Source organism: Micrasema longulum, unplaced genomic scaffold, assembly GCF_059751315.1.
Source record: "Micrasema longulum isolate JH-2025_06_02 unplaced genomic scaffold, ASM5975131v1 h1tg000260l, whole genome shotgun sequence".
NCBI classification, from domain to species: domain Eukaryota; kingdom Metazoa; phylum Arthropoda; class Insecta; order Trichoptera; family Brachycentridae; genus Micrasema; species Micrasema longulum.
In genome coordinates this window covers 1,557,182-2,036,186 of record NW_028277464.1, presented here as the reverse complement: position 1 = coordinate 2,036,186, position 479,005 = coordinate 1,557,182, and the positions used below count along the sequence as shown (strand labels likewise).

The following is a 479,005-nucleotide window of genomic DNA, read 5'->3' as shown; positions in this document are numbered from 1 at the left end:
AACGAGTTGTAATTAACTCACTGTTTTCTATTTTCCCGGGAACATATGAGTTAAACAACAAACTAATGTTAAACTGAGATAGTTTGTATCATTTTTCATTATACTTGTATGTAAGAACATTAATAGTGAGTCAAATATTCTTGAGCATTAAGGTGATGAAAATATAACTTTAAGTTCAATAAAAATAAAATTGATACACCATCATACATAGTTATTTTTAAACTTTTGTATCTATCTATTATAGTTCACATTTGATAAGTAATATAAAATACAATCAATAAATATTTTCTAAATTATGTAATATCTACAAATATCTATTTTTATACTTGTTGCTGTATTATTTCACTGTGCAGTTTGAATGATATGTTTTTGTTTATTGAAAATATTTCCAATGTGAAATGTCCTTGTTTTATTTGAGTATCAGTAATAGTTTTTATATTATTTTGGTAATGTACCTAATTTTAAAACACCAAGCCTTGTTTTTGTACCGCTATTGTTGCCACCAATAAAAATAAAGGAAGGCGATGTAGTGAACATTTTGTTTTAATTATCTCCTCTTCTATCCAATATTTTTTTTAATTTACACCTAAGAATTATTAACTTATTGTCATTAAAAATCACTCAGCAGAGAATAGAGGATTTTCTGCTACAATGATTTATGCATAATTTAACTGAAGGAAACTAATACAAAAAAGGTTATGTGTTTAAAAAGTTAATTTAGTCATTAAAAAATTAAATTTTTATGCTATTTTTATAAGTGGCAAAAAACATTAAACTCTAAGCAAAATTCCAAATTTGCTTTTATCCTAATATATGTATCATCTGCTAAGTTTAAATTATCAACCTACTTTATAAGTCAAATAGAAAAAAATGTGACAGGTGGATTAATTTTAAGAACTTTTATTCAATTAAGAATACGTAGTGAATAAATAAATAATGTACGGCAGGTTACACATTTTATTAATAGTAGCACTATTAAATTAATATTGTTAGAGTAAGCGCCACGAAAGAAGTCCCGCAGGCTCAACACAGCGATCACCAGACAAAATGTTGCCATATTTAAAAAAATATATTTTCCCACATAAATAAATTTACGTTATTTACAAATTGTACAAAAGTTCAAAATAAATACATATAAACACTCAAGAAACCAACTTTAAAATAATTTATCATAAAAATAAAATACGATGCCAGTCTTTAGGGTATTGTAAAAGTTATGTAAGTGTGAAGGTAACGGGAAAATTAAACAAAAGCCTTAACTATTAAAGTGAATAAATTTATTTTTACGGCATAAATGATATTTAACAACGCGAGAATGCGATCACTGCTGGAATAGAGTAGGGACTCGACACCTATGTGCCGATCCGTTGCCAACACTCCAAGTAAAGTCGAGAAAAAATAAATCCTCCCAACCAAAGAGGCTGCTGGCTGCGGCTATGACTGCATAATGAGACTGCTGGTCTCAAAAATAACTATGATCACAGTGGATTGGAGTTATGCAGGACACACTACAGTCACTATCACTTTCTGCACTTGATGAATAGGAATCTGTGTTGATATAATTAAATTGTCAATTTCGATATTTAGCAGTGCATCGTTTTGAAGTATTCATCTTCTACATTTTCCACGGCTTGCACTGAATACGCTAATCTTCGGATGTAATATTCGCGAAAGCAGCTTTGGTCAAAGTGATATTTTTTTAAAAATCTTTTGCAATGTTTTTTTCCATGAGTCTTTTTACTAAGCTCCAATTTTTTTTAATGGGATTGAGTTCGCAGTGGTATGACGGCAGTTTATATAGGCAAGGTTTAGTTCATTGTTTCAAAAAAGTCACTCCCTTTCCTATTCAGCCATTCTTACATCTCAGATTTACAATTAGCCATCGTTCGGGCTCCGTTTAACTGAGTGCAATGATATGGAGCATTGTGCATAACTACGATAGACCCACAAGGTAAGTTCAGAACTAGTTTCTACCGTATCCATTTTTTAAAATTAATCGAGTTCATATCGTCATGATAATCTGAAGACTTGGATTTTGACTTAAAAATTAATAAAGAGTTTTCAACTAATCCATCTTTTGAACCTGCTTGGGCGATTATCCAATCTGCGGATTCAAAAACCATAAGTCCTTGCTTGATCGCTCTGCCAACATCTATTTGCATGATATTGGAATGAATATGTTTCATACAATAAAAACAACAGGCCGCTTAACCTCAAATCTATTTTTCCTCAGAGTTCATATACATCTGCTACTGCCACGCTGCTATATCATAGCGTTCCATTAACACTTATCGTTTAGATCTACAATTTCTAAAACGAAAACCAATTTTTCGTAATATTCTTCGCAACATTGTATTACTGCCTATATCAGCATTTAATTCTATTAGTAAATTTTCTGCGAAAAACAACATTTTTTGGATGAGGTCGTTTCTTTCCAGGAGTGACGATTTTTTTTAATGTGTTTGCAGCTTCTTCTCCTTCCTTAATTATACTAGAAACAGTTTTTTCAGAAACACATGTAATAAGAAATTCATGTTTACTTAGGATTTTATGTAATATAAATCTGGGCTCACATTGGGCCTGGAATATTTCCTTTAAGTGGGGTAATGTTTTTTTTTTTTTTAAGTGTCACCACTTAATGAAATATTACCTGTCATGGCGGGAACACGGCATAGAACTTTTTGTAATGGAATTAAAATAGCTTATTTTTCAATTCTGACTCACAAATCTCTTTTACCTTCAGAATCATTTATGCCGAAAGTGTTGAATTTATTTATTTTTTGGCTTTAAATCGATTACCGGAATTGAAGTAGTCGAATGTTCGATAAAGTCGACTATTCGTTTTCGTACTTGAATTCTATCCACAGACTACAGATATCTTATTCCATCCGCAAACTTATTAGTTCACATTTCTACTGTGGAAATTTAACCATAGAAAATTTGTAGCTGTCAAATTGGTCAATTGTCATGTTATAATCTGTCAGTGATCATGAAATAAGAACTTGAACCAATATAAAACTAAGTTCAGAATTTGTACAAAATAATTTTCGAATCTTCTTTTTTAAGATTGAATTCACTGATTAAATTAATCGCGACTTTCAAATAACCATGACACTATTGCAAACATTTAGGTTATGTTTCAAACAATCTCACCGATGGTTTTCAAATAGAAATATCCTTCACCTTCGGGAGAGAGGCGCCATACAAGAAGTGTTTCCCAATACAGAATCGTAATTAAAGTATATTTTAAAGTTAATTTGGACTATGTTTAAATAAATCATATAATGATGTATAACCTGTATAACATTGTTTTAGAAAACAGATTATAGATCTTTTAAACAGGTCTCCACAATGTGTTTACGCTGGGTTTGATCCAACTGCAGACAGTCTACACGTAGGAAATCTTCTGGTGCTTATAAATCTTTTACATTGGCAGAGAGGAGGTCACGATGTTATCACCTTGGTAATTGTAAAAAATATTTAATGCAATTATTTAATAGTATATCGTTGACGTTGTTAGACTTCTTAAGCTGAGTTGCACTAAGGGTAATAGAATGTGTTTTCAATACTGGTGTAGGATAAATATATGGCTTTAATGAACGGCATCATGGAAGATAGTAATTTGAAGCAAATCAATCCAACACTTTTTTAATATATATGGCACAAAAACATTTAAGAGCTAAAGATTCTTTCCACAAAAGCATCAAGCAATGGAATAAATTATGTATTTTTTTATCGGCCCAAGTGCTAAATATTTTTTTAATTTTGTCTTCTATATTTTTTTTTCTCTTCAGTGTGGTATTCTTTAAGAGAATTCTTATGTACTAATATACTACATATGGTATTTTTGTTGACACTTGTTTTAATGTCACTTTTGTGTTTTTTTTTTATTGGGGCAGTACATTTACTTTCATAATATTATGTATTTCTAAATATGCATGTTCCGCTTGCCCACCGCACACCGCATCGGTGCCCACATACCCGGAAAAATTGCTCATTGCCAAACGAGAAAAGCTGCCCGAAGGAGTTCCCTTAGTATCTTACTTCTTCCACTCCTTGACTATGCGGATGTATGTTATACAGATGCTAACTCTGAATTACTTGATAAGTTAGAACGATTGCAGAATATTTGCATTTGTTATATCTTTGATCTTCGCAAATTTGACCACATAACCGAGTATCGCACGCAACTACACTGGCTCAGTATCAGGCATAGAAGAAACATTCACATTCTATCACTTCTTCACAATATTTTAAATAATCCCACTTCGCCTGTTTATCTGAGAGAGCTCATCCAACCTCTTTCACAACACGGACTATCTCTTTGTTCTAGTAACGAGAGAACCCTTTTAATACCTGTCATCGCTCTAATTTTCTTGCCTCCTCTTTCACAGTAGTAGCCGCTCGATTGTGGAATAATCTACCCACTAATGTTAGAGACGTCCCTTCTTTATTTACATTAAGTCAAGATTAAAATGTCACTATCTAAATATTTAAATGTTCCTTTATCCTTCTTCTTTCCTTCCCATCCCCTCTCCTCTCTTCATAGTATTGTGTTATTTTTTTAAATATATTTTTATTTTGTTGATCTTTGTTTTTAATTTTTGTATGAAACTGTAAGATTCAATATGTCCATGTATTTATAATTTTCTCAAACTGAACGGTTTGGGTAGGTAGGAAGAAATTGCCTTAAGGCAATATGCCCGCCCTTATATGTATATATATTGTATATGTATATAAAAGGTCAAATTAATAAATATCTTTGTACTGAAAGAAGGTAATCCAGAAGTACATAATATGCACTTCAGTGGATAGAGTAGAGGGAAGTGAATTCTCCACTGACTGGGATTAAATTGATTGGACATGATCGATTCGCCGAAATTATTACAAAACTTTTTAAAAGCCTCAAAATTATTTTTGGAAGTAATCTGTATATCCGACATATCTGTTTATATAACAGGGCCACGGATAGTAGCTAGAAGCTCCATTCAGTATTCGTAGAGAGAGAGAAAGGGACAAGACCGCAGGATGAGTTCAGAAGATTGATTGGCATGTTCTGTAAAATTTCTGAATAAAGAAATATAAAATATAAAGGAGTATATTAATTTCTGCAGATAGGAGGAGCAACTGGCCGTATTGGGGACCCAAGCGGCCGCTCTTCCGATCGGCCGTATCTAGAAACGGATTTCGTTAATGAAAATTTGCAAGGAGTAAAACAAAACATCGAAAAGGTTTTTGAAAATCATTCGAAATATTTGTGGAACAACGAAAAATGTCCACTTAAACCACCAAAGTAAGTACAAATTCATTTTACAATATTATGTATTTTCACTACTTGATAGTTTCTAGATCATTTTTTGATGCAGTAGTATGAGATGTCAGGTTCTATTCTTAACTGAGTCAATACAAATATTTTAAAAAATTAAAAAATTGTGTGATACTTAAATCTTATTATAATTTTAGAAATACATATAATATATATTTTTTTATTTCACGTTTTACATAACACTTTTTTTTAATATGAATACCTCACTGTGCACAACCCGTGACGAAGCATTCATTTACATGATTTTATATTATATACTTATGGTGTCTAAAAAATATATATAAAATAATACATATTCATACTTAAATCCACACAGATATATATATATTTACATAAATAATAGTAAGAGAAAAAAAAAGAATAAGAAAAAGAAAACTAAATTATATTATTAGTACAGCTCACATACTTGACTACTGTGCAGACATTAAGTTGAGTAACAAGCTACTATCAGTTCCCGGTGGCCCAACGTCTGCATAAATGCCAAATATACGGGTATATGACATATACTCATCGAGACACTGTGTGGATACAAATACTAAACATGAAATTCAAAAATAATTTTACATAAACAAGTCTACCGCTTGTGACCATCTCAAGACAGTTCTCGGGACCCAAATCAAGTAGCCATTTTTTTACAAATAATTTAAATTGCTCAAGATTTTTATCTACTTTTGTGGCAAATGGTATATTGTTATATATTCTTAGAGCAAGGTATATTTCACTCCTTTGACCAAATGATGTTGTCATTTTAGGTGCCATGTATAGCTGTTTTGTTTTAAGACGCGTTTCATAGCTAGTATTGTAAATTTTATTTCCACCGTGTTTATGAGTGTGAACGAGAAGTGCCTTAGCATACAGTTGCCTGACGTTCAGAACACCTACTCGTTCAAACATCTCAGCTGTAGGTGTCCTGATATGGACCCCCAGTAGAGCTTTGAGAACACACTTTTGTGCACTTCTAATGCTTGAATAGCATTTTTCCTGGCTCCCCCCCACGCAATTATACCATACTCAATTATACTTTGACATAATGAGAAATACACTTTTTTCGACGTTTTTTTGTCCAGAATGTTTCTTAGAGAGTTGAAAACAAACACAAGTTTTTTAATTTTTATTGTCAAATTGTCGATTTGAGTAGCCCAGTCTAAATGCGAATCTATGATTAATCCTAAATATTTTATGTTATCAACTTTATTTATGAATTTACATTTGTTCTCATCACTACATTGCATTACACTTTTACATGTATGAATCATTAATTTATTACATTTTGGATCTCCCTTTTTTGTCACACTGAAATTTACAAATTCTGTTTTATCTTCGTTTAAAGTCAAAAGGTTTAAGTCTAAGTACATTTTAATAGCAGATAATGCCTTTTCTGCCCTTTGATGAGTTTCTTCCCAGGTATTTCCATCAATGAGTAGAGCAGTGTCATCAGCAAAACTAATTATTTTTAAATTGTTTTCTTCTTTAGTACATAGATCATTTATATATATTAGAAAAAGAATTGGTCCCAAAACGCTGCCTTGAGGTACCCCAAAAGTGATTGGTAGCGGGTTACTCAAATATCCATTTACTTGCACTATTTGGGTTCTATTTGAGAGATAGCTTATAATCCATGCTTGTTCAGTATCCACAATATTCAGATTATTCAATTTGCTAAATAACAAACCTAAAACTAAAATTAAAGTAAGACCTAAAATTTCTCATCTTACATTCATAGAATAGTCAGGATAAGGCTTCCAATAGATGTTCCCATAATACTCATTTACAATTTTAATTATTACAGAAAGAATCACTAATGTCTTAATGTGTTATTTATATTATTTACTTATTATTATTATTTTTAATGATAGACCAGTTTCTGAAAAATATTGCATTCATTTATTTAACGACCAGCAACAATGTTTTAAAAATATATTAAATTATTAAGTATAAACATATTATGAAGTTTTAATTCATTATTGTTTGTAAATTTTGTCATATACGAGTACATTAAAAAATGCCATTATTTTGTATAAATCTCCAAAATTTTTCATAATTATTCTTTAATAAGTATTTTTTTAGAATCTTGAATAACGAACAGTGGTACAGTAACATGGATGCTTTAGATTTTGTCAGCAAAGTCGGTAGGAATTTTCGAATGGGAACAATGCTACTAAAGCAGTCTGTACAAAGCAGAATCAATTCTGATGCGGGAATGAGTTTCACTGAATTCACATACCAAATATTTCAAGCTTATGATTGGCTGTATTTATTTAACAATTTTAATTGCAGATTTCAGGTAAGCGTCCTCTTTTTATTTTTATTATATATATTTTTATTGAAACCAACAGTCATATTAATAAACAATACATACAGAATAACATCAAATAACAAGACCGATTACGGGTTTCATAAAGGAACAAAAATATAAAAAACAAAACATACAGTTTGTTAGGAGTGAAAGGAAGTGGGATGGTAAAATAGGGAAGGAAGAGAGGGAGGAAGAAGAAATAGTAAGTAAATATAAAACAATGCAAAAAGAAATAAAAATGAATATAAATGTACACATACATCCATACATATACATACACACATCCATATATATATATATATATATACATACATACATACATATACACACATAAACATATATACAAACACAAAACACATAAATACGCGTACATGTATATAATAAATAATAAAAAAAGAAAACTAATATATAAAATTAAAAATAGCAACTAAAAATTTTGCTCTTGTGATGTCTCTATTGCAATTTAGATATGTGTTTTAAAACAATATTTTGTTTATTTGAAAAGATCTATCGTGCTAAAGTAATATTTTATGAATACTTCAATAATATTTTGTGAATACTTAAATATAAAAGCATGTCAACAATATTTTGAGTTTGTCCAAATTTTTGTAGACAAGGACTGGATTCAACTCCCTGGGGAGCTGTTTATATTAACATATTACAACAGATAATATGTTAATATAAACATAAATAAAGGTTTCAGCTCTTTAACTTCACAAACATCAACAGATGAAAGAATTGAAGGAATATAGATGTTCAAATATAGGCAGAATGGTGAATGTTACACAGTGTGTAAAGTGGCCACTTAGACCAGCCATTGACAGGTCATAAGCCCTGTAGATGCCTAGACTTCTACATTACCTTTTCTTAAATGTTCTTCATCTCTGTTCTAACATGTTAATATAAGTATGTAATAACACTTATATTTTTAAAGGTTGGCGGAAGTGATCAAATGGGAAACATTTGGTCTGGTCATGATTTAATTAGCAAAGTTGCAAATAAACCTGTTTACGGTGAGAAGGATTCGCCATCTTGATCTAATATAATTTAATAGGTAGGTGGATCGAAATGTTTTCGGAATGGCAATATATCTTTTTTACAAATCTATTTAAGCCATTAATTGGCTACTTTTTCTGAAACTGAAAACTTTAAATTGTTTCGTCAAATGAGTATTTCTGTGCTTTTCTATATCAATATAGATAGGAAAGAATTAACAGTTATCCATTTATTCAAACTAAATTGCAAAATAAATTAACGAAATTGGTTTTTCCGGATTCACTCATTTCCGGAAATGATAGGTCGAATGGAAATATCTATTTTAAAAACCTTTTCTAAGGGAGAATCAAGAAACTGGTCTACAATTTAGTAGACATTTGACCTTTAAAGATGTTATTTTGAGAAATAAAATATGCTTATCTTAAATCAATATTTATTTGTCATTCTGGAAATTTTTCAATCCACCTTTGTATGTCACCTTGACAATAATTATATTTTTAGGTATGACATTACCATTAATAACAACAGAAGAAGGAAATAAATTTGGAAAATCTGCCGGAAATGCAATATGGCTAAGCGGCAGGAAAACATCGCCCTTTGCTTTATATCAGTTTTTTATCCGAAGCAAAGATTCAGAAGTAGAAAATTATTTAAAGTATTTCACATTCTTATCACTGGGAGAAATAGGTCACATAATGAGCTTGCATAAAACAGTTCCAGAAAAAAGATTGGCTCAGAAAAAACTGGCCGAGCAACTTACTATTCTAGTCCATGGAGGTAATTATATAATATTGTTAATTTTTTTTAAACTTTTAGATTCTTTTTAGGTAATAGAGTAGGGAATAACATTGAAAATATATTCAATATTATGATTCTAATTATAATAGTTATATTAATGTATTCATTTATAATTTTCGAGTTTGAAAACGAGCACATACAAAATGGCTCGCTGTTGCCGTCATGTCACTTTGATGACACCTGTCATCCCCGCTGAGTGCACTTCTATGAAACATTGTGTACATGTGTGGTGCATTAACGTAATACTTGCTTCTTGTCTCTTAGGGCGTGAAATGCCTCGTTTTTAGGTAATTCTCAATATTTCAAACCATTATAAAAAATTAATACAAAGTTGCAGAGAAAGAAATAACAATGTTACCGTCGTATTTTTTTTGCCTAGACTGTATTCTAGTGGTTCATCCATATTTCGTTTTTTTTATATTTAGACAAAAGTGTCTTATTAAGAATGATAACTTGTACAAATGTAAAATTAACTAAATAATATAATTCATTTTAAGGGCAATCTAGCTGCTTCAGAATAAAACAAAAGTTTCTGTATGATTTTAAGTTGTTAGTAATGCTAATTAGGAAAATGTTTAATATATGCAATTATTTTAATTTCTTAATATATGTGTAAATGCATGTATTTTTATGTCTACCAGAGGAAGGCCTAAGGAGTGCAGAGAAAGCATCAGAAGCATTGTACAGTAACAATATAGAATCATTATTAAAATTAAGCGCAACAGAAATACAACAAGTGTTTGAAGGAGCATCGGTAGTATCATTACTGATGGAACCAGGAATGAGTGTGTTGAAATTTGCTATGAAAGCCGGTTGTTTCCCTACAGAGAGTAAGTTATAAATGATTACTGTTAATTGTATAAAGGTATTATCTATCTTATTTGGGTGCCATATAAAATGACAGGACCTTTAGTCGCCAATTTGTATGTTATTACTAGTTACCAGATTATGCAACATAAAAAGGCGGCCTCCGTGGTGTAGTGGTCAAAACACTTGACTCACGCACGGAAGGTTCCGGGTTCGATTCCCGGTGAGAACACAAAAATTAAAAATGTGATTTTTCTCAAGCCTGGTTGTTCTGTAGTGTAATTCACCACTGTAATTGGGCCTCCTGGCCTGTTGTGGTGCAAAAAAATGAAATGAAATGAAATGAAAAAGGCTGAAATATGCATGAAAAATGCGAAAATATGCAACATAAAATATTTAAAAATACAGTTATTATTTATTTATTAGGAAAAATAAAACAATCTTTGTTATTTATGTTAACAATAATGTATTTTTCTAAGTTTTCCACCGAAGTTACCGGGCAGTGCTTGAACTAAGTTGCTACATATATTAGTACATATTGTCTCAGACAAAATTTCACCGATGCCATTAATAAAACTATTCATTTGTCATAAAAGTTCGTTGCCCAGGGTTGTTTTGCAAAATGTTTTACAAATTATCTTTAAGTTTATGCGGTAATATCTCTGGCAATTCTAAGTTCAATTCAGGCTCATACGAGCTGTGCGTTTTATGGTTTAGGTCGGCTACAACTATTATGATCTGTAAAAATATCACATATATGCATCAGCAGGTTTTCAGTAATATATGCTAAAACCTGTAAAAATAGCCAAAACATACAATTGCATATAAATAATTCGGACTTTAGTTATTATAAAGCAATAACAAACGCAATAATTTATGATTTGTAGTTTCATACAAATAGAAAACAAACAAGTAGGCTATTCATAACTTCACACATATTTTAACTGGTTATAAAACAATGAAAAAACTTGAATTTTTACTATTATTATTAACAATTTTTAAGAGGCATGCAAATGTCCTTGCCCTTAAACTTTGTAACTCCTACTTTAAAGATACAACCAAAAATGATAATTAAGCCTCTCTTCTTCTAATAATTTATTTATAAACTGGGCCATAAATACGATTTCTTCTCCAGATAAACTTTTTTTGCTTTCGTAATTTTATTATGTAAAACTGTAATTTTTTGCTCTACACCTATTTCTTATTTTTTCGATATCTTATTTTCCATTTACTCAAATTAAAAAAAAAAAACCTGAATGTAAATTTTAATTTTTATTTTATGTCCCTATTTTTTATACTTATATACACATACATCTACACAATAGATTTCATAATGTATTATTATTTCATATTCTAGATTTAGTATACCAATGCACAGGTCATGCCTATGTGGGTTTTTTTTGCTGTTTTAATTGATATGTAATTTTTTTAATGTACCATATGTTTAAAAAAGGGTACTATTGGGTAGCCATAATTAGAATAGCTATCTATATTACTAGAAATATGAACCAGGTAAATTACATAAATTTACCTTTTATTTTGAGAATGACTGGGTTATTTCACACAACCAAGCATGTTATTAAACGAATTTCTGTTTTTATTTTTAGATGATGCAATGAGAATAATTCAAGCTGGAGGCTTTCACATAAATCACCAGAAAATAATGAATTTCTCAGAAATTCTTTCTGAATCAGTACACATATTACCAAACATGCTTTCTCTTTTAAGAGTTGGAAAGCGAAATTATTATGTTGTTAAATGGCAATAATTAAAAAAAATATATTATTGTAATTCAATGTAATTATTAATTATGTAAGCAATTTCACCATTGTTTTATTTAACATATTAATCCTCTTGTAAGCCAAGATATAAATTTGTACTCGAGAAAAAAAAAACACACAAATAAAAAAAACTAGTTTGTATATAAAACAGTCCATTTAAGTTTCACACTTAAAAAGCATATAATAATCCTTACTCTGCCTTATTTATTTGACTTATCTCTTTTTAGCTATTTGAAGCACTTGTTTTGTCAATCAAATTTGTATGTTCATGCTATAAAAAGGAAAAATCCCTCAAAAGGCTAATTGCGAGTTTTTATGTCATGTGTTGTATGTTGGTGACATAAACTATTCAACTTAAATTGAGTGATTCAAAGCACTCAACACAAAGTTAGATAAATAAATTGACTGATGCACCTACAAAAAATACACATTTAATTATTTTATCTCCATGAATTTATTGGTCAGAATCTCATTTTTTTTTTTTTAATACACAAGCGGAGTATTAAAAGCTTGGTGTGTAATAATATTTGTACCATTACTAAGTCGTTTATGCTTTTTAAAATCTCAACATTTGTGATTTTCCACATTTAATTAGATACCTATAGATTTCTCAAAATCACCTTTAGTAGACATTTATCAATATTACAGCAGACCCTTCATTAGATAATTTTAGAAAAAAAAACTTTTTATCAATATCATCATTTATTTATATGTAAAAATGCACTGTATATTTACAATAATTTGTCATGAGTTTTAATATAATAGAATAATTGTTTTACGAAAATATTTTTAACATTTCAAAACAGAGAATAAACTTAAAATGTATTGTTGTTTCTTAAAGAAGCAATGCATTTATCATAATAGAATATGAAAAGTGCAATAATAATAATGTTTATAGCTAAATATGACTCGCATAAATTTAAAAGCACTTAAAGCAAAAGTAAGCTAAAATAATTACAGCTAAACTTTGGATTACACATTTACCTATATAGAATACAACATGCATAATAATAATAAAATTCTCTTTATATATCATCTTTCACGCAAGATCACTGTTCTCATGTAACTGTTTTACATCCACGAGATATGCGCACCACAGAATGCACGGAAAAACTGTCTTCTTCTCGAAGAAAAAATAAGTATAAGGCACCAGTTAACAGCTGTTGTAATAGAAACAGAAAATGCTCTTAACAATTTTAACTATACAATTTTTTTCTACAAACATGTGGAAACAGGGAAGAAGGGATTTTACCGAGATCTTTCTTAAAGTCTAGTAACATATATAGGTGGATTAAAATATTTCCAGAGTGGCAGAAAATAAACTTTTCTTAAAAATATTTTTATTGTATTGGCGACATTATTAATTGACGATAGTTTGGTTTTGATGAGAATTTGTTTGATTCTGTGCCTTTATACATTATCATCATTCATAATAGACCGTGTTCAGGAAAAGTCTTTCCTCACAGCAGGCTGTCTTTGGCTGTCTTTCTCCAGTTTCTGATATTCAGGGATGCCGTGTTCCTCTTAATTGAAATTTCAAAACTTAATTTTACCATTTTAATTGATATTTTCCCGGTTTGTTTTGGAGCCTTTTAGGTTGTACCATGATCTGCCCAGTAGTCATCTTAGTTTTATCCGGTATGTATGAAAGGTTCTCGATGAAGATTATAAAGCTTGTGATTGTATTAACTTCAAAAAATACCCTTTCACCGCTTTTATAGTTGTAGGTCAATACTGGCCCGAATGGTGTTAGGTATTCTTTGGATTTTATTTTTCTCGGGAGAAGTCTTGACCGGAAATCTCTGAAGTCCATATAATTTTTTTGTAAACATGATTTTATTATTTATTTTAGAAGAATTCATAAATATGAATTCCTAAATAGGAAAAATAAAACGGACTCTTCAAACAAATCACTAAGCCGTTTCTCCGTGGGGGTAGGCAAAGATAATAGAATGCCACACCACTCTGTATTTGCATAATATCACATTTTCATGTAATGCAATGCTCGTATCTCAGTATTTGCCTATCATACATAGTTTTACCACACAATCGCTTGAGCCAGCCTGCTTTCATCTTGTTTTTCTAATTCCATAATTCGCTCCCATACATAAGATCAAACTCCTCAAATAGTTGAAATAAGAATGCGAAACAAAGAGTAGTTCGACAAATGCCATTTGAATAATTCATTCTGCAGTCCATGAGTTGCTAATTTTGGGACATTACAAGAGTTCAGAGGTACACAAATTCTTTCACAACTTAAAAGCCTACTTAACTAGGGATAGAAAAGAAAATCGAGCTGTCATCGAAGACTTAAATTAAGCATGAAGCAAGTATTGCCAAAATTTAGGTTTGTTATCCTACCACATACGTTAAATAATTATGATAAGATTAGGAAAATCTCAAATAATGTTCTTTCAACAGCGCTGGATCTAGCGCCCTGTTACTTACTGAAAAGGGACGGGAATATACGTGTTTGCAAATCAATATGAGCCTGCCATTTTCCTTTCTCTTGTAAGCAAGTGTCTAGTTCTGGAACCTATGGCTCTGGGAGACACATTATACCAAGTGTGTTATCTAGAGAAAATGAAATATAACTTATCATTATAAAAATTATATTTTTTTATCATTAATATTCCGGAATTTTTTTAATCCACCTTCGTATGCATTGATATTTTACATGATAATTTTTAATTAGATATGTATTTATGTACATAATAACATCTCATGCAATGCCCACATTAGATATTAGTAATTTTAATCTCATTTATAATGATAAGTTTGTATGTAGCATACAGTCAACTATGCGTGTACTTAATTTGATTTGAAATAAGGCCTTTATTAAATTCTAACAATAACTTTATATATTTTTATTGCTACTAAATGACATCACAAAGATTTGATTATATTTTTTCTCATTTAGAAACATCACACTATTTGTGTAGGAAGTAATTACAATTTTATTTTAAATATTAAAAGCCCCTTTGTTAGCTTAAGATATCTATTCACATTGATAACTATTATAGGTATACTGTTTAGTTGATAAAAACAAAATCAAGATTTAGATTAAAAATATAAAATTATTGTAGAACTTCACTGATCCAAGCTTTTTATAATCCGGTGATAGGTATAATATAAAGAATTGTCTGCTTGAGTCTACTCCTCTGTCAAATTAGTACCTACTGGTAATTGGATTAACAGTAGGTAATATTTTTTTTGGGAACAGATTTTAACCCTTTGAAATCCATTGGCGCGGTTACGGCAACATGATAAACTTTCTAATAAATAGTGCCACAAAAAATAGGTGCATATTTTATTTGTTAAAAAAAAAGATCTAATAGATTCAAATAAACTATCTAGCTTTTCTAACACTTAAATGTTCTAGATCATCTGAATCCTCTGTATTTTTGAGCTCGGATTAGCGAGGTTCTTTTTTATGTGTTGCACCATATTTTTACCTTAATATTAATTCGTTCAACTGAATGTATTACATATGTTTTATTTTTCACTTACTGAGGCCAAGAGTCATCGTCACAATGAGTGAAATTTAATTAGTGCCCCTTATTTAAATAGATTTGTACTTATCGAAAGTAATAAAATATATCGATATATATTTGTGGATTCACTGTTCCTATTAAGTATTGAAAAGGGAGAAAACAATTCACTGTTGGGTTAGTTGGAAATGGTAAAGTCAAACTAAGGTTACATACAATTATTTGTGCAGGAATTCAATATTGTATCTGCAATAAACTTATTTATTTATTTAACAGAGTTTTTTCTTCTTACGTGTACACACTTGTAAATTAATATTTTTTTTTTACAAATAATAAAAATTATTTTGTGTCATATTATTTAAGGTTTTATGTACTTCTTTTTGTATTCAATAAACAAATGTAACATTAAAAAAAATAGTACGCTGTTGAAAATTGGTTGATTAAAGTATAATAAATAACAAATAAATGAGAAAAATAATCCTCTTACCAATGGTAAAAGTAAATGTAAAAAATTCAGATGAAATTTAATACATAAAATATTAATACTTCTTACAAAAATGACGTACACAATATACCGCATTAGCCCGAATGTAACGCAACCTCTATGTAGAGCAGGATTAAAAGAAAAATTTCAAATATAAAATAAAAATTAATTAGGTAAATTGTACAATAATTATTATATAAAAATATTATCCTCACTCCCATCCGGATTGCTGGAAATGCAACGTTTCTTAAAACCTTTTTCAATAAACATTTCATCTTAAACCCAAAATATAACGCAAATGTTTTTTTTAGAAAAATATTTTGAGTAAAAAAATATAGCATTATTCGGGCTAATACGGTAGATAAAATGTTCAAAATAAAGGCGATTTAAACATGCATATTAAACAGGTTTCGGTAATTTAATAGATTGAGTTATAAAACTTTGAAAATAAGAGGCAAAATAATTATTCAATAGTAGGTTTTCCACTATTTAAAGAATCTCCGTAATACAAATATGTGGAAACATGTATTTATCACAGATGCAATACTTATTGTAGTATTGAATACCATCCACAATTCGTTACACAGAATTGAAAGAAATTCAATTAAGTACATAAAATGTAACTGTTTTTTAGGAAATAAATCCTTAAATGATATTCCAATAGGTTAGAAATATCTGATCATAATGTAATGTAATTTACATGTATAATAATCATATGTTCGTTATAATTTTTAAAGGGCAACAATATAATCGATCTCGAGACTGGAAAACTCATTAAAATCTTACCATATAATTTATTAACAAATAGAAACAAAAATAATCACAATAAATTAGCAGACAACGTGTCAGCTACATCGCACACTGCACAACCTGATAATAGTTGCATGATTAGTCCAACACACAAATTTGGTACAACACTAGTTAGGTGAAATCAAAAAGGGTTGTTTCAATATTCCTTGTCGAAATATTCACTGGAAACTCATCCACATATATGTATTTATGATAAAAATAATTGGTTTTTCATTCACCAAATTTTATTAGAAAACCAACGTAGAAAACAAACGAGGAAATTTTAATTTGTGTAGTATATAATATGAGCCCATTGCAGGCGAAGTGTATTAACTGACAAAACGGTCAAACTTTTGTATTCAAAGTTTTAACTCTTCGAGCTTTTTGCCTATTTTTTTTATTAAACTGTTTAAATATTTTTAATTAACACGGATGTTTTGTACAAAAAGAACTAAGAAAAAAATGTTTTTGGATTATACTGATTACAGAAAAGTAATATAACCAATGAGTTTACTTCACCTGTAGCTATTTCTATCACTTAGCTCACTTTACTCTTTATTAATCTATGTACATAAGTCAGGGCTATACAAGCTCCTGACGTCACTGGAACTTGTGAAGATCTATTGTGACGGGTCCCCGTGAAAAGTTTTCGCCCTCCAAGCCCAGGTCTATACAGAGCCTGGCTACTTTGTGGAAGGCGAGAGTTCTCATTTCGCTAAATTTCCCCCCTTCAAGCCCATAGCCTTCGTAAAGTATCGGGCTATTACATCACTTTACTGGCATGAAACTTTGGGATATGTAGAATGTCAAAAGGCATCTTATTTTTTTTTAAATGTCAGTTGGTTCATTTCACCTGCAATGGGCTCATAAATAAATATTATGTATGTGTATGTATCTATAAGTTTGGTCACTGTTACAAGTCAGTACTGTCATTTTCTGGTTTGTGCTTAGTGGGAGGGGGGGGTGCCGGCTCTTGCGGCCGGGCTAGCTTATGGTACGGCCGCGGAGAGGGTGGGACATCCAGAATATTACCTTCAGATTGTGATAATTTGCGCATTTGACTAGCGAGACTTTTCTGTTCGGACTTTTGTGATTCCGGTTTGGCGGCGTGTTGGTTACTTGAGCCAGTGCTGTGTGTACGCTGAATGTTGGCCTTACCTTCGTCCTCTGGGCTGGGGATCCCCGAGTCCGATATGCGGCCCGTGGGGCTATCTTGAGCGTTGCCCACTTGAATGATCTTGGGGTGCTGCTTGTCCACACTGTACATGTGTGTCCTCTCTAGTACAGTCCCCGCTCCTCCACTGCCATTGAGCGGAGCGTCTATCATCGCTAGCATTTCCAGCGATTGATTTTTCTGAATAGAATTCCTGAACGACTGAGGGCGCAAGGTCGCCGGTCTCTCTGGAATAGCTGGTTTTCCTCCTGCAGCGGCGGAAGCTAGTTCTGCAACAGGTTTTGCTCTCATTTGAACTTCGTACGAACTATCCATTTCTGTAGAAGCGTCCTGTTTTGTGCACGGTGTTGGAATGGTGGTCCTAGGTGCGGGAACTGGCATGGGTTTAGCGAACGATAAGTCTGGCACGGATTGCAAAATTTGTTTAGAAGGAACGAAGCCGCTCCTGACACTGACTGGATTTTTAGAAATGGAAGAAGTTTGAAGACTTTCGGAAACAGTAAGTTTTCCTACAGTTCCATGGTGGGCAATTATTGTTTCGACAGAGCTCGTTTGATGATTGTCTTCCGAAGGTTTTGTCTCCTTTCCAATATTCTCGTTCTCGAATTCGAAACTTTTTCTTCGTTCTTTTATGGCCTCCGCTATATTTTCCCTACTGCCTGTCAACTTCTGCGTGATTCGGTTGCCTAATTTACTTTTATACGTAGATCTATTGATGGTTTGCACCCCAGAAACCATTTTATTGACTTCCGTAACTGGCGCTGGACGAGGTGGCTTTTCCGGTTTATCAGGTTCATTCTTATTATTATAATTGACTTTAGAGTCTTTGGTTTGAGACGCATCAATTTTACCACTAGCGGAAATATTTATTCTAGAGGCATTTTGGTTGATTTTATCAGGCGGCGTAAAATTAGGAGGCACTGGCGCAATAGGTTTGTTCTTCCTCCGCGTAATTGGCTTAGGGCTGCCCTGAGGAGGGCTGGAGTGATCCGATAGAGAGCTGTTGGATTGTGTTCTCTTCATCTCATTGTCTACGAGGATGAGACTGGTGTCGTGACTATTACTCCGGGAATGAGTTTGTTTACTTTGAGCGAGGTGAAGAGCACTTTTAGGAGCAACTTGTAAGGGTTGGGTGTTGGTATGGGAAGAGTACTCGTGCATGGATTTACTCATACCGTGTTCACCATTAGGATGGTCACTTACAGGATTGAAAGCTTGATTGCATATCCCTTGACCAAAATCTGGAGTGAATCCATAATCGCAGAGATCCGGCAACATATCTTCTTTGGTGAAAAGCATAAAGAAATTGACATCGTCTTTGAAAAATAAGTCAGCGTGCTTTACCAGTAACTCCACTACACAATTAACGGTACTGGCTTTGATCATGTTGTCATCACCTTCGCTCCAAAGAATATTGGGAGCGACTACTATGGATATATTAGACGGAGTCATTTTATTGACGGCTTGCTGTTGGGAGAGTAGAGAAAAGAACTTAATTAGATAACGCAGGTTGTTGTAGTTAGGGGCGGGAAGTTTGTTGACTACTTCCCGCAATTGTACGAGTCGATTCTCTTCGGTAACATTGTTAGTGATTGCCGCAAGGAAGGAGTCGTACAGGTGGTGAGTGAGTAGCGGTTCCGGCAGTTCCCTTAAATACGACTTTAGTACACCGGCCAACACGTGCACATCCCGGTACTCCGGAGACAGCGGTAACTGAAATATTCCAGAATCCAGCGACAACTTCATTCTTTTCAAACGAGATGAGCCTAAAAACAAAAAGCAGTCGCGTCACATTGAGTCAACAATGAGAATGCATCGCATTTGAAAAATAATGAATACATAGTTAGCTTACTTCCAGTCATTCGGAACAGTCCTTCCTCAGATAAACCTAACTCATGAAGAGCGCAGACACAAAGTTCTATAGGAAAGGCAATAGTGCGCCCCGTCACACGGAGATGTTCTTCGAGAGGAAATCCAAATACTCTCTTCTGAGCACTGTCACCTAGATAATTAATAATCGGTTTTATAACAGGTCTATTTAAAAACAATGTCCAAGTGCAGAGTTTATTTATTTGTATTTAATGATAGTTGGGTTGATAGTAAATACATTTACCTATTTGGTTCTGCAGCTGTTGCACGGTGTCAGTGAGAGTGTCCAGAACACTCTTGTGGTACACAGTTTGTAGTTGAACATATTGTAGAACAAAGTTAGCGAGATCAGCTTCCTTAACTATCAGGGAAAACATTTCCGCAGCGAGTGAATCTCTCGACTGATCGGTTTTTTGTTCAGATTCTTCTACTTCGTCTCGGGCTTGAGATATTTTTACAGGATTCAAATCACTTTGCCTTTGCAAACTCTAAAAATGACAAATCTTATTATTGTAAAGGTAGGGTATGATTAACAAAAATGAATTATTAATGTTAAATAAATATTCTTAAATACTTGTATTTATACTTATTTGTTTATAAATTTGTATAAACCACTTAATTTTATTTTTTTTAAATTACACTTCGACAGTAAAATCATTGGATATTTTCAAACATAATTATACTATTAAAACCTCATTAGAGTTGGCCAATATTCTTAAAGATTTTAAATTACCTAGAAATGCCAAATTAGTGTCTTTTGATATTGTTAATTTATTTACAAATATACCAACTGTTGAAACAAAAAATGTCATTTCAAATATTTTAAATAATTCAGATCTAACAAAAAATGTCTCTGACGATCTTTCACGTTTGTTTAATATATGTATTAATGAAAATTATTTTTAATTTAATAATGTAGTATATACCCAATCTGAAGGTTTACCTATGGGTGCCCCAACAAGTCCATTAATTGCTGATATTTTTGTTAATTATTTAGAAAATTTAATTTTTTATTGTAAATCTCCTTTATTAAATAATGTTTTATTGTGGAGAAGATATTTTGATGACGTCATCTGTATATGGATTGGATCAGATCGTCAATTAGATTCATTTTTAAATTTATTAAATTCCTTCCATCAGAAAATACAATTTACTTTAGAAATTGAATCAAATTCACAACTTAACTTTTTAGATTTAACTTTAATTAATACAAAAAATAAAATTGAATTTAAAATATTTAGAAAACCGACATATACAGATGCGGTCATCCATAAATCTTCTAATCATCCTTTATCACATAAACACTCTGCTTTCCATTCTATGATACATCGGCTTACTTCAATAACACTAAATAAAAATAATTTTGACTTAGAATTAAATACTATAAAGAGTATTGCTTTCAATAATGGCTTTGAACTAAATTTAATTGACAATATTTTGAATAAAAAACTTAAATTAAACTATAGGAAAAAATACTTATACAGTTCCCAAAATATTTCCAATAAAAATGAGAACTGGCGTAGAATTTTGTACATTAATTCATTTTCTAATAATATAGCACAAATTTTACCTAATAATATTAGGCCAGCTTTTTATACTAATAATAACATAGGTAAAATATTAACAAATTGTAAAGATAAGGATGATAAATTAAATCATTCGGGAATTTATAAACTAAATTGTTTAAATTGCCCAAATTTCTATATTGGAAAAACTTCACGTAAATTTAAAGTTAGAATCAAAGAACATATAAGATGTCTGAGTAATAATAATTTTTTAGAATTCGCAAATCATCTTATATCCGAAAACCATGAATTTAATCAAGAAACGTATGTAGAAATTTTGCATGTCAATAAAAATGGTTTTCGTTTAGATAATTTAGAACGATTAGAAATTAGTAAAACCATTAATCAATAAATAATCAATGAAATTTAACTTCGAGTCCTCTTTTAAAACTATTCCCGTTATGATTTATTTTATCTTCTTTCTCTCTCTTTCTTTCAATTTTCTGTCTCTTTCATACAATATTTTATTATATAAATAGCAACGCGTATAATTATAAGTTAGTTAAATTCCTGACGATGAGGTAGTAACCTCGAAACCGGTCGAAGTGTAATTAAAAAAAAAATTAAGTGGTTTATACAAATTTATAAACAAATAAGTGTAAAATGTCATACCACAAAGTGAAAAATGTTTTTGATAACAATAATACTTGTATTTATTTTTAACATAACATGTCATATGTAAATTGAAATGTTTCAAATTGCTAAAACTGTCAAGCAAAGTAAGATAGTTGATAAATATCTTAAATGTGTTTAAATTTCTCAGATACAGGATCAGTTTTTCTTGGTTACTGTGTTGTGTGTCGTTTGCGGTGATTACTAAATATTACACCGGTAAAAGTAAAATAGGATAGAATTCATTAGTTAAGTATACCTTGATAAAGAAGCTTGCGTAGCTTTGAAACCGGGCGGTAGAAAAAATAAAAAATAAGTGGCTAAAAAAAAATTGTTTTAAATTTCTTTTATTCAAATTAATTGTTAAAATTTCAAAAATTTACTTTATTCTTTGTGGTCAGTTTGATTTGCTTTTCGTTTTAGTTAGGATTTTGGATTTGTGAACAGAATAACTATGCTACGTTGCCATAGACTAACAGATTGGCGATATTTTCTTCATAGTGATAATTGGAGGGCGATACAAGCTTCTTTCCATCTTGAAAAAAATATTATTCCATGATAAATGGCAAAACTGATTTCTCCCTAACACGACGCAAGCGAAGTCGCAGGTAAAGGCTAGTACCTATATAATAACACTAACACTTCATGTCACTGTGGTGCATCTCTTTATGTAGTCTCAATTCCTTCGAAATAATTTATTACAAGTACGAATACTTACGTGAAGACGGTTTAGTGCGATCTCTCTTTCATTCATCAGTCTTGTGAGTTGCTTCTTAGCTTTAAGAATATTGGGTAAGTCTTGTTCTGAGAGGGGGTTTAGTTCGGTGCCAACTAGTTTCTCCACCCTGGCTTCGTGGTCAGCAATTTCATTGGCCAGTTTTATTTCAACTTTACCTGAAATTTATGCCTTGTTAAAAAAAATTCGTTGCTGGATGTATCTTCTTAAATAAAAATAAATTATTAAAAAATGCCAGCTCATAGAAATTTGGCAGCTTTGTTTTTCTGGCATCATTTTTTGTGAAACTTTAATTTAGCCATACATAATTTTATTATTTACTTTCCGGCTTTAATATTGGCGTTTGAGTTAGTGCGGCATAAAACATAGATTTTTTTTTCATCTAACTACATACTCGGATTAAACTGATCTCAAATGTCGCTTAAGCTCCTATGGCTCTCAGCACCTCAATTATGCCGTCATTTTGAATGGAAAGAAAATATATTCAGAAATTTGGCAGCTTTGTTTTTCTGGCATCATTTTTTGTGAAACTTTAATTTAGCCATACATATTTTTATTATTTACTTTCCGGCCTTAATATTGGCGTTTGAGTTAGTGCGGCATAAAACATAGATTTTTTTTCATCAAACTACATGCTCGGATTAAACTGATCTCAAATGTCGCTTAAGCTCCTATGGCTCTCAGCACCTCAATTATGCCGTCATTTTGAGTGGAAAGAAAATATATTCAGGAATATTTCTGCGTACTTCACTAAAAAATTACAATTTTGAAGTTGTGCCTTGTTATCATCGCTCAGGTGCGATATATTATATTGGCAGTCAGCAGCAAATGTGATAGCATTAGCAGTAGTATAAAACAAAACAGTTAGCAGAGAAATATTAACACTGGAACTAGCTTTGCAAATGCTAAGCTAATATGTTTCAGACGGTAAAAAAAATAAAATAAAAGTACTAGCAATTTTCAACACTTGTATTATGGTAAATGGCATAAAAAAACATTTTTGTAGATATTTATGATGCTTGGGGCAATGTAGTGGTGTGCCGAATGCAGCACATTATCTAATTAATCTGTCACGCGGAGGTAAGGTGATCAGTCTTACACTTCAGATGCAAGTCCAGAGACTATAAAATATTATATCCTTTTTTAATACATACATATTTCATGTCCACAATGCTAGGAATTGAATACAGTCCTCATGCATGATAGGCAAATGTGCTGACCAATTTACGAGGCGGACAAAAACCACATTTAATAAAATATTTCATGCCAGAAATCGCTTTTGGAACCTCAAAGCATAGCGGCAATGTAAATTTGAAATGGATTGTGGTCCCATGGCTAATGTCGCAAACTCTGGATCACGATTAAGGTTCGAACTTCGCTCTACCACAGTTATTTACGACTACAAGAAAATAATCTTAATTAAATTATTTAATTACTAATTGAATTGTGTGTTTCAGAAACAACACACAAGCCAACTTTTAGGATTTCAACTTAATGATGCCATCTTGTTTTTTAATCTAGAAACTTAACTTAAGAAATAAATTTTAAAAATTGAAATATTTCGGTAAATCATGAGAACGCAAATATTTTTTTTATGTAAGTTATTGGTGCGGGAATAAATTTATAGTGTATACATACACATGTTTATATTATAAGAGTCCTGACTCATCACAGAACTTTCTAGCAAGTCGGGACATGAAAATTAATAATTCTGTAACAATGGAATTGTATATAATAAATTTTTAAAAAGGATTAAAATAAAATTAATTTACCACACTCCTGCATGATGTATTTCAACAGTCTGTTATCGTCGGTCCCGCAGGCCTCCTGCATGGCTAGTCCTAGCTGGTACTCGGACAGCTTCTTGAGGCGCTTCTCCCGGGCGGCTGCATCCCCCGCGGGGGCGGCGCCCCCCGGCCCGGGGGCCCCCAGCCGCTTGCACATGCTCTGCACGGCCCCCCTGAGGTTGTCCACCTTCCGCTCGGCCAGCTGCAGCTCATCGCTGAGGGCCTCAGACTTTCCGGACCTGGGTTATTTAAAAAAATAATAATAATGGTTTATTAGTAAACATAACAATTTCCTTATCTACAACATTTTTTGGTAATAGATTTCTCTGTATTATGTGTAGACTGCGTAACTAGGTACAACCTATTTTAAGGCAGATTTTTTTATTTAAAATAAACAAAACATGACTGCTTACTAGTGAATTTATTATATAATTTTATTTGCCCTTTTTAATATTTATGTATGTATTTCAACAAATGTCCTTACTTATCTCTTCCCAAACCCAGTAACCTTTCATTTCATTATTTCATTTTTTTTTTTTGCACCACAACAGGCCAGGGGGCCCAATTACAGTGGTGAATTACATTACAGAACAACCAGGCTTGAGAAAAATCACATTTTTAATTTTTGTGTTCTCACCGGGAATCGAACCCGGAACCTTCCGTGCGTGAGTCAAGCGTCTTGACCACTACACCACGGAGGCCGCCGAACCTCATATGCCTGGAGAGCGAATTGGTGATGAAAGAAAGTAAGTCAAAAGTGATAGTCTTTCACAGGAGAAGTGAGGTTACTGAATGTGTAATAAAAGTAAACAATTAATGTCATGAACAAGTAGAAAAAAATGTTGAAAGGAGAGTGAATGCGGGCAATAAAATGAACAGCACACTAAGTACAGTAATTGCTAATAAAAATATGTCAATCGAAGCTAAACTGGCAGTGCACAATGCAGTTTTAGTTCCGACATTTATGTATGGAAGTGAAACATGGAACTGGCAGAGGAAGGATTAAAGCAGAGTGAAAGCGCTCGAAATGCAATCTCGTAGACTAATGTGTGGGAAATCAATATATAGCAGGGTTACGAATGACGAAATCAGGCGAGTGTAAATCTGAGTCAGGTATAATCGATAACGTTAAAAAAGGGTCTCTGAGATGGTTTGGTAATGTAGAACGAATGGATGATGAAAGAATGGTAAAACAGGTATATATGGCGAGAATGAACAGTAACGTGGGACGATGATGACCAAGGAAGACAAGCATGATCAGATAAACCAAAATCTTAAGCCTGGTCATGTCAAAAGCAGGCAGAATGGAAGGGCATGTATGACAAGATGTATGAATATGGAAGAAGTTAGGAGTGTATGCCACGATAGACGTGTGTGGCAGTCCATTCTTTCTGCCTACCTTTACAGGAAATGGCGTGATGGTAGTAGTAATACTGGGACATTTTTTTTGTAGGGACCTACATATAATTACTTCAGCATATAATTATATATCTATATATATATCCTCCTAGGATATAATTACTTCAGTTTCATACAGCCGTCTTTTCACTACTAATGTCTTTTGGACTGACAGCTATAGCTTGCATAACCTTGAATGTGTTGACTTATCAATATGTATCTTTTTTTGGTGATCCTGTGTAAGTTAGATTAGTTATGAAGTAGTTTAAAACATTGGAATGAATCCAACTAACACGGGATTACCCAAAAAGGCAATACATATTTATAAAAAGGACCGTGAAAATCTACACACAAACAGAAATGTTAGTTAGTTAAATATGAAGTGCTGCTATCTTAAATATCTATCAAATATAAAAAAAACTGAAGAGATCACTGCTTATTATAGATTGAGCTTTTATTGAAAAGTAATTAATTGTTTAAACAGTTTCAACTGATTGATAACCTATATTGCATACTTATGACAAATATTAAACTGCATGGAATTTATTAAAAGTTTACAATAATATTATATATTATCAGAGTCTGGTATTTCAACTATTATAAAAACAATGATGTCACCTTAAAATTGGTGTTTTAGGTGTGGTTTAAAAATACATATTGAATCATCTTAACCTTTCAAGTCATCATCATCATTTATCTATTTGTAACCAGTGGTGCATAAGGGACTGTATTGTGTCGAGAATCAAACACGAGGCCTCCTACACGGTAGGCAAATCCGCTGACCATTAGTCAACGAGGCAAACATCAATAAATAATCAATCCACGATTCTTAGGAAAATCACACTGTAATCCACTACACAACAGTGTCTTTTTTAAATCTGATGAGACCTTTGGTTATTTTCGAACAAGCAGAGTAACACAAAACACCCATTTTTTTCATCGATATATCCTAAACTAGCATGCAACAGTCAGCGATCTCGTTTTATCGCTTTATCCGTTGATCGGCCCTTCGGACCTCATTTCGATTATTCAAATCTTGGCCACTGTGAAATTTCACCCTTTTGAGCCTCACGATTTTTTTCTGCTGTTAGGAGCAATCCTTATTTTTTACTATTTTTAGTCTGCCAGCGCCACCTATGTTTATTAAGTTTTTTTTTATACATATGTAGATGGTGCTAATGAGTCGGTCTAAAATTAAAACTAAAATAATGTTTACAGGAGTTTTATCGCGTTTCGAACTCAATCCTGAACTGAGTTAAACCGAACGCTTTATCCACTCGGCTACGACCGACTTCGAGAGAAGCGTCATAAATAGCTTTGTAAATAACTTTAATAGACATATTTTTAAATGTCAATAATAAATTATTTGTCACTTTCACATTACTTATTTTTTATTTTTTTATTTAAATCTTAAAGTAGGGCACACATATCATACATATTGTTATGTGTGTTCTAATAATAACATTACAAATATATTTAATTTATAAATTGTTTATCACATATGTCTTGACCATTATTTTAAATTTTGATATGTTTTTTTCTTCATAAATATTTTTTTCCATTTCGTAACACTTTTTAATTGCTTTAAATAAAATTGAATTTTGTGACTTTGCCTTTTTCCTAAATTTATTTAAAGAGTTTTTTCAATAAAATGAATGATTAAGCACCCACCGATTTCACGATATTAATTTTAAGCTTTCTTATTCATTTACGATTATGCACTTTTGAAAAAACACTTTCCTTCCAGGTATAAAGTATAATTTCACAAAAAAAAAACTTATAGAAACTTATAAATGTTCAAATGAAGGTCTTATATAAGGATTATAAAGAACCTTTAAACATATTCGAAAATAAAAACTATTTATTAACAGCTGATCAACAGCTGTCAGCTTTCAGTCAGCGACAAAAGTATCAAAAAGTAAAAATAAAAACTGTTTTACCAGAATTGATATAAATTTTTCATCTGTTAATTGAAACATAAAAAAAAAAATCACGGGTAAGAATTTGATAGATATACAAAGTTTATAGCGATCTCATCGACTGGAAGCGTTGCGACTTCTGTAATCTGGCTACTCGGTGGTCAGGTGAGGTGGGGGTCTGAGGTCAGGGGTCCTGCAGCTGAGTTTTGCGGGCAGAATGGGCCCGTACGGAGGACAGACGCAATCAATTTTTTCTAGTCTTAGAGTAATAATATATAAAATACTCATGCAGATGCTACCAGTGATAATTTTGATGCAGAAAAAAAAAACAGAAATCACTTTTTTTTTCTACGGCGTCAATATTTAATGTAAAACAGTATGCATATTTGAATACCATAACATAAGGACACTGTTAAAATGTTAACATTACAGTAGTAAAAATTAACGGTATGTTTTGAAAAATCACAAAATTTATCAATAGAATAATACATGTGTATTTGAGGGTATCAGAAGCAAACTAAGAAGTCTACCAAAAACGGAAAATTAGTTATTGATGCCAAAATAAACTGTGCATAAAAACCTACCTACCCAAATAATAGAGTAATTCAAAATCGTCCCTAAATCTTGCAAAAACAGATTTCAATGATACTACTTTTTCAATTAATGAGGAACTTTAGCCCTACGGGAAATTAGATACAAAAAATGTTTTCTTCCGCACGGTAAAAATTAGGGCATTAAATTAATTGTACAGTAAAATTTCTTAAAAATGTACGAAAAAAAATAATATATTAATAAAAATGAACTACTTTGAATGACGTCACTGGTTCATATGAACCATCCAATGTATATCTGGTTTGGTCACCGTAAACGAACCAATCGGAAGAACTGACGTCACACGCGGAGTTATTTCAGAAATACAAAACTTTAAAAAATCATAGCGCTGATAATACGATACATAAAAATAAAAAAATTAACTAAGTTTAATAATTAACAAATAAAAAAAGGAAAAAAAGACACTGAACTTCCTCATTCTCCATTGAGTTAGTGAAGCATAATTAGAAATCTCACAATTATTTTTTCAAAGTTTTTTGCAAAAATATTTCAGTAACTCCTTCAATGGAGATTTCTAAGTTTGCTTTACCCTCATTTATAAAACTATATTCAAAGAGGGATATTTAAAAAACCCCTATCAAAGTAAGTAGGTATTAAACAGTGGTGAGTCATGATTTATTTTATAGGTAATCTACAAAAAATGTTCAATAGTTTGTACCTACATATAAGTACATAATATGTAAGTTATATAATTATAAATGACTATTTTTTCTGTGGTTCTGAGAAAATCAACTCAAACAACAATTATTATTAGCCACGCGATATACATAGCTTTATTCTACACTATTTTAATACAGTGCTTGTACAAAAGTTTATTAACAAATACCACAATGACATTTAGCAGCAACTGCCAACAGTGAGCACTGGAAGATTCTTTTTAAAGTGAATAATTCCAAAAGCGGCCACTGTGAATGGCACATGTTCTATGTGATACATAATATATCAACAGTATCCTATCAAAGAAAAATAGTCCTTCGGAAATAATGTTCGAAATACTAATTTCTAAATAGAGAATCTTTAAATAATATTTGTAACCTGCAAACTTGTTTTAGTACTAAAAAAACTGACTTCATAGATTTTTTTTGTAGGAAGATGATGGTGTTGGTGATTTATAATAAATAATCATTATTTACTTTATTTTCACATAAACATATTTACTATAAAACATTATTATCGAAAGTCAAATATAATAGTAAGCTGTGCATAATCGCTTATTTTGACGATTCGCCCCTGGTATTAAATGACTAATTCATAATATACTGTTAATACAAACATTACAAGATAAATTAATTTAATTCATAGATAAGTAAAACATAATTAAAAACAATAATTTGATGTATGATTGAGTGACTATTTAAGAAAATATACGGCAATGTAAACAAATAAATGACTCATGCAAAATATTTTGAACTATTTTGATGTTATTAATAATTTGAAGGAGTTTAATCCAACTTTACGATTGAATTAAACTTAAAATAGAGATTCACCATGTTCATAAATTTTAATCGGGATTTTTTAATGCAATTCAGGTAAATTCTATAAGTCCTTATCTGACATTTAAGATAAAGAACTTACCTGGAAAATGTCTGGTCGGCCAACTGTTTCACTCTTAGAAATTGCTTCATCATAATAATATGTGCACCTCAGTTTAAATGACATGTACGTCAAATAACGCAAATGATTATTCAAGGCAGGCCGCAAATTGTACACTTTCCTACACCAGCAACAAATAAAATTGACAATGAGATCATCCACTCAAAAGTCATTGTCGTGACCGCACTTATGTCTTATATCATTTATTTGTTTTAAAGGAAAATCAACTGGAGCGAGACATATGATACACTCTTAACTTAATTAGAACAAACTTAGACGGTAAATGAACAAATAAAAATTATTTTAAAAAACTCAAAACACCCCAGACACGTTAAACCAAGTCATTTCTGTAAAAATACATAGACAATATAAACGTAGAATAAAAGACGATCGTAGATAAAAAAAAGAGCATAGACAATAAACATCACAAAAAGACAACAAAATGTATTCAACCATCAACAATTTTATATTTAGTTACTAACTTTTGCTCATTTGAAAGCCTTATTTTTTTGTATTTTTAGGTGAATTTATTTATTTCTTATTGAAATTTGAAATTGATTTGAAAATCATATTGGCTTGCAACCGTTGCTCATAAAATGATAGTTATGGAGAATTTTTTCGGTTAGATGGTCAATCTTTTCAAAATTGAATCCTAAAAACCCAAAATCACACAAACTAATTATTTATGACAACACCTTCGGTATTTACCTACTGTGAAATAAAATACAACAGAAGAGCTAGTAAACTTTTAAAAATATTTTGGGGATAGTATTAATTTTATTGTCATAAAATATACAATCACAGAATCAAAATGGTTGGAAACAAAAGATTTTCTTACATGTCATGAGAATTGTAAGCATTTTAAAAACTGTACGATTTCTCATTATTTCCATCTTCATTTTTGTTCATCACCCATCTTTCCACTACTGATATGAGCTCTCTTTAATGACTTCCAAGTTTCTTTGTTTTAGGCTTTACATGTTCATTTTTTTCCTGCGACAGGGATAATATCACCAGCCCATCTTTTCTGGGGCTGTCCTACTGCTATTTTACTATCCTACAGTCTCCACTTTAGAGCTCGGGGCGGCCATTTCTCTGTTTCCTGTTTTGCAACATGACCTGCCTATTGCCACTTCAAATACAATAAAAAAATACAATAACAAATAAAATAATGATGGTGTTTAATAACCAATACCTACATTATTATCTGTATAAATACTGTATTCGTGATATCGTATGTGTACTTAGTTTACATTCGCATATTAATATTTAGTAACACAAATACAAGTGGTCGGAAATTATTGCTATTTATATTAATTTTATTAGCACGTGAAATTTATTTATTTAGCATGGTAAACACTATTGCTATAAAAATAATATATGGCGTTGCTATTTTAGAAGTAACATTTTCTTCAGAGATTTGCTAATTATTTTAATAGTATTAAAGATTTTATTCATGGTGATCATGGTCAGCCCTATTACACTATTTGGGATATCAAACAAAAAAGATGGTAGGTAAACAAATAAACCATCACACCGCCGTAGGCAGAGAGGATATGAAATCATATAACTCCTCTGTCTTTTGTATTCACACCTTACTTACTCTCCATTCATACACATCAACACATCTTCTCATATTTATGAAAACTGGGCGGAAGAAACATGCTTTGTCAATAATGTTTTTTTTCTTTCTTTCACTTTTCTTATTGACTAATCATGTTCTTTCGTCTGATCCAAGACTTTTTGACTAATTTTTTTATGCCTGATAATGTTTATAAAGTTATAAGACAACAGTGTACACAGTTAAATTTACAAATTGGCCCATTAAACTCGAAATTATAAACCAACTGCCTAAGCATATTTTTTCCCTCCCGTCTTCATAAGTATATGCACGACGATTATTCAGACTTTTGACATGTCCACCTGTATTTGTTGGATTTGGTCCTGCCATGTCTTTTTAGGTCTACCTCGATTTCTGCATCCATCAACATTCACATTGAAAATCTTTATGATGGTAAGTAATATGATAAAAAAATATATTTATGTAGTAGATATCTAAAAGAAAGTGAAATGTTTTTCTAAAAACAATAAATATAAATGAGTGATTTTTACTAATGATTAATTTTAGTTAGTTACAATTGTAATAACCAGCTTACTTTAAACTTAGTTAATAAACGCCAGATCACGTGATATTTCACATTTATTACAATTAGCATGTGTTTTCAGCATTTTTTGTATTTGTGATGCTAATTATTCCACCACCCTGATCCGGTCCTGCTCCATTTATCCAAACCATTTATCGGCGATTAAACTGTAGGTCGCTGTAGGTATTGTGAACCAAATAAGTATTGTCCGGCCTCGTCTATCGAGTTCGGACCAGTTCAGGTCCTTCACACTTCACACTACACAATATTCAATAGACTCGCCGTGGACCTGCCTCCGCATTCCAAGATAGTCACAGTGAAATACTAGCGCGGTTGTTATTATTTCAGTTATTCGTTTTGCCGCTGTTCGAGGCGGTCGTCTGTATTCCGGTTGTTAGTAGTGCTTAAAAAATAAAATAAAAATGCCTATAGAAAAAAGGTTTTTAAATGTTATCATGCTCGGCTTCGGGTTTATGTTTGTTTTCACGGCTTTCCAGACCATGGGAAATATCGAGGTACGTCAAATTATTTCCATCTGTCAAAATGAATTTTGACATTTCGGTGTTTTTAGTAGCCGTCGCTTTTCTGCACGTGTGTGCAAATGTCAAAATGACATTTCACTTTGTTGTGTTGTGGTTTATTATTATAATTTTATTAGTTCACATGTTTAATAAAGTGGTTATATGACGACGCGTTGAATTATTTTCTCTTACTTGGGATAAAACTACTAACGTTTGCATTGATTTAATTAACACGAGATGTTATGTAGGTAGGTGAGCATTGCAAACTTTCATTTTTGCCATGCATTTTTATCTATAAAGTAACTACCTAGCTGATTTATCTATCAAATTACAATTTTTTTAATGCCGTAATGTAGGTTTTCAATAGGCTATAACATTTCATCGATAAAAAACATGCAAGTTGCCTGACAATAAATCTTTAATTAATGTGAAATTATTTGATACTGTCTCAAATATTATGTATTTATTGCACTGGATCAAGGATTTATTTTTCGGTTCTACATATAAGATTTGTACGATAAAATGTTTTTTTTCGTCGTTCGTTCGCTCCACACCACACCCCCGAACCATAGCTTCGTACCATCATTGATTATGTTTATTTATTTTAGTATTTCGTTTTGATCAAATTGCGACACTCGTACATAATATAAAATAGCATGAATATACAATATTATCTAGCATGTGCGCGATTATTTTTATTCACCATTCAATAAAAACTAGTCTGAAAGTAGGCAGAGGTGGGTACCTACTATGAATATGCGTTATATGAAGTTCTCAGAGTAATAATGCACCAAGCTATAGAGGAGCCCAAACCTAGGAAAATCATTCTATGATTATTAGGTATTAAGTTAGCTACAGTTCGCAGCAAAACAATGGGCCGTACTCAGGTCGAGAATTGCCAAATTAATATTAATTTGCATTGTAAATATGTAACTGTGTATTTATTATTGCAGGGTTTCCAATTTATTTTTCTATAATTCGCCTATATTTATTTTATATAACTGAAAATACACGTGTGTGTTCATTTTTTTATTTATTTTATTCACAATATACTTATGTTACATTTATTGATACATAAATCCCAACTCCTTTGACGAACCCAAGTCCTGTGTTGAGTTTGTTTGTTTGTCCGTCACATCTCCGAAACGGCGAGTCGTAGCGGCCTGAAATTAGGACACGTCATTTTAGATGCGATTTCAAGGTTCACATTGCTATTTTCGAACAAAATTTGAATCGACCTCTACTCGATAAAAACTCGAACTTTATATGGATGCCTAGTGTGGCCCCGACATATTGCCCGTAATCAACTGTCATAATCAACAGTAAACATACTTTAATTCAAAAATTTATCTCCCAAATTGAGAGAAAATAGTATCTGAAGTAAATATGTTGATATAAGGAAAGTTTTTAAGCAACATAATACAAGTGTCGGGACAATAAATGTCAAAAATCAATGTAAATCTTGGGAAAACATTCTAAATCAATTACCTGTGAAAACTGACTCCTTTAACACCTTTGACGCTCCTACTGCTGCAACCAAACATACTGCAATTCACCGTAGTCGATTTTTATTTAGTATAACGTAAATATCCAAGTTATTTACAAACAAAAGAAAATGGCCACCAATTGGTTGCTAACCAACAAACCAACATCGCTTGCGTTCTATGAAACATCTAGGGCTTCTCTATAGGTTCACGCATTATTACTCTGAGGTTATTTTGGTATAACTATGTAATTATGCATGTATAACTTCTTTTAAGTGACTTGCGTTTGATTCACTACCGACGTAAATTATTTAGCGATTGTTTTTATACTTATTATTTATATACGTCGGCCTCGTGGCGCAATGGTCAGTGCGTTTACCTACCGTGCAAGAGATCTCGGGTTCGAATTCCGACATGGTTGATATGAAATATTGATTTAAAAGGGTGTTAATAAAATAATATTTTATAGTCCCCAGACTAGTACCGGAAGCGTAAGACTGATCATCTTACCTTCATGTAACGAAAATATTCAGATACGCTGCGATTGGTGTACCAATATAGTGCCCTATGCATCATTAGGTGCAAAAGAGGTACAGTGATGATGATGATTTATATACGTAGGCACTTATTGTTTTTATACTTTTTAGATAGTACTAATGTTCATTTATTTGAAACACCTAGGTTATTTCGTGCTAATAATAAATAGTGCTTTGCTGCCTTGACCAAGTTCCATCACGGCAAATTAAAATGAAGATGTTTAAAAATAAGGAGAATTTTTTTTTCCTTTATTAGGGCCTACTACCAAAACTTGATAACATCGGCCAAAAACAAGTTACATTTATAAACACAAGAAAAACATAAACAGAAAGGAATAACAATATAGATACAAACAAAAGACAACAAAAATATAAGTACAAGAATAACATCAAAATATCAATTGTAATAATAAACACATATCCAAACCAACAAAAAATTCAACATAAATTGAAATAGGCACTAACGTAACTAAAAACCCACCAAAACCTGGTGCCTATTTAACAGAAAGGAGAAACTTACAGTAAAATTAGAAGGAAGATAAAACTCAAAAACTAGAAAAATTACAACAAAATAATGAAAATAATAACAAACATAATCTTATATTAATGATAAATTATAACTATTAAAATTAAAAACTAAACGCCGGAAGTAAAAATGACGTTAAAATATTTGACATAAACCTAAAAATGTAAGATAAATTTATTTAAAAAAAATAAAGAATTAATTTAAACATAATTATTCCAATGACACAATTATTACAAATCATAATAGGGAACAGTTTGAACTTAAACAAAATTGATCAATAAACAATTTGTACAAGAAAAAAATTGAGATAAATGAATTGGAAAGGTTATAAAAAACATAAGTAAAATATCAAATAATTTTTTCCTCCTAGTCATTAAAGGACAAAAAATATTGATTAGTAATAAAACTTATGGAAAATATGTTTTTCATTCAATAGGTTATGAAAATAAGTACTCAAACACAACGACACCAGATAAATGCGAGTTTGTGTTTTTTTTCTTCTGAAAATGCAGATTGTGATAAACATGTGATTTATGTAGGTAGGTAACTAATGCAGTAACTCAAAATTTGAAAAATTGCAGGATAAACAAGACGCTATTCATAATTCTATGCATGACACCGACTAAACTAAATGTGATAAAGCACCATCCAATTTTTGTTTAATGAACCGCACCACGTAAAAACGCGTATTTGAGTATTTAAATTGTGATTTATCAATTTCAATATTGGCATAATAAACCTATTTGAAAAAATGAAAAGAAAGTGTTTTTTTGGCTCTTCTTGACTTTTTGCAGATTCGCAACTTTCGCGTGAACCTGGCGGCTTTATGACTAATGTCATGAGATAATTCTCAGCAGTTTAGACACCCAAGTCGACGATTTCGTCAGCCATTGATAATTTCTCTAAAGTTGTTTGATTACTGTCTGAAAAAGTAGGTATTGTCTACTGTTCACACAGCATCCACATTTTTCCACTACATCTCACGGCTACAAATAATACATTATGTTAGAGTCAAAATAATACCGTAAATGGCTTTGGACCGTATTACAACTATGATGTGATGTGGCGTAACGCTTGTCAAATTTGAATTTGGAGATAGGTACTCTAGTACCTACCCAATTTGAAAAGGATGTTACACAATATGTTATAGTTTGGCAACACCGTTCTGTTAAGGGTTAATTTTTAAATTCATCCACTACGAATAACATTTTTCACGGCTGTCCAGTTCTAATGGCGTTACCTGTATTTATGTAGAAGTAATAAAATAAGAAAAAGACAGGTTCAACTCTAAAGACGGCATTCCTGTTTCAATGTCTTGTTGGTTGTAAAGATATCCCATTTGTTACTCGACCGATACTCCGAGACAAGTTGATATTATAACAATACTTTCTCTCGCCTCCGGACACGCCATAACAGTTCTTGCTTCTTGTTGCATTCAACTCCAAAATTACGTAATTATTACATTGTAGTCGCCCTTGCCTCCATTCATTCATAGTTCAAACGAGCACGCTGTCAGACTAAATTTCTTAGTACAGTGGCGAAAAAGGTCGTTAATTTATTTCGCATTATCTCGGCAATTAAATAAATAAATTAGATTATTTAAACAATTTTTCTTCTATTAAATAAAGTAGACGCCAATGCGCATTGTCGACGTCTGCTCGCGCCGATTGATCATTTTAAAGTTTTGAGTTCTTTTGCGCTTGTAATTAGCTTCATAAACTGAAATTTGAAACTGAAACACACAGTTGTTTTCACTCTAAATGATCTTGCCTAGATTCTAGTTGGTTCAAATGAGGGTATTATTTGCAAACACGGCTCGTCCCGATGCAATTATGTATATTGGTACGAGCCATGTTTGCAAATAATACCCTCACATAATGTATATGTATGTCATATTTCGATAAATAACTATACTTGTGATCGCTATCGATCCCTTATCCGCATATAATGGCGCACAGGGCACTAAATTAGAACTCCGATTGTAAAATATCAGCGAACATTTGTAATTGAAATAATAATGTGCTGTTCCTTGATCAACACAGCACAAACTATGGCATGCATGCACCTATGTCCCGGATTGTGTCGCATCGTAAACCGGAGACAAGATCTGGATTTTTTTTGGTGTAAGTCTTTCTAGATTTATACAATCACTAAGATAGACCAGATCTTATCTTGAGGTAGTAATTACTATTTAATTTATTACCCTAGCTTCAATTTTCTTTAGTTGTATTTTATTTCAATTGTACCTGTATGTATTATAGGGAAATGTGTTTGCCATTGCTGAATGGACTGCATAAGTCCGTAAATAAAAAAATAAAAATAATGTTTGAAGGAAATATTTATAACACAATAACATTGGTATTGATTACATACACATTGTATTAAAAATGGACAAAAACTAAATAAATTATAAGTGTGTGTACCTACATCATATTGTCAGAAAGGTACCTACGAAAATGACAATTTGTACCTTTAGCGGGTGGTCTAATTCCAATACCTACCTAGTCGGTGTTGGATAATTCACCTATGCGTGAAATCTATATACAAGAGGTTATTGACTTTTCGGGAAAAGTAACAAAATAACTCGACCTGCCCCGTTATTTTACAATCGATTTTTTCTTCTTCTTCGTTTTTATGGCTTTTTCACTACATCGATTTAAATCACTAATGAAATGAATACAAGAATACCTCAATATACAATGTGCAGGTATGATGTGACGCGAATGACCAAAAACTCTCTCCTGAAAAATTACGTTTTAAGTTTATGTCGAGTTTTGAAAAAACGATCCTCAATTGTTTTGTTTTTGTTATTTATTTACATACGTGTAGTTTATTACACATTATTTGAGACATTAGTCCCAAGTCCATGGGACTAAATCTAACTTTGATTTTTATCTTGCAACTGACGGGAATCGAATCCACGACGCCAGTTTCGCAGTCGGCCGTCTAACCAACTGCGCCACGGTGCCTCGAGATCTGTATGTTTTTAAACCTGGGTATTTTAAAAATGGCAAAATAAAGAATAATTAAGTTCTGTGTGAAATAGAACCAGAATTCTGGACAAGTGTTCTGGACTCAGTTGCTACTCTCGCATGAAAATCCTGAAAAAGGAAATCGAGTGGAGATTAGTCCATCTCGTAGTGTACTGGCTAGTGCGTTCGTTAACCATGTTTGAGGTTCCAGGTTCGATTCCCGGTGGTCAACGTGAAAAAATCAAATCGTTTTTCCTTGCTATATTATATTAAACGAGTATATCCTTGACTAGCGCCCGAAGGGTAAGACCGATCACCTTACCTTCACGTAACTAATGATCGAAATACGCTACATTTTATATTCCAATGCAGTGCCCTATGAATTACTGATGATAAAGTGAATGCTTAAAATATTAAAAACTAGAGTTTACCCGCGGCTTCGCTCGCGTGGTTTAAGGGAGAAATGAGTTAATTAATTAGTTTTGTTGTTTAGCTATAAAAAAAATCCCGATGAAATTATATATATTTTTCGGGACAATATGTAACCTGATCGATTGCTGGTTCTCCAACTATCGCTATGAAAAAAATACGACGGTCTGTTAGTCTATGGCAGTGGTCGGCCAACTCATAAGTCAAAAGAGCCAAAGATCAGCGGTACAACAATTAAAATTTCTTCTGAGAGCCAAATTTCTTTTCGTATTAAACTTTTCCGTCTTGAAAGCCAACATACCGTATAATGCAGCGATTTACTCTCTATTTCAAGTAAAAATTCATTAAATTGACGATAAAGTGCTTCAGAGAAATGAGGAACTTCAGCCCCATGGAAAATTGGATACAAAAAATGTCTTCTTGCGCGAGGTAAAAATTAGAGCATTCAAATGTATCGCAAAGTTTCTTGAAAATCTACGAAAAAAATAATATAAAATATTTTAATAAAAACGCACTTCTTTGATTGACGTCACTGGTTCATATGAACCAACCGATGATGTGACAGCTGTGAAGGATATCCGGTGGCTTACCGTAAACGAACCAATGGGAAGAACTAACAGAGAACAACCTCTGACGTCACACGCGGAGTTATTTCAGAAATACAAAACTTTAAAAGATCATAACGCTGATTATTATCATTCGTATTACCGTATTCGGTATGAAAAAAATATAGATTTTTTTGGCTTACTTTAGTATATTAACAAATAAAAAATAAATAAAGACTCTGAGCTTCCTCATTGTATTTACAATCTTGATCACCAAATCCATATAATTTAAACAAGTGTCTCATGATTGATTGTTGCCTGAAAAATAGAAACAAAACCTTTCTCACTTCGGTCATACTTTTAAATAAATCTAGTTCAATATGATGCTTCTCCGTGCATTTAATGACAGCATTTGCAATATCCTCAATAATCCAAGTAGCAAGAGTATTAGAAGTTTGCGCTGTGTGAGCCGCACTCTAGTGGCTAAAGAGCCACACGTGGCTCGCGAGCCGCGGTTTGCCGACCACTGGTCTATGGCGACGTAGCAATCGTTTTTCCACAAAGAATTTCCCGAGGGAGTGAGATTATTTTTCGGGACGAAAAGCAACGTGTGACACTTGTCAGCTCTTCGTCTATCCCTATACAAAAATTACGGTGATCGGTCCCTCCGCCGCGACGTGAAAGAAACACAAACGGACAAACACACTTCCGCATAGTATGGATATATTGATTTGTTTTTTCTATTGTGTATCTTTTGATATATTTGTGTAACATAATATAAACTCTCTTAATTATATGTAAAAACTTTTTTTTTTTTTAAACCCGTTGTTTTAGAAAACCATATTAGACAGCATAACAGCGGATGACCCGAGCTTCAAGGGAGATGGCTACATTTCTCTGGCCATCATATATGCCTCCCTGGCCGTCTTCAACTGGCTGGCTCCTTCCGTCATCAGCCTCACCGGACCCAGGGTGGCTATGGTCGTCGGTGCAGCCACATACTGGTAACATCTTATTATTTTAATTTCTAAATACAATCAACTTGTATTTTCGTACTGTCCTTTCCATCAAAGGGAAGTAGTGTTTCCTATATAATTCTTGTATCTATCTATTTCTATATTTATCAAAGGCAGTGTTCGTATGGGTGTCCTCGATAGACTAGACTGATTTACGTGCGGTTTTCAGCAAAATTATGAACTTTGCCATGGGCATATTTATAGCTTTTAAAATCTTCAATATGTTAGTAACATATTGAAAAAAGTAGAAAAAAGTTGGGAGCGTAAATGTTTCACTCACCGTTCACCAGGTTCACCAGCATTTGACGAGAATGCATATAAAAAATGGAAAGATGTTTTTTTTTGTGTATAAAAAGTTTGTTTTTGAATGTTTATAAACAACATTTGCTTTTAATGGATCCCAATCACATTATTATTTCCTTGAATTCCTCATAATTTCTACCCATTTATTCCTTTTAAATGATTTATCTAATGATAAAATAATATTGACTGACATTTAATACATTTTTGAAAATTGCATTCCTACAAAAAGAGCGCCCCTGTTGGTAAAATAGTAGATTTTGACATTTACGAAAACAATTCTAAATTTGAATGTTTATTATTTTAAGTTATGGAATTCAATCATAAACAAATACCTAGGTAGTAAGGCACCCATTAACAAATGAAAAGTTGCATCATCTTTTTTACTTTTATCCGTACGGGTTTTACATGCTTTTAAGACACAATCAGGTATTTTGGTTTCGAATTGAATGTCAAGCTCACGTCAAAACCCGGCTGACGGTTATAGAACGACTAAATACGCGTTGGACATAACTGATCGTTTGGGCATGGGCATGAGTTGAGTGTCATAAATTTAGAGGGTTTAAGGCGCATTATGTGTATTAATAGGTCAATGGTTTTATTTAAGAAAACCGAACCTGTTTCTATGGTAACGTAAAAGCATTATGAAGCAATGTTTTGTAAGTATACCTAGTAATGTTTTAACTTAAGAGGAAACGCAGTCTCACTTTTCTTTATACAGACGTATTCCGGTATTTTCTCTCTGGATTATGGCACTATAGCATTGATTTTTTACCATTGGCGTGTCCTTATTGTTTTTTTTTTTTTAATAGTTTATTATGGGAACAAGAACCATCCAAAAACCCATAAAAACGCCCAGTTTTATCTGCTGTCTTCGGGCGAACGGTAAACAAATATAATAACTGTTTTTTAAAACATAAAAAGGAACGAAAAAAAAAAAACAATATTGGTTTAGTTTTGAGGTGCGGAAAACGGGTCAACGAACGAAACGTCGGTTTTAGTAGTGCATAAAAGGTCAGACGTGCAGTTGTCTTTTTTGCACAGTATTTGGGAGGCATCTGCAAGATAGTGACAGAAAAACAATATTCAAATATTTATTTATCAAAATTCACTGTCACCGCATATCCTCATAATTTATGTAATCCGAAACACAAAAATAATCATGTACATGTACATATAAGGAATGGAGACGTTTGGAAGCGGCCTTTATCCAGCAGTGGAGAGAACAAGGCTGAAGAAGAAGAAGAAGAAGAAGAAGATGTACATATCTAATTTTAACTAAATACAATGATTGATTATTAAACTTTCGATTGTGTTCAATAAATATATACACGAGTATGTACTCAAATCTAGCAATAGCAAAGCATTGCCGGATTAAGCTTATGTTATAATAAAATGGTCAGATGTCGTACTAACAATCCTTTCACTGTGACTAGATTGAATTGATAAATAATAAATGGAATAAATTGATAAATTGATAAATAATTTGAAAAAAATATCATACACAATTATCAAAATTGACGTTATTAAATTTATATAAACCGCTTTAACGAAATAATTTTTTTGTTACCGAATTTACAAGTGAATTCGAAGAGATTTTTCCACCGTTTGTGTAATTGGAATTTAATTATGAGGAAGAATGACAATACCCGACATACGCCCTTTATATGATTTGCCTAACTCACAGTGAAAGGGACAATGAAAACAGTACAGTTAAATTAAAGTAAGATTGCGGTGTATAAAATTGAAATTTAAAAAAATAATTAGATTTTTGTCAAATAAAGTATGAGCTGAATGATTTTCAGTAAAATATTTTATTGAATCATTTAGGCATTTTGTGTTACAGAACCATTATTGCTTTTAGGTTTAATTTATATGTTTTTTTTCCTTTTGTATTTGTATATTTTGTATAGTACCTATATCACTTTGTAGTTTACAAATATAACCCACTTGTTTATTATTTTTTACAAAATGTTAAAGCGCGCTGAGGGCATTAAAAAAATATTTTATGTAACCAACCTGAATAGGTTAGTTAGAGAAATAGGGCAGAATTGCCCTCATAAGCAAAAAGGCAGCTTTTTGCAAATGTCGTATTTTGAGATATGAAACTTTTGAGCATTTATCAACTTTATGCAAATTAAAAAAAAAACTGTAAATAATCATTAGTAATAACACAGTATGTCAATTGTTTCTAAATATAAAACCAGTTTGTCTCATATCTAGGCTGTGTATTTGCTTGTGAACCTCTAGATACTGTGTTATTACTTTAAAAAATATTATATTACAGCTTTTTGCTTTATATCAAATGGTTTGAAATTTTCTTGTATAACATTACCTCATATTTAACTCATTTTGTGATTTTTGTCGAAAAGCTGCCTTTTTTGCGGATGAGGACAGTTCTGACGTTATTTGTTTTTTCATATTTAATTTTAACCGTTAACAGATGTATATATATTATTTTCGGTCCTAGATGAACAAAACTATCCCGTAATTACTACACTTACCCGGAACAATTTGCTTCCATAATTTAATTTTATGCCTCAAATCAGGTTTATATGTGGTTATGCTTTAATTAGTAACATAATAAGTATCTGTGCCCTATCGAATTATCTAATAATAAAATCGAATCAAGTATGTCTTCTTGGAGCATATATTATAATATTATGGTAATGTGCGCCCAACTTGAATGTTTTTTGTGCCAAAAATACCGTCACGTCTGTCTACATACCGACAACTTAGTTTGAAGTCAATCCTTTGGCCCATTTCACACCATGCTAATAATCCACACGGCTTGATAAAATAACATTGAGTAGATTGATATTTGTTCTATAATAATGATTTTTTTTTCATTTATTTGACAGGCACCGTGGCGCAGTTGGTTAGACGGCCAACTGTGAAACTGAAACAATTGGTCTGGGTGTTGTGGTGTATATTTTATTACCTCCTTCCATATCCCATCTATCCCACCTGCTGACAAGCCTCAAAATAAAGGCTTAGCGGGTTATTCCTTTTTTTAAATGGCAGGTAAACGCACTAACTTATACACTATTTGACCCATTAATCTGCATTCGATTACTTTGTGTAGAATTTTTACCCGAAAGCCGCTGAATAAAAAATAATATAATAAATGTCAATTCACGCTAATTTTACTGTGCCGTGTGGATTTTGACGACACGTGTGAATCAGTGCTTTGTCCTTTCGCCGACTAACATTTTCAAAGAGTAATATATGAAATAAGACTAAAAAATTATGTATTCAAGGACACAATATAATTATTTTCCCTTCCAATATTTCCTGTATTAGTATACCCTGAATTAGAATGTATTATGAACACTAAAATAATAATAATAGTTTGGAATTGTTAAACGTTATATCTGTTAAACACATACTGTTCAAACATTGGCAAAATGGTGAATGTTACACAGTGTGTAAAGTAGCCACTTAAACCAGCCAATGACAGGTCATAAGCCCTAAATAAATGAAATAGTAAATGTCTAGACTTCCATATTCTAAAATGTTCTTCATCCCTGTTGTAAATAAGTAAACAAAATTTGAGTCATTTTCCTGAGTGGCTTATTTTTGTTGACGAAAAAATTCAAAAAGATTTTTGCCCTTAACTTTACAAATAAAGAACCCTTTTCTTAAATACGAGGTCACAGAGGAATCCACAGAAGTAATTTTTAAGGTTGTGTTTTGAGAAACAAAACTATTTAAATTACTAGCAGAGAATATTTTTTACGGTGTTTCAGTATTTGTTCTGTTAAAAACACAACTTGCCATCTTGAAATCGCTTAAAAAAGAAAGAGATTATATTAAATTAAACAACTTTAATATAAAATATAAAAACGTCACGAAAGTGAGAGGAAAATAAATATACGACTAAAATCTGATTAATTTAATGTCTCAACTAATCTTGATAATTCTAGATATTGTCTTTTACCTATGATGTAGAGACTAGAGATCGCATTTCGATTTAATTTAGCCCGTTTTTTCTCTTTTTTCCCCAACTCCATACCCCGTACCTAACATAATATTTCGGATATTAAATAAATATTAATATATTTTTTAAGTTATTCGAAACTGATTTTTCGTGCAATCGATTATTTCGATTTAAAGCGGTTAATTGTTTTATCTACCTAAATATTTGCAAATTGATGCTGAATTTAACCCATACTTCCATACTACCCCTTGAAATATATTTTCCTTTTCGAACTATTTATTTTCATATTTGAAGCCGAACTATTTATTTTCATATTTGAAGCACGCACTTTGTGATTATTTATTATAATAATAACAATAAAACAATTTCGATATTAACAACTTTTTTTTGTTTTTTATAAATCATAGAAATGAAAAAGCGATAAACAATAAGAAAAATTATGAAATAACCTAATAAATCATATTTCCATCGATTTTTTTTCGCACAGAGAGGGAAAATATTATTGAGAAAGGAATATAGAAGTCTAGGCATTTACAGGGCTTATGACTTGTCATTGGCTGGTTTTAATGGCCACATTACGCACTGTGTAACATTCACCATTCTGCCCATGTTTAAATTTCCACGTTTCCTCAACTCTTCCATCTGTTGACTTTTGTGAAGTTAAAGAGCTGAAACTTTTACCATGAGTGTGAGATTCATGCGGCTGAACCAATTCACCTACTAGGCAACGCCTGAAAACAATTTTCCAATTTTTATACGTCTCCTTTTACAAGTTATGTTTTAGTATGTCCAAATGTTTTTTAAAAGCTTACGTCTTTAATTTTTCCCGAAGAGTTACAACTGCGTAGGTGAGTCGAGGTAGACCCGTGTACGGTGCATACCTGCGTACATAATATGCGTAAAATGGCATTTGATATTTGAATCCAAATGTTTTTTTTTGCATTTGTCCCACGTTACAAAAATCGGGTCAATGTGATCTACGTATAGGTCAAATTTGATATCAGCGGAATTTAATTCTAAATCGATGCAAAAATACTATTTAAATATATTCTGCGATACGTTTGCAAGGATAAATATAAATAATAAACCTGTTCTATTTGGATTTATGTTTGCATACCTATTGTGTCTAATAAATTGAGAGAAATAACAAGAAGTTTTCCACCTTGACCTGACTTATAGACTAAAGAACGTCGCGTCATTAAATTTCGCGTAATGTTTAAAATTGCGTCAGTAATACGAATATATGCATTTTTTATATCATGTTATATCTAAGCATTAACTGGCCAGCTCACAGACACCAAGAAAAGAAAACCAACGCCTGTCATTTGCAATGGATATAATTGAAATTGAATATAAAAAATGTTTTCTTGCACGCGGTAAAGGTTAGAGCATTTAATTGAACGGGGAAGTTTCTAGAAAATGTAAGAAAAAAAAATGATTATAATTAAACTGGACTACGTCAGAAGTTCTTCCGAATGAACCAATAATGGTAGAGGTTCGTGATAGATTTCTGGTTTCCGAGAAGTCAACTCACCAGGGCCGTAGTCAGAGGTACGCCGGGGCAGAACTTGCTCTTAAGCAAAATATTATTGCTGCTTATTGCTTTAAACATTTTTCGTTTTTATTCGAGATGAAAATTATCGAATGATAGCACTCCCTGATCACGCAGTCTGGCTACGGCCCTGCAACTCACCAATTAGCAGAACTCACCGACTAGAACTTGTGACGTAACGGGTGGAGTACTTTCAAAATTTAGATACTATAAAAAATCAGAGTGCTGATAATATTATATATATATATATTTATTTTTAATATCTTATTAAAAATTTTCCTCTTTACAGCTCCTTTATATTTTTCTATACCAACTATATTTTTAAACACTGTTCTATCTTTTATGTCTTTATACTGTATTTAAATGTGATGTTGTTCATATTACTCGTGTTTTATATAACACGAGGTGAACTCGGAAATACTTTGCTATTGCTAGATTTGAGTACATACTCGTATATTTATATCAAATGAACACAATCGAAAGTTTGCTATCAATTATTGTATCTAGTTAAAATTAAATATGTACATTGTACATATACATGATTATTTTTGTGTTTCGGATTACATAAATTGTGAGGATATGCGGTGACAGGGAATTTTGATAAATACGTATTTGCACATTTTTTTCCTGTCACTGTCTTGAAGATGCCTCCCCGATGCTATGTTAAAACTGTTAAGATAAAAGGAAAAAAATGGTGTAACGTTTCGTTGGTAAGTAGAAACCTAGGTACTTGTTCATGATTAAATTCCAAATCTAAAAAGTAATATTCAAATACTGTATAGTTATTCCTATACATATATTTTTGTTGTATATTGTTTGTGTCCATATCGTTATTTATTTCTGTTTGTGTTGTTTTAATGCTAATTTGTAAATCTATGTAACCTGTTTTTGGCCGATGCGATGTTTTCATGATTTGGTAGATGGCCCCAATAAAGGGGAAAAAAGGTAGGTACTTGTTTATGGTTGAGTTCCAAAACATTAAATAATAAATTTTCAAATACAGCATTCTTTTTGTAAATGTCAAACTCTGCTCTTCTCGCCAACAGGAATGCGATTTTCAAAAATGTATTGAATGTCAGGTAATATTATTTTAGTCATTTTAGTATTACCAAAAATCCATTAAAAAGAAATAAATGGGTAGAAAATATAAGGGATTTAAGGAAATAATCTGATTGGGATTAATAAAAACGAAAGTTGTTTGTAAATTTTCAAAAACAAAATATACACAAAAAAAACATCCTTCCATTTTTTTGTGTACACATTCTTGGTGAGTGCAGCACTGGTGAATGATGATAAACACATTTACGCTCGTAAAGTTTTTTCTACTCAATAAATTAAACATTTTAAGAGCTATACATATGGTCATGGCAAAGATCTACATTTCACCGAAAATCGCACGTAAATCGGAAGACACATACGAACATTGCCTTTTATATATAGATTTATTTAGAAGATTTATAAAGCGTAATGGGCGTGAAAAATTAATTAAAAAAATTATTCATATATACATTTTATTAGCTTAGTTTGATAGTCCATTAACAATTTTTAAAAAACCACTGAACTTTCTTATTAACCAATTCGGAATTAATTTTTAGTATAGGTAAAATAATTCTATGGTATAAGGGATAAAAGTAAATTCGAATTTTTTCTACGAAAATGTGTATATTTGTATGAAAACTGCAGTATCTACGTCGCGTTGATAGCCTGTATGTATATTACATATATATATGTAGTTTTTTTATTTTTTTAAATCAGATACGTATTTAAATTTAAAAAATAACACTCTTTATTGATTGGAAGAAATTTAAAAAGTCGAATAAAAAAATAAAACACACAGACACTTTATTACGCCAAGTCTAGTAGTAATGTATTTAACCTGTCTATATTTTGCACCAACATTGCAACAGAACACCGGACGTCGGTAATTATGATACCAATTAGCGACCTTGAACAGATTTTCGCGAGAATGGCGCTATATTAATTGTTTCGTCTCCTGATATACCTTATGTATGGTATTTCCTTAATAAATGCAGTAGAAACTTGAGTTATAGTTATACTTACCTAATTAGTTACCTCTACATACACACTTAAGTATATTAAATTTTTACTATCACTTTGCAAATGACCTTCTACCAGTCTACCTAATGATTGCGATTCTTCGCCAATAAGGAAGGCATTGCATTGATAGAAATCTTATGAAAGATTATGAATTGTATTATGCACTGTAGACCAAGTAAAATATTAGATAGCTTATTGTATATTGTATAATATATAAACATACAACCGAATTCAATTAGATGCCGACTGCCGATGCGCGGCGCCAGCTACAGGGATTATGCTTGAAGCATTAAGTTTGTGGTTATTCACTATATAATTAAAATTAAAATAAAAACTCTTTATTTTACCATTTATTATTTATTTAATTACCCACCAGTTTCGGAACAACACGTACTCTTTTTAATAATTGAATACGAGGCATATTCAAATAGTAAGTGTACTAGATTTTTATATATGTTTAGAAAAAGTATATTTGAAAAAAAATTACAGGGTCTTGTTTATTTATTTATTTTATTAGGTCTTGTTGATACACTAGTAGATTGTTTTTCCTAGTAATCGCCATCTCGTTCAATGCATGTGGTGAGCCGTGACACAAGCTTCTTTATGCCCTCCTCGAAGAACTTTCCCGCCAGCTCCTTACATTTCAGAACCTCTTTCTGAACCTTTCTGAACTTCTCTTCTGAACCTGCTCGTCTTTTGAAAATTTTATTCCACCCATGTGTGACTACAGGGAGGTGAAAAGATGATAATCTGAAGGCACCAAGACAGGGGAATACGGGTGGTGGTTCAAAACATCCCAACCAAATGAGTCCAAGAGCGCCATGGTGGCGGTGGTGTGAGGACGGGCTCATTTGGTCGGGATGTTTTGATTATTGGCCTAACCCTTTTTTTCTAACGGGTTGAAAATCCTATTCACTTTCGAAATTTTCATCTCGGTTTTCGAAAGTGTGTAGTTTAATTTTGTAATTCTGCCAAAACTTCTTTATATAGAGCAATAAATAATCTTTTCAAGTCATTTATGTTGTTGGAAAACGATAAACATGAAAACCGCGTTATAAAAGGGTTGACTGTACTGCATGCATCTTTTTTTTTTGAAATTTATTTATTAACCCTTACGGATTATTATATTAATTTTACAAAAATAATATATCATTTTTTATTTATACTGTTGATAATTATATTTTGTACGCCTTTTGAAAAGTTTTTCTGAGTCTTTTGTTTAATTTTGTCTGGTAGTTTATTGTATAATTTCAGTCCCTAATTTATTAGTCTTAATTGTCCTTGTCTTGTTTTGGTGTGCTGTATAAAATATTATTCTGATATTATTGTATTATGTCCATGTTTATTACCATTTTTTTCAAGTTTTAGTTCTTTGTCGACAATAATATCAGTGGCTAACTTATGAATAAAGTTTAAAGATTCTAGTTGAAAAAGTTCATTAGCATTAAATTGTTTGAATTTTTAAAGAGTTCTTTAGTTGGTTTTAGATAAGGGAGGTCATATACTATTTGTTTGTTTATTTATTTATTCACACTCTTTATCAAAATACAATTCCATGTTCACTTTTACTAGCTTCAATATTTTATTTTGCTGTCGTTGTAGTCTGTTTAAGTCACTTTGGTTTCCTGTTCCCCATAGTTGTTGCATATAACATATTTTAGATTTGACATAAGCTATACTCTAATCATAGGCTTCATACATAAGATTTTTTCCGTTTTAGGAACAAAATTTTTGATTAAAAAAAAACTCGATAATGTTGCTATTTTGGTAATTGATGTGAGCTGTCCATGTCAATTGTCTATTTTAAAAAAAATAAAGCCGTGTTTTGCTATAACAGGACTAAATTATATGTTTTTTAAAAAATATTTATATGTATGGAAAATAGATTATTAAAAAGTATATTAAGCGTTAATTTTTTGTTTTTAAATACCTGTATTTAAAAACATGTCATATTTTGCTGAATGTAACACGACGTTACAGCACTTTTTTTTACAGATTACAGATTTTTAACACAGTCTTTTAAGAGTTAATTGAAATAGCATAATTTGTACATATGTAAACCAGCTATTATTTTAAAAACAACAAATTACTGCCTTATGATAAAACTGTAGAATGTAGATCTTTCTACATCCGCCCACTTCAAATCTAGAATCTGCGTATTTTCCTAACATTTACTTTCACTTAGATTATTTTGCAATCACAAAGAATATACTTAGCAATTTGCTGATGAAAATTACTATTCAGAATCACGTTTCCCCCACCAATTTGAACAATTCTACTTTGCATTTATTTGACGCTGTTTTCATTTTTCGCGATTTTAATATTACGTACAATGCTAATTTGTGGAATTTATTTTTTTATTTGTGCTATTCAAAAAGTTTTACCAAATTTTATAATCTTTATTATTAAGTGCATTCATATTGTTGACTTGTCAATAAATAGATACAATGATTTAAAATGACATGAATATTTACATAATAGGGAAAATTAACGAGGATGCTCCAATTCTGTATGACATAACAAATCATTCATTTCTATTGCTGATAACATTATCATGAATATTATTTACTTGTTTTCTTTGTTCCATAATTTGTGGGAATTTCATAGAAAAGTTCACCGACGTACGATAAATAGACACGTTATTCCAATACTAGCTACATCCTATATTCATGCCTGTTGGAAGGGCTATCTCTATGTAGAACAATATTACTTTGGACATTGACATTTTTCACGTCTCTGAGGGAGTTTTTCGTTACAAGATTCTCTTACTTTTTTAACATATTATTCTCTGGATATTATGTATACTTATGTGTTTTTTTTATATATACCTTTTTTTACCTAATTATTTTAATTATTTCTACATGTATGATCTAAGATATTCCATTTTGTAATGTACATATATATGAATAAATAAAATTGAATTGAATTGAATCTCAGATAAAGTGAAAAGAGGTATAGCAAATCACGATACGCATGGAATCGTTCATGTAAGAAGTAAGAAAGAAAAAAAAAAAACCTTATTTCATATTTATTTAGCTCGTTATCATAGATACAGCACTAGCTGGCAGCTGTCAAAGTTTACTCTGTTACTACTTATTCCATAAATTATATTGTATTAACGAATGAAACGATATATCTGTTTTGTTTTTCATAGTTGCAGCGTAATGAGGAAGTTCAGTGGTTTAAAAAATGTATTTGTTAATGGACTATCAAACTCGGCCAAATATTTGTATTTTTATTTTCACGTATCATATTCACAATAAGTTTTTCTGGGTTATTATGCCGTGTGTCGTTCGTACTTTTTACCGACGTTTCGGATCGCGTTAGAACGTCCATCATCAGGGTTGATGTTATTTGTGTATGAATATGTGTTACGTTAGGTACTTAGAATTTGTACCGTGTCGTAGTCGTTAATGTGTGACGTTATGTATTTGGGATTTGTACCGTGTCGTAGTCGTTTAGATTAATGTGTACCATTATGTACAGAAAATCCGTCACAAAGTAGTTCAGTTTTACAATAAATAAAACAGCTTTGTTTTTAACCATTATTTTTTTCCACCGACCGGTTTCAAAGCTAAATTACCATCCTTTCAAGAAAAAAAACTTGGTTTATTATTTGTTTCATTGGCAGGATACTGATTACATAAAATTAGGAAAGAATTCATAAGTCAAGTAAACATTGAGAAAGATGCTTGTTTAGCTTTGAAACCGGTCGGTGGAGAAAAAAATAGTGGTTAAAAAGAAGGTTGTTTTATTTATTATATTATAATGAATAACCACAAAGTTAGTGCTTCAAATATAAAATTTATAGTTCATTTTTATTCATACATTTTTATGAATCTTCGCCGTACAATGAAATGCTCTAATTTTTAATATGGGAAAGAAAAATAGTTTTTATCCGATTTACCGTGGCAATGAACTTCCTCATTTGATAAGACTTTTTTCTTTCAGTTTGTTCATCGTCACATTCCTGTTTCCGAAGACATGGCTCCTATACGCCTCCAGCGGCGTACTCGGGGCGGGAGCAGCCATCATATGGACCGGCCAGGGTAACTACCTCACCCTGAACAGTGACGCAGCCACTATCTCCAGAAACTCCGGAATCTTCTGGGCCATGCTCCAAACGAGGTACACATACAGTGCAGTAAAAATAGTAGAAATTAATTGAGGGTGCTGGTGTTTCGTTCCTCTTATTTGAGCAACAGATCAAAGTACGAGGCATATCCAGAAAGTAAAAGTACTCGTTTTTTGTATTTAAGACAATTTTTTTATATTTTTTAATACAGTACATTGTTTGTATATTTATTTATTATCATTATATTACATACACAAAATTATAATTTATGCAATGTTGCTTTGACTGTCTAACTAGGGTTATTTACCCCGTTCTAAGACAGTCAAAAAAATATAAAAAACATTAACCAATATATAGAAACAGTTATAAAGATACAGGACAAAGTGAAAAACAAAGTGAAAAATGTAGTAAAAACATAATAAAAATGTAGTAAAAAAAACGTAGTAAAAAAGTAATAAAAACAAAGTAATAAATGCAGTGAAAACATAGTAAAAACCATTAAAATATATAAATATGTCTATAAAAATATTTTGAAACTCAGTAAAATGCGAAATAAAAACAGAATACATAGTAAGAAACATATTTAAAGTCATAATAAAAAAATGAATGCATGTGTATAGCAAAAAGCATATTTAAAGAAAGAAAAAAAAAACAAATTAAAAAATAAAGTAAAAGATGTAATAAAAAAATAAAAATACAAATATATTTTACTTCTTTTTCCACGTACTCGCCATCCCGTTCTATTCAGATTGTAATTCGTGGCACAAGCTTTTTGATGCCCTCCTCATAGAACTCTCCCGCCATCTCCTTCGTCCACTTCAAGACGGCGGTTTGGCGGCCTCCGTGGTGTAGTGGTCAAGACGCTTGACCCACGCACGGAAGGTTCCGGGCTCGATTCCCGGTGAGAACACAAAAATTTAAAAATGTTATTTTTCTCAATCCTGGGTGCTCTGTGATGTAATTCACCACTGTAATTAGGCCTCCTGGCCTGTTGTGGTGCAAAAAAAATGTAAAAAAGACCCTTCTGTTTCACGTCTTCATCAGTTAGAATTTTTTTTCCACTAATGTGAGTCGCCAGGAAGGTAAAAAGATAAAAATCTGAAGGCGCTGAGTCAGGGGAGTATGCAGAATGATTCAAAATGTCCCAACCAAACGAGTTCAAACGCGCCTTGGTGGCGTTAGCTCGAGGAACTCGCGATCGCTAGCGACCCGATTCAATTTGTGCTGCTCTGTTTGGGACCCATCTTGAGCACAATTTTAGATATTCCAGCGTCTCTGTAATTGTTTCGTATAACAGAGATCTGGAAATTTGTGGAAACACCGCAGACATTTCATCTACTGTCAATCGGCGGTCTTCACAAACAGTTTCGTCGATTTTTCGCAACTTATCGGTCACAATTGAAGGTCTTTCACTCCTTTTCTCGCCATGAATATTCGTTCTTCCTTCATTAAACTCACGACACCACTTAAATACGTTTGTTTGGTTCATAGCACCTTCGTCATAAAGAGTTTTGATCCGTTCAAAAATTTCAGTCGGAGTTTTTCCTTCCACGAGAAGGAACCTTATGACATCGAAAGCCCCCACCCACTTACAAAACAAAATCTTTGTTTTCAAAAGATGATTATCGCCGCCGTGGTGGGTTATTGGAGACGCTGTCCTGGATACGATTAGGATTTCATATTGCGTGTTGTTAATAAGGTTGGTTGTTAGGTTGGTTGATAGGTCGGTTGATAGATTAGTGTATAGGTCTTGACTAGGATAATAGATTTTGAATAGGTTGATGCAAGGTTTTCGTCTTGAATAGGGTGGTGCTAGGAATGGAGCGAATTTATGATCGATGATTTTCTTTTTTTTGGGCCTTATCGGTTTGAATTATTTGGCTGGTGGAGGGTTGGTAACGGTTCTGATTCTCCCGATCGGACTTATTTCTTCTGGTTTACTAACAAGCTAATGAAGTAATATACCCCATCGCCGTCAGAATTGGGAAATTTTGATCGAGGGTGACAGATAAATTGATTGACGGCGATCGGGTCATTGAAAGCAGTAAATGTAAATTCAAAAAATAAAAATACGCGAACCTTATGACAGCACGCATCTCGCACTCGTGGGATTTCTTATTGACATTTTTCACAGAACGAACACTACGGGGCAAGTTTTGGTACTAACGAGGATCACCGGTGCTCTTTGTGTTCAGGAGACTCCCCACTACCAATCAGTATTGCCAACTTTTGGAGTAAAAATTCTTACAGAACGAGAGGCAAACAGTACCTACTCTTACTTTCTGAATATGCCTCGTACTCCATATATAAAAATAATGTGTCGTACTTTCTTACGTACATATCGAAAATATGACAAATCAAATCATATTTTAATGTTTAAAAAAAAACAAAATATGCCCAACAAATCAATGTCTTCTATTTGGGACCAACCAATACATAAAGTCGTCGCGCCGGCAATATCTGTTAAGTGAACTCTCTTTTTTAAAAGAACTTTTAATTTCTCATTAGGATTTTATCATTTTGTTTCAACAAAATATTTTTTCAAATTAAAATTACGTTGATCGCCGGAATGCGTTCTGGAAATGGTCGCGATAAGCGAAATTTCGCGATCAACGGGGAATTTTTAACGGAACTCTATCAAATATTTTGCAGCTGATTTTATGTCTGCACTAGCCGATTCGCCAATCATTTTAAGGCAATGCAAGCATGATTGTTATTCAAACCGATCAAACCAAACTTTTCCGGTTATTCTCGATTAGTTCTTCCCATTGGTCCATCCACGGTAAGAAAAACTTCCATAACTCTCATATCATAGGTTGATTCATATGAACCAGTGACGTCATTCAAAGCAGTTCGTTTTTATTTTTAAAAAAATAATAAAAAATTATCAAAACATTTATGGTATCCAATTTCCCGTAGAGCTGAAGTTACTCATTGATCGCCTAGGAAATTTGAAATCCCTACCTACAACTGAATTTTTTTATTTTATTTGTTATGGTTCACAAACAATAAACAATACATACGACATTTACATAATAATCACAATTCGTTATGTTTTGATATTGTTTATCAATTATCTTATGTGAACACAACATGCACAAAGCACAAATAAAGAAGAAGAAAAGTTTTTTTTTAGCTAGCTTAATTAAATTCTGTTAATATTATGAAAGTTATTACAAAAAATTATACTAACAGGTCATTACAAATTTTACCACCATTTTCTATCATTTCAAATATTTTTGGTTTCTTTTCTAACGTCCACTACATTGCAAAAAATATCGCGTCATAATGAATCCGTACTCGCCGGAGTCGCGATCATGCATGTTCTACAAGCATGTGTGCATTAGTTTTCAGCTTACCCTAGTTTATTAAAAAAATAATTCCGTTAATTTAATTCAGTCTGAAAGTGTTAAAAAATATTCCCCAAATAAAAATTATGGCTCTATTGATTTTGAAATTAATAGTTTTGACATAATAAATATTGTATGTTACCTGTACATAATTTAACTTTTTGTTATTAATGAAAAAATATGTAAAAAAAATATTCTGTGTAGTTAATGCACATACAAAAATGAGGGATTTTAAAGCTGAAAAATGGAACATTCATTGGAAATTGATTAACTGAACTATATTTTAAGTCAAAAGTTTGAATTTGAAGTATAATCGCCAAAAACATGAAAAACACATTTACTAACGCTTACAGCGCGAGGAAACGATCCACCCTTAGCGGAACTCTGAGAGCAACTGAGCGTTTTGTTGCAGTGGTACAGGCTGACCTGCATCACGCATGAAATTGTTCTTCTCACTCGCGAGTATAAATATCTATAGCATCGAGAGCGAGACGTATGTATGTGAGACTATTGTATTTTTTTTATTTCATCGCTGAGACAATGTGACATATTTGTAAGCTTTTGAAATTAAATGTTTCAATCGAAACGTAAATGTATAACGAAGGAATATTAAAAGTCTCAACCCAATATTGATTATATTTAGATATATAAAAGTTACACATTGGTGTACTAGTTACACATCACTAGGAAGGGAGAGTAATCTCCTGTAAAAAAAATGTTACTTAACAGATATTGCTGGCGCAACAACTTTGTGAGTTTACATAAACAATTTATAACTAATATATTTATTTTGCTTACTCACTAGTTATGTTTTGTTGTTTACATAAACAAATTTCCAAATCTCATTCTTTCTTTAACGAAATGAATAGATCAAGGATTGTGTGATTAAGGTTTTTGACGCTTTATATTCAGAATTCAGATAGTAATTTTAGGTCAACAAATTCATAATATTTTGTAAGAATTCTATAATACATTTACTGTCTCATTTTCCACTTGTCCTACATTTTATTTAAGATTAAAGTTATCACAATGTTTTACAATATTTATTTTTAAATGTATTTTTTTATTGCATTTACTTTAATATTGTATGCAATAAAGTAATAACAAAAATTGACACGACAAATTAGTAGTATAATAACAAATTATATTGATTACAAATATAAGATTAAGAAAAATAGTGTCAAGTGTCAATTAAAAAATAGTTTTAGCCCGGTAGTAATCACTTAAAACTTGTAATAATTGGATTGTGAAAATAATATCGATGAAGCACCTTTTATTTGTTTTTTGATTAAATAGTGATAGTAAAATTTTTTTTATTGTTATCTCACTGACAAGAATGTTACAATATTTACTACAAAATAAGTTTTTTATTATTGAATTGTTGATTATAACTCATAACTTTATAGTCTTGCATAAGTAAATAAAAATCCTATGTTCTCAAACATTTTTCTTTTCACATCATCAAATTTATAGGTGGTCTGTCATAAAGAGAAGAAAACAATAAAAATCGGTATTCAAACCTATCACTGATTTTTTTATGATAGCAACATTGAATTACAAGTGGCACGGCACATTTTGTGGTTGGGTGTGATTTTATGACAAGGTGATGACATTATTTTAAGTGTTACCGTAAAAGAAAAACTGTAAGAACACTAGCGCCCTCAATAATTTTCTACTCTTTTTTGACAGATTTCATTGGTCAACATAGATTTTTAAGGCAATTTTAAATGAGTTGGATTTCAGGACTTAATTTTTTAATGAGTAATATACATAACTATCAAATTAATAATTATTCATAACTGGTTATGATGTCAACACATTGTTTCAATGTATATGTGTTTTTTTTATATACACTTGAACAAAAAATATCATACCTTCAATAAATTAAAATACTAAACATGGTCATTATTATTAGAGGTCAATAAAAAACTATCTTTTCAAGGGAACCCCTATAATATTGCCGTTGGTTAATCTTATGAAAGGCCGCAAATTTAGTACACACTGGTCCTTTGAACTAGATGTGAACTGGGTCCTTCATGATAATATTAAGATAAAAAATATTGAACCCCTTAGAGATCTCTTTGTCAAATAATTACTTGATTATTTTGGATTTTTCATCCTATTTAAAACAAATATTTTCAAAAGGGATATCAAAACTTAACGATTATTTAGAAGCAACGCACAAACAAAGAGTCCACGAGCGCCACACAGCTTTAGTCACTAAGGCACTCTTGGACTCATTTGGTTTGGATGTTTTGAACCACCCGCCATATGCCCTGACTTGGCCTTCAGGTTTTCATATTTTCAGCTCTCTGAAGGCACACACGGGTGAAATGAAATTTATGTTCAGAAAGAGGTTCTGAAATGGAAAGAGCTGGCGGGAGAGTTCTTCGAGGAGGGCATAAAGAAGCTTGTGCCACGGCTCACCACATGCCTTGAGCGGGATGGCGATTATGTGGAAAAATAGTCTACAAGTGTGTCAACAAGATCCTGTGATTTTTTTTCAAATATACTTTTTTACAAAAATACAAAAATCTAGTACGCTTACTTTCTGAACATGCCTCGTATACATAAAATGCATGCAAAACGTCTAAAAAAATTCATTTATCTTTTTCTAGTATGTTCCTGGGGAACTTATTCGTTTACATCCAGTTCCAAGGAAAGACACAAATAGATACAGACACTCGTAACCTGGTGTTTGGAGTTCTCATCGCCCTGGCTGTGGTAGGAATATGTTTCCTTCTCTCCTTGAGGAAGTCAGAGCCGCACGTGTCTCCGACGGAGATAGTCGGAGACACAGAGAAGGTAGAAATTCCTGAACCCGAAGGTCCATTGGAAGCGTTACGCGGTGCTGTCAAATTATTCTGCACTAAAGAAATGCTCATATTAAGCATAACCTTTTTCTATACAGGTATTCTTTTATTTATATTTATCCAATACTGAAAACTTTCAAACGAGCTCTAGTGCTTGGAAAGTGACTTGAACTTAAAAAAATACAAAATCTCAGTCATCCATAAAATATACCTACATTTTTTTATTAAGGCAGCAAGCCATAGTGCGTTAACCTTTCACGGTTAAGAATATTCTCATATTATATTTTTTTCCTACAGGCATTGAGTTATCCTTCTTCAGTGGAGTTTACAGCCCGAGTATTGGATTTACTAAAGGAATGGGTGAAAATGCCAAACAACTTGTTGGACTCTCCGGAGTATTTATTGGTTTAGGAGAGGTTTTAGGTATGTATTAACAGCTTATTTAACTATTTAAACCTTTCAGCCCGGGTGTTTATTCAAATATACTCAGCGTTCAAGATTTATGTACTCACTGAAATTAAAAACTGTCAATTTTTATCTTTTAACAACTGGTATCTCTGAGTACGTCTTTTTTTTTTTACTGCTTATGTTCGTAGTCTGTATTACACAAAAAAAAATTTTTGGTTTGACAGCTGGCTTCAGGCTTGTTTATCTGTTTAGATTAAAATGTCACTATCTAAATATTCAAATTGTTCCTTTATCCTTATTTTTCCTTCCCGTCCCCTCTCCTCTCTTCATACTATAGTGTATTTTTAAAAATTTATTTTGTTAATCTTTGTTTTTAATTTTTGTATAAAATTGTAAGATTCAATATGTCCATGTATTTATAATTTTCTCAAACTGAACGGTTTGGATAGGTAGGAAAAAATTACCTTAAGGCAATATGCCCGCCCTTACATTTTTATATATTGTATATGTATATAAAGTGTCAAATAAATAAATAGATGTCTTTATTGATTTTGAAATTTACAGTTTTGATATGATAAATATTGTATGTTGATACTTATTTACAATTTGTTGCTAGAGAAAGATTATTATTTATTATGTGTTAGTATTAATGAATAACATTAAAAATAATACATTCATCTAATCTAAAAATAATACAATATTGAATGGTATAAATATCTATCTGTGTCATATAAGAAACGTAATATGTATTAGAAAAGTGTTAGTGTAAAAGCGAAATAATCTGGTTCAAAATATGGTGAGATATTTTTTATTCTATTCAAATGTTGTATTGATAAAAATACACAATAAATTATAAAAACAAATAGTTGGTTTTAATATATACAAATATCTATTTATTCATAGAATTGCAAACTTACAAATAGGAATTTATCTAAAAATATTTGACATAACAAAAAAATGGCTTTGTTATATCGGCCACTTGGGTTGTTTTTTTTACTTTTAAACTTTTAAAAGTTTTATATGTTTTTAAAATATAAATTAGTATATTTTTGCTTAAAAAGTGTATTTAAACAAAATAAGATTTGATAAGTCAGAATACCAAGATACAATAAATCAAAGAATTACATATTTTTTTATACCAGCAGTAGTAAAATTACACTCAGTATTTTTGTATTTTATGGTTTTAAATATTTTTCAATTATTGTTTGACAGGTGGCGCTTTGTTTGGTATTCTGGGAACAAAGACTACACGATGGGGCAGGGATCCAGTTGTTATCATGGGCTATCTGATCCACATTCTTAGCTTCTTCCTAATATTCTTGAACCTTCCAAATGATGCTCCGTTTGGCGATACGGATGAGAAGTCGTACATCGACCCTTCGCCATACGTTGCAATGTTCTGCAGTTTCTTATTGGGATTTGGTGACGCATGTTTCAATACGCAGATTTACGCAACACTTGGCGGGACCTTCTCTGAAAACAGTACCTCTGCATTTGCAATCTTCAAATTCACCCAGGTAAGTTTGAATTATTTTAGATGATATTTTATAATTGGAATTAATCTACACAGAAAAAATAAAAACGATATTTAAGATAAAAAAGAATAAAATAAAGACAAATATTAAATTTAATTTTAACTACAACATACATAAAATAAATACAAGAGCATCAAATAATTTAACTTGCGTACAACCAAGGACCAACAGAAAAAGAAACAGTTTTTTGTATACAGCAATGCATTTTTACAATTCACTTTCTAATGACCTAAAAAATATACAAAACGTATACATACTTAAAAAACACCTAAATAAAACAGTTCTTACAGCCTGTGTGACGAGTGATATGTGATGTTATTTAATCGACTTTTTGTTTAAACTATTGTGTTATTATATATAATATCCCCTCATACCAGCACTTTTGCTGATTGGGAATATTTCGTACAAATAAAATATGTAATGTAATGTAATATGTAAGTTTAAAAACCTTGTATTTTGTCATAAATGAATAAATCTAAATCCAATTTGGTAAGGTATCCAAAATCAAATACTTTTATTTGATTTAATTCTACTTTTATTTTTAATTTATACAAGAGTGTACAATGTGACGCGTTTCATCTTGTTAGGACATTATCAAACTTTTTATCAATATTTTTGCTATTTTTTAAATTTTATTACAATGTAGTACTATAATTGTTATTATAACATATTAACATGTATATGCATATTATAAAAGTAGCTTTAGAACAGTCGTTCTTTCAAGATGGCATTCGTATGCTACTAGAAAGATAGGAGAAAGTAATTGATAGTGATGAACAATACTTTCAATGACAAGTTTTTAAATTATTTTTTTAATTAATCGTTAATTTTTACAAAAAAACAGCAAGACAGCAAATTGTATAAATGGACCATGTACGTTAATAAATAAATAAGACTTCAAGTCCCCAATAATAATAACAATAAAACATAATGCATGTTTTTTTTACTCATTTTTCAGTCTCTTGCGGCAGCAGCTTGTTTCTTCTATTCATCGCACGCCCCTCTCAGCGTTCAACTTGGGATTCTTGTTTCTCTCGGGACCTTGGGCACGGTCGCCTTCTGCTTCGTGGAGTGGCTCGCCAAGGACAGCCGGATACGAGAGGCATCCAAAACCACCTGCATCGAGGATGTGGCCACAGCTAGCAACAGGCAAGAGACTACACCAGTTACAAACACGCACGAGAGTGATTGATGAAAACCACAAGTTTGACAGCTCGACTTCTATTAAATTTACTCGAATATTATATGTAGGCTAGGTGTGAACTCATGATCATATGCAAAATAACACAATTTTAATCACAATGTTTGCACAACGCGAATTGTAGGTTATTTGAATCCACCTTTTTGACTATTTATTTTAAAAAAATAAATATGATTGAATCGTTAATTTCAAAACTAAACAGATCGATTTACGGGTCTGTAAATAGTGTTGTGGACTCACGGATCAGTGGTTCGAACCCCTGTTCTTCCATTTTCAAAAAATAAGCTTGTTGAGATTGGCCCCCAAAATTCAAATATTTGAGTAAATCATAAAAACACTTTTTTATCAGTTTTGGGTAAACTGGCCCATCTGCAGAACATATAGTTATTGACTTGTGTTAAAATAAATTAAAAAGGATTACTAACCCATTTTTTAAATATATCTATGAAGAACGAGTAACTTCAGCCCTCTGGAAAATTGGATAAAAAAAAAGTTTTCTTACGCGTGGTAAAAATTAGAGAGTTAAAATGTGCGGCAAAGTTTCTTGAAAATGTATTTAAAAAATATTTTAATATAAATTAACTGCTTTGATCGCCGTCACTAGTTCGTATGAATCAACCAGTAAGAGAGTTGTGAAAGATTTCTGGTTTACTTACCGTCAATGGACCAATCGGCAGAACTGACCGAGAAAAAGTGGAAGACAACTTGAGGCGTCACATGCGGAGTAATTTCAGAAATACAAAACTTTAAAAAATCATTGCGCTGATAATACAATAGGAAATTTAAAAAGTTTACTTAGTTTAATAGTCTATTAAATTATTTTTTTTAAAAAACCACTGAACTTCCTCATTCCTAAATAATAAAAAAATGCATGTTTTTAAAAAGTATGACAGAGAGAGGAATGCCTTTATTTAAAAAATAGGATTAATAATTGATTATTATGATATTCAGGTTTCATTATAATAAAATTAAAAATTAAAAAGGTTTTACTATTTTTTTGTTTCTATTTCTAATGTTTATAAATCTACTTTATTTACATGTAAACCTGCATCTTTAGCAAAATTAAAGTCTTCATTATTATTTTTGTAAAATGATAATATTTATGATCTATAACTATGTTATTTTTTAGCAATGTAAGGGTGTGTAAATAGAATTAAGAAGAAATTAGACAGATATTAAATTAAATGTGTAATTAAATGTGTAAATAGAATTAAGAAGAAATTAGACAGATATAAAGTTTTTTTTTATTTGAGCTACAATCTTAAAATAGATTAGGGTGGGTTCTGACTTTAAAGCTACGGTTTCTTAAGAGAGCGGTGCTGTCATATAGCGATGAATGATGTCATTAAAACGTTGTCTGTAAAGTATTACATTATTATTACATATAGTAATATAGCACAGGTTTCCGTGAGAGCGTTGATTATGAGCAAAACATCAAACAACCATGTCGTCATTTGCAGAACGTCTGTCAAACAGTTGTGGAACTTTTTTTTTTTATATAGTACACTTGTGTCTGACAATGAGTGTAAACGTAATTTGGACTATCAAAAATTAGCATTAAACCATGAAATGCACTCTTGGTAGTATGATTTTTAAATATCTCATTCTCCTCCAAACAATATTATTCGACTTTCGATGATTCTTCATCTCCCAAATATAACTACTCATAATGCTAAGTTTGACTAAATTGACCATTTTCCGCCGCAGTACCTCTCAGTTTTATAAAAAGTTATTAAAATTAGTTGATCAGTTATATTGAAATTAGGTGATCATGGTCCCTAGATAACGGCATCGCTCTCTTTAAGTTGACATCTCTGGTCACCATTAAGATGGCTGTCTTGTTATGCCCACCGCATCACAGCATATCAGGGCCACTGGATAACTGAACCGTTTTCTTAAGAAAACATAGCTCAATTTTCACATAATATTAATATTAAAACTAAATATCTTTATTCCTATAAGGTTCACAATTGTTTATTTTGTTGTAATCAAAGCCATGGTCATAATTTGTGGCCATTTTAGTTATGTTGATAATATTTGCTCAAGCGTGATGACGATTTTATTTCATATCTAATAAGGTACTTATTTTCATTCTACTGAAAATATATTTTTTTTACTATGAAAATAGTTTTTTTTTTTTAATCGATATGAAAAATGTATATCCAGACCATAACAGATAATCATTATTGGCTAGTTTTTTTATTTAAGTCGTTTTTATTAATTGTATATTCATACAAAATTTCGAATGAAATCTTAAAAACTCAAAATACCTCATTTCTGCATAATAAAGTTCAGCAAATGAAGCTGAAGAGGCATCAGAAATTTTAGAGAGGGTAGAAAATCTATGTTAAATATTTTTTTTGATTTATTATGTATGAGCTTCTAATGGTGATACCCATCGACCTATTAATGGCGGCCTCCATGGTGTAGTGGTCAAGACGCTTGACTCACGCACGGAAGGTTCCGGGTTCGATTCCCGGTGAGAACACAAAAATTAAAATGTGATTTTTCTCAAGCCTGGGTGCTCTGTGATGTAATTCACCACTGTAATTAGGCCTCCTGGCCTGTTGTGGTGCAAAAAAAAAAAAAAAAAAAAAAGTGATGTGATTAATAGATTGATGTGATTACCACAGTTAAACCGTTTACCTTAATAGTATAAATAAATTATTTAAATATTTTAGTTACCTGCTTAATAGTCTGAGACTTATACCACACAGAAGAGTTTGTGTTTCCTATTTAATTTGTAAAATATTCTTTGTATTATTTTTGCATGTCTTATGTTTTGCTAAAATTATACAAACTCACCGAAAGACATGTCTTATTGTTACCGAAGAATGTGTTTTAAAAAGTTTGGTTATGTTATGAGAAAATTAATCTAATGATTAGAAAAGGAGATATTCAATAAAGGAAATAAGTATTTGTGCCAAAAAATTATTTCAAATAAAAGTGCCTACCTTTCAAATGAACTAATGTAAATATTTTTAATATGCCGTAAAGCTAATGTGATACACAATAGTAGTTAGTTTTAGAAGATAACAGAAGACATAATAAAATTAGTTGTAACTTAGAATGGTACGATATATTTTATAGACATATCTCCCTGGTTGAGCTTAAATTGACTGGAAGTAATCGACTATAGGATTTCAAAAAACTGTTGTAACAGATTTTTTAAAATCAATTAATTTGTTAATTTCATTTATAAAATATTCATTTTGTTGTGTGTGAAATGCCTATGTTTGCATTAAGATGTGGTAATGTTGAAAATGGATAGAAAACAAGGCAGGGACAAATGTTTTTTTAGGTGTTTACATCCAATTCTATCTCTAAAAACTCCATCATTATCTCTTTTATTCATTTCGTTAGTGAAACACACGCGGCAAAATATATGAGTTGTCTCTTGTAAACACTAGAAGAGAGTTATGAAACAACGCATTATTTGGCCCATTGTCTCCCCAAAAAAAAAGATTAACAGATTAAGATGCAACAGATGCTAATTATATTTGAGGTAAATTATTTTGATAATGAAAAGTATTATAGTTAGTTCACATTCAAATTATGTATACACCCAATTTATTATCTGTTAAACTTTACTGAAAATCATAAGTGTAAACAGGACAGAAGTCGAGAACTTGTTCCACAAATTGTTGTACAAATGAATTAACCATTAAAAAATAGTCCTGACTTAGTCATAATTATTATGCATACTTAATGTATGAAAAAGGGGAGATTTGTATAACTAATTAGAACGGAGATATGTATAACTAAAACCCATTAAAAGTCAATTGAAATTATTACAACTTTGATAGGAAATTATGACATTATCCGTAAAATTATTTTTAGTAATGTAAGGGGTACTTTTTTTACCCAAAGCCTATTTATTGAAATATTTCACATATATTTTTGAAATTGAATATATTTTTGAGTGCAAAGATGAAAAAAAACTTATATAACAATGCATTCCATTTTTTTCTGAGTTTTCTTTTACACAAAGTAATGAAGTGATCAATTTTATGAAAATCTGGCGAAATTATTTTATATTTATACAAAATTCTAGTCAATTAAACATGTACTGCAAGTTTTTAGTAAAAAAGTATTATATCAAACCATTCTCAAGTCTTTAATTTTTGGGATCTAATTTATCCAAGAGGAGAGTTGAGATTTTTCACTTCCTGATTCCCCCATTACTGATTGTGTACGGTATTTTATATAATTGATCTTTAGTTGCTTCTACTTTTCTTTGACGGCAGCTATTTTCAGAGTAAGTTCCTGATATTATGAATCTATAAAAATTGCACCTTCTATGTATTTATCTACCTTCTATGATACATAAAAATATTTTTCTAAATTGACTATGTTTTTAAAACACTGAAGTTCATAATTGTATTTTTTTTTATCTGATTAATTTTTTTTTACTGTAAATATATTTTGAAAATTATTTAAATTATTATAATATACATTTAATTTTTAGAAGGTTACAGGTAAAATATTTACAAATAATATACTATGTAACATTTTTTTCTTCTAAATAATAAATTTTATTTAAACAAAATATGATTTGCAGACTTAATCAATAAAAGACATTTTAAATTAAAATATATATGTTTTTATTTTTTGTAACTTTAAATTAATTAGATTTTCAGGATATGATTGTAGGATTTTGATTGCTGAGGATTGGAGCCCTACCCCAGTTAGAGATTAACAAAAGACACGAGGTTGTTGTTTTTTTATTATTATTATTCATTATAGGCCTTTGCTGATAATTGCTGGATAATTTTACTGCGGTAAAGGGGGCGATTCTTTCAAAACTGCTAAGAAACACTGTTCTAAGGTCTCTGTCTTCCTTGTTATTAAGTACTATTATCGTGCTCTTTCTTATACAGTAAAACAGATTTATTGTGGTATTGGCATCACTTTCCTTCGCATAGCAAGGATCAATGTTTTTGTATTAAAATCCAGCATATTTATACAAATTTTACCTTCCAAATCCTGTGTGAAAATGTTTATTTGAAGATTACAAAAAATACAATTTCATCATTAGAACAAATAAGAGATATATCAAGTCTTGTATCCTATGAACATTTGTGTTACACCACAGCCACACAAGAGTTAAATTACTAGCTAGTTCACTCAATGCAGCTGGCATCATAATTTTACTCAAATTCTAGAAATAATTTAACTGAAATATTCTGGATATAAACACAACAGAGCCTTATTTGTAGAATGTAGTTTTTTAGAGGAACTTGACATACATCTTTAGGTTCTATTATTATTCCTATCATTAAATTGTAGTGCACTTATACTTGCACATAAATTAGGCAGTTTAGACCAGTGGTCTCCAAACTCAATAAGGATGTGAGCTACTTTCAGAAATTGATCTTGTCTGGTAAGCTACCAATACAAATTCCCTCTTTTTAGTTCTTTATCATAGGCCCTTCTTCTTGGAAATTTTCGACGATACAGCTGGATAGTTTTTCAATGTCAAAATTTATAAATAGAGCTGAAACAAATTGTCCAAGCAGTTCAACTTTTTTTAAGTCACTAAACTGCAGATCATACTGTTTTCGCAAGCTTGAAAGAATCTGGGCATGATTTTCACCTTTGTAGCTTTCACAATTTATTTATTTTTCTAACTTCTCATTCAAACAGGAAAAATGTTTGACATCTCCACAACTTGTACTCCCAGAATGTAATTATTTGAAAAATGCCCGTACTTTTGAGATCATTTCCTCAAAATGTTTATCTTGTCCCTGAAGTTGAACATTCAGTTCATTTAATTTTTCTGTAACATCGATAAGAAAGGCAAAATCTTGCAGACACTCAAAATTTGAAAGCGCTAATTATGTTACATTACGTTCTTTGCAAAACAATAAGGACGTACAGCGCTATCCCTCTCTCGTTCACTGCCGAATCCTCATCTAAGCGGTGATACAAATGAGCGAGAGAGAGACAAAGTGTATGAAGCAGTTCGCATCAATCGTAACTGTCAATCGCTGACCGCTTCAGTATTTTACTTCGGTTGTACGCACAAATTGTTATGCCAAAAAATCATATTTTTTTATATGGGAGTTGCTTTATTATTTACCTTGCTTATAATATACAAGGTATATATATAAATAGGTGGATTTTTCTGCAATTAAGTTTCTTTCAATTTATCTAAACTGTTAGGATAAGGAGGGATATACTTATGTGGACTAATCGGGAACTTCTCAGCATTTGCTCATGTGAACAAAAAAACATATTACAGTGGCAACCTTTTAAGCATTTCGTTGAAATTTTGCGCATTTATTTATTTTCTGGGTTCAATTATAAAATTTACTAGGGAAATTTAATATCCTACGCGAACCATCGAAAAAGCCTCGGCGAGCTACCGTATGGCGATCACTGGTTTAGACTCTTAGGAGTTGCACAGTTTAAAACTATGCTATGCAATCATCAACCTTACAAAAATTAAAATTGATGTTGGAAGCTGTTTTTTTTTAGATTCATGACGTTCAGAAAGTTAGAAATAAAAACTTAATGGTTTTGAATTTTTTTTAATTAATATAAAATAAATAATTGAATTCCTTATGACGACGTTTAGTTCTTAGGTTCATTGGATTCTTGCAAAATTGCATTGCCTAGTTTAAAATCCATTGGTTTATCATATCCCATTATTTTGGCATAGTGCTCTGGGTCCTTGAAATGTCTCATGTCAAAGAATACCGGAATCCCTTTTATGTAACAACTCGTGAACATTCCCAAGGAATCCGGAATGTTAACATCTTCTGGTTTGAAGCTTAACTGCAATAATTAATAAGTAAGAGTATCGTGATATTTATTTAATTGTTTATAAAAAAATTGTAGTCAGCATTACTTCAAAAATTAATTCAGTAAAACAAGAATAATAAAATTTCAAGAGCATCTCATGACAATAAATGTATATATATATATATACGCGCAAAGATTTTTATTTTATTTAATACTTCACAAGAATATATTATATAATTGAATTAAAAATGTATTCCTCATTGGGAAAACTCATACCTAGAATACATTTTACAATTTTAGTTTAGTTGATATATTTATTTTTTACACAATGAATTGTTTCGGACTTTTTACATAGATTTACAAAAAATAATTTATTTCAAATACAAACACATTGTTACTAATCTCAACTAAATGTAGATAGCTTGGATATAGCAATTATAGGGTGACCATAGTTTCCGCGTTAATTGCATTTCTGTCCATTAATATATTTTTTAATTTTATGCTTGAATTTTGAGTATTTTGATATGTCCCTACAGTATTACATATAAAGAATAGTAATACAGATACATTTGGGTACACACACGGACAGATTTAACAACCATCCCCGAACTGCTATAATATTATGTACAGACTGTACCTTAGAGGAAAAAACACGGGAGTCCACTTTTTGTGGTCAAAAATGCAGAAATTATTGCAATAAGCTATTTTATGTATTAATAAAATACCAAAGTCCACTTTTGTCATAAAGATGCTTTTTTAAATTTAAAATAAAATCTGAAGTACATATTGTTTTAATGCAAAAAACATCAGTAGTCCCAGATACGCCATTTTTGCAAAAAACATTAGTAGTCCCAGATACACTATTTTAATACGTGCTTTATTTTCAAAATAATCATTATTTTACATTAAAAATTCTTAATAGATTGAAATTATCTCATTTTATCAAAAAGTTACGTTTTGGAAATCGCACAAGCACATAATCTAGATTCACAAAAAAATTGTTCAATGTGACTCCTGTGGTTATCCTTTCATCATTATCATCATCCCCTTTCCGCACCTGATGCTGCATAGGGCACTGCATGTTACACCAATCGCAGCGTATCTTAATCAGTTTTGTTACATGAAGGTAAAATCATCAGTCTTATGCTTCAGGTACCAGTCCAGGGACTATGAAATATTCTAGTGTAAAAACATTAAATTTTTAATAAATATTTCATATAAACCATGTCGGGAATCAAATCCGAGACCTCTCGCATGGTAGGCAAACGCGCTGACCATTACACCATGAGGCTGACAATTTAGCCGAGGCTGAAATTTTTCAGTTTAGGCAGAGGTTTATCCTTTAAGGTACATGTATTTTGTCTGCATTATGTGCACAAGTCTTTTCCAGCAAGAATATTGCCCAATTAATGAAAGAATTCTGAGTTACACTCGCATAGCTTTTGGGCGCTTAAACAATGCATGAGATCTCATTTTGAGCTCGTATTACAATGGGAATTAGTTTCATAACTTCATTCGTATCTCATATACGCATCTCACTCTAACGCAATTAAAATCCTATTTTGCTCTCGTTCCTGCTACATACGATAAGAACAAACTGACACTACGAAGCAGTGAAGGCTCAAATGTAATTATTTATATTGCAGTATATTTGGAATGTATACATCCTTCCAGAAATCAACCAACTAAAATATGTTTTCCAAGAAAAATATGAAGACGAGCAAGTTGAGTGTATCTCAAAAGATGATACAGATAAAGTTTTGGAAAGGTAATATGCTGCAGGTTGAGTATGTAGTGACCAATATATATTCAAAGGACTTTGAAGTACGATCGAAGTAATGTTGATTTGATTATTCAAAATTGGTACCTACTCTGAATGAACTGACTTTGTCCCAATAATAGGTTTGTATCAGGGTAGGAATTTAACTATTTTTATTAACTAATATCAGCATGATACATTCATTTCAGAGATTATGATTTCTACTAAATAGCCTAAATAATACAACTTATATAGCTTGTGTTTTTACCTTTTTGTTTATCATAAAGAAGGATATCCTAGTTGCTGTGTATGTTTGGGTTTTGGGGTCATAATCTATGTCGATTAACATATTTCTTTGTAATCCAATGCAATAGTAGAGGAGTTACAAATGTAAAGAAGCCGACCATTCCACAAACGGCGACAGTCATCGGAACGCTGCCAAGTTGGGCTGCTTTTTCATAGAATATTGGTTGGACGGCAACTCCAATCATACTTGATGTAAGTGAAAATAATTTAACAAATCGATTTGACGTGTTAACATTCCATGATATATGTGCTCGGGGTTGTCGATATTATTTTCTACCGGTTTTCCTTCAGCAGCTGTCGAGTATCTTGCGCAAATATTGTACTTCTCAATACGGTTGGGAAAATTAAACGAGCCTGTAACTTCAGAGCGGAAGGCTGACATTTAAATACCGTTTTAGAGAAAATATTAATACTCAAACGAAAACATAGCTGAACTATTTGTTATCTTTGCGAACTTGAGATGTTAATTACGCGATATTTTGTTTTATTATATAAATTCGAAAACAATTTTGAAATAACCTAACTATTCAATAACAAGTTTGACAGATGAAAAATGGATCTGAATTAATTACAGATTTCTTTTGCACCGACTACAGATTTTCCATATGCATTATTAATAAAATTGAATACTAGATGACGCTACGCAATCATATATTTTAGAAAACAGAACTATAGCTCCATTTTGGCATTTCGCATTACCCAACTAGTAATAGTTCTACATTATCTCTGTATTACCCCAAAGACGCTTTGCTTTGCAAAGTGATTCTATAAATATTTATTTTAATTTAACTTGAAATTAAATAAAACTTTTTAATTAAACAATTTATTTTGTCATCTATTGTTGTACGTACCTGACTTTCAAACGGTAGAATGAGTATTTACAAAGTAATAATGAAATATTAAATCAAAATGCGAAATACGCATAATAATCATTTATAGTATTACCAATGACTTGATGTTTGGAGGTGAAATATTTAATTGGATATTAAGTGCGATTTGTCGGGTGAATGTGTGGTAAAATAAGATTAGGTGTCCTAAATACTGCCCCTTAACTAATATGGCCTGATTGTATTCGCATGTTAAGTCGCGCCATTCTATCTATGAGGCCATATGGATTTTGCACCGCCCTATGCACCATTAGGTTCGGAGATAATTTAATTATATGTAGTGAAATTAAACAATTCATTTCCGCACCTAATAGTGCATAGGACACTGCATTGGTACACCAATCGCAGTGTATCCTGATATTTTTTGTTACATGAAGGTAAGATAATCAGTCTTACGCTCCGGGTGTCAGTCCAGGGACTATGAATAGTATAGTGTAAAAACACCTTCTTGAATAAATATTTCATGTCAACCATGTCGGTGATTGAACCCGAGACCTCGCGCATGGTAAATCTTACCTATAAGTTTTTAAGTTACCTAGGCAAGTTTGTTAATGTTAATAAATTATTCTATCAGGTACATTATTTTTTTATAGCATGATCGGGAAAACTGACGTGGCCCACGAGTTCCCAATACAGAAGGCATGAAACATGTAAACCATAGAATTAAGAATAGTCCAGAAACCGCATACACACATAAAACAGAAGGTGACTCAACTACTCATAAATGAGTAGGTTTACGTTTTGACCCATTAGTTTCTTTGTAGACGTGACTCAGTACGCAACTCCTGATTTGAATTCAACCATGACGTGTTGTGTCCTTTTAAAGTGTAGAAATACTGCTAGGATCTTAAAGAAACAGGATGCAATCACATTTCATGTGTAATTAGCAAATAGATGTATATATAACAAATGCTTTACTTAAAAATTGAATTATTTTTCCATCTGTCAGATTGTCGAAGAAACAAAACGGAATTTCGTTAGTGTTGCCAGGGTAGTAAATTTTTTTACCCTACTTTGCTAATCTAATGAGAGAATGAATGAAAATTGGATCTCGGATTAAACAACTCTGTGGTGAACATTTGACCGACATTATCTTCAAAACATCAAATATGATTTAACATGATATAAAAATATCCGTTTTATGTAAAATAAAATTGGTTTTATATTTTAAGTTTAAAGTTTATTAATTCAATTACTGTTATTAAATTACACTTTACTTATCTACTCTGTTGTGTCAATCAATATTTTCGCGTGCACAATAAAATTTTAGAGAAATTAACAGATTGCTTTTTTTTTTACCTTACATTTGTGTTATGATTTTTTTTCCCATCAAGCAACATTACGCTGCGACATCACGAATGCGCGCGGCGAAAGTAGGGCATAGTGGGGGGATTATTGGACACAGTCCGATGTATTCAAATATGATTCTACGCTCCTTCTGGCCTATTCTTATTTCTATGATAGGTACATTAAGTCCGAAAAAAATCCCATAATATGTTAGGTAGACAACAAAAGGAATGAGTTACAAAGTTTTCTATTGGCTGAGGTCCGGTCTAGTTTATGTTGTTTTTAAGAATAATATTTAGTTAAGCAGGCACCATAATAAGTTTGAAGCTTTGTGTGCACTTATAATGAAAAACATCCAGCCTATATCACACGTTTTGTGGGTGTAGGTACTCATCTCATAACCTAAGATGGAAGCATGGGGAAAAATAAATACAAAACTGTGATTTTACAACCACGTGTTATGTTTTTTTAAATTCCTACAAACATTGTACTGAAAATGTTAACAATAATGTGGATAGTATGCAGGTATGTACTCCATTTGTCTCCTCTTTCAAGGTGGTAGCTGCTTGATTGTGGAATAATTCACCCTCATTGTCCACAGCAAAATCGCGATTTTTCAACAGTTTTCTTTTTCGACATTTCTATTATAATTAAATATTTCATTTCTATCTTGCGATTTTATTTCTTCACTCCTTCCTACTTTTTAAATAAAAAATAAATATTTGCGTTTTTTTTATTTACACAAACATTTAAATTTTGGGCCCATGACAAAAAAACACTTGAAAAATCGTCTTGAAAAATCGTATCAAAGATTATTCACCTCTATCATTATCGGACAACAGACGTACCCGTTTGTGCGCGTTTGTTACGACATAATTTTCATTGTTTGGGATATTCAGAGCCTGTGTAATAATTCCATCAAAATTTTTGGGTTTTTTCTAAACCATGTAAAAAGAGATTCCAATAACGTTTAAGTATGTCCAAATGCTTGCAGACTGGCTGGATTTGCTCCCCAGGGAGTTATTCACATTTAAATTTATTTCAACAGAGAGCGAAAACATTTTTGAGCAGGGAATATGGAAGTCTAGGCATTTACAGAGCGTATGACCTGTCATTAGCCAGTTTAAGTAGCCACTTTACATACTGTGTAACATTCACCATTCTACCCATGTTTGAACATCTACATTTCCTCAACTCTTCCATCTGTTGACTTTTGTGAAGTAAAAGAGCTTAAACCTTTATCACGTGGGTAAGATTCATCCGGCTGAACCAAATCACCTACTAGGCAACGCCTGAAAACAATTTTCCAATTTCGATACTTCTTCTTTTACTAATTTTAATTCAACAATGTTTGAGTATGTCCAAATGCTTGCAGACTGGCTGGATTTCCTCCCTAGGGAGTTATTCATATTTAAATTTATTTCAACACAGAGGGAAATATGGAAGTCTAGGCATTTACAGGGCTTATGACATGTCATTGGCTGGTTTAAGTGGCCACTTTACACACTGTGTAACAATCACTATTCTGACCATTCCAGCCTGTCTGCAAACTTTTGTACATACTCAAAATATTGTTCAATAAGTTTTCTTTCATTCTACATACTTTCAAGCATCTCATCATACAGTTTAAACCCTTATATCCTATCCTATTTATAGTTCTGTAGTTATGGTATAAGTATTAATTATACTTATTTTATTTGTGTTGATTTATTTTATTAGGTAAACAAACAGTATGTATACAAATATTGCCAATTTCTTTGTATATTAGAGTAAGAAATTCATGCACACACCAAAAAAATTGTTTACACTAATTTAAATTATGTTCAATATAATAAATGTAAAAGAAACGAAATAAAAAAACATGTATACAATAATAATAAAGTTAAATATCTGCTTCTCTCAAAATTTCTAAAATTTTTGACGTAAATTTACCTACATTGTCACAAAAATATCATCCTCGGTAAATATATTGTTATATTGGTCGCATATTATAGGTATTGTAGATTGTTTAAAATAGTTTGTTGACGCGTTTTCTGTGTATAACAGAAGATTTAGTCTTGTCGGTCTAGATGGCACACGGAATGGAAGTCTTTCAAGTAGGTTAGGAGAATTAATTTTATTATTTATTAATTTGAATGAAAATAACTATGAATACATTATAGTTACAATAGCCTTTTTTATTCTTTAATTTACAGCGGACAATTTAAATAACTATCTAATTATAATGTTTCGACGCTTGAAAGGAAAAAATCACTAAGCGACATGTACCAAATTTACGGAAGAGCCAATAATCAACAAATAATATTTTAATTTTTTATTTTATTTATGTTATGTAGGAATCACGCCAAAATGATAGAAATTTTTTTATTAAAAAAAACAGTTCAGAAAAGTTGCTACTTGTCGCTTGGTAATTTTGTTTTTTCCAGCTTCGATTTGATCATTGACAGATACGAATAAAATCACAAAGCTTTAAGAAGATTGTTACTTATTAACTAAAGTTATCAGGTCACTTTAATTATTGGGTACCTGCATCAATATTCTATTATCGGCCATTATTAATACTTTTTGTTTGTTCTCCATTTGGGGAGCTTTAGCACCGTAGGCGGTTTTTTCACACATTATGATAATATTTAACTTTTAAATAGACAGGAATGGACACTAGAGTGTATCAACATCGAGTCTGAAGTGTACACAGCCTAAAACCATGGCAAGGTAGGTCCATATTTGAATTCTTCCGAATTTGGGGTGTCAAATTTGACGCCATCTTAGACCCGCCCAGTTGGGTGCTGTTTGAGAACTCACTCACGAAGGTGTGAGATGGACACGTAGATTATTTACTGGACACATTAGCACCTTGGATAGGTTGATTGCCACAAAATCTGAAAGCATAAATAAAGGAAAATAAAACTTGCGACTCAAAGTTAAGAGCAAAGTTCATAAACGCGTGGCAGCTATTTTGGTAAGATATTCTAATTTCTATTGGTTGACTATTGTAAGAAAATTGGCTTGTATGTATTATGTACAAATGAGATGAACAACATATTTGAGAATATGGAAGTCAGGTCGTTTACGGTCTACCAATGAATAAAATGACCCTCCTACAGTATTCATAATACCATAATTAAAAAATCGGGTTGTGGTCCCGTGGCTAGTGTCTCGAACTCACGGCTCAAAGGTCCGTGGTTCGAATCCCACTCTACCCCAACCTGATTCCAATTTCTAATAGTGAGTTATTTATAACTCGTTGAAAATGGCCCGCAAAATTAAATATTTGGGTAAATCATAAAAACGAAAATATTTCTTTTATAAAAATAAAATAATAATGCCGCAGCGAGAATTATTACGTTCACTACTATTATTAAGTTACTAAGTAACGCCAGAAAACACTTTTAAATTTATACACCAGTTCGTTTTATCAAGAATGTTTTGAGTATGTTCAAATGTTTGTAGACAGGTTTTAAATTAATAATTGCCGTATAAAGCAATTATATATCATGAGTAAATTTGTTGGCTAAATCGGAGTATTATGCATCGGGATCACACTCATAACGGTGTAATCACAGCAGATAACGAGAGGATGAAAGGCAAATTTTTGGCGCCTCAAAACCAAAACCAACCAGCTAAGGGAAGGTAACCCCGACAGGAAATCAACCAGAGAAGGCAACGGGAAACCACTCTGGTTATCTTTCCCCGGGAATCACTACTGCGAATACATCAATAAGCAGTCGTCCTGGCTGCGAAATGTAAAATTAGCGCAGGACAAATACATATGCTTTCGCTGTAGTGATCGCCAACGACAGAGGGACCCGGCAAGGCACTAGAAGAAGAAGAAGTATCTACGTACTTTTTGACAGTGTTTTTTTTCTTCAACTAGCATGCTATTCTTTCATATCTTTATTTACATAATTCCTCTGTACGTGTGATGTCACTGAACTCCTTCTAAACGGCTTAACCGATTTACGTGCGGTTTTCAGAGAAATATAGATCTTTGCGCTGTGCGTGATCGTAGATATTAAAATCTTCAATCTAATGTGTAAAAAAGGAGTAAAGAGCATAAATATTTTATTCATCGATCTACCAGGGTTGCACTCGAGGAGAGTGCAATGACAAAAAAATGGAAAGATTTTGTTTTTTGTGTATGAAAAAGTTTGTTTTTGAATGTTTACAAACAGCATTCGTTTTTTGTGGATCTCAATCAGATTCATTCCTTGAATTCCTTAAAATTACTATCCATTTTTTTTTACTGGATTTTGGTAATACTAAAATAATATTAAATTCAATACATTTTAAAAATCGTATTCCCACATAAGTACACCCCTCTGTTGGTGAGAAGACCGGAGTTTGACGTTTGCAAAATAAATGCCATTTTTGAAAAAATATTTATTTTATGTTTTGGAATTCAACCATAAACAAGTACCTACTTAAATTTAATATTTGAATATTAACAATTTTTAGTTTTGGAATTCAATCACAAACAAGTACTTAGGTACCTACTTATCAATAAAAAGTCTTTTTCCAAGGCAAGCCAACGGTCGGGTAAGACAACGTCTGTCGGTTAGCTAGTTTTTGATAAATAACATATTCTTTTTAAAGCAAAACTTACCACTCTGGTCTGTGGTACAATCTGCCAATTTCCGAGTATGTTCAAATACTTTTTTTACCTTTACGAGAAACAATGGCGTGTCTGCAATATGACATGCCTTTTATGTGTTGACGATCTCTAGAGATGGAGATAAAACACCATTAGTATCGGCGTTTCTAGAACCATAAAGCAAAATGACAATGGATCTATTGGGTCTCAACTTCACTGAATTAGCGAATGCCAAATGACCGCGTTATGACAAAGCATTTTTAAAAAGCAATGTATTTTTGATAATCAATAACCAAATTGATGTTATGTATTTGAATGACGTTTAAATCATAATTTACCATGCATTGTGATTTTTATAGCGAACTAATGTTGAAAATATTTTAAGTAAGTAAATCTAAATTTTCGTTAAATAGAACTGAATTCAACTTCCCCGAGAGTTATTAATTTTAATATATTACAACAGAGATAAAGAACATTCTATGGAAGGGTACATAGAAGTCTAGGCATTTACAGGGCTTGTGACCTGTCATTACTTATTTTCTAGACTTATTTTCGGAATCTCTAAGTTCAGTCATATCACTTCACTACTTCGGGAACTACACTGGCTACGTTTTCCACAGAGGGTCGAATACAAACTCTGTTGGCTTATGTATAAGTCACTGCACAACTCTGCTCCGGAATATCTAAGCTAACTATGCATTCCAGATGAACTAGCTGACAGGCGTCTCACGCTTAGATCAGCTACGTCTACGGCGAGGGGAAAAGTTATTATACCTCTACGCAAATAGCGCACTAAATTTGGTGAACGCGCATTTGCGGTCGCAGGCCCTATGGCATGGAATGCTCTCCCAGCAGAGGTGCGAGGCTGTAAAAGTGAAGTGATGTTTCGGAAAAAAACTTAAAACCCACTTGTTCTCTAAATCATTTGAATAAATCCGTAGCACGTGACAACAAAATAAATTGTTTTAATTAAATTACAAATTTAAAAGCTTCAATTAAATTAATTTAACAATAGAATCACTATGTAAAGCGCCTTGAGGTATTTTATTACGAAAATGGCGCTATATAAGTTATCCATAATAATAATAATAATAATTGGCTGGTTTGAATTTTAGTAGACTAGAACTGAATTTGTCGACATCGTGGTGTAATTGTCAGCGCGTTTGCCTACAATGCGAGAGGTCTCAGATTCGATTTTCAACATGGTTAATAATAATAATAATTATGTTTAAATTTGTTGCAACAGGAGAGGAAAAACATTTTTGAGAAGGGAATATGGGAGTCTACGTATTTACAGGGCATTATGACCAGTCATTGTTGGTAAAGTGGCCACTTTACAAACTGTGTGACATAAATGCCCTGTAAATACGTAGACTCCCATATTCCCTTCTCAAAAATGTTTTTCCTCTCTGTTGCAACAAATTTAAATATGAACAACTCCCTAGGGAGGAAATCCAGCCAGTCTCCAAGCATTTGGACATACTCAAACATTGTTAATAATAATTATGGTTCATTAACAAAAATAATAATTTGTTTATCTACTACATGAACACTTAGGTAATAGAATTCTCAGGATCATGTCTAGTCTGCCTAACTAGGTACAACCTGTTTTAAGGCAGACATTTTTATGCAAAATAAACAATAACAATACTACCTACTAGCTAATTTATTATACAGTAATACAATATTAATTTATACCAGTTTTTAATGAAGATTGTTTTTGATTAAATTTTGAAAATTATACGAAATTTTTACTTAAAATGGTGTTTTTACACCAAAATATGGAACCTGAAGCGTAAGACTGATCATCTGAACTTCATGTTACAAAAAGGATCAAGATAAGCTGCAATTGGTGTACCAATGCAGTGCCCTATGCACCATAAGGTGCGGAGAGGGAATAATGATGACGAGAACTGTATTCAACTCTCTTGGGAGTTATTAATATAAATATTTATTATTACAACAGAGATAAAATCTTTTTAAAGGAGGGTGAGTGCCGGGAACAGGGTGAACGGTGCACTGAAATCTACTTTGGCAAACAAATTTTAATCGCAGAAGGCAAAACTAACCGTTCACAATGGAGTTATAGTGCCAACTCTAATGTATGGGAGCGAAGTATGGAATTGTAAAAATAATTTTAAAAGTGGGTTTAATGCTGTCAAAGGGCGATCCCTCAGGCGAACGTGTGGTTAAACGATGCATAATAGGTGCACAAATGTCAAGATCCGTGAACTGTGTAAGGCTGAGACATGCATTATCGATAGAATCAAGAAAGGGGTGCCGCGTTTGTTTGGACATATAGAGCGAATGGACAGCGAAGGAACGGCTAAAAGGATCTACGATGCGAATGTTGATGGATGCAGACAACGAGGAAGACTGATAAAGACATGGCACGATCAAGTCCATCAAATACTTGAAGATGCACAAGTCAAGAGTAGGAATAATCAGCGTGCGTGCACGAGAAGATGTATGAATGTAGAGGAAGCGAGGTCTGTATGCAAAGACAGAGTGATATGGCGTTCTATCCTCTCTGCCTAGCCTTACGGGGAAACGGCGTGATGGTTTGTTTGTTCGTTTTTTTAAAAAACATTTTATGGAAGGAAATATAGAAATCTAGGCATTTATAGGGCTTATGAGCTGTCATTGACCATTTTACACGCTGTGTAACATTCACCATTCTGTCTATGTTTGAACATCAATATTCTTTCCATTCTTTCACCTGTTGATCTTTGTAAAGTTAAAAAGCTGAAATCCTCATTGATGCGGGTGACATTTTGCCGAATATTTCACCCAGGCACATACTAGGCAACGCCTGAAGATTTTTAAAAAACTTTTACACTTCTTCTTGGACCAGCTGGTTTTATGAACAATATTTTAAGTCTATTCAAATTTTTGTAGATTAGAACTGGATTCAACTCCCTTGGGAGTTGGTAATATCGGTAATATAGGTATATTACAACAGAGATGAATGTAATATAGGTGAAATAAGGTCAGAATGTCACCCGCATTAACAGATGGAAGAATTTAAGAAATATAGATATTGAAACACAGGCCGAACGGTAAATGTTACACGGTGTGTAAAGTGGACAAAAAATAGTTTTAAAAAAAACAACCCATTTGCACATAAAAAAAACAAACGCATTTTTTTTATTTATTAGAATAAGAAAAATTTGGCAGTGAAGGATAAAACAACCTTTAAAATAAATATTTTACGTCCACCCTGCCATGAATCGAACTCTGGCCCTCAGGCATTCTTGCGGCGTTGCAGGCAAACGTGCCTACCACTATACAACGAGGCGGACTCATCTCTTTTCGATTTCCTTATGTAGAACTTTTACCTAAGAGCATCAGAAATTCACGGATTTTTTAGAGAAAATAGCAACTGAGGCGTGAGGCGCCATATACAAGTATACTCTTAGGGCGCCATAAACTATTGAACAAGAGTCAGAATACCTCGCTTTTTTCTCTTCTGTAAACAAAAAAATATCCCACGGTACAATTAGGCCCCATTCCAAAAAGGCCCGTTCGTTTATTAGGTGTCTCTCGGCCACCCTAACTTATATTTGAAAAAAGGTTAGGGGCGGAACAGTTTTCGGACGCATTTAGCGGCGATCTTCGTTCAAAGGACTTACAATGTGAACAACAATAATTGTGTACACTTGCTGAAAATGGAATGATTGTCTATTATGATTTATGGTATGGCGAAATTACAGTAATTTAAGGGTAGAAACTGCTTGTCAATAATTATTTTTAGCAATTGGCGGTGTACAACGTTTAGAAAATGGCTAGGAGTTGAACGGATAAATTTCATGTTTGCATACCTACAATTATTATTAATTTATTTCATTAGATTTGTACCTACTTAATTTATTGTCATGATTTACACCGTATACAAAGGAGCGAATTTAGATAATTTATTACATAAATATTGGGTATACGCTTCACGCGCAATCCAGGGAAAATTAGGTTTGTTTTATTTATGAATAAACAATATTACACTCCAATTTCAATGAAGATTTTATAATAAATATTCAAATAAGCGGAGGTGATACGACCGGCTGAGCCATATAATTCTGAAGCCTCCTGAGAGTCTTTACCACACTTGCCTCCTTTACAAGGCATCAGGTTTTCGCGGTCCTGGACGTACACGACTGACAGTTCGTCGGCAGTTCACGCTTGAACTACGGGATGCAGACCTCATTTGGGAGGGCACTTGGGGGTTGGCCGCAGACAGAGAGTCCTGGTGAGATTTTGTAGACTTTATATGCTCCTTCGAGGAAGTGGACAAGGATTAAGTAATAAAGATACGAAAACATTAAAATCTGTACGTGAAAATTCACTGCAATTTATTATAGAAATAAAAGACAAGTGATATCCATAAATTTCAAATAACCAGCGATCAGTTTCATCGCTTTTGTGACATTTTCGAGGCTGACAGACAAATGTTAATTATAAAATTAAATGCATTTATTCAATAACAGTAAGAATACAAAAAATACAACAATTAATAATAATTCATTAATAAAAGTAGTAATGATGTCGAAATACGTATTCTCAGGCATACCTATGTATGAACGTTAGATGCACAAAATGTCGAGATCCGTTCAATTATGTAAGGATGAGATATGCATTATCGTAAAATCAAGAAAGGAGTTCTGCGTTGCTTGGGACTTGGGACATAGAGCGAAAGAACGGCTAAAAACATGCACGATGCAAATGTTAATGGATTCAGAAATCGAGGAAGACAGAGAAAGACATGGCATAATCAAGTCCTACAAATACTTAAAGATGGGCATTGGACATGTCAAATGTCGGAATAATTCTCGCGCATGCTTAAGAAATATGTATCCATGTAGAAGAAGTGAGGTCTGTATGCAAAGGCCGATTGATATGGCGTTTTATTTTGCGGCGGCTTGGTTTAGTTGTTTGTAATTGAATTTAACTCTGTTTGTCTATTGTTATTTTACAAAATGTACATAAAATCTGGCACTCATTAATCCGGATAGTTGTAGTTTTATTGTACTATGTTAACTAGTTACATAAATACAAATATTGTTGTGGCTCTTAGTTTATCAAGTTTTTGACTATCCTATTACGGTGAGCCTAATGATCGTCAATTAAGACATCTAAAAAGTGAAGTATTGAAAAATAAAAACATCCTTTACAAAATATTTCATGTCGACCTTGCCAGGAATTGAACCCAAGCATAGAATACAAAAGCGCTTCCGCTAGCTATATTTGAATCATTACTACTATTCATGTTTTTTTTACTTGTATTCAAGGTTGATAAACTCTGATTTATTACGGGTGTGAAATTATTTAGATGATAATAACTCTCCCGCAACATAACAAACTGCTTCCCTTCCCTCGAACAAATAAACAGACAAGTGTCATTAAATAATCTCAGTTTCTGTTCCTTATTTTATAACAAACGCAGACGTGTGCTAAGTTTTACGGCAGTTGGAATGTATTTAAAATTATTCAGAAGTTAAATTTAAAATACAAAGTTAATACAGACTGCCCATTCTCTTTTGTATTCTGATGATGCCGCGCTTTTTTCTAGCAATAAAGAGGACCCGCAATTGTTGGTAACAAAGGTCTGCGATGTAGGTATGCAAAAAGAGCAGTTTACTAATGAATGCAGATAAATCGAAAGTGATGGTTTTTGAAAGGGATGAAAGTATGACCAAATGTAAAATCATTGTGAAAGGAGATATCCTGAATCAGGTAGAAGAATTTGTCTATTTGAGAAGCATGTTTACAAGGGTTGGAAAGACAGAAAGATATTAAAGGAAGAAGAGTACCGGAAGCAGGGAGAACAGTGCACTCAAATCATCCTTGGCAAATAAATGTTTGTCGCAGGAGGCAAAATTAGCGGCTTAAAATGGAGTTTTGGTGACCCTTATGTATAGGGGCGAAGTATGGAATTGGAAAAAAGGGTGAAAGAAGGCTTAATGCTGTTGAAATGGGATCAATTAAGCGAATATATGGTAAAAATATGTATAGACAAATGTCGAGATCCGTACATAATGTACATAATGTAAGGCTGAGATAAGCATTATCGCCAAAATCAACAGAGGAGTTTTGCGTTGATTTGAACATGTAGAGCGAATGGACAGTGAAAGAACGGCTAAAAAAGATTTGTGATGCGAGTGTTGAAGGATACATAAAACGAGGAAGCCCGAGAAAGATATGGTCTGACCAAATACAACAAATGCTGGAAGAGGGACATGTCAAAAATAAAAATATTAACTGAGCGTGCGTGAGAACATGTATGAATATGATGTGAATGTGAATGTTGATGGATGCAGAAAACAAGGAAGACCGAGAACGACATGGCGCGATCAAGTCCATCAAATACTTGAAGATGGACATGTCAATAGTAGGAATAATCGGCGTCCGTGAATGAGAAGAAGTATGAATGTAGAGGAGCGAGGTATGTATGCAAGGAAATAATGACAATGCGTTCAATCCTCTCTGCCAACCTCCTCGGGGAAATGCGTGATGGTTTGTCTGTGCTTATTTAGCAGATAATCCAAATGTATCTCTCGTTTCGGTATTTTCCCATGAAATTGATTGAAAACATCACCTCTTCTCTAATTAATGCTCCAGATGTTATTTTTTTTACTTGTCCCTATATTAAATGATGTCTGCTTTTTGATGCATGTTCAAAAATAATGTTCGTAAATTTATTACACGAAGACATATTAATCTTGAAAAGGGGAGCTAAAGACAATTAATTTAACTTATGTACAAGGGGTGAATATGTCTCAAGTAAAATTTACGATGAAGAGAAAGGCAGAATCTTTACTCACGCAAACTACAAGAGTTTAAATTGGTACACTGAATACCGAGGAAATAAAAGAAGTCGAAAGCGTAGAGTAATAAAAACTATATAAAAATAGTACGATTTTTAGTAAAAACATGTAACGTTTATTTTTTTATAATTCAACAATTTTTTTATAGGCAAAAGGAATATTTTAGTTCTTACTTTTACCAAAATATTTTATTTTTAAAACGTTTTTCTAAAAGTCGTGAAGGGATCTAAATGAGAATCGAGCGGCCTAAGAGGGAGATGTGAACCGCGGACCTTTGATTTTTGTGTTTTTTTTACTTAAATAATTATATCACTAGAATTGTAAAAATCAGCTTAAAGCATCCAATATATTATATATCATTAACGATTTTTGAAGTCCAAATTGGTTTGAGTAGATATTTGTGCTTGGCCATAGTGGCGAGCGTTTGCAGCGCAGCGTGGGCGCGATTACTACGGACGCTACACTTAATTGCCAGAATAATAATAATAATAATATTTGTCTGATTTGTATAGCGCCATTTTTGTGAAAAATCACCTCAAGGGCACTTTACAATTGTATACTTAAACTTACATTCTAAGTAAGTTAAAGCGACATATTATATTTTCTGATTTAAAACTGAGGGTATGATTGTCTAAAGAAGAGAGAGACAAAAGAGAGAGACAATCGTATGAAATGGGCCATGTTTTTCTAAAAGTTGAGTCTGATATTTTCACCGGTTAAAAGAAAATCTGGTTTAAATCACTCCTGAAGAAACATCTCCTTTCTCTTCCTCAATTGCTCTCGTTATTCCCTTTTTCCATTGAAGACTAGTATCGATATTAATTAATTATATGCACATATTGCTAGTTCTATCTTTATTTATATTTATATTTTTTTCTCACATACGTCAAAACCACCAGTTTCAAATTTTTAAATTTATTTATACAAATAACACCTTTTATTTTATTTGTTGGTTGGAAGAAATTCCAGTTTGGCAATAAACCCGCTAATGTACAAATATGTATGTACAAGAAGTTATATAATACAATGTTCACTTTCATAAACCTAGTAAAATATTTTTAGTAGTTAATCAATTCGCACGAATTTTTAAACTCATTAAACGCAGGGACGATATTTCTGACATCTTCAATTGTTTCCCCGGTAGGGATCAGTAGGATATCTTACTCTATTATCGTATTAGTCAAGGACTATTGAACATGAATACTTTGGCATGCGGCGGTTTAAGTTTTATGTAATCCTTTAGTGCTTGCGCCGTATTGTACATTTTATACCTTTACAAACTTCACGCCTCAATACATCCGAACAATGCCAATCTGATACCAATATAACGGAAGATTTTGGTTTCATATAACAAAAGATGCTTGAAAATAACGAATATATTTAGTTGTGTAAATATAATGCAAAAGCATACCTTAGTGTTGTAACTTTGAAAATAAAAATCACAATTTTAAATTAAGTATACCGATTGAATACATAAATTACACATACTTAAATGATTATTTAAACATCCGAACATTAGAAAACAGAAATTAAATTACTTTCTTATTTTACTTAAAATAATAACATCAATGTTCGATTGTTGTGAACTCATAAATTTGATTAATGTGCGAGTGCCTGGTCGAGTTACCCGATGTAATACTTTGTTCTACTGTGGTCCATCATCGACCAATTACAGCGCGAATCCACCAGTAGTACGGATGCATGTACTTGCGAACCAATATGCTAACATCGATGTCTTTAACGTGAGTCTTGTAAATTTTAAAAATCAATATATTTGTTCCATATCAAATATAACTTAATATTCTGTTGATATTATATTGTAATTATTATCATTATTATGGATAACTTATATAGCGCAATTTTCGTAACAAAATACCTCAAGGGGTAATATTATAAACCTCATTAAGGAGTCATTAAGATTAACAAATTACAACAGTGGAGAATACCTTAAATAAGGGAACATGGAAGTCTAGGCATTATCATAAACCCTGTAAATGCCTAGACTTCCATATTCCCTTATTTAAGGTATTCTCCATCCCTGTTGTAATTTGTTAATCCTATTTTATTTTAACAGTGATTACTAAATATTACGTCGAAACATGTGGAGCTAATACTCAAGTCTTTTTGTCATGTTGTTCTTTTAAAGATGGAATGTGAGAAGCAAATTGAATACAATTCGTTGGTTAATTTGCCTTGATAAATTAGCTTAAAGCTTTAAATCCGGTCTGCAGAAAAAAAAAAAAATTGCTGTAAAACAAAACTGTTTTATATTTATTTTATTATAATAAATAACCACAAAGTTAGTGCTTCAAATATAAATTTTATCGATGGTATGCACTTCTCTCCTAACAGCTCAGGTGGAACATCTTTAAATTTACTATTTTAAATTCTCGCGAAAATGGTTCGTGGCATTGGCCACGCCCCTAATACGTCACGAATCGGTTAAATTATGAACTTTTTTGTGACAGTTTAAATTTAAATAGAACATCGTCAAGAAACTTGACTAATCTTATTAGTAGCATAAAATATATTTTTAAATTTGTAATTTTAAATTCCCGTAAAAACGGTCATTCCGTTGGCCAAGCCCCCAATACGTCACGATTAATGTTTATTTGTTCCTGCCCATTCAAATCTTGACGTCACAATTGTCAAGGCCAAACATGTCGCTTTTTTAAGAGAATTTTTTTTTAACAATTATGTATGAAAACATTTCTCCACAATATCCATATTGATTTTGAAATTGCTATTGATTTTCTAAATCCATTTCACATATTTTTTTCGATATTCGTAGTATGTGATATTTACCTATTGTTTGTAAAAATAAGTACAAAATTATGTGATATGAATCCGTTGATTTTATGAACGTGTACAAAACGTTTTTTATGCAAATGTAAAAATTCATAAGAAAAGTGAGCACTTAAACCAGTGAACAGCAGGTCATAGCCCTGTAAATGCCTGGATATGTTTTCCAACTCTTTTGTAAACTCTACGTTTATAGTAAGCTCATAAAGTCACAAGTTTTTAAAGATTTTTTACGGTACCTACCCGAATTTTCTGATAACGCCTCTCAATTCTATTTTCGTCCTTCGCGCTGTCCTTATGTTTTGTATTCTTCGTGACAGGACAATAGAAGATATACAACCGATGACGTTTGTAACAACGCGTCTCTCAATATTGTTTTTACTATTGGTGGTCATATTTTAGAGTACAAAAAATGTTTACCATACGATGAACACTTTTGTACTGCCGTTTTCCGTTCATCCAACAATCCTTTTGTTAGGAACTAAATAAATACCAACGTAAAATTTACGCTTCCTAGAAAACACCATTACTTTATTTTTAGAGGGTAGGTTCGTGTCCAGGCAGATGCAGAATACATGTTTGAGTGCGCAATAGAATGAGTGTTCATATATATATTTGGATAATTTATATAGCGCCGTTTTTTGTGAAAATCACCTCAAGGGCGCTGTACAATAAATAATTATCCCACCACGTCTTGCAGCTACAGAGCACACGGATAATTGGGATTCTTGTTCCTCGTCTCCAATTGTGATATATAGGAGCTAGATTACAGCACGTCTTGCAGCTACAGAGCGCATAGACAATAATAAATCTAGCCCCTATTTACATTATTTATTTTTTATTTTACAATTAAGTTGAGAGCTTTAGTAATATTTAAAAAAAATGAAATAAAAAACAAATTTATAAAAATAGAAGTTAGATTACAACAAGTCTTGCAGCTACTGAGAGCATGGACGGTTGGAATTCAAGACCTCATTTACTAAATTAGGATATTTGATAGTTGATAACATTTACCTATTGAAGCTACGAGTAGATTACTAATCGCCTTGCAGCTACAAGTACATGGACGAGTGAAATTCTAGCAACTTAAAATTATCAATATGTTCGACGGCTGCTCTCGGGTGAAAATCCTGATAAAGAAAATAGAGTGAAAAGAACGTAGTGTGTCATTTTTTTTGCAAATTAAGGGAACAAGAGAACACACATAGTTTAATAGTATATTAACAAATATAAGTAAAGTAAAAGTATATTTAAAAACACTGAACTTCCTCATTGCTTGAAAAGCTGTTTATAGGGAGGGAATAAAATGTGTTTTATGTTTTTTGCAAAAGACTAAAATAATGTTTTTTACAGGTGGGTATGTCTAACAACGGATGTAAGTACTTGTAATTATTTTTACAGGTTAGTTTATGGTTCCCAGGATTGCCGGGTCGGGTCTATGCTAGTAGTAAGTAGTAAGTATGTATAAGGCATGATCTCCCTAAATACTAGGACACGATGTAAGATAATAGGCGGGATACCTACAACCTACAATACGCGTATTTTGGGAGAGTAACAATTAACACATTTAAACCCGATAGATGGTAGTCCATAGCAGGGGCGAACCGTGTATAGAAGCGGTTATGCGCAGCTTACCATTATATTTGACTAACCATCATTGTGTTTTATTGTAACTTTATTTACAGAAAAACAAATAAATAATTACCTTTTATTTTAAATCGTTTCCACAGTTTGTATTTTTATCCTAATATAAATATTAATATTAATAAAGCGCGCCCAGCGCCTGCGGTGACCCAAGAAACTAGCCGATAATTCCAGCTTATTTTTTCATACAAATAATTATACTATATTTTGAATGTATTAACCCCAGCACGGGTTTTTTCTCCTAGATTAAATAACTTGCAGATTACGCAAATTATTTGAAGATTCTTGTTTGGAAAACAGTATTTCAAATTTTGTTTCTTAAGGACTATTTTTCTATGAGCTGGTACTTTTGACATAAGACCATAATTACTTTCATGCGTCATATTGCAGGACATATAGCGCTCTACGCGGCCGTTTTTAGCACTATTAATTACTAGAATAATGCGACCAGTTAACATTTTAATTGAATACCTAATATCGACTGGTAGTGGTATTTTTTATTTATTTTTAATGAATTATATATTAAAGTAATGTAAAACGACGTTACATCGTTTGAGTTGATTTTATGGATGAGAGTTGTTGTATCACACAGAACCACAGAAAAATATCAATTTATAGTATATATTACGTACATTATATTATGTACCTCCTATGTAGGTGTAAATATATGATATTTTTTTTATAGCTTACCTGTAAATAAAATCACCATTCGCTACTGGTCCATAGTCTATAATATTATGTAGGTACAATAAAGAGGACTTCAAGAATGGTAGGCGAACGCCTCAACCACTACTCAACTAATCTTAGAAGGATTTATCATGTAATTTGTTACATTGGCCATATGTTTTTATATAATATTTGATAAAATAATATTTCTTTGAGTCAAAACTAGCTTAAAAAACTTTACCTCCTGGCTCCTAATTTTTTTAATCAGCTTCCTGCAGCCATAAAGAACTCCACAAGTGCCAATATATTTAAGAAAAATGTTTGTAATCGGCTGCTGCACATCGATAGGGACGAGGTTGTCAATCTTTTTAAAGTTTGAGATTAGCGAAAATTGACTAATCTGCTTTCCTTCCATACTTTCATTTGCTTATTATACAGGGTGTTCTTTAAACCCTGTCACATCCGAAACAACGATGATCAGTATGAGCAAGAAGACATATTGGCACATTAAAATATTTTTTTAGAACGAATAATATATAAAAAAACAAACGGTTGCTTACTTCTGCAGGGGAGAAACGAGAAGGGGGGAGGGGGAGTCTGATATACCGTCAACCGCGCGTCGGCGCCCCCCTCACTTCTCACCTGCAGAAGTACGCAAACATTTGTTTTTTTTAATATTTTCTTTAAAAAAAAATTGTTCGTTCCAAATATTTTTTTAAATATCCTAATATGTCTTCTTGCCCATACTGATCATCGTGGTTTCAGATGTGACAGGGTTTAAAAAACACCCTGTATATCTTGATATTTTTATCTTTTTTCACTGTTTATTTTTGTATTATTTAATTTAGTACCTACTCACTGTTATTTGGCACATTATTTATTACTCTCATTCCATTTATTGAGTTTATAGAAACCATGTCTTAATTATAAATTCAATTATGTTTTTGTATTATTTTCTATTGATTTCAATGATACTATTATTTTGTATATTTGATCAGGCATGTAGCTAAATTTATATAATTTATATTCAAATATTTAAATCTGATTATTATTTTGCGTTGTCTTCTTTAGAATTTTACTATTTATTATTTATAGGTCCTTTGTTATTCTGGATTGCTATTTTATTGCATCACATGTTATTATAATTTAATTAGTTTTACTATGTATTTTTTATTGTTAATTATTACAGCTTAACACGGGCACAGCCTAAAACGCCTTAATAAATTCATGAATACGTAAACGAGTGTAATTTTGAATGAATAAATAAATAAAATTAAATACAATAGTAAAAAAAAACAAAACAAAAAAATGGAATGTACAGGTCATTCATTACAATAGCCTTATTCCTATTTTCCACTATGAGATTGACGGAATTTAGTATTAGTTCCATATTGAAACTGCGGCCATATATGTTGGTATTGTATGTACTAATGTTTCTTTGTTTTTTTAAATTTTATTTTCGGGTGTTGGATATGAATGTGTTATGAAAATGTCTAAAACCTTTGGCGACCTCTCACCGTTGCGAGGGGCGGGCTCGGCATTGGGCGGTATGAGCAGGGGCCATGGGCAGGTGCCGTAGGTAGGTGCTCCGATTGACCCCTGATGGGGTACCTTTAGTACCAATTTTCAAGTACTATTTTACGTTTTTCTAGCGGTAATTACTGAACATGCGCCCGGCTAGGGGTGGTTCATCTGCCTATGCTTTAAAAAAACGATGTTAATATTTTTAACATTTTAACTTTTTTTTTTGCACCACAACAGGCCAGGAGCCCTAATTACAGTGGTGAATTACATCACAGAGCACCCAGGCTTGAGAAAAATCACATTTTAAATTTTTGTGTTCTCACCGGGAATCGAACCCGGAACCTTCCGTGCGTGAGTCAAGCGTCTTGACCACCACACCACGGAGGCCATTAACCCTTTCCTTACCGTACTAAAAAAGTACTCGCATTCCGGTGTTGTTTAGTCTATATAATATTTTCATTACCTAATCAGTGCAGGCAAGGGTTGCCTATTAAAATGCATTACACGTTGGTTTTATATTTTTGTGCAACAACTATTGGTTTAGCCGATAATTTGTTTCAATGTATTTTAGCCAGAAAAATCGCATGTAAGTAGATACTGGCTAATTTTGATTTGTGAGGTTGCCACGCCTGACGGGACATTTTGTTGGTTGGCAACACTGCTCGTCCTCCGCGCGACTCTTCTCTTTTCAACGAGTTAAGTTCGCACGCTTTTCTGATTGTTGAAATATATTTCTCGCTTTTTCGCCGTGAAAGTTAATATAGCTTAACGTTTTGACTCGCACAACGCCAAACAACATTTTATCGTCCATCGCCATTGATCATCATCCGCCGCGCCGCCTCCAGACTCCAGACAATTGTGTGCATGCAGTTTTCCTGACCACCAGTTTCCCCGTTAGCGCGTGAGCTGATCGCCGACAAGGAAGAAGACTCAACACCAGGTTAGTCAGTGTTATTACATACTGATTTTTTCAGGTTTCAGTACATCTTAATAGATTTTTGGCTGCATAATCCACTAGCTCACATCGGCAGTTTTGGAGAAAATAATTTGATTGTCCGCTATCATAAAATATATTTTAATCGCAAAAGGAGAATTCTATTTAAACGAATTCTCCAACTATTGTGAAGGTGTATGGTGGGTTTTGCATGTTGGTTTAGTTGGTGTCCTGACGAAGGGACGAGTACGTCTCGAAAACGGTAGACACAGAAAAGTCGGTAAGTGGTTATATACAAATATTTAATAACATTTAATAAATTATGCCATTCATTTGGTATTATAAGACACTGTAGGTATGTGTGATAATCTTTCGTAAATTTATTAAATTTTCGTTTTTTGTGTGGGTACGCACAGTGCGAAGTAGATTAGGAAGGTTTTACGCTTGACCTATCGTTTGGAATACTACTCGGTAGGAAGACACACATTGAACGTAGTTATGCAGAAAGCAGCCAGTCCACAATTTTGAAAAAAAAAAAGATACTGGTGTTATCGGGTGCCGTAAAGTCAATTCCATGTTCTGCTAAAAACAGCCAGGCCGATTTCATACAAAAAAACAGTAATAATCACCTTCTGAAAATAGCGTTATTAACTAAAATGGCATTTCTCAATTTGTAAAAAAAACACCCACATCACTAGGAAAATATTACGGTATAGATGCTTACGGTGTATAATAAATCCCGGTACTTGTAAATAGTACTTCAACTTTATATCGAGCCACAACCGGCAGAACAACGTAAGCGACAAATAGTGAATTGTGCAGGATAATGTTTTTGAAAATTTTTGTTCCGTATTTATATATTTTTTAAATTTGGTAAATAGGATTTATAATGGCTGCCAATACTGAAATGACAGCCAAATTGTTTAAATACCTTCCGCTTTTAAGATAGTACCCTTGAGGTGATTTTCAAAAAAATGGCGCTATATAAGTTATCCAACTATATTTACCTATATATGTTTAATACATAATGTCACAGCATACGTCAGAGTTTTACTAGGGCTGGCTGTTTTCTTTTAAATGCACATCTTAAGTTGTGTGGTTAGCCACACTATAAAAATCATTAAAACTGGTCAAATACATAATTGCGTTCTTTATTGTATTACAAAAAAAAACAAAATATGCATTATTTATCATTCGTCTAAATAAATACTGTCGGTTTTCTGTAAAATGCACATCTTAGGTTGTGTGGTTAGCCAGACTATAAAAATCATTAAAACTGGTCAAATACATAATTGCGTTCTTTATTGTACGAGTATTACAAAAAAAACAATGTATGCATTATTTATCATTCGTCTAAATAAATACTGTCTGTTTTCTGTAAAATGCACATCTTAGGTTGTGTGGTTAGCCAGACTATAAAAATCATTAAAACTGGTCAAATACATAATTGCGTTCTTTATTGTATTACAAAAAAAAACAATGTACCTATGCATTATTTATCATTCGTCTAAATAAAATACATTCCAACTGTTGTGTAAATTTGATTATTCACTTTTTTCACTAAAGTGCTATTATCTCTTTTTCACTTTTCTATGGCTGGGTGCTTTCTGCATAACAATGTTCAATTTTGGTTCGTATTTTTACGTGTTGCTCGAAAAAAATATGCACCTCAGTTTCATTGGTTTCGACACACCCGTCTCGAAACCGGTGGACAGACAGAGAAAAGTCGGTGAGTGTTTTATTTTTTAATTTTTGAAAGCCATTCAACAGGCTTATGTAACCCCTAACAGATTGGTATTAATGGGTAACACTTATTCTAAACAGTCTTAAAATCTATTTAAATTTACAAAAGGTATAAATATGGCATAATCTAGGCGGACATGGCAAATGGGACATCGCGAGTCAGGAATGACAATACCGCTTGCTTCTTAAATGCTCGCCCTTGCTGTAGGAACACATCGACATTACCGTTTAATGAGATTTCGTTCACTGTTCTGAGGATCCTTGGCAGAGGGAAAAAGAATCCGATGTTATATTGGTACGCAAGTTTTGGCGAGGTACATAAAATTTTATCTCAGCAAGGATATCAAAGATATTCATTTGTGCAAGAATATCAAACCAGCCAAAATCCTTCTGAATTCTAAACTGAAGATATAAAAGTAAACTAATTATATATATATTATTTACAAATATTCAATAACAATAAGAAAAATGTTTGACTACAAATTTAATGCTTTGAATATCAATAAAGATAACTTATAAAAAGTACTCACAAGCCGCAATCGATCAGAAAATTTAAATATTTGACAATCCCATTTAAAATTGTGATCTTGCCATATCAGTTGTCCTGTTAGATTATTCAATTAGATTTCAACATCTGACTTTAGTGCTTCGTTGGCCGATCGCCAGTTGCTAGTTAATTACTTGCTTATTATTTATTTATTTTTATTTTATAAATTTATAGCAAAAAATTAGTACACATACTTAATAACAGGGAATCTATATAAAACTAATAAATGTAAAATGAAAACGGAGTCTTCTCTGTTTATGGTAGTCTGCATCTAACATGGCACAGCCTGTTCTATGATGGAGATTTTTTATCTTTAGAGCATAAGTAGTCCTAAACTAATAAAACATCAATATAAAAAAGAAAAACTAAAACTACGAGTATCTTATTATAAATGCCTAGCTAAGAAATTAAAAATCGTTATTATACAATTATAAAGAATATATATGTGCCAAGAATACATGTTAATTAAACATAAATAATATAATATTTTGAGTTTTTTCAAATTTTTGTAGACAAGGACTGGATTCAACTCCCTGGGGAGCTGTTTATATTAACATATCACAACAGAGATGAAGAACATTTAAGATAAGGTTATATAGAAGTCTAGGCATCTACAGGGCTTATGACCTGTCAATGGCTGGTTTAAGTGGCCACTTTACACACTGTGTAACATTCACCATTCTGCCCATATTTGAACATCTATATTCCTTCAATTCTTTCACCTGTTAATGAGCTGAAACCTTTATTTATGCAGGTGAGATTCATCTAAATGTCTGCAAGCATTGCAAGCATTTGGACATAATCAAACATTGTTTCATCTAAATGAGTTATTTCACGTACATACTAGGCAACGCCTGAAAATGTTATTTTTTCAATTTCTACACTTCTTAAACCAGCCACTGACAGGTCATAAGCCCTATAGATGAGTACACTTCCATATTACCTTCTCTTAAATGTTCTTCATCTCTGTTGTAATATGTTAATAAATAATATAGTATAATGTATTATGAAAAACAAATATAAAGCAATGAAATACATAAAATTATAAATAATATGTGTATCAATTATATAAAGTACTACGTTTTTTTATTTATAGGTATACGAGTATATATTTTTTTTAAATCTCTCGCTACAATATTTATATGTGCAGTTATATTTATTTTTAAATGTGTTTTCCATTTTGAGTCTTTTATATTTGGCAATAAATCATTAAATGTTTTTGGAGCAATTATATTATATTGCTTTTTACCAAAGGCGGTTGATACAAATGGGACAATACATGTAATACAATAATTGTATTTAGATTTTGTCTGTCACTAAGAAGTGATATCCAGAGATGATACACAGATTTATTTTTATTGTAAACTGAGCGAGAGAAATGTCTTTGAGAAAATAGGAAGCTGAATGGCTGAAAATAGACTAACACTTAACCCATCTAAAACGAAACAACTATGGATGGCTTCAGCCAGACGACAGAATTTGATTCAGGATACGGCACTACCCGATGGAAGGAGTACCGCTTTACCCACCGTTAAACTACTGGGAGTCATCCTTAATTCTGACCTTTCTCTTGACGTTTAAATTGGTAGAACAGTAAGTTTATGCTTTTACCAGCTGAGACAAATTAAATGCATACGCAAAAATTTGCCAGTTGATGCCGCCCGTCAATGAATAAATGCGTTTGTAGTGTCTACGGTCGATTATTGTAATGGTATCTACGCAGGTCTACAAATGAATGAAATGACTCGCCTACAGTCAGTATTGAATGCCGCAGCGAGACTTATTTTCGGAATCTCTAAGTTCAGTCATATCACTACACTACTTCGGGAATTACACTGGCTACATTTTCCACAGATGGTGGAAGACAAACTCTGTTGGCTTATGCATAAGTCACTGCACAACTCTGCTCCAGAATATCTAAGGGAACTCTGCATTCCAGATGAACTAGCAGACAGACGTTTTACGCTTAGATCAGCTACATCTACGTCGAAAGTAAAAGTTATTATACCTCTACGCAAACAGCGCACTAAATTTGGCGAACGCGCATTTTCGGTCGCAGGCCCTACGGTATGGAATGCTCTCCCAGCAGAGGTCCAAGACTGTGAGAGTGAAGTGATGTTTCGGAAAAAACTTAAATCCCACTTGTTCTCTAAATCATTTGAATAAATTCTTAGCATGTGGTGACAAAGTACATTATTTTTCTCAAATTAAAAAGTTAATTAAATTTATATCTTTATATAATCACTTTGTAAAGCGCCCTTGAGGTATTATATTATGAACATGGCGCTTTAGTTTTCCATAATAATAATAATAATAATAATTAACAAACCTTTTGACGTATCTGAAAAACTGTTAAATTATGATTAGTTTTTAAAAAATGGGTAAAAGCAGTTTCGCAACAATGCAATTGTTCGGAGCCGGTTGCGCCAACCTTGGCATTAAGTATTTATTTTATAGTTTCCTTTACACGAAATGTTTATGTTTTGCAATAAACAAGTTACAGAGAATAGTGAAATGGGAACAATGCGTTCATGAAAAGCTTCAAGCCTTCATTAGGAGCCGTCCATATTATGACTCCACATATTGAGTTCCGAAGGGAAGGAACGAGGTAGGTATGCACTCTAATTAATGTTTCCACATTTATTAAAAAGTATTTGTTGATGTTTCTATTATGTATGTACAGATCTTTTTGAACAATTATTTTCTGGATAAATTCAATTCAATTCAATTAATTTATTTAAATAAAACATATACATTACAAACATACATATAATACGTATATATTACAAAAAAGAAAAAAATACATGAAAGAGATTTATGTCAAAGTAGTAGAAGAATCCTGCTCCGGGGAACCCCTTCGGATACATGGAACAGATCAATATCCAGAGCGATGTTGCTCAGCATAGCGGTAGCTCTTCCAACAGGCATAACCATCGGCAGGTTGGTCCTGAATATCGGAATATGAAACGATCTATGCTGACGCTGTCTTGGATAATTATCAGGAACATACAAATCAATGCTCATCATAATCTCAGGATTATCGACAATACCGCGCAACAATCGATAAAAATGTGTAGTCAAATACACATTCCTTCTAGTCTCTAAACTATTGTAGCCATGCATACCCTGGAGAAACTCGGTCGGATAGAGTCAAGGATAATACCCGCACTCTCTCATGTAGAGATATCTCTCATATAGAGAGTATTTCAGTTCATGTGGCCCCAAATCATCGAGCCACTCTCAAGTCTACTTCGCACCAAGGAGTTGTAAAGAGTTCTCAGTATGCGGGTATTTTCAAAAACCCTGGCAGTACGCAGATCGAATCCCAACATCTTCAATGCATTACCACTGATTGTCTCTATGTGTTCATGAAATGTCAGGGTACTGTGATACTTTCAAATTCACTAAAATCAACAGATTAACAAATTGAAGAAGTTAGTTCAAAGTTTCAACACTCGTGTATGGAAGTGAAACATGGAACTGGCAGAGGAAGGATGAAAGCCGAGTGAACGCGGTTGAAATGCGATCTCTTAGACGAATGCGTGGGATATCAATGTATGACAGGGTTACGAATGATGAAATCAGGCAAGAGTGTAAATCTGAGCTAGGTATAATTGATAACATTAAGAAAGGGTCTCTGATATGGTTTGGCCATGTGGAAAGAATGGTTGACGAAAGAATGGTAAAACAAGTATATATGACGAAAAACGGTATCGTGAGACGAGGACGACCGAGGAAGACGTGACATGATCAGATAAACCAAAATCTTAAGTCTGGTCATGTCAAAAGCAGGCGGGACCGAAGGGCATGTACGACAAGATGTATTAATGTGGAAGAAGCTAGAAATGTATGCTGGGATAGGCGTGTGTGGCGGTCCATTCTCTCTGCCTATCTCTACGGGAAAATGGCGTGATGGTATTAGTAGTAGCTGTACACATGTTTCTGGGCTAGACCGCTAAACTCAAGAGGAATATTCCATATGGTAAACTTTTTTTTGAATTCTAATATGTTTTTTTAAACTCGTTTTTTACTACAAAAAAAAATATCATCATGATTTGAAAATGGAGTCGATCCTTTATGTCTCGGACTGGCATCCCTTCCGCAAACCCCAACCTCTCCCCTCTCCCCTACCCAGCTACCTCCTAGTCCGCGTCCAGTGCGTATCGCTTCGTTGGTCAAATACGTTTTTAATATTAATAAAAATAAAACAGAAAAAATGGGATTTTCAAATAAAATCATTGGGATGTTTTTAAATCCATACCATAAAAAAATGTTCCTCTGAAGTTTCAAGGAATGGGCCTATAAATCCGTGTTCAAACATAAGCAAAATAGTGAATTTTCCAGTGTGTGATCTGATCGATTTAAGCAGGTAATGAAGGAAAATAAACGAGTAGAAAAAAACCATCACTCTGTTTACCCTTAGGGGTAGGCAAAGAGGATAAAACGTCAAAATTTAAACCAAAAAAGTATGAAAAAAATCATTGAATGAACTTATTTATGTAACTTTATTTTTAAATTTTTATAATATTTTTTTTTAATTTTTATATTTGAAAAAATGTTAATTATGTTTAATGTGTAACTTTTTCTTATGATATAGTATGTATAATGTAAAAGCCCCATGGGCGTCAACAGAAAGAAAAATAAAAAAATAATTTAAAACGTCACAGGTTCGCGTGAACGAGTGCTAAAGCGTTGTGATAGAATTCTGATTTCCGGGTAGCGTGTTTTGACGGGTACGGGGTTCTACTTTTATGCGAGGAAAACTCACCGACTTGAACTTGTGACGTTGTGGGCGATGTACAAACAAACAAACAAACCATCACGTCGTTTCGCAGTAAGGTTAGGCAGAGAGGATAGAACGCAACATCACTCTATCTTTGCATACATATCTCGTTTCCTCTGCATTCATACATCTTCCCATGCACGCGCGCCGACAAGTCCATCTTCAAGTATTTGTTGGATTTGGTCATTCCATGTCTTTCTCGATCTTCCTCTATTTCTGCATCCATCAACATTCGCATCGTAAATATTTTTAGCCGTTCTTTCGCTGTCCATTCCCTCTACATTGCCAAACTAGCGCAGAGCTCCTTTCTTGATTTTGTCGATAGTGCTTATCTCAGCCTTACATAATGTACGGATCTCTACATTTGTGTATCTATCGGACATAGTTTTACCATTCATTCGCCTGAGAGATCGCATTTCGGGCGGGCGATGTAATTTCAACAAAACTTTAGAAAATCATAGCTATGATAATACCGTCCAAAAAATATTATTTTGGCCGAGTTAATTTGAACTTCCTCATTGAGATAAATATATTTATCTCTTTCCAACAACAGAACAGAGACTTGTCAAGAAACTAGAAAACTACAACTATCGATGACAAATCCTTAAGAGTGGTATGCGTTTTACGATCTAACAGCAATGGAAATAAGGCCTATATTGCCTTGCGCGTAATCTCTAAAACTAGCGGGTACGCGTAACCGATGATGCGAGAAGAGAGGCGTTGTATCGGTTCGCCGTTTATTCGCTTCAGTTGATATTTTAACCTCAGACAAGGTGTGCGTGTCACTCCGAACGGCGTAGCCATATTTATTTAATAATATCGTGTTTTGTTTTGAAACAATCCGTGGTTTACAACAATTTTAACGGTTTACATAAACAAACTTTGAAGTTATTTCAATGTGTATAGTTTGTGGCATAATAACATTGAATATCAATGTTTCAAGTGACAAACATGACGTAGTGAAAATTTTGTTGACATTTTAGTGTTGAATAATAACAATAACATGTACCTCTATTGTGTTTTGTTACTTATTTTAAAATATGTAACAATTTAAATAAATATTTTGTGAGTTTGACTTTTGATGGACATTGCGTGTTCGTTTGTGTTCTGAAAATGACTGTGAAATAGTTTTTGGATTTCTTTTTGGACTTTTTCTGAGGAATTACAGCCAAAATGGGGTCCTGCTACATATTTATGCTTATTGCATTTTATTTTGTGACTTTGGCCACCGCAGGAATAATGGGGGACGAATGCGATTGGACGGGAAGGTAAGAATTTCCGTATTTAAAACATATATACGTTATTATTTTCGAATAGATGTTTTGTAAATTTATTGCACCAGAGAGAGAAAGTTTTTCAGAGGGGAATTTGGAAGTCCTGTCATTGGCTGGTTTAGGTGGCCACTTTACACAATATGTTCACCATTCTGCCTATGTTTAAACACGCACATTTACTCATCTTCATCTTCCACTTGTGAAGTAAAGGAGCCAAAACCTTTATTGATGCGGGTGAGATTAACGATTGTAATGGCTGTTTTTTTCTTGAAATTAAATAAAATAAATCAATAAAAATAAAATAATGTCCTCTCAATTTCCTTTTTGCAGGATTTATACCCGAGAGTTGATACTAAATAAATAAAATAAATTGCTGAATATCACTCCATCCTAAGTTTACCGTTGGCCAGCAAACAAAAGTAGCTAAAAGCTACATTTGATTTCGCCGTAAGTAGTTTTCCGCATAAACGGAGATTATTGCCAATAAAATGAACGCCTCTAACAAAATTCTACATTAATTTGTGTAATCTTGATCTCCCGTATGGGTCCATTAATACATGACTATACATTATACCGAATACTTTTAAGACGAAACATTCAGATTTGCATACTTGTTACTTTCATGCGGTGACCACGCGAAACAATATACATCATATCGTATTTATTCCTGATTATTTTTGGCATATGTGCATATGCATAGATGGTTGTTTAAATGAAATTTTCGCGTTTTCCTGCAAGATTTTTTTTTTTTGAATTTTGATTAATCGGCAATAATAATAATAATTATGGATAACTTATACAGCGCGATTTTCGTAATATAATACCTCAAGGGCGCTTTACAAAGTGATTATATAAAGATATAAATTTAATTTTAACTTTTTAATTTAAAAAATATTATATTTACTTTGTCACCACATGCTAAGAATTTATTCAAATGATTTAGAGAACAAGTGGGTTTTAAGTTTCTTCCGAAACATCACTTCACTCTCACAGTTTCGGACCTCTGCTGGGAGAGTATTCCATGCCGTAGGGCGTGCGACCGCAAATGCGCGTTTGCCAAATTTAGTGCGCTGTTTGCGTAGAGGTATAATTACCTTTTTCTTTCGACGTTGATGTAGCTGATCTAAGCGTAAGACGCCTGTCAGCTAGTTCATCTGGAATGCATAGTTCCCTTAGATATTCCGGAGCAGAGTTGTGCAGTGACTTATACATAACCCAACAGAGTTTGTATTCCACCCTCTGTGGTAAACGTAGCCAGTGTAATTCCCGAAGTAGTGGAATGATATGACTGAACTTAGAGATTCCAAAAATAAGTCTCACTGCAGCATTCAATACAGACTGTAAGCGAGTCATTTTATTCTAACTGTAACTGATACTTACGTATAGTATTTTAATTAAAATGCCTAGAATGAATTGACATAGAAGTTTTATAAAAAAGCTTTTAAAATAAATAAATATGCCTATTCAATAAGTATTCCATTTTCCGCCTTATTTCGTTACCTCAAAACTAAATGAATGGATTTTTCCAAATAAAATGAGAAATTTGGTCACCTTAGTATTTTTATCAGATCAATAATCTCGTTTTTCTTCTTATGTGGGTAGGTGGACACATAACGCATTTGTTATTATGTTTTATAAAAATAAACATTTACATTTCTTACGTACCTATGTTTGTATGTGTACCCACTTTGATATGAAAAATTATAATATTTCAATTTGATAGCAAGGTTTTATTTTTACTATCCATTACGCGTCCCGCGAAATAGCCACGATTATTTAGTTTTATAGCGCTACCTGCTACCTAATCACAAAGAATTAGATCCTTCTGGGGTACCACAAGGCTTAAGTCAAGGACCACTCATTTTTTTGATTTTGTAATTTAAAAAATTGTAGATCGTTCGATTGACAGTTTTAAATCCTCATAATAGTAATAATACTTAGCTGATTTATACAATACTATTTTTGTTAAAAATTAGCTTTAGGATGCTTTACAATTAGTTTAAATTTACATTCCAACTAAGCTAACACTACATATTAAACTTATTGATTTTAAAATTAAGGGAATATGATAATTATTATGAAATACGAAAGAAGTGGGATTTCCGTCGAAATTTTAACTCGCTGGGACTGTCTATGATTCCCGAGTGTGAAGGCAGTTGGTTTCAGACAGAGGGGCCGACTAGAGTTTGGGCAGCTCCGAAGTTCGACAAATGTTGCTTTACCTGAGTCAAATGCTGACCTAAGAGTAGATTTTCACACGCACATATTTTCCCTAATACAGAAGTCTTTTGGGTTTCATGAAGGGATTTGTATATTGTCCAGCAAAGCTTACTCGTATATTTAATTATCTCTTGGCTTTTTTGACCAGTGCACATCTACAAGAATTTGTGAGATGTGAGAATATTTTTTCTCCGGTAATAAGCTTTGCTATCACTTAAATATACATAATCGTATCTTAATAATTCAATTTAAGGATTTATCTGTTATTTTATATCTAACCAATTCTAACACTTAACTCTTTAGAGGTATAGAGACCTAAGTAAGAATACAACGTCATTCCAAAGCCGTTATTTAGTCTTTTAACTAATCTACGTAGATTTTACGGACAGTTTCACTCAAAAGTCATTCAATTTTTATTTTTTTTAAGAGATACATATTATAACACAGGCGAAGAAATTATTAGGGACATTGTAAATCTACGCATTACAACCTGTGATTGTCTGGTTTGTGTTATCACTTACACGTTCTGGAAGCTTTATAATTTTACCAAAATAAAATTTTCCACATCTCTACAATTTTTAAATATTAGTCTTCAATATTTTTGTGATTATTTTGCAAAAGGCGAATTATTCTTTCAGGCACGTCTGGCAATCATTTTTTTATTAATACAGTAGAACTCCGTGTATCTAAACTACAGTCATCCGGATTGCGAAATATCCAAATCGTCATAAGGAAATAAAAAACAAAGGAAATATTTTTGATTAAAATTTAATTGTTCGATTAACTTTACTGGATATGTTTGTAAGTTTTTAATGTTATTCCAATTCCATGTATTTTAAAAGCAATAAAATATTTTTGTGTTATTTAAATATATATATATGTAATTAATCCGGATAGTTGACGTTTTAATATGTCGAATTTTGATATGCTATGAATGAACCTTTGCCTAATTTATAACTTTACAACTTTATTCAAATTTATAACAGTTCATCATGATCGTCGTCATCGTTCACTTTCCGCACCTAATGGTGCATAGGGCACTGCAATGGTACACCAAATCGCAGCGTATCTTGATCATGTTTGTTACATGAAGGTGAGATGCTCAGTCTTACGCTTCAGATACCAGTCCAGGGACTAAGAAATATTCTAGTGTGAAAACACCCTTTTAAATAAATATTTCATATCAACCATGTCGGGAATCGAACCCGAGACCTCTTGCATGGCAGGCTAACGCGCTGGCCATTACACCACGAGGCCGACAGTTTATCTATTTTTTTAATTTTAAATTCGTTCTTTTACATTATATATTAATTTTATCACCTTTTGAATAATTATAAAAATGAGAAAACCGACTAAAAGGATAAAAAGAATTGAAGTGGATAACATTTATGTTAAAAATTACAGATTCTAAGAAAATATAGATTTTATAACCAGAACTAAATAATACGTTTGTAGCATTTCTTTTGTGGTCAAGCATTTCAATATATATTAATAAATATTTGTATACGAGTATAACCACTTACAGACTTTTCTGTCTTCCGGTTTCGAGGTGTACAAGTTGTCACTACTATAATGAAGGTGTACGAGTACAGTGGGATTTGCTTGTTTGTGTTGTTAGTGTCCTGACGAAGAGACGGATACGTCTCGAAACAGGTAGATATAAAAAAGTCGGTAAATGGTTATAAACATGCAAATATTTACTAACATTGATTGATTTGGTGTTTATCTTGTAGAACTCCATATTTAAACTTATAATATTAGAAATCAAACACTGATTTGAGTCTACTGAACACTTTATTTTATTTTAACAAATATTAACATATAAAAATAAAAACTTCGTGACAATTGTTTCGCCTATTTTTATTTTCTACTGAAGTACCTTGAATTATATAACTATATAAGGACATTTAATCCATACAATCTTCACATTCGTTCGAAAATGCCCTAACAAGGCGAAACAATTGCCACGAAGTTTTTATTTTTATATGTTTATATTTGTTAAAATAAAATAAAGTGTTCAGTAGACTCAAATCAGTGTTTGATTTCTAATATTATAAATTTACTAACATTATTAACAATCTTTTCATGTAAAAACTACGTTTTATACCAGTTATTTTTTAAAACATTTTTACTTAATAAGTACAACTATGTCCGTTGATGAAATTACTGGATTTTTAATCCTCTTTGAAATATTATTTTGTATCGCACTGTTTGTTGCCCATGAAAAAACAATCAAATGGAATTAGAGTAGTTACCAGCAACATTTGTTTACCATCGTCTCCTTAGCGAGGAATGAGAAGTGTTTGGAAGACCAGTTCTCACGACCGATGTGACATTTTACCACCGTTCATCAGGACCCGCGACCACAATCTCCCACATATGCCGCAGCCTCTTATCACCAGACTGTGTGCTGTGTGCTGTGTGACCTACGCACATTTATTACGTTATTAATTCCATTTCACACCGCAAATTAGCTCAGTGGCTTTTCCCATGGTCCGGAAGTACCTACTGTAATCGCGTGTTGAATGGTTCCTATCTGATAGGAATGAATTGAGATATCATTATTTAGGCTACTATCAGAAATTTATAACTATGTAGGTACTAGGAATCAAGTACTTACATAACTACATACACCTACACTAACTTTTGTTTGACGTTTTAGTTCTACAAATCAAATTTAAAAATAAAATTTAAAAAATCTTTTCTATCTATTACTGCATTCTTTTAACTCGTGTATGGCCATGAGACAGCATATAATACAAGGATATCGTCGCCGTTCAGGCAAAAGTCACTAACCCTAAAAATACAGTTTTTAAATTAAATATGACATTTAAAGCTTAAAGCTTAATCTTTGATAGGCAAGCCATCAACATAACTTAGTTAGAAAAAAGTTGCGTAAATCTTTATTATTTGTTTTTTAATATGTCTGTATTTCACATGCAAACATAATTCTATAGTCTTCATTTGGCATTTAAAAAAGATAGATTAATAACATTTATTAAAATATCATTTCATTCATCAGCTTATTTTCTAATACATAATTCTGTTTAAATTCTAAGTATACCAAACACCAATTTCATGACTCATTAATAATAATAAAAGTCAGACTCATAATAATGCTTTCCTAAATGGAGAGAGCCATGTTTACTTTTATATCCTTATGTTATAATATGACTTCTGTAATGTCATGTAATGTACACAAATGTTTTTATTAATATTGCATTAATGTTTTCAAAATTTCAAATTTCATTCTCAAATCCAAAAATCTGTTATCTGACTTATCCGAATAATTGTGATTAAGCGGGGTTCGAACTTTTGACCTCCAGAGTTCGCGGGACCACAACCCGTCTCTTCGCCAGTTATTACTTAGGTCGTTGCAACAGCTAACGTGTACTTTTCTATTTTAAATTACTTTTATGATTTTATGCATCCTAAAAATTGTAATTCAATTAAATTTTAGTATTTTTGTTCGTACCCAATATCAAAAATGACATTTCACGTATCTTGTCCGTATAATTTCCTTCTCACGATATTTTCAAATGCCAATTTGTACTCAACTGACTGCAAAATAATTCCGGAAAATAAGATGGTAAATATGTTGAGTTCTTTATACGGCAATCGAGTCAATAATCTTTAAATATTATAATAGTTTTTCCACTTTATCGATGAAGTTGGATAACATTATTATAATAATCGCGTGATAATTTCGATAAAGGTTAATTAAATTGTGCAAATAAGTACAAATAAAACATAAAAGTTGCATAAAGTTAGGTTTTTTTTTATTCAAATAGGTGCGAAGGTTTTCACGGTCACTGTTATCAATATTATGTATCTTTTTAGGGTGATACCGTGTATGTTGGATTTGATCCGACGTTTCGGCTACCATTGCAGGAGCCATCTTCAGGGAAAACTGTGTGTTTTATAGAGAAATGTATGTGTTTATGTACTAGTAATTTGTACCGTGTCACAGTCAGCAGTAGGCACATTTCTAGTTTTGTAGGAAAGAATAATAATTTAAATTTATTTCAACAGAGAGGGAAAAATTTTTGAGAAGGGAATATGGAAGTCTAGGCATTTACAGGGCTTATGACCTGTAAATGCCTAGACTTCCATATTCCCTTCTCAAAAATTTTTCCCTCTCTGTTGAAATAAATTTAAATATGAACAACTCCCTAGGGAGGAAATCCAGCCAGTCTGCAAGCATTTGGACATAATCAAACATTGAAGAATAATTATGTTTATGTACTAGTAATTTGTACTGTGTCGCAGCCGGCAGTAGGCACATTTCAGCCGAAACGTCGGATCAAATCCAACATACACGGTATCACCCAAAAAAGATACATAATATTGATTTTTTTTATTCGTTAGAGTTTATATAAGTAGGTACAACCTATATTTATTTGTAAAACATTTTATTTATTTATATACATACTTTTACCTTACAAAAAATACATGAGTAGAAATAAACACTCACAAAAAAATGGATTATCAACGCTGGAAAGGAAAAGTTACCAAGCTACATGTAGCAACTTTACAGAAGAGCCAATTTTTTTATTTTTTTTATTAAAAAAAAAAATCACATACAATGTATGCGCGTACATGCGAATTATTTTGGGGCTTATTCCTGCATAATTTTAATAAAAAAATAAAATACAGGATTCTTTATTAATTAATAAAAAATAATTGGCTCTACTGTAAAGTTGCTACATTTCGCTTGGTAACTTTCCTTTCCAGCGTTGGTATTATAACACAGTAATTTCATGTAAAAAACAAGCTTACAGATTATACAAGAAATTAAATCAATATGTGCATATATGTGGGATTAAAAAGGAGAAGTAAATAGTGAGCATACAGCGAAAAGTGGCCGACTCAAATTAGGCGATTTTGAGATTTTTTTACAAAATTGATAATTGCGTATTGATCAAGTCAGTCCATTAAAATCTGCTATAGGAAGTATGGACAAAATCAGAACACATCCATACTAACACATTACAATGCTAATGCTTTGAAATGTATAAAGTAAAAGAAAATTAAAATCAAAAGTGTACTATTGCAAATTGCAAATAATAACACCAGGAGTTTCGTGTATATGTGAAAACTTCAATCTTGATTCGCCAGGAAAAAAAGAATTCGGACTTGGCTAGTTTTCGTTGTATGCTCACGATATCTTTAAATATACATTCATAGGTAGATTAAACAAAAAAAAGGTAAAAAATATAATTATACCGAATAAAAAGAGATTTAAAAAACAAAACAATCTAAAAATATATTACAACAACAAGTCTAGTGATGACTGAATAGTCTTATTACGTTTCCCGTGGTGCAATGGATAAGAGGCTTGCCTCCACTCACTGAGGGTTCCGATCGCAATACTTGAAATCTGTTTTTTCTTAAGCCTGTGTGTTCTGTGCTGAATTTCACATCTCTAACTAAGCCTCTTGGCTTGTAGTGCAAAAAAAAACAAAATAAATATTTTCCCTAGTTTGATTCGACATATTTCGTCATTCTGTCTCAAATCTACCCACCAATTAGATTTTTGTACGTTTATTTATATTTTTATTGGAATTGTATGTAAAGTAATCTTGAATTTATTATTCTTAATGCTTCTTGCCATGGCTTAGTAAGGATTATCACATTACAAGGAATACATACATTAGTAAAACCTCTGAGTGTTGCTTGTATCTAGCAAGTATAAAAAAAGTATTATTAATCCTCTTCGTAAGTCCCCATTTGACAGAAATTATAAATGAAATAAGACAACTAACTAATAAATATAATTTATTTCATAAATGTAGTTATAACTACCATAAAAACCACTGTATTTTTATTTATTATCATATCATATATATAAAATTATAAATTTATACTAAATTGCTTTGACTGTCTTACTATGGTTATTTACCCCGTTCTAAGATAGTAAAAATATAAAAACAGTAATAAATGCATATAATAAACCAATATTTTTAGAAAAAGGTAGTAAACATAGTGAAAATATAGTAAAAACCATATTTAAAACATGGTAAAAAAAAGCAATTAAAAAAATATTTTCTTACGTGCTGTAAAAATTAGAGCATTAAATTGTATGTCAAATTATCATGAAAATGTATTAAAAAATATTTTAATAAAAACAAACTACTTTGAGCGTGGTCATTCGTTCATCTGAATCAACCAATGGTAAGAGCGTTGTGAAATATTTCCGGTATACGGTCAGTCGACGAACCAATCGGCAGAACTGATCGAAAAGAAGCGAAATAGAACTTGAGACATATCACTTCTTCTTCTTGCGGTGCCTTGTCAGGTCTCCCGACGTTGGCGATCACTACAGCGGAAGCATCTCGGTCCTGCGCTACTCTTATATTTTATATTCATATAGCCAGGACAACTGCTTATTGGACGTACTCGCCATAGTGATACATGGAAAAAGATGACCAGAGTGGTTTCCCGTTGCTTTCTCTGGTGGATTTTTCTGTCGGGGCTACCTTCCCCTAGCTGATTGGTTCTGGTTTGGAGGCGCCAGAAACTCGTCTTTCATCCTCTCGTTATCTGCTGTGATCACACCGTTATGAGTGTTATCCCATTGCCCGTGTTGACGTGGACGATAACGAGTAGGACTAGTCAGTGGTGCCGGTGGAATGCAACTGGGCATTCGCAGCATTTTATAGAATCACACCTTCCAGCACGATGCGACTCACTGCGACCCTACTGACAGTTTGTACCCCAACAGAGGAATCACCCGCTGTTTAATTTTAGAAATACAAAACTTTGAAAAATCATAGCGCTGATAATACGAATACATAATTTAAAAAATAAAAATAACTTTCTCGTTGGTAGGATATTAAGTTAACTTGCACGCTGTAAAATGATATCTAAAAAGCCCTTACCACGAAGCTCTGTCATATCTTTACATCTTTGGACCAAAGAGCGTAATGGGGCAATAGTGAATACCCCGGGCTCGCCATGTGGGCGCTAGTGTACCTACTCCCTACTCTCACTGCTGTAAGCCCAGGGTCCGTAGATCGATTCCCACGCCGGAATTTCCCATCAAAACAAACCCACATGGCCGCAGACTTACCGAAAATTAATGCGCTAATTAAACAAGCGATCAACATTGCGAAACGGTAAATAAACACATCGTTTCGCTTTCTGGAACGAATGTTTTTTTGACAGCTGTTACCGAGGAGTCAAAATGCGTTGAAATAAAATTGAAATTTAGCATTTTGCGGAAGTTGTTTTTTAAATTATTATTTTTTATTTCAAAATACAAAACATTTACAATACATAATTGTATTACCATGAGTTAGCAAACTCATTCTCGTCATTAAACGTATTAATGACTTATTTTAAAATTACTAAATCTAAACTTATATGTAAAAATATAGTGAGTATATTTAGGTCAACCGATTATTATAGAAATAAAAGACAAGTGATACTTAAATCCACGCTTTTGCGACATTTTCTTTTGCGAGACCTGGTCAGAAGATACCAAGAATTTTCATTAAGAAAACTTTATCACTCTAATTATGTCATATTTTACAATATTCTGTATGTCTACTTAACTAGAACTCCGAAGTACTGTATTCCCGCTTAATATTACATTTTCAACATTTATTTCTTACAATTTTTTTTTAAATCTCACTAAGTGAGTATGTGAAAAGTTTGAAATAAATGAATGTTTGCTTTGTAATTAGTTGAAATGGAATATCTGTATCCTTATTTTTCTCAATTTGAAATTAACATTTATGTTGGACAGTTATAATATTTCTGTGAATTGGGTCTAAAAGGGTCAATGTCATGAATTAATGGAAAGTAATTTTATTGGTATTTTGTGACGTTATAACAAACTGTTTGAGGTAGTTTTTGAAACCATTAATTTAAAAACACTACCTCATATTTCGTGTGTGTATATAGATTTGTTAAATATGTATATTTTTTCATCGACATAAACCCTTTACGGCAAGAAAAAATGTAATTCCGACATTGGCCATTATAGACCCAGGCACAAATTTGAAGATTTTTCAATTAATACTTACGTCATTTTTACTCATCGTGCGCTTTGTAACATACTCGTATATGATACATTAATAGTTTTTGAAAAAAAATCTTTTATACACTTTTTTAAAATATTAAAATGTTCGTAAGCTTTTTTTTTACTGAAAAAATTATTTTGTCTGACTTACTATAAAACAATATATTCGTGCAGTGTTGACTATTTTAGGATTGCTAACATTTTTTTCTCTTATATTCCTAATCAAATATCATGATATTCGTAAATTCGAGAACTTCATTCCTGGCAAGTCACACTAAATGTATTTAAAAAGATTACAAAAATTCGCTTAGCTATCGTTCGGATACCTTAAGATCTAATACCTGCGTTTTTAATATAATTTTCTACGTTTGAATTTTACAGGCATATTACGGCTGTAGTCTGGTAAAACGAACGCAAAATTAGGAAATCATACGATTTTGCCATTTTAAAACCAATTTTTTTTTTAATCGCGCAATAATAAATAATAAGAAAACATAAATTAGATAAAAAGAATGTTTTTAAAGGTATTTCTGTTAAAAAATATACTTAAAAGTATTACCGAAGGCATAATTTTAAGTAGAAATATAGGAAAATGTCACAAAAATGTATGTGATTTAAAATGCTTGTATTTTTTTTCAAAAACAAAAAATTAAATTTTGGTCGCGGCCACTTTTATTTTAAATCTATTATCTTCAAATTGTTACAACAAATTTTTGCTCAATACTTAGTTTTTATTGAAATCCCAGATACCTAAGTTTGGTCTAAATTTGAAATGGCGTAATCTGCCGGTCTAAAAGTAATTATATTTTAGTTACATAAAACTGCTGAGTATATTTTTTAACAGAAATACCTTTGAAAAATATGTTTTTTTTTCTAATTTATGTTTTTTTATTTTTTTATTATTGCGCGATTAAAAAAAAACATTCGTTTTAAAATGGCAAAATCCTATGATTTCCTAATTTTGCGTTTGTTTTACCAGACTACAGCCTTAAGTACCACCTATTATATTTGATTGGATCTTATCTTAAGATCGGGTTGTGCTACCGCGGCTAGTGTTGCGGACTCTCGGATCAGAGGTCCGGGGTTCGAACCCCGACTTGATTTCTATTTTTTAATAGTCAGTTATTTACATCTCGATGAAAATGGCCTCAAAAATGAAATTTTCAGCTAAATCATAAGAGCGCAAATATTTCTTTCTTAATTAAAAAACAAAAAAAAGTCACTCGAAATCTTCCTCGCCTCGTATTTTCGCAATGGGACTCGTTAAAAGTCCCCATAAATCTTAATTCACGTTACATTATGAACGTAAAATTAATGTTTGACCACTTTCCGATCGTAAATCTGCTCACGGACTGTGTCGTCTGTCCATTACAACGCGGGGCCGGATTGTAACTGCCGTGGAAATGTGACGAACCCACGACTCTGCCTACGCCACCCAGCCCATTTGCTAATTTAATGTCCTTATATGACAATGCAAGATAAGGGCTTATTCTTAAAATAATCCTTACTGACTGAATAGGGAAATATCACATTTTTAAAAAACATTTTTAAAGTAATAAAGGTCTGAAATACTGTCTAGTAAAAAAATATATAAACAATACATCAAAATAAAATAAAATCACTTTGTTTTTATGTACCACTTATATTTTTTATAATTTGACAACCAACTAGTTTCGGCAATACTATGCCTTCTTCAACCAATAATATAGGAAGTATACTAAAAAACACTAAACAAAGAACTGATAAATTAGATCGATCAGGCATTTACAAGTTGATGTGCCATGACTGCAAGTCATTTTATATAGGAAAAACATCACGTACTTTTAAAACTAGAGTTAAAAAACATATGAGATTTCTTAAAAACAATAATTTTTCTGAGTTTGCTGACCATATCCTAACAAATGGTCACTCATTCAACTTTGAAGATGGCATTGAAATTCTACATACAAACAAAAAAGGATATGCACTTGATTATTTTGAAATATTGGAGATTAGAAAATCTGTAAATAAAAATTAAAATATTATTTATAATCAAATAAATCTTAGTAATAGTCCCATTTTAAATATGTTCCTTAAATCCACACACAAACTCCCTTTCTTCTCTACCCCAGTAGCCACGCCCACTCTACCTTCACTGTGAAAAATTTATTTATGTTATGTTAGTTTGTAATAAACCCTGAAGAAGGCATAGTATTGCTAAAACTAGTTGGTTGTCAAATTATAAAAAATATAAGAGGTACATAAAAACAAAGGGATTTTATTTTATTTTAATGTATTAAATTAGTTTAAATATCGGTAATCATGTTTTCAATAATAAAACAAGTTCTTCACACTCTTTCCACCACGAGAAATATTATCTTATTCAAAATTATGACACCTTAACCTTTTCGTGTATTTTTTGTATCAAATATTTTCGCCAGCTCACGCGGACTTAGAGGTTAGTATGGCGGCTGTGAATATTACGAATCATGAGTAATTGAGCCGTAGTTAATAGTAAATGATAGTTATCTTCTATTAACAAGGATTAAAGGTCATAATACTGTTTCCAAAGATTTATTTTCACACGCAAGAGAACAGCACATTGTAAAAAAGCTACAATTTATGTTTATTCAAGATATCTCCGAAGAACATTTTTTGAGATAATCGGACGTGGAGGTGTGCAAAGAGTCTGACTGAAGTAAATGATTTGAAGTTTATGAATACTATATTTTTACATAAGTTAAGTATCTTACTTCAAAATTTCATTATTCGAAAATATGAATTTATTTCATGTGTTAACATATTTGCACGCGTATCTCAAAATCCAATATTTCGGGTTTATCTCACTCTTTCTTTAGGCTAGCGTACATATTATTATAAAGCTATTATGTATTTTTGAAAAAATTAAAAACTTCAGTATTAATCATTTCACTAAATATTAGCTAGGCTCGTTTGCGGCGTTGTGCGAGTTTGATCGTTAAGTTATATTCACTTTCACGGTGAAATAGCGAAAAATGCTTTTCAACAATTCGAAAAGCGTGCGAACATAACTCGATAAAAAAGCGAAGAGAGCGGGGGAACAAGAAGTGTTGACAAATCAACAATGTCCCGTCAGGCGTGGCAACCTCACAAAGCCAAACTTAGCCAGTTCCTACTTACATGCGATTCTTCTAGCTAAAATACATCGAAACAAATTATCGGCTCAACCAGAAACATAATAGAAAAATAACACATGGCACATAAATATGAAAAGAACTAACAGAACAGATCGGGTTGTGGTCCTGTGGCTAGTGTCTCGGACTCACAGACCAAAGGTCTGTGGTTCGAATCCCACTCTACCCCAACTTGATTCCATTTTCTAATAGTGATTTATTTACAACTCGTTGAAAATGGCCCTCAAAATTAAATATTTGGGTAAATCATAAGAACGCAAATATTTATTTAAAAAAAAAAAAAAAAAACATTCGATTTACACGAAAAAAACGCAAATATTTGAAAAAAACATCAAGAATCTTTAATGCGCACTTCCAAAATAAAACATTTTTGTTGTATGAGGTTTTCAAAGCGTGGTCTTTCATTATAAAAATGTTTATTTGTTATTATTTACCAAAATCAATGGTTCCTCTGAATTTTTTAAAACTTGACATCCGTTATATTCTCTCTCCATTTGAAAAACGTGATATTTTTATGAAATACCGCTGAAGAAATCGTTTAACAGTTGATTTATCAATTTAATAAACTAACAGAAAAATTGCGTTTAGCATTCCCGCTGGATAGTTGAGGTATTCATTCGGTAGGAGCATGTTATTTATGGACGCATTTTTAGCATTCCCGCTGGATAGTTTAGGTATTTTTCGGTAGGAGCATGTTGTTTATGGACGAAACTAAATAAGTTTTATAAGTCCATAAATCTACTGCATTAGCGGAATCGTTTTTATCTGCGAAGCGAGAGGTCATGAGTTTGACTTCCGACCACCACCCAATAATTACACATTGAATCTGCGTTCCTATCGATTTCTGGTTCTTGTTTTAATGCTGTTAATTTTTTTCTATCTGGCTAAGCTCGGGTGAGTCAGCGCCTACCTATATACATTATGGGCATATGGGAAACTGCTGTACATTTTTTAATGACCATAAGACGTGTGAATTTTACGTTAGTTTAATTCAACTATAAAGTACTAGTTGCTATTAAGATCGTATAAAATTACCACAAAGATCCCTTATGCAAAATATTTTAAGTAATTTATAGCTGCCCAAAAAAAAAGATTTTATTTTGAATTATTTCATTTTGTTTTTTTTTTTAAACTATTAATATTTGAAATAATCGTAACTAACTAGAAAAATTTATGATGAAAATTAACAACCATTCGGACCGAAGAGTATTTGTTTTTAATAATTTGTTAATAATAATCTTAAGATTGTCATATATTGAAACAGAAAGGGAATTCATTTTGAGAAAATAATATGAACAAGAAAAGGCTTAGACTTTCATATTTCCTTCTCAAAATATTTTTTAGAGTCCCTGGAATAGCGATAATATCGAGACATAACACTGACCTTCATTTAACGAATGCTTAAGATATGGTATTAGTATTCGAAAGAAAAATATTTAGAAAGATATTTGGTGCTGTCAACCAAAACGGAGTGTGGAGGAGACGGTTCAATCATGAATTAGAGGCACTGTATGGCGAACCCAACATTGCACAGTTCATCAAAACAAGAAGATTTCAATGGTTGGGCCATGTGCACAGAATGAATGATAACCGTACTCCAAAAAATATTATTTATACCACTCTGGAAGGCAGACAAAGCAGAGTTAGACCAAAATTAAGATGGCTGGATAAAGTGGAAAGTGACAAAAGAGCGATTGGCCTGACGAACTGGAGAAGAGCCGAGGGGTGCAGGGACGAATGGAGACGAATTCTGTAGGAGGCCAGGGCCCACAACGGGCTGTAGCGCCACTGATGATGATTAAGATATGCTAAAAAAAGGAAATATCTTATACTACGAATACCAATAAAAATATATGAAATGGATTTAGAAAAATGAATTGTGTTTTCAAAATCAATATGGATATTGTGGAGAATTGTTTTCATACATAACTTTCAAAAATAAATGATAAAAAAAATGTAATGCGGTGCCCTGTGTAACATTAGGTGCGGAAAAATAATGATGATGATGATTTAGGGATAGATTCTAGTAATAGAGGTCACCGCTCTTAGTATTTCGATAGTTTTATTAAAATAAAGTGAAATTTCGCGGAATTATTTCAACGTGAGCTTTTAAGACGAATTTAACAGTAAATACTTTCTTTATGTCAGTTTACAGAAAATTTTATAAAGATTTTAGAAAAATATAATATACTTGATATGAAATAACAAAATTATGATTTTTTAAACAAATAAGCACAACGAGCGGGTAAATTGGTCGCTCGGCAGTTGTTGGGGTCCATTTTGCGTTTCGCTAGTTTGGCATTCGAACGGTTAATAAAGAATTAACGACAGGTTTATTGGTTCCTTTCATTTAAATATTTTCAATGGCGCCTCGATCTAAGGATGCCATGTCCAGCTATTTTGTATGGCACATAATATAGTACGCGGTGTGACATGTTCGTATGATGTATGACGGGTTGATGATGGTGTGACTGGCGAAGGGTCCTCACTTCCCATGGGCCGCCCCAGCCCGGAAGGAAGTACTTGTTACTTAACAGTGTAATGATAGCAGGTAGTGAGTACCTAGTTACTGATAGTGTCATAATATAAGTATGTGATATGCCCCATCTCCCAGCTCTTCCCAGCCACAGATTAATTTGACACGTCGGGTTTTTTTACATACATAAACAATTATTTGTTCTTATTCGGAGATAAACGGCAAATAACATTACTATTTTTTGTCAAACGAAAATCAGAAAATGGCGATTAAAATGCAATTTTTAGCAATTGAAAGTTTAATATTTTTTTTTTAGTTAAGATTACTTACAATTAAAAACCTAACTCCACGGAGCTTTGTTTTATTGAGTTGGGACAATTACAATCTAAAAAATAAAAAAAACAGCGATAAAAAAATGAAAGTAAAAGTCTTACAAAATATTTGTCAATATACGAGTATATAATATCGTCACCCTAACTTGTTAAACTCCATATAGGGTCAAAGCACCAATGAATGATCGTTTAAGGTTCAACTTGTAGTGAAATCCACATCAAATGTATAAATTTCATTATTTAAGCGTACGAAATAAATGAAAACAATAAAAAACACATTAATTTCTTTTACTTTTTTATTGAAATACGAGTATTACAATTTTAATTAATATTACTCTAAAATAATAGCAGAATCACCTGTCAAACTATTCGTATTTTTTCTGTCAGATCATCAGATTTCCATCAGGAAAATTCGATTTTTAAAGTCAACTGTTTCTCCATATAACCCATGGGCTAGTGTTTCTCCATATAACCCATGGGCTAAAGATTTGTCCACTATATTGTATACATAGTTTGTTTATTTCGAATTGTGTACCTATCTATATCTGATTCACTGGCGGCTCCTGACCGAAAACATTGGCAGTGCATTTCTTTACAAATTGTCAACTTGTATATTAAGTTTTATAATATGATAGGTCTGACCGCGCATCGGAACCAGAAACGCTAAATGCGCCGAACATAATACGCACGTTATAGGTAACAAAATTCGTACTAATATTATGTCATTACGCATATTCAAATTGACATTATAAACGAACTTCCAACTTCAAATCTGCGCATGCGTTGGCAATTCCCGGAATATGTAGGTATATTATCTTCTCCCTCTAACGCACAATTCATCGGCAAGAAGCATTGTCTGTCTCGCTCAAATGACGATTTTAGGAAAACTGTTATATTTCAAACAAATTCAGGGTTAAAGATTGTGCAAAACAGAAGCAGACTATGCACTGGGACGACTGCGCATGCGTAGACAAGATGAGAAAATCGTCCGCTATAGTCGATTTCGCTAGATCTTTTGGCGCTAGTATTGAATATTATGATGTTTACGAATATAATATTGCAACGAATCCCTGTTTCTTTGTACCTACCTATAACAGCAACAGAGCACAAACTATAACTTGCATGCACCAATGTCCCGATTGTGTCGTATTGTAAACTCGAGACAAGATCTGGGCTTTTTTGGTGTAAGTCTTTATAGTTTTAAAAATTTACAAAGATAGACCGGATCTTGTATTGAGGTACTAATTTATTTTTTTTGTCCTAGCTTTAATTTTATTTATTTGTATTTTATTTTATTAGTGCCTGTATTTATTATAATAAATTGAATTTACCATCGTTAGAATGGACTGCATAAGTTCGTCAAATAAATAAATAACATACTTTTACTATCCTTAAAATAAGTCATTTATTTACACAATTTTTTACTTGGCAGTACACTGCACTTATGCACATACTAAGGAACCGCCTCTGATCTGATTATGTCTTAATCTAAATATTATGCCACAGAATGAGTTAAAAAAACTCATGGGTGCATATATTGTATTTGGAATAAAAAAATAACTAACTACCTACGTTCAGTAATTCTGCGAGTATTTTCGCATCGCGATAAAGACAAAATAACCCACTGTCAACGCTCGGGCGGTAATTGTCAGAGCTTGTGGTAATTGTCAATCAGTTGACAACATCATAACGTAATTGGCAACAACAGTTTGTTATTGACATCGTCATCTCGGTGCTGCGCGCAGTGATCCGGGTTCGGTTCCGGCTACCACGGGGTATCGTCCGTATCATGGTGACTGCTGTGCTGACATACGCGGCCCGATAGTGCCGCGTTCCCATGGAAACTGTGATTAGTTTGAAAGACACCCGTCTGATAATTATACCAACTCAAGATTGACATTTTAATGCGTATATTATATTGTAAAATATAATCATATGTTGCGTTTGTATATATAGGTTTAATTGCATCATCATCGTCATCATTCCCCTACTCCTACCTAATGGAACACAGGATACCGATCATGCTATTAAAGAAATAGTCTAGGATTTTGACTGACTTTTAAGTATTTATGTTCATTAAAAAAAAAAGAAAAATTAATGTAAAAATAAATACATGTTAAGTATATTTATAAACGTACGACTAGATTTTGTTTTTTTTTAAATTTAAATTTAAAATTAATTTAAATTTAAAAAAATAAAAATAATATTTAATTTTTTGAAAGGGTTTATTATTTTGTTTCTTTTTATATTTAATTTTTAAAACGGTTGAGAACCCTTGAGCTCTTATCAGGAGACAGTTAGTATTATTCCTAGGGCATTCAATATACATTGCAACAATACCAACAAATCAATGATTTATGATTTTTGCTATTTCGAATATACCGCGTTATCTTTATTTTTATTATTTTTCTACCTAAGTATGTTAAGTATTAAAATCCCGAAGTTATTATATAGAACATTTATAAAACAACTGTGTAATATATATATATGTATATTGTATACATTATTTCGTATACATTATTTCATAATTTTGTAATAGAACACTGTATGTTAATTGTATTTATGATTATGTTTATAAAAGGCATTTGTGCCGTGTATACACTAATAAATAAATATCATCCCGCACAGGGCACTGCATTGGTACACTAAACGCGGCGTATATCGATCATATGTTTTATGAAGGTAAGGTGATCAGCCTTACCCTTCAGGTGACAGTCCAGGAACATGAAATATTGCAGTGTAAAACTATCATTTTAATCTTAACAAATTACAACAGGGATGGAGAATGCCTAAAAGAAGGGAATATGGAAGTCTAGGCATTTACAGGGCTTATGACCCGTCAGTGGCTGGTTTAAGTGGCCACTTTACACGCTGTGTAACATTCACCATTTTGCCTATGTTTGAAGATCCATATTTCTCAATTCTTCAATTTGTTGATTTTAGTGAAGTTAAAGGGCTGAAACCTCTATTGTTGTGAAGAGACTCATTTGACTGAATTATTTCACATACTAGGCAACGCCTGAAAACAGTTTTCCAATTTTTTAAATCTTCTTGGACCAGTTGGTTTTATTACAATACTTGAGTTTGTCCAAATGTTTGTAGACAAAAGACTGGATTTCACCCCCTCGGGAGTCGTTAAGATTAACAAATTACAACAGGGATGGAGAATACCTTAAATAAGGGAGTATGGAAGTCTAGGCATTTACAGGGCTTATGATCTGTCAATTGCTGGTTTAAGTGGCCACTTTACACACTGTGTAACATTCACCATTTTTCCTATGTTTGAACATCCACATTTCTTCAATTCTTCAATTTGTTGACTTCAGTGAAGTTAAAGAGCTGAAATAATCAATATTTATTATCAACCATCCGAGGAATCGAATTCCAGCGAATCTGTCGATTAATTAAAGCCGTGTTTTGTACAAATTGAATCTTCCGTGTTGTAATCTAGCTCTTATGAAACGTTATCATAACTGGAAACGGGAAGTTATTCTGATTCCCAACCGTCTATCCGCTCTGGAGTTGCAAGACGTCTTGAGATATTTATTGTTCAGCGCTCTTTTGCTGATTTTTTCGACATAAACGGCGCCATTTAAATCATCCAAAAAAATTAAAACAATAAAAAACATAAAGTCCGGTAATGAGTTTGTACAAATATTCTCGGACTCTGCCTTTAGCTAACTTGTAATGAAAATAATTACGTAGCGAATAGACTTTACAGTAAATTACATACAGCCTGTTAGCTGTTAGTCGTACCGGTGTCCGTATTAACATTACAACTATTGTAACATGTAATAACGTAGCGTTCTTTATCCAAACCGCAAGCTATTCTATCTTTCAATCTTGGCTTATGGAAACATAATAGTGGCCTGTGGTAGCGAAGAAGTAATATCCAATTTCTCCTGCCAATACTTATATAAGCTGGAAAGAAATGAAATGCATTGCAACGAGGCATGTCTCAAGTGTGATTTATGTATTCTTTACTAAATTTGATTAAATATTTGTATATAACCACTTACCGACTTTTCTATCTACCGTTTTTTATACGTACCCGTCTCCTCGTCAGAGAAGAAGACGAAGACAAGGGTACGCCTTGAAACCGGTAGACATACCCATCCCTACCCATGACCATATTCCCACGTCATACGTATAAAAAAATAGTGCAAGAAAAATCATACAATATTTGGAACAAAAGATATTTATTAAGTGATATAGGCAAAATAACGAAGTTGTGTTTCAAAAATTTAAAGGATTATTATTATGGGTAACTTATACAGCGCCATTTTCGTAATATAATACCTCGAAGGCGCTTTACATAGTGATAAAAAAAATTGTTGAAGCTTTTAAATTTGTAATTTAATTAAAACAATTTATTTTGTTGTCACATGCTACGGATTTATTCAAATGATTTAGAGAACAATTGGGTTTTAAGTTTTTTCCGAAACATCACTTCACTTTCACAGCCTCGCACCTCTGCTAGGAGAGCATTCCATGCCATAGGGCCTGCGACCGCAAATGCGCGTTCACTAAATTTAGTGCGCTGTTTGCGTAGAGGTATAATAACTTTTCCTCTCGCCGTAGATGTAGCTGATCTAAGCGTGAAACGCCTGTCAGCTAGTTCATCTGGAATGCATTTTTCCCCTAGATATTCCAGAGCAGAGTTGTGCAGTTATTTATACATAAGCCAACAGAGTTTGTATTCTACCCTCTGTGGTAAATGTGGCCAGTGCAATTCCTGAAGTAGCCGGATGCTGAGATATTGGATACTTTTGGGCGGACTTACGAGCTAACACAAATGTTTTCAGGCCATGGTGCTTTCCGAAAATATCTTCATAGATTCAAAAAATAGATAATAATTGCCGCCCTTGCGATGGACTCATCTCTCAGGACGTCCTCCATATATTACACGGTTGTCCTTTGTTTGACGCCGAGAGGTTAAACTGCAAACAAATGTGCGCACAATGCGGCCAAATCTTTGAAAGGACGAAGAAGTAATAAAAAATGAAGCCACTGGGGAAAGATACATTGACTATAAATAAAAAAAATAATGAAGGAACGGACCCAGGCCCGTGAAAAATAACTGTTGTATATATACATACTAGAAAAAAAGCTTTGTATGCACAACAAAGCAATAAATAACCGGAACAAAAGAATACAAAAACCGGTAGACATAGAAAAGTTGGTAAGTGGGTAATATACAAATATTTAATAACATAAAAGTCAATATCAAATTTTATCATGAACATTAAAAAAAAATATTTGAAATATTTGGATGTTTTCTATTTCTCCACGTTACTCATTGTGCAATTTTAAACCCTCCACAATTGGTTTTAAGACTGTTTTTCTCCTCATTCGTAATCAATCTTATATTTTATTATCTCTAGTTTGCAATTTTTCAAATCCTGTTTTAGTTGCATTTATGAGCACCCACCACTTTTCTTTCTAAGCGTTAACCTTTCCTTTACTAAGCATCCAAAAATTACACATGATCCGAACGGGAGAATAAAACGTTGGAAGTGTTTATGACCGTAATAATTTATTCATGTTTTTGCGTACACATATTTTACTAATTCATGTATTTTTATTCATTTTTGTTAGTTTGCCAAATGCACCAAATTTACCAAATTGGTCTATGGGGGCTAGGTTAATCATTAAAAGCATTAAAACCGTAATCAATGTATATTTATGTTTATTCTTTTCATTAAAAAAAAGTTTCCTCTCTTCTTTTTTATTCCCTTTAATTATTTTGACTTTGTTTTTATTGTGTCTGTACTCTTATTTAAATTTGTATGAACATGAGAAGCCGATGACAAACAATTAGTTAAAAGTTTATCGGGCCAATAAATTGTTGTTTAATATTTTGTAATGTAAAAAATAATATTGATCGGCATACTCGTATAACATACGTATTTTTCAAAATAAAGACTGAAAAATGGAATGAAAAGAAAAGAAATATGCCAAGTACTATTTTTTATTTTTTTATTATGTTTTTTAAAATTTCAACCGATCAGTTGATTATTTTATTTGTCGCTTTACTATGAGAAAGACAATTTTTTATGCGTTATTTCTACATTTGAATATTCTTTTAAGTATGTTGATTTTTAGTATTATTCCAATTGCCTTGTTGTATAAGTAGAATTCTTTATTTTATTTCGCCTTATAGTATCATATCCCCGTATCTACGAACCGTAATAATTTGTATGTGGGTATATTATTGTTTTATAGATAAGAAAACACATAAATGAGATTTAACAAAAGCTTATTGTTACGTATATGGAATGTGTTTTCAAATTCTATGTTCTAAGTATACTCCAGGGCATTTTATATCACCCATGAAATTTACGGTCTCTAAAATAAATAATAATAAAGATACGTTTTTAGCGAAAGTAACTGGCATCTCAACTCGTGGGTAATTGCCTTTCGTTTCGTTTTTCTCTTATGCATTTTTATCATGATCAGGCGTGATGCTACGCAGAAATATGTTGTCGAGTGTGATGGAAAAATGCTTTCATTGCTCTGCAACTGTGAAATACAAAACAGATACATGGTTTAATTTTTAAATGCAATCCAATTTATGAAATGCATACATAAAAGGTTATAATTTATGTACATTTTTCAAAAATTGCCTACTAATTGCTTACTAATGTCGAATCCATGGTAACGAATTCCACTAAATCAATATCAACTTAAGAAGTATGCACATCTATTTCTTTCATGAATTATTGCACGTGTATCGTAATAGACGATTGACTCACACACGGAAGGTTCCGGGCTCGATTCCCGGTGAGAACAAAAATAATCAATGTGATTTTTCTCAAACCTAGGTTTTTCGTAATAAAACCAACTGGTCCAAAAATACAACCAACTGGTCCAAGAAGAAGTTTAAAAAATTGGAAAATTGTTTTCAGGCTGCCTAGATGCCTAGTACGTAAAATAATTCAGTCAAATGAATCTCTTCATAATAAAAAGGTTTCAGCTCTTTAACTTCACTAAAATCAACAAAACTAAAAAATTGAAGAAATATAGATGTTCAAACATAGGCAAAATAGTGAATGTTACACAGTGTGCAAAGTGGCCACTTAAACCAGCCATTGACAGGTCATAAGCCCTGTAAATGCCTAGACTTCCATATTCCCTTCTTTAAGCTATTCTCATTTCCAGTTGTAATTTGTTAATCAAACCTAGGTGTTCTGTGATGTAATTTACCACTGTAATTAGGCCTGTTGTGGTGCAAAAAAAATAGAAATAATAATTGTTTAATTAATAGTATGCTATCCATATTTGAGATGATGGGTATTGGAGTAACGGGTCTATACATAAATATTATGTAGTAAGTCAGTGATTGACAAAAGAACAACGCAATGCATAATACGATAAGCATAGCAAAGATAATTATTGTGATTATAATTATTTCTTTTTAATGCCAAGAGCTTAAAATAATTGACTAAAATCTCGTAATAATAGGCTCTAGAACTCGTAACCTATAATAAGTGTAATTAATAATTATATTACAAATACTATTACAATATAAAAGTTGTAAGAATGGTTATTGGATCCGAAGTGAAGGAAAATTTAACGATGATGTCATTAAATAAATAACTCCTCGTAATAATAATAATCCGTTGTTTTAACATATCGAATTTAAATTAGTTCTGCTTATCTTCGACTATTGGGAATTTGATAATTCGTCCATTAAATCTACCATTAAATAAAATTATACTCCGGAGCCGACACATGTATTGTTCAAGTTTAATAGCACCGCATTTTTTCCTGTTGTAATAATGATTTCAATCAGACGAATTCTAATCGCGCAATTTGGTCGCCGGTCTCGGAATCGAACCCGATTTAATAGTATTGTATTATTGCTGAAGCCGTCAGTGGCGGGCGGAAATGTGCCCGATCATCCTCATTATGTATGGAAATGCCGGTAGATTATTACTTCAATGCCGAGTGAAATTCCCTGCCATTCACCCTAATAATTGAAAATAATGTAAAGATACAAATCTGATTTTTTATTTTTACTTTCATTCTTTATTTTTAAATATTGCAGAATTTTTTTGATTAATTGCCATCTAAAATTGAGTGGGAAGTAAAATAAAGGTGGCGGCCTCAACACCTGACCTAGAATTTTCACTAAATTTAAGTAGCAATTTCAGAATACCACTCATTTTTGAAAACACCTACATAAAGTATGAAGCATAAGAGATTGGTTGTTATTCTTCAAATTTTATTGTATTTTGACTGAAATACCTTGAATCCATGACGTATAATTAATAGACCCGTTACTCATATATTAGCTACATATTAAATATAACATATTAGGTTGTCCTCAACAATAAAAAAAAAAAAAAAATTGTAGCATATCTATATGCATTCATGTATGAAAGAGATCTGCATATTTCTTTAGTTCATTAATATTAAGTGTATCTCTTTATTATAGATAAAACACTAGTTAGAATTTTAAAAATGTTTTTTAAAAACAAAATTGATTATCTGCTCAGTCTATAAATTGGATTTTATTTACGAAAAGATATGTGTGTTTTGTTTAACATAGTTGCAGTGCAATCAAATATCACCTCACACGACTGCATATTTTCGAAGGCGATGTACAATAAATACATATCCCAGCAAGTCTTGCAGAGCGCATGGACGGTTGGGATTCTAGTTCCTCGTTTTCAATTAAGATCAATTAAAAATTATAACAGATAGGAGCTTGATTACAGAACGTCTTGCAACTACAGAGCGCATGGACAGTTAGAAATTTAGCCCCCATTTACACATTTTTAAAATTGACAAATAAATTAAGTGTATTAATGAATAATAAAAAGGAGTAAGATTACAACACGTCTTGCAGCTACTAAGCGCATAGACGATTGGAATTTTAGACCCCATTAACAAAATTAAGGTATTTTATAGTTGATATATGAAAGCTTGATAACCAATCATCGTGCAGCTACAAAGCGCATGGACGAGTGGAATTCTAGCAAAGTTAAAATGATACCAATAAATTCACAAAAAATAAACGTAAACATAGATGATAGTAGTAAATTTGTCAAGTGTTCATGCCAAGTAGTAAGTAATAAAAAACTAAATAAATTAAGCACTGTTTCAACTCCATGGTTAACAAAGGGAGATAGATGTCCGAAGAGAAGCTTTTGTAGACAGTAAATACATAACGTCGTATCAATTTTACTCTTCTTTATTTAGATGTAGCGTCTTTCGTATTTTTACCATTAAAAACCGAGTAGTTTGATCAACATCTTGAATTAAATTAATTGTAATAAATAAGTACTTCGTACCGTTTTGTAGATCAGAATAAATTTAACGATTTTACGCGTGAGTTAGTTAATTGATTCAAATGAATTAACTTCAGGTTTTAAACAAACGCATAATTTATACATTTTAAAAGGAGTTTCTGGCCGAAATCCGGATTTTCACTTAAGGCTTCCTGCGTTGTTTGCAAATCTAGTAGAGTCACAATAGAATTCAAATTGAATTAATAATACAACATCCATTTTGCCATCGGCATCGGTAGTGCGGACCAACACAGCTTCCAAGACCTGTCTAACGCTGCCTATACCATTATGTTCATTCTTAACTGTATATTTCATTCTTCAAATTATCATTTGTTTTCAACTATTTTATATCTGTAAAATTCTTCATCTATTTTGAGATGTATTTATCGATTTATATTACCAATTAGTATTCTAACTTGAGGCTTCTAATCTGTAAGAGATAATATGTGATGTTACAGAGAAAAAACTCAATATCATAAAAAAATTCTCTGTTAAAAAACATTTTTCACAAAATTGAATTGATAAATTCTTAAGTAACTTAAAGTGTTTGTCAACTTCCTCAAAAATGGCAAGAACACATCTAAATATACATGTCAAAATTTAATCAGTTTCTCGTGTTAGTATATGTGAATATCTCAAAATAATTTAAGTATTGATGTAATAACTTATATTTACATATATGTTATTAATTTAATCCTGGTTCATATATAGGACAAAGCGGGAGAGCTATTAAATATAGAGTGAAAGAACATTTAGCTTCACATAGATTAAATAACGACTTATCAAACTATGCATCACATTTAAATGAATTTAAACATACTTTTGGAAAAGAAAAAAACATAAAAATTTTACATGTAGGACATAAAGGTCAAAAGTTAGATAGATTGGAAATTTTAGAAATAAATAGAGTAAAAAAAAATAGCGATAGAATTTTAATAAATCAGCAGATAGAATTTAAAAACTCACCCTTATTAGCCCCCTTAGTTAGACCTTGTACATTGTAATAAAACAATTAATATTTTTCATAACATAGAATATCCTCTTAAAGTAAGTACACCGCCAACACATTTTTTTTTTTTTTTTTGTAAAAAGAAATATTTGCGTTCTTATGATTTACCCAAATATTTAATTTTGAGGGCCATTTTCAACGAGTTGTAAATAACTCACTATTATGTTTCGATCATTTGTCTCACTCTGTTCCATTGCAATATTGCGTATTGTATATTTTTTTCAACTTATTTTTAAATATCTACACTTACGATAATATTTAGTTTTATATAAATTATCCATACACTGTATAATATTCACCAGTCTGAAGATACCCATTAGAGGGTGAAAGCGCTAATTGGTCAAAATAAATAAGTGGAAGTGTACCAAGTATTTTTAAAATTAATAACTTGTATGTAAATATAAGTTATTACATCATTACAGTGGAATTCCATCAAGAATTGTCAATAAATAATTTAAATGAAATTTAAGTATTAGTTAACATGCTCTTCCCATATGGTCTTTATTTGTTCCCTAAATCATTCAGATGAATTCCTAGCATATTTTTATATAAATCATATTCAGTATTGCATAAATACAAAGAATAAAATGTTTTAAAACATTTCAGCTTTTTTATAAGTAATATTTTGACATAAATGCATTCACCTATATCCAGGATACATGGAAATAAGTTCGAACAAATATTTGATATTTTCAACTCTATTTTAACTCTGTTAATGCATTAAAATGTAACCTTGCTCGTTATTTTTTAGAAAAGGAATGAACTTATTTAAAAATATATTAATAAATTTAACTTTATTTTCTTGGATACGTATTTTTGTTTGTTTCTGCAACAACAACAACAACAAACCATCACGCCGTTTCCCCGTAAGGGTAGGCAGAGAGGATATAACGCCATAACACTATCTTTGCATACATATCTCGCTTCCTCTACATTCATACATCTTTTTATGCACGCGCGCCGATTATTCCGACTTTTAACATGTCTATCTTCAAATATTTGTTGGGTTCGGTCATGCCATGTCTTTCTCGGTCTTCCTCTATTTCTGCACCCATCAACATTCGCATTGTAAATATTCTTAGCCGCTCTTTCGCTGTCCATTGTTCTACATGTCTAAACCATTTTTCATTTTTGGTTGATTGATTTTGTCGATAATGCTTGTCTCAGCCTTACATAATGTACGGATCTCAACATTTGTGCATCTATCGTACATAGTTTTACCACACATTTGCCTGATACAGCAGTTTATGTTAAATTATTCTCAACTTTACTTTGTTATATTTATATTTAAAACTTAAGATTTCTAACGTTAATTGTTATCTTTTATTTGTCATGTTATGTTTCTTTTTTACTTTTTTGCCGTTTTTTTTTAAATTCATATTTTACTTTCACTAAGCTGTTAAGTTTTAATTATTCAACTTCATTTCATATTATATATTACATAATGAATAGTTCACTGCTGTGATTATTTCTGTAAAACTTTTTATTGTAAAAGGTTTTTAAAATATTTTTAGTTTTTTACTGATTTAATTTTTAAGATCCTCATGACTTTTTAACTTGTTTTAACTATGTATTTATTTTTTTACTTTTTATTACATCTTTTATTTTTTTTTATATTACATATTTATATATTTATATATGTAATATAAAACATATTTATATATTTTCATGGTTTTTTTTTTACTATGTTTTGACTGCATTTATTACTTTGTTTTTATAATTATTTTTTTTGCTACGTTTTTTTACTACATTTTTACTATGTTTTTACTACATTTTTACTATGTTTTTACTACAATTTTACTATGTTTTTATTACATTTTATTATGTTTTTACTACATTTTTTACCATGTTTTTACTCCATTTTTTACTTTGTTTTTCACTTTGTCCTGGATCTTTATAACTGTTTCTATAAATTGATTACTGTTTTTATATTTTTTGACTGTTTTAGAACGGGGTAAATAACCCTAGTTAGACAGTCAAAGCAACTTTACATAAATTATACTTTTGTGTATGTAATATAATGATAGTAAATAAATAATAAATAAATAAATAAAACCGCTGAGACCCAAATAAATAATAAAATTATACGCACAGATCAACAAACATCTCCCTTAATATATGAAAGTAGCTGCTAAATTTTACAATAAAGATATGTTTTCAATACTATAAATAATAAATAAATAAATAAAACCGCTGAGACCCAAATAAATAATAATATTATACGCACAGATCAACAACCATCTCCCTTAATATATGAAAGTAGCTGCTAAATTTTACAATAAAGATATGTTTTCAATACTATAAATAATAAATAAATAAATAAAACCGCTGAGACCCAAATAAATAATAATATTATACGCACAGATCAACAACCATCTCCCTTAATATATGAAAGTAGCTGCTAAATTTTACAATAAAGATATGTTTTCAATACTATAAATAATAAATAAATAAATAAAACCGCTGAGACCCAAATAAATAATAATAGTATACGCACAGATCAACAACCATCTCCCTTAATATATGAAAGTAGCCCTTAAATTTTACAATAAAGATATGTTTTCAATACTGTAGCTGTGTTTAGTAAGAAAATAGCTATTTTAATAGAAACAATCAGATTGGCTTTCGGCTGTACGCAATATCTTCAAATATTAAACTCGAATTTTTTTTTTGTTTGTGACAAGCGACGAGATTGATACAGTTATACATATTATGTTGATACATTATACGCAGCTCAATTAGAGTTTTATGTCTGTTTTTATTTTATTGGATACACATAAAATTCCATCAAGTCCCTCTACAATCAAGATGATTTAAATGCATAATAACGAACCCGTTTTCTCAAGAGAGCTTTGGGCCACCATCCCATACTCTAAAATGTAGATAATTTTTAATATTGCTAGTAAAATCAAGCCACCGAGTAGAAAAACAGTTTTTTTCTTTCTTATTTCTATTTAAGTGCTGAATATTTTTATAATGGGTTGAAGATATTACTAACTGCCTCGGGCAAAGGGGATCTGGTTTGGCTTTTAACCCTATCATCGCCAATGTCAACGATACGATGTTTTAATTTGTTTATTATAATTTCATCACAAAATATTTTTTTCGTTTTACTAATTTTATAATATAATCTGATCTAATTATGTTTATCTTTTTTTGTATTTATCACTGGGCAGGCCTATATACAAAGAAAGACGAGTGATACATAAATCCACGAATTTGGAATAATCAGTGACCGGTTTCGCTACGTCTTCGAGACTGGTATCTTAATTATAAAATTCAGTCATCAAATTTCTGAATTTTATAATTAAGATACCAGTCTCGAAGACGTAGCGAAAGTGGCGAAACCGGTCACTGATTATTCCAAATTTGTGGATTTGTGTATAACTCGTCTTTTATTTCTTTAATAAATTACAACCAACTTCCACCAAGAATTGTCATCAGCAATCTTAAATGTTTTTCCATACAGAAAGAGTTAAATTTACAGATTAATTAAATAATTTATAAAACGATTTGTTTACATTTATAATAACATTTTTCTTAACAAATTACAATTTGTTAATCTTAATGACACTAAGGGGAAATCCAGTATTTTTCTATCGTTCAAATTCTATAGAATGCGTAAATCTAAAATAGTCTCGAAAGCGATACATCCCAGTCTCACATCAAAACATCGAATTTAACAAAAAAAAATGCGTACGATAGGGTGAATATAAATCGCTTTCAACGCTACAATAAGTCGTATATTGGAATGCAAAGGGTTTTAAATTCATCACTAGCTGATACTGTAATACAATATAGACTGGACATACCACACATTATCCATGACTCTGCTTCATTATCATTGACCACAACTTGCCCCACTTTTAAGACGAATAAAGCCCCAAGAAATGTTCTTCAAAGAGTAGAAATGTAATTTTTGCCGTCTGCGGTTTGAATAATTGTTCAAGTTTAAACGGCCGTGCCCTCTTTGTGCAGTAAAAATCTTGAAATCCCCAACTAATTTACTGCAAGATTTCCTGTATATTTTTTTTGTTTGGACTATATAAGAATTGTATAAAGTTTTTTTTATCAGGCGATCTGCAATCATCTCCGATTATCATTATAATTAGACAAAATAAGTTCTTATGTAGCCTCTGGAATAATTTCGGCTAATTTGAATCAGGAATGCGGAGTTTTTTTTGCGAGTTTGTTGTTATTTGGAACATAAACAAAACGTGTAATATCTTTTAAACGAGTAACGAAAATAATTTGTGAAAACATTTTGTATAAAAATGTTTTATAAAACTAATAAGATACCATCAAAAAATATATTATTATAATTTTCGTTTGAGTGATTTGTGTTAATCCTAGTAAATCTTGTAATTTGAATACATTAAATTTTGATAGTTATTTTATTATTTTACTATTTTTTTTTTCCACCGACCGGTTTCAAAGCCAACAAGCTTCTTCGTCAAGGTTTACGTAACTAATGAATTAATTCCTATTTTATTTTTATAATGTTAACTGAATACTACACGTGGACCTAATAAATCAAGTAATTTTTTCCTTACAAGGGTGGTAATTTAATATCAATATTTTCGAAGCTAGACAGGAGAGGACTAAAAAAAATATTGTTCATTTGGTTATTAATTATTTTTTACTTATGAATCGCCTTTTTAATTTCTAAGATTTCTAAGTTGTCTAATTTAAATCTTTAATTTTCAACTTAAGTACTTTTAATCCAGTGTCTTTATTGAAGTTATGATTATTTTCTATCAGATGGTTTGCGAATTCATAAAAATTATTATTATTTAAGCATCTTAAGTGTTCTTTTACTCTAATATTAAAGTTTCTTTTAGTTTTTCCAGTGTAGATTGAATCGCAATCATTACAATTTAATTGGTATCTCCCAGATTTATTATATTTATGGACTTTGTCTTTGTGATTTTTTCATATCTTCATCGGGGCATTCTTTAGCTTCATTTCTATGCAATTAGTACTCCTCTAAAGGGAATACACGAACCATCTGTTGCGTGGCAAGTTAATGGCAATTGCATTAGGCAAAATAATGGAGTTGAACAACAGAATGACCCAATCGGCTTACCTGTCAACAAGATTAAATCTCAGGTGACTTGTATGCAGATCACATCGATGACTTTCCGGGCCATTAAGCTAACTGTGTCCAATAAACTGCTGGTCCATTGTAGAAGTTCCGTCATATCTCCAATCTTGGAAACTTTCTTTTAATTAGTCGGCAAATCGGGCTCGGGAATTTTAATCGGAACAAGAAAATCAAGAAAGAAGGCCCTAAAGTATATTAAATTGGACGCTATAAATCGACAAGGGATTCGGCCCCTTCCCTTGCAGAATATGTACAAAAAAATGCTTTAACAAAGGATGTTAAAATCTATAATTGTGGTTTGCTTTCAATAAGCTATCATTACAAAACGGAACTAGTTGTTTTAACTAAAACATTTTTGCAATATAACTTATACTTGTAATAATAAGTTTGACAGTAAAGATTCTTGGTGGAAGTTCATTGTAATTTATTATAGAAATAAAAGACGACTGATACTTAAATCCAGGAATTTGAAATTCGCTCTCGCGACATCTTCGAAACTGGTATCTTCATTATAAAAATAAATGTGCACGTAGGTATACCAAAAAAGTAAGGATAAAGAATTAAAAATAAACATTGTGTAAAGTGGCCAATGACAAGTCATAAGCCCTGTAAATACTTATGTTTCTATTTTACCTTCAATAAAATGTTCTTAACCTCTGTTGTATTTTTTTTGTCTAAAAGACTTTCTTACAATAATTTATGTATTTTTAAAAATTTAGTTCTGTGATTAAAACATTTAAGTTTGTAAGTGAAAATTCTTGATGGAAGTAAATTATTGTAATTTATTATAGAAATAAAAGACGAGTTGTACTTTAATCCACACATTTGGAATATCAAGTGACCGATAAACTTTTCTGTTTTTTATGTTTTATGTTTATTCTAAATTTGTTGGTAAGTATCACTCGTATTTTATTTTTTGAAAAATAACATTATACTTATTTAATTTTTTCGTATGCTGAATTTAAGTATTTTAAGCAATTTTCTTCCTTCGTTATTAGTCGCAAATAATTATCTTTATTTTTAAATGTTTAATTTTGTCTATACTAAATACACGTTAATAACCTTAGCATCTTAGTACCAACGACCTACCTATAAAATAACTTTGACATAAATTAATTTACCAATAAAAAACTACAACTTAATGACTCTGTTATATGTGGTTAAATAAAATAAAAAGTCTTTATTCAGATAAAACATATGTACCGAGTTTTTACAAAATAGGCTGCTTTTCAATCAATTTCAAAGCAAAAGTCATCGGGTGCTTAAACATGAGTTAAATTTATGCTTTGTTGTAAAAACATTTTGCAAATTTTATAATAATCATCAAATCATTTGTGTCTTGATTTGACTGTTCGTTTTGTTCGCAGAATTGACAATTAAAATAAATTAACAAGCGAATCACGCATTCTCACACCGTATGTATGATTAATATTCTAAAAATATTTCTTCGTTAGCATTTTGCAGTCAATCCGGGTATAAAAAGTGCTGTTTACTCAAATTCCGAATTCAGCAATGACGCTATAAGGCTACATTAGTGAATTAATCGGTCATTTTCACCGAAGTACATAAATTATATACATAGGTATTGGATTTATGCCTGGGTGACAAGTACATCTACAAGATGGCGGCGCGTGGCATAAAGCGTCTCCTTTAGTGCTTTGTATTCATTAAAATGGTCATCTTGAATCGTGTTCAAAGTTTGAAGATTTGTTTATCACCTACATGCAAATTTATATTCATACATTACTGGTTTTGAATGTCAGAACCCCGTATTAAGTTTACACCTTAAAAAATGGTAATTTTACCTATACTTGCCCACAATACAATGACTATTATAGCCGATGTTTATAATAATCATCGGCATAAATCTATCATGTTTATGTAAATTTATTTGTATCTTTTTATCCCCTTAGCACGACTATTAAAGTTTATTTTTAAAAAAATACCGAATTAATGACTGCATGATATTTGTATAACTTACAGCGAAAGCAGTTCCTCCTTATACCCAAAAACCGTTTTAAAGACCACGGGTCTACCTATCGGTTCCCCTCATACTAATAAACAGTGTTTTTTGTCCATAAACGAGTTGCTCTTTAAAAAAATGATTTCATAAACCACGATTTTAATTAAATTTAACTCCACTGCTTTCATTGCCCCTTTCACTCTGAGTTTGGCAAATTATATGCAGGGTTTATGTCGGGTTTTGTTATTCTTCCTCGTGGCCACATTGCGAACACGAAATGTAGCAAATGTAGAATCGTTTTTTTAATTTATTTATTTAATTTAGTTTTATTACACAAATGTTCGTAGACAAAAGACTGGATTTCACCTCCTCGGGAGTCATTAAGATTAACAAATTACAACAGGGATGGAGAATACCTTAAATAAGGGAATATGGAAGTCTAGGAATTTACAGGGCTTATGACCTGTCATTGGCTGGTTAAAAAGTGGCCACTTTACATACTGTGTAACATTTAGAACATTTGAACAAACTCAAATATTGTAATGAAACCAACTGGCCCAAGAAGAAGTTTAAAAGTTTAAAAATTGTTTTCAGGCGTTGCCTAGTATGTGAAATAATTCAGCCAGACGAGTTCCTTCACAACAAAAAAGATTTCAGCTCTTTAACTTCAATAAAATCAACAAATGGAAAAATTGAAGAAATATGGATGTTCAAACATATGCAAAATGGTGAATGTTACACAGTGTGTAAAGTGGCTACTTAAACCAGTCAATGACATGTCATAAGCCCTGTAAATGCCTAGACTTCCATATTCCCTTATTTAACGTATTCTCCATCCCTGTTGTAATTTGTTAATTTAGTTTTGTTGATCAATTACCGGTTTCATTGCTCTTGCTACGTCATTAGGCTGATGCTACTCTTTTTAAGTGATCACTTTTCCCGACCAATGACAGGTTTTAAGACCCGTAAAATCCTAGACATTCGTATTCCTCCTCGAATAGGTTTTCGCTCGTCTACTTAGCCATAAATATTAAACTTTTATTGAGTTTTTCGTTTTTCTGAACATTAATTTGGCTTTTGATTCGTAAACGTTCGTAAAAATTCGATTAATCACATGTTACTGAAATCCATTTCCACCTATCGACCGGCCTTTTAGTGCTGCATGCATTAAGCGACTTGTGTCGTCATTAGGACACGGTAGGTATCACGTGACTTTTGATAAGGCCAGACCTTAGGACGGACGCTTTTAACTCTTAAGTGGTTTGTTTGGACTCTAATGGAACACTCAATACAAAGATTCACACATTCGACAACTCCTTTTATTAAGAATCGATAAAAAACATGCATAACTTTTATAATATCAACAATATTTTAAGTCGATACCAAATATTTGTAGACAAGCACTAGATTTCAGCCTTTTGGGAGATTATAACACAAACAAAAAAACGAACCGTCATGCCGTTTCTGTCTTTTCCGCAATCCAATGAACTGCAAATTATCTATTTCTGGATGACCCCATATATGCACAAATATTCCAATTTAAATTTATTGCAACAGAAAAGGAAACATATTTGAGAGGGGAATATGACTACGTCTAGGCATTTACAGGGCTTATGACCTGTCATTGGCTGGTTTAAGTGGCCACTTCAAATTGTATCATTCACCATTCTGCTCATATTTGAACATCTAATCTTCCTTAACTCTTCCATCTGTTAAAAAATTTAAATATAAACAACTCCTTAGGTAGAAAATCCAGCCAGTCTGCAAGCATTTGGACATACTAAAAAAAAATACAAATATTTCAAGGCTACCAGATCAAAGAAAGGTCCTTCCGGCAGCTTTTCTCGTTTGGCAACTGCCATTTTTTAAGGAGATTTAAGTCCTCAGATGAAAACGCCGTGTGCGGTATGTGGGTGGCAAGATGTCTTTGCATGCATACCTCGGTTTCTCTACATTCATACATCTTCTCATGCACGTACGACAATTGAATGTAGTTAAGCAGAAAGCAGACAGTCTACAATAAAAAAGATACTGATATTTTTGGGGCAGTAAAGTCAATTCTATGTTCTGCTAAAAAATTGTAGGCCGCTTTTTACAAAAAAACTGTAAAAATCACCATCTGAAAATAGCGTTGATCACGAAAACGGCATTTCTCAATTTGCAGAAAACACCCACAGCATTAGAAAAATTTTACGGTATAGATGCTGATGACAAGATTAATGCCCCGAGAAATCTAGTTCTCTTAAATAAATTTAACTGGATTAGTACATACTTTTTTTAATTTAACAAATTCATTAATTTAAAAATACCTGTTATAAAAAAAAGATTTAACACAAAATGTAACCCCGGGCATTCAAAGTTTATTAGATCTGGCTGTTTTCCGTAAAGTGCATATTTTAGGTTGTGTTATATTGTGGTCAGCCAGACTAAAAACATCACTAAAATTTCTTTAACACGTAATTAAATTTTAATTTGTTAAAACAAAGTTATTATAAAAAATGAATTTACTAATTCTTTATTTTTAAATAATATGTTCTATACATAATGACACATCTGATTTTTACTGGGGCTGGCCGTTTTCTGCAAAATGCACATCTTAGGTCAGCCAAAAACACGATTAAATTCTTATTTGTATAAAAAAACTCAAATGTATGCATTATTTATTACTAATTTGTTAAAGTAAAAAAAACATTCCAACTGGTGTGTGGATTTGATTATTCATTTTTATCTTTTCACAAAAGTGCTGTTATCTTAGTTTGAATTTTCTATGGCTGGCTGGTTTCTGCACAACTACGTTCAATTGTTCTAACTACTGTAGCTAGTCCAGCGTCCGGTGTCCTCTGCAGATAGTTACTTCAAACATGTGGCTAACGGGCGGACGGCTCCGAGGCTAGTTGCTTCCTGGTAGATGCACATCTGTCGGTACCAAGGGATGATGCCTATTGTTTCATTGACTTCGTACCCATTTTGTTTCACTTTGTCATTGTCAGAAGCCCTGGAAATTTCCTAGACCTCACTTCCATAACCCCCTCTAAAAGATATCTCCTTTTCTGTTTCTTTACACGGAACTTTCAAGCAAGCAAAAATTAATGATAGGTATTTACCTATAATTAATTTTTGCTTTATAACATGCTACGAATACCGATAAAAACATGTGAAATGGATTTGGAAAAATTAATTGTTTTTCCAAAATCAATATTCTGGAGAAATGTTTTTATGCATCATTTTTAAAATGAAATTGTTAAAAAATATGTCTACAAAAACGCGACATGTTTGACCTTGGTAATTGTGACGATGTTTTATTTCAATAAGGAAGTTCAGTGGTTTCTTTTATATATTTTTATTTGTTAATAGACTATTACACTAAGCCAAAAATTTTTTTTTCAATTTTTATAAATCGTATTATCAGCGCTACGATTTTTTAAAGTTTTTGAAATTATTCCGCGTGTGACGTCAGAGCTTCATTTCAGCTTATTCTCATTCAGTTCTTCCCATTGGTCCAGAAACGACAAGCAGACCGGAAATCTTTCATAGCTCTCAGATCATAGGTTGATTCATATGAACCAGTGACGTCAGTCTAAGTAGTGCGTTTTTATTGAAATATTTTTTATTATTTTTTCCGTACATTTTCAAGAAACTTTGCCTCACAATTTAATGCTCCAATTTTTACCCCGCTCAAGAAAACATTTTTTGTATCCAATTTCCCGTAGGGATGAAGTTTCTCATTGAAAAGGTCACAAACAAATTTTAAAATTTAACCGAATCGTGACGTATTCCGGGCGTAGCCAATGCACTGAACCGTTTTCGCGGAAATAAAACAATATATGTTATGCTACAGAGTAGCATAAAAAATGATAGAAACATGTATAAAAAAAATAAAAAAAATTGTAAAATAATCGTAATATTTCTCTATTGCGTCATAATGCAATTGTACATGTAAAAAAATATCACTCGAGGAAAAAAGAGACAAGGAATTAAAATAAATATAGGTGTATTTTTTTACCTAGCCACAAACAAATTGTTATTTTCAAAGGGCGACTGGATGGGGCGGGCGGCGCGCACGCGCAGATAGCCATTGTGTTGGAAATCAAAAGATGTACCACAATAAAACTAAAATGACAACGGATTGATTTAATATGTCCGGCCTTTATATGCCTCACCCCCTCCCCAACCCCTTTATACGGTGATCGAGAACACTTAGTACTAAAAATGAGTTGGTAATTTTTATTTTATGATTTCTAATTTTGTTCTTTTTTTTCAGGTAAGAACTGTTTTTGTCTTCTTCAGCTTTAAGGAATTCGTGAGTATCTTTTATTTCAATTTTAAAAATATGCAAACAAATAAATAAATCGGCACGCTGTTTTCGCGTACTGGTAGACAGTGCGGATAATACGCTGCATCACTTTGTATTTGCATATATACATTGTTTTCTCAACATTCATACGTCTGTTCATGCAAGCACGCCAATTGTTCCGACTTTCGTCAAATCCGTCTTCTCTGCTGGATTTGGTCAAACCATGTCTTCCTTTTTTTCTACATCCATCAACATTTGCATTGTCAATTTTTTACGATATTTCGCTGCCCATATATATATATATATATATATATATATATATAAATATTTGGATAACTTGTAAAGCGCCATTTTTGTGAAAATCTCCTCAAGGTCGCTGTACAGTAAATAAACATCCCAGCACGTCTTGCAGCTACAAACCGCATGGACGGTTGGGATTTTAGTTCCTCGTCTCCAATTATGATATATAGGAGCTAGATTACAGCACGTCTTGCAGCTACAGAGCGCATGGACAATAAGAAATATAGACCCTTTTTACATTTTTTTCCTTATTTGACAATGAAGTTTAGAGTTTTAGTGATATTTAAAAAAATTAAATTAAAAACAAATTTATAAAAATAGCAGTTAGATAACAACAAGTCTTGCAGCTACTGAGCCCATGGACGGTTGGAATTCTAGACCTCATTTGCTAAATTTTGATATTTGATAGTTGATAACATTTACCTATTAAAGCTAGATTACTAATCGTCTTGCAGCTATAAAATGCATAGACGAGTGAAATTCTAGCAACTTAAAATTATCAATAAATTTACAAAAAAATTCATAATGCGCTCATGCGATAGACTAGAGACTAGATTACATAGGTGAGGTACTGAAGATTTTTTTTAATTAATAAAATTACGTATACAACTGAAAATTGCTGGCAAATTTACTTTTAAAACGTTTCCTCGTAATAATTTTTAAGTATTAAAAACATTAAGTGAGCTTTTTATAACATCTATTTTTTTTTAACGGTTTGGCTAGGTGGTTTTGTTCCACCGCATACTTCGGTATAATATATGGTGAAGGTATATCACCCATTGTATTCTGAGATGGCCAAAATAGGATGCGTTCCAATTTTACTTTTAAATTGACATTTTGAATATTGAATAAGAATCTTTAACCAAGATTTGAAATATTGGAGTATGTAGGTAAGATGTACCTAAAAAAGATGTTGTATTTCCTTGCACGTGTCTATGTTTTATTAATTTTCTAGTATAGAGAGATGCATAATGCACCTTTTAGAAATATAAAAACTATATATGGATAAAAAATAGTAAGCATCCATTAAAATATGGTTTATTCAATTTTATGTCAAATTCATTAAAAAAAATTGATTATTTTTCCATACATATATTTTGTACATAGAAATATAATTACAAACATACACTTTAGAAAAATACATCTTAAAATTAAGCTATAACATAAATTGGAAAAAATGCCCACAAAGACTTCAGCGTCTGAGTGGGGCCATTCCTTTTTAATTATTAAAAAGATTATAACACTTATATATGGTATGACATGACCATGAAAAGAAAAGAAAAGAAAAGAAAAGACAAATAAAAGAAAAACCAAATTAACATAGGCTACTATTACTACTACTACCATCACGCCATTTCCCCGTAGGGGTAGGCAGAGAGAATGGACCGCCACACACGTCTATCCTGGCATACACTCCTAGCCTCTTCCAAATTCATACATCTTGTCATACATGCCCTTCGGTTCTGTCTGCTTTTGACATGACCAGACTTAAGATTTTGGTTTATCTGATCATGCCACGTCTTCCTTGGTCGTCCTCGTCTAACGTTGCCGTTCATTTTTTCCATATATACTTGTTTTACCATTCTCTCGTCGTCCATTCGTTCTACGTGACCAAACCATCTCAGAGACCCTTTCTTAATCTTATCAATTATATTTGTCTCAGATTTACACTCTCGCCTGATTTCATCATTCGTAACCCTGTCATACATTGATTTCCCACACATTCGTCTAAGAGATCGCATTTCAACCGCGTTCACTCGGCTTTCATCCTTTCTCTGCCAGTTCCATGTTTCACTTCCATACATAAGTGTTGGGACTAAAACTCCGTTGTGCACTGCCAGTTAAGCTTCGATTGACATATTTTTATTAGATATTACTGTGCTTAGTGCTCCGTTCATTTTGTTGCCCGCATTCACTCTTCTTTCAACATCTTTTTCTACTCTTCCATCTCTTGAAAACATGCTTCCCAGGTACACAAATTCTTCTACCTGCTCGAGACATTCGTTGTTTACATTTATTATGCAGTCAGTAACCTCACTATCCCTTTCAAATACCATCACTTTTGACTTACTTTCGTTCATCGCCAATTCGCTCTCCAGGCATACATCATACATTCTAGAGACTATTTGCTGCAAATCAGCCTTGCTGCTTGCTAACAGAACTGCATTATAACATAAGCTGATATTACGAAAATGTGATTTATTTGCAGTATGCTTTTTTTTTAATGAATGTGTCTATCTGCTCCTTCCATGCTAATCCAAGACCTCAAACCTACTTTAAACTGTACCAGTGATTTAATGTTTTGTAGTTCCTTGGTTAGAAGATTGAAGGATCTTGGACCAACATGTAAGGAGTGCCTCTGTGCGAATTTAGTTCTGCATCCTGGAACTGACAGTACACTATCGGATCTATTACTAATACGATTTAAATTATTACTAAACAATTCCCTATTCAAGTAAACATATTTCAGGCGCTGAAATAAATATAATTTCCTAAAACTACATGCAATGTATTCGCATCATATTAAACGTTGTATTAGTTCGACATAAGGGATGGTTTTTGCATGTAGATATCGCAGTCAAATGTTGTATTGAGTATTAACATAAGTTGTGTCTGTTTTGGTTCCTTATAAAGAAAACAAGAGGACACAACAAAATAAAATTACAACAAATAAGTCAATAATGTATTCTCCTTCATTCTTGAAGCTAGCTCAAAGAAACTTTACCTTCCTGGCTCCGAAATTTTTTAATCAACTTCCGGCAGCCATAAAAAACTCCACAAGTGCCGATGTATTTAAGAAAAATGTTTGCAATTGGTTGCTGCACATCGATAGGGACGAGGTTGTCAATTTTTTTAAAGTTCGAGATTAGCAAAAACTTTACAAATCTGCTTTCCTTCCATACTTTTTACTTTCATTTGCTTTTTATATATATTGATAATTTTTATGTTTTTTTCATTATGTATTTTTGTATAATTTAATTTAGTACGTACTATTATTTGGCATATGATTTATTGCTCCTATTTCTTATATTTCTTACTATAGTATTGAGTGAGTTTCTAAAAAACATATCTCAATTATCATTTCAATTATGCTTTTATATATATATTATTTTTCTGTTGATTTAAATGATACTCTTATTTTGTTTTTTTTTAATACTACTATATTTTATTATTATTTTGTTGTGATGGTAGTAGTAGCAGTAGTAATAGTTGATCGAAATACACTGCGCAACTGGGTGTGGAGAAGGTAATGGTGATGATGGAATACTATGAAAATATTAATGAGTTAGAGCCAATTTCCTCAAAGCAATAAGACCGCTAACAAAACACTAAAAATACTCACATACACAAATATAATAACAGACAACAACAATACTACCACATTCAAAAAGCAAAGACAAACGTAGGACAATCAAAAATTCTATACGATGGACTTGCACACACAACGAATTTCCTTACCCCTTATAGTCCTTAAAATATCTCTTGATTAAAATGACAGCTGTCCAACTAATGTCATTAGTGATGGGAAATTACTGATCACTGATCAAATCGATTTTATCAGTTTTTTCATGCGAACATGAAACTCTGTTTCCAAAAATTGATATAAAAACGCAAAAACAAGACTATTATAGTTTGTTTAAGACAATAATTCACAAAAAATAAGACATTTTTACTTTTTTCATGAACATCACATAAATTATTTTTTTATTCGATCAATTTACATTGATCAATTTGTCCCATCTGCAATTTTTTTGCAAAATGATGTAACCTTGTAACAACGTCGTTAATAACTAGGTTTATTTTAGGTTTCTTTAGTTTTAAAGCTGATTTAATACATTTATGTTGATTTATGTGTCAAGCATTGTATAGAAAAAAAAATTAACATGCCAGATATGAATGATTTTTCGTGTGTCAATATAAATCACTCCTTTGACGTGACTACAAAGTTATGTCGTCACTTTTGCTGACAACTGTCATTCTAATCATGCTATATTTTAAGGACTATAATTTATTTTTATTTACTTTTTTAATTATGTATTTCACAGTTTTAAAATGTACAGAGTTTCTTTATTTTAAGTCCCGACTAGCTTGGAAATTCCTTTGTTTAGGAAGAACCTTCTTTTTTACATGTTTTTTTTTTTAATTTCATTAAATGATGCTTCATAAACTTAAAAAATAATAATAACATTAGAAAGAATCAATATAAATATAAATTAGAAAACATGCAGGTAATAATAATAAAAATTGAATCATGAAAATAAACTAGAAAATATGCCATTCATTGTAAAGAAATCAGACGTAATTATTATTAATTAGAAAACATACCGATAATAATAAAAATTGAAGCATAAATACACATTATAAAATATAGCACTAGTAATAAAGAAATTAAACAAAAATATAAATTGGAAAACATACCAATAATAAAAATTGAAGCATAAATATAAATTTAAAAATTTATCATTAATAACTAAAAAAATTAAGAACAAAAATTAATTACAGAATATACCATTTATAATAAGACAATTAAATTACAATGGAGACAAATTTGAAATGACTCTGAAAAAGCACATGTTGACTGCACTTATCCGACGAGACATAACATGACTTAACCCTACAATATTTCTTATATAACCCTAACGGGTTTTTAAAAATAATAAATTAATAAAAAAATATATAAAACATGTACAAGAAAAGTGTTCTTACAAAATGCATATAAGGTTAATGAACATTGGAATGTATTTTGAGTGTATGTATGGGATCGGAATTCTTATTTTGAATGGAGGGTATTTGAATGGAACATTGTATTTTTATTCGAAGTGTTGGGACGGCATATTGTATTTTGAGTTTTGAGTTAATAATAACTTACTTGTGGTTGACAAAAGTGTGCATTGTGCACGTTCCGTGGTGTCGTTAAGCGCGTGCGAAATTATTAAAAATATGGGCACGTATCGAGCACGAGACTATCAAAACACTACGTCATCATTACGTATTCCCAAGCCAACCACAGACCGATGCAGAAAGGATTTGATTATTTTAACGACGCTATTTCTAATCGATGTTTTTGATCATTGCTTTTTGATCGTACCCCTGCTTCACTAAAAGTTTAAAAAATCCTGCGGATTTAAATTTAAATTCCTCTGATATGGTGTAACAAATACGTTAAACCCCGCAGAAAGTGTCTCGACTATTTTGAACACGTCTCATTTGAATTTCTTAAGGTATCCAAAATAAAATACTGTTATTGGATCAAATCGTAATATTATTTTTTTAAATATACAGAGTGTTCTTTAAACCCTGTCACATCCGAAACCACGATGATCAGTATGGGCAAGAAGACATATTAGCATATTTAAAAAAATATTTAGAACAAAGAAAAAATTTAAAAATAAAATATTTTTAAAAAAAAAATGGTCGCTTACTTCTGCAGGGGAGAAGTGAGGGGAGCGCGGCGCAGTATCAGACTCCCCCCTTCTCGTTTCACCCCTGCAGAAGTAAGAAACCATTTGCTTTTTTTTTATATTTTATTTTTTTGAATTTTATTCGTTCTAAAAAAATATTTTTATGTGCAAATATGTCTTCTTGCTCATACTGATCATCGTGGTTTCGGATGTGACGGTTTAAAGAACAACCTGTATACAAGAGTTGTATCTTGTGACGCGCTCTGTTTTGTTAACGAAACTTGTAAAACTCATGCGATGAACTTTATTCACTGATTTTTTAACATACCTATTTATTAAATCTTAAAAAATAATATATTTTATCATAAAACTTTTGAATTGTATAAAATATATTTTCTGTATTGAATTCTCTAGTACTTACAGGTATTATTTAAATTGAAAAAAGTACTGTTATTTGTCAAAGAGTGTGTACAATGAATGAAGTTAATATTTTTTTGTATTAAATAGTTCTTTTACTAAAAGAATGTGAATTGAAAAAATATACAGGTGTTCTTGAAACCTTGGCACATTAAAATAAATTTTTAGATCGAATAAAATTTACAAAAATAAAATATTAAAAAAAACAAATGGGTGCTGACTTCTGCAAGGAAGAAGCGAGAAGAGGGGAGGGGGGAGTCTGATACACCATCAACCACATGGCAACGCCTCCCTCGCTTCTCCCCTGCAGAAGTAAGCAACCATATGTTTTTTTTTAATGTTTTATTTTTTTTAAAATTCTGCGTTCTAAATATTTTTTTAAATATGCTTATATGTCTTCTTGCCCATACTGATCATCGTGGTTTCGGATGTGACAGGGTTTAAAGAACATCCTATATAATATTTTGTATAGACATATAGATACAGAAAAGAAAAGTACTTTGTCAAACAACTTGTAAAATTTATTCCTCGGCACGGGATTTCCCAGTTAGGAATACAATAACAGTATTTTATTTTGGATACCTTACCAAATTTTAATTTGGAATTCTACAAATTAACTGCATTCACAATAAATACGTTTCATTGGCTTCGATAGTGATCAATGATTTTGGTGACCACCTTCTTACTGTTAGTAATATTTGGATTACACGAGATCCTCCATCAATCAATTTGTCTATAAATTTTGTAAAAATCTTGAACCTTACAGAAAAAAATATTTGTTTGAAGATGTTTTTTTTAGCTTTGGTAATTTTGATCGAAGCTTTTTGTGACTACCTACATGATGTCTGTGCTATTTAGGCTCGTTCAGATCTTTTTCTTTTCTCGAGTCTCCAGCAGAGAGAGCCCCGTCACAAAGGGCATTTACATACAATACGAAAGGGTACTAAATAAAAAAATACGCCTATGACAATGCCGGTCCTAAAATGATTCGAGTTATTTTGTTTTCGTTTGGACTGGTGGAACCTTTTGTGTGCATCCGAGATATTGTTTAATATTTCGGCAGTCCTCAGAAACGGTTACCTTTTATGACAGTAATAACTCGAAATGTTCGAGTGGTAATACGATACATGTTATTCGGTATTATACAATACGAATTATTAACGACATAATAAAGAAATAACTGAAAATCGTTTAAAACTAAATGAAGAACGGAGTATTTTAAGGATGCGATGGTAGAAATCCACTTAGAAATAGGTATGTACTATGTACTCGTACAATGAGGAAGTTAAGTGGTTTAAAAAAATAAATTATTTGTTAATAGATCATTTAACTAAGCCAAATTAAAAATTTAAAAAATTGTTTCGTGTTATTAGCGCTATACCTTTTTTAAGTCCTGTATTTTTAAAATTACTCCGCTTGTGACGTCTTAAGTTTTCGTGCTGATTGGTCAATTGATTTACCGTTAACCGGAACAAATACAAAGAAAACAATAGTAAAACTGTGATATTTAGTTAAAACACTTCCGAAAAATTGTTGGTTAGTGATATTTGAGGTTTTTAAACGAGGTCTGTAATTTCGGACTGGCTCTTGGAAGTGTAGGACCTGAAGAAGGATCATCTTGCCTTCAAGTAACTTCCTCATTGTTCTTTTAATTACCAATTCGACATGTCACGTATCGTAATTGTTCCAAAGCTGAATTAAATGAGGTTTATATATTCCCGACCATGATCGACAATGCGGCCTGTTAATCTTAATTTATCCACGTCGTTCCCTTTACTCGACGCACATCAGATTAGCGTAATTAATAAACTACACGACGGACGGACATCATTAGAATTCAAAGGACGTATTTTATGACCCATCCGTTATTCATCACACCTATCCACCTCCGGAAAGCAAGATTTGCTTATGAATTATGCCAGGATAGAAACATGGAAGAAATTATTACATAAAGGCCAAAACTCTGATCAAGTCTGGTAAAACGCACGCAAAATGAGGAAATCATACGATTTTGCCATTTTAAAACGAATGTTTTTTTTAATCGCGCAATAATAAAAAAACGTAAAATAGATAAAAATAATAATTTGATATTTTAATTTAAATTTTAAAAAAAGAATACAATTCTAAAAAAAAAGGTTTTCACTAAATTATTTCCATTAATATATTTTTTTTAAATTACTACCGAAGGCCTAATTTTACGTAGAAATAAAGGAAAATGACACGAAAATGTATGTGATTTAAAATGCTTGTATTTCTTTTCAAAAACAAAAAAATAAGATTTTGCTTCTGCCACTTTCATATTTATTATCTTCAAAATATTACAACAATTTTTAGTTATTAAACTTTATAACTTCATTGACTCAGTCTTTATTGAGATCCCAGATACATAAGTTTAGTCTAAATTTGAAAGGGCGTAATCTGCCGGTCTAAAAGTAATTATATTCTAGTTACATAAAACTCTTAAGTATATGTTTTTAACAGAAATACCTTTAAAAAATATTGTTTTTATCTAATTTACGTTTTTTTATTATCGCGCGATTAAAAAAAACATTAGTATTCAAATGGCAAAATCGCATGATTTCCTAATTTTGCGTTCGTTTTACCAGACTACAGCCTTAAATGCCTAGAATGCAATACTTTTTTCAGTTATTCGATAATTTCCGTTTATCCTAAACGCCAAAAACTCAAAATCATTAATCTGAATTATCGTATACCCCTAGGATATTCTTGAAAGGCAATTATACTTCACAGGATTTTCTCACTTTTAACCATTTTACAATGACACGGCGTTTACAATACCCTGGAACGTACCTTTCGTGGAGTCGAAAAAGCCACTCTCCTGCACATTTTATTGTTTGTCGTTGAGAATAATTCAGAATTGAAAAGACGATATATAGATTTAAATCGGTCCCATAATTTCATCCTTTATTTGCATTTACTTAGTTCATATCACTTAAAAACGTATTTGCTATCAATTAAAAATTTACACTTTTGTTGTACATAATTTATTAAGAGAAATACTCTGACCCACAATGTCTTCCTTGAGTAGGTTAATATACATACGTTCGCCTAATGAAGATTAATGACTATTGGTCACTACAAAATGAGATATATATTAGAGTTCTAGATTGTACATTGTACCGAGGATGGGGACTGGTCAGTACAAAATAGATGAAATTTATTCATGAGAACTATTTCTGTAGGAAGGTACGAATTATTGGCGTGAGGCGTACTTCATTTGCAGAGGCGAAAAATGGCCGCCAAGATCAAATTGATATCAAATCAATTTCAATTTATTTATTTAATTCGTTTATGCACATTACAAAAATATATTCAAGGCATACATAACACGAGAAAAAAAAATAGCTGTACAATTTAAATGTGATAAAATGGTAAAATAAAAATAGTCAGTCATTAGAGTAAAATTGATTTAAATTTATTTATTCATATTTTACTCTTACAAACTATAAACAATAATAAAAATAATGTGCCCTCACTTAGGTTACCCGTGCCGAGGACACTTAACAATCTAATGTTTTTACATTTGAGAATAAACAAAGTAGACTAACTTAATAAATGGAGATAATTAACACAATATTCAGGCTGTTTTAAAAACTAGGTATAAAAATACATCTATATTATTTATATTACAAAACGGCACAATATAAATAACAAAAACCCAACATAAGCCATACACTTGTGGAGCAGTTGATTCAATATTGGTTTAGTCGAATGAGACAATCCATTTTACTTCTACCCTAGCTTCACTATCCATTTTTTTTATAGTCTTTTTAAACATTTTCTCGTTACTAATTGTTTTAATAGATAGTGGAAGTAGGTTATAGATTTTAATTGAATAATACTCAAAATCCCTTTGTCCAAAAGTGGTATTAGTTTGTACTTGTTTAAGTTGTCTTTGTGTTGAGGATCTAGTGATTATATTATTTGTATGTGACGTATTGTAGGGGTTATGTCTTTCACTTGAGTAAGAGCAGTTTTTGAATCTGTAAGTGTATAATTGTTTTGGTGTCATAAGTTGTGATTTGTGGAATATTTCTTCAGTAGATGTCTGTATCGGGAAATAAGCTATCCTCTCTGAACTTTATTTTAGTAACACAAAAGATGTCAATATCCGAAGAGATTTGAGTAAAGACATTGCTCTTCCTACTGACATTACCATTGGCAGGCTGGTTCTGCAAGCAGGAAGATAAAACAGCTTAAGCTGCCTATGTCTCTCCATTACACCTATGTTGATCGTAATACCACGGGTCAATCGGAATAAATACATAAGCAAATATGCATTTTTTCTTTTCTCCAGACTACTGTAGTCAAGCTTACCAAGTATGAAGTCTGACGGATACAACCACGGATAGTATTCGCACTTCCTTAAGTAAAGATACCTAAAAAATATCTTCTGAACCATCGCCAGCATAACAGAGTACTTCAACTTGTGGGGTGCCCAGATCATACATAGGTCCTCACTCAAGCCTGCTTCGCACCGATGATTATAAAGAAGCCCGAATAACCGTAATACGAAATTAACCTGCAGTAAAACTCCAATTATCCGAATAAATTACTTCCCGACGTTATCGAATATGCAGAAATCCGGATAGTTGGATTAAATTAAGACAGCGTTTTGAAAGAAAGGGCAAAATTTATTCTAAGATCACTTTTTTTATTGCTTTTGAAATAATATAGCGAATTGGGATTACATTGAAAACTTACTTAAATATGTCCAACGAAGTTAATTGTTTTGACGCCGGCCGCCAGCACCCTTTTTTATTTGTTATTATAATATCTCCTTTATATTAATCTGTCAAAGAATATACAAAAGCCTCATGGGCGGCGAATAAATTACATCATGCCCGTAGGGCATTTTCTCCATACTTTATGACATGACGTGTAGTAAAAAATAACTGGACCATAGATTTATTCGCGCCTGAGTATCCATTATTTCTCTTTTATCCAATTAAATATGAACGTCAATGCCGTAAATATATTTTTAAATTTTGTTACCATTTACGCTAATCACACGATCACAGTAGACGTAAGTGTATTCCAATATAAGTTTTGCACTGCAAGATTCCCTTGCTTTTTTAATATTGTCTAATGATATATGTAGATTGAGTTTTGCTACTGAGTTTTGCTTTGATACTGGTGAAACCGCATTTTAATTATAATAAAAAAAAAACTATATAGTTTTATTCCACTTTTATTTACAATTTTTAACCAGTGACGGGTTTTAAAATGCGTTCGAATGTTTAATAACCGTATGTCAATTTTTACATTTTTTTTATATAATTAGGCCAGGTGGCCTAATTACAGAGGTGAATTACATCACAGAGCACCCAGGCTTGAGAAAAATCACATTTTTAATTTTTGTGTTCTCACCGGGAATCGAACCCGGAACCTTCCGTGCGTGAGTCAAGCGTCTTGACCACTATACCACGGAGGCCTTCAATGTGTTAGTGCATGTCGGTGAACCTTAGATTTTATACATACGTGAGTGAGTTTTGTTTATTTGTCTGTGTTTCCTTCACGTCGCAACGGAGCAACCGATCAACATGATTTTTTTAGTCGGAGAGGTGAGAAGTGTCATAAGCTACTTTTCATCCTGAAAAAATATAACTCCTTTGGGAAAATCCTTAGTGGAAAATGTTTTTTTTTGTGAAGCTTCCATATAGAATACTCTCGCAACAGTATTTTATGAAAAAAAAAATGAATTTCGAAAAAAACTGGAAATATTATGAACCAGTTTTATAAACACTACCATGACAATCATAACAATATATATATTTATAAGTAAATAACTGAAATTAAATAATACTATATATTTTTTGAAAGTAGTATTTATAGTATTTTATCCGGGGTATTCGTGGTACCCCCTTAGGCACTCGCGGATTTTTTTTTTACCTTCAGGGATGGTATTCTGGATCTTCTCTACCCCCTAGAGAGTGATTAATTTAAAGATTAATATTTTTTCCCGTGCTTCTTATAGTAGCCACACTGATAATTAGCGTCAAATGGTGCATAAAACTGCTTCAAAAACGGAAAAAAATTAATACGCTTTGGTTAATTCAACCTATTTGTAATTGTTTTGGGTAATGGTCGCAATAATCGTCTTAATTAATTTTTTTATATTTAGTTGCACGTGTCCGCATTTGTTTGACGTTTAATCATAAGTGTGGCTAATATAAGAAGCAAAGAAAAAAAAAATCTTCAAATTAATCACTCCAAGGGATAGACAAGATCCAGAATACCACCCCAGGTTCGGAAAGTTTAAGCTGCATGCGGTTTATTATAATAATAATAATAAGAATAATTATGGATAACTTATACAGCGCCATTTTCGTAACATAATACCTCAAGGGCGCTTTACAAAGTGATTATATAAAGATATAAATTTATTTTTAACTTTTTAATTCAAGAAAAATAATGTAATTTGTCTCTACATGGTAAGAATTTATTTTAATACAAATGATTTAGAGAACAAGTGGGTTTTAAGTTTCTTCCGAAACATCACTTCACTCTCACAGTTTCGGATTTCTGCTGGGAGAGCATTCCATGCCGTAGGGCCTGCAACCGCAAATGCACGTTCGCCGAATTTAGTGCGCTGTTTGCGTAGAGGTAGATTAACTTTTCCTTTCGACGTAGATGTAGCTGATCTAAGCGTAAGACGTCTGTCAGCTAGTTCATCTGGATCTCAGAGTTCCCTTTGATATTCTGGAGCAGAGTTGTGCAGTGACTTATACATAAGCCAACAGAGTTTATATTCCACCCTCTGTGGAAAACGTAGCTAGTGCAATTCCCGAAGTAGTGGAGTGATATGACTGAACTTAGAGAGTCGACCACTGATTTATGGTTCCTTTCCATTCCACACGTTGAACAATAATAATATTGAACAATGTTTGATTATGTCCAAATGCTTGCAGACTGGCTGGATTTCCTCCCTAGGAAGTTTTTCATATTTAAATTTATTTCAACAGAGAGGGAAATTTTTTGAGAAGGGGATATGGAAGTCTAGGCATTTACAGTGCTTATGACCTGTCATTGGCTGGTTTAAGTGGCTATTTTACACACTGTGTAACATTAACCATTCTGCCCATGTTTGAACATCCACACTTCCTCAAATCTTCCATCTGTTGACTTTTGTGAAGTAAAAGAGCTGTAACCTTTATCACGCGGGTGAGATTCATCCGGCTGAACCAAATCACCAACTAGGCAACGCCTGAAAACAATTTTCCAATTTTTATACTTCTTCTTTTACCAGGAAGTAATTCAACAATGTTACTTCCATATCCCCTTCTCAAAAAATTTCCCTCTCTGTTGAAATAAATTTAAATATGAACAACTTCCTAGGGAGGAAATCCAGCCAGTCTGCAAGCATTTGGACATAATCAAACATTGTTGAATTACTACCTGGTAAAAGAAGAAGTATAAAAATTGGAAAATTGTTTTCATGCGTTGCCTAGTAGGTGATTTGGTTCAGCCGGATGAATCTCACCCACGTGATAAAGGTTACAGCTCTTTTACTTCACAAAAGTCAACAAATGGAAGATTTGAGGAAATGTGGATGTTCAAACATGGGCAGAATGGTGAATGTTACACAGTGTGTAAAGTGGCCACTTAAACCAGCCAATGACAGGTCATAAGCCCTGTAAATGCCTAGACTTCCATATCCCCTTCTCAAAAAAATTCCCTCTCTGTTGAAATAAATTTAAAAATAATAATATTCTTTATTCCTCCTAGATACGGGAAACATGAGAGTAAATTAAAAAAAATAAAATTTTTAATAAGAATCCCACTTTACGTGCTTCCTGATAGCCATTTGCATAATTTCACGACTGGGCTGGTCGCAAAGAATAAACGTCAAACACGTTTAAATCTCCCGACGTTTTTGGTTGCATGGAGTGCCTATAATTTCGTCGGCGATTACGTTTCGCGACGAGTCAAGTTTTCGGCCGTCGATGATTAAAAGAAGAAGTGCATTTTTCATCTTGATGCCTGCAATTTGATCATCATAAAATACGCAATCCTCATGGGGTAGCTGACAGCACTAGGCCAGTTTTACACCAGCGCGGTTTTAATCGTGGTCGTGCTTCGCGAAATTTTGCGTCCATGAAAATTTAACACAAATATTTTCTGCTTGACGAAGAAACGCGAGTGAGTAATATTTCAATAGAGGATCATAGTTTTTTTTAAATATAATTTCTGTTATCAGCATCATTCCCCTCTCCGCATGTAGTGGTGCATAAGGCACTGCATTTGTTAACCAAATGCCGCGTATTTGGATTATCTGCTACATGAAGGTAAGGTAAAAAAAGATAACGTTTTGAGTATGTCCAAATGTTTGCTGACAGGCTGGAGTTATTTAGATGATTAATCTCACCCACATGTTATTTTACAAAAGTCAACATATGGAAGAGTTAAGTAATGTTACACAGTTTGTAAAGTGGCCTCGTTAATCAGCCAATGACAGTGGATAAGCTCTGTAAATGCCTAGACTTCCATATTCCCTTCTCAAAAATCTTTTTCCTCTCTGTTGCTACAAATTTAGATAAAAAAGGATGGATTTAAAGTTTAGGGTTGCTTTGTCGTTCCCCGAATTCCGAATTACTTCGGAGAACGAACATTCAATTGCGTTAATCCAAGATCGTTCAATGATCTCTGCAAACCATTATTAACATGAAATATCTTTAATAGAATAAAAAAAACTGAAGAAATATCTGCCTAATACTTTATAATGTCTCTTAAAATGCAATAAATCAATATGTATAATATAAAAGTGTGTAAATTAAACCTGTCTTTAAAAAAATGTGTCCAACCGAAAAGCTTGAGGTTGGCTTTAAATTTCCATAGTGCTATTAGAAAATTACGTTCAGCGGATTAAATTTTTTCCAAGCAATTCAATTCCCTATAAAAAATCTTCTAAGCCAGTTCGTCTGCCATACTTGGCTTCTGTTAAAACTCTGAGACGAGAGGAAATTAAAGTGGCCATGTGTAATTGTATGTGTGGCAATTCCATCCGTCAGCATGTGTTAAATACGAATGCGTCACTTAATCAAGCGGCCGTAATAGATTTTATTGATGTTTTCGTCGGGATTTGTAGAGCCACCGTCGGGAGAGCAGGACTCGTTGTGCTGACGTCACGGGAGATACCGTGGGAGAGGGGAGAGCTTCCTGTTGGGATAAATACTCGCATACTTCGCACTTTTCTCACACTTTCTTCACATCTGTGACAGCCCTGGCACTAATATAAAATGCTTAAAAAATACTGATGCACTAAGAATCTCATTGTGTTTATAAATTTTTGCTAATGACCTCATTCTATTTATTTTACTTGTTCTCATTATTCTGTTCAATTTCTGCAATAAATAAATATTTTTGCATCTTATGAATTATAATTTCAATTTATTTATTTAATTCATGTATACAAAAAGAAATAGCAGTACATTTGAAATATTATGATAAAATTATTAACTATAATTATCAACCAGCGCACTAAATTCGGTTAAAGCGCATTTGCGGTTGCAGGTCCTATGGATGGAATGGTCTCCCAGCAGAGGCAGAGGTGCGAAGCTTTGAGAGTAAAGTGATGTTTTAAAAAAAAACTTAAAACTCGCCTATTTTCTAAATCATTTAAATAAATTCGTAGCATGTGATGACTTAACTTAAATTATAAATTTTAAGTCAAAATTAAATTATTATTCACATAATCAGTTTTTAAGCGCCCGTGAGGTTTTGTGTTACGAAAATGGCGCTATAAAAGTAATCCATAATAATTATGCATTATTGACAGAATCAAGAAAGGGGTGCTGCGTTGGTTTGGACATGTAGAGCGAATGGACAGCGATAGAACTGCTAAAAGGATCTACAATGCAAATGTTGATGGATGCAGAAAACGAGGAAGACCGAGAAAGACATGGCACGATCAAGTCCATCAAATACTTGAAGATGGACATGTCAAAAGTAGGAATAATCGGCGTGCGTGCATGAGAAGATGTATAAATGTAGAGGAAGCGAGGTCTGTATGCCAAGATAGAGTGTTATGGCGTTCTATCCTCTCTGCCTACCCCTACGGAGAAACGGCGTGATGGTTTGTTTGCATAATAATTATAAGCAAAATAATTTAATTTTGAAGCCGTTTTCAACATCTCGAAAGTACCTGCTTGAAAATCGAAATCCAGTTGTGGTAGAGCGAAGTTTGAACCTCAGTCGTAATTCGTCCGCATCACTACCACGGCACAAGAACTCAGTTAATAAGGAACTTCAGCCCTACGAGAAATTTGATACAAAAAATGTTTTCTGGCGCGCGGTTTAAATTAGAGCACCAAATTGTACCTCAAAGTTTCTTGAAAATTTACGAAAAAAGTAATAAAAAATAATATAATATTTATTTATTTAAATATTTTGGCTTAGTTTAATAGCCTATTAACAAAAAATAAAAAAAGACACTGAACGTCCTCATTGTGCTTTTATCCTAACCGCTATTTTTCTTTTATACTTAATTTAAATCTCTTAAAATAATGTTTTAAACACAGTAGTTACCAGTTTTGCTTGCACACCCTAAATTCTCGGGTTCGATTCGTGTCAGAGTCCTCGTTAAATATTTATTTAAATATGTCTATTCACTTCAATAAACAAGGTTTTTTTAGCAAATAAGTTTCAATAACAAAGAAAAAGAACCAGCCGAAATAAATAATCTGTCAGTCTATTAATTAAAATTCTGTTGTCCGCTCACTAAATCAATGCGCATGTGTGATCATCAACGAGAAAAAGCGAATAATTCACACTTCTCGCATTTAAATTCTCTGAATTATGACATTTGGTTGTCAAGATTTGGGAATCATTTGGTATAAAAAAAATATTATATTACTTCGTAACATATGGGACCAATGTACGCCTCGTCTCAACAAATTCTTAACGCTGTCTGTTTAACAAAAAATATACGTAAATGTTTTATTCGCCTTAATATGATAAATAAATAAAAAATACTATGGGAATTTTTCGCCAGACGTGACGCGCGTTGGCATAGTTTGAAACAACGTTCTTAGAAAAAATGGCGTTTTAATTTTTACGTTCGTTCCTTTTACATCTACTAAGGCAGATAATTATGTCTTAATTCATTATTGTTATTATTACTGGCACTTTGTCCCTTTTTTCATGTTTTTGTTTCTTTTCAATATTTAATATAGTCTCTTAGCTGACACCGCATAAGTCATTTTTGTTATTTTTACAGGACGACGTAAAAACTGGATATTTTATTGAATTAAAGATGACAATTAGACTTCATTTTTAAATAAGCAACATTTTATGGATAAACGTTTTATTTTAATACATTAAAAGGCGTTTAGTTGAGCTTTCAACAAAATAGGCTTTTTTTAGTCGTCCTGTAAAAAGGACAACAATGACTTAAGCGGTATTGTTAGCTAAACGACAGTACACCGATTAATTATTTTGAGAATAATTTATTATTTAAATTGTATACTATATTTTTCTAACTTTTTCATTTCGCTAAATGCACAAATTATTATATAATTGCATTGACTCACATATTAATAATTTATTTTGATACTTTTATCTAGTTAATTATAGAAGGCTCCATGGATCCATCTCATTTACTTTATAAATAAAAAAAATGTATACCTCGCAATTCTCGCAGGTGTATTAATTTTATTAAGCTTTTTAAGTAAAATATTGAACTTATGTTTGATCACCTGATGACAAATTGCTTGAAAAGCGGTTTATGTATTACATTTTTTTTATTTTTAAAAAAGTAATGTTATTATATATACATTAGAAATCCGTTTATACGATACTAACAAATAAAAAATAAACAAGATGTTATAGTAACTTATAAAGAGTTTCTTCGTCAAAGCTTTGCTGGACATGTTTGAGTAAGTTTTGAATGTGATTCCAATTCGCTGTATTATTTCAAAAGTAATTAAAAAGTGATCTTAAAAACATTCCCTTAGTTAAATGGGTAATCCAACTATCCGGATTTCTGCAAATCTGGATAACTCTGGCAGTCCTTAATTCAGATAATTCTAGTTATACTTTATATTTTTTTGATATTTATACTGCTCAGTGCAGAGATTTTTACTAGTCGTTGAAAAAAATAAAGAATAATGAAAAAAATACAAAAGGCAATCATGAAGTTTCGCTTATATTAATTAAATTTTATATCTTTTATGTATGTATATGTGCATATATATGTATGTATATGTATTTATATGAGTATGTATCAATATGTGTATAATAATAAGTTTATATTTTATTTGTCTTTTCTTTCTATAAACTTTTAAATTATTATTATGTACTAACATATGATTGCCTAGCTTGGAACGGGGTATGTTCCCTTGTTAGCTGTGCAAAGTTTACAATTTTATTTATTTATTACGGTAAAATTTATAAATAAAATAAAAAGGTAACTGAAAATAATTAACATTGTTTCTAATAAATATTTACAAAATAACATCCAAATTTAATTGAAAAATATTTATTATTTACGTTAAATCCCAAACCTAGGAAAAGGCTTAACTTTTTTGGCGTGGCAGAGACGTAACGATTGTTTTATTTTTATACAAGTAATCTTTATTTTATGTCTTATTGCACTGTTTTTGTTTTACTAATAACATATTATTACGTTTACACCTGTTAATATTCACCTTTCGCTGGTTCATATGTTTTTTTCAACGTAGATAATTTTAAAGTTATCACGAAGTCAGTGGCGATATAACAATTTTCGATCCAAATTACCCCGAGAGACAAATGGCCAATTTTATTAGTAATCTTTTGAACGAGGTCTATTTATGTAGATGTAGTGTGAGTGATTATAACATTTTCGTAATATTCGCGTTTAATGCGAGTACATCAAGCTACGGAGCAGTCCGCAGTTCGCTGATGTTTTAAATAGAAGCGCTGATGGCTTTTGGAGGATAAAAAATGATCTCGGAGCTGGCGATGGCGGGTTCTATACAGAAGAAAGGCTCTTGTTTTTTATCAGACACCGGGCACCATTACGCGAAGACTGAACGATGGGAACAGATCAAGTAATTGGATTCTGAGCGAGTGCCATTATTGAATCTTTTATCATTACATTATGCATCTGTTGTCATTGATTAAATCCTTCGATCGATTACAAAAAGCGGTTTTGATTATTAAAACACCTCTCGTTCAGGTGTTTAATGATGGAGGATGCGAAACAAAACCATTTTTATCGACAACATTTCGATTTTGTCCAATTTTTTGTAGACATGCACTAGATTCAACCCCCGCCTTAGGAGTTAAAAAAAATATAAAGGTTTCAGCGTTTTACTTCACTAAGATCAACATACCGCTAGCCCAAAGCAATAGTTAGATATCTCTGAAGAACCTATTCTCAGATAATCGGACTTTGAAGTGTGCAAGGGGTCTGATGGAATTCAATTATTTAAAGTAGATTTTGTATTCTATATTTTCACATAGGTTAACTATCTAACTTCAATATTGAATTTTTTGAAAACATTAATTTATTTAAGTAATTAACATATCTGCATGTGTATCTCAAAATCTGAAATTTCGGGTTTATCTCACTTTTGTTTTGGGCTAGCGATATGGAAAAATTGAAGGTATAAAGATGTTCAAACATAGGCAGCCTGTATAACACCTATTCTCCTCATGCGAATCGTGGCACCTCACTAGGGCCCAAAACAGCAAATTACTTAGTTTTGAGAATAGGTGTCTCAGAAGAATATGAGGTGTGCGGTGGTTTGACTTTGTGAGGAATAAAGTAATAAGAGAACGGACGCAGCAAACTCCAGTGACAATGATCATCGAACGGAAGCGATTCGGTTGGCTGGACCATATACTGCGGATGCCTCTTGAGAGCCTCAGGTTCTCGACGTCCTGGACGTCCACTGCTGAACGTTCGTCTGCAGTTTATGTCAGAACTACGGGACGTGAACCTGACTTGGGAGGACGCACAGGAGCTGATAGCCTATAGAGGTGCATGGAGGCTCTTTGTGGACACCATATGCTCGAACTAATGAGCAGACATGGAATGCTAATGAACATAGGCAGAATGGTGAATGTTGCACAGTGTGTAAAATGGCCACTTAAACCATCCAATGACAGGTCACAAGCCCTGTGAATGCTTAATTTTTGGGCCCTGATTACAATGGGAAGTTATCATTTATCTTAAATTCTAATTTCAAAGTAAAATTAAGTTTTCTGTATGAAAAGCAGAATATGCATACATTTTTTTCTTCTGAACATGTTCAATTATAGGTTACCGACGAAGATACTTTAAATGTTCATATACTCATTTTCGTACACAAATATCGATTTTTCTTTATAGACAGTCGAAGATAACGAAGTTAACTTCCCATTGTAATCGGGGCCCTGGACTGTACATAAAATCTTTATCCATGGTAAATAAAGTCTTCAATGATAATATTTTGATATCATGTTATATATTTGAGAAAAAATTTAAGGTACCTACATTCAATAGTTAACAAATCCTAAACTGATTTTTACAAAATCCCATCTATCTTTTTTCTTTTTTAGTTATGCCTTTTTCACGGTACTTCGTGGAATATATCCCGTGTAAAAAGCGGTTCCAGTGTATTTATAAATTTTTGGATGATTTTATTTTATTTTGCAAATTATCCGTTTCACTCTGTGAAGCATCGATAAAAAATATTGTTTTACCGCGGGAAAACAAACAAGTAAATTAAGATTAACAGTTATAACACGAAAATTTTATCCAAAATTTAACTCGGATAAACTTGAAAATCGTTCCGTTTGACAAATGACTTATCAATTAAAACTTTTCCGTGGGAAAATGAGTTGTACAACTATCTTAAAATCCATCTCAATGCGATATTATGTGGTGCAGACGTGCAGACATACCTTTGAAGAGCCGGACATCGAAATGCGATCATGGAAGCGATTACTGAGTTATTAAGTGGTCATCTTCTCATCGTTGGTCTCCTGGGAACTGATTACCAAAACAGCTGTTACAAATCACTCAATCTCAACTAACAAATATTTTGTCTAAAAATGTCGTTTCTTTAGGTAGTAATTATTATGTTAAATTCTTTCCTCCTTCTCTAAGTTAAACTTACACGGGATCAGATATAATAATTTTTCATATAAATAAAAAAAAGGTATTACGGCAAGATCTAAGAGTTCTCATTTTTGAAATCAAAATAGTTTAAACAAACTAAAAAATATTTTATTCATTTAAAAATGTTTATCGCAGGAGGCTAAACTAGCAATATACAATGGAGTTCTAGTGCCAACTCAAATGTATGGGAGCGAAGAATGGAATTGGAAAAATGATGATGAAAGTAGGTTGAATGCCGTCAAAATGCGATCCCTCAGGAGAATGTGTGGTAAAACGATGCATGATAGGTGCACAAATGTCGAGATCCGTGAACTGTGTAAGGCTGAGATATGCATTATCGACAGAATCAAGGAGGAGGTGCTGCGTTGGTTTGGACATGTAGAGCGAATGAACAGCGAAAGAACGGCTAAAAGGATCTACGATGCGAATGTTGATGGATGCAGAAAACGAGGAAGAACGAGAAAGACATGGCACGGTCAAGGCGTGCGTGCATGAGAATATGTATGAATGTAGAGAAAGCGAGGTCTGTATGCAAAGTTTGAGTGATGATATGGCGTTCTATCATCTCTGCCTACACCTACGGGGAAACGGCGTGATTGTTTGTTTTTTGTTTTGAAAAAATGATCAAAGAGTGCATAATTTATTTTTTGACCATTTCTTTAAAGGTGCTGTTTATTTTTTTATGCAACAGTTTTATTTGCTAAACGATAGGTCAATTAAATTTTTAAAGGAATTATAAATTGGTGTTATACCTTCATGTTTTGGAAAAAGTTTTATATTATCTCTCGCTTTAATTTAATTATTTTGTTATTGTGTTATTTTTTATGAACACAATTTTCATGCGTGTGGTGTGTCCCACATTGCCAGATTACAACATACATCAAAACAGTATTCATAATAATAATATACAAAACTCACACTCGGATATCTGGAGAACCCACATAAAAATTCCGTATCAACAATCAGATTGTTTTTGAGATGTAGTGCCGAAAAGAGCCCTTCTGAGGACGAGGGGAACTCTTGATATGTTTATACATATTTATCTGTGAATCCGGGAAGAACGGCGTGAGAACTACTACACTCCTCAATATATCAAACAGGATCTTCCAAATAATTATCATCTTCTGTCGAGTCGTTGTATTGACAGCCTATTATAAATAAATAAAGGGAAGTATTTTAAAACAGCTTCTGTCCTTAAAATTAAGCTGGTCAACACAAGACAAGTTGGGCTTTCAGAGTATTAAACGTAACGGTTGTGGCTGGTCCTTTATTGTCTACTCGAATATTCCATGTGAATATTTGAATGTTTGTATGCACTTTTGTCTGTAACGTGTAATCGGCCGAGATAGCTTAAAATTCGTTAAGATTTTTGTATGGGAAACCTATTGAGGGCTGGTTGCATCGAAAGTTAGTCAAGTGTTACATTTTTGTATTTTTTTTTTCATGCAATCCATTTTAACGATAAAATCTAAATAATTAACGTATTTTTTTTTCGATGAAACCAGTCTCTGTATAATAAGGACTAAGGACCCAAATAATAGTCATTTTAGTGTCAAACATTTTTTATTTGTAACAACGAAAAATAAACACGACATTCGTTCGTATTGTGGACAGATTTGTAATTTGTCATATTGTTTTTAGGTATTTGGAGTGTTTTTAACCAGTGTTTTTTATCGACGAAAAGAAATTTCGTAAATGTGCGATTTCCAAAAGATCATAACTTTTAAACCAAATGAGATAATTTTAATCTACAAAAACCTCTAATGTAAAATAATAATTATTTTGAAAATAATAGTACACAATTAAAAAGCTTATCTGGGATTACTTATGTTTTTTACATCAAAACAAAGTGGATATCAGATTTTTATTTCAACTTAAAAAACGTATTTATAGTGTATGACAAAAGTGGACTTTATTCACACATAAAATAGCTTATCGCAAAAATTTCTGTATTTTTAACTTTTAAAACGGCAAAAGTGGACTCCGGTGTTTTATCCTCTAAGGTACAGATTTTATTGTTTAATTGATCGTGTTATTTTTAACCTCCAAAATTAATTATATTTTTTAATTAGAATATTTTGCGTTGCTAATCATCATTATGAATAATATTAATGTTTTCCTGATGATATTTCTTGATAAAACTCCATAATTAATGATTTTGATAAAATTATAAATAAAGTTTATAAGTAATACTAAACCAAGAAGTTTTATTGATAACTTTATTTATATTTTTTTCAAAATCGTCAATCTTTGTAAATGTCTTTGGTTCTATATTCCTTTTTGTATTAGGATCTAAATAATATACTGATATTTTAATACCTCAAATAATTACTTTTATGAATTAGGTACCTTCACGCATTTAAAAATATACACATAAAAGTGTCTTGTAAATACTATAACATTTAACATGTTAACAGATTTAAAGTATTGCGTTGTTTCTTTTCTTAGAGCTGTATGAATTGCCAATACTAATAATTAACGCCTTATCCGTAACACGAATGTCTGTTATAATTGCATAAATTACATTGCAAACATAAACAATACGATGATTAATGCTCACAGTAATATGACTATTCAGTGACTTCCTATTTCCTGTAAAGGTCTCCAATCGAATGATTACATTATTACAATAAGCGGGTACCCATTTGATAAGAGTTTAGGTATGCATTTATCATTCACTCTCACTTTTCAAAGTTATGCTCACAATAACCGTAGAGATCCTGTATTCATTTATCAAATCTCAATTTATATTGCAGTGTTCTGTTTTGTAATCATACATGGGTATATCAATAAGTATACATAAAATCAATAATTCTTGAACCCATTGTTATGAAAATATTAGAGGTGTTTTTTTTTGTTGTTTTTTTTTTGCAATGTTTAGTTATTTTCTTTTCTTTTTCTTTATAATACGGACGGCGAAGAAAAGGCCGAAAAATGTGTACTATCTGAATGTTCTATACAATAGTTATAATATGTATTATACATTACAAACTTCAATTTAAGGCGTAAATATTATTCAAAAAATATTTTAAAATACCTAAGATAAACTCTTGTCAAAGTGGTCGGAGAGTCCTGCACCCAAAACTCCTTCGGAGACATGGAACAGATCAACATCCTGAGCAATATTGTCAGCATAGCGGTAGACTATCAAATTTCCAACAGAAATAACCATCGGCAGGTTGATCCTGTATATTGGAATATAAAGAAATCAATGCTGACGCTATCTTAGATAATAATCAGAAATATACAAACCAATGCTCATCATAATCGCAGGATTGTCGACTATACAGCGGAACAATACAATAATACGTAACGATACTCGTGGAATTTCTTACGATTACTTTTTAATTTACTATTGCTTTTTTAATACTTTTCAAAGACTTTCTTTATCACTGAAATAACTGTACCTACAAAACCTAGGTTTAACTATAACATACACCTATGTATCCCGCAAGGGCCAATCTTCTAAATATGCGATTGTGCGCAGCTTACCATTTTATTTGACTATCCATAATAATGTTTTACGGTAACTGTATTTACAGAAAAACAAACAAATATTATTTTTTCTTATCAATCATTACCACAGTTTGATTTTTCTCCAAATATAAATAATTTATTAATAAAACGCGTCCAGCGCCAGCAGTGAGCCAATAAACTAGCCGTTTATTCCAGATTATTTCTTAATTCAAATAAGTTTTCTATATTTAGAACATCTTCAACCTAGTAGTGGTTTGTTTCTCCTAGAGTAAGCTTGCAGATTACACAAAATTAAAAAAAACTGTATTATAGTTATATTTTAAAGTAATAGATAATAAAGCTACATAATACGTATTAGAATATATCACGAAGTTAATAATAATCGTCGTTTGAGTTGATTTCATAGATGAGAGATGTTGTTATATCACACAAAACCACAGAAAAAATAGCAATTTATACTATTTAGGTACAAATTTATGGTATTTTTTAATTGCTTAATTTTTCATAGCTACTGGTATCCTGTCCCGTCCATTAAACAGCACAATCCAATCAAATTATAAAACGATTTTGAAATAAGTCGTCATTATTATTAATTTACCATCGAATGTTTGAACCAAATAGGGGTTTACACGTCACGCAAACATGAGTATAATATAACAGAATATGCTTTCTGCAGGGGGATGCGAAAATTCTTTTGTTATCTGTCTGGTAACAGTGTTAGTAGGGTAGTGACGCGTGCCTGGCCACGCGACTGACTGAGAGAACTCACAAATACTTGAATTCTCACGGGTCCTATTTGGTCCCTATACATTATACACAATATAGGAAAATTTATTGATACTTTAATAAAAGTGGCAAAGTCGAATATCGATTTTTATTCAAAATATTTATTTTAAATGATTTCAGTCGATATTTTTAGTCAATCATCATCGTTCATAGGGCACTGCATTGGTAAATCAAATGCGGCGTATTTTGATCATCTGTTACATAAAGGTAAGGAGACCAGTCTTACGCTTCATGTGCCAGTGCAGGAGTAATAAAAAAAATAGTTCAACAGGTCCACTACAAACTAATAATTGTATCATCGATAATTTGTTTTTACAATTCATTCGTTCGTAGTAATTTGGAATTTGGATCTGTAGTCTGGTCACCACATTACATAACTCACATTAATTCAATTGAATCTGTGCAAATAAAAATCTTCATAACCTGACATTTAAATGTACCCTGGGCAGAACCCTTCAGTCTTATGATCAGCGCCTAGAACATTTTGATCTAGATAAGTTGAAATTTAGGAGACAGATTTTTGACTTTATAAAATAATTCATTGTAAGGTTGATTCTACATTTTGTTTATAGAATGTACCCCTGCATGTCCCCAGTCGGCGATTGTAATTGTACACAACATTTTATCTTCCAACCTTCAATATTAATATTGCACACTTTAATGCATAATCACGTATGTTAAGATTGTACAATAATGTAGAAAGTAATGCTGATATTTATATCTTTAACGATACATGAAATAATTATAGGAAAACTGTAACGCAATTTATAAAATCAAATAGTCACTTATGTTAGATAGGTAAAATAATTTGTAATAAATAACCTGTTGGTAATAATTTATTGTAATAACTTTTATTACAATCATAAAATTCAATTAACCCTCCCTCCCCGGTGATGTGTAGCTAGTACACATTGCGTTTAGACGCTATAATATCTTAATTACACATTTACGTATCGACTGAAATAATTAGTTTTTAAATAATAAGTACCTACTTATTAGGCACAATTTAAAAAAAAAAATGGAAATCAGGGGTAAAATTACAAATATCTTCAAAAGTATAGTCTTTACAGTATACCAATAACGCTTGGCGTTACACGTCCACTACATGTCCAGTCACGTAGTCCAGTTACGTAGTCCAGTTGTCCAGTACTAGCTACTTAGTCGCTCTCGGGAAGTTGTCGCGGGTGAACGTTACGCCCGAGTCGTTAGCGATACCCAATGGTTTCGTCATGTTTTCAGCGGTTAGATTTAAAATATTATCATCTTTGAATTAAATTATGGTTAAGTATAGTCATTCCCTATAAATATTCAATTTTTCCCTTTTTTTATGTAGTGACTACACAGCACCGTAACGCGCGGGTGTTTTTTTAGGACAGTAAGGGAAAGGTTAAGCCAGCTAATTAAAAAAAACAATTATAAACTTTTTTTGTCTCTTTATTTGTGCATACTGTGTTCACATATATTATAATTGATGAACAATATCTAAAATATCAATTTGTGATTATTATACCAATGTCACATGTATTTTTATTGTTTGTAAACCATAATAAATGAAATAAAATAACTCCGCCAACCGGCGGAGTTCAGAAGCACTTTTTAATCCATATGCCAGCCAGCTCCGCCTATTGGCGGAGCATCTTTTTTACGTTTTTCCATAAAAATATATAGGTACACATATTCTTTTCCCTTATTTTGCATTTTTAATTATTTAAACTCCGAGCCGAGCGATCAGGCTAGCAGTGAACAATATTTCACGCCACTCTACCACGAATCGAACTACGAATCACAAGAAATGTAGGCGAACGCTTCAATACAATAGTTACTAGATACTCCACCCTGATGCTGCAAAAAATAAATAAATACAACCTTCGGTCAAAGAGGATTGACCTACTACTCGGTTAAAGTGCACAATCTACTTCCATTATCCATAAGGACAATTAGTAAGTTCTCAAAATATAAAATTGCTATTAAGAAATGGATAGTGGAGGTGGGTTGCGCACGGATCGATGAGTGGATCAAGCCAAATATGTAAAATGTATGCACCGTTTATGAATTTTATTAATTAGTCTATACAAATTGGTTATGTTTTTTATGAATATTTTTGTTTTTTATTGTTTATTATGTTAATTATAATTAGGTTAATTGGTTTAATTACGTTTTTTTTATTGTTCTTATTTTGTTAATTTTTTTAACTTTGTTAAATATATTTCATAATATTATGTTAATAAAATTTGTATAAAACCACTCACCGACTTATCTGTCTACCGGATTCGAGACGTAACCCGTCTCTTCGTCAGGACAACAACACTACACCAACATGCAAATACCACTACACACTTTCACCATAGTAGGTTTGCAAAAATATAAAATCGACATGCAGGTTAGACACATGCTTCACTACGCCACCACCGAGGGTTAATTACGCCACACCGAGGGTTATATTTCATAACTTTGTTAAATATTATTTTCTTAGGCATGTTTCACATTTTGTAAAATGTTTCCCTCGGCACGGCACATCCCAGTGAGGGAACATTATTCTGTATAAAAAAAAGAATACAAACAATGTAAAAGTATAAATAAATAAAATAATTCAGGATTTTTACCTGAGAGCAGACATCGAGTCGATAACACTCGTCTAGGGTTCTGATTCTATTTCACATGCGGATCTGCATTCTTCATCGGCTTGGGCATAGATTTCTTTTTGTTAATAATAAAATAGTAATGTCACAGCAGGCTCACGCATTGACATAATAGAAGCCTGTTCTTATCTAAATAAAAACGAAGATACATTCTTTGTATTGGTTATTTCAATTCAGCCATCATGTTAATCAAGTGGATAAGTTGTAATCATATTTAAACGGCTTTGACTTTTCTCTAATGATACAAGTAACCTCGTTATTGATTGATGGATTAATAAATCATCTCATAATATTTGAAGTTTGGCTGTTTGTTGATTAGGATATGATGATAATTATTGTTTCACTACATCTGTACATACGTGCGAAGGTGAAAGGCAATGATATTCAAAAGGTATTTGCGTTTTTCGCTAGCGGGCTTAACCTATAACAAGCGATATTGTACCAATATTTGTCGAATGCAGTTATATTTTTATAAAAATTGACGAAATGTTGTGTTCGGGCGGATAAAGAATACAATTCTGGATGTGAAATAGAACCAGAACCCCGGACGAGCGTTTATGACTCGATGGGTATTCTCGGTTAAAAATCCTAATAAAGAATATTCAGTCGGGATAGGTCAGCATCGTAGTGTAGTGGCCCGTATTTTAATGGAAAGTCGGCATTTATCGTTAATTTGATTTACAAACTAAAATTGAGATTTCTGTATGAAAAATATAATATGTATACATTTTTTTCTAAACATGTTTAATTACTAGTTACCGACGATGATATTTTAAATTTACATATAAGTATACACATTTTCGCATGTGCATATCGATTTTACATAATACCATTTCAATATGTACCGATAAGAAAGCGTTTGTAATCGTGGGCCTGAAACTTAAAACTGTTTACCTTATCTTCTGTGTAACAAAATGATCTAGATACGCTGCAGTTACAGTGCTAATGCAGTGCTCTATGTACCACTGGGTGCGGATAGGGAAATTATGAAGAACTAATTATTATTTTCTATTTTTTACTAGAATTTTTACTATCAATTTAACTTGTCAATTTTAATGTTTTTAAAATCCGATTTTCCCAAATTTTCTTATTCACCCTCGTGCTACTAGTCCATTATCCCAAATGACTATTGTAATGTTCTATTTTTCTTACCCTTTTTTACTCTCAATGGGTAATTGGACAGTGTATTGTTACTGGTACACATTGCGGCGTATCTTGGTCTTTTGGTATACGAGATGTTAAGTCATGTTATTCTGATAAATGACATATACAACGAGTTAGCAAAACATTGAAAAAATATATATTCCCTTTCAATTTTTACGGGAAGTGAATCCTGGACCTCATGCCTGATAGAAAACGCAGAGGCTATGAGATAACCGCGAGATATGTAGTTTACAATCCCGTAGTTGTGTCGCAGACTCGTGAATTAAATAAAGATCTCATCCCTACTATATTTTCCCCCTTGTTCTACCACTGTTGAACGCAAATATTGCATTAAAAATCAGCTCTTTTAAGAATTTAGTGAAAAAAAAATCTCATTTTGGTACAGGTGAGGCATTTCAAAAATGTCTTTATTTTTTTTTTATTTAATGCACAAAATACACAAATTTACATATACACAATTACATGTTTTTCATGTCCCGACTTGTTAGAAAATTCTTCTGGACTATTCGATATATAAATCAAAAATATTTATTTACATCCTAAAACAATATACAGGTAATCAAAACAATATGCAAAATAATCAATCTTTATCTTCAAGAAAAGGTAAGGTAACCGGCACGGATTTTCGTTTTTGATTCATTATATATTTCGAACTCTGTATATACTTTAACTTTGGATCTACCCTTGCTGTGGAAAGTGCCTTTAAGAAGCCTTTCAGTTTCTCAATATTACGGAGGAAATTTACTAAAGTGAAATGTTTTCCGCTGCAATCTCCAAGATAGAATACATTTCTCCGTCTGCTCGCAGTACGACCATGTTGCAATTAAGGCTGTTGAACTGAAAGACCAATCCTTATAGAGCAATGGTAGCTACAACTCACATTTCAACTACTGCAATCATTGTCCATATATTTTTAAAGCCCCTTTCTCGGTGTTCTTTGCGGAAACACGCGGCAGATAATGAACATCGTCATTTTACTCGGCGCCGGCTGCTCGTGCCATTTTTGGCCGCGTCCGGTTTATATTTTATAGCGAATGAAAGCTTAGCTTATATGGTAATACAGCGACAAGAATGTAGCCTTTGGACAAATACTCGGGTCGGTCGTTTCTGTTCTCCTCTGACAGAACGAACATGGCTACTTAAAAGTTGTAATGAAATACATTCCCCATACTCGCGAAAGGCAGTGATTAACTGACCATTTGTCAAAATCTGTGTTGTCTCGCAGAAAATGAAAATAAATCTACTTAATTTAATTATCAAATACTGATAAAGGCTTTCCAAGCTGATGCATGATGAATTTTGAGCATATTGTGCTGTAAATCTTTCTACGATTTCTTTTTAGAAGGTACTTTCGATTTTTTATCTGAAAAATTTACTTTGTATTAATAAAACGAATTACAGATAGGTGCTTTATTTCACAGAAGTTTTTAGCTGTTTCATTATCAATGTGTATGTTAACAGAAAAAAAAAAATATTATTTATAAACACGTAGGTAAGGATATATATTTTTGTAAACATACTTGTTTTGATAACAAATATATCACTCATGATAATGTCACAATAGCAATTTGCAAAACGGTCTATGGTTATAAAAGAAAGTAAATTGTATTTGTGTTTATTTACTATATAAGAAAAATATTTACATGTACCTATAAATATTACGAAAGTATCACCTTTTTTATTATTTCCTTTATAAATTACAATGAACTTCCACTAAAAACTGTTAAGTAGTAAGTTGGCACCTACTTCTCGTATATAGATACTGTTGACTTTTGAAGCTTTTAAGTAATCCATTAGTTAAACATATTTTAGTGTAAAAACATGTTTCCTAAAATAGCAATCGCAAAATTTCCAACAGAAGTAATTTGGGTGCCAAATACGATTTATCACTATTCCTCACTTCATTGTTGAATGTCTCGGTTCATCGAATTCTCATAAAAGCTTTTAATTCAAAGTGCTTTTGCAAAACTCCAATCAATATACTATCCTATCCACTGGTCGACTGCTGTTTTTTGTAGCTGTTAATGTTCCACAGGTTTTTTAGGATCACTCGTAATTGATCCAAAACGCGCTGAAGCGCTTCACTCGATATAAAAAGATTTATCTCGAAGACTGCTTTAACGCAATTATAAGTATGTACTTTAAAGGGGATTAAAAAAAATAAAGTTAGTGTCAACGAAATGCACGCTTGGCGTTTTTTATAGTAAAATGTGCATTTCGCAATAATGTTATTACTTTTATTAGAAGTGTGACAAATGTTTACTTATAAATTAATTTTAATATACAAAAAACGTTTCTTCGTTGTATATTGTAATATTGTTCTCTATTAACAAAAAATAAATTATTTCTGCTAGTACTTTTGTGGCTGAATCTAATAAAATATACCACGACTACCATTGCCGGCTCGAGTCATGAGTAAAATAATCGAGACATTTTTCATCAATTCGTCGCGTTGTTTTAAACCTTTAATTAAAGTAATTCAAATTTATGTTCATTATTCCTTGTTCCGCATACCCCTTTTTTAGACATTTTTTATGGAAAGTGATATTATAAATAATAATTATATTATTTAGTAATTGAAAATTAAATACAATGATATATTTGATCTCATTTTAATGTTTTGTGCAATCTACTCGCAGACTAACACGCTAGTTAGTTAGTTTCATGTCCAATTCAAACGTGTATTTTGCACTAAATACCATGTATGTAGTTCCATCACTAAAGTCGGACCATATGGTCAGTTATTTGAAGACACCCCAGGATTCCGTCACACTCCGTCGTCCATTTTTTCCTTTCCAATCTTGCTGCTTTCTCTATCTCGAGCGGCATACCCTTTTGTACGGGCTCCAGTTTTTTCCTCTAGTCCTGTTTTGGTCCGTGGGTGCCTCTTGCTCGCCTCATCACCATTGTATTGTGGACCCTGTTTGAATTTAAATTTATTTCTAGCTCGAGTCATATCTTCTTACGCCGTTTTTTCCTCCCCCGTCGAAGAATGCCGAGTCCACTGACTCAGTGCGTCGGTAATGATGACACCACACTTTTGACTGGCTTCAGAGAATTTTGATATTCGGTTCCTTTATTGTGATTTGAAATTGGTTCTGTTGTTCAAATTTCAATTTGGCCTTTCAAGATTTTTGGTCTCTACAATAGTATCATACTTACGTAGGGTTAGAGGTTACATTAGAGTATATATGTATATACTCCATGGAGGTTACACAGCCTTCAATAAACCATTAATACGCGAGACAAAGTAAACAACATTTTTCTTTATTTTATTACATGTTTACATATCATGAAGCAATTATGTCCGTTCGGCGTTTTTTTGTTTTGTTGTGAATATTCACATTTAATTAGAGTAGGCATTTTGCTACCAACTCGTGATTGAGGCTGTTATTCGATATAACTTTTTGTTTCCAATGTTTTAAAATCCAGTTTTCTTTTTAGATAACCTTCCAATGAGTAACTTCATGTACGGATTTATTTATATTTTATTATTCTACACGCGGTTTTTTAGAATGCAATAATTAAATAACTTTATTTAATACGAACTTACGATGTACACGATATCGTATTGCGACAGCCAGGAGCATCAAATAAAACTTTGTGAAAATAATAAAATATTATGTGTGATTACCAACATTTTATAACAGAGATGAAGAACATTTAAGAGAAGGTAATATAGAAGTCTAGGCATCTGCAGGGCTTATGACCTGTCAATGGCTGGTTTAAGTGGCCACTTCACACACTGTGTAACATTCACCATTCTGCCTATATTGGAACATCTATATTCCTTCAATTCTTTCATCTGTTGATGTTTGTGAAGTTAAAGAGCTGAAACCTTTATTTATGCGGGTGAGATTCATCTAATTGAATTATTTCACCTACATACTAGGCAACGCCTGAAAATATTATTTTTTCAATTTCTATACTTCTTCATGGACCAGGTAATTTATCAACAATATTTTGAGTTTGTCCAAATTTTTGTAGACAAGGACTGGATTCAACTCCCTGGGGAGCTGTTTATATTAACATCATCAGTCATCTCTGTTATAAAATGTTAATATAAACAGCTCCCCAGGGAGTTGAATCCAGTCCTTGTCTACAAAAATTTGGACAAACTCAAAATATTGTTGTGATTACCAAAGCTAAAGACTGAGAATATACCTTCACACACATATATATTGGTTATTAAGAGAAAAATCTGAAAGATCATAAACATTTTGTGAGAATTTGCGTTTTCATTACTACAAATAACTATAAAAATATTGTTGACTAAAACTTATTGATCATCTTATCAACTCTTTTACTAGATGATCTCTTTATCCCTCTTGGTTGATCTATTCCTTTTAAAGGAATCTGCGTACACAACTCCTCATCTACGTTTGATTTTTACCTTATTTGATGTACACGCTATATAGAACGTGATCGCCTTCATCTGGCGATGAAAAAATGTTCTTTTGATTACGTTGGATGGAGACGAAAGAAAAGAACTGTCGAGTCATCGTAAGGGCCCCCGGGCCTGACCAATCGGACGATATTGAGATTCTTAGTTTCGTTACAATATTTGCCAGAAGAAATATATAAGATTGAGGTTTGATATCTGGCGTTTTTGGTGCACACAAATACAAATAAACGTGATTTTAACCACTTTTTAAAATTATAATTTTCCTTACCTCTTAACCCTTCACTTCATTGGAATACTCACTGAAATGTACTTGATCATTTATGCTTCAGACGTTAGTCAAGGAGACAACTGTACCTAAAAGAAGCACTTAAACACTTCTGGTCAAACAATAAGGAGAGGTCTCAGCAAAATGTCCGTACGAGGTTTTCCCAGAGCATGAATTATGTCATACCCAAAACCCGTACGACTTTTGCTCAGAGATATATCTCATTTATCGCACCGAGAGTGTTTAAAATTTTGGAAGAACGTATTAAGCTCTCAAGGACAAAAAATATTTTTAAGAAAGGAGTTAAGAACTGGATTTTCCTTAGTGGGAGGGATTTGAGTAGAAAACTCCTTGATGATATTCCGAATGCTTGAGTTTACTGTTTATCATATTGATGTGCCATATATATGTTTTTTTAAATATTTTGTTATAATTATTTTTTATGTTTCTAATCCTATATTTGTGGTGATATACTCATGAATGACCAGAATCTGATACGAACATCGAATGTTAAGGATCTGGGCGTTAGATTTGTGAGCACTCTGACATTTCACGAACACATAGAGACAATCAGTGGTAATGCATTGAAGATTTTAGGATTTGTTCTGCGTACTGCCAGGGTTTTCGAAAATACCCGCGTACTGAGAACTCTTTACAACTCCTCGGTGCGAAGTAGACTCGATAGTGGCTCGATGATTTGGGAGCCACATGAACTGAAGTACTCTCTTATGATAGAGAAAATCCAAAAGAAGTTTCTGAGATATCTCTACATGAGAGAGTGCGGGTATTATCCTTGGCTCTACCCGACCGAGTTTCTCCAGGGTATGCTTGGCTACAACAGTTTAGAGACTAGAAGGAATGTGTATTTGACTACACATTTTTATCGATTGTTGCGCGGTATGATCGATAATTCTGAAATTATGATGAGCATTGGTTTGTATGTTCCTGATAATTACCTAAGACAGCGTCAGCATAGATTGTTTCATATTCCGATATTCAGGACCAACCTGCCTATGGTTATGCCTGTTGGAAGGGCTACCGCTATGCTGAACAACATCGCTCTGGATATTGATCTGTTCCATGTATCCGAAGGGGTTTTCCGGAGCAGGATTCTTCTACTACTTTGACATGAGTCTCTTTCGTGTATTTTTTTAAATTTTTTATAATATGTACGTATTGAATATATTTTTGTAATGTATATGTTATATTTGAAATAAATGATTTGAATTGAATGTGTCTGTGTCATATAATTGCTCGTTCCATCTCAACACAGGACTTTTAGTCCCATGAAGTTGGAGCTTATTGTTTCAAATAATGTACAGTAAACTTCTGTATGTAAATGAATAAATAAATAAATAAACAACGAAATAGTAGGTAAAATAATGACTTTTTCCTGACACTCGAAAATACGAATGCATATTATTTTACACTACTGAAATAACGATTTGGATCGAGAAGTTATTTTCATAATTATTTTCATGCTAATGTAAAATTAAAATAGCGGATATAATTTATTTACTTAAAATTGCCTCTGGTTCAATTGACTGTCCTGAACTACTTTGCAAACTTTCTATCAATGTTCCTGCCAAAGTTTTAAGAAATAACCCTCTTCTCCACATGCCTCTTGTTTCATCTAATTATAGGCAAAATTCATATTTATGGCGAACTTTTAATAATTTTAATGTACTAAATAAATCATTTAACATAGATTTATTTGAAAATAATCTTAATAACGTGTGGCGTTTGCTTTCAAAATAACTCGTAGTATTTTTTTCTTTTCTTTTAAATTTACATTTAATTACTATTCATTTTATGTTCGAGAATCTTTTTTAACTTACTGTGATGCTACTTGTGAAAACCTGTAATTGGCTTATTTGTTATTTGTTTTGTTATATAAATATGATATCATTATAGCTGTTGGTTATCCAAATAAATAATAAAAAAAATAAAAAAAAAAATGTCGCCGCAATGGAAACCTCAAAGATGTTCTCGTTTATTCTTTGTCAGGCAGACCAAGAATACAGTTCCGCGTGAGAAATAGAACCAGAACCCTGGACAAGTGTTTTCGACTCTCCAAAAATCCTGAATAAGGAAATCGAGTGAAAATAAATCCGCCTCGTCGTGTAGTGGTTGATGCGTTAGCGTACCATTCTTCAGATCTTGGGTTTGATTCCCGCCAGGGTGGACATGAAATATCGATTTTAATGGTTGTTTGAACTGCGAAATTTCACTGTTCCTGGACTGGCACCTGAAGTTTAAGACTGATCACCGTACCTTAATGTAACAAATGATCGAAATACGCTAATGCAGTGCCCTATGCACCACTGGGTGCGGAAAGAGGATTGTGATTATGTGGTCGTATATTATAGTGCAATTGTATATTAGAACTACAGAAAATATATGTTCATAGGTAGTCTTTTTAAAAATCCGTAATACCGTAATTTTGAAAACTTTTTTACAAAATAAATTGGAAAATCATTTCTCCATTATTATATGAGGATACGCGGTCTCGCCTTTCTTCATACAAACGTATTTTCATATTTTCTTCCTGGATTTTGGCACTAAAGCATTGTTTTTTTCTTCACACTACAAATATTTACTATTGGCGTGTTTTCTGACAAATTGTTTGCTGTGAAAATTACATTTTGATGCTCTTTTAAAAAAAAACAAATTTGGTTAATATCAACATATAACAGCAGAGATGAGGAACATTTGAACGTAGTTATGCAGAAAGCAGCCAGTCCACAATTTAGAAAAAATGAGATATTGGTGTTCTCAGGTGCAGTAAGGTCAATTTCATGTTCTGCTAAAAACAGCCAGACTGCTTTCATATAAACAAACTGTAATAATCACCTACTCAAAATAGTGTCGATCACAAAAACGGTATTTCTCAATTTGCAAAAAACACACATAACACTAAAAAAATCTTACGGTACTTTAAAAATCAATTAAACTTGTTAAAAACATAATAGAATCCTTGTTTGTTGTATGGTTAAAAATCATGAATTTATTGTTTATTATTTGTAAAGTCAAAAATATTCCAACTGTTGTGTAAATTCGATTTTTTCACTCTTTTCATAAAAGTGCTGTTATCTCAGTTTCACTTTTCTATGCCTGGCTGCTTTCTGCATAACTACGTTCATTTAAGATAAGGTATATGTTAATGTCAACAGTTCCCCAGGGATTTGAATCCAGTTCTTGTGTACAAAAATTTAGACAAACTCGAAATATTGTTGAAATTCGGTTAAGTTTTGAGGTGCGGAAAACGGGCGCCGATTTTGTCATTTGATCAGTCCGACGTGCATTTGTCTTTTATAAACAGCGTCGGGGAAGCATTTGCGAGAGAGCAAACGAAAAAAAATACCTATTCATCAAAATTGTCTGGCACCGCATATCCTCTTAATATTTGATGAAGCCCAGTAACGTGTCTGAGACGCGTTTACATCGCTCTTGGCGTTAATTCTCTGGTCTGTGTTCTGTGCTCTCGGCTGTTCGGTCACAATTTAGAAGGACTTTTATGGCTGCCGCTCCCAAAACCCCCGTATATAATAACTTGTCCCTCCAGGCGATGAGTATCGGCTGGTCGGGCTTGGTGTACTCCGCACTGTTCGGTTGCCCACGCGATGGTTCCTGCAGAACATAACTCTATCACATCTCAAATCAATTTCGGAACCAGTTTCAAAGAAAATAATCGCAGTATTTTGCAACGGTCGTTTCACGCCATTGCGCTTGGTATTCTCTTAAAATGTTCTATGTGTTTGGTGTGTTTGATGGAGCACTCAATAAAAATTCCTCCATTGTACTTGTATGTAAAAGAAACGGGAGAATGTCTCAAATGGATCACGTCACAAGTCTGCATTGCGTAATCTTCACTTTATCGGATCGCACTAATTAAACAAACAATCAATTCCCAAAGGTTGCGATTGAAACATGATTTAATGATTTCACTTCATATTAATAAATTAGTAAACAAATTTAACTGTGCACACGTGTCTTTATGCAGCAGTGATAAGATTTCTTGTAAAATATTAATGTAAATTGTCTTTAATGAAAACTTTCAATTTTATCAATTAGAAAATTCGTATTTTAATTAAATAACCAAAATAACATCTGCCTTCGATCAATAAGATTTGATTTCTCTAATTAAACATACCTTACTTCTATTGTCTATATGAACAATTGATAAGTCTGTACAAAATGGCTGTAAAGATGATCAAATGTCTTATTATGCACTGATTGGCGTGTAAATCAAAGCAAATATATCTCAATTTAAATTCTAATTTTAACTCCCCTCATCCCTTCATACCTTCACAAAAACTAAATATTATAGACACAAAGACTATAATATATATAGTAGACTGATAAAATTATAAAATAGGATAATATAAATTAAGTAAGTATACCTTGACAAGAAAGTTTTTTTAGCTTCGAAACTGGTCGGTAGTAAAATATAAATGAAGTGGTTAAAAACAAAGTTAGTGTTTCCAAATATTGTATCACTTATTGTAAAATATTTCCTTAGTACGTGATACCTCAATAAAAAAATATTTAGCTGTCTAAATAATTATGTGAAAACGAAAAAAGTAGTCGATGAGGAAGCCAATAACTTTTTATACCACGCTGAACACACCGCAATGGGTTTCGTCGGATTTTTGTGAAAATTATAATACAATAAATGTATCACGATTGACGATGTATTGTACTAAAAAAATAATCTAATGATGTTGGTTTAGGGATTGGAATGAAAAATGTATCCTTTTACCTTTCGTTCCAATCTAGTCAAAGTGTGTATATTACAATATATAATATACCCATACATAGGTGCTCGAGTCGAATGTGCCTTTCTGAAATGAATTCAAGGCGCGAGATTAGAACCGGCGCGAGCGGAGCGGGTTGATCGCCGATCGTACCCGCTTGTTACATTTAAACACGGAACTCGCCACAAAAACGACCATTCTTCTCAATGACAATACAAATTCTTGAGCTTTTATTAACATAAAACAGGCCAGGCTTGTATTAACATAACAAAGTGGTTGGCGTTCTGCTGAGCGACTCGAGACGGCTTTATCCGGAGATCGCGAGACGGAGAGAGCGAGTCGATCATCTCTGTTGATGGAGAAAAAGATTAACTCGTGTCACGCATAATCTCAATGTGATGTTTCATATTGGGTCTCTTGTGTCGTGGTGCGAAAAATATTCGACAGTGTCTGCATATGGCATATGGGAACCTCGCGCCTTCTCTGAGTCGTCATCTTTAATAAAAATATTGTTATAACCTTCTAAATCATCTTTGGAAAAGTAAACGCTCGAATTGTTGCTATTACACCATCAGTAATTCATTATTTTGCTATCCTACTTGAAATATATTCCTCGTTGTGCGCTTTGATTATAACTCGTGAGGAATTGTGGATGGGAGCGAAGTATGGAATTGGAAAACCATGGACAAAAGTAGGCTGAATGCTGTCGAAATGTTGTATCTCAGGCAAATATGTGGTAAAACTTTGTCCGATAGGAAGGTGGACAAATGTCGAGATCCGTACATAATGTACGGCTGAATCAAGAACTTAGTTTTGCTTTGGTTTGGACATGTAGAGTGAAAGAACGGGTAGAAGATTTACGATGCGAATGTTGATGGATGCAAAAATCCAGGAAGACTGAGAAAGACTTAAAGGTGGACAGGTCGAAAGTCAGAATAATCGGCACGAGAAGATGTATAGATGTAAACGAAGCGAGATCTGTATGCAAACACGGAGTGACATGACATTCTATCCTCTCTGCCTACCCTTGCGGAGAAACGGTGTGTTTGTTTGTTTGAGGAATTAGCGAATCGTTCTTTTGATTTTTTCAACGCCTAATTTTAATAAACTCTAAAAAAGCGTTTGTTCCTGGGTTGCAATTTCATTATCCCTATAAAAGCGCTTTATGCCGTCCATTTAAGTGAATACGAGCACTACCTTACACTAGACTAGTAAGTTATGGAGTGATTATTCATATTTCCTTAATGTAATTAATTACCCTCGTAACATCGGTAATTGTTAAAACATTTGCATCCTTCCGTGAAGATAATGAAAAAGAACGAAGGAAATTGTGACGCTTTTCCCACTGAAAACGGTGCTGTAACTTCGTGTTAAATTAAGCAAAAGTGGAGATATTTTCAAATACATGGATTTATAAACACAAACGAACATTCTTATATACCTACTGTTTAATAATCTCTCGTCCATCTTCTTCACAGTCTACGTCTTGGGGATTGGGGACATTTTAACTTATGAGACGCAGCGCAAGTCCTTGCACACTTGTAATAAACACTTCCGTCGGGGGTGCCTTCTGCGATTTGTCCACTCGGCCATTCTCTCTGTTGTGTAGTGCAGGAGCCCCTCCTGGCGCGTGATGTGGCTGATCAGATGGTTTTGATCAGGTGCCTCCCTTCTTCGATTTTACTGAGAACCTCGTCATTAGGGATGTAGTCTTTCTTTTTCGTTTCGATTTCGTTTATTTCGGTTTCATATAATCACATAATTTAGGCCCGCTGCGCGCTGTAGCCAAATACGGCTTCATTAGTTGAACAACTAAGAAAGATATATAGAAAGTTTTATATTATTATCTAGACTCATGTGAAATCGTAGCCATACAAGATTTAAGATCGAAAACAATTGAAAGAAATTCATCCGAAATTCAAGACATACGTTTGTATACCTGCATTCTGTTTTTTGCATTCTGCACTGTCTTAACTTTTGGTTTAATATTAATATTAATATTTAGCGTCCTTCAATCCAATCTGTTTACTTATAATTTTATCATTATTTATGTTGTTTTATTGTTTATGCCCTGGGAAATATTTATTATAAACCCGCTACACATGTTCTAATCAAATTATTTATTGCGTTGCGCTTTCTGATTTACGACTTCGCAAATCTACATACAAGATATTCATATTAAAATGTCTTGTACCAGAAGTGGTATAGCTAGTGTACTACCATATTCCTTCACTCCAGAGAACATGGTTGGTTTATTCGAAGCGGGAGCTAAATAATAACGAATTATGGATAAACCAGTTGAAAGAATAATCTAGAAATTGCTGCCTGATTTCATACATGGTTAATATCCTCATGTAATATTTTATTGAAAATTCGTTGAAACAGGATTTACTTCACAACACTCGCGAATTTTTAAATTGTGTACTCGTTAAAATATAGAGAATATTTCAAAACAGTATTTTTGCAACTGTTTTGTTGCAAATCGTTTTCTAAATATTTTCACAAGACGCATATATCACAACCTGAAAATCGAAAGGTAAAATAGGGAGCTCTTGTGTGCTGTAAAAACATACCTACGTTGAAAGATGAATCTGGCTATAAAAATGTATATAATGATGTTTGATTTACGATTGTCGAAGGTCTAATGGTGATCCCCTTTTTCGGGTGTGGTGCGCATTAGTATAGTGACAAAGGTTTGAAACTAAAGTATTGGATTCATATCTTATCTTTCTGGTTTTACTGCACGCGCCAGACTCAAACTTGAGGCTTGTGTCCGCCCCCGCTCTATGCAAATACGTATCTGGCCAGAAAGCCAAAGCTTTAACCCTTTATGGGATAAATATATATTTTTTTTTACACTTTTTTGAGTACTTTAAATTTTTTTCTGACACTTTTGGTAGATATTGAATACTTTAGTAACCATCCAGATTTACAGATATTTTAACTGAGACAACTCATCGTGAAGCTAAAGTAGAAGTCTAGGCATTATAGGCATGTGAATGTATTTCTTACCTGTTATTGGTTGATTTATATGTTCACTAAAAAAGAATGATACATATATTAGCTCTTATCTTTGTTGCACCAAAGATATTACCCAAAGCGTGGAACCGATCACCTTACCTTCATGATGATCAAAATACGCTGCATTTGGTTTTAAAAATGAATCACTGGGCGCGGAAAGACGAATGAAAACACATTATTTAACTTAATTTAGAATAAATAGAGACCAAAAAATGTCGTGTTATTTTTTAGATTTTTTGTCAAAAGGGCTGGTATTTAATTTGCACAACACATAAACAACAAATTATTGAAATGTTATAGGAATAATGCTCATTTTCTTTCAATTCATTCCCATCTCTTTCATCGTCTAGATTCATAGATTGATGTCTCTGCTTTGCGGGTAGTGAGAAAGCTTCCGTGTATATCCTAAATAGAAAGTAAAAATGTAATTAGAAATGACTAATCATTATCAGCAAGTAGAATCTGCCATTTAAAATAAACACTACAGAAAATATTCAGGTTAAGGTTAGTGAGCAATTAATTTTTTTTTTAAATACCATTCCATCACGTCACTCAGATACTCTAAAATAACATATAAAATGACTAATCAGTAAAAAAGGTCGTTTAATCCAGAACGAAGACCTTAACAACTTTTCAACTTCGAAATTTTATATTAGTTTCCTCGATTTTACTAGCGTCAAATCTCGGAGCAGTAAGCAAGCCGCGGTGTGAGCAAAGAAAAGCAAAAACTGAAAAAAAAACCTTTTCAAATACGTTTCACCATTTATTGTGTACCTCCATCAGGGCCTTCGTTGAATATGATAATGATTAATTTACAAAACAACAAACAAACAAACGATCACGCTGGTTCTCTGCAAGGATAGGCGAAGAGGATATACCGCCATATCACTCTGTCTTTGCACACAGATCTCTACAATCATTCACGCGTGCAGATTATTCCGATTTTTGACTTGTCCACCTTCAAGTATTTGTTGAATTTTGTCATGCCCGTCTCTTTCTCAGTCTACCTCGATTCTGCATCCATCAACATTAGCATCGTAAATCTTTTTAGCCGTTATTTCGCTGTCCATTAGCTCTGCATGCCCAAACCATCGCAGAACTGGATTTTGTTTCAGAAATGAATGTAAAGGGTTAAGCCTTATAATATGAATACAGTTGTTGAACCTGAATATCTGTACAATGTACGTTGCAAGTACATGACTAGTTATAATATATTATGCATCCTTTACGCCTACGGCATTCTGGTATTGTATTAAGATCAGCAGCGAAAACAAAAGCTTGAAGCTTTTGTATTTCCATGGCTTTTAGACTTTTTCTTTGATTTTCTTATTTGCTCACTTTGCCGTTTGTTCCCTGTGTCCGTTCGAAATAAAGAATACATTTCTGTGTATATAAAAACCGTAACTCCCGACGATTGTTTTTAACTCGATTTTTGCTCTCAGGTGGAAACCTAAAAAAGGAAAAAAAACGATTGAAGGTTAGGCCCCACTAGGTTTACTGTAGAGGTTTAGCCGGCCATGCATGAAGTGGCGGGTTCGATTCCCGCCTAGGTTAAGATTATTTATGCGTTAAAATGAGCGGGGTTTATGTAATGAATAGTCACTGTTTATTCTTTTAAAAATTGTTATCGTATTTTTATGAAGAAATACAATAGAAAATATTTGAATAAAGCAATAGTACATGCGTTCAGTTAAAGTTTTTTCTCTAATATACATAGTCAAACATGTTGCACACTAAGGATAAAATATAAAATATTACAAAAGAAAAGAAAAGAGGAAATGAAGTGGAGAGGAAGAGGCATTTAAAAAAAATAATTGACACAAACATATTAAAAATTAATACATAAAATAGTTTATTGATTGCTTTGGTGTTTATTTTGTAGAACTCCATATTCAAACTTATAAAATAAGAAATCAAACACTGATTTGAGTCTACTGAACACTTTATTTTATTTTTACAAATATAAAAACAAACATTTCGTGACAGTTGTTTCGCCTTGTTAAGGCATTTCCAAACGAATGTGAAGGTTAGATGGATTAAATGTCCTTATATAGTTATATACTTCATGGTACAAGTAAAAAATAAAAATAATCTTATGAACAACTATAGCATGTACCAGTATCATCCATCCATCCATCCATCCATCCTTCCATCCTTCCAATCCAGGGTAGGGTACGATGATCAGTCTTACGCTTCAGGTGCCAGTCCAGGGAGTATGAAATATTCTAGTGTAAAAACACATTTTTAAAATAAATATTTCCTATCAACCATGTCGGGAATCGAATCCGAGACCTCTTGCATGGTAGGCAAATGCGCTGACCACTACACCACGAGTGTATAAACAATTTATAATTTTAAAAAAATACAGTATAAAGAAACAAAAAGAAAGAACAGTGTTTAGAAATATAAATAAGAAAAATATAAGAAGCTGAAAAGAGATAAAAATTGTATGAGATAACCGAAATAAGTTAAAATAATAAGAATAAAGTTAGATAAACAAACAAAATACAAACATAGGTAACGTAAAGAAATACAGCTTAAAAGTTTATATCAGCTAGGTTACTAGGCATATACAATATAAACCGAATATTAATTTATATTTGATATGGAACATAATCATTGTTTTTTTTATTATTTACAAGGCTGTATATGTACAATATAATATATACAAAAGCATACAATGTGAGGCGTTATGTTTCATTAAAATAAAAGTAGAATTGAATCCAGTAATATATTATTATTTTGGGTATCTTATTCATAATTAAGATATTTTGAGCCAGGTAACCAAATGACGCGTTTGTCAAAATAACATCTGTTGAGTAAATTTATTTTGGTATAAAATTTACATTGATCAAATATTTTCCCCTTGTTAATTTATTCCGCAGAATCCCATTATTCCACTAAACGAGATTGTATAAAAATTCTTGCATACTGTTCTGGACCCTTTTCACTGAATTAAAATGCCCGGATCATGTAACACGACGGCTTCCATTAATTTAATATCGTAAAAGTGTTTATAGCGTGCTGACCGTCTTCATCGAGTTTGGTATTTGAGTTTGGTGCCTCTGCATTTTTGACCAAGAGACAATAAAAAATAATAAATATGTCGTGTATGTAGGTAGTATAAAAAATATGTATATTCGTGCAGATTTTGGAACATTGGAAGCTGGCTGGTATAAAGGTGCCCAATAGCCCGCAACAGTGGCTTGTTCCTAGGCTCAATATCTCCACAATATTAATGTATTGTAACTACTTGTATTAAATGTGTATCTTTTATTGAAAAGAGATTACTAAATTCTCAACAATAGATAAAAACGCTAGTTTTTTTTTATACTTTCATTCTTTATAGTGCGCCAGCACGCATGCGAATGTAATGTTCAAACCAAGCATATATAGATAATTGAAAAATACCATGCGTGGATATGTGCGTTAACTACTTACAGGTAGAATGGTGAATGTTACACAGTGTCAATTAACCTAGCCGATGACAAATCATAAGCTCTAATCGTCTAGACATTCGTATTCTCAACAAATTGACAATAATCCTGTTTGAGAATTCGTCTACAAATATGTGGACTTACACAAAATATTTTTATAATGTTTTGGACCAATTCGAAATTGTAAAGCTCCCTTGAAGTGATTTTTCATAAAAATATTTTTTTTTATTGATTGGTTTTACGATCCTTAAGTAACATTCATTTTAAAAACGGAAAAAAGTATTCCAAGCAAATGTTATAATTCCCATAAAATCTATTCGGAAAATAAAGTTGATTTATTACCTACACTATTGTAGAAGTTCCATTCCTCTGGGTTGACATAAAATTAATACATATGGCACATTTTAGTTCCTACGTCTACAACATATTTTTCTTACTAATATAATAAATCAAAAAGTGTTTTATGACAAACATTATATTTATGGCTTCTTGGAAGATATTCGGTTTTATTTTGATGCTCAACCTTTTCTTGCAATAAAACTTTGTGTATAATGTATGCATAAACATCAGCAGTAAATGTAAATTGTCGTTAAACCATGGAAACGAAACAGTGAAACCTGCCTTTTTTGTGCCAGGTGTTTAGGGAAAACTTTGTACTGCACAGATTTATGAGACAGTGTGTAAAGTGGCTAATTAAACTAGCACAGTTAATTAAATCGGATTATGGAAAAAGCGAATTAATTATTTTTAAAGAATTTTAACCAATTGCGTAGGTCTTATACATATTCTAGCAAAAAATATTTAAACGGCTGTGTATAATCCTACGTATTTGGTTAAAATCACATTAAAACTGATAAAACAACACTTTGGCCGAAATTGTAGTTTAAAGTATTTGTTCCAAATGCGGTCGAAATGTACATATTTATAGTTAAAAATTAGTCTGCATCAACTCATTGGGACATTAGGAGTTCTCCTGTGTCAAATTGTAACAACTTACGCGCTTTTATTTATTTTTATTATTTATTTATTGAGCTTTTGTGTAATATAGTAGTACTTACGGAACTACAATGTACAACAATTGAGTTGATAAATATCAAACGCAAGTATGTCCACAACGATTCACCACAGTGTCCATGTGGACCTACTAGCCTCTGAATCGAAACAGAGTTTTTTGACAGTGTTCTATTGTAATAATGAAGACTTGTTTTAATTTGAACAGTACTGAAATGATCATATTTTTTTCTCTACATTTTGTTGAACAAATATTTTTTTAAAAATTGGGGTGGACATACTGGCGTTTGATATTTATCAACTCAATTGTTCATACATACATTTAAGAGCTTATTACTATAAGCCGCATTTATATTTCAGGTACCGTGGCGCAGTTGGTTGGACGGCCAACTGTGAAACAGGCGTCGCGGGTTCGATTCCCGCCAGTTGCAAGAAAAAAATCCAAGAAAGATTTTTTCGATTGGTCTTGGTGTTGTGGTGTATATTTCATTAAATTAAATCCTACCATATTCCCTCTTTATTACCCGCTGATAAGCCTATAAATAGAGGCTTAGTGGGTTATTCCTTCAAATAATAAAAAAACAATAAAATCAACCTAAAAGAGTCTGGTGTTTGTGTTTTTAATCATGGATTTTAGAGCTTTTTGTTAAGTGAACATTGCTTGTACATCTAAACTTGATAAAACTCAAAAATATATCATTACTATTTGGCCGACTATACTGCCGTCATAAGAAAGAAGGACGCATCTAACATTTTATTTTTAATGAGTTAAATACATATTCGGAATCAGGAAAAATACACATCTATTAAAAATACATCTGTCTTCCTAAAATAACCACAACCCTATTATTTTCACTAATAAATGAGACTAAAATGCAAAAAGTCTCAAAGATTACTAAATAAAAAAGGCTGTTCTGACTCATATAATTCTTAAAGACTGATTAAAATACTTATTTTTTCTTCTATTCCGTTTTTAAAAACATCTGAAATTAATGTACTTACTCGTTTTCAGTTAAATTTAAGATCTGCTGTTAATTTCGAAGTTAATTGATTCTTAGGTCGGCGTTACTAGTTTAAAAAAACAGTAAATGGCCAGTAACGTCTATTTTATTTAGTTGAGTAGAATCAATTGGCATATTAACACTAAAAAGAAAGACGTTTACCTAATTACTAAATAAGAAAGAAGGGCGTTTCTGGCTAGAAACGTCTTCTCATTGAAGTATAACATATTTTCTTGTATTTTTTTTTTACTAAAAAGAAGATGAAAATGTCAATTTTAAATATACATAAAATTAATATATATATTCCGTTAGGGCAAACCATACTACATACTGTCGCAAAACATACTATGTACTTAATTGTTGTAGTATTTTTCACACAGCGAATTTTTCAATCTCCGAGTTACAAAATATTTATTTTCTCCGTTTTTTGTTTTATGTAGAAACGTCCTTCTTTCTTCTGACGGCAGAATAACATTTAATATGGTGAGATAAGAAAATCATTGGAAGTTTGATCAGGTAAGGAGTTAAAAACGAGAAACGAAGAGAATCTTGGAAACTAAGTAAGATAATTATGATGTAATATTAGGGTTTTTTGGATATAAGTATACTATAGATATATATAGTGATGTTTAGGCCTCGTAAAGGTTTTCAGAGAATGTACATTAAGTTTTGTGCAAAAAAATCATGGTTAGTAAACAAAACTGATAAAAGCTGATTGGAACTACACGTATACCTAGAGGTTTAACTGTCAGTTGAACGTTGTACGCATCGGCGTCGGTAACTTTATTCCGGTGCGTGTATTTTCATAATGTTTTCCGCTGTTTTAGAAAAGTTTTGCAGCGAAATGAAATATTTGTAATTTCATGTCCAATATTTTAAAATTCTAAAGTGGTAGCATTACGTTCGCTCATAAGAAATAATGCATTGTCGATTGTCGTACTCTCTTGTTGTGGCCCTGCCTACTATCTCTAAGCCTGACATTGTCCGCGGTCACACTTTAATAAGAACTGGTTTCTCTGTCATACCAACCAGCTATACAATCTACAATATCATATTAATCCTACAATATTATTCATGGCAATGTCAAGGAGTCTCATTGTGTCTGCAGTTCCTAGATTAACTGGCTAGAAATAGATCCGGGATATTTGATGCTCAAATGAGCTGGCCTGATCATTATTAACGACTTTAAAAATAGGTTGAAAAATTACCGTATGCAATTATTTCGATAAATAATATTTTTTAATATAGCTATAACTAATTTTTTTCTAAGTTTAGCTAATAAAACTAAAAGATTTTCTCTTTTGGTTCTTATAAATTTATCAAAAATGTTATCCAATGGAAAATTTGTCACAATATACCTACAAGTGTGATGTATATCTATAACAATTATAATGGCTATCCATTATTATTTTTAGAAGGGATGCTGGATTTCAGCACCCTCGAATCTCATCGTCAAATTTTTCTTGGAAAACATTTCTATATGCTGATTTCTAGAAGTAAATATAATCCAAATATACTGAAAGAGATCAGTTTGTATGTTCCCAATAATTATACTAGAGCGAGATCTCGTGAACTGTTTTACACATCCAGAACCCTTAAAAATACAAGTCAGAATTCACCCATTAATAGGGCAATTCGCTCGCTGAATACGGCTACTGCGGATAATATGAATCTATTTTTCTGTACATACCGTCAGTTTATTTGTAGTTTTCTTTAATAATATGCATGCTTCCACTTTCTATTTTGTTGTATCCCAACTCAACACGAGGCTCTTGGCCTCATAGAGTTAGGGATACGTTATTATTTTTTTTGTAATCTGTATCTTAATATTAATAAATAGATAATATAAATAAATGTTTTAAGTCTGCATTACGTCATGAGTTAAACAGCCCGTAAAGCATTGCATACTACAATAATTATTAACTTAATTATTTACACAATTTATAATGTTGTATTTATTTATTTCTTCATAATTTAAACCTACACAATACGAGTATCATGCAACTCTTGCCCCACCGATGTATGATTATATTTATAATTTAAATTCTAATTTTTTTGTTCTTTTGTTTCAGGTAAGAAAACTTTTTCTTTATTTTCATGGAATTCGTGAGTATCTTTTTTAATAAAACTAAAAATGTTCATTTTGTTATACTAAGCTTTTAAAAATAAGGTATTTTGTAAACAGAAAGCTAAATCTCTTTATGTGTACTTTTTTACAAAATTTGATTGATGTTATTTTCATAATTATGAATGCCTTTTTCTGTAGATTTTGATTAATAAACAATACTTAATTTAAATATATATAAACTATACATATATGTAAATATAAAATAAATAAAACAACTTTGTTTTTAACCACTAATTTTTATTTTTCACCGACCGGTTTCAAAGCAAACAGGCTTCTTTGTCAAGGTTTACGTAACTAAATATAAACTTGATACATATATGTATCAAATAATCAGCACTGAAATGATAATTATGTTTCATAAACAAATATGTATATTTTTGAACTGGATCCCCATCCTTATCCCGCTTAGTTTAAGTACTACAAGTATATTTCTAAATTTGTTGTAACAGAAAGGGAAAACATTTTTGAGAAGGATAAATGAAAGTCTAGGCATTTACAGGGCTTATAACCTGCCATTGGCTGGTTTAAGTGGACACTTTCACCATTCTGCTGGATGTTTAAACATCCACATTTCCTCAACTCTTCTATCTATTTACTTTTGTAAAGTAAAAGAGCTGAAACCTTTATCACGTGGGTGAGATTCATCCGGCTGAACCAATTCACCTTTTAAACAATTTTGAATTTTTTATACGTCTTCTTTTACCAGTTCCTTCATTTTTATTATGTAATCATTATTATTTTTTTAAAGAGAAATACTTGAGTTTTTATTATTTACACGAATATTAAAATTTTCCGACCATTTCCTAAAAGTCATAAATAACTTGTGCTGGAAAAATGTAAATCGAGTCGTGGTAGAGTGGGATTAGGACCTCGGACCTTTGGTACGTGAGTTCACAATACTACCACGGGACCACACCCCGGTTCAAAATTTATAATTGTATTTATGTAATGTATAATATTTTGTGTTATATTTCTTTACTTTGCACAATTTGTAGAACCTATTATTGATTCTAAATCCATGTGATATTTCATAGCGTCAATTTGTAGAACTGTTAATTTTCCAAATCAAATTAAAACTGCGATATTGGTGATTATTGGTCAGAATGACGATGCAACAAAGCTTTGAAAGTTACCCGAAGCAATAAGGCATTCACAAATTTTATGTGAAGTACATTTAAGCATCGTAACGTCAAACTAGTTTTAAGTTAATTTTTAACGGTGCGTGTCGCAATTACGATAGTTTAAATTAATTAGATTAGCGCCCATTTAAACTTTAAATTCAATTGATAGTTGACACATTTAGTTATTAGACTATGTAGGATATTTACACGAAATTGTACATTTAGTATTATTATAGTCCAGCTGCCGAGTGCAGCTCGAGTAGTCCAGTTGTTCTACTTGTGGCCGGTCAGGTAACGCCCGCGCACTTCGAGAGATTATCTCGGCTCCGCGCACGCGCGGCCGCCATCTTACATCATGGCGGACTATCAATTATTTACGTGTTTTTTTCTAAACTCGTTGTTTATCGCCGCTTTGCGCCCAACGTAACATTTCAATAAAATTATATGTTGCACTTGGAAACAGATCTTAAATTCAACATCAATTGACTATAAAAACTATAACCGAGAATGGTTGAACGTTGTAACGATTTTGACACCATCACAAATTAAATTTAACATATTTTTTTTATACGTCTTAAAAGAATTTACTATGTTCGTTTTGGTAAAATATCTGCTATTATCGTAAACACGTGTAATAAAAAAAATGTAAATATATACATACGGCCAAATGTACATTTTCTTTAAAAAAAAAAAACCTTTAGTTTTGTCAGCTACATGAAATGAGCCAGAAAAGCGTTAAAATACTTCTAGTTCTGAGAATTATTCATAATCATTATATTCATTGCAGTGTACTTCAAATACAAGAAGTCTTCTTTAATAATGATCAACCAAACCTTTTACAAGAACTGACGCACTAAGAAAACATTTTTTTCGTATGTCGACGTACGTAGTGTCCTAGAGTTTGGTTCTCTTGAAGAACCTAATTGATAACTTAGAAATTGTTAGAAGCATTCCATATTGAGTCCCTGTCCGTAGAACTCGTCATTCTGTACTTTTCGATATTTCTGAGCTCACAGACTAATCATATGAAGAATAGCACTCTTAATAGTAAATACTATATTTTCGTCAGATCTGTTAAAGACATTTTTAATTTATCTCCTGCTTAACTTTTAATTTTTACTTTTACATAAGTATGTGTAATGTAATGTATTTATTTAGATACTTGTACAGATAAAATTTGAACACCTAGTTATACCTTAGACAGTATTTTCTTATGGTCCTCGACTGGCACCTGAAGCGTAAGCAACCTTACCATCCATATTACTAAAATGATAAAGATACGCTGCAATTGGAGCACTCATGCATTATCCTATGCACTGCTGCCTGCGGATAGGTAAATGCTGATGATGATGAAGTCCCGGGCACTACTTTATCAATATCTTGAAAAATACGTACATTATTTTATGCATTTTTCTCAATCGTCCATCATGGCGACCCGTGGGCGGCTGCGCCTCCCGCCGCCCACTGTGCGGAGACAGTATTTTCTTATCCGGACGACCATTGTTCTTGTTTTATTTTCGCAGTCTCGCTTACCTACGGTAGGTACAGGCAGTAGGTTGGCACTTAAACCCACTTCCAGAAGGTTTGTTCACCTCTGTGCAGCTTACGTGGGACCCGTTCGATGATCGATCATTAGGATTTGATAGATAATAGCACCCGCCAATCGAGGGTGTTGGAAATATACCGATATCATTTCTAATATCAATTTTACTGCCACGCGGATATCAACGCTAGCGATTTAATCATTTGTTGCAATCTTTCTTACTTTATCGAATATTTTCTCGACGCTAAATTTAGTTTACCCCCGTTCGTTTCCCGCTAAGGCTAGTCTGAAAATTAGCGCAAAATTTTAATGGTTTTAAACGCCTACATTTCTTTTAACAATCAAAATTTAACGTTAATGTTAATAAATATTTGTATATAAGCACTTATCGACTTTTCTATGTCTACCGGTTTCGAGACGTACCCGTCCTTTCGTCAGGACACCAATTAAACCAACATGCAAAACCCACTATACACCTTCACCATGGTTGTTGTACAAAAATATAAAACAAACACGACATGCATTTTAATAAGCACATGCACTGATTAGGACAAACACGCACTGATTAGATTATGAAAATATTTTATGTTGTTTGAGAAAAAGTTGAAAAAAAAGGAGAGGGGATGGAAGGAGGAGCTTGAGTTTAATATGATGGTGACCATTACAATGGAACATCGTATAATGGGCTATATTGAAAGGTTGTTTCCTAATGTGAAATATTTCCATATTATTTACTTTTAACCCTTTATTGTTTGTATGTAAGATTTGAACTCCTGTGTTTTTATTAAAGTCACGATTTAAATTGATTAAGTGATTTGCGGGTACGTCTCAAAACCGGTACAAATAAGTCGGCAAGTTGTTATATACAAATATTTAATAACATAAAGTAAAATGTTTGATGACACAGTAAATACTTTAAATATTAATAATATAAATTTAACCTTTTTGTCAATTATTTCTTGTTCAATCTTTTATAATCAAGTCATTAGAACAGATTTTATGTAAATACTTGTTTGAGTGCTATCATGTTCTTAAATAGCGCCCGAAATTGTATGTTAAGTAATTGAATGCATAAGAAACCTCTGCACAATTAGCCAATCGTGACTTGTAGCTTTTTATCTAAATGCCACAGAAATTAAGAGCGCTTTTTTAATTAGTCCACGTGTTTATGGACGTAATGCTTCTCGCGTGTTGATGAATAAGACGAATCATAGGAAAGAGCAATTAGTAGATACTTGGAATTAGAGTTTGTTCTATTTACAAGACATGCTCCAGAAAGTAAAGACCCCGTCATTCATGTCGGACTGAGTTCCATGTGTCACATATTGTCACACGTCATACGTGAATCGTCGCATTGTTCATCTGTATTTGGCTGTGCGCAAAGTTACGTCACAGTTGTTATCCGCCATACATCCTTACTGGACGCGCCTTCAGTTTCATAACCTATTTCCTTTGTTATTTTTTCTCGATTGTTCTCTATGCCCATATTGTTTCACCCGGTCGATTGTCCTTTGTCTTTGTTTTAAATCATTACTTATTTATTTACGCCCATTGGGCTTTTACATAAATAATTTGGTAGTTTTATATTCTGATCATCATTTTATTAACCGCACCCAGTGGTGTCTTACGCTTCGGGTGCCAGTCCAGGGACAATGAAAAATTGCAACGAAAACCGACTTTTTAATTGGTTTACGGAAAAATATTGGTACACGCTCAGTAAAGAATGGGTTTAACAACCGCCCGTACAAACATAAATTTACGAGTATAATGCTTTGCATTTATATTTACTATATTTAAAGCACAGTGCATTAGATAGCTGCTCGAGTATAATTTTTATTGCGTAAAAGAAATTAAACATTTCGCACAATAATAGGGAGTGACATCTTACAATGATCTTAATCTTATTTTCTCTAAAAAAAATCCTAAAATTACAAACAAAAAAAAACAATATTTCATTTTGGTCAAAGTTTGTTGCAGCAGAAAGGAAAAACATTTTTGAGAATGGAATATGGAAGTGTGTTAAGTGGTAACTTCAATCTACCAATGACAGGTCGTAAGTCCCGTAAATGCCTAGATTTCCATATTACCTGTTTGTTTTCCCTCCCTTGCAGGGAGTAAATCCAGCAAACAAACATTTGGACACGCTGAAAATATTGTTGGTTTCATTTTGAACTTGCTAGGAATCGAACCAGGGACCTCAAGCTTGCTAGGCGAACGCGCGAACATATCCGGCGTTGTTTCCGAAATATCGCGTTTTATATTGGAGTTGCTTGTACTCGTATCTTCCGTAGACTATGAACGTAACTTCTCATAGGAAATTATCAAATTGCGTCGAATTTTAGAAATTTAGAAACATGACCATTTGTAGAAAAAATATTGTCCCAAGCTTGTCGCGCACTAAAAAACACTGCATTTGGCAAACTAAACACGAATTTTTATATACATTTCCAGAATTTGGAGACATTGTTGGAGTGTTAGGCGTTTCATGATTAGTTTTAGTGTTGTTACAGAGCACAAATGTAAACAATACTGTCATCATTCGTTTAATAAGAGACGGTATTGACAGTTTGAATCGGGTTGTGGTTTCGTGACTAGTGTTGCTGTTCGAACCCCACTCTACCCTAACTTCATTTCTATTTTATAATAGTGGGTTATTTATAGATCATTGAAATTGAACACCAAAATTGAAATATTTGTATCAATTAAAAGAACGCGAATGTTTCTTCTTTATAAAAAAAACAGTGTTTCCAACCGAAAGTTCTAACACGACAAAACCGTCACTCGTTTTTAAAAAATATAAAGTTTTATACAACCTTAATCGCCTGACTACTGTTGGAAAAATATTCCGCCCTAAAATCTGTATTTTTGTTCCGATGTACTTGTGGCATTTTAAAAAGTTTGCCACGGGCTTCCTGATAGTTTTTGTCAAACTTGGGCTTTAATTTTTCCGAAGTCTTCTACTTTCTCCTGGCTGCACGTCCCATTTACTTGGGGTCAACCTTCCTAATTCCCTGGCTTCACGTCGGACTAGGAGATTCATTGTTCAGTTTCTGTTTTACGGCCGGTTGCCACCTGACGCCGAGACAGTAACCTCTCTTACTAACCAGAGCTTAGGATACCACCGTTGACTATTGTTCCTCCGCTGCCATCCTCAATACAACGTCCTGCCTCACGCCGCTGTCTTACAACAGCCCGAAGTATGTCCGGGTGGTCTGGGAGAAAATTTGTGCCCCTTCCGCCTGTTCCGCCGTACTGATGCACTTCATCTCCGCCATTACAGCTGTTGAGGTCTTCACCCGTAGCCCTGGGCAAGGGATCGCGTTGCACCCCGCAATACTGGATCCTCACCCTAACTTAACCACCTAAGCACTTCGGTCTACTGAAGTGAAAGGTGCCCACCCCCGCGACGTGGGCCCGCTGAATGAGAATTACTCCAGTTTGAACTGAAAAGGTGACTCAGTCCTCCAGGAGCTGGGTTAATAGTCTCGTTTAGGTATGACATGTAAATGTATGCCCATAAACCATCGCCTGAGACCAAGAGCCTTAACTTTTACCGAAATATTATATTATTTGTAGTCTTCAAAAAAAACTTGAACCAAACCTATTGAACATCCGTTATTATCCACGTAAAAGCCCAATACTAAAGAAATTCGTACGTACTTACTTTTACTGATTTTTTTCAGTTTTTTCGCATAATTTTAATCCAATTAGAGCAATACTTTCGAGATTCGTGCGTAATTATTGTTTCCAGTACGCTTCGTGTTTCGGCTGTTCCGTAATTCCACGGTTAATATTGAATTACTCGTTCCCATTCTCATAGATCCCCTGAAAGGTCAAGGTGTAACGCCATATTTAAGATATGATACACTTGTTTTTCGTGCAAACATTTGACGCATACTAATTGCAGTACACATTTATTTTTGTGATTAATTATGCGTGTTCACCGACAATGATTTATAATTAATCTGCTTGCTCATACCTAGCCACGTTTAAAGACATTTGGCTTGGATATTTTGTATCGATGATTGCCTGGCAGGGATAATATTAAAACATATAAAAACTACCAATAATTTCAATCTTGATAACTTCCTGGAAAATTAAATCCAGCCTTGCCTTCAAACATTTTTGACACTTTCAAAATATTGTTAATAAAGCTAAGTTTCTATGCAGCTTTAAGGATATAAAATTTAACTCTATTAGCAAGACGCAACATTATTGTTTTTTGAAGATTTATTCCATTACAAATAATCGATATATCACATTTATAAAGACACTAGTCCCATGCAATAAACAGCGCAATAACTCTAGTTTTCTATGAATCGTTTTTTGCTTATTCTAATCCTTGTTTTGCAATTATTACATTATATCATATTATATTTTTGTTATTGTTATGCACAATAAATGTATTCACATTTCATTTGTTTACTTTGTGAGAGTTAATGCGTAATTTTTTATTTTATTTATTTATTTTTATTTACTTTTTGCACCACAACAGGCCAGGAGGCCTAATTACAGTGGTGAATTACATCACAGAACACCCAGGCTTGAGAAAATACACTTTTTTTTTGTGTTCTCACCGGGAATCGAACCCGGAACCTTTCGTGTGTGAGTCAAGCGTCTTGACCACTACACCACGGAGGCCGCCTAAAAATAGTATGTTATTTGAATTTATTTAGTATTCGTAAATGCCTTAGTTTTTATTTTTTTGTAGGTAATTTTAGTTACAGGTAATCCATCCTTGAAGAATAATAAAATATTTATGAAGCTTTTTATCAAAGCAATAAACTTAATGGAGGTAATGCTGAAAGTGCATGGGATAATTTTCCTTTATTTGATTTATTTCAATATAAAAATACATTTTTATTAGGTTGAGTGCATTTTTCGGCCCTTTGGGTCAAAACTCGTGTTGAGCGCAAATGGTAGAATAATTTATTATGATATGAAATTTGTTTATTACGTATTCGAGATTCATACGCTTTGATTAGGTGCCAGTCCAGGAACATGAAACACTGCAGTGTAGAATCACATTTTTAAAATCCAATTCTCATCACACTGTGTTGTGTACGTAATTGGTGCTGTGTTTTACGTTTTTTGTAATAATTTTCGTATTTAATATTACGCAAACATAGCACTCTGCACAAAAATAACTTTAAATTATACACCAGTATTTTATTGACAGCACAGTGTTCCAAAACCGCCAAACAATCAGATAGGAAAACTATTTAAATCGTGTTTTCACTTCAGACTAAGTTCGCTGATAGGACAAAAACTATTCTCAATAGAACGGTAAAATACTTCTTGCATAAAAACAGAAAGTCAATCGATTTAAATAAACGGTTTTATAAGAAAATGAATCGCTCGGACGACTTGCGGTTCTTTTGATAGTTTTATTAACCTGTTTGAGCGAAAAAAGGTCAAAATATTGTGTACTCGGCAATATAATGGCGGGCGTTTCATTCGCCACGGTCAGTTTTTTTCGAATAAGTAAATAAAAAATTATCGAAATAGCACAGACAACATTTTAATTGCAGCATTCCAAACAATCACATTTTGGACAGCAAAGCGTATTTTCACTAGCAATTAGTGTATACTCGTACTTAGCATAAATTTTAAAAAGTGAAACATCACGAAAATAGTTTCGATTATGACAAAAATATTCGTTACAAAATCGTGTTTCATGAATTCTTCATTTATGATTAGACGGTTTGCACTTTTACATGCAGAATACGATTTTTGTTATAATGTTTTGGCAACGGTGTTACATCTCCTGAAAACTATGAAATTTACGCGACTCAACCGTGAAATCATCACTTGTCCCGTATCAAAGATGTTTCTACAGTAGAAACATATCCTTTATCTTCCTTAATATGTTCTCTGTTCCTCTCCTTTTATTCCCCATTGAAGATTAGTATCGATATTAATGTATTGCGAGTTCTTCTTTTGTATTATATTATATACGAGTATATTATTTTTCTCCGCATACGTTTTAAATCTTACAATATATGTGTCAAGTATCCAATATTTATCATTCGTAAAACGCCTAGGTAGGTTCACCTTCTCATTTAACGAGTTACAAAGCCAGGTAAGTCTTAGTATTTGAATAATATTATTTCTAATACATTAATCGTGTGAGTATCATGAAAAATGTACCCATATGATCGTTAACGGTGCTCACCTTAATTATTATTACAAGTCTAGTGAGAGGTCTGAATGGACTTTAATACATAAATAAACACGGAACAGTTTTTGCGTTGCTTTTGGTCAATTATACGCGGAACAACCGTATGAGGTTGGTTGAGAAACAAACATGAGACATCACTAATGACCTAGCTAATACGTAAATTGGTATTGTAAAGAAATACGTTTGTTTATTCTGTGCACTTTGTAATTACGCTTGTTTATTGACCTCAGATCTGTCTGACGGTGCTCGTCAGACAGATCTGAGGTCAAGAGGATGAAAGCGCTAATTCGTTGACACAGAGAGGGAAAAACATTTTTGAGAAGAGAGTTTGGACGTCTAAGCATGTACAACGCTTATGACCGGCCATTGGCAGGTTTAAGTGGCCTATTTACTTGCACACTGTGTGACATTCACTTTTTTGCCTACGTTTAAACATAGAAAGAGTTGAAATGTGGATGTTTAAAGTAAAACACGCATTCAAAAAAAAATACAGTAAGATTATAAGTAATATATACACATCGATCACAGAGAATACATTGCATGATAAGATAGACTACATTATATTAATTCCATTTATAATTAATTATTTTCCGCGTAGTAGGGAAATATCACTTTTTTTACATTTTGATGTAATAAGGGTTTTTAAAATACTGTCGAGTAAAAAAAATTCCCGCAAAAACGGTCATTGCATTGGCCACGCCCCTAATACGTCACGATTCATGTTGATTTTGAACTTTGTTCCTAACCGCTATTTTTTTAATAGAACACCGTCACGAATCTTGACGTCACAATTATCAATGCCAAACATGACGCGTTTTTCTACTGACATATTAAAAAAAAAAAATGTATAAAAACATTTCTCCACAATATCCATATTGATTGTGAAAATACAATTAATTATTCTAATTCCATTTCATATATTTTTATCGGTATTCGTAGCATGCGATATTTCTCGACGAAGAGACGGGTATATTTCTAAACCGATAAACATAGAAAAGTCGGTAATTGGTTATATGCTACTATTTATAAACATTTAATAATTTTCCGTTTCGCGATCAAAATTGTAACTCAATATTCTGCATAAAAAAGAAGTCAAAATCTGCTATTTATAAAATCTTCTAAGAGCAACTTTGGTTTTTATGCCCCAATGTCCAGAATGTGTAGATTAGTCATCACACGACTTGGAATTTTTTGGGATAGATCTTCCGACTTTTCGTAGATCTCTTCGCGACTAAACAGTGTGGGATGAAATTGGATTGGCATGGTTTAGCTCAAAGTTTTTGGTCTTTCGTTTTTTTGAATGTATTGTTTTGCCCTTGTTTGTCTTCGCTAAATAGTTTTATGTTCTTTTTGTTCAGTTTCTTGCATTTATGTTTCTTCATGTAAATGTTGTAATTGGCTTAGGCCGTATATATAATTAATAAATATATAAAAAATAAAGGTCAAACCGCACTAGAGCGTCTTTGCGCTGCACTGCGCGGCGGGTTGCAGCAACACGAAATATAATTTTTACTTTTTTGGACGAAACAAATAGCACTAAACAAAATTTTGCAGCGCAACCCCTATGGGTGCAGTGACGCCCTACCGCTGTTTGAGCTTAAAGCGTCTAAAAAACTTTAACGCACGGTTAAGAACGTTTTCTCCAAAAATACATTTTTTAAAGTGAGGATACTTTTCAGTAAACGTAAATGCGTGTGTAAAGTGTACCTTTTACACGTCATAACATTAACGCCTTACGAACAAATTAAAAATCTTTCCTGTTAAAATCTATGAGTGGCCTATCCCATGTCAATACATCATTGTCTAATGGCTTCTAATAACTCAAGTGCTCAAAGTACGTCATGCTAGAGTCCAATCCATTGTACAGTTTCGCCCGAGAGAAAACGTGAACAGTGGACAGATATAATCGAGCCTGATCGGCAAAACATCCTAACCCCCACAATGGGAGAATATTTTGTGTTCTTAATTATTAAGGAATATTATCTATTTCTCCTGACTGACCTTCAACAAGCCCTATTCGCTTTCGGAAGTGCTGGTCTGAAGGTCACGAAGAATTCAATAAGATATTGTTTTAAATTGAATATTACAACCAGAATTATCTTCTTTTTCAAAAAAAGATAATACATTCCTATAAAAAAAGGTTTCAACTACAGTATTTCATTTTATTTTATTTTATACCGAAGGTATAATTATAAGTAGATATAAAGGAAAATGTCACAAAAATTAATGTGATTTAAACTGCTTGTATTTTTTTTCAAAAACGAATAAATAAAATTTGGCCGCGGCCATTTCTATGTTAAATGTATTATCTTCAAATTATTATAACAAATTTTTGTTCAATACTTAGTCTGTATTGAGATCCCAGATACCTAAGTTGAGTCTAAATTTGAAATGGCGTAATCTGCCAGTCTAAAAGTAATTATATTTTAGTGACATGAAACTTTTAAGTATATTTTTGAACAGAAATACCTTTTAAAAAGTATTGTTTTTATGTAGTTTATGTTTTTTCAATTTTTTTATTGTTGCGCGATTAAAAAAACATTCGTTTTAAAATTGCAAAATCGTATGATTTTTTGTCGATTACGATGTTTTGGCGATCATGGCTCGTTATAGCCAGAAGATCTCAGTGTTTTTAGTCGTTATCTTCTTCCACCTTGTCCAGTGACAAATATGCATTAGGATGACTGGACACTTTTAGATAACTTGGCATTTTGGATGCCTTAGTCATCGATATGATCATTTCTTATGTTTAGTGATTTTAAACAAATTGCTTTTTTATCTAAATTTTTTATAAAATTTTGTCGCACCAACTTTGTGGTTAAAATAAATATAAAACAACTTTTTAAATCACATATTGTTTTATTTTTTTAACCTACCAGTTTCGAAGCTTTGCAAGCATCCTTCTCAAGTAAGTTTTTTAATCGATTAATATTTTGACACTTAAGTCGTCTTAATTCTCACCAGTAAAAGAACAGATGAAATTGTATAATATTATTTGTTAGTTTATTTTTAAATCCGTTGGCCTCGTGGTGTAATGGTCAGTGCGTTTGCCTACCATGCGAGAAGTCTCGGGTTCGATTCCCGACGGTTGATATGAAATATTTATTTAAAAAAGTGTTTTCATACCAGAATATTTCACAGTCCCTGGAATGGTACCTGGAGCGTAAGACTGATCATCTTACCTTCATGTAACAAAATTGATCAAGATGCGCTGCGATCGGTGGACGTTTACAGTGCCCTATGCACCATTAGGTGCCGAAACGAAATGACGATGATGATTTTTTAAATATCATTATTTAATTTTTTTTGTACATTTAAGCTTAAAGTTACTAAGTATTTAGAACATTTTACACTGGGGGAGTACTGACTTAAAATCCCAAGACCCTGGTTCCATTCAAATAAAATAGTAACTATTCATTTATAAAATAATGTTTTAAAGTTATAAACATAAATACATACAAAAGTATTCAGTGAGATGTGTATTTATTTTTTAGTGTTTGTTATATTACGTTTATCATAAATCAAATATTTCGTTAGACAACGTAACACAAACAAATCGTACCCCGGCAATAGTGGCACAACTCAAAAAACATATTTTTACAATAGAGCAGATAAACACACACCCGCACTGTATATAAACTTACATTATTTCTCAAAAACAAAGGCACAATTTAATGTTCATTCTTTGTGCCATCTATTTTTTAATGTTTTCAGAATCAACAATGGCATAATTACGCCAGTATTATTTCTTGAATTGAAATAACACACATAGGAAATATATTCAGGAGCGTATAAGATAATTTTTGAATTTAGTAATTATTATCTTAATATACCAACGCCGATTTCGTTGGCGCTGAAATTGAAATCTATAAAATAAATTCTCAGAAGAAATGTTCAATGAACTCTTATAACAAAAGATCTTTGCATATCCTTCTGTTATTGAGCGTTAAAAGCTTTTATGAGTGTGTTTTACTTATCAAATGTATTGTTCTATCTTTCGTTTGTTTCACTTCAAGTGTCTGACAAAGGAGAGATTGATTGGTTAAAAGCTTTGGCTTTTTAGCCTATAATCAACGCTGCCGCCATGCAAAACATTTGTAACATAAAAGAGGCTCAGCGTCTATCTAACTTGAAGTATATTGACAAGCAAACCGCCCACGTGGAAGACGATATTATTATGGGTTTTCTTTTTTTCTATATTTCCCTTTGATATTATTGTATCAGTGAGTCTACATACTTCAAAAACTTTACCTGTGTCAGCTTAATACAGGAGTAAAAAATATTATCAGATCTCGCAAAATTGCAACATTGGCGCACTGGTAACCTATGTTTTAGGAAAAATACAAGCGGAAGAAAATTCGTTGGGCTTTTTCTTTAGGCAGGAAAACTCGTCAAACGTATACATTTTCACAATATTGAAGCTTTGTTAATCACCCATACTACTATTAAACATATAATGCCTATAATTTCAGTTTTTAGATAATATAAAAATGTAAGAAATTTTCCTAGACGCATTTATGTAAATTTATATTAACTACTAGTTAGCTACTTTTATTAATTTTATTTCAAATACAATTCATAATTAAGATTTCAGGTCTATAAAAACAAAACACTCGAGAAATATAATATCTGAACCAAGTATTATATTTTTACATTTTTCTTTTGCACCACAACAGGCCAGGAGGCCTAATTACAGTGGTGAATTACATCACAGAGCACCCAGGCTTGAGAAAAATCACATTTTAATTTTTTGTGTTCTCACCGGGAATCGAACCCGGAACCTTCCGTGCGTGAGTCAAGCGTCTTGACCACTACACCACGGAGGCCGCCGTCGTCGCCAAATTCTTTAATCATCCAGCCCCTCAGTTGAGCAGCTAGGCTGTTCATTAAATGCCGGAATTCAACTGGATGGTTTCGTTAAACGTTCATTGAATTAACGTTTTACCAAAGGGTTGAACGTCTCATAGCCTTTTTAATTTTAATACAACAATAATAATAGTTGTTTTATTTATTAAAATGTGATCCGATGTGATTAGGATAGGTTGGGTAAAGTTGAATATTTGAAAAAATAAGTTTTTTTACTTAATTTAATCCTTAACTTAACCCAACCTACCATAACCCGGTGGTTTTAGTTGGCCGTTTCCAAATCAAAGGGCTAACTTTTAACCGACCAACGCGGTGAACGTTGAGCTATCTTAATTCATTAAACGAACAGCCTAGCCATTCAGTTGAATTCCGTCATTTAATAAATATCCTAGCCGCTCAGTTGAGTGGCTGATTTAACTGTTTGGCGACGACATCTACCTATATTATGTACAAAAGTCTTTAAGTGTCACTTCTTCACAATATTTTTAAAAATCCCACTTCGCCTGTTTATCTGAGAGACTCATCCAACCTCTTTCACAATACGGACTATCTCTTCGTTCTAGTAACGAGAGAACCCTTTTAATACCCGGTCATCGCTCTAATTTTCTTGCCTCCTCTTTCACAGTAGTAGCCGCTCGACTGTGGAATAATCTACCCACTAATGTTAGAGACGCCCCTTCTTTATTTACATTTAAGTCAAGATTAAAATGTCACCATCTAAATATTTAAATAGTTCCTTTACCCTTCTTTTTTCCTTCCCATCCCCTCTCTTCTCTTCATACTATAGTGTTATTTTTTAAAATATACTTTTAATTTGTTAATCTTTGTTTTTAATTTTTGTATAAAATTGTAAGATTCAAAATGTCCATGTATTTATAATTTTCTCAAACTGAACGGTTTGGGTAGGTAGGAAATAATTGCCTTAAGGCAATATGCCCGCCCTTATATTTATATATATTGTATATGTATATAAAGTGTCAAATAAATAAATAAAATACGTGAATATAAAAAATTAACTACCTACAGGGAGATTGGCAAATGTTACGTAAAGCTAACTTTTAACCGATCCGACGGCAGAGCATAAGCTCTGTGAATTCCTAGACTTTCGTATTCTGAACAGCTTCATCTCTGTTGAAAATATGTAGATATTTATAATCTTGTCTTTTCTTATTAGACTAAGAATCGTTGGAGCTACAACATATTTGGTATAATTATTTTGACAGTAATTACGAGGCATGCAAATTGGTGAGTGCTTCATTTTTTGCTTTGTGCATACTTTGGCTTCGTTTGATCATTCACAATATTCCCAAGACAACGTTGACAGGTTTTAATATACCTAATACCATACAAGTACTAAAGTTACTTAACCGTAATTATACTTTTTTTTGGGACTTTCAATAATATAATACTTTGGAAGGAGTTAAGCCCGTACACGCATAACTATCAGGGCCCCGATTACAATGGGAAGTTAACATATTTACCTTTAATTTTATCTTCAAAGTAAAATTAAGTTTTCTGTATGAAAAGCAGAATATGCATACAATTTTTTCTTCTAAACGTGTTCAACTATAGGTTACCGACGAAGACGCTTTAAATGTTCATGAAGACATACTCATTTTCGTACACAAATATCGGTTTTTCTTCATAGACAGTCGAAGATAACTCTGTTTACTTCCCATTGATTGTAATCGGGGCCCAGAAAGCCTTTTATTTATTATTCATTTATTTATAAATTTATTGCAAAAAAATTATATACATACTTAATAACAGGGAATCTATATAAAACCAATTAACAACAACAACAAAACAAATGAAAACGGAGTGTTCTCTGTTTATGATAGTCTCCATCTAACATGGCACAGCCTGTTCTAAGATGGAGATTTTTTATCTTTAGAGCGTAAGTAGTCCTATACTAATAAAACAATAACATAAAAAGAAAAACTATAAATACTTAATTATAAATGCCTAGCTAATCAAATGTAAGAAATTAAATACAATAATAAAGGGCATTTAACCCGAAAACAGATTTAAAATATTCAACATAATATTTCAATCGAATAACATTTCTGCCGATAAATATTTTTTTTTTTTATTCATCAATAATAAATAAAATTGTAACGTATCCCAAACTCCATAAGACTAAAGCGCTGTGTTGAGTTGGATTACGACATAATAGAAAGTGGAAGCATACATAGCGATCTCCATAAATATTGTTTATTTTTATTTATGTTAGAATTAATCGTACGTATTAAGGTAATGCTTTTATGATTCGTATATGCAACACATGAGAATAGATGGCAACAATAATACTGAATTGTATTACTTTTCTTTGTTTGCGTAGATCAAATCAATCATCAATTGTCTTTGTCAATTTCTCAGCGTGTTCTGCAGCCCATGGGTCCTATCTCCTGGACATAATACACCTCGATTCTATATATTTCATGCAAGTCGTGCAACGCCAATCACTCCATTGCCTACATACGCTCCAACTACAGCTACAGAGTCTGGGGTATGGAGAGAAGACATTGTATAGAAAGATTCATCAGATACAACAAAAGGTCGACAAAATGTCTGCATAACATCAGCTCAGTCTTATATTATATTATACTTAGAGTAATAACCTAATAGAGTCGCCCATATGAAGAAAAACATTTTTATGATTTTTGACCACGAAGTTAGTTACAGATTACTGCAATACAACAGGCCGTAGGTATTTGCGTTGACAATATTGCGAACGCAAACCGAAACAGACCATTACACGTTTGTTGTTAAACTAAAAGGCAGAAGCTAGGTAGAAGTAAAGTGGATTGTCTCATTCGCCCAAACCAATATTGAATCAACTGCTCCACAAGTGTATAGCTTATGTTAGGTTTTCGTTCTTTCATTGTGCGTTTTGTAATATAAATAATATAGATGCAAATAAATTAATTATAAACATAAATACGTAGTGTTTAAAACTGTCTGAACATACATACAAACAAACCATCACGCCGTTTCTCCGTAGGGGTAGGCAGAGAGGATAGAATGCCATATCACTCTATCTTGGCATAAATACCTCGCTTCCTCTACATTCATACATCTTCTCATGCACGCACGCCGATTATTCCTACTTTTGACATGTCCATCTTCAAGTATTTGATGGACTTGATCGTGCCATGTCTTTATAAGAAGTGGTCTTTCTCGTTTTCTGCATCCATCAACATTCGCATCGTAGATCCTTTGAGCCGTTCTTTCGCTGTCCATTCCCTCTACATGTCCAAACCAACGCAGCACTTCTTTCTTGATTCTGTCAATAATGCATGTCTCAGCCTTACACACTTCACGGATCTCGACATTTGTGCACCTATCATACATCGTTTTACCACACATTCGCCTGAGGGATCGCATGTTGACAGCATTCAACCTACTTTCATCATTATTTTTCCAATTCCATACTTCACTCCCATACATTAGAGTTGGAACTAGAACTCCGTTGTGAACTGCTAGTTACGAGGAAAACAAAAAACAAACTGACACGAACGTTGACTTTAAGCTTACACACGCTTTGACTCTTAACCGCGGTAACTTAAGCATGATCATTATTGTTCATTGTGATCGCTCAAATATTTAGCATGGTTTTAAGCACGTCGATAGTTATTTGTGATTGAGCCACTGATTAAATAGGCAATAAGCCGTTGAGAAAATAAACAAATTAATAAATTAAATATGTTAAAAAGACTTTTTTATCTTATATCTTTACTCACATGGGGACATGATATTTATGCGACTTGCAAATGTGGATCAAAACAGATTAATTCCATAGATACGAAGGCGGATTATAATTAGGTGTAATTAGTATATATTTCTTCCGAGTCAAGTAACATATCGCCGCAAATCTAGATATGGTAAGTGTAAAGCAACCAACTGTAATTAAGTCACAAGTAGGAATATAAATCAAATATAAACAAGTGGCATTTAATCAAATCACTTTCATAAGATTCTTTTTATTGATAGTAAAGAATATGCATGGGAACCAAAAATAAAAACTAGAAAAGCGGAACATTGCGGGCAGGATAAAATCTACAAAAAATCGTTCAATATTTACAAAGGTGTTACGAAATTTTAAAATAAATGCGGTCTAATACTTTTTGTCCACATCGTGGTCAAACGATCAGCGCGTTTGCCTTCCATGGGGGAGTAAAAAATATTCTCAAGCAATGCCCAGTAATAATTGAATGTTATAAGCCTTGCTGGATTGTATTGAAATCCCTTCATAAAAAGGCTTCAAGATATCTATCGGACTTCTGTATTAGGGAAAATACGTCTCAAAGAAAATCTATCAGGTTAGTATTTGATTCAGGCAGAGAAAAACTTGTCGATATACGGAGCTGCACAAAGGTTTAGGCTCGGAGATCGTGCTTTTGACGTAGCCGACCCCTCTCTGGAACCAATTGCCATCATACTTGCGAATCGTCTTCACTCCCAGTCAGTTCAGATCTCAAACTAAATCTCACCTCTTTTGTTTATCATGCCCACAATTTAAAATTATAAAGTTTAACATGTGGTGATAGCTTAATTAGAATGTAAGATTAAGTATAGAATGAAGAAGTTCAGTTGTTTTTTTTAATATTTGTTAATGGACTTTCAAACTAAGCAAAAAAAAAATATGCATCGTATTATCAGCGCTATGGTTTCTTAAGGTTTTGTGATTTCGAAATTACTCCGCCTAAGACGTCTCAAGTTCTTTACGGTAAGCTGTCCTGATTGGTGATCTTCCCGGTAACCGGAAATGTCTTAAAACACTCTGTCATTTGCTGGTTTCGGAGAACCAATATCGTCGTTCAAAGTGGTTCATTTTTATCAAAATCATTTTTATATTTTTTTCATATATTTTCGCGAAACTTCACGGTACAATTAAATGCTTTAATTTTTACAGCGCGTAAGAAAACATTATTTATATCAAATTTCCCGTTGCACTGAACTTCCTCATTTTAAAGTGCCCTTGGGGTGATTTATCACAAAAATGGCGCAATTTAAATTAGCCAAATATTATTATTATTAAGATGTCACGGGTAAGATTCTCTAGTCAAAGATATTAAAGAGTGATAATATGTAAACATACGTTTTTTAAGAATCAGTTTTCTTATTTACAGCTAACCTTTCGTCTTTCTGATGTGATGAAACCGTACGAATTGTTTTTTGAAAACAAGTTTTTACACCTATTTTTAACCTTTATGTTCATGTTTATCTTTGGGTTGTGTACGAAAATATACAAAACGCATTCTACCTACGAATTGGTTCAAGAGACGTCTGTATAATGCGTAACATTATAAAAGAATGCAAGTATTTAACAATTTTCGGGTTGAGAAATTGAGAATATTTCAGGTCCCATAGCATGGGACTTGTGCGTGTTCTATTGTGAGGATTCAAAATACAACGAAAGCTTCCCGGACCCATATAACACGACACGCAAAATAATTCAACACGCTCTTCCAATTTCCATAAAGCAACATTAACAACAATTAAGGGATGTTATGCGCAGATGGAATGATCAATACTCTACTGGAATGCAAAATATAGCGTGAAATTTGACCGATAGGACTAGAATGAAGCATACTCGTTTCTTAACATTAAGAGACCTTTATTTGAACATTACTTAAGAACCCCTTTGAAATTATTTTCCACTTGTTGCCACCTGTACGACACACATGTATGCACCCTACATACTGTTTACACTCTCAAGCACACCCTCTCATATACATACGTCTCCACACACACTTCTAAACTACAAAAGTTGGATTTTTATGCAATTTATTGTAATTGATGTAGTTCTATTTTCACCGCTAAGGTGTAGTTTAAATAAAATAAAATGAAAAACAAACAGATTGCACGAAGTAACTGATAAAATCGATTTGATCAGTTATCAGTAATTTTCCATCACTAATGAAATTAATTTGACAGCTGTCATTCTAATCAAGCTATATTTGAAGGACTATAGTTTAATGATTTAATTTGTTTGTCTTAGTATACTTGTTATGTCTGTCTTGTTACAGGTTCCCCGGTATAATAGTCATCGGTTGAGATATTAGATTTTTTCGATTATAAGTCTATGAACCTCATTCTTCATAAGATTACTTAGCATCTACTGTCTCCGAGAGAAGATGTATTATATCCTGCATTATCCTTTTAGGTAGGTACCTGTTAGATAAGTCGGTACCAGACCAAGTAACTACCCACCATAAATAATTGAACCCGTAGCACCTGTCCCGACTAGGTAGGCGAAGTACTCGTCTATTTGTTACTTTATTGAGCACCTGCTAAGCGTTCTGCACGTGATCTCCCCATACGACTCTGATTCAAAACCCCGTCTGCTAATACGGCACTAAATTACATAGATGATGTAAAAACCAGTCCGAAATTTCAAATATATAAAATGCTTACAAATTAAACCTACAGGTCTACAAATGAAAGTGATTCAGTGAAAGGAAATATTTACGAGCGATTAAAAATAGCGAAAGATTACTTTATTTTATTTATTTATACAAAACATGTACATATATTACAAAACAATAATAACGGATCCCTTACTCTATGAGGCCAAGAGCCCTGTGTTGAGTTGGGATACAACATAATAATAATAATATAATAATTATGGATAACTTATATAGCGCCGTTTTCGTAATATAATACCTCAACTTTTTAATTTAAGAAAAATAATGTACTTTTTCATATTACTTTTCCACCACATGCCAAGAATTATTCAAATGATTTAGAGAATAAGTGGGTTTTAAGTTTCTTCCGAAACAGCACTCCACTCTCACAGTTTCGGATTTCTGCTGGGAGAGCATTCCATGCCGTAGGGCCTGCGACCGCAAATGCACGTTCGCCGAATTTAGTGCGCAGTTTGCGTAGAGGTATAATAACTTTTCCTTTCGACGTAGATGTAGCTGATCTAAGCGTAAGACGTCTGTCAGCTAGTTCATCTGGAATCATCTGGAAATAATAGAAAGTGGAAGCATGCCAATCATTAAAAATTGCAAAAATCAAAATTATTACACAATCATCTAGACAACACGCTTAATAGTATACAGGTGTTCTTTAAACCCTGTCACATCGGAAACCACGATGATCAGTATGAGCATGAAGACATATTAGCGTATTTTAAGAAATATTTAGAACAAAGAAAATTTTAAAAAAAAAATATGGTTGCCTACTATTCTCTTTTTTTAAATTTTATTTGTTCTAAAAAAATATTTTAATGTGCCAATATGTCTTCTTGCTCATACTGATCATCGTGGTTTCGGATGTGACAGGGTTTAATGAACACCCTGTATAAATCTATGCAATATCTCGCAGCAGTCTCTTGTAATGGTCTCTTCCAACAACTAAGGCCAAACACGTCGCGTTTATCCAGCAACGTATTTATATTAAATTTCTTTTGTACATTTATGTATGAAAATATTTCTCCATATCGATTTTGAAAATACAATTAATTATTCTAAATCCATTTCATATATTTTTATCGGTATTCGTAGTATGGGATATTTCCCTATTGTGTTTTTTGCATGATCAGATAAACCAAAATCTTAAGTCTGGTCATGTCAAAAGCAGACAGAACCGAAGGGCATGTATGAATGTGGAAGAAGCTAGGAATGTATGCGAGGGTAGACGTGTGTGGCGGTCCATTCTCTGCCCACCCCTCGGGGAAATGGCGTGATGGTAGTAGTAGAAGTAGTGTTTTTTGCATCACCATTTTTAAATCCTAATGATTTTATCACTCGAAATCAAGACTTGACGCTAACTCAAATCGAGTCTGGTAAGCTTCCTAAGCTGTTTACTAATTACAGCCATTGGTATTTTTTCAGGTGGCAATCAATTATTAATAATTATGCAGTAAGCGGCAATGGTAATTTATTAAATGGTGATTTGAATATTTCAAAAGAACCGGTAGATAGAATCACGCCTTATGTGTTATACATTACATTATATCGATATTTTTATCGATTTTCTACTTAAGTTAATAATATCAAGAAATGGTTTGCACCTTCAATTTTTATTTTTGAAACATATTTTAGAATAAGTACCCAAACAAATCATTTACGCTCTAATATGCATAGATTATTAATTTCTAGCCAATAGTGCGTACCCTTTTTTTTTTATAAATCTGTAATTTAAAGAATAAACAAAATGTTCAGGAAACAAGATTTTGCGATTGTGCGTTTTCCCCATTTTTCTCTTTTGAACCAAATGAGATAATTTAAATCTATAAAGAACTTTCAATAAAAATTTCGATTATTTTAATAATAATACATATTAAAATAGCGTATCTGGCACTTCTGATTTTTTTATTAAAACAATGTAGACTTCAGATTTGTATTTCAAATAATAAAAAAAATCATTTTTATGACAAATGTGGACTTCGGTGTTTAATTCAGGTATAAAATAACTTATTGTGATAATGTCTGCCTTTTTAAATTTCAAAATAGCAAAAAGTGGACTCCCGTGCTTTATCGTCTACGGTACAGAAATTACAGTTTACACTGTAATCTCGTTTTACACGTTTCTGAAATATAATTATTTTTTGTGCAATGAAGGAATTTCAGCCCTACGGGAAAATGGATACGAAAAATGTTTTCTTACGCGTGGTACAAAATAGAGCATTAAATTGTACGGCATTTGAAAATATACAAAAAAAAAAAAAATATTTTAATAAACTACTTCGAACGACGTCACTAGTTCATATGAATCAACCAATTATAAGAGAGTTGTGAAAGATTATCAGTTTATGGTAAGTTAGCGGACCAATCGGCACAACTGGCCGAGAAGAAGCGGAAAAGAACTTGAGACATCACACGCGGAGTAATTTTAGAAATAAATAGTCCAGATCTTGTCTTGATGTCCCTTATGTTTGTCAATGCTTGTTTTATTTGTTTTTAATGATTTTAACTGTTCCTATATTGTAATATTCATAATAGTATAAATGGACAATGTCCGTAAATAAATTAATGCAACACTTTAAAAAATCATAGCGCTGATAATACGATACGTAAAAAAAAATGTTTTGGCTTCTATTTACATAAAAAAACCTCAGAACTTCCTCATTATTTAATAATGCCTTCGTTTTTCCTATGTTCAATAATATCCCCGCGTTTCGTTTGTATCCATCATGACAGCGTAATGAAACAATGATACTTTAAAAAAAATGTTTCGGTCAAATTCCTTCGGTATGCTGGTCCAAGTCCAAGGGGATCGACATGGACATGCTTCACGAGGGCTCAGCCGCACGCTTATTGTACGAGTACGCGACCAGTCAGTTGCCTTAATGTCAGCCTCGCGTTCTCATTTTTTATGGTCCATTTGCTTTATTTCCATTCCGACGGCGACAATTAGGCATTCTCTAACGTTACTTTAATATGTTGTTTAAGTGTTTTGTTTTTTGTCATATATTTTGAAATAGCTAGAATTACGAGTATATTCCTGTGTATCTATACTTAATGGCTCCGGTATCGTACAAAAATTCTGTTTATTTCCGTAATTATTATGTAACACGAGTCATAAGCGCTACGAATGCCTCGAGATTCATATACCTTTCTCAAGAATTCCTCAATTATTTTTGAATTAAGCCGTTTCCTGATAAATTTCAATTGTACAGTCATTTTAATACCATTTTATATCATAAATGTTATGATTTTTTTTTTTTTTAATTGGGTAGTGGTCCCGTGGCTAGTGTTGCGGACTCACGGATCAAAGGTCTGTGGTTTGAACCCCACTCTAACCCAACTTGATTCCCATTTTCTAATAGTGAGTTATTTACAACTCGTTGAAAAAAGTCCCAAAATCGAAATATTTGGGTAAATAATAAGAACGCAAATATTTCCTTTTACTAAAAAAAAAAGCTGAATAAGTAAAAAGTTGGTGTAGCAAATACGAAAATGATTTCACCACATTGTTTGGACTCATAAATCAAAAGCTGAGGTTCAAATTTCACTCCTACCACAACTTGATTTCCATTTTTTAAGGAAATTTTTTTGTATGGGTAAAATAGAAAATGGTAAAATAAAAAAAAAAGGTATAAACAGTAAGAACTAATATATTCCTTGTTTTAAAATGCATAAGATTTGATAAGATAAGACTTTTCCATTCTTCGTACATTTAGCGGCATTTCTTATTTCATACCATTTTTATTTGAAGATCTAAAAATATAAATAACAAAATGTTTTGTTTTTAACCACTATTTATATACATATTTATTTTTATTGTCAACAATGTTTTGAGTATGTCCAAATGTTTGTAGGCATGCTGGATTTCCTTGTGTGGATGTTTAAGCATAGGCAGAATCGTGAATGTTACACAGTGTGTAAAGTAGCCACTTGAACCAGTCAATGCCTGGGCATGCCCTGTAAATGCCTAGACTTCCATATTACCTTCTCAAAAATGTTTTTTTTCCTATCTGTGTTGCAACAAATCTAAATACTTTTATTTTATTTGTTAATTATTTCATATTTATCTCACCTACTAGTATGATCCATCATCATCATTCCCTTTCCGCACCGAATGGTGCATAGGGCACTCGCAGTGTATCTTGATCATTTTTGTTACATGAAGGTAAGATGATCAGTCTTACACTTCAGGTACCAGTCTAGGGACCATGAAATATTCTAGTGTAAATACACCTTTTAAAAACAATATTTCATGTCAACCATGTCGAGAATCGAACCCGAGACCTCTCGCCTGGTAGACAAATCACGAGGCCGTGTATGATACGATCCATCTGTATTAAAATTAATTTAAGAAGTTATTTTTTCCATGAGTTTCTGAAATCAAGTGGAGATTGGTCCTCCTCGTGAAGTGCTGGTTAGCTTACCGTTCCGGGTTCAACTTCTGGCATGGTCGAAATGTTTCTTTTTTCAAAAATATCTTTACATTGAAATTTGACTGGCCCTTACAGAGTAAGACTGATCGTCGTACCTTTTTTTACGTATACTACAAATACCAGGAGAACCAATACATTTTTTTTAGAAGAAAAAATAAATCCTTGCGTTCTTATAATATACCCCAATAATTTCAATTTTGGTGGCCACTTCCAACAAGTTATAAATAATTCACTATTAGAAAATGGAAATTAAGTTGCGGTAGAGTGGGGTGCGAACCTCGGACCTTTGATGAGATGATCCATTCTCTATGCTCTATTAGACGCGGATAAGAAAATAATGATCTTTCATTTTTTAAATGTATCCAACGAAGCTAGAATTAACGTGAATAATTTTTTCAATAGGTACACTCGTATGATGCCAAATGCTTCAGTAAAATCTACATTGACACGTTCCTGTATTCAATAAATCATTATTTTATTATATTTTCTTGATAATGGTAAATGCATGGTCAGCTAATGCATTTTGCTTCTGATTTAATTGTAAAATTATTTTCTAAAAAGGAGTTTCCAAGTAGAGGCTGGACATCTTATAAGGCTTGTAAACTCACCTGTTCTTGATATAAAAAAAATCATACAGGTAGATATGTCCATGTTGTAAGACTGTTGAGTCGCCAGTATGTCTCTGCTTTAGGCGATAAAAATACACTACGCAGAATGCTAAAATGGTTCTGTTTATTTATTTATAATATATTATAATTTTAAATTTATTTCAACAGAGAGGGAAAAAGTTTTCGAGAAGGGAATATGGAAGTCTAGGCATTTACAGGGCTTATTACCTGTCATTGGCTGGTTTGAGTGGCCACTTTACACAAATGCCTAGACTTCCATATTCCCTTCTCGAAAACTTTTTCCCTCTCTGTTGAAATAAATTTAAATACGAACAACTCCCTAGGGAGGAAATCCAGCCAGTCTGCAAGCATTTGGACATAATCAAACATTGTTGAATTACTACCTGGTAAAAGAAGAAGTATAAAAATTGGAAAATTGTTTCCAGGCGTTGCCTAGTAGGTGATTTGGTTCAGCCGGATGAATCTCACCCACGTGATAAAGGTTTCAGCTCTTTTACTTCACAAAAGTCAACAGATGGAAGAGTTGAGGAAATGTGGATGTTCAAACATGGGCAGAATGGTGAATGTTACACAGTGTGTAAAGTGGCCACTCAAACCAGCCAATGACAGGTCATAAGCCCTGTAAATGCCTAGACTTCCATATTCCCTTCTCGAAAACTTTTTCCCTCTCTGTTGAAATAAATTTAAATACGAACAACTCCCTAGGGAGGAAATCCAGCCAGTCTGCAAGCATTTGGACATAATCAAACATTGTTGTATTATAATTTTATTTATTTATTCTCAAATAATTTGTCTTCAATAGTAGTTTTAAATCAAACTTATTTCCTCATTGACCAGCAAGCGCTTTCGCCTGATCAAGCCATATCCAAGATTGGTTCATAAATATTTTCCATTTTCACGCAAATTCCTAGTATTTTTATCAAGAACATCAGGTAAGTCTTCTCCAGACTATCTAAGGGAACTCTGCATTCCAGATGAACTAGCTGACAGACGTCTTACTCTTAGATCAGCTACATCTACGTCGAAAGGAAAAGTTGAAATACCTCTACGCAAACAGCGCACTAAATTCGGCGAACGTGCATTTGCGGTCGCAGACCCTACGGCATGGAATGCTCTCCGAGCAGAAGTCCGAAACTGTGAGAGTGAAGTGATGTTCCGGAAGAAACTTAAAACCCACTTGTTCGCTAAATCATTTGAATAAATTCTTAGCATGTGGAGACAAAGTACATTATTTTTCTTAAATTAAAAAGTTTAAATTAAATTTATATATTTATATAATCACTTTATAAAGCGCCCTTGAGGTATTATATTTCGAAAATGACGCTATATAAGTTATCCATAATTATTATTATTATTATTATTATAAGTAATTTAAATTAGAGATATACATTCGATACAATCTAGAAAGGAAAACTGTTATTTTTTTGATTGGGATTTGTAATTAGGCACGTAAATTAAGATCAAGTATTTACTTATCATTTTTCAATTGAAAAATAGGTGTCGTTGCTGCCCACCCGTTTAATCGATGGGGGAAATTTTTCAAGTATACAGAGTTTAATCACGCCAATAGGAATCATGAAAACTGTCGAACTCGGGAATCTGAAATGTTGTTGCTATACTTGTTAGGCAGTAAATTCATGGTTTCACGAAGAGCCCTTTACGTTTAGCAAACTGAACACAGAATTTAAATTTAATATAATAGAAGAGCTATTAATCATTAGTTTGACAAGAGACAGTATTACCAATCGAAGTCTATCATGACAAAAAAAACCCGATATCATAGATAATAAATAGAAATTATAACAAATATGCTGACTTTTTTATTTTGTCTATGTACATACAAGGTAACTAACCTAACCTAACCTTACCTATCCGAGGCATAATTAATATAAAACAAATTGACACATTTTCACTGTTAACCTACTCATAATATTTATTATTACATACCGTCAAATGTAATACATACTTATATTTATCATTTTTTATCAAGTTCCCGAGATTTCTAATCAACTCCAAATTGGCGATCTGTCAATCAACGTATTGATCATCTCTTATTGTTAACACCTGTTGAGTCTGATGAGACCCGAACTCATCACATGTGATGAACGATATCATAATAATATTACCTGTAAAATAACCTAATGCCTCGATACATATTAATATTATTCTATCGTATGAAAGGAACAAGAGAATAAAGCTACCACGCGGGAAACATGTTACTTTTTTGTTCTTAAATGTATCATATAACCGTTCTAAGGCTGTATTTTTCGTGTTTTTTTATACCTTATATTATAACACAACCTTTAGCCGGTATATTGTTGCACACACGGTGCCTGAAGCTTCCACGTACAAACCAGAACAAAGAATTTATTCTTAGGGCATAAAAAATGTATTAAATATCGTGCATAGGCACGATATATTTCAGGTTTTGCCTTTTATTATCTAAATATTTGTATCCCTGGTCATATTTCAGCGAATGAATTGGACTAAGCTTTTGACGTTCGGAGCAATCAACGATTAACTTTAATAAATATAACTTTTTCATCGGTTGTGCGGTTATTTTTTAATTATGTTTTAGATATTTCTTGAAAAACTCTGCAGTTATTAATAATATTGAGAAAAATATCAATAAAATTTATCGGTTTTATTTTATATTTTTTTTTATTGATCAATCCAATAGTGTTGAGGTTTAAAATGTTGCAAACGTTTCACCAACCAATCTCGAAGATGCCTTCCTAGGCAAAAACGCTAATTGGTCGGTCAATACACAAAATAATAAAACCTAAGAAATGTTATTGACATTTTAACCCAATCAATTCGATATTATTTAGTGATCTTAAATAATCTAATCTAACATCACTATGATGAATCCAAAATAAATTCTTGAAAGTTCTCTCCCGTAGAGCACGTGTAACATTCGATTCGTATGATGACTCTTCCTCTTTCCATAATCTGACTTCTCTCACCAAACTAAGGACTGTTTCTGACTTGTGCTTCCTATTCAAGATCTCGAATAATATAATTAAAAGTACTTATCTCTTGGAAAACATCAATCTAAACTGCCCTACCAGATTTACCAGGCAAGTCCGACTTTTTTACAATTCTGTACCATCCAATAATTTCGCTCAAAATTCTTTCATTAACCGTAGCTGCACAGAATATAATTAAAAAAAAATTCCTCCCTTGATATGTTTGATTCAAAACTTTCTCATTCAAAAAAATATATAAGAACTACTTAAATAAAGTTATTCTCCTGTCTCTATTCTTCATAGGCATTTTAAAGACTAATCTCCTCGACAGTATTCCTTCTTTTTCCTATTTTATCCTAATCTTTTCTTATCCTTTTCATCCCCCCTAACGCTTTGCGAACAAAATCATTATTATTTAATTGAACTATCTCGTATGATATTCTTTGAATATTATTATTTACTTGTACATATTTTTATTTTTTCATCTGTTCATTAGTAAAAATTAATTTTCATCACAAAAAGTATTATACGAGTATAGTTGTGAAAAACTTTAGTTGGACTCATACACTATATATTATAGTATAAATTGTTAGTACATTTACTGTTGTTTTTCGAAATAAATAAAATAAAATAAAAATAAAAATATATTAATATTTATTCGACAATTAATATTATCAGTTTTAAAATTAAATAATCAGCTAAGAAATCGTAAATGCAGGAAAATAGTCGAAAAGACTCGAAAATTCCAATTTATCTAAAAAACTAAGCGAAAGGCAAATGTTTGCAAAAATACTCAGATTTTATTGAAATTCTTCTTTACTTCCACATATACGAATTTAAAAATACTTTTACCTGCATAATTGATGCATAATTGTTTAAAAATAAAAAGTACACGAAAAAAAAAAACTTCACTTAAAATCAATGCTAATTTTTACATTTAAATTATTATATTAAATATTACTTATCTTAACTTGATATTTCTAATATTATGCACTACATTATTAGTGTCGAGTGTTGCGGATATTTCTATAATACTATAACAACCTTAGAATATATACATCATGCATATACTCTAAGATAACAACAAAGGGATGTTCTGTCAACATTGTCTTTCTGTTCGTATTAAAATCTTCCAAAATGGCGAATTACGAATTGCGAAACACGAATTAATCATTTTAAGTAAACATAAATGTTTAATTTGGATCATAAATTATTCATTTTAATATAAATCGTTGAAAATAAGTTTGCTTTGCTGGTCAGTTAGTAATCAATACTTCAAATGTCGTATTTTTTATTACAGCCATAACGATATTGAAAAGAATTTGAAATCTTACACTTATTTTAAGATGGCGACGTAACGGCCATTTGCGTTGCTGAAATATGCGGGTAGGGGCTTCAGAAAGACTATGGGAAGAGATTGAGCCTTTAATATCCATAAAATATTATGATAAGGAGACGCAGATGTTGTGTGGTGCTCGCTGATCGCGTGCGCGGGTTGATGCGACACTGCCCAAGGTACGAAGGCAGGTTTTTATATTTGACTCATATCTAAAACTGAATATTTACACCCTTACCTGAGAAAATAATATCTATGGTTGGAGAACTTGTGTTATTTTTAAGCCATTTAATATATTTTTCTTATTATATTTGATGTCGGTAATTCAATTTAAATAAAAAATTTCAAACCATATAATGGTACAATCATAAGCGATTTTATGCAGTGCTTAATAGTAACGCTCAGTAGTTTATTTTATAATTTATATCTAATTTTAATATGCAAATCGACTGGCACAACGAAGTTTTAGTCCCGACACTTGTGTATGGAAGTGAGACTTGGAACTGGCATATAACGGATGAAAGCAGAGGGCACTTAGACGAATCTGTGGGAATTCAATGTATGACAGGGTTACGAATGATTAAAATAAGGCGAGAGTGCAAATCTGAGACAGGTATAATTGATTTTTTATTTTATTTATTTATTTACATGTACAATACAGCACTTCTGCCGATTACAATGATAACGATAAGATTAAGAAAGGGGTACTGAGCGGTTTTGTCACGTAGAACCAAAGAATAACGAAATAATGGTAACACACACATATAATATACATACAGGGCGAGATAGAACGGTAACGAAGAAGACGTGACAGGATCAGGTAAACTAAAATCTTGAGCCTGGTAATGTTAAAAGCAGACAGAACCGAAGGGCATGTATGATAAGATGTATGGAAGAAGCTAGGAACTTATGTCATAATAGACGTGTGTGGCGTTCCATTTTCTGCCTATCCCACTGGGAAATGGCGTGATGGCAGTAAAAGTATAATAATATAATAGAATTTTTAGTGCACTTTCTGTAGCGAGAAGTAAAAAACTGGCTTTTGGGAGGCGCTGCGTTGGCGGTTTGTTATTGCTCCGGGGTGAATGTTTCCAGCCTGTTCTTGCACTTAACACTGCACAGATTTCATCACAATACGGGTCAACCACCACAGTACCACCTAGTGGAAAAACCACAGCATTCCACCCCTTCAATTTCCTTCCCGTCGTTTCTAAACTCCCCTTGCTGCGAATGACCACCTTGTTTACTGAAAACTGACTGGATCCGGTTGAACTTGAAGAAATTATATTTCCACATTGTCGAAGCCCGCTTGCATTCTGGCGCGTGTTTTCAACAATGGATCGGGGCATACTCAGGCACTTAAATAAAAGGATTATTCAAATTGTGTCTTGTTAAATGCGACATTTTGTTCTGTTCGCCTTTTGTTGCGCTTTGCATTCGTTATTTTTTCTTGAGTCCAATTGCATTGTCAGAGATTGGAGTAAGAAACTGGTGTAAGTTTGTGCTTTGGACACTGATTTGAATTTCTACTATGTCATTGTATTTTGCGTTGAATTTCAGGTCAATAATTATGTGAATAAGTCAATATCTAAGGCTTACGTTGTAAAAACAGTTTTTTTTTGCCCACAGGTAACTAATAATCGAAATGTTATGCTCTGCATTACTAGATTAATGCCCAGACTTCCATATTATCTTCTCTACAATGTTATCCATCTCTGTTGAAAGTTGTTTATCTTAATATCTCCCTAGGAAGTGAAATTTAGTCCTTGTCTACAAACATTTAGACAAATTCGAAATATTATTCATTTTATAGACTTTGTATTGAAAATTTGTAGTGAATTTGGATCAGAATCTTTTATAACATAGAAGATTTCTTAAGTGCGTTGGTGGTGGGGTGCGCCTATCTTCTTCTTCTTCACGTGTCATTTCGGGTCCCCCCGGCGTTGACGATCACTTGGTAGAAAGCTTCTCTATCCTGAGCAGTGCGAAACAGCACCTCCAGAGTTCTAATCCTAGTCTATGCTCGGATGTCTGTCTGTGATGTGCGCATGTCTAGTTCTATTATTTTAGTTAGAAATAGTTTATTATTATGTCTTGTACTTTTTACAATACAGTAGATCTCCATTTATCCTAACTCCGGTCATCCGGATTGCCAAATATCCGGATCATTATAAAAATAAAGGAGATGTTATAATAACAACTGTGAAAGGAAATTGATCGGAACCAGCATGAACACAATCACAATACTAGAGAAAAGAACAAAATTAGACTTCCATTTAGGAAAAAGGCAAAGTCACAAAATTCAATTTTATTTAAAGCAATTAAAAAGTATTACGAAATGAAAAAAAATATTTATGAAGAAAAAAACATATCAAAATTTAAAATAATGGTCAAGACATATGTGATAAACAATTTATAAATTAAATATATTTGTAATGTTATTATTAGAACACACATAACAATATGTATGATATGTGTGCCCTATTTTAAGATTTAAATAAAAAAATAAAAAAAAGGGCGCTGGCGGCCGGCACGTTTCTTCGTCAAAGCAATTAACTTTGCTGGACATGTTTAAGTTAGTTTTTATGTGATAACGTCTGGCACTCATTAATCCGGATAATTGGAGTTTTACTGTCTTTTCATTTGATTTGTTTTTTTTAATAAAAAATAAATATATAGTTTGAAATCTTGTTTATTTTTTACAGGGTATGCGAGTATAATTACAATGTAATTAATTAATAGCTAATTTAATTCACTGTGGAAAATGTACATTGACTTTTTTTTTTTTTTTTAATTGTTATTTTTCCAAATAATATATAGATATATATTTTTAATAAACCCATTTGGTTATTATATAAAACTTTATTAACTCCTCTGAACAATAACTCTTCTCGCCCGAGGCGCTGAATACGCGAGGGGTTGATACTTCTTATTATAATAATTCTATTGTGTATTGTACCCAGTCGCTTCTTGGGCTGAACAATAGAGAAGCTTTTTTAATAAATAATGTATACGGACCTTTAGAGCTTATTTAATTTTATCAACGTTGCCTTCAAAATCACTGACAAGCATTATGTGCAAATTCTTCCGAAAACGTTATATAATGGAGAACTGTCCAGAGTAGAATATAGCAGAATATAGAAAATTTATAAAATTGTCTTGAAAAGGCCACTAAACTATTGAATTTTCAGATTTGACATAATTAATCTTATGTTTTATTATTAAAGCTTTACTAATTCAAATGAGTTTATTTGAATTGATTTATTTTAGTATATATATTTTTGCTTTTTACAATAAATGTTACAAAACTAAGTATAATAATGTAGAAAAAGCAAAGACGAAGAAATACGGCCTTTCTACCCTACGATATTTATGTTACAAAATCAGGTAGGTAATCGGGCATTAATCTGGTAACCCTACCCAATCCGGAGTACGGTACGTGTAGGTCGCCAACCCTAGGATAGCCGTCCGGCTGTAGTCCCCGCGGCTGTCAACGTTATATACCTTTATCTTTTATGGGCTGTAGAGTGTAGACCTAACCAGCCACGTATCCAAGAACCCCAATCAGGCCACAACAACTCAATAACAATAACCACTTACAAATTCAAACCTTCGGGTAAAAACCACTAACAAACTGTAACATTGAAACATAGCAGCATTCACACCTTTCTACTATGATTTTCTCTTTATTTTCTTGCTGCATTAGCAATGATTGCGCACGCGCCTCGACTCTCGACCAGCTTCGCCTTCGGTTCCTTCTATTATTATAGGTATTATATTAGATGTTGCGATACCATCTGTTTCTGTAAAAGCACTTCTTTTAGGCGGCCATAACTGTTAAACAACGCCTTATTTAACAAAAGGTGAATCAGCTAATCTGCCGACTGAAGACACGAAAAATGACCGATTTACGAAATAACACATTTATATTAGTGAAGTAATGTTAATAAATGTGATAATTGGTCAAAATACGAGGAGAAGAGCCTTTAGAAAATATTGAACATAAATAAACTGTCGCGAAAGCGATGAAACCGGTCTCTGGATATTCCAAATTTGTGGATTTAAGTATCACTCTTCTTTAATTTAAATAATAAATAACCTGTGATTTATTATTATTTTTTTGTTGTTGGTTCAATTAGCGACCGCGCGCGTCCATCTCATTTTTGTTCTGAGCGCCTGCGTTGATTGAGATACGAAATGTTTTGAATGCCAAAGTGTGTGAGCTCCAGTCGCCGATGTCTCGTCCTCGTATTTGTTTTGTGTGATAAGAACACGATGCTTTTAAGTCTACACATCCCCGTATCACCTGATTTATCTGGTACCGCGACGGACGCGACTCGCCGTCCGCCGGCCGGTCGTCGGATTGTCAAATTAGCCTCGGTAACTCGTAAATGTTGTATGAATATTACATGAACCGCTACACGTGACACGCAGTTTTATATTCTAAAGACCTCCGGTTGATGAATCAAGTAAAATCGTCTGCTGAATCTTAGTAATTAGCGACGCGTACATTTTAATTTAATTAATTAATTTATATTGAGACGTCCGCAATACGTGTTCAAGCCAGATCCACCGCCGCATCCCCAAAACGCTCATTTTAGGAGGCTGCTGCGTCCGTTCTCGTATTGAAATGTTAGTCATGAAATCGAACTACTGTATGCCCAATACACCAACACAACACAATATATACCTAACACAAATTTCTAAACGGGATAACAGAATTAAATTAGAATAGGGATCTTCAGACAGTTGGTGTTGTTATTGTTTTGAGTGTGGTATGTGGTGTGTGGTACATGGAGTGATGTGTGTGGAATGTGTGTTTTTTTGCACCACAACAGGAATTACAGTGTTCAATTATAACACAGAACACCAGGCTTGAGAAAAATCACATTAAATTTTCGTGTTCTTACTGGGAAGAAACCCGGAACATCCCGCGCGTGAAATAAGTATATTAGCCATTACACCACGGTGGTTGTGTAGTGTGTTTGTTATGGAAGTAAATTTTTTTAAAGGTCAAATATTATTAATGTCATTGTGAATCAGCCTCTGTTTGTAGCGGAGATCTGATTCGTTGTAGAAGTCCAAATCGTATGTCTTCTTTTATATTTTGAAAAAATACTGATTGCTCTTCCTAATTGAGAATATTGAACTACTCTGGAGGTGCCTTTGTCGTTGTTCAGTAATGTAGTATAGGTAGTGTGTCGAGAGCGCCAAAGGGGACTATTCAAATTTATTTCAGAACTATAATTTCGCGACTTCTCGGACTGCTAATCGTGCTATCGTAATGCACATCTGATACGCGAATGTATTATAGCTTAGCTAGACTCGCATCTTGAAAAACATAGCTTATATTCGTATTATTTATTTTTTGCACGCGACATTCAATCAGGGTGGCATAATTTTGATCTGTTTATTATTCAGAATAAATTAATCGGATTAACATAATGCGATGGCATCTAGTAAACAAAATTTGAGCGGGCCACTTTAGAAGCGAGTTACGTAGGAATTATAATATAATCTTGCACAGAATTCTTATTTGACAGAATATGTTTAGTCGCTTGCCTTCACCTTAATGTAATACTTAATTTATAAATGAGAAATGTTTCAATTTCCAGTTCGTGGCGCCTCAATCAGTGCTACTTCGGCTGTAATGAGGGAAGATTCTCTCGAAATAAACGTGACAAACTTCACTCGAAGTAATCAACGTTTTCTCTGTCGTATCTTCAACTTTTTTATTGTAGTATCCGGCTCTTCACCGAGAGACAGCCAGATTACTCTGTGATTCAGCTTCCTTCTGTCGTAATGTTAAACACAACTTACGTTTATTAAGTTTGTCACGTTTCTATTCCTTTTCGCATTATCTTATTTCGTACTGTGTCGACATTTCCAACCTTCGGCGAGAAAATATTACGAAGAATTAGTTAGAAATAACATTAAATTGACATTCTGAAGAGTTCCTCAATTAGAGAATACGGATACGTGACATTTTTGCCATGTTAAATGCGTAAAAACTCATAATACGTGAAATGAGTGTTAAAAAACTTATGATACGCTAAAATTTGATCCACAATTTATTATTGTAGTAATTTTCTTGTTTCGTCCCATGACGGTTACATTAATCTTTGACGTTGTTCATCAAAATTTACAACGGAAGTCAAGAGTTATTTCGAATGTATGAAAAATCAAAATATTGTATTACTTTATGTAAGTAGTGGTGCATCATCATTATTTGTATCGAATAGCGCTTCATATGCCCCGGGCTGGACCGGAGTCCGAAGGTGGACGCAGCACATATAACATACTTATTATAAATAAACCGAATCCATAATGGGACATCAAAAGATCTTATACGTCCTATAGCGTGCACGGTTTAAGACCATAAAGCCGAAATGTTATGTCGTATCTGAGGTATACCGTGCCATTAGATGGTTGTTGATTATTGGCTGCGGTCATTTTAGATTGCTTTTTTACGATTACGGCTTATGTGCGAAAGTGGTCCTCTTTGTGGAAGAACTCGAAAACATTAGTTTAATATCATCAGATTAGCGACTCTATAAAATATTTAACTTTTTTATGCGTCCAAATCAAATAAACGCTTTTATCGATATCTTTACTTAAGAAATCTCTATCGTGTACGTAAAGAGTGCTTTTTAAGCTCAAATTTATGCGATATGTTAGCATTACGTATAATTTTGTAGACAGGTTAATTTCATACCGATATTAAACTTTATCGGAGTGTTTTAACCGGAATCTTATTTTATATTGTTTGGTAACTTTCTAATATCGCAATAACATGACGCAGATGCGCCATTAGATACAAATATAATATATCGATCTCTGATATTGTTTACGAGTAACGAATAGGTACCATTGTTTCCCACGCATGAGTTCCCGGGATAATCCATTTGAAATAAGAAACTGCCAAAAACAAGTAAAGATTTTCCTCCAGAATATACAAAACGTTTTGTATGGGGACGTCTGGCCGCTGTCAGTTCATATTATTTTCTAAGTCAAATCGGCGTATATAACAAGTCGAGTGAGTACTTATTTGAGAGTTATTTGCACAACAATGCTTATCCGAAGACGAGTCAACGCGCAAGACGATTAGAATCACAAAATGTTTCACGGTTTACTTAATATTAATAACACCAACAAAAAAACGGGAAACAATTCACAATTCGTTACGATTAATATGGACAAATAAGACTTTAGAATGACTACATAGATCGCACCCCCAGAAGTATAGTACACCGTGGTATGTTGAGTTCGGCCATTTTGCAGGAGAGCATAAACAAACGTTTTAAAAATGATTAATGATCGTAACTAAATGTATATTGATATTATAATGCCCAGTATTGTGGTATTTGCTCATTTGACTGTTAAAATGTAAGAACACTGTACCATCATAATAACTGCAATGTTCTTCTCGATATTTCGAAGATTACTGACTGCATTCATAATTCTTAATAGCCAAACCCAGACATGACTTTTTTTTACTACTTCTGGGGGTGCGATATATGGCTATGTGAAAAAACGATTTTACATGAATATCCAATTTTTCGTACAGAAAATTCGATAATACTTTAAAGACAATGAATGACTTAGCCTTTTAGTCAGTATTATTTTTACATAATTTAATGTGTAATTTTTATTTTCTTAGACAGTGTAACTGATACAACAAAGGTGTTCTAGTCTTTAATGTTTTGCTGTCGTTTTATCTTTTTTAGAGAAAAATAGTACTTTTAACCTTCTGACCAAGAAATATAAAAAAAATCCATTTTAAATCGAGAGCATGTTATCAGGAGTGTTTTTTTTTAAACCGCTATATTGCTAAAAGAACCGGGACTTCGCTCAATGGGACGAACAGCTTATTTTCATCCAAAAATTCAATAACTTTGAAATCAATAAGAATATCGACAAAAAGGAAATATTACGCAATTAATATAAATTCTTAATACATAGAAACATTTCCATAGTTTCACTCGTCATTTATTTATGAAACTAAAATACATATATATTTATCGATTATTAAAAAATTAAAACAAAATGTTTTTGCATCCATACATTTTTGGGTTGTAGTCCTTTTCCTAGATTTTTTTTAATTAGCGCACGCATGCGCACGATTTTACTTCTGTTCCTCAAATAAAACTTATTGCTTACAATAAAAAATCATAATATCCAACATTCGGCAAAATTCCCCAGTAACTGAAAGTTGATTTTTTAAAAAATATATATAGTTATGAGTTTGTAATAAAAATTATTCATCTGCATTAAAAAAAAGTGTTTAAATATAGAAAAAAAGTATTGCTTAGTGCAAACAAGACAAAAATTAAATATATTTATTTTAATATACTCGTATTTAAAATTATATAAACTCTTTTAATAAACAATAAACAACTACAACAGTGTAAGTCACTCTCCAAGCACAAGAGTTAGTCTCTTTTTTGGAGAGTTACAGAGATAACATTTACTAGATGTATAAAAGTAGAAATGTATAGAATTTTAAAAAACATGCACCTTTTATGAAATTTGTTAATTAAAAAAAAAAAAAAAAATTCTAATCAAAATGCATTATACGGGAACATGATTTTCACTTAAAATGACTTAATAAATAATTATTTAAAAACATTTAACTTTAAGGTGTTATGATTAATTAATGGAGCAATATAAAAAGTTGTCAATTTTTTTATTGAAAAAAATGTAGTTTAAGCATTATGAATCAATGTTTATTTCAATTCTACCTTATAAATATAAAGTAGACTCTTTTAACCTACTCTCCAAAATTAATCTTAATGTCCCCCTTCCGCGCGACAAGAAATAACTATTTATTCCATCTGCCAGTCTGTACCACTATCTATGCACAACACTCTTTCGTCTATCGTTCTTTAACTATAAGGTTTTTTTTTATTTATTGATATATTTAACACGCCCCAACATTCTTTCTGGCTGCGATACGATCCCACTTGCTATTTAATAATGCTCACACTTACACACACCTGGGCTGGTATTCCAAACGAAATTATAGCGCGGTATAGCGCGTTTTTACGTACTAAATACGCATTATAGCGCGCTGTAAACGCGTTCGGAATACCAGCCCTGAACACTTACTCCCATACAAATACACATAAACACACCCTTTTGTTGTACCACAATTTAATATGTGTGATTTTTATTTAGAAATTTCGCTGGTCTGTCTTTAAACCGTATCTTTTTTACGTTATTATATCATTGTCGACTGTTTGTTTTTGTAAAATAAATAAATAATAAATATATTTGACAAAATTGAATTTTAGGACGATTCTGGTCCGGCCGCTCAATAGTGCGTCGGACAAGTGGCAACTGGCAACTCTGTCTTATTGGAACCTGTATTAAAACGACTTCTCTGTGTCTAGCATAGTTTTTATGCATTTTTAAATTCTACCGGTTTGTTTATCCGTCCAAGAATTTCATTTTCATCTTGTGATCCTAAACGTTTTGTAAAATAGAAGCCGTCATAATCTGAATGGAATTTGATGGAATAATATCTACTTCCGTTTTACTTATTACCCGAATGCCTTATTTACACGATGACTTTCTCGAGAATTTTCAAGTGAATGTTTTCCGTGATGTGTGTGGCTTTTATATGTTTATTTTTTATTGGGAAAATAAAAAAGATATATAGGTATATGTCACATAAACTGTAAGGTATTATGAATACTTTAATCAACCTCTTAAAACGCTTTATGGCGGAATTTTTAAATTTTAATTTATTTCCACGCGATTATTCACAGGCAGAAATTTTAGTAAGCCATTTTTTTCCTGTCGTATTCTTTATATATTTAATTCCTCTGTACGTGTGATGTCACTAAAATCCTCCTAAACGGCATAACCGATTTACGTGCGGTTTTCAGAGAAATATAGATCTTTGCGTTGTGCGTGTTCGTAGTTATTAAAATTTTCAGTCTAATTTGTAAAAAGAAAGTAAGGAGCATAAATGTTTTATTCATCGATCTACTAAGGTTGCATTTGAGGAGAATGCATTTAAAAAAATTGGAAAGATGTTGTTTTTTGTGTATAAAAAAAAGTTTGATTTTGAATGTTCACAAACAGCATTTGTTTTTGGTGAATATCAATCTGATTCTTTCCTTAAATTCTTTATAATTTCTACCCATTATTTTTTTACTGGATTTTTTGTAATACTGAAATAATATTAAATTCAATACATTTAAAAAAAAAACGTATTTCTACATAAGTACACCCCTCTGTTGTGAGAAGACCGGAGTTTGACGTTAACGAAAGAAAATGCCATATTTGAAAAAATGATTATTTTATGTTTTGGAATTCACCCATAAACAAGTACCTAGGTACCTACTTAAATTCAATACTGGAATATTGTCAATTTTTAGTTTTGGAACTTAACCCTTACGCTGCTACGCAGTTTTTCAAGAATCTAATCAGAAATCTTATTATTAATCACAAACAAGTACCTAGATACCTACTTATCAATGAAAAGTATTTTTCCAAGCCAATAGCAGCCAACGTTCGGGCAGGACAACGTCGTCGGGTCCGCTAGTATTATTATAATTATTAAGGATAACTTATGATAACTATACCTCAGGGGTGCTTTACTAAGTGATTCTACGAACATTTATTTTTATTTGACATCAATTTGAACTATCGTTATTTTCAATCTTGACACCGGCTAAAACACCCCAGTTAGGGGTGAAAAAAGTAAAAAAAAAAACTACGTTGAAGAAGAACTGTCGTTATTTTTAATTTTAAATAAAATAAAATTTAAAAATATTTACATAAATAGGATCTTACTCCAGGACGAGTGTTTTCGACAAAATTCAAAAAAGTAAATCGAGTGGGGATAGTGTAGTGGTTGACGCAATCGCCTACCACGCTTCAGGTCTCGGCATTGATTCCTGGCAGGGTCAACGTGAGGTATTTGTTTTAATGGTGGTTTGACATTGCAATATTTTACTGTCCCTGGACTGCTGCCTGAAGGGTAAGACTCATCGCCTTGTCCTTATGTAACAGATGATCAAGGTACGCTTTATATGATGTTCCAATGTAGTCACCTATGCACCATATGAGAGTTTATGAGTGTTCTGGTGCCGACCCTTGCGTATAAGAGCGAATTATTGAATTGGAAAAACAATGATAAATGAAGGAGGAATGCTGTCGCAATTCGATCTCTCAGGCGAATGTGTGGTAAAAATGATCGGCGCATAAATCGCACCGTCGGCAAAATGACTCGCCTACAATCTGTATTGAATGCCGCAGCGAGACTTATTTTCGGAATCTCTAAGTTCAGTCATATCACTCCACTACTTCGGGAACTACACTGGCTACGTTTTCCACAGAGGGTCGAATACAAACTCTGTTGGCTTATGTATAAGTCACTGCACAACTCGGCTCCGGAATATCTAAGGGAACTATGCATTCCAGATGAACTAGCTGACAGGCGTCTCTCGCTTAGATCAGCTACGTCTACGGCGAGAGGAAAAGTTATTATACCTCTACGCAAACAGCGCACTAAATTTGGTGAACGCGCATTTGCGGTCGCAGGCCCTATGGCATGGAATGCTCTCCCAGCAGAGGTGCGAGGCTGTGAAAGTGAAGTGATGCTTCGGAAAAAACTTAAAACCCACTTGTTCTCTAAATCATTTGAATAAATCCGTAGCACGTGACAACAAAATAAATTATTTTAATTAAATTACAAATTTAAAAGCTTCAATTAAATTAACTTAACAATAGAATCACCATGTAAAGCGCCCTTGAGATATTTTATTACGAAAATGGCGCTATATAAGTTATCTATAATTAATTAATTAATTTAAAGACAAACCGTTACAATTACCCCTCTGTAATCCAAGCAACCATGCCACTTTTATTATAAAATGGCGTTGGACAGACTCGATATGATCAATATGAGTCCTGTAGAGTGGAGACCAAATAGGAGAAGCGTATTCTAGATGGGGTCGAACTAGTGAGCAATAAAGAGTTTTGATGGTATTAATATTTTTGAAGTCCGCCGTCACTCTATTGATAAAACCGAGAAGTTTGAGAGATTTGTTTACAATATTATCAATGTGTTCACGATAGGAGAGTTTACTATCTAAAGTAATGCCAAGTTCCTTCATTGATGAATGCAGAAATAGAGGAAGACCGAGAAAGACATGACATTACCAAATCCAACAAATACTTGAAGATGGACATGTCAAAGTTAGGAATAATCGGTGCGCGTGTATGAGAAGATCTATCAAGCGGGGTCTGTGTGAGTGATATGGCGTTCTATACTCTATGCCTGCCGCTACGGGAAAACGGCTCGATGGTTTGTTTGAGCACATCTGATATTTATTATTTATAATATGAAATCCTGCAGCGGAAGTCAACAATTTGATTGGACCTCTTGTGTTTTGCGGTCTATAATAAAATTCTTGGAAGTTAGATATAAAATAATCCGGAAATCGTTATATCCGTCACGAAATGCCGATTATTTTATTACCAACATGATAGTCTATTATCGACTAAAAATACTCGCTAGTTATTTTTAATTACACAAAGTTTTTACAGAAAAAACTCACGTGATTACGATTTTATAAATAACATGTCCCTCCCACTTGAATTTGTACGATTCTAAAGTAACAATTAATTTTATTTGATGTTATTAATCATTTCTTTATTTGTTAATACATAAAGCTATCAATGCCACGTACCATTATTTTTTTTACTGTGAATACTAAATTATAACCAATTATCTTTAGCTATCATTAATCGACGTAAAGGCCAATTCTCTATCATCGTTTGGTATTATTTATTCAAATGTATTCATGAATGAATTATACATTATATATTAATACACAAACAAACTATCATGCCGTTTCCCCGTAGGGGTAGGCAGAGAGGATAGAATGCCATAATACTCTATCTTGGCATATAGACCTCTCTTCCTATACATTCATACATCTTCTTATGCACGCACGCCGATTATTCCTACTTTTGACATGTCCATCTTTAAGTATTTGATGGACTTGGTCGTGCCATGTCTTTCTCGGTCTTCCTCGTTTTCTGCATCCATCAACATTTCCATCGTAGATCCTTTCAGCCGTACTTTCGCTGTCCATTCGCTCTACATGTCAAAACCAACGCAGCACACCTTTCTTGATTCTGTCGATAATGCATGTCTCAGCCTTACACACTTCACGGATCTCGACATTTGTGCACCTATCATACATCGTTTTACCACACATTCGCCTGACAGATCACATTTCGACAGCATTCAACCTACTTTCATCATCATATTTCCAATTCCATACTTTGCTCCCATACATTAGAGTTGGCACTAGAACTCGGTTGTGAACTGCTAGTTTAGCCTCCTGCGTAATACTAGTATTCTAATACCCATAGTAATATTATGATCGCGAAAGTGTGTTTGTTTGTTTGTTTGTTTCCTTCACATATCAACGATGCGACCAATTGACATATTTTTTTGCATAGGGATAGCCGGGGAGGTGAGAGGTAAAATAGGATACCTTTTTTTCACCCCGAATTAAAAAGTATCATAAAATATATATATATATATCAACAATGAGTAACATTGTTTGAAAATGAGTAGGCGATAAGGTGCAAATGTGGTAAGGCGTGACGAAAATAATAATTATAAAATTAATTCTTTAAATTTCTATAATTTACTTTCTTTATCTATGGTTAGTTTGATTTGCTTTTCGTTTTGGTTTTGTTGTAAAATTTTGGATTTATAAACAGAATAACGATGTTACGTCGCCATAAGCTAACAGATCGTCGTATTTTTTATTACTACTTTCTGCCCCAAAAAGATATATCATTCCTTCTGGAAAATTCTCATTGCTAAACGACAAAACTAATTAATTATCTAACTAATTTTACCCTAATACCACGTGAGTAAAGATGCGGGTTAAACCTAGAATTCTATAAAGTTTACTAAGCTCTCAAGGCCAAAATCTATTTTAAAGAGAGGGGGTAGGACTGGATTTAAGTTGGAAACTCTTCGATAATTCTTTAATACTTTAATTTGGTTGTTTCATGCTAATCACAAGTTTGTCTTTGTTTGTCAATTTTAAATTTATGTGCTATATTAATTATCCCTCAACTCTTCCATCTGTTGACTTTTGTGAAGTAAAAGAGCTGAAACCTTTATCATGGGGGTGAGATTTATCCGGCTGAACCAAATCACCTACTAGGCTGCGCTTGAAAACAATTTTCCAATTTTATATTTTATATGGTAAATGTTACCCAGTGTGTAAAGTGGCCACTTAAACCAGCCAATGACAGGTCATAAGCTCTGTAAATGCCTAGACTTCCATATTCCCTTATCGATGTTTTCCCGCTCTGATGAAAAATTTTTTAGTAGGACTTTTACTTAAATTTAATTGATTATTTATAATGTTGAAATTTTGTTAGACGGCTTTTTTGATTTCGAGGATTTCCAAATTATTTAATTGATGAGTCTTAATATTGACATGTAATATTTCTATTCCATCTTCAAAATTAAATGAATGATTATGTGTAAATGTGTTCAGAAAATTCCGAAAAATTGTTATTATTTAGGCATCCCATGTGTTCTTTTATTCTCATTTTAAATGACCGTGATGAACAGATTACAACAGAGATGAAGAACTTTTTAGAGAAGGCAATGTAGAAGTCCAGGCATCTACAGGGCTTATGACCTGTCATTGGCTGGTTTAAGTGGCCACTTTACACGTCTGTGTAACATTCACCATTCTGCCCATATTTGAACATCTATATTCCTTAAATTCTTTCATCTGTTGATGTTTGTGAAGTTAAAGAGCTGAAACCTTTATTTATGTGGGTAAGATTCATGTGATTTAATTATTTCACCATCATACTAGGTAACGCCTGAAAGTTTTATTTTTCAATTTTTATTATCTATATTGCCTTCTCTAAAAAGTTCTTCATCTCTGTTGTAATCTGTTAATATAAACAGCTCCCCAGGGAGTTGAATCCAGTCCTTGTCTACGAAAATTTGGACAAGCTCGAAATATTATTAGTAGTTTGTATACTCCTGATTTTTCTAATTAGTTTATTTTATTCTTAGTGATTTTAATAAAATTTCCTTTATTATTATTTGTAACTTTATGTTTTGAGTTTCCGAAACAAAGCAGTCCAAGTTATAAACAAAGAGTTTATACGTTCTCAGTTCTATTATTACTTCTTGCTATGTTGTCTGCTTATTATTGTGTGTCTATAACAGTTTCTGAGGTGCATAAAGCCCAAGTGTGGCGTGGTGTCACACAGGATCACGACTCTGCGTGATTTCCCTTTCACACAGTTCTACGTAGGTACATGTAGGGTCTACTCCATAGTGTCTAGTCTTGTGACTATAATCCACTATCCCCATAGCTGTCTACTATCTCACAGTTACCGTCAGATAGTAAAGAAGTGAATTCAATAGGACTTATGAAACTATATATATAGTTTTTTATTTATTTATACTTTTACGATGTTTGTATTATTTTTTTATACAGAATAATGTTCCCTCACCTAGTGTCCCGTGCCTAGGGAAACATTTTACAAAAAGTGAAACATGCCTTAAATTAGTTATTTAACAAAGTAAAAATAATAATAATAAAAAAACGTAATTATCATTAAGATAATAAGCAATATAAACTAAAATAATTATTAAAAATAAAACCAATTTATATAGACCTATAGACCAAATTTCACAAACAGTACACAAATTTAACTATTTGGCTTGATCCACTCATTGATCCGTGTGCAACCCACCTCTACTATCCATTTCTTAATAGCAATTTTATATTGTGAGTACTTATTAATTGTCCTTATGGATAATGGACGTAGATTGTGCACTTTAATCGAGGAGTAGGCCAATCCTCTTTGACCTCTATGATATCTCCTGAAACTGTATCTCTTTTTATTTATTCTTTATTGTTCCAGCATAAACGTCTTATAACTCTAAAACTTCATCATCTCTCCTGTACAGCCACGTTTAGAATGCCTCAATTGTATTTATTGTGAAGATTATGAGAGTCCATCCTTCCACGGATAACATGTATGCTTTTATAGTTTCCATCCCGTTCAGCTCAGGCCTCAAGTCTCGGTTGCATATGAGTTTTAGTAACTAGAGAAAATAAATTACCTGTGTATGATATTCTCATACAGTAGATATTCTTAGACGAACGTGCGGGAAATCAACGTATGAAAGGGTTACGAATGATGAAATCAGGCGAGAGTGTAAATCTGAGTTAAGTATAATTGAAAAGATTAAGAAAGGGTCTCTGAGATGGTTAGGGTCACGTAAAACGAATGGACAACGAAAGAATGGTAAAACAATATATATGGCGAAAATGAACGGTAACGTGAGACAAGGACGACCAAGGAAGACGTGGCATGATCAGATAAACCAAAATCTTAAGTCTGGTCATGTCAAAAGCAGACAGAACCGAATGGCATGTATGACAAGATGTATGGATGTGGAAGAAGCTAGGAATGTATGCCAGGATAGACGTGTGTGGCGGTTCATTCTCTCTGCCTACCCTTACGGGGAAATGGCGTGATGGTAGTAGTAGTAGATATAATATTATTGATTACGAATACCTTTCTTTGCTTTTAGCCTAGACATTTGCATAATATTTTCCTAAGTGGTATAAAATATTTATAAGTAATTATTATTTTTTTAACAAAAACATTTGCCTCGATTTGATTTTGATTGATTTTTGCCATTTTCGTACAAACAGCGGTGCCTTTCCAGCGCTTGTACATAGCGGCAAGTAAATAATGTGACGCCTTATCACTGATAGGCCCATTTCATGCAATAGTAAAAATCCACACGGCACAATAAAATAATATACGCCGTATTGATTTTTATTGCACTATAATTATTTCAAAATCAAAGTTTCACGTCAATCCTGCCAGGAATTGAACCTAAGACCTCAAGAATGGTAGACAAATACGTCAACCACTACACAACGAGGCAGACTCATCTCTACTCGATTTCCTTAGGACGTTTACCGGAGAGCAAACGAGATGTTTATTGAGTCGAAAACACTCGTTCAAGGTTTTGGTTCTATTTCACATACAGAACTGTTCCGCGTGTGAAAATATCCGCCGGGACATCGAGAAAAATACAGAGGATAACCATTTTGTTAAACATTAAAATTCATTGGCCTCAAAATTACATTTACGGATATTTTTGAAACATTACTTTTGCAATGTGCATAGCTCCACCTTAACCACATTAATTTCTCTTCATTTTCGGCAGTTCTTTGAGCTCTTTTTAACGAATCGGATTCGGAGATTGCAATTTGCAGACGGTTTATCGCTTACTTTCATTCCACTTGATTCGTGATCAGAAGTATCGGCGGTCATATTAATAGGTCATAAGTCTCATTTTAATTGGCTCAGTGCTATGACGTTAGTTGGGCTCCGCTCTTGGAAACAAAAGGCACATAAATCTGTTGCAGGGACACTCGCCTGTTACCGGAGTGCCTTACGAAATGCCCTTTGTATTCGATCAATGCGAGAAATTATTTCGATTACCGCTTCCTTCCTTGAGACTTGAGATAATTAAACAATTACTAAATTCCTGCCTTCTGTGACTCGGCAAATGCGCTAATTGGATCACTACACGCATTACTGCGCAATTCTGCGTAATACATTTTTATATTTTTGAAGACCTATTTAAATGGGTCTTCTATATATTATATAAATATATTTAGCTTTCCTTTCCTCATCGTTTAAAAATAAAATTGAATTTTCTTAAGCCTATGTATGTCTATATTTAGACCACTTAATGTTGCATTTGTGCCTTCTGTCACTAATGTATAAATGTATGTTAATTCAATATATCTTTAAAGATTTAAATTTATTTACTAAATAGCTATGGTTGTTCCTATTCACAGACGCGGAGCAGTCAAAAATACTATACTATGTATGGACCTTACACTACAATGACTTACATACCTGACTACTTAAAAAGTTAAAGATACCGGAGATAAATTTAAAATCAACAATAAGAAGACCTTTTTTTTTTAGTTACAAATATTAATATTTCAATGCTGGCAAAAAACATTAACTATTTGGAACTTTTCGTTGACCAACAACTTCGCTAGAAATCTCTCATAGACAAGACGACTGACAAATTAAAGTATTATGTTTTCTATAATCTAAGAAACGTATATGATAATAGCACTCTTCGTTCGGTGTACTTAGCACTCTTCCAATCAGTGACAACGTAATATGGTATAATTGGATGGGGTGGTTGTGTTCAGGCAATCGATAGACCGCTATAGACCGCATGCTCGCCCGAGAAACTATATTAAAAATAATGCATAAGTATCCTCCTACTTATCCATCGAATTCACTGTTCAAGATGCCAAAGTCCTGACAATTTGACAAATATATGTTTAGTCATGTCTAATTTACTTTTACGACACTAATACCCGTATGCAGAGACAAACCTTAAGGTGAGGACAGTACATTCTATTGTCTTCACATTCGGGTTATTCTCTGCATTTGAAATAAGAAAGTACTTTTCTCACCTTAAGTTTTGTCTGTGCATACGGGTATAACGATTAAAGAATACAATTAAAAATTATAACGAGATATTCCTCTAGCGTAAATTATCAAAAAGTATAACAACTTTGGTTAACAGGTATTTTTCAGTGGTAGGTTCAAGGATATTAAAATTGGATATCAGGCGACAAAGGTGTCTGAATCATTTTACAAATCTGGTTTGATGAAAATGAGAATAGATCACTGTAATAGAATGTAAAATAACTAATGAAAATGTTATTTAATGATACGTTTTTTTCTTTTCGCTCCTTCCTTTTGATTCCCAAAAGTATTTCCATTTCAACCGTATTTAGATTTTCACTTTTCTTTCATCCTACAAATTTAAGGCAATGTTAAAGTTTCTAGCTCTATCAATATTTTGGGTATTATTACAATATTTTGAGTACTTTTCATAGTACTTTTGTGCCACAGATACTTATGATTAATTATAATTTCCTCTTTCTTTTCTTTATTGGTATTATGTTGGTAAATTGCAGCGGCTTCGTTTAGTTTTCCTTTTGTTTCGCAGTTTCTGAACAGTTAGACTCCAATGCCTCGTTGTAAAACAATCCATTTTGACATCTGGTTGGGTCGATACTTTTTCCAATACAGCGTTTCTTCCCCTATATATGTAAGAAGTACCTTGATACCTTGATACGTTGATACATGGGTGGGTACCTTATTTTCACTTATGTACTGTTGACCATTTTACACTATATAATCTCATAAAAGGCCGCGTTTTTCTTAAATTGGTCTATCAATTTATTCCTTTCACGCTGGAGCTTTTATTTAAAGATATAACTTACAAGCCTTTGTTTCTATACGAGTGAATGCGTGCTATGGTTATTTATATCACATTGCTGCGTCTCTTTACATATCCATTTTTATTACGAGCGTCATCTTATTGTCTGTCATGCGACGACATTTTATACAAAAGTTTCACGCTGAATTACCAAGATTCAAGATGTGTATCTGCCTTTCATCGCATCAGTGATGCTGCTAAAGATTAATGCGCGTGTTTTGTGTTTTAATCGAGGATGGCATTTGCCACACGAGAACGAATTTCGTGGAAATTTTAAAGATCGGCATGCTTTCAACTATTTAACTGTAATTCCCATCGACAACGGAAAAAGATGTATATTTTTTACAAAAGTTAATTGGTAGTTAGTACCAAAAGTCCTTAAAATATAGCTTGATTATAATGACAGTTGTCAGCAAAAGTAAAGACATAACTTTGTAGTAACGTCTAAGGAGTCAGTTATTTGGACGCACTAAAAATCATTCGTATCTGGCATGTTATTTTTTTTTTAATACAATGCTTCACATATCAATCAACATAATTATATGAAATCAGCTATAAAACCAAACAAACCTAAATAAACCTAATTATTAACGACATTCTTACAAGGTTACGTCATTTTGCAAAAATGTTAGAGATGGGACAATGAGATCGATGTAAATCGATCGAATAAAAAACTAATTCATTTGTTGTTATTCCTGAAAAAAGTATAAATGTCTTATTTTTTAGTCTTTAACGCATTATAATAGGCTTGTTTTTTCGTTTTTATATCAATTTTCGGAAACAGAGTTTCATGTTTGCATGAAAAAACTGATAAAATCGATTTGATCGGTACATGATCAGTGATCAGTAATTTCCTTCACTAGTGACATTAGTTTGGCAGCTGTCATTTTAATCAAGCTATACTTTATAGACTATGGTGACTCAGTTCTATATATTTTAATAATGAAGTTTTGAAATATCTTTTACACAATAATTTACCCAAATATTTCAAAATTATTTTGCTTCAAGTATAGATAGGCATAGTTCAGTTTACACAAATAAAAAATCATTCTACTGCCGAAGTTGTTCTAAATATTGTTCTACGCAATCTACGTATCAATATTTAAAAACTTTCCTCAACTTTAGAAACTTTAATTGTGTGGTTATTTTATACATCTAAAGTAAATTATACAACGTGATGGTATTAAGGAATAAACAAACAGTAATAAAATCGACAATCGCACTTTCTCTTGTTAAAACATTGTTGTTTGCTGCTGCTCGTAAATTTTAATTAAATACTCTTTACCCATTATCGGATTTCCATCGAATAATTTTCATTTCTTTCTCGAATCGTCTTAGCTTTCAAGCGCCTTTTCATAAATAAAACTCTGGTGTCAAATTTTCTCACAAAGACCATATGACGTTTTGAAATGGGAAACATAATCCAAAACGCTCAATACGATCTCAAGCGACAGTTAATATTTTGATACTTGAAAGTGTGTACGTTCACGTGCCATGACATGTGGCGATATTTTTACTTTCATAAAATAAGGTAGATTTAAATATCGGTCTCAAAAATGGTCAGAAAAACAAAACCGAAATGATCTTGAATTGCCGATATGGTAAGTAAAATTATGTATTTCTAATGTAACTGATATATTTATACTGACTATTTATGCCATTCTGAGAGAAAATTAAGGTACCTAGTAGTTGACTGATGCACAAAACGATAAAAACCAGCTGAAATCTCAAATGATTTATAATGCGCATTGACAACTGATGTCATCAATGGACATTATTGTTATTACGCATTTTTCGCAGCCGCAGTCAGCAGAAATGATATTTATTCTGCTTATTTTTAAAATAGCAGTTGACTTATTTTTTTTACACTGTTATAATATTTACAATAGTTCCATTTTGAAGTGCATTTTGAAGTATTTTGTTTTAATGCGTTTAGTTGATATTTATATGCTTCGATATTCAACTGATCGTTATTGTAACTTGTAACTTAAGATGGACGATAAACCTGCGGTCAGTCAGTCATACTGTGTGGTATACTGTGTTTCATCTGGTGAAACTTGAACCGCCGACTAAAGCTACTGGAGTGGATAAAATGGCTAAGACTTGGGCGGGTATCAGATACTTCTAGATAAATTATTCATAATGGCTTAACTTGTAAAAATCGTATAAAATATTGCTATAAAATTCAATTATTTTAATCTGCCTTTACGAGATAAATTTGACAACTGAGCAGTGTTCGATCAAAAATTATATTTTATCTCGCCTTGATAATTTTTTTACCTAAATTTTATTTATGTATCCGAGGACGCCTGCTTTTCTGATTGTAAATTTTAAATGTTATAATTTATTCGATTTACGATTGTGCAAGATTTGGAATGGTAGAATGCCAAGTTCCGGCCAAACTCGTGACGAATGATGATATTGGTTTACTAAAAACTACGTTACACTATATCAAAAACAATATAATGTCTTCACCTAACCTTCGATTCAGGATCTTCTGAATTCAAAACGAATTTACGAAACATTTTGAGCACTTCGATTGTTTGAATACAGAATGAAAAGAATTGCATCACGTCGATAGAAAGCACTTTATCTAGACGTTTACTAAGGAAAAGTTGTATTGTGTGTATATTGTATATTGTGAATTATGCACGGGCTAGAGGTACGAGTACCTGACTGTTAATACACGTAAATAATATTAATAATATTTATTTCATGTTCGCCCATATCTGTGAAGCTGGGTTCACACGAAGACAATACAATAGACAGGACCATATTGTTATATCCCAGCTCCGTCAACGACTTCTCGCCCTGGTCTTTAAAGAGCCTAGCTACTGTGTGGAAGGCGAGAGAGTTCGCGAAAAATATACTTTTTTATACCAAGATGTATTGGAATTGTTTGAGGACGAACTGAATAATAAAAAGGCATTTTTTCAAATAAAAGTAAAAATTCACGGGAGCAACACGCACGCATTGAGCAAGCGGCTTTTGTCCTACTGTCCTGTCCGTGCGTGTTAACACGATGTCAATGCGGCTGCGCGCAATATTAGGGACATTCCATTGTCCTGCGGAGATAGCTTGTCTGAGACTATGTCTCGGTCTAATGTGCCGTCCATGAATTTCTGTTCACACGACGACAAAAAGTCCGATGCTGGGACATGGCAATAATGTATTGTCCCCGTGTAAACGCTACTTGAGGCTAAATTGTAATCTGAAGCCCGCGCAATTTGGTTTTGTTTTCTAGTTTTGGAGCCCCGAGGCGGTCACGAATGTCCATTATTAGCGAGCTCTGAGTTCTGACCCAGGCGATTATTCGGTGTAGCAGTTTTATGCGTTGTGCCTTGCTCTAAAATATTTTTTTTTAGACTAATCTTGTCAACGTCACAGTAAATGGGTCGGCTTAACTGTTTTGATATTTTTTGCATTCTAACGAGCTTTTTATTGCGTTCCTTAAACCATTTGCACTATGGCATAATGCCTGCATTCATTTTGGACTTTATTGTGCGGAAAATTGCACGGACGAAGGATGTTTTTAATCTAGCAGTTTTTGAGTGACGCCCGTACATACGAGTACACTGTTTTGATGACAGATTCTGCGCTGCATGTGTGAAATCAGTTTTTATTGCACGTTATTTCATGATGATCGCATTCAATTTTTTTTTGTTATCTTATGAGATATTTTTAGTGTCTTCTGTATACACTCAAACGGGCATCTTCATTATGATTACACAGTAGGTACCTTCTTGAAATAACAAAGCGTCGATTCTTATTGTATTCATTTCATGATGAAGTCTTTTATAAATTGTGTTATTCCAGCTATTGCTTTTACATTTGCAGTACCGTTAACTGGGGTTACATTGTATATCTTTTCATGAAACTAGATTTTTTTTGAGTAGATGAGTAGTGTTTTTTTTTACAGTAAATGGCATGGATATATAATATATGTAAATATGTTTTATTGTGGTCTATAGTGTATTTTTTAGTTTTTTATACAAGCTATGTTTTTTCGTGTCGGCCTCGTGGTATAATAGTCAACGCGTTTTCCTGCCACGCAAGAGGTCTCGGGTTCGATTTCCGACATGATTGATATGAAATATTTATTTAAAAAGTGTTTTTACGCTAGAATATTTCATAGTCCCTGGACTGGTACCTAAAGCGTAAGACTAATAAAAAAAAATCAAGATACGCTGCGATTGGTGTACCAATGCAGTGTCCTATGCACCATTAGGCGAGGAAAGGGAATGATGATTATGATATTTTTTAGAAAAATGGTGCAAACTAAGTCCTAATGAGGTGAGACTATGAATCACTGTTTTTTTTCAATTTCTTAATAGATTTTACGTGAAGTAACATAAAAAGTTACCCCATATAAAGGTTTCGGATATTTTTCAAAGCCTTAATTATTATACTTAATCAAATTCAACGTATGAGACAACTTTACTCACTTTAGAATGATGTAAATTGTTGAAGATTGTGAAAAAACTGCATTAATTGAATTGAAAATCACCACAGACAAGAGTAAAAAGTGATATCTGTTGAATATTTGTTGAAACAAGGAGTTACAGTAAATAGCAACGATAGCAGATAATAATAATAATAATAATTATGCATAACTTATATAGCGCCATTTTCGTAATATAATACCTCAAGGGCGCTTTACAAAGTGATTATAAAAAGATATTAATTTAATTTTAACTTTTTAATTAAAGAAAAATAATGTACTTTTTCATATTAATTTTTCACCACATGCTAAGAATTTATTCAAATGATTTAGAGAACAAGTGGGTTTTAAGTTTCTTCCGATACATCACTTCACTCTCACAGTTTCGGACTTCTGCTGGGAGAGCATTCCATGCCGTAGGGCCTGCGACCGCAAATGCAAATGCACGTTCTCCGAATTTAGTGCGCTGTTTGCGTAGAGGTATAATAACTTTTCCTTTCGACGTAGATATAGCTGATCTAAGCGTGAGACGCCTGTCAGCTAGTTCATCTGGAATGCATAGTTCCCTTAGATATCCCTTAGATATCTTCTAAATTTTTATTTATGCAATGTGACCCCTGATAATGCAAAGTACCCCCTTTGAACGGAACTTCGATCAACTTTCAAGAGCGTTTTGAAGTGCTTACGAACGTGTATTAAAGAAAATATAATTTGAGGAATATCCGCTTCGTAACCGTATAACTGTTTTTTAAGATTTTATGATAACAGTAATGTAATTTAGTAAATATTATGATTATGATGATTTATTTTACGGTAGTCTTTCAGAGAGTCATTCCGTCCCGTCGCATCAGTTGACAAAGTTCAATTTAAAATGTATCGCAAAAAGTACCCTCGGGCGTTCTCGGTCTAATTGTGCCATTCATACTTCATGAATGTCAAGTGATTTGTGTGGTCCGGCGTATCCAGTCCATTGTTCCATATTGGAGACTTAGCACGTTTTATGTGGATCAGAAGATTGACCAGAATTTTAAATTTAATCTTTCCATTAAAGGGGTGTTTTTCAACCCGTGGGTCGTGACCTCCTGGGGGTCCTGAAGCCTCGCTTAGGGGGTCGTGGGCACGAGCAAAGAAAAAGTAAATAGCGAGGTATGAAAACCTGGCATCCTAAGGGGTTGGGGGAGCGCTAGATTTTATAGTATCGTTTGCACGTGAACAATACAATAGATAGGACAGTATTGTCCTGTCCCAGTTTAGGGAGCAGCCTCGTACGCGCAGGACAGAACGCTGGACAGTTCAAGTTAGTACAAGTTCAGTCATATCGATCCACCATTTCGGGAATTACACTGGCTACGTTTTCCACAGAGGGTGGAGTACAAACTGTTGGCTTATATAAGTAATTGCACAACTCTGCTCCGGAATATCTAAGGGAACTATGCATTCCAGATAAACTGGCTGATAGGCGTCTTACGCTTAGACCAGCTACGTCTACGGCGAGAGAAAAAGTTATTATACCTCTACGCGAACTGCGCACTAAATTCGGTGAACGCGCATTTGCGGTGCGGTCGCCTACGGCATGAAATGCTCTCCCAGCTAGCAGAGGTGCGAGGCAGCGAGAGTGAAGTGATGTTTCGGAAGAAGCTTAAAACCCACTTGTTCTCTAAGTCATTTGAATAAATCCGTAGCATGTCATAACAAAATAAATTGTTTTAACTAAATTACAAATTTAAAAGCTTCAATTAAATTAATAAAAGGCATTATATTACGAAAATGGCGCTATATAAGTTATCCATAATAATCATGATAATATGGGGGGTCCTAATCTATTTTTCTACTCGTAAAGGGTCGCGTATTGTAAATGGTTGAAAAACACTGCATTAAAGGATTTATGTATAACACGACGGAATATTTTCCGAATCCAAAATCTGACCAATAGCTTCTTCAGTTTTTATTTATTTATTTCAAAGAAACAAACAGTCAATCATATTATAATAACATAAAAAAGATACGGTTTAAGGACAGATCAGCGAAGTTTTTAAATAAAAATCATACATATTAAATTGTGGTACAATAAAAGGGTGTGTTTATGTGTATTTGTATGAGATTAAGTGTATAGGTGTGTTTGTGTGTATGTGGGAGTAAGTGTTCAGGTGTGTGTAAGTGTGAGCATCATTTAATAGCAAGTAGGATCGTATCGCAGCCAGAAAGAATCAGTCTTAATTTATTTTTAAATAAATTAAGGGGCGCGTTAAATATATCAATAGATGAAAAAAAAGAATTATAGTTACAGGAAAGAATGTTGTGCATAGTTAGTGCTACAGACTGGCAGGTGGAATAAATACTTATTTCTTATTTTGATTCATATAAATCGGGCTTTATTAAATCTCTTACAGCAAGTCGCTTCCACCATCTCCTGTCTTTCACTGCTTATTGTATTGGAATATTATAATGACAGTTTCTTATCTAGGTACGTCCCTTGTTTTACTATGGAATAAAAATTCATTCGTTGGATTGCTGGTTGCCTTTGTTGTTATTCTAAACATAATTATTACTTATGATGCATTGTTTTAATAGCACTTTTGATGTTAATTTGATAAGATATTAAGGCATATGCGTTATTATTCAATTAAAATCTTATGTTGTATGGGTTATGTAATTAAATAACGAGAAATAAAATTGACAGTTAATTTTTGTACCTATACTATGCGGATTTTATCTATGATATTTTTTTAATAAACTGAAATTGAAATAGACACAAATTTATTGATCTTCTACGTGCATAAATAAATAAGTAGTCCACTCCGTTGGTCGAATGGCCAAAACTCTAGCATTCCGTACCTGGGCATTCTGAACGGAATTGCGTGCGAAGAGATCGCTCTGTTAGGGTGTATTTAGTACGTAAATATAAATACGCGTTAAAATGCGTTTTCTTCGCGAGCTTTTGCGTTCAGAATACCACCCCTGCAGCGAGAACTCGAAATTAAAATGGGATTTTTCTTCAGCCTGAATTTACTGCGGGTAAAATCACCCACGTTATTTAGTTATATTTTTAACCCAGAAAACACGACGATAGTATTTATCATACTTTAAACATTTTCCAATTATTCAAAGCACCAACTTTGCGTTTATTTATTAAACACTTAAAATAAAAATTAAACAGTATTTTAACAACTAAATATTTGTTTACCGAGTGCTTTCGGAGCTACACGTGCTCATAACATAAGACACTGTTCAAAACATAAAATAGTGTGTAATAATAAATGTTATTTTATTCTAAATTATTATACCTTGATAAATCAGCACGTTTAGCTCCGAAACCAGTCGGTAATTCAATAAATAGTTCATCGTAAAAAACAAAGTATTTTTATTTTCACTATACTTTAAAAATTTATTTCATTTCCTTTCGTTTTATGATATTCGCATTATTTGCATTCGCAGTTTTGTCTTGTTTACTTACAATTTCGACATTTACAATGTAATTTTAAAGGATTTTGATTAAAATTAGTCGTGTGTTAAAAAAGAGAAAATGTTTAAAAAGGTTATAAAAAAATGGATACTGGAGCTAGGTAGAAGTAAAATGGATTGTCTCATTCGCCCAAACCAATGTTGAATCAACTGCTCCACAAATATATAGCTTATGTTAGGTTTTTGTTATTTTCATTTAGCGTTTTGTAATATAAATAATATAGATGTACATATATACGTAGTTTTTAAAACAGTCTGAATATTTTTGTTTATTATCTCTGTTTATTAAGTTAGTCTTCTTTGTTTATTCTCAAATGTAAACATTTTTCAAAAAAGGATATTGTTGAGTGTCCTCGGCACGGGTAAACCCAGTGAGGTCACATTATTTTTATTATTGTTTATAGTTTGTAAGAGTAAAATATGAATAAATAAAAATAAAGTAAGTAAAATATTAAATGGTCTTAGTTAAATCAATAATTATAACCCTTATTTAAAAAATTTAAACTGACGATTTGGAATTTAGACAAAGTCCATACAGCTGACGGAAAAACAAAAGTCCACACGTGTGGAATAAACGAAGTTCAAAAGGTTGAATGGAATAGATTCGTCTCGTCCTACTGTTCTCTCATGTCCTGTCGCCAGATCCTATTTCTTCTGCCCATTAACCACTCATAAATATCAGTTGGCAATATTGCCAAAGGTGTTTTTTTCATGGCGTCCATTGAAATAAAGGAGTCTGTTGGCATTGACAGGTCTTTTTACAAGCGAACCCCTGTTTTCTTATGATGGTGTAACACCGCACACGTTATTTGCAAAAGCTCAAATTTCGTATTTAATGAGTATCGTTTGGTTCGCCAATTGCGATCCTAGTGTGTGTATGGTTATTCAAATATTTTAACCATTTGAATAGAAGTTTTTCAAAACACAATGGCTTTAATTATGTAATAGAAAACGTTCGTGTTATTTTAATAATAATTAACTTCCTTTCCCTTTTATTAACGTTTTAAAGAAAATAAAACCCAAAATTTATCAATGTACTTAACTTTTATGTTGGCAGAACGAAAAAATATTTATTCATATATTTGATGGTTGGAAAGGCTTCGGAATCCCAAACAAAAATATACTCTTGATATGAATTGTAATAATGCATTTAAGAATGACAAATATGGTAAAGCAGTTTTAACTGAATGCTGTTTTACTTTTTTTTTCTTCTTTTTTCATTTATCTATTCATATAAAGATACACATTTCAATATTAACTAAGTCTATGAGGCCAAGAGCCCTGTGTTGAGTTTTGATACAACATAGTGGAATGCGTAAGTATCCATATTATTAAAGAATACTAAAAATAAAAATTATTACGTAAACACAAATTTTAATAAACATCTGGACAACACGCTTATGTGTATATATCTACGCAATGTCTCGCAGCAGTCTCCTGCAATTGTCTCTTCCAAACTTGTTCACTTCTCCTGAAAGTGGCTGTCGTCCTGGAGAACTTAATGTGTTTACCCAAGCCGTTGAACACTCTTGGGGTCACAAAAAAGAAATTTCTCTGAGCGAAAGTCGTACGTGTTTTGATATCAAATACTTCAAATTACAGAAAACCTCGTACGAGCATTCCTCTGGGATCTGAATGTGTTAATGATTTTTTTTAAATCGTCTAATGTCCATTACCTTCATAGATTGAAACAATGTCTCAGATGGGAAAGTTAGGCGACATCAGAGCATCTCTCTAAAAATTATTATTTTTACATTTATTAGGGGATTCATGATCGACGCCGTGCAACCTCCCCAGCCCACTATACCATATGTAGCTACTGACTGGAAAAGAGCAAAATAAACCGTTTTAGTTCATGAGAAAAATGAAATCATTTGTATCCTATATGATGCATTGCCAAGGAAAGGGTTGTTGTAATCGAAGCTTGGTAGATATAAATCAAAATATCTCACAACTTGGAGTTCTTTAGAATATATCTTCCCGCTTTTCGTAGATCTTCGCTACTAACACAGTGTGAATTGAAGAAGTTCGAAATATTATATTATACGTATTGCGTAAATCGTGTGTTTTCAAAGTACTAAATACCATCTACATATTTATGTTATGTTTGTTCAGTTTCTTGTCAATGTGTTTATTCATGTTAGGATTCTAATTGGCTTTGGCCGAAAATATAATTTAATTACAGAATGCATTGGGGAAAAGCGAGAAAATATTGTGGTAAGTAGGGACGTACAAATAACTATTAAAAGTGTTGTCGCAAAAAATGATATTGTGGAATTGTTTGTAAATATTTATTTTTTATTGTCGTTTACGGGCTTACGATCTGTCATTGGCTGGTTAAGTCATTTCTTTACTCCCTTGAAACATTCAATCGAATAAAATAGAACACTTTTTAATATTTAAAATCGGCTAATAAACATGTGCTTTAATTAAATAAATAAAAGACGAGTTGTATTTAAATCCACAAATTGGTAGATTGGAATTTTAACTATAAAATTGAATGTATTTTCATTTAAATTTATAATAAAAAGCGAAGAAACAGTTATTCCTCGGTTTAGATTAAGTTTTAGATAAATTTTAGAATTTTTAGATTTAAGTACCTACTACGGGTCTTTTATTTATAAAATACACAATTCAAGTCAATTAATAAAATCACTGTAAAGCGCCCTTCAGGTATTATATTACGAAAATGGCGATATATAATTTATTATTTTATTATTTATTTTTTTTTATTTGAAAATTTATTTATAAACCCTTACGGATTATTACATTCATTTTACATAGAATAATATATACATTTTTCATTCATACTCTGTTGTTCAAAATAATATTTTTTACGTCTTTTGAAAAGTTTGTCTGAGTCTTTTGTTTAGTTTTGTCTGGTAGTTTATTGTATAATTTCAATCCCTGGTTCATTAGTCTTGATTGTCCTTGTCTTGTTTTAGAAAGTTGGATATGGTATTTGTCTGATATTCTCGTATTATGTCCATGTTGACTACAATTTTTTACAAGTTTTAGTTCTTCGTCTACAATTACATTAGTGGCTAATTTATGGATAAATTTTAATGATTCTAGTTGAAAGAGTTGTTTAAAAAGTTCTCTAGTTGCAGTTAAATAGGGAAGGTCATATATTAACTTTAATATTTTATTTTGTTGTCTTTGTAGTCTGTTTATGTCATTTTGATATCCTGCTCCCCATAGTAGTTGCGTATAACATATTTTAGTTTTTACAAAGGCTTCATACATTAGAATTTTTTCCGTTTTTGGAACAAAATTTTTGATTTTTAAAAAAAGATTCGATAATGTCGCCACTTTGCTAATTAAATTGTTGATATGAATTGTCCATGTTCATTGTATGTCTATTGTTAGTCCTAAGTATTTAACATGTTCAATTTCAATTTCAGTAATAATAATAACAAACTACCACTGAGACGTTTCAATGACAAACTTAAATGTTCTTTATAAATGTTGATGCGTTCAAAATCTTATGAATTAAATAAATAAGGCATATATTTATAAAAAAAAACATTATTATGCTCTATGCCTATGTTACTTGCTGTATTTTTACTATTCATACATTTTCATTACGCATAAATCACAATCTAATTAGAATAAATGGTGTTATATCATTACATATCTTTAATTTCTCTGACTTGAATGCAGACTTGGAGACACAAATTACGAATCACTCATCAATCCACATTCCTAATAATTCCTTTGCAAGAAATCAGAAAATCACAAGTAGTCTGTGTCGCAAGCTGTCATGACATATTTGGATACGCATGGCGTTCACAAAATATGATTTAGTCGGTAATTCGACACCCGATGCGGGCTGTGTTAGGACACAGGGCCTGACTAGTGACAGCCACCGACCGACGTGACGCACGCCCTGCTAATGAATCGGAACAGATCTAAAAAATGCAGTTTAGCAGAATGATCTCGCCTTGCACATTGCACCCATTTAAAATGCTTCCTAACATTCCTAACACGTGGTTACAACGTACGAAACTGAGAAGCAGCAATAAAACAGTATGAAACTACTTGTAAACATAAATAATTATACTTTCAATATGTATTACCACTTAATATGCTCTTTTGAAAGCCAAGAAATATCAGGTAATATTTTTGTACCTTAAAAGATGAAACACGGGAGTCCACTTTAAGCGGTTTAGAAGTTAACAATGCAGATATACTCGCAACAAGGTATTTTATACGTTAATTATAACATGAAATACACCTTTGTTGTAAAAAGGTTGGTTTTAAGTTGAAATAATGATGTGTTTTATTTCTAAAAACATCAGTAGTCCCAGATACGCTATTTTAATGTGTACTATTACTATCAAACAAATCATTACTGTACATTTAAAGTTCTTTATAGGTTGAAGTTATCTCATTTGGTTCAAAAGTTAGGATGTTTTGGAAATTGCACAATCACAAAATCTTGTTTCCTTTACATTTGGTTCGTTGTGACTCCCGTGGTTTATCCTTTACGGTACATATTTATTAGTAACTAATGTTAGTAAATATTCGTATATACCCACTTGCCGACTTTTTTAGTCTACCGGTTTCGAGACGTACCCGACGTATCGGTAGATGAAGATATTAAAAATTTTCCTACAACTATACACAGTTTCGTACATTAATTTTGATTTTACTTTTGAAGATAACTCTGTGAACTCCCCATTGTAATCGGGGCTCAGGGTACGTATTCTGATAGGAAGTCAAAATTTATCTACAAAGTAAAATTAAGTTTTCTGTATGAAAATTAGAATGTTTGCATTTTTTTTTCTAAACATGTTTCATTACCGGTTACCGACGAAGATACTATGAATTTTCATTAAAATACAAACACATTTAGCGCTTTATATGTTTACTTTTGTATGGGTACTATTGTGTACCATATTTATGTATAAACTTATTTTTTTGAATTACTTTAATTCTTATTATTATAACAATTTTTTTTTAAATATTTTTTTTTTTCTTGAGACAAAAGAATTTTATCGTATTTAATATACTTATAATTTTGTACCTCTTGAAGAAAAAAATGTAAAAATATTTTTCTTTTTAAAATTTTATCTGCACACATTGTTTAAATATTTTTTAAATATCTAAATATGTTCTTTTTATAAAACTGCTGTGTTATAGTATTTATGTAATATTATACTTTTCAATTTGATATTTATGTTTTTCACATTATATTGAAGTGTTTATATTCTTTTAAATATGTTTCTTTGTAAGGAACTGCGTGCCGTGTAAATTAATATTCGCTTATACCGTCTCAGTATATACCGATGAAGATAGCCGTTCATAATCGCGGCCCAGGACGCTTAATACTACTACTTTTAAATTTGGATTACCTATTCTAATATACTTTTTAGTTTAAATATATTTTTAAAATACTTTTTGTTTTTTTCTTTTTAATTTTAGAATCTATTTGTGTGTTAATTTTTATATCTATTTAATCTTTATACATTTTTTTTGTTATTTATTTTATTCTGAATGCTTTATACTTTGTGCCGGTTTTATGTCTGGTTGGGTATTAGGCTACCCGCCCAATCGAGCTGGAATACAAATTATTATTATTATTTAATTTATTTAATATATTATATTATTGAGTAAATGAGTTAAACACAAGCGTAATATCATTATACCAGAAATTCGTTCGCGATACAAATTAATTGACGGGTTACTCGACAAAGCCCAAAATGAGTCTACCCATCTCATTTCCTCCCGCCGAGCGTCGTGTTTTCCATCTCACTTGTCTCCACAGAAATTCGAGCTTCGCCTGTCTTCTTCAATTGAGAACACGTGTTCAATTATGCATCTTATTTAGAATGGTTCTTTCGCCACTAGAGATGAAAAAATACTGATCGAATTTCCTAATAATGATGATGGGCAACTTATACAGCGTCATTATTGTAGAAAAACCACTTCCAATACGCACTCTGACGAGCATATTGTAATTACGTTCATTATATTAATTGTCGGGTATTTTTAAGCTATGTCATAATGTAAAATAAATTCATCTAAAAAAATAATCGGTTACCTCAATAAGACGATAGTCTAAAAAGGTAACTGAGGAACTTAGTGTATAAATAATAGTATAACATTAAAAGAGTTGCAAAAAATGTAGAAGAATGAATACTTGTATCTTTTGCAAAATAAAAAAGTAAATATACGTGCAGGGTATTTTTTGAGTGACCCCGTGTAGTTTGGATTCTCTGCCTTTATTCTCTTATTATTCTCTCTGCCTACTCCTACGGGGAAATGGCGTGATGGTAGTAGCAGTAGTATTAGAAGTAATTGGACCTCGTGGCCTGTTAGGTTCAAAAAAATACGTAATATTTTTTTCGCAACAGAGAGGAAAAACATTTTTGAGAAGGGAATATCGAACTCTAGGCATTTAAGCAATGGCTGGTTTAAGTGGCCACTTTACACCACCATTCTGCCCATGTTTAAACGTCTCTCGTTTTCCACACTTATGATTTTTGTTACTTAGGATAAAGAAAATAGCGCCATTTTCGATAAAATCACCCGTAGTGCGCTGTACAGTAAACGTCCCAATACGTCTTGCAGCTGCAGAGCGCACAGGCGGCTGGGATTCTAGTGCCTGGCTTACAAACAAAGTTACACAACTCTAATTCTTACTTTCTACTACATGTTATTTTATGTATGTTGTATGCGAAATGGATACTCGTACTCGTATCAGCAAGTTACGTAAACCTAACTTATATCATATTAAGTAATGTTACATATTTAGAAACTGTATAGTTATGATGATCTTATAAATTACCCACCTGTTGGTAATCGCCGGAATTATATATAGATTAGAATAATTTAGCAGAGTAATAATTTAGTCATTAGTCATTAGAATTAATATAAAATTAGGTTCTTACACTAAATACTTAATGTATGGCAACTGTTTCATTTTTGTAATAGGTATTTAAAAATAATTCAAGTATGTACATTATGGGTAGTGAGACGTAACGAAAGAAATATTATATGAATTTAATTTAATACCCTTGAAATCAATTTTATTTTAATCACGAATATTAACAATAAATGCACAACAATAAATCGGGACATTTTTTCAATTAAAGGAATAACCCGCTAAGCCTCTATTTAGAGGCTTGTCAGCAGGTAGGATAGAGGGGATATGGAAGCAGGTAATGAAAAATACACCATAACACCTAGAGCAATTGAGAAAAATTCTTTCTAGGATTTTTTTCTTGCAATCGAACCTGCGACGCCAGTTTCACAGTTGGCCGTCTTACCAACTGCGCCACGGCGCCTTTCATGATTATGAACAGAGTTACTAACCTTTTATTAATTTTTATTTTAATGAACCTTTTTAGACCTGATTTGATTCACGCGGATATAAAAAAATAAATATGCGTGTGCATAATAAATTATTTTAAAAAATATGATATTTTAAATGTTTTTTTAAATTTTTATGCCTTAGAAATTATTTGACTTTATTTTTTTATAAACAATTCAAAACAAAATTAATTAAAATTGTGTCTTACAATACGCAGCGGGGTAGGGTTTTGTGTGAGGGATACTAGTCTGAGAAATTAAGACTTTTTACTCCATTTTCAAATCATAAAAAATAATATATTTTAGAAAAAAAAAATTTTTTTCAAAGTTTACCATGAGGAATATTCCTCCGAAGTTTCTCGGTCTGGCCCTAAAACACCGTGTATACAATATTATTACTAGAGCACACTTGAGGGCATTGGAAGCAAAGATAGCAAACTCCCGTTTTGGTGTTTTCGAGAAAAATAACAAAAACTGCTACGCTAATGCCCTTCATGTTACAAGTGTTATTTTCATTAAACTTTAACTTTAAGATACTAATAAATTAGCTTTAATAGAAACACAAATTCAAAAAACTTTCTTAATAATTTTATGGCACGGCCATTTTGAAAATTTAAATCTCAAGCCTGTCATTGGTCGAACAAAATGGCTGATGGATATTGCTATGTTTGCTTAACACTATTTTCAAACCAACAGAAGTATGATTTTAAACTACATTTGCAACAAAACTAAAGTTGATTGACATCAAAACCAAAAAAAAATTTTGGAGGTTGCTCTCTTTGCTTCCAATGCCCGCATGCACTTATTTGCCTCTGCAATATATAATTTTCCTGGACTGGTACTCAAAGCGTAAGACTTATTAACTTACCTTCATGTAACAGATGATCGGTTTACGTTGCATTTAGTGTTTCGATGCAGTGCCCTACGCACTATCGGGTGTGGACAGAGCTATGACGATGATGATGACAATCTTCACGACAATTCCTAGCATCAACAATGATTACATTGTGAGTAAAGTATATATTATTAGTTGGATAGGTATGGGTGTGATATTTTAGTCCGCTATTATTCGAGTGTGGCAACATTCAATAAACACGAGCGACCCGAATGAGTTATGTATCCTAATAAAGTCTGCGGACACGAGTCTAGATATGATAGATATATTCATAAAAACCTAGTGCATATAGATTAGTGATTTATTTATTATAAATATACGGCCTAAGCCAATTCCAATATAAAACTATGTAGCAAAGACAAACAAGGGCAATGAAATAATGGTATACAATATACCTATTCATATAAGACTTCGAGCTAAACCATGCCAATTCATTTTCATCCCACTCTGTTTTAGTGGCAAAGAGATCTACAAAAAGCCGGAAGATCTATCCCAAAGAATCTAAGTTACGTGACGAATTGACTAATCTACACATTCTGGATATTGGAGCATAAAAACAAAAGTTTCTATCAGAAGATTTGATAAATAGCAGATTTTGACTTCTTGTACACGAAGAGAAATTAATTGCAACGGAGGTGGGACATTGCTTATAGCATTAAGTATTTTGAAAATGCATATAACATCCATCTCCGTTCTACGTTTCTCCGATGAAAACAGATTGAAAGATTGCTCTATTCCAAAACAGGAATAATGACTCCTTTTCAATCCAAACAACTATGCCACTTTTCTTAGAAAACGGTGATGAACGACTCGATATGGTCAATATGAGTCCTTTAAGATGGAGACTAAATTGGAGAAGCAAAATTAGGAATTACTCCTTTTCAATCCGAGGAGGAATCATGCTATTATTATGGAAACTAGGACCATCCGAAAACCCCTGAAACCGCCTAGTTTCATCTGACGTCTTCGGACGTACGGTTTACAAATATGATAACTATTTTTGAAAAACGCAAAAGGTGCTGATAAAGAAAATCAGTAGTAGTATTGGGGAGGCATTTGCGAGAGAGTGACATAAAAACAATGTATAGGACTACTTATGTTCTAAAGATAGAAAATCTCCATTTTAGAACAGGCTGTGCCATGTTAAATGGAGACTATCATAAACAGAGAACACTCCGCTTTTCATTTTACATCAATTGGTTTTATATAGATTCCCTGTTATTAAGTATGTATATTATTTTTTTGCAATAAATTTATATAAAAAAAAAAAAATAATAATAATACCAATTCATTAAAATTCTCAGCTACCGCGTTTCCTCTTAAGATGATTTTTGCAAAAATGGAGCCAGGTATAAAAAAATTCATCTCCATCCGATATCAGAAATGCTTATGCGTTCTTTATTTACAAATTAATGTTATAATTTTCTGTTGTACAATGTATCGATTAAAGGTAATTTCCAATTCCTAATTCAACATCGTAGCGTCACCTCCGGTACCTAACCAAACAACCTTCTCCGCTCTTTAATATTCATAAAAACGTCCCCATATTTCAAAACAAAGGTAAACATCTGTATAGACTTAAGATTATTATAGATAGAGGGATACCTTTATTCTAGATAGACAATAAAGAAAAATATTCGTTTGTCGTACTTACAATTCAAAATAATTCGTCTCGCCTGAACTCTAGGATGTGCCTATAACAAATGTGTAAATATTTACGCTTGGTTTTTAATAACTAATAATGTTTTGTAAATTAGATTTGTCAACGCTGTTTACAATTTACAACACACAATTCACACCTATGTTTGATGTAGGTATTTACATTTTGTTTGTTTATGGTACGTTATACATTCATAGATAAACTTATGCTGTCTTCTATCTATATTCTGTATAGTTTTAGTTGTTTCAATTGTTAAACAGTTTATTGCATCTAGTTATTAATCACATTAAAGTAAAGCAATAAAATTAAATAAAACTGTAACGAAAACTGAACAAAAATAATGCATTTCAACCGGTTCCAGACCAGACGTAACAGATCCACATGAGCTTTTGAGATAATTTTTAATATTTGATTTCTGCAGTAAGTTTTTAGCAAAATTTGAACGCCATTCGAAGGCCAATGTGAGCATAAATATTTTGCTTAAAACGTACCATAAAAAATTAAAAACTTACAACTTACATATTTTATTATTTTTTAAATGTAATTTTTTTTCGATCTCAAATATTTTAAATGTTTTTTTATTTTTTTAAAATAGTTGTTATAGCATAATTTCACGCAGAATTAAAGAAAAATATCACAAAATTACACTGAGATGTGAATGATGTTGAATTATGTTATGCTGAAATTATGTTCCGAAAAATGTGCGGTGTCGCGTGAATATTGCCGCGCAAAACGCGTAGTAAAGTAAAAAAAAAAACTGTCTATGCCAGTTTAGCTATGCCAGCCAGGGTCTAGAATCCCAATCGTCTATACGCTTAGTAGCTGCAAGACGTGTTGTAATCTTACTCCTTTTTATTACTCATATTTTTTTTTTAATATCATTAATACAATGAACTTATTTGTCAATTTTTTAAATGTGTAAATGGGAGCTAAATTTCTAACTGTCTATGCGCTCTGTAGCTGCAAGACGTTCTGTAATCTAGCTCCTATCTGTTATAATTTTTTATTGATCTTAATTGAAAACGAGGAACTAGAATCCCAACCGTCCATGCGCTCTGTAGCTGCAAGACGTACTGGGATATTTATTAATTGTACAGCGCCCTTGAGTTGATTTTCACAAAAAATGGCGCTATATAAATTATCCAACTATATATATATACTGCGCCTTTTTACGCTGCTTCGCGTTTACCGACTACAAGTTAGGTTCCGGAACTTAGGTTGAATGGAACACAAGACGGGTGCTTAGTGCTGCGCATCTAGTGTATACATTTGTATCAATGTAAAATTTATGTAATTTAAAATTTTAGAATTTTTTTTAAATAAAAAAATCTAAGATTTTGCCACGTCAGTTCTTTTGTTTAATTTATTAACATTAAATTATTTTACTTGAATACTAACGGCCGTCTGCAGAGACAAAACTTAAGGTGAGGAAATTACATTCTATTGTCTCCACCTTCGGGTTATTCTCCGTATTTGACATTAGAATGTACTTTCCTCACCTTAAGTTTTGTCTCTGCATACGGGTATAAGTCTTTATTTTAAAATCGATGTACCAAAGTTTGGCCTCGATAAGTAATTATTTGAGATGCATTAATCCTTTAAGTATATTTTTTTAATAAAAGTAACTAATATTGTTTTTATCTAATGTGTTACGGAATCGCCGATGAACGAAAAAAAATAGTCAGGCGAAGTTGGTAGTAATGTCTTGTTTATTGGTATTATATTAAGGTTTACAGGTGGATACGAATGTGACCGTTCGGTATAACTTCTAAATTACAATTCCTTCTAGTACTATCTAATTATGTGTATTTATTTAACAAATAAACGCGGCTGGCAATGGAAATCAGTCCATAACGACGAGAGACATTCGCTTGATGCGTAATGGTTTTATTCTATAAATCTTCCACACCGGAGATATGGACCAAATCATACATCCAGCGATAAGACTTTTTACACTTGTTTGACTTTAACAAATGCATGTTTTCTTAATTTTTTTAGTTGCGTGATTTTGAAAAAAACATTCTTTTAAAATGGCTAAATCGTATGATTTCCTTACTTTTTAGTAGACCGCAGCCTTAATGGCACTTTAATAAAGATAGGTACGCTAATTGTGTAATATTAATCATTTGTAAATATTGTATTACGCTTTTTATTTATAGCACGTGTATCATAATTCTCGGTAGCGGGTATTGGCGGTGATACATGTAGGATAATATTATGTACGTGAGAGTACTACCGTATAATTTGTATTATCTCATGTCCAGGCAATGTAACGCGTGCCAATCGGCCGTGTGGTGTGGAGTGTAGGTGTGTTGTGTAGACTGTAGACTGTAGACTGTAGAGTAGACCATAGACTATAGACAGAGACTGCCAAACGCCAACTACTGACTGCTGACTGCACTTACACAAACACAATAATGACCCGAGTGCTATTTAGCATCCACAGACATAAATTCCAATAAAACTAAACTTGTTAATGGATCGCGACAGCTCAGTGTTAACCAACTATAAGTGTTAGTAATAGTTATACTATAAGTATTGACTACAGACACTAGGTTCACAGTTGCTCGACGCAAAAAGTCGTTTTTCGTATCAATCGAATCAATCAATCGATCGAATCACAGTTTAGAACTCGACACAAATATTTTTTCGCTAATTCCCGCCTTTTTTGTGTCCAGGCGGTGATGAGGAATAAAGTTCTGTATGTAAAATAGATCCAGAATCCTGGACAAGCGTTTTCGCCTCGATGACTACTTTCATGTATTAATCCTGGAAAAGGAATCGGTTGGCGCATTCGCCTACCATTATCTACCATTATTTACCATTTTCTCTACCATTATCTCTGGACTGGTGCCTAGAAAGTTGGAGTGCCAATGCAGCACCCTATGCACCACTGGGTGGGAATAAGGAAATAATGATGATGATGAATTCTTACTCTCAAATGACATGTCAAATGTTTTTTTTTTCAATGAGGAAGTTTAGTGTATCTTTTTTATTTGTTAATAGACTATTAAACTAAGCCAAAAAAAAAAACAACATATCGTTTTATCAGAGCTATGATTTTTTTAAGTTTTGTATTTCTGAAATAACTTCGCGTGTGACGTCATAGGTTGTTCTCTGTTAGTTCTTCCCATTGGTTCATTTACGGTAAGCCAACCGGATATCCTTCGCAGCTCTCACATCATTGGTTGGTTCATATGAACCAGTGACGTCAATCAAAGTAGTGCTTTTTTATTGAAATATTTTTTTGTACATGTTCAAGAAACTTTGCCGTACAATTTAATGCTCTTATTTTTACCGCGCGCAAGAAAAAAATTTTTGGATCTAATTTCCCGTAGGGCTAAAGTTCCCCATTACACTCGATCAATTATAAAAAAATCGTTTATTTTACCATTTAATAATTTTTGGCAAAAACAACGGCGATTTAAAGTTAATAATTCAAAACCAGTTATGGAAAATCAATTGACCATTATTATAACGAGATTCTTATTATTCAATTATTATATGTAAGAATTTGACTATTCGCATCCCGATATCTCAAGCTTTAATTATATTTTTATTATATTGAAACACGACTTAAAACGATTTTTCAGAGTTTTTTATTTTTTTAATCTCGAATGAGCTCAAAAACGATTGAGTTTTTTATTAAACTTCCAGTTACATACCTCCATTCCTTTTATAAGTTTTTATTAATAATGTTCTTGGCGATCCATATAAAATTACTTTCATGACAAAAATCCTTATCCGGAAGCATGTCAAGTATGCCCCGTTAAAGCACTCTTCGATGCTAATTTCACATTTACATAATATTGTCAGTGGACAAGTAAATGCGACAAATCGAAACATCAGTTTAAAGGAAACGAGTTTTACTTGTAATAAATAATTGCCTGCGATTTGTTTGTCGGAAAAAACATTGTTTTTAAATATTATAAATGTTTTACTTTTTATTATTTACCTTACATTATTATTAAGCACCAAGGTATTCCTTATAAACAGGGTCCTAATAATAGATCCGAATTACTTCACAATTTTATTTTATTGATTCGAAAACTGTGATTTTATGTGACGTGGTTACTTAGTGCTTGATTGAAGTGATTTATTTATTTATTCATTCAAAATTACACTCGTTTAAATATTAATGAACTCATCAAAGCTTTTTAGGCTGTGTCCGTGTCAAGCCATAACAATTAACAATAAAAAATACATAATAAAATAAATAAAATAAAATTATAATGACATGTTATGCAATAAAATAATAATCCAAAAAAACAAAGTATAAATATTAAAATTACTAAAGAGAGTTAAAATAACTAAGAGTACTTAATTAAATAATACAAAAATTCATAGTGAAAAAACATAAAAATATCAAGAAATATAAAAAGCAAATAAAAGTATGGATGGAAAGCAGATTAGTCAATTTCCTCTAATCTCGAACTTTAAGAAGATTGACAACTTCGTCCCTATCAATGTGCAGCAACCAATTGCAAACATTTTTCTTAAATTCATTGGCACTTGTAAAGTTCTTTATGGCTGCCGGAAGTTGAAGTTAAAAAATTTTAGAAGTCAGGAAGGTAAAGTTTCTTTGAGCTAGCTTTGAGTGAGTGGTAGGGCCAATTAATCCTTCCCGCTGATCGCGTCTGTATATTTTGCTGTGTCCTGAGCCCTGACTTTATCTACAGATTTCCAGAAGTTTACAAGTGCCTCTTTAACAAATAGCTGCCGCACATCTATCTAGAACTTTGCAATTTTCGAACAGTTCTTTTAAAGGATAGCGTAAAGGAACCTTTTTCATTGTTCCAAGCACTTAAGCACTAAGATTATTATCTAAATAATATCATTGAGATTTTGAAAAACATTTGTAAAAAATACTTTTTATTTGTGTATAAAAGTAATTTAGTTGGACTAATTTAGCAGAAACACAAACTAATGAGTTGTTTCATTTCGTTTCAGCGGTCTGACAAGCGGCACATCCCGAGAAGTAACTCCCGTGTACCTGCGGTGTAAGGCTGGTAAGATCACGTGGCTTTACCCACGCGGGGCGTTGCGCGTCCTTCTCCGCCTGCAAAACTCCAACAAGGACTTCAGGGTCTGCGTCAGAATCCTCTCTCCCAGCGAGGATGACGACCAAGAACCGGACCTCTACAGCGAAGACCGCGTCTTAGACTTCAGAGAATTCAAAAGAAAGCCCCAAGACGACTTCAAGAAAGAATGGAGGGTAAACGAAGATGACTTCGACGATGACTTTCCGTTTGTGATCGAGAAAAAAGAAAGGGCTCCCAAAAACAAGACAAAAGACGAAGATTTCCCTGCCCGTCTGTTCTTGGAAGGCAGCCGCGGTTTGCTTCCTCTCTACTCCCCCGACGACGGACGAAATTCTCGTGTTCGCTGCTTCAAGTCCAAAGGTGGTCAGGCAGCCGTGTACGTGGAGGCAACTCCTTCCGCTGGAGACGCTCCCAGGAGACCAGCCAGGCTGATGTATGACCTCCAGGCCCTGCCCGCGCATTCGTACGACCCCGCGGCTGAGGAGTGTCGGCCCTGCACGGACCAAGAAATGGCCAATGCTTTCTGTAACAGTGATCTAGGTGAGTTGCGCTTTATATCGACAAACGGTGTTACCAAAACTATATACAATCAGTAGAGTTATTGGCGGATGGAATAAGCTGCCACAATAGGTGATATCAATGTGTAGTCTCAATAGCTAAATTAAAAAATGGGCTAGATTGGTTTTGGAAAAGTGAAATTACTTTGACAACTCACGTTCCTTAAATAGATGTAAGCATATCAGCTTTAAGCTGTTCGCTTAAAATGAAATATATGAGCCCATTGCAGGTGAAGAGAACCAACTGACAAAATGTTAAACAAATGGTAAAAAAAATGTTTTTCACTCTGTGAGCTTTTTGCTTATTTTTTTAAATAAACTGGTTTGAAATTTTAAATTAACATTGACGTTTTGTACATAAAGATTCAAGAAAAAAAAGGCCCTTGGTCGCGATTACAATCGCTATCTTATACTATCAGTGAGTATAAAGTAAAATCGATATTTATGTACGAAAATATGTATACTTGTATAAAAGTTTAAAGTATTTTCGTCGGTAACTGGTAATTGAACATGTTTAGGAAAAAAATAAAAACATGGTCTATTTTTCATACAGAAAATTTAATTTTACTTTCTAGATTTACGTTTATATATTTTTTTAAATGTTAATCATTTTATCTATAATTATTAATTTTATTAATTATAATAAAACCAGATCTTGATAAAATTACAATTATCTGCATACCCGTTGTCCTAGCTTGTCGTTTTTTCTGTCTTAGTAACCCGTAAATTCTGTATAAAAATATATATACATGTGTGTTAAACCCATCAAACTTTCCAAATAAATAAAGCAATCAAGTTTTACGTGTGCCTCTACTTTCCATGCGTTAACCTTTTCAGGGCTGGTATTCTGAACGGAATTGCCCTCGAAGAGACCGCTCTGTTAGCGTGTATTTAGCACGTAAATACGCGTTAAAAATGCGTTTTCTACGCGCGCTTTTGCGTTCAGAATACCACCCCAATTCGCTCATTTAAATATTTATTATTTTAAATTTCGAAGTGAAAAAAGTAGCAACAATTACACATCGTAATAAACAAAATTATTTTCAAATAACTTCCAAAGCATAAAAGATACACAAAATCGAAAATATCAAAAACTTCCAAATAATTCTTTTAGAGCCCCTATTGCTGATTGTGACAAAAGGTCACGGTGACTTTTTGTCACAGCGTCAAGTGCTATGGAGATATATGAGAGTGCGCTCACTGTGGCGATACGACAATACGGTGACACAAAGTTTCAGCGTGACTGTCTCCCGGCCTGTGCATTGCTATGGGAGTGCGCTCACTAGGAACTTTTTGTCACTGCCGGCAGACGCCTACCAAACGGACGTGTGTTGTGAATTTTTCAATTATATTTAAGATTCAGTTATATTATTACAACAGTGATGAAGAACATTTTAGACAAGATAATAATAATAATAATTGGCTGATTTATATAGCGCCATTTTTGTTAAAAATCACCTCAAGGGCTTTTTACAATTGTATATCTAAACTTACATTCTAACTAAACTTAAGTGATACATTATATTTCCAGATTTAAAATTGAGGGTATGATAGTTTAAAGAAGTGGGATTTTAGTTGGGATCTGAACTGACTGGGACTGTCGATGATTCGTAAGTTTGAAGGCAATTGGTTCCAGGCAGAGGGGCCGGCGGCGGCAAAAGCACGATCTCCAAATCTAGTGTTTGGGGAGCGCCGGATTTCGACAAGTTTTCCTCTTCCTGAATCATAATATAGAAGTCATGGCATTTACAGGGCTTATGACCTGTCATTGGCTGGTTTATGTGGCCACTTCACCATTCTACCCATATTTGAACATCTATATTCCTTCAACCCTTTCATATGTTGATGTTTGTGAAGTTAAAGAGCTGAAACCTTTATTAATGCGGGCGAGATTTAACATGGCTGCTTCTCTGCAAGAATATATTGACAACGAATTGTTAATAGAAGACATAGAGAAAAGGCCAGCATTGCATATAAAAAAATTCAAGGAATTCTCTGATATTCATTTGAAAAGGAAATTGTGGGACGCGATTTCAATTCAATTATTTCAAAACTGTTTATTGACATACGAAAATAATTGAAAAAACTTGAGAGGATATTGTAGTGTTTCTTTCGTTTAATTTTCCTTCTGCGTAATTCAAGAGCGCAAATCACTGCGACCTCTTCGAAATCCATCGCTAAATGAACATTTTCTCACCAGTAGTGAGTAGTGAGCGCACAGTGACACAACGTGACAGTGACAAAAAGTCAGTCGGCGGTCTCTGTTAGATACATAAATACAGAATAAGAAATATATTTTTTTATCTACATGAATCTTATTTTTTTATTTTTTTATTTTTTATTTGATTTAATAGCATAATTATACATTTTTACAATTTAAAAAAATTTCACTTGTTATATTTTTACTAAAACTAAAATCCCACCAAGCCACTTTTTGTAGCTTGTTGGTGAAGATTATATTTATACTGACTTAATAATATTATTTACATTTATAAAAACAATGAATTACATATAAAAATTAACAGCCGGAAAGATCAGAATAAACATGTTTATACAAATAATAATATATAAATTTATTTTTTAAATACAAGAAAATACATGAAAAAATAAAATATTTATACCTAAGCTACTATTCATATATAAACTCTTGATCGAGTAGCCACTCTCTTATTTTGCTCTTGTTACAATGTGAGTTAAATTTAAGTTCTTTTGGTAATAAATTAAAAATTCTAGGTACTAAATATTTGAGAGTTCTATTTCCATATTTATTGCATACTTTTGGTACTACCAAGCCATCATTAGACGTGAAGCGTGTATTATGGTTATGTTTGAGAGGAAACTTGAATGTATTACTATGAAATTGTTCCAAAATGATGCAAAGCCACAGTATTCCTCGAACAGGCAGAGTTTTGTTTGTTTTGTACAGGAGATCATTATTACTTCTTTGTTCGTAAATCTCTGCAGGTACAATTCGCTTAACTATAGAATACTGTAGACCCTGGATCATTTTAATATTAGTTTTAGTCGAATGTCCCCACGACTTTATACCATATCTTATTATTGATTCTACTAAAGAAAAATAAATAATTTTAAGAGTGACTTTAGGCAAAATAAAAGATAACTTATAGAAAGTACTCACAAGAGTCCGCAATCGATCACAAAGTTTAAATATATGACGATCCCATTTAAAATTATGATCAATAAAAATACCCAAATACTTATACTCCTCCACAAATTCTATGAGTTCACAATTACATGTGTTAGAAATACCATCATGCAAGCAATCTGTGCAATGAGCAATAATATTAGGCAAAACATATTTTTTGGCATGAGGAGATTTTATGTATAAGCATTTAGTCTTTTTTGCATTTATAATGAGACCATAGTCATGAGCCCATTTTAACAATTTATTGAAATCACTTTGCAATATCTCTTGTGATTCTAATGGGTTTTTATTGGAAATAACTAGTGCGGTGTCATCTGCAAAAATAAATCTCCTTACTTCTTTAAAAACGTTGCAAATCACTGACACATAAATTATATACAATTTAGGACCCAAGATAGACCCTTGTGGCACCCCTGATAGACATTCCCTCGCTAGACTTAATGAATTCTTTATTTTTATACTCATTTTCCTCCCCACTAAATAATTTTCAAAAAAAGTTAATAAATTACCCCTTATGCCAATTGACTCCAAAATACATATTAATTTAGAATGACACAAAGTGTCAAAAGCTTTTGAGAAATCGATGAAAAGTACAGTGACATGATGCAAAATATTTAATTTGTTATTGATGAAATCTGCGAAATCCTGCAGCAAGTCATCGCAACTCTTTTTTTTTTGAAAACCATATTGGAAAGGATCAATGATGTTGAACTTTTTTAAATAAATATCTAAATAAATGCAGACATATTTTTCTAAAATTTTTTCAATTGCAGGTAAAAGTGAAATTGGTCTATAATTATTAACAATTGAATGATCCCCCCCTTTGTAAATTGGTCTAACTATGCTATGTTTAAACATCTCCGGAATCACACCAGTCAGCAAAATAATATTTATAAGGTGTGTAATTATAGGACCTAACACCGAGACATGTTTTTTGATATCGCACATTCTTATATTGTCAATACCGGTTGTTTTAGAATTTTTCATCGAGCTTATAATTTTTGTTATTTGAGAAGTTTTAGCTCTAGGCAAATACATTGAATGCTGTTTTGGTGTAAACGTGATTTCACTGGTTTCAATAGTGCATTTGTGCAGCAAGTCTTTCACTCCAACCTCAAAAAAAGATCCAAATTTTTCTGTCGTGTCTTCTATTGAATTTTTCAGTAAGAAATATTTTTCAATAACTGTGTCACAATCAATTTTATTATTTCTTCCTAATACTTTATTAATTTCATTCCAAGTAGACTTAATGTCATAGCCGCAACCATAGAACCTGTTATTATAATAGTTTTTCTTTGTTTTGAGCACATATTTGTTTAATTTATTTCTATATGCTTTGAATTCCCTTTCAAAAGTTATGTTTTTAGGTGATCTTTTCCATCTGTTCCAAAGTGCATCTTTTATTTTTATTTTTACTAGTAAATTAGAATTTGCCCATATTTTTCTTCCACAGTTTTTGACCGTATTTTCTATATTTCTAACTACTATACTTTTGGAATAAACTCTTTCAAAATTTTCATATATTTTATTATACAAACAAACAGATCCAGTCTCCTCTAGAAGCGGCTCCCAATTTATTAGTTTGATGTTCATGTTAATTAATTTATCAGATAGAAAAGTAAAATATTGGGACTGCTTACTCTTGTCTTCCATCAATGGAGTTTCAGGAATGATAAGAGCTATCAGGTAGTGGTCAGCTATATTACTCTCATAAACACATGTCCTTAAATCCACGCACTCCCTGTCACGAACATAGATGTGATCCAGGCACGAGCATACTGTCCTCTGTTGAACGATCACCTCTCTTGTTACGTCTTTTATACATCTTGTCATGCCGAAGGAGGCCATCATATTTTCATATTGTAAAGTTGTCCCATCATTGCAATCTAGAAGATTTAAATTGATGTCTCCGAGAAATATAATGGAGTCCTTTTCCGCAATTTTTTTAAAAACGTTTTCAATTTCTTTTATAAAAACCATTTTATTTGTATTTGGTGGACGGTATATTGAATACAGGTGGTATTTTTTGCCATTTTTTAAAGTTAATAATCCACACACAAATTCAAAAACGTTTTCAGTGCATTCAATTTTTGTTTCCGTAAATTTAAGATTATTTTTAACATAGAGTAATATTCCACCTCCCGTTTTTTTTGGTCGGCAGTAATAATACATATTATAACCCTGTAACGTATATAAGTCGATATGGTGTGGGTCCGTTATTGCAGTTTCACAAATACTTATTACGTCGATATTTTCTAACGAGTTATTCAAATGTATATTTAAAACGTCCCAATATTTAGATATCGATCTTATGTTTAATTGAATACACACGAGATTGCTAGTATTTGTTTCCCTTTTTATCCATTCTTCCAAATTAGTTGTGCGCTCGTATGCTAGATTAGTTTCTTCAATGTAATCCAAATCCCAGTTTTCAATTTTAGCAAGTATATTGAATTCTCGCTCTCGCTTTCTGCTCCATCCTTTTTCTTACTGGGCAATCCGGACTGAACGCCGTATGTACGTTTAATCCGTCACCGTCGGCGCAGTTTACACATTTTGGCGAGGTGTCCTTTTGTACTTTAACATTGCATTCCTTCATTGTATGTTCACTACCGCAGTATGCACACGTCAGTTTTCTATCACAGTAACGCTTTGTATGTCCGTAAAATAAACAATTTCCGCACTGTATTAATGGCGACTCATCTAGTACACTTATGCGTTGATAACCGATATTCACTTTCTCTGCAGATATTAGCTCCCTCCAAATAGCTGCAGTTGTTTCCGCAACAATATGGCAAAGATGCTGATTTCTAACGCGCTTTCGATATTTAATCTTTAAGTCCATCGGTTCAATGTTTTGAAGCAATTTGTTTTGTTTTTTAAGGCATTTAAAAAATTCATCTTCTGATATTTCGTTCATGACATACTTAAAGATAACTAATGGTTTTTTAGTGACTACCTCCTCAGCTTTTAATCCTCCACTCGTTTGATTGTTAATGGCGTTTTTTAAAGTGTTTTTATCTTCTTTATTTGTGCAAGATATAATAACTTTACGTTTCGCGACTTTGCGAAACTCTTGAACGCCTATTCCTAGGTCGCAGACACTGATCTTCGATTTGATTGATTTGGCAACCTCCTCACTGTCGACTTTCGGATCATCTGAAGTCACAATAATAGTATGTCTCGGGGTGTTTACTTTATTTGTGGCATCTACATACGAAAGCGAGTTTTGTCCAGAAATATGATTAGGTAGTAACAAATGAATAATTTTATTTTGTTCCATGATTAAGTCTTTCATTTGTAATATCTCTTCACTTAGGGCTGTAATACGTTCGCTTAAATTGATTATCATTTCTGTATTTGCGCGCGTCATCTTTCTTCGTAGTAAATACGCTACGTACGGCGGCAGTCAGCTGTTCCTTATCAGTTGTAGGTAGCGATTTATTTACACTCGTAAATAGCGTTCCTTTTAGAATTGTGATCACAAATAGATTTAATATAACTAAAAACACTAATAGTAAAGCAGAAAATTATAGAGTTCTCAATGTTTGTTAATTTATTTACTAATTTGGATAATCTAATAACACATATATTTTAAAAAAACACCGACTTCACTTAAGCGAATTTGCGAACTGTACCGTCTCTACCGGCTGTGACTGAAGACTCTCATCACTCTAATCAATGGAAGTCTGAAAGGATTAACATAATTAAATCAGAAGTCACGAGTTTTATGGCTGTATTCGGCCGTTAAAAGTATCATAACATGGAGCAATAAGGCACGGAAGCCGGGTAAAAGTTATCAGCTATCACTTCTCCATATTACTTTATATTTCACGCACCAATAAAGAAATCTTCAGGTTACGCAAGTCGTTAAATCTGTGCCTCGTAATTAAAATAGTGCTCCGATCGCCAGTTGCCAGTTGCGCGTCGCCGTATTTCAAGAACGGCCGAATACGGCACAATAATAATTATGTTCGCCGATGAAGTTTTCTCGGTCGATTCTCCAATCAAAAGATCGTCGTTTAATACTCTTAATTGGCTTCGACGTCGTTAACTGCATTTGATATGATCGACTCCAGACTGCAGACTGCAGACTGCAAATAGTGACGCGGTTCCAATTGAGGACCGTCTTCACTATGTGAAATTTCTAAAAAAAAAAACCAAATGCGTTTTTTTATTGAAATGGGTTCTTCCACGTGAGCTTTATCGATTGGTGAAATAAAACTTTAATAAAACCAAATATGTGCGAAGTTGTAGCGGTTCAAATATCGTGAGTTTTTACAAAACGAAATAACTACACTACACTAGTTTTTACAAAACGAAATATCTAGATATTTTTTTGGGGTGTTGAGTTTTTAAAATAAAAAAAAATCACAAACAAAACATGATTTTGGCCAAGAAAAAAGAAGTATAATCATAATAAATTTATTTGTGCTATTTTGTATGTAAAAAATACATCGGAGGTAAATACCTAAATGTGTTTATTTACATAGGTACTTAGATATATCAGTAGACATATAATTTTACAAAAAATCAGTTTAAAATGATTTCATGCAAAAGTAAACTTATTTAATTCCCAACACAAATCAATTTTCCATACATTCCTATCACAAAAATATGTAGATATTTCTTTTTTGAGAAAATTCGTGAATTTCGAACATTTTTGTAAATAATTTTACTGATTCTACATTGTTGATTTTTAGTACATGTGTAAGCATTTTATATATCTATAAAATGTAATTTTTATTTTATTTAAAATCGTAATTGTTTTATTTTTAACATGAACATACCTTCTGAAAAATTTTCATTTTGTAGATATTTAGCTTTGTTAAAACGATCCTCAATTCTCGATGCGCCAGTTTTATTAATTTGCAATTCCAGGATTGGCCCGGATTGTCCAGGAATTGTCTCACTGAATGGAAATTAATGAATTATTTGTAAATGAATGAATAAATAAACTAAATGTGTTAATTATAATTTACTTAAATGCTTTATTTAAACCTGTTTTATAAAAATCATCATCATCCCCTTTCCGCACTTATTGGTTAACCAAATGTAGCGTAGTTCGATCATCTGTTGGGGTTGTACATGGGGGCTAGATTACTTACCGTCCACGCCCTTAGTAGCTGCAAGACAATCGATAATCTTGGTTCAATATGTAAATGTTATCAACCATAAAATACTTAATTTTTTTAATGGAGTCTAGAATTTCAACAGTCTATGCGCTCAGTAGCTGCGAGACTTGTAATCTAACACCTGTCTTGAAAAATGAGTTTATTTAAAAAAATAAATGTAATATCATTCAAACACTAAATTTCATTGTCAAATCAAAACGTAATGATTACTTACCGTCCATGCGCTCGCTCTGTATCCGCAAGACGTGCTGGTATATTTATTTATTGTACCGCGCCCTTGAGGTGATTTTTACAAAAATGTCGCTATATAAATTATTCAACTATAATAATAAAAATAAGGTAAGATCATCAGTCTTACGCTTCCGGTGCCAGTCCACGAACTATGAAATACTGCAGTTTAAAAACCCTTGAAATGTTTATTTTTCAAAAAAATGTTTATTTTACAATTTACCCAATTATTTTCAACGAGTTGTAAATAATTCATCATTAGAAAATGGGAATCAAGTTGGGATTCGAACCTCGGACCCGTGAGTCAGAGGTACTGACCACGAAGAAGATTTTTACCGGAGAGCAGCCATCTATTTAAGGGATCTGGTTCTATTTCACACATTGAACTTCATTCCTCGTCCGCCTGGACACTGAGATTTTTTTTATATATTTTTTATTTCGTTTATTGAATTGAAATCAACATAATTATTCTCCTTATAAAACAGTAATTAGTATTGTCTAATACATAATTTTGAGAATCCAATGTCTGAAAAATACATTCAAAAATATTTTTCGTTGATATTTTAAATTTGTATGCGCGACGCGAAACGAACATGATATTCCGTGGTCATTAATTTCATTCTCCAACACCTTATTCTACCATAAACCATATAAAATGTTTACCTTATAGAATAAAGATCTACTAAGCATAACATTCTAATGGGGGTCACGTTCTGAACAAAATTCGTGTATAAATACTAAATTAGCTCCGGATTTGGCGGAATTTATCAACAAGAAAAAAAACATCTAAAAAGGTACAAAATGTATAAAAAAGGGTCAGCATTTGGAAAACCGTTTAGTGTTTGCCCAACAACTGTGTTGTGTTTTATTTGCTTTTATTAACATTGAATAAAAACACTCATAATGTGTGTATTTCCGTGGAAATATTCCATTGTCTGTTTATTGTTTATTATGTATCCCGTAGACGAAAAATCAATCTTTATTATATTTTGTGTTAGCAAATATACATTTGCAGCCTTTTAAAAAATTGCTTCATAATTTCCCCATCCGTACTCAATGATGCATATGGCACGTAGCACTCCAACTATCGTGTTTATTTAAGTTATGATCAGTATTACGCTTTCGGTGCCAACATTTCGCGTCTATCCTGTCAGAAATCGAACCCAGGACCTCAAATCTACGAGACAGACCTATCTTCAATCAGTTTCCTTTTTCAGTATTTTTACCTGAGAGTAGTCATCGAGTCGAAAGCACTCGTCTAGGGTTCTGGTTCTATTTCACACTCAGAAGTGCATTATTCATCCGCCCTGACTCAAAAATCAGTTAAAATAAGTAAATAAGATTATACAAACAATGGATAATGAAACTTCCAATGTAATTTTAATATTTCAAAAATTCTACAGTCCAAATATTGTTAATTAAACTAACTTAAAAAAATATAGAAATGTATATATACATATTTAAAAAAAATAAAATCATATAGGAGTTGCTTTATTTTTTACCTTGTTTATAATATACAAGGTTTATATTTCAAAAACAGGATTTTTCTGCTACTTTATTATTTTTATTTTAGCTAAACTATTAGGATCAGGAAGGATATTCCAAAGTAGGGCAATCAGGAACTTCTCAGCATTTGCTCGTGCGCTTTCATCGTCAGCTATTATTCTCATGCGTTGCCTAATAGGTGAATTAATTCAGTCAGATAAATTTCACTCACTTCAACAAAGGTTTACTTCACATAGGTTAACAGATGGACTAGTTGGGGAAATATGATTGTTTAAACATAGGCAGAATGGTGAATGTTATACAGCATGCAAAGTGGCCACTTCAACTAGCCAACGACAGCCATGTGAATGCCTAGACTTCCATATTCCCTTTTAAAAATCTTTTCCCCCTTCGTTGTAATATATTTCATCTGTACAGTCCTCTCTAGAACAGGTTATTCTAGTAAGGAGGACTCTCGCATTAATGCTTTATACTATACTATTTACTTATACTATTTTTTTATCTTATCCTGTCGTAAAAAAATGAAAAAATCAACCTACGAAACAATCATAGGAATGAATCATATACCTACATAGATTGATACGTTTATCGGTCGTATACAATTTTGCTATAAACGTAGATAATGACGCACTTTAATTTATATAGCCTTATTATATCGAGCCTGGTCTCTCGTCCCTTTGGGCGATATCTTGTTTCTCGTTCGGTGCTCCTCTAGCCAATGGGCCTCTAGCCGCGGGATTTCATTACTGACCGCAGAATACAAATGTGGCTAAATTGGCCCAGCGGTTGAGTGACATTAGCATTTAGGAATCCTGTAATTTGTCCGTGTTTGTGTAAAACGGGAAGGGACTGTTCGTCCTTTTTCTTATCTCTGTTTTTTTATTTGCTAAGTTTTATTTACAGGTACATTTTTTCCACTTATACACATTTAGACAAAAGTACAAAAAACGAAATACCACACCAAAAAAGAAGCCACCTCTTGTGCTCTTATTCGTCATAATATGCCTTCTGGTTGATTTGTAGACTGCCCTACTAGTGAAGAAAGCATACATCATATTTTCACACAAGTGAATTAAAACATGCCAAAGTGCCGATCATTCGACTCATGTATAATGCCAGTACTCCTATATAGGTGCGAATCTTGGCACCTTATCAAAGCTCAAAACACCAAACTTCCGAGTTTTGAGAGAAAGTGCTTGAAAATAATATTGGTGGATCGATTTTATAACTAACATTGAAGTCCGAGAACGGATGCAGCAGTCTCCTATAACGAGCGTCTTGAGCATGCGGCTGTGGACCTGGCTTGGACACGTGCTGCGCATGCCTCAGGAGACGCTAAACCCAAGTTGCCTCTTCTTTAAACCTGCGGGCTCACGCCGTCCTGGAAGGCCGTCGATGACAATCTTTCAACTTTAATCGGCGAAACTAAGGGGCGCTGGATTGACGTGGGAGGAGGCAAAAATGCTGGCTGGCGATAGGGTCTCCTGGAGGCAACCGGTGATGTCCACAAGCTTCATTTAGGAGTGGAAAATAAGAAGAAGAATTAAAAATATATATATATGGGCTTGCCTTACTGGTAAAACAAATTGCCTTAACACTTGCGAATCATTGACAGTCCCAGTAAGTTCAGATCTCAACTGAAATCGTTTGAATCAGATAGTTAAATGTATGTAGCGTTAGCTTAGTTAGAATATAATTTTTAATATGTAAGCATAGAATTGTAAAGCGCCTTTAAGGTGATCTTTTACAAAAAAATACGCTTTAAAAATTAGACAAATATCACTATTAATAGTTGAATATTTTACACACCTGAAGGAGAAAGTAAATAACATGTAGTATGTACTTATGAATTAAATTACCGTATAAAATAAAATAAATAAATGTTTTGTATATTTTTATTATTTGACAAATCATGTTAAATAATTCATGCTTAAGTCATTGGCGTAAGTAAACGTCGTGATTTTTTATTTTGATACTTCGCTTCACCCTCCATAATCTAACACTTGACTCGCTATTTTTTGTCTCCCTGGGTTTGGGTTCCTGAGTTCCTATTTAGGGGGTTGTTAGACGTTTATTTTTAGTCTAGGTCTAGGGTCTCCCCACACCTACAACCTTGTCTACCTGCAGCAGATACATATTAATGTGTAATATAATGATAGTGTGTGGAACTATTTATAATGAGGCGGATGATTCATGCAACTTTGCTAATAATTCCTTATAAACTGTAAGAGCTTTAGTGGTGGTAGAAAGCATACTATTAAACTAATTATATTAACTAACTAACTAACTAACCATCACGCCATTTCCCCAGAGGGGTAGGCAGAGAGGATAGAACGCCACACCACTCTGTCCTGGCACACTTCCTTTGCTTCCTTCACATTCATACATCTTCTCATGCACGCACGTCGATTATTCTGACTTTTCACATGACCACTTTCAAGAATTTGTTGTACTTGATCATGCCATGTCTTTCTCGGCCTTCCTCGACTTCTACAACCAGACACATTATTATATTTAAAATCGAATTTAATAATTAGCGGTTTAACGTTAAAAAATATTTGGGTGAATTTTTATGGTGATACAAAAATACCGTAATTAAACTGGTCCTTGGTTTAGTCCACACTTAACTTTACAGTAGTAAGGATTTCATTTTGACCCAATATAAACATGCAATGATGCTTTTGATTTGGTTTTCATATTTTAATACTGATGGATATCCTAGCAGAGATAGATAATATCTTGAGAAAAGGATTATATCAAATACGTATTGAATTTGCGTGAGTATTATTAAATAGCAAGTGGGATCGTATCGCAGCCAGAAAGAATGTTGGGGCGTGTTAAATATATCAATAAAAAAAAAACCTTATAGTTAAAGAACGATAGACGAAAGAGTGTTGTGCATAGTTAGTGCTACAGACTGGCAGGTGGAATAAATACTTATTTCTTGTCACGCGAAAGAGGACATTAAGATTAATTTTGGAGAGTAGGTTAAAAGAGTCTACTTTATTATTTAATAATTTATGTAAATAGCATAATTCGTATAGTGAATTAAAAACGTATGATCAAACACACGTGAATGTTGCTTACGCAGTATGTAGTGATCTAAGTTTGGATCTAATTTTGGTTGACTTATTCTACTCTCTATAACGCCGCTGTCAAAGATATTTTATTTAAGAATACAGTTTTATCATTCATTGCTCTGTTAAGACTGAAATCGGAATTTTTTTGTCTCTTAAATTAAACATTATGAGCAGAAAATATTACTATAAATTATTTCAAGCTCGGTACTAAAAGGAATGAAATAAATAAATCTAGTATATCTGGCTTGTTTCTATAGTTCGTGTCGTTTGTGCGCGTATAGTTTGTGTTTTAATTGCCTACACTGAGTTCAAATATAAGCAATTTTAATTTATTGTTTTGATTTTATTGTATAAGTTATTTTTCGCCTCCAATTTGTACGTATTTATAGTAATTTAATGTTTGTCTGGATTCACCGACCGAGTCCGTAAAGCACACAGCACACACGCATACCTGTTCCACCCTCCGTTATCCGAACTTACTTTTTTTCAACGCGAGGAGAACGCACCGGGAAGGGTTTTTTATCCATCTAACCCCTCCAATTATGCGTGTAGGGATTTATGTATCGACTGCAATAAATATGACGCGCCCACCCTAATTTCGATACTTAAAATTAACGTTTGATTTACATCACAAGCCTATTTCCTATAGATTGACGTCTTAACGTGTGTTTACGAAAGTATTTCTAAAAAATCCCATCAAATCGATTGAAGCCCTCATTTTTCATCGTTTTTTAATGCAAATATTCTGTTTTTTTTAAACTAACTGTTAAAAACAAAGTCTCAATCATTTTTATCGACCGCTTTCGGAGAATTTTTCATTTTAAACTAATTTAATAATGGCTTCTTGTTTTTTTTTGTATGTTAATCTCTTCAAAGTTTATTGAATAAAAAACAACATAACATTATACGTGATACTAATGAGCAGATACCGGTTTTACTCGTGTTTTAAGTAAATATCAATCGGAGATGTTTATTAATTAGTATAATGAATGCCAGTTTCATATAGGATTTCTTGTAACATTCTTCTGGTATGGGATTAACGTCATATTGATGTGCGCCTATTCTCTAATCGTTAGAATCCAGAAGGCAATACAATAAATTACGATATTTTTTTTATAAAGATACTAAAATTCTGTATAATTTACTCTGTAAAGTGAATCCTGTACTTGATGGAGTCAAGTCTCCACAGGGGATCTCATAACGTCTCGAATCACTATCGAATATTCATGTTCACCATTTTTTAATTCAATAAAATGTTGTTTTTTTTGTGTGGTGATGTATTGCGACAAGGTCCGTATGTCGTAGCTTTGAAAGAACTGTATAAATAATTATCGTGTTTCTTTTGTTTGAAAGTCTTTTTATCGGTGTTAATGGGTAGTGATTTATTCGTTTTATTGTTCTGCGCGTGTCTCTCAACGTAAATTTGATGCACAATTTTTATTTCTTCTACAAATCACATTTTCACATTGAGAATGCTGCTACATCCTGTTAAATAAACTGCTCGGTAAATTTTTAAAAAACACCTATTCAATCGCAAAATTAGTTTTTGGGTTTGTACTAAATATTCCAAAACAAGTTTTTTTCACCCGACTTTATGTATACATGATTTACTAACATTTAATAAAATGTTTGACCATAAATTTAATGTTTTGAATGTTGACTCTTGTAAGACTGCTAAAAAATCCCCCTGGAGACAGTGCTGTAACGTCGTGTTACATTAAGCGAAAGAAGACATGTTTTTATTTAAATACGGGTATTGAAAAACAACAATTTAACACATTTACATAAATATACTGTTAAATAATGTATTTTTCATAATTTATAGAAATAATCTTATAATTTAGGCCTATTACCGCAAAATACGAATTCATTATTTTTAAAAATCAGAGACATATCAATTCTTGTATTCTATGCAGACTCATGTGACATCATAGCCACACGAGGGTTAATAATATCCGTAAATTTGTATTAACAATAAAATAATAAACATGTATTTATAAATTAAAGCAAATGAGATATTCAATCGTGGGAAGAGTGGCGAATTTTTCGCACTATATCACTTAAACAACCAATGACATGTGTAAATCTTTAGACTGTTGTGTTCTCTTCTCAAAAACTCAAGTATTTCTTGATTTATAATACGTATTTATATTTTATTGCTTGTAAATGCTGTTGAAAATCACAAAATACAATGTAAATCTTAAAATTTCGGTGCCATTATCTCCTGTCATTAGTATTGTCGAGATCAATCATCAGTTTAGTCGTACAACCACATGTTCCTGTCGGTAATCGTACAATCTTCCATCTACAGAGTTTATCAACCGCTCAGCCTAACCCGGCCGCCATTACGGCACAAGGCTGGCGGGAAAAAACGAAAAATAAACCGCTATCGCAGCTCCATCTATCGCATTACGGACGCACTATTACCCCCGCTGCCTTCGGAGTATCGACAGCCTCTTCTAATAAGGGTTTATATCGAAGGATATCATTATGCTTACCTTACATTATGGAACCTTACCGGCTTATTGTACGCATTACTCACATCAGGTAGAGAAAATACCTGTTAACGTATATTGTAATCATTCTATACTGTAGTCTGTAGTCAATGTAAATTTGATTCCCGGTGATTATAATTGCATATAATCATTATGAAATTATTTCATTTTTCATCACAGACATCTCAAACGCGCTTTACGGTTAAATTATGTACGACTAATGTCCCAAGCAACCCGGTAGAAAAAATGGCGTAAGATATTTTCCAGCAAATGAGGGTGTAGTTTTTAACGAGTCAATGTACCTTAATGTGTATAAAATGTTAAGAAAATTATTTCATGTTTATTACAGAATTTTTGTTATAAATGGAATGGTTGGAATGGTTGGAATTTTTGGTAGGTATTAATGTGATTTAATTTAATTCAAACCGAAATTAAGAGTTTTGATAATGGTAATTGTTTTAGTTTATGTATTTAGTTGTAATATTTTTTTTAATAATTCATTATTTTTTATTAGTTCTTAATTTACCTCATTCCGATTAGTTATCAGTAAATTAGTTAAGGATGTTAGTCTTAGCAATGGAGCATTGATTCTTATTACGTTACTATGTAAATAGTAAAATAACTGTTTTTATGAACTGTGTCCTCAAATACTAATTGATTATTGATCTATTACAAAATAATAAACTCAAATAACTCACACTGTTCGTTTCATTTTACTGCTTATTGGTATAACATTTTTTAAATTATTCATGTAAACGTTTTACTAAACAATTCCAGTAAAATTACGAACAAAAAATAAAAGATATAAATAAATTAAAGGAACACTTTGCAAAACAACAACTGGATAATATATTATGTAAACGACTATTAAAAATGACATTATTTTATATCATATTAATGATAATTCAGTGTAAATCCCTCTCCAAGGACAAGAGATTCTCTCTTTTTTGGAGAGGAACAGCATTAAAATCAAACTATTATATTTATGTATTTAAACTGTAATAAATGTACCTTCATTGTTGTAATACGTTAACTTAAAAAAAAGTCAATATAAAGTTCTGTCAGTACCCACAAAATTGATTTGCAATATTTATGAAAACTATCGCTAACCGCGCAATAGCATATTTTATACAAATATAGATACGCACCCTCTACGGAAGACGAATCGAAGCCTATTGAAAATGCTTTTACGGTAACCGCGACCTCCAACGAAGATTGTTATTTTGAGGTTGAGCCATGTTTACTAATCCTCTCCTCTAGCACATTAGTGACTTATGGACGGATATTACAATAATAATCACCACAATGTACCAACCATCGGTAAGAATTACCGAGTACCCAAAGACAACATCAGCAATTTTAAGCCGTTCTTCTATGAAAAACATACGCTGGTTCTTTCAAATACCTAACAAAAAAACACGATTAGAACAAATGGCTTTTTTGGCACCTAAAATAATTATCTATGGGATAATCCGATAATCTATTGAGAGAAAGAGATAAAAAGACAATACAGCATTGTTCAACAATTTTGTCTCTTTTCACGTGTACTGGGTGTTATTAAAAAAAAACAATTATATGGTGTGTCTTGAAACCAAACCTACCTAGATCGAAAAATGTACGTTTGCCACTGAGACCAACAAGACCTATTTTTTAGTTTCACAATCTTTATCATAATATATACTTACACTTGTAGCGGCTTGCAAATCAATATTGATTAGGATCTGTTTTATACCTCGCCGTTGATAATGAAGTCCTATAAATAAATTTATAAATAAATAAATTCGTTTTATACATGTTTTAAACTAGGTATGATTAGCTGCAGATACACCATCTATTCGGGATAAAATTTACACATATGATTTCTATCGCAAGCTGGTGGTTTTTTAAAACTCAAATTAAATCCAACCTTTGGAATGTCTCCGAGTGTACGCTGCACGGGCTAGTGTTTACTATGCTCTCTACACTCCACCTAGGAGGACTGCGACCTCCTTAGTTTGTTTGACCACCTTTCTCGATACGACGCGACGCATAAAATTTCCCTTTTATTATTCACGAGAGTTGCAGCCATAGATGCCATGCATACCTCGTGTTTCACCCTGTTTTAATAAATCGATATCTTCTATTCGTATTAAATTCAGTTATTAAAATATCTTTCGATTCTGAAAATATGTTTCTTTACTTCTGTATACCTACTAACTTTTCCGAAAATCTTATATTCAAATACCGATAACCATGATTAAAGTTATTTGAAAATGAACCATTTTGTAGGTAGAGTTTTTTAAACTCAATTTTTGATAATGTGTTGTATATAACATTAAACTACGAGTTATTTTAGTCTACAAAACAAAATTTCATACTCTGCAAACTGATTTTCATTTTAATATGCTAAACAATGATTTATTAACCTTATTTCCATCTCTTTAACCACTTTCGCCATAGACCACACGTAGACCAATAACGTTTTAAGCCTTCCGAACTTAATACACCGGTACTTGAAAACCATCAATTTTACAATGGTTTTAAAGACATTTGGAATGTCAAATTATTTAGGTTTAAAGGTTTTTTCGAGTGTCGATGGAGCCAACAAGCGGGGCCACGAGTCGATAAGAGTAGTAAAAAATTACTAACGATGAAAATATTAAACATTTGGGAAAAACGCCATTCATAAATCAAGTTTTTAGGGTTGCTTTATCGCGCTCTTGATTTACATGATTTAACATTAGATTAGGAATCGTCGAGAGCAAAATGATGGATCGCTTTGGGATATCACAAAAAACTTTGAAAAAACGAGAGTTTAAGATAAAACAACGATATTTTAACTACGCCCAAATGTTTGTAGAGAAGTATTGAATTCGACTGAACTCCTTCGAAGTTTATCAAAAGTGATTGATATGTTACAATCAACAGATATTAAAAAATGTTTTCAGACATCGCTTAGCAGGTGAAATACATAATTCAAATAAATCTCACCCAAATTGATAAAGCTTTCAACTTTTTCACTTTTAAAAAATCAGCAAAAGGAAGAATCAAAGAAATATACATGTTTAAAGTCAATGACTGTTCATATGCCCTGTAAATGCCTAGAATTCCGTATTCCCTTCCCACCCACGGAGCAAACCAGGACAGTGATTTATGTAATAATATTTTCTTAATTTATCTTAATTTACAGAATAATTGCATTACGCTGCGAAATTTGACCATTTTACATTGTCATTATATGCAATAAACGAAATGAAATTTCGTAGTATATTTTAAAAATAATTTCATTGATTTGATAAACGTTAACTCATTCATTTCAAATATTATAAAAGAACTGTAACGGTCATTGACAAAATGAGTTATTTTACAATATATGTATTTAAGAAAAACTCATAATATGCAGTCTAATTCTTGTTAGTATTTATTTTTCTGTTGGTACCTGTTTCATTGAAATTTACAGACGTTTGTGAAAGTTGGTACCTCTCTAACACTGTAAACATATTCCACCGCATCGTTTCAAAAGCCAAACGTGTATTTGAAGATAGATAAGTTTATCGCCAAAGCTTCAAGTGTGTTTGTTTACTGCAACACTGTTTTTTATTTATTATTTTTTTTCAAATATCATCTAAATGGAAAAGAAACACAGCACTAAGATGGATATTTTTGCCAGCAGATTGTTCAGTTTTAAAAATAATTTTATTTGAACAAAATACATTATTAATCAAATTATATAATTGATGAAAAATATGTAATGTCGTTTATGTGGAAATTTATGTTTTTTAATAGTATTTTTCGTTGTTTGTAAATATATTAAATACAGAATAAATGGCTGACATGGAATGTTTTTTTTAAAACTGTGAAAGAGAACAGATTTTTCATAAAAAAAAAACTATGCTTTAAACTATCATGATATTCATTACCTAAATTGTAATTACCTGCCGCAAGGTTGTTTTGTTAGGTGATGTTTGACAAAACGAAATATTGTTTTTTGTTATTAAAAAAAAAGCCGTGTAAAAGTTATCGATATAAAAAAGTATCAATTCAAGTTTGCATAAAAGGACTTCGATTAGGCGCGTTTGAGGTGTTTTATGATTACGAAACAACGCTTTATAAAATATCCAAAATAACAATACTTACGGTTGCTTTTAAATGCCGTTTACACATGGACAACACAATATTATTTTGTCCCAGGACTCGACCATTGTTCACGAGTAAACAGCAATTTGTAGGACGAAAATTGTTCGGAGACATTGCCACCGAGATAGACGGGCTGGCCATCTCTGTGGAACAATGATTATTACCCCCACCGCGCGACTGCATTGTCTTCTTGTGAACACGCACTGACAGAGTGGCAATAGCGATTTTCTCGACGTGAACGTGTCTCTCCCGCACATTTTTCCTGCCGAAAATGGAGGCAGAAATAAATCCTTTTAATTATTTAGTACGTTCATTAACAATTCCAATATATCTCGGGATACAATTAACAGTATTTTGCGTAAACTCGCTCGTAATAAACGCCGTCGTGTATTCATTTTCGCAACGTTCGCGTGCGAACTGCGGCCGAATTTCCGTATTGTCCCGGCGTTCTGCCCCGCGCGGTCGAGGCTGTTCACGGAGCTGGGACAAGACAATATTGTCATATTTTATTGTCCACGTGTAAACGGCCCTTTAGCCTGATTCGTAGATGATGATTAATCATATTGACGCGTGGTTATATTGACTTAAGTTTGTTAGCTAAGTTTGAAGATAGTTCTGTTTAGGTACTATGGCAGGATATTGATACGAAATAGTTTACTCAAATGGTTATACGAGTGATAAGAAACTTCTAGCTAAGCGGGTTATCTTCTAATGCGTCTTGTTCAAATACCAGATTCCGGAGACTTTTCATAAAATAAAGTGTAAGCTACAAAAATATTTGACGCGTTCCCCGAATCTTACGAATAATCCTGATATTGTTATCCGCCGGGCATACAAATATTTTTTTTTAAATTAAAAATCCGCTATTTTCTGACGAAAGTTTTTTTTATCGTTGTATTTTAAAATGCAGCTGGTATTTTGAATTTAAATGGTTTTTATGATAGTTCATGATTTTTAAGCCCGAAAAGTTATTAAAAAATACGTTTAAATACTAAATTTCAAGAAATATTATGGCTCCGAGATATCTATCGGACCTCTGTATTAGGGAAAATACATGTCAAAGAAAATCTACTCTTAGGTCAGCACTTGATTCAGGCAGAGGAAAACTTGTCGAAATCCGGCGCTCCCAAACACTAGATTTGGAGATCGTGCTTTTGCCGTTGCCGGCCCCTCTGCCTGGAACTGATTGCCTTCAATTGTACGAATTGTCGACAGTCCTAGTCAGTTCAGATCCCAACTAAAATCTCTCTTCTTAAGATTATCATACCTTCAATTTCAAATCAAAAAATATAATGTCACTTTAGCTTAGTTAGAATGTAAGTTTAAGTATACAATTGTAAAGCGCCCTTGAGGTGATTTTTCACAAAAATGGCGCTATGTAAATCAGACAAATATTATTATTATTATTATTGTTAAAGGAAGTGCGAATTGTATACAGGGTGTACTTGTACTCATACTGATCATTGTGGTTTCGGATGTGACAGGGTTTAAAGAACACTCTGTACAAGAAATGTTTCCGTTGTGCGGTAAAAATTAAAGTTAAAATTAAAGCTCCTCGAAAATGTATGATGAAAAATAATGAACAGCTACGACTACGTCACAAGTTCTTCCTAATCAACCAATGGTGTAGTGTTGTGATTTGTGACAGATTTCCGGTTTCTGGGAAGCCAACTTACTAGCCAGCAGGACCTTCCGACGTGAACTTGTGGCCTCACTGGCGAAGTTATTTTAAAAAATTCAAAAATCATGCGCTGATAACATGATACGAGTACATAAAACTATTTAAAAATATGTTTCTGAGTTAATTTGATAGTCTATTATATTAACAAATAATGAAATTATTTCATTTAAATTATTTATTGACAATTCTTGATGGAATTCCATTGTAATGGTGTAATAACTTATATTTACATATAAGTTATTAATTTAAAAATACTTGGTACACTTCCACTTATTTATTTTGACTAATTAGCGCTTTCATAAAATAATATAAATAAATATTCAAAAAAAATATTGAACTTCGTCATTGGATGCGTTCATTAGTTTTTTCGATTTTGTTTCATTTCAATATTATACACATCTTAGAATACATTAAATTGTTTCTAGATGTGTAGGTATATTTTATATTTAAGTATATGAAGGTGCCAAAAGAACACGACATATCCACATCACGAGTATAATTATATCTTATTAGGCTCAACAATTATAAAATAATAAATGCTTGTTCAAAAATAGTTACGGGTTTCAGTCACTCCTGTCCAAACCATTTCCGATGAGATTGATTCGCTCAATTGAAAATAGCGATGACGATAAAAGCATCCCGTATTCACGAGTAAATAATAAAGTAATAAATAATCCACAGTGCTGTTATTTAAAAAGCGTCGCTCTTTGATTGGTTTGTGATTTTGATTGATCCGTAAAATAATTATTAGGTCATTTTAATATAGAAACCGCGCTGATGCAATTTGATATGTATCACTGTCCAGTGACCATGTTTGACCATAATACGAACAGACCGATACTCGCATGAGAATCATATAAAGAGGTATTATATTAATTTATATCTTAAATTTTTTTGTGCATTCACAAAAATGACAAAAAGAATTTCAAAGTAAGTAGGATTCCAGAACTTCCTCATCATCATCATCATCATTGCCTTTTCCACACCCAATGTGCATAGGACACTGCATTGGTCAACCAAATTCACCGTATTGTGATAATTTGTATCAGCCTTACGCTTTAAGTGACAGTCCAGGAACAATAAAATATTTCAGTTTAAACAACCCTTGAAATCAACATTTCATGTCCACCCTGCCAGAAATCGAACATAGGACCTCAATAATGATAAGCAAACGCGCCAACCACTTCACGATGAGGCAGACTTACTCTCCATTCGATTTCCTTATTCAGGGTTTTTACCCGAGAGCAGCCATCGAGTCGATAACACTCGTCCAGGGTGGTGCTATTTCTATTTCACGCACAGGACTGAATTCTTTATCAGAATGTGAAAACATTGGAATTTAGCGGAATGGAAAAGTATGATGAATATTATAATATTACGTGCGTCATTGCTTGCTTTCTTTTTGCTGAATTTTGACCATTTTTGCAAACACATTTATTGCTTTATTATTATTGACAGATTTCAAATCAATATTAATCTTATGTTGACCGTTTGTAGTTCACCGCGTCTCGTCTCCATCGCGCCATATTACGTACAAATCCATTGACAGCAAACATTTGCTCCGATTGATCTTAATTTGTCCATTTGTCTTAATAAAATCCCGTTAGAACTGGGACATTAATTTATACAGCACGCTTACAATGCCCCCCTAGCACTATCTAATAATACACACACCTATTTTGCTTTTATGGATTGAGAAATAACCTTAAAGGTTTCACAATAATAAAGGCTTTAGTAGCATTTGTTTATTTGAGCAAGCATTCGATTGTAATGTACTCGAGCCTATTTTAGAGGCCCGCTTTACTTGCAAATATATTATGGTCTACGCACGGACTATGTACATCGTAGATATACAAAATACGTAGAATGTTCCAATCAATATATTTATATCGAGCTCTGTGCCCAGGAAAATGTGTAGCGACATAGCGAATTTAATATAAAACTAGTTGTGAATGATATATATATGCGAACGGAGTTTTGATGTGTCGATATTTGGATCTGAAGTCCGTAACACCAACAATGGACTATTCATATTCTAACTAGCTGAAATCCTATTGTTCTTTGGCTTTAAATTGCCAATTTACTGAGACCAGGTGCTCAATTACAAATTACTGTCGACGTGCTAATAAGCGTGATAACAATTTCTCACCATGGTTGTTTATCGTATTTGCGATCACAATGGAACATCCGTGAACACCTAATGTTAAATGTCAAAATATTTACGTTTTACGACGTATAATCCTGCTGCGCAATCACATATTTGAATTTCACCGGTGAAAATATGAAAAATATTCCAAAACTGCTATTTTTATTTACTTATTTATTATTTATCATGCATTTATTGCATTTAGCCGACGGTTGGAAAGCCAAATGTAAAGAAAAGCAGTCGCCCTAATTGTAATTTAATATTTTTTTTTTGTATTAGATACTCCTTACTTTTTTGAAAATGGAATATATTGTATTATTTATTATAGTAAATGCTGATTTTTCGCCAATGAACTGTATTTATTTACGAGAAAAACAAAAAACAAACCGATACGAGCGTTGACTTAGAGATTACACACGCGTTGACTTATGACCGCGATAACGTAAGCATGTTCATTATTGTTCATTGTGATCGTTTAAATGCTTAGCATGTTTTTAAGCACGTCGTTAGTTATTTGTGATTGAGCTACAGGGGTGGTATTCTGAACGCAAAAGCCCGCGTATTTACGTACTAAATACACGCTAACAGAGCGCTCTCTTTGCGCGCAATTCCATCCAGAATACCAGCCCAGCCATGCTTCTAATATAGTTTTTTCATTATATAAATCAGTGGTCGTCCAGCGCCGCGATTATGAAAGCTATCTTAATCCGTACATATCGCGACGGTATAAACGAATATCGAACGAATTTATGTCCGAAAATGTGTATATTAGTACTAAAATTCAAATTATTTTCGTGAGTAACCTGTAATTGAACATGTTTAGAAAAAAAAAGTAAACATATTTCATTTTTCATAAAAAAAACTTAATTTTACTTTGTAGATAAAATTGAACATAAATTTTAACTTCCCAGTAGAATACGGACCCAGTGGGGTCGCAAGCCAAGTAAAAGTAAAAAGCAAAAGCGTTAGGTCCTACGACATGGAATGCTCTCCCAGCAGAGGTGCGAGGCTGTGAAAGTGAAGTGATGTTTCGGAAAAAAACTTAAAACCCACTTGTTCTAATGATTTATCATTTGAATAAATCCGTAGCACGTGACAACAAAATAAATTGTTTTAATTAAAGTACAAATTTAGAAGCTTCAATTAAATTAATTTGACAATAGAATCACTATGTAAAGCGTCCTTGAGGTATTTTATTACGGAAATGGCGCCAAATAAGTTATCCATAATAATGATAATAATAATAAAGTTTTAAGGCCATCCATTAAAAGTCGTAAATAACTTGTGTCGGAGAAATGTAAATCGAGTCGTGGTTGAGTGGGATTTGAACTTGGGACTTTTGGTCCGCAAGTCCACAATACTTACCACGGGACCACAACCATTATATATAATGCTTATGTACTATAAAATTACATTTCTTTCTTAATTACATAGTATTAATCATGTTCCCAACAAAATCTCATACAAATGTTGATTTTTTGCGTGGAAAATTCGAGTTTGCTACATATTATTATTTATTGTATTATCGGTGAGGTATCAAAAACAAAATAATATTATTGGATTAAATACTACTTTTATTTATGTAAATATATACAATAGTATACTCAATGTTTTCATAATGTCCCAACAAGACGAAACGCTTCACATTGTATATTCTTGTATATATTAAAAAATAAATAAAAGTAGAATTTAATTTGGATACTAACTGCATTCACAATAAAGACATATCATTATGTATATACAACAAAATCTTACACAAATGAATGTTGATTTTTTGCGTGGAAAATTTGAGTTTACTGCATATAATGTAAATATAAGCATTGGTAAATCTTTTGCTTATGTATTGTAATCTGGGGCCTGGCGTTCAACGGTCGCTTGGTCCTTCCGAAGCTTTTATGGCACATTTGCTAATTATGTTTTTTTCCACAGTGACCCGCGGTATCATCGTAGGCATGCGCCAGCGACCAGAGCTGGACTCGTCGGAGCTGACGGTGCGCGTGACGCGCCTCGTGCGCTACAGCGGGCCCGGAGGGCGGACCTACCAGGCCGGCCCCGAGAACAGCGTGGGCCCCACGGCGGAGGAGGCGGACAACGTGTGGTACGCGCGCGTGCACGCCGGCTCCGGGTGCGGCGTGGCGGCGGGCGCGGGCGAGTTCCTCATCTCCGCGCGCAGGAGGCTCGGCGGGCTGTCCCTGGCGTGCGCGCCGCGGCTCGCCCAGTGGGCCAAGGTGATGGAGAAGGGAAACAAGCGCGAGACGGCGCAGTGCCAGCTCACCTCCTAGACACACTAGTCTCCTGATACCGATTGCTCCGCGAACGGATCACGATTATCGAAAACGAACAATTATCGAACAATCTTGTAAAATAATATCGTCGGCTTCGTTATGAGAATATGCGGTCTGGTCTGACTTTTCTTCATACGAACGTATCCTCGTATTTTCTCCCTGGAACTAGAACGATGATCTTTTTCACACTAGAGATATCTTCCATTGGCATGTTTCTATCGTTTGTCTTATAGAAGCTAGGACTATCCAAAAACCCTCAAAGCGCCCTTAATTATCTACTCGCTCATTCTACTCCCGTTTTCTATCCCGTTGCTTCTAGAGTTGAGATTACGATGGAATAAGCTTCTTTATGGGTATTTAAAGTCCCTATGCTTTCAGGTTATAATATCATACTGCTTATGGTGCCAATTTGAAAACGTCATATCTTATTTGCTACTTCAGACTTGAAAACTGATTTATGATTTTACAAAAACAATTTTTTTTTAACAACAACGTATCGTTCTTTGTTCCAAGAGACGTCAAATAAAATCAAAAATTTGTGCACATTTTGAATACTTAACTAAAAAAAGTTATCGTCTAATCGTTATCGATATTTAAGTCGTTATTCTAAAATAATTATATGAATTCTACTTGCTATACGTAGCGTTAAAGTAAACATCTTTTGATTTTTATTTGACTAACAAAATTAATATTTACTCTCTACCATAGAAAATCGTTTACATTTTATTTCTATAACATTTAAATCATGTTTTAATTCCGTATTTTTCATTCGACTTGGTAGCAAGTAATATTTGTGAAAATGTAAATATTTTAATTAACATTTTAAAATGCGATCTCCAACGTATTGTACATATTTGTGGATATAACCACTTATTTCAATAAATTGTTTGACTAAATTACAATTACAAATTAAGGCTTGTTGTAAATAAAATTTAACGTTTTATCGAAAGTTCAATTTAAGAAATGTATCTAAAGGAATGTTATAGTATAGCCTTCGAGTAAATTTTATTGTACATAAATTTTGTTAACAAACATATATATTAAATAAATATTTTTTTATGGATTTTCAACTTGATTTATTTTATTTCTTTGCTTCAAAACTTATTTTTAATTTTTAGCTCCCTTATGTAAATACTCGTTTATGAAATGTAAAAATATTTTTGTAAAAATACAATTAAGGGTCAAATAAATATATTGTAAGAAGAGGTTTTATATTTTAAGAAAGTAATTTGTACTTACAAAAAAATCCTTGAAAAAATATCTTCAAAATATGATGACTACGTTTGTTATGATTATTTATAAATCTATATACCTACATATATATTTTTAATATGTGACTAATATTCTATAAGTCTTGTAGCATTTCGCAAGTAAAAACTTTTTTCTTTCTGTCACATATCATTGTTTTTTAAGACGTAAAACTCACTTGATATTGCGTCGTGTTGCCATTTATTGTACATTATAGTAATCATTATTAGGTCCGTATTACAATAGGAAGTTAATAGAGTTATTTTCAATCGTTTATAAAGTAAAATAGATTTTAAAAAACTAAAATGTGAATATTTGTATAAAAATTTGAACTATGTTTGTCGGTAACATGTAATTGAATATGTTTTAAATAAAAAATATACACATGTTCATACATATCAGTTCAATCGGGGCCCTGGGTAAAGTTAAAGTTTTGTAAAATCGAATTATCCGTATTTCTGTAAATTTAATATTAACATTTTTTGTTCACATATTCAACTACAGGTAACCGACTAAGATCTCAGTCTATAAAGACAACTGACAACTCTGCTAAATTCCCATCGTAATCGGGGCCTTGTCACTTTTGTTTAATCACACGATTATGTCAATTATCACATTTTAAAAATCAAATATTATTATTTCACCTTACCTGTTGATTTGACTAGTAAAATCAGTATTGTTTTACCTACAAAATATATCACAAAACTTTATTCAATAAAATGTTAATACGAATTGTAAAATGTGAGAAGCTAAAAATTATTGTTGCCTTTTACAACGGGGTTCGGAAAACAAAGCGTGTATACATTTAGTTATGTTTTTTACGCATTCATTTTTACTTACAAATGGAAATCAATTGATTATTGATGTTTTATTATGTTAATATCAGAGATTTAATAAATAACATATGGCTTTTTAAAAATAACCTTGTATTGTTTAATTAAATTATTTTTGCCATAGTTAATATTATATTTAATGCATGAATATTTATTTGTGAATTCAAAGTGCCAAACTTGTGCTAAATATTTTATTTATTCTATATTCCTTTAATAAAACATCTAATATTACAAATTTGAAAATTTCAGACAAACTTAAATTAAAATCAGACCCCGAAATAAATATTTTTTGCGTAGTTTTTAAATACATTAAGATCTCAGTAATAAAATTAGTATCGTTTTTAAGGTTTTTGTTTTATATAAATAACAAATTAATATTATCGTGATTCAAAGAATATAATTGTATTTATTGCGAGAAGAGAGTACATCTAGCGCCAATTTCGAGGTACTTAATACGAAGCAGTTACACAACGCGTAATAATATGATGAGATCTTTATATTGAAGGTAAAATGAGTCAAAATTTGTAAAAAAAAAAACGGAATTTCAACAAACAAGTTCCATATTTAAAACACCAGTAATAGCAGTGGTTAACTTAAGGGGTGATCAAGGTTTGTTTGACCAGATTAAAAAATATCTTAAAGCGATAAAGGACCTTCTTGAAAAAGGCTGCATTGAGTGATTTCACACTGCGTAGTATTCTGGCACTGTTTTAAAACATAAAAATAAATCAATTGCATTCCACCTTGCTGAATTAAGCTTTCGTGTATATGTTTTTTAAACATTGTAGTAATGCGAGGGTTCAATGTGGATTTACGACTGCCACTTATATTTTAGAAAGTTTATTCTATCTGACGTATCGAAATCCACGTTGAAATAATGAAAATATTAAAAAATTAAACAAATCTCGTAACCTTTCTGAAAATTTAGGTTTTGGAAGCGCACATGAAACTAAACCAATGTTTATTTTCATCAAAATATAAATGAAATATTTTTAGGTAATGCATTAGTTTAAAAAAAAAAAGTATTTCACATTGCATAGAACGAGGAAGTTCAGTGGTTTTTTCATTTTTTTATTTATTTGTTAATGGACTATCATACTAAGATTATTTTTTTAAATGTAGTACTTTAGTAGGTATTATGATATTTCATCGCTACGATTTTTAAAGTTTTGTAATTTTTTTATTGCTTCGCCCGTGACGTCACTAATTCTCTTCGATGAGTTGTCTTGATTGGTGGGTTGGCTGCCCGGAAACCGGAAATCTACCACAGCATTTTATCATTGGTTGATTTAGAAGAACTTGTGACGCCATTTAAGTAGTTCATTTTTATTATTTCGTTCATACATTTTAAAGAAACTTCACTGTAAATGCTCTAATTTTTACCGCGTGTAAAAAAACATTTTTTTAATACTATTTCCCGTAGCGCTGAACTTCCTCATTCCTGCATTATGTATAAATATCTACATTTTATTCAAACAATTTAAGGTCTAATGATCTGCCATTGGCCGATTTAAGTGACCACTGTACTCATCATCATCATTCCCTTTCCGCACCTAATGGTGCATAGGGCACTGCATTAGTACACCAATTGCAGCGTATCTTGATTATTTTTTTGTTACATGATGGTAAGATGATTAGTTTTATGCTTCAGGTACCAGTCCAGGGACTATGAAATATTCTAGTGCAAAAACACTCTTTTGAATAAATATTTCATATCCACCATGTCGAGAATCGAACCCGAGACCTTTTGCATGGTAGGCAAACGCGCTGACCACTACACCACGAGGCGATCACTTTACTCACTGTGTGACTTTCACAATTCTGGTGTTTTTACATCCACATATCATCGATTCTTCAATTTGTTGATTTTTGTGAACTTGGTTGATTTATTAAAAATTGTATACTAAATAGGTATACTATATTGTAAATAAATATTTCGATGTTGGTGCTTTTAAAGAATTGTGATATGTACATAGATGGAAATATTATATTGTGTTTATTTTAAGAAATAAATATTATTTTTAAGCTACATGTCATAATGTAAATAAAAATAGAATTACTCATAAAATTATTTTTGTAGAATTCTTTATGCAAGTACACCGCGCGAGTGTAAGGAGGATTGTAAGGAGTTGTTGATTCCAAATTGAAATAAAAATATTTTTTTTATATTTCAAGATTTTTATTTATTTTTTCCCCCAGACCTTATATTTATTATTATTCAGTAAGCTGCTATCATAAAAACATAAAGTACCTATTCAATTTTATACTTAAGTCACAGATTTATAACAAATTAAAAGGTGCTATCGTATACACAAAAAGGTACATTTATAATGTTATCTCCAGTTACTTTGTTTTTACTTACGTTTTTTATTTGACTGAAATTTGGTTAGTAAATATGGTAAAATAGAAATCGCGTGCAGTTTCAACGAGTGGAATATTCTAATTTATTGGCTAATCGGTTCCATAATCGAAAGGAATTTCGGGTTAGCTAGTTTTCCAATACATAATAAGAATAGATACTCGTTTCACGCGAGGCGGTCTCCATTGGATTTCAAATACTGATCAAATTTTTGAATTCGTAATTATAGACTGAAACTGAACCCAAACCGGGCATCCTAATTCTGCGTATCCACAATAAAATGACAAGGATAATAGGTTATCCCAACATATTTGCATGTGGTCTACCTTTTAAGAATTCGAAGGATCTTTGTTTCGCTATGCCTTCGATGGGCGCCATTTTGGGGCTATTTCGACGACGTTTAAATTCCTGTGCATTTTTTTATCAATTTCAACTTATGGTCATTCTTCGAACCCTTCCGTAATTACGCATTGTAATGGCGCGTAGGGTGTTGCTTAGTACATCAATTACGGCGTATTTACATATAGGTATTATTTGTTTCACGAAATCAGGATGAGGAAGCAAAAAATCACAGTATAAAGGGTCAGATGTCTGTCTTATGGGAAACTTGCTTTACAGCGCAGGCGCGGGTTTTAACTGTACAAACAAAAATAAACCAAACTATCACGCCGTTTCCCCGTAGGGGTAGGCAGAGATGATAGAACGCCATATCGCTATGTCTTTGCATACAGACCTCGCTACCTCTACATTCATACGTCTTCTCATGCACGCACGGTGATTATTCCGACTTTTGACGTATCTTCAAGCAATTGGTCGTACCACCTCATTCTCGGTCTTCCTCGTTTTCTGCATCCATCAACATTCGCGTTGTAAATCTTTTTAGCCATTCTTTCACTGTCCATTATTTGCTCCACATGTCCAAACCAACGTAACACTCTTTTCTTCATTTTGTCGATAATGCTAGTCTCAGCCTTACACAACGCACGGATCTCGACAAATAGTTTTACCACACATTCACTTGAAAGATCGCATTTCGACACCATTCAGCCTACTTTCATCCCCGTTTTTCCAAGTCCATACTTCGCTCCCATACATCGAGATCAAGGTCGGGACCGGGACTCCATTGTGAACTGCTAATTTGGCCTCTCGTCAAAGCGTCAGTCAATATTTAAAAAAGTATACCGTATTTTACGGACCATAAGACGCATCGGACCGTAAGATGCGCCCCAAAATTAATCGATCAATTTTTGGAAAAAAAATGTTTTGGACGATTAGATGCACCCCAATTTTTGGTTGAATTTTCAGAGTAAATAAGTGCGTCGTATGGTCCGAAAAATGAATGAATTTGTTTATTTCCAAAAAATATAGATATTTGTTTCACCTATCATTTTATTAGATAAATATACAACGCCCCGAAAATTGCTTATATATATTTGGAACATGATATTCTTTATACCTTATAGAATATACGTATTTACATATACACCGCAAGACAAAAAAAATTACGAGTTTACCTGCTACCGCGCCCCTTGACTTTACTGAACCCTTTTTCTAAGAAATCCTTTATCGATACCTCTTTCTTTTGTTTAATAAATTAAGGACACTATGTGTCACCTTTCTACAATATTTACATTTTAAAATGTCTCAACAGTCTTGTTTTACCCGCGTTTGAGTGAACATAACACAACAATCATGGAAAGTGCAAAGCAAATGTCGATTGCGATAAAATCCAAAATAATCACATTGTCGCAAGAAAACATATCTAATTGTGAAATATCTCGTCGAGTTGGGTATTCAGAAGGTGCAGTGAGGTTTTTATTTAAAAAAATCCAAGAAACTGGATCCATAGAACGGAAAAAAGGAAGCGGACGGGGGCGCGTGACATCTGCCCGAGATGATCGCTTAATAAAAAAAATTGTTATGCGCGATCGATTTTTAACGGCACCTGAAATACACGCAGAGGTGCAGTCTACCAGCACATTAACATTTTCAGTAAAAACAGTGTCCAGGCGGCTGTTGGAGCATGGTTTCCAAGCACGGAGTCCCGCAAAGAAACCATTACTCACGGACAAAATGAAGAAGGCTAGACTGGATTGGGCGAAAGAGCACCAGAATTGGACCTTGGAGGATTGGCAAAATGTTGTTTTCTCTGATGAATCAAAATTCAACCTTTTTGGTCCAGACGGCAGAAAGATAGTTCGACGAAAACGTGGGGAAAGATATCATCCGTCGTGCGTCACTCGAACCGTTAAACATTCACCCTACGTGATGATTTGGGGGTGCATGACAGCATACGGTTTAGGACCTCTAAATTTTGTACAGGGTACGATGAATGCCATTCAGTACAAAAAAGTGTTAAAAAAACATATTATTCCAACAATCGAGGACATTACGCAGTATACCGCGGACCCAATTTTTCAGGACGATTCTGCGCCGTGCCATAGAGCCCGCACTGTGAGTACAAATATATATATTTTTAAATGCATTTTGTGACCACATGATAAATAATTTATTGTTTTTTTATAGATCAATGAATTCAAGGAGAAAATTGGCTTAAAATCGTTGACGTGGCCCGGGAATAGCCCTGATTTGAACCCGATAGAAAATTTATGGGCGATTATGAAAAAAAAAGCCGGGGAAAAAAAATCAAAAAACATTGAGGAATTAAAAAAAAACTTAATTCAAGTTTGGGAAGAAGAAATAACATCAGAAATTTTAGATTCGCTTTACGCTTCTCTAAATAATAGAATTTTACATGTTATAAAAAATAAAGGTGAATTCACTAAGTACTAAATATTTTTAAATGTTATAAATATGTTTAAATGTAAAATACTTTAATTTAAAATAAAGCGATAAGAACCTACTTCTTAAATATGAATTAAAAAATAACATGTCTTTTATTATTCCATCACAAACACTCGACCATAAATGAACCGTTATGGGTCTCTAAGGTTCGGGTAATCTGATACCTGATATATAATGGCAATTTCTAAGTACAATTCATGAGTAAGATTTTTTATTTTAAACTTGAAATAACGAGTAGTCATCACATATGTCAAACAATATAAAAAAAACTAATTAAATATCAAGAATAATTCATTATATGTCAATTTTAGTTTTTTTTGAGAACTCGTAAATTTATTTGTCTTGCGGTGTATATACAAAAAATACACTCTTCGGTAAATGAGCAATTTTCGGCACCGGCCCTTTTAGATCTAAACCACAGAACATAATTGTTATGGCTATAACTAATACCACCAATATTGGAATAAACCTTAAAAAATAAAAATAAAATGTATTTTAGCACACAGCACATTTATTAACCACAAATATTAACAATACTTATGTACATAATAAATTATTTCATAAAACATTTTTCGTATAAATAAGCCGGTTACAAATAAATACACATATATATTAACGCTGTAAAAAAACATGAATATTTTTTACACAGATAGAACTTCTTTTATTATTTAATGGAAGAGGGAACCAATTATAAGGTATTGATATATTTTTTTAAAATGATTAAGTCAGGGAAAAGTATAAAATAATTATTTTTTAATTCAGTCACGCTGGATTGCTGTATTTAGAAGATTAGTTATTTATTGTTTCATATTATTTTGTCGTTAAATATACATAATATTATGCAAATTATGTTGGTAAAGAATCAATGTATTTTTGTATTAAATTCATACAGAAGTACAGTCTGTCAAAAAGGAATAGAAAACAGTAAAAATCAGAACTAAGGGTGATTTTTATGATGGCAACACCAAATTTGATTGTGGGTGGCTTTTTTGTGATGTTCACAATGATATATTTCATTACTGTTTTTGTGGTGATCACGATGATCTTTTTCATTACTGTTTTTTAAATGTCACCACAAGAAAGCTATAAAAACACTAAACCTTTTAGTATATCGCACCTCCGATAAAATAGTGATAAAACAGCTTGATCGGGCAGGTAGTGTAAACCCAACCAGCCATATGATGTAAATATCTGATTTTGAGTCAAGCACATATTATATAAAGAATAAATTATTAAATTATGATATTATAGATGATTATAATGATAATAGTGGCAATTTTTTTTTTTGCGACAAATTTAATTATATTTTACATCGGCATTGCTTTAAAGGGTGAAAAGAAAAGAAAAAAAAATCAAATTTTTTGGTTGATTTGAAGATATGTTATTTAAGTTTTTAGTTTCTCCTGGAAATTCTGGATTTTTATGTTACGACTTATATTTTATCGGATGTGCGATATGCCATGTCTTTATTTCGTAAGTTTGTTCATATATTGTACAACTTCACCGGTCGTACAAATCCACAAGACAAGCTAATAAGAGTGGATTGATTTATATTATAAATTATTATATAATATAAATCGACCCTGGAGCGAATTATGGACTTGGAAAAACAGAGATGAAAGTAGGCCGAATGCTGTCGAAATGCGATCTATCAGGCGAATGTGTGGTAAAACTATGTACGATATATGCACTAATGTTGAGATCCGTAAATTATGTAAAGCCGAGGATAAGCATTATCGACAAAATCAAGAAAGGAGCTCTGCGCTGGTTTGGACATGTAGAGCAAATGGACAGCGAAAGAACGGCTAAGAATATTTACAATGCGAATGTTGATGGATGCAGAAATAGAGGAAAACCGAGAAAGACATGGCATGACCAAATCCAATAAATACTTGAAGATGGACATGTTGAAAGTCGGAATAATCGGCGCGCGCGCATGAGAAGATGTATGAATGTAGAGGAAGCGAGATCTGTATGCAAATATAGCATGTGATGTGGCATTCTATCCTCTCTGACTACCCTTACGGGGAAACGGAGTGATGGTTTGTTGTTTTTGTTATTTTTAATTATATTTTTGTGGTTGTTTTCAAGGAAAAATCCTGCAAAAGGAAATCGAGTGGAGATTAGTCAGCCTCATTGTATACTGGTTAGTGCGTTTGCCAGCCATTAAACAAATAAAAATAAACCGCCGTGTGTAATTTTATCGCAACGTTTTACTATTTTATGAAATGGGCTTATCAATATTGAATTACATCCTAGTTTTAAGGAATACCAACAATCACTTCGCTGTCTCGTATGTTATGTTCAGTGCCCTCCATTAATTTGTAATTTTTTTTGACAACTGTAACTAAAACCTTTAAAACCTAAAAGATTTTAAACTACCAAATACAAGTTATTTGTATCATACAAAATCATTCCAAAACCACAGAGCATATTAAATCACCTTTTTATATGAATTTGCACAAAAAAAAGCATTAAGAGGTAAACCAAAGAGACATTGGGATTTTCTATTCTAAAACGTTTTGGCATTAATTTTTTTAAGTTTTTTACTAAAAATATGGAGGTTATGTGCCTACGTCAAAAAAATTGTTGTTTGAGGTTTTTTTTCTGCAGCAAATAAAAAAAATACCCAAGTCAACAAAGGCATTTCTTTCACAAATAAAAATAACAAGTTTATTTGTGCAAACCTAGGTAAGGTAGTGTAATTTTTACATGAAAAATCTCAACATCTCTATGGCTTAAAAAGCAACATAGGCATTTCTCGCCATAAAATATGCAGAAGAACTATTTTTCAATACGGTTTTAACGGCGGCCTCCGTGGTGTAGTGGTCAAGACGCTTGACTCACGCACGGAAGGTTCCGGGTTCGATTCCCGGTGAGAACACAAAAATTAAAAATGTGATTTTTCTCAAGCCTGGTTGTTCTGTAATGTAATTCACCACTGTAATTGGGCCTTCTGGCCGGTTGTGGTGCAAAAAAATGAAATGAAATGAAAATATTTTTCTGACGAGATGACAGACTTTTGCTTCACGGGTGCTTTCTAATGCCTGAATCATTTTGACTAAACTCTCTAGTATTGACCCCCACATATATAATATGACTGGATATCATTAGACCCAGTGTAGAAATACTGCATTACGCACCCTGCAAGAAAGTTTGAGATTTTATTTTGTTTGGCACAGCATTTAAGAAGTGTAAAAATTCATGAAAACAGGTGTACATAATATTATAAAGATATTGGTGATGATTTTCACATTATGTCAGCCGAAGTCAGAAAAGAAAACACAAAAAGCAGTCAGTTCCTCTAACTGCATACAGTTCATTAAATTCTTTAATAAACCTTTGCTCATGTGTGAGACCGAACGTTTTCAAATAAAATCACTGTTCACTAACACATTAACATAGGCTTAATAAACATCCAAACGCATTTTATATGTCTATGTACCCAACTACTTACATATTTTCAGCTTAGTGCAAGTCACTGATCATCATCGTTCCCCTTTTAGCATATAATGGTGTATAGGGCACTGTATCGGTACACCAATCTCAGTGTATCTTGATCATTTTTGTAACACAAAGGTAAGACGATCAGTCTTTTTATTAGTCTGGCGACAATAAAATATTCTATTTAAAGTTCTTTTTGTAGAAAGTGGCTTGGTGGGATTTTAGTTTTAGTAAAAATATGAAAATTGAAATGTTAAAACTGTAAAAATGTATAATTATATTCATAAAAAAAATAAAATCATGCCTGGAATTGCATGAGTCCTGTTGCATGGTAGGCAAACGAGCTGACCGTAAACTATAAAAAAAAACTATTTATTTGATTAAATGTTTCAAGTATCTACTCATTTAGAAATAGTTCATTTAGAAAAGTCATATTAAAGTCAAATAAAAAACAAGAAGCTAATGAAAAAGTTACTATACGTGCACACAACCAGGGCACAATTTTTTTTAACGCACATTTCGTTAGATACAACAAATTGCGGTTGCTAGCCCTATAGGAAGGAATGCTCTCCCAGCAGAAGTAGGAAACTGTAAGAGTGATGAAGAGATCTTTTGGAAAAAATATAGAACCCACCTGTTCTCTAAATCATAATTTTTACATTAATTTTAAGACAAACTGAATTCATTACTACAAAGAAACTTTTGTAAAGTTCCCTTGATGTTATTATATAACCGCAATGATGCCATATAAGTTTTAACAAAAACAAAAAGCTCAAAAAAACATTTAATATTTTTTAAGGTCGCACATTCCAAGCATTTTTTTGTCACATAATGAGTTATTGCACTAAGTTGAAGATATTTATAAAAAAAAATAAAATCCCAACTGCGGACAAATATTTTGTTTTCAGAAATCAAACCCAAAACCGTATGCATGCACCCAACACACTAACCATTACACCATTAGTGCTAAAAATACAATAATAAATTAACAAACTTGGTCACACACTAATTATCTATCATTAAAAATATTGCATTTATTAATTCTTTTTTTTTGTTGCTTTTTAAGATCATACTAAATTAAAATTTTAAATAATTATAAAAATCACAGTGATTTCTGGTTAAATTAGCACAGTTTAAAAAAAAAACATCGACATATAACCTAATAATAAACTTTGTTATCCATGTTAATTTTTTTAAAAATTATAATTAATCACGACTAAAGTTTTGGGAGAGTACTTCATTTTAGGAAGTTTATGTAAAGTAACCTTTTATTTAGGGTAGAATTTCTATTCAAGAATGATAGTAATAGTTCATTATTTTATAATAGTTTATCACGAAGCGCTAAGAAACTGCTGGACAATTAAAAATAATGTAATAGAATGATTAAAACTCTAATAGAACTTTTTTCTAATGATGAGAAGTCCTTAATTATATTCTTTAGTCACATATATTACATTTTGGATATTCTACTAGTGAAGATTTTACAAAAACATTTGATAGGTTGTTAAATTGAACAAAAACAGTTTTTTTAAACACTTAAATAAAATGTATAAAGTCACAACAAAAAAAACAAACATTTCATTTTTGTATTACTAAGATAAAAAGGTTAATTATGTTTTTTTAAAACATGATGAAAAAACCTTTTAAGCTCATTCCTGCAAAGTATAAAAGATTTACAGATAGAGCTCTTTACATATCTAACACCAATATAGATTGTTTATTTATAAAACTTAAATAAAATAATCAATTGCACATCAAGTATTTAAATAATAATTCATAATTATTTAAAGCTACAAATTGTAAAAAGTAAACAACTTAAAATTCCACATGCTGCAAATCCATTTGAACATACAAATATTCATTTTTGCATAGTAATTTGAGAAACAAGTAAAAGTTTCAAATGCTAGACATTTATGAAGATAATCAATCCAATCGAGTGATGGGGATGTGGTTGTATTAGCTGGGACCAAATTTGTATATAGATACGTTTAGGTGATGGTTTGGAAACAAAACATTAGAAGTAAAGAGTGATTAGTGGACATTGTGTTCAGAATATGTTTTTTTTAAAACTCGTTCGCAGTTATGTCTGGAATAGCTGTCAAAAACATGTCTCTCACTTACGAAATAACAACTAAAGCCGTCAGTCTAAAAGACATTGATAGGGAAAAGACGGCTATAGCCTATGTGAAACTGAAGTAATTATGTATGTATGGAGGAGATATTAACTTTATAATATATAATATGCAGTGAGTTACATCTTGCTGGAGGGTGTGATTCTATAAAATGCTGTCAACGCCCAGTTGCATTCCACCGGCAACATTACTGACTAGTCCTACTCATTAGCATCCACGTCGCAAAGCCTGGGCAATGGGATCACACTCATAACGGTGTGATCACAGCAGATAACGAGAGGATGAAAGGAGAGTTTCTGGTGCCTCCAAACCAGAACGAACCAGCTAAGGGAAGGTAACCCCGACAGAAAAATCCACCAGAGAAGGCAACGGCAAACCACTCTGGTCATCTTTTCCCAGGAATCACTATGGAGAGTACATACAAGCAGTTGTCCTGGCTGCAGAATATAAGAGTAGCGCAGGACCTAGATGTTTTCGCTGTAGTGGTCGCCAACGCCGGGGGGACCTGACAAGGCACCGCGAGAAGAATAATATAATAATAATATTTTGAGAAAGGTGATGTATTTTATTTTATATTCCAATGTATTATAGACTCGATAGGTTTGTGGCAGAAGTCAATGACAATCAAAAGTGGTGAATAAAGTAATTGACTGACAATCAGAGGAGTGAGCTTACAGCTAGCCCTGGAGTATCTTTATCATTCCATGTCTGCTCCTTAGTTGGAGCATATGGTGTCCACAAAGAGCCTCCATGCATCTCTATCGGCTGTCAGCTCCTGTTCGTCCTCCCAAGTCAGGTTCTCGTCCCAAAGTTCTGACATAAACAGCCGACGAACAGTCGGCAGTGCATGTCCAGGACATCGACCAGATGCTTTGTAAAGTAGGCAAGCGTGGTAAAGGCTCTCAGGAGGCATCCGCAGTATATGGCCCAGCCAACCGTATCACCTTCTCTTGATGAGAGTTGTCACCGGAGTATGCTGCGTCCGTTCTCTTATTACTTCATTTATCACAAAGTCAAACCGCCGCAAACCTAAGATTCTTGTGAGACACCTATTCTTACAATTAAGTATTTTGGGCCCTATTGAGGTGCCATGATTCGCATTCGTAGAGGAGAATAGGTGTTATGCAGGCGTTATATGGGCAACATTTGGTTTTCACCGAGTAAATATCCGATCTCCAGACAGCCTTCATACTGTTGAATGTGGCACCTTCTACTCCTAGCCGCAGTCCCAGTTCGTTTTGAAAGCTGTCATTTTCTGTAACATATACTCCCAGGTATTTGAAACTCTCAACTCTTTCGATGATTTGGTTTGACAAAGTCAGGGGATTTTGGGGATCAAGGCACTAAGTGTTGCACAGTACATGGGTTTTTGCAATATTTATTTTTAAACCCATCCATGCGGAGAACCTATTTAGCATATCTACAGTGACCTGAAGCCCTGGAGCAGACAGTTATTATTTCATAACTAGTAAAAATATTGTCTTATCAATAGTGATTTTTCTTTCACGATTTGTTCACAAATATTAATGATTTAAATTCACATAGGTACATGAACTGCTTAACAGTCTTTAGTAATACGTTTTTACCACTTGCTAAAGAAAAAAAAAAACCATTAAATATAATGATACAGAATCGGCCTCATAGTGTAGTGGTCAGCGCTTTTGCCTGCCATGCAAGACGTCTCGGGTTTGATTCCCAACATGGTTGATGTTAAATATTTATTTAATAAGGTGTTTTTACGCTTGAATATTTTATAATCCTGAAGCGCAAGACTGATCATCTTACCTTCATGCAAGAAAAATGATCAAGATATGCTGAGATTGGTGTACCAATTGGTGCGGAAAGGGAATGAAGAAGATATAATGATATGTGAACGATAAAAAAATCATTTCCAAGTTTTCCAGTCTTGCTCAATAAAGGGTCAATTTACTTCATTAAAGTTTACTTACGATATCATTATATTTATTGGCATTTCAGAACATATACATACAACTAAATCAAAATGTTAGTCAGTTGATTTAAGTGGCTATAAAATTTTATAACATTAATATCTTACTGAAAATGTAATATAAAACATATTTTGTCATTGTTGATTGTTATAGAACATGGTTGTCATGTGATATTGAATAATGCTGGTTAAAATAATTTTACAATAAAATTTTCGTTTCCACGATTACTTTTAACCTATGCTTAACCTTTCTGACAGGTGTCTTAAGAATAGAAATAATATTTTCATATAATTCGCAACAGAATTAACCTTTTACCAAACTAATAAAAAAAATTGGTTGGTATCGATTTTATAAAGCCGTATCACGAGTTATGCAATATTCATATTATTTCATTTATTCCAGCTATAAATTATTAATACTGATGTAGGGTGAATAAGAAAATTCTGCAGGGGAAGGATACAACATAAGAAAAGTATTCCTAAATCTATAATACTAAACTTTGTAAAACAACCGTAAAAGTAAAAATGATTGCGTATAATGTAGGTTTAGTTCCCAGATAAAAAATGAGTTTATTTTTCTAATACTCATACATTGAATAAGATATTTCGTTTTGAAACTACTTATTTTCTCAGTGGAAAAGCCTGTTTCAAGGCATGAATTCCATTTAGTCTATACGAAATTCAATGGAATTACAATGTGATAATATTTTGATACATTATTTCTATCTGATAAACGCCAATGTGCATCTTTCAGACTATAAAAATAACTGCAAGACAAAACCTGCACCTTCGCCTGTGAACCTTAAAATAAATGTATTACATCAATAACTTTGGTTATGTTTATGAATAGAAAAAGTTGCAATAGTTTCTGATAGTTAGCCTGAATTTAGTGGGCAATATTTCACCTGAACACATTAATAAAACCATTGAAAAGTTTAGGAATTCAAAAAGTTGAAGATAATAAAAACCTATTTTCATATTATAGTGCAATTTTTGTATAAGCTATCCCCTTAACGTTTCGGCCACCATGATGTACATAATGTATTATTTTTTTCATTCCAAATGAGAAAAAAATAATTCCATACTTTAGGTGAAAGGGATGAGAATATTTTTATTGTAAAAATAAATATATTTTTTTAAATATATCTATGTTCAAAATCCAGTTTTTTTCAAACGGATTAAAAATATTTTAAAGTTGAACAAGTACTTGATTTGTTTTATGGGAGGTAAATCGTCATTTTGTGGATTCAATTTGAGAGTCAGAACATACCCAAAGAACTCGAAGGCGATCGTTGTAAACACCATACTGCAAGTTTGAATTGGTTTATACTACATAAAAAAATATTTAACTAAGAAAAAACAATATCATAATTACAATATTACTTGGCTTACACACATTGAAAATAATTAGTATACTTCGAACAAAGCGGAATAAGTCAAAGTTGGCAATTTTTACTTTAATAATGCGATCAAAATTATTATTTTTGTCACTCAATAAGTAATGCATACAAAAATACGCTCACTAAAAAAAAATTCAGCAAATTTTTTAAACTATTTCACTCAAAATAATAGGCAAAAATGCTGCCTATATAATTTCAAACCTCAACTAAAAAACATTTGGCTGAGGAATAAATATAAATAAATATCCAAACATATATTACATAAATATAATATGATAAATTAACATTTTCTTTGATTTTATTTATTGGTGTATCTTAAAAAGTCAATTTTGTTGCAAAGCATTTCCATCAGGAAGACTTAGTATTTGTTTGATAAATAAACAAAAATGCAAAAATTTTACAAGGTGTAAATAATTGTTACAAAGAAAATATAGAGTAGCATCAATGACATATAATTAAATAGACGCATTACTAGCACGAAGAATATGGCATTTCGATCATTATTGTTAACCAATGACATATTGCTCCCCAGACTTTATATCTGTTGGACAAACATAAAGTCATGGGAGATAAAGGAACAGAATTATTGTACGAAGTTGTATAAATAGTGTTATTTATAATATGTATAAAATACATTGTTTCATGTTGATTTTAATTATATAAAATACTTTTCAGAGGTTTTTAACATTTTTCTTAACCTCTTGATGAGTAAGTTTTAGTAAAAAGTCATGTTCTGCAAAGCGAGTTATTTTCAAGAGAAAAGATATGTATTTGCCAAATTGATGATAAGATCGTGCGACATTTTAAAATGTCAATGATTGCTAATCAGTCAGTAAACAAAACAAAAAAAGATTTTTCTGTGTAGTATCATCTAAAGATGACATCGAAAGTCCAAATCTTGACGTAATCTGGAAATAAAAGTGAGATTGATCCCAACCGTGGGGCCATACGCTGTTTGACTAAAACTTTACGGCCATACGGTTGGGGCGGTTCGCACCAAGAGGTTAAAATGAACTTTTGTAAAATGTGAGTTCTGATACTAAAACATTAATTTTATAATTTCATCTCAAATGAATGGTTAATCATCCATATGTCTGCTTTTAACAATACAGAGTCTGTTGACACATATACATCATATGGACATTTTAATATAATTTAAAAATTATAAATGACGAATACAGTACCTATAAAAAATGCATGAAAATAGAAAAACAGTATTTCTCCATAGTTTTAAAATAGTTTTGAGTTCTTTATTTGTAGTCACATTTTGGCCTACAAATTAGAAAACAATCAATTACACCAATGTTAAGCCAAATATATAATTCTATAGATATTTTAAGTTAAAGATCATAAGATATTACTTTTAAAGAATACTAGAGAATACATCAGTTAAAAAAATATTAATTCAGTTTATTAATAATATAAACCTTAAAATATAGTTTGAGCCATGAACATTTTCATTGAATATGAAAATAGCGACAAAAAACGCACCCAACGTGTAGTATTTGATTGCACATGCAAATAAAATACTCTTGACTCGTATTCCATACAATATTTATGTAATTTTCAATTGAAATAGTGGTGTAGTATAATATGAACAACACTTTGTTCAGATAATAAGAAAAGGGATTTAAAATTCATTAAATAAGTAGGTACGAGGTATATCCAGAATGTAGGTTCCGTTCACAGGTTTAAGAAAACAAGTGCATATTCAGAAAACAAAAATAATTGTGAAAAAATCTTTAAACCTTTTAACTCTTTTTCTGCATAATAGGCAATTCTCCCGGATTTTTTTTAATAGCTAATAAATAATTAAATAAAAAAAACCACAAGACTATCTGTTCCATTCTTACTGAAATCTGTAGAGGAATAACGGAGATATAAAGGATTGAGCTCAAGTCATTTGAATAAAATGAAAAACGAGCAATTCGTGACATCATCGGATGCTGTGTGAGGTCATCTGTTGTTTTACTAGAAATGTCTAAAAAATAACAGATCTGTATGTGGTCTAGTTTCATGTTTGTCACACTAAGGAAACGAATTACAGACCGTATCTTAAAAGTGGCAGGATTTTCAAGTTTATTAGGCATTTCAAACAAGCACCGCAAAGCGTGCACAATAGTCATCTAACTCATAGCGGTGTCAACTTCTTCTCAATGGGTCAGGGTTAGAACCATGCATGTGCGAAATTGTGGTTGCAGCGCTGCAATGGCAAGAAATACATACGGAATTTACTTTCAGGATATACCTCGTATGTAGTTAAATAAATTAAAGTAAAGTCGATTACTGTGATAGATTATACATCGCACCTAGGTGATAATAGTGGCACAAAACCAAAATTCTTATTTGTGAGTTAAGTATGCAGAAATGTTTCTTAATATACTTTCTGTTTGCATAATTCTTTGAAATATTTGTATTTTAAAAGCGAAAACGTAAATACATACACTAAACTTCAAGAATAAATAGTGGTACAGTGAAAATTATGCCATTGTCATATCTGAAAATATTTTAAACTAGATGGGACAAGTGAGTGAACTTTAAGTTGTACCTTTGTTTTTGAGAATCAATATTAGTTTACTGATAGCACAGCGTGAGTAACTGCTTTGGGGTAAAAAAGTTTTCTGAGTTGTGAGTTGAGTTAATCGGCCTCATGGCTCAGTGGTCAGCGCGTTTGCCTACCATGCAAGAGATCTTGGGTTTGATTCCCGACATGTTTGACTTGAAATATTTATTTAAAAAGGTGATTTTACACTAGAATATTTCATAGTCCCTGGACTGGTACCTGAAGCATAAGACTGATCATCTTACCTTCATGTAACAAAAATGATCAAGATTCACTGCGATTGGAGTACCAATGCAGTACCCTATGCACCATTAGGTGCGGAAAGGGAATGATGATGATGACACTATTATTCTTGAGGTGCGACATATTGTATTTTCAAACAGCAAAAAAGTTATGCACATTTTACAGGAAATTGAAATATTGAAAAAAAAAAACAAAATAATTATATCGAGCTATGATCGCCAGAACATTTTGACCGACAAAAACAATATTTTACAGGAGAATATTTTCTCATTTTGATAAATAAGTATTTAATTATCAAAATAATTTTAATAAATAAATAATTAAGGAATATATTTTGAGGACTAAATTTTATTTCGAATATTTATTATATTGATATCAATAAAACAAATCTCAATAATTGAGAAGAAGAAATATTCACCTGTAAAATATTTTTTTGACAGTTACGATGTTTTGGCGATCAAGACTGATTATTGTAAATATATTTTTACTAGGTAATTTACAAAAAAGTTGACTTTGTAATACTAAATATTTTGAAGTCATTTTTATAAAATGTCAGTCAATATTATTAAAACTACAAAGATAGTTTTTTTTTCAAGTAAAGGTTGTCAGATGCACTGTATACAGAGTATTATAAAGACAGTTGAAACATTTCACTGTGTAATCAATCCCAATCATTATATTTCCATCACGGTATTACAAAACCAATACCTAAGGATTACAGAACCAATTAATTCTAGAGGCATTATTTAAGTATCACCTTATACTGGCATTATCAGATGTTATCGTGTATATTCACACTTAAATGAATGCTATAAATACCTGTTAATGAGTAATATTCTTCTGCTGGCTTAGATTGTTATAATTTTAAATAATATACTTATCTGAATTGTGTGAGTTTCTTGTTACATTTGCCTGTCATAAAAGAGGGTGAAAAAAATTAAGGGCGCTGGTGATATTATGCCTTTCTTCTTATGGTAACACTTCAAAAAAGCAGCACTGAAATAGAATGTCGTGACCTTGTCATAACCAATCACCAAACAATCCACTTTTTTGTGTTGCCAGCACAATAAATTGTTTTTATTTACGATTCTTAATGTAGGTACTTAAATATTTGTGATTAAAAGAGGTTATTTTAAGAGCAGAAGAGCGATGTTAAAATTAAGCCATTGACAAGTATTAAACATTTTATCCAAGTAGGGAAATAGAAAGGTGTGTATTCTCTTTCCATCAGTGGCACTTTTATATTTTGGTCATTTTAGCGGTAAATAATTAGTATTTACATACACACTACAATACATACTATCTTACAGAAACTAGTAAGAAAATACAAACACTGGTCATAATACTACGCCCACATAATCTAACATATATCTTTAAATAATGGAAGCAGAAGTGTAAGTGTCTTGCTCTCAAAATGTATATAAAATATGTATTTTTATATAATACTAGAAGAATGCAATTCATTATTTTTAAGAAAAGGGTAAAAAATTAAAGCAGCCGAAAAAATCACATTGCTAAGCTGAATAAGATGATAGATATGAAATGGAATAAAAAATATATGTAGAGGTATTCGATAATACAACCAAGGAAAATCTCAAATAAAAAAAAAGTACAAAATTTATAATAGATTAGACAAAATATTTTATATTTTGGTTTTATCTTCATTTTCGACATCTACCATTTACCCTTTTATTTTAAATAATATCACATAGTATCATGGACACACAAGATTGTGTCAAAACATCACAGAAAACCTTAAGTTATGGCGAATTATTGTACCGACCGAGGGAATATATTTCACCATTCAGACTGACGGCGGTTCAGCCATACAGTCTATGATGATATCTTCCAAGTTGGGAAACACGAGAACCTTTTCTAGTTCCTTGCACAATCTCTTCTCGATCCAATTAGTCACGTGGGCGAAGTCGATGACCCGGGAACCAAAGATTGGCTTTGCTTTAACTAATAACTGGGGATTTCCTCGAAACCTAAAAAAACACACAAAAATATATATTGAGAAATGTAAAAGTATAATACCTGAATATTTAAAAACAGGGTTATAATTATGGCCTACCCAAACCACAGGCGATCCGAGGGTGATGGAGGAATATTGATGGTGAAGCAGCCAATGAGGGCACAAAGTTCCACATTGAGTTTCAAGTCGGTGTTGGACACACCTTCCATAGCACGCTTTACATACTTGTATTCAGTCACCTAAAATTTTATATTTCAAACATTAACTATCAATCGACGGGAATTTCTTTTTTGGGCAACCTGGGATAGAAATTTCGATATTAATAAATACCCTAGAAGTTTATAACAACTATGAACACTGACATTATGATATAATCAAAACCTTTTTCACAAGAAAAAAACTGCGCTATTGAGAGCAATCATTTATTTATTTATTTTAAAACTTCAAGTACAAAGAATAAGTACATTGGCGGACTTATTGCTAAAAGCAATATCTTCCAGCCAACCAAAAAACAGACTAGTCAAAAAACAGAATGTAGTAGCAAAGCACTTCTGATAATGAAAGATACTTACATGTTGAAAATATTTACTGGCAGCTATTCTGTCCACCATTCTCAAAAACTTTTTGCCGGGAGTATTACCGAGGGTTGCAGATGGTGAGGCAATGCTTTCACTGAAAGCAATATTCATAATTACATATATTTATTTGATTATGTGAATGATTTCATTAAAAAAGCACTGATTTAAGTCAAATTTAGCATAATTATGGCATTTATTTCTGTGCAAGAGAAATAAATTATTTTATAATAATTTAGGGTTCTAGCAGGCTCTGTATATAGCCATTTTTCTCATATTTATTTTAAACTAACTGCAATGTGAAAACCAAATGCCAATTTTACTAAATACATTTACAAATAAGGAGCATATTAAATTGTGAAATTCTTTGAAAAATAATTGTTATAGAAAAAAAACACACATTTTCATTTCCATTAATTTGTGCAAAAAAGAACGTGGATGTAAAAAAGCACGTCCATGTAATTAAATTGGTTTTGATGTGATCAAAACTGATCAGTTTTGATAATTTAAAAACTAAACAAATCTTCACAACTTATTCAAATATAAATGTTAATTTATCTTTTCCAAAGCCTAAAGACTCTTCACCAAACTTCTGATTTTTGAGATTATATAAGGCATAAGGTGGTTCGATTTCATAACTAACATTGAAGTCCAAGAACGGACACAGTAGCCTCCTATAGTGAGAGTTTTGAGGGTGCAGCGGAGGACATGTGCTTAACCCAAGCTGCCTCTTCTTTACGCCTACGGGTCTCCGCCGTCCTGAAAGACTATCGATGATGATCTTTCAGCTTTATTCGGTGGAACTAAGGGATGTGGGATTGATGTGGAAGGATACAAGAGTGAAGGCTAGCGATAGGGTCTCCTGGAGGCATATGGTGATGACCACATGCTCCACATAGAAGCGGATGCAGAAAAGAAGAAGAAATAGAAAAAAAAGACTCATGGCCATTTTCATCCCTTTTCATCATCGTTAGTACGAGGAACTTACCTTGTGGATTTTGTAAACTTAGCTTGTGTGAAATGAGTGTCGTCATCAGAACTACTCTCAGCGGTATCTTCCAAATCAGAATAATACACGGCCATGGTATTTCTTCGGCTTGGCATATTCGGAGAATCACTTACTGAATCTGTCTCCATTTTTGTTAGTTGACAGTCTTCTGTGAACAAAATAACCAAAATAACTAGCTATTTACCCATGAAAAGTAATATGTGACGCTAAAAAATAGAAGTGGCTATCTCCATTCACTGTGATTTTTGATAATAATATTCAGTTTAGACATAGCCATCTCCTTTATTTCATTTCTGCTGAGCAAATAGTTTGAAAGCAATAGGAACTCACTAGTTATATTGATCGCTCAAAGGTAAAAAGTCAATTTACTCAGTTTCACTTACAATGGATATAGCCATGTTCTTTTCGCGTCGCATATGTTAATATTGAAATACAACATATAAGGCTTGCAAAAAAGAGAAGACGTAGAAGCTAATTATTGTACTAGTTTTTTTTTCTACTAATTTATCATGAAGACAAAGAATGTGCGAGTACAACGTCCATAGATCGATGACACATATGTGTGCCAAATTATTTTATCAGAAATCTAGAGCATTGACCATAGAATTAAATTTTCTATTTAATATATTGTGTAAGACCAACATTATGTTTACAGGATGTAAACTCAATAAAGAAATCGGATGATATATCCAGTGCAACATTCTGGAGTACATTAACTACATTCCGCCTTATAGACATCAAACAGATATAACGGCAATCACAATTTTGTTGAAAGTATAAAATTGAATAATTATGACAGATACGTGTTATTGCGAACCAATATGCTAACGACATCGATGTTTTTAACATAAACCTTTCAAATTTAAAAAGTAAATGTATTGATTCCGTTACGATACAAATATATTATGTTCATGACATTTATTTTATATTATATTTATTTAAACATGAGAAAAACATGGCATGACCGAATTCAACAAATATTTGAAGATGGACATGTCAAAAGCCAGAATAATCAGCGTTTATACGTGAGAAGATGTATTGATCAAAATAGTTAGCTAATGTTACTTACTCTTTTCCTTGAAGCTCATAAGGTTCAGTTTGGTGGTGAGCATCATGGTGGCGTGGCCGCTGTAGGAAACCTGCAGGTCCACCCACAGCCCCCAGGAGTCGAGCTTGGGGGCGGATGCTCCGTGCACCTGAGGAGTTTCATGGCCCAGGTCCAGGGCTGACACTAGCAGGGGCCCCATGAAGGACGGGAGCTGAGTTACAGAAAAGGGAAAAATCAAATCATTTAAAACACATATTTTATTTAGTTAACACACATTACATTAATTTAATTGGAGGTATACAAATGAGGGGGGTTAAAAGCAAAAATGCTACTGCTCATGACCACTGTTTTTGGGAAGACCAACAAAACCAGTAGCGAAAATACTTTATTTTATTTATTTATTTATTTTTGCACCACAACAGGCCAGGAGGCCCAATTACAGTGGTGAATTACATCACAGAACACCCAGGCTTGAGAAAAATCACATTTTTATTTTCCGTGTTCTCACCGGGAATCAAACCCGGAACCTTCCGTGCATGAGTCAAGCGTCTTGACCACTACACCACGGAAGCCGCCAAGTTTTTAAGTTCAATGTGAATTTTATTAGAAGCAATAGTAAACGTAAATTAAAAAACAATACTCAATGTAGGTAAAAAGCAATACTAAACGTAATTAAAAAGCAATTAAAAACTACATAAAAATATTGTTAATGCACAGGTGAGTTACTAAAATGTATGTAGAACAATAATAATTTTTGAGAGTTGTTGATTGAAAGATATTCAAAGCCAAAGGGTGACAGAGGATTAGTAATAGATCAAGATAGAAAATTGAGTTTCTTTCCAGGTGATATTATTTTGTCTTTTCAGAACAAAGCATCATAATTTAGCATTTACTATAAACGGAATTATCTTAATTAAACAATATTTTGTCCAAATCCTTGTGGACAAAGACTGAATTCCGTCTCCTGGAGAGTTATCATGATTGATTTATATTACAACACAGATGGAGAACATTAAAAGAAAAAGGGGAATATAAAAATCTAGGCATTTTAAGGTCTCATTATCTGTCATTGGCTGGTTTAAGTGACCATTTCACACACTCTCCCAATGTTTGAACATCCATATATATTTTATTCTTCATTAAACCTATATTGCTGTAGGTGAGATTGAGCAAATTATTTCACTTACTAGACAATATCTGAAAATATTCAACTTCTGAACCAGCCTATGATAGCTGGTAAGCCCTGTAAATGCCTAGACCATAGCTTTCTATCTTACCATCATTCTCTTTTCCCGAATCCTCTCCCTTTCACCTGCTAAACTCCGTATTTGATTCCACTTTCCATGCATTCTTTACCTCATCATTTAATGACAAAATTATCATGATTGATGAAAATCAAAAAAAAATATGTGTGCAGAAAGAAAATTGGACAAATAAGGAACTTCAGCCCAACGGGAAATTGGATACAATAATTTTTTTCTTGCGCGCTTTAAAAATTGGAGCATTAAATTGAACAGCAAAGTTTGAAAATGTACAAAAAAAATATTAAAAATATTTCAAGGAAAACAAACAACTTTGAACGACGCCACTAGTTCATATTAATCAACCAATACCAAGAATTTTGGAAGATTTCCGGTTTGGTTACCGTCAACGGACCAATGGGCAGAACTGATTGAGAATAAGCGGAAGAGAATCTCTGACGTCACGCGCGGAGTTATTTCAGAAATACAAAACTTTAAAAAATCATAGCGCTAATAACACGATATGTAAAAATAAAAATAAAAATGTTGGCTTAGTATAATAGTCTATTAACAAATAAAATAAATTAAAAAACCACTGAACTTCCTCATCACAGGGCGTACAAATGTCTAATAACACAATTTTCGAAAAAATAAAAAAAATTACAAAAAGGTTTTGATTTATCCTAATTTTTCTATTTTAAGACCATTTCCTAAAAGTCGTAAATAACTTGTGCTGGAAAAACGGGAATTAAGTTGTGGTAAACTGGGATTTGAACCTCGGACCTTTTATCTGTGAGTCCACAACACTACCACGGGACTACAAAACGGTTCAAAATGTTAATGTGTTAGTGCCTGTCGGAGAACCAAGTAGTCATACAAATTTCGTTCGTGTTAGTAGGCAAACCAGAATATTTTATTTGAAAAAGTTTGGTCTCCCATACTTAAGAAAAGCTATTTTAAATATTTTAATAGACCGTACTAACCTTTATACTAGACAGTTTTTTTTGTATTCTCTCTTGAACTTTGGTTACCCAGACAGGATTTCTGAAGGTGTCAAACGCAATCCTTGCCAGCATTGCATTCAGCCACATGAAGTCATCTCTTGATTGAGAACTCTCCGACTTTTGTTTTGACTAAAAAATAAAGGTACACACATAATTATAAATTATCTTGCCTTCACTGATCAAATGATCAAGGTACACAGCAATTGGAGTTCCAATGCAGTACCCCATGCACCACTGGGTGCAGCTAAGGAAATTATGATTATGATGATGATGATGGTGATTTATACATATTTACAACTAAAAGAAAATGGCTCTAAAATTGAAATATTTGGGTTAAAAAATATCATCAATCAGTGCATATCCAAGTTTTTGTGATTTATGCAGGTATTTTAATATTGTGGCAACTAGTTGTATACCATATCATTGTTAGTGCGTTCCTCACAATGCTCAAAGTCCCAGGTTCGATTCCTGGTAAGGTGGATGCGAAATATTGTTTTTAGAGGTGGTTCTCCATTGCAGTATTTAATTGTTCACGGACAGCACCTGAAGCATAAGACTGATCACCTTATATTCCCGTGCTAAAAAATTATCAAGATTCACCGCAATTGGAGTGCCAACGCAGTGCCTTATACACCACTGGGTGCGGATAGCGAAAAAGTGATGGCGAACTGTATTAGAAAATAGTAATCAAGTTGTGAGGTTCGAACCTCGGATCTCTGTTATGTAATAGAATTTGATTATCGTGGATAGGTTTGATTTAAAAAATAAATGTTATGTTTATTGTGAGATTAGAGTATTGTAAAAATTAGTATATAGTAAATGAAATAATTATAAATATTTGTTAATCTTCTTCGCAGTCTCAATCATGGGGATTAGTTTGCAGCAAACTGCATCCTGCATCTCGTTCTCCACGGCGTTCTATTCTCTGCAGCCCTCTTCCCCTCAAAATATGAGGTACAGTTTGAATCCTAGCACACTTGCTCTAACTTCTGTTGGGGGCACCCTCTGTGATTTGTCCCCTCAGCCATTCCCTTTATTATGTCATGCAGGAGACCCTCATGGCGCATAATGTGGCCGAACCGTTGGGCTCGCCTCACAATAATATTGACTAACTTAATGAAATAAATAAATAACGAGTTAAATACACAATTGATTTAATAATGGTGTATGCAGTTCAAATGCAAACTCTAAAATAATCTTTAAGATGATGCATCATAAAAAACTTACAAGACTTCAAATATGAGAACAATTCTTAATTTTATATTCCTTTGTCTTCTAATATAGTATAAAATAAAAGATAGGTTTAAATGGTGGATGAAATAAAATACATAAACGAAATACCAAAAAATAATTAGTGGATTGAATTTTAGTAGTAAGGAAATAAACCAACTTTAATTATAGCAAATATGGGGTGTGGAAAACGTTGGGAAGTAACAGGACTTGTGGAGGGGCGGGAATTGTAATCACGAGTGTAGAGATGGTTGCCCTGAAAAATTATTGATCATTTAACTTACTGAAAATAGTCCTACAAATAAAATTAATATGCTGTTTAGGTTCAATTTTTCTTATGTTTGACCATTTTTATGCTGGATTAATATTGTTAAAGATTCACACGCATACTTACGGTTACAAAATATTATCTCATATCTAACAGTTTTATTCATGTATTAGAAGAAAATGCAGTGGCAGAGAATTATGATGAATAGGTATTTGAACATTGTTTTTCTGTCACTCTCTCACAAATGCCTTTCTGGTACTGTGCGAAAAAGATAGCTGCACGTCGAACTGATAATGTCTAACTAAAACGGAAAAAATGACATTTTGTAGTCCCGTTTTCTGCACCCCAAAACTAAACCAATTTTACTGTTTTTTTTTGGGAAAAGTGTCAGACTGAAATTTTCTGTGTTGGTACCTTATGCATTTTTGGAGAATGTTATCATATTTGTATACTGTGCACCCGAATACGGCAGATAAAACTGGTCGCTTTTAAGGGTTTTGGATGGTCCTAGGTCCCATAGAAAACAATTTAAAAAATAAAAATAAAAACAATAGGGACCAGCTAATAGTAAATATATCTTTAGTGTGTGAAAAAATCACTGCTCTGGTGCCATAATCCAGGGAGAAAATACGCTTGTACGAAGAAAATTAAGATGGCGTGTTTTCTATAAACATTGGTAAGTAATCTTGATACAATTTTTAAATAATATTTGGTATACTGGTCATCATAGGTTTTAATGAACATTCATAGTGTTACGAGTCAGTTAAATAATGGTTTAATGGTTACTATCTGATTTCGACCGGTTAAATGCCACATTATTATTTGATTATTTCTTTCTTTCCCCAATTAATGAATATGCCATATGTGATTATTTCTTAAATGTTAATCACCATTCTTATATTTTATTTACATCGCATTGAATTAGGCAAAGATAATACACAAAGTATTAGGCATACAAACGACAAAACAAATTTACCTTAGGTCACCAGTAAATTAATATATTTTTATACTTTACATTTTACAATTTGGAAAATTGCTTAGATAAAACGTACAAATTATGACTAGAATTTGAATTTCGATTCAAATACCTACCGCTGACTGTCAGTTGACAAAATTGGTGTATTAAACACACAGCCATCAGTTATTGTTACATTTTTTTTTTGCACCACAACAGGCCAGGAGGCCTAATTACAGTGGTGAATTACATCACAGAGCACCCAGGCTTGAGAAAAACCACATTTTTTAAATTTTTGTGTTCTCACCGGGAATCGAACCCGGAACCTTCCGTGCGTGAGTCAAGCGTCTTGACCACTACACCACGGAGGCCGCCAACGAATAGTTAACAGTTCGTAACACTTACAGGAGATTTATGGATTGTTTATAAAACCAACCTTAGGTGTATTACATTTAATTTACTGCTAGGGTAATTTCATTGTAGTGAAATGAGAATTTTTCACATACTTGAAGTTATAGTTGAAAAGACATACAAAAAAGTCATCAGAAGTGTATAGGTATACTATTGAAAAATGAGCCCAGTATATGTATTATGTACTCTAAGATTATTACACAATCTTCTAGAAAACTAATATTGATTCTTTATATTCACTAAAGTCATAATCAAGTAAAAAAAAATCTGTAAATCAGTTGTCTTTAAATGCCAACGGAATAAATTTATTACCTCTAGGATATTCTTCATGTATACCCAAAAGTCAACATCTTGATCTGAATGAAATGCACCAGTCAAAGGCGATTCCAGATTTAGGCCTCCCTGAGTCCACAGTACCGAGGGCGAGTCAGATCTAAAAGTCTGAAAACAAGTTTGATCATATTATAAAAGAGTTTTATTAACATTAAAGCTATTAATGTATATAATTTTAAAAGCAATCCTACAATATCTTGGTTCCGTAGATTTCTTAAACCATCAGAAAACACTAAGATATTTTCATATCATTATATCTATTTTTATTTTCTTATATCGTCGGCATGCATTACCGCCAACCTACCAAATCAACTATTTCCAGGAGACAGTAAAAACTGTTTTTAAATCAAATCTAACACATTATTTACTCCGATCCGCGGTACTGTTCTTCTTCAGAAAGCTCGCCTACTATTGGTTCCACGCTCATCTTATGATTACGGAACATCCAACAATTTTATTTAGTATACATTCTAAAGTTTATCCATTACCTTAAGTTATTGAAATAAATTCTAATTAAAAAATACTGTACACATATATAAATATAAACAGTGCCTTATGAACACAAAAATAAGTTTAAACAAATTATTAGGCTTTAATTTTGCTGCAACAGAGGGAAAACATTTTTGAGAAGAGAATTTGTGAAAACAATAACAACGTAAATGTTAAAGTGTGTAAAGTGGCCACTTAAACCAGCTAATGACAGATCATAAGCCCTGTAAATGCCTAGACTTCCATATTCCCTTCTCAAAAATGTTTTGCCTCTCTGTAACAACAAATTTTAATCTATGTAACTTCCAAGGGAGGAAATCCAAACTGTAAAAAAAAATTTGGACATACTAAAAACATTGTTGATATTATTTGACAGTTAAAAACACCTTTTTTATAAAAAAATAAATAGTGAGGCGTCCTTATAATTTACTGGAATATTTCAATTTTGGTGGCCATTTTCAACGAGTTGCCAATAACTCACTATTAGAAAATTAAAATCAAGTTGAGGCGGAGTGAGATTCGAACCTCAAACCTCTGATCTGTGAGATCGCAGCACTAGCCACGGGACCACAATCCGATGAAAAATCTCAAAATCACCTGAAGAGTCAATTTTATTAACCCTAATTAGACATCTTTTTTTACAACAATACGGATTGTTCAATAATATTATGTTGATAAAAAAAGGTAAATAAATCATTATATTTCTCATATTTGTTGGAAGACTAACCTTTCTCTCCAGTCCTCCAACATTGACCTTGGAAATATCAGTTTCAGTATTTTTATTATCTGTAAGAGCATCCTGTTTATCTAAACTCTCAGCATCACCTTGATTAGATGGTCCCGCATCACATTCTCTTTCTTTTATTACATTAGCTTCGTGTATGGCAATTTGCAGTCTTCTGAACCTGTGAAAATATTTTTAAAAAATGTTAAAATATAATGAAGTTCAGTACAGCCTGAAATTTCATTTTTAAATCGTTCATGGTATGAAATAGAGGTCAGAATTCAGTGTCTCATTTAGGAAATGACGGCTAAAGCCATCAGCCCAAAATACATTACTTGTGAAAAGACACCTATAGCCTACGTGAAACTGAAGTTTATCTCTATAAAAAACAGTGCAATGAAAGTGACCCAGTATGTTGAACAAATAAAATTATTATTTAACAAAATGCATTTGTTCAATCTTGTGCTACACGAGGGAAAAAGAGAACTATAGTCTACATGAAACTGATGTAATCATATGACAGGAGGAGATATTGTGTCCCAATTAAAAACAAAGCGTAAGTTTTTTTTAAAGGAATAACTTAAATTAGAAGCTTGTCAGCAGGTGGGTAGAATCAAATAAAATTATTTTCAACAGGATACATTTGTTTAATATTGTGCTAGGTGAGCGAAAAAGACTGAAAGTTACGATATGTGTCCTTATGAATGGATCATATGAGAAAAAAGTGTAATTTAAAATAATTTTAGGGCGTGAATATGAGCCATTATTTTCTGAATTCTTTTTTAAATATCATTAAGTTATATCTGTACTTATTATACTGGTAAAATTTTGTATACAATGTTAATGGCATCAAAGTGGCGTTTATATGAATAAATAAATAAATATTAATTTTATAAGCACTTGCTTTGTTGACCGCAAACATTAAAATAAAAATAAAAAAAGCGTGTTTTTGACAACTTATATTTTTATTTCATTACCGACCGGTTTTGGAGCAACATGTGCTTCTTTATCGAGGTAAAATTCTCAATTATAAATTACCATTCAGCCTTTTCTCTTCCTGTTCGCCCAAAAATATATATTGTATTTTCACTATCGTCTGGAATCATGTCAAATTGTGCTTCTGTCTCGGATTTCTCAGACATATTTGGAACTGTTTCACCAAACTTCAACTAAAATAAATACATACATTAGTAGCATGGTAATAATGACATTAAAATAGTTAACAGAAGTAGATTTATTTTTTAAAATGCCTAGAATATTTCCTTCTCTAAAATGCTCTCCATCTCTGATGTAATATCTTGATAACTAGGGAGTGAAATCCAATTCTTGTCTACAAATAATAGGTTATTTTTTATATATATATTGATTTTAACTATGTGAAGTAACAAACACACAGATGGGTGTTCAAATATAGGCAGAATGGAGAAAAGTGATCACTTGAGCCAGACAATGACAGGTCCATAGACCTGTAAATGCCTAGAATTCCACATTGTCTTCTCAAAAATGATTCCGCATCTCTGTTATAATATCAATATTCCTAAGGGGGTAAAATCCATAACTTTTGGACATACTTAAAACACGGTTGAAAATAGAGTTTATTTGCATAAATATTTACTTACATCTTTTATGGGAACAAAGGCTTTATCACTTTTGACACTAAATTTGTCAGCTTCATCATCAGAAGTAGAAGCAGTATCCTAAGAAGAGACAAAAACGGATTGAAAAAAAGATATTGATAAGGCAATCAAGTGTAGATTAAGATAATCATCTAAATAATTACATTGAAATACTGATGACTAAATTTTATTACCATTTATTCAATATTTTTAATTAACAAAAAAAATTATGCCTATTTTTATAGTGATAATACTTTTTTTATTATTTAAACTGTAAATGTTTACTTTTGGATATTTTTAAAAATAAAAGGACGCTGTAAAAAATATACTTTAACCAGTGTCATTTTTATCATAATTATATATACTTTTATAGAAAAAAATTATAGATTTATGATTTAATAAAACGTAACCCACATAATCACAATATTCTGCATTATCATCATCATATTCGTTAGGGTCAAACTCTAGGAGAATAGTGTCAATTTCTGAATTTCTTTTCTTCTTCTTTTTTGGTTTGAATCGGTTCTTAGCTAAAAAAAAAAAACAATTAACATAATTTTGTTTTTATAGGATTTGCCCAACAAGAGTGTTTAAGCAGGAAAAAAAAATTGTTGCTTATAAAATAAGTACCTCAAGTCCATAATAATGTTGTTTATTTATGAAAACAAGTTATCATCACGGCAACCTTTTCAAGTGGGCAGTTACATACACACCCACGCTGCGCTATCAGTAAACTAACGTTCATTGGTAAAAACAAAGACACAACTTAAAATTCAGCTAAGTGTGCCATCTAATTTTAAAGGTTTTCAGAAAAGCTGTGGTCTCGGACTTTGAGGAAGGTCTGAGATTCTAACACCACAACTTGTTTCCCATTTTATTTACGACTAAAAGAAAATGGTCCCAAAATTGAAATATTTGGGTAAATCATAAGAACGCAAATTTTCATTTAAAAATAATAATAATAATAATAACACTGGCATAATGATAATTGTGCCACTATTGTTTCTTGAATTTGAATAAAAAATTACAGAATAACAATTACATGCCACATATATATTTTTTTAATGCCACATATATATTTTTTAGAATTATACCGTTAATTGTGTGGATAGAAAACGTATTCAAGAACATTTTTGCATACTTAAATCTAAAATGTCAATTTTGGACTTGTGTCAGTATTATTTCTCAGGTGATATTTGAGAATGTTCAAACGCAATAACGATTTTATTGTCCTTTCAATGAGTTATTCCTTTGTAAAATAAGTAATTTTATGTAAATCTCTCAACTTTTCTTTATTCTTGGATGCTTGCATAACATAACATATTCCAATACATTATATGCAGCAAAATGCTGGATATTCAACGAATGAAGTGAACAAACCTTTTGTGATTATGTCCTGAGACATTACTTTTATTCTGCTAGGCGAAGACTGCACACTGGATGGTTGGGTGACATTACTAAAAAGAAATTAAATTTTATTGCATACGGAGATCTTCATTTTCTGTAGTTCTATTTTTGTAGGGTGGACAAAAGCTACATATTTGTATGAAGTTACATAAATAGGCTAGTTATAATTTTTCTTGTGGCTTTTCTGACATTTAAATGCAGTGAACCATATACCGCCATTTAATCATATTGAAGAAAAAGTGGATTTTGTCAAATTTACCTACCATTATTATTATTTAATCGCAAAAGAGCTCAAAAAAAAAAAACTTAAATATTACCTGATTTCGGGTTGATTTTCTCTTGAACTCAAATCAGCTTTTAAATTTAATTCTTCATTAACTTGTAAATTAGTATTAACATTTGAATCTTCTACTTCATGTACATCTTCTTTGGCATTGGAATTTTCTTGGAGATTCTCGTCAGTTTTTACAGATAAAGAACCAGGCTTAGGTTCATTCGCGTTGTTCATTGTGACCGATGCATCAGAAGTTTGAACATTTGGATTAAGTAAGTCAAAATGTGATTGGATATCACAATGCTTGTCTTTTAATTTCAAAGAAATAGGATACTTTTTACTAAAATGCCTGTGAAAGAAAAAAATACATGCTAAAACAAAATTATGGCGAGATAATGCCCGGGTCGGGATGTGAATCCAGTTAAGTCCAAAACTGACATTTTGAAATATAGCAAAAACAAATTTTCGTAAAATTATAATTATGTTAATTCATAAGCAACAAATAACTTATCTTACGGACTTTGAATTGTGTGTCTAACATGCTGGCTCATTAATATATTTCATTACATTTTTGACGATTTGACTTGATAATGACAATTTGGATTTAACTGGATTCACACCCCGACCCCGCAATTTTTATTTATAAAATCATCATTCCCCTTTCCGCACCCAGTGGTGCATGGGGCATTTAAAACCAAATGCAATGTATTTCAATAATCTGTTACATAAAAGTAAGGTAAAAATTAGAATCAGCTTTTTTTCAATCAGGAAAAAAATCTATTTGATGTGACGACTCATTTCAAATGTCATCAAGTGCTTTGAGTTTCATATATCTCAATTGAGAATTTAATGAAATTAATAAGGCTAGATTAAGTTTCTAGTTTAAACTGTATACTGACTTTTGACTAGCCAAAACATGTTAAAAACACATGTACTTCCAGATGGAAATTTTTGTTTAATTGAATGCTTTTAATGTATAAGCCACCATTTTTTAAATAAGAATAGAACCTAAATATTTGTGATGAAATTTCAGTTATGAGAGCTTTATACTGACCTTTTTCTTACGATACCCGTGGGCAATAATTGCACAGTGGCTCCAGTTAGATTATACGTTTTGTGCATGTAAAAGGAAACTTTGAGTTCCTTTTCATCCCAAAGCGCCCTCTTGGGTATTTTGTTATTAGTATATGACATTCTTAGTTCACTGCCTAAAATAACGAAGAATTTATAAAAGAATTTCAGGTTTTGACAAATAAAGTTGAGCAATAAACGAGATGCTCGAATTCAAGGCTAGTCACACACTACTGGAGAAAACCAGATTCAACTTAAACCCACGGAAGCATTTTCTGAGCAATAGGGTTGTTGATGGCTGGAATAAGCTGCCACAAGAGCTGGTCTCAATAACTAAAAAAAACCGAGTAGATTTTTTTTGGAAAAGTTAAAATACGCCAACAACTAACTTTGGTTAAAATAATAATAAATTGAGTTGTGAAGCAATGGGATAGTCTTCGCGGGGAAATTATGCACGCTCGATAAATGCATTGAAAAAACCGACTGGACAAACGCATACATTTTTGAGACATTGCGTTTTGAGAGAAACTGAGGACCGTTTTCACAAAGCGAAATATCTACAAAAAGTAAAATTTTCAGGAGAAGGGTTATTTACGATAAACAAATAACTACTACAATTTTAACAAAAAGACTGTTTTATAGAGATTCTACATCCTAACTCATATACTGGAAATCAATAATATATAATAAGTGGAACTATTCATTTAAAAATCCAAACTTATATAGGCATGCACAGAAAAGTTGATTTGTGTTATAACACATAACAATATAACATGTCAGTTTACTTTTGCGTGAAATCATTTTTTTTTAGAAAAAAAAATATTTGCATTCTTATGATTTACCCAAATATTTCATTTTGAGGGCCATTTTTAACGAGTTGTAAATAACTCACTATTATAAAATGGAATCGAGTTAGGGTAGAGTGAGATTCGAACCACGGACCTTCGGTCCGTGAGTCCGAGACACTAGCCACAGGACCACAACCCGATTAAATGTTTATTGTATTTTATGTTCCTACATATACCTATGTTTAGGTATGTTGTTTCTGAAATATTTTCATATTATTACACAATTAAATGATAATCCAATCCTTGCTGCATCTTCGCACATATGTATATTATTTTACAAAAAAATTATTTCACCACTCGAAAGATCTCATATGAAGAATTTATAGAGATTCCGACAAAAAACACATTTTGGTTTTTTATAGATATTTTACTTTATAAAAACGGTCCTCAATTGACTTGACGAACTGTAGCGCCATTTATTACGCTAATTTATATGTTCTATATTTAAATCTAAGGGCATTAGAAAGCTGCTAGTGCATGAAATAATATTTTTAAAAATCAGAAGAGTGGGTAGATGTGCCACCCTTAAGTACCACCAATCAAAAAACTTTTGCCTCTTTGAGGCATTTGAAATAATAATAGTATTCCCTAATATTATTATTACTACTATTTTACTTTCATTATAAAAAACACTTTCTATTGTTTAATATATTTTTTTAAAACAGGTTGTAGTCCCATAGTACTCGTAGTATCGCAGATGCATAGTTCAGAGGTCCGACGTTCGAACCCCGCTCTAATACAATATGATTTCCATTTTCTAGCATTGGGTTATTTATGGCTAGTTTAAAAGTTGAAAATGCCCCCAAAATTTTAATATTTGGGTAAATCAATGAAATGAAACTTAAAAATCAAGTAATAATAATATTTACTAAAATGGTATACATTTTTCATTATAATTATTGCAAGAACAAAATATTTAAAAAAGTAAATACATACCTTCAAGTTTGAGAAATACTGTTTCAGTGAGGGAAACGTGATAATAGATGGGATCGTACACCCCTAATGTGTAAATGTTGACCCAACCCTAAAAACAAATAAATTAAAATTAATAACAATGAACTCTACTCATGTAATCTAAATTAAAAAATTGAAAAAAATGTATATGTATGAGTTTTTTTGTATGTTCGTTGATTGTCCATTGCGGAAAGTCCTCCAAAACGATGTTTAGACAGGACATTCTAGGTCAACGGTGATATTTTCGGCACAAACTTTTCTCGGCCTTCTTCAGTACAGAATCAAACTGTTTAAAGATAAGTCGTAGTGACTCAAAATTTAGACAAAACATTAAAAATAGCATAATTTATCAAGCACGCTGTGTTTAAACTTATCTCGTGTTCTTTGGTATAAAGCAAGCTTATTAATGATAAATCTTAGATACAACTTTTAAAATTTGGACACAATGTTTTGCATGCCATTTCTAGATCTACCATATTTTTTCTAAGCCAAATTTTCTTGGACTTCTTTGGTATAAAATAAAATCCACTAATGGCAAGTCATAGCGACGTGGAATTACAAAATTTACCATTGTTCTAACATGAAATTACATAGCAAGGTATGCAAAATTAAAATGACGGGACCATATTTTTTTGTAACCAAGGAAAATTGATTTTAACACGATTCAGAGCACATCAGTGTAAAAATTTAGTATCATATAAAACAAAACATTGATTCATAAATTTGTAGCATCATGGTCAATATTTTAATTCAATTTACCTCATATTTTTTCAACGGCTCATGTTCCATAATTTGTGGAACTTTAGAGATAGACACTTTTTGATATTCTTTCAACTTCATAATATCATAGCTGAGAACATCCTTGTACCCCAAAAATTCTAAAAGCATACTGTACGCTTTGTTGATTATAAATGTGAACCATATGCCTATGAAAAATCCATTTGTCATCAACCATGACGGGAATAATGTGGTAGAGAAGAAAACTAGCGATGTCCAACATACGATAGACGCGGAGAAGAAAGACTGGGTCTTGGGAATAATTAGCTTTAATTCTTCTTTTGCGGATGAGTGGATTGATGATTTGGTATTTAATGTTGAAGATGAATGTGGTTCCTTTTTAAGCAATTCAAAATCCTCCAGGGCGTCTACTCCGGATTCTATTTCATCTGGATCCGGGTTTTCATCCATTTTTTCATCGGGAATTACTGGGTCTGGTGGTCTCTTCTTTGGTGATTCTGTAAATTTAATACAATATGCAACAAAATTAACGAGCATGGAGCAGCTTTAGAAAAAATATTTTAGAACATAAGTGTTGACTAGAGAAGACGATATATGCATAAAATTCTGTAAAAGCGGTAGATGCAAATATAAAAATTAAAAAACCTTGACAATTTTTTTTGTTTATGAAGTTTTTCCCCTTTACATATTTTTAATTGATTTATTATTAAAGTAATAACCTTTTCATTTCAGCTATTAAAAAAAAAGCACTTCCACTTATTACATAGACCAATTAGCCTTCTCACCCCTGTGATGGGCATCTTCAGACTAGTTAATATTATACAAAACAAAATATTATATTAAATAAGTACAGTTTGAACCGGGTTGCGGTCTCACGGATCAAAGGTCCGAGGTTCAAATCCCACTCTACCACAACCCTATTCCTTCATAATAATCCATTTTACCACCAGAAGTTATTTACAACTTTTAGGGAATGGTCTGAAAATTTAAATAATTTAAGTAGAACTCAAATACAACTTTTTTTTTTAAATAATAAAAGTACATGGGTAATAAAAATAAAAAAAAACAATACAAGCATTACTATAATACAAAAAAGAACTTCATAGAATACATACTTCATATTTTATAAATAAATAATAATTAGCATTGGTAACATAGCAGCATTCAAAAGGGCCACAAGAGATGTTAAATTTGTGTAATGAATAAGTAAACACCACTGTATGGCACTGAACTGAAAATACAAGTATTGTGCATAAAGTTTCAGTTGTTCTTAGTTTTATTTCCATAAATGTACATGTATGTAATTATAGGATGGTACATAAAGTATAAGATTGATCATATGTATTATCTTCATTTAATCGACGAGTCATTCTCGACGCTCGTTACCATGCATTATGGTATATTATTAGGTAGTTTATAAGGCCAGTGGAAATATTCATAATAGATTGATAAAAAATATAAAAGTTAAAATTAAATTCTGCATAATTTAAGATTTTTTTTTAAAGAAATACTTGTGTTCTTATGATTTACCCGAATATTACAATTTTGAAGGCCATTTTCAATGAGTTGTAAATAACTCACTATTAGAAAATGGAAATCAGGTCGGGGTAGAGTGGGGTTCGAACACTAGCCAGGGTCGATCAAAGTTATAAGACTACTTTCTCTACAAACCTTTATTTCTATCTTCTTCAGTGGGGGTAACATTAAAATTACTGTCAGAAGAAGTTGTATTGGCCATATCACTATCTGCCATGGTACTACTGTGAGAGATAATTGGTGGGGACAGGTCAGATAAGTTGTGAATACTGCTGGCAAGAGAAGACACCTGAAAAGAGAAAATATAATGACTGCAAAATCGCACAATACTTAAACTGTTTTTGATTAATTTCTATGACATTTATGCATAGCCATCTTGCAATTGAAATTTCAATACCTGAATGTTAAATTGATTTGTTTCAGAAATATAAAGAAAGAAGAAGTCAATACATTAATATAATTATAATTTGTTATAGGCAGGCAGCCGTTGTGCGCCTATATCTCGTGCACTGCTTTCTGTCTACGTTCTTCTTCCTTCAAAAAAGCATCCAAACAGTTTTTGGATTGGCTGACCGAAACGGAATGAACAACCAGGCTTCGCAATATATTCCAGTCTGAAACCACCCTGGTGGAAAGGAAGTTTTTCTTTGGACTAATGTGGGATTGGGGACGATAGAGACTCCAGTTATAACCCCGTAAATTGGTGTTGGGATTTAATTGATACATCTTGGGGCAGTGATATACAATAAAAGCATCCACCCCTTTCCCGAAACTGTTCATAAATACTTGAGTCTTTCTTCAGGGGCAGTGATAGTAATCATTTAATATCTTGCAAGTTTCTATAGAATTCCCTCTCGTCCGTCGTAATGCTATTATTATTATGCAGTCGGAATAATCAGCGCATCTGCATAATAAGATTGCATGAATGTAGAAGAAGAGGTCTGAATGCAAAGACAGCGATCATTCTATCCTCTCTGCCTACCTCTACGGAGAAACGGCATTTTGGTTTGTTTGTTTGCAATACATATCTGTTACAGAAATCACTACAAAACAACTTATGTATCATTAGTCTATATTGCTTACATATAGGTATAGATAGATTACAAAATTTTTAATGAGATTTTTCTAAAGCCTAGTTGTTTGTGCAATAATTCATCACTGCAAATGGGCTTCTTGGCCTATTGTGATGCAAATAAAGTAACAAATCATTATTACTTGTTTGTATTATAATATATAGAGTTTGTAGTTAGAGAGAATGTAATCAATGAATACATTTTATCAAAATGGACTTATCTTAACTAAAAGACTAATCACTTCAATTTTATTTACTACGTTATCTTACACAAACTTATACTGTTTTTGTTACCTAAACAAATGTTAAAAATGATAATTAACAGGGTAAATGAATATAATAATGCATTTATAGCAATATGAAATGGCAAAGTAATTTTTCAGACCTGATTTTCTGTACTAGTGCAGCTGTTTGGTTCGATGTCTTGTTGAATGGAATTATCTTCAGAATCAGATAAATTTTCACAACTCTCACGCTTCTCTTTGATATCACCTGAAAAGAAGTTTAAATAATTAGCTCCATCAATTTAAAAATAAAATATGAATATTATAATTAAATACCATAAATAAATAAAAAAGTTTTCAAATTAATTTGTATTTTTTGACGATAACATTCAGGAGGGAAATTTTTATGTCATTGTAAGCTACGTACATATTGTACATACAGAAATAGTGGAAATAAGAATTAGGTTAAACATGTATTTAAATGTGCAGATTTAATATTGTAATCTTGATTAAAGCAGTTTTGTTCAGCAATTTTTGTTTAGTGTTATGCACTTGAATATGAAGGGCTCAACATGTATCGAGTTCAGTAAAATAGATTAGCTGATACGAACTCTGACAAATGCAAAATTTAATAAAAAACTAAATGAACTTATTGTCGTAATATTAAGTTACAGTATGCTATTATTTCAATATTAATGGATGGAAGAGAGGAATACAAAATAGGGCCAGAAAAGGATTTTAGTAGAGAGTTGTCTAAACTAAAGCTAGAATGACCCTACTTAGTAGGTCATGTAGCAGAATGAAGGACACTTGACCACTTAAAATTTAAGAAATCTCAGGAGACTTATCACATCCTTTGGCATCATAAACTAAAGAAAAACAGCGGAGAGAGACCGGGGCTTGAGATGATGATTTCTGAACAAGGCCAGGACTCTTAATGGGTCATAGGAAAAGAGATACATTTTCCACTGAAAGATGACGATGTAAATTAAATCAAAAATGAATCACGTGTGATATGTATAAAATATAAATACCGTCGGCTGATCTTGAAGATTTGATGTCTTCAACTGTCTTAGCTATTTTATCTTTGAAATCACTAAACAGTTTCCATCGGTCGCTTAAATCTTTTTCTTTATTTTCCTTTAGCACTTCCGCATCACTGTGCGCTTCGGAACTGTCCGATCGTTTATTAAATTTACTAAAGTATTCTTTTATAGGAGAACCGCTAATTTCACTGGATAAATCTGACGGTTTTTTTTCAAGAATGTCTTCGGTTTTCGATTCATCGTCAGTTTTATCAGATTTAAATGCTTTAAAATATTTATCCAGAATAGAAGGACCAGCTTTCTCAGCCCTTTTTGGTTTGGGAGAAAAGTCAGAGGTGTCTATGTTGATAGATTTTTCTGTATCAGACGAGTACACTTCTTCAAGTTCCTCTTGATTTACAGTATATCTTATAGATGGAAAGGATATTCCCGATTTGGCTGAAATTTATTACAAAATAATTGTAATTTATAAACTCAAAGTAATAAGCAAAACAACAAAAATGGAAACAAAAAGCTTTTTTAACATTGATCTTGCTTATAAATGCAAATTTGATTTAAAAAATGCGTTATTACTTTCAAAACTACCTTTTTTTGTTATAGGATATAATTAAATGATGTAAAACATAGCACAAATTTATGTCTCAATTTGTTGCAACTGAGAGGGAAAACATTTTGAGAAGGAATATGGAAGTGTAGGCATTTACAGGACTTATGACCTGTCAGATAAAGGTTTCAGCTCTTTTGAAGAGTTGAGGAAATGTGGATGTTTAAATATGGGCAGACTGGTGAATGTTACACAGTGTGTAAAGTAGCCACTTAAACCAGCTAATGACAGGTCATAAGCCCTGTAAATGCCTAGACTTCCATATTCCCCTCTAAAAATGTTTTCCCCATTTGTTGCAAAAAATTTAGTTCAAAATAACTCCCTAGGGAGGATATCCAGCCTGTCTACAAACATTTGGACATATTCAAAACATTGTTGTTGCACAAATCATGACTTACTATTTGGCGCTAGGTATTAGAATTCTATAATAAATTAATTAATATTGAATTTTCAAAAATAAAAACATGTATTAGTTCTACAATATTTGAAACAAAACATCAAGCTTAATAATGTTTTCCTAAGACGAAATGCACAACTATTTATATAATAAAAAGTTTCGTAACAAATTTTGTTTAAACATTCTAGCTTGTTAGTGAAAATTCTTGATGTAATTTTTATATAAATAATCAAATAAAACAAATTTTGTTTCAAATATTGTAGAATAATTCTCCTATGTTTTTATTTGGATTATCCATAAAACAATTCGAATAGGCGGAGACGGATTATCCATTGCTGGTAGTCATATTTCAAACACTGACTAAACAAAAATGGTATGTACCACAATTCCACATAAGATTTAAATAAGATATAAAAAAATAAAGATTAAACAAACTATGTTTTTAAAAGCATCAATATTTAAATGAAGGGTACAAAAACATCAACTCTTATCAATCCCTGGCATTGGCGATAAATCCCACGGGGCCAAACTGCCTCAAAGTTTTCCAAAAAGTTTTAATATATTTATTTTGTAACATTGATAATTTTGAGGTAACGCTCAGAGTTACTTTGTAAGCTTACTATTTCATCTCAATTCGCCAAAACGCAATGGGTATGATACAAAAGATAAAATATAAACTACAGTACAATTTTGTTAGAAAGTTGTTGGGGATTTTTCACACATTCTACAGAAATAGGCTGAGATAGGAAGGGTTAAATTTATTGCTTATAATTCAATCAAACAAAACAGTATGTTAATATTTCAAAGTATGAAGTTCATACCAGTTTTGGGTTAAAATAAAATTAAAGTGGTTTATACAAATTTATAAACAAATAAGTGTAAAATATTCCATTTAGTAGGTAGGTTATGGAGAGCAAAAAATTAACTTAAATAAAATATCAGTTCCTTTGTCAAGACACATGAATAACATACATATTGACAAAGAAAGAGTTGCGTTCCAAAACCTACTGGCATATTATTTTGAAAGAAGAATGAACATAATATTAAGACAGGTTGTGATGCCATGGATAGCGTCGCAGACTCCGGATCAAGTATTATGTATTTATATAGCATGATTAAATAAAAATACTAAAATTCAATGTACACTTACGAATTAAATAAAATAAAAATATAGTAATTTTCAATAAAAAATAATTACATAAATTTTATTGTTTAACATAGAAAATCACTATGCCATTACAATGATGACAACAGTCAGCGGAATATTAATAATATTATGAACTCATTATCTATATATTCTGAATAAAATTATTAATTAAATTCTAAATATTTACAGAATGTGTAATGGGCTGATACGCTGATAGCACATTTCAGTTTGTACTTAAAACAATTCCTGATATGAAATAATTAACAAAAGAAGGGCTAGTTGCATCAATATAAGTTTGGTTTGATTTAATATCAGTTAATGTAATAGCAAAAAAATACAATCGTCGGATAAATTTTTACAAAGGTTTAAAAAACACATAATTTGAATTACCTAAAAACGAGACGCACCCTATGGGACAAACGTTATGTATTATGTTAACACGGGCACAGCCTAAAAAGCCATAATAAGTAAGTAAATTTGTATATAAATGTAATGTTTAATTAATAAATAAATAATAACAATAACACAACTTTGTTTATAACCGCTTTTTATTTTGCTTCTTCTAACCGGTTTCAAAGCCACACGAGCGTCTTTATCAAGTGATAATTTAATAATGTATATTATTCTATTTTATTATAACAGTGTCTACTAGTTGTTTTATTCAACAAAACTGTTGTATTATTATTATTTTAGTGAATAACCACAAATTTAGTGATTCAAATATAAATTTTACCCCCACCACTCGAGGTACACTGCTAGCCGCATGTTTCGTAAACTACGGGCCATTACATCGATAGCTGCGACGCGCGCAAAATATTGAACACAATAAAACGGCCTTTTTTAGGGCCTTACAAATATGGATATATTTAAAAAGTATTCCATTGGCTATATTGCCCGAGGTATCGCTGAGGCCAAGCCCGCAAGCAAACCATTTGTCTTTATTGAGGGCCTAGCACTCAGCTAACAAACACTGGGGTTTCTAGCTATCATATCTGTCTATTTGTTTATAATTTACCACTCGTCGACTTTTCTACGTCTACCGGTTTCGAGATGTACCAGTCTTTTCATCAGGACACCAATTAAACCAACATGCAAAACCTGAAGATATGAACCATAGTTGTTATACAAAAGAGACGGGTACTTCTCAAAACCGGTATACATAGCAAAGTCGGTAAGTGGTTATATACAAATATCTAATAACATTTAGTAAAATGTTTGCCCACAAAGTTAATGCTTTAAATATTATTGATATATTATTATTATTATCTAACTTAAACTAAATTAAGCGGCCTCCGTGGTGTAGTGGTCAAGACTCTTGACTCACGCATGGAAGGTTCCGGGTTCGATTCCCGGTGAGAACACAAAAATTAAAATGTGATTTTTCTCAAGCCTGGATAATCTGTGGTGTAATTCACCACTCTAATTGGGCCTCTTGGCCTGTTGTGGTGCAATAAATAAATAAATAAAATAAACTTTTTTCAATATTAATGGCCCTTCCTTAGTTTTATGTGTCTTTATTTTGAGCACAAGTTAAACACTAATTGTTGAAGAATATTCATAAATAATAATATCTAAACGGGTTTTGATCAGCAAGCCATTCTTTGATACAAGATGATTCTACCATGCGAAAAAATACTTATTTTGTTTTGTTTTTCTATTGTATTGAATTTGGACAAAAATAAGCTGTAAAACACCCTAGAGGTAATTTCTGACAAAAAAAACAATCGATGGTTTCAGGTTCGATTCCTAAAATTCGTTAAATCACAATAACCAAATGTGTTTTTTTTTCAAGACTAGGTGTTCTGTGCTTCTATTCAACACTGAAAAGGATATTTTGGTTTGTTTTGTCGTGAAAAAAATAGGACACAGAAATGTGATTAAAAAATATGGCAAAAGATGAAGAACACATTGAGTTTTTCTGGGTTATTGGGCAACGAGTCATTTGGTTTTTTTGCTGAAGTTTCAGATAATGATAACTGTGACATGGTACAAAACCTGAATACAAAAGGTTACACAAATTACATCAGCTCTGATGATGGACAAAGGACAATGGACAAAGTTGACAAAGAGTGCGAATGACACAGGGCACAATAACACACAAAATTTAAGCACATACAAAATTAAAACAATTAAATTGAGTGGTTAAATAGCTATTGTATAAATTTGCTATTATATAAAGTATAAAGCTATTGTATAGGGCCGATTGATCTAATACAAATAAAATTATAATATTGTATTTCAAACAATCAAAATACAGAAAGGCATAATCATTACTTACTCTGGTTAAAAGCATTTAGAATAGAAAAATAAAAGAATAATTTTACTACCTTAACGTTAACTTGGTCATCTTGCATATTGTGACTTATTAAATTATTGGAAAAAATTTAAATTATAATCCCACAAAGCTCCAGATCCCTGTGATAGCAATGTGAAATCACTGTTAACATGATAACATGACTGTTAATTAATATATAATTACACCATTATTATTTTCAACATAACTATAAGTATGCACTTAACATTAGCGACAAAATCAGACAGTACTAGAAATAAATAAAAGCCTATCCATTACCCAATGTAATAAAGTAAAATCATAAGGTTTCCATCATAATATTCTAAATACTGTTAAATTAAAATTACAATCTTGCGTCTAGCTCATCTAGCTTGCTTGGTCTAGCTTTTTTGGCATTTGGCAATCATAATTTCAAATAAGGAACAACAGTATAATACTTGTAAATAAATTAGAGTACCTAATTAATTTTTAAAGTTTTAGTACTTAATATCTATAAATAATTGTTTGCAAAGTAATAAAATACTGCATCGTTTTCTGAAAAGTAAATTGTGTTCACATTGTGTCATTATAAGACGCAGATAGAAGTGTAGCGTGCAAATAGGGTGCACGAAAATACATATTTATAGAAATTAGATGAAAAAAAAAACAAAACATAAGCAAAACAAATAAATATATTTGACATAACATTAATTTGATATGATAAGAAACATTTAAAGAAAACTTACGAGATTTTGATTGATCCATGATCCATACGTTTGATAACTAATTCACCGTAAAAAATCAATTCGGCCTCAATCACTAATACATTTCTGATTAATAATCTTGATGAAAAGTGCAAATCACAAAGGCTTTATTTTTTAGAAATAAAGACTCGCGGGCTTTGATTTCACGTGTTGATGAATGTGTGAAAGTAGTGATTCAAAATATAACATTTTGAGTCCACCGCAATAAATATTATTGTAATATTATCTTATATTATCAATATTTGCAATCACAGCGAATCATATGTCAAATGTTTTGACACAGAACTAAAAAATCAAATCTAGGTACCTGCGCACAAATAAATCGGTAGATATAAATGCACACAAAAGTAGATCCGTTGGAATACAAAATATGCAGCATAAGTGCTGTTTTTGTTTGATTATAATGATTTTATTTTGCAATATTTTACATTCACTCATCGGCTTTTTTTAATGTTGCCACGTTGATGAATGGAATTGTGGATTGTCAAAAATGGAGAGCGAATTTGTTTTTATTGACGTAGAAATGTCATGTGTTCAGCTAATTTATTGTGTTTTTACATTTAAATGATTTAAATAACAATTATATTTTCAAATAAGAAAGAAAAATGAAGATTTATCCGATTCTGATTAGTATATTTATCCTGTTCATCGAGAATACTTCCGTGCTATTTGCTTTTCCCAAGAGTGTGGTTAGACATTATCTTTGTTATTATGAATAACGCGTTTAATGATGAAATATGTTGTTAAATTATACGTAATGCTTTTAGGAAAATACTGATTTAGCAAGGGAGCCTGATGATAGGCCATTATTATTTGCAACCCTCGGGGGCGGTATGACAGCAGTGGACCAAATTTCAGGAAATATTATATGGACATTGAAAGATGGTATGGTATTACAGTCTGCACAATATTATCGGAACTTTTGTAATTCAATATACCGAAAACTAGATAAGCGACTATTACCGTCAGTTTTAAACAGTCGAAAACTATAGAACGCGCTGAAAAATACTTAAAAACAATTTTTGTGTCAAATACATTTTTTAAAATTTTATACTACTATTGGATGCGGCGAGGGCATGATTATTATTTATTGTAATTGTGTAGGTACACATAATTTATACTCGTATAAATTCTATGCAATTAATAATACAAAATAAAAATTCATCAGTGGGATTTAGTTCTGTTCTTATAATAATGTATACATAACCCTTTTAAATTATTGTTATATCCTCGAATAAAGTCATAAAAAATATATGTTTTCAGACATTTGAACATCATTGTATGTTGTAATATATTTAAATTTTGGTAAACTCCCTAGTATTTGTCTGCAAACATTTGAACATATGCACCTAAAATATTTTTGTATTCTTTAGCATTGTTCGGTGTTTATTTATTTAGTAATAAGGGCTTTTACATAGATGACAATAAACAAAAAATATATGTAAAAATTTAAATTCAGAATACTACACAAAAATAAGGAACACTATACATAATTGACACATTTTAAAAATAAAGAATTTGTTTAATGTCACTCTTTTATTTGAAAAAAAGTGGGTTACTCTTTTGTTTTTTTTTAGAACCAGTTGTCAAGGTGCCAAACGAGAATGATCACTTCGTACCTCAGTTCTTGCCGGATCCCCGCCACGGTAGCTTGTACATGTTCGGCACCCACACGGGCCAACAACATGTTCTGAAGAAGCTGCCCTTCACCATCCCACAGCTGGTTGCCAATGCCCCCTGCAGATCCAGCGATGGGATTCTTTACACCGGGAAGAAAATCGATACCTGGTTCATGATTGATCCCAAAACAGGAGTAAGGAAACACATACTAGGTAAATAATTTTGTCGTATTTATTTCATATAATTCTATATGAAATTTCAAATTATGTTATTTCACACCACTGAAATATTAACTGGTCTTTTTTTATAGTCTATTTAAAAAAAAAAACGTACACAAACAAACACAATTATTTTCCAAAACAAAAATGCTGAATAATTTTCATCCCAATAAACTATAAACAATTTTTTTATCGGGTGCTCAGACATTTGTGTTAATAATCCATACTAATATTATAAATGCGAAAGTGTGTTTGTTTGTGTTCCCTTCAGGTCCCAAAGGACCGAGGTGAGAAATAAAATAGGATACTTATTTTTCATCCCGAATTAATATACTTGGTTTAGGAGTTTTGAAAATATTTGATAACTGCAACGAAAAGAAAATAAAATGATCAGGGAAAATTGTATTTTATTTTATTAATTTTTCACGCCCATAAGGCTTTTACATACATAGAAGTTATACAAAACGTGAGTATATAAACAACATGAATTTAAAAAAATACAATATAAAGAAATAAAAGATAGAACAGTGCTTAGAATTAAAGTTGGTATAAAAAAAAAAAGAAGCTATGAAATAGAGAAAAAATTGCATGAGATATTAAAAATAAAAAAATTAGATAGTCAAATAAAATACAAACATCTGAAAGAAATACAGTTTAAAGCTTTAATATAATAAATATTAATTCATGTTTAAACATGGAATGGTAAATGTTGAATCGGGTTGTGGTCCCGTGGCTACTATTGCGGACTCATGGATCAAAGGCCCCAAGTTTGAAACCCCACTCTACCTCAACTTGATTTCCATTTGCTAATAGTGAGTTATTTACAACTCGTCAAAAATGGCCACCAAAGTTAAAATATTTGGGTAAATTATAAGAACGCTAATGTTTCCTTTCTATTAAAAAAAAAAGTAAAGTGATAACTTAAATCAGCCAATGACACGCCATAACTCTTAACTCTTGTTAATGCCTAGACATTTTTAATCCCTTCTCCCCCACTGTAAAAATATCGGTTTCAGAATTCAGAAAACATTCGGAAGTAGGAAAATATGTTCAAAATTATGTTGGTGATGAGTTTTTAGAAGATAAATAAACCATTGAAACCCTGACTGGGCCTCACTCTAGAAGAGTGGTTTTTTAAATCTTGTCATTATGTACATACATGCTAATACACAATTTTAATCCTCAGACAAGGCCTAATATTTTACACAACAAACTTTTTTAAAATTCAACCTTTATGATTTCTAATTAGATTTCCCCATATATATTATAATTTACCTTAAGATATCGTTGATATTGTATTATTGTTACTCAATATCGCGAAACTATCATTTTTTTTATAAGAGAACCTAAAAACTATGATTTTAACCAACTAAAAATACCGTTAACCTTTCCCTTACTGTCTCAAAAATATCTGTGCGTTACGGTGCTGTGTTCACTGGGGTGTCCAATGCCGAGGGAAACATTTTACATTATTTTTATCTTTAATTCTTCAATATATCCTGCTTATCCTATTTGTTTATTAAAATTTTCATTATCAATGTATATTTTTCTTTCAGGCTATGATAAAACGCATCCCTTCGAAGGATCAAAGGATAATACTTGTCCTATTGATCCTAAAAATGCCATCTATGTTGCGAGGACTGAATACAATGTGCTTATGTATGATTCTAAACACGAGAATCAAAGATGGAATGTCACATTTTTTGACTACTCGTCCCATACGATGGGACAAGATATGACCAATAATTATGGTAAGTTATGACAGAAAATTATAATTGTACAGTGCCTTTGAGATGAATTTGAATAAAATGGTGTCATATAAATAATTGAAAAACAATCATTATGCATACGTGCACATAGCCACATGCACATACCCACAATCAACAATCATCTCCCGAAACACACAAAAGTATATTTCGGGAGATGGATTCAATTTATGTATCTTTATAGATGCTAATCTGCTCATATGTACATAAAAATGTCTGTATAATGCGCAGAAGCCTTATTCAGCAAGTTAATTGCCCTATTAATGGGTAAATTCTGATTTCCATTTGTATATTATATCATAATTGATATCTTTTTCAGGCATTGTTCATTTTACTTCAACATCAAATGGTCGAGTGACATCATTTGATAGAAAAACGGGTGAAATGGTATGGTCCCACGATATGCAGTCCCCAATAATTGCCACATATATTTTAGACAGAGATGGTCTTATTTCTGTACCATTTAACACTGTCGGAGATGACACAATGGCTCATATAATGGAAGATGTCTCCGCTCCTGCTGATGGTCGAGGATTTCAGCATTCCAGTATAGAATTGTTGTAAGAATAGAGTTATTTGTCAATTCAATATATTGCTTTTTGAATGCACGTGATCTAATGGATTTTTTTTTCAGTCCATCTTTGTACGTTGGCGAACACGTTCACGGCCTGTACGCTTTGTCATCTCTAGTAGATAAAAACACTATTACTATATCTACAGATGATTCTCAACCGCTTTTACTCGAAGGGCCAACGGAGAAAAATGAACAACCCAAAGATGCGGATAATAAATACCACTATTCAATTTATAGAAAGAAAATAAATGTTTATTATAATTTAAAAAATGAACAGGATTCCGAAATATCCAAAGGGTATTTGTTGCTTGGACATTATTCAGTTCCCGACTACGCCGACACCAATCTGAGAATATTATCTAAGCTAAATGGGCTATCAGTTCCGATGAACTTAGATACCGATAATCCTCTGAACAACAGACAAATCCAACTGATTATGGGCCCCTCTGGAGATAGTGATGGAGGGAAATGGGTACAGTTAAAAAATGAGTCTACTTCGGAAGTTCAATTAGATTCAAATAAAGATAAGTCCGTTATCATGACCGGTAAAGAAAGTGATGACAGAGTGAATGAGACAAAAGGGTCTTCTCAATCTGTTGGAATCCAAACAGACTACCAAGATGTCGGTGATAAGCCCTTGACATTAAAACTGTTGTATAAACAACTTTATCTTTGGATCAACCAACAAGAAAACATTGGTCTCAAATTTTCTTTAATATTACTGGTCGGATTAGTTATTTCGATGTTTTGGTATTTAACAAATCAGGTTAGTTAACAATATTTATAGTAAGACTTTCCTAAGAATGTTTTCCTGGCAGTTCTACTTAGGGATGTGCTGACTCCCAAATTGAATCCATGAAATGTAAATTTTAGTTAATTTTAATGGAAAAATATTGAATGGCTTGTAAGTAACACATTTAAGCTCCTATTAAAAAAATTGTTATGTTTTTATATCGATTTCAAAACAAAATATAAGAGCTACTGTTGAGTCGCCATCACTATCAGTCATGAAGTATTAAAATGCTCTAATTTGGAATTCAATTTGGTTGACAAAACGTCGGCAAACCGTTCTTAAAAAAATTGTAGCTTAAAGTTTTTCATAAGAAAATTAGAAAATTAATAACATTTATTGCAGATTCGGGCATTTCAACAGCTTTCTCAAAGTGGTTCTAGGAACTCAAATTCTTCTTCTAGTAACCACGGCCAAGTGACGGCTTTGCCTGAAGATTTGGAAAATGGACTGATAAGAGTTGGAAAAATTATTTTTGACCCTGAGCAAGTGTTGGGAAAAGGCTGTGAAGGAACATTTGTCTACAGGTAATAATAATGCCACCAAAAATTATATATTTTTAATAAAAATACCTCTTAGCTTTTACTCAATCCATTGTATGTATTACAGAGGCACATTTGAGAATCGGGATGTTGCGGTGAAACGTTTACTTCCCGAATGCTTTACTTTTGCTGATAGAGAAGTGGCTCTACTGACTGAATCTGATGCTCACCCCAATGTTGTGAGATATTTTTGTATGGAACAAGATAAATTATTCAGGTATTGTAATTTGTTTTAGATATGAATTTATTTGATTAAATTCTAACTCATAGAAGTACATATCAATGTTTAACAGTAAAACTATATTATCCAACAATTTCCATACTTGTACGATAGCTACCAGTTTAAAGAAAGGAAATAACATTATAAAATAAATACTTTTATAACCCTGCGATATTCGTCGAAATAGAAAAAAAACAAATGTATTATCATAAAATACTGTGCGACTCACCGGAAACCAATGCCCGCTGCCGTATGGCCTACTATCGTCTTAAGAACAGTGCAGAAGGTGAATTATGCATTTCCTGCACGTAAACAACAAAGTAATAAAAACATCCAAAATACTGATTACCTGGCATGTATATCAAATTGCTGACGGTAAGATGACCTGACAATAGAAAGATAGATAATAATAATTATAATAGACTTACTTGTAAAATGATTGACAATTACATGGTTGCAAAATATCTGCTCGTTAGTTGTTCAAGACGGAGAAAGGGCAAAGGGCGCTTTGTCACAAGTGTTTTTCATAGATAAATTGAAAGATGGGTTATATTGATTTTCGGTAACAGGAAGCGTTTGATTAGACAAAGTGACACGCTACAATATGTCAGTAAAATATTATGTAAATGTATTTGTGTATATTGCTTGAATATTCTTTTTGTAACTTTTTCTAAATGTCAATTTATTTTTTTCAGGTATATTGCTTTGGAATTATGTGCAGCTACTTTACAAGAATATGTACAAAAAAAATTAGAAAAGGTTTATAACATTCGTCCTTTAGAAGTCTTGCAACAAGCCACCGCAGGTCTGGCGCATCTTCACTCACTGGATATAGGTAAATAATTATTTGGATTATTGACTATGGAAGCCTTCATAAACTCATCTACATTCGGCAATGAGTTATCCTAAGTTAGACCTAATACTATTATATTAAACAGATGACATTAATCTGTTTATTGACTTATCAAAGAACTTATTAAATATTTCAATAAAATTTTAATTTGTAAAATAAAACACAAAACTTGAATTAGTAATAATTATTAATTACTAGTAATATTATTAAACACTGTTGTAAAGTTGTCTGTGTCCGGGCGGATGATGAATACAGTTATGTTTGTGAAATAGAACCAGAACCATGGACGAGTGCTTTCTACTCGATGGCTGCTCTCAGGTAAAAATCCTGAATAAGGAAATCGAGTGGAGATAAGTGCACGTAGTTGTGTAGTCTTTGGCACGTTTGCCTACTATTCTTGAAGTCCTGGGTTTGATTCCTGGCAGGGAGGATGTGAAATATTGATTTTAAAGACTGTTTGAACTGCAATATTTCATTGTTCCCGGGCCTGAAGCTTAGTACTAATCACCTTACCTTCATGTAACAGATGATCGAAATACGCTGCATTTGGTTTACAAACGCAGTGCCCTATGCACCACCTGGTGCAGAAAGGGGAATGATGATGATGAAATATATATACAGGAGGATAAGAAACGGTGCAATCACTGTCTCTATAGACCTGACCCGACTCACTATAAAAAAAATGTACATTAAAAAAATAACCTTACAAAGTAATTTCACAATAATTACAGTTTTATGTTTCTGAAGCACATGTTCCTACTTTAAATAATAAATCTGGCTTCTTTATTTTCAGTTCACCGTGATGTAAAACCTCACAATGTATTGTTATCTGTACCGACTAGCAAAGCTCCGGTAAGAGCGATGATTTCCGATTTTGGATTATGTAAGAAATTAAATATAGGGAGAAACAGTTTCTCTCGGCGCTCTGGAGTGACGGGAACTGATGGTTGGATTGCCCCCGAAATGATAAAAGGCGAACGAACGGTTTGTATTCTTAATTTTTTAATTCAAATTACAATGTTTTGAAAAATTCAAACTGCTAAGTAAATAAACTTTGGTTTCAGACAACGTCCGTGGACATTTTTTCCCTGGGCTGTGTGTTTTACTATGTTCTTTCAAATGGTATTCATCCTTTCGGTGATGTTCTGGTGAGACAAGCCAAAATACTCAAAGGAAGATATTACCTTAACCATTTAACGTAAGTTATTAGCATTTGATCAAAATATTATTAGTTCTAGTTCTTTTAAGTGTGATACAACATTGGAACGAATTTGTTTTTTATTAAATAATTAAAATACACATTTATATCCGACAAATGTCTTCCACGACTAGCATGTACGCAGCGCATTATATCGGTCCAATTTTGACCGCTTTTCCCAAAAAAAGTTTATGTCAAAATTACTGTTTTATAATAAAAACTATAACATATTTTTCAAAATGTATTTATTATGTTACTATCAAATAAATTTTGTGCTGGCTTTTTATTGTGGACTACATATTACAGTAATTGTAAAATTAGATTGTAAATTTAATTATAACACATCCAAGTAAACTTAATTGTTATTTCATCATATATCTGTTAATATTTTCATCACATTTTACCCATGTAAATTCTGTGGCCTGGATCTAAAAGAGCCAATTTCAGACAAAAAAGATCTTGCCAGCATTTTGTAGAGGGTCAATGTCAATAAAAAAATGTATGTAACTATTTTGTATACACATACACCTGGATAGTTTATAACCTCAAAATTGACAAATATTACTTTTCGTATATAGCGTAATTCATTAAATCGAGAAACATTATTGAATGTTATTGAATTGAAAGGTTAAAACTTTACAATGTGACATTTTAACGGTGTAAAGTTACAAATTAGAGCAAAATAATGTATTTTACTAAAACTTTGTGTTTTTTTTAAACATGTTTTGACATTTCTATGTTATGACTTTTGACATTTTAATGAATTATGAATTTCATTTCAATTTCAATAAGTTACCAATTAAAAATACTTGGTACACCCACTTATTTATTTGACCAATTAGCGCTGTAACAGACGTGGCGGGTCACTCTCTGTATACTATAGGTACAGGTGTCACCGCAGAATGGCCGGGCGTCGAATATTCTAGGTGGCGAAGACGTCCGGTTAAAGCGAAGTCGGGAAGCAGGGAGACGAAGTGGAGAGTAAAAGCCCTTAGTAGTGTTGACGAATGACTGATTTATTATTTGCCCGGCGGGCCTATATATACAACATGTTTTGCCGCACGGCAGCGCAGCTCGGCTAATTGTGGGCGGTACTAGGGCAGCCAATCACGCAGCAAGAGGTAATGCGAGCGCATTCGCCCACTCTATCGGTCTCTCGCGCCACGTGTAAGAACGCCCGCTACCCGGCCGCAGTTCGGCATTTAAACAGAAATATGAACGAAAATAACTATGGCACAGTAAGTAATATAGTAGACAGTCAATAATATTTTATTAGATAAATTTTAATTTCTATTCTATACATACTTCAGTATGGCGATGACCACCCCTGAAAGCGACAAATACTAGTCTTTATTAGGGGGTAGTACCTCGCATACACATACTAAAGTTCCATGCTGAAAATATATCGAAAGGCCCCTGGAAGGGCCGCTAAGTTTTCATGTGCAGCGTTACTAGTAAATTAGAGAGTAAAAGCGCTAATTGGTGAAATAAATAAGTGGAAGTGTACTAAGTATTTTTTAATTGGTAACTTATATTTAAATATAAGTTATATTATTACATAACTTTCGTATTTTAACACTTGTAAATTCTTCTTAAACCTCTTCTTTTATATTTACAGATCAACTATGCCAGAAGAAGAAATTGATTTAACAATGTGTTTGCTCAAATCAATGCTTTCATCACGGCTGCCAGAAAGACCCACAGCTAGTGTGGTACACAACTACCCGATATTTTGGAATAAACAAAAGATTCTAGGCTTTTTCCAGGTACTTTATATACATATATATATATATATACATACCTATAATATGTATACATATCAGGTGTTTCTCTGTGAATGCATTCTATTGAAAGGGTTGCTAACCGATCTTTTAAAAAAGACAATTGATATCTTCACAAGTACGTAGGTGTTTATATGGGAAAAAAATGCATATTTAGCCAACCCCTGCTCAGCTATTAAGTCATTCATCTATGCACTCGCGATCTTTGTACATCCTGTCTGACCTACACCCTTAAGAACCTAGCATTGACCTACCTGGCATCATCCTAGTCAAGATCTATCAACCAACCTGTTGTGAATTGTAATGTCAATATATATTTTTTTTATTTCCAGGATGTGAGCGACAGGGTGGAGAAGGATGCGCCCGGGGGGCCGCTAGAGGTAGGGGCTGTAGCCGTGGTGAGGGGAGACTGGCGCGGCTGGGTGGGCAGTGCCGTAGCCGCTGACCTGCGCAAGTACCGCTCCTACAGCGGCGACAGTGTTAAAGATCTACTGCGAGCCATGCGCAATAAGGTCAGAATCATTGTACAATAATAAGTTTCAAATGTAATCGCTTAAACCAGCCAATGAATTCTCCCTTCTTTATTTCTCGATGCAGATGTTCTGAAGATCTGCACACTTGTGAGTTAATCAACTCATTCTGGAAACTAACCAACTAAAAATCAACACTTTCTTCCGGAAGATGTACTCAGGCATGATAGAGCGCAATTACATTATTTCATGTATGGACGCTGATTATTTTTACTTATCTACTCACGCAAGAATGTAATTACTATTTATTTATAAATAATTTATTGCATACGAGGTGTGTTCAGAAAATAACGGGAATTTTTTAATTTTGCGGGTTTGGAGTGAACGATTGTCAATTTAAAAAAAATTAAGAATTCATGGCATGAGTCAATCAATATAATGCAATATAATAATGCCTACATCATCAGCGACTTTTCTGATTGTGATTTGGAGATCGTTCATAACTATTTCATTCAATTTTTTTACACTTTCATCGGTTGTTGATGTGCTGGGGCGTCCGGGCCGTTTATCATCTTCAACGTCTTCACGGCCATCTTTTAAACCGCTTATACCACTCGTAAACCCTTGTTTTACATTTGTTAACATTTCACACACTTTGTTACACTTCATTTCATTTTTTACACAAAATTTGAGACAAATTCTTTGATTCATTTTTTTTTAACAAATGAAAATCGCCAAGCTCATCAAAACTCATCTAACCTTAGCAGCTGCCACAGACAAAGGAAACAATAAATACAGCTGAAAATTTTAGCATTCTTCAGGGGCATGTATACCAACATAATTTTTTTTAAATTGACAGTTGGACTCTCCAAACCCGCGAACTTAAAAAATTACTGTTATTTTCTGAACACACCTGGTATACATACTACCAGAGGATCTGTACCTATAACACTAAAGAATTTGAACATTTCTTCTGATTAGGTTATTGCACTTGATTTTTCTATATCTTTCTTGTCCTTCCTTGATTTCTGCGTCCATCAATCTCACCGTAAATACTGTTTTTTTAACATTCATTCATCCTAAAATTCCTTACTGAAAAAAATGTGCTTAAAGCACTTTTATTGAAACTGATTTGAGAATTATTGTACTCTTTTAGTTTAGGAATTAAAACGAGGGCTAGTAATCAAATACAGTTTTCATTTATTTTCTTGTAGAAACATCACTACAGAGAGTTGGCTAAAGAAGCGCAAGAAAGCCTCGGCTCTATTCCTGAAGGCTTCGTTCTGTATTGGCTTTCTAGATTCCCTAGACTTTTACTTCACACTTGGCTACAGATGCAAATATTTAAACATGAAGATAGCTTCAAGCAATATTATGATTCAGGTTTCAACTTCAATCCGCAGTACATTATGCAAGAGATAGAAATAATTGAATTAAACAGGTATGAAACAGACCTAAAAATAGATAATAACCATTTATTCATTAAAAGTAAAAACTATCAAGAGAGTCCCAAACATCAAAAATTCAGAACAGAAGACGCAACCAGATATTCGAATGCAAACACAGTAGAAGATTGGAGAGCTCGGCCTAAAATCGAGGACACTCAATATGATGACACGTACAAGAAAGACAATGAAAATTTCAGAGATAAAATGTTTCCCCGACAATCGCCCAACAGAAATCCAAAGAAAGAAATCAGATTTAGAGATGATAAAAGTAGGTTTAAAGAAGTGAGGAATCCAAATTTTAGTGAATTACTAGAACAAGTGGATCAGATCAACACTTTCCCGGCAGAAACAAAACCTTACAAAGTGAGAAACCGAAAGAAAAAAGAGGAAACACCGACATTGTGGGTGCTGCCAAACCAGGCAAATGCGGGAGAAACTTTTACGGACACGCCTTAATTAACTTAAGTATATTTTTAGTAGTGAAGTGATTTTCGTTCTTTGCATAATATATGTACAATTTTGAAAAACCATTTTAACAATTTTACAAGCATACAAATTTCATGGTGAATTTTACTTCCTTTCATATTATTAGCTATTTTCAATTGCAATTTAATATTTACTTTTAAAGTATTGTGATTGTTAATTTTATATAATAACTTTTTAAATATTAAGGCATAATTGAAAGCTTTATGAGTAGCAAACATAATATCTCCCAAAAATGGTTATAAACTAGTTTTACTATCTGGACCTAGTCAATAAATTGAAAATCGACTGGAAAACACCAGTTTAAATTATTTTCGGTTTCTCTAATTCACAAAACTTATAATTGAATTATTCCACTGTATCTTTTCACCAATACAGTTTAAGATATTTATCTACATAATATGTGACTTGTAAATTTTATTCGTAATATGCAGTAAGTATGTATTTATTATATATAGCAACAATATATATTATCTACTGTATGTGTATATTATATCCTATTATTTTCAATGAGGTCGTTAATAGTACTATTTAAATGAATAAAGCAATTTTTTGTATTATTTTGGCGCCACTATTATTTTTAAAGACTTAGGTTTTTTAAATCCCCGCTTTCATAGTGACATCACCCATACCTTTATTTTTTTTTTAAATTGTCTTTTATGATAAGCTAATTCAATTTGTGAAATGTGATAATTTCCAACGGGTTTTTTTCATTCACAAAATACAATTTTGAGTTAGTCGCACTAAACATTCTCATTTGTCAATAAAATTGACTTATTATAAATAATTTATTTCTATAGCATAATCATTGAAAATTTATAGCAGAATAGTCTCTATTCAATTGTATTTGTATTTTTCTACTCCAATTACCTTGGCTTACTCGGGTCACACTAGATTTTTTAAAGCCAAATATGTATGTATATTTTTGTACATTTGTCAACAAAATGAACTACTTATGCATCTATATAACAACTGTAGATTTTGCCATACTCATTAGTAACACATCTCCAAATATCAAGAATAGATTTTTTTAATCGGTTGGTTGCCTAAAATCGGAAATTGTTGAATTGTATCAGAAATTTATATATTTTATCAACTGATGTGATGGTGGACATTGGCAAAATGTCTGCTTTATTCATTGGACATTTAGAAATGTTTTGGAAATGACCCAAGCAATAACATCATTTAATCTGTAGAATATCATAGAAATAAAAGAAGAGTGATACTTAAACCAACAAATAATAAATAAAATATGTTTTTCGGTTCTATAATTTTTTTATGACATTTTGCAATCACCTGAAAAGTGAATCAAATAGAAAGGAAAGTTTTATATAAAACTGTAACTTAACTCAAATCTCATTCTTTGGACTTGTCTTATTAACGAATTGGATGTTCGATGTACATATTATTTTCATCGATTTTATTTACTATATTTATTTAATATTATAGCAATAAGCGACTTGGTATATTATCAATTCATAATATCATATGATCCCAAAATAATAAAACAAAATAAATTTGACCAATTTTGACAATGATGCTATAAAGATTAAAACATTTAAAAAAATACAATTTTAGTGCTGACGAAATCGAGATTTATTTTAATTGAGTGCAGCTTTGTTCATACAATACGTAATACTAATAATTACGTAAAAATGTTTCTTTATATAAATTGTAAGTATTGTTGCTAGCTATCTCACTTGGTATAACCTGTTCTGAGATAGCTAGCAATTATTCCTCAACTGTTTCTTTTACTAAGAATAATGTTTTAAAACTATAAGCACAAATAAACAAATAGTTATCATATTATATAAAAGGTGTTACAGTAGTCGGTCTTCTAATTGTTTTCACTCTTGAGTCATCAGCCATTGGGTAACATTTTTGTTAAAATAATAAGTGTTTATACTATGTATTATATGCACTGGGAGATCATTATAAATTTTTGAAAAAATTAAGTATTTTGGTAATGTCAAAGATTTGTTTATTCATTTTTACTAAAACTATGTTATTAAAAACTAAGTAGATATGTTAATTTAAATGTGCCAAAAGCATTTAACCTCTGGCACTCATTTGTCAAGTGCTGGGAAAAACTGATCTTGTTAAAGTTCAAACTATTACTCGGTTGTCTAATGACCGCCGACACATTCGCACATTCGAGTAATTTACAATAAATAAACATTTTATGCTTTTATTTTCAACCACCAAAATATTGTGCTCATTGTTAAATGATTATTTCATTTCCCTTAGGAAGATTTATACATAGTTTGAGGAGATGAGAATCAAATGGTTTCTTTTTATGAACCACACATATGTGAATAAGTATATAATTTAATTATGAAGTGTGTTCAACTTATGAGATGACAACTCATGACTGATTTTATTATTCAAAAAGTTAGATGGATCTTTTTCTATATAAAAAAATATACATATATTTAAAGCACTATGTAACTACACAATTTCCTATTATATATTATTTGATTGCTTAACATATTTTTTAATAATTTAATTACGACAATAATGCGGCCTGTTTTCGGAACACAAATTTTCTTTATCAAGGCACTAGGCAAGTTATTAAAAACCCTACAGAACAGTTGTATTCTGAATTTGGCTGGATTAATTGATAACAAGGTTAAATATTTATTGTAATTAATATCATAATGCGGGGTAATTCCTACAACTACGTAACTTCAATCAGCATTTGCGAGTTACCCACTTAAATCACATTTTTTATCCTCCTCCACGAATGCTACAAAGAGACAAGTCATGCATTAAAATCAACATAAAATAATTTAAATTAATCACGACTTGCCTATTTCTAGCATTCGTGGAGGAAGATATATATGTTTGTTTTCGGTAGGTAACTCAGAAATACTGATTTTTTCGTTCCCCATTAGTAGTAATTAATTATCCCACGAAATATTGAAGTAACCTAACTTTTTTCCCTTATCTGTACTTCTTTTTTATTCACCTTGCTACTGGAGTATTCTAGCAAGTGTCGTGTCTTTATTTTTATTTTTATGGCATACAGCTTACCCTCCTACAACACGGTACATAAGTTTCTATAAAGTTCCATGTTATGTAAATCCGTGTACACAAAGGGGGGTTAGGTTCTAAAAAAATCAAAAACACTTTTTTGTTATTAAAAATTTAATAAAAAAATGTATTTGTGTCTAACTCTTCCTAAAGGTAGTTGACTTCCACATTTTTCGATTCTGTATATATCCATGGTTTGGATATGGATATCAACTGCCTATAGGCAGAATGGTGAATGTTACAGTGTGTAAAGTGATCACCTAACCCAGCTGATGACAGATCGTAAGCTCTATAAATACGTAGACCTCCATATTCTCAACAGCTTTATCTCTGTTGAAAAAATATCAACAGAGATAAAGCTGTTGAGAATTGTTCTAATATTTGATCATATCCCAAAAATATGAATAGTTTATATATTTTTTATGTTGACACAGTCGGTAATTGAACCCGATATTTATTTATGGTAACTTAATATGTTTATAACCATGTTACTGGCTTACTTTGATGAACAACTTTTAGGTTTTTGGATCTCCTGTCAAGTTATAGAAACCTACAGCCTACGTGATGTGATTTAATTTTAAGCCATCTATATAGTATAATTATCCAGATTAATGAGTGCCAGATTTTATTGCTTTTGAAATAATGCAGCTAATTGGAATTACATTAAAAACTTACTTAAACATGTTCAGTAAAGTTAATTGCAAAATTACATTTTAACTAAAAACTTCTCCTTTATTTTTTATTTTCGGAAATCCGGTTGACTGGAGTTCGGATAACCGGAGTTCTACTGTAATATAACAGGAGGTCAATTTATGGCGATGATTTTAATAATTATCTGTTGAATTAGTATTAAACAGAGGTGAACTGCATTATATTTTAGGTATTATAATATAAAAAGGACACGCTGCCAATATTTTGCGTCCTTTTACTAATTCGTATTTGTTGATCAAAACAATTTTATCAATATTTGGTATAGGTATTTTTATGTATAGAAAATGGATGCATCTTAATCATTCCCAAAACTGTATTTGTAGTAATCAAATAATGTTTAATTCAATTATCACGAAAAAAAAAACGTTTATAATCGAACCAAGAATATTACCTTTTAATATTATTAAGTTACTATTTTTTTTTACGCTATTATATATATTTGAGCTCTGGGGGCCTGTAATACAAAAATAACCCATAAAGACGTGTGCCTTTGTACGCGTTTTACATGTCGAGGTCAAGTACTAAAAAAAACTTTAGATTTTGTACACTCGAAGACATCTGTTAGAAGCTTGATGAAACACTAGAACACAAGCAATTATTAAAATTATCGACATAACAGCGGTTCTATTGAGAGCTATGTTTGACACTTAAGAAGCGTTGATAATGCTGTGTTGACACTTCAATTTTAGGAGACCCCTTTAGTATTGCGTATTATTTTTTGTTAAACGTTATATCTGCAGTTCTACTGTTCATTTTTCTTTATGTTATAAAACTATTATTTGTGGATAGAAGAAAGTTTTATATTCATCCTTAATACAAATTAGAAGCACATTTATCTCGATTTTATAGTGAAATGCGCGAACTGCGTTTGTTTATTTTATATTTTTTTACGATTCCTTGTCAGTTTAAAAATTGTTTTCCCTATTTAAGTAATAATTATTGTAAAATGAAAAAGAATATGAATGTATGATGTATATGTATGAAGATAAAGTATATGAAATATATAATGATGTAGAATATGAATGTATGTGGCAAGTGACAACCCTGACATTTTGTAAAAAATTTAATTGCGTTTTTCTGAAGCAATGGTTCCTTAAATGACACGTTGTGTATTTATTTGCTAAGTTTTTCAAGATATATGTTTTTAAAATAATAATTTTAGGTTTTCTTTTCTAAAAATTGCCTAAAATTAACTTTAAAATCTGGTTTAGTTTTCGGCGACAATTGATTTTATTGACATTCCACACAAACAGTTAAACTTTTTTTAGAAATTATTGAACCTGGTTATTTGATTACTAGTAAGGTAAAAATCGGAAGGAATACCCAGTTAAAATATTAAAATAACATTCCTTTTTCCAAACAAATCAGTTTTTTTTTAAAATTGTTAGTTATTAATTTTGATTTTGAATTATTTCTAGTGATTAAACAACCCGGCCTTACAGCCAGTTGTTTAATCATAAGTAATAGTTAAAGTTTTGAAAAGATATTCAATTTTTCATACAAAAAAGATTCTGTTTTTTAAATTGTCGTTCGATTTTTAACTATGTATTATGAATTATTAAAATCCCAGCACTAATTTTGTGTTTATTGAAAGCAGCAACATCATGTATATAATATAATTTTTAATATTTTTCACATATTGGGGTAGAAATAATAATTTAGTATTAAATAATATATTTATAATTTTTACTATTATCTGTAAATTAGTTAACAAATTTATAAAATAGGACTTCATTAATACAAAATATGCACAATTTTTATTATTTTGTGCAATTAGTGTTTTTTATGTATACATAAAGGTGCTGTGATAAAAAAAATGGGTTAGGGTCTAGTTCTTAAGTTTAGAATTTGTAAAATAAATTTCAATATATTTATTATTAAGTATGTATGTATAAATATTTTTGTATTTATCAAGACACTTCGATATTACCATGTACACACTTTTGTGAATACTTGATTGTTTGTATTTAAATTTAACTTGAATTGTAAGTTTGAAGAAAATAAATTTGTGTTAATCAAATCTGCACTCTTTAATTTATGTTAACCAAATCTGCGCTCTTTTGCTTATGTTGAACTTCTGCTACCAAAGACAAGAACTAATTACGGACAGACACTACAATTTTCTGGAACCTAAACTTAATAAATTTTTAAGTATGAAGATATTGGTAAATTACAATGATTTTAAAATTTTAGTCCATAAATGGATAGCTAAAAGGAGTAGAGAGAAAGCTGAGGAATACATCAATTATTATATGCATTGAAAGTATTTTCTTTTCATAAGGACGTTCGTTATAAGACGTTTGAACGTCCTTGATTTAACTAACCTCATAACATTTAACGTACCTTTAACTCCGGCCCAGTCAGACTAACAAAACGCTATTTTATACAAATAAATCTAGTAGTAATTATTATATTCAACAAGTAATTATTATATTCCGGTCATAAGCCCTGTAAATGCCTAGACTTCCATATTTCCTTCTCAAAAATGTTTTCCCTCTCTGTTGAAATAAATTTAAATATTATATTCACTCGTCTATTCAGAGACTCATAAACTTGGCAATGAATATAGCTCTATTGATATCTTTTGCTGTTCAATATCCAAATTTAAAGGAAGACTTTTTTAATGATAAAATAATTATTTATTGGGTCATTTAGTCATTTTGCGTTTGAGTCCCTATTGTTTTTATGGTTTTGTTTATTTAAATTTCTTTCCATTGAATTTGTATTCTTGTATTCATTCGTTTTATACTCGCTATCACTATGTAGTTTATAGTTTATAATTACTATATCTGTGTATTTTTTATAATGTAAAAGCCCGCTAGGGTGTTTTAATTAAATAAATAAAAAATAAAATATACCAAAGGCTCAGTTTCATAGAGAGAAAATTAAAAAATTAGATGTTTTGAGTTATATTACCCATTACTTAAACAAATTATTGGTTTTCTCTTGCTAGACGGATGTATTCATTGTAAATAAATAAACTAAGCAATCTCTCAGTTCCACACAGATATTGGTTTATGAAAGTGCGTTTTAGTTCATTATGGCGCTTCATAGAGAAACAACTCAAACATCAGTTGACAATTTGCTGTTTTGCGCTCAAATTCTTTGGTGTTCATCGTAAAGTTATTTAATCCTTTATAGAACACATATTGAGTATTGATTTACGTCTTGCAACCCTAATAAAATGTTATTTTTCGAGATAATAAAAATATTGCATTGCATTTTGCAAGACTGACCTACCAGAGTACGTTATTAGCTATTACAGATAAGACATGGAAGGGAACATATGAGAAAGCCGAAAAATATCTGAATGTAGTAAAGGCATGGCTAGATACTAATTACTTAACTCTTAATAAATCTAAAACTAATTTCATTACATTTTAAATCAGTTCTAGAAACTATTCACAAAATGCTTATCTAAACATCAAACTATGTACATAATAATAATTGTCTTCAGAGTGCTCATTGTAATTGCTCAATATTGGATAGGGCCTCAGAGTAATTATGTGTAACCTAGAGAGAAGCCCTATCACTATATTTCATAGAACGCAAGCGATGTTGGTTTGTTGGTTAGCAACTATTTTGTTTTGTTTGACAACAAACACATAACGGTTTCATTGGATGCTTTTGTCGGTGGGCTTAGCTTTGTTTGTTTGGATATTCATTTGGGTTACTGGGGTTACCCGTGCCGAGGACACTTAACAATATACTTTTTTTTAAATATTTGTATATTTAAGAATAAAGAAAGAAGACTTAATCAACAGAGATAATCAACAAAATGTTCAGACATTTTTAAACACTACGTATTTATTTATAATTAATTTATGTACATTTGTATTATTTATATTACAAAACGCACAATGAAAGAACAAAAACATAACATAAGCTATACATTTATGGAGCAGTTGATTCAATATTGGTATGGGCGAATGAGACAATCCATTTTACTTATACCTAGCTCCACTATCCATTTTTTTATAGCCTTTTTAAACATTTTCTCGTTACTAATTGTTTTAATAGAAAGTGGAAGTAGGTTATAGATATTAATTGAATAATACTCAAATGTGTTGAGGATCTAGTGATTATATTATTTGTATGTGGGGGTTATGTCTTTCATTTGAGTAAGAGTAGTTTTTGAATCTGTAAGTGAGTATTGTTTTAGCGTATAATTGTTTTGGTGTCAAAGGTTGTGATTTATGGAATAGTTCTTCAGTTGATGTCTGTATCGGGACTCTGAGTATTATTTTAATTATGGATTTTTGTGCAACAAATACACTATTTAAAAACTGTGTCTCTCGCACCACCCCAACCGATTATACCATACTCCAAAATTGATTGGCACAATGCAAAATAATTCTTTAAAAGTTCCTGTACATTAATTATACTTCGAATTGTTTTGAATATATATGTTAGTCTCTTAAGTTTATTAGTAATATTTTCAATCTGCTGTTTCCACTTTAAATTTATATCAATAATAACTCCTAAGTATTTGGCATTATGTTTATATTCAAACTTTTAATAAATAATAATTACAAATACATGATAAAAAATCATCAATCAAGCACCTTTGTAGAATAAGGAAAGGCATTTGCTTCTCTGCCTACAGTATCAGAAAGAAAAAAAATATTTTGTAGACTTATCTAATTCGTATGCAATAACTCATCAATATTAGGATTTTTATAAGAACTTAAAATCATTCAGGAATAAACCCTAGTGATTAATTTCGACTTATTTTTATTTATGTGTACTTTTTTATTTTATGAACATACATAATAAAGATTTTTTCAAAAAATATGCCATAATTAACTTCATCATTCCCTTTCCGCACCTAATGGTGCATAGGGCATTGCATTGGCCCATCAATCGCAGCGTATCTTGATCATTTTTGTTACATGAAGGTAAGATGATCAGCCTTACACTAGGGACAATGAAATATTCTAATGTAAAAACACCTTTTCAAATAAATATTTCACGTCAACCTCGTGCATGGTAGGCAAACGCATTGACCATTACACCACGAGGCCGACAAACAAAAACTAAACTGAATAATTTCAATAGCAAACAAAAAAAGTATAGGTGATGTAAAAATAAAGTTTACAACAACGTGAATGTGAGTTGAAGCCTAAGTCAACGAACTTTGATAAAATCTTATCATAATCAAATCAACCAGATACAGCAGGTTGGCTAAGCTAAAAGTAAGCATAAACATCAAATGTAGGGCCAGAAGTGGCTACATCCACAAATAAAAGTTAACTGTATTGACAAATATTGGTTTATCACTTACCTTCCCATTGTAATCAAGGTTCATTTTATTTAATTTAATTATTTTAACAGATTAAAACAAATTGGATGCAGGTAGTAATTATAATTTATTAACATTTTGATTTTATAAACCAATATGAATAATTTTTAGTAGCATTTATCAATATTTAATGATAGTCTGATTACATACATAGTTTATTAGTACAACTGGTTAAGAAAACTTAATATTATGTTACTCATATTGATGGATTTTGTGTCTAATTAATTGCACAGAAATGATATATGTAAAAAAATATCCAATCATTAGCATAAATAAGTATCTATATGAAATGCATAAATATTTATCCTAATATATTGAGCTATGGTCGCCAATACATCATAACCGACGGGAGAAATATTTTTTCTTCTTAATTATTAAGAAATATTCTTTAAGAACCAAGTTTTGTTTACAATATTGATTTTATTGATACAATAAAATAAATAGTCGAGACAGAGTTTTACTCTCTAAGTTTTCTCCCGTAAAATATTGTTTTTGACGGTTACGATCTCTTGGGAATTGTGGCTCAAAATTAATGAGAAATAAAAATAAAATAATTTCGAGATTGTAGTTAAAACATAAAAAATAATCGAAAGTTTTGCTTTGCAACTTCATTAAATTATCACAGTATTCAAGAAACACGCAAACAAAAAAAAAGGCTTTATTTGATTACCTCGACAAATTAAATCATACAAAATAATTTAAATCGGAATGACATTATCAATTTCATTAGAATTTTCATGACAATTTAGATGTTGATAGTGTACATTTCAGCGTAAGAATTTGCATGTATGGATTTTTTTATCATGGAAAGAATGAGGAAGTTCAGTGCTACGGGAAATTGGAATTGAATTATAAAAAATGTTTTCATCCATGCAGCAAAAATTAGAGCGAAGTTTCTCAAAAATGTAGGAAAAAATTAATGAAAATGAACTGCTGTATTTTGCTGTATTTCTGACGATAAGACACATCAGACCATAAGACGCACCCCAATTTTTGGTTGTATTTCCAGAGTAAAAAAGTGCATCTTATGGTCAGAAAAATATGGTACTTTGAACTCCGTCACAAGTATTTCAGTATCAACCAATAATATTGAGTGTTGTGATAGATTTCCGGTTTCCGGGAAGCCAACCCACGAACCAGCGGAACTCACCAACTAGAACTTGTGATGTCATGGGCGGAGTAATGACAAAATTTAAAAAAATCATGGCGATGGTAATCGATACATAAAAATAAAAATCAACTATTTTCAGTTTAGTTTGAGTCTATTAACAAATAATAATTTTAAAAAACCACTGAACTTCCTAATGAGGATACAATGGTAAATGTAACAGTGTAAAATTGCCTGCTTATTTTTTTAAATATATTCTAGTGGCATTTTTCAGCATGTTTATTAGTATAGGTATAGGAATTCTATCCAAACAACCACAGAATATAAACTGAACCAATAACATTAAACACGAAAAACAAATAGGTCAAGATTTATATTCAACAATAAAAAAAAATCCATAACAAATACAGATCATATTGTCGTTGCGCCGGCAATACCTGTTGATTGAACTTTCTTTTTCATCTCATTAAGATTACACAATCTCAACAAAATATACTTCAATATTTTTTTAAAATAAAATTGTATTGTTTTATTAATAATCTCCTGAACAATTTTTCATATGTTACTTAACAGATACTGCCGGCGCAACGACGATATTATACACTTTTTTCGTTGAGTAAATTTCAAGAAAAATAAAAGAAAGGGTAGGGAGGGGAAGTAGGCAAGTTAAGTAAATGCAAGAAAGGGGTTGAAAGAAGGGCAGTTAGATTTTTTTTTTTTTTTTTTTTATACGCCTCCACTCGTTTGCGAGTGATTTTGGCTCTTAGAAACAAGAAAAATAAATTTAAAGAATATACGCTTCAGTGAACGACAAAAAAAAAACCCATACCCACGAAAAAATATAATATAATGTGAGGTAGTTAAAATCAGTATGAAAGAGTTGTGACAATAAAATATTATTACTGTATAAAGTAAACGTAAACATAAAATGAAATTTCGGGCCAAAAGTAAAGAGGGACATTCAATTAGACTTATTAATTAAATTATGCAAATAATATTTAACAAATTCAAATATTTTTATCATTTGTCCTTAAGAATTTAGTCAGAAGTAAATAAGTATCCAAATCATTCTGGGCTAGTAAAAATTTTACGTTAAGAGGGAACGTATTATATTCTTCACATATATTTTGAAGGAATTCACTTCTTTCGAAGAGGGGACAGTCAAAAAACAGATGATCTAATGTCTCATCGTCATTTTCACAAAGACACATTGCCGAAGTAAAGACACCTATTCTCGATAAATGCGAGGCAACGAGACAATGTCCTATTCTCATTCTTGATATTAAAGAGATGTTCAATTTTGATTGCTTTTCGATTTCAAACCATGGTGTAACGGGGATGGAGCATTGAATACTCTTATAAAACAACCCAGTCGAGGAATTCTGCCAGAAAATTGTCCACTCAGATCTGATTTTATTAATTATAGTTGGTAAACAATCGTCAGTAGGACGACTAAAGGAGTGCGGGATGCTTCCATGAAGGCATGCTTCCTTTGCTAGGTGATCAACTCTTTCATTTCCAGAAATTCCGATATGCGAAGGAATCCAACATAAGGTCACCTTAAAATTTCTCTCGAACGCAAAAAATATAAGATATTTCATTTCGCAAATTAGTCCATCATTACTACCATAAATTCCAGATTTCAACTTTTTGATCAGACTTAGGGAATCAGTAAATATTATTGACATAGGAATCTCAAGGTGTATAACTTCCATTAAAGCCTCTTTTAGTGCAATGCACTCGGCAGTAAAAACTGAGGAATCGGAAGGCAGTATGAAAAGTCTACTTAATTGAAAAGTTGGAATATAAAATGCCGCACCACAACCTTGGGCTGTTTTAGATCCATCAGTAAATATAAATGTGGAACCAGGCCATTTTTCTTCTATATTCGCCAAGAATGTTTGGTTATTACCTTGGTGATTCAATCGAGCAAATGATTTATCAATACTTATATGTTCTTCTATTTGAGAGGAAAATATTAGTGCTTTAAATGGAGTAGAAAATATTGGCAAGTTGTCCCTGGGGTAAATTGTAAATACTGACTGAATATACTGCATGGACGAACACAATAAAGGAATAGATCTGCGAGCGTTTGTTTCATTTGTCATCTTTTGAGCTAGAATTGACAAGGATTTTATCAAAGGATGATCCTCAAATTCAATTCGTTTCAAAACAAATTTTATTGCAAGATATTTCCTGCGCAGCAACAATGGCATTTCACCAGTTTCTACCTGTAGAGATACAATAGGTGAGGACCTCATCGCTCCTAAAATTAAACGTAAACTCTTTGACTGAATTTGGTCTAATTTTTTCAATTGATATTTTGGCAAAGGGTCAAAAAAATAACTGCCATAATCGAGATGACTACGAATCAATGCTTTATACAACATTTTTAAGGTCGATGGGTGAGCCCCCCACCACACTCGAGACACGGCTCGAAGAATGTTAAGGTTCCTCTCGCACTTTGCGACAACCTCTTCTATGTGTATATTCCATGATAATTTCCTATGGATAGTCATACCCAAGAATTTCACTGACTGCTTAATTGGGATCGGTATTTCCTGAAGTTTGATGCATATATCCGGTATTTTATGTTTATTGGAAAATATTACTAATTGACTTTTTGAGGGAGCAACTTCTAAATAATTACTGCTCAGCCACAACTCTAGATAATGCATTATTGTCTCCATTTCGATCGCACCCTGCGTTATGTTTTTATGGTGGAGATAAATAACAAAATCGTCAGCATATTGTAAAATTTTGCTCATACTTGGGAGGGAACTATGTAGGTCTATAGTATATATGTTAAACAGCAAAGGGCTAAGAACTGAGCCTTGTGGTAGGCCCTTATAAACAGTACGCATAATCTTACCAGTAGGGGTTTCAACTACTAGCTCTCTCTGGGAAAGCATATTGAATATTATACGTGATAATTTTTTTGGAATACCTGACGTACAAAGCTTTCTTTCCAGAAAAGGGAGGTTAACGTTGTCATATGCACTTGCTATGTCTACAAAACACGCAATAGTGCACATTTGTGATGTCTTTGCAGATTGTATATCCACGTATAGTAAAGCAATGTTATCTAGACAAGACTTTGCTTTCCTGAAGCCGAACTGAGAGTAGGGAAGGAGGCGTTCAGTTTCAACATGCCATTCTACTCGAGCCTTTATCATGTATTCTAGAATTTTCAGCATACAACAAGATAACGCAATAGGGCGATATGAAGAGCCTTTTGATGAACACTTACCAGGTTTCAAAATTGGAATAATAAGTTGTTGTCTCCATTTTATTGGGACCACAGAAGAATCGAGAACATTATTATATAATTTGAGAAGTTCAACGCGAAAGGAATGTGGGAAGTGTCTTATCATTTGATAAGAAATAAGATCTATACCAGGAGTAGAGTCTCGTGCATGACTGATAGCTAAAGACATTTCTTCCAGAGTAAATCTCTGAGAAAGCCAACTTGGTGACACAACTTTTTGTGCTTCCGAAAATACTTCACATTCTTGAGGAACGTACGGGGGAGCTAGTTTATTTACAAAATCTTCAATCCAATCAGTAGAAGAGCTAGACAATGATGATAAGCACCCTTTGAATCGACGTACAGCACTCCAAATTTGAGAAACAGGTGTTTCTGGTGAGAGTGAGGAACAAAACTCACGCCAACCTTGACGTTTTTTGCGCTGAAGAGTTCTTTTAGCTAATGCTTGAAGTCTCTTCAGTTCTAAAAAATTACCCAAAGACATGTTATACCTATACTCACGCATCGCTTTTTTCCTATCAGAAACTATTGAAGTACACTCATCATCCCACCAAGGGGGACACTTAACTTGCTTACGTTTTGCCGTTTTCTTGGGGATAAGTTTATCTGCAACTGAGTAGACTTCATTAGTTATAAATGATAGCATTGAGTTTGTATCTTCGAGTTCAAAAAAAGGAAAGCTAGCCGCTTCCAAGGCAGTTTCAAAATCTTTCCAATCAACCTGTCTCAGATCGTAACCTCTTGGCTGTCGGTTCAGATAAATTGAGTGTAAGGTTCGTTCGAAAGCAAGAATAATTGGAAAATGGTCACTTGAGTGTGAGTCGTCTAAAACCGACCATTTAATTAATCCCGCTAAGTCCGACGTGCAAATAGATAGGTCGACTGCGTTTTGATTCTGTGTGGGGGGGGCAAGACGGGTAGGTGACCCATCGTTAATTATGCATAAGTTAAGGCTATTCGTAAAGTCTAAGATAGCTCTACCACTAGAATCTGAAGAATTACATCCCCATGAAATTGAATGGGCGTTAAAATCCCCCAAAAGAATAAACGAAGATGAGAGCTTTGTAGTAATAGAATCGAAGTACGAACTATCAAAATGCATTTTTGGAGGGATATATATAGAAACAAAAGAGATTCCCGATATATCTATTGCAACAACTTGGTAATTTATGTGTGTTGGTATGGTGATGTGAGTGAACGAAATTTCTGATTTAATCAATAATGCTGTTCCCCCTCTACCATCAAGACGATCGTGTCGAACCGTCTTATAGCCAGGGATATTAAAAGTGAAATTTGGTGGAAGCCATGTTTCTGAAATTGCAGCTATGTCAACATTATGTTCTTGAAGTAATGATATAATTTCGGATTTGTTTGAAACAGCACTTCTGCTGTTCCATTGTAAAATAGTAAATTGTTTTGACTTAAGTATCCACTTCACCGCCATTTTTAATATTATAAATTAGAGAGTTAATTATAGGAATAAATGAAGCAGCGTTGGACGGTTGATATGAATTAGGATTTGATATCAAAGTAAGTAGAAGTTTAGCAATAGAATCAATTAGACTAGAAATATTTGATGGAACAAGTTCTGATGATGTTGAATTCGATGAATTGTTTTGGGAATAAGCATTATTTTGAAGAGCACAGCCATCCGCAGGATTGGACGCCTGTCCATTCCGATAAGAGAGAAGTGATTCATGTTCCTTTGAATTCCATGCCTGAACATGTCTTGAATTTACAGCAGTAGACTTTATAGGAGGCGAAACCATTGTGATGGGAGTTGAAACGCGTTTAATATTTTGGAAGTTTTTTCCGCATAGCTAATGGTAGATGTGGGATGTAAATTGGAAGCTTCCTTGTACGTCACATTACCAGCGGCCATTGTATGCTTTATATTCTTTTGTCGAGTCAGTTCTGGGCATGAAAAACTAGAGGCACTGTGCGAGCCATTGCAATTTACGCATTTAATGTTTTCAGTCTGGCATACTTCTCCGAGGTGAGATTCCCCACATTTGTAACACCTAGTGATCGATCGGCATTGTGTTTTCGTGTGGCCAAAGCGGCAACATTGAAAACATAAAATAGTTGGAAAAATATATTGCTCCACTTTTAAAGAATTATGAAACAAATAAACGTTATTGGGTAATGTTTGCCCCTCGAAAGTCAAAACAATCGACTGAGATGGTTTCCATGTCACAGTTTCACAAGATTTATCTTTATAATTAAGACGTCGAGCCTTAATTACCTTACCACATCCATAAGGGACCTCGATTGACTCAATAATTTCTTCAATTGTAAGATCTGTGGACACACTTTTTACAATTCCTAATTTGGTTACTTTAAATGACGGTACATAGGCTTTCAGGGAGTTAGTAACGACAAAGTTTGATGTTAAAAAATTGTTTGCTGCAACGGCAGTCTTAAATGTCAAGGAAATTTTAAATTTGTTTTCCACTCTCACACCTCCTAATATAATGTTACTAATTTTGTTGGTATATAAAAGTTTACCAAAAGTGATAGGATGAAGGGGTTTTGAAGATTCTTGGTATTGAACGAACACCAAGAATGGGCCAGAAGCATTATCCGAATAGGTAAATGATGGAGAGGAAAGGTCGGGAGCAGGGAAAGGAAGTTTGCATGGTTGCAAATCAGGGGAACTGGGTGCCCTGGGTCTTTTTCTATGCTCAAGATCAGGAGGATCCCCAGGATCCTCCATACTTAAGCCTAAAACAACGAAATGCGAAAAAGAACGCAGTCACAGAAATTAAATAAAAATAAATAATAATCAAAAATCGAAAACTTGTCAAACGCTCCTCCCTCGATGTCGAGTTATAACTTGACTAATCCAGTACAATGCACCGAAGAAATATTGTTATTCACACAAAATTGTACGCGCTGATAACAAAACACACAACCGTCCACTGTCGATGCTACGAGACAACTCTCGGGCAGTTAGATTAGTTATTAGTGATTTATCCCTGAACAGTTTTCAATAATATTTGAGGTACTTAATAGTATAAAAAGATATTTGATATCAGAACATCTTGTCTTTTTATGAATACAATATATATTTTACAAATTCTTATTTTAAAAAAATGTTACAAACAAGTGTGAGATTGAATCATAAAACGTGTCTAAGATATTAATTTCAATATGAAGTATTTAAGGGTTTTAAAGTGTTTTGAAATGTAGACATATTTTTAAAGTATATCCAGTTTCATTTAATAAATATTTGCAATATTTAGTACAGAAAATGTTTACATAGTAGATATCAAGTTATTAGCGCATGCACTTACAGAAGTAATGCAAAAAAAAAAAAAGTAAAAAAACTGACTACAATAAATAAAAATATTTATCAATTAACGGACTGTCTTTGACAATAGACATTGTATCATGAGACAGAACAATGTAAAGTCAGTGTGTTCTAATTAAGATAAGTATAAAATAATATAGTAATAAATAGTTATAAAAAATATGATAGTATTTATTTTTGTGTTGGTGAGTTTATCATAACTGTGCTAAGTGATTAAATAAATAATGATGCCAAGTACACAATTTGTCGCAATAATGGAATAATGAATACTTGGAAAATAAGATTTAGGTTTTGGAACCTAATTGTTTTTTAAAATTTGGCCAAACAGAATAAAATTAAGGATATTTGAGATATTTACCAGTTTAAAAGTAACCATGGCATACATTAATAACACTAAATACTTGTAAAAATAATATACTAGAGATAAAACTAATTATCTCTCAGTCTTGCTTAAAAATTTATATTGTCATTGGTTATGATTTACAAGATATCAGCAAGAAAAAATAAATAAATTAGTTATTGTTGGAATATGTTCGATTTAAATCGGCGTTCGATGTAAATTTTCCGGAACTATCTTCCAGAAGCGATATAATAGTCAAAAACATTTGATCTCTCGCTTCATCCAAAGCGGTCTTGCCAGAAAAATTATATATATCTTTGTACGGAGAGACATTAAGTATAATTTTTACAATGTCTTCGTTACCCGCCACACATGCTAAATGAAGGGGCGTGTTGCCAACAGAGTCCTTCACATCGACATCATTGCAGAATTTTATTAATAATTGGGCAGGTTCCGATTTGTTTTCTTTAGCGGCAATGTGCAGCGGCGTAGTACCATTTTTGTTCTGAGCATTGGGAATGGCCCCATTGTCCAACAAAACTTCACATATTTCTATTCTGCCATGTTTTACAGCAATATGTAGTGCTGTTTCACCTTGCGAGTTACACATATTAATGTCAAAATAATCATTCTTCACAATTGATTTGAATTTATTACACTTTTGACAGCTGCATAAAGGATGACAAAGATCATTTTGAAACTCATCAGTTTTGGAGTTTGTTTTTTCTGAATCATTCAAATTGATATTCATGTAAAAACATGCTAATTTACTGTCGCCATATGCTATAGCACGGAAAAGTCTTTCAATATGTCGAATAGCATTTGTAGAAACCGGTTTGGATCTGACTTTTGAAATTTTCATATTGCTTTTTTTAAATGTTGGATGAAATGTTTCGTTACTGTCATTCAAATCCAACAATGTTACGTCCGATTTTGATCCAACAATGGAATTCATTTTGGGGTTTCCGTTCTGACAAATGTTGACATTAACATACTCGGACATATTAAGAGAATAATAATTGAAGAGTTTAGTTATTTGACTGCTATGCGCAGAATTGATGGCAGTTTTTCCCTTGTTATTTACTACCCAAGGATCAGCTCCATAGTCTAAGAGAAGACGGACTATTCCTTCGTAGCCCCATTTGGAAGCCAAATTTATCGGAGTGTCACCGCAATCATTTCCAATATCCAATTTTAAATTAGTTTTGCACTGTTCATTAAAATAAACAATTGCTTTTACACAGCATTCATGACCATTATTGGAAGCTAAATGCAAGGGAGTATTTTTATCCATATTTTGTTTGTTGATTTCGGCTCCGGCGTGAAGAAGCAGTAGAAGGGCATTTTGATGTCCTCTAGATGCGGCATAATGAAGGGGTGTGGATCCATTGTAATCTGTACTATCTACCTTGGCTCCCATTTCCAAGGCCAAATCAACAATGTGCGGCTTTCCATAGATAGAAGCTATGTGTAATACTGTAAACCCATGTTCGTCGCAAGAAAAAACTGTCGGAGTCGATCTTAACAGGTTATGTGTAAAAATTCGAGAACACTTATGACACGTACACAAGGGATGGCAGAGGGCTGATGGTTTTTCAAAATTGTCTTCATTTAAAACTTCTTCCAAGGAAAAAGTTGTTCCACTTTCATTAGAAGAATCGTCAATGCCGGTTTTTTGAACTTTTGTCAATTTGTTTTCTTCCAATATTTGTTTGACTTTATCAAAATTTGACAATCTAACCTGTTCAAACAGAAATGGTAGACTTTCAGTATTGTCTTGATTGTTAGAATCTAAAATGCTGTGTTTTCGATTACAATTGGAAACCATTTCAAAATTTTCATCGACATACTCTTCATCGAAAGAACACTGAGATTCAGGACAGGGACAAGAATTGAAAATTCCCAGTTTGATGTGTTCGATGACGGCTTCCAAAGTAGAAATACAAAAGCTGATTTCATCCGACTGACAATAAGAATTGACACTGAATCTAAAGTGTTTAATGAAATTCAAATGAGCGTACCAATTTGGTAATCCACATTTAACTACTAAGAACACTAAAATTGGGAGTAACTCGTCAGAAGTTACATAAGATTTATAATTCGTTTTTACATCGCTGGATGATTTTTTTATGGCTGATATTGTTTTTCGAATACAGCCGACTTTTCCTAAAATGGTACTGAAACTTTGTATAAGAGATAGATTTCTTTTAGCCGTTGGAATTGTTTCATTAAATTCTTGGGTTATGTCTAAATCACGAAGTTGTATATCCGATAAATTTCTAATTATTTTATTTAGGCTCGAATCTTCATACGCCGAACAGGCGCAAATAGTTTGGAATAATTCTTCGTATATTCCGTGAAGCATGTAACTTTCGATAGCCAACTTCACGTTATCCATTATATTTTTACAATCAAGACACCGTTCTTTAAGTCTTCTATTAGTGAAGGCTTTTTGTAAACAACATGTATAAAGAGAACCGACTAGATCTTTGACAGCGTTAAGAGTAAGGAGATGTTTTTGTGTGAAACTCTTTTTAAAATCTGCTATATTAGCGTCTATGCTCTCTAGAACATCTTTTCCTGAGCTCTCTGCCCAAAGAAAATCTATGCAGTCCCTTAATGTTGTCAATGTTATACAGCGAGATACATTAATGGCTTTCAGTTGGAATTCTGACTCCAAGGGATATTCGATACACCAAACTTTGTATTTCATGTGATCAGAAGTGTAGAAAGTTTCTTCAAATAAAATATGTATTTCCACTGGTAATCCCGCATTATTTTGATCAATGGAGATGACTTTGCTAATGACTCGGACAGACTTCTCCGTAAGGGTTATAAAATGAGTTTCTGGGAGATCCTCATTGGAAATTAGAATGTGTCCAAGGAAATCTTGTAATGTAAAAATGTGAGATAAAACTGTTCCCGCTCTCGGGACACATAACAACCACCCATTGGCTATGCATTGTTCGAGCAGCTCCGGATGTTCATTTCTAAATTCGGTGAAGAATGGATTTTGGGATAGGTCTTCATCATAAGTAGTGTCCATTGTCAGACAAAATTATCAATTTGATTGGTAAAAACTGTATTCATTTCTCCACATAACACTAAAAAATATAGCAATCATTCATTGTCAATTTTAAGTAATTCTTATAAACAAAACAACACCAAAACAACTTAATACCTTAGTTACATTCTAAGACTGTCAAAACTCAGTCAGATATTTATAATTAGAGATGTAAAAATGTAATGCATTCGATTACTAAATTCATTCGAGTGAAAGTCCGAGTGCAGTAATTCATTCGAATGAATTAGTAATTGAATTAATGTTTATTTATTTATTAACGCACAAAAGGCTTTTACATATACAGAGGTTATAAACAATTAACAATTAACAAGTGTAAAAATACAATTCAAAATGAAAAAAAAAACAAATAAAAATACAAGATACTCAATTTGTATTATTTTTTTTCATGAATAATTGGTTCTTGAAATTCGATTAAGTCATAGCAAAAAATACATTTATTTTATGGTCATCTGCGTGTTTCTTCCCGGGAGAGTGAATTCTCGTGAACAGAGAATTAATGTGCAAATTCAAATCATTAGATATATTAATATATCTGAAATAAATATGATGCCTCATTGTTTTATCAGACTCATTAAAATACATACATTTTACCAAATCAGGGATAAAAAAGATTATTTAGAACTTTATAAAAAAAACACTCAGAAATCTTAAGTAAATTCCATGTACGTAAGAGAAGATGATAGATTATATTTACTCGGGGTAAATGCAGTTTGAAATTTATTAACCTGGGAAATTTATGATGGATTTTTACAATTTTGTTACAATGGGTAGTACATAAAGGTGACCAAATTTAAAATATAAAAATATTTTCTAACTGACTCCTAACCAATGAGGATTGAAAAAATTTTGTGAAAATGTTGATTCAAAATATTTTGCTGATCTCAATACGAACTCAAGCATACTAAAGGAATGTGAGAATTCATTAGCTCGTTTTTTTATTTTTAAAGAAATAACCCACAAGTCTCTATTTTAGAGGCTTGTCAGAAGGTGTGAACGAAGCAATGTGGAAGGAAGTTATGAAAAATACACTTTAACACTTTTTCTTAAAAATATTGCTTGGATTTATTTTTTGCAGTTGTCGAGAATCGAACCCGCGACGGCAGTTTTACAGTCAGACGTCTAACCAACTGCGCCACGGTACCGGTACCAAATAAGGCAAATGTAAAGTATAAAGGTAGGTAATATCGAATTTAAATTACACATCTAACAAAATGAGAAGATTCAAGTTTTAATGTATTTATTTTTTTTTTATTTTATTTTATTTTATTATTTTTTCACGCCCATAAGGCTTTTACATACATGAAAATTTTGCAAAATATAAGTATATAAACAACATTAAATTTAAAAAATACAATATAAAGCAACAAAAGATAGAACGGTGTTAAGAAGTAAAGTTGGTATAAAAAAAGAAGATGAGTATATAAACAGCATAGATTTAAAAAAAAAACACAATATAAAGAAATAAAATAAAGGAACAAAATAAAGGAACAGTGTTAAGAAGTATAGTTGGTATAAAAATAAAAAGATGAGTGTATTAACAACATAAATTTAAAAAAAATATATAATATACTGTAGTAAAATATAGAACTGTGTTTTAAGTTAAGTTGGTTTTAAAAAAATTAAAGCAATATATATATATTTCTATTTTTTTAAATAAGCTAAAGAAATACAATTAAAGGTTTAAAGCAGCTAGGTACATAATGTTATAAAATACAATATGAACAGAATATTAAGTTCTATTTGATAAGGAACATATACATTGATATTTAAAATTTACTTAATTAATTGTGATTTAAATATTTCACAACACTATAAATCATAAAAACATATCTGTGGTTACGGTTTACGATATCTATGCTTCTAATCACTGACATTTGGACAATTTGTCAAATAGGATTATTATTACTGCTTATTACTACGATTCCGTTTTGCTTTTCAATTTATATGGATAACATTATAAATGAATTAGGTATATGTGGAAAGAATGTTAAAGCAACGCAAAAAGATGACACCTTCATTGCTGTTGTACCTTACTCATGGTTAAAGAAGTTAATGAAGTGCAAAAAATTGGAATATGACCAAAAGAAAATATACGATCGTGTCTGGCAGGTTGATGGCAATCCTGTACCGCCATGGACGAAGATAGTGATACGGGTAAATATAATAAATAATATTTAGATATTTGTGAGGTGTTTTTGAATTCCCCCCAAAACTACCTTCAAAATAACTGTAACAATATTTTGTACATTTTTTCGCATATTTCAGGTGTTTCCGAAAAGAAAAAGTAAAGTACTACCTCTCCCTAGATCAAAATTGAGCACTGGAAAAAATGATACCCCTCTTTCATTTTCCCAACTTCTGTCATATGTGTCCCAAACAAACCATAGGAATCTTTGGAAAGAATCTTTTAAGAAACATTGCGTCAATCACAACTCGCAATCAACGAAAGAACAGACTACCGTAAATGTGGTCGACTATGATAACATATTAAATGAAGTTGTATCGAGGTTATACGGTTGCAATATAATTAAAATAAGCGTCGATCCCGCCGACCCCAACTGTCAGACTTCGGAAGTGGTTTCCGGAAAGCACGCCACTAAAGTTTACGATACACATTCCAATATTTTACCTGTGATATGCGCTATTGACATGGATAAATGTTTGTATTTGATTCACCACTTCCACTTCAGCCACACTTTACAAGACTGTTTGTTCTTTAGCCCTGTGCTTTTAGAGGTTAATTACTCGAGGAATCTTTTTATAATCTACCAACTTCTGCAACTGATGAGATCTATGTACAATAGAGGGGTGAACTTCGGGGAAGTCAAGCTAGAAGACATCTACGTGAAGGAAAATCTATGGATTCAAGTGTCGCCACAGATAAATTGCAGTTTGCACACAGTTGACTGGGAGGATATCTCGGAGTATAGTAAAGTCAGGGCGACCGATCAGCAGAGTACCAAAGGGAAGGGTTGGGTGGAATCCCGCGGGCGTGAGAGTCTCGAGAGAGAAGATTTGTGTACATTGGAGAAATTGTGCCACTTGTGGGTGAAGGGTCGTATCTCTAACTTGGACTATCTCATTCATCTCAATGTCCTCTCCGGGCGCCGTTCGGGAGATCCTGTAGCCCATCACGTGGTTCCGTGGGTCACCGACTTTTCTTCTCGATGTGGTAATTATTATTATTTCTTTTCATGTTTTGGTGGCTGCCATCAAACCATAGAGGCTGCCCTTCAAGTACATTTCATGTACAGGAATACTGGCACTAGGTGTACGATACACTTCCATCCCTCCATTTTGATATTCCAATATGGGCGTGTTAATAAATAATAATCAGATCATTTCATTCCAAAATGACGGTGAAACCTTGCAACGACATGTTTCACTAACCTTGTGTGGCTATGATATCACACAAGTCTACATAGAGTACAAGACTTGATATAACTCTCTAGTTTAAAAAAAATAATGAAGTCGTATTTTGCTGTAACAGGCTTACATGATTATTTTTATAAATTTTGCAAAATAGATTTTAAAACCGTATAAATGTATATGGGTTTAATTGTTTTAAATACCTGTATTTAATCATATCTCGTCTTTTGATTACTGTAACATGACATTACAGCACCATTTGCAGAGGGATTTTTCATGGCAGTCTTAAAACTTAATTAGCTTGAAATTTTGGGGCATTCCTTTGTGACTGGTGAGACATTTGACTCCGGAATTTGATCAATTTTGAGTTGTAACTATGTCATCAGAATTCATGCAATAGGTTTAAAAAAATTGAGCAAAATAAACAACCATTTTATTATACTTTTAAAAAAAAAGCCAAACAGTCAATATGTTCAGTGTAATTATTATTTGAATGAATGTCACTGGTGGGACACTGGAAAATCCCTTCTTCTACCTTTGTGCATTTGAAGACAAATTTATGCCAAACTACTCAATATGAATGTAATTTTTTTGTGTTGCAAAGTATGTAATATTGAACGCTTATGTTTTAATAAAATAAATGTCTAATAAATGTTGTAAAAAAAATGTTACTAGTGAGACAATGTTTAGTGACTGGTGGAATTTCTAAATAGTAAATATGTGAAGTAATTGTTTCCATAGACAAAAAAGTAATTATTTATTATTTAAAAAAACTATTTTTGTGTAGATTTATAAAAAAGATGTTTTGCTATGTTATTATTAAATTAGAGGCGATAAATAGAAATTTATGTCATTTTCCCACTTGGCACAGAATGCCGATTGAATTATAAATGTAAACTGATCATGTTCAAAAGTTTAGAAAGTGATAATCATAACTTGAAACATATACCCATAGAATTAAGAATAGTCAAGAAACCCCATACGCACATCAAACAGAAGGCGACTAAACTATTCATAAATGAGCAGGTTTACGTTTTGACCCATTAGTTTCCTTGTAGATGTCGCTCAGTACACAACTCCTGATTTGAATTCAACTATGCCGTGTCCTTTTGAAATGTAGAAATACTGCTAGGATCTTAAAGAAACAGGATGGAATCACATTTCATGTGTAATTAGTAATTAGCAAATGAATGTGTATGTAGCAAATGCATTACTTAAAAATTTAATTATTTTTCCATCTGTCAGATTGTCGAAGAAACAAAATGGATATTTCGTCAGTGTTACCAGTGTAGTAAATTTTTTTACCCTACTTAGCTCATCTAATGAGAGAATTAATGAAAATTGGACCTCGGATTAAACAACTCGGGTGGACATTTGACCGACATTATCTTTAAAACATAAAATATTATTTAACATGATATAAAAATATCCGTTTTATGTAAAATAAAATTCGTTTTTTATTTTATGTTTAAAGTTCATTAATTCAATTACTCTTATTAAATGACCCTTTACGTATCAACTCTGTTGTGTCAATCAATATTTCCGCGTGCATAATAAAATTTTAGAGAAATCAACAGATTGATTTTTTTTTTACCTTACATTTGTGTTATAATTATATTTTTTCCCATCGCGCAAAATTACGCGGCGGCATTTTGAATGCGCGCGGCAAATGTGGGGGGTTATTGGACACAGTCCGATGTATTCAAATATGATTCAACGCTCCTTCTGGACTATTCTTAATTTTAAGCATATACCATATTACAACATGCCTGAATATAATGCGACCTAATATATTTGGAGCAGGGAATGAAGGGAATAATTCACTAGTCTTTAACCTCAAATATAACGCGACTGTTTTTTATAAAAATGTTTCGAGTAAAAATAATCGCATTGTAATTGGGCTAATACAGTAATTACTTTTTCATATATTGATTTCTGAAAATATGATGTTTAACCGGTAGATTTTATTTTATAGCATTTATTAGCAATCAAATACTACCTCTAAAAATTTCTACATCTTTCTTAAAATATCATTCAAAATATTTTTATTTGTGGTGAGTTATTTTTAAAATGTTTTTTGCAAATTAGGAAAGCAATGGCGAGATCTTACAAAATCCAAGTACCGCCTTACGAAAGGAGATCGTCAGTTGGACATGACTTACGATATTCTGGGCAGGGAGTATCTTGGTATGCACGCAGGCCCTCACCAAATACCTCATCATGTTTCCGATGTGTTATCTGACATCACATACTATGTTTACATGGCTAGAAGGTAATTTCAACTATCAAAATTATTTCATTTGCGATTAAAAATAATATCAAACTTCTAAAATTTAACACTGAATATTTAAAAAAATAATTTCATGTGTCAATAATTCAATTTTTAAACAATTTCATGTATTCCAAACCATGACAATAACATTTCACTTTTGTTTTGTTTATTTTGATTTTTACAATATGTCATTTACAATTTGATTTGCTATTTCAATATTTTAATTTGTATCGAAACAGAGAGGGAAAATATTTATGAGTAGAGTATAAGGAAGTCTAGGCATTTACAGGGCTAGTGCCCTGTCATTGGCTGGTTTAAGTGGCCACTTTACACGCTGTGTAACATTGACCATTTTGCCCATAAGCCCTGTAAACGGCTTGACTTCCATATTCCCTTCTCAAAAATGTTTTCCCTCTCGGTTGCAATAGATTTCAATCTTGATAACTCCCCAGGGAGTGAAATCCAGCCGTGTCTACAAACATTTGGACATACCCAAAATATTGTTGATTTTAATTTGTATTTAAAATAAACAAATGAAAGGATTTCTATACCATTTTATTTTGTGTTAAATGAGCCAAAATTATATTGCCTCAATTCATTATTTATATTTAAAAATCCGGTGTTAATTTCTGTAAATAAATAATAAAAATAAATGTAAGTTATATATATATATATTAGGATATGATTTAAAATGTGAAACTACAAAGTTAGTTCATGTTATGCTTTGTTTTCTTCTTTTAAGAACTTCAAAAGAAGTCCTCTGTAGAAATGTTCGCAACAACTGGGTTCCTGCTGAATATCCTAGTTCTATACAGCGGATGCAGGAATGGACACCCGATGAATGTATTCCGGAATTCTTTTCTGACCCAAATGTTTTCAAAAGCCTCCATGAAGATCTACCGGTAAGTTTATTGATAATTAAACTTCATAAATTTTCATTTCGAGTTGTCAATAGCGACTTTCGCCTTTGGAGTTATTTCGTGTTTTGAATTAAAAATTATTTACAATAAATAAGGATTCAAACATTGACAGCGCCGTAGTCTGCTATTTGATAAGAGGGCATTTGTGGACAATCCTATGGATTTTTCTACCGATTTGTTCAACAAAACTACATTATTTTCAAACCAACAAATGCCTCAGCTCATTAATTTGAATGTATTTAAATTTGAAATCCCATCATCCAGATAGTTTATGTGATATGTATTTCAGAAATAATGTGCAGTTTCTAATAAAACGTAAATTTATTTATGGTATTAATCGTACCACAGTCTTGGTTTGTACTTTATACTTTAAATGCACTAGTGTATATGGGCTGGTTCTCCCAAAATTAATAAATAATTTGTTTAGGGAAATAACATTAGAGTACACCATACCTAAAATTTATAATATGCTCCCATTAAATACTTTTTAAAAACATTAAAAAAAAATCAGGCTAAAGAGAGATTGTGATTGATTTGATTTTCTATATTAAGTTTTTTGTTTTTATTATTACCGTTTTTTGTTTTTAATTTTCTAACTGTTACATTTTTTTTTTCATAGTAATAATTTTTTTAATATGTTATGGAATTATAGAGATAATAATATGTATATATATTATATATAAAGAAACTTAATTATAACCACCTACTTACGAACTGCAGTCTGCAGTTCAGTAGGACTTAATAATTACAATTTTTTTAATATGTTAATATATAAATAAATTTAAAATAAATAAATTATACAGTTAAACTCCAATTATCCGGACTAATAATATAATTTTCTCGACAACACTTGAGATGTCTTCTCAAACCAAACTTTATATTGGTTGATTTAATTTTGATAAGAATGTTAGACACTTGGTTCAATAATACAGAAAAAAAGCTACTGTTTTTTGATAATCATCAGTATTCATTTTTATTTTTCTAATTTATTCACTTTCTCATTTCATTCCTCTACAGCAATATAAATGATAATTTTCATCACAATTAATTTATGCAGATTGGAAGCATGCACCGTTCATTGTAATGAATAGATAAATTAATTTACCACTTAGGAATTTTAAAATGTTGTTAAACACAAAAAATGCGCATTCATTTCTTGCTTTATCATTGCTTGCCAAATATGTTGTGGAAGTTACCCCAAAATAATAAACTAGTAAAATATTTTATCATTATATTATCTGACCTAAATAACATCATCATCATCTCCCTATCTGCATCCTGTGGTGCATAGGGCGCTGCATTGGTACACCAAATGCAGCATGTATTGATAATTTGTTACTTAAAGGTGAGGTGATCAGTCTTACTCTTCAAATGTCAGTCCAGGAACAATGAAATATTGCAGTGTAAAACTGCCTTTTAATTCAATATTTCATGTCCCCCTTCCCAGAAATCGAACTCAGGACCTCAAGGATAGCAGGCGAATGCGCCAATCACTACACGACGAGACAGACCTATCTCCACTCGATTTTCTTTTCCTGGATTTTTATCTGAAAGTAGTCATCGAGTCAAAAATGCTCTTCCAGGATTCGGTTTTTTTTTTTAAAAGAAATATCCCGCTAAGCCTTTATTTTGAGGCTTGTCAGCAGAGGGGATAGAGAGGATATGGAAGGAGGTAATGAAAAATACACCACAACACCCAGACCAATTGAGAAAAAAAAAATTCTTGGATTTATTTTTTTGCAACTGGCGGGAATCGAACCCGCGACGCCATTTTCACAGTTGGCTGTCTAACCAACTGCGCCACGGCGCCTGATAAACAGAATTATAATCATCATCTACCCGGGTAGACGAATATTACAATTCTGGACAAAGCGTCCGGACACGGAGTAAATAACAACAACTTATAACTACACAATGATATGTCTAAATAAGTTAGTATTAACAACATATTATTTTAGAATACCTTTTGCTTAAACATTTTTTTAATACAGGATTTGGAAGTGCCTGCTTGGGCAACATGTGTGGAGGACTTTATTACCAAACATCGTGAAGCGTTAGAAAGCGTTCAGGTTTCTGAATCTCTGCATCACTGGATAGATCTAACATTCGGTTACAAGTAAGTTGCTCTTATTTACACATTTAAAAAATCCAATATTGTTTTGCAAAAAGAATGTGGGTAATGTGTGCGCAGAACCTTCTAGACAAGACACAAAGGCTCTCCTCATATGCTAAAAAAGCAACCCAAGAGAAACGAGACATTCGTTCAAAGAGCTTGGTCTACTTCTTGATTTAAATGTACGACAACTTTCACTATCCACAAGGATAATTAATAAGATAAGTACTCGCAATATAAAATACCTACTGTAGACAATGGAGATATGTTGTGCATGGATTAAGTAGTGGATCAAGCCAATTGGATAAAAGAGTGATATATGGACTTGTTGATGTTTTGTGTAATGGTTTATGGCTCGTATTTAAAAATGTAATAGAAGTGTAACATGTTTTCCTCTGCACGGGGCATCCTAGTGAGGGGACGTTATTCTAAATATTGAAAAAGACATAAATATAGGCAGGGTAATTCCTCCAAAAAATCGAGTAACACTATAGCAAAATTCATAATTTTATAATAATTTATCATGAAGCGAAACTAGTATTAATTTTATTCAAACTTTGCAAAATTCAATGATCAAATTGCTACTACATAAAGGTGTTTACCGCCAAAGATGCAATATTTAAATATCATTTATATATAAACCTGTAAATAAATTATCAGTTAGGGCTCTACTTTGGTACAATTCACCATGCGTCGCACTCCGAGTATAAACACAAATTGGTACATGATTACAACATCAGGTTTACTAGTATGGAAGGGCTAGCTGTTCCTCGATATTGTAATAAATATGGCAAAAGGACACTGCAATACAGTATACCTAAAATATGTAACATGTTACCAAACAATATTAAGAATAGTGAGTTAAATACAGGAGTGAGACGTATGCTCAAATTATGGCTAATGGAAAAAAGTTTTTCGTATTAGTGATAGTTTTAATTTGTAATAATATAATAAAATATGGTATAATGATGTAATGTTTTTGAAATAAAATAATTATGTAGGTTAATTATGAAACAATATATAAGAACCTGGTGACGAGTTGTATGCTTACAATTTACGACTTTAATTTTAAGATTATTGTGTAAATGTATTTTTGAAAAATAATTTTGGATTTTTTTTTGATAATGAACAAGTTAATGCCAATTCAATTGATACAATGTGTGAGTACAACGTCCATAGATTTATGACACTCACGTGTGCTGAATTATTTTACCAAAAAACTAGAGCGTCGATCAAAGAAAGCAACTCAGCATTTTATGTTTAATATAATACATTATATTCTGCAAGCTAACATAATTGCACACAGGACATTAACTCTTAGTAACAAAATCAGATGACAAATCCAGTACAACATTCTGGAATACATCAACTTCACAAAAGGAACCGCAGGGCATGGCAACATCATGTAGCCCAGTGCAGTGCAATTCAGTTATCGCTGTTACTCTCGCGCTTTATAAGCAAGTTCTGTATTTTATGCAAAATATAATAAATACATATTGCAGTATCGACATTGTTTCTTTTGTCAACTCCAACTGACATAGGAGATACTTGCATCAACAAGCAAAACTCCTACCGATGTTACGAATTGGTTTTGTATTTCTTAGGTTATCCGGCTCGGCAGCAATTAAAGCCAAGAATGTATGTCTCTCACTGGTGGATGGGCACACGGAACTGTCTCGCTCGGGCCCGGTACAACTCTTCAGCAGCCCCCACCCGTCAAGAATGTCCCAGCTGACACAGTGTTGGGGGGAGAAATTACCTCCCAGGATTTATTGGCAGAAGGAGAAGAGTTAGTAAAACCACGATTTTTTATTTGATATTATTGTTTTTAAGTCTGAACAGATTAAAGCATAAACACATATTTTGAGATAACACAATTCAAATATAAAAATTGCTACTACCGATTTATTTATTACTATTACTATTGGTTCAATGGTAAATTATTACTATTACTATTACTATTGGTTCAATGGTAAATAATCAACAATTTGCTAAGACCATGCATACATGTTTATTTTTAAATGTAAATCTGATCTAAAAAAGGAAGTGTTCATATATTATGTACCATTAATTTAATCATCAATAAAGTAAACACTGAAAAGCTACAATATGTAGCTAACTTAAATAAACACATGTACTTTAGACAGAAACATTCAAAATTTATGAGGATAAGTTAAAAACACTCTTTAGTAAGCTAATATATATGTAAATCTCCAATTTTTGGGACTAATATGCTTGCATGGTTTTTAACCTGTATAAATATGATTTAAACATGAAATATGTATTATTTTTACAGAGAAAACAAGAACGAATGACAGTTCCGAAGACTTTTCTGATGATGAAGAGGAAGACAGTAATTTGCCGCAGAATTATTCCAGTTTAAAGATTCCAGCTAGTCAGAAGCCTTCTTCTACAAGGAGGAAGAGCAGCAGTAGCAGAAGTAGAAAACATTCCAAGAAAGATGACGATAGTCCGCAAGGCACTATACCTCCATCTCCTTCACATTCCTCAATCAGTACTGTAGAAGGAAGAACTACGTCTTCCCTCTCAGTTCCTCGACACTTTAAAGTACAAAAATCTGAATATGGAAAACCGCCTATATTCTTGCCCAAGGAATTCAATCCAGTCAGTCAATTGTTAGCCATAGAAAACCTTCACAACTTCAAAGTCAAAACATTCTATAATCACAGTGATAAATCTAATCAATCGGAAACAGAGTCCAGAATACAATCGAAGAAAATCTCCGTCAACTTAGAACCTGCAACATCCAACAAAGAAGATTTATCCAGTGTTTATCAATCAGACTTACATTGTGGCGATAACTCTTTCACTAATCAAATGTTTGTCGCATCTTACGAACACAGTTACTACAAGAGAAATAGTAAAACCGAGAGCAAAGAGCCATTTGTAAAAGAAAAAAAGGATAGAAGTTTCAACACCAGATTTGTGACCAATGTCTCCTTATTCAAACAGCTCGTTATATCGCATCGCAAGAAAGATATGCAAGTTTTGGGATGTCTTATTGTGGAAATATTCCTTAACCAGAAAGTGAGACCTTTTCAGTCTAGATCTGTAAAATGTTTCAATGAGCGGTATAAAGTCTGTTGTTTAGTATTAAAGAACAATATGAATGCTTTACCAAAGTGTATTAAATACGTGGCCTGCTTGTTACTGCAGTTGGGCGAAGTTGATTACTCTGCGCAAGATATGGAAAACCAATTAGAAGATTACTTGGAGCTAAATGCCGATCAGATTAACTATCCTAGTATACAAAATAACGGGCTACCTTCTCCATCAGCTACTCAGTTGTTACAACCGCTTCTTTCTAATCAGTTGCTGCCTTTCCCTCAACACTTCCCCATGTTATATTCTGTCATCACTGTTCTTCACGAATATTCCATTACCGAAAGAGAACTAACTATTCTGTATTCTTTCGATTGTAATGGACAAGAATGTTCAAAGTACCAATATTTTGATAAAACAAAATTATATTTCAATCAAAAAATTGCAGAGGCTAAAGTTTATTCCTGTTCATTACAGATAGAAAACTTTTTTAACCAAATAAGTTCTTTTAATCAATTCGATAGTGTAAATCTATTTTTACCCCATTTTATAGAACTGTTAAGCAATAAGACAACATCGATACTTGCATCTTGGTATTTGTTTGATCCCGTATCGAAAGTTTTGGGGCCGATAGAATCTTCTAAGAAATTACTAAGATTAATTTTAGTTCTTTATGATGACCATTCGAGTGAAAAGAATATAAATTCTTCTAAAGCAGACCTGTCTTATAATATGACAGCTTACAATAGCAAAAAGTCAGTGAAACTTTATCATAATATATTTTTACTGCAGTTGATAGTTCGTTTCGGACTGCAGTGTTTTTTGGAAAACTTTGTACCTCATTTAGTAGAAGCTGTCGGGGGATATAAAGACACGAGTATAACTGAAGTAAGCATGCACACACATTCCAATATCCCCGTTAAACCCACAACTTCTATTAAAAAGCTTACCTACTGCGACGAGTCACTGAAACCCTCTACCAGCACTCCTCACGACATATTGTCACCGGACACATCGTGTGGTTCGGAGAATACTCTTACACCGTGCATAGAGAAAGATTATAATCTGACTGTCGACAAATTCAAGAAAACTCAATGTGATTCGGTTGCTGAAAGTGATTTGTTTCATTTTGAAAGTGATAGCAATAAAGAAGGGAGATCGGACGTTTTTTCATCGGAAAAGAGTTGGGAAAACAATATATTCAATAAGTCAAACATTAAATGTCTCATTGAAGAAATTGATTGTATAACCGACTCAACAAACTTAGACAAGTACTTAAATCACGTTCAAGCTATTGAAGCTACCGAATCTATATATGGAGGAGATGAAGACGAATCCAGTAAATCGGATGATCCTCAAAATAAATCAGATGGAATATATTTTGACGAAAACAATTATGGGTCAACTTCACCGGGTAGCCAGAGTGGGAAAGATTCCAGTGATGCTGTAATGATAAAAGTGGGTCCAGCTTCCCCAACCATTGCCATTCCCAACTCTCAAAGAACCTTTACCAGTTATGTCCAGCCACCAGAAGAAGATGACTCTCAAGAAGTGTTTCGAACTGAAAGCAAAAATGCATCTCAAAGTCTGGATTTGAATAAGCCATCGACTTCTCAACACCACAAGTCTTTAAGAAGTAGAGATCACCACAAAAGTAAAGACAAAACTACTCCGCCCAGATCACAGTTATTGTATTTCGCAACAAACAATGCCAAAGACTACAAAATATCGGAAATGAGTTCTGAAAGTTTGATCTGGTTGGCTCACAGGTTGGGGCCTGTTTTAACCTGTAAATATCTGACTAGAAATTTATTAAAAATGTTAACTCTCTGCTACATTGGCCGTGAGAATTTGTTGCCGAATAGTGAAGATGCAAACTCTAACCGTTTGGATTCCCTGTGTATTGCCAACGGGCGATTAGTCGGGGACCGCAACGCTTCTAAAGTCATTGAGTGCCTTACAACTATCGGAGGTTAGTTTCAAACCCTTTACCATTTTACCTGTTTATTTAGACCAAACAACTAAAATGGTATGATAAATAGCGTACATACTTACGAAAGTATATATAATCAATAATCCAAATATACTGAAAGAGATCAGTTTGTATGTTCCCAATAATTATACTAGAGCGAGATCTAATTCACTGTTTTACACACCCAGAAGCCGTACTAATGCAAGTCAGAATTCACCCATTAATAGGACAATTTGCTTGCTGAATATGGCTTCTGCGGATAATATGGATCTATTTTTCTGTTCACATCGACAGTTTAGCAGCTAACTCCTAACTTATATTTACAGTCTACATTACGTAATGGGTTAAACAGCCCGTAAAGTAATGCAGGCATTTTATTCATTTGACAATTTGTCAAATAAATAAAATAACATAACTGGGCATGCGTGGGTATAAAATCAATGTATGCTATTTAAAAATCTGAGAAAAACTGTCTTCTTTAAATAACTATTTATTATATTTAAATAGTTTTCATTATTATTATTATGTGTCCAGGAACATTGCCCTTGTAAGGCAAAATTGCTTTCATATTGTGAGTGAACTAAATTTAGGTAGAACTAAAAATTTTTGTTTTTTGAAAAAAATAAATAATGAACACAAGAGCCTGTCTCTTTTTTGGCAATTTCGACTTGAAGTGAAGTGTTCTATTTTATTAAGATGGCTACAAACATATTCAATATTTTCGCCGACATATATTAATAGTCAAATATCGAGTGTATCTGGTGGCTATGTATTTGTGACAAATGATGATCATCAAAAAAGAAAGTAACTCGCAACATTTTACAGACGATATTAATTTGTCAGTGACATTTGAAAATAATTGTCGAAAATCAAGCATACTTAGCAGCAGCTTGACAATTGTCAAATGCCGAGCATGTCTGCAGGCACCTTTAGATAATATGGAGTTCTACGAGTTATCAATAAATAATTTATAGTAAATATATATTAAATCAAAATATTGCAAATATTTCAGCATTGTACGGAGAGCAGATAATCCTAATCCAGTATTTCCCCCACATGGGTGACCTAATAGCGTCGTGTAGGCGAAGAATATCAGGACCACTGGAAGGCGGGCTGATAGCGTGTCTACAGCTGCTGAGATTCCTCATTCCATACATGTCGGATGTCAAGCTCATGGAACAGTTGCAAGTAAGTATAGTAAAAAAACAGCACTGTAAAAAATATTAAACATTTTAAACCGTTCAGTGACTTGTTTATTATAACTGTATGTCAATTTTATAGGACATTATTCTCAAAAACATCCTGCACCCGACTGTTCGATTGATATCGTCGACCCGTTCAACATTCCCCAATGGTCACTTAGCGCGACTAGCCTTGGCGAAGAAGTTTCTGGAAACATTATATGTTTTAGCATTAAGAATCGGACCAGAGATGACAAAGAAACACCTTTGTGTTCCAGCTTTGCAAAGGTACTAACTTCAACATGTTCATTTGATCAAAACGGCTAGTTTGGGTAGTTTTTTTATTATTGTTAACTTATTTTTATATCATCTATAGTCCTTAAAATGTAACATGATTAGAATGACAGTTGTCAGAAAAAGTGACGACATAACTTTGTAGTAACGTCAAAGGAGTTATTTATATTGACACACAAAAAATCATTTGTAACTGGCGTGTTCATTTATTTTTTTAATACAATGCTTGAAACATAAATCAACATTAATAAATATAAAATCAGCTTTAAAACTAAAAGAAAACTAAAATAAACCTAATTATTAACGATGTTCTTACAAGGTTACATTATTTTGCAAAAATGTTAGAGATTGGACAAATTGATTTTTTTAGAACGAATAAAATTTTAATAAATAAAATATTTAAAAAAGCAAATGGTTGCTTACTTCTGCAGGGAAGAAACGAGGAGGGAGGATGGGGGAGTCTGATACTGCGCCGCGCTCCCCCCACTTTTCCCCCGCAGAAGTAAGCAACCATTTGTTTTATTAAATATTTTATTTTTAAAAAAAATTTTGGCTCTAAATATTTTTTTAAATATGCTAATATGTCTTCTTGCCAGTACTGATCATTGTGGTTTCGGATGTGACAGGGTTTAAAGAACATCCTGTATAAAGCATGTATATTGTATAGGTGTATATTAATTTTGTATTTCTGACTACATCTGTACAAGGTTTTAAAGAGATTTTATTTTTGTATTTAATGATGTACGTATTTCATAATATTTTTTTTTCAATATTAACCATTGTGTTAGGGTTTTGAGGGTTTTATGCATTTTACATGGTTTGTGATCTTTTTACGCAATGAACCTTTGTCAACTTTGCTTGATTTTTCATGGTCATTATTATGCAGGTTGAGTTTTTATAGGTTATTTTACTGGTTTCGGATTACTTAGCACCAGTACTTGTGAAACCTTATTTGCCATAGATTTGTACTGTGTCAGTCATTGAGCAATATGTAATAATTTTTTTGTTTTTAGGTTTTTCTTGGCGTTTGATAAAGTACACAATAACAGTGACTGGAAGAAGTCAGACGATGAACCCTCCAACATTCCTAAAGTATTTATAAATTTTAAAAATTCATTTTCCTTCATTTCATAGACTTTGATTTGGAAAAAAAACCACTGAAAACCATGATTCTCATTCAATTCTAGTTTCCATATGTACAATATCATACTCATGATTGTAAATGAAATATGTAAACTCATAAACTAGAGATTTATTTCTTAGGCGGGCCCATCACAAGAGACTGACGACTCAGTTTACTCCGTTGAGGAGGGGGGCTCCTACCTGGAGATCTGCCGAGACGGCTCCACAGCCGAATGGCAGATTCGGGATGGGGAGGTGTGTGGCGGTCAACCAACTGGAGACTCCAGCTCTTCACCCCCCGACAAAACTGACCCTGCTACTATGTCGGTCAGTCTAATTTATCATTATGAATGTCCAATTAGCGAAAGTGGCAGATGTATACATACCAAATATGCTTAAATTAGATAAACATCGAATGTATGTAGTATTCATTAATGTTTATTGATTTATTTATTAATAATAATTCTAGGCACTGGAGGAATTGCAGACTGTCTTCAATTCGGAACTAGCTCATCAGTCCTACATGCCTTTCTACAAATATGTTGGGGAGGAAACTATGGATCGTATCCTGAAGAATCCTGACACGGTGAGGAGGCTCTGTAGAGAGTATGACAGTATTCGGAGACCAGATAGGTAAAAATATTTATTCACATGAAATAAAAATATATTGTACATTATATAGTCCACTTACCAAGTACATTTTACCTTGTAAAAGGTCATGCTGTTTTGGATTTTGGATGTGTTGTATTTACCTAAGGCCTAATTAAAAAATCCTAGTTTTCTAATTTGACAAGTCTGTTTTCGCGACAGTATGACCACTTTTTAAGTTTTTTTCTAAAGCTAAGTTAAGTGCTTTCCGAAACTAGTAGTTATTCAAAATAAACTCAAGTGGTCTTAAAACAAAGTGTTTTATTCAATATATTTAATCATGTTATTCCGAAAAGTTAATGCTTATTCAATAAAATAAACATTTAAAAGCTCTAAACCTTATTAGCCCCCTTAGTTCGACCATGTACACTGCATATATTGACAAAGAAACAATTCAATATTTTTATTGAATGAAATCCTCCCTTACTGTACATCCCTAATTGTATCTTTCTTTTGCACTGAAATATTGCTTTCAACTTATTTTTTAAAAATGTACTTATGAAAAAAATTGGTTTTGTATAAATGATTTCAACACTGTATTATATTTAACAGTTTAAAAAAGATGGTTAGAGGGTGGTTTGATTGGTCATCTTTACGTAAGGGACTGTTATTTAAATATTGAATTTGGTTATCAATTATAGGAAAATCATTATTGACAGCTGTTAGAATTTCTTATTTATATCATTTCAAGCCTTGGTGATGAAACATTCAGCACATTCAATTTCTTTTAGTGGTTTTACACAAAATAAATATGTAATCAAATTCTTATTTTATTATTTTTGTTTATTTTAGCCCACCGTGTAAATTACAACACAAGTCTCCCCCTAAGCCTCAGCCACCTGTGCAGATCAGCCCGAGTGAAGAAGTATACAATAAAAGAGCTTTGAATGAATCTAACCCGGTTAAAATTGGCATGGATGTCCATTTAGGCCGCTCTGATAGTGTTCCCTGTCGTAAAAATTCTACCTCCGAAGAAACTTCCAACTCCAACAGTTTCGGTTCCAATGTAGCAATCATCGGTAATAGGATCGATGTTCAATCAGATTTGGTTGAAGAAGGCTCTACAAGAAGTGGATTTAGCTATACCGATGCATTGGACATAGTATCTTGTAAGATGGAAAATGGATTAAGATCGAGCAGGTGGGCAATATATTTGAGTGTTTTGTTATAAAATGAGAAACACATGTAATAACAAAATAACTTTTCCAATAGTATGATAAAACTTCTCTAATTAGTACAAAATAATAAAAATACCAAAATTTTTTACATATTTCAAATACATATGGCCACCCTTTTTCGATGGCGTTCTCATCCCGCTAATCATAAATGTCCTTTAAGCATAGAAAAAATCCACGGATTTGTAGAACAACGAGGAAAAGTAGAGTGATATCACAGGTAAAAATGAAAGCATTGATTAAAAAAAAATGTATCTTTTAAAAATCATAGTGGCACTTTTTTTGTTTCATGTTTTGGTTTTGTTAAATAGTGTAGTAATGTTATTTCTTTAAAAAAACAACCACAAAATTTCCTCACTATAATTATGAGATTACTTTACTTTTGATTTATAATAGGTATATGTTTCTCATACATTAGAAATGTCCGGATTCGAGACAGTTTTTTCCAGTAAGTTAGGGCAGGATGTTGGATATATTTATTGTTTGTTAATTTCTTTTTAACGTCATATCTGATGATGGATATTACTGAGTTAATATCTCAAACATAGTATAATTCTATATTTTTATTTAAAAGGTCATACTTATCGATCATGGGTGTAGAAGTGAAACTGTTATCAATAATATTTAAAAAGAAATAAAAACTTTGAATACACAAATCTCATAAATCAATCTCTATTGGATGTTAATTTTTTTCCTCGAAAATGATGTTATAACATGCTATGTCTTTGATGGGTGGACATAAGAGTATAACGGCATTTTTGTTTATTTTGCGATTTATATGAGAAAATTTTCTTTGTGTATGCCTACATCAATGGTATTAACAGTACATTTATATGACTACTCAAAACATAAATAAACAACCTTGTGCCTATTAAACTTTAGTTTTAATTAAATAAGTATGCGCATTTGTGTTATAATTTCAGTGGCACAAATAGTACAAGATGGTCTCAGTAATACAAGTAGACTAATTTCTGTAATTCATTGAGTGGTACAAATAGTATAAGTTAGCATATTACAACAGAGATGAAGAACATTTAAGAGAAGGCAATATAGAAATCTAGGCATCTACAGGGCTTATGACCTGTCAATGGCTGGTTTAAGTGGCCACTTGTTGAATCCAGTCCTTGTCTACAAAAATTTGGACAAACTCAAAATATTGTTGATAAATCCACCTGGTCCATGAAGAAGTATAGAAATTGAATAAATAACATTTTCAGGCGTTGCCTAGTATGTAGGTGAAATAATTCAATTAGATGAATCTCACCCGCATAAATAAAGGTTTCAGCTCTTTAACTTCACAAACATCAACAGATGAAAGAATTGAAGGAATGTAGATGTTCAAATATGGGCAGAATGGTGAATGTTACACAGTGTGTAAAGTGGCCACTTAAACCAGCCATTGACAGGTCATAAGTCCTGTAGATGCCTAGACATCTATATTGCCTTCTCTGAAATGTTCTTCATCTCTGTTGTAATATGTTAATATAAACAGCTCCCCAGGGAGTTGAATCCAGTCCTTGTCTACTAAAATTTGGACAAACTCAAAATATTGTTGAGTGTAAGTTAGTTCTAGTAGTATAAAAGTAGACTCATTTCTGTCCCATCTTTAATGGTTCAATTAGTATATCTGGAATATTTCTGGTATTTGTACAAATGACTCCAATGTGCTTATTCAGATGAAATAATATGTAAATAATAACCCATTTCGCAAAATACGAGTTCTGTAGCTAAATTTGGGTTCATAATATATTTTTTTTGTTTTCCTGAGAAGTTGCACTTTTGCAGTTACGCTTTTATGTCCGTCTATCAAAGATATTATACATAGTATTAATTGTCACATTTTTGTATTCAGACATCTACGTGGAGATTGGCTGATGTACTGGGAGCACGAAATAGGCAGACCAGATAAAGATAATCGCTTTAATCTTAAGCAGATTAAATTACAAACCTTCTCTGGACATACTCATTCCATTAAGAGCATCGTTTGCTTGGATAATGAGAACAGCTTTATGTCGGGCTCCAAAGATAAAACTATAAAGCTTTGGTCATTGAGAAATCAGGTATGTATTCTGTTGGAAATCATCTTCTATATACAATGATTTATAATTAAATATACACATTATTAGCGTGAAAATCTAGAAAATGGCATTTCAACTTGTGGTAATTGCCTTCCGTGCCGTCATTCTTCATAATCAGACATGATGCTACGGAGAAATATGCAGTTATGTGCGATGAAAAATGCTTTGATTGCACTGCAGCTGTGAAAAAGATACAGATATATGATTTCATTCTTAAATAAAATTCAATTTATGGAATAAGCAGATAATTAGATATATTTCAAAGTACATTTTCCAAAATCATGACTGTTGCCGACTAGTGTCATATCTATGGTGATGAGTTACATTAAAATAATATGAACTAACAAAGAAACTTCGAATGAACTATGGATTCCCCTATTTACATGTAAGTAATGTTAAATGCCATTTTTAAACTCACTGGATAATATGTATTTGTACAGGGTGATGGTAGTGCAACCTCAACTTGCCAATGGACCTATACTGGTCACCGTAAAGGAGTGCTATCTCTGACATTCTTGGAATCTTCTCGCCTTGCTGCTTCTACGGATGCCAGTGTTCATATTTGGGATCCATACGTGGAAAGCATTGTGGCTCAGGTATTCTAACTACATATCACACCTCCAATTAAATAGTCATAACTCAAAAACTAACATTTCTGAGAGAGCTCAAAAATTCATTAAACATATTATCTTAACATATTACAACAGAGATGAAAAACATTTTAGAGAAGATAATATAGAAGTTTACGCATCTACAGGGCCTGTAGACCTGTCATTGGCTGGTTTAAGTGACCACTTTACACATCCATATTTAAGCATCTATATTCCTTCAATTCTTTCATCTGTTGATGTTTTTGAAGTTGAAGAACAATATGTTAATATTAACAGCTTCCTAGGGAGTTGAATCCAGTCCATGTCTACAAAAATTTGAACAAACTCAAAATATTGTTGATATTATCTTAAAATTATATACATTATAAATTTTGACTTTTAAAAAAAAAATGCTGTTATATACCATAAAGAAAACAGTTTAAATATAACACTGTTTGAGAATGACCGCATTCAAAATAATGTTAATGTATGAGTGATAAAGCCTTCTAGCGTTAGTAAAGCTAGAATTATGTCTGTTTTTTTACAGATAGAGTTTTTTTTTAATAATTCTCGACTCAAAATCGATGCAATATGCAATATGTAGTTCAAATAAAAGACGTCTGATTATTTTAGACAATCAGTAAAATTCAAATAACTGTCGAAATTTCACAGGAAGATCATACAAATATTTGCAAGGAATATTTTACAATAATTATTGCTATAAATTATGAGTGCTTATTTCCATAAAATTTCAATAATTATTTTATGGTTTTTACATTTAAAACTCTCTGTGTATCAGTTTGGACGTGTTCATATCGAACTCTCCTTTACCACAACTTTTTCCCCATTTTCTAGCATGGTTATTTACGATTAAAAGAAAATGATCCCAAAATTGAAATATTTGGGTAAATTATAAAAATGCAAATATTTATTTTTTCCAAAAAAAACAAAAAACACAAACATTAAATTATAATCAATTTGATATGAATAATTTTGATATTTTTATAAATTTCAGTTGGATAATAGTAAAAGTTCACCAGTGAGTATAGTAAAAGCTATGCCAGCCCCTTCAACCATTGTGTTGGCAGCTACAACAGATACTGTACTCAAGTTGATAGATTCCAGAATGTGTTCATTCATTCATGAACTAAAGGTAGGCAATATGTACTATTTTTCTACTTGTGTTTTTATTAACTAAAATATATACTTTTTAAATTACCCGTAAAGCTAAAATTAAATATAAATAAAACCCTTGAATGTGCGAAGAATCCCAACCAATTTTATAATTGAAAAAAATCATCATCATTCCCTTTCCACACTTAATGGTGCATAGGGCACTGCATCTGTACACCAATCGCGCGTATCTCGATAATTTTTTGTTACATGAAGGTAAGATGATCAGTCTTTCTTCAGCTTCAGGTACCAGTCCAGGGACCATGAAATATTCGGGTGTGGAAACACCCTTTTCAATAAATATTTCGTATCAACTCGGTTGTCAATCAAATCAAAAATGTCAATCATGTCGGGAATCAAACCCGAGACCTCTTGCATGGTAGGCAAATGCGCTGACCACTATTACCACGAGGTCGCGATAATTAAAAAACTGAAGTTTAATAAATAGTTCCGAGAATCTTTTTGTGAAGGGAATATTGAAGAACAATAGTTTACTTTTTATCTCAATATTGAGGTTTAAACCTATTCTTTGTGCTTTATATAATAGTTAAAATATCAATAAATAAACCAAAAAAATGTTACATTCAACATTTTTTTGTGAAGATGAACAGTATAATGAAAGAACGAAATTTATTAGATTTCAAGAATATTTCCATGCATTTATGAATTTGAATAGACTACAATTTAAGAAGTCAACAAATAACCCGCTGATTTTAAGTTTACAGTAAACACATTCTCAAAGTTTAAATGCTTAGTGCATGTAAAAACTTGTATAAAAACTGCTTGTTCAACTGCAATAGTGTTTTTTTTTTTAAATAGACTTTTAAACTACACCAAAAAATTATTATTTTATATTTATGTATCGTATTATCATCGCTATATTTTTTTTAAGTTTTGTAAATTTTTAATTGCTTTGCAAGTGATGTCACTAGTTCTCTTAGGTGAGTTGTCCTAAATAATGGGTTGGATTCCCGGAAATCGGAAATCTATCACAACACTCTTTCATTTTATGATTTAGAGTGAGGTAATTTAAAATAGTTCATTTTCATGAATTTTTTCATACATTTTACTCTAATTGTTACCATGTGTAAGAAAACATTTTTCATATCCAATTTCTCACAGTTCTGAACTTCCTCATTGTAGGGTTCTTTTCCGAATCCGACTATTTCCAAATTTCAATGTTTTTTAGGAATCTTTATTTTTAAATACAGACTGTTGGAAGTAAAAAAAATTATAAGATATAGATACCGTTAAGAAGGTATGATAAGTATTCTATGTTCCTGAAAAAATTAGGCCGGTCTGCCGAATACACCAAAAAATATTAGAAAAAATCCCTAATTTTTGTTTTAAATTTTTTCCAAAACTGACTTATTCCTGGAAATAGGTAGTTTTGAAAAATAAACTGCAAAATTAAACTGCAAATGTACCCAAAATTAGTATGTTTTGTCAAAAATGAAATATATCAACATGTTTTGCATCCTCAAATCTGTATGATGTGATTCATATATAATTAGATTTTCTATGTTAAAAGAAATAGTTCGATTTAAGGAAAGGTAAGGTTTTCAGTTGATGGGGTAATGTTTCAACAGTATCTTAAAATAGTTTTAAATAACCGCGTAAGCCACATAATAGTTATACTTATTCTGTCTCAGGTAACCTTTAACCCGAACACGTTCATCCGCTGCATATGCGTGTCACCCTCCGGTCGCTGGGTGGCAGTGGGGCTGGCCACGGGCCATCTGTCCCTACTGGACCCCCGTACGGGGGCTCTACTGGCGCACTGGAAGGCCCACGATGGGGAGATCCTGCAGCTGGTCACTATCAACGAGGCCAGCATCGTGAGCACCAGCCTGGACCAGACAATGCTCGTGTGGTCCACCGTGGATGGCAAACTGAGATTCCAACTCAAGTATATACATTTTTTTCATGCTTTTCTTTTTTATCACAATATTTTATGTAAATTTATATTCTTTATTATTTATACAAAATAATTGTATCAAAATATTGTTTACAAAACATTTTCAATATTATAAAAAAACAGTCATTTATTATTGTTAATATTTTTTCAGTTTTTCATCTTATACGTTATATGACATTAAAAAAAAGTAGAGTGTATAGCAATGTTTTAATTTTGTCCAAATTTTTGTAAACAAGGACTGGATTTCACCCCCTAGGAAATTATTAAGATTATCATAGTACAACAGAGATGGAGAACACTTTTAGAGAAGGGAATATGAAAGTCTATGCATTTATAGGGCTTATGACCCGTCATTGTCTGGTTTGAGTTGTAAAAAAAGAAACTAAATTGCAGTCCAGTGTAATTGATTTTAATAATAGTAAAATTATTTATATCAAAAGTACAAAAATACTTATGGCATGTTTTGACTGTCTATGACTCAAGTCTATTTCTATAATTATTATCTAAATCTACTAGGATGAGGGAGGTCTCCCATGCGCTAGTCGAACCAGATAAAAACTGCATCAGCCATTTCCTTTGTGACAGCTCTTAGAAATGCGGGGTGCTGAGACAAGTGGAGGACTGCAGTCTCGAGAGTACGACATTGTGGTCACGATCTTCAGTTATGAGTTATGAGGGACCGACTAGGAAGAAGAGACCCAAATCTATGCATTTTCTCTAATTTTAAATGTGTACTGTCTATAGCATTTTTTCAATTTTCAAATGGTCGATTTATTGTTTTACTTGCGTTTTAAAGTAATCTGTAAGATAATATTAGGCTAAATTAATGCGTAAATTCTTTTTTATATCAAGTTTATTTTTTCAGAGGATCCACCGAGCCCGTCCACTGTCTGTCAACTTACTTCACTGAACTCATTTCTGGAACCACAAACAACCGAATTGGAGTTCACACTGCGATAGACCAAGACGCCAGCTTCTCAAGCACTAAACTTCGCTCCGACACCTTCAAAGGGGTGCTGACTTCTATGACTGTTTTACCTCTAAACCGGATGCTCCTACTTGGCGGAGAAAGTGGAAATATTAGTTTGTTATGTTGATCAACTTTGTACATTCCATGTGATAATACAATTAAGAGATATTACCAAAGTTTTCCTTTTTTTATGATATTATTTTTATTTATATTCAGTAATCAAATATGTATTCCCTAAATCTGTAGATTTATTATAAAAGAACAAGGTAAAAATACTGTAACTACACCAATATTAGTAAGTAGACGAACGAACGAATGAAAGTAAAATATAATAAAATGACAAAATAAATTAGTTTTTTTTTGTAATACAAAATTGTTTCATGTCTAAGGTAAAATATCACCGAAATTATGATTCTGGAGAGTGACTCCGCTAGTAATTACTGTGTTTTCATTTAGTTAAATTGAATAATGGTAAAAATTATATGTTCTTACCACATTCCTGAAGTTCTCGTCTGATAATATCGTTATATGAAGTGAAAGTTCCTAATTAAAAAAAAACGCGCATGGCAGCTACAACAAACCACACAAATACGAGGGTCATCCACAAAATAAGGTTACAAGATTTAAGTACGATCGAAAAATGCTTTTATTGAATTGAAATTCATAAGTATATTAAACTATTTTTCAACATAATCGCCGTCGAGATCGAGACATTTCTGTAGTCGGGTCACCAGTTTTTGTATGCCAGTGTCATAGAAATCCGCTGCCAGCTGTTTCAGGTGTTTCTTGGACTTCAAATCTGTTATACTTTTAAAATACTCCATACTTTTATCATTGTTTTGTATAAAAAAAATACCAATCTTTTATATCAAAGAGTTCACCTTATTAGGTAATAGGAATTAATGTATATGTAGAAATATTCTGTATTAAGGGCCCTTTTGACGATCCGCCCTGGTATTTCAGACTGTAACCTTCGTATTCATATTCATTTAAAACTTTTTTTTTAATATGTGTAATAACTTATCGTCCCAAACCGGTTCTGTCCAATATTGTGTTTGTATTCTAATTCAAATGTGCATGCTTTTATACCTTTTAATTATTATGAATTGGGTTGAATTTATTTCTATCCTTACTCTAATGAGACTAGATTGTGAAACTGAAATTATTGTAATGAATTACGCTTACCATTAATTACTATTTAAAAATATTTATTTAAAGATATAAACATATTATTATACGGAAATGTTACTTTAATGAAATATATTAATTGACTAAGAAAAATGTTTTTACTATTAAGCTCCCCCCTTCCATTCATAATTGCTATTGACCATGTATAAGGAACCAATTAATGCATATCGGATGTTTTTGCCGTAAGTACCTTAAAATTTTGAGACTTAAGTCAATTTTACCAAATTATTAACATTTTAGAACTCACTAAAATGAAACGAGGGGAGAATATCTTAAAAAAACATAACGAAAAAGAATATGAAGAGGTGTGTTTTTTTTATACAGCCCTTTCCTGCCCATGGTATTAAGAAACCATGTTCAAGAAGTTTTCAAGAAGTCGGATGTTTCATTATACAGATTTGGTTAGGAGTCAAATAAGACGAAATGTATATTTTTATTATTCTTTTATACTCGTTTTATAACAATGGGACTCACAGGTCCCCTCGGAAAGTAAGGAAATGATATTCATTCATACAATTCTTCTTATTGCAGCACAAGTATCTACACTTTACAATGTGAACATGATGAGTGTGACCTCGCCTTTATTTTCTTTAAATTTCATGTTTCACATCAACCTCTTTTCTTTTCAGATGTATTCTTCTGTTTTCTAAGGCCTTGGCAAATGTCATTATTATTGCCATTATTGGTCTTTATTCTTCCTACAGGACATTCAGATCTGAAGTTGTGGGTAGTGATTTGTGCTTTCCAGTTTGTATTTTATCGTCAATCTTTGCAGCAAAAGATCTATACGTTTCCAACACAGATAGGGTTCTATTCTAAATTTTCTGGCTTGGGTAAAGAAGATTTCTACTGTATGTAAGGCTGGGATGATAGAATTAGGAATACCTAGGTCTAGTCTAGTCTAGGATTTTTATTTTTTGCATGTGAATGATTGGGGTGATTAAACGTAAAAAGTTACGTATATTATTATAATAGAAAACTGTTTGAAAAACGAATACGGCTTGGTCAATTCAACTAAATTAAGTGTTTGGGTAATGGGTCGCAGTTTTGTTCTAAATGAAAACCATCATGTTTGATTTAACGCGTTTGTATTTATTATACCTAATTTGACGTTTAATCATCATTGTGGTCAAATATGTATATCAATAAAAGCGTAGTCGCAAATCTTCTATACCCCCGCGAGAAGATTTAGAGTAGCACCCCATTATGTAGAACACAGACAGGCGAGTAGGAATGTATCGCTCCTACGCATTTTTTCTGCCAAAAATGTCTCATGGATGAAATTCGGAAGAAATCACAAAATTAATATGTAAACACGACTCCTTGCAGCGTATTTATTGCCCAACTTACAGGGACGAACAGTGCAGAGAAAGCGCCGCGGAGGCGATTGTAGCTGGTATGGAAATGCCGGGTTTCACTATTTAAAAAAAAAAATAGTTCATCCTCCAACAATCCCAATACATTTAGTATGACTTATTTTTTTAGTTTTCGGGGACTCGCTCGTAACGCGCATCGTCGTGTAAATATTTTCGCAGGACAATATTGTCTTCTCTATTGTATTGTTCTCGTGTAAGCCTTGCGGAATTATAAGTATGTAGTGGGCTGATAACTTAGCATGACTTACAATTCCAGTTAGGAAGGAAAGGGACACATTTATTTCGATGATACTAAGAAGAATTCGCATAAAATTTCGAGATTGTTATGTATAAAAAATATAATGATTTTATTATAACTATGGTCCATGAAAACACCAGCTTCAAATAAATAGGTACTGAAAGTATTAAAACATATTATTTAGTAACAGCCTAATAATCTCTTAAAAAATATCTTGTGTTTTGACATCAATAATGACAGTGACGTCATCTGACGTTTATCATAAATAAATAAAATATAAAATTTATTTTTGTTTTTCCGAGGGCGGCTGGACGTTGTCAAGATGATAACGAAACTAAACAAATCATTTTGTATGTATCGCACGTAACCGGAGCACAGAATGTGTAAATACATAATAAAATGGAATCTAACGATACCGGAACTTCTCCCGGAGCCGTCAAAGAGAAATTATCTTTGCGCAAGCGATTGTTAATTAAAAAGTCCACTAAGGTCGGTTGTACGGTGGATGATAATTATTCTGAGAAGTCGGTAGCAGATGTCGATTTCAATAAATCTGCTAAAAACCACTTCCTGTCAAAGCGTGCGAACGAAAATGGTGAACGGACCTACTCCTCAGATTCCGAAGCCACAACTAGCACAAGCACACAGGGTACCCGAATGCCTGTTAGCACATCGGTGTTTCTAAAATCCGCCCAAAGTTCTATTCAATCACCACCGCGACCAAAGAGTATGATAGAGAATAATGCACTTTACAAAGATATATCTGGGAGCGAAAAATACCTCGATAGATTTCCAGAACACAGCCGGTTATCGCCAATTAACAAGTCCATTGAAGTACTAAAGAAACCTCATATTTATAAAGCACACAGTGATCCAAATTGTGATACTAATGTTAATATTTACAATGGAATTAGATCTCCCGTATCTGTATGCTATGATGACGGTGATTTACAGAGACGGATATCTTCCAGTTTATCAGAAATGCAACATTCCTCTGATGAGCTGGTCATGTCAGACTATGAAGTTGTTGACAAATTGTTGAATGAAAGCGGAAGAAATTCGTCTATGCAAAGCGTTGATGGGTAAGTTTTTTATTTAATATCTATAAATAATAATAAATAACATAAATAAAGTTATAATTATTATTTACTCTAGCAGCATTAAGCTGATTATGTACATCTAATCTAGTGTATTTTTGATATACAAAATATAAAAGGAAAATATTATAAATTTATGTATTCGTTCAGGCGGCTTTTATTTTATTTAGGCAAACAGGCCCAGGTTATTTATAAATAAATTAATATAACATTAAAAAATACATAAAAGTCCAATTACAGGCTCTTCTTTCATTATTACCACATTTAAAATTGTCAAACACAAACATTATCTACTTAGTAACTTTCAACAAATCATAAATAAAGACAAAGCACAGGATAAATTATTGATGTGTCGTGGGTAAATACAAATAATCAATTAAATTTAACACAAACAACTTGGTCCTATGTAAACATCAATACTAATTTTGAATTTTATTCATAAATATCTCAGTACATTAATACATCATAATTACAAGTGTTGAATGAAAAAGTAACCCTTTTCATTTCTTTTGAATAAAAATTACAAATCCACCAACTTACCAATGAACGCATTCATAGTTGCAAGAATATATATACATATAATATGTATTTTATTATTTAAAAAAAAATATATTAAACAGTAGAACTCCAATTATCCAAATCAATTGGGGCTAGACCCCATTTGGATAATAAAATATTCGAATAGTTGAATTTTTCCCCCCAAAAAAACTATATATTAATTAATTACTGTATGTATGTTGAAAATAAAAATTAATGATTGAAAATGAAAAATTAGCTTTTAATTTATTAAATGAAAATGCAGCACTTTAACATGTTAAGTACTGTAAATAAAAGTCCTTGCTTGCTGAACATCTCGGTCAAAGTAAGCTGTTTGACTGTCATCATCCGTTTCGGGCAGCCAAGTCGTTATTTTGCGAATCGCAGTACGTTTCCATCTTTAATTAACGTAATGTTTTTTTTCTGAAATTCTGAAAGCGATTCGGATAGTCGGAGTTTGGATAATTGGAGTTCTACAGTAATTGGTTTTTGAACATATTAACTGAGCGTGTACCAATCACTATCCTGGGAAGGCTATTCCGTTGCTCTGAAAGTTCTTCCTGGGGTTCGATGTGAAAGATGTAGTGCTTTTTCTTGATAGTGTTATCAATTTGTAAAACAGTAGTGTGTCGATAAAAAACAAGTATTTTATTATTATATTAGTATATCATTATAAACATTGAATTTAATATTTTTTTGAATAAATATAAATGGTACCATTTCTCATAGGAATCTTGAAAAACTGCATAGAAGTCAAAGGGTTAAGTAACAATCTAAATATTTTTTTAAAATGTTGATTAGTTGATAAATACTCTTATGATGATTAACTTTATGAGTTTTGTAAATCATAAAAACTTTACGGTATAACTATTATGTACTAACTATCCATGCGCCCTGTAGCTGCAATGTATGTAATAATCTAGCTCTTATCTGAATATTGTATTCAAATCCTCGCCAACAACCACTTTACTATCAACAGGGGCTGGAATTCCAACTGTCCATACGCTCTGTAGATGCATATAATTAACAATAAACAGATGTTATTGTACAGTGCCCATCGAGTGATTTAAATAAAAATGGTGCTATTAATTAATTATCCTAACCAATGATAATAATGATATAAATTAACTTTTGAAAAATGAGTTCTAGAGTAGTCGAAAATGTTCAAAATTTATGGAACAAATTGGAAAGGTCTTTAAATTTGTACATGTTATAAAATTGTAATAATTTATTGATTGATTTAATACATTTTTGTAATTATTAATTTTAGCACCAGATCACGAGATACTAACTTGTCCCATACTCCGAGGTCCGGAAGCACAGACAGTCTTGCGAGGAATTCTCTTTTAGCTGCAAAAGTACTGCGCTTGATTCCAACTCAAAAAGCCCGCGAAAGGTAGTTTTATTTACATTTATCTTGGAATTTTACTTGTATATTTATCTATAAATCCCTATTGAATGGTTTAACCTTACCCTTACTGTCCTAAAAACCCCCGCGCATTATGGTGCTGTGTAGTCACTACACATAAAAAAAATAAGAGATTTAAAAAGGGAAAAATGGAATATTTATAGGAAATGGCTTTAATTAACCATAATTTAATTCAAAGATGATAATATTTCAAATCTAACTGCTGAAAACATGAAAAAACCATTGGGTACTGCTAACGACTCGGGCGAAACATGCACCGGGCCAACTTCCCGAGAGCTACTAAGTAGCTAGTACTGAACTACGTGACTGGACATGTAGTGGACGTGTGTAACGCCAGGTGTTATTGGTATACCGTTAGTATACTTTTGATGATATTTGTAATTTATCCCCGATTTCCGATAAAATGCTTTTTTTGTGTCTAATGAGTACTTATTATTTAATAACAAATTATTTCAGTCGATATGTAAATGTTTGATGGAGGAATACTGAAAATCTAAACCCAATATTTATTATATTTATAAACATATTATAGTTATTAGACGCAATGTGTACTAGCTACACATCACCGGGGAGGGAGGGTTAAAGGCCTAGCAGATTTACTTTGCTACATTACCATGAATATTATTCAATAAATACATAATAAGAAAATTCTACTCCAGCAGAATCTAAAAATAGAAAAATACTTTAAATGTTAGTAAATAATTGTATATAACCACTCACTGACTTTTCTATATCTACTGGTTTCGAGATGTACTTGCCTCTTTGTCAGAATACTATGCAAATCGCACTATATACCTTCACCATCGTAGTTGCACAAAACCAACATGCTGATAGGATACATGCTTTTAGTAGCTGCGTTGTTTAGAAATTTATTAATAACACCGAAGAAGAGAACTTGTTAATCTTTTTAAAAATAACTTATAGTAAAATATACTTTAAATATCCAATACACTTTAACCTAGATTTTCTCGGTCACTGTTATCAATAAATGGTATGTTTTTTATGTACCTGTGTACAATGATCTTCTTTCCACCCCTATTGCAGGGGCCATCTTCGGGGTAAACTAATGTTAATTTTAATCCAATATAAACTATTTTTATACAGAAATTTTCTACATGGGAGATTAGCATCCAACTCATTATTGGGAGCTGCAGAACTAGAGCGAGTATTTCCTAATCGAGAAGTGGAAATATTTGTTGGTACCTGGAACATGAATGGACAAACTCCACCAAAGTAAATATTACAACATATTTCATAGGAACATTTATAATACTCTGCTAAATAAATTATTTATCATTAACAACTAACAATTAAAACACTTCATTTTAAACCGCTTTTTATTTATTCGATTACCGATGGGTTTCGGGCCTACAGATGGTTCTTTATCTAGGCATAATGGAGGATTGAATTTAAATCCTACTTCATAATTTTTACAGCCTCTTAAGTCTGGTGAAGTGGAGGATTGGACTATAGGAAATGTTGTTTTTTTCTTACTATTTATCCTTTTTTTATTTCTAAGTTGTCAAATTTTAATATTTAATTTTCGGCATGTAGAACCTTTAATAGTGTCTTTATTAAAATTATGATTACTTTATATCAGATGATTTGCAAATTCGTAAAAATGATTATCATTTAGGCACCTTACGTGTTTAGTAATTAAATAAATAAAAAGTGGTTAAAAACAAAGTTATTTTTATTTTGATTCTTTAATGAATAACTGCCGAGTTAATGCTTCAAATATAAATTTGAAATTATTTATCCTTTTGTGTTTTCTAGTGAGCTAAATGATTTTCTGTTCCCAACTGGCATTAAAAATGTTCCCGATATATTAGCTATCGGTACTCAAGAGTCTGTTTCTGAAAGAGTTGAATGGGAAATTTGTATACAAGAATCACTTGGTCCTTCACATCTACTTCTTCATTCTTCTACACTAGGTAATTAAATATAAATTATTCCAAGCTATTGGATGTATGTTAGTGATAAAAACCTGGGTTGTAAAATAAGGGTACCAAATTTTTATGAAATAAGGTTTAAATTTCATCCTATTACTAGCAGAGAGTTTGAAAACAAAATGTTTATTTAAATTTGTGAGGAATGTAGGTATATTGTTGGTGACAACAAGATATCTACAGTCGTCTGCATACCCATATATCCTGGCACGGCCATTCTAGATTTGTTTCTCCTAAAAACCAGTCACTTAGAGCCAGTTTACCAGTAATATAATAAACTAGTATAATTATAATAATAAAAATACGTACATACATAGTTTTATTCCACTATTATTTATAAATTTTTACCAGTGAACGGGTTTCGTCGTGACCGACATCGTCAGACTGGTCACGACGAAACCCGGTCACTCGTAAAAATTTATAAATAAAAGTAGAATAAAACTAAATATGTATTTTTATTATTATAATTAAAATGCAGTTCCACCAAGAAATGTCAGTAGAAAAACTCAAAATACTAAACTAGTATAAAGTTTTACAGCGTTATTATTATGATCTTTCCAACCACCTGAATACATAACAAAATTTAACGATGCTGCTTTGTAATTGTTTAAAATACCAATTTTATATACAAGGTACATTCAGAAAATAAGTTCCGTTTGACAGGTTAAAGAAAACAAGTACATATTCAGAAAAAAAAATATTGTGAAGAAATCTTTGTACCTTAAACTAAAAATATCTATAATTTTCAGGAACTCTTCATTTATCCGTATTTATCCGCCGCGATCTCATTTGGTTTTGTTCGCTGCCAGAAGATGCCAGTATATCAGTAAGACCCGGCACTGCATTCCGCACGAAGGGAGCCGTTGCGATATCCTTTGCCCTTTTTGGCACCACATTTCTGTTTGTGACCGCCCACCTGACTGCCCACCAAGAGAAGGTGAAGGAAAGAGTTCACGATATAAAGAAGATCATCCGCGCTTTGGACTTGCCTAAAAATCTGCCAATAAAACACAAGAATAAAGGTATTTCGAAAATTGATTGACAACAAAAATACAAAAACCCTATATTTTGAGTGAAGTTTTTTGCGAATGGTATTAATGTTTGAACATCCGTATTTCTTCCATCTGTTGATTTTTGTGATGTTAAATATTTGAAGCTTGTCTGTGTCCGGGCGGATGAAGAACGCATTTCTGTGTGTGAAATGAGGGTATCAGAAGAAAACTTAGAAATCTCCACTAAAAACGGAAAATTAGTTATTGATGCCAAAATAAACTATACATAAAAACCTACCTGCCTAAATAATAGCGTAATTCAAAACTGTCTCTAAATCTTGCAAAAACAGATTTCAATTATACAATTTGACACCGCAAACTTAGCATTCTCCGTTGAGTTGGTGAAGCATAATTAGAAATCTCGCAAATTCTTTTTTCAAAGTTTTTCGCAAATATCTCAGTAACTAATTATCTACGTTTGCTTCTAATACCCTCAAATAGAACCAGAACTTTCAGGAAAAATCCTGAAAAAGATTATTGAGTGAAGATAGGTCTGGTCCGCCTTGTAGTGCAGTGGTTGGTGCATTCACTCAACATGCTGGAAGAGTAGACATGAAGTCCATGGACAGGTACCTGAATCATATGACTGATCACCTTACCTTTATAATAATAATATTTGGCTGATTTATATAACGCCATTTTTGTGAAAAATCACCTCAAGGGCACTTTACAATTGTATACTTAAACTTACCTTCTAACTAAGCTAAAGTGACATTATATTTTCTGATTTAAAATTGAGGGTATGATAATCCAAAGAAGTGAGATTTTAATTGGGATCTGAACTGACTAAGACTGTCGATGATTCGTAAGTTTGAAGGAAATCAGTTCCAGGCAGAGGGGCTGGCAACGGCAAAAGCACGATCTTCGAATCTAGTACTTGGGGAGTGCCGGATTTCGACAAGTTTTCCTCTGCCTGAATCTAATGCTGATCTAAGAGTAGATTTTCTTTGCCATGTATTTTCCCTAATATAAAGCTCCGATAGGTACCTTGGAGCCATTTCATGAAGGGATTTGAATACTGTCCAGCAAAGCTTGTATTTTATTCTCTTTGGGTTTTTAAACCAGTGCAAATCTCAAAGATGTTGTAAGATGTGAGAATACTTTTTTACTCCCTTAATAAGCCTTGCTGCTGCATTGAAAACAGATTGAAGTTTCTGAGATATGTTGCATTTGGTTTTCCAATTCAGATAGGGAAATAATGATGATGTTGAAAAACTGTTATAGTGTTCATGGATATTTTTTAAATATTCTTGTCTCTAATTTTTAAAATTATTTTTATTATTTATTCGGATAACCAACAACTACATTTATCATATATAAAAAACATTACAAATAATCCAATTAAAGGTTTTTTACAAGTAGCACCACAGTAAGTTAAAACATATTCTCTTACATAAAATAAACAATGATTTAAATCCAAAAATAATGTGCTTTGTTATTTCTCTTATTATTGTTGTTTTTATTTTTAAGCGAGCAGCTTAAAGCGGATGTGTTTAAATCTATTTTAAGGAAAGTTAGTTTACTTATTTATTTAGTTTCGGTTCACAAACATTAAAAGATATCAATACACTACAACATCTCAACACATACAATTATCTGGCGTTTAACTTTTTTCCAAAACAAATCTAGCTCATTTTGTGACTAGATATTTTATGACCAACTCTTGTGGCAGCTTTTTCTAACCATCAAAAGCCCTGGTGTTCAAGAAATGCTTCCATGGATGTGTAGGTTGACTCTGGTTTTCTCCAGTTTGAGACTATGGCCTTAAAGTCAAGCATCTTGTATTAGTTTGAACATGGAATCCAAATTTGGGCAGCTATAGTGACTGTTTAGTATTTTATATATGTCTCTATCGAGTCAACCCTTTCTCGCCATTCTTGCAGCGATGTGAGACTTGATAAAATAACATTAAAAAAATAGTTGCATTTAAAATATTTTACATATTCTAGATGTTACCAGTAATTTTGATGTGGTGATGTGGTGTGGAGATTTAAACTTCCGACTGACAGAAGACAGAGCGTCTGTACTGCGCGGCCTGGCAGGTCCCAACGGGAAGCATCCCCTGGGGATCCACAAGGTCCCGAGTACCACAGAGATATTACCCAATGTGTTTCCCTCCCTCCTGCGCGCAGATCAGCTGTCGGCGGTATTAGCCGGCGGCACTATACTCAGGGGTTTTAGAGAAGCGCCAATTCACTTCCCTCCTACTTACAAGGTTAGTATTATAATTAAACTTGTTTTAAAAATATTTATTTAGTTCATATTTTTGGCCAGAATTATAAGGCTGGTGAATATTTTTCACAATCTTGATTATTTTGGCGTGACATTAACATATTTTGTATTTTTTTTTTAAACACAATACTGTCGTTCAAACTACTGCAGGATGGATTCATTTACCCTTATTAAAGCAGTGGCTACAAATGCTGAGACCTCCATAAGGACCTAAATATAATAGATTTTGTTTTATGTCTTTTCTGTAATCCTTTTAATCATTTTTATTTCATTTCCATTTGTTTATTTTTATTAATTTTAATTGTTATTTTTAAACAGCATTTTTTGTTACTTTCTTTAAATATGTTAGTTTGTCTGTCTGTCAGAAGATTTTGGTCACCAGTCTGAAGATGTCGGTCACGACGAAACCCGGTCACTGGTAAAAAAATTATAAAATAATAAACTATAAAGTATTTTTATTATTATAATATGTTAGTTATTTTTATAGGTATTATTTTATGAAGCTAAAATATGTTCTTTTTGGTTTTTTTTTTTTTTTTTTGCACGATAATACAGGAGGTCCAATTACAGTGGTGAATTACAGGCTTGAGAAAAAACATTTTTTAATTTTTGTGTTCTCACCGGGAATCGAACCCGGAACCTTCCGTGAGTCAAGCGTCTTGACCACTACACCACGGAGGCCGGCATGTATTACTTTTTTTATATTAACGATGATGTTCCCTCATTGGGGAGGGAGACATTTTATGTAATTTTAAAACATGCCTTACTAACCATAATTAAATTATAATCTCAAATACATATTAACATAATAAAAACACATAAAATTTTCAAACAAAAACACTTTCCTACCTATTTGACCCGTCCATACACATCCCACCTCCATTATATGTTTCTTAATAGCAATTTTATAATGATAGTATTTACTAATTGTCCTTATGGACAATGGAAGTAGGTTGTACATTTTAATGGAGAAGTAGACCAATTCTCTTTGACTGAAAGTTGTATTTATTTTTGATATCTTTGCATTTCTGAAATAACTCCGCGTGTGACGTCAGAGGTTCTTCTCTGTCAGTTCTTCCGGTTGGTTCATTTACGATAAGCAAATCAGATATCCTTTACAGCTCTCATATCATATGAACCAGTGACGTCGTTCTAAGTAGTGCATTTTTATTAAAATATTTTTCATTCTTTTTTTTAAACATTTTAAAGAAACTTTGCCGTACAATTTAATGTTCTAATTTGTACCGCATGCAAGAAAACAATTTCCCAAAGGGCTGAAGTTCCTCGTTCCATCAAAAATGTAAAATAAATAACATAAATCCAATTATTAATTAACATTTTTTTTAAATGAAATATTTGCATTATTAAAAAAAAGTTTATCGTGTTATTTCACATCGTTATTGCCGATTCAATAAATAATATACTATAATAATAATATAAATAAATAATATAATTACACTCGGAAATGTTGTAGATAACCGAATCTAATAACCATTATCAAAGTTATTTGTTGATATTTCTAGATTAAATTTCATAGTTAATATTTTTGAATCCTTAAATTTATTTTATTTTTCTTTATGAGCATCGAAACATCTTCAAAAAGTTACACACTTGTAGATGCTGTAAATGGCGTAAGCGCTTAGTAATTATTTTTAAGGTTTTTTATATTTTTTGTTAATCAAACTAAGCCAATTTTTTTTATGTATCGTATTATAATTGCTATGGTTTTTTTAAGTTTTGCGATTTCTAAGTCACAAGTTCTCGTCGGTGTGTTTTTCTGACATTCAAAAGTAGAACTCCGTAGCGTTAAAATACATTAAACATTGAAATAAATGACTACTGGAAACCAGAAATCTATCACAACATTTAACGATGCACTGATTGATTTTAAAGAACTTGTGAAGTAGTTTGTTTTTATTAACCCTTTCCTCGTGTTAAAATTTTACATATTTTATTTATTAGTTTAAACACTCATTTTACATATTTTATCGATTAGTTTAAACAATAATTTTGCTATTAACCATGAATATAGATACTATACTTGATGAATACTTCAGCTACTAACCTTTTTGATAATAAATTACTCACATATGCTATGAGAACTGCGTAGTAGTGCTGTCATAGGCGCTCACAGAAGTATGTGAGCACCGCGGTGAATGAGTTAAAATATATTTTTTCATTAATTTTCAAGAAACTTTGCCATACAATTGAATGCTCTTATTTTTACCGCTGTAAACATTTTTTATATGCAATTTCCCGTAGCACTGTACTTCCTCATTTAATGAAAATAATATTTGCAGAAATATATGCGTATTTCTTATTTATCAGTGTGGAATAAAAATACCAGTTCTGTGTGTAAAAAAGAACCAGAAAAAGTGTTATCGATTTGATATCTACTTGGTTGTTAACATTCTGAAAAAGAAAATTGAGTAAAGATTGGTATGCCTCGTGATGTAGCATGTTTGTATACCATTCATGAGGTTTAAGGTTCGATTCCTCGTTAGGCTAATATTATAAATTATTGCTTATGCACTACAATTAGTGTACCACCAATCGATCAGTGCCCTTTCCACCTTCAGGTGTCTATTAAATACATAATTGTGATGAATTGGTTATAAATTTGATTTAAGCTTATTCCAACTATATTGGCCTTAAATTATTGTTAATATTAATAGTTTTTAATCTATTAATATAATATTTCTATTATATATATTTTTACTACCTACTGAGGATTTAACAGGAGAAAATAATAATTCCGAGGATATTGCATAGTAGAAGTATCTGTATAAAAAATAATTAAATAAAAAGTAACACATGGTCACGAACACATTGCGAAATAGTTAGTTTTTATTGGTTTTTTGATGTACTATTAAATGCTTACTTCAATTTCTAGGCGTAAGAAAACATTTTTGATATCCAATTTTCCGTATCACTGAACTTCCTCACTATCATATTTTTACATAATTTTTAAATTATTCTTATATTTTTTAGTATGATCCTGGTACCCAAAGGTTCGATACATCCAGTAAGCAACGTGCTCCAGCATATACTGATCGTATTCTCTTCAAATCGAGGAGCCATATTCAGTCTTCTTCTACTCTATCCGGTAAGATTTTTTTTTTCTTGTTTTTAAATAAGTAGAACATTTTAAACCTTTCTTTGCAAAATGCCATTATATTCGTTTTAACCATGGCAGCTGCGTGACTAAAAAGCTGTTTATTTGTTTATTATTAATTATTTATTAATATTATTTTTATAAACTTTTTCATGCAACCAATTTTGTGAATTTTGATAAAAAAACAATTTATAACTCTAAACTTTTTTCAACTTAATTTTTTTATTCATTTAAAATTTCAAGTACAAAAATAAATGTACTTTGGCGGGCTTATTGCCAAAAACAATATCTTCCAGCCTACCAAAAAACAGACTGGTCAATAGAAAAATTGGTCCCAATTTGTACATTAAATTTATACAACTATTCATTTTCAAATTACAGCTTTTAATTTATTGATAAAAATGTTTATGCAATATGCATTATCTATATGATGAGGAATGTAGGATCAGGTGATGAGTTGGAAGGGGACAGGAAGAGGATCAAGGAAAGAAAAGGAATTGAAAAAATAGATAAAAAATTAAGGGAGATTTGGATTCTTAGGTAAGGTGTATTTTTTAGAGAAGAGGTAGCTTATTTCGAAGCCTGTTACCTTTTTTCTGTGCAACTATCCCTTTATCTGATATTTCACCATGTTTTTTGTATCTCCATTCATTAGTAATATATCTATTCCGATATGCAGGTCTGCGCAGGGCCAGCCATATTCCAACGGCAGAATCCTTTTCCTCTGTAAAGTGTTTGGCTTATGATTCTGTGCCATCAATTTGCTCCAGTGACCACAAACCAGTTTGGGCTCTCTTCACAGCGTCATTAAGACCCGGTACTGATATGTAAGTTAGCTCATACTATATTCTTTAACAATACTTTTTTTTCAATAAATATTTTCTTTGCTAAATGCATTTTGATGTAGCGTAGCAGTTATAAATCGGAGAAGTATCAACTAGTGTTTAATATTGTAAAATGAGAGTATTTTCTTATTGCAGTGTTCCGTTGGCAGCTGGTCTATTTAACAGAGAAGTTTATTTAGAAGGAATAAAGAGAAGGGCCGCCATGTTAGATCACCAACCCGGAACATCAGCCATATGCAGCATTCAGTAGGTCTCTGTCACTATATTTTCATAAAACCATTCTGTCAAAACAGAAGAAGACTTTTAAAATAATTCCTCTCTAAGACCTGTCAGTGTGAGCATTAGTAATAGTTACTAATGAGAAACAAAATGATTCAAATTTATAAAAACTATTCCTTTATTTAGACTTTTTTTTCATTTGTTGCTATTATTTTTAACTCTCACTCAAACAACCGAAAAGTGAGTTATTTCTCGATGTTAAAGTATATGTTTCTTTTACAAAGTATGAATTTTCTTTTAGTAAATTTGTCATTATTTTGCTCTAAAAAGTAGTATTTTTACTGATTTTATGTTTTTGAATATTTTGATTTTTCCTGGGTGCGTTATATTTAAATTAAAAATCTTTGTTACTGTATTATGATGGTACCATTTTCTAAAAGGAAAAGCTTGATATATTTTATCTCAATTTTATTAACAATCTAGTCAAGAGTTTGTGTTTTCATAATTATTAAACTATTCATTGTTAAGAGTATGAATATTTTTAATATGCTTGTATTTTTATCAAAATAATTTTAGCATTATTCATGATTACAAATATTTTTCAACAAAATAATGCAGATGTATGCGTACTTTCATATTGCATACCAGAAATATAGAAATTCAACCATTCCTTAATCTTCGTCCATTACTTAAATCATAAAATATATCATTATTTATTTACATCAATGAAATTAATATCAATTTACACTTGAGTGTAATTAGCAAAAAATTTGAAGTAGTTACCTATTTTTATTTTACTATTTTAAATTTCACCCCGATTACCTCCAATGTTAATACTAAAATAAATTTAGGCGATAAGTTATTATGTTGTAAACATTAGTATAAAGGCAGAGTCACTTTTATATATTAAGAGTAAGTATACTACATAATGTCATTTCCATAATAAAATTATTGAGATAAATAATTATTTTACCATTTTGAACATATCAGTTTAGTTATGTTTGTAATTTATTTTTGCTGTACAAAAAATACTAGTCATGAAATACCAAAGGATAGATTAGTTTGCAATTTTAGGTATACAAATCAGAAAGCTTGAGAAAATTTATTGTTGATTTGCATAGAATTATTTGGTGTTTGTTATTTAACAAATATATATTAAAATCAGCATTAATGTCCATTGCCATTTGGTATACAGGTGATTATAAAATAATTGATAGTGGTGACGAAAATGAATATTTAGTTCAAAAGTGAAATTAATACTTTACAAAAAAATGTTTTTAATAGTAATCTAAATAATCAGGGGTAAAGTATGAGTAAATGTTAGATTATAAAAGAAAGGTGTCGGCCATTTTGGCAAGTTGGCATTTATGTGTCAAAAACTTAGTACATTTTATACTTGTATTTTTTTCAATCACAAAATGTATTCAAATTTTACATACAACATTTCGGTAAATAAATTAATAAAAGATGGAATAAATCATACATTGATAAGTAAAGTGTAAAACTCCTTTGTATTAGATGTATAACTTTGCTTCCGCCGTTTTTTTTCCGAAATTTGAGGCCGTATTGTAAAACAAACTGGTTATACATTTATGATTCAAAGTATTTTCCATCGCTGGCCACTACTCCCATCTTTCGGGCAGCGTACGAATCCTACGTTGAAAAAACTGGTCATCTTTTAAAGCTTCCCACTAATCTATTTAATTTTTTTACTTCTTCATAAGGCTGAAAGTGCTGGTCAGCCAGGCCATGTGTTATTGATTGAAACAAGTGATAGTCTGAGGGAGCAACATCTGAAGAATACGGCGGTATGTCTTGATCACTTTTGCAACATGGGGTCAAGCATTGTTATGCTGCAAAATCACTTTATCGTGTCTCTCGTTGTATTGCGGCAGTTTGTCTTTCAATGTTTGGCTCAATCACATTCATTTCATTCAGTAACGATCGCTTGTGATTGTTTCACTCGGTTTTAATAGCTCATAATACACTACACCTAGAGCAGGTCCCACCAAATACAGAGCATGACCTTAGAACTGTGAATATTCGGGTTGGCCATCGACATGGAAGCATGGCTGGGTAATCCCCAAGATTTTCTGCGCTTGGGGTTATTGTAATGGACCCATTTTTTGTCCCCAGTCACAATGCGATGCAGAAATCCCTTGTCCCCGTCGTTGCCTTTCAAGCAACTGTTTACAAGCAAATAAACTCTGTTCAATTTCCTTGCTTTTGAATCATTCCCATAGTTTTGAGGCATTTTGAAATTGCTTGTTGAGTCACTAAGATCGTGCTATTTTTTCTCGACTTTGACACGAGTCTTCATCAAATAACGCCTCCAATTCTGCATCTTTGAAAATCTTCTCTATTCCACCACTATGGCGGTTTTCAATGTGAAAATCACAGTTCTTGAAGCCTTGAAACTACTCACGACACATTCTTTCCCTAATAGTGGCCCACCGTAGAGCATTTGATGAGCCTCAGCCGCAGATTTCTTCATATTTATGCAGAAAATTAAAACCTTCTGCAAATGACGACAATTTGGCTTGTAAACTGTCATTTTAAATCGAGAATAAATTTATGATGCAGGCACAAATCGACTCATATTTCTATGAGGTTATGTTGACAGATGCCCAAGTTTATTGCATGACGTGTATGATCTATTTATTTCGACCACCACTTACCGTTAAAGTCTACATGAAAATGGCGGAAGCAAAGTTGTACACCTAATATATGACATTAACTTTGTCAAAATTATTAAGTACTTTATTATATTATTCCCTATGTTTACAAATACATAGTTAGTGCCTAATTAATCCAAATACAAACTGTTTAATCTACGTAGACCCCTTCAATGTGTAGTGATCACAATGATAATTATCTAGGTGTATGTTTATTATGTGTGCATTACTGTTTTATGGTTTGGCTAAAGTGTGAAGTTTCTTAATACATTATGGTGATAATGGTGCCTCTATTTGGAATTGTTATTATACTTGCGATGGAAACGTCCAGACCTGGAGGATAGTCAAAAGATTTTCTTCTAGAAATGTCTATTTCTAAGTGGTGCTGTTCTATTTTGAATGTTAATTATTGAAACTATTTATTTTTCAAACAAATGTATTTTTAATGAAAATACCCTTGAATGTTATTTGAACTTAAGTACACATACATAATAGGAAATTTTCTTAAACCACTTTTGAATATTAGAAATTCTATGTTTAAACTTAACATATCATTAATTGCGTTAAAAACAGTATTATTGGCTATTATATTTATGTGTAAAATAATATTATTTTGTATTTTATATGTATTAAAGAAGGTTTTATTTACGAGCTTTTTTGTGACTATCTAATAGAACATTAATTTTAGTACTTACTCTTAGACTTGCGTGTATTAAGTTTTCTTTAAAAACAATATGCTCTTAACTTAAATTTCAGTGGCATATTACTAAAAATCTATAAAAGCATAACATTATTTTTGGTTAAAAAAGATTTTCATTTTGCAGTAGCATAATATGTATTGGTTCTCTATAACTTCTAGTGTTTACTAAAGTAACTTAACATTGTTTTTTTGTGCAATTTAAATACAAAAACAAAAAATCTCATGTTACTTGCTTAACTTGATTCATCAGCCATTTGTAAGGAAGAGATTGGAAGACTATATTCTTCTTTACTTTGTAGGCTCAAGTGGAACATTAGTTCTATTAAAACAGTTGTAAACATGTTTCAATGTCAATTCTGTTGACATTTAGGGCTGGTATTTTTTTTTTCAATGATTCTACCATGTTTTAGAAATTAAGAAAATGTATTGAAAATAACTAGACAATACATGATAAGCTTAAGAATTTAGATGATTGCTACTTACTTATTTATCTCCCAAATTTGAATTATAAAATTACGTGAAACCTAATTTTAATATGAATCTATTACTATATTTGGCGAATGATAGGCAACTTTGCAATAATATCTGTGATTTCCATACCAGAATCAAAACTTGTACAAATATTAAGTAATTGCCTTCCTAATTATTAAGAAAATGTATTTTAATAAAATTCAATCACTTCAAGTGGATAAAATATCTTCTCGCATGTAGAAAATGTTTTGGTAAATATAAAATTACTTAGTATCTACTACCCTTATGGTGCTTTTAAAATACTGGGATCTTTTGCATATTGCATTATGATGTAAACATTCCATTTTTGTCTATTTATTTAAAAATTACTTCTTTTCTATGGTTGGTTAGATGATCAGTGTTACCAACCCTACAAAGGTTTTCTCATATAAAATTTGCAATTGAGGGAATAACACTAAAATATTCCTAGGTTATAGAAATAATCAAGAATGACCAAAAAAGGTTACCAGCGTAAATTGTTTTTTTTTTCCAACCTCCCCTCTACCAATGATCTACTGATTTTTTGTCTCTGGTTACTGAATTTTTACTTGATGGGGGTTGGCAACAATGTAGATGATATTAATATTTAAAATGACATTCTAATTTTTTTTTAAATAAATAGGTACCTAACACCTTTTACTAATGTATCGATTCATCCCAAGAATAAAGTGACGACTACAATGCTTAATATATTTTGAGATATTAATAATGTGCATCCAACATAGCTAGCTCAATAAATACATCACTTGATTGGCAATTAGAACTTTGGTTTGAATTCCAGAGCAGAGTTAGTTTTCTTGTAATGTCATTAATTAATTTTGTAAAAAAGTTACCTGTGTATGACAGGTAAAGATCGGTTTATTATTGAAATTTATAAATATATAGCTACATTTATCATTTTAAAAAAGTCGGCTTAAGATAAAACAATATTCTGCTATTTTCACTGACCCAAGTGCAAAAATCGTTGTTCTGGTCATAGAATAAAATAAATGTATGTAAATCCTAGTAATACTTAATAAAATTAAATCAATTGTCATTCTGCCTTATATTATCAATTACACAATATGGAAATATATACATCTGAAGTTTCCGATTTCTTTTAACAATAAAGTCTTGGAGTTTAGTACAAAAAATGACTTATTTTGGAACAATACAAGTTTATCAGATTTGCGTATCTCGAGATCATTAATTCAACTGCGTTTTAAATTTATGAGTAATTTTGAGCTTTTTATGTGATTAAAAGTACAGTACCATTTTTATAAAATAAGAATATCTTCGTAAAATAAATAATATAGGATATCAATGAACTTCCTGTAAAGAGTGTAGATCATTTTTAAGAATGGTCAATTGTGAATTATAATAACAATCATTATTCAAATATGAATCAAACTATACTAGTTTCATGTTTTCGTCTCAAGAAACAAATTCCATGTCTAGAATCAAGGATTAAAATTTCAGTATAAAATAGTCTGTTGTGTTTTATTAGGAATGTTTTAGGTATTTTTGTGCAATATGGCTTTCAAAATATAAATGTTATTTGTTTTCTAGTCATTTAATTTTTAGTGTTGTAAATCATAAACTCACATTCCTTTTAAAACAATTTAGTTTAATATTTAGTATTCTATTATATTAATATATTTCTATTAAAAAGCTGGTTTAGTGCGTTTAAACTAGAAGTGATTGGACTCTTTTTATCATCTGTTAATAAATGGCTCTGCTCACACCATTGCCAGTTTGTACATGACTAAAATGCGATTATCTCAGTGCCACGTGTTTGTGGGTTACGTCACTTCTGCGTTGACCACCTCATTTATATTCTCTGAATTCAGTTAAATTTTAGCATAATGATATATAAATCTCATAGCATTGCATAAAATATAATGTTTATGTCATAAAATATATCCATGATGCGTTAATCAAAAAAATTGTATGTGTCACCATCGTGTTCTGAAAAGTTCAAAGATTTTTTAAATTGTCTTTGGATACAAATTCCGACATAAAAGCTGTGTGGATCTATACTTTTAATTGATAAACAGTGTATGTAGATTTAGTGTGTCAATTTTGTACCATTACTATTAATGTTTATCTAAAAAAAAAACTTTATGTCAAAGAAAAGTAGAAAACAGTGAAAATCGAAGATAAAACTGGGTTTAATGCTAGCAGCACCAAATTGTCAGTGACTTGTGTTGTGATTGTTTATGACAAGGTCGTGACCATAGAATTATAATATACCAGGAGGCGCGTAGAGCCAAGTTTGCTTACATCGCACTGTGTCCAAAAGTTTCCCAATTCCTCCCCCTGCACGACATCCCGCATGGGCGTATGCATGAAGTGGCCGCGTAATGTTGCCAGACCGCAAACAATATATTATAAAACAAATATAAATTAATTTTGTGTTATGTTACGTTGTTTTACCACAAAAAATATTTTACTGACGGAACTATAAAAAAATACAACTACTTTTATTAGGCAAACGTTAAAAAACATTAAAAAATCATTTAGTGATTAAGTAAATTAATACCATTAATATTATAATAAGGCTTATTAATAGAAAGCCGGGTAAAAAATTAGACTATCCTGGCAATACTAACAAAGTGTCTACCTTATTTTAAAAATATATTTGTACTCCTGTATTTAGCCTTACGTGTTATGTACAAGGCTAAGGTACTTGGAAAAAATCGTTTTTATTTGTCTTGGAAATGGGATGTTCGATCACTGATTTTGGTTTATTACCTTTATGAGTCCAATCACCATTGTTGCAAAGTCCAAGAACAATGGCGCATGATAACTACTTTTAACGACAGTGTGGATATCTGTTCAAGATATTCCATCTTTCCTGCATTCTGCTTCAAGATGTTTTATTTCACAATCTGACAGACGGTAAAATAATTGAATTCTTAAATAATATTATTTGTGAATTCGCTACTTACACATGAAATGTTATCCCAACCTGTTCCCATTTAATTCCAGCAGTATTTGGACCAGCATAATTGAATTTAAATAGGCAGTTGCGTGCTAAGCAACGTCTACAGAGTAAATAATGGCCAAAACATAAAACTACTCATTCATAAGTAGTTTAGTCGGCTTCTGTACACGGTTTCTGGACTATTATAATTCTATGGTCGTGGCATTTTATTTCAGTATTAAAAAAAGTGATGAATCAGTTTCTATTTTCTCTATCTCTATTTTCCTTTTTTCTGAGTTTGATGCAGAATAACAATTTAAAATTAAGTTGAGATGTGTGTTTATTACAAATATAATAATACATATCTTTGTGCCTTTCCAAGTTCATAATTTTGCACCCCAAATAAATTTAATCTGTACCACAAATGGTGATTAAAATGATAAAATAATTGTTTTATTAGTTGACACACTAGTTAGATAGTGAGAGTTTACATAGTCACCGGTAAGATTTATTTATTAGACAATGAGATTTCAGTTAAGAAATACATTATATAGTTTCACTATACGTTTCATGTTTTCTGTTAAGTATGAATAGAAAAACAACAAGTCCCTTTCATATGTTTTTAAAAAAATTGACTAATTTACAATGACTTACCCTTTGTTAAGGTAAAATTGCAAAAAAACAGTAACATTTCAAAGGTATCTTTACAAAACACAATGTGATTATTATTGATTTTCTACGCCTAAGAATATGTTTATGTGTGCCCTATTTCAAGATATAAATAAAAAAAATATTTATGTATAATTTTTTCAATGTGATTTTCCTCAAGCCACAAGCCTCAAGCAAGCAAAGTAATTGGGCCTTCTGGGCTGTTGTGGTACAAAAAAAAACAATAATAAATAAAATACAATCTAAAATGGTTTTCATTAAAATTAAATTATCACTTTTTTTCCAGTATTTAACTGACATCCGCCCTTTATCCCCGGCATGCATTATATTTTCTTGTTCAATTATCCTAGAAAGTAGAGCCTTTATGTCAAATTGTATTTAACAGAAATGTAGATCATGTGAATTGTCGTCAGATGCCATTATTGGTCTAAAATGCATAAAAAATTACATTCACCTTTTCAATCTAAATCAATTTACATACCCTGTTGTACCCTTCAAATGTAAAAGAGATTAAAACCTGATAATTGGAGAATATTTGTCAATAAACATCCTTTAAATTTGATGAAAAACAAATTACATATTTTTAGTATCTTTTTTAAGTCATCAGCATCAATATAGGTGTAAAACTTTGCTTTCGCGATCATTATCAAATGTAATTAATGCGTTTGAGCCGCGCATTGAAAGATAAATGGTCGCAATACAATGAGATATATGATAAAGTGATTTTGCAGCCTGACAATACTTGACCCCATGTTGCAAAAGTGGTCAAGAAATACTTAGAAACGTTGAAATGGGAACTCCTACCCCACCCGCTGTATTCTCCAGACGTTGCTCCCTCTGACTTATCACTTGTTTCGATCAACGGCACACGGCCTGGCTGACCAGCACTTCCGGTCATATGAAAAAGTAAAAAAATGGATTGATTCGTGGACCGCTTCAATGACCAGTTGTTTGAATGCGAGATTCGTACGGAGAAAGTAATGGCCATCGATGGACAATACTTTGAATCATAAATGTATAGCCAGTTTTTTATAATAAAGCCTCGAATTTTTTTGAAAAAAAACACTGGAAGCAATGTTGTACACCAAAAACAAAAGTCCATTTTGTTTTCAATCTCTGGGCACCTTATACTAATACATACTAGTCATTATTTGCTGTGCAAATTTTAATTATTTTAGTTAGGATGTAATTAAATTGCAAAGTTAACAATTATTTGAATGTTTGCACAAGGATAAAATCTTGTAATAGTTTCTTATATCTTATTTGTATTGAGTTCTAATAAAATAATACAAGCTGTCTCGAAAATATCTATTTTTCTTACATTCTGGAGTCTACAATGTAGTGGAGTCTGTGTAGAAAGTTGTAATAAATTGATTATTTAAAGAAATTATTAGTTTTATTTCCGTCCTTACAAATGAATGAAGAATATGTATACATATTAGTGAGATGCTTTTTTTAGGATAAAAAGTAGCCTTGGACACTTGTTAGTTCTTTGGCTATCCTTATGTAAAAAAATCATATCGATTGGTTGCTCCGTTGCGACGTGATGGACTAACACATTTTCTCATTTATAATATTGTATACTTATTAGGTGTAATTATTAATTTATTCAAAAATGATACATGTTAAAAGTTATAACAGAACCAGCACAAAATGATTACGATTTTAGTTATTGTAATTACAATTGTTTGACTTTTTTCATTTTAAAATTGTAAGTAAGGAGAATCGTTTTTGTAAAAAACTAGGGAATGTCTTTGAAAGCTTGGTTTACAAATATTAGAAAGTCAAACATGGAACTTACTTTAAGTACAATAAGGAAATTCGTCGCTACCCAAAATTGTATTTTGGAAATTTCTTTACAGAGAAACTAATTTCATAAAATGTAGGTAAAAAATTAATCCGTGTCTAGGCGGATGAAGAATACAGTCCTAGAACCCAAAACTGTTTTCGACTCGATGGCTACTAAAGTAAAAATTCTGTAAAAGTTAATTGAGTGGGGATAAGTCCGCCTCGTAGCGTATGCATGATGCCCTTTTCCTAATAGTGAGTTACTCGTTAAAAAAGACCCCAAAATTAAAAACATTTGGGTAAATCGTAAGAACGCAAATATTTCAATGCAACAATTTGTGTTTTTTACTATTCGCAAATGACTTGAAGCTATTTTTAAAGGTTACAACTTTGCATGATTTTTGTACTCACCAGGTGGATATAACAAATCTATCTGAATGGGGAAGACAAAATATTATTGTTCAATGTTTCAAAATGTTCACTTATCTCTTTCACCAGGGCCTACAAAACACTTTTTCCACTAATGAATGACCAGAACCTTATGTGGACTTCGAAGGTTAAAGATCATCGAAACAGTTTGTAATAGTTCAATTAAAGATGTTAGGAATTGTCCCGTGCCAAGGTTTTCAGTAGTACGCGAGTACTAAGAATTCTTTATAACTCATTGGTGCGACGAAGACTTGAGAGTGGCTCGATGATTTGAGGACCATGTGAGTTGAAGTACTCTCTTATGGTGGAGAGGGTTTAGAAGAAATTTCTTCGATTTCTCTACATGAGGGAGTACAGATATTATCAATGACTTTATCCGACTGAGTTTTTCCAGGGTATGCTTGGTCACAACAGTTTAAAGACCAGAAGGGATGTGCTCTAACTACGCATTTCTTTTGATTGTTGCGCCTTAGAAAGTGACAATATAGACTGTTCCACATTCCAATATACAGGACTAAATTGCCAATGGTTATATGCCTGTTGGAAGGGCTACCTCTGTTTTTTTTATTTATTGGGGATATCAACAGTAATACATGTAACAAAAATACAACAAATAAAATATACAGAGAATAAAACCAATGACAGATATCCACAGAAATACACGTACAATACATACTAGTGTGTTTGTGTGAGTGTAAGTGAGTGAGAGGGTGGGTGTTATATTGGAATGAGGGTGGACATGTGTGTAAATATTGCACAAGTGTCAAGTGTCGAAAATATAAATATATTTAAAATATTAAGAATCAGAGATAAAATATAAAAAAATAAAATAAGACTTTATTATTGAAACTAAGTATAAGACAAAAAAGTATGTTTTAAGACGCGCATTTTAAATGTTATTTTTTACAATCAAATGGATCAATAAGGGGAAAGTTCAAATTATATTCACTAACAAAACGTATAAGTGGAGAATTCTGGGCATAGTTCGTACGAACTGCTGGCACATGAAATAGAGAGCTCGACGTGTGACGGGTGTGGTAGCCGGGGACATTTAATGATAACTCCGACAAAAGAGCCAGACTATCAAGGCGTCCACTAAGTATGTCATGAAGCACCCCCATGTCCAACAGTAGACGGCGATCTTCTAAAGTAAGCAAGTGGTGTTTTTTGCAGGAAGACATACAATTGAGATCGGTATACCTGCATCTCCAGTTAAGATGTCTAAGAAATGTCCGTTGAATTTTCTCGAACTTTTCTTTATGTGTGACATATTGTGGAGACCAAACAGAAGAGGCATACTCGAGCAAACTGCGAACATGAGCAAAGTAGACGATATCTTTAAATACCTGACATGTACGAAGCACAAAACCAAAGTTTCTATGTGCACGGGTCAGTATGTCATAGAAGTGATTCTCAAATGTAAGTTTGCTATCAAGAATAACACCCAGATCGCATACAGTATCAACTCTCTGAACAGGTTGGTTTTCTAATATATAATGATATGGGATGGGATGTCGACCACTATAAAGCAATATTGTACGACGATGTTGTACAATATTGCTTTGGACATTGATATTTTTTAAGTCTCTGAGAGAGTTTTTCGTTTCAAGATTCTCTTATTTTTTTAACATGTCCTCAAGATGTAATGTAAACCTATGTGTTATTTTTATATATATACCTAATTTTGTTTTTTTTTTATATGTATGAATTAAGATTGAATATTTTGTAATGTACACATATATAAATAAAAGCGTCTTTAATTCCATCTACAAAAGTGTACTAGATGACGGATAAGTGTTGTCATGTTCAAGAAAAAAAAAATTGGTTCTGTAGATGTATTTGAACATTCGGTCCAGAAAATTGTTACTGAAGGAAAAACAGTCGAGAATTCGTCAACAAAATTCAGTACATCTGAAAATTATTAGTTAATAATAAGATGTAAAAATAACTAACTGTACAAAGTTTTTTTAGTGTTTTTATTCTTTTTTGTAGAAGACATTGACATTATTCATTGTTTTAACTGTGTTTTTATTACTATGTTTCAATAAACACGTTGAAATATAAAATAATTAAATAAATGGTTGTACAAAACAATATATGTAAGTGTTAAAAATATTATATTGTTTTCTCATTCTGAATTTCCATGAAATGCTGGAAATATTTTAATCGGGCAAAATTAAAATAAATCACAGCGCCTTCCGTTTGCACCAACTTATACTTGTCACTATGTACATTATGAGAGGAAAGCATTTTTTTAATTAAATAATATTTGGGTCTAAGTTTCGGTATTGCCACTCCGCTGCTCCCCATCCCTTGACTCCATTTATTTCAAAGTTGGCAAGTCTTTCTACCACTCGACACTCGTGTTCATCTCCCATATAGAATGTTGGAGAGTCAGTCACGTCTACTTGTACTGTATACATTGTACCACCTAGAAGCAGTATAAAGAAAACGCATGGTAATTATTGAAAAACCAATGTGGTAGATAATTTTTCAGTAAGATAAAACAAAAAATAGCTACATTAATTCACAATGTCAGGAATGGCTAAATTATCTTTGATGGAATCAGAAAATGATTTTTCTAACTATTTATTATGTAAATAGGTACATTAATAAGTAAATATTGCTTTTTCCAGCTATCTCACTAAGTAACAATAGTATTATATTCTGAGATAATAAGAAATTAGACCTCTTTTTATTTAATTTAATAAGTGTATGTTTAATTGCATTCCCTTTTTTTAAATACGGTTCTTATGATTTATCTGAATATTTAAATTTTTAGTACATTTTCAACTAGTAAAAAAAATGATAGAAAGTCAAAATCAAGTTGTGGTAAAGTTAAAAAAAACAACTGGTTCTTTTTCAAAACTAAAGCCCATATTACATGAATCAAAAAATGGTGCAAGATTTGACCCAATGAGTATTGTATTATGTAATACATACATTGTGTTAAACCTGTGGTAAAATTCAGAAAACTTGCCTTTCTTTTCTGGATATTCTGTTTTTCAATAGTATATGGTTCCACTATCCATGTTATTTCCGAAACCTGATGTTGAGTTTTGGTCGCATAATAATATATTGTTAGTTGTCACGTTGCCAGTGGTCGCGATGTTACAGTATAGTTCGTTTAGTCAATTGTGAAACTGCGCATTTTTTGTCATGGCGCCGAAAACATCTATGAACTGTGTATGCTTATGCACAATTTCCAATCCCAGAAACTGCCCATGTAAAACTGAGTTGGCACAATAATAATTGTTGTGCAAGAAACTGCACGAGATCTTGTACCATTTTCTGGAGAAACTGCACGAGATATTGTACCATTTTCTGAACCATGTAATATGAGCTTAAGATAAAACATCACCGTTTTGTTTATTGATAACGACATAAAATCTTCATTATAATTCAAAATGAGTATACTCATACCTGCTTCGAATTGAAATGCATAGTCCAGAGGCGGTGTTAGATTTTCTCCGTGCCGAAATAGTTCAAGGTTACAGAAATCAACGGGGTATATTTTATTATCTGAATTTCTACACAAAAATCCCACATTTAACCTGGAACAACACTTAAAATATGTCATTATTTATAAAAATGTTTTTATTAAATATTGTGGGGTGCTATTATGAATCATCTCGCGGGGGTAGAGGGTGGTTCATTTGTGGGTTTTTATTTTTGCACGCAACTATGTTTCATACATGGCTAAACTGATAATTAAACATCATTGTAAATTGACATTTCATAGCTCGATACTACAAAACTGTTAAAAAAATAGAAAGAAACAAATACGGTTTGGTCAATTCAACCTAATTAAGTGTTTTGAGTAATGCTTAAGGTGGCAATGATGTTCTAAATGAAAATCATCATGTTTGGTTTCACGTGTTCGTATTTATTTGATGTTCAATTATCAGTGTGGCCATATATGAAGCAAAGTGTAAACGCATGCAAAAAATAAAAATTCCCCAAATTAACCGCTCTCTAAGGGGTAGAGAAGATTCAGAGTACCAGCCCTGATGTCTTACAAACCTTGAAAAACAAACGGGCATACAAATCGTTCCAACGGTGATTCGATCTCCATTTTCAAGGGTTATAAAGTGAAGACCATATCTATGGAAGTTTTTCCATTCTCGCATAGTGCCTTTACATAAAAAAAAAAAGTTTTGAGGACATTTAAAAGTTAATACAACCAATGCCATTATAACTCAAATTCATTAATTTTCAGTTTAATTTACTACACCACTGTAAGATAATTTATTTAGCATTTTCATTATGTAATTTATATTTTATTTTAAATTATGAGAGGAGGGTGATGGTGTTATTTGGTCAAATAAAGAATAGTAATAAATACATGTACTTAATGATTGAATAAATACCAACATACCAAAACTGTGATCTCTCACACTCTGCACCAAAAACTTATTTTCGATTCCATCTATTTTTACAGTTCCTTTAATAATTCCATGTTGCTCATAGTGTGTTTGATGAACTCTACAAATTACAAATATCAAAAAGATTACAAGTATAAAATCAAGTAAACTTAATGTGCCTATGTGTACATATGTACCGATCAGTATGTATCTTTTTTGGGTGATCCCGTGTAAGTTGGATTCGTTCCGACGTTTTGGCTACCATTGCAGGGTAAACTGTTTTGCAGAAAATATATGTGTTTATGTACTAGTAATTTGTACCGGGCCGCAGTCGGCAGCAGGTACATTCCTTGTCATTTTTATAGTGTGTAGTGCCGGGAACCATGTTGGGTTTAATTTCAGCCCATCGTCTTTGTCTATGTTATTTGGGTGTTTATGTATTTCATTTGCTTTTTTTATAATTCCCGCATTATAATTTCTAGGTTTATGTAAAATCTTTGGTTTACAGGCGAAAAGATAACCTGTGTCTATAAAGTGTTCTGTTAGTGCAGATTTTTCAACGTGCCCAAGTTTACATGCTCTTTTATGTTCGTCAACCCTTTTCTTTTTGTACACAAATTACTAGTACATAAATGCATATTTTTTTTACAAAACACAGTTTACAGTGAAGATGGCCCCTGCAATGGTGGTAACCGAAACTAATCCAACTTACACGGGATCAACTAAAAAAGATTATTGTTAATAAGTATAAATTTATTGGATATTTATTTATATTTAATATCAGAGAATCTATATAAAACTGAATATTTGTGGATTTGAAAATTAGTATGGAATGTCCTCTAGTTAGATTAGTCTCCATTCTAATGATGTTTCACTCTTTTACCGCAAATTTTATAATCTTCATATTTACTGCACTATGTTTAACCATATTTATACTATATATTTATATTATACTCTATAAGAACTCGAGTATTTCTCTTTAAAAAAAAAACTATGCTTTCCGTTCACTAAGTTCTACTGTACTGTGTTATACATTTTGTAACAATTGGCTACAGTAAGGTGCCAGTGAAATGTTGCAGAGTAAAACCATCTTATGAACAAATATTTTATGTCGACCCTCCCGGGACTTGGAGCTCGACAGGCGAACGCCCCAACCACTACACTGTGAGGCGGACTTATCTCCACTCCAGATGTTTGCCTGAGAATAGCTACAGAGTCAAAACTAGGTCTGTATCTATATCAAATTATTATTACTGTTGTGGTACTTTTTGCTGTACAGATATCAAGTATTTTGTTCAAGTCAATAGTAAACTTACTCCTTTAATGTTTTGAAATATTCCTTGGTCCATGATTCTCGTGCAACATCTCTCGCCATGCTTAGTGGTGACATATCAGTGTCATAATTAAAGTGGTTGTAAACAGCACTCCACGTTGCTTCTAATTCTACTTTTACAGACTTGGAAGGATTATCATAAGACCTAAAATTGACACAGCCATAGAAGTATCTTCGATGAGGTTGATTGTAAGCAGTTGGATTTTTTGAAAATGTATATTCGCAAGAACCTGTGACATAGTTTAAAGTAGTTCATTTTTATTAAAACCATTTTTAGAAATTTTTGAGAAATTTCACTACACAATTAAATGCTCTAATTTTTACTGCACGCAAAAAAACATTTTTTACATCCAATTTCCTATAGCACTGAACTTTCTCATTCTTTAACAGTTAAAAATATTATGGCATATTTGCCTTATTCCTTAGAGTAATAATCTAATAGAGTCGCCCATACGGAGACAAACAATTCTATGATTATTAACCACGAAGTTAGCTACAGATTACAGCAATACAACAGGCTATAGGTACTTGGGTTGATATTTGCAAGGCGCAAAACGAAACCGTCCGTTATACGTTAATTGTTAAACTAAAAACCAAACCAAAAATTTGGAACGCTTTTGTTCTTTGTAATAGAGCTTAAGGGCTTCTCTATTCAAATCATAACTCTGAGGCAAATACACATTTTAAACTAATTCTATTGGAGTACTACATGCCAAAAGGGTATTGTATTTTCTGGCACATGCTATTTATTAATATGTGCTATACACGAAAAGAAGATTAGGTAGAAAACTTAAAAGTATTGTTTTGGGTTCTTGGTAATCTTCGGATATTAAGAAATAATATTATAATCATAAAACTTACTTCATAATTCCATTATATTCTATTATCCATGCTCTCATTGGATCCAACGGATAAAGATTGATTCCTTCGACTTTATACTGCCCTTCCTCTTCAGAAGTTTGCTGTAACGTGGTATCTGGCAACTTTGGCGATAAAAGTAATTCACCATCTTTTATCTGACAACAAAAAATATAATACTGTTTATTTTTTTTCAGTAGCTGAAAATTTTATTGCCAAATTTGATTTTACCAATCACAAAAATGAGAGGGTTCCTAGTTCCAAATGTTTGAAGACAAAAAGGAAGGGTTGTGTTTCTAATACCAGTTGGATGCATTTATATAAAAATATAAATTTATGTTCATCTCGGCATGAAACAGACTCATAAAGTTGTACCTGTTATGTTTCAAATAAATAAATAGCAAATTAAGTAGTTCTTTAGTTAGTGATTGTGATGTTTTACCCTGAGATATAAAAATGCATTGCAAACTCCTTTAGGTCGCCTTGCTATTCCACACACTAGAGCTGCTCCATTACTCGAAGTTCCATTGAAATACACTGCATCTATTGCCTGTTCAATATAAACAAATTATGGTTTATAAAAAAACATATATGCAGGTGTTCTTTAAACCCTGTCACATCCGAAACCACGATGATCAGTATGAGCAAGAAGACATTTTGGTACATTAAAATAAATTTTTAGAACGAATTAAATTTACAAAAATAAAACATTAAAAAAAAACAAATGGTTGCTTACTTCTGCAGGGGAGAAACCAGGAGGTTCTGATATACCGTCAACCGCGCCGCCGCCCCCCCCCCGCTTCTCTCCTGCAGAAGTTAGCAACCATTTGTTTTTTTAAGTATTTTATTTTGAAAACTTTTCTTCTTTCTAAATATTTTTAATATGCTAATATGTCTTCTTGCCCATACAGATCATCGTGGTTTCGGATGTGACATGGTTTAAAGAACGCCCTGTACTATAGGTAAAATCTAAAAATGTTTAGGTATGTAATTTACATTTTAATGAAAATGAACTTTAAATGAAAAGCAGAATGCAGGAAAGATGGAATATCCTTTAACAGATCATAGTCGTTAAAAGTAGTTATCACGCGCCATTGTTCACAGACTTTGCAACTGCAAATGGTGATTGGACTCATAAAGGTAATAAACCAAAATCAGTGATCGAAAATTCCATTTTCAAGTTAAAAAATGACAAATTTTTATGTTTTTTTTTAATATTATATTTTTATCGAGTACCTTAACCTTGTACAAGACACATAAGGCTACTAAATACAGGGGTCCAAACATATATATATATATATTTTTTTTAAAGAATAGATTTTTTAAATCAACCAATGATAGTGTTGTGATAGATTTCCGGTTTCCGGGAAGCCAACCCCTCAATCAGGACAACACCGAAGAGAACTAGTAATGTCACACACGGAGTAATTAAAAAAATTGTGGCGATTTTAATATTATGACATAAAAATATTGAAAATTTTTTTGGCTTAGTTTGATAGTCTATTAAAAACTACTTAACTTCCTCATTTACCATTGTACATGGGCCTCTTGGGGAATGGGAAAAAAGAACGAGCTAAAAACCATTTTTAACCAATTTAATATACATAATAAAAACAATATGGGTTGGAATAATTTTCACTCAACATACATAATTTGAAAATTATGCATTTTATTTAAGTAAGCATTGTACCTGGTCACCGATTTAGCCATGAAGCTCTGCATTCAAATGGTGTTGGCAAATAATCAGGACAAATTTATAATTCCTTTGCAATGTATTTGGTAAATCAATACATCAAATAGCCTTACTTTAGGGTTGTTATGAAGTGGCTGCGCTTGATCCAATAATGCATCCTCATTTGTCACGTGTAATCCATCCTTTGAACTCACATGGACATCTTTATTTCTTTCTTTGTTCCGTTTGTGCATTAACTAAAATGTTTACATTTAATCGTTGAGATAGTAAATATGTTTAAGTATCACGTGTCTTCTATTTCCATGGTAAATCACATCAAATCAAAAAACATTGACCCATTTGAAAACATTATTATAAATATAATATAATACTACAACATGATATCCCTTTTCTAATCGAGTTTCACAACAACTCGTTGAAAATGGGCCCTCAAAATCAAAATATTTGGGTTTACAAGAACGTAAATATTTATTTTTACAATAAAATTTAAATAAGCAAACTAGCAGAAAAAATATTAACTTCATTTTTTTAGTAAAACTAAAACATTATCAGTTTTGCCCCATCATTACTGCAAAATTATTATTGTTTTATAAGTACTTTTGCTTTTCTTAATTTTGAATGCATTCATAAAAATATGTTAATTTTAAATTAATAGTTTACTACCCAAGTTTAGTACAGATAGGTATAATGTATATTCAAATTGACTTACCTTTCTCATTGATAAAAATAAATAGAAAACAAAGTATTTCAAGTGAAAGAAACCATTTTCCTGCTGATACACACCAAATATTGGAGACTTGAATGGTCTGCTCACATACTTGATGAATAAAATGAAAAGAACAGCGGAGATAACCAGAACATACATCTCATTTAGTTCTCTCCAAGAGTGACAATAAGTCCAACCGAACACCTGTAGAGATAGCTTATCAAAAATTAATAAGTTATCAAAGTTCAAATAAAAGCGATACTAAAAATAAAACAGATAATAAAAAAAAGATGTTTATTATTATTTCGGAGCAAATCATAAATACAAATAAAACATTTGCAAATTTTGTTATAATACTTTTCAATAAAAAATATTGCAAAATTAGTGACGGGATTTATATTCTCTATTCTGCAACTTTGACATCATCCAAATTTCTCAGTGGTTTGTGAATGCATTCTTCTTTGTTGATGAGATGAGTGGTTTTGTTGACGAGCTGCATAAGTTCATTGAGATTATTGGACCATGCATTCAGTCGATCTGACACATCGGGGTTTTGGCTGAAATAAAAGATTTGTAAATTGATATCAGGGTTAGTACATATCTCGTCGTCATATTTTTCTTGGAAACCACTTCTATAAGCTGCTTTCTGAAAGTATATATAATCCAAAAATACTGAAAGAGATCAGTTTGAAGTTCCCAACAACTATACTAGAGTGAGATCTCATGCACTGTTTTACAATTCCAAAAGCCGTATGAATTAGACTTAGGGCAATTCGCTTGCTGAATACGGCTTCTGCAGATAATATTAACATATTTTTTGTACATATCGGCAGTTTAGCAGTTATCTGCTTTCTACTTGTTAACTTGCCATTCACAATATTACTTAAAATAAAATACTTGTTTAAATGTTTAACCAAATTAAAGTTGACTGGTGTCTGAACACAACTCGTCTCCAATGCAATGTGGGACACAGAAAATATTGTGTTCTGAATCTGTTCAAGCGTGAGTTGCAATTTTGTAGTGATTTTAAACAAAGTTTTCATATGAATGATATAAAATGGAAAATTAGAAGGTTAGTACATTAAATATTCACTATACTTTGAGAATTTTTTAGGAATTCTAATTTCATTTTCTGTTGGAGATTTTTACATCTGTCTGTTCAAATTATCGTTTCCTTATTGTTCCTGCAATTATTCAAGAAATTCATTTAATATTACCTGCTTTTGCGCTTAGAAACAAAGAAACTTTATTCCACTATCATGATTCAATCCTTGTGACTTTCAGGCCCCTATACCCACCATGTTCCAGCTATTAAATTCTAATTAATTCTATTTTGGGGTTAAATCAGCTTGTTAAATTGTTTGTCGAACGAAAAACAATTGAACATTATAAATAGTAAGGGCCTTAGTTACCGGATTGTTTGTCCTGTATTTAAATGTCCTTATATTATTTCAAGTCAAGCCAAATTAAACTTATTGCATCTCAGGAATTCAGAATACATAGTACTTAAACAATTTATGACTTAAAATAGTATTTTAATTAGAGATGCCACAAATATTTGGCTACTATTTGGTATTCAGCATACTTAGCTACCTTTTTTTAGTATTCAGCAGAATACTGCATACTATTCGGCTAAAAACCAATTCCTAATCATGAAAAAAAAAAACACATTACTTAAAAATGTATCTATTTTAATGACGAAGTATTAGTTTAATACTTAAAATCTATCAGTGGTAAGTTGTTATGAATGAAAACTTTTTTTTCCAGCATTTGTTGGTAGCAAACGATTGTGCTTTTCCTCATAAATAATACCTCGTGAGATCTTGTTACTACACGGCAAACACACAACCTGTTTATTATCTTCACTACAAATCTCATAATATCCCCAAATAGGGGATTTCTTATTAAATGGTGCCATGATGTACAATCAACAAACAATTCATAATTACTAATAATTATTAATAAGGACTATTATTAACATTACGTGATGTAAAAACGAACAAATAACGCATATCGCAACATGATCTAGTCGCTAATTAAACCAATACACCCGCCCTGTTTGCAACGAGACAGGCGTGAAATGCTCACATCTTTTGCCGAAGGTTTGGCCGCTGAGTATTCGGCGCTTTGGCCGAGAGCATAACCGAATATTCGGTATTCGTTCAAATTCATGGCATCTCTAATTTTTATTATGGTACCTGAAGTGCACAATGCCAGCCGGTCGGTCAGTCTTGGCTTTTACAGTTCCTCCTACCACCAGTTTGCAGAGGAAGTCCTCGGCTTCAGCGTGAGCCAGGCCCAGGAGTTCGCTCATGCGGCTCAGGGTGATACGGGTGTAGTACATCGACATAATGCGGATATTCTGAAAACACCATTTATTAGAGAAAATATATGGCATATTGAAAACACAAAAATATACACATGTAATTACTATGAATTTTTTTTTGTTTGAATTATTAAATCTGAACTAATTATATATATCGGACCCCCAGAAGTACACTGTGGTATGTCTAAATTGGCCATTTTGCAGGAGAGCAAAAACAAACTTTTTAACATTTATTGATGCTTGTAACTTAATGAATTATATTGCCTGGTATTTGTTGTTGTACATTTGCTGGTAAATCATGAGAAGACAACTGTAGCATCATCATGAGGAAGTTGAATGCTACGGGAAATTGGATAAAAAAATGTTTTTTTTCGAACGGTAAAAATTAGAGCATTCAATTGTACGGTAAAGTTTCTTGAAAATGAACTGTGAAATACTAATCGAAAAGAACTGTGAAAAAATTAGTGTTCTGATATATTTCCGGTTTACGGGAAGTCAATTCACCAATCAGCAGAACTCCCGGAAGAGAATTAGTGACATCACACGCGTAATTACAAAACTCTTTTTTTTTGTTTAGTTTGATAGTCTATCAACAAATATTTAAAAGAAAAAAAAACATTGAATTTCCTCATTACAAACTTGAGTTTGAGGTATATCTTGCTTAAAATTAAAAACTTCAGCAATTCCAAAATTTGATTTGGATTGACTTGACAGAAAGTCAATTTGAACTTACATGCTCTACAACTCGGTTTCTTAGGTCATTCCACCTCTTCTCACCATCTTCAGTTGATGCTCCAAAAACAGGTGTGGCTCTCAGGGTTTGTTCATATTTAGTACACAATTTGTCCCACCGAATTAGTTCCGGATTTATGAATAATCTTAACAACTCCCTGAAAAAAAAAACAAAATAAGCATCACTGTCATCTCCTTACCTGCATTTAATGGTGCTTAGAACATTGGTACCATAAATGCAGTACACTAGAATCTCTTTTTATTTGGGGGATACGTTCCACACAGTACCGTGTAAAAAAAAGTATACCAAAAAAAAAATTGCTGGATAGGTTTCCTTGTATAAAAGAATTAAGGATTTTTGTTTAATGTTTACTATTTATTGTACCTTTTTTTTCTGAAATATAACATGACATAAAAATACTTAAAAAAATTGTAACAAAGATTATTCACTATTATACAATATTTTACACCAAGTAAGTAAAAGAGCAATGTAGGGTATTCCAATAACGAATAGTATGATTATATAAGTATTACGCATTGTTAAATATTAATCCATAAAGACAACATAAATAGTAGTGTTCCTACGTCACAAAATGTAATTACGCGACGTAGAACAATTGGTAACATCTTAATAACGCGACATAGAACAATTGGTAACATCTTAATTCCACAATAAAAAACAACTACAGCAAAAGATCATTATACTTATAAAAGAAAAAAAATTCTTTAATACAATGAAAAAAGGAAAAAAAAGTGCAGTCATGAATACAACATATTTAAGAAAGAAGTCAAAAGTTATATTCATAATTCTTTTTTGTGTAGGCACTGATTAAAAACACCGTATATTTTTTTTTGTAATTTATATTTTATACTGAAAATATTAACTAATTAAAAATATATATATATATAAATCTCATACTTGTAAACGGGCAGCTGTTCTAGTTGCTTGTCGGCAACCAGTCGGTGCGTGAGATCGGCCTGCTCATTGTCGTAGGGGGCCAGGAGCAGGTACAGGACAGCCCCTACCAGGGTGTCAGGGCCCCCGATGGTACCCAGCGCGCGGTAATGGCGACACACGGCCAAGTATGATCCGCTTTGCTGGTCCACGGCAATCATCAGTCTGTAGAACTTCTCTTTCATCTCCTGGGGAAAGTTTCTTATCGTGTCATATGGCAAATAATATAATATTGCAACATAATTCTTCACAAAACCACTATTCCATATGATTTAAACACTGGATGGTTTTATGACACAAACTAACACTTATTTGAATGCGACTATTCTTCAACCAGTTTTTACTATTTTATAAAGATTTTTTTTAAAATAAAATGTTACTTTTTTTTAGATAAATTTAAATACATATGACACATTGGGATTGCTTTAAAGGGTAAAAAGAAAAACAAATATAATGAAAAGACATGATTTTAAGAAAACAAATTATTTTAGTTTTCAGACTCTCCTGGAAATTCTGCCTTTTTGAGTTATGACTATTTTATTGGATGTACGATATTTTAATGTTTTGAACAATCCTGGATTAGCAATTTTGGTGGAATATAATTTTTTACTTATATATCTATGAAACAGTCTCAAGATTTTTATTAGAAAAAAACTTATGAAAATTCATAATGTATGTTAAAACACTAGTTCTATCAATAATATATTAAAACTTATAATATAATAAATCAATCACTGATTTGAATCTACTGAACACTTTATTTTATTTTTACAAATATAGAAACAAAAATTTAGTGTCAATTGTTTTGCCTTGTTAGGGCGTTCAATTGCGACATTCAATCTATCTAATCTTCACATTCGTTTGAAAATGCCCCAACAAGGCGAAACAATTGTCACGAAATTTTCGTTTTTATATTTGTAAAAAATAAAATTAAGTGTTCAGTAGACTCAAATCAGTGTTTGATTTCTTTTATTACAAGTTTAAATATGGAGTTCTACAAAATAAACACCAAATCAATCAATAATAATAGATTATTAAATTATTAAATTATAATGAAAAAACGTTTTACCTTTGTTTTTTCATCTTCAAAGAATTTGGTGTTAATCTTTTTGGAGATGATTTGAGTCCGAACATAATCCTTGATTTCCGAACAAAGGCGCATCTGTTCCAATATCAATTCCACTTTTTCCTGTTTTTCCATTGATCCGTATGTCTCCACCTGCATTATGAAAGAAAATTGATTTGGTGAACAGTTAAAGCCTAAATCGAAATAAAAGGCCAACAGATTGATGTTTATAAAATTTTGCATAAGTACTATATGGGAACTTGATGAACCTTTCACATCAAATAACCAAAATACACGTCCAAGTGTACATTCTATAAAAATAATATTTTTATTTAAACAGTTATGTGTGTAGTTTGTATCATATCAGTCTGATCTAAAATTATAAAATATGTAAATATTTATATTGTTAAGGACCCTTGTGGTGTTTTTCACTGAAACAGCAACACTTTGTAAAAATATCCTTATGGATAAAACACCAAATTAAATTAAATTAAGTGAAATTCAGCCATGTCTACAACATTTGAACACACTAAAAATATTGTTTATTCAACTAGCTGGTACAAAAATTTAAAAGTATTTACAGGCATTGTCTACTAGGTAAAATAATTCAGCTAGATGAATCCCACACCCATCAATAAAGGTTACAGCACTTTTACTTCACAAAAATAAACAGATGGAAGAGTTGAGGAAATGTGGATGTTTAAACATAGGCAGAATGGTAAATGTTACACAGTGTCAATTAAATTACTTAATTATATTCACAAATTACAACACGGATGGAGAACATTTTAGAGAAGGAAATATGGAAGTCTAGGGATTTACAGGGCTTATGACCTGTCATTGGCTGGTTTGTAATTTGTTAATCTTAATGACTCCCTAGTCTTTTGTCTACAAATATTTGGACAAACTCAAAATACTTAATTATATAATTGTATTTGATTTAACAAAAAGGTACTAGCCTCAAAGATGTTGAAAAAGCGATGAAACCGGTCACTGGTTATTCCAAATTTGTGGATTTAAGTATCGCTAGTCACTAATTTCTAAAATTACAATTACAGTGAACTATGATCAAGAACTTCCACAAACAAACGTGAATGATTTACAATAATTCCAGTTGTAAAAAGTGGGGATCAGGGTAAGGATTTCCCACCTGCAACTCTTGTATGATCTTGGCTGCTTCAGCGACATTGTCCTCTCCTTCTCGTATCTTAGCCAACTTGTGTGTGAGACGAGCCCTCTCCACTTCCACATAGATCTTGCCCTCGGTGACACTCCTTAGTGTCTCGATCAGTTTGATTTGTGTCTCTTTATCGGGAGTCTTCTCCACGTATAGACAACATTCTTGAACCATTTTTACCACAGCTTGTTTTAGTTGCGATCTAAAATAGTGTTACTTATTTTGATGGCATTCGATGGTTTTATTTATTTATTTTATAGAAACATACAGTCAACAACGATTAATTACAAATTCAAAATAAAGTTGAAAGACCCAGTATTAACTATTTATACCCGATATAAGAAAAATGTTACTTATAAAAACATTTATGGCCAAGAATAACTGTACTAAGCTTATCCCATCGTTTATTTTTTTATTATGCCACATTTTTTGTACATTTATGAACATGTGCAGTTACTAATACTAACAAGTATTTTGTACTAGTATAAGTAACAAAACAAAACACTAAACAAATGTCAAACACAATTAACAAAATACAAGTGTATCAAAATCGATAATGATATTTTTGATGTATTATTTGATAATGGTGGTGTTTAATAGTCGGAATTTCTTCCAAACGATTAAGCCAGTAAATAAAAACTATTTTCTGGGCGTCATGAGAATTTTGAAAGAGAATATTCTATGTAAATAATTTAATAAAGACAGTAATTCTTAGATATTAGACCATGCAGAAAATTTAAGTAACAAAAATTATAAACTACATACTGAAATATGCCATTGATAAATGTTTAGACGATTGGATGTATTTATTTACATTTAATAAATTCAAATATGGAATACATATAGTAAATCTTTTATGTGTAAATACTACAAATTAAAATAAGGACCCACAGAATTATAATAGACCAAAGTAATTTTATTTAACAATCTGACAGATGGTAGAATAATTGAATTCTTAAAAAATATTACTTGTGAATTTGCTTCTTACACATGAAATGTGATCTTACCATTTTCTCTTTTAATCCCAGCAGTATTTCGACACTTACAAACGACACAACACGGCATAATTGAATTTAAATCGACAGTTGCATACTAAGCTTCGTCTACAGAGTACCCAATGTCCAAAGCGTAAACCTACTAATTTGTGAGTAGTTTAGTTGGATTCATTTTGATGCGGTTTCTGGGGTATTCTAATTGTATGCAAGGACAATTGTTGTTTTTGTCAAGATGTTTTCATATGCTAAACAAAATTTATCTGGGTGTCATGATCATTTTTATACCCATAAATGACATTTCATTTTAAAAAGGAAAGATAGCATAAATTTAAGATAAATACAATCCATTTTGCTACTGAAAAACATAACATATGACAGATTGGGTGCTTATTCCAGTGCTATGAAGCGTTAGATCCAAGTATAAACTTGGAATAAGTTTTTATGGTCGCTATCCCAGCTCTATACCGAGTATAACTTTATGCGAGTTTTATAAGCAAGAATTTTTCCTATTCCATCCTTATTATACCACTATGCCTGGGCATAACTTAATACTAGGTTTATGAATAAGGCTCAGTAGGCGTGAGGTATACAGAAGATTCTGGATATCTCAAGTTCCGTATTTTTCAGACCATAAGGCGCACTTTTTTGCTCTGAAAATTCTACCGAAAATTGGGGTGCGTCTTATAAAATTGATAGATAAATTTCGGGATGCGTCTTATGGTCCGATGCATCTTATCTTCCGCAAAATACAGTAATTAAAACAATGCTGTAGCAAATGTACTGAATTTTCATCACAACAGAGGGAAAATATTTTTGAGAAGAAAATATGTAAATCTAGGCATTTACAGGGCTTATGACTTGTCATTGGCTGATTTAAGTGGCCACTTTGCACACTGTGTAAGATTCACAATTCTGCCTATGATTAAACATCTATATGTTATCAACTCTTTCATCTCCTGACTTTTGGGAAGCCACTTAAACCAGCCAATGACAGGTCATAAGCCCTGAAAATGGCTAGACTTCCATATTACCTTTTGAAAAATGATTTCTCTCTCTGTTGCAATAAATTTCAATCTTAATAACCAAGTAGGGAGTGAAATCCAGCCGTTTCTACTTACATTTGAACATATTCAAAATATTGTTGAATAAATAAATTCCTTACAAATATAAAATGTTATTTAAGATAAGAATTTAATAAAATAATGTACCTGCGCTTTGCAAGGAGTGCAATATGGTCATTGAGTGAAACCCAATCCTTGGCATCATAACAAATTTGAACAATTGCTACTAGAACTCGGGAAGTGGAGACCATATCGGCACCCTGAGATCAAACATAAGGGAATATTATTCATCATTACTTCGGAATGCATCTAAAATATCGTACAAAAGAATAATAACGTAATACATAAAATAAAAAAACAATATTGCTGGCCTGGCATCTGAAGCATAAGACTGATCATCTTACCTTCATGTAAAAAAGATTATCAAGATACGCTGCGATTGCACCACAAGGTGCGGTAAGGGAATGATGATGATGACAAATACAAACATGAAGTAAAAATATATCGTCACAATCGTAGAACAATGACGTATGTGGTTTTCTTCAACTTGACATGAGAGCGGTTTAATATTTTATGACACTTTAAGTCACAACTTGATGAGTAAAAAAAATATAACATTTGATACTTAGGTTAGTTATGTACATTTTACCATTTTTAAACCTGGATATAAATCCTTTTCAAGATCAAATATAAAAAAAGTAACATTTTTCACACACCCGTTGTTGTTCTACGATCACGACGATATCAACAAATGGGAATCAAATTAACCTTGAAACCGTGGTCACCCTATAATCCAGAGTACTCACATTTAGTTAGAGATTTGTAAAAATATATTTAACTCATCTGGGCCTCAGGGGGGTATTTAGGGTCCCCAGGAGCACGTTATTTTCAATTACTTTTAGTTATTCATCATATTGATTTAATTTTTTGTATAATCCCACCCTAAAATATTAAGAATGTATGAAAATTTGTTGCAAAAATATTTTTTTGCCAAATTCTTTCAATCATACACTTTTTTCTTTGCCTTTCCCCCTGCAAACAGCAAGCATACCAATTTGTTTGCTCTACAGTTTAGTAATCTTCAATACGTTTTTGAGAAACTTCACCGTACAATAGGGAAATATCACATACTACGAATACCGATAAAAATAGAAAAGGATTTAGAAAAATTAATTGTATTTTGAAAATCAATATAGATATTGCGGAGAAATGTTTCAAACATAACTTAAAAAATGAAAAATAAAAAAATATATCCCGAGAAAAACGCAACAATTTGTGACGATGTTCTATAAAAATTTTAACGGTTACAAAGTTCAAAAATAACACAAATCGAGATGGGGCGTAGCCAATGCAATTAACGTTTTTGCGGGAATTCAAAATAATAAATTTAAAAATATTTTTTATGATACTAATAAGCAGTAAGAAATTATTTTTTTATTCGACAGTATTCGTTTAACATATTTTATTTATTCATTAAAAATTACACTTGTTTAAATATTAATGAATTAAGGCTTTTTCGGCTGTGCCCGTGTTAAGCCATCATCATCATCATCATTCCCTTACCGCACCGTATGGTGCATATGACACTGCATTGGTACACCAATAACAGCATATCTTGATCATTTTTGCAACATGAAAGTAAGATAATCAGTCTGACGCTTCAGGTGACCAGTACAGGGACTATGAAATATTCTAGTGTAAAAACACCTTTTTAAATAAATATTTCGTATCAACCATGTCGGGAATCGAACCGGAGACCTCTTGCATGGTAGGCAAACGCGCTGACCATTACACCACGAGGCCGACAACGCCAATAATAATAAAAATACAAAGTAAAATTAATTAAATTAAATTATAATGACATGTGATGCAATAGAATAACAATCCAGAAAAACAAGGTATAAATAATCAGATATAAATATTAAAATATAAATTATACAAATTTAGATTCATACATAATCAAATATACAAAATAATAGTATCATTGAAATCAATAGAAAAAAAAATACAAAAACATAATTGAAATTGAATGCAGTTATGCAGAAAGCAGCCAGTCCACAATTTTGAAAAAATGAGATATTGATGTTATCGGGTGCAGTAAGGTCAATTCTATGTCCTGTAAACAGCAAGACCGCTTTCATACAAAAAACACCTTTTGAAAATGGTTTCCATCACAAAAACGGCATTTCTCAATTTGCAGAAAACACCCACAGCACTAGAAAAATCTAACTGTTATTTAAAAATCATTCAAACTGGTCAAATACATAATAAGATTCTTGTTTGTAATGTAAAAGAAACGAATGTGTTTGTTGTTTATCATTTGTTAAAGTCAAAAACATTCCAACTGTTGTGTAGATTTGTTTATTCACCCATTTCACTAAGGTGCTATTATCTCCATTTCACTTTTCTATGGCTGGCCGCTTTCTGCATAACTACGTTAAATTATAATTAAATATGGTTTCTATAAACTCACTCTATACTGCAGTAAGAAATGAGGGTAATAAATAATGTGCCAAGTAACAGTGAGTACTAAATTCAATAATACAAAAATACATAATGAAAAAAATATCAAGATATATAATAAGCAAATAAAAGTATGGAAGGAAAGCAGATTAGTTTATTTTCGCTAATCTCGAACTTTAAAAAGATTAACAACCTCGTCCCTATTGATGTGCAGCAACCGATTGCAAACATATTGCTTTGAAATTGTAAAAAAAGTGATATTTCTCTATTACATGCTCCAATTTGAATAAAACATTTTTATGTCCAATTTCCCGTAGAACTGAACTTCTTCATTGGATACCGTCATATTTACTGCTTTATTTTATGGAAATGTATTCTGATATGCACTGGCAGAATTTGCTATTTTCTTAACAGATCATGCAAATAATATAAAAGTTATCAGAATGAATATGCTAGTGCAACTGGTTTTCTCTTCAACTGATTTTCTGAGAGGAATGATGAACTCACGGTTCTGGTTTGTTTCTCTAAAGCCAGTAGTTGATCAAGTGCATCGGGAACCTTTCCTTTTGCAGCCAATTCCTTACAGATGGGAATTTTTTCATCGCAAGTTTTGCTATAGTCCACCTACAAAAACAAAAACTTATTAATTACACTCAATGTTAAATAACCATAGCCATAATACGGAAGAAGAAAACCCGTGCCCGTGTAGTGAGTTGATTGACAAAACTTACTTCCATTTTAATGATTTTTCCACTCGCGTCCAGTTCTCCCATATCTCCGTTAACTGCCATTATGGAGCTGTAACACAAAGTCTTTTATTTTGCAGCGAAATAGTGAAACAATGCAAAATACTGTCAGACATGACAAGCAAATTTCGAATAATATAACCTAAAAGTCAAAACTATAAAACATCATTAATAACGTTTAGAAGTACATTGAAAAAAAATAACGCTGAATATATTTAATGAGCTAGATTATGTTTCACTCACAGTTTTATATTAAAGCGATGATAATTATAAAATATTTCAATTTGTGGGACAAATAAAAGACAGATCACCGCTTGCCGTAGGTTTTTTAAAAATATTTTTTAAAGGCTGTTAAAGTGTGTTCGGTATTAAGTAATTCCGACGTTTGTTCGAATATTGAATTCTGACGGTGCCTACCTATAAGAAATATTTTTACTTTGATATTTTTTTTAGCAAACATACACACCATTACGCCGTCACGGTAGGCAGAGAGAATAGAACGCCACATCAGTCAGTTTTTGCAAACATACCTCGCTCCCTCTACATTCGAATGTACGTTTTCTCATGCCCGCATGCTGGCTATTTCAAGTTTTCACAAGTTCATCTTCAAATAATATTTGTTGGATTTGGTCCTGCCATGCCTTTTTTGGTCTTCCCCGATTGATGCATCCATTAACATTTAAATTGAATTTATTTAGCCGTTTTTTCGCTGTTCATTCGGTTTACATTTCCAACCCAACATTTAACTCCTTTCATGATTTTGTCGATTATGTTTATATCAGCCTTACATGTCATAATGTATCTTGACATTTTTGTACCTATCGTAAATAGTATTATTAGAAATTCACCTGAGATATTTCGACAGCATTCAGCGTACTTTCATCCTTGTTTCTCCATTTTCATACTTCACTCCCATACATCAGGGTCAGCACCAGGACTCCATTGTGTACTGCTTATTTTGCTTCTAGCGAAAAAAAAATATTTGCCAAAGTTAATGAAAGTGCTCCGTGCATTCTGTTCCCAGCACTTACCCTTCTTTCGGTATCTTTCTCCGTCTTTCCCCCTTTAAAAACAATCATATTCGATTTATCAACATTCATTAGCAAATCGCCCCCCTTGTATTTATACATTTGCAGACCCTTTTGTTATCAAAAATTGCAGGCCCTCATTGTTGTTGGCAAAAAGCACAGCATCGTCAGCAACGTTTTTGTATGAAAAAATAATGTAAAATTGTACAATAATAATAAAAAACAATATCATATACAACCTTCTTAAACGAGACAAGGACAGTAAAAACTAATAAACTGGGGACTGAAATTATACAATAAGCTGTCAGATAAAACTAAACAAAAGACTCAGACAACCATTACAAAAAATGTTTGGAATATAATCATTAACAGTAGAATATGAATTTAAAAAAGGAAAAAATATTTTTATAAATGTATGTAATCCATGGGTCATTCACATCGTGGTTTAATATTCCGAAATGAGTCAAACAGGGATGTGTAATGTCACCATGGTTGTTTAACATATACATCGATAACTGTATGAAAGAACTGAAAAATTTAAGAATGGGAGCAAAAATGAGTGGTATAACTGTTAACTGTCTTCTGTATGCGGGTGATGCCGTGCTTCTTGCTAGCAGCAAAGAAGACATTCAATTCTTGGTAACAAAAGTCTACGATGTATGCAAGAAAAGCGATTTGCGTATGAATGTTGATAAATCGAAAGTGATGGTTTTTGAAAGGGATGAAAATATAACTAAATGTGAGATCATCGTAAACAGAGATATTCTGAATCAGGTAGAAGAATTTGTGTACCTGGGAAGTATGTTTACTAGGGACGGAAAGGCCGATAAAGATATTGAAAGGAGAGTGAGTGCCGGGAACAGGGTGAACGATGCACTAAAATCTACTTTGGCAAACAAATGTTTATCGCAGGAGGCTAAACTAGCAGTTCACAACGGAGCTCTAGTTCCAACTCTAATGCGCCCAGTTCCAGTTTTCACCCTATTTCAAATCTTCCCATCGTATCAAAAATACTAGAAAAAATAGTTTCTCATAGGCTCGTTAACTATATCGAGCGGAATTCTTTATTTTCGGTAAGGCAATCGGCATACCGACGTTTTCATTCCACGGAGACGGGAGTGATAAGAGTACTGTCTGACATTATAACGTCGGTGGACTCTGGTAATCTGGTGTTGATGGCTCTTCTGGACATGAGTGCTGCATTTGATACTGTAGACCATAATATTTTGCTTGAACGTCTGGAGAAAACTTATGGTTTCCGTGATCAGGCACAAATGTGGTTCAGTTCATATCTTAATAAAAGAGAATATGCAGTTGTGTTCCAGGGTAAAAGCTCAAGCAACTTTCGGGTGTCTACAGGAGTGCCTCAAGGGTCAGTACTCGGACCACTTCTCTATCTCCTTTACACTAAAGATATAGAGAACATTATCAAATAATGTGGATTGTGGTCGCACTGCTATGCAGATGATACGCAGATTTATTTTTATTGCAAACCAGGCGAGAGAAGTTTGCTTGTCAATTTAATTGATGGATGCATCAAGAAAATAGGAAACTGGATGGCTGAAAACAGACTAACATTAAACCCATCAAAAACTTAACAACTGTGGGTGGCTTCAGCCAGACGACAGAATTTGATCCAGGATACGGCTCTACCCAATGTAGGGAGTACCGTTTTACCCACCGTTAAACTACTGGGAGTTTTACTCAATTCTGACCTATCTCTTGACGCTCAAATTAGTAGAACGATAAGTTCATGCTTCTACCAGCTGAAACAAATTAAATGCATACGCAAAAATTTGCCGGTTGATGCCGCCCGTCAATTTATAAATGCGTTTGTAGTGTCTAGAGTCGATTATTGTAATGGTATCTATGCAGGTCTACCAATGAACAAAATGACTCGCCTACAATCTGTATTGAATGCCGCAGCGAGACTTATTTTCGGAATCTCTAAGTTCAGTCATATCACTCCACTACTTCGGGAGCTACACTGGCTACGTTTTCCACAGAGGGTCGAATACAAACTCTGTTGGCTTATGTATAAGTCACTGCACAACTCGGCTCCGGAATATCTAAGGGAACTATGCATTCCAGATGAACTAGCTGACAGGCGTCTCACGCTTAGATCAGCTACGTCTACGGCGAGAGGAAAAGTTATTATACCTCTACGCAAACAGCGCACTAAATTTGGTGAACGCGCATTTGCGGTCGCAGGCCCTATGGCATGGAATGCTCTCCCAGCAGAGGTGCGAGGCTGTGAAAGTGAAGTGATATTTCGGAAAAAACTTAAAACCCACTTGTTCTCTAAATCATTTGAATAAATCCGTAGCACGTGACAACAAAATAAATTATTTTAATTAAATTACAAATTTAAAAGCTTCAATTAAATTAACTTAACAATAGAATCACCATGTAAAGCGCCCTTGAGGTATTTTATTACGAAAATTGCGCTATATAAGTTATCCACAATAAATAAATAAATAATGTATGGAAGCGAAGTATGGAATTGGAAAAATAATGATGAAAGTAGGTTGAGTGCTGTTGAAATGCGATCCCTCAGGCGAATGTGTGGTAAAACGATGTATGATAGGTGCACAAATGTCGAGATCCGTGAAGTGTGTAAGGCTGAGACATGCATTATTGACAGAATCAAGAAAGGGGTGCTGCCTTGGTTTGGACATGTAGAGCGAATGGACAGCGAAAGAACGGCTAAAAGGATCTACGATGCAAATGTTGATGGATGCAGAAAACGAGGAAGACCGAGAAAGACATGGCACGATCAAGTCCATCAAATACTTGAAGATGGACTTGTTAAAAGTAGGAATAATCGGCGTGCGTGCATGAGAAGATGTATGAATGTAGAGGAAGCGAGGTATGTATGCCAAGATAGAGTGTTATGGCGTTCTATCCTCTCTGCCTACCCCTACGGAGAAACGGCGTGATGGTTTGTTCTTGTTGTTGTTGTTATGTAATCCGTAAAGGTTTAGAAAAAAAAATTCAATTAAAAAATATAAAAAATGGTCCGTTGTCTTACTGTAAGCTAGAAATCTTTAACAACTCTTTTTTATCATTGGTCGATTCATAATTAACTAGTGAAGTCGTTCAAAGTAGTCCGTTTTCATTAAATTATTTTTTATTATTATTGTCGTATATTTTCAAGAAACTTTTCTTTACAATTCAATGCTTTTTTTTTACAGCGCGTATAAAAAATTGTTTGTATCCCATTTCTCTTAGGGCTGAAGTTTTTCAATTGAATTATATAAAGATTTATTGCAAAGTTAATTGCGCAAGTTAATTAATATATGTTTTTATTTTTTATTTCCTGATAACGATCTGGATATTTGGCAAACTGGATGGCTTGAGTTTGGGTAAGTGGAATTTAATTGGGATTTCATTAAAGACTTATACCCGTATGCAGAGACAAAACTTAAGGTGAGGAAAGTACATTCTAATCTCAAATGCGGAGAATAACCCGAAGGTGATGACAATAGAATGTACTTTCCTTAAGTTTTGTCTCTGCATACGGGTGTTAAAAAGACATTTTAAACAACAAAGTTGATTTCTTGCCACGCAATGCGCGCCGGCTGCCTAGATCCTTTTTGTATTATTTCCTGACAACAAATTAAATATTTGGAAATATGGATGACAGGAGTTCGGATAAACAGAGTTCGGATAAACAGAGTTCGGATACACGGAGTTCGGATAAACGGAGTTCGGCTAAACTGAGTTTGGATAAACGGAGTTCGGATAAATGGAGTTCGAATAAACGGAGCTGCCTGTTTTTTGGTGACTATGGCCATAAGAATTTTTGTTATTTCCTAAACTATCTTCGTATATTTTCATTGCTATTTTTTTGGTTTCATCATTCTCGATGTTTATCACGGAAAATTATATTATATTTAGAGTAACGAAATCCAAATGCTATTTTCTTATAGCAGTTCAAAAAGATTAGCACAATTTTCAGAAATTAATAATCAACATTCTACTTTGTCATCAACAGTAAATTATTGAACACATTTTACCATAGAAATTGTTCACCGACAGGCCCAAGCTGGAAATTGAATTACCCAGCCATTTTGTTTATTTTCACATGAAAAGAAGTGTCTTTGCCGCCGTAAATTTTAGTGAAAATAGCGATTAAGATTTGTGCAATACTCGGATACGGGTAGTGAAATGATAAACAATATTTTTCAGTGCAAATACATGTGGTAAACACCAGATTCCCTCAAATAGAGGGTTGGGAAATTTGCAGACATTGGGCGCACCGCAAGCAAACACTTTGTCAAAGTGACCACCTCATCCACCAACAAAAATAACCAACAAAACTCTTATTTTAAATCTACAATTACTATAAATCAGAATAATATAACTCGTCTGCCAAAAAAGTCTAAAGGACAAAATCCTCTGGCTTTAAAGGTAATAAATATTCACCTTTTTATTTTCGAGATTCCACATTTCATGCATGAAATATGTGTAACGTAATTCGTAGATTTGCGTTATGAACGCAGTTTTCTTTTGCAATGAGCCGTAATAAAATATATTGTTGTGTCTAATTATTTAGTGAATGTGTTTTTGTGGTGTTCAGGACGTTTTAGATAGTTCTGGGCGAAGTTCCCCGGTGGCGCGCCCGGCTAACATGAACCACTCGCCTGCCGCTGACAGGCAAACAGACAATGTCAGCCAGGTCGAGGAAATGGAAACACAAGAAGGTTAGTCTAACTGAAAATACTATTTTTCAATCAGCTATATTTGCTTACATTTCGAGGAAATTTGATGTTATCTTTCGCGATATTCTTTTATTATTATTTTATCCGATTATCAATCAGTAACAACTCCTTATTTTTGCGAGAATTCTTATTTCAAAATGTGCAATTTCCTTTGTTTTTTTTTCGTTTTACTTGTCATGCCGAGTCATTTGTCAAATTTGAAAATCGTTATTAACAAGCAAATTCAAAATCAATAGCTGCAATTCTCGGATCTGCAATTTTGGGTCGCTTTCAGCGCGGATTTTTTTTATTAACTTATTTGTGAGCGTTAAAAACGAAACCATTTTAGTGTATTTTTTTTTCTTTGTTTGGAAGATGTTAATCAGCATCCAGCCTATAATAACCCTTTCCCGAGAAAAAATTGTTGAGTTTCATGACTATCTCAAGCAGGTAAATATTGATTTAAGAGTGTATTAAAACATATTTTTACGAGATACTGGATGTATGTATTTGTATTGTGTACGCGTACTTGTATATATTTTCACTAAAGAGAATATTGTGTTGATACAACAAAATGCTGTAATTTGGACAAAACAGTTTCGAATTTTTTGTTTTTGAGTCAGTTGACGACATGCCTAATGAAAAATATTAAATAGATCGATATATTTATGTAAGTTTTACAATTCCAAATATTGTGGTTACATATTTAGGAACAATACATGTTTAGGCTATCATCGGTGGATGACGTCATTAAATCATTGTCTATGCAAATCAATGCTGGTCTTCTTGGAGCGAGGGCGTTGGTTATGAGCAGAATGTCAAACAGTGTTACCGCCGTTTCCAGGACAGCTGTCATGGCGGTACAGACAGTTGCGGAACAATTTTTTTTCACGCGGCAGTGAACATTTATTAGTCAAAAACGGCAAACGTGGTTTAGACTAGTAAAAATGTTTTTTTTTTTTTGATTTTGTAAGAAATCTTGCAAAAAAATTGCACTGTGATTTGAAATACATCTTCTGTAGCAGGATTGTTACATCTCACTCTCCTCCGAATGATAGTTTTCGTCTTACAAGGTCTTCTCATCTTCCAAACATATTAATAATGCTGTGTGTCTAGCTTGTTCACTCTCTGCTACAGTATGTCAGTTTTATTAAAATAAGTTGATAAATAAGGTGGTGGTTATGGTCGCTAGATAATGACACCCGTTCTCTTTTCTTTAATTGAACATCTCTGGTCACTGTTAAAACGGATATCTTGTTACGCCCCCGCATCACCATTAGATAACAGTTCCCTCTCTCGGGAAACCACCGCTTTAGCTATAATCGATATATTTCTTTTGAACTATATTTAAATGTCAAAAAATGACACTACTTTATAATGAAATAAAAGATAGATGAACTCACTGAGTTGTGATAGATTTTTGTGGATACAGTCAATGTAATGAGGAAGTTCATTGGTTTTTTTATGTTTTTTATTTGTAATAGACTATTAAACTAAGACAAATTAATGCTCTAGTTTTTACCTCGCATAAGAAAACATATTTTGTATCCAATTTCGCGTCAGACTGAACTTCCTCATTGAAGCCATATTTTGCAATTTAGATGTAAATAAACATTAGAAATTCCTCTACTTGATACCATTTTTTTTAGATATTACGATGTCACTAGGGAGGTGTAAATGTTATTTAGAGCCGGATCCGATGTTAGAAATTGCCGTTTGATTCTGTCATTTTTTCGATGTAATTAGATTTTTATTTTATATTATAAATATATATTGAATTGATATTAGGCGAAAATCTTATCATGATGTGAAACAAGCACAGTAAAACATAATGCATTTAACAGTATCCTGTTATATTACTCGGAAAATGAGAAATGAAATTTTATTTGAGGACAACAGACATTCATTAATTGATTTTGTTAAAAAAAAAATTACACCACAGTGGTGTTCTGTATTGTAATCACTGTTGTAAATTACAACACAGAACACCTAGCCCTGAGAAAAATCACTATGTATAATGTTTGTGTTCTTACCGGGAACCAAGTGCTTACCCATTACGCCACGGAGCCCGCTGATAAATAAAAATGTATATTTCCTTTCTATTGGTCATTATAAATTAAAAATAATGGATAATAAAAGGGTCTGATCAATATTCAGTGGAAGGAGATTACCGGCCAGTATTCAACTATACCGGAGACTATTCAGTTCATAAGCAGCCAATGAAAGCAAATGGACAAGAAGCCATATATATTAAACTTTAAAGTCAAACCAAACCCGAGCATGCATTTATATCATAGAAAATATAATGCTCGAGTTATGAAATATAATTCAATTTGCTCCACCTTTGTTTCTGCTTTCTTGTAATATAACATTTTATTATGTGTTTATATTATATTATTATTAAGTTTTTTCTTTATACATAATGCAAAACAGTGTTTTAAAATAATGTAATAAATTCTGCCTAAGTGATTTGGAAGTTAAAACTATTAGATTTCAATATGAAAGAACAGGTTAAAAATGCAAATGTTGATGGATGCAGAAAATGATGAAGACCGAGAAAGACACAACAAATACTTGAAAATGGACTTATCCAAAGTCAAAATAATCAGCATGCACGCATGAAAAGATGTATGAATGTAGAAGAAGTGAGGTCTGTATTCAAAGACAGAGTGACATGGCATTCTATCCCCTCTGCCTACCCCTACAGATAAAGAATATAAAGAAAACTTACCAATGTGAAATATCTTCAATTTTTATTTATTCTATATTAATTTAAGATTTTTCTGACTTGAATATAATTATTTTTACATGTGTGATTGGCTGTTTTGTTTCAGTGGAGACAATAGACACCCTAACGGATACCGGGGGTGGAGATATAACAGATCGAGGACCTAACGGCCAGGTCATGATGGGACCACAGAACCAAGACGTGGCTGGAGCCGCAGCTATCCAGGTACTTATTATTCAGACCACTATTATTAAGAAAAACCTTCAATAGACAATTATGTGCTCTTATAAAAATACTCTAGAATTTAGCTCATCGTATCTCACAACAAACTGTGTATGAGGATAGTAAAATCAATGAGGTTAAGATGTTATGTCAATTTATAATAATTTTATTGGTTGAATCAGGATTCACTTCATAACATTTCATGATAAATTATTAAATAAAAGCTTTGTTATTATTACTACACATATAAGTTTATTCTATAAAACGAACACGCAAAGTTTTGTTTCACCCGTCGATGGGAGGAGTGCTCTCCTGAAACTATAGTTATGTTCTTTTAATATGATTAACTTACATGTGTAATACTAATAACAATGTTTTTATTATATAATAATCAATCTAGAATAAATAGTTGAGAAAAGACAGCGTAGACCCCAATTCGCCCAATCAGAATCATTGATTTATCTTAAGTTTTTATCTATTATTCGTAAAATCCTAAAAACTGTTGCGAATAATTAGATTATTGTGACACTTATCCTAAATGGCCGTTTACATGTAGGCAATACGATATTGTTCTGTCCCAGGACTAAACCATTCTCCACATGTAAACAGCAATTTTGAGGACAGGACATTGTTCCGAGACATTGTCACAGAGATAGATGGGCAGGCTATCTCCGCGGAACAATGATTACCCCCACCATCCCCCCATTGTCCTTGTGTGAGTGCGCACGGACAGGACCTTAATGACGTGTATGTGTCTCTTCAAAATCTTCAAATCTAATGCAGTGTTTCTCGATTGTCTATTATGAGAAGGTAAGGGGGTCAGTCCTCCGCTTAAATGTTGATTATAATACTTCAATAAAGCCCTTTGTAATTTTCTGCGTCCAGGTGGATGAAGAATACAGTTCTGCGTGTAAAATAGAACCAGAACCATGTGCAAGTGTTTTCAACTCGATGGCTGCTCTCAGGTAAAAATCGGCCAGTGCGTTTGCCTACCACTCTTGAGGTCTCTGATTCGATTTCTGGCAGGGTAGAAGTGAAATATTTGTTTTTAAAGGTGATTTTACATTGCAATATTTAATGGTTCCTGGACTGGCACCTGAAGCATAAGACTGATCATCTTACCTTCTAACAGATGACCGAAATACACTGCATTTGGTTTACCAATGCAGTGCTCTATGCACCATTGGGTGTGGAGAGGGGAATGATGATAAAATCCCTAAAATATACAAATGTATAATATTAAACAAAATTAATTCTTCTAATATTGCTTGATACATTCATTGTAGCACGTAGCTACATATAAATAATTCACATCACAAATGACATAATGAGAAAAAAACAATGGTTAAATCTTTGTTGATGGATTAATTCCTCCGGGGGCTTTTATGAAGATATTTAAGGAAAATTTTTGGATTGCAGGACTCCGAGATGGCCGATGTCGAGGCCCGAGCCGACGCAACCTTCCGTTACACAGTGTACAACTTCAGCCAGATCAAGGAGTCCGTGCTGTCGCCTCCGTGCTACGTGCGCAACCTTCCCTGGAAGATCATGGTCATGCCGCGCCAGACCCTGCCCGACAACCGCCACCAGAAGTCCTTGGGCTTCTTCCTGCAGTGTAATGGGGAGAGTGACTCCAACAGTTGGTCCTGTTACGCCATCGCAGAGCTGAAGCTTCTCTCCCACAAACCGGAGACGGAACCCTTCTTGAGGAAAATACAACATTTGTTTTATTTGTGAGTACTATTTTTAATTTTTCTCGATATCTTTGGCCATCTGATATCATAGGTGCCTAATGCCAAAGTTGCTAATTTGCATTTCGGCCACTTATGAGATATACCAAAGTTAGTTTTAAATCGAGTTGACACTTAACACAGGAATGGAGAACATTTTAAAGAAGGAATATGGATGTCTAGGTATTTACAGGGCTTGTAACTTGTCATTGGCTGGTTTATGTGGCCACTTTACGCACTGTGTAACATTTACGATTTTGCCTAAGTTTGAACATTGATATTTCTTCAACTCTTCCATCTGTCAATTGAGAGTTTACACTAACAAAATAGCCCTCCTTAGAACAGGATACTCTAGTGAGGACGACTCGTTGTAATTTCCTGATAGTTTAATGATTAAATTTGTATTCAATTTATTATCATAGTAAAGCTGTAGCAGCATATTATTTTTATCAAACTAAGAAAATTTATACAAACTAACCATATTGCAAAACAAAGCCGTAAGATTTTTTATTTTTAAAACCTTAACACAAGTGTAAATTTGATTTTAATGAATTAAAAGTACCAACATATAAGCAAATAATATTTAACAATGCAATGATATCTGTGTATAATATTATTAATTATAAAAAAAAACTCTGATTTTGGAAAAAAAATGATCGAAGCCTGATATGAAATGAAAAAAATTGATCGAAAAATATGATCACAATACCAGAGAAAAGGTAAAAATCAGACTACCATTTAGAAAAAACGCAAAGTCACAAAATTTAATTTTATATAAGACTGTATAAAATAGTATTATTTGGGAAAAAAAACATTAATGAAGAAAAAAAAAAAACAAAATTCAAACTCAAGGATAAGAAATATGTGCTAAACAACTCCTAAATTAAATATACATACATTTTTATTATTAGAGCACACCTAAGAATATTTCTTATTTTCTTATTTTTATTTTTGCACCACAACAGGCCAGGAGGTCCAATTACAGTGGTGAATTACACCCAGACTTGAGAAAAATCACATTTTTTAATTTTTGTGTTCTCACCGGGAATCGAACCAGGAACCTTCCGTACGTGAGTCAAGCGTCTTGACCACTACACCACTGAGGCCGCCAATGCTAATGTGTGCTCTACTTCAAGATTGAAAATAAAATGAATTTAAAAAAAACATTAACTAGTATTATGGGGTTGGTTTTGTATAAACTGGCAACTTTGTACCTCAATATGTACGGCAAAATTACGCTTTTGCAGATTAAAGAATAACGTTTCTTTATTTAACTTTTTGTACTTGCATATTTGTACATTGGCGGGCGGCTTATTGTCAAATTTAAACAGGGATACTGAGATTCATGATTGGTTTAATTATATATGGATAAATTATCTTTTCTTATTTAATTTTTTAAAAATGGATTCGTGTAGATGGAATAATGTGTAATGTATTTTGTTGAACAGCAAAGAAAATGATTGGGGCTTCTCTCACTTCATGGGGTGGAATGATGTTCTGGATCCAGATAGGGGCTATGTAAAGGATGACTCCATCACCCTGGAAGTTCATGTAGCCGCCGAGGCCCCACACGGTGTGTCCTGGGATTCTAAGAAGCATACTGGATATGTTGGTATGTAAGATAACCAAAACTACTATTAAATATGCTTAAATTATTTAATTTATAGAATATAATGTTTTCACACTAAGCATCAATAATAACAACATCATGTAGACTGGTAAATGTTTAATTTGTTGAATGTGTTAGTACTTCACTATACAGTTTGGGGTATATTTGTCATCGTAACTTCAATAATATCATTAAAATACGCATCTGAATTTTTTATTACTTATTTACTATGAATTAACATTTCGCATTGATAAATTGAGTATACAAATATGATTAGACACCACATTTTTTATAACATGTGATTATATTAGTCATGATGAACTAAATATTATTGGTAAACATATTCCATACTGTAATTCCAACATCCGTACTTACTGTGACAGCAGTTTAGTTCTTAGCTGAATTTGATATAAAATCTTTTATCTTAATATTTTAAGCTTTATCCTACAAATATTTTTCTAAATTTTTATTCAGGTCTGAAAAACCAAGGAGCAACATGCTACATGAACTCTCTGCTCCAAACCCTTTACTTCACAAATCAACTACGCAAGGCTGTGTACAAGATGCCCACAGAATCAGACGACAGTACTCGCTCCGTTGCCCTGGCTTTACAGAGGGTATTCCACGAACTTCAGTTCTCAGATAAACCTGTAGGCACCAAGAAACTCACCAAGAGTTTTGGTTGGGACACTGTAGATTCTTTCATGCAACACGATGTGCAAGAGTTTCTCCGGGTAAATATAATAATTTATTTATAATCAATAGAAGTAGTATAATAGAGTTTATTATTGTATAAATATAAGAAATATTATTATTTTTTTCAGTAGTGAGTGAAATTCATAATTTACTTTGAAATATATGAAGAATTAATCAAATAACAACTCAGTTCCAATTTTCAACAAATGAAAATAGTGTAACATGTTAGTTTTCTTTACAATGCTTGAACATTTTGTAGGTCTTGCTGGATAAACTAGAAAGTAAGATGAAGGGAACGTGCGTGGAGGGAACAGTACCCAAGTTGTTTGAAGGAAAAATGACTTCATACATTAAGTGCAAAAATGTTAACTGTTCAAGTACGAGGTTAGAGACGTTCTATGATATTCAACTTAATATTAAAGGAAAGAAAAACAGTAAGTACATATTTTATTTTATAGGCTCATTAGCACATGCCTATAATATGCATGCATTTTTGGATTTATATCTCATCAGAAAGGGAGATTTTTTAAACAATATGAATAAAGAAGTCCTGTCGTAGGCTAGTTAATTTGATCACTTTATGCACTGTTTAATTTATAATTCAGTTTGAACATCCATACTAACTCCCGTGTAGCTGTGTTGACACATGACTTCACATAGAATACAAGACTTGATATATCTCCCCTGTTTTTTAAAAATAATGTAGTTGTTTTTCACCATAACATGCCTAAATGATGATAATTTTTTGAAATCATGGAAAATGTATGTAATAAACTCGTGCAAAAAAATTTACTCCATGGTTGCTAAATTAATTTTTCTTGCATTTTCAGTCGACGAATCATTTAAGGACTATGTGTGTACAGAGAACTTAGAAGGAGATAACAAGTACGATGCTGGTGAGCACGGTCTACAGGAGGCAGAGAAGGGAGTTATATTTGCATCTTTTCCCCCCGTCCTCCATTTACACCTCATGAGGTTCCAGTACGACCCCCTCACTGATTGTTCCATTAAATTTAACGATAGGTAAGTACTTTTAGGAATTTAGAAATAGACAACGGGCGTGAAAATCTCCTGTGACAACTGTCATAAGCGGAGGCGATTTATCTGATTACTATGCTCGTCTACTTTACAAGGTAACAGATTCTTTAGTTGACAGTTTATGTCTGAACATCATACATGATTGTCGATTCAGTGTTTTGTGTTAAAAATGTGTCATCATACATTCCCAGTCGGCATCTGAGATCGACTAATACCTTTTATGTTTCAACTTTTACAAACAATATAGCATATTTCAACTCTTTCAAAAATTTTAAGACTATAATAAAGTAGAAAAAAAGTAAGTATTTACATTTATCATGCGAGTAAATGATTACAAAAAATATTATTTCTTCTTTTTTTTTTAAAAATAATTAGTCGTACTTATTGCTCAACCTTTATTATTATTAAAACTTATTTAATTAAACTACACACTTATCTTATACAATTTATGAAAGATGGTAGAGTTAGAGAAATATTATTATCTATAATATACTATCATTAATCTTATTATTATTATTAACGCTTATTTACAAATTGTATATATATTATGTATACTTGTTGAACTTCCAAATAAAACTACAGTGTAACTAATTTGAGATCCAAAAAGTTTATCAGTATATTGTGTTTACATATCATAGATTGAAAAATGTTTAGGTTGTGAATCATACAAGCTATGGTTAGATTTATGTTGACTTGAGTTTTTGACATTTTAGCAAATTCTGTGTTATAGTCAACTCTTTTTAGTACTTGAGATGCTGACATCATTAACACTAAATTTCAGTGGAGATTTGAAAAACAATCAATGAACAATATGACATTAAATTGACTCAAATAGTTTTATACATTCCCTTCCTTATTGATATATTAAAAATTATGTTTATTTTTGTAGGTTTGAATTTTACGAACATATTAATTTGGATGACTATTTACAAGAAAAACCTCCCATCCCGGCGGATTATACACTACACGCTGTTCTTGTCCACTCTGGAGATAATCACGGAGGCCATTACGTGGTCTTCATCAACCCTAGAGGAGATGGAAAAGTAAATAAATCTTATTTCTTCTCTGTCCAGATGTTTTTTTTTTTAAATAAATATTTGCGTTCTTATGATTTACCCAAATATTTAATTTTGAGGTCCATTTTTAACGAGTTGTAAATAACTCACTATTAGAAAATGGGAATCAAGTTGGGGTAGAGTAGGATTCGAACCACTGAACTTTGGTCCGTGAGTCCGAGACACTAGCCACAGGACCACAACCCGATTCTAAGGATACTGATTTATATTTAATGATTTATATTTTATAGTTATAAATGATTTATTGACGATTATAAGAGATTCAATGAATTCTATATATAAATAATAATAATAATACACTTAAATCAGGGGTTTAGGATCACAGGGGTTAACTACAAAAAATCGAATTGTGAGAAGTATCAGTAATGTGATTATCATATGTTATGAGTTTCATATGATCAACATTTATATTTGCGTTTATCACAAAACCATTTTTGTTGTTGTTATCTCGTGATATCCCAAACACCAAAATATGATGAAACTAAGCTTAACTAACAATGCACATTTTTGTAGCTACCCCACTGTGATCTTAAACCCCCAAAATTTCCCCCGACTGTCCTTTCTCTTTTATTTTGGTCATTATGTGTGCCAATTTATATGGATTTTAAACCAAATAGAAATGTTCTAATAGAGAGAAACAATTGACTCCGATTAATGTGTATATAAACAATGTTTACAGTGGTGCAAGTTTGATGATGATGTGGTATCACGCTGCTCCAAGCAGGAGGCTGTTGATCACAACTTCGGGGGTCACGATGAGGATATGACATTAACAGTCCGCCACTGTACTAATGCGTACATGTTGGTTTATATTAGGTAAGGTTTCATGCTTTATATTAATTTATTAGATCTTAAGTCCTTCCATAAAATATATCAGTTACAATGTGGGTAGATTTCAAAGGCTTTAAACCACAATTCTGGGAGAAGTGGTTTCATTATTTTTAATGTCTTTTAAATCAATTACTTATAAATGTTCTGGTAAAAGGATTGAAGTCAATAGACATTAGCAGTTCAAATCCTTTTTCCACAATGTGTATATGTAATTGCTTTAAAATACATTTGAAATAATGAAACGGCTTCTTCCAGAGCTGAGGTTTGAATACTTCGACCTGAACACAGTCGATATGATATGCTAGGAATCTGAAAAAATAATTTCATTTTTTTTTTCAGGGATTCACAATTAAAAAATGTTTTACAAGAATGTACTCAGGCAGATATACCCAGTGAATTAGCAGATAGACTTAATGAAGAAAAACGTATAGAAATGGTAAAACTTTAATCAAAAACAATTTACAAGTACTGTATTATAAAATTGACAAAATAGATAATTTATTAAATCATACAAATTTTTTTTTTGTACTCCCAGGAGTTACAACAAACTCATAATGATTGTATTATTTTAGATTAGGAGAAAAGAGCGCACGGAGGCGCACCTTTACATTTCAGTAAATGTTCTCCTGGAGGACGCCTTTATCGGCCACCAAGGGAACGATCTGCACGATCCGGAGAAGGCCAACTACAGGGTGTTCCGAGTACAGAAGCAATCCTCTGTAGCCGAGTTCCTGGCCATGCTTGCCGAGAGCTTTAAGTACCCTATCAAGCAGATCAGGCCATGGCCATTCAGTGCGCGATCCAATCATGTAATTGATCTATTTTTGGTTTTAATATTTTGTTTTTCATTATTTTACTCTGAATTTATTGTCCGCCTCATGTTCTAATGGTCAGCGCGTTTGCTTTCCATGCATGAGGCCTCTTATTTTGAAAAATGAAAATATTTTGGTTCCACTATTATGAGTTTCCATATAAGTTTCAAGTAGTTAAAAAATTACTATATATTTAAAAAATCTGCGCTTCATTTTGCTTCGTTACAAATAAAATCAAAGTTTTCTAAGATGTTTTCTAAGATGCACGAAATCCCTCATCGTTCCAGACCTGCCGCCCGACGTGTCTAGACATCGTGAACGACCTTCACAAGACTATTGTGGAGGTCACAGAAAACACGCCCACATGGTGCATCCTGCTGGAGCTGCTGCCCCCGGACTCTGGCCTGTCCTGTCTGCCGACCTTTGACAAGGACAACGATGTGGTGCTGTTCTTTAAAATGTATGACCCCAAAACCAAGAAGATCCACTACTGCGGTCACCACTACCTTCCCATCTCCAATAAGCTGACTGATCTAATACCTATTCTAAATAAAAGGGCGGGTACGTTCATATTCAACTGTTATATTCATTGTAATAATAGTATTCTCAATATAGAAGTTCTTTAAAGTTTATGAACCTTGAAGATATTTGTTATGTACTTTTGTGTGCTTTTTTTTGTATATAAAAATCTGGTATTTATAATACGAGTCCAAATTGTTTTAGAAAATATTTGCATTTGGGATTGCAAGTATATTTTTTTTTAAAAATAATCGTAATATTAAAAAAACCCCATGAGTCAACAGAAGTATTTGTAACCCTTTCAGTCCGGTTGTTCGTTCAAATATACACAAATTTTAAGTTTTATTTTTTTACTTTCATACCTACCGAAATTCAAAAGCGGCTAGTTTATTTTTTAATTACGGAAATCCTTAAGTACGTCTCTTTTTTTTTTTTTAATACACCGGTTATCGGCATTACACAGAAAAGTTTATGTCATCCTTATAAATGATTTATGTAAAGCAAGTTTTAAACATATTTCAGTAAAATTAAATTAATTTAATTTAATCAACATATATTGTAACATAATAACTCATTTTAAATAATTTTTGTCAGTTTGAGACCTATTATTTATAAAAAAATGAGCGTTAAATAATTTCTTACGTCTAAAAGATAAAAAAACATTAGAAATACCAAATTTTTAAAAATAATTCCTTTAGTATGCGCAGAATAAAAAAAATTAATTATATCTACTAGAATTAATTCAGGTCTGAAGGGGTTAAGGGGTCTATAAAAAAGTTTACCGACTATTTTGTTGCATGAAAGTGTCTACTTTTTTTTAAAATTTTGATTTCATAAAAAAGAATGAACATTATAATGAGAAAGTTCAGTGTCTTTTATTATTTTTTTATTTGTTAATAGAATATTAAACTAAACCAATTTTTTTTATTTACATATCGTATTATCAGCGCTATGATTTTTAATAAATGAAAAATGAAAGTAGTGCATTTTTTTTTTTTTTTGTACATTTTCAATTTCATTTTCGCCCTACAATTTAATGCTCTAATTTTTATCGTGCCCAAGAAAACATTTTTTGTATCCAATTTCCCTTAGGCCCGAAGTTCCTCATTTTATTAAAAAATTGGACAGTCAAGGAAATAATTTTATATTTCTAAAAAGAATTTTAAAGTGGCTTGACTTTTTGCATTTAGTCGATGAATTGTGGGGTTTCTGAAAATTACAATGCAAATATGCGTACTCATGGATAACCATCTTGAATACTTGTATTACATAAAGCCTTTACCTGCAAGTTTTTATGGCCTCCATATATCCTTCTCAATAACTTATGTATATCTATGTATTTTATTGTATTTTATTGTATGTATTATTTTTTTTACTTATTTATTTTTTGTACTATTTTATTGTATGTATTGTATTGTATTTTATTGTATTTTATGTATTTTATTGTATGTATCTTATTGTATTGTATTTATGTATTTTATTTTTATCTATGTAAATTATGTATATTGTTTTTCCATCTTGATAAAAATTCTTCAAAGTACTCAGATGTCTATAAACATTATGCATAACAAAGATATCTAATTACTTCAGGATTCCCCCCGGATACTGCACTGACCCTCTACGAGGAAATTAAACCAGACTTTGTGGAAAAGATCAGTAACTACTATGAGCCACTAGAAAAGGTACTGCTATAGATAATTTTATTTGTATTACGCTTTATGTTTAGTTAAAGGCATGCAATTAATTATATTTGTATTATTCATATTTATCTTGTAACATATTATTATTGTAAGGCAAACATTGATGTGGCAAGGTAATTATGTATATTTATTCAATATTTAAGTTATATTAATATAATATTATAATGATTAGAATGATTACCTATGTATGTAATATACATAATATATTTATTGTAAAATTGTTCATAGAAATGTGTACGTATTATTCACTACAATGATCAGTTCATTTTAGACAAATATTTTTTTCCCGTTGTTTGGTAAATAATATGATTTATTTATGGACTATACATATACAGTCCATTTAGTAACAAAAAAAAACATTGCATTATTTATGTATGTACAAATATTAAAGTTAAATTAAAAATTAACACCCTCCATACAAGGTTTGGTCTGTTTTGTTTTATTTTTTGAGACTAAATAATAATAATATAGAAGATGAAATTTGTCGAGTCCTGGAAAGGGTGTATGGCATTGAATCTTCAAAATAGAATACATTGAATTGACTTGCCAGGTTCTTGATGAGTTGATGGACGGAGACATCATCGTGTTCGAAAAGGAGGAGAAGGAAGACGACCTCGAGCTCCCTACCTGCCTCGACTACTTCAAGTACATTTTCTTCAAAGTTGAGGTGCACTTTGTGGACAAGAGCATACCCAATGATCCAGGGTAAGATAAGATACCATTTAAGGGAGACAATCAATATATGTATTAACTAACTATCCATATTTTATATAATTATTATTCACATTGTGTATTACAGATTCACGCAGGAATTATCCACGCAAATGACGTATGATCAAATGGCAAGAGCTGTCGGACAGAGACTGAATGTAGATCCTTATTTAATTCAATTCTTTAAGTGTCTAAAGTAAGTCTAAAAACCAATTTGTATGGAAAACTGTTTTTAAATCTTGCGCAAAAAAATATTATTTTGCATTGATTATATGAAACTTCATAATTTAATCAAGTATTTGGTTATTTTTAATAATTTATGTTTTTTTAAACACCTGTGGTTCAAAAAGCTTTCTCACTTCATATCTTTTTACATTTCAGAAATATACTATTTTTATTGAAATTACTATTGTAAAGATTTGATTTCTCATAAGATCAATTATGTTATTTTCTTTGTGGCAATTGGGTTCTTTTCCTTTTCCTAGTATTTATGTGCTGTTATGACAAGTGTTATTTTGATTTTATCATTTCAGTTACAAAGACACTCCAGGGCAATCACTAAAATATTCATATGAAGGCAACCTTAAAGAACTATTAACTTATTGTAAGCCTAAGTGCCCCAAAAAATTATTTTATCAATTATTAACAATTAAGGTGAATGAATTGGATAACAAAAAACAATTTAAATGTACTTGGGTAAGTAACAATAAACTAACAGTATTTACTGTAGTATGTAATATAAATTTTAGAGTAAAAAGTAACAGGAATTAACAGTCCAGATTTGTGTATAAAAATACATAAATAACTTAAGATAATATTTGCAATGACCTTTCGGCCTGTGGCTGGGAAAATTTTTAATTGATAAAACATGAAATTTTATACATTCAAATCAAAATTTCAATATATTTGTAGAATTCATTTCGACTTTTTGCTCACTAAATTTATACATGATTATTTTTTATTGCAAATATTTAGAATTTTTAAAAATTAACAATATTTTGAGTATGTCAAAATCCTCGCAGACGAGTAGGCAGTTTATAAAGATTGACGGATATATTCAACTGAGATTTTTTTTTTGTGAAGGGTTCAAGGATGCATTTTGGAGAAAGAAAAATTCAACAGATGAAAGAAGAATGAAATAATAATTTGTTTTCGCAGAATGTTTCTCAAACCTAAAATGTATTGAAAAGAGCTATATAGTTTGAGCTGCAATGTCAAATTTTAAACTGTTTAAATTCATCCATGTAAAACATTAATAAATGGCACATCACTTCTTTTCCAGAAGAAGTAGGCCCGCATGTATTGAGTTATTATTTTTTATTTATTTCGATAAGGAAGTTCAGCAGTTTTTTTTATTTGTTAATAGACTATTAAACTAAGTCGAAAATAGTTTTTTATTTTTATTTATCAGTACTGTGATTTTTGGAAGTTTTGTATTTCTGAAATTACTCTGCGTGTGATGTCTCAAGTTCTCTTCCGCTTGATTGGTCCGCTGACTGACCGTAAACTGGAAATCTTTCACAACTCTCATCATTGGTTGATTCCTATGAAAAAAATCTAAAAAAACGAAGTCATGCTTTAAGCGTTAAAGTAAACATCAATATTAAAACAGGAAATGAAATAAACAATAAAAATCTGTATCCAAATTAAAGTTTCACAAAAAAAATATGCTAGGGAAGCATAACCGCCAAATTTGTACAAGTTGTCAGTTTACATAATTTATTTCTTCTTCATAAAATAAATATTTAACAACCCTTTTTAACCACTTATTTTTAATTTTTTCTACAGACCGGTTTCAAAGCTACACAAGCTTCTTTATCAAGGTATAATTAACTAATGAATTCTATCAACAGTGATTACTACCTTTTCATTTACGTTCAGAAAAAAATGTATCATTAACCTTAGTTTTAATAATTTTATATAAAAAACAAATGTCATAAAATGTTTGGAAGTCATTTTGACAAAAACTGTTAAAATGCTGATTAAGTTCCTCTGGCTCTCAGCGCCTCATATGGCGGGGTAATTAAATACAAAATATGTAATTTTGTTGGAATGTTCTGTATAACATTTGGAATTTGTTTTTAGGTGGGTCCTAATTACAAGGAAGACAAAGAGTTGATCCTGTACCCCAACAAGAGCGGACGCGTGGAGCACATCCTGGAGGAGGCAGCCAAGGTGGTGGAACTTTCCCCCGAGGGGAGTGGGAAGTTGCGCATCGTGGAGGTGGCTTGCCATAAGTTGCTGCCGGGCCCCGACACCGACATGCCCCTGGACCAGATCAACTCCACCACCCCCAGAAACTACCGCATTGAGGAGATACCCAATGACGAACTCAATCTTAAGGTCATTCACCACTCGTATAACTAACTAAACAGCATCCTGAGCATGTCCAAATATTTATTTTTTGCTGTCTTTGGAGTTTATCAAGGTCATCAGATATTTCAACATGACAAAAGAAAGAAAATGGAAACATTCCAGATCCTTAATTATTTGCAATGTCTTCCAAATGGAAAAATAAGTTGCATGCAAACCTGAGGATGTTCAATCGCTCGCCCTTTATCTAATAGCCCGATGCTTTAAACATAGGCTTGGAGGTGGAGATTTAGCAATATGAGAACACTCGCCCTCCGCTCAGTAGTCAGGCTCTTTAAAAACCTGGTCTTGGAGGGCGAGAATTAATTTACGGGGACCTGTCACAATAGATCTACACAGTTTGCAGTGACACCAGGAGCTTATATAACACTGACGCTCATTTTTCAGAAAAATAATAAGATCTTGAATTGATTCAGTCTAAACACTCATCACTGGAAGCTCTATCATCCCCAACTCCACCTCGTAACCTCAAGACAACTGATGTTGACTGCATGTTATCTCTAGCAGAGTATTTTTAAACTGGAATAATTTGCCGGTAGTAGATGATCAACCGATTTGAAAACCGCTTGGATGATATATGGTACTATAAAGTAAATAATGTGTACTAGCAAATGCGGCTGCTGGGAATCCAATAATGAAGTGAATTTTTAACATGTTGAAAATTATAATTTTTTTGTTTGCGGAAACTTCAATACATTAATTCTAATCAAAATTAAGAATTTTTTTTTACAGTTTTCAAAAAATGTATGATGTGATTTTGGAACACGATTTAATTAGTATTATTTTGGTTTCAGGATGATGAGATGTTAGTTCCATGTGCGCACTTCTTTAAACAAGTTTATTCAACTTTCGGTATACCGTTTTACATCAAAGTAAAAAATAATGAGCGTTTTACCAATGTGCACTTCAGACTTCAGAAAAAACTTGATATTCCTGACAAAGAATGGGAAAAGGTTAAAATTTATGATAAAACAAAATACTTCAGTATCCTCGCACAATGAAGCTTTTATTAACTGTTAACTGTTGTGTTTATTTTCCAGTTTAAATTTGCGATTGTGGCAAATGGCAGACTTAATTACATCACAGATGACTACATTATGATCCTCGAGGAACTTAAGACAAACGGTAATCCAAGTATGTTGCTTGTATCCTGGTCATATTAATATTAATGTAAAGTATACATAGTTTTCCAATGAAATTCACCAATCTGATTTGAAGTAATTCTTACGTCTTGTAGCATCCCGCGGTCCAAAGGCCAAGGGACTGACTATTCATAAGTGGGTCGGGTCTTACTTGATTTCTGGCCGGTGCAATATTACTGTTGTAATATTAAAAATATATATTATGTACATGCGAGTAGAATGAAATTATAATTTCATAACTTTGTGGAACATTATGATACTGTGGTAAAATTTGACCAAGAGACATTACATATACTTTATTATAACTAATGAATGAGCCTTAAAAACATGATTTCTTGATAATTTATTGCTTGCATTTTAATTTGTTAAACCCTGGCTGTTTTTTTTTTTCTTAAAATTAATTTTCATTTTTGATTCAAATAAACTTACGCTGTGCATGTTCCTAATTTTTTTTAAAGATAATTCTATTTTAAAATTTAACATTGCTTTTTGTTATTTAGATCAGTAATACTGAATTAATCCGTTATCTGAACATTGTCAATATTTTTTATTCATGTGTATGTGCATATGATAACATTTGGTTTCGTGTATTCACATTCACATTTATAATTCTCCAGGCTTTCAAGATTTCCCCATAGAATATAATTGCTTTTCGCTATGAATGTTGTGAAGCAAACAAATAATACAAGATGATATAACTGACTGTACTGTGATTTCCAGATCCGGCAATTCGTCCCTGGATAGGCCTGGAGCATGTAAACAAAACGCCAAAGCGATCACGTATTAACTACCTAGAGAAGGCTATCAAAATTTATAATTAGGGAGTACGGCTGGTGCATCTATGATCCTGTCTTGTCTCGGTTGAGTTTGGAATAATGGCTCGACCATTGCTCGAGACTGACACTCTATGTACATTTTCTTTATAATGCCATTTGCTGGTAAAATGTGAACATCATGTCTCTCTCTTGCTAAGTGCATGCATAGTATATCTATTCTAATTTCCTTTAAATTATTTATGTAACTACACTTTTTCTCATTCGGTTGGTTCTTAAAAATGAGTAGGAATTGACTGGAAGTAAACGATGAAATTTTCTTTATGTACTTTCATATGAAACATTTTAGATTTGGCTCAACTCGTATTAATTCAGAATTTCTCTGATGGATTATTTACTTGTGATAAAGTTTAATGTATTTATTCTGAATCAATCATCTCGTTTAACATTAAACGTATTTATTTCACATCACAAAGAATTTTATGACTTTGACATAGTTTATTTTTTAACGTACGAATGAATGATTTTTGCTAAATTATTCTTCATTTGAAAGGATTCTGTACATTGCTTCTTTTTTGCTGTGTAATATTTTAGTTACTATATGAGAAAAGCTTCGAAGGTGAAGTGATTCTGAATAATTTTGATAATAATGTTTTTGTAAATTTTGTCTGCCTGGTAACGATGCTCCAACACACTAGTATATTTTCGTATGATTGGTTTCTATAGTATTCTGTTGTGGATTGTACAATTTGAAGGCTGCATATAGCAAACAATTGTAATGTTTGTATATCTTTGACACCTGAATTATATCAATATGCAATCCTATTTCATTTGGCTACAATCTTAACAAAACCGCAGCGGTGCCCAGAAAAATTAATCAAAACAATTGTATAAAAGGAATGAAGATTATCTGTTAATGTGATTATTCTGGGAAGTGTTGACCGATTAGTACATTGGTTACGATAAAAGTCATTTTGGGGACTCAAATGATCATCACTGCGAACGTGTCTTTGCCAATTTTGTGTTTTGCATTTAAATTACTAATAGAAACTATATGACATACTTTAAGGATATATCTTAATGCATATTAGTGTTGCGAGATTTTAATTTGTTGATGCTAGTAAGTTTTCGGCTCTGTCTGTAAAGTTTACTACGATATTTGTATTATTTGAACATGTTTATAGGAAATAAAGAAGTTTAATGAAATCATTTTTAAAGTATTTAATATAAGATCCATGAAATAACACCCTCTTCCTGGCTAAACTTATTTATTTATCACGCTGCTTAAAATTTATACATTTCTCCTCTATTTATTTTAATGCTTCCCGGACACTTGCACAATTTGTTGAGAGTCTGTAATAATCATAGCTTTATTGCCCCCGATATGCTATATTATAATGCTTTTCATTAACGTTGTATTCATTATTTTATTTTTAATACTACAAAAAACATCCATGCACTTATTTCGTCCTGTTTTCTGACTGGGTTCAGGGGAATGCGGAATGGCACAGATACTTATAAATATCCTGGTTTTTAGAAACATTATTTTAGAGATATGTACCTAGTTAGTTTTGTTTTTTGGCTCCTCATACGAGCGACTTCATTAAACTGGAAGTTTCGTAGGATGTGATTATTTGAATGACAATGGTATTGCAATAAAGTTATTTCAAATTTAAAATGTGATTTATTGTGGTTGCAAACGATGATAAATAATTTTTATATGTATACAGCAAAAAGTAATGAAATTAGGATAGATATTTTGTTATAAGCCATTTTTTACTGTATAGTTGTTGTTGAGCTTAGAAAATATTACACTGTACTATAATATTGGAAGTGGGAAGTGGTTTTATGAGCTTCAAATATGATTTATTTCTGATGTTCTGTTTTTTCATTAAATACTCACTTAGTTTATACATACTTGGAAATCTGGAAGTAAAATTTTCCCACTTTCCTGTATCTTGCGCTACTTCTTTACGATGGAGGGCCTGGTAGTCCCAAAGATGGTTATAACGATTCCCCCGCTAGCCCGATGGTCTCCTTTGCAGCTGCTTATCTAATAATTTTGCAATTGTTTATTGATAACACTTGTATATAATATATATTTTACAAATACACTTGTCTTTGTAACAGATACAGAAATATCATTTTTGTTTTTAAAATGTGTTTTTTATTTACCTTATTTTAAAGACTTTTCAAGTAAATGTGCTACTTTAGGTTGCGCAAAATCTCAAACTTAATTAGGAAAATTTCAGTTGAGTGATAATTATACATACTCGTACATCACCGCACGGTTGAAAAAAAAAACATTGCTTTTAGCTTAGTTTTGGAGTGGAGTGGTGAATTTATATACAATTTTTTTTCATTACAGATTCAGGTAGCTACTATATTGAGCCATGATCGCTTAAACATTTTAACCGACAAAAACAATATTTTACAGGAGAACAATTCTTTCTCTCAATTATCAAGGAATACCCCTTGGAGAGTCAAACTTTGTTTTCAACTATTTATTAAGTTTATAACTTTGCTTCTACTGTTGGCCTCATTGTAAAAAACTGGTAATTAATTTATGATTCAAAGTATTGCCCATCGCTGGCCACTACTTTCTTCCCATCTTTTGGGCAGCATACGAATCCCCTGTTGAAAAAACTGGTCATCTTCTGAAGCGATCCACGAATCAATCCAAATTTTTATACTCCTCTTCCCTACTGCTATGGTGGTCTCCGACAAAAAAATCCCCATTCTTGTTACTACTACTACCATCACACCATTTCCCGTAGTGGAGGGCAGAGAGGATAAACCGCCGCACTCGTCTAGGTTCGCGTTCTCGGTGCACACGGGCGCGGAGTATCCTGGCATACGTTTCTAGCTCTTCCACATTCATACATCTCGTCATACCATACCCTTCGGATCTGCCTGCTTTTGACATGACCAGACTTCAGATTTTAGTTTATCTGATCATGCCACATCTTCCTCGGCCATCCTCGCTATATATACCTGTTTTTTCATTCTTTCGTCATCCATTTGTTACACATGACCGAAACATTTCAGATTCGCTTTCTTAATCTGTTCTTGAAGCGTTGAAACCACTCATGACATGTTCTTTCACTAATAGCGACCTCACCATAAGTATTTGAGAGCATTCGATGAGCCTCACCTGCAGATTTCTTCATATTGTAGCCGAAAATTACGAGAATTTGACTCGTAAACTGACATTTTCAATCAAGAATAACTTTATGGTGCAGACAAAAATCGACTCGTGTTTCTTCATAGAACCTCATGGTTATGTTGAAAGATGCCCGTTTATTGCATGGTGTGTATGATCTATTTATTTCGACCACTTTTGACCGCTAAAGCCACCTACAGGAAAACGGCGGACCAAAGTTGTACACCAAATATTTTATTGATATCAATAAAATAAGTATTCAGAATGAAACTTTGCTTTTAAAGTACATATTTATGTTCTTTAATAATTTAAAATAATAAATATTCTCAATGAATAATGAGAATTATGGAAATTATGATAGTCATATATTATTGCCAAAGCAAATAAGCAAGCACCTATGAATTTTTTTCTGCCATTGGAGTGAATTACTATGGAAGAAAATAAAATAGTTTGGTTGTACTCCATTAGCATCATCATTTCCCCTTCCGCTTCCAGTGGTACATAGGGCACTGTATTGGATCATAAATATAGTGTATCTTGATCATTTTTTACGTTACGAGTAGGTGATCAGTCGTACGCTTTAGGTGCCAGTCTAGGAACAACGAAGTACCAATATTTCACTTCCAACCTGTTAGAATTGAATATGGGACCTCGAGCGTGGTAGGGGATGCGCCAAACACTATACTACAAGGTGGACTTCACTCCACTCAATTTCCTCTTTCAGGACTCGCATGAGAGTAACTTAAAAGTAAATTAAAAAGCTAAAAATAGAAATAAACGTATTTGTTTATAAATTACCTTAAATCAAAACTATTACTCAATGGGAAAAAGGAAAACAAGAGGAAAGAGGAATAAGGAAAGGAGGAGAGATTAAGGAAGAGAAAGGAGATATTTCTTCAGACGTGATTTAAACAGAGATAATGTAGTAACATCTTTGATGGTGGATGGGAGATGATTCCACAATCGAGCCGCATGGACGCTATATGAGTTAGAGAAGAAAGATGAATTGTGGATGGGTATTATAAGAGAGTGCCTTGAGAATTAGAACGAAGAGGTAATCCATGAACTGATAAGCGTTGAAATTTTTCACGCAGGTATATAGGAGCGTTAGGACTATGAAGTACATTGAACAGAAGTGAGAGGGAGTGATAGTCTCTCCGCTGTCTAATTTTGAGCTATTTCAGTTGCCTACGATAATCAGAAATGTGGTCATATTTCCTAAGACCAAGAATGTACCTTATGCACGTATTCTGAAGTCGTTCAAGTTTATCGAGTTGCTCACAGCTTAAATCAGTCATGGATACATCAGCGTAATCTAGAATGGGTAGTAGTAATGTTTGTACAAGGGTGCATTTAGTATTAATGGGTAAGAATTTTTGCAACCTTCTCCCCAGATTATTCCCAGATATTAAATGTAGTTGAATGGTTTTAAAATCTGATACGGACAATTAATATCAGAGGACTGGGTCCATCGCGAGTTGTACCACCTGGTACAACTGTGTTAGCTAAATTTTACGTTGAAGTGCTAAAAATACTGAAACACAGGATGCAACGCGTCCGGCCGGACATCGCAGAGCACTGGAAGTTGCATCACGACAACGCGCCGGCCCACAACGCCTTCCTCGTCACTAATTACCTAGCCAAAGCAGGGTTGGTATTCCAAACGAAATTAAAGCGCGGTATAGCGCGTTTTTACGTACTAAATACGCATTTTTTTTATTTTTTTTTATATATTTGGACTCCTGTATTTAGTAGCCTTACGTGTCATGTACAAGGCTAAGGTACTCGGAAAAAAAAAGTTTTTGTTTGTCTTGGAAATGGGATGTTCGATCACTGATTTTGGTTTATTACCTTTATGAGTCCAATCACCATTGTTGCAAAGTTCAAGAACAATGGCGCATGATAACTACTTTTTACTACAGTGTGGATATCTGTTAAGGATATTCCATCTTTCCTGCATTCTGCTTCAAGATTATGGCGTTGCAAACTGAAAAATGGGCACTGAAATAACAGATGTTCTATACTCTGTGAAGAAATATCATCGCATGGACAATAGTCATCATTCCTTAATTTAAACCTATATAGATAACTTCTCATAGCTCCGTGTCCGGTAAAAATTTGAGTCGTTTCGAAAGTACTTTGGTGATGATGACGGAAGTTTGCTGCATCAGCCAGCGTTGGGAAAAACATTTTAGTGATTTTACCTGCAGAAGAAGCGCGGTAATGATCCTCCCAACGCTGCTGCGTATTTTGTTTTATACAGCGTTTGGCAAAGCTAAGGGGAAATTCTGAGAAGAAAGGTGCCGTTCTTTTACAAGTTGCGGATCTTGCTCGTTCATCCGCTCTCTCATTTCCTACGATACCAGCATGTCCTCTTATCCAGCATATTTGAATGTTCATCCCTCTTATTTTTAGATGCTTAATTTTACTCTGAATATCTACAATGAATGGATTTACCGACCGAATATCTGTTATAGCTTGAACGCCCGAACGACAATCTGATAATATTTTTGCAATAACCCATCTCTCTGGTGGTTTCTTTAATAACCATTCGAGAGCTTCTCGTATTGCGAGTAGTTCAGCCTGGAAAACTGAGCAGAAATTATCTAATTTAAATGTTCTGCCTGGTAATTCTTTATCACTCTCAAAAGGAACGAATGCCGCTCCCACTTTTCCGTCGAGCAGGCTACCATCCGTAAAGATTCTAATTTCGTTGGGAGCATAAGGAGGTATATCTTTGTCAAGTAAAAGAATATTTTCGGGAATCCTTTCGCACGGGTGAGGTAAATCGAAATAGTTTGCAGTTCCTTGATACTTGCGATCATCTGGAATGGAATACAGCTTACCAAATTTCTTAACATTATAAATGTCCTTCCTTTCTTGAATTTTAAGGTCTAACGGTGTAAATCCTGTTAGAGCTTGAGCAGAGATGAGTGAAATGGTTCTGTATCCTCTACAAGATCTTATGGCAAATTGTCTTTGTAAGCTGTCAAGTTTTTTCTTATTGCATTTCTTTTTTACCGCTTCACCCCATAAGCTGGCCGCATATGTAACAAGAGGTTCAATTGCACCATAATATATTTGCTGCATTACCGCAGGAGAGCACCCCCATGTTGGTTTTGCCGCTCTCACAAGCATTCCAGAAAGATTGGCAGCCTTCTTGCAGACGTTATCCACATGTAGTGACCAGTTGAGATGCTTGTCTACAGTTACACCTAATACCCTAATAGAGTCAGCAAGAGCTAGCTTTACACCGTTCATGAATAAATTAGGAAGAGTTTCTTTTCTTTTGGTTACTAACATCGCTTTCGTTTTTTCCTCTGAGAAGTTAAGTTTAACCTTTTTTCCCCAATCAGCTATTGTCGAAAGGGCACAGTTTGTTCTTTCTTCGGCTTCAGACATAAGTTGAGCTCTGACTGTCAGAAAAACATCATCAGCAAACGCTTGTATGTTAATTCCATTTCCAAAATCTATTTGTAAAAGATCATCCAAAATTATATTCCAAAAGCTTGGACCACAAACTGAACCTTGAATACATCCTTGTGAAGTCTTTTTGTGTTTAGTTATATCTGCGTGTGTTATTTTGACCTCTCTGTTTTCAAGATAGTCGATAACTAGTTCCAAAATATTTTTAGGGCAGTTTTTTCGACGTAGTTGACATATTAGGAATGGCCACCAAGCATGATCAAAGGCTCCACGGATGTCCAATGAGACAGCTATGACGATTTGGCGGCTATTTTTTCCTTCATTTATAGAGCTGATGGCTGCATTTAAGGCGTCTTCGGTAGACTTCTGGGGTGTGAAGCCAAATTGTTTTGGGCTTAGCTTTTTATTAAGATGCCAAGAAATTCTTTCAATCATAAGTTTCTCCAAAACCTTTCCAAAAACTGGAATGAGCCCAATAGGTCTATATGATTTAACATCGTTTTTCTCGACTTTGCCAGGTTTTGGTATAGCAATAACATTAGAGCACTTCCAATAGATAGGAAAGCAATGAAGTCGTAAACATGCGTTGTACATTTCTAAAACTTCATTTTCAAATAGTTCTGTGACCTTAGTGCATATATCTAATGTAAAGTAGTCATTGCCCGGTGCTTTTTTGGGGCTCATATTCCGTAGTATATTAACTATTTCTTGTTTGGTAAATAGTGGGTCGTCTGGTTCAATAGATGAAAGTTGAGCTTCGTTTCTTATTTCAGAGTGCAGCACTAATTCTGAGGTGGCGTCATCGTCTGGAAAAAAGTGTTCCAAAAGACCCTGCACAGAGTCTTCAGCAGTTTTGAAAACTGTGTCTCCATTTTTAAGAGACATTGGAGGATTCTTGTTGTCATTCTTTGCTAGGACCCTGTATATAGCAGACCAAGCTGTTTCCTTGTTTTGTATTGAGCAATATTTTTTCCACGATTCTATCTTGGCATCAGCAATAGCTTTCTTATAATTTTCTTTTGCTTTTAAATATGCGGGAAGCGTAATGGTTTCGCGTCTAGTTATTCCAGAATTCCGTAGTTTGTGCTTAGCTTTTATCACATTCTTTTTCAGTGCAGTTAGTTCATTAGACCACCAGGGGCAGGGTTCTCTATATTTTGTACTGTTTTTTAGTATCATTGTTGAATTGCATCCCTCGGTTAGTGCTTGATTAAGATTGTTAATTTGATTTTCTAAATCTCGAGAGTTAGATGCACTACTGAAACTTGTTTTTGAGACTTTTCTGTCAGATAGTTCTTTTTGTACTATTTGTTTAAACAAATTCCAGTCCACATTTTTAGTTGGATATTTGAAGATTTTAGACTGTTTGTGAGGTATTTTAGTGCTGGTATTTATTGTGAAAGTAATGGGATTGTGATCGCTAAGAGAATTCAATTTATCAGCAACTTCCCAATTTGTAACACTTTTTAAGAAGTAAGTCGAGCAAAAGGTTACGTCAATAATGCTTTTTATGTGAAGAGTGCCACGAAACGTTTCAAATGTAGGTTTGTGGCCAGAGTTAAGAATGTAGAAATCCAATTCGGAAAGACAATCTGCTACAGCCTCTCCTCTTCTATCTGTTTTATTGCTACCCCACCACAAGCTTTTGGCATTTAAGTCTCCGCCAGCAAGTACAGTTTTATTATTAATTCTTACCACATTTCGCAATATATTTAGTGACGGAATAGGATCTCGATCCGGTTCAATATAAATTGATCCAATCACCAGGATTTCGTTTGGTAGCGTTAGTTCAGCGTAAACATCATTAGTTCCTGAGTAATGACTTAGCATCATAATGGAAAGATCAGTTTTGAATACTATTATTGCAGCCTTTACTCGTGTGCTGACTTGAGGCGCTTGAAATACTACAATGCCTGGTGGAGCTTTCATGTTGTTAAAAGCGCCTACGTATGGCTCCTGTACTAATGCAATATCTACGCGATTACGATTAGCATACAATTCATCAGTAGCTGCTCTGCAGCGTTGAAGGTTCCATTGAAGTATCTTAAGAGGACGAGTATGGAGCTTATAAGCCATAGTCAATTCTTTGCTGGGCTCTTTCTTCCATTTTGAGTAAAAAAGGACAGGTCCTGCTGTTGGCCTTATGTTTTGTAACATGTTCGTTGCCACGCGAAGATTTAAAGCAGTTCCAACACTTAGTCATAGATTTATCATCTTTATGTGAGCAATCCATTGATTTATGTTCACCTGCGCAGTGTAGGCATCTGTCCTTCTTTTCGAGACACTTAGATGTTGAATGCCCAAAGTTCATGCATTTATAGCACTGGAGAAGAGCGGAAGAGTCTTCGACATGTATTCTCATGTAGCCAATATTAACTCTTTCGATTGCCAACAGTTCCTTTCTTATGTTTGCATCAACCATAATAAAGACGTTTCTTAAGTTTTCGTTCTTATTTTTGGCGGTTCTTATTATTTTTAAGCATTCTTCCGGTTTTTTTTTATTAATGGCTTCAAATATTGTGTCATTTTGCTGAATTATCATTTCAGGAATTTCTTCATCTTTATATTCTTTTCCTATTCCTTTCAGTACAAGTATTGGTTTTTTAAGTTTTCCTTCTTCAGCGCAAAGTATTCCTTTGGAAACTTTCGGGATTTCGGCGACTATCTTGATGGCATCTGTTTTTTTCGGGCACGTTATAATAATTTTATTATTTTTCGCTCGAGTCAAACTGCTAACTCCTATTTTTAGCTCTGAGGGGTTTACTAGTTCCTTAAGCGAGTTGGTGATACTCTCGTGAGTAGCGTCTTTATCCTTCGATGAAACGATCACTGCGTGCCTTGGTTCTTGTTGCCTATTCGCAGTGATCGACGCATAGCTCATTAATTTTTGGTTATATGGATTTTTATTAATACTGCTATTTACTTCATTTTTTATGAGATCTTTTAAAGTGTTTGAATGTTCTTCTTCTTTTTTGAGTAAATCTGTTGTATAAGCCAGTTCCATTTCCAACTAAATACGCATTATAGCGCGCTGTAAACGCGTTCGGAATACCAGCCCAGGGGTTCCAATGATTCCCCAGCCCCCTTACAGTCCGGACCTGGCTCTCCCTGACTTCTTTTTGTTTCCACGCCTGAAAGGACCCATGAAAGGAAAGCATTTCGAGACTATCAAGGGGATCCAAGCAGCTTGTACCGCGGCCTTAAGGAGTATTCCGGAAGAGGCTTACTGTGGCGCATTCGATGCCTCGAAAAATCTTTGGAGCCGATGCATCAATGCAGGAGGAGCCTATTTTGAAGAATTTTTATGAATTTTGATGTGTTGTAACGAAAAGTGTAATAACTTCTTTGTAATCGACTTACTGACATTACTTTCCGGACACAGCATGTATAATGTAGAAATAAAAATAATCGTTTCAAATCGCTACTGAGGTAAAAACTGTTTAGTGAAAAACTGTGTTTGTAAGGTACTTAAACGCCCTTAAAAAAAGTAAGTTTGGGATTTTTATGAGTTTAAAAGTTAGGCCGACGATATGTTGAAGTGCAAAGCAATTTAAAACTCGTTGAAGTTATTTGATATACAAGGCATGAGGCATGAATATCCCTACAGTCGATTAGACAGTAGGGGAAACAAAGCCCGTTTTGTAATACAAGAAAGTTTTTTGTTATTAATTAATTAACTGGGCTGATTGACTGGGGCCCGAAAGGCCGAATTTTCTAGCAGGTAGCGGCTACCGAAAAAAATGACCAAATAAATGTTTTAATAATATTAAAAAAGAAATAGAAATAAGAAGGTAAATTAATAAAGTAAGACATACTATATATCTTAATAAAAATGAAGAAATTCTTAGAAAATCTCGCAAGAAATTCTTAGGGCAGGAAATATGGGAGTCATTTACGGGCTTTATGACTTATCATTGTCTAATCCAAGTGCTCCACACTGCGTAACATTTCCCATTCTAGACTTCTATATTCCTTTTCAAAGAGGTCCTTTATCAACAATGTTTTGACTATGTCAAAATGTTGGTAGACAGGCTGGATTTCCTTCCTAGGTAGTTATTTAGATCTAAATGTATTTATTATGGTTATCATACAGTCTTTTCAACCGATCAATTGCAGATTTCACATTCATAATTACGAGGCATGTTCAGAAAGTGTAGTGTGGACTATAACGGGTTGTTGTTTTTGTATTTTTGAGGGTTGGCAAAACTAAGTTTTATAGGGGAATCTGCTGACAGAGCTAGCATTGCAGGAACACGATAGCACTTAAACTCACGTTGTAGTGTCCAGTTGCGTGAAAAATGTCGGTGAGAAAACCTGCCAAGTGCGAGCCACGTGCTGTGATCTGCTTCCTACTCGCGGAAGAAATAACACCTACCGATTTTTTTTCGCGAATCAAAACGGTTTACGGCGTAGATGTTATAAACATAATGAGTGGTTTAGTGAAGGCAGAATAAATGTTCAAAACCACCATTTTGGGCAAAAAAATCATGGCCTCAGTGTTTTGGGACCGAAAAGGCAGCATTTTCTGCCTCAATGGGAGACCATCAACGCACAGCAATATTGTGAGACCCTAAAAAAACTCAAAAAGGAGCATTCAAAATTCAAAACAAAAGGAGGGGAATGCTGACGAGAGGAGTTTGCTTGTTGCACGACAACGCCAGTCATCACACAGCCTTAGCCACCAAGGCGCTAAGACTAACTTGATTGGGATGTTTTGAACCACCCCCCGTATTCTCCTGACTTCACCTACCTGAAGCACACATGGGAATAATGAAATTTGCAATCGACGAGCAGGTGCCGAAAGAGGTTCTGAAGTGGGGGAAAGAGCTGGCGGGAGAGTTCTCCGAGGAGGGCATAAAGAAGCATGTGCCACGGTTCACCACATGCATTGAATGGAATGGCGATTATATGGAAAAATAGTCAATAATTTTACCAATAATATCCTGTGTTTTTTTTAAATACACATTAGTACACTTACTTTCCGAACATGTCTCGTATTATGAACTGTATTTCTTCTGTAAAGGAGAGGGGAAAAAGTAAATATTAAAGAAATTAAAAATGAAATAAAAAGTATATAAAAGGGAGAAGACATGGTATAGGCCGTCCCTACTCTCCCTTCTTTCTCTCTGTTTCCGTGAACATTTAATAACTAAAATTTCACAACCAACAATTCATTAGATACTTACATGTAGTAGGTATTCCTACATCGAATCTAACTGAAAGACGACTACAGATACATGGAAAGTCATAGCGCACTAAATTCGGCCAGCATGTTTGAGGTTGCAGGCGCTAAGGCGTAGTGCGAAACTCTAAAGTCTAAAGAGTGAAGTGATGTTTCAGAATGTTTCTCCATGCAAAATAACATGAATTCAAATATATAAATACAGTATTTGAAAGAAACAATGATATTATACAAGCATTACATTGAAAGCGCCACCCACTTACCCGAACCCGTTGTAAAGGCCTCTTTTCAGATCCGCGCATTGCAAAAACAATGAATTTTGTTTAGCCTTACTGAATACCATTTTTAAATTTAAAAAAATTATTTGTTAACAAAAGATTCGCTTTTTTTTAGAATTTGCATTTACTGTTTTCAATGACCTATAGTCAATTTGTCTGTAACCTTCGATCTAATTTTCATGCTTCTGACGGCCTGTACTTCACAGGATCATTAAATAAGTATTATATTAAAGGGCGCTATACCTAATAAGAATACAGTCCTGTGTGAGAAATAGAACCAGAACCTTGGACGAGTATTTTCGACTCGATGGCTGCTTTTAGATAAAAAAATCCTGAATAAGGTAATCAAGTTGAGATAAGTCCGCGTTGGCGCGTTCGCCTACCATTCTTGAGGTCCCGGACGCCTAAAGTGTAGTACCGATCATCTTTTTCTTTCACGGCCTTTCAGAATTTAATGAAAAATTGTAAATATTTTCAGGACAAACAACCCTAAGGCATGATTGACATTTCTCTTCTATGAGGGCTCTGCAAACTGCAAACTGCAAAACATGAACTGAATTTTCCGAGTATGAACTTGACGACTGGATTCACCGATGCTGTTTAATTCCAATTGAGTGGATGTGAGTTCATAATTTAACTCAGTTATACAGAAAGCAGCCAGCCATAGAAAAGTGAAACTGAGATAATAGCACATTTGTGAAAATAGTATCCATCTAAATCTACACAACAGTTAGAATGTTTTTGACTTTGACAAATGATAAACAATGAATACATTAGTTTAAAAAAACAAATATACTATAAACAAGAATCTAATTACGTATTTACCAGTTTTAATATTTTTTTAAGTACCGAAAGATTATTCAAATGCTGTGGGTGTTTTTTGCAAATTGAGAAATGCCGTTTATGTGATCGGCACTATTTTCAAAATGTGATTATTCCAGTTTTTTGTATGAAAGCGGCCTGGCTGTTTTTAGCAAAACTTATAATTGACCTTACTGCACCCGATATTTTTTTCAAAATTGTGGACTGGCTGCTTTCTGCATAACTACGTTCAATTCATCTTAAGATACGTATTTCGTGGAAATTATTGCAGATTCTTGGGTAAAAACAATACATTTTTGTCTCACATACATATTATAAAGCCTGTCGCTAGCATATAGTATCAGGAGTGCAAATACGTACTAACAACACTTTATCGAACTTTAGATGATGACGCCTTCTGGTTGTAATTTAAATATAACTCAACAAGTAATGTGGGTGCGTTTAAATTCTTATTAAGTTAAGAAAATACTTTTTGTTATTAAAGAAACTTCCAAAGATATGGAAATATGATGTTTTCATGTTTTTTTAAATTATTATTTTTGAATAAGCACGGTACAATAGCAATTATTTAGCAATTATTTATTCCTTGCGATGCCAAATAAATTTTCTAGAATGGTTTAAAATACGCATATTTTGAATTACCTGAAAACATCATGTTTCGCGCCCTCTGGGACAAATTGATGGTGCGTATCACGCATCAAAAAATAGCGTTCCATGATGTCTCCATAATAGCCATGACGTTCGTCTTACGCTCGGGGGTTTCAGGTTCGATTTTCGGTGATATCACATCAATTCAATATGTTTTTTCCGGTCTACGTGCGCAATTCGTGTCTACGTGTAATTCACAGTTTTATTTGTGCCTGTAATTAGGTAAAAATAGATTCGTCAATGTCATAGAATTACAATGTATTTCTGCGCCTCATTTTATTGAATTTGTTTAACTATGCATACGGGTGGGCCGATAGTTTTTTTTTTTTAATTTTGAAATGAAATGAGTCTAAAAAGTTACCCCTTGGATTACTCGGAATGCAAAAAATATTTAAAAAAATATTCGACACTACCTTTGGCCCTCAACCAGAGCTTGAAGTTTTCGGAAAAGTCGATTTTTAGCGCTAAACCGGCTTTCATTTTGTATTTAAGTAAGAAAATCAGTACAATTAAATTATATAATGTGCATTAAATCTTATTAAATAAGCATCTAAGGGCGTGAGTTGCACTTTATTTTGTAATAAATGGCTAGCAATGTTTTAATGAGCAACTATTTTCATCAATATTAGCCAGGCGCTCAACGGAATCAGTTCCGTGGAGTGTAAACTTTTTTTCATTTCGGTAGTTTTAAAACGTGTTTGAATTTGTAATGTAATTAAGTTATATCTTTGCTAATAAAAAATATAATTTTATCAATATATATAATTAACAAAGTGTTCAGACAGTGATAAACTTCAAACCTCGGTTGAGGACCAAAAGTAGTATGAAATATTAAAAAAAAAAAATACGCTCAATGTGATCCAAAATGCAACTTTTTAGACCCCTTTCACTTTGATGTCTAAAAAAAAAACTTTATACATCATCGGCCTACTCTAATGTATAGTATTTATCAGTTTACTGGATAAAACACGGTGGAGATGAATATATTATTAAAATAAATAAACTTTCTTCAGATGCACAGGAAAATGTTATAATTGAGGACCGTTTTAACAAAGCAAAATATCTACGAAATGTAAATTTTTCAGGAGAAAGTTTTTTCATGTTAAAAATCAAACTATTACAATTTTAAATCAAATAAAAACAACATTCCATAGATATATAAAATCCTTAAACAAATACTAAAAATCAACAATGTAGAATCAGTAGAATTATTTGTAAAAATGTTCTAAATTTACGAATTTTCTCAAAAAATAAATATTTAGTTATATGAATGGATGGAAAATTGATTTATGTTGGGAATTAAATAAGTTTACTTTTGCGTGAAATCATTTTAAACTGATTTTTGTAAAATTATATGTCTACTGACATATCTAAGTACCTATGTAAATATACACATTTAGGTATTTACCTCATATATATTTTTTACATACATAATAGCACAAATAAAATGATAACAAAATATATTTCAAATAATATTATTTTATTATTATTATACAGTAGGCCAGAAGTTTTTTCACATCTCATTTTTTCTTGGCCGAAATCATGTTTTGTTTGTGATTTTTTTTCGATTTTAAAAAACTGAACACCCCAAAAAAATATGTAGATATTTCGCTTTGTGATATTTCGTTTTGTTAAAATTCACGGCATTTGAACCGCTACAACTTCATACATATATCGTTTTGTTAAATTTTTATTTTACTAATCGATAGAGCTCACATGGAAAAACCCATTGCAATACAAAAACGCATTTGTTTTTTTTTGTAGAAATTTCACTTCGTGAAAACGGTTCTCAATTGACAATGACAATGAAGGAAATGTTGTCAAACTTGAAGTAAAAAAAACAACTTACCCGGAAATGATGAGTCCATCTCGCCTGAAGTTTGTTCTGGATGCTTCTTTGACGGAAACTAACTTTGCCAGAACGTTGTTAAGTATTAAAATGCCAAAAAAAGGTTGGTAATATTTTTATGGATATCTTTATTTATTCTTCTTCTTGCGTTGTTAGGTCCCCCCGACGTTGGCGATCACTACAGCGAAAGCATTTTGATCCTGCAGCGCAATTACAAATGATTATTGACGCGCTTAAAAACATGCTAAGCATTTGAGCAATCACAATTTACAATAATGAATATGCTTAAGTTATCGCAGTCATAAGTCGGTTTGTTTTTTGTTTTCTTCATAAATAAATACAGTTCATTGGCGAAAAATCAGCGTTTACTATAAAAAATAAAACAATATTTGCAATCGTTTGCAAAAAAGTAAGCAGTATCTAGTACAAAAATGTAAAAATTAAATAACGATTGAAGACCTTGGCAGTAAAACAACAAATGTCCAAAATTTTATCAAACTGTTTTATTGCTTTAATATCATCTAGTGCCTACCGTCTATTCCATACTAGTTTATAAATAAGGTCAAATCAACCAATACCCACTAAATCACCAAATAAAAATATCGTGTTCGTGGAAAAACAACAAATGTCCTTCACGATTTGTTCAAAAACAGTATTTTTCTTTCTAACTGTCATTTTTAGTGTGCAGTTTGAAAGTGAACGTGCAATTTAAGGCTATTTTGTACTAAAGCTGAATTGCTTTATTTAAAATGGATGTTTTGAGTGTGCAAGTATCTCATAAACCTAACAAGAGGGTTGTTAATGTGTGTAAAAAAGAAAAAAATAAGATTTGCAAAGTAAAAGGATTGACTATTGATTGGCATATTAGTCAAGCCAGAATCATCGGATTTTTATAATATGAAAGATTCTTTGAAACAATTCTTTAAGCCGTCGTTTAGAAAAAACTTTGAGTTGAGAAAAATCAGAAAACACAAAATAGACAAAGATAGAGTTGGCGAAGTTCTTGCCAAGCAAAACTTTATGGGTCAATGGGACTCATTTTTAGTCCGAAAAAAAAATGATTCCCCTACAAATAACACTAAAGCCAGCATACACTGGCTTGGTACCTATAAAGGCCACCAAAAAAGTCACTAGATGTCAATAAAATGCACTTTTTTGAACAGGTGGTAAATCACGTGAAAACACGAGACCGGGACACAACGCGTGGGACTCATTTTTAGTCCGAAAAAAAAATAGAATTCCCCTACAAATAACACTAAAGCCAGCATACACTGGCTTGGTACCTATAAAGGCCGCCTTTTACATTTATTATATTGAAGACAATTTAAATTATTGTATTAAGTGTGAAGTGTCTTACACTAATATACAAAGAAATTGGCAATATTTGTGTTCATACTGTTTGTTTACCTAATAAAATAAAAAAATAAATAATTTTTAAAACGTTTAAAGTATGAGATTACGAAATATTATAATACCGGTAATCTGAATAAAAAAAAATACCAACTACTAAGCACAATATCTAAAAGAATCTCACCCTGAAAGTGTCAGAAAAATCCTGAACTGGAAGTATTACTCTGAATTATATTATATATATCTATATACGCAAGCACGCATTTAAAAATTAAATATGCATGATTTTTATTTAGAAACTTCACTGGTCTGTCTTTAAATCTTATCTTTTTGTGTAATTTAATCATTGTTGACTGTATGTTTCTGTAAAATAAATCAATAAATAAAGTTGTTGGTTTTGTATGCTAAACCAATTAACTTCACAGGATAATAAAATGAAACAAAAAACATAGAATTGTTATCACTGTTACCTATGTTTATACACAAAATCACAGAAAATTGTCATAAAATTATTTGTTTCCCGGGAAACTCGCATTTGTTTGAGTCGGGAAATTTCACACATTCACGTTTATTTGAGTTGTATTTTACGTAGTTTCATTTGGAACATGTGTCGTATTACCAAAATTACTATTATTACAACAAGTTCTCGTATTTCTAAAAATGCAACTGAAAACATTTTATTTATGCCAATTTTATTTCAGAACACGGCAAATTATTTCACTTGTCAAAGCAGGGAACATGGTAGTGATAATGCCGCTGATAAATATTCCTGAATCAGTATTACAAGAAGTGTTTTTGAGTTTAAACATCGATACAACTAAACCAGGACACATCTACATCATGTTTACATATTATTGTTCCCTCTTAAGATAAAAATATATTTGTCAAAATATTGTCATTGTAAATTCGTATTTTAGGACACAAATGGTATTGTAGTGTATTGTCTCAAAACGAATAAATATATGAATGTTTTTTTTATTTAAAAAAAAAAATACATATTTACAGGTACATGTTTTTTAAATTCTATTCAAATCTACTTTTATACATCTAGTAAATGTTATAACTGTAACTCTTAAAAAAAAAGAGACTAACTCTTGTGCTTGGAGAGTGACTTACACTGTTATAGTTGTTTATTCATTAGAATTTATATAATTTTAAATATACGAGTAGGGTCCAAAGCACCAGTAAATGACCACCCCCCATTAAATAACCATTGGTTAATAAATCACAATATAATAAGAATTGCTACATGTGTCCAGTCAAAAAACTTTTAACACTAGAAACTATGACAAAAGCAGTAGGTGGACACATCTTTTGGTAAGAAACAAATATATTAGTTTTAAACTGTGAGTTGTCAAAAAGTAATAGTGCGTCTTTTCGTTATTGTTTTGAAATTGATAGTTTTTTTTTATAAAGAAAGGTGTGGTAAATGTTTTATTTGATGCTATTTCTTTGAACATATCCATATTCTAATGTGTTAGGGTATTTTATAATGTTATGGTGTAACTAAATCTGAGCATTATTTTTACTGGGGTAGTAGTGGTCATTAACTGGTGATTCTGATATTTTTTTACAGTAATATTAATTATAATTGTAATACTTGTATTTCAATAAAAAAATAAAAGTACTAAAATTTAATGTGAATTTTATTGTTTTCATTTATTATGTACGCTTAAATAATGAAATGTATACTTTTAATGTGAATTTCACTACAAGCTGAACCTTAAGCGGTCATTCATTGGTGCTTTGACCCCTACATGAGAAAAAAATTATGGGATACACAAAGAAAAACAGAAAATAATAAAACATTCTTATTAATTAAAATTGAATGCAGTTTTTACATTTGTTCAAAACAAATCGTTAAATTTACCTTGAATATATTTATTAGGTAATAAAAAATAAGTTCCGACCTCTTCTTTGTCTCACTTTTCCAAATATAAGAGCATCTTAGTATAAAATTGTATGTTATCACAAGTGATTATTAATTACTCTTATAGAGATTTCACATAAACCCAGGGAAAATATATAGTATGAAAAACACAATTTTTCGAGAGATAAACTAGCATATATGATGAAATTGAGTCATTACTATTTAGAATCCAAATTTTTCGTCCTTTATTACGAAGTAAATAGTATTAACTCCTATTTTTTTAATAACAAAGATAATTTGAATTTTTTCCAAAATACTAAATTGGAAGTCCCTCCGAAAGTAAAATGAAAGTGGGAGACCACAGAGGAGATGGACTGACGACGTCGTCGAACTCGTGGGCCATGGATGGAAACAGAGTGCCCAGGACAGAAGAGCATGGAAAAATTTGGAAGAGGCCTATATCCAGCAGTGGAGAGAAACGGGCTTCTAAGATTAAGAAGAAGAAACTCATTAGAGGTAAAGGAGAGTAAGAAAACATACAATACTAAGAAAAGTATAACACCCAATATTTTATATTGTACCATCACTATTTTTAGGGGTAAACAAATGTATCTCAATATACAAAATGAATGACCAGAATCTGATACGAACATCGAATGTTAAGGATCTGGGCGTTAGATTTGTGAGCACCCTGACATTTCATGAACACATAGAGACAATCAGTTGTCATGCATTGAAGATGTTAGGATTTGTTCCGCGTACTGGCCAGGGTTTTCGAAAATACCCGCGTACTGAGAACTCTTTACATCTCCTTGGTGCAAAGTAGACTCGAGAGTGGCTCGATGACTTGGGGGCCACATGAACTGAAGTACTCTCTTGTGATAGAGAAAATCCAAAATAAGTTTTTTAGATATCTCTACATGAGAGAGTATGGGTATTATCCTTGGCTCTACCCGACCGAGTTTCTCCAGGGTATGCTTGGCTACAACAGTTTAGAGACTAGAAGGAATGTGTATTTGACTACACATTTTTATCGATTGTTGCGCGGTATGATCGATAATTCTGAGATGATGATGAGCATTGGTTTGTATGTTCCTGATAATTACCTAAGACAGCGTCAGCATAGATTGTTTCAAATTCAGATATTCAGGACCAACCTGCCTATGGTTATGCCTGTTGGAAGGGCTACCGCTATGCTGAACAACATCGCTCTGGATATTGATCTGTTCCATGTATCCGAAGGGGTTTTCCGGAGTAGGATTCTCCTACTACTTTGACATGAGTCTCTTTCGTGTATTTTTTTTTCTTTTTTATAATATGTACGTATTGAATATATGTTTGTTATGTATGTGTTATATTTAAAATAAATGAATTGAATTGAATCTCCATTTTGAGCATTAAACATGTTTGAAAATTAAAAAGAAAATATTATAGCATTAAGGACACATAAAAAGTAATACGCAATTGAAAACAAATTTCTTTTAAAGCCTCTCATTCAAAAATACCGGACGTTTAAGTCATAAATAATCACTAATTGGTCTTTTGAAAAATTTGGTTTTTGGAAATACTATAGTTTACCTCTCGCATACATAAATGTATTATTTATTAAATCAGCATTAACTTTGTGGAATAACATGATTAAATTAAACACTTTGTTTTGAGAACACTTGAATTTATTTTTAAGCACTACTATTCATAGTTTCGGAAAGCACAAATCTTTTCATGTATAGGTAATGGAAATAGTTTACAACTACACTTGTTGTTACATAATTATTTAGGAGTATAATGTATTATCTTAAACCTTCCTGTTTTCATAAAGTTACACACTATCTGAACAACCTTAGTTTTGCTTGAATCCTTTGAGATCAGTACAAGTGTTTATTTTATAACTTTCCGTTATGCATTAAAATTAATAGTATCTCGATATCTCGTAATAAGTTGTTCTCTCACCAACGCCAGTAGCGAAGCCCTTCACTACCAAAATATTTTTTTTAACATCTCCTTTTAACTTGCTAAAATTATGACTGTTAATTCTCACAAAAACGAATATTTTTAATAGCCCAACTTCATATATTCTCACGGCTCTGGGCAGATCTCGGGAACGTCCACGCGAGTAACATCGTGTGAACTACTGAATTTGTCCGACAAATTGACAACTTCAAACTCCATAGATCCAATGGAGGAACTTATACTAAAAAGTATTTACTGAATGTATAAGTGAATGCAAGTGAAAACAGAGTGCCCAGGACAGAGAACAGTGACAGCGACAAAAAAGCGACAACACCTTTTAGACCGATCTCCAATTTCAATAACAGGTTGTGATCTTACCCCTAGTATAAATGTTAAACTACTGGGTGTTCATTTAGATTCAGATTTTTCTCTTCATTCTCAGGTCAATAAAACGGTAAGTGCTGGTTTCTTCCATCTCCGACAGATCAAATCCGTGCGGAGAAATATTCCTATAGATGCAACTAAAGCTCACAAGAGGCATTTACAAAAATGCTTATGTCGTTTCGCGTCTAGATTACTGTAATGGGACCCAAATCTCCCAAAATATCAAAATAATAAAATTTCATCTGTTTTTTTTTTCAATGCAACAGCAAGGCTTATTACGGGAGTAAAAAAATATTCTAACATCTCACATCTTCGAGATTTGCACTTGTTAAAAAGCCTAGAGAGAATAAAATACAAACTTTGCTGGACAGTATTCAAATCCCTTCATGAAATGGCTCCAAAATACCTAACGGACCTTTGTATTAGGGAAAATACATGTCAAAGAAAATCTACTCTTAGGTCAGCATTTGATTCAGGAAGAGAAAAACTTGTCGAAATCTGGCGCTCCCCAAACACTAGATTTGGAGATCGTGGTTTTGCCGCCGCCGGCCCCTCTGCCTGGAACCAATTGCCTTCAAACTTACGAATCATCAACAGCCCCAGTCAGTTCAGATCCAAGCTAAAATCCCACTTCTTTAGACTATCATACCCTCAATTTTAAATCTGGAAATATAATATATCACTTTAGTTTAGTTAGAATGTAAGTTTAGGTATACAATTGTAAAGCGCCCTTTAGGTGATTTTTTACAAAAATGGCGCTATACAA

The 479,005-nt window shown here is 32.4% G+C and overlaps 13 protein-coding genes and 1 long non-coding RNA gene across 22 annotated transcripts; 8 read left to right on the top strand and 6 right to left on the bottom strand.

Annotated features, from left to right (window-relative positions):
* The first annotated feature begins 2,901 nt into the window (after positions 1-2,901).
* TyrRS-m (Tyrosine--tRNA ligase, mitochondrial) lies at positions 2,902-12,048 on the top strand. 2 transcript variants are annotated; one of them, XM_088223976.1, is made up of 8 exons: positions 2,902-3,230; positions 3,316-3,463; positions 5,115-5,293; positions 7,394-7,610; positions 8,557-8,635; positions 9,120-9,395; positions 10,058-10,246; positions 11,831-12,048. In XM_088223976.1, the coding sequence occupies exons 1-8, from the start codon at positions 3,109-3,111 to the stop codon at positions 11,989-11,991; spliced, it is 1,371 nt and encodes a 456-aa protein (XP_088080102.1). In that variant the 5' UTR covers positions 2,902-3,108; the 3' UTR covers positions 11,992-12,048. The 2 variants fall into 2 exon arrangements, 1 of the variants encoding a protein (XP_088080102.1); XR_015821928.1 differs by having other exon boundaries at positions 2,932-3,230; positions 8,557-8,676.
* A 4,708-nt stretch (positions 12,049-16,756) lies between these two features.
* LOC148283150 (uncharacterized) lies at positions 16,757-30,421 on the bottom strand. The gene is made up of 6 exons (XM_088223975.1): positions 30,016-30,421; positions 24,497-24,750; positions 22,707-22,882; positions 20,056-20,299; positions 19,795-19,944; positions 16,757-19,708 (listed from the first exon to the last, which is right to left on the bottom strand). The coding sequence occupies exons 1-6, from the start codon at positions 30,066-30,068 to the stop codon at positions 17,682-17,684; spliced, it is 2,904 nt and encodes a 967-aa protein (XP_088080101.1). The 5' UTR covers positions 30,069-30,421; the 3' UTR covers positions 16,757-17,681.
* Positions 30,422-32,346: 1,925 nt separating this feature from the next.
* LOC148283149 (UNC93-like protein MFSD11) lies at positions 32,347-65,545 on the top strand. The gene is made up of 7 exons (XM_088223974.1): positions 32,347-32,692; positions 40,025-40,194; positions 52,008-52,184; positions 58,100-58,392; positions 58,592-58,717; positions 59,915-60,219; positions 61,196-65,545. Exons 1-7 carry the CDS (start codon positions 32,600-32,602, stop codon positions 61,427-61,429), a joined length of 1,398 nt encoding a protein of 465 aa, XP_088080100.1. The 5' UTR covers positions 32,347-32,599; the 3' UTR covers positions 61,430-65,545.
* A 2,410-nt stretch (positions 65,546-67,955) lies between these two features.
* LOC148283148 (transmembrane protein 70 homolog, mitochondrial) lies at positions 67,956-70,799 on the bottom strand. Its single transcript, XM_088223936.1, is given in 4 exon segments — positions 67,956-68,218; positions 70,213-70,284; positions 70,286-70,464; positions 70,467-70,799. Coding segments are annotated over 4 exon segments (621 nt in total). The 5' UTR covers positions 70,633-70,799; the 3' UTR covers positions 67,956-68,014.
* Positions 70,800-99,222: 28,423 nt separating this feature from the next.
* Positions 99,223-285,191, top strand: LOC148283147 (meteorin-like protein). The gene is made up of 3 exons (XM_088223935.1): positions 99,223-99,744; positions 258,524-259,155; positions 284,655-285,191. Exons 1-3 carry the CDS (start codon positions 99,650-99,652, stop codon positions 285,005-285,007), a joined length of 1,080 nt encoding a protein of 359 aa, XP_088080061.1. The 5' UTR covers positions 99,223-99,649; the 3' UTR covers positions 285,008-285,191.
* Positions 285,192-304,866: 19,675 nt separating this feature from the next.
* Positions 304,867-331,687, bottom strand: LOC148283146 (uncharacterized). The gene is made up of 21 exons (XM_088223973.1): positions 331,200-331,687; positions 326,022-326,471; positions 325,149-325,255; positions 323,827-323,980; positions 322,177-322,652; positions 321,400-321,487; positions 319,599-319,752; positions 318,588-318,893; positions 318,244-318,320; positions 317,278-317,393; positions 316,867-316,944; positions 316,286-316,416; positions 315,251-315,428; positions 314,014-314,142; positions 310,817-310,966; positions 308,614-308,803; positions 307,524-307,692; positions 306,533-306,632; positions 306,060-306,199; positions 305,769-305,973; positions 304,867-304,981 (listed from the first exon to the last, which is right to left on the bottom strand). The coding sequence occupies exons 1-20, from the start codon at positions 331,216-331,218 to the stop codon at positions 305,790-305,792; spliced, it is 3,396 nt and encodes a 1,131-aa protein (XP_088080099.1). The 5' UTR covers positions 331,219-331,687; the 3' UTR covers positions 304,867-304,981; positions 305,769-305,789.
* Positions 331,688-331,703: 16 nt separating this feature from the next.
* On the top strand, positions 331,704-343,740 carry LOC148283145 (serine/threonine-protein kinase/endoribonuclease IRE1-like). Its single transcript, XM_088223971.1, has 14 exons — positions 331,704-331,906; positions 331,985-332,102; positions 332,795-333,049; positions 334,612-334,806; positions 335,141-335,381; positions 335,456-336,161; positions 336,531-336,712; positions 336,795-336,944; positions 337,643-337,782; positions 338,594-338,784; positions 338,865-338,998; positions 340,617-340,764; positions 341,112-341,291; positions 342,464-343,740. Exons 1-14 carry the CDS (start codon positions 331,823-331,825, stop codon positions 343,151-343,153), a joined length of 3,414 nt encoding a protein of 1,137 aa, XP_088080097.1. The 5' UTR covers positions 331,704-331,822; the 3' UTR covers positions 343,154-343,740.
* A 15,804-nt stretch (positions 343,741-359,544) lies between these two features.
* Positions 359,545-388,632, top strand: Wdr81 (WD repeat domain 81). 2 transcript variants are annotated; one of them, XM_088223968.1, is made up of 20 exons: positions 359,545-359,606; positions 364,416-364,514; positions 365,310-365,494; positions 365,606-366,512; positions 368,798-368,981; positions 369,724-369,883; positions 371,893-372,017; positions 373,619-373,803; positions 374,311-377,049; positions 378,062-378,237; positions 378,331-378,518; positions 379,538-379,616; positions 379,788-379,973; positions 380,116-380,279; positions 381,087-381,434; positions 383,322-383,529; positions 383,988-384,143; positions 385,153-385,290; positions 386,963-387,219; positions 388,094-388,632. In XM_088223968.1, the coding sequence occupies exons 3-20, from the start codon at positions 365,393-365,395 to the stop codon at positions 388,323-388,325; spliced, it is 6,534 nt and encodes a 2,177-aa protein (XP_088080094.1). In that variant the 5' UTR covers positions 359,545-359,606; positions 364,416-364,514; positions 365,310-365,392; the 3' UTR covers positions 388,326-388,632. The 2 variants fall into 2 exon arrangements, with proteins under 2 accessions (XP_088080094.1, XP_088080093.1); XM_088223967.1 differs by lacking the exons at positions 359,545-359,606; positions 364,416-364,514 and having other exon boundaries at positions 365,207-365,494.
* LOC148283144 (ankyrin repeat domain-containing protein 27-like) lies at positions 360,362-363,301 on the bottom strand. Its single transcript, XM_088223969.1, has one exon. The coding sequence runs from the start codon at positions 363,299-363,301 to the stop codon at positions 360,428-360,430; it is 2,874 nt and encodes a 957-aa protein (XP_088080095.1). The 3' UTR covers positions 360,362-360,427.
* A 151-nt stretch (positions 388,633-388,783) lies between the features above and the next one.
* Positions 388,784-412,321, top strand: INPP5E (Inositol-3-phosphate synthase). Of its 3 annotated transcripts, none has more exons than XR_015821925.1 (10): positions 388,784-392,082; positions 393,905-394,030; positions 395,168-395,296; positions 395,840-395,997; positions 396,762-397,034; positions 399,014-399,279; positions 402,288-402,402; positions 403,091-403,238; positions 403,392-410,240; positions 411,666-412,321. XR_015821925.1 is itself a non-coding variant. In XM_088223970.1 (9 exons), exons 1-9 carry the CDS (start codon positions 391,400-391,402, stop codon positions 403,504-403,506), a joined length of 2,013 nt encoding a protein of 670 aa, XP_088080096.1. In that variant the 5' UTR covers positions 388,784-391,399; the 3' UTR covers positions 403,507-412,321. The 3 variants fall into 3 exon arrangements, 1 of the variants encoding a protein (XP_088080096.1); XR_015821926.1 differs by having other exon boundaries at positions 410,334-412,321; XM_088223970.1 differs by having other exon boundaries at positions 403,392-412,321.
* Positions 412,322-415,110: 2,789 nt separating this feature from the next.
* LOC148283141 (uncharacterized) lies at positions 415,111-422,299 on the bottom strand. 2 transcript variants are annotated; one of them, XM_088223966.1, is made up of 9 exons: positions 422,109-422,299; positions 421,513-421,635; positions 420,149-420,256; positions 419,710-419,864; positions 418,832-418,993; positions 417,530-417,636; positions 417,175-417,286; positions 416,575-416,705; positions 415,111-415,582 (listed from the first exon to the last, which is right to left on the bottom strand). In XM_088223966.1, exons 1-9 carry the CDS (start codon positions 422,262-422,264, stop codon positions 415,410-415,412), a joined length of 1,227 nt encoding a protein of 408 aa, XP_088080092.1. In that variant the 5' UTR covers positions 422,265-422,299; the 3' UTR covers positions 415,111-415,409. The 2 variants fall into 2 exon arrangements, 1 of the variants encoding a protein (XP_088080092.1); XR_015821923.1 differs by lacking the exon at positions 417,175-417,286.
* An 86-nt stretch (positions 422,300-422,385) lies between these two features.
* Positions 422,386-433,976, bottom strand: Rpn5 (regulatory particle non-ATPase 5). The gene is made up of 10 exons (XM_088223965.1): positions 433,870-433,976; positions 433,612-433,678; positions 433,388-433,504; positions 430,565-430,677; positions 428,335-428,563; positions 427,188-427,337; positions 426,083-426,306; positions 425,165-425,321; positions 424,304-424,467; positions 422,386-422,662 (listed from the first exon to the last, which is right to left on the bottom strand). The coding sequence occupies exons 2-10, from the start codon at positions 433,669-433,671 to the stop codon at positions 422,509-422,511; spliced, it is 1,368 nt and encodes a 455-aa protein (XP_088080091.1). The 5' UTR covers positions 433,672-433,678; positions 433,870-433,976; the 3' UTR covers positions 422,386-422,508.
* A 4,695-nt stretch (positions 433,977-438,671) lies between these two features.
* Positions 438,672-458,526, top strand: Usp7 (Ubiquitin-specific protease 7). 4 transcript variants are annotated; one of them, XM_088223964.1, is made up of 21 exons: positions 438,672-439,067; positions 439,237-439,360; positions 442,192-442,310; positions 443,727-444,040; positions 445,486-445,649; positions 446,121-446,380; positions 446,602-446,776; positions 447,173-447,365; positions 448,270-448,423; positions 449,136-449,272; positions 449,627-449,723; positions 449,860-450,096; positions 450,387-450,660; positions 452,209-452,300; positions 452,881-453,023; positions 453,118-453,225; positions 453,563-453,725; positions 455,115-455,372; positions 456,197-456,355; positions 456,443-456,527; positions 457,265-458,526. In XM_088223964.1, exons 2-21 carry the CDS (start codon positions 439,288-439,290, stop codon positions 457,363-457,365), a joined length of 3,306 nt encoding a protein of 1,101 aa, XP_088080090.1. In that variant the 5' UTR covers positions 438,672-439,067; positions 439,237-439,287; the 3' UTR covers positions 457,366-458,526. The 4 variants fall into 4 exon arrangements, with proteins under 4 accessions (XP_088080090.1, XP_088080089.1, XP_088080088.1 ...); XM_088223963.1 differs by having other exon boundaries at positions 456,443-456,536; XM_088223962.1 differs by having other exon boundaries at positions 452,869-453,023.
* Positions 458,527-464,471: 5,945 nt separating this feature from the next.
* On the top strand, positions 464,472-475,680 carry LOC148283138 (uncharacterized). Its single transcript, XR_015821927.1, has 4 exons — positions 464,472-465,379; positions 469,845-469,986; positions 472,601-472,788; positions 474,737-475,680. It is a non-coding gene; the product is annotated as an uncharacterized LOC148283138 (long non-coding RNA).
* The last annotated feature ends 3,325 nt before the right edge of the window (positions 475,681-479,005 follow it).

Excerpts from the sequence above, each read along its gene's own strand:
- Rpn5 (XM_088223965.1), bottom strand. The coding sequence starts at position 433,671 with ATGGCAGTTAACGGAGATATGGGAGAACTGGACGCGAGTGGAAAAATC. Across the intron at positions 428,564-430,564 it reads GCACTCCTTGCAAAGCGCAG|ATCGCAACTAAAACAAGCTG; the intron begins GTACATTATTTT and ends ACACTATTTTAG. Across the intron at positions 425,322-426,082 it reads GAACAGCTGCCCGTTTACAA|GGAGTTGTTAAGATTATTCA; the intron begins GTATGAGATTTA and ends TTTTTTTTTCAG.
- LOC148283144 (XM_088223969.1), bottom strand. The coding sequence starts at position 363,301 with ATGGACACTACTTATGATGAAGACCTATCCCAAAATCCATTCTTCACC.
- Wdr81 (XM_088223967.1), top strand. The coding sequence starts at position 365,285 with ATGGATAACATTATAAATGAATTAGGTATATGTGGAAAGAATGTTAAA. Across the intron at positions 366,513-368,797 it reads CGACTTTTCTTCTCGATGTG|GAAAGCAATGGCGAGATCTT; the intron begins GTAATTATTATT and ends TTTGCAAATTAG. Across the intron at positions 378,238-378,330 it reads AGCTCATGGAACAGTTGCAA|GACATTATTCTCAAAAACAT; the intron begins GTAAGTATAGTA and ends TCAATTTTATAG.
- LOC148283147 (XM_088223935.1), top strand. The coding sequence starts at position 99,650 with ATGGGGTCCTGCTACATATTTATGCTTATTGCATTTTATTTTGTGACT. Across the intron at positions 99,745-258,523 it reads GAATGCGATTGGACGGGAAG|CGGTCTGACAAGCGGCACAT; the intron begins GTAAGAATTTCC and ends ATTTCGTTTCAG. Across the intron at positions 259,156-284,654 it reads TTTCTGTAACAGTGATCTAG|TGACCCGCGGTATCATCGTA; the intron begins GTGAGTTGCGCT and ends TTTTTTCCACAG.
- LOC148283141 (XM_088223966.1), bottom strand. The coding sequence starts at position 422,264 with ATGTATGTTCTGGTTATCTCCGCTGTTCTTTTCATTTTATTCATCAAG. Across the intron at positions 418,994-419,709 it reads GAATATAATGGAATTATGAA|GTCTTATGATAATCCTTCCA; the intron begins GTAAGTTTTATG and ends TGTCAATTTTAG. Across the intron at positions 415,583-416,574 it reads TGCATTTCAATTCGAAGCAG|GTGGTACAATGTATACAGTA; the intron begins GTATGAGTATAC and ends TACTGCTTCTAG.
- LOC148283146 (XM_088223973.1), bottom strand. Across the intron at positions 316,945-317,277 it reads ATGCAGAATATTGTGATTAT|GATACTGCTTCTACTTCTGA; the intron begins GTGGGTTACGTT and ends GTCTCTTCTTAG. Across the intron at positions 307,693-308,613 it reads TATGAGCTTCAAGGAAAAGA|AAGACTGTCAACTAACAAAA; the intron begins GTAAGTAACATT and ends TTTTGTTCACAG.
- LOC148283150 (XM_088223975.1), bottom strand. The coding sequence starts at position 30,068 with ATGATGAAGCAATTTCTAAGAGTGAAACAGTTGGCCGACCAGACATTT. Across the intron at positions 22,883-24,496 it reads ATACATCATGCAGGAGTGTG|GTAAAGTTGAAATAAAACTG; the intron begins GTAAATTAATTT and ends CATAAATTTCAG. Across the intron at positions 20,300-22,706 it reads TCGCACTAAACCGTCTTCAC|AGTTTGCAAAGGCAAAGTGA; the intron begins GTAAGTATTCGT and ends TGTCATTTTTAG.
- LOC148283145 (XM_088223971.1), top strand. The coding sequence starts at position 331,823 with ATGAAGATTTATCCGATTCTGATTAGTATATTTATCCTGTTCATCGAG. Across the intron at positions 334,807-335,140 it reads AGATATGACCAATAATTATG|GCATTGTTCATTTTACTTCA; the intron begins GTAAGTTATGAC and ends TATCTTTTTCAG. Across the intron at positions 341,292-342,463 it reads TGCGAGCCATGCGCAATAAG|AAACATCACTACAGAGAGTT; the intron begins GTCAGAATCATT and ends ATTTTCTTGTAG.
- INPP5E (XM_088223970.1), top strand. The coding sequence starts at position 391,400 with ATGGAATCTAACGATACCGGAACTTCTCCCGGAGCCGTCAAAGAGAAA. Across the intron at positions 395,998-396,761 it reads TCTTCATTCTTCTACACTAG|GAACTCTTCATTTATCCGTA; the intron begins GTAATTAAATAT and ends TATAATTTTCAG. Across the intron at positions 399,280-402,287 it reads ACTTCCCTCCTACTTACAAG|TATGATCCTGGTACCCAAAG; the intron begins GTTAGTATTATA and ends TATATTTTTTAG.
- TyrRS-m (XM_088223976.1), top strand. The coding sequence starts at position 3,109 with ATGACACTATTGCAAACATTTAGGTTATGTTTCAAACAATCTCACCGA. Across the intron at positions 5,294-7,393 it reads TGTCCACTTAAACCACCAAA|AATCTTGAATAACGAACAGT; the intron begins GTAAGTACAAAT and ends GTATTTTTTTAG. Across the intron at positions 9,396-10,057 it reads TACTATTCTAGTCCATGGAG|AGGAAGGCCTAAGGAGTGCA; the intron begins GTAATTATATAA and ends TATGTCTACCAG.
- Usp7 (XM_088223961.1), top strand. The coding sequence starts at position 439,288 with ATGAACCACTCGCCTGCCGCTGACAGGCAAACAGACAATGTCAGCCAG. Across the intron at positions 444,041-445,485 it reads ATACAACATTTGTTTTATTT|CAAAGAAAATGATTGGGGCT; the intron begins GTGAGTACTATT and ends TTTGTTGAACAG. Across the intron at positions 450,097-450,386 it reads TCAGTGCGCGATCCAATCAT|ACCTGCCGCCCGACGTGTCT; the intron begins GTAATTGATCTA and ends TCATCGTTCCAG.
- LOC148283149 (XM_088223974.1), top strand. The coding sequence starts at position 32,600 with ATGCCTATAGAAAAAAGGTTTTTAAATGTTATCATGCTCGGCTTCGGG. Across the intron at positions 58,393-58,591 it reads CATAACCTTTTTCTATACAG|GCATTGAGTTATCCTTCTTC; the intron begins GTATTCTTTTAT and ends TTTTTCCTACAG. Across the intron at positions 60,220-61,195 it reads CAATCTTCAAATTCACCCAG|TCTCTTGCGGCAGCAGCTTG; the intron begins GTAAGTTTGAAT and ends CTCATTTTTCAG.